This window comes from Lepidochelys kempii, chromosome 14, assembly GCF_965140285.1.
Source record: "Lepidochelys kempii isolate rLepKem1 chromosome 14, rLepKem1.hap1, whole genome shotgun sequence".
NCBI lineage: Eukaryota > Metazoa > Chordata > Testudines > Cheloniidae > Lepidochelys > Lepidochelys kempii.
The window spans coordinates 25,774,608-26,301,098 of record NC_136393.1 but is presented as its reverse complement, the minus strand read 5'-3'; the positions used below and the strand labels follow the sequence as shown (position 1 = coordinate 26,301,098).

General features: G+C 48.3%; 1 protein-coding gene across 4 annotated transcripts; it reads right to left on the bottom strand.

The window, feature by feature from the left end:
* Window positions 1–47,461: 47,461 nt before the first annotated feature.
* MYOCD (myocardin) lies at window positions 47,462–519,094 on the bottom strand. Of its 4 annotated transcripts, XM_078848423.1 has the most exons (14): window positions 518,537–519,094; window positions 278,403–278,650; window positions 107,863–107,928; window positions 101,494–101,549; window positions 91,117–91,192; window positions 84,329–84,490; window positions 74,879–75,054; window positions 71,281–71,406; window positions 66,092–66,336; window positions 65,364–65,517; window positions 63,079–64,032; window positions 56,763–56,876; window positions 54,701–54,758; window positions 47,462–50,197 (listed from the first exon to the last, which is right to left on the bottom strand). In XM_078848423.1, the coding sequence occupies exons 2-14, from the start codon at window positions 278,557–278,559 to the stop codon at window positions 49,638–49,640; spliced, it is 2,904 nt and encodes a 967-aa protein (XP_078704549.1). In that variant the 5' UTR covers window positions 278,560–278,650; window positions 518,537–519,094; the 3' UTR covers window positions 47,462–49,637. The 4 variants fall into 4 exon arrangements, with proteins under 4 accessions (XP_078704549.1, XP_078704546.1, XP_078704547.1 ...); XM_078848420.1 differs by lacking the exons at window positions 56,763–56,876; window positions 278,403–278,650; window positions 518,537–519,094 and adding an exon at window positions 142,199–142,547; XM_078848421.1 differs by lacking the exons at window positions 56,763–56,876; window positions 278,403–278,650; window positions 518,537–519,094 and adding an exon at window positions 141,523–141,638.
* Between the last annotated feature and the right edge of the window lie 7,397 nt (window positions 519,095–526,491).

The window sequence follows — 526,491 nt, the reverse complement described above, 5'->3', positions numbered from 1 at the left end:
TTCATTCTTTTTTTTTTTGGGTAAGCTCAACCTCTTCTGTGATTCTGAGTGGCCCTAATTATATTCAGGTCCGAATTGCACTTGAATTGGTCAGTGCACACTGAAGGTCTGGGTTCCCTGGAAATCAGATTGGCCTTTTAGCATCCAAGATGTGCTGTTCTGGCCAACCATTAAACTCTAGAGCTGGTCAGCATTTTTGAAATTTGGTCTCTTTTTAAAAATGACAAATTTTATGAAAACATCTTGATTTTTTCAAAATGTTACATTTTTCAGAAATGGTTAGATTGCAAATGACAAACTAGTGCGTGTGGCTGGGCCTGGAAAAGAGTTCCCAGTTTTCATTTTGTGATTTTCAATTGGTTGGTCTAGCCACTTAGTGAGGTTTTCTCAAAATCAGAATGTTCCATTCTCATAAATGGTTCTTGGAAAATTTGGAAAACAAAACTTGGAGGGTTAGAAACATAATGGGAAAAGCTGCCGCATTGCTGGAATTCTTATGGAATGTTTCCCCACTTTTCAACCAGCTCTACCAAACACAGAGGCTATGACAAGACAGCTGGAAAACAGCACCCAGCCCCTATGTCCTCCATGTATTCTCAGCTGAGAAAGGACAGAGCGAAGTCTGTAACCAAACAGGAGCACTGTACTATTGCCCTTCACTCACAGCACTTCTCCAGATTCTTCAGTGATGTCTTCGTGTGTGGCCTTGAGGCATGGCTCTGTTCCTAGCTTGCCCAAGTTAGCTGTCCTGAGCAATTGCTTTCTGATACTGCCGAGTGTTCACATCCAGACATGTTGGGCCTGCTTCTCTAGGGCACTGAGTGTCTTCAACTTCTACTGAAGTCTATAGGAAATCAGGGTTCTGAGCCCCTCACAGGCTCAGGTCCATTGTGTATTGTATTCCTGAAGCCCCTGTCTGTCATGTGTGGCCAGAACATCATGCAGGGGCGAAAACTTTGCCTGTCTATGCTGGCAAAGAGAAAACCAAATTCTCTTAATCAATGAATTGGTTCCCTACACCTTCAATTAATCAGATAAGACTAACTTGAAAGTATTAGCTGCAAAATATCAAGAGAGCAAAACATGATGTCATCTAATCCTGTCCTGGCATCGCTATGGTAACAAATTTCCCCCTAGACCCTCACACTGGGAAATTTCCACCTGTTCACTTGGCAAATTGCAGTATCCGTAGCCATCCCCTGCAAGCACGTGTCGCCCTGCTCCCTTCCCCAACCCCATCCCACCATCCTTAGCAGTATCATCAAGTTTCCATTCAGCCAATGGGAAATGGAGATTAGATGCTTTGAATTCCCAGTGTCAAAGCCAGGTTCAAAATGTGCTGTGGCATGGATGGCTGTACAGAAAGGCAAATCTAGGATGTTAATCACAGGTTGTTATAAACTATTAAGAGTGCAGCATTTATTACAATGTATCTTTATTTTTTTTAAAAAAAAGGTGTATAGTGTTCAGAAGCTGTGAAAATAGTGTAAGAACTGTACATTGTGAGCGCTGGTTATTTTTCTTGTACCATAGACAAATGTATAAAAATGATCACGAAGCTGATGTCCAGGGATGTTGCCTTGTTGTCTGTACAATGGAGCTTGGTAACGTAAATTGCTTTAAAGAGCTCCGGAATATTTTCTCCTATATTCTGGTTTGACTTCCTCCTCCATTTAAGACATTATACATGGAATCGGAGTGCCTGTGTGAGAGTTCTATCCTTTTGCCTGCAGGACAATTGTAATAAAACTAGGATGGGACTGTGACCTTGTTATTTTTATTTTATAAGGTCAGAGACACAGTGGGGGAGATCCAGTAAACGCTATTGAAATACACAATCTCTATCCCCTTCATGCAGCTGTATTCTGGGGACATCGACCCATATACGATGCAGCCTTTGTTTCTAAATCTGTTGTCAAATAAAAATCAAGTCTCCAAGGGCTCCCCTGCTCTCTCTTCCTTCACCTACTGCAGCAGCAGGGGCTCGGCTGGTCTGGCAGTTGCTGTGTGCTATCAGCTGTTGCTCTAAGGTTTTGGGGGAGCAAACTACACAGTTGTCCTATTTGCTGCCCCACAAACCATTTTGCTGTCTTAAGGCAGTTCATGCCTTTCCCAGGACGACAGAGGGTCAGGCCTTTGCTGTAGATCACCACTAAAGTATTGTTGCCCCTTTGGACCAAGCAATTAGCCGATATTTGAGGCCTTGCCAGGTTCTTTCTGTTTGGAGCAGAGGTTGGTAATATGAGTCAGGTCTATTTTTTGGTGCAATCCTGTACAAGGAATGTATGTAAAGTCCTGTTTCCCTGAATGCTGTAGGAACAAACAATAGGCAGTTTCCTTGCTTAGACATCCCCAGCTGCCTTTCCAGCGTGTTCCATGACCCAGAAGCTCTGCTTGTTTCTCAGTATCTGCTCGATGTCTCCTGGCTTTCCCTCTCACACACACTTTGTCCAACATTCCTTTAGCCCCTGCATTTGCAACCAGTCAGGAAAACCCCTCTTTTTCTCCTTGGATTAATTCTTGCTCAGGCCTTGACATGTGGCCCAGGGCCTTGGGCGTTAAAAGACACTTAATGGCTCCTTCCATGTAGCCATAATGAAGGGTGCATAGCACATCCATTGGCGGTAACCACATGTGTTTGTCTAATGATCAAAGACCCTAATCTGAGCCATTCACATCTTCCAACATAATAGTAGACGCCAGTCCATATAAGGGGGCCAATTCTGATCACACATAGTTGTTTACATTGGTGTAACTCCACTGCACTGGAATTACAGCTGATTTACATGGTCCATTGTTTCATGGCAATGATTTTAGCTGTAAATATGATTGTTGGCTTCTGCCCAGTGCTGAGTTGCCAGTCCCGCTCCATGATTCCCTTTGCAGAAGCAGACTTGCTTCTTTTCCATTCTCTTCTTTCATTCTCTCCCGTCACAGATTGAGGTCTTCCTATCCTGCCTTTCATTAAACTCACCACATGGGTGTGATCTGTGTTTTCACTCAGTCACCCTGGCTATTATTGGCAACCACACTGCTGCTCCTCTGTCCTCGAGCACCCTTTATATAGAACTGCAGGAACAGCTGGGACTCGGGGGGGTCATCAGGAAGTTAGTGACATCGGGCTGCAGAAATAGCAGGCTCCATACAGTGAAGTTTTGCCTCATCCATGGAGTGGGATGAGTGCCTGTCCATGCAGCAACTGGCGCAGTAAAGGCCTAGGTTCAATGGTATCTGGGGAGTTCATCTGCATCACTCCATGTTAACCTTGTGGGAGGCAGGCGGCCATGTGGCTCAGAGGGATCCTGGTCCCCTGTCGTGTTTTGCCAGCAGTGCTAGGCCCTTTCCTGATTGCTCACAATTGCAGCCTCTCCTTCTTGCTCCAGAGCTCTGGCAGGCAGCCCTTTGCTTCAGGACCTGCTCTCCGCTGTGCTCTTGGTACCGGAGCACATCAGCAAGTAACATCTGGGTACTCTGCATCCCTCTGAACTATATGCGCCTCCACCCTTCCCTTTCTTTTCTGATGAAGATTAACCTCATTCTCCCCTCAATAGCTCTCCTCTTCATACCGTTGGTGGGTGTGTCTGCAACTACCAATTCGAGCTCTTTCCAATACCCCAAATTGCACGGTCCATCCCTCACACACACACACAGCAGTGAGTGTTCTGGCCCCTAAGGCGCGGCTGGTGTTTCTGCTGTCTTACTCTATGGATACAGCCCAGGAATATGCTGCTTTTCTCATCTCTGTTCATTCGACAAGTTCTATTTTCAATAAAAGCCACGTTGATTGGCATTAATTCTATTACCCCCACCCCTTTAATTCTTAATTAATCAAGGCCCATGTCAACTATTCCGTTATTTTGTACAGGATTGTTGTCAGGCTGACAGGCCTGACCTGAGGCATCCCGTTGTTAGGGAGCTTATTCCTTCACCCACTCACTTCCCTGGTCCTTCTCGCATGAACAGAGAGCAACAATACCCGAAGTCCAAAGGTGCAAACAATTCGATGTTTATTGGGGTGAACTTCTAGCAAGCATGATTCTAGTTTCCTTCCTTAGTGTCCCCCTTCCCAGCTCTGACACCACAGAGCCTTACACCTGTGTCCCTGTTCCCATTCCTGCCCTTAGCCAAACATGATTCCAATTTCCCCAGCCCCATTCCCTATTCCCATTTCCCCCACTCGCATGCCCACCCCCACCCCCCACTTCCTGATTGACTGCAGACTATATAGTAAAACTTGAGTTCTGCTTAGCTATACCCTAACCAATCATGTTCCTGAAATTTTAACTAACCAATCCTAACATATTGTAACATGATTATGTACCCAATTATATCCCACCACCTTAGTTAGTTTACACCCAGCAAAATTAATTATACAGCAGACAGAAACAATCACAGAACCAGACAGAGATTATACAGACAAACAATAGCAAAGTGAAGGAGTACTTGTGGCACCTTAGAGACTAACCAATTTATTTGAGCATGAGCTTTCGTGAGCTACAGCTCACTTCATCAGATGTTTACCGTGGAAACTGCAGCAGACTTTATATACACACAGAAATCATGAAACAATACCTCCTCCCACCCCACTGTCCTGCTGGTAATAGCTTATCTAAAGTGATCAACAGGTGGGCCATTTCCAGCACAAATCCAGGTTTTCTCACCCTCCACCCCCCCACACAAATTCACTCTCCTGCTGGTGCTAGCCCATCCAAAGTGACAACTCTTTACATAATCAAGTCGGGCTATTTCCTGCATAGATCAAGGTTTTCTCACATCCCCCCCACCCCCATACACACACAAACTCACTCTCCTGCTGGTAATAGCTCATCTAAACTGACCATTCTCCAGGTTTAAATCCAAGTTAAACCAGAACATCTGGGGGGGGGGGGGTAGGAAAAAACAAGAGGAAACAGGCTACCTTGCATAATGACTTAGCCACTCCCAGTCTCTATTTAAGCCTAAATTAATAGTATCCAATTTGCAAATGAATTCCAATTCAGCAGTTTCTCGCTGGAGTCTGGATTTGAAGTTTTTTTGTTTTAAGATAGCGACCTTCATGTCTGTGATTGCGTGACCAGAGAGATTGAAGTGTTCTCCGACTGGTTTATGAATGTTATAATTCTTGACATCTGATTTGTGTCCATTTATTCTTTTACGTAGAGACTGTCCAGTTTGACCAATGTACATGGCAGAGGGGCATTGCTGGCACATGATGGCATAGATCACATTGGTGGATGTGCAGGTGAACGAGCCTCTGATAGTGTGGCTGATGTTATTAGGCCCTGTGATGGTGTCCCCTGAATAGATATGTGGGCACAATTGGCAACGGGCTTTGTTGCAAGGATAAGTTCCTGGGTTAGTGGTTCTGTTGTGTGGTATGTGGTTGTTGGTGAGTATTTGCTTCAGGTTGCGGGGCTGTCTGTAGGCAAGGACTGGCCTGTCTCCCAAGACTTGTGAGAGTGTTGGGTCATCCTTTAGGATAGGTTGTAGATCCTTAATAATGCGTTGGAGGGGTTTTAGTTGGGGGCTGAAGGTGACGGCTAGTGGCGTTCTGTTATTTTCTTTGTTAGGCCTGTCCTGTAGTAGGTAACTTCTGGGAACTCTTCTGGCTCTATCAATCTGTTTCTTTACTTCTGCAGGTGGGTATTGTAGTTGTAAGAAAGCTTGACAGAGATCTTGTAGGTGTTTGTCTCTGTCTGAGGGGTTGGAGCAAATGCGGTTGTATCGCAGAGCTTGGCTGTAGACGATGGATCGTGTGGTGTGGTCAGGGTGAAAGCTGGAGGCATGCAGGTAGGAATAGCGGTCAGTAGGTTTACGGTATAGGGTGGTGTTTATGTGGCCATTGTTTATTAGCACTGTAGTGTCCAGGAAGTGGATCTCTTGTGTGGACTGGACCAGGCTGAGGTTGGTGGTGGGATGGAAATTGTTGAAATCATGGTGGAATTCCTCAAGGGCTTCTTTTCCATGGGTCCAGATGATGAAGATGTCATCAATATAGCGCAAGTAGAGTAGGGGCTTTAGGGGACGAGAGCTGAGGAAGCGTTGTTCTAAATCAGCCATAAAAATGTTGGCATACTGTGGGGCCATGCGGGTACCCATAGCAGTGCCGCTGATCTGAAGGTATACATTGTCCCCAAATGTGAAATAGTTATGGGTAAGGACAAAGTCACAAAGTTCAGCCACCAGGTTAGCCGTGACATTATCGGGGATAGTGTTCTTGACGGCTTGTAGTCCATCTTTGTGTGGAATGTTGGTGTAGAGGGCTTCTACATCCATAGTAGCCAGGATGGTGTTATCAGGAAGATCACCGATGGATTGAAGTTTCCTCAGGAAGTCAGTGGTGTCTCGAAGGTAGCTGGGAGTGCTGGTAGCGTAGGGCCTGAGGAGGGAGTCTACATAGCCAGACAATCCTGCTGTCAGGGTGCCAATGCCTGAGATGATGGGGCGCCCAGGATTTCCAGGTTTATGGATCTTGGGTAGTAGATAGAATATCCCAGGTCGGGGTTCCAGGGGTGTGTCTGTGCGACTATAATGACAAAACAATACAGAAGCGAGGATTTCACATCCCAGCTATTGATAAGTGAGTTCTTGCCAGACAGGATGCTATCAAATTAAGTTTCCTTTTACATTTTCTAGGCACTTCCCTTTCTCTGGAGGTGATAGGAATACAGTCCTGTCCTGATAGTGCCTAACAGCCCAATAGCACCTTCTTTCAATGTGACTAGTTTGGAATGTGAGGATGTGACCGTTCGCTTCCCAGCTTATTGCTGCCTCTGTTGCTTAGCCAAAGGCCTTAGCCTAAGAACAGGGCCTCAGACGGTCACAGTAAGAGAAGGCCCTTACACTGGCAGACAGTGATTTTGTTTCTTTCTTTTATACCTCTATAACTAGCCAAATGATAAGAATACACCTAAATTCTTAGAGTATAGGCCTTTACAGACAGACCTGAATATCTATATCCTAACACCCATTTACCCTTTTTTATTGTATTGTCACAACATTAGCTTTCTTCCAGTCCTCTGTATTTTCCCCAGTGTTTTGAGAGTTATTGAAAATCCACATTAACGGTCCAGAGAGCTCCTCGGCCAGCAATTTTAAAACTGGGGTGGAAAATATTGTATCATCATATGATATGACTACATCATTTGGCTTTTTTCCCAAATAGAGAACTAAAATAGTTACTGAACATGTCTGCCTTTGCTGCATCATTGACAAGTCTACCATTTCTGGCTAGTAATGGATCAGTACAATTGTTAGGATTCTTTTTTGTTCCTAAAATACTTAAAAAGACTCCCTCTTACTGTCTTTAACTCTGCTGGCCATAGATTTCTCCTTGAGTCCATTTGCTTCCAGTATAAATTTTCTACCATTCTGAGTTGCTAATTTATTTTAATGATCAACCTCTCCTTTTTTCCCATGTGTTATCTATAACATTTATTTATTTGTTTATAGCTGCCTAGGTTTTTGACCAGTTGTCATGTTTAGGGAGAGCAGTACTTTGAGCCCTCAATCAGCTAAAAGGATGTCTATCTAAATGGCATGCTCTGCTCCTGTACTTCTCTCAGCATGGAATCCTGCAATTCATCCAACTTTTAGGGTGGGGTCTCCAGGTTACAATACCTCTGTTTATAACCATGGTTCCTCAGCAGGTCCAACTCAATTTGGTGCCTGCTCTAGACTTCCTTTTGGAGCTGTGACCAGTAGGAAAAAATCAGTGACTCTGAACTATCTCTTTAAAACAAAGTTGTATACAGTGTTGTAACTGTGTTGGTCCCAGGATATTAGAGAGACAAGGTGGGTGAGGTAAAGTATTTTATGGGACCAACTTCTGTTGGTGAGAGAGACAAGCTTTCGAGCTCTTCTTCAGGCCTGCGAAAACAAAGTATTATTTATCTATCCACAGCAACATAGCAAACGGAGAAAGGATTTCAAATGACAAAAGGCCTACACACCCATACAGGGGGAGGGACAGCTCAGTGGTTTGAGCACTGGCCTGCTAAACCTAGGGTTGTGAGTTCAATCCTTGTGGGGGCCAAAATGGATCTGGGACAAAAATTGGGGATTGGTCCTGCTTTGAGCAGGGGGTTGGAGGCTAGATGACCTCCTGAGGTCCCTTCCAACCCTGCTACTCTATGATATTACCTACCTAACTTTAGATTTCCCTCCAGATTTAGGTAGGCCCAATTTACCCCTGATACTCCAACATCTGAGAGAGGAGGAACACTGTCTCCACAGCAGTCACTGCTTCCTTCCGACTTCCTCACAGCTTCAGGGCTGAGGCTTTTAACACCACCCAAACTCTTTGTTTCATTTTTCCCACTTGGATGCCCCTCTCCTTCCCTAACTGTTAACAGCCAGCCTACTAATCAGAACATGATGGGGGTAAAGCTTCAAAGGAGTTGTTACTTAAACACTAATTTACAGGTTACAGTGATTGGGCTATCTACAGCAATTGACAGTAGGCTCATGCAAAAGACACTGAAGACTGAATTAACATTTTGCACCCGTGAAGCAGATAGCATGGCAATGGTAGCCAGCTAGTCAAATAGCTACCATATTCATAAAAAATAATACAAGCTGTCTCCTATGTTCTTCACAACACCATCGTTTCTGTTCACACTTGTGGGATGGTAGCTTTTTGGACATCAAGTAAAATGTTCTTAAACAATTCCCGATTATCATTCACATTTTTCTGAGTAAATTATTCATCCCAGTTGATTTGGCTCTTAATTGTTTTCAGTTTTGTGTTATTGGCTCCTTTAAAGCACCAAGTATATACATTCCTGCTTTGGACTGTATTCTGTTTGCACATTGTATTGTATTCATGTATAGTTAGAGAGCTGTTGCACTGTCCCTTTAAGAGCGGCACAAGGAAGTGACTTTGCTAGGCTAGCTCTGAGTGTGTGCTGAGCGCAGAGGGTGTATTGGAGAAGCCTTTTAATAAAACCTGTTCAGTTTACTGTAGCCTGTGTCAGGTTTCAGAGTAACAGCCGTGTTACCCGTATTCGCAAAAAGAAAAGGAGTACTTGTGGCACCTTAGAGACTAACCAATTTATTAGAGCATAAGCTTTCGTGAGCTACAGCTCACTTCATCAGATGCATATCGTGGAAACTGCAGCAGACTTTATATATACACAGAGAATATGAACCAATACCTCCTCCCACCCCACTGTCCTGCTGGTAATAGCTTATCTAAAGTGATCATCAGGTGGGCCATTTCCAGCACAAATCCAGGTTTTCTCACCCTCCACCCCCCCACACAAATTCACTCTCCTGCTGGTGATAGCCCATCCAAAGTGACAACTCTTTACACAATGTGCATGACAATCAAGTTGGGCTATTTCCTGCACAAATCCAGGTTTTCTCACATCCCCCCCACCCCCATACACACACAAACTCACTCTCCTGCTGGTAATAGCTCATCCAAACTGACCACTCTCCAAGTTTAAATCCAAGTTAAACCAGAACATCTGGGGGGGGGGGGGGAGGGGGGTAGGAAAAAACAAGAGGAAACAGGCTACCTTGCATAATGACTTAGCCACTCCAAGTCTCTCTCTAGCCCTGTGAGCAGTCTGCACAGAATCTCTACACACATAACAAATGTGACCAAATCATCCACATTTGTTCCTAAGCTAACACGAATTTTTAGTTCTGTGATCAGTTCCTCTTCATCTGTCAAGACAAGGGCTGATCTAAAATGTCCCCAGGTTGAATGCAACACCTGTTGCACTAGAAAATTAACATTAATAACGTGTAGACGTTCTGAGGCTGTTTTAGTACTGGCAGCATGAGACCTCCAGCATGTGTCACTCGGGTTGGAGTTGCCAGTGTTAACACAGCTTTTTGCCTGCACGTTAGAGATAGGTGCATAAGGAGCTGGTCATCCTGTTCCCTAGTTGTGATTTGGTGGTGTGTAGCCCACACCAAAGAGTACCCCATCTTGTGCTTTATCTGTTAGGACATTGTTCCAAAAGTATTCAAGATCATTTTCTTACAAGTTATCTGTGACTTGGAAAGAAGTAATGCCATTTTGATATAGAGAGCCATTCCCTCTCCCCTTTTGCCCACTTGATCCTTCCTACGTAGATAATAACCATTGATTTTAACATTCCAATCATGGAAATCATCCCACCATGTTTCAGTAATACCAGTTAGGCGCTAGCAAACCGGAGGAGCAAACAGGAGTTTTGCATGGGAGGTCTCCAGGTGAAGGAGGAGTGACTACGTGAGCTGTGGGTGAGTTTGTTGTCCGTTTGTTGTGTCTTCTGGCTTACTGTGTGCCTGCTTGACTCACATTCATAGTGTGGTCTGTTTCATGGAGCCATATGCTGAGCTAGGGGCCTGATAGGCCAGGCTGAGAGCATCTTCAGGAAGCTTTAATCCCTAATCCCTTTAAGAGCCCTTAAACAGGGGGCAGAGCTACTCAGGAAGAGGGATTTAAAAAGCCAGCTCCTAAGTGACTGGCAGGAGCTAGCAAACAGGAGTTTTGCAAGGGAGTTTACTTTAAACGTCCACCCCCAGAGAGTATAACAAAACATTTTCAAGTGTGAAAATAATGCAGGCAGAAGTCCAGCAGTGCAGTCGGGCTATCCAGTTTATTGCACTTAATGCAGCATGTACAACTACCTGCCTCATGGGCAGTTGGCATGTGTGTGCATTCAGTGCAAGCAGCTCTTGGCCCACAGAGAATGAGTGCAGGCTCTTGAGACCAGAGTGGCTGAACTGGAGGATCTAAGAGAGACAGAGAGGTGCATAGAAGAGACTTTCTGGGACAGAGTAGAGTGGTCCCACCCCCAGTCCAACAGCCTCTGTGCTTTTAAGGAGGATGAAAGTCTCAGGGAAGGAGAACATCAAACTGGTACACAGGAGAATGATCCCACAGTTGGGGTCCTACCTCCAGATGATGTCATGGTATACTCTTACACTGAGTATGCCATCCCAGGGGAGGGGACCCCAGTTATCAGAAAGAGACATGTAATAGAAATGGGGGATTTGATTATTAGAAATATAGATAGCTGGGTTTGTGATGACTGGGAAAACCACCTGGTGAACGGCTGGCTGGGTGCAAAGGTTGCAGACTTCTCATGACATCTAGACAGACTTATGTCCGTTGCTAGGGAGGAGGTGGCGGTTGTGGTACAATAAGTAGGTAGACACAGGGAAAGATAGAAGACAGGTCCTGGAGGCCAAATTTAGGCTGCTTGGTAAGAGATTAAAGTCAAGGCTCTCCATGGTTGCATTCCCTGAAATGCTTCCAGTTCTATGCACAGGGCTAGTTAGACAGGCAGAACTATAGAGTCTCAATGCGTGGATGAGACAATGGTGTAGGGAAGAGGGATTTAGGTTTATTAGGAACTGGAGAACCTTTTGGAAAAGGGGGAGCCTATACAGGAAGGATGGACCAAACCAAAATGGATCCAGATTACTGACATGTAAAATGTGGTAGAGTAGTTCCTAAACTAAGGTCTGGGGGAAAGCCAACAGCTGCAGAGAAGCACACAGTGTGCATAGAGACATTCCTTAATGGAGGATCTATTAACAGGGATTCTCTATAGCCTAGTAAAGAGGAAACAATAGAAGTCGAGAAAGTGCAGGTAGGAGGTGAAGAGAAACAGTCAAATGAAAGAATCCCACTCAATTACATTGCATGATGACACACAACTAAATATTGACAAATTTTATAGGTGCTTGTATACAAAGGCTAGAAGTCTAAATACTGAGATGAGCATGAGTGCCGGGTATTAAATGGGGATATTGATATAATAGGCATCATGGAAACTTGGTGGAACAATGATACTCAATGGGACACGGTAATATCAGAAAAGGAGGACTTGTGGCACCTTAGAGACTAACCAATTTATTTGAGCATGAGCTTTCGTGAGCTACAGCTCACTTCATCGGATGCATACCGTGGAAACTGCAGAAGACATTATCCAGCACAAATCCTGGTTGGGGGGGTGAGAAAACCTGGATTTGTGCTGGAAATGGCCCAACTTGATGATCACTTTAGATAAGCTATTACCAGCTGGAGAGTGAGTTTGTGTGTTTATGGGGGTGTGGGGTGGGGGTGAGAAAACCAGGATTTGTACTGGAAATGGCCCACCTTGATTATCATGCACATTGTAGGGAGAGTGGTCACTTTGGATAAGCTATTACCAGCAGGAGAGTGAGTTTGTGTGTGTGGTTTTTGGAGGGGGGTGAGGGGGTGAGAGAACCTGGATTTGTGCAGGAAATGGCCCACCTTGATTATCATACACATTGTGAAGAGCGTGGTCACTTTGGATGGGCTATTACCAGCAGGAGAGTGAGTTTGGGGGGGGGGGGCGGAGGGTGAGAAAACCTGGATTTGTGCTGGAAATGGCCCAACTTGATGATCACTTTAGATAAGCTATTACCAGCAGAACAGTGGGGTGGGAGGAAGTATTCTGTCATGGTCTCTGTATGTATATAATGTCTGCTGCAGTTTCCACGGTATGCATCCGATGAAGTGAGCTGTAGCTCACGAAAGCTCATGCTCAAATAAATTGGTTAGTCTCTAAGGTGCCACAAGTCCTCCTTTTCTTTTTGCGAATACAGACTAACACGGCTGTTACTCTGAAACCGGTAATATCAGAGTACACAATATATAGGAATGACAGAGTAGGTCATGCGGGTGGGGGAGTGCCATTATATGTGGACGAAAGCATAGAGTCAAATGTAGTAAAAATCTTAAATGAATCGAACTGTACCATAGAGATGCTATGGATGGAAATTCCATGCTTGAAAAATGAGAGTATAGCAATAGGAATACACTACTGACCACCTGACCAGTATGATGACAGTGATTGTGAAATGCTCAGGGAGATTAGAGAGGCTATAAAAATAGAAAACTCAATAATAATGGGGGATTTCAACTATCTCCATACTGTCTGGGTACATGTCACCTTAGGATGGGATGCAGAGATAATTTCTAGACACCATTAATGGCTGCTTCTTAAAGCAGTTAGTCATGGAACCGACAAAGTGAGAGGCAATTCCAGATTTAGTCCTAAGTGGAGCACAGGATCTGGTCCAAGAGGTGAATATAGCTGAACCGCTCAGTAACAGCAACCATAATATAATTAAATATAACATCCTGCCAGAATGTGGAATTACACAAAAACGAGGCAGCTAGTAAAATGGAAATTAAAGGAACACTCACAGGCGTGAAATGCCTGCAAGCAGCATGGAAACTTTTTAAAATCACCATAATAGGGGCTCAATTAAATGTATGACCCGAATTAAAAAACATAATAAATGGACTAAAAAACAAAAAGGCACCATGGCTCAACAACAAAGTAAAAGAGGAAGGTAGAGGCAAAAAGACGCCCTCTAAAAATTGAAATTCAAATCCTAGTGAGGAAAACAGAAAGGAGCATAAACTCTGGCTAGTGAAATGTAGAAGTATAATTAGGCAGGCCAAAAAGAGACTGTGAAGAGCAACTAGCAAAAGACACAAAAACTAACAGCAAAAACATTTTTTAAGTCCATCAGAAGCAGGAAGCCTGCCAAACAATCAGTGGGGCCACTGGACGACCGAGGTGCTAAAAGAGCATTCAAAAAAGACAAAGCCATTGCAGAGAAGCTAAATGAATTTTGCATCCATCTTCCCTGCAAAGTATGTGAGGGAATTCCCACTCTTTGAGCCATAGTTTTTAGGAGACAAATCTGAGGAACCGTTCCAGCTTGAGGTGTCAATAGGGGAGGTTTTGGAACAAAATGGATACATTAAACAGTAATATGTTACCAGGACCAGATGGGATTCACCCAAGAGTTCTGAAGGAACTCAGATATGAAATTGCAGAACTGCTAACTGTGCTATGTAACCCATCACTTAAATCAGCCTCTGCTTTAGATGACTGGAGGAAAGCTAATGTGCCACCAATTTGTTTTAAAAAGCTCCAAAGTCAATCCTGGCAATTACAGGTAAATGAGCATAACTTCAGTATGAGTCAATTTGGCTGAAACTGTAGTAAAGAAAAGAATGATCAGGGACAGATGAACATGATTTGTTAGGGAAGAGTAACCACTGCTTCTGTAAAGGGAAATCATGCCTCATTAATCTAGTAGAATTTTTGAGAGGGTCAACAAACATGGACAAGGGGGATCCAGTGGATATAGTGTACTTGAACTTTCAGAAAGCTTTTGACAAGGTCCCTCACCAAAGGCTCATAAGCACAGTAAGCAGTCATGGGATAAGAGGGAAGGTCCTCTTATGGAGCAGTAACTAGTGAAAAGACAGGAAACAAATGCCTTGTTTACACTACAGAGTTTTGTCAGCAAAAGTTTGTCGACTGTCAAAAAGAGCTATAAGAAAATCAGTATTGCTTATTCACACTACGCTCCCTCTATCGGCAGAGCATGTCCAAATTTGGGTCACTAGCATTGAGAGTCGGAGCAGAGCACTGTGGATAGCTATCCCACAGTTCAGATTGCCACCTTCTGCTGATAGGTCTTGTGGGAAGGCGGAGTGAATTGCAGTGCATCATGGGTCCCAGCTCAGTGTCTCATGATGCATCACTTTCTGTCCCAGCATTCCCTGGGCTTCTGTCTTCAGTTCATGGCATTTTTCAATCGCCCTTGTTTGCTGTTCACCCTGCCATCTCTATGTGAAAGGATGGATCCCACACCGCTCTGCCAGCTGTCAGTGACACATCGCGAATGGCAGTGCAGTTAATCATGAAGTTCCTAACTCAACAGGAGTCACTCACAGTTGCCTGACGTGCTGTCTGACATGGATAGGAGCAACATTTGATTACTTTTGGCATTCACAGAATATCTGCACACGGTAGACTGTCGCTTTTGGGCTTGAGAAACTAGCACTGAATGGTGGGATTGCATCATCACGCAGGTCTGGGATGATGAGCAGTGGCTACAGAATTTTCAGATGAGAAGTCACCTTCCTGGAACTGTGTACGGAGCTCGTCCCAGCTCTGAGGCACAAGGACACCAGACTGAGAGCTGCCCTCTCAGTGGAGAAGCGCACAGCAATCACAGTGTGGAAGTTGGCGACTCCAGACTGCTACCGGTCAGTTGCTAATCAGTTTGGAATCAGGAAGTCGACTGTTGGGGCCGCATTAAGGCAAGTGTGCAGGGCCATTAATCACATCCTGCTGCAAAGGACTGTGACTCTTGGCAATGGGTAGATGACTTTGCAGAAATGGGTTTCCCTAACTCCAGATGGGCAATAGATGGTACATATATTCCAATTTTGGCACAGGACCACCTTGTGAAGCAGTACATCAATAGGAAGGGGTACTTTTCCATGGTGTTGCAGGCACTTGTGGATCACCATGGGCATTTCTTTGACAACAGTGTGGGGTGGTCCGGGAAGGTGCATGACGCACGTATCTTCAGGAACATTGGCCCATACAGAAAGCTGCAAGCAGGGACTTTCTTTCCAGACCAGAAGATTAAAGTGGGGGATGTTGAAATGCGCATAGTGATCCTGGGAGGCCGGGTGTACTCCTTAATGCCATGGCTCATAATATCTTACACGAGAAACCTGGATAGCAGTAAGGAGCGGTTCAACAACAGGCTGAGTAGGTGCAGGATGACCATGGAACGTGCCTTTGACAGATTAAAGGCGTGTTAGCAATGCCTTTATGACAATTTAGAGCTCAATGATGCTAAGATTCCCATGGTCATAACCGTGTATTGTATGTTGCATAATATTTGCAAAGGTCAAAGTGAAAAGTTTGCTTAGGGGTGGACTGCTGAGGCAGACCACCTGGCTGCTGATTTTGAGCAGCCAGATACCAGGGCTATTAGAGGGGCACAACCAGGGGCAATTTGAATCAGGGAGGTTTTGCAGTAACGCTTTGAAAATGAGAACGAGTAATGTGTATTATTATGCTCAGGACTGAAATGCTCAGTGAAACTGAGTTTTGCACTTGCAATTTTTGTGGCCTAGGATTCAATGTAAGCAAATGATTAAACTACTTGTGTATGTGCTGCTGCCACCTGCTGTCACAATTTGCAGGAAACAAATTAAGATTACTTATTATTCAAAAGCTGCTTTTATTTCACAGGAAACAAAAGCTCACACACACACTCTTGGTGGGAGAGGTGGTACCAGGGGAGGGCTGACTTTCAGAGCTGTGTGTAAGTCCAGCTATCGTTTGAAAAGGTGTCTGTGGGGGTGCAGTGAAAGGGAAAGTGAGAAGTCCTGGAAACCAGAAAGGAATGTGTGGGTGGAGTTTGGGGAGGGCCTGGGAAAGAGTTCTCAATGTGCTGAAGGGGTGGGCGGTTACACATCTGCTCAGTCTGGAGCGTTATGAGGGACTTCAGCCTCTCAGTTTGCTCCTCCATAACTTTAATCATCCTCTCAGTAGCATCCTTAACAAAGGCCTCATTTTCTTTTCTGTCCTGCCTTTCAATTTCCCTCCAGTCCATGTGTTCCCTCTTTTCTGCATCTGAGTATTGCAGCAGCTCCCTGAACATGCCCTCCTTGCTCTGTCTCAGGCACTTTCTTATCTGGCAGAGGCACTCTGCTGGTGTGTAAGGGGTGCCTCTGAAGGCCACATCTGCAGAAGCACAAGGAACAATACACAGAAGCATGATTAAGTACATGCACAGCATTGAAACAGTACTGTGAAATACACCTCTAGTAACCTACCAATCACTTTCTCACTGATTCTTGGCAAGAACACATACTGGCGGACACCCCAAGCATGGTGAGTTTACCCCGGGGCAGGGGGCATTGTACATGGGGAGAAAAGCAATAAAAAAAGAGTCGCGGTGAGGTTGACTAGGGACAATATTCTAAAATTCCCCACCCTTTTCCATAGGCGGAGGTCACTGTAGCAGATATATCTCACACCTGTGAGTAAGCAAGGGGGCAAGGGTTCACCTACTGCATGCTTCAGCTTCTGAAACAGTCCCTATGTTGCTCACCTGTGTGCCACTTTGGTCCCTGTGTAAGTGATTGCTGATTGGCCAGGGAAAGTTTCCTTCAATGGGGGAAGGAACAAAGCAACTTGACAGAAGATTGCCGAGTACCTCCAGGAAAGTTTCCTTGGGATTTCTCTGGAGGAGTTCTGTGAAATCTTGGTGTGCATCAACACCCTGCTCCACCATACTGCCTAGCTACCCAGGGAAATGTCCAGCACACAGAAACACAGCCAGCCTTGTACATTTCTATTACCTCAACCCACATCCGCACTTCACAAAGCAAAACCACTTACCAGGGGTTTCCTCTCCTGCTTCCTGCTCGCTGGAGTGCAACTGCCGAGACTGGCTAGACACCTCCGGAGTGGAGAACAGCTCCTGACTGGACGCATCACCAGGCAACCCCACCCTGGGCTTCACATCATCATCTAACTCCACCTCTTTGTCAGTTACTTCATCCTCTGGGTTAGGTCCACTTTCTGCCAGCTCCAGCCCCACCGAGGTATCCATGGGGCTCTTGGCGGTGGAGGTGGGGTTACTGCCGAGGATAGCATCCAACTCCTTATAGAAGTGGCAGGTCTGGAGCACAGCACTGGAGCGATGGTTTGCCTCCCGCGCCTTCTGGTACTCCTGCCTCAGCTCCTTGATCTTTGCTCTGCACTGCACTGTGTCCCGATCACAGCCCTTTTTGCAGAAGCCTGGAGAAATCTGCCCATAGGTATTGAAATTCCTATGACTGGAGCACAGCTGGGACTGCGCAGCCTCCTCTCCCCAAATACTGAGCAGCTCGGCACTGCTCCAAGCAGGAGAGCGTTTGCTGCATGGAGCCGCCATGGTCAGCTGGGAAGACATGATGTGAGCTCTCCACACCAAGCAAATAGGAAGGGGAATTTCAAATATTCCCAGGGCTTTAAAGGGGAAGAGGTGGATGGTTGTTTACCTGGCTGCAGAGCAGTGGAGTTGGAAGTGCTGACCAGAGCAGTCAGGATGGACATTGTGGGACATCTTCCAGAGGCCGATTTAAGCAATAAAATCAAATGTGACATCTACTCTGGCACTTTGTCGACAAAGCTTTTGCGCAAAAAGCGCTATGTCTCTCGTTGAGGTGTTTTTGTTTTGTCACCAAAACTGAAGAGTTTTGTTGCCAAAAGTGGCATTGCTGTGCATACACCTCCACTGTGTAAAAAGCTGCTTTTTGCTAACAAAACTCTGCAGTGTAGACAAGGCCAAAGGCTAGGAATAAATGGCCAGTTTTCACAATGGAGAGAGTTAAATAGTGGGGTTCCTCCAAGAATTGGTACGGCGACCAGTGCTGTTCAACATATTCATAAATAATCTGAAAAAAGGAGTAAACAGTGAGATGGCAAAGTTTGCAGATGATGCAAAATTAGTTTTACTCAAGATAGATAAGGCCAAAGCAGACTGAAGAGTTACACAAGGATCTCACAGAACTGGGTGATTGGGCAAGAAAATGGCAGTTAAAATTCAGTGTTGACAAATGGAAAGTAATGCACATTGGAAAACATAATCCCACCATACGTACAACCATACGCAGGGGGTTGGACTAGATGACCTCCTGAGGTCCCTTCCAATCCTGGTATTCTATGATTAAATTGGATATGAGTCAGCAGTGTGCCCTTCTTGCCAAGAAGGCTAACGGCATATTGAGCTGCATTAGTAGGAGCATTGCCAGCAGATCGAGGGCAGTGATTATTCCCCTCTATTCAGCACTAGTGAGGCCACATCTGGAGTATTGTGTCCAGTTTTGGGGGCCCCGCTACAGGGGTCTAAATTAGCTGTTCCCAATCAAGAAAGATCTTGGTGTCATTATGGATAGTTCTCTGAAAACATCTGCTCAATGTGCAGTGGTGGTCAAAAAAGTTAACAGGATGTTAAGAATCATTGGGAAAGGGATAGAAAATAAGACAGTAAATATCATATTGCCTCTATATAAATCCATGGTACACCACACCTTGAATACTGCATGCAGTTCTGGTCTCCCCATCTCAGAAAAGATATATTAGAATTGGAAAAGGTACATAGAAAGGCAACAAAAATGAGTAGAGGTATGGAACAGCCTCTATATGAGGCTGAGATTAAGAAGACTTGGACCATTCATCTTAGAAAAGTGAAGACTGGGGTGGGGAGATATGATAGAAGTCTATAAAATCATGAATGGTGTGGAGAAAGTGAACAAGGAAGTGTTATTTAACCCTTCACAGATCACATGAACTAGGGGTCACCCAATGAAATTAATAGGGAGCAGGTTTAAATCAAATATGAAGAAGTACTTCACACAATGCACAGCCAAACTGTGGAACTGGTTGCCAGGGGATGTTGTGAAGTCCAAAAAAGAATTAGATAAGTTCATGGTGGCTAGGTCCATCAATGGCTATTAGCCAAGATGGTCAGGGATGCAACCCCAAGCTCTGGTGTCCCTAGCCAAATGCTGTGACTGGCCAGCATAATTGCCCTGATCTGTTGCTTCCTTCTGGAGCATCTAGCACTTGCCACTAGCAGAAGGCAGAATATTGGGCTGGATGGGCATTTGTATGACTGATTTTTTGCTCATAAATGAGAACTTCAGTTCCTTTTGTTTGTTACCCAGGCTTCTAGCACAGGTGTACAGGCCAGTCAAGAAATTCTTCTCTTCATGTCTTCTGGTGCCTTGATTAATTTTATTCTCAACATCAAGATTTTGTGCTAACTGCATGCTCAAGTTTTCCCTCTTTTCACCCTCCTCTTTTGTTTTTCCGTTCAACTCCCTCCTGTTGACTCTAGCCAGCCTGTCCCCAGAGTGGTTCTCCATTGGGGATGGTCCCTGTGGGCCACATATGCTCAATGCACCTGGGAGTGGAAATGTTAGTAGCAGAGTCTGGTGGTTTGTGCCTGCCCTTTGCCTCCTCATACTTTCAACCAGGGCTGAAAGGGCAGTGTGGACCAAACTCCTCTTTAGATCCTTTTCTAGTGCTTGCAGTCTGGGAGGGAACCTTCCTGTCTCTGTACTTTCCAGCTGGCTAGAAGCTCTAACCAGTACGATACGGTAAATAGTTCATAAAATGTTACTGCTTTTGTGGTTAGTTAGTTCTCTCAGTTGTAAGTTAGCAGGAATTGAGTCCCCTGCTGTCAAGGATCCTCCCCCACTCTGAACTCTAGGGTACAGATGTGGGGACCTGCATGAAAAACCTCCTAAGCTTATCTTTACCAGCTTAGGTCAAAACTTCCCCAAGGTACAAAATATTACACCCATTGTCCTTGGACTGGCCGCTACCACCACCAAACTAATACTGGTTACTGGGGAAGAGCTGTTTGGACGCGTCCTTCTCCCCAAAATACTTCCCAAAACCTTACACCCCACTTCCTGGACAAGGTTTGGTAAAAAGCCTCACCAATTTGCCTAGGTGACTACAGACCCAGACCCTTGGATCTTAAGAACAATGAACAATCCTCCCAACACTTGCACCCCCCCTTTCCTGGGAAATGTTGGATAAAAAGCCTCACCAATTTGCCTAGGTGACCACAGACCCAAACCCTTGGATCTGAGAACAATGAAAAAGCATTCAGTTTTTTACAAGAAGACTTTTAATAAAAAATAAAAGTAAATAGAAATAAAGAAATCCCCCTTGTAAAATCAGGATGGTAGATATCTTACAGGGTAATTAGATTCAAAAACATAGAGAACCCCTCTAGGCAAAACCTTAAGTTACAAAAAAGATACACAGACAGAAATTGTTATTCTATTCAGCACAATTCTTTTCTCAGCCATTTAAAGAAATCATAATCTAACACATACCTAGCTAGATTACTTACTAAAAGTTCTAAGACTCCATTCCTGTTCTGTCCCTGGCCAAGACGACTACAGACAGACACAGACCCTTTGTTTCTCTCCCTCCTCCCAGCTTTTGAAAGTATCTTGTCTCCTCATTGGTCAGGTGCCAGCGAGGTTACCTTTAGCTTCTTAACCCTTTACAGGTGAGAGGAGCTTTCCCCTGGCCAGGAGGGATTTCAAAGGGGTTTACCCTTCCCTTTATATTTATGACACCTGCCATTCCCCGTTTATTCCCCCAGTGCTGGGGAATTTATGTCCAAGGTCCCAGGCTTCAAGTGCTGCTTCACCTGTCCTCAGGTCTTTCAGTGAGCAAACCACACAAGAGCTGCCTGGGGGGTTCTCACACCCCAGTAAAGTGTGAGAGCTGCCGCTCAGCCCCCGCCTCCCCTCCCCCACACTAGGCAGTCTCAAGAGTTCAGACTTCGTCAGAGCTTAATGGAGCTTACCATGAAGCCTCGGTTGGATCTGGGATCCTCCTGTTCTCTACCCCAGGCTCTGGAGCCAGAAAGCAGTGCCTCTCTGGCCCCAGCAGAACTGGCTCGCAAGTCCCAGGACTCCAGGAAGCGAAAACACGATGTGGGTAAGGAGACATACCCTCATAAGACATCAGACAAATCCACTCATAAGATCTCAGAGCTGAGAGAGGGGTCTCCACTTCCCTTGGGACTACAGGGGATGGGTGCACCTGGAGGTCAGGGAGAATGTGTGCAGGCACCAATAGTACCTGGGGCTTCCCGTGCTCCTCCACCAAAGGGCGCAGGGATGGACACCAGCAGTACACACCACCTGTCCAGACCTGGGTCACGGATACACAGGGGCTGGTCTGTGCCTCAACCTGTAACCAATCTCCTGGGAATTACCACTTTAGTGTGCTGGACGCATCAGCTCCACACAGTCCACAGGGGCAGGCCAGTGGCCTCCAGGAGTCTGAGACTGGGCTCTTCCCATAAGTGAGGCCATTTTAGACCTGGCCAAGGTCATCTGGCAGCCCCTGACCACCTGTGGCCCTACCCTAACAGCCGCTGAAAAAAACTAATTAGTCCCTTCCAGAGGAGCAGAATATTTGTTCTCTCATATGAAGCAGAACTCACTTGTAGTCCAAGCCATCTCGGAACACCACAGATTGCACCAGCTGAAGGCCACTCCTTTGGCCTAGAAGGCCCAGAGGTTCTACCTCTTTGGCAGGAAGAGCTTCTTTTCAGCTGATGTACTCTTCAGGATCACGAATCATCAGCTGCTCATGTTAAAATATGACTGTCATGACAGGGGCATGGGCAGTAAGGTCTAGTGGTTGGAGCAGGAGTCAGCAGCCAGGAACAGAGCCAAGGGTCAGAGCCAGAGTCAGGAACCGAGTTTGGCTGGAACAAGGCTGGGTACAAAACAGAAGCAAGGCGGACACAGGAGCAATCACAGCTGCAGGTGTAAGCATTGAACAGCCATTGATCTGCTGCTGAGCTTAAAAGCAGGCCTTCTGACTCCCTTCAGCCATCTAACAGTCCAACCACAACCCATCTGAGCTCATTAACCTTCCTGGAGGCTGGGCTGGCTAGTCCTCAAACTCAGTTAAGGTGCTAAATCCTGGACAGGGGCCTTTCACCCAGATGAGCTTGGTGGCAGTCCTGCAGTAGATCTGGTTCATGGACATTCTCCGCTGGCTCTCAGGAGTGGTCATCAAGCCGATAGCCTCCCCAATCCAGTAGGTTTAAAGCTTACCTCACACTTTCTTGGAGTCCAAAATCTGTCAAAGTAGGTATTCCTCTTGCCCTTTGACCAATGTGGTTGGTGGTGGCAGATTGGATCAACTAAGGAATGGGGTTTCTGTATACGGGTTTAGGTGGGAGATGTGGGTTTTCATAGACTCCAGTTGCTGAAGTTTGAATGTCACTGGCTTCATTTGCTTGAGGATCTTGACTTGACCTATGTATTGATGGTCTACCTCGCCTGAAGGTCAAATTGATCGGAGGTTTCTGATTGACAACCAGCCCCTGTTCCCCATGGTAAGGTTAGGTATGGCCTGACAGCCCCGATCAGCATAGAGCTTGTAGATCTCTTTGGCAGCTTCCAGGTGTTCCATGAGTTCCCAGTGCAGATGGGTGACCAGTTGGGACTTGGGAAACTGTAGGTAACACTGATTGGAAATGTGGATTCAAGCTGAAATTGGCATAGACCAGGCTCTGTTGGGTAGAGGAGTGGACTGACTTAGTATAGGCAAATTCTGCATGAGGCAGCAGGTGATCCAGTCATCCTGAAGGTACTGCTACAGGATCTGATTTGCCTATTCTGTCTGTCCATTAATTTCTGGATGGCATTCTTATGAGGTAAGAAATTCTATTCATAGGATCTTAAAGAAATTCTATGCATAGAAGCAGTGACAAATTGTGAGTCTTGATGTATCTTTAGTGAAGCGAGACTCACCGCCGCGGCACCTCCTGCAGGTCATCTGGGAATTAGCTCTTTTCCAGCGTATGGAGCGCCTTCTGCAGGCCAGGGTCTCACCTGCCTCAGGCCCTGTGTCCCTCCTGGACCCCAGTGCCCCTTTACCTCAGGGTTCTGCCCCAGCAGAACCCCCACACTCTGGGTCTCCCCTCCCTGGGGAACCCCCAACCCTCTAAGCCTACCTTGCCTCAATGGCTACTGCCAGTCGTCATCTAGCCCCTGCTCACTGGGACAGACTGCAGTCTGTAATGGCCACTCATCATTGGCAAGGGGGTAGGACCTGCTGCCTTTACCTATCCCCATCTGTATCTCTGCAACCCCAGTACTTTTGATAGGCCTTCAACAAGGCCTGCAGCCAGGGGGTTTACCAGGCTGGAGCACCCCAGCTCCCTTTGCCTTTCCTCAGCACTGCTCTACTTCAGGTACCTTGCTCCCAGGCAGCTAGCCCTTCCCACTCCAGGGCTAGAGTGAGACTCCTTCAGCTACTGGCCCGCAGCCCTCTTATCAGGGTCAGCTGGGCTCTAATTGAGCTGGCCACAGCTGTGGCTGCTTCCCCAATCAGCCTAGCTTGGCTGTTTTAACCCCTGTTCTCCAGGTGTGGGGCAGCCACGCCACTACAGTATCGTAATGCCAGTTGGAAGTCCATGAAGCCAGAAGGCATGTTCTAAAAAGAGGCTGTCTCTGAGGAGGTAGGGACAGTCCAGGAAGGAACAAAATGTGCCCTTTTGGTTAAAAGGTCAACTGAGACTAGCACCACCATGCAACTGTGGGAGTGAAGCAGACCCACAATGAAGTCCAGAGATCAACAGTGGACCAGGGCTGAGATGGAGTAGTCAGGGGCTGGAGGAGGCCGATGGGCTTCACGAGTGAGGTCTTGGTTTAGGAGCAAAGGGCACAAGAACTATCATAATTATTGATGGAGGCGTGCATATCCGGCCACCAGCAGTGCTCCACATCTCATTTTGACCAAAGTGACTGGTGAGTGGCATGTCATGGCAAAGTTTCAGAACTTTGAGTCAAGGCAGACTATTAGGGACATAAAAGCATTCCCCATAGTAGAGGATCCCATTCCACAACTGGAAACCTGAACCAGGGTGGGTAGTTGTACTGTCCAAAGCCTGGTGAATCCAGCTAGCAAATGGGTCATGAGGCAGCAAGGACCAAATGAAGGACATTAGGCTCTTGTCCATCATTCAATTGAGAAAATTGGATAGCTTAAGGACTGTTGGAAGAGGTTCTGTGTGAGATTCAACATACTGATGCTTGTGGGACACAGCATCCACCTTTCTGTTTCTGGTACCCATGCAGTAAGTCATGACAAACTTGAATTGAGCGAAGAATAGTGACTAGTGGATCTGATGCTGATTTATGTTTCAGGTCATGTGGAAATATTCCAAGTTCTTTTAGTCAGTAAGGACCCAAACCTGGAACCAGGCTCCTTCCAGGAGATGACGCCACTCTTCAAAGGCTGTCTTGATTGCCAGTAGCTCTTTATCCCAAATGTTATTGTTATTCTCTGCTGTGATTAACTTTTAAGAGTAAAAGACACATGGGTAGAGCTGATTAAGTGGACCCATTTGTTGTGACATTACAGTTCCAATGATGAAATTTGATATATTGACCCCCACAGTGAATGGTTTGATGGGGTTTGAATGGATAAGGATGGCAGCCATGGTGAAAGCTCTCTGTAGTTGGTCAAAGGGGGATTGAGCTTCAGGAGACCTGACAAATTGGACTCTCTTCTGGAGGAGTGCCATCATATGGGCTACCAGGTGGGAAAACCCCTTGATAAAACATTGGTAAAATTTGGCAAAGCCAAGGAATCATTGTACCCCTTGCACTTCCCTTGGCACTGCCCACTAAGCGATGGCTGCCCACTTGGAGTGAGCCCTTCAGGTGAAATGATGTACCCAAGAAACTCAATTGTGCTTTGGTTGAATTCATACTTCTCTAACTTAGCATAAAGGCATTTTGGACAAAGCCGCTCCAAGACAAAGCACAATTGTTGGTTCTGGAGGGCCTGGTTCTTGGAGAAGATGAGGATATTGTCAAAGTAGCTCACGACAAACTGATCCAACATGTTGTTAAAAGTATAACTGATGACATGTTGGAACACCATAGGGCCTTGCACCATCCGAAGGGCATTACTAAATATTCAAAGTGCCGATATCGGGTGAAAGGCATTCTTCCATTCATCCCTTTCTGAATACAGACCAGGTTATAATCTCCACGGATATCAGCTTGGTAAAGATCCTAGCAGACTGAAGTCTCTCAAAAAGCTCATTAATGAGCAGTAGAGGGTATCAGTTCCTGATAGTTACCTCATTCAAAGCTTGGTAGTCTACGAAGGGTGCAGGGAGCCAAACCTTTTTTGTCCACAAAGAAAACTGGAACTTCTGCTGAGGATGTGGATGGGCAGATGAACCCCTTCTCCAGATTTTCTCAGAGGTATTCTCAGGGCACCTGCAGTTCAGACTCTGCGAGAGAATAGATATGTACAAAAGGAAGCTCCACTCCTGAGCTGGAGATTGATGGGGCAATCGTAGTGGCAGTGTGGTGGCACTATGTCAGCCTTCTCATCAAACACATCTGCCAGATTCCAGTACTTGGCTGGTACAACTGGGGCTATTGGGGGAGCTGTGGGTGCTGATGGAAGTTCTCCTGGCCTGATCCCATCTGTACTAGGATCCCCAGGGATGGGGTTTCCTTGGGTTTAAATGGCGGATGGCCTCCGGCATGGAACTAATTTTGGGAATGCAACTGCCAGCAAAATGGTGAGCAACAACATACCATGCCTGCTCCCTATGTGGATTGTGCGTAGTGAGCCAGGAGATGCCAATAACGACCGGTAAATGTGGTGAGTGAACCAGGCTGAACTGCAGAGATTTGTGATGGTCCTGAAGGGTTGTGACTTCCAAGGGCATAGTCTCTCACATGACCAGGCCTAGTGGGAGGAGGGAAGCATCAATAGATTCCATGAGGTCAGGAATGGCCTGTGCTGTGTTGGAATCCCATGTGCCCAGGCGAACTTCAAGTCCATAAAGCTAATAGAGGAACAGGAGGTGACCAGCCTTTCTTGACTAACCTCTTGCATGGCAGGATACCACAGAGAAAGCAGAAGCTGGAGGGGTGTTGGCCATTGGCTGGTTGCTGCAACAGGTGTAAGCTTTGCATGCTAAAATGAGGGGAGGCAAACTGGCCCAGCTGTGATCCCCCTGTTGGGGCTGGAGCATGGTGTTTCCTGGCTGAGATGTGGGCAGGACAAAACAAAATGCCCAGGTTGTCCACAGTACGGACAAAGACATTTGCCTGGCATTGAGCCTTCTCCCCTTCAGAGCCTGGGCCATATTGACCTACATAGTTTGGGACTGCTGGGGAACACAGGAAATTGACTGGTCAGGGCTGTTGAAGCTGTCATGACTCAGAGTCTCATCCTCCTTTCTCAGCAAGGTGCTGATTTTTAATGCACATATTGATAAAAGGGTCCAGGCTGGCTGGAGGCTTTACCTGAGCTCGCTCATCTTTAATGTCGTCATTAAGACCATGCCAAAAATGATGGCACCAAGCAGCCTCGTTACATTCTGTGCCTGCCACTAGGCATTGCATATCAGTAGCATAGTTAGTAGCTGACTGGCACCATGCCCTAGGGTCTGGGCACAGCCTCTGCAGTACATGTGCAATTCAGGTCACCAAAGATCACTGACATGGCATGGAAAATTCTTCAAAACTGTTCAAGAGGGGACTGGACTTTCAAGGAGTGGGGAGGCCCAGGCCACTCGCTGATCAGCAAGCTGATGATAAGCCCCACCATGACCTTGTTGGTGGGAAATGTCTGCAGGTGCAGCAGAAACAGGGGACAGCATGGGCTTAGGAACCCATGGACCTTTCCCACTGAACTTGGGAAGTTGCCACTGAACTTGTTGGGCAATGGGTAACAGGTCTGGGTGGCAGCTGTTCTACTGCCAGCATCCCGTGTGTGAACTGCTGCGGAAGCGCTAGCGATTACAGTCAGGCAGACACACTGCTCCACCACCTCCCCCATCCCAGCCCAAGCTGCCTTCTAGGGAAGCATTTTGACAATAGCTCAAGAGCTGTCGACCAGTCCCCACACCACCAGTCTGACCCCCTTTCGGTGGCCACTTGCCCATTTTCTTCTGAGGTGGCAGTTTTTAAACACGGACCGCTGGGTGCTGGAAGTCACTTCCACCATCTACACAACTGAGTTCCTATCTACCTGTCCTCCAAAATCCCCTTCCCATCCCTCCTCAGGGACCCCTCTCAGCAAAGGATCCTCAAACTGCAAGTGGGCTCACAGATTCAAGGAGAAGTGATACAGTGCATTCCTCCCCAACACAAGGGGCACGGGTTTTACTGCAAATACTTTCTGGAGGCTGGAGACCCATCCTGGACTTCAGGCAGTTGAACCAGTACCACATAAGATTCCGGATGATTACACTGGCTGCCATGATCTCCTCCTTGAATGAACATGATTGGTTTGTGGTTCTCAGTTTTAAAGACACATATTTTTACCTAGCTATCCATCCAGCAACAAGAGATTCTTATACTTCCTGGTGGGTCTTGTGCACTTCCAGTACAAGATGCTTCCCTTTCGACTTTCAGCGGCCAGGAGGGTCTTTGCAAAGGTCATGGGGATAGTAGCAGCACACTTCTGCAAACAACTCTGCAATATATTTCCCTACCTGGACGACTGGCTCCTTAAAGATTGAATGTATCCGGAAGTACACAGGGTGACCCCCACTCTACTACACTCATGCCTTTACTTGCCATGTCAAGTAAACTCAGAAAATTCAACTTGCCTCTTGCTGGTACAGTCATTTACATCTGTTTCTGGGCCTACATTTGCAGAACAGCAGGGCTGAACCAATCATCCCAACCTGGCATCCTTCCATCTGGCAGCCTGGTTTTTAGGTGGGCAATGAACAGCCTTGCTCAGTGTAGTCCAATTCATATTGCTCAACAGTAGAAAAACTTCAACACGGAAGTCTTATGCTGCCACGTGGAAGTGGATCTCCGTGTGGTGTCAGCAGCATCATTTTCCCCAGAGGAACCTGGGATTCCCCACATCCAGGATTAGCTGCTGTTGTTAAAATCATCTCATTAAAGGTAGGTCTAGCTGCTATTAATACCTTTCAACCTCTGGTAGAGAACTGTTCAGATTTTCCCCATCCCACAACAGTGAAGCTCTTAAAAGGCATCACTGGAACATTTCAGCCAATATCAACACCTATGCCTGCCTGGGACTGACCCTAGGGCTATCAGCACCTATGAACCTGCCATCTGAACCCTTGGCCTCTGTCAAGGTTCCTCCCCCACTCTGAACTCTAGGGTACAGATGTGGGGACCTGCATGAAAAACCTCCTAAGCTTATCTTTACCAGCTTAGGTCAAAACTTCCCCAAGGTACAAAATATTACCCCCGTTATCCTTAGACTGGCCGCTACCACCACCAAACTAATACTGGTTACTGGGGAAGAGCTGTTTGGACGCGTCCTTCCCCCCAAAATACTTCCCAAAACCTTGCACCCCACTTCCTGGACAAGGTTTGGTAAAAAGCCTCACCAATTTGCCTAGGTGACTACAGACCCAGACCCTTGGATCTTAAGAACAATGAACAATCCTCCCAACACTTGCACCCCCCCTTTCCTGGGAAATGTTGGATAAAAAGCCTCACCAATTTGCATAGGTGACCACAAACCCAAACCCTTGGATCTGAGAACAATGAAAAAGCATTCAGTGTTTTACAAGAAGACTTTTAATAAAAAATAGAAGTAAATAGAAATAAAGAAATCCCCCCTGTAAAATCAGGATGGTATATATCTTACAGGGTAATTAGATTCAAAAACATAGAGAACCCCTCTAGGCAAAACCTTAAGTTACAAAAAAGATACACAGACAGAAATAGTTATTCTTTTCTCAGCCATTTAAAGAAATCATAATCTAACACATACCTAGCTAGATTACTTACTAAAAGTTCTAAGACTCCATTCCTGTTCTGTCCCTGGCAAGCGCAGCATACAGACAGACACAGACCCTTAGTTTCTCTCCCTCCTCCCAGCTTTTGAAAGTATCTTGTCTCCTCATTGGTCATTTTGGTCAGGTGCCAGCGAGGTTACCTTTAGCTTCTTAACCCTTTACAGGTGAGAGGAGCTTTCCCCTGGCCAGGAGGGATTTCAAAGGGGTTTACCCTTCCCTTTATATTTATGACACGCCCCCCAAATCTCAGCTAGGGTGAAACACTGGCTGGGATTTCTTCCTGGAGCTCTAGGAAAACAGAGTTAATAAGACACATGCATCTCTAAATATACTACCAAGTACATAAAGACTAACAATATTTTCCACATCTCAAGGACGATTTTAACCAGTTGATTCTGGGAAACTTTCACGGGAGAGTGCATCAGCCACTTTGTTAGAAGCTCCTGAGATGTGTTGGATGTCGAAATCAAAATCTTGGAGAGCTAAACTCCACCGAAGAAGTTTTTTGTTAGTTTCTTTGACAGTGTGAAGCCACTTTAGTGCAGCATGGTCGGTTTGCAGGTGGAAACGCCGTCCCCAAACATATGGGCGTAGCTTTTCCAGAGCGTAGACAATGGCATAACATTCTTTTTCAGTGACTGACCAGTTGCTTTCCCTCTCAGACAGTTTTTTGCTGAGAAACACTACAGGGTGGAATTCTTGATCAGGTCCTTTCTGCATTAAAACTGCTCCCACACCACGCTCGGATGCATCTGTGGTTACTAGGAACGGTTTGTCAAAGTCTGGGGCCCTTAGTACAGGGTCAGACACGAGTGTCGCTTTAAGCTTGTTAAAGGCCTTCTGACACTTTCCGGTCCACTGAACAGCATTTGGCTGTTTCTTTTTGGTTAGGTCTGTCAGTGGGGCAGCGATTTGGCTGTAGTGCGGTACAAATAGTCTGTAATAACGGGCCAAGCCTAAGAAGGATTGAACCTGTTTCTTTGACTTTGGGACAGGCCACTTTTGGATAGCATCCACTTTGGCCTGTAGGGGTCTGATAGTTTCTTGACCCACCTGGTGTCCAAGGTAAGTCACTCTGTTTAGGCCTATTTGACACTTCTTAGCCTTAACAGTTAGTCCTGCCTCCCTTATGCGCTCAAGGACTTTTTGTAGATGTTCCGGGTGGTCTGCCCAGGAATCCGAAAATATGGCCACATCGTCAAGGTAGGCGACTGCATATTCTCCTAATCCCGCTAGGAGACCATCTACAAGTCTTTGGAAAGTGGCGGGTGCATTTCGCAGCCCGAAAGGGAGTACATTAAATTCATACAGCCCGAGATGTGTGATGAAGGCTGACCTTTCCTTGGCAGATTCATCTAGCGGTACCTGCCAGTACCCCTTGGTTAAGTCCAAGGTAGAGATGAACTGGGCCCGTCCCAGTTTCTCTAATAGTTCATCAGTGCGTGGCATTGGATAGTTGTCTGGGCGAGTTACAGCATTTAGCTTACGGTAGTCCACGCAAAAACGTATTTCCCCATCTGGTTTGGGAACTAGAACCACTGGAGATGCCCATGCACTTTCAGAGGGGCGGATTACACCCATCTGTAACATATCCTGGATCTCCCGTTCTATAGCAGTTTTAGCTTGAGGAGACACCCGGTAAGGTTGGACCCTAATTGGGTGAGCATTACCTGTGTCAATGGAGTGGTATGCCCGTTCAGTCAGTCCTGGGGTGGCTGAGAACGTTGGCGCGTAGCTAGTGCACAGCTCCTGGATCTGCTGTCGCTGCATACGCCCAAGGGTCATGGAGAGGTTCACCTCTTCCACACCACCAGCACATTTCCCTTCGTAGTAGACACCTTCAGGCCACTCAGCGTCGTCTCCTCCCTGGGCTGTAAACTGACAAACCTTTAATTCTCTGGAATAAAAGGGCTTTAGAGAATTAATATGATACACCTTAGGCTTTCGGTTGGAGGTGGGGAATGCTATGAGATAATTAACAGCTCCCAGGCGCTCCTGGACCACGAATGGCCCTTCCCACGATGCTTCCATTTTATGGGCCTGGAGCGCCTTTAAGACCATGACCTGGTCTCCTACTTTGAAGGAACGCTCTCTGGCATGTTTATCATACCAGGCTTTTTGCTCTTTTTGAGCATCCTGTAAGTTTTCTCTAGCAAGGGCTAAAGAGGTTCGGAGGGTGTTTTGTAGGTTGGTTACAAAGTCCAGAATGTTAGTTCCTGGAGAAGGTGTAAATCCCTCCCATTGCTGCTTCACCAACTGCAATGGCCCCTTAACCTCACGGCCATATACAAGTTCAAATGGGGAAAACCCTAAACTGGGATGTGGTACAGCTCTGTAGGCAAAGAGCAACTGCTGCAATACTAGGTCCCAATCATTGGAGTGCTCATTTACGAATTTACGTATCATGGCCCCCAAAGTTCCATTAAACTTCTCCACCATGCCATTTGTTTGATGATGGTAAGGAGTGGCAACCAAGTGATTTACCCCATGAGCTTCCCAAAGGTTTTTCATAGTTCCTGCCAGGAAATTAGTCCCTGCATCTGTGAGGATGTCGGAGGGCCAACCTACCCTGGCAAAAATGTCTGCTAGTGCCTGGCACACACTTTTAGCCCTGGTGTTGCTTAGAGCTACTGCTTCCGGCCATCAGGTGGCAAAATCCATGAAAGTCAGTATGTACTGCTTTCCTCTGGGTGTCTTTTTCGGAAAAGGACCCAGAATATCCACAGCTACTCGCTGAAATGGAACTTCAATGATGGGGAGTGGCTGGAGAGGAGCTTTGACCTGGTCTTGGGGTTTTCCCACTCTTTGGCACACCTCACAAGACTGGACATAGGTAGAAACATCCTTGCCCATTCCCTCCCAGTGGAATGACCCCCCCAAACGGTCTTTGGTCCTGTTCACCCCAGCATGGCCACTAGGGTGATCATGGGCTAAGCTCAAGAGCTTGGCCCGGTATTTAGTTGGAACTACCAACTGTCTCTCAGGATGCCAGTCTTCCTGGTGTCCCCCAGAAAGAGTTTCCTTGTATAAAAGTCCTCTTTCTACAACAAACCTGGATCGATTAGAAGAGCTGAGAGGCGGTGGGTTGCTCCGTGCCGCCGTCCAAGCTCTCTGGAGGCTTTCATCTGCTTCCTGTTCGGTCTGGAACTGTTCCCTTGATGCTGGAGACATCAGTTCCTCATGGGATTGTGGACCTAGGCTTGGTCCCTCTGGAAGCGATATAGGGGATGGAGCTGTTTCTGTTGACTGTGAACCGCTCTCCGCTGGTGCACTATGTTGGGATTCAGGCTCCGGCTGAGCCTCTTGTGTAGGGTTATCGGCTGCTGCCAGTTCAGGTTCGGTGGGGCCCTCTGGTGTTGAGGTTGCAAGTACTGGATTCAGTGCTGACACGGGGTCTGGTGTTGGTTGTTCGGCTGGTTCCGGTTCTGGGACTGGTTCCGTCTGGGTCTCTGGGACTGGATCCACTACTGCTGTTGCAGACATTGGCCTGGGGTCCAGGTCCATCACCTCTGACTGGGTCCTGATAGAAGTTTCCGGAACAGAGCTAGGCCTCACGGCTTGTTTAGCCTGGTTGCGGGTGACCATTCCCACCCTCTTGGCCTGCTTCACATGATTGGCCAAGTCTTCCCCTAACAGCATGGGGATGGGATAATCATCATAGACTGCAAAAGTCCACATTCCTGACCAGCCCTTGTACTGGACAGGCAACTTGGCTGTAGGCAAATTGAAAGAGTTGGACTTGAAGGGTTGAATCGTCACTTGGATCTCTGGGTTGATTAAATTGGGGTCCACTAAGGAAGCATGGATAGCTGACACTTGTGCTCCGGTGTCCCTCCACGCGGTGACCTTCTTCCCACCCACACTCACAGTTTCCCTCCGCTCCAAGGGTATCTGGGAGGTATCTGGGCCTGTGGACCTCTGGTGTGATTCCGGTGCAATGAACTGTAATCTGTTGGGGTTCTTGGGGCAGTTGGCCTTTACATGCCCCAGCTCGTTACACTTAAAACATCGTCCAGCTGACGGGTCACTGGGGCGAGGGGGGTTGCTGGAGAACGGGGTGGTGGGACGATAAGGGGTCTGGAGGGTTCTTTGGGAGGTAGGTGGGGCTTTGGGCGGCCCCCGGTAATAGGGTGTGGTCTGGGGTGGTCCCTTCTGGTCTCCGCTCCAACTGCGACCAGTTTTCTTCTTCTCTGCCACCTCCACCCATCTGGCTCCAATCTCTCCTGCCTCAATTACAGTTTTGGGTTTCCCATCTAGGATGTATCTTTCTATTTCCTCAGGAACACCCTCTAAGAATTGTTCCATTTGCATTAGGAAGGGCAAATTTACTGGAGATTCAACACTTGCTCCTGATATCCAGGCATCCCAATGTTTTACAATGTGGTAGGCATGTCGGGTAAATGACATGTCTGGTTTCCACCTTAGGGCTCTGAACCTCCGACGAGACTGCTCGGGTGTTATCCCCATTCTGACTCTCGCCTTGGATTTAAACAGTTCATACTTGTTCATGTGTTCTTAGGCATTTCAGCTGCCACCTCAGCTAAGGGTCCACTGAGCTGCGGCCTCAGCTCTACCATGTATTGGTCAGTAGAGATGTTGTACCCAAGGCAGGCCCTTTTGAAGTTTTCTAAGAAGGCCTCAGTATCATCACCTGCCTTGTAGGTGGGGAACTTTCTGGGATGGGAAGTGGTACCTGGAGAAGGATTGCTAGGGTTTGTTGGTATATTCTGCTGGGCCTTTATCCTCTCCATCTCCTCCACATGCTTCCTCTCTTTTTCCTTCTCCTCCTCCACATGCTTCCTCTCTTCTTCCTTCTCCTCCTTCTTCAGCCGCATGAGTTCTATCTGTCTTTCATGTTCCCTTTGTTTTTCCTCAGCCTGAAATTTGGCTAATTCCAGCTGTAGTCGAGCTGAGGATTTGGCCATTCTAACCTCTCTGTTTTTAACTAACTTTACACCCGAGGTTTAGAAATAAACAAAACTTGGCTGTAAAATTTTGCTGTGCTGGAATAGAATACCTATTCTCTGATAGTGATTGTCAGCCTACAGAAAAAGACAATTCCCTTGTCTCTGCTCTGGGCCCAAATTAAAGCAAAAAACCTCCAACTACTTGGAAACCTGCTTACCCAGCCCAAAGAAGAAAAAAAATTTCTTTTCAAACCTGTGCTCCTTGTAAAACAAAAAAAAAATCAAAATCCTAAAAAAAACCCCGCCACTTTTGTCTCCAGGCAAATGGGTAGAGCACACACCCCCTATTTACTTTTAGGAAGAAAAGGAAAAAAAAAAAAAAAAACCTCTGGGTTGGAAGACTGTGAATTTCCCTGCAGGAGTTAAGTACCCTGCCTCCAGGCAAAGAAAACCTGCAATTCACAAGATAATCCCCTTTTGTCTCTGCTTGGCCACAAAGCAGAGAGAAACCAAGCTGCTTTCAGTTTCAAAGCTGCCTTCTGGACTTCCTAAAAATTCCTTTTTAAAATCTGTATTTCTAGTTCAAAAAATCTCAACTGGATCTCAAAATGATTTCAGGTTAATCCCACCACTGTGCCACCATGTCAAGGTTCCTCCCCCACTCTGAACTCTAGGGTACAGATGTGGGGACCTGCATGAAAAACCTCCTAAGCTTATCTTTACCAGCTTAGGTCAAAACTTCCCCAAGGTACAAAATATTACCCCCGTTATCCTTAGACTGGCCGCTACCACCACCAAACTAATACTGGTTACTGGGGAAGAGCTGTTTGGACGCGTCCTTCCCCCCAAAATACTTCCCAAAACCTTGCACCCCACTTCCTGGACAAGGTTTGGTAAAAAGCCTCACCAATTTGCCTAGGTGACTACAGACCCAGACCCTTGGATCTTAAGAACAATGAACAATCCTCCCAACACTTGCACCCCCCCTTTCCTGGGAAATGTTGGATAAAAAGCCTCACCAATTTGCATAGGTGACCACAAACCCAAACCCTTGGATCTGAGAACAATGAAAAAGCATTCAGTGTTTTACAAGAAGACTTTTAATAAAAAATAGAAGTAAATAGAAATAAAGAAATCCCCCCTGTAAAATCAGGATGGTATATATCTTACAGGGTAATTAGATTCAAAAACATAGAGAACCCCTCTAGGCAAAACCTTAAGTTACAAAAAAGATACACAGACAGAAATAGTTATTCTTTTCTCAGCCATTTAAAGAAATCATAATCTAACACATACCTAGCTAGATTACTTACTAAAAGTTCTAAGACTCCATTCCTGTTCTGTCCCTGGCAAGCGCAGCATACAGACAGACACAGACCCTTAGTTTCTCTCCCTCCTCCCAGCTTTTGAAAGTATCTTGTCTCCTCATTGGTCATTTTGGTCAGGTGCCAGCGAGGTTACCTTTAGCTTCTTAACCCTTTACAGGTGAGAGGAGCTTTCCCCTGGCCAGGAGGGATTTCAAAGGGGTTTACCCTTCCCTTTATATTTATGACAGCCTCCTGCTCCCTTTTGCACTTATCAGTGAAAGTGGCCTTTCTGTCAGGGATAAGCTCAGCCAGGTGAGTGGCTGAGCCACAACCTGTAGGGTGAGCAGCCCCCTCTGCTGGGCAAAGTGCCCATACCCGGGCTAGCCTTCCATTTACACATGCTATTAGCAGAGAAGCAGCCATCTGGTGCTGCAAAGAAGTGAGCTCCACTCGATGCATTATGAAGCTTTTGCTAGTTCAACCTGAAAATGTCTGTCCCATCTGAGCAGCAGCACCAGAACAGCAGGGTGAGCTGGCAGTAGCCCTCCAAGAAGGGGTCCTGGGCCTCTCCCCAGAGGTCAGTACAAGATGCAGGGTGCATGTTGGGTGGATGCATGTGTGCGTGTGTTTGGAGGTATGGGTCTATGTGCAAAGAGTGTGAGTGGAGGGTGTGTGTATGGGAGATGTGTGTAGGGGATGTTATTCACACACCCATGCTGGTTTGTAGTCCCCCAAGCTGAGAGCGTTCTGTTGACAAGGACTGGGTGTGTGCCCAGCGGGCTGTCAGTTGGGAAAGGTGTGTGTACACTGAGACTCTGTCACCTCCGGGCTAGATCAACAGCACGTCATCACTGAACTCTGCCAGTGTCAGAGCCCCATAAACCAGCACTGGCAAATAGCTTAAGATGTTAGAGATTCAACCTTGCAGAGTGCTTTTAAAATTGAATCAAGTCTCAGAGTTTTCCCTGAAGGGAGTGGTGGGACAGATTCAACCAGCTGTCACCCCTTAGCCTGTGACTGTGCCACCCCCTCAAGATAGACTACACCAACCTCACTCTTTCTGACAGGGGTGTCTGGTCCTCGTGTCCTGCCCAGAGCAGCCTTGATTTCCCCTGCTTCCCTTTGATTCCCAAATCTGGTTCATCCCGGCTGCAAAGGCAGCCCTTGTCATGCCTTCAGCGCTCCATCCCCCAAAGGGTTTCTGTGCTTGCCAAGTGATTTCTAGGGCACAGCCATCACACTCAGCATCCTGTCACACTTCTAGCAGCTAATCTCTAGCCAAGCACGTTGGGAACATTGTGTTTATACATGCCACTGCAGGGCCAGGCACAGGCCAGTGCAATTAGGGAGGCTTCTGCAGCTCATCCTGCGGGACTCACCCTTATCATGCCAAGAGCAGAGGCAGAGTCCAGGGCTTGGAGCTGGATGGGCTCCCTCGGGGCAGGACTGAATTGCCCTCAGTGCTCTGTCCCCAGCCTGGTCGTTTCTCCCTCTTTATCCGATCTGAGACATGGTGCTGCAAATAGGCTGAGCAGAGCTGAAAACAGCACTCGGGATGGTGGCATCCCACAGAATTACTGCAGCTCCATAGCCACCCAGCAGATGTGTCTGGGCCCAGCACTGTGGTACCTAGGTGGCTGCTTGCAAGTGTAAATATGAGGCCACGCCCCAGACCCACCCACTGATTTTTCTGATCTCAGTTCAGTGTCCAGTACCTGGAAGGCTCCTTTAATTGCCATCTATTTAACTGGCCACAGAATTCAGATCTAGGTTTCAAACCGGGTGGTGAAACCTGAGGGACTTTGCCGGGGGAATGAGGAGTTGATGTGCAGTGTGGATCAAGCTCTGGGTTTGAAGCCCGAGTGTGGTTTTGGCTGGGGCCCATTGCTAACAGTACCCTCTGCTTGAGAGCAGCTCTGGGCCTGCCCAGATCCGCACAGTTGCCAGCTGGAAGCATCCAACTCAGGCGTATAAAGGAAAAAGCTGCTCAGTGTCTGGCAGCACCCAGGAAAATGAACAGGTCATCGGGGGCCTATCCTGGGTAGCGTGGTATGATGACCGTGAGCTGCTAAGCCTGGGATGGAGACCAGGGGCGTTAGCTCGGCTGCTCTGGTACAGTGGAACTCTCTATGATAAGAGCAAAGTGTGTCCGTGCAGGAGACAGAGCTTTCGCGAGGCTGTTCCCAGGCTGTGGAACGAACAGGCCCAAATGCAGGACCAGCCCAAACCTCTCACCTCCTACTCCAAGTGCCCAGCACACGTCTCTGAGCGGCCTCCCCTAACACCAACACAGTAATGCCCGCAGGGAGTATTTACAAAGGAGCACTAAGGAATGAATGGGTAAGGCAGGCTGGAGTGCTGTCAGCTTCACACCCGGCTATGGGGACTCATGGGGTTGGGGTAGGATGTGAAAACTCTAGGGTGAGCCAGGATCCAGAGTAGGGTACCAGGGAGCAATGCTCAGGGCTCTGTGCACTTTTCAGTTAAGAAAGAAATGGAAAATTTCTTCTTCTTGAATGTATAAATCTCTGAGATGCCTCCAAGCCCAATGGGTTCACTTAGCCCTGTGCTCTCTACACACATGGAACGGCTGGGACAGCCCTTTGTCCAGGAGCAGAGCTCTCTGCTGCATGTCACATGGTAGTAGGGTGACCAGACAGCAAGTGTGAAAAATCAGGACAGGGGGTGGGGGGTAATAGGAGCCTATATAAGAAAATGACCCAAAAATTGGGACAGTCCCTATAAAATCAGGACATCTGGTCACCCTACCTGGTAGGGGAGCTGCTGTTTCATGATCCAAGGAACTGGTGTCAGAGGGCCCATGTTCCCTGGAGGAGCTGTTATTGAGGTGACATCAGGGAACCTGGCCATGCTGGGAAGTTAAGCTGGAAGCTACTTGGCCACATGGACAGAGCAGGGCACATGGTTTGATAAAGTGCCACTTTTTCAACCTAACCTGCATCCAGCTTCTCTCTTTGCTAATGAAACAGCTCCCTCCACTGTTAGGGTTGCCAGTTTTGGTTGGACATATTCCTGGAGGTTTCATCACATGACACAATCTTTAATTAAAGATAAATCTTTATTTCCTGGAGGCTCCAGGCCAGTCCTGGAGAGTTGGCAGCCCTGTCCACTGTAGAGATTCTGCTCTTGCTCCTGGAGCCATGTGTACAGATACCGTGGGCTCCCCAGTGGCCACCCCAGATCAGCAGCCGCCCTGCTCAGGAAATGTTGGCCCCATTAAAATCTGGGAAAATAAATAAAACCACTGTTTGGTTCTGGGTCACTTGGTTGTCTTTCTCCAGTGACCCACCAACCATCCCAGAACGATCTCGAGTCAGGCAGGCAGGCGGGGCACAGTGTGACCAGGCCCTACACCAGGCGCACCCCTCATGGTCCAGAGCAGAGAGATGGCGGAAACGCTCGCCGAGCCCGACAGTCCTCGGAAGGGCTGCTCAGAAAGGCCGTCCTTGTACCTGAGCATGTGTGTGTGGGGCTATCTCGCTTTGCCCACCCGCTTTATGGCGCAGAGCTGTGAGCGATGGCTGAGGCACACGGGTGCCTTATTTTCTTGTGCTCTTTGTTTGAACGCTGCAGTTGGGTTAGTATCTCCAGGACACCCTCCTATCAAAGGTGGAAGCTCTCAGAGCGCGGGGAGGGGACAAGAGCTGTTGGGGAGTGCCAAGATGCTTGTCGCTTGCTGTGAATGGTGTGTGTGTGTGTGGGGGGCTCTTTCCCTGCCCTGTAAAACTCCATCAGCCATTTCAGGCTACAGAAAGTGAGAAGGGCTGGGGTTGTTTATTGGCTAGTAATTTCCTCCGCCACTGGGTGTTCTGCATCAGAAGGAGGAGCCTCCTTGCTGCAATCCCAGAAGGAGCTGCTGTCCATCTGGGTAACTTTCCAGCGGCAGAAACTGTTGCAATGTTAGGAATGGAAGAGTCATAGCACAGTGCTCCCAGCTGTCTGCAATGCCTCCCTACTAGGGTGACCATACATCCCGTTTTGGCTGGGACAGTCCCTTTTTTAGGCCCGTCCCGACTTCTTTGGCAAAAGTGGGCATTTGTTCCATTTGCTCTTGCCAACTTGACTACTTGGCAAGAGCAAAAGGGACAAATGCCCACTTGTGTCAAAAAACTGGGGTGTGGAGGAACATGCTGGGGCGTGTGTGGCGATGCCAGCCCTGTGCAGGTGGGCAGGCAGGGCTCCAGCGAGCAGTGATGTCAGCCCCGTATGGGGAGGGGGAGGGCAGGGCTTGGGTGATCAACTCAGGCCCCTTGGGGAGGGGGATGGCTTAGGTGAGCGGCTCTAGGCAGCCCTGTGGTAGGAGTGTTGGGGGGTTCTTGGACCAGCCCTATGTGGAGTCCCATTTCCCCTTTGGGAAACATGGTGACCCTATTCCCTGCAGACACTTGTCTGTCACTGTCAGGAGGTCTCACCCTAAGATAGTGACCACCCTCCCTTCCCCCCAGAGCTGGATGTGGCCCAGCAGAGACCCAGCGTGTTTTGGCTGCTGGTGCAGATAAGGCCCAACGGCGCTAACATGAAGTGCGGTCACCCAGTGACTCCCAGGGAGAGCTTGCAGCAGAGCTCACTTGGTGCATCGTGCTCTGCACACGCTTTGGCTCTGTCCCCCAGCAGTCATGGTTAGTTGTGGCAGAGGAAGAGAAAGGCGCGAGGGGACAAGCACAGCAGGCTTTCTGGTGCAGGAGCTTTGCTGCTTGAGGTAAGGACTACCTGGCATAAGTCCCAGCACCCCTCTGGCTGGTTAAGGAGAGGTGCTGGTGAGTTTCAGCGAGAGCCCCTGTTTCTTCCTGGGAGCCTGGTGGCTGCCGTAGAGAGCCCTGAGAGTTCTGGATCCTGTAACAGGAAGGGGATGCTCATGGCTCTGGCAGGGGTGTGGTGTTCAGAATAGACAGAGAGGGCTAGTGCCACAAAGGGGACTCAGAGTGAGCACTGCAGTCCCTAGTGTTAGGCGCCTCGTCCAGCCCACAGCCCAGCTGAGGTATTCAGCCTCCCTAGACAATGCCTGGGGAGAGTTAGGCACCTACGAATGGGAGCCACAACCCCAGCATGCAGAGTTAGCAGCTGTCTCTGCTCGCCAGGGAAAGGCATTGGAGAAGGGGACTGGATGCAGGGGCTCCCATGTCATAGGCGAGAGCTCTAACCAGAGCCAGTGCTGCGCATCAGCAGACTAAGCAATTGGTTAGGGCCCCAAGCAGCTCAAGAGGCCCCTCTTTGGTATTTATTATCAGTTGTGTGTGTGTGAAAATTATTCCTGCTTTGGGCCCCCAATGGGCTAGCACTGCCTCTGCTAACCACTAGGCTACAGAGCCATTCTCATGCTTGAGCTCCCTCTCTGGGGCCCAATGAGTCTTTCATTAGTTAGCCACAGTGGAGCAGCTTCAACAGGCAAGAATGAGGGGTTCCCCACATCAGAGTACCCCGTAGCTCGGTGGTTAGCGCATATCCCTAGGAGGCAGCAAAGCCCTCTTCAGGCAGAGGAGAGTGTGAACCAGCATTTCCCACATGCCTGGTCTGTGCGCTAACCACTGAGCTACAAGTTATGGGGGAGGTGAGGCTCCGCCTTCTTGCCCCCACCCTCCCAGCTGTTTTGTGGGAGCTCTGGGCCTGCAGCTGGGGTAGGCAGGGGATGCCTAGCTTCTCTCGGATTGTGCAGCGCCAGATGCCTAGCATGAGGCTGCAGTGCACAGGCACAGAGCCAAGGGCTCTGAGAGAGCGTCTTCTGCAAACAGGCACCAAGAGCGTTTTGGCGCCTACAGGCTTGGGGGCAGCTGGATGGGGGCTTGGTGAGTCCTAGTGAGGCCTGATCCTGAGATTTAGGTGCCTAAGGCCCATTTTGAATGCAGCCCTACAGTTATTCAGGTCTCCTTGGAAGAGCCAGGCACAGGCAGAAGTCTCAGAGATTGCCTCGGCATCTGCAAGAGAAACTTTTGCTTTTTATTATCAATAATAGTAACAATCCTGATAATTAAAGGATTTATTCTGATTGGCTAATTTATTCACATGAGTAAATGATCATCCAATCAGACCACAGTATTCCAACGTACACCATGATCAGAGAAATGGCACCAGTGCTAACAGACAATCCGTTCTCTAGCTGGGCCTGGGAACGAGCCAGCAGGCTTTGCTGGTTTCATGTGCAAAGCTGTGCCATTCTGCTTGTTCCTGAGAGTCCCGGGAAGCTAGGAGTCTCAGGCAAAGCTGGCAGGCAGGGCTCCCCACTGGTACATTGCTGCAAGCCAGGGGATAACAGAACGCAGCTCGATCTGTCGAGAGAGTCCAGCAGACATTTGACGCAGAAGCTAGTCATGCTGGGTGCCAGAAGCTTAGCTTCTGAGGCTTCCACAACATGCTGGGAAAGCAAAAGCTGTTTGGGCCAGCCTCGAGAGCACCAGCCATTTCATTCTAATGGGACAGTATAACTCACATCTGACCCAGAGATCAGCTTTTCTAAAAGCTCCAAAGCTCTTGCAACCCTCAGACCAAGAAAAATGCTTCAATTAGCTTGTTATGAACCTGACAGTGAAAATGTGGAATTTAAATAAATACAGAGCCCTTAAGGCTGAGCCCCTGAGAAGCTCATAGTGAACTGTGTGACACTGCACGCATATTCATCATAGTAATATTATTACAACATTGTTATGGCATAATTATGATGCATTTTGTACAAGATAAGTCATGTCAAGTGTCATTGGAAAAGTTACGATTTGCTGAATATGATTATCCTATTTGTATGCATATATCCTTTTTGTATCTGAGATTATAAATACTGACTATAGAATCAAAGAATATCAGGGTTGGAAGGGACCTCAGGAGGTCATCTAGTCCAATCCCCTGCTCAAAGCAGGATCTAATCCCCAACTAAATCATCCCAGCCAGGGCTTTGTCAAGCCTGACCTTAAAACCTTCTAAGGATGGAGATTCCACCACCTCCCTGGGTAACCCATTCCAGTGCTTCACCCCCTCCTAGTGAAAAAGTTTTTCCTAATATCCAACCTAAACCTCCCTCACTGCAACTTGAGACCATTACTCCTTGTTCTATCATCTGCTACCACTGAGAACAGTCTAGATCCATCCTTTTGGAACCCCCTTTCAGGTAACTGAAAGCAGCTATCAAATCCCCCCTCATTCTTCTCTTCTGCAGACTAAATAACCCCAGTTCCCTCAGCCTCGCCTTATAAGTCATGTGTTCACACCCTTCCTGCAGTGTGGGGCCCAAAACTGGACACAGTACTCCAGATGAGGCCTCAGCAATGCCGAATAGAGGGGAATGATCCCATCCCTCGATCTGCTGGCAATGCTCCTACTTATACAGCCCAAAATGCCGTTAGCCTTCTTGGCAACAAGGGCACACTGTTGACTCATATCCAGCTTCTCATCCACCGTAACATCTAGGTCCTTTTCTGCAGAACTGCTGCCTAGCTGTTCGGTCCATGGGTCCATGCTGTAGCGGTGCATGGGATTCTTCTCTCCTAAGTGCAGGACTCTGCACTTGTCCTTGTTGAACCTCATCAGATTTCTTTTGGCCCAAGCCTCCAATTTGTCTAGGGCCTTCTGTATCCTATCCCTACCCTCCAGCGTATCTACCACTCCTCCCAGTTTAGTGTCATCTGCAAACTTGCTGAGGGTGCAATCCATGCCATCCTCCAGATCATTAATGAAGATATTGAACAAAACCTGTACAAAACTATGTATCTGTACTTCAATTGTAGTTACACCTCAGTAATGCCCACTAGACAAGATGCTTTCAGTCTAGATAGCTTTTTGGGAAGGGCCTATTCAGGGCAATGAGCCATTAGGGAAAACAATAAGCCTTCCTGAGAATGCTTCAGATAGCCTGTAAGTAATGGCTGATATGACTCTACAAGGACATAAGACCAGGAAAACATGATTCTGGACTCCACCTTGGGATGGCAGCATTTTTCCACAAACTGGTTTGGGAATCAAGTTTTGAAACAAAGGGCTCCCACCATATGCTAAAGCTATATAAGACAGGGAGTGACATCATCTGTGGTTCTTCACTCTCCACACAAGAAGACACTTGGAAACACTGAGGAACAAAGATTGAACTGGGGGAAGTGCTGGACTCAGGCTAAAGGGATTTATAGTTTGTGTATGAGAGACCTGGGGCTTCCGAGCTGCAATGCAAGTGCAGCTTGTCCCATAAGAATCTGCAGCCTGCTTGTCCCATCAGGCCGGGTGAGAATTTGCTAATTCATATTCTATCTTTCTGGTATCTTAGACTTAGTTTGCATTTTGTTTATTTACTAGGTAATCTGCTTTGCTCTGTTTGCTATCACATATGATCACTTAAAATGACTGCGGACTACGTGGCTCTGGGAAGAAGGATAAAGGAGTTTGAGGCGCAAGTGGTGTTCTCATCCATCCTCCCTGTGGAAGGAAAAGGCCTGGGTAGGGACCGTCGAATCGTGGAAGTCAACGAATGGCTACGCAGGTGGTGTCAGAGAGAAGGCTTTGGATTCTTTGACCATGGGATGGTGTTCCATGAAGGAGGAGTGCTGGGCAGAGACGGGCTCCACCTTACGAAGAGAGGGAAGAGCATCTTTGCGAGCAGGCTGCCTAACCTAGTGAGGAGGGCTTTAAACTAGGTTCACCGGGGGAAGGAGACCAAAGCCCTGAGGTAAGTGGGAAAGCGGGATACCGGGAGGAAGCACAGGCAGGAATGTCTGTGAGGGGAGGGCTCCTGCCTCATACTGAGAATGAGGGGCGATCAGCAGGTTATCTCAAGTGCTTATATACAAATGCACAAAGCCTTGGAAACAAGCAGGGAGAACTGGAGGTCCTGGTGATGTCAAGGAATTATGACTTGATTGGAATACAGAGACTTGGTGGGATAACTCACATGACTGGAGTATTGTCATGGATGGTTATAAACTGTTCAGGAAGGACAGGCAGGGCAGAAAAGGTGGGGGAGTAGCACTGTATGTAAGGGAGCAGTATGACTGCTCAGAGCTCCGGTACGAAACTGCAGAAAAACCTGAGTGTCTCTGGATTAAGTTTAGAAGTGGGAGCAACAAGAGTGATGTAGTGGTGGGAGTCTGCTATAGACCACCGGACCAGGGGGATGAGGTAGATGAGGCTTTCTTCCGGCAGCTCGCAGAAGCTACTAGATCGCATGCCCTGGTTCTCATGGGTGACTTTAATTTTCCTGATATCTGCTGGGAGAGCAATACAGCGGTGCATAGACAATCCAGGAAGTTTTTGGAAAGCGTAGGGGACAATTTCCTGGTGCAAGTGCTAGAGGAGCCAACTAGGGGGGGAGCTTTTCTTGACCTGCTGCTCACAAACGGGGAACAATTAGTGGGGGAAGCAAAAGTGGATGGGAATCTGGGAGGCAGTGACCATGAGTTGGTTGAGTTCAGGATCCTGACACAGGGAAGAAAGGTAAGCAGCAGGATACGGACCCTGGACTTCAGGAAAGCAGACTTCGACTCCCTCAGGGAACAGATGGGTAGGATCCCCTGGGGGACTAACATGAAGGGGAAAGGAGTCCAGGAGAGCTGGCTGTATTTCAAGGAATCCCTGTTGAGGTTACAGGGACAAACCATCCCGATGTGTCGAAAGAATAGTAAATATGGCAGGCGACCAGCTTGGCTTAACGGTGAAATCCTAGTGGATCTTAAACATAAAAAAGAAGCTTACAAGAAGTGGAAGGTTGGACATATGACCAGGGAAGAGTATAAAAATATTGCTCGGGCATGTAGAAATGAAATCAGGAGGGCCAAATCGCACCTGGAGCTGCAGCTAGCGAGAGATGTCAAGAGTAACAAGAAGGGTTTCTTCAGGTATGTTGGCAACAAGAAGAAAGCCAAGGAAAGAGTGGGCCCCTTAATGAAAGAGGGAGGCAACCTAGTGACAGAGGATGTGGTAAAAGCTAATGTACTCAATGCTTTTTTTGCCTCTGTCTTCACGAACAAGGTCAGCTCCCAGACTGCTGCGCTGGGCATCACAACATGGGGAACAGATGGCCAGCCCTCTGTGGAGAAAGAGGTGGTTAGGGACTATTTAGAAAAGCTGGACGTGCACAAGTCCATGGCGCCGGACGAGTTGCATCCGAGAGTGCTGAAGGAATTGGCGGCTGTGATTGCAGAGCCTTGGCCATTATCTTTGAAAACTCGTGGCGAACGGGGGAAGTCCCGGATGACTGGAAAAAGGCTAATGTAGTGCCAATCTTTAAAAAAGAGAAGAAGGAGGATCCTGGGAACTACAGGCCAGTCAGCCTCACCTCAGTCCCCGGAAAAATCATGGAGCAGGTCCTCAAAGAATCAATCCTGAAGCACTTACATGAGAAGAAAGTGATCAGGAACAGTCAGCATGGATTCACCAAGGGAAGGTCATGCCTGACTAATCTAATCGCCTTCTATGAAAAGATTACTGGTTCTGTGGATGAAGGGAAAGCAGTGGATGTATTGTTTCTTGACTTTAGCAAAGCTTTTGACACGGTCTCCCACAGTATTCTTGTCAGCAAGTTAAAGAAGTATGGGCTGGATGAATGCACTCTAAGGTGGGTAGAAAGTTGGCTAGATTGTCGGGCTCAACGGGTAGTGATCAATGGCTCCATGTCTAGTTGGCAGCCGGTGTCAAGTGGAGTGCCCCAGGGGTCGGTCCTGGGGCCGGTTTTGTTCAATATCTTCATAAATGATCTGGAGGATGGTGTGGATTGCACTCTCAGCAAATTTGCAGATGATACTAAACTGGAAGGAGTGGTAGATACGCTGGAGGGCAGGGATAGGATACGGAGGGACCTAGACAAATTGGAGGATTGGGCCGAAAGAAATCTGATGAGGTTCAATAAGGATAAGTGCAGGGTCCTGCACTTAGGATGGAAGAACCCAATGCACAGCTACAGAGTAGGGAACGAATGGCTAGGCAGCAGTTCTGTGGAAAAGGACCTAGGGGTGACAGTGGACGAGAAGCTGGATATGAGCCAGCAGTGTGCCCTTGTTGCCAAGAAGGCCAATGGCATTTTGGGATGTATAAGTAGGGGCATAGCGAGCAGATCGAGGGACGTGATCGTCCCCCTCTATTCGACATTGGTGAGGCCTCATCTGGAGTACTGTGTCCAGTTTTGGGCCCCACACTACAAGAAGGATGTGGATAAATTGGAGATAGTCCAGCGAAGGGCAACAAAAATGATTAGGGGTCTGGAACACATGACTTATGAGGAGAGGCTGAGGGAACTGGGATTGTTTAGTCTGCAGAAGAGAAGAATGAGGGGGGATTTGATAGCTGCTTTCAACTACCTGAGAGGTGGTTCCAGAGAGGATGGTTCTAGACTATTCTCAGTGGTAGAAGAGGACAGGACAAGGAGTAATGGTCTCAAGTTGCAGTGGGGGAGGTTTAGGTTGGATATTAGGAAAAACTTTTTCACTAGGAGGGGGTGAAACACTGGAATGCGTTACCTAGGGAGGTGGTAGAATCTCCTTCCTTAGAAGTTTTTAAGGTCAGGCTTGACAAAGCCATGGCTGGGATGATTTAATTGGGGATTGGTCCTGCTTTGAGCAGGGGGTTGGACTAGATGACCTCCTGAGGTCCCTTCCAACCCTGATATTCTATGATTCTATGAAAATCTATCTTTTGTAGTTAAAAACTTATTTTATGTTTTAATCCAAAGCAGTAAGCTTTGACTGGAGTGCTTGGGGAAAATCTCTGCTTACCACAAGTGTGCACTGTTCTCTTCACATTGAGGCAGAGGCAGACCAGATATTAAACCCATACACTGACCAGATTTGACCAGGGCAGGATGGTATTGCTCTGGGGTCCTAGGCTGGGAAGCTGGTGGTTAGAGAGCCTGCGTGTAACTGCAGCTGGGTGTGTCCCTATGTGTGTGAATGCTGATGAAAGTGCAGGCTGGAGGGCTTTGCAGCTTGTGACCACAGCACAGTGTGAAAGAGAGCCCAGGCTGGTGGGTCAAGGGGCTTAGTGGTACCTCAGTTCCAGGTGGCACCCCGGGGGGAACCTGTCACAAACTGAACACTGAATTCAGTGGCTGTCCTTGTCCCAGCTGAGCAAAATGAAGCAGCAATCTGAGAGCAGAGAGAGTGACAAGACAAGAGGGTATTTAATAAAGAAGGTGTTGTTGGTAACATAGCTGAGGAAACGTGTCTGTTTATAAGTTTTAAGTTGACAGCATCACTTTAAATAAGGAAATACATTTGTCGAGAGGAGAAAACTACCTGGGAAGCCCTGTACATTTAGGCAGTGCAGCAGCTAAACTAGTCTGGATTCAAGTGCTATTAAAATTCACCATGGAATGGTTTCTAAAATCGCTCACTTATAAAAAAAGAAATTCTTTTAACAAATTGCAACTTGTGATTGTTCTAGCTACCAGTGTCTGGTGAACATTTGTACAATAGAAAAGTGGTGCTTTAAATAGTGACTTTAAAAAGCTACTAACATGTTCTTTATACAACATGCAACAACATAATACCTCATCAACTGAGGCCAAAGAGGGTTGCAGAGACTCCTCCTCAGGCTCCAACAAATCTTCAGCAAGTTGCCCACATGGGAGTGTCCCCCTGTCCCACAGTCCCTTTGCACTGGGCTCTTCCCCAAATGACTGCATGGCCAGTGTGCTGCCCTTCCAGTAACACAAATATTAAATACACGCGGGCTGTAAATATTTTAACAATCTTTGTCAGCAACAATATTTTCTTTTGCAAAACAGCTGACAGGTAATTCCTAAAAACGTAGATGCATCCCTAAAACAGTAGACATCAGATTCTTTGGTGGAAGCCAAACGGTGACAAGATGGCCGTTTGTCACCGGGGACCCCAGTGAACAATATTGCACCATGATTCAGAGGAGAAAGGCAGGTGGTTTCCTACTGCAGCCAGTGCTGCAGCAAAGCATCCATCTCTGATGAACTGGGAAGAACGAGCTCCTCTAGCCTTGTGGATTCACAGCTGTTCTCTGGATGACCTTGCTCTGAGCAGAGCAACTGGTGGGGCAGCAGTAAACTCAGAAAATGGAGGGAGAGAGGCGCGAAGGGGAGAGGGATGGCAGGGAGGAGGGCTGGCATAGGGAGCATAGACTGCACAAGCAGATGGTCACACAAACTCCAGCCACAATTAAGGGCCTGTTCTGACCCATTGCATTTCTTGGGGAACACACAGGGGGGGCTATTTATTGCAATTGAATTTCTGTGGCTCTCCCCCACCCTCAGGGTTCCCTGCAAGTTCAGGGTTCAGGAGAGGTTCATCCTCAGGTTTCTTATACTGCAGAGAAAAGTGCAAGGGATTCCCCCCAGAGCTTCTGTTTGTTTACTTCCTGGTTCAACATACTCCTTGTCCCCTGCTGGAGACATATTTATACCACACCAGTTACTTATACCACATTAGTAGGAAATTGACAGCTCTGTCAGTGCATCAGGTTCTTTCAGTAGTTCTATGAGCAACCTGAGCAGCTGGAGTCAGGTATCAGGACATCTGTGGTGTGGGCTTCTTTGAGGTCAAATTATAAAATGTAACTGTGCAGCATGGAACACGCCTTGGCTTTCACTCACTAAAAGTGACCATATGAGATGTGCTCACATGAGTTCTGGCACATCTCTGACATGGCACAACTCTCTGCCCTTGACTGGACAGCAGCTGTCTGTGCTATGGGGACTTTGCTTCAAAACCATTTTTGATCAATGACTAATTGGAATGGAGACTGGAAGCAGAGCGAGGTGGACCTGGCTGTACAGTGCAGTGTGTTTTGTCACTGTGGTGGGCAGACAGCATGGCACTAGCTACCCACAATACTTCTGACCAAACTGGGCCTTTCTCCATGGCTAAGATGTGCCGTGCAGTATTTCTTAAAGGAGATGAGGCAGCTTTCGGTAGCAATGCCTTGGACCCTGTTCTGGATGCTTTCATGCTTCCTCCCAGGTGAGGTCTCTTTTCCACACAATATGTCACGAGCTACTCCAGTTCTCATGTGAATGGCTGCTAAAACTGAAAAAGTATAAAAAAATGTTTTAGAGAAGTCTAATTTTTAAAAGGCATCAATAGCCACATAGGTGTGAAACATAAAGGCTCAGCGTCATTATGCTGACAATTCTTAGTCACTGAAAAAGGACAGGAATTATGTATTGGGAAAAATCCAGTTTCCCCTGACTGGTTCGCACATTAGCCCTTTGGGCCAGAACTCAGTTCCTGTTGGTTCTGTTGTTTAATGAAAGGACTTGTGGTTGGCTGCTTTTGCTGTACATTCCCATCTGTAGTGCCCCCACCTTTCACCACTGCTGTAAGTGAAGGTCCATGGTGGTGTTTAAGCTGAGATCAGTAACATCTAGGAAATCTATATTGAAGAGGCTGGGCCCGGTGGTGGTGAAAGAGCCAAAGCCAGTGGCTGAGCTAGGTGGGGTAAGATCCAGCCATTCCATCGTTTCCCAGGGCGATTCAGTGAAACTCATTTGTAAACCGGAGCCTTCACCAGAGGAGGGTGACAGCTGGGTCTCCATGGGCGAGAGAGGAATCTCCTGAGATGTCAGAAGTTCATCTGCAACTTTGCTGGAAAACCCATCCATCAGCCCTTCAAAGTGAGACTCCTCACCGCCCATTTTCAGGAGGGGGATCTCGCTGACCTTTCCCAGGGGACTCTGGGAATTTAATAAGACTTCAAGGTGAGTGTCATTGCTGCCTGTGCAGTGGTCAAATGAGAGTTGGGCTGAGGAAACATGTTCAAACGGAGCAGAGGCCTTTGGAAATGAAGTGCTGGTGTTCCCTGAAGACACCGTTATCTGAGGTACTTTTTGGAGGCAGGAACGATCTTCTTTGGCAATGGCTGGCATTTCTGTTTGCAAAAGGAAATGGAGAGATTAGACCCACACCATGTAACAGCCTGAGCCATCTGCACTGGCCACATGCTTTGACTACCTGCTTTCCCTCAGAGCCTACCCCACCGTTTTGTTCCTCTCAGGGTTCCCCCAACCTTATCAGTGCAAAAACGGACATCTTCCAACAAGACCTCCTTCCTCCCTGCACCATTTACCCCCCCCACACACTTCACATCCATCCACCAGCTCCCTTTTCTCCAGCTTATCAAACACAAACTGCCCGTCTTCAGTTGCAAGGCTCTTCCTGGCTTAGCCCTGTACTATTTATCCTCTTATCTGCAGTCATGCTGCCGCCAAGGATGCCAGCCTACACTGCCCATGAGTTTGATTTTCCAATACATGCCGCTGTGCATGGGAGGAGTTCCCCAGAGACATCTGAAAAAGCATCACACTGTCCTCCTTCAACTGCCTCCTTGCAACAACCCTCTGCTAAGAGACCCAGTTAGCTCTCGGCCGTGTGGGGACAGAGAGTGCACTGGGACTGTTGCTACTGACATGGATCAGCATGGTCTCACTGGTGAAAGGAGAGCCAGCCCAGGGTATGTGGGGAAAGTGCGGCACTGAGTGGATGGTCCAACTGACTCTCAGGCTCGGGGTGACTCAGGATCAGAATGTTGCTCTGACCCTTTGTAAATAGGACACCTGGGTCCTTGGCTTTCTTGTCAAATCACCCCAGAATGGCCTGGTTTGTCCATGTCATACAGGGCTCTGCTAGTACCAGCCCTCAACTGCTCAGCTTCCAAAGTCACCACAAGGCCTACTCATGGAACGCTATAATCAGCAATGCCCGAGAACACGGAGCCAACCCATCTAAGGAGCGAGTGACAGGAGATGCTTTTAAAGTTTGATTACCTAGTATGGAAGCCAACTGACAGGTAAGCATCAATGATGCTTTCTCAATAGGCACTGGCATATGGACAGGGTACAGACAATGGCCCTGTAGGCCATCATCAGAGCAGATAATGCATCTTCGTAGCTCGTATGTGTGGGCAAGGGGCATAATTAGTGTTCCCCAAAGGGATGGGCCTAGGCAATGCTTGGCCTAGACATGGCCGTGGTAAATGAGTGTGGGGAATGGGCACTGTGTGACTCAAAAGCCATTAGTGGTTCACTGCTCTGTGTCAGCAATACCTGCCAGGCCCGACAGAGTCATTGTAACCAGCACATGGCTGGTATAGTATTTATCTCTAAAGACTGTCATATGAGGTATCAAATGAAAGCTTATATTCTACTGGTCAGCATAAGCATCATGAGATGTCTGTACAGGTGTTCTTCAAGAAGTTGTATGTATGTGCTAAAAATAGGTTTACACTAGGTAACTGGGCAGGGCTGATAACAGAGGTTATCAACACAGACAAAGGAATGTTGCTTTACCTGGCTGCATAGGTCTCAGATGTAAAGCAAGCCTAAGTCAATGGGTAATTACATTTGCATCGGAGGCAAAAGGGACGAACATGTTAATAGGCTAAGAAAGCTGCATGACTTCAGCTCCCGGGAGAGGAAACAGCAGAGGAGAAGACCTTTATCCGGGGGCACACTTCCAAAGGATACAGTGCCAAGGCTTACTGGACTGTAAGAAGGGTGTCCCCCTTTGTTGAGCAAATAGGACAGCACTTTTTGTATCCATGAAAGCTGGATCCTGGCCCTGGTGGCTGGTGATGCTGAGAGGTTGCTTTAGGTAAGCTGCTTATCTGAGACCAAGATTTTCACCTGCTAAAGTTATGTTTGTCTCTTAGAAGTGTGTTACACTCTGTTTTATTTGTAACCATTTCTGGGTTCATTACCCTTCTTTATATCATTGAAATCTCAATCTTTCTTAATAAACCTCTCTGTTAGATCATATGAAGACCTCTGGGCTGTAATACTAAGCAAAGCGTGAATTCTTAGTTGGAGATAGCAAGATAATTTCTGTGAGTCGCCAATGGCAGGGGCTGGGTGCTCCAGGGGAATGGTTTCTGAGGGGGCTCAGGAACTGCAGTGCACAAGTGTTACCTGTAAGGCAAAGTAAGGGCTGACAGAGCCCCGAGAACTTTGTTTGGCATGGGTAGCAACTTAGCACCAGCAAATCTGTCTCTAGCTGGAGCAGAGGGGTCACACAGTGACTAACAGCTCTGGGTCCCCCTGAGAAAGCATCACAGGATCATTGTTCTCTGTGGGGAATGGGCACAGACAGAGCTCTCTAGGGAACGGGCGCGGGCGGTGCTCTCTCGCTAGGGAACGGTCACAGGCAGTGCTCTGTCTCTAGGGAACGGGCGTGGGCGGTGCTCTCTCTCTAGGGAACGGGCGTGGGCGGTGCTCTCTCTCTAGGGAACGGGCGCAGGCGGTGCTCTCTCTCTAGGGAACGGTCACAGGCAGTGCTCTCTCTCTAGGGAACGGGCGCGGGCGGTGCTCTCTCTCTAGGGAACGGGCGCGGGCGGTGCTCTCTCTCTAGGGAACGGGCGCGGGCGGTGCTCTCTCTCTAGGGAACGGGCGCGGGCGGTGCTCTCTCTCTAGGGAACGGGCGCGGGCGGTGCTTTCTCTCTAGGGAACGGGCGCGGGCGGTGCTTTCTCTCTAGGGAACGGGCGCGGGCGGTGCTCTCTCTCGAGGGAACGGGCGCGGGCGGTGCTCTCTCTCTCTCGAGGGAACGGGCGCGGGCGGTGCTCTCTCTCTCTCGAGGGAACGGGCGCGGGCGGTGCTCTCTCTCTCTCGAGGGAACGGGCGCGGGCGGTGCTCTCTCTCTCTCGAGGGAACGGGCGCGGGCGGTGCTCTCTCTCTCTCGAGGGAACGGGCGCGGGCGGTGCTCTCTCTCTCTCGAGGGAACGGGCGCGGGCGGTGCTCTCTCTCTCTCGAGGGAACGGGCGCGGGCGGTGCTCTCTCTCTCTCTCGAGGGAACGGGCGCGGGCGGTGCTCTCTCTCTCTCGAGGGAACGGGCGCGGGCGGTGCTCTCTCTCTCTCGAGGGAACGGGCGCGGGCGGTGCTCTCTCTCTCTCGAGGGAACGGGCGCGGGCGGTGCTCTCTCTCTCTCGAGGGAACGGGCGCGGGCGGTGTTCTCTCTCTCTCGAGGGAACGGGCGCGGGCGGTGTTCTCTCTCTCTCTCGAGGGAACGGGCGCGGGCGGTGTTCTCTCTCTCTCTCGAGGGAACGGGCGCGGGCGGTGTTCTCTCTCTCTCTCGAGGGAACGGGCGCGGGCGGTGTTCTCTCTCTCGAGGGAACGGGCGCGGGCGGTGTTCTCTCTCTCGAGGGAACGGGCGCGGGCGGTGCTCTCTCTCTCTAGGGAACGGGCGTGGGCGGTGCTCTCTCTCTCTAGGGAACGGATGTGGGCGGTGCTCTCTCTCTAGGGAACAGGCGTGGGTGGTGCTCTCTAGGGAACAGGCGTGGGTGGTGCTCTCTCTCAAGGGAACGGGCACAGGCGTCGCTCTCTCTCTAGGGAATGGACAAGGGCGGTGATCTCTCTGTAGGGAACGGGCGCGGGCAGTGCTCTCTCTCTAGGGAACGGGCGCGGGCGGTGCTCTCTCTCTAGGGAACGGGTGCGGGCGGTGCTCTCTCTCTAGGGAACGGTCACGGGCGGTGCTCTCTCTCTAGGGAACGGGTGCGGGCGGTGCTCTCTCTCTGGGGAACGGTCACGGGCGGTGCTCTCTCTCTAGGGAACGGGCGCGGGCGGTGCTCTCTCTCTAGGGAACGGATGCGGGCGGTGCTCTCTCTCTAGGGAACGGATGCGGGCGGTGCTCTCTCTCTCTAGGGAACAGGCGTGGGTGGTGCTCTCTAGGGAATGGGTGTGGGTGGTGCTCTCTCTCTAGGGAACGGGCGCAGGCGGTGCTCTCTCTCTAGGGAACGGGTGCGGGCGGTGCTCTCTCTCTAGGAATGGATGCGGGCGGTGCTCTCTCTTTAGGGAACGGGCGTGGGTCGTGCTCTCTAGAGAACGGGCGTGGGCGGTGCTCTCTCTCTCTAGGGAACGGGCGCGGGCGGTGCTCTCTCTCTAGGGAATGGGCGCGGGCGGTGCTCTCTCTCTAGGGAATGGGCGCGGGCGGTGCTCTCTCTCTAGGGAATGGGCGCGGGCGGTGCTCTCTCTCTAGGGAATGGGCGTGGGCGGTGCTCTCTCTCTAGGGAATGGGCGTGGGCGGTGCTCTTTCTCTAGGGAACGGGCGTGGGCGGTGCTCTCTCTCTAGAGAATGGGTATGGCTGATAACCACAGGACAAGCTCTCCACAGGAAAGTGGTTACAGTAATGTACATGAGGATTTGTTAAAAGCAAAGCTCCCCAGCAGTGGTGGACATGTGCAGGGTGCCTCCAAAGCACTGCTCCACTTGTGTAATGGAAAACAAAGCTTTAAAACCAGCCTCAGCCATTCCTTCCTCAGGGAAAGCCAATGCAAGATGTCAGCCTCAAAGAGGCTGCTCCAATGGGGCTCTCACGGTGACCACGGCGCTGAGCATGCTTTTCCAGCAAGGGCACTGTGCGTAAGGTATCAAATCTCTGCCTACCTCCACTCTCAATCAGCACATCCAGGAGCTCGTCCATTTGCTGACTTCGAGTCATCTGCTGCAGCAAAACACCACAAGAGGAGAGCAGGGGGTTAGAAGCGGTTTCTCAGGCCAGGGGCCAGAGCACAAGATGCAGCTTTGCTAGTCCTAGAGTGCTGGAAAGGTGAGATCCCATGCTATGCTGAAGAGTATGCTGAAACCCCAACGTGTGACCGGGATTGGCATCCAGAGACGGGGAAGACAAAGGGAATCCCTGGGACCAAGAGGACTCTCCATGCAGTGTGGATGTGCTTGGCTCCCGATTTCCTAATTTGCTGTGGCTAGTGAGCAATGAGCTGGTCTCTGTCCCCTCCCTGCAGGTAGAACTGAGCTCATAGGCTCCATAGTCGCTGCACAGCCATCTATTACAACCATTTAAATCAGCCTCTGCTTTGCAGCTGGGCTTCAGGAGCCTGAGGACCAAGTTGGGTGCACACAGTCTCCTTGGGACTCTTGTGCCCAGCACACTCAGTGCTTGCCCCAGAAGATGCCTGCTCCCCCATGCCCTCATCCCCCTGCTGTCCAGCTGAGCCTTGCTGATGAAATGCACTTTCCTTGTTGTTTCCTTTGATTTAAATACAAAATGACTCCTTGTCCCCCAGCCATTATATGCCAATACTTAGTGCTATCCAATGGCCCACGTAGGATGAGTTTGGTGGTCTCAGTCTAGTTACCAATGGAACTACTATCCATCATCACAGCTGGCACTAAGTGGCACCCTGATTGCAGTCTCATGAGATGCCAGGGATGAAACGGACTACGGAGACTGAGCTACCCCCGCCACCTCAGGCACAAGGCTGAGGCACTCTTGCAGGGGGCAGAGCAGGCCAAACTTGTACTTGCTCTGGGTCTAACTACAGGAGCCAAGATTTTCCAAAGTGACTAGTGATTTGGTGTGCCCAAGTTGGGACACTTCAAAGGGGCCAAGTTTCCAAACAGTGTTGAGCGCCCCCACCCGCTTGGAGCTCACATCCATTTGAGGTGTCTCAACTTGGGCACCAAAAACTGGAGCTCTCCGTATCACTAGCCCCTTCTGCTCTGCTTGACCAGGGCATCAGTCTGCAGAGCTGTCAGCCTAGCACCTTCACCAGCACAGTATTCAAGTCAAATCAAGTCTGATGCTTTTCTGTCACACTGAGACAATTGTTTAGCAGCTAACGCCTGCATGCACAACAGGGGTTAGGCAGCTAAGGCCCAGTTTCTGGAGCACTGTAATGCACAAAACTCCAGCTGCTCCCATAGGTGCCTAGGGTTACTCAGCGCCTAATAGTTTGCAGTAAATGTTCCCTAGTGCCTGTGTTCCTGCCGCTGGGCATGTGAACCTGGCCCCCTGTGGGCATCCCACCTACGCCCCGGAGCAAATTCACAAACTGGGGGAAGAGCGGTGCTTGGCCGCCTAAGTCACATGCGGGACCCTGTCTGACAGGCACACTCAGAGGCTACCCACCTCTACCGGCCGGGGCCTCAGGTGAGCTCACACAAAAGAATACCCCCTTCAGGTAGCAGTAGGACTTGAACCGGGGTGGGGAAAGCTTTCCACATCCCTGGTAAGACCCCTAACCGCTAGGCTGACAGTTCTGGGTTATCATTGTTCTCCTTCCCTCTGGGATTCTTGCTGACAGCACAGGCACTGAGTGCCAAGAGAGCATTTGCACCTACCTCTGACCATGTACCCCTGTCACTGGCCTCTCCCGTTGGCTAGCTCATGCCTAGTGTGCTGGCTTTTGTGGATTGCAGTCTAAGGTGCCTCACTCTTCCCATTCAATGGACAGGGAGCCTGGGCACCCAACTCAGGCTTTGTGGATCACAGTGATCTTCTAGGCACCTAATGCCTTTTGTGCACTTAGGCCTAAAATGTCAGTTCAAGCTATTTCTCGTACACATCCAATGTGCCTGCTTCACTCACAGACCAGGCGATGTGCTGTAATCGCCACAGCTGCTACTTCCATAAAACTCAATCAAAATAAAACAAGATCAAAATGGTAAAACCTATTCCTGTAGAAAATAAAAACCATGCAGTTACCTGCTTCACTGCATCCGCATAGGATGGAGGCTGCTTTACCTCCGAGAGGGCTGGGCTTGACTTACAAAAACTTGGGGATGGAATAGAAAACTTTTGACCTGCCTGCGTAGTCATCTGCGTGGGGGAAATATAGGGAAATGTAATCAATCCACAGGCAAAAGGTTATGCTCCTCTCTGCCTTTCTTGCTACCTTTATTTGGGGCCCAAGCCGCCTCTCACCCCAGTGTAAACCAGAAGTAACTCCACTGGAGTCAATGGTATTACACCAGGGCCAAACCAGACTAAGTGAGGGAAGAATCAAGCCTAGGGACAGGACAGATGGATTCAGGAGACTAGTTATGAGTTCCCCTAGCTATGAGGAAATCATTCAGGTCTGTCTGTATGCACAGTTCCTGTGCATTTTAACATGAGGTGACCCTGAGCAGTTTGTCTTTCAGCACCTCTGTTCAGCTCAGTTCTGAACATTCCTACACCAGAACAAGAGGAAGAGCAAAACCAGGCAAAATAATATGCTGGTGAAAAATATTGGCCAAACATAGACAGCAAGGTCCCAAAGATACCGCGTTACTGGTGCATGAACCCACCTCTTCTGGCCTTATCTCCCTTCTTACAGCAGCCCTAGCTGATCCTGACCAGGTCTTATGCTAATCAGTGCAATGCTTGTTTGTTGACACCCAACCCGAATTCCACTGTATGACTCAATTGTCTGAATCACTGGACAATGCTCCAGCTAGGAAATGCAGTAACCCCAGCACTCATCTCTACTGCCCCTTGTCAAAGGGTCTCTAGAGGCACAGTGGGTCAATTCTCTGGACCTTCTCTGAAGATCTGGTTTACATGGGTTAGGGCATCCTTGCAAAACTGTCATACTAGATCCCCCTCAGCCTGAAATCTCCTGCCCTTCACTTCTGATGTTCGTGGAAAAACTGCTTCTGTTTTAAATGTCCCAATTACTCGCCCTAAGTAAGTGGTGAGAAGAATACTGTGAGGCCGGATTAAGCCACAAGGGAATGAGTTGCACAGGTTTTATCCTGCAGTTTTTCTAATCCCACCCATTTCACCACTTCAGAAAACAGACGCAGAGCATTTACAGAACCAGTGGTGTCTTCTTCTTAGAAGGGGCTCACACACTGGCCTAGCAGGAATCTTGCAACTCAAAGATGAGTTTCTTGGTAGAGGTTCTGAGGGAAACTTGCTAGAACACCTGCTCATTTTGTTCTGGGTTCTTGCCAATGAATGTGACTGAGTAGCATTCTGCATGCAGCCTGTTATGCAGCAGGCCAGACAACATCAGAACGGTCCCTTCCGGCCTTAAAGTCTATGAATCTGTGAAAAGATTAGCTACCAACCTCCTCCCTGCAGATAACAAATTCCTTTCCCTTTCCTTCTACTTTGCTCCAAGACTGCTCTGTCCCTGCTGGCTGGCTCTGTCTCCCCTGTTCCCATGGTGTTATCATGGCAAGGTGCAGCATGACTGTGGCAGGCAGTGTTATTTCTGGGAGTGTTGATTAGTGTGGGAGTGATGCACACATATCCCAGCAGCAGCAGCTGGAGCTCCTTCTTCACCAGGATTCTCAGTGACCCATCAACACCCCGAATGGGAACCAAGAGGAATGGCTCAGATCCATCTCACAGAGAGCACAGGTCATTAATGCTGCTCTGTCATACACGCCCTCCTCAGGTGAGGACCCCCGGCACTAGTGTGACTTCCCAGTTGGAGATCTGAGAGGCAGCCCCAGCTGGGAAGGACTCACGCCAAGCACAGTTAGGCTCAGAACCTTCCCAATGGCCTCGCTCACATCAGGGCAGAGGAGGGGGTTGCTGTGGGACAGGGAGCTGAGAAGACAGAAGAGCTGCCCTGGTTATATTGTTTATAGGTGGGCCTGGGTTATGGTGTCTGATTTTTAGCCACGTGAGGAGAATGTGGCCAGAGACTGGAACTGCAGAGGTAGGGTGAGGTGTCCCCCACGGCACCCGATATGCAGCCCCAGCCTCTCTCCACCTACCCTGCCAAATGGTGTCAATCAGAAATTTTGGGCTTGCAAATGTTCCATGCTCCCAAACGCTGACACCTGCACATGCAATTCAGGAGAGTCAGACACTCCTAATTCACACACACAGCTGGGCATGCAGAGTTGACCTGAGTGCAAACACAAGAGACCCTGAAATAAAGGCGATGATTAGAGGCCACTTTGGAAATTAAAATGATGACATTGTGCCCCTGCTCCCTGTGCCATGACCCTCATGCTCCCCAGGGTACGACCTGGCTCCCTGTGCCATGAGCCTCCTGCTCCCCAGGGTATGACCCAGCCCCCTGTGCCATTCCCCCTGCTGCTCCCCAGGGTACGACCCGGCCCCCTGTGCCATTCCCCCTGCTGCTCCCTAGAGTACGACCCAGCCCCCTGTGCCATTCCCTCTGCTGCTCCCCAGGGCACAACCGGCTCCCTGTGCCATTCCCCCTGCTGCTCCCCAGGGTATGACCCAGCCCCCTGTGCCATTCCCCCCTGCTGCTCCCCAGGGTACGACCTGGCCCCCTGTGCCATTCCCGCTGCTGCTCCCCAGGGTAAAACCCGGCCCCCTGTGCCATGATCCTGCTGTTCCCCATGGTACAACCCGGCCCCCTGTGCCATTCCCCCTGCTGCTCCCCAGGGTATAACCCGGCCCCCTGTGCCATTCCCCCTGCTGCTCCCCAGGGTATAACCTGGCCCCCTGTGCCATGACCCTGCTGCTCCCCAGGGTATAACCTGGCCCCTGTGCCATGACTCTGCTGCTCCCCAGGGTACGACCAAGCCCCCTGTGCCATGATCCTGCTGCTCCCCAGGGTACAACCCGGCTCCCTGTGCCATTCCCCCCGCTGCTCCCTGTGGTACAATCCTGTGCAATGGAGCTACAAGGACGAGGCCTACAACGCCCCATGGCACATACCCTCCCCCAGGCCAGGCAAGGGGACAGAGCTGTTTGTGAAACTGGCTGTGCCTGCTGGACATCACAGCTGGGTGCAGGTCTGTGTGTGCCTTATCTGGAGCGACAGAAGCTGGCCAGGGAGCCAGTGCAGAGTGGCCCTATGAGAGTCACGAACGAAGCCTGGCTTGGTAACCCTCAAATGCTTATTTGCTGGAATAGAGACTGGATGGAGAGGGCACCCCAGGCACGAGGCTTTAAAAGCCCCATTCACATACTGCTATTGCTCAGTTTGAACTGTAACAGTTTAAGCCTCTGTACCTGGGTATTTGCACCTTCGCCCCTTCCCTGCCATCCTAGTAAAACCCTTTCCCTTAGCCACATGCCTGAGTGGGTATGGGACCCTCCAAGGCTGGGCTACAAGGCCTAGCTGCTGAAGGCTACTGGCACCCTAGGAGTTTTGGGTTCAGAGGAACCCAATAATTACACCTGCTCCCTGGCTGCAACTCTGTTGCTCTCCACAGTACAACCCTGCTCCCTGTGACACCCCACAATATTGCCCTGATCCTGCTGCCTGTGTCACCTCCTATATTACCCCACTCCCATGGCCTGTGTCACCCCTCCAGTATCCAGCTCCCACTGCTTGTGCCACCACCTAAATTACTGCCCCCTCCTGTGCCCTGTGTCACCCCACTACAGTCTCCTGCTCCCTTTGCAACCTGCATAGTTTCTCCCTCCCACTGCCCGTCACTCACAGTGCCCTGCTCCCAGAGTCATCCTCCAGTCTTCCCTCCCTGTCACCCCAGAACGCCCCCTCCCCCTGCCGGTGTCACCTCTGGGGCACCCTCTCCTCCCTGCCTGTCACCCCCAGAGTACCCCCTCCCTGGCTAAGTCACCCCCACAGCGCACCCTCACCCTGCTTGTGCCACCGCCACAGGGCCCCCTCTCCCTGGCTGTGTCACCCCCACAACTTCCCCCTCCCCTGCCTGTCACCCTCAAAGGGGCCTCATGGGTGGCGTGTAATGGAGGCTGGGGGAGGCTAAGCCTCCGCTAATGCTTCCTGCCACGGCCCTGGGGCCAGGACGCAGCAGGGCTCAGAGCTCCTCTGGCTGTCCAGGACTTGGGGTGGCTCAGGCAGAGCATTCACGGCAGTTTGGGCAGATGGGCAGGGACTTGCGGTGGCTCAGGTGGGCAGGTCAGCTCTCGGGGAAGGGCAGGCCAACCATCTGGGGCTCCTCCGGCCACAGTGGGTGTCTTGGGGCTCCTCTGGCTGTGGTGGGCAAGAGTGAGGGGCCTTGGGAGGATGGGGCAGGACAGGGGGCTAGCCTCCCTGAACGGGGGGGTTCACGGAGAGCCCCCTCCCCCCTGCCTGTCACCCCCACAGGGTCCCCTTCCCTGGGTTTGTCACCCCCCACAGCTTCCTCCTCCCCACCTGTCACCCCCACAGGCCCCCTACCCTGCCAGCGTTACCCCCACAATGGCCCTCCCACCAGCGTCACTCCTCAGCACCCCCTGCCCTGTGTCACCCCCACAGTGCATCCCTTCCCATCGCCCCCAGAGTGGCCCTCCCCCACCTGTCACACACACAGTGCCCCCCTTCCCCGTGTCACTCCCACAGCACCCCCAGCTCTTGCAATGTTTTTGCTGTTACAGGATTGGCTGGTACGGGAGCCATCTGTGGTGAGCCCACCTTCTGGGGGTGAGCAACCAATCAGATCTGCTGCAGGCAGAGCTCCCCCTCCCTCTCCCCTCAACAGCCAGAGCCATTCTCACAGGAAGGGAGGGCGAGATAAAGAACCCAGCTGCTCCGGGTGGCCCCGCCCCCTCCTGCCTCTCTCCCTGTGAGCAACAGAGAAGGGAGGGTTCCTCTTCCCCTCCCTCCGCTTTGCAGCTCCCGCCTGGGTCAGGGCAGAGGGGGATGAGGGGCACCTGGAGCTCCCTAGCCTGGAACAGGGAGAGGGGACCCTGTGCAGCCCCCAAGCCTGGAAGGGGCAAGACCCAAAGGAGGAGCAGAGAGGGGCTGAAGTCTGGGTTGGGGCTGTCGCGGGGACAGCATTCATTGCTGGGCAGGGACGGGCAGTGTAGGGTGAGAGCTCCTGCAGCAGGGCCCAACTGGGGGCACTGGCAGCACTGATTGTCCCCCCCCCCCGGGAATAGCAGGGGAGCACCAACACACGACAAACCAAATACACAGCATCAACACTGTGAACAGCTCAGGGATTGGGGCTGACTCATGGTTTCTGATCCCTGGAGGTCAGCAGTGGTGTGCAGTCTCCCCTGACAGAGCCGGCGCTGGGTATAAGTAGACTAAGCAATTGCTTAGGGCCCCAAGCAGCTCAAGGGCCTCCCTATTTGCTTTTTTAGTATGTGTTATGCGGGTGGCCTCCCAAAATATTCCCGCTTAGGGCCCCCTGGATTTGGGTAAGCAACCCCCGAAGCAACTGTACTACCTGTGCCCCCGGATTCCCAGAGCTGCCCTCCTCTTCCTGTGCTGTACTGCTCCTGCCCATGTTGCTCCTGTCATTTTGTTCCTAACTGTCCCTCGATTGTGAGCAGCTCTGTGAACACATCCAGTGTCACAGGGTCTTGGCAAACTCACTGGAGCTGGTCACTGCATGTGCTCAGGATTTGGCCCTTCCAGCTACTCTGACCTCAGCCTGTGTGGTGGAGGCAGCTTGCATGGAGCACTGGCTGTGTCTGGGCACACCCTATGCAGCACACCCACGCTCTTGGGTGATGAGCTCTCCCTGGCACTCCTGCTGCTCTCTTCCTGGGTGCCAAGGAAGTCAGTAGGCCAGGTGGCCCAGGCTGGAGAGGAGCACACGGGACTCCTGACCTGTGGCACTGCTTTGTGTAGAGTCACAAAGATGCAGCCTACAGCTTGGTGAGGGGAGACGGAGCAGACGCTACTCCACTCACTACTGCCCTACTTTGAGCATGCTAGCCCTGTTTGCTCCTGGGATAGAACCCTTGGCTCTGCCTGGAGAACTCCCATTTGCGCATGCGCTTTAAGCCTGGGCTCCCATGCTGCAAGCCAAAGACTGTTCTGTGAGTGCCCGAGCTGTATGGGAAAACCTGCTGTTTTGTGCGGCCCTGTTGTGCTCACATGGGCCAGTTTACGATTCTGCCAGAGACGAAGCTGCCGAGTGATACATTTTAAGGGCAGCTGCACGTCCTGCTTCCAGGCAGGACAGGGAGCAAGGATGTGGAAGTGCTGCAGGACAGGCTGTTCCTCTGGTGTTCCAGGGTTGTCAGAGTCAGCGCACATTGGAGAGCTCATGGAATGGCCTGTGCCCAACCTCATTCCCAGGCCAGAGAGATTTGGATAAACAACCCCCAAAGCAACCTTTAATACCAGTGCAATCTCCATTGAGATAGGACAGAATGGCATTAGCCTTGTGCATTCCCCACTTACCGCTGCTGGGCGAAGTCGATTGCTGGCCTGTGGGGAAACACTGCGCCCTTCTCCCTGAGAGCCAGGGGACACAGAGAGAAGGTAATGGCTGTTAGGGGATGGTGGCAGACTGATATGCTGTGGGCTCTTTGCAGTCCCAAGTGGAGAATGCTGTGGAGAGCACTGTGGGCTTAGAAACGTGGAGGAGGTGATGGTGCTCTTGCCTGCTGACTCCATGCAAAGACTGTTTACAATGTGAGGCAGTTGCGGTGTCCCACAGTTACTTAGTTTATCCAAGCTGTTCGCTTGGGCTTTCAAGGCAGTTTGTTTTGATGAGAATGGACAGCTGGATACTGTGTTTTCTTGCTTGATAGGAACACCGAAGAAATGCTGGGTGGGTGGCTGCTTCTCCTCCAGGTCATTGTTCCTTTTTCGCTTCTGGAGTTGCATCCGCAGCTCTTCCACCTGTCTCTGCTCTTGTTGCAGCTTCCACGTCAGTTCATTGATGACCTTCTGTTTTTCCACCAGCATCTTGTCTTTCTCTGTGTTGATCCCTTCCAGTTCCAACTGGATGCTCCCTCCATTCATGCTGCCCATTAGGCTTTCTTCAGCACTGCCATGCACAGGGGATGGTTGGAGACCAAACTGTGGAGAAGTTATTGGTCCATCGTTGAATGTGTCTGGTAAGGAGCCACTGACGGAAAGGTCAGAGGATGCTGGGGAGATGGGTGGGGAGGAGCTGGTGCTGCCAAACTGATAGAAGCTGCTGGATAGCATGCTGGCCGAGGGCTGTGACTGGTAGCTTGACAGCGTGTTTGTTGGGGTGACTGGAAAGGTGACCGTTGTTATTTCATTGAAGTTTGGCACCACACTGCCACTGCAGTCCTGGAAGGGCCGCAGACGCTCCATCAGTGCCGTTTTCGTACCGGATACAGGGAGGCCTCTTATTCGGAGCTGCTGCCTCAGTTCTGACACCTAGAAGCAGAGCCAGCCATTTAGTGACAGTCACTTCCAGCACCTCCCCTCACTGTCATACTCCTTACACACTTGTGGGGAAATACCCTGCTGTGGATATTTCCAGCAGTGAGAGTTCTCCTGGCCTCCTGCCTGATGGGACCGAGCCCCACCCCTCACTGTTACTCACAGTCACTAGAAGCACCATATACAGCCTAACAGCCTCATTGTGTCCCAGCAGAGGAAATACATTCCTCCTTTCAGCAGCCAGAGCTGCTATAAATGGAGAGCTGGAGCTGTGAATGGGTAATGTGGATAGCAGTGCTCCTAGGGAGGTAATTCTCATGGAACGCAGGCTGACACAGTGGGGCTTGGTGTCCCTGCTAGCAGCTGGCCCTCCTATAGAGGTTTGTGAGTCTGCTACTGGTCATGAGCTAACAGGCCAGCTAGCTAACAGAAGCTCATGCTTTTAGATCCATATGGCTCAGGTTCAGGCTTCCCAGATGACTCAGCCAGGGCTTCATTACACACATGCTCCACTTGCTAATCCTTATTCATGTCTCTGAATAATACGGATTATTTTACACATCCTGATTCCACAAGAGACTGGTCTGGGACTTTAATCATGTTTGAGTTTAAGTAGCAAAACCTGAAAGAATTGTGTGTGTAAATGACCCACATCAATTAAAATATTTATGCCTGTATCTGTAATTTTCACTCCATGCATCTGAAGAAGTGGGTTTTTTACCCACGAAAGCTTATGCCCAAATAAATCTGTTAGTCTTTAAGGTGCCACCGGACTCCTTGTTGTTTTTATCAATCTAGCGTGAGTCTTTATTCCCTACCTTTTCCCCTCTGGGGCTGGTCTATATAAGAGTTAGTGACTCAGTAACAGCTTCTAGCTACAGGACTAGTCCTTAAGTTCAGGCAGTAAAAGCTCATGCTTTTCAAATCATAAGTTCCTGGATTTGTTCCCCACAGACAGCTCCTCAAGGAGTTACCACTTTGGGTTCTCCTGCAAACATTTGGCACAGCTCTGACCACCTGCCTCAATCTGATGGCAATTCGGAGATTCCTGCACAGCAGCAATAGCATGGTCTCTAGTACCACTGCATCATTTGTCTCAGGACAAAGCCAAGCACTTTGTGAAACATAAAGGCACTTAGCTTTTCTCCATGCCTTGTATATTTTGCTGCATTCGCTTGCTCTATAACATGCAAGTTCAGGTTCCAACCAGCTCATCACTGTTACCTTGGGATGCCTGATAGACTTCAAAGCATTTTCATTGTAAGGTACGGTGTTGCTAGATACTATTACTGTTAACGAATGACTAATGGGAGGTTTGCACTCACTTTCAGATCATCCAGGTTGGAAGGGAGAGGGCCTGGTTTGATAGAAGAAACACAGGTCTGTCCGGAAAAAGTGGTTTTCACTGGGGAAAGGGGCATGTTGGTGACTGGAGTTGAGGAAGAGTTTGAACTTTTGACCATTTGCTCACTTGGTTGCCTGAAATTACAAAGGAGAGGTTTTTGGTAACAGTGTCCAGTTTTTGCCACATTTACTAATAGAAAACGGGACTTACTTATGGAAGGATGACCAGAGAACAGCCTCTGCCCATCTAAAATATGATTTAACTTCTACATCATAGCTGCTTTCTTCTTCACTTTAGAGGGGTGCCCCAAGGTCCCAGTATATAATGCTCCATCTAGAGGTGATTGTAAAGAACATTGGAGACACTATAGCAGGGCATGGGGAGCCCCAGGAAGGAGTGCAGCAAGAGCCTGCAGAGTTCATGGGGCTGCAGAGAGAGGACTGAGGAGGCTTATCTTTCCTTGTCCATTTTCAGGGGGATCAAAGGAGGCTTTATGTGGCTGTCATCCCTCCATCTGCCCAATCAGAATAACGCTTTGGATGTGACCAGCGCAACATTTTCAAACTGTGCTTCCAGATCCCTGCTATGCTGCACCAACAGGCACATAAGCATCGAGGAGGGACCTGCAGGAGAGCCTAGAAAGCCCCCCAAAACATCTAAGTCGCAGTCTACTGTGCAGACATTGTTCTTCACAGGCTGCTGACTCACTTGTGCTGTGCTTGGGGGAGTCCCGGGTAGCTGAAGTGCTGCTGATGCTGCTGACTGAGGATTTGTAGCTGCAGGAAGAGCTGCTGCTGTTGCAGGAGCCTAGCATAGGCTGAGTCCATGGGCGGAGGAGACTTCTCCGCTTTCTGGTCAGGCGGAATGTACTGGTGATATTTCAGCTTCTTCACCTTCGGCTTGGCGTCCTTGGGCTTTTTGTGGCGGTTCTTGCTGTCGCTGGACGATTTTGACTGCATGTCATACAGAGAAAAGAACAGGGGTTATCTGAGAAATCAGGCCCTGAGCTGGAGTTGGCTAAGTGATGACATTCACATGTATGAATTTAGAGACCTGGAACCAGAGGATGGGAATGTCTGTACTCCTGTGGACATTCTGCGCTAAGAATTTAAAAGTTCTACACCAAAAAATTAAAAATTACGTGCACATTATTTTAAAATTTTACAAGTTTTATTTGTCAAGGCCTGGGCCTGCCCCAGAAACACCCTGGGGCCCTGCCCCTCTGCACCAGGCGCACCAGGTGTGGGGCAGGCAGGCTCAACCAGGCAGGATCCAAGCATGTAGGGGCTCAGTGTGGGAGGATCCAGGTGTGGGGCGAGAGGATTCTGTGTGGGACAATCTGGGTGCAGGCAGCTCGGTGGGGGGGTTTAGGTGTGGGGGGATCTGGATGCTCACAGGCTCGTTGGGGGTGTTCCAGGTGCAGGGGCAATGGGACTCTGCAGGGGCTTCCAGGTGAAGGTGGTTGGGGCTCAGCAGAGGGGTTTGGGTGTGGGGGAGTGGGGCTTGGTGGGGTGGGAGTCTGGTGCAGCTAGTTGGGGGTCTGGATGTGGGGGGTCAGGGTGGTGCAGAGACTGGGGCATCATGGTGGGGGTTTGAGTGGAGGGAGCTCAGTGGGTGGTGGTCTGGGTGCAGGGGTGGGTCCAGAGGCAGAGGGTCTGTGTGAAAGGGGGCTCCAGATGCAGGGGTTGAGGTTCAGTGGGGTGGGGTTCAGGTATGGAGGGCTAGGGGAGTTCTGAATGTACATGGTAAGGCTTGGCAGGGGCGTCTGGGTATGGGAGGTCCGGATGCATAGGGGTTGGGTGGATGGGGGAGCAGCTGCCTGTACAATGACCCCTCCCCACACAGTTGAGGAGCGATGGGGGCAGGAAGCAGGGGAAGATGCTGAGCTTCCTGCAGCTGCGGGAGGTTTCTGGGGGTGGGTCTGACACAGCCCCAGACACTCCTTGCAGGGGAAGAGGAAGTCCTGTCTTCTCCTGCCTCCAGCCCAGATGGGACTAGCATCTGATCCTGGCTCAGGGTAGAAGCCACTGGCTGGGGTGTCCCCAGCCCCATGGTGATTTAGCTCTCTGCCAGCTGCTCCGGGTGCATGAAATGATGTACCTGCTGTGCTAGGGAGTGGTGCGTGACTGCTCTTGCAGCTTCCCTTTGCTTCCCTGTCAGAAAGTCATTTTTTCTGCAGGAAAGCAAAGAAATCTGAATTCTGCGCATGAGCAGTGGTGCAGAATTCCCCTAGGAGTAATGTCCTGAGCCCAGCACTGTCACCTGATCCTAATGGTGAGCCCCAAGTGGTCCTTCCCCTCCAGGGCTCTGCCTACATGCCAAGGCCCCAAATCTGGAGACCACTCCTGTCTCTAAGTGACAATCACTGAAGTGACGCACCTGCTTCCAGTCACACCAGATGAACCAATAGTATCCAAGGAGCTTCCCTTTTTTCTTGAATTTTGCATTCCTAGTTTGTATTCTTTTCCCTCTCCATGTAGCTGGTGGGGCTATCTAATACTCAGAACCTAGAGAATTGCCCACATTGAGACTGTGTCAGAATTCAATATCCAGGGCTTCTCGCAGGGCACAATTCTACTCCTTGACCTTCATGGTGGCTCTTAAATGGGATCCACTACGGAGTTCCATTCATGCAGGGAGAGCAGCACACCAGCCCTGGGGTCTCCTGTACAGAGCAGGACAATAATTGGGGTTTTCACTCTTTTGATTTTAGTGCTTCCATTAAAAAATCCCAGTGTGCAATTATCTAGATCATTAAAGTCAATGGAAAATGAGGGGACCTGCAGCAAACTAAGCAGAGATAGTCCCCATTGTCTTTCCTGAATGAGCAAACAAGCTTTATACCAGGCTTTGCAGTCACTTGGGCATTGGGGATTACAGACTGATTTACAGACTGAACTAGTGCATTTCATTGTACTATAGGGATAACACGTGCACCAAGGACCTGGTTAACTTTTACTAAGTTGCATTTCTCTGGTTAAAGTTCTGCTCTCAGGTCAGCCTGGCAGATTGTGACTCTGATATTCTGCTTCCTTTCCATTCCTGGACCTCCCAGTGGGTGTCCACTAATCATGTTGCATTGGGAGATCTGCCCATGCATGACAGCAGAATAGCATTGAGAGTGTCAGAGGAGTATTATGACTTAATAACATCCTCTCTTCTCACAGCTGTTTGTTCAAAAGGCCTAAATCCTGCTCAGAGATACAGGGTGGGTGAGGCAGTATCTTTTATTGGACCAACTTCTGTTGGTGAAAGAGAAAAGCTTTTGAGCTACACAGAGCTCTTCTTCGTGTCTAATCTAATATCTTGGGACTGACATGGCTACAACAACATTGCATAAATCCTGCTCAGTGAGGCACCAAAAGCTGCTTTCTCTAAAGCAACTAAAATCCTCATCTGAGGCCAGTCCTCTTACTCATCTACTCATTACAATGATTAGCCTAATTCAACGTACTGCTGGGGGACTGAGAAGTCACACTCACTACGGACTGTGCTGCTCTGAGTGCGAGGAGCCCAGCCCTCTAATGCACTGTATTGAACTCCTCTGTGACCCTGAGGCTTGGCATGCTGATAACTCTAATAAAACAATGACCATGATACTGAGATCCCAGCATCAAGGGGTGAGTGGTCTTTCAGGGCAGCAATGTGTGCTGTGAGACATGTCCCGGGCAGTGGGAACAAGGGGAGTGTTTATGCAAACTTTTCCAGGTGATCCCGGCCTGGGAACAAGCTAAGCAATGGCTCAGTCCAGACAAGACAGAGGTGGTTCTAGTAGGTAGCATCTGGAGAGCATCTCAGGACTGATGGTCTGGATGGAGGAGCACTGTACATCTTTTATCCTTATGTGGGGTTCACCATGTAGAGCACTTCTGGAGCAGGGATTTCTCTTACACTCCCAGCTGGTGGAGGTGACCAGAAGGGCCCGTTTATGGTTGGTGTGGTGATGGTGGCTGGTATCTCTGTAGACTAGATCACTGCAGTCCCTTCAGCATGGGGGTCCCCTCAAAGACCACTCAGAATCTTGTCCTGGTGCAGAATGTGGCTGCCTGCTTTCTTGGTATTGCTGGGCAAAATAAGGACATTTTGCCTGCAGTTCAGAGCCCACATGGATTCCCTGCTTACTTCTGGGTGCCATTCAGGGTATTGGCATTGATCTTTAAAGTCCACTTGCCGAAAACCTCCCTTTCAAATCTGCCCCTAAACCCTCCTCTTCAATCAGCCTCCCGTCTCTTCTGCTCATCAAGAATCTTCACATCATCACGCTAGGAGCTGCTGGCCCATATCCTGCCTTGCATTTGTTTCCTTGTCAAGCTCTTCAGGATGGGGGGCCGAGCCAGTCTGTCCCATGGCCTGGGTCCTAGCTGCTCCCTCCCTCCCTCTGCACTGGCTCAGAAGCCACAAACAGACAATGCACTCTCATTTACGGAGCCAAGAGTTGCGTATCTGGAGGCTGGGTGGGGACAGAGCATTTTCTGGGGTTTGCCAGCTCCTGAAGTGCCAGACTGAGTCTCTATGGGTATGTCTGCACTGCAATGCACAAGCCCCTTCCACCGCCATACAAATCAGTCTGACTTGGTCAGCAAGCACCTGGCTTCTAGGACCCTGTTGGAGATGGGTCAAAGCCTGAGTCCTGCTGAGAGACAGGATCCAGCAGTTGTAAACCCAGATTTAAAATGCAGCGTGGACGCTCAAGCATTGGCTTGGAAACACCAAGCACATAAGCCCGGATCCCACAAACCTGGGCTTCGTCTGTAGTGTAGACATACCCAAGGAGGCCATACCAAAAGGACTACAACTATAATGGCTACCAGAGACTTCTGACCCCATTTCCCAGCATGCATTGAGCTGGGGTGGGGACAGAAGGAATCCTGCTGGGCCAAGAGGGAGACTTCTGCATGGGGTGATCTGGACCAAGCAGTCCATGGACCAATGACAAGTGGGCGCTGCATAGCTCCTAGCAGGGGACAGCCTGACTCAGAGAAACAGCTGAAGTTTGGTTTTGGTTTGGAAGCTGGGTCCCCCTGCTGAGCTGCCATTCCTCCCACAGAGCATTCTGGCTCTGCTGTGAGATCTAGCTGCATGGATCTGGCAGCTCCAGCCCTGCAGTGACAGTATCCTGCAAAGCGGTCTGGCCTGGCTACTAAGAGCCAGCTGAGACTCAAGGAGGATCCCAGGCCAGGGAGCAGTGAGCCTGGTAGGATTGGGAAAGGGTCTGCCCCTCTCAGGGGTGAAAAATAAAATCAGACGACTTTTATTTAAGCCAGCCAGTGCCACAATGCTGCAGTGCTCCACCTCGGGACTCAGGTTTGGCATACTATCTGCCTGAGATGGTGCCAGGGGAAGGAGCCAGAGCGGGGGAGGAATTGGGAGTTTGTTATTCTGTTATTTTGGGAGTGTCATTCCTTTGCATGGCCCAGTGAGGAGTCACCTTGGGTGAAGACACCAGGTGCCAGAAAAGAACCCATGACCTAGCCCAGCCCACATGAGTAGAGGGGAGAAGCCACTCCTAATATTAGTAATAGCAAGCACCAGAGAGAGAGAGAACAGAGGAAGCGTAAGCCACACCTTGCAGGAGAGGCTATCTATCTATCTATCTATCTATCTATCTATCTATCTATCTATCTATCTATCTATCTATCTATCTATCTATCTATTATGACTGTAATATTCTACAATTATGTGAAATGTGCATTAGTATCAAAATCCACTCTTCCTATGGACAGCAGCACTTTCTGAAGAGACACATAGGCGCCTATGCAGCCTTGGGGCAGGGTTTCATTACTGTGGGTTGAAACTGGCTGCTAAAGTGCATTAAGAAAATGTAGCTAAACTTTAATCAGCAAAACTCAGCTAGCCGTGTTGTCATTCTTCGCAAGGCGATGGGGTAGATACGTTACCTTCACCACCGCAGGCACCGGGAGGGGTGGGCTCTGCTGGCCGTTCACCTGCTTCGGGCTTTCACACTGGCTGTTTTGCACCGATTTCAGGTCAGTCACGTTGTTTTCAGAGCTGTGGGAATGATCCTGGAATCAAGAATCAGTCGCCATTAGCATGTGGCACCTAATGTCCAGGAATATAGGAAGCAGCATTAAGAAACATTGTCATGTGAGGAAAAACGTTCCCTCTCTAGTCACGGAGCCAGCACCCTAAGTGGGTGTGAGCCTCCCGGCGGTCTGTGGCTGATTGGCACGGTGTTGTTGGGGATCCTCCTGAACATGCACTAGCTGCCTGCCTCAGGGCATGTGCGGACTGCAGTGATGGCTCTGCAGCCTCTGGAGCTATCACCTCTAGGGTGGGGCTATCCGTTGAGCCAGGGATATTGTTTCCAGCTCAGGTCGATATACTCACACTAACTCGCCAGAAACCAAAGTGTAGCCGCGGCAGTGGAAGTGGCGGGAGGGGCTAGCCACCCCGAGTATGTACCTAGCATCTCGGACGGGTCATACTCGGGATGACTAGCCCCTTCCTCTACCCGGGCCGCTGCAGCTACACTGCTATCATTAGCTCTGTAGCTGCCTCCAAGCTAGCATGGGTATCACACCTCCAGCTTGTGGTGCAGCCAGACTGAAGTGCTGAACCCGAGAGGCAGGCAGAGGCCCTCGGTCCTGCACTAATGAGAGTGCTGCTGCACAGCCACCAGGCACCTCCAGTGCTCCTCATACCAGGAGTGAGCTCTAAGCCTGGATCTCACCACTGAGGGTGAAGTCTCCTTGGGCAGTCCCATTCTCTTCCCATACTCCAGCCTTGGGAATAAGGGGGAGCGTGGACGAGACCTGAGACCTTCCCTGCTCGGTGTCAAACCCCTTTCACTACCCACACGCAGCCTCCGCGCCAGGGCTAGACTGTACATGGGCAGCTGTTGGTATCATGCTACCAGCAATTAAACGCTCCAGCGCCATGAGAACCGACGGATTCTGTTCCTCAGGACTCACCCAAGCCACCAAAACCCAGTTTGCAAAGATTGCTCTGTCAAACAGAGGAAACAAACTAAGAGACAGGATGAAATCTTGCTCCTAACTGGAGCTCTGCAGTCATCGCCCTCATGGGATATCCCACACAGGCAGCTTGCATGTGCAATTGTATCCATCTTCTCCTAGAAGCTTGTTTGGAATACAGTGATTTTTCAGTGCAAGTCAGAACAAACCTTCCTGATGCCCTGCCTTCGTTTATATGTGTTTCACACCAATAGCGTTTCATCAGGCCGATACAATTAGACAAACCAAATGGACAATCATTTGGCTACCTGCCATAAGTGCTTGGAAAATTGAGGTACCCGATGCCAAGTACGCTGTGTAACAAAGACATTGGAATGGAGAAGAGTTGCTTAGCCAAGAATCCGTCACTGGCAGGTTAACAATATCTCAGGATCTTTTGCAGAACACCCCAGTGCTTCCTGGGACGACCAGAGACTGATATTCCCCTGCTTTCCCCTGCCTGCAGCCTGTGCACTCAGAGTGGGTCCTGCCCGGGGATCTTGCACTAGCCCATGCTTCACAAGTGGATTTAAAGAGAAAGCACGTTTATTTTTTCAGGATCCTGAGTCTGGGTCCTCATTTGTCTCATTAAGTCCCTGTCAGAGCAAGTTCCCTGGGGACCCTGGGCAAGGCTCATGGAATTGTCCGCTGGGGGCTGCCCTTTCCCCTTGGAGGTTGATAGGGGATGCATGCACATAGCATGGCCTGCAGCTTCATCCCCACAGCAGCTGCTGACCCTCCCTCCCAGGCAGCAGCGCTCTGTGTGGCTCCCGGAGTGGCCTGCAGTCCCCCATTTTCATGGAGTTGATCTCCTTCAAAGGTATTAATTACTGTCAAATGCTGGGGAGATGCTGAGGAAGGAAAGGCCTCCCCGCAGAGCCATGTGCACAGCCACTACCTCAGACTGCAGTTACAGAGACGCATCAAGACCCGGGGACGTCACTCTGGGGGAGCTGCTGACTGACAACCTGCTAGTTACAGCACTGGCCGCACACTGATGCTAGTTAGCAAAGCCCAGCTCTCCAGCTGATTTGTCTGGAGAAGAGCATTACAGCCCCACTGCTAGCCAGTTCTACTGTCTGCTTGTACCCACTCCCCATGCCCCCTGCTGCCCCTTGGGTCTGGAAAGCCTCACCCTTTCAGCCTCACAGCCTTTCAGCCTCGATTCCTCTCCTGTCTGTGGTCTCCAAGGAGAAAAGCTGCTGACATGCTTAAAGCTGCCAAAACTACAAGGGAATCTAGGTGCTACGGTGATACAAATAATAACTACTAACACCGAATGCCTAGTGACCAATAGAAAGGGCAGAGGGGAAGCCACAGCAAAGGCATTTGCATCCTAGAGCAGTAGGGACAGGAAGAAAGATAAGCACTGCCCCCTCTTCTACAGCCAGACTCAGTCAGACCCCCTGAAAGGGCCAGAAATGTTTGGGTAGAGCCTTGCCCCTGTTGAGTGATGGCAGGGACTGGAACTGGACCTCAGGCACTGTCACAGCAGAGGCTGTTCATGTGAGTGGCAAGATCGGTGCGTGGGATTCTGCTGCAGCATCTTCCAGAAAGCATCTGGCACCAGTGGAAACTTTGGAAATGCACCGGGCCTTTGCTGCCCCACAGATCCTGCAAGCTACACAAGCATTTGGCCTCTGTTCTTTCCTCCATGCCCACATGACCACACTGCCCATCAGTCACCTGTTCTCACTCTCTGACCTGAATGCCCCTTGCCAGGGCAGGCTGGGCTGGGAGTGAATGAGCCTTTTCACAGCATGCGGCATCGAGCTAGATGCTCTCTCTCTGTCCCTTCCAGCCCAGATATAAAGCAAAGAAATAGATCAAAGGAAGCAATGAAGCAGTTAGGCTCCATGGAGACTCCAGGGCAGCTGGCTGTACAGGAAGGCTGAGCCAGGCAGGCCACATCTCTGCTTTCTTTTAAGCAGCCTGTGCCAGTCTGAGAGCTCCCAGGGATGGTCAGCCTAGGCATTGCTCCCCCTGTCTCCACTCTATATAGGAGGGTACTATGCTAGCTTCCCAAGGCCAGATTCTGCCTCCTTTGCTCACACTGAGCAGAACCTCTCTGAGCCCATTGCAGTCTGTGGGACTCTTGGCATAGGGATGGTCTCCTGAGTGTGGACTGAGACGGAGGCAGAATCAGCCTCCTTCCTAGCAAGCACACGCTTCCCCATGACCATGTGGACGGGTGGAAGGAGGTTGTTTAAAGCCCTCACTTGAAGGTTGCTCTAGGGGGTGCGTGCAAGGGGGAGAGAGAAGAGTCAGCACTGCGAGCAGCTTTCGGGAGGGCTCTGCAGTGCAGCCCCACAGTAACTCAGCAGTAAGTTCCTGAGCCCTGGGCGTCGCTTGCCCAAGGGGATGAGCACTCCTGCCCCCCATGGGGTGCAGAGTATTCCTGCATTCAGAGTGTTGGGTGGATGTCTGAATGCCCTCGCTGGGCAGAAGGGACAGGCTTCCCCAAGCTGGCTCCCAGGGCCAAGCCCTGGCCTGCCCACAGAACACTTTTTTTTTTTTTTACCTGAGTTGTCCCTGATGTGGCAGAGGAAATTGCCTCTGAGTTTTTGGTGCCTGCTGTTGATTCTGTGGAACCCTGCGAATCCTCCCTCCTGGCCTGCTCTGGAGACAGGCCATCATTGCTACTGTCTTCTTCAAAGGCAAAAGCATCAGCTGATTTAGAGAAGCTCCCCTGGGCACCTTAACAAGTGAAACAAAGGCAATGGATCAGTGGTGCGTAAACAGAGACAGCCATAGCAACGTGTGCAATGAACCATTTCAGCGGCTATACCAAACCCCCTACAATACACAAATCCAGCCCCCAGTACCTGGTGTGGGAGCACATTGAGCACAGCTGAGGAGGGGAGGGTGATTTTGATGGAATGAGCAATAGCCCCTGGGAACAGTGCCCTGATTCCAGTATGGGCATTTCAGATATTCCTGGCTGTGATGTGGAGCTGTATTTTGTGCAGCATCTTTCATACAAGTGTTCAAACATAGGCATCCCATTGGCGTGCCCAAGAAACAACTCCCGGAAAATCATATCAGGTTTTGGTGTCTCTGTGCCCGTTTTATGCCTAATACTCTGTACACATCTGGGCCTTCTAGTAAGGGGCTCACAGAAGTGCAGCTGAGATCTGAGCTGAGATGGAGAGTCCATGAGGGGAGAGGTCAGGCAAGCTGCTCAGACTGCAGGAGCGCCAGAGGACAGTGCCCTGCAGGATCATGTAGAGAGACAGGGAAGAGCGTCACAGAGGGCAGTAGGGAGAGATTTTGAAAAACCTGCCCCATTGAAATCTCTATGCTGCAGACAGATTTTGGCTTATTCTGGTTATCATCCTTTGAACTGATTTTATTTCAGATGTGTCTGTCTGTTTCCCATTTGTATCCATCTGCTCCAGAGCAGGCTGTGGGGATCAGGCCCTGGAAACTTGGGGCATTTCAATCATTAAGCCCTAATATGTGTCCTCCCAACATGGATGTGCAAAAATACGGAGACCCGGGCTCCTGCTCTCTCACTGGCCTCACTGGGCATGTTGTGAAGGCAGCACACTCGTGAGCGACACTCTCGTGGGCAAACGCAGCACAGTGATTCTGCTCCCCTCTAGTGAATGGGACGCTGTTGACTCAGGGTCTTTAGGGAAAGTGGGGGATCCTAGGAACTTGGTTAGGCAATTGGAGCCTGGGAAATAGTGTAATAGACCCCCTACTGCACCAAGTGTAGTCCATGGGAGCTGCAGGTATTCAGCACCTCTGCAAATCAGGTTGTGGGGTTATGAGCCTGAATACAGATTGAGGTACTTAACTGCAGAATAGGAGTGTGGTGTTCGTCTCCAAAGAACACCAGGACTGGTAGACTCAGGAAGTAGCTCGGGGTGAGTGTTTCCTACCTAGGCGGTTGCTTTGAATCCAGAGGTATGTGAAACTGTTCTCACCAGAGGGGCTAGTGCCCAGCAGCCTGTGTGAAATGACTGAGCGGGGGGGTCCTCCTCCCACTGGACAAATGTTTAAATCACAAAACCAATGGATGCACTGAGCCTGTCTGGAGCCTCCGCAGAGAAGCCAAGGCGTGAATCAAACAAAGGTCTCAAATCTCCAGGCCCCTCCCCTCCCCTGGCTTCTCTGCACAAAGTACAAAGAGTTGGAAGAAATGCTCCAAATGACTAACTGCGCGTCCGGAATCCCACCAAAGCCTGGTCCAGAGGATTCCCAGGGCAGTGTCCCATATTCAGATGGACAAGAGCTCTTGACCCCAGGGTTGTGCTGATAAGCAAAGTGCTGAAAAAGCAAGGCTATTTTGCAAGACCCCCCTGGAAGGCTTAGGCAGGAAGGTGGGTAACAGAAGGATTACTGCTGCTGTGGTCATATGCTGCCCAATCTTATCATGCAGCTCTGCACTCAGATAGCTCGGGGACAGCTGGGGAAGGAGGAAGGGCTGGGGAAGAGTGGTCCACCTGTCCGTGCTCCAAGCCTAGCAGTGTGCAGCTTCTCACCAACACACTTCGACGTGTTCTGACCTCTGCCTTCTGTCTGACCAGATAGGCATTATCGCCCATTCTCTTTGCACAGGGTGTGTTCTCCGGAGGGAGAAAGCAGATGAGAGACTCCATCATGTGTGTGGAATAGCTTGCTAAGTCACTGGCCCTGCTGTCGCCAGCTATGCACTAGGGGAGCTCCTGGAGTCTGTGCTCATCTGCCCAAGGCACATGGTGGGAGGAAATACCACAGGTCCCCCAGTGCAGAGCTTGGCTAAGTGCTGGGCTACGCACTCTAGTGGTCTGGGAGCTGCTCGCCTAGCCATGAGCCGCAGTACTCCTAGCACTGGGCTCAAAGGGCTCCAGTCCCACTAACATTCATGTATCAGGAGTAACACACAAGTGGTTTGGTAGGGCTGCCAGGGTCTCCAGGGTGCAAATACCCTCAGCACAAGGGCTCCAACTATTGGAACAAACCCCGCAACCTCAGCCCCAGGGCAGCCAAGGAGAGGGATAATGAGGTAAACTTGTCTCAGTGGGCTCCTTCCTCCATGCCATCCTCTTGCCTGCAGGGCACTGCCCTGGATCTGCCTGCTGCAGCTGCTGCTGTCTCCCTCCAGCAATGGGCTGTGTTCCCCTCCCAAGGCTGTCAGGTTGTGATTTCCAGGCTGCAGACAGGCTGCTCTCCCTCCAGAAGTGCACGTGCTGCCTGCCTGGCTTCTGCCAGGATCTAACATACTCCATTGCACCCGGTGGGCACCCTGTCTGCACCTTCCCTGTCAGTGCAGGTCACTGGTTCAAGGATTTCTCTGTCACCATAAGCCTTAAGAACTGTTGTGCCAGGGAAGCTGCAGGAGCCAGCAACACCCAGAAACCAAAATTAGGTGTCATGCAGCACAGAATGGTTGTTCTAGGCCTGTTGAAACCAGCTGCTGGTTCTGGAAAGGCCAGGAAAGGGAGCTTTTCTGGTGGAAACCTGTGGAAGCTGATGGCACCTTTTATTCTTAAGATACCATGGGAGGTCTAGGAAGGGTGCGCAGGCAAGGGCATGGAGCAGTGTTGTACCAAAATATGCCAAAAAATAGCCACAGGAGCTTCAAATACTGTGGGGTTTCTGTGATGCCGAGAGCTGACTCAACGGCAGGGTGCTCAGGTGGTGACAATTGCTGTCTTGGTGAGCGCTGTCCTGAGAACTGGGTGACATAGCATGACAGATGGCAAATTATCCACCTTCAGTCTTCCTGCTGTCTGGAGCTTTGAAGGAACCCTATCAAATTCCAACACGTTACCATCCTTAGCCTCATATAGAATCATAGAAGATTAGGGTTGGAAGAGACCTCAGGAGGTCATCTAGTCCAACCCCCTGCTCAAAGCAGGACCATCCCCAACTAAATCATCCCAGCCAGGGCGTTGTGAAGCCGGGCCTTAAAAGCCTCCAAGGATGGAGATTCTACCACATCCCTAAGTAACCCATTCCAGTGCTTCACCACCCTCCTACTGAAATAGTTTTTCCTAATAATACAGCTGGGCTGGCAATTAGGAGGCATTTAAATCCCCTCCAAGAGGCGATACACACCAAACAAGTGAGCCGAGGGGACCTCAGTCAGGGACAACATGGCACTCCAGAGCATGGTTGGAATGTGCTGCCTCTTACTTCACGTCTTGATACCAAGGGTCTGCATGGAGCGGGGAGAGGGGAATGCTCGGCTTATCTCTCTTGCTCTCACTGCAATCTGCGGCTATCCATGTTGTTTCATGATCCCATGCCTCTGCTGTAATCTCAGGCAGGATGGTGTTTGCTTGGGGCTGTTTTTAGTGTACTGCGTATTGTCCTCCTGAGTGCATTGGACAGAGTGATGACAAGGACCTGGTAAAAAAGGCTATTAGATCACCCCTCAGCTATGTGGAGCACAGGCAGCCTCCTGTTGCTGGGACATTAGGGATCTAGACTGGCTTCAGCACTTTTCTTTCACCCTGTTGGATGTGATTAGATGAATATGTCAACTATACTTTCCACTGTATAAACATTTAAAATTCCAAGGTTACAGTAAGACAATTTTAAACCCCGTCATTTTTCTGGTATTGCAAAAACAAAAGACTCAAAGTTTCAGAATAGCAGTGTTCCTCTCTGCTCCGTGTCCGAGCCTGGGCTGCAGACCCCCAGGGGAATCATGGACCTGGCAAACACACCGTGCTGCTCCTTTGACTTAGGCATTTTGCTACATAAATCTAAAGGCAAGCACTAACTTCATGTCGTGCTGCACAGTTCAGCGCTCAGCATTCAAGAACCCCAGAAGGTTTGTTTAAGGATGTGCCCTTGACTCTGCCCCTTTGTGTCTGAACAGCCAATAAAGGGTAAATTCACCCACTGGTTGCTGTGCCCAGGTGGGATTCACCCCCAGGGCAGGCAAACCGTCTCCTGGTTGTTCTGCTGGGAAGAACACCTTAAACTCATGGTGGGGGCTCCTCTGCCCATCACGGGGAAGTTGTCTAGGAGAGAGGTTAAACCAGTGCATTCCTGGGCACCTTGGCCACACCTCTCCCAGGGCAGTGCCATCCCACTGTCAAGCTGCACCAGCTAGCTCCAAGCCTTCTTAAAGTAGGGATTGCATGCACCTTCCACCCCTCTGAGCCTGCTGCAGGAAGACTTGCTGTGTCAGGCAGGCTCTCAGCCTGCATTTCTACTGGCAGGAGTTGAGGCTGGCTAGAGACCACACTCTTGAATTGTGTGGCCATGGATGATTTCTCAAATAATAAGGTATTAATTTCCAGACACAAGCTGTGATCAGTTGGAGCTAAGGCTGAGAGCACATATTACTAATTTAGGGCAAAACCCCATTACCAGTACGTTGTAATTATTCTAAAACAAAGTGTTATAAACCCAGGAAATACACCATCGGGGTAATTCTTAATAGAAATTCAAAGATGCTGATATGTGGCAAAGCACAGGTAAGGCACCCAAACAACCCAGCTCTGCCCCATAGTGATGTCATGCAATAATCATAGGATTACAATTCAAATGTTTTGGAGCTGGTGGGCCCAGACTAGATTAAGCTGATTTTAAGGACACATTGTGCTTTTTCATATTTTTACTCTGATGCTGCCATTGCAGGGCCTGACAAGAGAATGACTCTAAGCTTTTGAACAGGGGAAGACATTTTTAGTAAGACCGTTTAAAATTTTTGGTTGTTAAGCCCTATTTAATTGAAGCCCCTAACAAGCACTTGGGAGAAAGGCTCTCTTTGTTCAAGATTCAGACACACCTGCCCAGTTTATTGTGAGCTCAGAAAGGTCCCATGCCAGGTGTCTGATTCTGACCTCATATCAGCTTTACGCTCAGCTAACTCCACTTACTCCTGATGTATGCTGGGGTCAATGAGAAGAGACTGAGGCCCTCATTGGCTCATCTGTGGTAGAAAAACCCTTGAAATCCCAGACATTCCACAAGCAGAAAATGGTTGGGAAGAAAAACCTTGCAGGCCGTCTTGGTGTATCACAGAAGGGCACAGAGCACAAAGCCACGTTCTTGTCCATTGTCTGTTACCTTTAAGGCCTGAGATCAATGTACGCTCTCGTGTTGCTTGGTGGGCAAGGGAGGAGCCAGGAACTGAGCAAAGTCTGAACACAGCCTCTGACCCAGGTTTCCAAACCACCCTCCCTCATGCTAGGGGGGGTTCCCTGGAGTCCATGATTCCCAGGTGGGTTAGTGTGCACATCCCAATGCACAGGCCATGACCAGGATGCCTTTTGCAAGTGTGCCTACCATAGGTTGTTTTCCAGCTGGGCAAAGGCCCTAACCCTCCTCGAGCACTCTTCCCCGAGCAACCTTCCAGCCTCCAAACCTCAGCTCTTTCTGACACAGCTGCATTCAAAGACATGGCTATGGAGTTTTTGTAAAGTAGGAAATGTATTTTTTCCACTCTTCCATCATTTAAAAACGGCTGACGAGATTTGTCTTAAACCCCCTTTAAAAAAAACAACAATCTTCAGGCAGGCACCCAGCCCAAAACATTTCAGGCTAGTGTATTGAAAAGTTACAAGCATGAGAAATCAGGGCATGACACTGGACCCTGAACTATAGTGGTATGACCCGTACAACACTGGGCCTTAAAGGTGCACATTGTGGTTCACCATGAGCAGAATATACCAAGACCAGAACAGTGACAATAACAGGGGCCAAGAAAGGAAACCTCTGCACATGACAGCATGGGAAATCTGCAGGCTTCACTCTGCTCAACAGTGCTCTGCCGAGTTGGCTCAGCATGGGCTGGAATAGCTCAGGTTCTACATGCTGGGTTCTTAGCCGAACCAAGAGTCAAAGAGCTTCCTGCTTCTCACACCACTTCCTGTGTCATTCTAAAGTCAATATTGCCAAAGAGTCTAAGTTCCTGGTGAGCAGAGCCCCTACCACTGGCTCCAGCTCACCCTGAGCACTAACCAGGACACTGAACGCCCTCACTGGGCTGCACACATAACTGGCAGGCCAGTGCAAATAATCCGTGACAATTAGTGACTGAGTGTTATTGAACAAGGAATTTGGGCTGCATGGGACCAGCTCTCAGGGCCACATTCAAGTCAATGGCAAGACTTAGTAGAGCTGGATCAGATCCCTCCATGAATGGGCCAGGATTGTGTACAGATAAGCCTTCTTGGCCTGTCACTGCTGGGATCTGTTGGGTCTCTCGTTTCTCGCCTTCAGATACTTCCTGTATTGGGAGTGATGCTGGCAGGATTGAAAGTGCCTTTTCATTTGGGTGTCTGGAACAGTACCAGCCCCATGCAGAAATACTAACAGAGAGCACGGCTGGGCTGGGCTCCATCCCTCCCGCAGGTGCTATCTGCAGGCTGACAGGGTAGTAGCAGTCCTGACCCTGCATCTGCCTGAGCACTGCAACCTGCATTTTCTAGTCTACAGCTCTCCCGCCATTCCCACTGGCCATTGCCAGGCTCCCCAGGGCTGTTCCAAACCCCAAATTACCGAGTGACAGCGTGGGGTGCTGTGCCGCAGAGCCACTGCTCTGAGTCAGAGAACTCCGTGGGGCTAGGGCATTTGGCTGTGGAAAGTGCCCCTGTATATTTCACTCAGAAAGGGCTGGGGCTCTGAGCGGGCTTTATCCCCTTGGTGAGTCAGCATGGCAGCTTAGTGTGCCAGAGCGAGCAGTCCATGCCCTAACGGCACAGCCTGGGCCAGCCCTTACCAAGACCCCAGGGTGACAAGCTGTTCGTCTCAGGTGAGCCAGAGAGCCAGGAGATGCAGGGGGGAGTGTCTTCAGCATCCTGAAGAGAGGAAACCCCTTGTGTTCACTAACATGAGTCCTGTGGCCTCTGCATCAGAGAACAGCCCCAGCCTGGCTGCTCTCTCTTGGGGCACTGCTGAGCTGCAGTGCAGACACACAGGGCCTGACTCATCCCTTCCTGGGCCTTGAGGCTGTTTACACCAGTGCAGAGTGAGTGCAAAGCACCACCTTTCTGATTGGGGACCGTTTTACACCCACTTTGCACAAGTCTAAGTAAGTGGAATGACACTCCAGGGAGTGGCAGGGGGCACCAAGGCCCACATGGTACACACAGCATGACCTCTCATCCCCATCATCAGGCATACTCATTGTCCCAGTCCTCCTGGCCACTGCCTGGCACTTCAGGCAGAGGCACAAAACCAACCAGCCAACCAAGCAAATGCCAACCAAGTATCTGTGCACTAACGCCGTGGGGGTGCCTCCCAAGCCCTGACTGATTCAGCATGGATTCACCAAGGGAAGGTCATGCCTGACTAATCTAATCGCCTTCTATGATGAGATTACTGGTTCTGTGGATCAAGGGAAAGCAGTGGATGTATTGTTTCTTGACTTTAGCAAAGCTTTTGACATGGTCTCCCGCAGTATTCTTGTTAGCAAGTTAAAGAAGTATGGGGTGGATGAATGCACTCTAAGGTGGGTAGAAAGTTGGCTAGATTGTCGGGCTCAACGGGTAGTGATCAATGGCTCCATGTCTAGTTGGCAGCCGGTGTCAAGTGGAGTGCCCCAGGGGTCGGTCCTGGGCCGGTTTTGTTCAATATCTTCATAAATGATCTGGAGGATGGTGTGGTTTGCACTCTCAGCAAATTTGCGGATGATACTAAACTGGGAGGAGTGGTAGATACGCTGGAGGGCAGGGATAGGATACAGAGGGACCTAGACAAATTGGAGGATTGGGCCAAAAGAAATCTGATGAGGTTCAATAAGGATAAGTGCAGAGTCCTGCACTTAGGACGAAAGAACCCAATGCACAGCTGCAGACTAGGGACCGAATGGCTAGGCAGCAGTTCTGCGGAAAAGGACCTAGGGGTGACAGTGGACGAGAAGCTGGATATGAGTCAGCAGTGTGCCCTTGTTGCCAAGAAGGCCAATGGCATTTTGGGATGTATAAGTAGGGGCATAGCGAGCAGATCGAGGGACGTGATCGTCCCCCTCTATTCGACATTGGTGAGGCCTCATCTGGAGTACTGTGTCCAGTTTTGGGCCCCACACTACAAGAAGGTTGTGGATAAATTGGAGAGAGTCCAGTGAAGGGCAACAAAAATGATTAGGGGTCTGGAACACATGACTTATGAGGAGAGGCTGAGGGAACTGGGATTGTTTAGTCTGCAGAAGAGAAGAATGAGGGGGGATTTGATAGCTGCTTTCAACTACCTGAGAGGTGGTTCCAAAGAGGATGGTTCTAGACTATTCTCAGTGGTAGAAGAGGACAGGACAAGGAGTAATGGTCTCACGTTGCAGTGGGGGAGGTTTAGATTGGATATTAGGAAAAACTTTTTCACTAGGAGGGTGGTGAAACACTGGAATGCGTTACCTTGGGAGGTGGTATAATCTCCTTCCTTAGAAGTTTTTAAGGTCAGGCTTGACAAAGCCCTGGCTGGGATGATTTAATTGGGGATTGGTCCTGCTTTGAGCAGGGGGTTGGACTAGATGACCTCCTGAGGTCCCTTCCAACCCTGATATTCTATGATTCTATGATTCCTTACCCCAGCTGTCCCCTGGCTGTGCAAAGAAGGAACTGGACTCTGCTTCGAGCAAGTGAGATGAAGGGATGGTAGGAAGAGACTGAACACACTGAGGCTTTCTAGCTCAGGCTGATGGAAGCTGTGCCTTCTTGGTCCTTAGCCATAGGGTAGGATTTGGGTTGTGATGTCTAACATAGGTGGAGGGGATGCTCACTCACAGACGGGTGACTGAACATGTTAGCCTCTTACCTAGGCAATTTAATGGGAGACATTTCTGGGAGGAGATTACAGTTTCCTTTCTCCTCTTAGACCTGGTGAGGAGAATATATGTGCTGCTGATTGGGGTTGCTTGCAGTGAAAATAATATGGGCTAACTTAGGTTCTGTTATGACTCTTAACTTTGTATTGGTAATTTCCTGCCGGACTCATATCTAAGTACTGCACTATATGTATCAATGTCCTTATCAATCTGTGCTGTACACACACGTGCGATACAAGACGTGCTTCTCTCATGACCTACCTTTTATCGCCTCTTTCACAGCTGAGTCAACAGGAATAATATTCTTCTCCACCAGCTCCAAAGGACCTGGTCTGAGAGCAATTTTTTCATTGAGATCATCTGCAAGTCGGGCTCTTTTCAGCTTCATCTGAGTAGCTTGAATGGACCCCTCTGCAGCTGAGTCTAAAAGGCCAAAATTGAAAGCATCAGTTCCAGGTCCCGCTGAACCTGTGCTCTAGCTACAGAACGCTCAGTGATAATGAGATTCTCCTTCTGGGATCACAGTCAAAACAAAACACATTTCAGGTTAGAGCAGTAAACACAGAGAGATCAGTTCCAGTATTCTGAGCCTGGAACACTGGCTGTTAGACTGCTCCCTAGACATAGGACTGTGTGTGGGATGGATTGTGGGTCTCCACATGGTTCTCAATGGTTCCCAGGTCAGAATTCTCAGTTATCAAGTAAAAGATTTTTCCCCCTAGATTCCAGCTGTGCAAATTCAGCCTGGGACCCTAGAGTTATGCTGGGTTCTGTCTGATCAATAAACAGTCTGCAATGAAACTTAGTTAAAAATTGTGTGGGTGATGTAGGAGCAGAATAGTCTCCAGCTCCTCTCCCCGAGCTGGACTGGCTCTGCCTGCTAATGGGAGCAGACTCCAGCTCCTTGGATGCTGAAATATTAGAGCGTGTGTAGAAAGAACCATAAAAATGATTCAAAGGCTGGAGAGAATCATGCTGTAGAGGGAGAGATGTACAGAGCTCAGTCTGTTCAGTTTATCAGAAAGAAGATTGAAAGTAACTTGATTACAGTGGAGAAGTACCTTCATGGGTACTACGAAAACGCTGGATACTAAAGGGCTCTCATTCTAGGAGAGAAAAGTGAAATAGCCACAAACGGCTGAAGCTTTAGCCAGACAAATTGAAACTGGAAATAAGGCACAAATTGTTAACAGGGAGGGTGATTAATCATAGGAACAAAATCCCAAGGGAAGTGGTGGATTCTCCATCTCTTGCTGTCTTCAAATCCAGACTGGATGCCTTTCTGGAAGGCACAAATTATGCTTTAGTCAAACACAAATTGTTGGCTTAACACAGGGGTAACAGGGTAAAATGTAATGGCCTGTGTTATGCAGGAGGTCAGAGTAGATGATATAATGGTCCCTTCTGGCCTTAAACTCTATGAAACAATGACTCTCCGAGTCCTCTCCCAGAGCTAGATGGGCTCTGGAAAGTTAACAGGAAAAAACGGCAGAATTTACTGGTCTATCCTAAGGCTCCATTGATAAATGGTTTATAAAGAGTTGGTAAATGATTACTAGAGGTTTTAATAAGTAGTTAATCAATTGTTTTTCTAGATTGTCACCAAGTCCAACATGTCAACAGATTGCTTATCACCATGATGCTAACACCTTCTATGAATGTGTTTAGAACCAGCCCTAAACACATATTACTAATGTCTGCAACATGCATCTATTGAACACTTACTAAGCCTTTACAAACCATTTATAAATGGACCCTTAATATAAAGTGTGACCAACCTGCAGTAGCCAGTAAAGTCAGGGGACATCTCTGGACCTGAAGGTACCACCGCACACCCTTATGGTTCCAAATACAACTACTCTTTGAAGAAATTCGGGCTATGGAAAACGCAAGCCTCAGAGTCTCAGTAGTGTGATGTATAGCCAGTTACAGATCTGATGGGACATATGAATTCATGCTACCCTGTGAGTGGCCATTCACCCCTGTCATCCCCATTTGTCCTTATGAAAGTCTCTTAGCAGCTGTTCTGCTCTGCAAAGCTTCTACTCTCCCAGATTAATTCAGATTAAGGTAGGTTGTGAACTGACTCCCAGGAGCTGTTCCAGAATAACTCGATGTGTAGCCAAGCCCTTTGTTTCCCCATTTGTAAAATGGGCATAATGTGAGCCATCTTGGAGGTATATGGCTGGACAGCTGTGGCAGAGGGAGGCCAGTGTTATACAATAGCTCTGTGGCAAAGCCAGAACTAGAACCCAGGTGTTCTGGTCCCCCATGCAGGTGGTATCCCTCGCACCTCCCTCACAGAACGGCAGCTGCCTAGTCAGGAGAGCACATGGAACTTCCTGTCGCTGTTTGTCCTCACTTTATAATCCCAGCTGACACGAAGAGCAGATGGTGCCTCCTGCATACCAGTCACTGGTTAACTGAAGCTTGCACCGTTTTCAGGTGACTGCACTAATTAACCAGCCAGCATCTACCTCCTACTCAACAGCTGCCCCAAACCAGAGTGCCAGAATTATGGGATGTGACTCACGCTCCTGGCAAACTCAGGCTAACACCCCAGATAGGAGGCTGCAATGGAACGTGAGGGCGATTCACTAAAGCCTGGCACCTGTGACTGGGAACTGGGGGCCTCCGTTACTCCAGCACATGGGGAAGGGATTAGCCTCCACTTCTTCCCATGCAGGGAGCAAGGGCCTAACAATTCTGGCCATAACAAATGCCTCTTCACTCTCAGGGTGAAGGAGAGCCTAGGAGCATGCCTGCTCCCTCCTTCCTCCTGGCCCCATGGGAGCCCTTCTGTGAGGGCTCCATAGGGCCTGGTCTCTGTGGGAGGAGAAGGGGCAGGGTTGGAGTGTCTCTGGAGTGAGACTAGTTTCCTAGTGCTTCAGGAACAGCGCCTTGGGCTCCCGCAAGATCCTTGCTGGCATGGAGGCTGTTGTGAAAGGTGAGGAGGACGTGGTACAATGCCTCTCTGTGGATGGCTGTGGGCTCCAGCAGAGCTCCAGAGAGCCGTGGCCTTTCTTCAGGGATGAGGAGGGCAAAGCTCAACCACAGGAGTGAACAGCTGGAGACTCAGAGAGTTCAAACACACCAGGTGTCCTGCACCCAACTAGGACATGGGGAGGACATGGCTGGCTTGTGCCAACCTTGACCCCTGGCGGAGCTGTTTAATCTGTTCCCTTGGCTGCCGGGGCAACAGTTCAGCATTCACCCTTCTCTCTCCGAGCCCTGTGCTATGGGGCAGATAGGGAACAGATGTGTCCAGAATGGAACAGTATTTGGGAGGCTGTAGGGGGCTGTGAAAAGAGGCTTCCTGATAATTAGGAGGCACCTGTGAAGTACTCAAGAAGGGCCATGAAAGAAGGGAGAGATGAGTTCGCTGTCAGCACAAAGTGTGTACTCGCTGCCCAGTCACAGAATACTCCAGCATTTCAACCTGTCATCCAGCTGATGCTCTGGCAGCATTGGCTGAACTGGCCCAGCGCTGACCCGAGAGCCTAGCTGCCCTGACTGCTCCGTGTGTTTGCGACATGTTGTTCCTGTGTGTTACGGCTCTGTGTGAGATCTCCAGCACTCCCTGCTCTGCCAAGAAAGTCAGGAGTTCTGTTTCCAGCCAGAGCAGTGAGTGCTCCCCTCCAACCTTTCAGGGCTCACTTGGAGTCTGACTGAAGGCTTGAGTCAGGATTTATTGTCTGCAGAGCAGTCTGCCTGCCCTATTGGGACACTAGCTATGTTGAAAGAGGAAGCAGTGTCAGAAATCGGCCCGAGCCCAAGACTTGGGGAATGTGCTTGGAGGACACCACAGACTGATTGCAAAAGTGATCAAAGGAAATACTTTTTCCATACAAAATACAATTAGACTGTGGAACTCGCTGCCACAGGATATCATCAAGGCCAATAAATTAGGTAATTGGACATTTACATGGATAACTGGACTATCCAGAATTACCGGAGTTAACGCTAAAACATTTAGGTAGGAATATTACATGTCCTTTGTCACAGTTTAAGTCAATCTCTGACTATTGGGGGTTAGGATTTGAACTTCATGGGAAGCAGATTATTCCACATCAATTTCTGGGTTCTTACACTTTAAGAGCATAAGAACAGCCATACTGGGTCAGACCAAAGGTCCATCTATTCCAGTATCTGTCTTCTGAGAGTGGCCAATGCCAGGTGCTTCAGAGGGAATGAACAGAACAGGTAATCATCATGTTGCCCATTCCCAGCTTCTGGCAAACAGAGGCTAGGGACACCATCCCTGCCCATCCTGGCTAATAGCCACTGATGGACCTAACCATGAATTTATCTAGTTCTTTTTTTAACCCTGTTATAATCTTGGCCTTCGCAACATCCTCTGGCAAAGAGTTCCACAGACTGACTGTGCGTTGTTTGAAAAAATACTTTCTTTTGTTTGTTTTAAACCCTCCGCCTATTAATTTCAATTGGTGACTCCCAGTTCTTGTGTTATGAGAAAGAGTTAATAACACTTCCTTATTTACTTTCTCCATACGTCATGATTTTATAGATCTCTATCATATCCCCCCTTAGTCATCTCTTTTCCAAGCTGAAAAGTCCCAGTCTTATTAATCTCTCCTCATACGAAAGCTGTTTTATAGCCCTAATAATTTTTGTTGCCCTTTTCTGAACCTTTTCCAATTCCAGCGTATCTTTTTTGAGATGGGGAGATTTGCATGCAGTATTCAAGATGTGGGCATACCATGGATTTATACAGAGGCAATATGATATTTTCTGTCTTATTATCTATCCCTTTCTTAATGATTCCCAGCATTCTGTTCACTTTTTTGACCGCCGCTGCACATGGAGTGGATGTTTTCAGAGAACTATCCACAGTGACTCCAAGATCTTTTTGTTGATTGGCAACAGCTAATTTAGACCCCTTCCTTTTGTATGTATAGTTAGGATTATGTTTTCCAATGTGCATTATTTTGCATTTATCAACATTGAATTTCATCTGCCTTTTTGTTGCCCAGCCACCCAGTTCTGTGAGATTCCTTTGTAACTCGTTGCAGTCTGCTTTGGACTTAACTATCTTGAGTACTTTTGTATCATCTGCAAATTTTGCCAGCTCACTGTTTACCTCTTTTTCCAGATCATTTATGAATAAAGCTACGTTTTAGTCATGGGTATTTTTAGTGAAAGTCACGGACAGGTCACGGGCAGTAAATAAAAATTCATGGCACATGACCTGTCCATGACTATCACTAAAAATTCCAGTGAACAAAACTTGAGGGAGGGGCTGCTCGGGGGCCCTGTGGGTGCTGGGGGAGGACGGCCCAGCTACTTTGGTGAGGGGGCTGGGGTGGCATGCGGCCCAGGACCCCCGCTGGTGCTGGCGGGGATGGGGGGGAAGGTGTCAGAAAATGTTATCTCTGCATCCTGTCCAGAGGTGACATGTACCCAGTCAATATGGGGATAGCTGAAATCCGCCATTATTGCTGAGTTTTTAATTTTTATAGCCTCTCTAATCTCCCTGAGCATTTTACAGTCACTATCACCATCCTATTCAGGTGGTCAAAAGTATATCCCTGCCGCTATATTCCTATTATTCCAGCATGGAATTACTATCCATAGAGATTCTATGATACAGTTTGGTTCATTTAAGATTATTACTTCATTTGACTCTACGCTTTCTTTCACATATAGGCCACTCCCCCACCAGCATGACCTATTCCGATATATTTTGTACTCTGGTATTACTGTGTCCCATTGATTATCCCCATTCCACCAAGTTTCTGTAATGCCTATTACATCAATATCCTCATTTAATATGAGGCACTCTAATTCACCCATCTTATTATTTAGGCTTCTAACATTTGTATATAAGCACTTAAAAATTGTCACTTTTTAACTGGTTTCAGAGTAGTAGCCGTGTTAGTCTGTAGCTGCAAAAAGAAAAGGAGTACTTGTGGCACCTTAGAGACTAACAAATTTATTTGAGCATAAGTTTTCGTGAGCTACAGCTCACTTCAACTCACGAAAGCTTATGCTCAAATAAATTTGTTAGTCTCTAAGGTGCCACAAGTACTCCTGTTCTTTTCACTTTTTAACGTCTGCCATCACGTGATCTAATTGAACGGGACTCTTTTTCATTTGACTGTATCTCATCAGATCCTCTCATCAGATCATGTGACTGTTTCTCATCAGATCAGTATTTCCATTAGTAGATCCTCCGCTAAGGGATGTCTCTGTCTAAACGATGTGCTCCTCCGCACCTGTTGGCTTCCCCCAGCCCTTAGTTTAAAAACTGCTCTATGACCTTTTTAATGTTAAGTGCCAGCAATCTGGTTCCATTTTGGTTTAGGTGGAGCCCATCCTTCCTGTATAGGTTCCCCCTTTCCCAAAAGTTTCCCCAGTTCCTAATCAATCTAAATCTTTCCTCCCTACACCATTGTGTCTCATCCACGCATTGAGACCCAGCAGTTCTGCCTGTCTAACTGGTCCTGTGCGTGGAACTGGAAGCATTTCAGAGAATGCTACCATGGAGGTCCTGGATTTCAATCTCTTACCTCGCAGCCTAATTTGGCCTCCAGGACCTTTCTCCTATCCCTCCCTATGTCACTGGTGCCTACATGTACCATGACCACCGGCTCCTCCCCAGCACTATACATAAGTCTATCTGGATGTCTTGAGAGATCCGCAACCTTCACACCCGGTAGGCAAGTCACCGTGCGGTTCTCCCAGTTATCACAAAATGAGCTAACTTTGTTTCTAATGATTGAATCCTTCCAATGGACCAGGTGCCAGCTACTGTCAAACACAGGATGCTGAGCTAGATGGACCTCAGGATTTGATCCAGTCTGTCAATGCCTATTTAAGGATGATGAGGGCTGCACTGGGCACAACATGAAATACCTTGTGCTACAAGCCCCTTACATACTCTAATTGCCATCAAGATCTGGGGCAAAGTAACCCTAAAAGTGTGTCTTGCAGAGAAACAGGAAAGCAACAGAAGATTTGGGGCCACAAGAGAGATGAAGGTTTGGAGAAATCTAAAAATATGTGAGGAACAGCTCACCCAGCCTTACCTTGTAAAATGTGCATATTGACCAGGTCTGATTGCTCAGGCCTGCTTCTGATCTTGTGCTTTAGGTAATCCTCAGTCTGCAGGACAGAAATACAGAGAATGTTAGATCACCAGCTCCAGCTAGTAAATTACATAGTGCCGGCTCTTTCTGCTCAGCTATTGGAATTGTTCGTGTTTTCGTAGGAAGAGGGAATAACTGCTTTTCTCCACTGAGTGAGCTGTTAAGTGGTACCTTATTCACTCAAGCACTAGCCAACACTTGGACAGGAGATGCCCAATGAGACAAAGTGATGCTCCTGGAATCAATGTTGACAATTCAGCAGATGGCCCTTGTAAGGTCTGTCCTTTTAAGCCTCCAGAGAGCTGCACCTCAAGACCCCCAGTACTGCTGGTGCCCAGGCTGTTCTGACAGTATGTGAAGTCTGCTGGAGCCCTGTTCACCGCGTGTGATGACTATTCACCAGTGCGTGCCTGGATCTACCCCCACAAGACAGCACAGCATGTTTCTTTTGGGGTTGGTGCTGAATCAACACCCCAGCATGGTGCGAGAGGATGCTACGCTGCTGGAAATAGATTCATAGATTCATAGATACTAAGGTCAGAAGGGACCATTATGATCAACTAGTCTGACCTCCTGCACAACGCAGGCCACAGAATTTCACCCAGCCAGCTTTTGGATGAGATGTAAAACTAGGAGCCTGACCCTCTGTACCAATTCTCTGACACCGTTTGCAAGAGAGAGGTATATTGGCTATTCCAGTGCTGATAATGACACTCTGCCTTTCTAAGTCCCCCACAGTTTCCAGGGTACTTTGCACTTCCTGATGTAAGCTGCTAGGTCCTGTTGCTCTGCATTTAACTGCTGAATTCCACTTTGTGAAATGGCTGAGAAAGTCATGCCCTCATCTTAGATACAAGGGTGATAAATGCCTTAGAAATAGATAGACAAGGTAGGTGAGGCAACATCTGTTACTGGACCAAGTCCTGCTTCACCTACCTTGTCTCTCTCTCATATCTTGGGACCAACATGGCTACAACAACACTTAGAAATAGACATGTAGATAGATACTGATATACAGTGAGACCTTCACTGAGGACAGCACTTAGTAAACAAACATCTTGTTTGCTCAAGTGACAAATTAGTATTATTATTGGAATGCCCAGAAAATGCCAGATCCTTTCTAAATAGAGAAGAAATGATGCCTGCCCAATGAGCTATCAATATAAAGGCAAATGAAAAGGGTACAGCAAACACACGGGTATATTAGCAAACACACATCTACTCACACACATGCTTAATTGTATTATTACAGTAGGAAATATAAATTATACTCAAGTTAGCTCTTCAGCTTGTCATTGTCATTCAATTGACTTTCAGATGTAGCCAATAGAGTTCTATCTGACAATTAGTTAAAGGCCATTCCACTACTCAACAGAGTTTGCCAACTACACATGTCTGGATATCAGTGAAAGAAACTTACAAGCAAAAGCAGGCGAGCTAAAATGTCCAGCATTGCAAGAGGATTGTGATGTAAGTGGCATTTCTGTTTAACAGGGGGGAAAGACAATAATCAATGGGATACTATAATACCTGATTATAAACTATACAGGAAGGAATGATTAGGTCAGAGAAATGGGGGAGTCCCACTATCTTAAAGATTCCATGGAACCTAGTGAGATACCAGTTCTGAGTAGAGAGGACCACACAGTTGAATCGGTAGAGATCCAAGTCCCAAATGATAGGATTACAAATATATGAGTGAAATGATACTCCCAGTCTCCAGTTAAAGAAAATGCTATCGAATGCACAGTGCTGAGGGTGACCAAAGTAAAATCTACATCTATAAAAGGAGTTATAATGGGTATCTCTTAGAACCTGCATAAAAACTGATCAAATGTCACTTCAGACCAGATTTTCAAAGGTATTTAGGTGCCTAAAGATGCAGATAGGTGCCAGGTGGGATTGTCAAAAGCAACCAAGCAGGTTAGATGCCTAGCTCCCTTTAAAGTCAAGGACAGTTAGATACCTACTCTCTTTTGAAATTCCTACTAGGTGCTTATCGGCATCTTTGGACACCTAAATAACTTTGAAAATCTGGCCTTTCAGATCCACATGTAGAGAAGCAACTTCTTGTCACCCTAGTGAGAGAACACAAGAGGAGGGACTATGCTAAATTGAGTCCTAAGTAACATAGAGGTAGGTTCCAGAAGCAGCTATAGTTGAGTTGCCAAGTGATAGTGACTATAATATAATTAAATTCAACACCATTGAGGGAGGATTAGAAACAGTCTAAAAGGCAGAAATCAGTCCATAGGAAGAAAGAGTCAATTTGCAATATAGCAAAAGGTAAACAGTGAGATGCCACAAAGTTCTGTGCTAGGATGGTGTTATTTCAGGTACTTATTAGTACACTGAAAAAACTGGGGAGCAGTGATGTGGAAAAATCTTCAGATGGCACAGTGTTATTTAGGTCAGTTAAGATTAGAGCAGGCTGTGAGAAACTTCAGAGGGACTTAACCATGCTCGGTGACTGGGTAGCAAGAATGCAGATGAAATTCAGTGTTGACAAAGACAGCGTAATGCACATTGGAAAGAAGAATTTACGCTGATTCTACACCCTATTAAGTTCTAAATTAATTGTAACCACTCAGGGAAAACATCTTGGTGTCACTGTGGGCAGCTTAATGATATCTTCTCAGTGTGCAGAGATGGTCAAAAAATGCAATCATAACATTAAGAAACATAAGAAATGGGATGGAGAAAACATTGAACAGAATTATGCAATTCTATAAATACATGATAGGTCCTCTCCTGGAATCATGTATTAAGTTCTGGTCACTCCATCTAACAACATATCTAGCAAAAAGAGAGATGTTCAGAGACAGGCAATGAGAATGATGAGAGGTATGGAAATACTTTCTTATCAGGTGAGAGTGAAAAGAACAGGACTGTTTAGTTTAGAGGGGAGATAAAAAGAGGTCATATGAGCTAGTGAGTGGTATAGAGAATGAATGGTGTCTCATAACACAAGAACAAGGGGAGGCCAGTAAATTCAAAACTAACGAAAGGAAATGTTTTTCTACATAATGCACTGTTAACCTGTGGAACTCCTTGAAACAAGAAATTGTGACAAATATGGCAATTTCTTGCAATATCCTTGAAAAATCTTATTGAATTAAGTTTAAGTATCTTGGAGTCCATTGTATTAAAAATTCCCAGTTTATGTATTATTGTGGAATTTTATGTAACGCCTTTAGAGGGGAGACATGGCCAATGTAAACCCTGGGAAGTGTTATAAGCTTCAAAGGACTATCTGAAACAATGTGCCAGACAAGAATGAACTTTCAGGACAAGCATAAATTAAGTGCATTTCCCAGGAAATCTCTTGGGGGAGTGCAAATGGAGAATGGAGTGGAGAATGCAAATGTACCACACCCTAGTTATGCAAAAATCCAGCCTTTTGAAGCTATGCCCTGTGGAAAGAATTATTATCTGCTAATTACCTGTTCCTGGAATTTAAGGTTCAAAGGCCAAAACTGTGTAATGGAGAGATGCATAGGTGTGCTTGTTCTGGGCTAACAGCTGTTTTGACCTAATAACCACAGAAAACTCTTGTTAGTGTTTGAACTACTGACTCCTACCAGAGCCCTTCTTGGAGTGGGCGTGACCTCTGATAAACTTACTAGCATGTGTGTAGGGTTTTTTTTTGTTTTCTCTATAATGCTTTCATCTTAGGAAGAAATGTGCTTGCTTAGAAAGGGCTGTACGGTGACTTTTAACTGGGGCAATTATGCTGTTTATAGCCTCTGAGAAAAGAAAGCAAAGCTGGCCTGCCTAGGCCACCTGACTTGCTGGGGAACTCATGATGAAGGCAGTGGAAAACCCCCAGTTGGGAGGGAGAGAGATGTGGGTCTCTGCCCAGGAGAAGTGCTGGCTGAGGAGCTGGGAGCCTAAAAGTGGGTGTCTGTGGTGGGCCAGAGAGGGGCAATACAGGTGCAGATATTGCTGACTGCAAGAGCTTCCAAAAGAGGATTCCAAAACGGAAGAGGCATTATATGAGTAATGAGAACACCCAGTTACATTACATTGGAGAAATGTAACTGTGGTACCCACGTAATGACATAATACTTCAAAGATCTGACTAACCATATTACCTCCCCATGATTTCTCCCATGCTACCTGTGATGCATGGAGGAATCCCTTAGTCAAATTGTATAAATCCATCACCAAGTCCCTCCTCAAAACTTACCTCTTCCATAATGGATGCAATAAACTGCAAGCTGATCACAGCTAGACAGGTGCCAATTTGAGTTTACTGCTTCTGACTGGCTAAGAATTTGGAACATCCTATTAGTTTTGCCATTCTGTCTCCCCCATTCCCCACCTGTGATTTGTGTTAACCTCCTGTTATGCCTTCATGCTTCAGAGCACAAACTGTCTGATGTTAGGAAGAAACTTCCCCTGTGTAATTTATTCCATAATTGTCCTTCCTCTGAAGCATCGAATACTGGCCACTGTGAGAGAAAACATATCAGACTAGATGGGTGGTAGATCCAATCCTGTACAGCATTCCTATGTATCCATGTTTCCCTGGTGCCTTGATTTGTTTAAGTGGTGTCACTATACACACATCCCTTGAAGTGAGCTGTAGCTCACGAAAGCTTATGCTCAAATAAATTGGTTAGTCTCTAAGGTGCCACAAGTCCTCCTTTTCTTTTCACTATACACACAGCGTGTAGTGACACAGTGACACCACTTAAACTGTGTCTATAGTTCTGTGAGATCCTGTGCTCTGAAAGACCTTTGGAATAACGTATCTGGAGGTGCTGGATTAATTTAATTAAATTAATTTCACATTATAGGCTACCAAACAGCCATCAGATAGTTTCCTGACTCAAGCGAGACTCGAATCACTAACATAGAGGTCTGTCAACAACCCCTTGCACCATCTAGTCCACTGTGTATTAACTTTAACATTTATTGTAGTTCTGGCTCTTCTTAGCCCTTCCTGGTTCTAAGTAGGAGGAGAAGTGGCCCAGGGGCACAAAGGCAGGAGATGCTGTTATTATGATGTGTTTAGCATCAGGGGAAGCAGAAAATATTGGGACACACAAAAGAACCCGTTATTATCAGATTTCTAGACCAGGTTTGTAGAGCATGGAATTTGGAGAAGATTCAGATAAGCAACCAAAATGTCATTGGCTGCTTATCTGAAAGGACCCAGCAATCCTTCTGAAATTCACTGGTTACTGCCCTAAACAAAGGGCACCCCTATAAACAGGAGTATATTTTTGTCATGCATGGTGCTCTTTAGCATGCTCTGAGAACAAAGACATTTTTGGGCATCTCACTCATAATCCTTTGCTCTTCCCCCAGGCAAGCAGCCAATGGAAGCCTTTGAACGGCGAGACAGAGAGACATTAATGTATACTTGAACAATCAAATATACGATACTTCAAGGATACTTTAAATTGCTTGAAATTTCCTAAACATACTCATTTTTCATAGGGGTGTTTTGTGTCTTACATTAGTCATTTATGATTGCAGGAGACAAAGGGCAAGTACCTAGAATATGTTAGTTCACAAGAATACTCCCAAATGTTTCAAGTTAACTCCTTCACATAAACTGCCTGTACAACTAGCTGCAAACAAATCTCTCATAGAGTAACTGAATGAATTACTATATTCCATTAGAAATCACGGAGAGCCAATCATGTAAAACAAGGTATTTCCCTCTTAAGATAGCCATGCTACTATTATTGCTCTGTATGCATCATGAACCAACTATTAATAAATACGATATGGGGAAAGAAATGAGGATGAAAAAAACCATACTCAAAGACCAAATGAGAAAATTGGGATAGTTTTGGATTAGCTAATCTTGGATTGATGCAATGGAATCAATGCAATGTACTTGATATATCAGCAGATCAGAGGTTTGTTGTCTATTAGCACTGCAGGGTATCTTATTCCTTGCTGCATGTATTTTTCTAACCTGTTGTCTTGGACTGTGTGCTTTCTGAACTGGGCCCCAGGCAAACAGGATAGCTATGTGAACCCTGGAGACCCTCCTAGGGTATGTTTACACTTTGAGCTGTGGGTGTGATTGCCAGCTGGAGGAGACACTCGCACTAGCTCTGATTGAACTAGCATGCTAAAAATAGTGTAGTCATGGCAGCATGCATGGTGGGAGGGGCTACCCACCCAGAGTTCATGCCTATGGTCTCGGGTGGCATGGCTTGCCCCTCCTGTGGCTCATGCCACCGCTGCTGCTCTCTATTTTTAGTACACTACCTTGTTCTGAGCTAGTGCAAGTATGTCTTCTTGAGCTGTGACTCACCCCCCTGCTCGAGATGTGGCCATACCCTAGGTTTAGCTGGGGCTGGCCACTGTGTAATGTAGGGAGTTTGGAAAGCTGACATGGTTCCCCCAAAAGTGATCTAGCCACAGGCATTTTCAGACTTTTCTGGAAATGGCCACTTATCTTATCTCTGCCATTAGCAGTATTGAGAGGTGCCTGAGTTGGGCTAGATAGCTGGTGCCAGTGTGAGCAGAGCACATTCCCGGTACCTCCTGGGAGGTACTTAACTGCCTGAGAGGCTTTGCAATATCCCAGCGGACCCAGGGGCATGCTGCAAAGCCAAAGGTCAGGCTTTTGCTATGTGATGACAAGTATGACTTGCTTGGGGACTACTCACTGCAGATGACAAAGGGCATTTCAATTCCGCCCTGGACACTTGTTTAGGGCTCCATTCTGCGAGTTCAGTGGCTGAATCAGAAGCCAGGAGGGCTGTTCATCTACTGGAAGGCATGAACCTGCCCCATAGATCACTGTCAGCCCTTGTACGAATGCAGGATTCTGATCCCCTTCCTCAGGTGTAAGAGTCTTCCTGATCTCGCTGATGCATCTTTCCTCTACCCCTCAGAGCTCTCTGAGTCACCCTGTGGACCTCTGTTCTTTACTCCACAGATCTCTGTGATCCACCCCACAGAACACTCCTCCACCCCGGGGATCTCTGTGATCCACCCCACAGAGCTCTCCTCCCCACTGGGGATCTCTGTGATCCACCCCACTGAGCTCTCCTCTACCCTGGAATCTCTGTGATCCACCCCACAGAACTCTCCTGCATCTTGGGGAGCTCTACGATTCACCCCACTGAGCTCTCCTCCACCCTGGGATCTCTATGAGCCATCCCACAGAGCGCTCCTCCACCCTGGAATCTCTGTGATCCACTCCACTGAGCTCTTCTCCAACCTAGGGATCTCTGTGATTCACCCCAGAGAGCTCTTTTCCCCACTGGGATCTCTGTGATCTACCCCACTGAGCTCTCCTCTACCCTGGGGATCACTATGATTCAGGGCTGTCAACTCTTTGGGTTTACCCTGCAGGCGTTTTGGGGGGCTCCTGAGATCCCCTCCTGTTGCCCCATTCCTGGGGTGAACTTCCCCATGGGAGGTGCTGCCGCTGCTGATGGGCATCTTCCTCCCACAGCTCATGGAGCAGACAGAGCTCTTTGGGATGGGGTGGGGATCCTCCCCAGCTGGCTCTGCAGGGCCTCTTCTACAGCTGCCAGCATTGCCTGCAAAGGGGGAGGGTGCTTGAGTAAAGAAACTCCCTCCTGGGCCCAGCACACCTGCGAGAAGGGACTCCTCTCTGTCCTTTCTCCTATCTCCTCAATGCCCCTCCCCCTGTATAGGGCTACATGGAGCCCAGCACTAAAGAAGTGCAGAGCAGGGACTGCCTATTACTTTATTTATAGAGTGCTCTGTGTGTAGATTAATGCATTGGGGGTTTCCAGTATAACTACCTGAGCGTTCAAAAATCATGAGATTTAAATTCTGTCACCAAGAAATCACCTTTTTTTTTTCACTGTTGGGCGAAGCTGGCTGTTCCTAGTTTGTGTGGGATCATTGCAAGGCCAAATTCATGCTTCAACCAGCTCTAAGGGGGGTGGTCCACTACTAGGGCTACCAACTTTCTAATCGCAAAAACTGAACACCCTTGCCCCGCCCCTTCCCCGAGGCCCTGCCCCCGCTCACTCCATCCCCCCTCACTCCCTTGCTCGCTCTCCTGCACCCTCACTCACTTTCACTGGGCTGGGGCAGGGGGATGGGGTGCAGGAGGGGGTGAGGGCTCTTGTTGGGGGTGTGGGCTCTGGGGTGGGGCTGGGCATAAGGGGTTTGGGGTGCAGGAGGGGGCTCCGGTCAGAGGACGAGGGGTTTGGAGTGCAGGAGTGGGTATGGGGTGAGGGCTCCGGGAGGGAGTTTGTGTGTGGGAGGGGGCTCGGAGCTGGGGCAGGAGGTTGGGGTGCGGGGTCTGGGTGGGAGTTAGGGTGCAGGAGGGGGTTCCGACCTGGGGCAGGGGGTTCGGGTTTCAGGGTGCAGGCTCCGGCCAGGTGGCGCTTATTTCAGGCGGGTCTCAGAAGTGGTCGGATTGCCTGGCTCCTAGACGAAGGCACCAGGGGCTCTGTACGCTGCCCATACCCACAGGCGACCCCCGCACCCCACAACTCCCATTGACTGTGGTTGCTGGCTAATGGGAGCTGTGGAGCCGGCGCTCAGGGCAGGGCACTGGGGCCCTGGCCACCCGTGGAGATGCCCTGTCCACCCGTGCGCCTAGGCGCTGCACATGCCGGCCACTGCCGGGAGCTGCGTGGAGCCAGGGAGCCTGCCTTAGCCCCGCTGCGCTGCCAACCACACTTTTAGTGGCCAGGGTCCCTTTTCGACTAGGCTTTCTGGTAAAAAACCAGATGCCTGACAACCCTATCCACTACCCCTTCCCAAGCTGCCACTCCATCCCCTCCCTAGCTGGACATGATAGCTGGCTGCCTCACTTGAATTCTCCCTCCATAGTTTCACCATAGTTTGCTGGCCCCCACATTTATTTGCCAGACATATTTCCCTGCTTGTCTCCTAAATCTTCTACCCATCACATCCCTTGCACCCCCCACCTCCCCCCCACTTTCCTCCCAACCCCATCAGTATGCCTCATGCCCCTCCTATCCCCCACAATCCCCTCATTCTCTTGTTTCCCACATTCCACCCACACCCACTTGGTGTATCTTACGCTTTCCACATTTCCCTACACATCCCTCAGTCTGCCTCCTGCCCCCCACATTCCCTTGCCCCCAGTCATGCCCCCACAGCCTGCCTCCTGCCCCCCACATTCCTCTGCCCCCTAATCCTGCCCCCACATTCCCCTGCCCCCTCAGCCTGACTCCTGCCCCCACATTCCCCTGCCCCCTCAGCCTGCCTCCTGCCCCCACATTTACCTGCCCCCTCAGCCTCCCTTCTGCCCCCACATTCCGCTGCCCCCTCATCCTGCCTCCTGCCCCCACATTTACCTGCCCCCTCAGTCTGCCTCCTGCTCCCATATTCACCTGCCCCCTCATCTGGCCTCCCATCCCCACATTCCCCTGCCCCCTAATCCTGCCTCCACATTCCCCTGCCCCCTCATCCTGCCTCCTGCCCCCATATTCCCCTGCCCCAATCATGCCCCCACATTCTCCTGCCCCCCTCAGCCTGCCTCCCGCCCCCACATTCCCCTGCTCCCTAATCCTGCCTCCACAGCCTGCCTCCTGACCCCACATTCTCCTGCCCCCTAATCCTGCCCCCACATTCCCCTACCCCCTCAGCCTGCCTCCTGCCCCCACATTCCCCTGCCCCTCACAGTCCCCTGCCTAACACTGCCCCCACATCCCCCTGCCCCCTCAGCCTGCCTCCTGCCCCCCACATTCCCCTGCCTCCTAAACCTGCCCCCACATTCCCCTGCCCCCTCAGCCTGCCTCCCGCCCCCACATTCCCCTGCTCATGCGACCCATGCTCTCAGCAGGCAACGTCACTGTTTGCACTGGTGGAGTTTGTTACAGGGTTTAAGTGAAGTAAATGCCAGTGGTACAAATAGCAGATGTCCACACTATTTGTTGCACTGGTGTAAGTACATTGATGGCAGTAGCGGTCCAGGCCAGGCCTGATTCAATTCATGCAAATGTCTGCAAACGAAAGGTAGACTGTTGGGTGTTCTGTCTGAAGTTCCACACTGGGGGTGCCTGTGATCTTCCTCAGGGATCTCTCTCTTCCACTCTGGAAGATCTCTACGATCCACATCTTGTTTCTCTCTACCCCCTGGATCTCTCCTGCATTTGATATAGTCTGCACTCATTTCACATGGGCAATATGCAGCTGAGGTCCACATCGCAGACAGGAAAGAAGACACTTGCTGTAAATTAAGCTGTGTTAATGTCAGTGGAAGCAGGATATTAGGCTCAACGATTATAATGTTGCTTTTATGCAAACTCCCTGCCTGTCTCCAGCAGCCTGCCCAGACTTGGAGGATAATACACAAATTCATTCATTCACATGTGTGCAAGAAGTTACCTTGGCTCTCTCCAGGTTTTTCCTTTGTTCATGGAATGCAGATGGGCATTTCAGTGCTGCAATACGAAACACAGAGGCACAAATCAGCACAAGGGAGGGAGCAAACAGCCACCAGAATACTCAGCAATAGAATTTTAACAAGTGCTATAAAAATAGCAACACAAATGAGCCGATCTCTTTATTGAGCTAATTCAAAACTCAGAAAAGCTATGGGAAATTCCAGTAGCTCAACCAGGCCGTGGCAGGAGAGCAGAGGGGATGGAGAGCAAGGGGAGAGCAGAAGCCACACGGGCAGAGAGGTGGTGCAGGCTGTGCAACTCAGCGCTCAACAGGACACTTTCTCTTCCAGGGGAGGCTCTTCCCTGGAGAGCTCTAGGTGGGTTACAGCACCAGGAGGCCACAGAACAGAGTGGGGAGGAGAAAGCAAAGTGTCAGTGCCCAGAAGAGAGGAGACCTCCTTAAAGGACTCGGTCAGCAGGTGGGCCTGCAAGTGACTCAAACTGTGAGGCCAAGTCCAAAGAACATGAAAAAACAAAGGGATCTCATCATTCTTCACTTTGGTTGCAAGTGTATATTAAACACAGGACTCAGAAGTTTTAGTTCTCTGCTCTCCTCCCCAGTTTCTCCACTCACTGCACACCAACCTCTTCTCTGTTCATTTACATAATCCCCTTCTCTGCAGCTCCTGCCCTCAAGCAGCCTTCCTGGCTCTCCAACACTTTTCTCCGTTCCCCTGTGAAAGGTGCTGGGAAACTGAACTGTGGGTTTGGGGAGTGCTAAGTGGGCACATGACCTAGCCTGGGAGCAAAAGTCAGCAGGCTGCCCTGGCCACCACTTTCAAACACTCTTCCTGAAGGTGTTTGGTTTTCCCCAGAGAGGGTTTCCAAGAGAAGGGCGTCTGTGCAATTCTGTTCACCCTCTTCAGAATATTATATCATGCAGGGGAGGCCAGCCTGGTTGGTGAGGGTCCCTGTGGCACATGCTAAGGCCCACAGCTCTCTAGGGATTACATACAGTTTGTGGGTTGAAAATCTGGGTAATTTCTGAATTCCACTCTTTGTTATTCCTGGGTACTTCAAAATACCAATCGACTATAAGTTCTTTAGTATCATCTCAGTATCAACTTCCAAGAGCTGAGTGTAAAGAATCTGTTTCCAGTGCTGTTCAAAGCCTCTAATGTCAATACCTGGAACTTTATGTTAAAGCTCAGCTATAACTTATTTATATTTCTGGCTGAAAACCATGGTTTCCAAAGTGCAGAAATAAAGGCTGTGAACAAAAGCAAGGCCCCAGTTTGCTCCCTGTCACGGTATTCCCCATTTACAGGGTGTAAATGAGAGCAGAGTTTGGTTCTGCATTTGAAATCTGTAGGAAAGACTCAGTCTTTTTTGGGTCTCCACGGAATTTCTTCTCTGGCAAGAAAAGAAAAAAGACTCAAACCTCTCCTTGGGTTCCCGCATTGAATGGAGGAACATTCTAAAGTGAGGAGTTTGGGGGTCTGTTTTGTTTGGCACCATTTATTTAGCTAACTTACTGCTTGATCCTTGAGAGGAATGAAAAAAGGGGTTAGAAATTCATTTTACACAGGGCTCAGAAACTAGCGGCCAGTCTACACTCCAGAAATGTGGGAGTAAATGGGGAGCTCAGGCAGAACAAATAAACATGTAGGGGAAGGGAAAGGAGGCCAAGGGGAATTTTGGGTGGATTGGCTGGTGGAAGGGGATGGATCCAGTGAAAAAGTAGGATGGATCACACCAAAGTACAAAGGGGCAGGGAACCTTTTCTTGCTTCCAACATTTCAAGAGCAGACAGACAGACATGCTTGTATGATTGCGCCGTGCTTTGGTGAGCAGCCATGAGGATGGTGACAGCTGTTTTAGTTAAAAGCAAAATAAAATGAGCGCACGAAAAAAAAATGAAGTAAGTAAGGGACGTTACTTTTTATAGCCCAGTTCACTACGAAGTCCTAGTGTTATGAGGTTTCTGTGGGCAGGAATTGACCAGCTCAAACTTCATTTCATGCTATTCATAATGAAAGTGTTGCAGAATTTAGTCATTTACCAAGATTTTGGAGGAATTATGTGGATGCTGTAGCTTGTATTAGTCTGCAAAACAAATAAAGGTATTGCTAGCACCAGTTCTTCAGACAACACATCAGGATAGATCTGTGATGGGATTCACCAGTTTGGAAGTGCAGGTGGCTTTGCAGAAAATGGACGAAGCTGCTGCACTTGACACGCCAATTTTAGGACTAGATTTTGCCTTTAAGGCACAGTGCTGTGTTTGGGAAGATGAGGAGGAGCCTCTGTGTAGCAGGAGCCCAGCATGAATTAGGCCAGAATTCTACTGGGGATCCTGGGAAACAATCTCTGCAGCAGCAGCTGGTCCACCACCAGGTGCAGTGAATGGCTAGTCCCAGCCCATTTTGGGTCAGCTAGCAGAGTCTGACTTGCAGATTGTGGCTGGCCCCTGCGCAGGATTGCTAGGGAAAGACTCCTTGCACACTCTTCCCTGTCTGGGCACATACCCACACAATCTGCCCCTTTGTGGATCATGAAATATAGACAGTTAGCGATACTCCTGACTTTATGGCAAATGCTTCCCAGCAGTTCCACAGAGTGAATTTGCCCAGTAAATCAGGCCTAAAACATTTTCATCAAGCCAATAAAATTGCATCTGGATGAGACGTTCAATAACAGATCCTGTTGTTTGGTCCTCCCATTCACTAACAGGGCACGTTCGTTACTTTAGTGCAAATCCAGAGTTCCTCCATTGACTTCACTGAGCCTGATTCTCTACTTACTTTCACAAGTTCTGCCCTGTGTGACTCCATTAGCTGAGCGAGGTTGAGATTGGAGCTTGTGCCATTCTCACTTAAGGCAGTCACCCATTTCTCCCGGGGGAGAAGAGACGGGCATGTCTGCAAAGCCTTCCTCTCTCTTCAGTCACAGTCTACCCCATAGGCTGTGCAAGGCTGGTCCTTGCCTTTGCCTCCCTGACTGCTTTAGCTATTCCATTTGGAACTGATCACAGACTGGCCTTTCCCAGCATCAGGCTGTTCCCACCGTTGGGGCGAACTCAGCTGCCACATGGGACACTCCTGCTGCACACTATCTAAGATGCTTCAGCCTGGTGCATTCTGTATTATTTGTCTGAGGCTTTCACTTTCAGTAAATGGTTACAGAACATTGTAGTGTTCAGCACCTCCAAGTGCTGTTGAGAACATTCGTAACTCACTGGTATCCAGAAGGGATTGCTCAACACTTTGACCCACTGATTTTCTATTATTGTGAATATTAATCTGTCTCTCTGTCCTCTGTGGGTGGAAATCTAGAAATGGATCAGTTATAAAGAGGAGGCTAAATTCTCTGCAATAGAATTACGCCAGCAGAAAATCTGGCAGAAGGATTTTAAATTACCCTTGTCCAAAATCCAATGGACAGTGTCCGCTCTTGGACCAGTTTCATGATTAAGATCTGACATCTCGTGACTCCTTAAGGCTGCTGTACCTCATAGAGTAGCTTTCTAATATACTGTATAAAACAATCATATCCAGCCCTGGTGACTTTTGGGATCTCAAGCTTTAAAATCATGACACCCAGGTTTACAGAACAGCTCTTTTTGATATACTGTACTTTGTGCATTACAGCAACTCCACCTCATTCCATACTCACCTCAGTGTATGGAATGAGGTTCCAGTCCATGTGCACCTTCAAGAACTCAGCTTACATATGTATGCTCAGTGCCAGCAGAACATGGGGACACCATTAGGAACAGACCCTTGTTGTTAGGACACATTGACTGTGCATGCACAAAGCATGCTTTTAAACCCCCTGCGAGCTGGACTATTGAAAGGCACCTGTGAGATGCGGCAACAATCCCTGTGTTAAATGTCTAGTTTCTATCCTTCCTTGTGACATGATAGTGCTGTTAAGAAATGTGCACATTTGTACAATGGCAAAAGAGTATTTTTTTGTCTTCATTCTCAAAAACGAGTGAACCATTTGTGCTTAGTCTCTCTCCACATGGCCCCCGTTGGACAGAGCTGCCAGACAAAATGCCAGCCCAAAAGGTGAGAGTGTGGCCAAGCTGTGAGCAACAGGAAAAGGCCTTTGAGGTTTCTGCACTAGTGCTAGTGGCTCTGCTGTGCGTTTCTGAGCCGTGCGCAATGCAGGGATTCTTTAGAAAGCGTTAGGTCCCCATTTCTAAAAACGCACGCGCCCCATGTAGTCACGCCATCGGGGGATTTCCAACTGCACAGACCTTTACATTCAAGAACTCCAGTTTATGCGCATGCAATGGGACTTTTTGCACGCTCATCTTGAGTGTGCCCCTTTTAAAATGTGGGCCTGTCATCTAACAGGAGATGTTAGAGGTGGCACAGAAATCTGACACTGTCACCAGCTCTTGCAGTTCTATCATAAGTCTGCCAATATTTGGTGTTTTTCTTAAAGCCCCAGGCTCTTGGATTTACATAAGAATCTCAATTTACATTAACAATTAAAAAAAATAAATGTCTAGACTTCCTGTTTGCAGAGAAAAGCTTGAAAGTATGAACCCAACAGGCTCAAAACCCAGAATGCAAATCAAAAGAACTCAAAATTTATTATGTTGTAAAATCTCACGGTTTTTATGACAATCTCATGATTTGGGGCCTGACTCATGATTTTTGCATGCTTGAGGGTGGTAGTACTATACTGATTAGCCTTCTATTGCTAACACTGATAACAGACTCATGAAAGCAAGAGAATTAGAAAGATGGTGGGAGAGATAGTCCAGGTGTTGAATGGAATGCTACAGACATACTGTTACTGAAATGTCTTGTTACTGGAGAGCAGAGACCATACTGCTATCCTCTGGGTTTAAGAGCTGTTTGAACAGCACAGTCCTTAAGGGGGTCCATATTATAAAGTACAATAGCCAATAACAGAGAAAGAAAGGAGCAAGTAAGAAGTGGATTAGGCCTTGCAAATTTGCAGTCCTTAGCAATTATTCTAAAGGGGCAGTGAGAGGACAAACTGTATAGGGACAAATGCTTGACCTGGGTTATTGCTAACATTATAGCTCCTGTAAATGGAGGGCTGTTCTAGACTAGGATGAAATGTGTCAGTTAACAAGACAGAAGGGAAGTGTGAGATCTAGCTGACTGGCCCCATTGTTGCCACTTGCTGGCTTCATGCATCTAGGCAGTGCAGGTGCAGCAGGCAGGCTGGTTCCATTCTTGCCCTTCCTGGCTCTCATATGCTAGCACAGTGCTGTTCGGTTTGGCTTTGGCTTTCTGAAACATTGGGCTATAGCCAGTGCTGGGCTGGGCTGGATCCCACCAACTGAACAAGCGGCTGCAGAGCCCTGGAGAGGGAAATCTGCTTAGGAGGTAGGGGGATCTGAGCAGGACACAGCCACACGTGTGCTCCACTCATCCAGGGGCCAGGGGATGCGGAGCAGGTGTGGCCCCCAGGAGATGCACGGACTCAGCATGGCTGCCAGCTGGCCTCTGGCTACGCACCTGCTGGGGAGTTCTGGCTGTGCCTGGGAAAAGGGCTGGGTATGAATCCCACGAGGTAGCACAGTCCCTGCTGACTCATGGTCGGGGAAACTAGCACACTCATTTAAACACCTCTTTGACATAAAACAGCAAGCTGTGCAGCCTTAACTGCATGGCACTGCCCTGTGACAGGGAGACTCTGGCCACCACCAGGCCATAAACCACTTGAGATGTGGAGAAAAATCATGATCACTTTCACGCCCCTCCCCTCTCCAGGGAAATTCATTCCAGCAGAAAATCCCAGACAGCTCCCAGCAGCTTGCTGTTGGTTTGCCAGCCTGTTTCCTGCCTCTGGGCCGGAACCTGCCAGGTGATGAGCACCCCCAGGAGAGACCCAGCACTTTGCAGGTTCAGATGTGTTATCAGACTCCTGCTCTGACCATGCAGCAAACTGCTTGGCCCAGACAGGCCTGTGCTAACCTACAATAGAGATTTTGAACAGAACAGGAGGGTGACCTGCAATACACAAGAGAGTGAGACTAAAACTCTGCTAAGGATGATGGCTAGCAGGCCAGATCCTCAGCCAGTGTAAATCAGGGCAGCACCACTGACATCCATAGGAGGCCTCTGCGTTATAACCCACATAACAGATATCCAAACATAGTGCTCAAATGCCAGCTAGAGCAGCGTGGAGGTAGCAGGGTCCTCCCCAGAGCCCAACCTGCTAACCGGGGGTGAGAGTGAAACCCAGCCATGCGGGGGGTGCTGGAGAGCAGCTACGTATAAGCATCAGGAGGCAAATGCAGCATCTGCAGGAACTACTGGTGGCTGTGCTCTAGCTCTGTGATGCATGTGGCACAGACAGTGGTAGGTGAGGTACTCACGTGGCATGATGCCCTGGTCTGCCAGCTGCTCACGGGTTCTTCTCTGCTGAAGCCGTAACTGTAAAACTGTTAGAGAAAGAGTGTCAGGAAGAGATGCAAACTTTTTCCTGAAGCAAGTAACTTTCTGCGAACAGTCCCAGGAGAGAGCTTTCAGCAACAAGCCCAACGCCTTTCTGTCACTGAGAGAGGAATCCCCTGAGGGGAGGAGTGTTCCTGAAAATTAGCAAGGGAGTTCCTGCAAAGCAGGTGCTGAGGCATCACTGTGATCCTGTTTTATTCAATACCTGTGTCTGTAGGGCAGCGTTCCCGGACTGAAGGGCAGAAGGACCAGCAGGTGAGAGAGGACACAGACAGGGCCTCTTCACTGTTCTCCAGAGCCTCAAATTTCATTTAAAAAGAGCACTCACAGCTTGAAAGAAAACCATCCAAATGGGCAACAATTTAAAATTCAGAGAACCTGAAACAGAGCTCTGAGCTGCCTCATTCAGTAAAACGGGGTTGGCTCATTATACTTGGTAATGTCACCATTGCTGGCTATTTCACTACCCATCCCAGCATGTCCGAAAGGAATGGAAGGGTCTGTCCTCGCGCTTCCCATAGCGCAGGGCATGCTGGAAGCGTGCCAAGGACTGGCCGGGGGGACACAAAGGGGGCATCCATTAAGAAGGGGAGACTTTTAACCACACATGGAGGCCTTGCATGGGGTGTGATTGTTTTCATTTTCCTGAAGGTGGGTCAGCGTTCAGTAGTTTGGGACGTGCTGCTTCAGGGCAACCAAAAAACCCAGAATGAAACCAAAGTGCACGGCAATTCCTGGAGTGGTGTGAGAGCTTTCAGCCACACTGAACCTCCCCCGGAAACATCGAACCTAAATAACATGGGTTCTTTGCGTCTGCTGCGCTGCAGGTGGGATATGTGAGAGCCCCATACTGGGGGCAGGGGCAGATGGAGAGGAGGATTATGCGGGGGCTAGGCTTTCTGCTTCGGGCGGAAGTTGTTGTGATGTGGGGGGTTCTGTTGGCATGGAGGGTGCAGACAGTCCTCTGGCCTGCCCTAGAAGTCATTATTTTGGCACCTGTGTCAGTGTCCTCATGATGGGCACCCTATGGTGGCCACGAAGCAGCACGGGATTGCTATATGTTGGGCATGTAGAGACTGAGAGTTGTGGAGGTCTGGGTCCTTGACCCCATTTGAGTGAGCAGGGGTGTGAGTCAGCAGGGTGGAGGACTTTGGTCTCACCTGCTGCACACACGGGAGATGGAGCCTGTCCTTCAGTTCATGGTGTCTAACACAAGGTCAGTAGCATTAAAACATCTATTATGTGTTACTGAAACCTGGCTGGAAGCTGCTGCTGAGCTAGTCTTGGCCCAGTTGATGCCAGCCGAGTGCTCAGCACAAGGTGGGCCAAAGGGGACAACCAAGCTGTAGCTGTGATATCTGAGCCAACCTAAAATGCAGGTCTCCAACCCCAAGCCTAGATCTAACACAGTGTGTACATCTGGCAGGGATAGAGCTGGGGCTGGTCCCAGTGCATTGCCTGCCCTGCTGCCCAGCACAGGCCCTTCTGGGGCGGCTGGAATTTCATGTTACAGTGGCATTGGAGCTGTGTAAGCTGGTGGCACTTGGCTATTTCAGTGTTCACAGAGATGACCTTTTGCCTGAATCACTTCAAGATTTCATGGCACTGGAATGGCCCCAGGACTAGCCCAGGGAATTGCAAGCTCAACTCACACAGTTGAGGTCATACTTGGGATCTGGGGTTTGGCCTTAGATTGAAGGTGGAAGCACCTCAGAAACCCTAAAGCTCCATGTGGCACTGTGCTGCTGCTAACCCCTCCCCTAGATGTGAATACAACCCTCGCCACACTCACCCTCGTGGGGCTTTAGCTGCATGATTTCTTTTTCCATGATGTTTTGCCCTGGGTGCCGACATGTGGCTCTGTTTGCTGGGGGGCACTAGATAACGTAGTTAGGAGAGGTTAGGTCCGTACATTTAAGAAGTGACTACTTAGATAAAATGTCAATCACTAGTAGCACTTCTTCTTGGAACGAAAGCTCTGGCAGATGGGAACCAGTCACTGAACAGCGCAGACCTTGGCTTCTCTGTGACAATGAAAGCAGATGTGCCAACTCCCTGTTGATAGTTACAATTTGCTGAGAGAGGCTCCTCCACACTCCTTGTAATAGAGCCTATGTGTTATAGTATATTGTGTCTGTGAGGCACTGCATGGTAGAGTGTGTATTCTCTTACTTCTGCAGTCGCACTGCCTGCACTGGCTATAGTAATACATTTGACACCCTCTCTCTTTTGGTTATTTATCACGCAGTTTTTCGAAGAAATGTAATTAAAAGAACAAGGAAACTGTGTGCCCAGGATTGCTCTCCTTTCCATTTCATTGCATTGAGGCCAGAATACTGATTTTTGAACAGTTTTCTCCATTAGGAGAAATTCAGTAGATAGAGCAGTGCTTAATTTGTAATGAAAGAGGCCAGGGCTCAAAGTGCCGGGGCACGAGCAATTTTTTTACATTCATCACTGATGTAGCAAGCCCAGAGGTGCTGGGCTATGAACTGCCAAGCCTAGAGGTGCGGGGGCTCAGCCCTGGCAAGCCCTGGCACAAATTAAGCACAGAGTTAGAGATTTTAACAGGGATACGTGTATTTCCACGGACATAATATAACGGCATACTCATCTCCCAACTAGAGATGAGCCCATAGACAAGGCCTTGTGAAAATCACAATTTCATGAACTGCATGGAAATTGTGAAATTAGCCCAATACCACAAATTTTCCAATACTTTTACAAAATAAAAATGAAATGAAGAGACCAGGGTCATGTGATCTGGTTACGTTCCTTCTGTCTGCCATTTTAGGTTGTGTTGGTGGGGAAGAAAAAGGCACAGTAGCAAACTCTGCTGCTGCCACTTGGACCATGAGCAGCTGTGGCCTCAGCGGGGAGGTGGAAGCAGGCATCCGTGTGTGCAGGTCTCATGCTCAGTGCAGCTTGTAGCATGTGGCAGCATCATGTTAGAGGATTAGTTTGGGGGGACTCAGAGGCTAGTTTTATGCAAAAGATTGTAGCACTGACTTTTCCCCAACTGCATTCTGTGCATATTCTGTGAAATTTGATACTTTACCCACAATACTGCTGTGAATTTTCTAAAAAAAATTCCTCCATTTTCACAGGGCCCTAGCCAGAGCAGAACTCCCAGCCTTAGCACCCCATGACTTTAGCAAATTCAGAGAACTGACAGATAAGGTCCCCTGGGCAGAACATCCAAGGAAAACAGGAGTTCCGGAGAGCTGGCAGTCGTTCAAGGAGACAATATTAAAGACACAACTGCAAACTATCCCGATGAGCAGGAAAGAAGAGGCCAATATGGCTCCTTCAGGAGGTCTTCAATGGCCAGAATGTGAAAAAGGAATCCTACAAAAAGTGGAAACATGGATGAATTGCTAAGAAGGAGTACAAAAGAATAGCACAAGTGTGTAGGGACAAAGCAGAAAGGCTAAGATACACAATGATTTACATCTAGCCAGGGACTTAAAGGCAATAAGAAGAGGTTCTTTAAATATAATAGGAGCAAGAGGAAGACAAAGGAAAATGTAGGTTATCTACTTAGCAGGAAGGAGAACTAACAACTGATATCAAAAAGGCCGAGGTGTTTAATGCCCATTTTGCTTCAGTTTTCACTAAAATGGTTAATGGGCACCAGATACCAACAAACCTAATATTAACAACCGGGGGAAGGAACACAAGCAAAACCAGGGAAATAATAGGTTAAAGAATATTTAGATAAGTTGAAGGTATTCAAGTTGGCTGGGCCTGATGAAATTCACTCTAGGGTACTTAAGGAAGTATCTGAAGCAATCTCACTAGCAGTTTTCAGAGTATCAGCCATGTTAGTCTGTATCCGTAAAAAGAAAAGGAGTACTTGTGGCACCTTAGAGACTAACCAATTTATTAGAGCATAAGCTTTCCTGAGCTACAGCTACGCATCCGATGAAGTGAGCTGGAGCTCATGAAAGCTTATGCTCTAATAAATTTGTTAGTCTCTAAGGTGCCACAAGTACTCCTTTTCTTTTCACTAGCAGTTATCTTTGAGAACTCATGGAGGATGGGTGAAGTCCCAGAGGACTGGAGAAGGGCAAACATAGGAGCTATCTTTAAAAAGGGGAAGAAAGAGGACCTGGAGAATTATAGACCAGTCAGCCTAACTTCAATACCTGGAAAGATCCTGGAACAAATGCTTCAACGATCAATCTGTAAGCACCTAGAGGATAATAGGGTGATAAGTAAAAGCCAGCACATTTTTTTCAAGAACAAATCATGCCAAAAGTAGGATTTTAGGTCACCACAGAACTGTGTCATGTTCGTGGGCCTGGAGGGACAAAAGGAGAGGCCCCGAGATAGGACAGACTCTTCTGCTGGGCTAAGAGTATAGCTGGAAAGATTAACAATATTGTTGGGTGGGTTAAGGGAACTACTGTTGTGGCTCCTTGTGGCATGTAGCAGTTTAGATGGTTTAGTGTCCTTTTTCCTTTGTAGAGAAGCAAAGTTTGTGTTGTAAATGGCTTGTCTAACTAGACAAGGAGCCACAACAGTAGTTCCCTTAACCCACCCAACAATATTGTTAATCTTTCCAGCTAAACTCTTAGCCTGGCAGAAGAGTCTGTCCTATCTTGGGGCCTCTTCTTTTGTCCCTCCAGGCCCACAAACATGATATAGTTCTGTGGTGACCTAGAATCCTATTTTCGACATCTAAAATCTCACACAAACTTCCACAAAAATCATGCCATACCAACCTAATTTCCTTGTTTGGCAGGTTAATGGCCTAGTGGATGGGGTGGGGAGAGGGGAGAAGCAGTAGATGGGATATCTTGATTTTAGTAAGGCTTTTGGAACAGTCCCACATGACATTCTCATAAGAAAACTAGGGAAATGCGGTCTAGATGAAATTACTATAAGGTGGGTGCACAACTAATTGAAAAACTGTACACAAAAAGTAGTTATTAATGGTATGCTGTCAAACTGGGAGGGCATATCTAGCAGGGTCCCGCAGGGGTCAGTTCTGGGTCTGGTACTATTCAGTATAAAAACATAACATAAGAACATATGAATGGCTATACTGAGTCAGACCAATGGTCCACCTAGACCAGTATCCTGTCTTCCGACAGTGGCCAGGATCAGGTGCTTCAGAGGGAATGAAGAGAACAAAGCAATTATTGAATAATCCATTCTCTGTCATCCAGGCCAAGCATCTGGCAGTTGGAGGCAAAGGGAACACCAGAGCATGGGGCTGCATCCCTGATCATCTTGGCTAATAGCCATTGATGGACCTGTCCTCCATGAACTTCTCTAATTTTTTTTTAACCCAGTTATATTTTTGGCCTTCACAACATCCCCTAGCAACAAGTTCTACAGGTTGACTGTGCATTTTGTGAAGAAGTACTGCCTTTTCTTTGTTTTAAACCTGCTGCCTGTTAATTTCATTGGATGACCCTGGTTCTCATGTTATGTGAAGGGGTAAATAACATTTATTCATTTTCTCCACGCTATTCATGATTTTATAGACTGCAATTATATCCCCCCTTAGTCATCTCTTTTCTAAGCTGAATGGTCCCAGTCTTTTTAATCTCTTCTCAAATGGAAGCTTTTCCATACCCCTAATGATTTTTTTTTGCCCTTCTCTGCACCCTTTCTAATTCTAATATACTTTTTTGAGATGGGGTGACCAGAACTGCACCCAGTATTCAAGATGTGGGCGTACCATGGATTTATACAGTGGGTTTATGATATTTACTGTCTTATTATCTACCTCTTTCCTAATGGTTCCTAACATTCTGTTTACTTTTTTGACTGCTGCTGCATATTGGTCGGATATTTTCAGAAAACTGTCCACAATGACTCCAAGATCTCTTTCTTGATTGGTAAAAGCTAATTTAGACCCCTTCCTTTTGTATGTATAGTTAGGATTACATTTTCCAATGTGCGTTACTCTGCCTTTTCAACATTGAATTTCATCTGCCATTTTGTTGCCCAGTCGCCCAGTTCTGTGAGATCCCTTTGTAGCTCTTCACAATCTGCTTTGGACTTAAGTATCTTGAGTACTTTAGTATTTTCTACAAATGTTGCCACCTCACTGTTTACCCCTTTTTCCAGATCAAGTATGAATATGATGAACGGCACAGGTCCCCCAGTACAGATCCTTAGTGGACCCCACTACTTCTCTCCATTCTGAAAACTGGCCATTTATTCCTACCCTTTGTTTCTTATTTTTCAACCAGTTACTACTGATCCATGAGAGAACCTTCCTCTTATCCCATGACTTCTTACTTTGCTTAAGAACCTTTGGTGAGGGACCTTGTAAAAGGCTTTCTGAAAGTCCAAGTACACTGTATCCACTGAATCACCCTTGTCCACATGCTTGCTGATCTCCTCAAAGAATTATAATAGATTGGTGAGGCATGATTTCCCTTTACAAAAGCCATGTTGACTCTTCCCAGCAAATCGTGTTCATCTATGTGTTTGATAATTCTGTTCTTTACTATCGTTTCAACCAATTTTGCCTATTACTGAAGTTAGGCTTACAGGCCTGTAATTGCCAGGATCGCCTCCAGAGCCGTTTTAAAAACCTGGCATTACATTTGCTATCCCCACTCATCAGGTAGAAAGGCTGGTTTAAGTGATAGGTTACACACCACAGTTAGTAGTTGTGTAATATCATATCTGAGTTCCTTCAGAACTCTTGGGTGAATCCCATCTAGTCTTGGTTTAATGTATTGATTTGTTCCAAAACGTCCTCTATCAATACTTCAATCTGGGACAGTTCCTCAGATTTGTCACCTAAAAACAATGGCTCAGTTGTGGGAATCCCCCTCATGAGCTCTGCAGTGAAAACCAATGCCTCAGCATCTGTGCATCCAGGCATGCAGCCTATATTTCAGCTTCAGAAGGGAGGCTAGATTACCATGTTTTCCAAGCAAATTAGCCATCCCAGGATCCTTTGAGTATGTCCTGTAGTTGCCCAGTGGGCTCATGCACATCTGATTTCATGTGGAAGCAGAAATTTGTAGTTGGAAGTCAAGAGCACTTTAGTTCTGACATGTTAGTGAAAACTGACTGTGTCTCTTTAAGACCAGTCTTTGACTTGGTAGTGGCTAAGAATTTGAAAACTAATAAACAGCGTGGTGTCCGTGTCTATGCAAATTGAGCTGCTAGGAAAGGACACACTTAATCAGCAAGTAGATTCGTTTAAACAAAAAAGCTCTGAGCTCAACCCTCCAGAAAAGGGAGGTGGCACAAGAATTGTTCTTGAAGGTGAGAAAGACAAATTAACCCTAAGAAGGCAAAATTCCCTTACATTATTACCTCACCAAACCCTGAAATACAACCCCCAAAGATAGAACTGAGTTAAAAGCCTATGCTAAGGAAAACACTGAAGTGAAGGAGGATCTAATGACTAACTAGATACAAAAGTTCAAAAAGGGTTTTGAACAAACTGTCCTCAGAGACAAACTGTCTAAGAAAAAGGTGTGGTATGACAAAGATACTTGTAAATGCCCACTTGTCACAGATAATATCAATGCTAAACATTGGGATACATTTGATGTTGATGTCAAACTGTGTAAATATGTACAATGTGTATAACCTTTGGGAAAAGCCGTTGGTGGTAAGCCCACATTTTGAATACTGCGTGCAGATGTGGTTGCCCCCTCTCAAAAAAGATATACTGGAATTAGAAAAGGTTCAGAAAAGGGCAACAAAGATGATTAGGGGTATGGAACAGCCTCTGTATGAGGAAAGATTAATAAGACTGAGACTTTTCAGCTTGGAAAAGAGATGACTAAGAGGGGATATGATAGAGGTCTATACAATCATGACTGGTGAGGAGAAAGTAAATAAGGAAGTGTTATTTACTCCTCATAACACAATAACTAGGGGTCACCAAATGAAACTAACAGGCAGGAAGTTTAAAACAAACAAAAGGAAGTATTTCTTCACAGAAAACACAGTCAACCTGTGGAACATTTTGCCAGAGGATGTTGTGAAGGCCAAGATTATACCAGGCTTCGAAAAATAACTAGATAAAGTCATGGAGGATATGTCCATCAATGGCTATTAGCCAGGATGCACAGGTGTCCCTAGCCTCTGTTTGCCAGAAGCTTGGAATGGGCGACAGGGGATGGATCACTCAATGATTTCCTGCTCTGTTCATTCCCTCTGGGGCACCTGGCATTGGCCACTGTCGGAAGACAGGATACTGGACTAGATGGACCTTTGGTCTTACCCCGTATGGCCATTCTTATGTTCTTATGAATGGTACATGAGAACACACTCTGTGTTAAAAACCCTTATGATTATGCTGTTTCATTGAATAAGAACACCCTACTTGTTAAAAAGCCTTATGGTAATGATAATTTATAGCTGATACCTGTAAACAATCTTAGAACTTATCACAGAAGAAAAGCCATTACAAACTTGAACTGCTGTATGAAAAGGGAAACTGAGGCACACCATCTCATTGCTTTCATGGCTAAATGCCAAGACACCTACACTATGGAGAACATTAATATCTACATTGAGTTGATGTTAAATGGGTTACAAAAACTTGCCAGAGCTTATATGGATAACTTTCATGAACTCCAGCCAAGGTCACATGAAACATGTAGAAACTGTTACAACAGCTGAAGAAATCCTTTAATGGAATAGCCAAATATTGCAATACATTTGTAAAGGGGTGCAGTAACATTGTTCCTCCCATGATGAACCTTACAAAGAAAGAGCCTGTTTTAGTCAGACATGATTATGATAAACCATTTCTGTTTCACACTGATACTTCTAATACTGGATTGGAAGCTGTAATGATGCATAGTCGAGAATGGAAATTTTCTAGGATGTATTCAGCAGTGTCTTGGACACCCCTTCCTGCATCAATTTTGTGTTGGGGGTGTGATGCTGTGTATAAGAAAGGTGACCTTTGATAACACTGTTATTACCATAGTACACAATTTCCATAAATCTTGTACAAAGTATGTCATGTAAGGTATCAATAGAAAAGTTATGAAGTGGTAGGTATGATTATCCTGTTTCTATGCTTGTATCATCTTTGTATCTGAAGTTATGAATATTGGCTATGTATCTATATCTCAAACATATGTTGTATCCCTCAGTGACACCCCCCAGATAGATTTACATCAGGGCTAGCCAGCTATGTGTTGATGGCCTATTAAGGACACTCCAATCTCACAGTGGGTCATTGAAGAATCTCATCCTGTCCAAGGTAGGCTTTTGCTGGGGATGCCACAGACAGTGAGGAGCCAGTGTCCACCACCTGTGATTCAGCAAACCATGTAGGGCACGTGATGTGGACATGTTACCTTGGACTCCATCTTTGTCAGTAACTTTCCATACACAGGGGCTATGGGCTTTGTTTGGGACAGTAACTTTCCATGCACATGGCAGAGGATATAAAAGACACCTGAGTCAAGTGACCATACATCCCATTTTGGCTCGGACATTCCCTTTTTTAAGCCCTGTCCTGGCTGTCCCAACCTTTTTGGCAAAAGTGGGCATTTGTCCCATTTGTTTTTGCTGCACAGTGTCCCATTTTCCCTTTGGAAAATATGGTCACCCTACACCTGAGACATCTCCATTTTGCCTGATTCCTGCTCCAATTCTCTGGACTGTGGATTTATAACTAAAAGGAGCATTTTGAACTATGGACTGAGGTCCTGTGTTCCCTCTAAGCTGCGTGGTCAGGCTGCCGCGCAGGAGGGATTCAAAGTGCCATGCACTTGACTAGCAGAGCCAAGCACATCCGGCAGCATGTGTTCACGTGCCCCTCTCCCCGCTGCTTTGCAGTCACATTGCTCCTGCAGCTGCTCCCAGGACCCTCCTGCTGGCTGTGCAGAGCTGGCAGGAGATGGTGCTGATGTCAGGGTGTCCCCCTCCCCCCGCCCCGTCCCCACCTTCACAGAGCAGGGATGGGGGGAAAGGGATCAGGACTCGGAGCCACTGTAGTCTGAGGTCTGAAGGAGCCTTCCAGGTGGTGAGTAAGTGCCTTAAAGAGACAGCGCATGGTCTCTCAGAGACTTCCCCAGCAGCCAGCACACACATTCTCTGTCTCTGTCTCTCTTTCTCTCTCTCTCACACACACACACACTCTGTCTCTCCCCCTCCCCCATGCCCATGTACCCCATCTCTGCAGAGCGGGGGAGGGTGGACATGGCTCAGGAGCAGGAGAGCTTTCAGTGAGTGCCTTAAAGAGACAGTGCACAGTGTCTCTCAGAAACTTCCCCAGAAGCCAGCACACACGCTGTCTCTGTGTCACACACACACACACACACACACACACACACACACACACACACAGAGTCTCTGTGTCTCTCTCACACGCATAAAGTCATTCACACTCACCTCCCAATACATCATTGTATCATTGTTGTTACTTCTTGGTACTTCCTGTAATTTTATTCTTTCAAAGTGTATTATTTTAGTTTTTGGACTGATCTATGCATTTCATAATTTTTATTTCTCTCTTACACTTAAATTTAATTCTTTGAATAGTGAGTTCTAAAATGCCTAACCTGTCCTCGCTGGAGTAATTATGCCTATGGTAACTTTTAAAAAATATATATTATATCTAGGTTTTTTGTTTCTACTGGTGGCATACATCCGCACATTACTTCGGTGCACATAACAAAATTTATTCTGCACATGGATGGAAAAAATTAGAGGGAACATTGCTGAGGACCATCCAAGCTTTTGGAAGTTACCACAGAGACTTACGCAAACAAGTAGTCTCTTCCATCACTGCTATGATCCTGATCTAAGAACACTGAAAATCACTTGTATGTATATGATTCTTTAACCATTCAATAACTCTTTTCTTTTCTTTTCTTTTCTTTTCTTTTCTTAACAAATCTGTAGTTAGTTTACTAAGGATTGGCTGACAGCATGGTATTTGGGTAAGATCTGAGATACATATTGACCTGGGGGTAAGTGTCTGATCCTTTGGGATTAGTGGAACCTCACATATGGGTGAATTGGGTTTTCCATAATCTCTCACTATATTAAATCTGTTTGTCTGTATGGGAACCAAGGGCTGGTATGAATAAAGGGGGAATGTGTTTCGCTTCTGGTTAATCAGTGTGGTCCTGCAGAAGCCCTTTTGATACTGGTTTGGTGAATCTAATTATAGAATAAATCACCAGTTTTTGGGGATTGTCTGCCCTGATTCTTGCAATCTGCCCTAAGTGTGGCATTATCAATGTGGTCCATCCTCAGCACCTGGTCACACCCCCATCTCCCACAGGATATTAAATTTAATTACATTATGGTCACTATTACTGATTTATTCACTTCTTGGACCAGATGTTGTGCTCCACTTAGGAGTAAATCAAGAATTGCCTCTTCTCTTGTGATTTGCAGGACTAGCTGCTCCGAGGAGCAGTCATTAATGGTGACTAGCAACTTTATTTCTGCATCTCATCCTAAGGTGACAAGTACCAAGTCACCATGGGGATAGTTGAAATTCCCAATTATTATTGAGCTTTCTATTTTTGTAACCTCTTTAATATCCCCGAGCATTTCACAGTCACTGTCACCATCCTAGTCAGGTGATCGATAATATATTCCTGCTGCTATCCTCTTACTATTCAAGCATGGAATTTCTATCCATAGAGATTCTATGGTACAGTTTGAGTCATTTAAGATTTTTCTATATTTGACTGTATGCTTTTTTTCAGACTCCTTCACCAGCATGACCTAGTCTGTCATTCTTATATATTGCATACCGTGGTATTACCATGTCCTGTTGATTATCATTGTTCTATCACGTTTCTGTGATGCCTATTATATCAATATCATAATTTAATACCAGGCACTCACGTTCATACTTCTTAGCATTTAGCCTTCTAGTACTTGTAAACAAGCACTTATAAAATGTATCAACATTTCATTGTCTGCATTTATGTGATGTAATTAAATGGGACTCCTTTTCATTTTACTCTTTCTCTTCAGTACTGTTTCTCTACCAGTACTTTATCAATATTTTCATTAACGAGTTGGATAAGGCATGGAAAGTTTACTTATAAAATTTGCAGATGACATCAGATGGGGGGCAGGGTTTGCAAGCACTTTAGAAGACAGGATTAAAATTCATAATGATCTCGACAAATTGGAGAATTGGTCTGAATTGAACAAGATGAAATTCAATAAAGAGAAGTGCAAAGTACTTCACTTAGGAAGGACAAATCAAATGCACAACTACAAAACAGGGAACAATTGGCAACGCGGTAGTACTGCTGAAAAGGGCCTGTGGGTTATTGTGGATCACAAATTGAACATGACCCAACAATGTGATGCAGTTGCCAAAAAGGCTAAGATCATTCTGGGGTGTATTAACAGGCATGTTGTGTGTAAGACATGAGAGGCAATTGTCCTGCTCTACTTGGCACTGGTGAGGCCTCCATTGAAGTACTGTGTCCAGTTCGGGTGCCACACTTTAGGAAAGATGTGGACAAATTAGAGAGGGCCCAGAGGAGAGCAACAAACATGATAAAAGGTTTACAAAACCTCGTCCATGAAAGGTTAAAAAAACTGGGATTGCTTAATTTTGAGGAAAGATGACTGAGGGGGGACCAGATATCAGTCTTTAAATATGTTAAGGGCTATTACAAAGAGGAAGGTGGCCAACTGTTCTTCATGTCCACTGAAGTCAGGAGAAGAAGTGATGGGTTTAGTCTGCAGCAAGGGAGATTTAGGTTAGAGATTAGGAAAAGCTTTCTAACTATAAGGGTAGTTAAGCACTGGAATACGCTTCCAGGGGAAGTTGTAGAATCCCCATGTGATGAAGTGAGAATTTTCTGTAATATGTTTCTGAAGTGTGTGTGTGCTTCGGTTTCCCCTACACTGTGCATTGTTACTCAGTGTGGAGAAAAAGGACAGGCTCAGAGACATAGGTTGGAATGTCACCTGGCTGTCTGACCCTGAATGGGTCATTAGAAATGACTGGCCAACGCCAACCCCATATTCATGGAGAATCCAAGAAGACAATGACAAAACCAGTCTAGGGATATTGACACCTAGCAACCAGCAACCCAGAGGGAGGTGGATTTCCCCACCTTTCAGCAGAGAGGTGGGGCAACCCCTCCCCCACAGCTCAAGAACAAAGGACTGGAGAGGTGTGAGGTGGGGAGGATTCGAGTTGGCGGCTGGCAGGAGTCGGGGCTCTCACTTTCTAATTTTCCCAGGGGTGCTCGATCCCTGCTTTGCCACAGGCCCTCACCCCATTCCATCCCTTTCCCAAAGGCTCCACCCCCACCCCGCCTCTTCCCACCCTGCCTTTTTCTGCCCCTGCTCCTCCCCTTCTCCCCCCAGCGCCTCCTGCATGCCGCTGAACAGCTGATCACCAGTGGGTGGGAGGCGCTGGAAGGGAGGGGGAGGAGCTGATCAGCAGGGCCACCAGTGGGTGCTGAGGATCCACTATTTTTTTCCCATAGGTGCTCCAGCCCCGTGCCTATGCTCTCACCTGGGAACTGACCAAGGAGGTCAGATTGAGAGTGACAGAGCCTGAACATGGGGTTCAATACAGCTGGGCTGGGCTGGGCTCTGGGCTAACCATAATGGATGTGGGCTTCACTTTAACCTTCATTTCTCTATGCTAACCTAAGGACTTCCAGTGCTGTGTTCCAGCTGACTAATAGACCCGACTGTTTTGAGTGTCCCTGCAAATGCTTGGTGAGGTGCATTAATCCCTGAAGCATGTACAAGTCTCTACCAGGGATCTATCTCAGTTGGACTCACTGACCAGAGCTGACGGTGTGAAGCATGAGAACTGGAGCTGCTGCGGTTTGCTCTAGGAGGTGGTGAGGCCATGGCCTACCCTGATGGAAGAGTGAGACCCATTGAGAGTCTGGCACATTCAAGAGGTTCCTCCAAGAGACTGAACCAAAGCTGGGGACACAGCACCAATCCTGTGGATGTGACACCCCATCAGTGGAGGTTTTTAAGAACAGGTTGGACAAACACCTGTCAGGGATGGTCTAGATTTATTTGGTCCTGCCCCGGTACAAGGGGCTGGACTTTATGACTTCTCAAGGTCCCATCCAGCCCTATATTTCTATGATTCATTGACCGGGGGGGGAGGGGGGGAGGGGCGGTGTCCAGACCAGCTCAGCTCTCCTCTTCATTAACCTTCAGCTTCTGCCAACAATTTGTAGTATCCAGAATGAAACGTCCCTGAAGTCTGAAATGGAGCCGAATAATAACGGCACTTCCAAAGGAGCCTCCTTAGCATGATTCTACTTGAAATGTCATTGCTTTGTACTTTTCCATGTTCTGAATACAAACAGTGTCTTACATTCAAAAGTAAATATTTAGTGAAAACCCCACATGGGAGGATGGTTTCCTGCCAAATTCCAGCACTTCTTAGCAAACCAAAGTTAGATTTTTTTTCTGTGAGTAATAATGCAGCCTCAGCACATGGGCCAGTCTACGTGCACACTGTTTTCCTTACACACTCAAATGTGAAATTAATTACTATGCAAAAACTAGCAAAGTATTCCCCACACAATTTTGCACCGTTTCTTACCCAGAAAACACCATTGTTCCAGGCAATGTCACAGAGACAGTCTATCTAGGTACTTATTTGGCCCCATCACCATAGCATGTGAGCTCTTGTAATCATACATAGGTTTTAACCTCCCATCCCCTTGGGAAGTGGAGAAGTACTACCCCTGTTTGACAGATGAGGAACTAGGTAGAGTAAGTCACTTGCCCAAGAACACAGAGCAACTCTGCAGCTGACCCAGATCTCTGAAGTTCCAGTCTAGAGCCCTCCCCACTAGACCATCCTTGCTAACTAGCACTATGTTTAATCCACTTTTGCACACACACAATATCAGCCAGGAGCAGGAATGTGACAGCAGCAGTCACTCAACTGCCTGCTCCTCCATGATAAATATGGTCAACTCAATTTTTCCATGGCAGTTTCTTGGAGACTGTGAGCAGAACTGTCTGCCCAAAGGTATCCAGAGATGAGCCCTGGTCTGGCCAGTGAACAGGGGCAGCACACAGGGGCAGCAAATGGGAGTTTTGCAAAGGACTTCTCCGAGTGAAGCAGGAACAACTACATGACCCCTGGGGTGACTTTGTTGTCTGTTAGTTTGTTGTTGGGTGCTAGTTGCTGGCCATGTGCTGCTTGACTCAAGTTTATAGTGTGGTCTGTCTGAGGAGCCGTGTGCCGAGCCTAGCAGCCGTCTAGGCAAGACTAATGAGGCTCTAGGCAGCCATCCTTTGATCCCTAATCCCTTGAGGATCCCTTGATGAGGGCGCCAGGCTACTCAGGGAGAACAGGGTGTGACACTGCACACCATATTCCTCACAGTGATATTATTATGATACGATTATGGCAGAATTATGATGCATTTTGTACAAGACAAGTCATGTGAGATGTTTTGGAAAAGTTATGATTTTCTCAATATGATTATCTTATATGTATGCAGGTATCGTTTTTGTATCTGAAGTTATAAATACTGACTATATATCTGTATTGCAAAAATAATTACACCTGGGCAACACCCACTAGGCAAAATGTTTCCAGTCTAGATAGCTGGCTGTGAAGGGCCTATTCAAGATAATGGGCCATTAGGAAAAACAACAGGCCTTAGGATTCAGAGTAACAGCCGTGTTAGTCTGTATTCGCAAAAAGAAAAGGAGTACTTGTGGCATCTTAGAGACTAACCAATTTATTTGAGCATGAGCTTTCGTGAGCTACAGCTACAGGCCTTAGGAGAAGCTTATGCCCAACTGGTGAGCCTTCCTGAGAATGCTCCAGACAGTTTGTAAGTAATGGCTGCTATGACTCACTCAGCTTAACTCCTGTACCTGGAAAGTTAATGGAGCGCATAATTAAGCAATCAATTTGCAAACACCTAGAAGATAATAAGGTGATAAGTAACAGCCAGCATGGATTTGTCAAGAACAAATCATGTCAAACCAACCTAAGAGCTTTCTTTGACAGGGTAACAAGCCTTGTGGATAGGGCGGAAGTGGTACATGTGGTATATCTCGACTTTAGTAAAGCTTTTGATACTGTCTCGCATGACCTTCTCATAAACAAACTAGGGAAATACAACCTAGATGAAGCTACTATAAAGTGGGTGCATAACTGGTTGGAAAACCATTCCCAGAGAGTAGTTATCAGTGATTTACATCATGTTGGAAGGGTATAACGAGTGGGGTCCCATAGGGATCAGTTCTGGATCCGGTTCTGTTCAATATCTTCATTAATGATTTAGATAATTACACAGAGAGTACACTTATAAAGTTTGCAGATGATACCAAGCTGGGAGGGGTTGCAAGTGCTTTGGGGGATAGGATTAAAAATCAAAATGATCTGGACAAACTGGAGAAATGGTCTGAAGTAAATAGGATGAAATTCAATAAGGACAAATGCAAAGTACTCCATTTAGGAAGGAAGAATCAGTTGCACACATACAAAATGGGAAATGACCGCCTAGGAAGGAATACTGCAGAAATGGATCTGGGGGTCATAGTGGACCACAAGCTAAATATGAGTCAACAGTGTAACACTGTTGTAAAAAAAGTGAACATCATTCTGGATGTATTAGCAGGAGTGTTGTAAGCAAGACATGAGAAATAATTCTTCCACTCTACTCCGCACTGATTAGGCCTCAAGTGGAGCATTGTGTCCAGTTCTGGGTACCACATTTCAGGAAAGATGTGGACAAATTGGAGAAAGTCCAGAGAAGAGCAACAAAAATGATTAAAGGTCTAGAAAACATGACCTATGAAGGAAGATTGAAAAAATTGGGTTTGTTTAGTCTGGAAAAGAGAAGACTGAGACAGGACATGAGAAGAGTTTTCAAGTACATAAAAGGTTGTTACAAGGAGGAGGGAGAAAAATTGTTGTTCTTAACCTCTGAGGATAGGACAAGAAGCAATGGGCTTAAATTGCAGCAAGGGAGGTTGCGGTTGGATATTAGTAAAAACTTCCTAACTGTCAGGGTGGTTAAGCACAGGAATAAATTGCCTAGGGAGGTTGTGAAATCTGCATCATTGGAGATTTTTAAGAGCAGATTAGACAAACACATGTCAGGAATGGTCTAGATAATACTTAGTCCTGCCGGTAGTGCAGGGGACTGGACCAGATGACCTCCTGAGGTATGCAAGGGCATGTGACCAGGCCACGTGACTCTGGACTCCATCTTGGGATATCAGTATTTTTCCATGAACCAAGTTTAAAACAAAGGGTTCCCACATATGCTAATGCTATATAAGGTAGGGAGTGACATCATCTGTTGTTCTTCACTCCCCACACAAGAGGCCTGCTGGAAACACCTGAGGTGCAAAGACTGAACTGAGGGAAGTGCTGGACCCAGACTAAAGTGATTTCTAGTTTGTGTATGAAAACCTGGGGATCCCAAGCTGCGAAGAAAGTGAAGCTTGTACCTTGAGAATCTGCAGCCTGCTTGCATCATCAGTCAGGGTGAGAGATTGTTAATTCAAATCCTATCCTTCTAATACATTAAGGTTAGTTTGCATTTTTGTTTACTTGCTATGTAATCTGCTTTGATCTGTTTGCTATCACTTATAATCACTTAAAATCAATCTTTTTGTAGTTAATAAAGTTTGGAGTAAAGTGCTGGGGAATCTCAGCTCAAGGGGCAGGGGCTGTTGCATTCTCTCTCCACATTGAGGGGGAGGTGAACTGGATAATAAATTCATAGTGGTTAGGGTTTTGACAGCTCTGGGGTCCTAGGCTGGGAAGCTGGTGGTTATTTTGGCTGTAGCCTCTCTATTGTTGGTTCATTCAACGGCTGGTCAGAGAGCCTGCATGTAACTTAGCTGGGTGTGTCCCTACCTGTGTGAATGCTGGTGGAAGAGTAGGACTGGGAGCAGGTTTGCAATTTGTCACAGCAGTACAGTGTGAGAGGGAGCCTAGGCTGGTGAGTTAGAGGGCTCAGTGGTACCCCAGTTCCAGATGGCACTCCAGGGGGAACACATCACACAGGGGATTTAAAAAGCCAGAGGAGCTAGTGAACAGGGGAGTTTTGCAACAGAATTTAGAGAGGGAGAGTGAAAACCAGATACACCCAACATTCTATACACTTAGGCCAACAATGTCCTCCCCCCCCCAAATAAAACCTGTAAGAATAAAATTAATGCAGGCAGAAGTCCAACTGTGCAGTCGGGCTATCCAGTTTACTGCACTGAATGCAGCATGTACAACTACCTGCCTTGTTGGCAGGTAGTGTATGTGTGCATTGGGTGCAAGCAGCTCATGGCCCTCATAGACTGAGTACAGACTCTGGAGACCAGAGTGGCTGAACTGGAGGAGCTAAGGAAAACTGAGAGGTACAAAGATGAAACTTTCCAGGACACAATAGAGTGGTCCCACCCCCAGTGTGACAGCCTCTGTGCTGTTGAGGAGATCATCAAACTAGATTATCTGTTCTTTACTACACATAGATTAACTTGATTTGTTGGGAAGAGTCAACATGGCTTTTGTAAAGGGAAATCATGCCTCACCAATGTACTAGAATTCTTTCAGGGTGTCAGCAAACATGTAGGCAAAGGTGATCCAGTGGATATAGTGTACTTGAACTTTCAGAAAGCCTTTGACAAGATCCCTCAGAAAAGGCTCTAAAGCAAAGTAAGCTGTCATGCGATATGAGGGAAGGTCCTCTCATGGATCAGTAACTGGTTGAAAGACAGGAAACAAAGGATAGCAATAAATGGCCAGTTTTCAGAATGAAGAGAAGTAAATAGTGGGGTACCCCAAGGATCTGTACTGGGACCAGTGCTCTTCAACATATTCATAAATGATCAGGAAAAAGGGGTAAATGGTGAGGTGACAAAGTTTAATACTCAGTTAAGTCCAAAGCAGATTGCGAAGAGTTACAAGGAGATCTCACATAACTAGGCAACAAAATGGCAGGTGAAATTCAATGTTGATAAAGGCAAAGTAATGCACATTGGAAAACATAACCCAAACTATACATACAAAAGGAAGGGGTATAAATTAGCTGTTACCAATCAAGAAAGAGATCTAGGAGTCATTGTGGACAGTTCTCTAAAAACATCTGCTTAATGTGCAGTGGTGGTCAAAAAAGGTAACCGAATGTTAGGGACCATTAGGAAAGGGATAGATAATAAGACAGTAAATATCATTTTGCCACTATATAAATCCATAGTATGCCCACATCTTGAATATTGGATACAATTCTGGTCACCCCATCTCAAAAAAGATACATTAGAATTGTAAAAAGTACAGAGAAGGGCAACAAAAATTATTAGAGATACTGAAAATCTTCCATACAAGGAGAGATTAAAAAGACTGGGACTGGTCAACCTGGAAAAGAGGTGACTAAGGGGGGATACGATAGACATCTATGAAATTATGAATGGTGTGGAGAAATGAATAAATGTTATTTACCCCTTCACATAACACAAGAAGCAGGGGTCACCCAATGAAATGTATAGGCAGTAGGTTTAAAACAAACAAAAGGCAGTACTTCTTCCCACAACACACAGTCAACCTGTGGAACTCATTTCTGGGGATATTGTGAAGGCCAAAAGTATAACTGTGTTCAAAAATGGTTTCAGAGTAGCAGCCGTGTTAGTCTGTATTCGCAAAAAGAAAAGGAGTACTAGTACTCCTTTTCTTTTTGTGTTCAAAAAAGAATTAGATAAGTTCATGGAGGATAGGTCCATCCATGTCTCTTAGCCAAGATGGTTAGGGATTCAACCCCATGCTCTGGATGTTCCTTTAGCCTCTGACTGACAGATGCTGATACTGGATGACAGGGATGGATCAATCAATTATTGCCCTGTTCTGTTCACTCTCTCTGAAGCACCTGGTGGCCACTGTCTGAAGACAGAATACTGGGCTAGATGGACCATTGGTGTAACCCAATATGGCCGTTCTTATTTTCTTATGGCCATGGGTAACTGTTGCCTTTTTTGGAAACCTCTTTCTGTTTCTTACATGTGTATTGAATACTGCCAATGCTGCTGCTACAGGGCTCCCAGCTGCGGGTGCACTTGTGTTAGTTGTGGCAGAGAATACCCCTTTGATACTTTGGTGAGGAAGAAGTACAAGGGTAATCACTTGCTCTTTATCCACTGGCAGGGAGTACAGTGCTGTAGTTACCTATTGTCTGCTTGGATGGTCCACAGCTGCACTAAGCAATAAGTGTGGTGACAAAAACTCAGGTTACCTATTGAGTCTATAATATCCTGTATATATCGCTGGACTGCCACCCATGTTCCTGAACTCACATCCCATTGCAGGTACTTAGCCCAGCATGAAGTACCCGGACTACACCCAGTACAGTGCCTACTCAGAGAAATAGTAGGCAAGGTCCCCTGGAAAGACCAATTAGGAAGAAAAGGAATAGAAGGGGGCTAGTAGTTCTTAAAAGATGTTATTCTAGAGGCTCAACATCAAGTTATTCTGATGCAGAGGAAAGATAAGAAGAGCCACAGGAGGCCAATGTGGCTGCACAAGTAGCTTTTTAGCTATCTACAAACCACAAGGGATACATACAAGAAATAGAAGGAGGGGCATGTCATCAAGGAACTATACATAGGAACAGCATGAGCGTGTAGGGACAAAATCAGGAAACCCAAGGCAAAGAATGAGGTACAGCTGGCAAGGAATTTTAGAAGAAATAAGAAGGGGTTCTTCAAATATGTCAGGCAAAACATGAAGATTAAGGACAGTGTGGGTCTGCTGCTCAATGGAGAAGGTGAGCTGGTACTGGAAGATAATAGGAAGGCAGAGCTGCTTAATGCCTACTTTGCTTCAGTCTTCTCACAAAAGATAATGTGATCGGATGACCAGCAAAGTTACCACAGACAATAAAGGGGAAGGGATGCAGATTGGGACAAATAAAAAGCATGCCAGAGATCTTCTAACCAATTTGAATGAATTCAAATCAACAGGGCCGGATGCTATTCACCCAAGGGTAATGAAGGAATTAGCTGAAGAAATCCTGGAAACAATGGCAATAATATTTGGAAACTCATGGATGACAGGAGAGGTCCCGGAAGACTGGAGCAGGGCTAACGTGCCCATCTTTAAAAAGGGGAAAAAGAAGGAGCTGGGGAACTATAGACCAGTCAGCCTGACCTCAAAACCTGGGAAGCTACCAGTGCAATGTATAAAACATTCAATTTGCGAATACTGAGAGGATGAAGGGGTGATCACTAGCAGCCAGCATGGATTTACCAAGAACAAATCATGCCAAACCAGCTTGATTTCCTTCTTTGACAGGGTAACTGGTTTGGTGGATAGGAGGAATGCAATGAACATAAAATATCCGGACTTCAGCAAGGCTTTTGACACAGTCCCACATGACATTCAGATAGGTAAGCTGGAGAAATGGGGGCTTGTGGAACTACCATTAAGTGGATACATAATTGGTTAAACATCCACAAACAAAGAGTAACTATTAATGGAATTAATTAACTATTAAAGGGAGGTCTCAAGTTGGGTTCCACAGGGATCTGTTCTGGGTCCAGTGTTGTTAAACAACTTTATTAATAACCTGGATGTAGCAATAGAGAGCTTACTGATCAAATTTGCAGATGACACCAAACAAGGAGGGCAGGGGTTGCAACACTTTGGATCATAGAGCTAAAATTCAAAGGGATTTTGATAAATTGGAGAACTGGTGTATAGACAACAAAATGAAATTCAACAAAGATAAATGTTAGGTGCTACACTTAGAGAAGGAAAACCAAATGCACAAATACAGAATGGGGGATAACTGGCTTGGCAGCAGCACTGCTGAGAAGGATCTGGGAGTAGTGGTGGATCACAACTATAACATGAGTCAGCAATGCAATGCTGTTGCAAAATAAACAAATGCAATTTCAGGTTGCATTAACAGAGGCATAGCATGCAAGTCATGGAAGGTGACAGTACAGCTTTATTTGACACTGGTTAGGCCTCAGCTGGAGTACTGTGTCCAATTTTGGTCACCAATGCAAAGAAAGGATGTGGAGAAACTGGAAAAGAACAACAGGTGAGTGACAAAGATGATCAAAGTGATGGAGTGGAAGGTATATGAGCAAAGGCAGAAAGAACAGGGTATGTTTGGTTTGGAAAAGTGGAGCTTAAGGCGGGGACATGATAGCAGTCTTCAGATAGTTGAAAGGCTGCCATAAAAAAGATGGAGAAAAAGTTGTTCTCTCTTGCTACAGAGGGCAGGGCAAGAGGCAATGGGTTCAAACTACAGCATGGCAGATTTAGATTGAATCTCAGGAAAAATGTATTACTTGTATGAGCAGTAGGACAATGGAACAGATGCCTAGGGAGGTCATGGAAGCTCCTTCCCTGGAGGTTTTCAAAAGCGGGCTGGTTTGTCATCTGTCTTGGATGGTTTAGACACAACAAATCCTGCAACATGGCAGGGGGTTAGACTAGATGACCCTTGCAATTCCTTCTAACCCCATGGGTCTATGATCTTAGCTCCCCAGCACCCAAATGTCACACAGGGGTTTAGACACCAATGGGGAAGGGGGTTAACTTGTGATCTGAGAGTCCCAGTTATTGGTAAATAATTGTGGTTTGGCCTGTGGGTAAAACCTGTCTCATGAGATCTCAAATCACAAAAAGAGAAGTTAGAGGTGGAAAAGGCTCATAAGGTTACCTAGAACACCCTCAGAGGACACTGCAAGACCAGTCCCTTCTGCAGTCTGTCCAGTTCAGTTATAAATATCCCAGATGAAGAGGTTTCATCACTTCCTATCACCATTCCCACACATGCTGAAGTCTGGGGATTGCTCCAGTATATCAACCTCCCTATTGTGCCAGAACAGGCTATGTGCCTCAAACAAGTGAGCAGGGGGCTGAGAGCAGTCAGCTACCAGTGAGTTTAAATGTCACCTCTTCTTCTCACTGCTGACTATATTTCTGTGTATTTCACAGCCTTCACAATTAAGCAAAGCCTCATATGCCAGCTCTAGAGATAGTCAAGTATCAGCGACACCATTTTTCAAATAAATTAAGTGAGAGACTGCCCAAAGCCACTTGGGACAAAGCTAGGAAGACAACTCAGGTGTCCAATCCAGCACAATTAAGACTCAGCCACACTGAGTATGCTAAATCTATATGGTTGGCTACCGTGTGTATAATAACTAACCACTAGACCACGCTCCCTGTCCAGACTCAGGAAGAGAATCCAGGATGCCCAGCATTCTGCTGCTGTCTAACAAACAGCACGCAACCTGCTGGCAATGTGTGTGCCACAGTCCCTGCTAGCTGCTAGTCCAAGCCCAGGCTAACATTTACTCCTGTAGGTCTAGTGTAGAGACCTGGACTGAAGATATAAACTCTGCCGATGGGACGCACCCTGCTGATGAGCTGCAGAGAGAGGAGAGTGAGGTGCCTAAGCATGGGATGCACAGAAGCCAGCATGCTGAGCTGACTAAGCTAGCCTGTTGGAAATGTTGAGGAGAGGGGTGTGGCCTAAACCCTTCTCCTTTCTAGGGCAGCTAGGTGTCTTAACTTGATTGGGATTTACAGTTGTGCCTCTCTTGGAGCTAAGCACCTAAGCCTGGAGAGGTCAGTCCTTTCCTACAGGGAAAGAGAGAGAAAGAGAGACTCACCCCTCAGAGCCGGCTGGTCAGGCCACTCCCCCAGGATGTGGGAGGCCTGTTTTCCAATCCCTGCCTGCTGATTTAGAGCAGGAGACTTGAATCCAGCTCCCCCATATCCTAGGAGAGTGCCCTGGCCATGAGGCTAAGGTAGATACCTCTCAAGCTCTCCAGTTAAAACTGGACCATTGTGTATAAATGCTTAAATATTAATTGGAACAGGGACTGGAACACAGGTTTCCCTTTTCACTTCCGGGGAGAGTGCCCTCACCACCAGTCTTGAGTGTGCCCCTTTGTATGGGTTAGGCATGTCCTGAGAACACCTACCAGATTGGACCCCTTTGACACAGTGGGAATTTCCTGTAATATTTTCACAAGTCCTAAATATGCCTCAGTTTCCCCTAAATTTTGTATGGTTTCCCAGCGCGGGGAAAAGGACTAAGTTTGCTCTCAGGGCAAGCTAGGAGAGATAGCTGTGAGTACTTCCCTTACCTGTCTGAGCCTGAACAGGTCATTGAAAAGGATTGGCCAAGACTGACTCCATATCAATTGAAAATCTGAGAAGCCCGTGGCAAACCGAAGCCCCAGGACACTGACATCCAGCAACCAACAACCCAGAGGGAGATGGATTTCCCCACCTCTCAGCAGAGAAGCTGAGCAAAGACCCCAGTTCAAGAAAAAAGGACATAAGAACATCAGACTGGCCAAACTGGGTCAGACTAATGGTCCATCCAGCCCAGTACCCTGTCATCTGACAGAGACCAGTGTCAGGTGCTTCAGAGGGAATGAACAGAACAGGCAATCATCGAGTGATGAAGGACTGGAAGGTGTGAGGTGGGTGATAAAAGGTTGGCTTCTGGAAGGAGTCTGGGCTCCCTAACCTGGGAAGTAAGGAGGTCCACCTGAGAGAGAGACAGCACTTGAACATGGGGTTCACAACAGCGTGGCTGGGCTCTGGGCTAACCAGAATGAACTATAGTGTAACTTAGTTCTGCCTCTCTGTGCTAACCTAAGGACTTGCAGATTCTGCAGCCAGGTGACTAATAAAGGTTAGCAAAGGACTAACAAAGGCTGCCTGTGTCGCTGTAATAGTCACTGAGAGCCCTGCACCCTGAAGGGGACAGTACAAGCCTCCCGCTGGAATCTGGCAGGGGTGAGTCACTGCAGGGAGCCACGGAGAGAGACAGGAATTACTGGTGCCGACAGCCCAGTTCCAGAGTCGTGGAGGCCACGGGCCTGCCCCTGTGGACAGTGTGGGTCCTTGGGGTCCAGCCCACTACAGGGGTCACTCCCAGGAGACTGGTTACAGGCTGGGCATAGGCCAGATCCTGTGACTCTGTAACAGCCCCACAGCCAAGACAGGCAGCGGAGAGCCTAGTCTGACAACACACTGGGACTTAGGCGTGAGCGGGGGCTCCAAGCAGCTTGGTGGCATCAGGACTTAGGAGGCTTTGCACATGTGCTCCAGCCGGAATGTAGGCACCTCAGGGACTTTGCTGGCAGAAATGGAGGTGCCTCAGGAATTTGAGTGCCTACTTGGCATCTGAAAGGTGGGTTTTGAGGTTCTCAGTGGTGCATAAAAGTTGGGCTTTGCCACTAACATGGCAATTAGGTCCGTCAGTTGATTTGTGGATCCACTGGTTGTGGGCTGGGTCAAATCTCAGCTCGTTCAATTGCCCAGTGGTGTCAGCGGCCTCATGCGATGGTAAGGGCTGTTAAAAGGGCAGAATTATTTTCATGGGTCAATAGCAAAGTGAGACTGGATTGCCTGGTTTAATGACATGATCACACAGTATTTTTTCACAGGGAGTCAGATTTCCCATGGTTCCACTCTCTCCCCCCCGAGGAGGGCAGCTCAGTCCAACACCCGGTCACAGAGACACCATAGCCAGTCACCACAGAGTCAAGCCCTCAGGACTTTCATCTCCCAGAGACCCTGTTTAGGAAGAGCAGACTGCTCAGACTCAAGGGGACAGCGCCACCTGTCCATATTCTGTTATCATACATGGGAGCATTCACCACAACAGGTGTCACCAGGTGAACGTGTCAGACTCCTCTACAACTAGGTGCTGGAACTAGGGGTGCTGGGGGTGCTGCCACACTCTCTGGCATGAAGAGGTTTCCATCATATGCAGGGTTTACAATTTGGTTCAATGGCTCTCAGCACCCCCCCCCCACCCCCCAACTATACAAATTGTTCCAGCCTCCCTGCCTCTGCAGAGGCTGAACGTGTGCAGAGGACATTCTACCTGCTAACCTGGGTCAGCCAGAACAGCCTCCAGAGCGACTGAGAGAAAAGCCTGCTTCCATACAGCTGTGACAAACGGGTGAGAATCCTGGCACTGGTTTTCAGGGCAGGATAACTCTCTTACACAGGCTACGGGGATAGGAAGGTTTCATGTTCCAAGCTGTGATGCTGAGTAATGGTTAATCAGTCTGGCATCTTCCGGTAACTCCCTCACACAGGCCACTAGAGGGCCTTTGGTGAACCAGCCCAGCTCTTTCCTCGCCACCTGGCTTACAGGCTGCTTGGAAACAGGGTGAACCTAGAGGCTGTTTATTTTGCTGCTGGCTCCGGGGTAACCGCTGAGATGCTCTTGGGGCCAGGCCTGTCTTATGTGACATCAGACCGACAATGGGGCAGAATAAACCTGTTTGAAACCTGAAGCCTGCAGTTGTATTTCCCTTCCCCGCAAACCCTGGTGATTTTGGTCTGGTCTGATCATCTGCCAAGTTTGTTTCAAGCCCTAAGGCCAGATCTGAGTGCCAGGCACAGACAGCAGCCTCAAGGGGGAGATAGTCTCTGTGTTGGAGCTCTGATACACACCTCACCTCCAGCCAGCCACAGGGCATGAGCTGCTCACTGTAAGCTCAGAGGGGTGGAAAAGCCCCTGATAAAAGGGAACAGCAGATAGACCTGTCAGTGCAGAACTGGGCATGGCCTCACTGCCATTAGGAAAGAGAGAGCAAGTCTTTCCATGGTACTGCTCGCTCCTGGATTTCCCCGGGCACCAGAGGCCAGAAGGGGCGAGATTCGTGACATGAGAAATCCTTGCCAGTTTGGGGCTCAGTTGACACCACCGATGTATTTTACTAGCTGGACGCAGAGTGGTTTTGGGCAGTGCACGGGTTGCTGCAGAGTTTAACTCGCCAGCCCGAAGCATGGGGGGCTGAGGAGTGACTCTGCTTGAGATGCTCTTTCTTTTCCATCAGAAACAGATCCCCAAGGAAGCAAACAAAACTCCCATTGTCATCCATAGCTAGTAGCAATGAGCTCTGCAGATAGTGTGCTTCCTCAGGCCCTCATCGCCCCTCAGAGAAGCTCTTGATTTGAGGCTGGTGTCCAACTGCAGAGGGTTAAAGAGTTAACATGGGAGCCTGTAAGTTGCATTCAGCATTCAACCAGACCTGTACATCCTACATGCAGCACTGGAAAGGAATCTGCATTTTAACCTATACACTTCAAGATGACAGGTTTCAGAGTAACAGCCGTGTTAGTCTGTATCCGCAAAAAGAAAAGGAGTACTTGTGGCACCTTAGAGACTAACAAATTTATTTGAGCATAAGCTTTTGTGAGCTACAGCTCACTTCATGGGATGCATTCAGTGGAAAAGAAATCTCCCCACTGTATTTTCCACTGAATGCATCCGATGAAGTGAGCTGTAGCTCATGAAAGCTTATGTTCAAATAAATTTGTTAGTCTCTAAGGTGCCACAAGTACACTTCAAGATGTCACTTCACTGGGGAGAGGAATTAGGGGGGGAGGCAGCTTCCAAAGGAGGCCCTGGACTGCTCAGAAAATGCTGCCTGTTTTCTGTGGTATCTGGGATTAGACCCAGAGTCTGAAGTCACCTAAAGCTACTGCAGCACCTCTGAATCCTTCCCAGGTGCAAGGAAGCCAGGGCCTCTGTTCCATATTGGGCAGAGCATCAGCATGTGCCTGTTTAGAGGCATTCAGCTAACTTGCACTTGTTTTGAAACTGAATCAGAACATACCCATTTCTGAGAGAGCCCCTGTAAATAGCAGGGCCCCATGTCTGCTTTTAAAAGCTCCACTCCTGGGTGTTTATAAGGGTCTTTCCTCTCTGTCTATGCTCCTAAAGGGTATTTCAGCAAGTTAGAAGCTGCAGAGTTAAGTGACACGTACTGGGGCACAGTGAGACTGGCTCCATGTAGAGTGCTGGTAAATGTGGAAAGGGACCAAACTGGGCAGCAGGGCAAGGTTGTCTTTGCTCTTTATCCTTCCAGTTCCAAGTATCTGAGGTGCTACTGATAGCTGCAACAAGTACAGCATTTCAGACCAATATGTGACTTTCCAGGTGACGGTGCCCCTATAAATAGGCAGAGACCTCTCCCCTGGCATAGAGAGAGGCTGGCTCCGAACATCTGAACTGTGGGATTTTGCAGATGCCCCCGAGCTGCATAATGGGCTGAACCAAATGCCTGGATCTGAACATGTCCAGAACGGGGCTGTGCCCAAAGGTGTCTGCAGTTGGACTGGTTCTACCTGAGAGCATTGGCTGGTTGGAGAGCCAGGGCTCAGTGCCTTGTTCCCTGCTAATGTTCAGCCATCGACGCCCCTGATAGGGCCAGGCCTGGGGAGATTTTGTCAGTAGTGCCAGTCTCAGTGACTATTTTGGGTAGGTTGTAGCTTAGCAGTAGAGACTGTTCCCAGCTTGAGGCCTATCAGGAAAAGCACAGCCTGGCATAGAGCAGGGGCTGGGTACAATCACTCATCACCATCATCAACTATTATGAGAAGAGGTTCCAAACAAGCTGCGGCCAGTGGGCAGAACTTGCTTCTCTAGGGACAGTGACGGAGCCAGGGGTCTGAGTCAGCCCTGCACCAACTTCCCCTCACTAGGGCGCATGCAGGAACGTGACTCCATGCTCACACCAGTGCCACATGACTCCTGCGACCTCAGCCTGGCTTATCTGCTCCTGCTCCCATGACTTGGGAAGAGGGATCAGGCCCTCAGCCAGAATCCCAGCCTTGATCCAGATCAGCAGAACGCAGACCAGCTGAGATGGGAAGGCTCCCAGCTCAGCACAGCTCCTAGCGACTGGGCCACGAGAAGGCGTCCATCTGGGAGAAGCTCCTGTATCCAAGATGTCTGCCCTGTGGCTCATCTGGGACAGTTGTTTCCAACAGGTCATGAACCTCCTGGTTTGTGTGTGGCTTGGGGCAGTTCAGACTAGTAGGCAAGGCCATTTACACACCATGCATTGTAGTGGATCTAGTACACTGGGAATATGGAGCCTAACATAATGGTACTGAGCACTTGTACAGAGTAGAAGGGCCAGCATCATGGCCCTCACGTTAGCCAGTTACATTCTGTTGAGATAGGTAAGTGTCATTGTCCCTGCTCTCAGATGGGGAAACCAAGGCACGGGGACCAAGGGCCAGGCTTGCACATGCACAAGTTTGGGCACCCATGTTTGAAAATTTTGGCCCAAGCAACATTCCCCGATTGAGAGCAGCAGTCAGTGTCCCAGTGGTGGTGGCTTGCAGAGCATGAATCACAGATTAGTGTTCTTGCAATCCCCTCCCAGGGGACCCACACATGCTAATGGATCTGCAGGGTGAAATGCTCATCTCTGTCACGCACTGGGCCAGGTCTTATCAGGCTGAATAAGGCCTTAAGAGGAGCATTTAGGCAATTGCTTTGTTATGGGAGAAATCTGTCCCAGCTCCATAAGCCAGCCCAAGATCATCCTTATGACTTCACAAAGGCCTGTAGGGGGCATGTGTCAGCGCCCAGGAAGAGTGTTTCCGTCAACCTCACAGCTGCCTCCCTGTCAGAGTGCAGAGGAACCATCCCTCCAGCCCAGGTCCCAGTGAGCTTCCCCAGCCCGCTGCCATGGCCTCCTGCCTGCCTGCCCGGATTATCCCTTTGGGCTCAGCTGCCACTCTCGGATCCTCTGGCAGGATCACTGTTAATCAGGTATAACCCCAAGGGCAGGCACAGGGAGAGGGCAACCAGCCAGTGCACAAGGGTTATTTTTCACTCTTTTCTTGCTGTGATTTGACTTTCTAAGCAGCTCTCCCAGACTCCGCAGGGAGAGTGCCAGAAATTCCCTTTCTTTGGGGCATACGCTCCCTGCAGAGGTGATCCCAGAGATGACAGCCAGTGCTGGTCCCCCTCACTTGCTGACAAAAGCTGGCCCTGCAAGCTGCTGGGATGGAAGGAATGGGGGGCAGGCCTGGAGCTGTGCTGTCCGGGCTTTCAGGAGCCTTGTTGGGACACGCATGTCCCTCAGATCCCCTGGACTCACTGAAAGCCAGGGTGCCTTGCTATGGAGTGTCCAGCCCACAACTTCTCTCCCAGGGCTCAGCAGAGCTGAGAGTGTAACTTGTTGGCACTGCAATTGTTAACCCTTTAAGTTCCTGAGAGCATTCTCCCCTCCTCCCCACCCCCCCAGGTGTAACCCTTTCAGTACTGGAGTGTAGTCAATATCTCCTCCTCCTACATTTGCTCCCCATTCACAACTCAATACATTTAACCTTGTCAGTGCCATGATGCACACCCCCTCTCCCTTGCCTGCAATTCACCCACTGCTGGAGAGGTTTAATTAGATCCATCAGCTAAACCTGTCAGGGTCAGGATGCATGTTAAGATAAAACAAGAAACAAACCAACACACGTTGAGTTTTCACAAGTCTGTTTTTAAATACTCTATAAAAACAGAGGGAACTCTCAGGCAACAATGTCGTGAATTAAGATAGGGTTTGACTGTAAACACTTACATGGATTTAAACAATATTATTTGAAAATTAAACAGAAACACACATTGTTTGAAAAACCTGGCAATTCCGAGTCAAGATTCTACTAGCAGCCTTAAGCTGGACCTTGTCCCCCTGCCCATCTTCAAAGTATCACCAGAAATTCCCTTGCTCTGAGTTACCATACCTCATCTACTTTTTCTCTCCACCTAATACCAGCCATTAACCTTTGATACGTTCACTCAGATATTCAGGGGGATTCACATCTTATCCATGTACAGTACAGAGAAAACACCTTTCTCATCTGCTATTCCATTATAAGCCAGAGGTCTCAACCTACTTCTTCAGCCTTTACATGCAGATTGGAATCTCTGCTGCATCTACTTCATCCAGCCAAATGAGGCTCATTGGCACCTTAGCCTGTCCACACCCCACAAGCTACCCAGTGTTAGCCTAGGGCACCATCAGTGCCAAATCATGCTGAGATGTGTCTAGAATGTTATACATTCATTCCTCGTACTGTGGTACTGTCAGTGAAGGACCTTTTATATCTGTTTCCTCATTGGTTGGAAACGAGTAGAGCCATGCAAATCTGCAGATATCTGCTTTATATCCACAGATAACCACATCCATGGACCATGTTTGTTGATCATGGATTGGATGCGGATGTAAATTTTGTATCTGTGCAGGGATCTAGAAACAAGATCAGAGTCAAGGTGGTTTCACTCTGCATTTTCTGGCTATCAGGGTTTGTGTGCAGTGTGTGCTGTGGTGTTCCAGTAATGACTGAGTACACCTGATTTGGTTTGGAGCAGTGGCTCTATCCATATGAATGGTTTGTTCTGGGAAGAGTTAAATACATTCAGGGAGGAAGGTTCCTGGAACAGCCTCTTGTGCGTCCCAGTTGATTTAATGTGATCCCATTGATACTTGGAGCCTGCAGGAGAACATGGCAGCCAGGCAAGCAAGAAAAATCATTGTTCCTGCAAAATTTGTCAGGATGACCTCAGGTTTGTGTATTTATCTTTGGCAAAATAGACAAAATAAACACACACACAAATTCTTGTCTCTTACTCCTAGGAAATGGGAGAAAAGAAAACCTTAGTGCCTGCAACACATTGGAATTGCTGACGTGTAGATTATTCTGCATTTCAAACCACAGTTAGGTTTCCCAAATTTCACTTGGAGTAGCTATTCATTGCATTATATGGTGACTGCTGCAGTCTCTGCACATGATACAGCTGTGCTGAGCCCTTCCCCTCCACTGCAGGCAGCTGGGAGAGGAGAAACTTGCCATGTATGTTCTGGGCACAGGACTCAAGGGAGGATTACCAGTGACTGTCTAGAGAACCTGGCCTGACAGAGACTATTTCCAACCATTTCTTCCTGCCTGCAGAAACTAATTTTTTTCCTGATTCCCACTGAAGCTACCAAAATGGAACCAAGTGACTAGTAGAGATGGGCTATCAATAGGTCAAAATGATTCAAACAACTCTAAAGGCGACAGTTATGTCTGTATCATCAGATGGCTGCCCCTGCTATGTGCTGCAGAGATGAAAGAGGATTCTGGCATTAGGACACCAGTCATATAAATAACGTTTCCATCGCCCATTAACTCTGTTATAGCCCTTTCTGCAGTTCAGTAACTCCGACCATATAGTGACGGGAAGAATCCATTCAAACTCCTGCCTCTGCGACATCAACATGGAACTGTTATAAAGACATTCGTAATCACAAGTCACAGAATACTTCATCCCTTCTAGAACCCAAGGGAATGATCACAGCCTAACACCTGCTACCTGCCTGCTTAGCATCCCAAGGCAATAGAGAATCCTATTAGGGCCGGATTCTCCATTGCCTTACCCCTGTGCTATTTACACCTGTGCAGAGTGGGTGTGAGGCCCAATCCAGTCCGAGTACTCTACTCCCTGACACCAGCACTAGTGTTTTACAGCTACCGTACGCCAGCCTTGTGCAAATGTAAATGGCGATCAGGCCTATAAACGACTTGTACCAAACTGAGATTGATCATTTCAGTCATTTATTCAGTTTGTCTCTTTTATTGCATATTATGTGGCAATTTAACTCAAGACAACAGCCCTGTCTGTAGGATTCCTTGATTTCTGCCGACATTCAGCTTTTCCTTCCCCCCTAGTTTTTATGATGTGTCAATAGCTGGGATTGGGATGCTGTTAATGCTGGCCCTGAGCTGCTCATGCACTCACCTGCACCATGGCTAGAAACGAACATCCACAAAGCTGGGATTTGGGGAAGATTTGCACTAAAATAATAAATAGGCAAAATGTGGTCAAATGGGCATCATATCTTTCAGCAGCCAAATAGCAGTTCTGGGAACAAAGGCCACAAAGTGAAGAATGACCCATAAATCAACTGCATTAAAATTGCTGAAAGACATGAGGATTTATGGAAGTGAAGACCCATAAAATTTAAACTTGGTAAAGAATCATTTGAAAAATATGTTTTGAAATTCTGCTGTCAGCTCCATAATAAAGCCCTCTTACAAATAACCCAGAAATGAGTCTTAAAAACAATAATGGTTCATTTGAAAAGAATGTGATGACACAGAACACATCCCCATCCCCCTCTCTTCAGAAAGGTGGCAGTATTGCTTTGGAGTTGCTGCACGAATTGTTAGGAACTGAGACTTCCTTCAGATGAACAGCAATGTACCATAATATACCAACAAAATCTAAGGAATGACTTAATCTAATGCAGTGTAAGATCCTTGCGATATGGAAACCACACCAAAGCCCTGGACCGAAGTTGTGTGTAACTCAGCCAGACTAGGACCCTTGTGTTTCCCCACACACATTTGGATTTTTAACCAACTGCCAACTTCATATTTGCTAAGAAAACAAAGTTTAAATTGACCACCCAGCTATCTAAGAGATCCTGATAACACCACACATGTCTAGTATTGGTATCAGAAGCCTCTGATCTTCTCATTATCCGCAGCATACACAAAGGCAAAACAAGAGTGGGTGATGGTCTGGAATGGGCTTTATATATGGTGAGTCCAGACATAATTTGTCTATATGTCCACATGTACAGTAGATCTATAGAGAACTGTATGCTATTGAAGCTAAGAGCAGATTGTCAAATACATTTTTCTAGCATTATGATCAGTTAATTTACATTAATTAATGTCAGATAAAAGAATGAGCAACACAAATGCATACACCCCCCTTATTTATTATAAGTATAGAACATGAATAAAATCACAAGTGTCCAGCAGAGGGGCTGAGTCAGAAGTGACCGTCCCATAGTTCACCTTCACTCACCTTCACTCATGCAGACCGTCCTCTGGGAAGCCCCTCACTGGGACTTCCACTAACTCACAAAAGTGGGACATGTTTTTAGTTGCAAACCCTCCGAAAGTGGCACTCAGCTGGGTGGCTCTGGTTTTATTTCTCTGATGATGTCACTTTAAATATTTTGCATGTTCCATTTGTTATTTTTACTTCTAAAAATGACGCATTTCTGCAAATTCATTTTTATGCAATTAGTCACAACTTAATGGAACAAAGTCAACTGCCTGGATGTCAGAGTAAATGTCAGGCCCGTCTAGTCTGTGACTAGCATGTATATACAGGATAGCACCTGGAGTATATGGAGGAGATTAGGCATGTCGTTTTTCACAGTTGCTCTTTTGGATTTCTGACCCAGTCCTTCACCATAGGGCCCAGGCCAAGAGAACCGCGAACTGTAGCTTTACCAACATACACCACAAACATAAATTGAAAGCAATGAAAAAGCAGTTAAAAAGTAATAGAGAAGAAGGAAAATGAATTTCTTCATTTGCAGAATAGCCTCTGTGAGAGCAAAGCCATGACAGCTTTATGACTCCCTGATTATTTTACTTGCATGCGGCTTCCAAACATTTAATGAAAACCAGCGTACAGCTGAGGCTTGAAGGAGAAGAAAACTTTAGACGAAATTCTTGATGCTTAGCCCTACCTGATCTGAACTTGCTCCGAATCAGCAAAGAATGCTCAGAACCCAGGAGTGTCATGGTGACTCTCTGTGAACAGGTCCAGAAGCCCCCGCACTTAAAACATGAACTGGCTCCAAGGAGACAAGCTGGCCACTGCTAGGGCCCCAGGACTCATCCAACCCTCCTGGGAGCCTCTGGGTGCTTTCAGAGCTGGGATTGTAGAAAGCAGCAAGTGACTTGAAAAGATTTGGTCCCATCCAGCACTGTCCCTCCACAGAAACCAACTGCTCTCCCCTGTGCTGGGTTGAACTAATTAACTTTGAGCTAGCAGGACCCTCCTCCTGCTCAGAGTTTACTATCAGCAGCATCACTGGGTGTCCTGGCTGATGTCATAGTCTAGCAGGGAGCAGCAACTATCACTAAAGGGTCTTAGGAAAGACAGAAGTTTGATATCTGATCCTTATTACTACCAACAGGAACTTGGCCAATCAGGAGGCTCCTTGTTTCAGCCAGCCGGCTTCAGAGCAGCTCTGAAATATCAACAGACCCAGAGCTTAACTCTTTCCAGCATGGGGAGATGTAGGCTCCGGGTATTCCGTGTGATGGGACTTAACTGCACAGCACCTAGAGGGGGGCTTAATAGCTGCAATTTGAAAATAATCTGGGCACCTTATTCTCTGGTATTTAACAAGGACTTCAGGGACATTACATGAAGCTCCCTCTGCTTCTGCAGGAAGGGGGACAGGATGAGATATTTATTCATTGTGCTTCTATATGCTCTCTGATGTATAAAAGTTGCGACTTCTTCCATCTAAGGAGTCAAAATGTCCCTGTGGGGCATGCACCATTGACAGCATACTGGCATGCTATCCCAATCTGGTTCTGCTGGGGCTCCTTGTGATGCGCTGATGGACTGTACTGTACAGTTGGTTTATGCAGGACGCACCGGGAGTGATCTCAGTCTGATACCGATAAACCACAGATAAGTGGCGTCTATGAGGAAACACAGTCTCCTGGTAACTTCATGGCCATCTTACCATCCAGGCCCAAAACGTTTGTAAAAATCAATCGTTCCATAGTTGACTTATTTGTTGGTGCTGAATATGCAATATGCTGAGGTTATTGCAGCTTAAAATCACTCTTTTGTTCAGGACAGACTAATGCCGTCATCACAGAGATGCAAGACACAGAACACAGAGACTGCCATTGGCCACATGGAGCCATACTGATGCTTCCCCAACTCCCATCTATCCCATCTCAGAGCTGGCAGTGCCTTTGTAAACACACAGTGAGGTGGATACAAATCCCTGCACAGCTTGTTCCGTGGAAAAGATGACAGGCAGAAGTCGCTCCCAGGGTCGAGAAAGAGGAATTTCCTTTTAGTCTCTGGCCAGAATGAGACTTTTGAAGTGAAAAATTTGCCAAGAATGTCCCAGAATCAGAAGCTAGAGATGGGAGGCCTAGGCTCAAAGGAGCTTGTTCCTTATGGTACATTCTCTGGTGCTTTGTCCCCTGGTGTTTTGAACGTCCAGGGCAACAGACCCCTGCCATCCCTTCCCTAAGAGGCCATTCCCCAGCCTAACAATACAGCTCACTTCCTGATACGCTCCCAAAACTTCCCCCTCACTCCTCCTCACCCTGAAGAATTCCTCTCCGCCTGTGGGACTTGTTTACGTGCTTCACAGAGCAGTACGCTGTTATCACGTCCTCTGCTAGTGTCTAGTCTGCTAGCTAAACTACTCATGTTTGGCCAAACACAAGCTGTTGGGCTCAATACAGGGGGACCTGAGTGAAATTCCATGGCCAGTGATATGCAGGTGGTCAGACTAGATGATCTAATGGTCCCTTCCGGCCTTAAATGCTATGTTTTGCTCTTTTAATGTTTCCTCCTCACCAGCCTCTTAGGCCTTAACCTCTTTGTTGCTCTTCTCTCAAGCTGCTTTGCTCAATTGCGCTGTAATATTGCTGTGCCCAGAAGTGAATGGCATTGTTCAGCTGGGGCCACACCAGAGCCATGCAGGGTGGAACTAGGATCCAGCTACTCCCAGATGGGATTTCTCAACATCTGCAGCCCAGAATTGCACGGCCCGTCTCCCCTGCGTCAGTACGTTGTAAACGCATATTTACTTTATTGCCCCTGTTGCCTCCAGCCTTCCTCGTCTATGGCTTATGCGGAGCTTTCCCTACTCCAGATTATTTCTCCCCAAATGCATTACCTGCATTTTCCCATATCATTCTGTGTGGCCGAACCCTTGGAGGACTCCTCTCTCTTCTTTTCAGTATTATCTGCAGGTTTCATTGATGTGCTGGTTACCTGCCCTTCCAGATCAGCTATGTGAGTCTCTGTGACAGCATATTACGGGCTGTGGGGCTGAGGGGAGGGGTCCCTGAGGCAATGTGTTATGGCCTGCGGGGCCGAGGGGAGGGGTCTCTGTGACTGCGTAATGGCTTGCGGGGCCGAGGGGAGGGGTCTCTGTGACTGTGTTATGGCCTGTGGGGCTGAGGGGAGGGGATTCTGTGACTGTGTTATGGCCTGTGGGGCTGAGGGGAGGAGTCTCTGTGACCACGTTATGGCCTGTGGGGCTGAGGGGAGGGGTCCCTGAGGCAATGTGTTATGGCCTGTGGGGCCGAGGGGAGGGGTCTCTGTGACCGCGTTATGGCCTGTGGGGCTGAGGGGAGGGGTCCCTGAGGCAATGTGTTATGGCCTGCGGGGCCGAGGGGAGGGGTCTCTGTGACCGCGTTATGGCCTGTGGGGCTGAGTGGCGGGGTCCATGTGAATGCGTTATGGCCTGTGGGGCTGAGGGGAGGAGTCTCTGTGACCGCGTTATGGCCTGTGGGGCTGAGTGGCGGGGTCCATGTGAATGCGTTATGGCCTGTGGGGCTGAGGGGAGGAGTCTCTGTGACTGCATTATGGCCTGTGTGGCTGAGAGGAGGAGTCTCTGTGACTGCGTTATGGCCTGCGGGGCTGAGGGGAGGGGTCCGTGTGACTGCTTTATGGCCTGCGGGGCTGAGGGGAGGGGTCTCTGTAACTGTGTTATGGCCTGTGGGGCTGAAGTAGGGTTGCCAACTTTCTAATTGCAGAATACCAAACACCCTTGCCCCACCCCTTCCCCGCCCCTTCCCAAGCCCCTGCCCTCTGCCCCATCCCTTCTCCAAGGCTCTGCCCCCACTCACTCCATCCTCCCTTCCTCTGTTGCTTGCTCTCCCCTACCCTCAGTCACTCACCCATTTTCACCAGTCTGGGGCACAGAGTTGGGGTGCGGGCTCTGGGGTGAGTCCAGGGCCGAGGATTTTGGGGTGCAGGAGGAGGCTCCAGGCTCGTACGGGTGGGGCCGAGGGGTTCAGAGTATGGGAGGGGGCTCCGAGCTGAGGCAGGGGGTTGGGGTGTGTGGGGAGGTACTGACTCTGGGCTGGTGGGTGCAGGCTCTGGGGTGGGGCAAGAAATGAGGGGTTCAGGGTGCAGGAGGGGACTCTGAGCTGGGTCAGGGGGTTGGGGCGCAGGAGGGAGTTTGGGTGAGGGGGGGCTCAGGGCTGGAGCAGGGGGTTGGGGTGTGGGAGAGGGTGCGGGCTCTGGCTGGGGGTGTGGACTTTGGGGAAGGGCTGGGAATGAGAGGTTTGGGGTGCAGAAGGGGGCTCAGGGCTGGGATTGGGATTTGGGGTGCGGGAGGGGGCTCAGGGATGGGGCAGGGAGTTGGGGGGCAGGAGGAAATTCGGGGTGTGGGCTCCGGGCAGTGGTCATCTTGGATGGCTCCTCGCAAGTTGCAACATGTCCCTCCAGCCCCTAGGCAGAGGTATGGCCGGGCAGCTCTGCGGTGCACGCTGCCTCCGCCTGCAGGCACTGCCCTCACATCTCCTATTGGCTGAGGTTCCCGGCCAATGGGAGCTATGGAGCCGTGCTTGGAGCATGGTGTGGGCAGCACATGGAACCCCCATGGCCATTCCTCCGCCTACGAGCCGAGGGACAGGTCATTGCTTCCGGGGAGCCTCACAGAGCCAGGTATGGAGCCTGCCAGCCCCACGCCAACTGGATTTTTAATGGCCCGGTCAGCAGTGCCAACCAGAGCTGCCAGGGTCCCTTTTTGACCTGGCGTTCTGGTCAAAAACCAGACACCTGGCAACTCTAGGCCCTGCACCGCTCCCTTCACATTACTGCTGGAAGGAGCCTCATTCGTTTCCTTTTCCCTATGTAATACCCATCATTGTTAGTGCTGGGGGGCCTGAGGGGATGCTAGAATGGACAAGTCCCCACCAGTCACTGGTCTCATGAAACCTGGTTGAGGGCAAATCTCAGCAGAACAGTGGGAAAATGCCAGCAGCCCCCAGAGCCTCGTCTGCAGTAGCATGCCACTGCTGCTCTCACCACTGGGTTGCTCTAGGGGAGCAATGGTGGGGACTAGGCTAGCATAGGTGAGACCCAGTCGGAGAATCCACATTTGACTGGCAAAGCAAGAGCACAGAGGGAAGCCAGGGCCCGCTGGTGTGAGCTGCAGTGAAGTCCCTTGGCAGGGACTCTGCGAGCGTATGAAGCTGTGTGAGGCAGGGAGAGAAGCAACGGGCCTGAAGGCAGGAGGGCTGAGCTGAGCCCAGGGCTAGTCATTAAGCAGCATTAAATTCTGGGAAATGCCCCAAAACAAAGGTCAGGAGCAGGATGGAGAAGGAAGGAGAGCAGAGGAGGGCCAAGGTCCAACACCCCAGATCTGCAGGGGTATCACTGTCAGCATGGGCAAGAGATCTCCGGGGTCTGTAGTGGGCAATCTCTATGATTGCAGTTGATAGAGCTGTGAAATAGAAGGGGTCCCTGCTCCCACCAGGTGACCCAGCCCTCTGCTGCCCATTCCCAGGGGCAGCATAGTGCCTGTATGGTGAGTACCTGAGTAATGAGCACATTGGTATGTGCTGTCCTGCAGCCATGTTGGCTCAGTGTTTTAATGGCCCCAATAAACCTGCTCCTGCTCCCACTCCTCCTCCCTGGCCTGCCAGGCTCAAGGGGAGATGCTGCTGTGCTGGGTCACACTGTGACCGACACGCCCTGGGCTTGGCTCAGTCTTGCTCATAAATCTCTGGAGACGGGGAAGGTTTCCTCAGGTCAGTTACAAGAGGTTCCGTTCAGAACTAAAATCCCATCGACAGTGGGAGTCAGTGAGAAATAGAGAGATGGTGGGATCCCATTGCCCTGGGCAAGCACTGCACAAGGAGAAGTCAGCACCACAACCCTGGAGAAATAGTCCCTTCACTGCTGGGCTTCTATGCCTAGGGCTTCTCTTCTGTGTTCAAAGGCTCCAGAGGGTCCCCCAGGAGCAGGGGATGTCTCAGAAGCCTCCTGGCCGGTAGGCAGGATCCCTGCTGCACCATAGAGCACCTCCTCGAAGCCTGCCAGCTCCCAGAAGCTCATGTAAACAAGCCCCTCCCAGTGCTCATCAGCTCCTGCTCTCCCCAGTGCTAGGGCGTAATGGTTTCCATTAGTAAATCCAGAATGTGGCACAGCTCAGCCCATGACAGGGGGGCCTGAGGGGTGTGTGGGGGGTGCCGATCCATGAGGGAATGGCCAAAAGCTTCAGAGGTTGGCCACTGCCTTGCCCCGGACAACCCAACGGATCTCTGGCCTTCTGCCTCAGTGAGCCTCCCTCACAACTCCCTGCCCCTCTGTGAACCACTGACTCCTCTTGCCCTTCCTCGCCCCCCAATATGGGCGGAGAGCACCTGCCACTGCTAGTATTTCTTCTTCAGTGATGTACTTTCCCTGTCCCTGCCCCGCTCCGGGCCAGCAGCACCAGCTCAGCACTGCGGCTGGGATGGTGCAGGGGAATCAGGCTGTGTCTCTGCAGTGAGGTGGGCATTTCCACTGTGTCACCAATGGAAAACCCCACAGCAAGTACCCCGCCCTGCCAAGGCCCAGCCATGGGGAGGGATGGGTGTCAGAGGCCCAACAGGAGAGCCACGAAGTGCAGGAGCTTCTAGGGTTCTTAGATCCCGAGTCAAGTACCCCACCGTTCCCCCAAGGTTCAGGCACCCCCTCTGCCAAGAGGACCAGGCACTGTCCCTTCAAACAAGTCAGGTCCCCTCACCCCAGTATCAGCATCAGGACCAGGACATGGACAGTGTGTCCTAGTGGTTGGAGCAGATATTGGGAGCCAGGGCAGGTCAGATACCAGGAGGTCAGAGTCTGAGAGGGTCCAGAGGGTGAACCAGGATTCAGGGGGTCAGGCGGCAGGCAGAGCAGGTTACCAGGAGCTCAGAGACACGCAGTAGGAGCAGGTGGCACAAGGGAAGCCATCCCAAGCAGGGAAGACCCAGTTGCATAGACAACTTCCTATGCTGGGTTTAAATAGAAGCCGGGAACCAATCAGGACTCCCCTGAGTTCTGCCAGTCGGATCCCACAACTGGCATCTGCTGTCGGAGTTCAGCTCTTAGAAGGTTGGAAGTTACTGGAACCTAAGCTCCCTGTTCACCAGGCTTTGAGACCCGTGGCCTCAGTCAGGTGCTGCCTCCCTTGCTGCAGGGGAGGCTGATGTGGGAACTCGCCTGTGTGATGTACTCCAGACAGATAGAAACCTCATGGGGCAGAAGGATTTACTGTGATCCCATGCAAATGCTGGGAATTTCATCCCACAAATGGGAATGGAGGCAGGGTCCCCATATCCATTCTGCCACACTGCATTGATGGATGTGCTGGCAGGGCGGGGGCTGGCGTGGGGGTTGCAGGGCAGGGGCTGGCGTGGGGGTTGCTGGCTGGGCAGGGCAGGGGCTGGCGCAGGGTTTGTGGGGCAGGGCAGGGGCTGGCACAGGGTTGGTGGCTGGGCAGGGCAGGGGCTGGTGCAGGGTTGGTGGCTGGGCAGGGCAGGGGCTGGCGCAGGGTTTGTGGGGCAGGGCAGGGGCTGGGGCAGGGGTTGCTGGCTGGGCAGGGCAGGGGCTGGCGCAGGGTTGGTGGCTGGGCAGGGCAGGGGCTGGCGTGGGGGTTGGTGGCTGGGCAGGGCAGGGGCTGGCGCAGGGTTTGTGGGGCAGGGCAGGGGCTGGCACAGGGTTGGTGGCTGGGCAGGGCAGGGGCTGGTGCAGGGTTGGTGGCTGGGCAGGGCAGGGGCTGGTGCAGGGTTTGGTGGCTGGGCAGGGCAGGGGCTGGCGCAGGGTTTGCAGGGCTGGACAGGGGCTGGCACAGGGTTTGGTGGCTGGGCAGGGCAGGGGCTGGTGCAGGGTTGGTGACTGGGCAGGGCAGGGGCTGGCGCAGGGTTTGGTGGCTGGGCAGGGCAGGGGCTGGGGCAGGGGTTGCTGGCTGGGCAGGGCAGGGGCTGGCGCGGGGGTTGGTGGCTGGGCAGGGCAGGGGCTGGCGCAGGGTTGGTGGCTGGGCAGGGCAGGGGCTGGGGCAGGGGTTGCTGGCTGGGCAGGTCAGGGGCTGGGGCAGGGGTTGCTGGTGTGACGCTGGCAGACCAGGTGACAGCTCATGTCAGCTCCCCATGCCTCGCTGGAACTTTGACCCGCACACCTGGAGCCAGTCTGGCTCTCCACTGTGGTAGGGTTGTTAAAATAGGTACCTGAATGACAGGAATGGGTTTAGTGTTCAGCATTTACGAACGCTGGTGAGTTGCTGCCTGCACTGGTCTCACATATAGCATCTGTACCCTGTATTAGAAGGTGTCGTGTGAGCATTTGCAGTGTAAGTCTTTGTAACTGTGGAAGTCACCAGGCAGGCGTGAGCCATTAACGAGTGTGACATGCTGGTCTCCAGGGAAGGCGTTCTGACCTGTGCAACAGGGACAGCCCATCGACACCAGATGGACTAGAGTAGAGCATAAAGGCTATGTCTACACCGTGATTAGACACCCGCGGCTGGCCCGTGCCAGCTGACTCATTATTTGTGTGCATTTCATATGTTATTTGTATCACAGCAGGGTTTTAGAGTCCCAGTCAAGATCCTCAGGGTGCTTGGTGCTGTGCACACAAAGTGTAAGATGACCCCTGCCTTGCAGAGTTTACAGTCAAAAAGGGCAAAGGGAGGAGGGGAAGGGACTCACCCTGCGAGGTGGGAGGGTCCCAGAGCTCAGGCTGCTGCCTGAGCCCGCAAGTCTACACAGCAATGAAACAGTCCTACATCCTGAGCCCGAGTCAGCTGGCACGGGCCAGCCACAGGTGTCTAATTCCAGTGTAGACATTCCCAATGTGGACAAAAGACTTTGTTGTTTACTGTCCCCCATGAGGATGAGTCTTGCAAGTGGATTCCTCCCATCAGCTAAGTTTGCAGCCCAAAACTGAAGCGGTGAAGGGAATAAAAACCTCTAACAAGGACCAACTGTATCTTTACGCTGTTGGACTTTGGATGGGGGCCTGTTTTCTAGGCATAAGCAAGGGATCCCCAGCTGCTTAGCCTGGGTTAGCCCTAAAGGACATAGGGCTCTTGCTTAATATGGAAGCTTCTATTACCTTTTGAACTTTAAGATTGTAACTCATTTGTGTGTATGTATTTGTGTGTATGTAACTCATTTGTATGTTTACCTGCTTTAACCTTGTAAGTAACTCTCTTGGTTCCTTTTCCTGTTAATTAATCTGTATATAGTTTATTATAGGATTGGTTACAAGTGTTGTCTCTGGTGTGAGATCTAAGGTGCAATTGACCTGGGGAAAGTGACTGGTTCTTTGGGACTGGCAGTAACCTGAATGCTGCTGTGATCCTTGCTGTAAGGGGTGATCCTTGCTGTAAGCAGCTCACCTGGGTGGCAAGACAGGTCGGAGTACCCAAGGGGACGGTCTGTGATGCCATGTTAAGGCTGTTATAGTGCCTGAGGGGTTTACACCTGATAACTGGTTGGTGAACTCTAAGTGTAGAACTCACAGCCACTTTGGGGTTTGTGCCCTGCCTCTTGCCAGTATGGCCTGACATGGGTACTTATGCTCTGGAGCCACTGTAGGACAGCTTGACAGCTGGCAGAACAGGGCAGTGGCTGGAGCAGGGGTTGTTGGCATGGCAGGGTCTGGCACTTATCTTGCATTCCAAAGGTGATTCCTTAGGTAGTTCATCTTATTTGTATTGCAGCAGGGCCTAGAGGCCCCAGTCAAGATCCTCATTGTGCTTGGCGCTGTGCACACAGAGTGTAAGCTGACCCCTGCCAAGCAGCAGCCTGCCTGTTCCCCAGCAAGCTAGGTGAGCTTGCCCTGCTACAGAGCCTCTTGCTCTCTGCGTGGCCTCCATGCTTCACGGGGGCCTCCTGCGTGAGATCTGAGTGCTGCTGTTAGATCAGGGCCATTCCCAGTCCATGTATCCCTGCCCCAACCCATGGCCCAATTTCTCTTATAGTCAAAATAGACAAAGGGCAGGAGGGGAAGGGACTCACCCAGGAGGGCAGAAGCAGAACCAGGCATGGAACCCAGGGGTCCTGATGTCTAGGCCTGTGCCCTATCCACACCATTACTGCCTCTGTGTAGTAGCACAACCTAATGACTGACCATTAACCTCCTGTGGTGAGTGATCAGCGATGCAATGAACTTTTCTGCAGAAGTAATTGGGCCTGTCAGTAAACATGCACACATACATGTACGGCACACCAACACGTCTGTACACACATCCATGTGCATGGACACCCCTGCCCATGTATAATAGGCACTCCTCCCACACGCACAGTGAACAGTGGGTGCTGTTCGGTGTGAACTACACACCCCTGGAATTGGCCCTGGCCTGTGCTCAGAGACGCTGTGTTGCAAGCTGCAGCAGTGCTTGCTCAGGCTGGGCCCCTGCCCTGAGAGCTGTGGTGAACTGGCTTGCTTGAGCTAGGTGCCTGTGAGTGATCTCAGGCCCTGGTGCCCAGGGCAGTCTGCATTCCGAACTGGTACAGATAGGTCGCAAGGGGCAAGCCACATAATCTCAATTGTTCTGCTTTCCTTTGTCCCTGGCTGGCTGAGCTGACCCATTGTGCAGGAGAGCCGCTCCCTGTGCTGTCATGAGCTGAACTCTGCTCCTCCTAGGAAGTACAGAACAGCCATGGCTTGTAGTTGCTGTATCCTGGCTGTGGCAAGCAGCAGCCTGCATGTCCTCCAGCAAGCAAGGGGAGCTCGCCCTGCTACAGAGCTTCTTGCTCGTTGCATGGCCTCCACGCTTCAGGACGACCCCCTGCCTGAGATTTGAGTGCTGCTGTTAGATCAGGGCCATTCCCAGTCCATGTATCCCTGCCACATCCAACTCCAGTGTCCCTCCTAGCACCTGCCCCTTCCCTCACTTCCCATGTATAAGGGGACTGTTGCCCCCTTACTAACGTTCAGTGGGGGTGTTTTAGTTGCTAGCTCCCAGTACTAAAAAGGGGGAAGGGTCGATGGGGAATCAGGACCCTGAGACTGACAGTCCCCTGAGACTGTCAGTCCCCAGGAACAATGGGGAAAGGCCAATGCTCCAGGTCAGCCTGAATGACAGGGCGGGCACGCTAATCAGGGAGTCAGGAGGCCAGGGAGGTCCCGTCCTCTGTGTGAGCTGGATTCGCCTGGGTCAGACAGAGTGGGGCCAAGCTAAGGAGAAAGCAGGGACCCACACGAGCTGGGGAGCAGAGCTGTGCCAGATCCAGATGGACCAGAAAAGCAGTCCAGAGAGAGCAGACCCTGTCCTGGGAGCAGAGCTGCAGCCCCAAAGCCAGAGGCACAGCCCAGAGAGAGCAGACTTGCCCTGGGAGCAGAGCTGCAGCAATCAGAGCCAGAAGGGCCAGAAAAGCAGCCCATGAAGCAGGTCCGTGCTGGGAGCAGAGTCACAGAAGCTGCAGAGCAGACCTGTCCTGGGAGCAGAGCTGTAGCAACCAGAGGCAGAGGGGCCAAAGAAGCAGCTGGAGGCAGAGCAGCAGCCATGCTGAGACAGAGTGGTGGAACTGGGGCTGGAGCAGTCCGGAGCTGGGTGAGGTGAGCAGCTGGGGAGACTGAGCGGGGACCCTGGGCAGCGGGCCCAGCACAGGGAGACGCCTCAGCCAAGAGGCTCTGCAGGCCAGGCTTGGATCGTAATCCCGACAGGGCAGGGGCAACACTGGGAAGAAGGGTCCTACCACTTAGAGCCTGAGAGAGTGTGGCCACCATCAGAGCGAGTGTCCAACCCACAGCATCCCTGCAGCACAGCCAGGGCCTGAGAAGGCAGCCTGGGACTTACAAGGAATAGGCTGTGAACTGCCCCGACGTTCCAGAGACACTGTTTGTGATGTTCCCTACCACAGAGCGTGTTGATGTGTTTCCTTTAACCTTTCCCATTTTTCCTTATTCTTTTTAAAATTAATTGTTGATCAAATAACTTGCATTTGCTTTAAATTGTATGTAATGGTCAGTGGGTCAGAGAAGTGCCCAGTGCAGAGAGAGTACCCCAGAGTGGGGACACCCTAGCCCCTGTCCTAGGTGACCACAGCAGGGTTGGGGGTCGAGCCCCCCAGGAATCCTGGGCCCAGCCTTGTTGGGGTTACGAGGACTCTGCCAGACAGGAGAGTGGAAGGGGAGTCCTCAAGGGCAGGGAGGCCACTGGGTAAAGGAAGTGGGAGCGAGGACTCAGATCCTTTCGCTAGCCCACTTCACTGGGGTAGTATAGAAGCCAGGAAAGTTCCCCACAATAGCGGGACTATTCCCCCGCTTACACATGCCCTGGCAGCTGAGCCAATGCCATTGCTGAGTAGGCTGTGGCCACAAGAGGGAGCTCAATAGTGTGAAAGGCTGCACAGTCTAATGGAATAAGCATGGCACTTAGGTAAGGGACTGATCCCAGCTCTAACATTGACGCCCGCGGTGGTCACAATCAGGTCACTTAATCTCTGTGCTTCAGTTTCCCCATCCATAAAATGGGGATAAAGCATACCTATTTTCCAGGGGGTGTCTGGGACAAGTGAGTAGGGAACATTTGCAAGGTGCTAAACTCACCGAATGCTCACAAGCCCCTGTAGGGTCAGCACATGTAGCAGCCCCTAAATCCCTGCTCATTTGGACAATTATCCCTTGCAAAGTTTCTGACTACTGTCAACTCTGCCCAGACCCCAGGACCAGCAGCTGGGCTCCACTCCTCCTGCAGCAGGTAGGGCGCCCCCCAACACAGACATATGCCATAAAATGATTTAGTTCAGTTTGGGGTGTTCGCCAGGAAACATCTCACCAACCCTCCCCTCATCCTAAGGCTGACCCTCTGCCCTGCACAGGGGAACAGGAGTCACTTACAGTCCAGAGGGGCAGCTCAACATTGTATTGCAGGCCCACTCAAAAACACTAAGGCTGGTTTGGGGATAAAACAAATCATCAGTGTGGCTCTGAGGACCAGGAGCTGACAAGGACATTACGCAGTCTTGCTGAAATGGTACAGGCTGCACCTTCAGCCCCACTGGAAAACGGCAGTAGGCTGTACTCAGCATTTTCTTGTCAGTGCCATTTCTGCAGAATAGAGCTTATTGAAAGTTTAAATTGATCAAGAACTCCGTGAGGTGCTCAGGGGACAAGGTTTCAGGGTCTCACCAACAGATTAGAAGTGGTTGAACGTGTCAATAAAGGAACAAAGCAGAATGGGGTGACACGATTTGATCAGACTTTCAATAGGCCTTTGGCAAGGTCCTGAACAAAAGGCTAGTAAAGAAACTAAGTAGTCCTGGGTGAGCGGCAAAACATTTGAGCGGATCAAAAACTGGCAAAAAGCCCAGACAGAGGAGTAGGAATGAACAGTCAATCTTCAGCATGGCCCAAGGTTAACAGCAGGGGCCTCAAGGCTTCCTCTTAGGACCAGTATTGTTTAAAAAAGTTATTAATCAGCTGAAAAGGGGAATGAGTAGTGAGTCTGCAATATTTGCAGATGAGTCATAGTGATTAGGTTAGTTATTAGATTATTAGTTCAACCTTTTTTCATTTGCAGACCCCTAAAACATTTCGAATGGAGGTGCAGATCCCTTTGGAAATCTTAGACACAGTCTGCAGACCCCCAGGGGTCTGCGAACCACAGGTTGAAAACCACTGTGTTAGTCAAATCTCAATGGGCCAACACAATAGCAGATGAGATTCAGTCAGTGATGATAAATTCCTGGATTCCTGGAGCTGTAGAAGATGAACTGGCAAAAGTACGAGACGCTGGTGGAGTCAAAATTCAAAAATGTCCCTCAGAAATGCTCAGCTGCCTGAGTTTGAATCACTGCAGATGTTTACACAAGTTTAATAGCGTGAGGCAGGCAGTTATGCATTTAATATGCTTAAACTAAAGATCCTCTAGTTTTCAGAGTGGAGATAGTGTTATCGACTCACATTAATACAGAGTAAGGGGTGACCAGAAGGGACAAGTTAATGTGGAATGTTTGGCGGGGATGTGCACAATGCTTTGCAGGCCAGCCAAGAATTGATCAGGCCTTAGGGGCCCTCAGTCTGATAAGGGAGTCATTTAACAAGAGATTTTTGGGCATCAAGACCAGCTGCCAGGTGCTCTCAGAAATAGTTGCCAACCCTGCTCAGGTGCCATTTGGCTGGGTTAGCACAACTCTGTACATACTAGAGCTGACAGATAATTGATAGCCAGTGTGCTATTCCATGTAGTTAGTGTCTTTTTCTGTTCAGAAATTAGCTCCAAGCAGCTCAAGATTTTTCCTGGTGTATTTGTTGTTCAAAATAATTTATTCAGAAGTTGTTTCTACCAATAAGTCTCATCTGTGGATTATTCATGAGCAGATCCCTGGGAGTGTGCCAGATGTGAGCTTGTCATTGGACACATACAGCAGGTTGCATAGAAAAACACCCATCAGAAATGGTCTGGTTATTACGTAGTCAGTCTCCTTGTGCAAGATGGAGTCATTTGAGGGTTGCTCTAATTTACACTTGCATCCAGTAGGGCATTCTACTGTGGGGCTCTCCCAGTTTCTCCTATTTCACTTTGTATAAATAATTATATTATTTTTGGAGCAGGGATTTGAGTCTCCCACATCCATAGAGTGTGCCCCAGCCACCAGGCTATAGAGTCATTGTTGCTCTCTTTCTCTGGCCCAATGACTATTCAATTTTTTTGTGTACAGTAGAATACCTTTACCAGGAGAGAGTGACAGAGGTCTGCCCCACAACACCCTGTAGCTAGTGCTCTCCTGGGAGAAGGGCAACCGTCCCTTCTCCACATCAAGCAGAGGGATAGAACCTGGGTCTGCCCACCTCCTGGTTTAGTGCCCCAACCACTGGACTAAAGCCTTTGCAGGATAGGAAGTCTCCCCTGGCCATTTGATGGATAGAGCCCTTTACAAATGCCAGGAACCAGATGTTTCAGGCACAACCAGATGTTTTGTTCGACACAAAATTCCCTTTGTCGATTTGCTGACTTTTTCAGCATGTTTCAGTTTTACTGGAACCTATTTTTTTTTCAATTGCTCAGGACTGCCAGCAAAATGAAAACTCTGTTATTCACCCAGATCTACTGACCACTTGACATTTCCCCCAATATTAACTAGGAACTTAAGTGTTGGAGATATATTTAAGGTCCTGTGTACAAGCAGTGCTGGGATGGGTTAATACTGGGCACAGCAAAGGGCAGTTAATTAATGAGGGAGAAAGCCAGTTCAGTAGAAAGGAAATAACAGGGCATACTGCTTCCTGTTAATAGCATCTGAGCCTGAAGAATGCTTGTGCATCCACTGCTGGGGCAGGGCAGTGCTGGCAGATCAGAGTCTGGCCAGGGTAGGCGCAACCTCTCCAGCCCCCTCACGAGGCCTGCACCCTTCAATACACACACCTGCACCCCCCCTCCAGCAATATCCACCCTTGGAGAAGGTTGCCAAGTTTTGTGCCTCAGGCTTGCTGGCTGCTGCTTCTCTCTGTCTGTTGGGGCAGGGGGTGTAACAGTTGTTAGACACACAACGGAGCACGTAAGAGGCTGCATGGTATGTCCTGGCCCTGTTTCCAGACACGGGTGACGATTCCAGAAGTCTAGTACCCTGCCCTATGGCACTGATTCCAGCATGTGCTGTTACAGCCCTCTGCCCCTGACCCCAAGGGAGACAGGAAACCCAACCACCGCAAGCCAGCAGCAGGTGAGAGAGCTATCCTGCCTCTGGAGCAGTGGTCTCCGAACCTCACCGACTCTGCGCACACGGCCATGGCTTGGTCTCAGCTCGACCCCTTCTGTTGTGACTCGTGAGCTGCCAAGCTGCATCCAGCAGCTAGAGCCTGTGTTAGTGAGTGACTCCTGGTGACCAGATGTGATTGTTACTCTTGCCTGCTGCATTCTGGATGTCCCCATGAAACAGAGAATGGTGTCCTCCAGGAACCTGTAACAGACCCTGAGCCAGGGGGCTGGGGCTGGGATCAGAAACCCAGTACAGACACTGAGCTGGGAGACATGGGGCTCAGGTGGCATTTGGAGATTCTTGGGGCAGAAGGGTCCATTGTGATTACCTAGCCTGCCCCCTGCCTGACACGGCCAGAGCTCTGACATGATTTCTGTTTAAACGACGGGTACCTTGTCGGATAACATCTGATCCTGACTTTAAAATCACCCGCGATGTAGAGTGCATCGAGCCTCTGGCAAGTGGTTCCAATGGCTACCTGCTTGTTAATAAAACATGTTAACAGGAACTAGAAGCAGCCAACATGGAAAGGCTCTGGGCTATTTCATAGATGGGGATAAGGCATCGACAGAATTTATGGACCATTCTTCTGAATTAAAGAATGAGATCACGGCTATAGAATTCTATAGGATGGTTCCAGAATCTATGGAAAAGGTTTTATGCGCCATTAAATGCTCTAGGTTTATAGAGTCACTTTTATAGAACCTGTTAGTTTCCTCCCTCTTCAGTCCCATAAAAGCATTAATTGAGCGTAACTTAGAGAGAGAATACAGAGCTGCCCCTCCCCCATGCTGAGAAATAACAAGTGCCCACACAGCCATCCTATGCTGGGAGCAGGCATCCCATCGTAGAGCACGATGACCAGACGTCCGCTAAGTAATTTATGCTCTCAGCTCCACGCCTGTTGACAAGTAAGTGCTCTGGCGTTTCACAATTCTCGCCTGACAAGGTCATCCTGCACTTCCAGCATGCGCAGGCCTGAGTTCTTCCTGGACATGCATGGCACAGGGGCTGCTCCTCCACAGGCACGCTCAGCACACGCCGAGAGGGGCAGGTTTTCACATTAGTTATTACTATTCCGAGGAAGGCAAAACAAGCCAGTGGAGGTGACACAGGCTGCATGGAACAACAATTCAGCATGCTTCCCATTCCTTCACTTCCACTACTGCTGAAGGCTCTGCGCCGTAAATCAGAGAGCAGGAGCAAGCCTTAAATTCCAGCATAAACTTAATGATTGTAAAGGACAATTGTGAACCAACAACTCACACCCCAGAGCCACAATGAGAGCAATCCTGGTGCGACCCGCAGCTGTGGGAAACAGGTCTAGAGGTGCAGCTCCACTCTGTGGGAGCCCTCCTGGGCCTCTGAAAGGGTCCGGAGGTGCCACCATGTTTGTGCCACCAAAGGTAGAAATGCAGGGCTGCGGAGGATACACTCTGATGGCATAGAATCATAGAATCATAGAATATCAGGGTTGGAAGGGACCTCAGGAGGTCATCTAGTCCGACCCCCTGCTCAAAGCAGGACCGATCCCCGACTAAATCATCCCAGCCAGGGCTTTGTCAAGCCTGACCTTAAAAACTTCTAGGGAAGGAGATTCCACCACCTCCCTAGGTAACACATTCCAGTGTTTCACCACCCTCACAGTGAAAAAGTTTTTCCTAATATCCAACCTAAATCTCCCCCACTGCAACTTGAGACCATTACTCCTTGTTCTGTCATCTGCTACCACTGAGAACAGTCTAGAGCCATCCTCTTTGAAACCCCCTTTCAGGTAGTTGAAAGCAGCTATCAAATCCCCCCTTATTCTTCTCTTCTGAAGACTAAACATCCCCTGTTCCCTCAGCCTCTCCTCATAAGTCATGTGTTCCAGTCCCCTAATCATTTTTGTTGCCCTCCACTGGACTCTTTCTAGTTTTTCCACATCCTTTTTGTAGTGTGGGGCCCAAAACTGGACACAGTACTCCAGATGAGGCCTCACCAATGTCGAATAGAGGGGGACGAGCACGTCCCTCGATCTGCTGGCAATGCCCCTACTTATACATCCCAAAATGCCATTGGCCTTCTTGGCAACAAGGGCACACTGTTGACTCATATCCAACTTCTCGTCCACTGTAACCCCTAGATCCTTTTCTGCAGAACTGCTGCCGAGCCATTCGGTCCCTAGTCTGTAGTGGTGCATTGGATTCTTCCGTCCTAAGTGCAGGACTCTGCACTTGTCCTTGTTGAACCTCATCAGATTTCTTTTGGCCCAATCCTCCAATTTGTCTAGGTCCCTCTGTATCCTATCCCTACCCTCCAGCGTATCTACCACTCCTCCCAGTTTAGTGTCATCTGCAAACTTGCTGAGGGTGCAATCCACACCATCCTCCAGATCATTAATGAAGATATTGAACAAAACCGGCCCCAGGATCGACCCCTGGGGCACTCCACTTGATACCGGCTGCCAACTAGACATGGAGCCATTGATCACTACCCATTGAGCCCGACAATCTAGACAGCTTTCTATCCACCTTATAGTCCGTTCATCCAGCCCATACTTCTTTAACTTGCTGGCAAGAATACTGTGGGAGACCGTGTCAAAAGCTTTGCTAAAGTCAAGGAACAACACGTCCACTGCTTTCCCTTCATCCACAGAGCCAGTTATCTTGTCATAGAAGGCAATTAGATTAGTCAGGCATGACTTGCCCTTGGTGAATCCATGCTGACTGTTCCTGATCACTTTCCTCTCCTCTATGTGCTTCAGAATTGATTCCTTGAGGACCTGCTCCCTGATTTTTCCAGGGACTGAGGTGAGGCTGACTGGCTTGTAGTTCCCAGAATCCTCCTTCTTCCCTTTTTTAAAGATGGGCACTACATTAGCCTTTTTCCAGTCATCTGGGACCTCCCCTGATCACCACGAGTTTTCAAACATAATGGCCAATGGCTCTGCAATCACATCCGCCAACTCCTTTAGCACTCTCGGATGCAATATGGCTCATGCCCTGCTCCGGGCTCTGAGATCCTGGCCCTTCTGCTTCCCTGTCTGGGCTTCCATTTCGGGCCCTTGGCTTTAGAGTTCACTTTCTTCTTTGCTCTCTAAAGCTGCAGTTTGGCCTCGTCTACACTAGAACAAATTTGCCTGTACAGCTCTGCTGGCAGACTTGGTGGCGACGCACCCTATCCCAGATGAAGGAGTGCATTAGCTGGTATAGCTCATACTGGTTCCCTAAATGACTCCAGTGTGATGCTCTGGGGTTCATCCAGACCACTTGTGGGTTGTGTCACCACCTGCCCTGTAAGCCTGGATGCTTCTGTGCTGTGCAGCTTTGGCTCAGCACCCTGATGCCAGCAGCCTGCTCACAGCACCATGGCCTCACAGCACCATGGCCTCACCCTGGCTTCCACTGTCCTGGTTCCTCCTCGCAGGGTGACACCTACACCCTCCCAGCCCTGTTCATTTAATGGAGGACTTACACTTCTCTTTAACATACAGCACTGAGTTGGTTTGTAGCAAAACTATAAACAAGTGTATTAACAAAGACCAAATGATTAAGTGATGTCTAGTAAGAGTGACAGAGAGATGAAAAGTTACAAACACACTTTCTAGTGACTAAATTTAACTTCAGCAAATTACAGTCTTGGTCTAAGCAGCTTTCTCACCTATACTGAGTTTTCATACTTTCAGCCCCCTGGGCTGAAAGGTTCCACAATTCTCAGATGTACAAGTGCTCTGCATCTTGAGTGTGTCCAGCAGTGGATGCTGAAATGGCATTCTGTCCTTGCTTAGACCTTCCAAAGTGGAATGATCTTGCTCAGGAGGCAGGAAGGCTTCCTGGAGCTGCAGCTTCCATCCCCCATCAAGAGTGTTAAGTGGCCATTTTCCATATTGGGTTTGCCGGATGGCCTTGTCTATCCTTCATTGTCTCTCCTTGCTCCATTTACATTGGAGACACGTTCAAGCAGGAGGAACCCCATTCCTTTGTCTGGGATAGGGTGACTTAAACCTTGCCTGAGAAACACCTTTTAAAAACATATTTTCAGCACCTATTTATAATTCTTCATGTATCATCTGTACATACACGACACAATAATATTAATGACCAGCATGTTGCCAGCTTATATACGATACCCTATGTGACACCTGTTAGATACAGAATATGGCAATAGTGAGTTGGGGCAATGAGTGTGCTAGACTGATAGAAGTTATGTTATGAGGTGTGCCCTCCACCAGTTAGCATGGAGGGGCTCCCGGGATCATAACCAGCAAAAGCACTGTTTTGCCAGTAAAACTGTGCCTACTCTAAGACTTGTGCCAGTATAGGACTATCATTAAAACATTCCCCTCCAACCGATGTAGTTACACGAGCAAACGCTTCTAGTGTAGACCTGGAGTTTACCTCCTGGACAGTCTCCCCGGTGTGTCTGTTAACTTCAGTTTTTCTGGAAATGGCTAGTCAGGCTTTGGTTTCTTTCTCTAGCCCCAGTAGCTCCTTTTGGAGCATGTCTGTGACGTTCCCATCAGCTGAATCTCCACATCGTGCTCTGGGCAGACAGACAGACCCAAACAGGTGGATATTATGACTCTGCACCTCCCCACTCTTGAGTAGCTTGGATAAAACCTGTGCCAGATGCTTGTGAGTAGCAAGAACCTGCGGAGGTCTCAGGGTACCCATCTGACTCCTTGTATTGGGACATGCCGAGGCTGCCCCCTCATCCCTCTGGCTCACAGCTCAGGTTCTGCTGTTGGTTATAAAACTACAGTAAATTGGAAGAACATGAACCTCCCACCGCCCTCACCTGGCACTGCTCTGCTGAGCAGGGGCTCCCTGAAAAGGGCCCGTCTGAGCCAGCCACAGGGAACAACCCGCCTTGTCCCCCTTGTAGTCTGGGGATGGGCTCTGGGCTGCAAGGGTCTTCAGGCCAGCTTCAGGGAAGCAGCCTGGTCTCTTTCTCCCTAGGCGGTGGAGATGGGCTCTGGAGATGAGTTCACAGAGCCTAGCACAGTGCCTAGTTGGGCAGCAGAGCTGGGAACACATCTGGTCCTGCAGGGCTCAGCAAAGCACTCACTCAGCCTTTCCATCCAAACCAGGTGGGTGATCTGAAGCAGTGGGGAGCGTGAGGCTGGCACTTGCCCCATCCCTGTGCTTGCCAGGCTGCCACTGCAGCACACATGGCACCAGCTGATCAGAGAGGCCTGGGCAGGGTCTCACTCCTTTCCAGGAGCCTGCAGAGCACAGAGCAGTAGGAGTTTACAGTGGGAATGCCGGCAGCCCTGTCTGTCTAGCACTAACAGCAGACAGGCCTCACTCGACTTCGAGCTGTGAACTATTTATCACAATGCTGCAAGCATCTGTGCCGGTTCCCTTAATTTATGATAGTCCATGGGATGTGATGCAACTGACAACACTAACAGAAAATACTTCTGCACTTTACTAAAGCTACTATTAAGCTGCCTGCTGTTTTCATCATAATATTTACTTCTTTGTAAATAGGCTAAATTCTCCAATCCTGATTCAAAGCAGAAAGATCAGAGAATGAAAATAAAGAGATGGCATGGCTGTTTAAAGATTATGTAAAATGTTTTCTATTAGCATAAATATTTGATTGTAAAATGTTCAATCTGTTATGTTTATTGAGGAGGGCTGCGCCGGGTGTGCCGAGTGCAGGGTGGGGCCTTTGCCCAGGCTGCTCACGCATCAGAGCCTCGCCATGTGCCACAGCTTGGGGCACAGGGAGATCGGATAGGGCCAAGGCAGTCGCAGTGCTCTCGGCTACTTCGCTTGTCTGGGCTATTCTGAGCCACCATCAGCGGCAAGACCTGAGCCCCTTTGGAACAGCAAGAGTGTCTCATCACTCTGGGTGTGGTGCATTCTAAAGAAAGGATGGGAACCCCAAAGTCTGGGCCTGGATGCGCACCCCAGAGGGCAGGGACTTGCCACAAGTGGCTCTGGCTTGAGCACATCTTTAAGGACAGACTGGCTATGCTGGAAGAAGTTCAGTGAGCTGCCATGGGGGCACCCATGCCCTGGGCTCCTCCCTCAGTTCTTCCTTCTCTGGGTTAGTGGGGCACGGATGCTGCAGAGGCAGAGAGTTGAGCCCTGGGGGAAGAAGAGCCCTTGCAATTGGGGGCTCTGGAAAAATGGGTGCCCCTGCTCCCCATTCCCACTCCCCATCAGGAGCGTGGGGGAGGGGGGTGGGTGGGACTGGAGGCAGCAGGGGTGAGGAGGGGGTCCCCACTTGCTCTGGCCCAAAGCCCCACAAAAGCTTAATCTGCCTCTGCCTTACAGGGACTGGGCATGGGCTGATCTGCTGGTGCCCTCTTCCAGATGGTGAGTGTCTGGGATGGAGGCTCCAGTGGGTGATGCGTCAGGCAGTGTCCGCTGGCGTGCCTGTGAGAGAGGGGCCAGACCACCTCCCCTTATTGCATTCCAGGGGGGAGCACAACAGCCTTAGCTGGCTGCACTCAAAGCAGTTGCCTGCTGCCCATGCCCCTGAAGATCCTGGGGTGGCAGAAGACCTATGGGCTCCCACGCTCAGAAGACTGAAATAGTGAGGAGGGGTCTGGCCCTGAGTGGAGGGGCCTGCGATGCTGGGGTAAAGCCCTTGTGTGTGAATATGGAGGCACATGGATCTAGCCAATGTCTGCTGTGCCAGCCCTGGGTGTGTCTGTGCATCTCATGCCTCAGTCTGTGTATGCTGGGCAGGCAGATTTCCAGGGGTTTAATTCCTTAGAACTGACATTTTGGGGAGTGTTTTCCCAGTGGCAGCTGGGCGGGACAGCGGAGTCGACGCGCTGCTCCTGCCCTGCTCTGAGTGCGCTGGCTGCATCCATCCCTGCACGGGACAGGCTGGAGCTATCAACACAACAGCGCCTTGGGAATGAGCCACGGCCTGGACTAGTGCTGTACCTCCCACCGTGCTGTCCATCAAACACCACAGCCGCTGGCTATTCTAACAGGGCATATGGCTCGTAACTACATGCTCTCCCTGTGTGTGAGCACAGCACACTGCAGACTCTGCAGTCACAGCCATGGGGGAAAGCGCATTTAACACCCTCCTTTGACTGCCTCACCTGCACTTTGCTACCTAACCCATCTACCTGGAGTTCAAGCCAGGAGCAAGTCATGCAAGTTAGCCCAAGCAAATGCCAAAGCCACCCTCTGTGCCACCCCATAGTGTCAGACATGCTGTATATGGTACACAAACCCTCCTATACCAAAGCACACTGTCACAACTGCTGAACACGCCAGCCAGTACCACAAACCTCTCTGGACCATGCCACATCATCAGCCATGCGTAGGCCTGGCAGAATTCCATTCCATTTTTCAATAATATTGATGGATAATATCAGTTTATTTTTAAGCCCTATTTTTATTGATTTGAATTTTCACAGTTGCAGGAAATTACGGGATGGGGATCAGACAACAAGGAAATCAGACAATAATTATGTAATGATGGTAGATGTTGCGATTCTAACAGTTTAACTGTCAACATTGCATGGCGAAATACAGACAGTAAATAGCCTTAAATAAAATGTTATACTCTCAAGCAGCATTTTTCTTACTTTGCCTAGCTGTAAATTTCAGCTATTGTCAATGGAAATATGTTTTCATTGCTTTGAGTGTGTACGATGAAATTGATGTTTGTTGACATTTACTGATAAAAATCTAATCCTTCCAAGCCTATATATGCTGTATATGTAACATGGGTTACACAACCCCGTCTTTACCACACCCCACCATCACGTATGTCAGCTGCGCCTCACAAGTTACATAACATTTATTTTAAAAATTGGTTTAAAAAAAGTCCTGGTTGCGTCTCATATCCTCCCCCTTCCCCCCAAACAGACATGCCAAACCCGCAAAAAAAAAAAAAAAACCACAGAAATTGGACTTGTTTTTGGCTTAATTGGCTTGTGAGTTGCTAGTTTTTGGCTTGTTGCTTGTTTGGCTTGTAGCTTGTTGCTTGTTGCTTCTCTCTTTTGATCGGCTCCTGGCAAGCAGGGGCAAGGGGAGGAGAGAGTCAGGGGTGCACAGTGGGCCCACCACAGTCCCAGACTGCAGGTCGGGGGGATCTAGTCACATAGACTGTTGGGGTTCTTAGGCATTGACTTATTTTGGCCTTGTTTTGAAATGGGATTAGCTTGATTTTTGGCTTATTGTGAATGTCGGGGTGCTTATTTACTGCGTAACAGTTGGCAACTGTGCCCCTAACATCAAGTGCTTAGTGCTATATATGGGACGCTGAGAAACAGGAAATGTAAGACATCTCTTAAGATGACCCAGGGTGCTGGCACTAATGTTAGTGTTGTAATGGGTTCCAGTCTTTTGTGAGCTGCCACAGAAGCAAGTACTATGTAACTCAGCAGGCTGCTGGGGCTCTCCTCTTTCCTGTTCTTTATAGTTCTGTGGGATGCTTAAACCTCTCCCTGGTCCAGGGATGAATATTGCCCATCCTGAGCTTCAGGCCAATATAATTTTTGGGTGGAAAATCACAGATTTGGGGGGAAAGAGAGAGGAATTTCTGTGGTTAGGTGTGTGGGTATCTTTAAATAGAGACTGTTCTGCAGCTGCTTGGCATGTTAGACCTCATCCTGCTGGAGATGGATTAGTGGGCAGAGTGCAGGTGAGAAGGTATAAGGGGCAGCGAACAGGCCATGTCCATTGGCTACACAAGGGACTCTCCCTGGCACAGGCCTTCATTGTTGCAGAGTGGTGACTAGGCACTGACCTCAGGACGCTCCCTGCCCAGTGCCTGCAGGGGCAGCAGGTGAATTCTGCAGAAATGCAGTGCAGTAGAATAGCCCAGCATGCGAATGGAGGGTCTCAGTGACGGGAAGGCAGAGCGGAGGGTCTCAGTGACGGGAAGGGTATCAGTGAGGGGGAGGGCGGAGGGAGGGTCTCAGTGAGGGGGGAGGGAGGGTAGAGGGTCTCACCTTCAGGTGTGTGTTTTCTTGCCATGGATTTTCTGGCACACAGATACAGAGTGTTGTATCTGTGACCCTCTCCCCTCTCTTCCCCCAACCCCCTGCTCACGTCTGTGGCTGCCAAGCCCCTCGAGGCCAGAATTGTCTCTGTGTCTGTGCAGCACTTGGCACCAGCGGGCCCCGTTCCCCACTGGGACCTTCGGCCTCTTCAGCAACAGTAATGACAGGTTTCAGAGGAGCAGCCGTGTTAGTCTGTATCCGCAAAAAGAAAAGGAGTACTTGTGGCACCTTAGAGACTAACCAATTTATTGGAGCATGAGTTTTCGTGAGCTACAGCTCACTTCATTGGATGCATTCAGCAGAAAATACAGCGGGGAGATTTTATATACACAGAGAACATGAAACAATGGGTGTTATATAAAATCTCCCCACTGTATTTTCTACTGCATGCATCCGATGAAGTGAGCTGTAGCTTACGAAAGCTTATGCTCCAATAAATTGGTTAGTCTCTAAGGTGCCACAAATACTCCTTTTCTTTTCTTTTTTTTTCTTTTAGTAATATTGATGGTGCTGAGGCTGCTGGGGCCGGTCTTTACCACAGGTTCTGTTAGCCATGTTAGGGATGTGAGGCGAGAGCTCTGAGTGGCTGTCCCTATGCATGGGGTCACCTGGGAGTTCCCAGAGCAATAAGGAGGAACTGGGACTGCGGTCGGGGTCAGCGTGTGGTAGTGTCATGGAGAGGCCTTTCCTTGCTGGCTAGGCTGGGCCACTGCCTGGGCCACTGAGCAGTGCTGGTTATGCTGCTGTGTGGCCAGTGCAGGAAGGAAAGGTGCCTGCCATATTTGGCAGAACTGTGCTGCCAGTGGGTGTGTTGATGAGCAGATGTGGGCGGGTCCACTGTTGGCCCCGCCTTTGGGTGCCTGACTGACCCGCACTGGCCCAGTGCCACTCCCCACTCTGCCTCCCACCCAGCACTGCCTGCTCTCACACCCTCATGCCACTGCTGGCGCCAAGGCCACCCCATCTGCTGCTGCTGCTGGCATCAGGAAGTGCCTCCCCATGTCTGCACTGCGCTAACTCTGCCTCATTGCTAGCCTCCAGTCAGGCCTTGCTTTTCTTCCTCACTGGCACCTCAGTTTCCTTCCCCTTCTGCTATCTCTGGTTATTTAATGGTGAAGCTGTTTGAGGCCATACAGGGCATGTGCAAGGTGCTGTCAAACCCAAATGATAGTGCATCAGCCCTTTCTGAATGGCTCAGTGGCAGGGGAGAGCACAAGCCATTCCTCTAATAAATACAGCAGCATGTCACTATCCCAGTCCCTCCCCCTTAAACACTACAGTGCTGGAGATCCAATCCCCCAGCCAAAGAGGTACGACACAGGGCACAACAGTTCCCATCCCTAGCCCCCTGAGAGAAGCACCCGGGGAACGGATTGAACCCTTCCCTCAGTGTTTGTTCCTCACACGCTGAACCGTCCTGTCATGGTCACTCGCTCTGTGCTCAGCCCTCAATAAGGAACTCCTGTTTGGGGAGGGACGTGATTGGCATTAGTGAGTGATGCAAAGTGAAGCCAGGTCTGGGTTCCTGGTGAACGGCACTAAAGCCCCCTGCTACAGATTGGGTGGGTTGGGAGCATTATGTATTTCTGGAATGCCTCTGGTCTTTATTAAAATGAGACCACGGCCAATCCAAGAGAGCTCATCACCCAGGCACTGGGCCAAGTCTAAGTTACTTCTACAAATATTTATTTAACCATATCAATGACAAACTCTTTTGTATAAATGTTTTTATTTTATCATAATTTACCAATTATTTTAAATCAATTGTTTGCCTGGTTTCTAAACACTAATCAAGAGGCTTGCATTAGAGTTACTCAGAGGATTAGATGCATTATCTCACTGCAGCTCGTGCCATTGCCTGGCTGCATTGGCCTGGGTGCCGGTATGGATCCCGTGGATCCCTGGGGCTCAGGCCCAGTGCTGAGCCAGCCACAACCTTTCCCACCGCTCAGACCAGTCACCCAACCACAAAGGGCTCAGAGAGACTGATCCCACCTTCCCAGCCCTGGTTGGCACTGCCCCTCTCCCCAGCCCTTGGCTCCCTCCAGCTCACACCAGCAGTTGCCTAGCCTGTCACAGCCGCTTGACCTCCACCAGCTCTGCTGTTAAATATCCATAGCACTCCAGAGGCCTTTAGCTCCATGACTCAGGCTCCCTAGAGCTCAGAATAGCTGCCCATAATTGACATTCCATAGAGAGCCCGATTCAGGGCACGATGGAGTCTCAGAATGATCCCTTTCACCTCCAGCCTCTGGATCCCCCCTCCAAATATCCTAACACCTCCCAGACCCCGGCCTCCCTAAATCACCATGAGGCCTCCTGACCTACTCTGCTTGCCCCCAGCACCCCCAGAGCTGTGGCTTCCCTTCCAATAGGGATCTCTGCCAACCTCCCACTCCTGCTTCTGGCTCCCACGGCAGAGGGGTCTCTAGTTCCCAGTGGGTTTGCATCCTTGGAAGCTGCATGGAGAATACTGCTATCGAGTGCTCCATTTTTCTGGCCATGTGCAATGCTGGTTGCACTCCTGCTCATTCAGAGCATGTTTCTATTCCACGCACTCCATCTCCTTGGGTATCACCAATGCTGCCTGGAGCCTTGCTCACACATAGCTGACTACCTGGCGAGCTGCAACCCTTTGCGTACACCTGCTGCATAACAGACTAAAGTCAAGGCCAGAAATCTGCTCATTACAGCCTCCCTGCATTGTTTATTTATAAGATCTCTGCCTACTACTGTTCCTGCACCTTGGCTCCCTGCTCCCACAGAGTCTGTTATAATACAGTTATACTTGCATGTTTGTATCTGGTTATTAGTTGCTGCATAGATTGGGGTATTTATAGTTTGTGAGTGATAAGTCCTGAGAATGCTGATTGCCCACCACTGAAGCACATGGCATGGCAGCTGTCCTCTCTCTTGCTCTCTTTCGGATTCTGCATGGTACAACCAAGAGGTCTTGGTTGATCCTTTACCATTTCATCAGTGACAGGGACAGAGTTGCTGGTGTTTTGTGAAGCTGATAAAGCTGGCAGGGCTGATGCTTAGTCCCAGATGCAACAACCCCCCAAACACTCCAGTTATCAATTGTCCTGGGCATTTCTTCTGATAGGGTCCAGTCTGGGCTACTCAACTAGTAGATAAAAACACAGTCATTGAAAGGGCTCCCAGTGGGGGAGGAGTAAAAACATGCTTATCGGGGGCATGGAGACCTTGAATGGGTTAAGAATTCTCTCCTGAGCCCATTCAATGGGTGGCAAGGAAGAAAGTGCCTTGGGAGAGCCTTGCAGCCCATGCCACTCTGACTCTTGATAGGGCAAATGAACAAGGCTGGTGATTTCTCCTCTTTGTGCAGGTGGAATGGGACAGTCCTGGGCAAGGGGAAAAGCAAACGGAAAGGAGACAAAAAGAAGTGAACTGAGCTGCTCACCAGGGCGTGTGGATGCAAAATAGAACAAAAAACACGGCAGCGCAGAAGTATTTGGCAAAGGCCCGGGTTTGAGTTTGCTGTGCAGCGGGGTTAGGAACCCGCTTGGCCAGCCCTGCGTCTCTCTCCTCCTGCCTCTTGTCTTGTCTCAGAATTCTCCCTTCTGGTTCCACCCAATTGTCTTTTCTGTGATTGTGTCTACACAAAGAACTGGGACACGGACAAACGGCTCCTTCTGCTGCTGTAGCCGTCTCTTTTCCTGAGACCAACCCCACTGGCCTGAGAGGCTGCTCAGGCAGTGGGGGCTCATCAGGATGTAAGAGAGCCCTGTTCGTACCCCTTCCCCTCGGCCATGCCTGAGCCAGCACTGGGGAGCGGGTGTGGGGGGGGCAGCACAGGGGCCACAACACCAACTCCTCTCCATAGGAGGATGAACCAGCTTCAGGGTCACTTTATGCTCCTGGAGTGGGGCAACAGGGCTGGAGCACTGGGCAGAATCTGGCCCAGCGTCACCAACACATCTTATGTGTATCCAAGGCTCCAGACTCATGTATTTGCTTCTTCTGTGCTGAGAAATAGTAGGTGCACTGTGATACATACACACGGGGAAGAGCTGTGATCGAGTTTAGCTGCACAGGCCCCATCACAAACAGTGTCCTGCACGGCCGTGGGGGGAAGCAAATGAGGAGGAAGGGAAGGCAGGACAAGGTAGCAGTGATCCGAGCCTGATACGGCATAGACTGTCCGTGGGCCCAGTTTGCAGGTTCCATGAGGTGAGCATGGCAGGAGTGTCAGCTGAGCTAGCCAAAGGCTGGGCTGGTGCTGGAAGTGGCTGTTTGCTCCCTTTTGATTCTTTTGGGCTGTTTGGGGTGAATACTACCAAACCTTTCTCGTGAACAGGTTTGCCAGGGCTGTGTTCCTGAGCCTCCTGCACTCGCTGTCTCTGGATAACAGGCTGGGATGGTGAATAGGAATAACTCGCAAGAACGTTTATAGAAACAGCTTATTTGAAGGACCTGATCCGGTGGCTGTTCAGCTCACTAGGGTGCAGGCTCAGGCCTCAAGCATTGAGTGAAGAGTATCCCTGGAATAAATATTTTATATTTGCTTCATGAACATTCAGGCTAGAAACTTGTTTCTATGAGTTATATTCATCCAATCAGGGAACATAAACTTACCATGTGACTCAGTGAGCTTTCACCTAGCTCTGATTTTAAATTTCAAATGCTGAAGACTTGGAACAAACTAGCTGCCAATGAGCTACAGACCAGCAACTACAACTCCAAATAACAAATCTGTTGGAGAAGATTGCAGTGTCTGTACGCACAGATCTCAGGGAACAGACAGAGCAGTGCGAAGTGTTGACTAGATGGTTTCTGATTAACTCTTTAATGCTTATATGTTGCGGCAGTTGTGAGGGGGCATTTTAAAAACCCCAAATTAAAAATAAGATAAATGAAATAAACCACTTTTTGATCAAGTGAGTAAACTTTTTTTTAAAAGAGGGAGGATTCTGGAAGCAATTTAGCAACTTTCCTCCAAGGTTAGCACCGGTAATTTCATTAGCCTGCACAGCAGAGTGATTTAAATAGCTCTCTTTGAGTCCCTTTTAATAAAACTGTCCCTGAACACATACTTCAGACAAAAGCTACTGAGGGAGAGTCTCAGAAGTCTTGGATTGGGGTAAGAATGAGACTTGCTTTACTCGTAGGATGTGGCAGTTGGGGTGAGGTTGCACTGCTTGGAGAGACTGGGGACATGGAGTTCAGAAAAGCATACTTTGACTTCCTCAGGGAACTGATGGTCAGGATCCCCTGGGAGGCTAATATATGGGTGGGAAAGGAGTCCAGGAGTGCTGGCTGTATTTTAAAGAAGTCTTATTGAAGGCGCAGGAAAAAACCATCCCGATGTGCCGAAAGAATAGCAAATATGGCAGGTGACCAGCTTGGCTTAAGAGAGAAATCTTCGGTGAGTTTAAACACAAAAAGGAAGCTTACAAGAAGTGGAAACTTGGACAGATGACTAGGCAGGAGTATAAAGATATTGCTCGAGCATGCAAGGGTGTAATCAGGAAGGCCAAAGCACAATTGGAGTTTCAGGTAGCAAGGGATGTGAATGGTAACAAGAAGGGTTTCCTCTGGGTATGTTAGCAACAAGAAGAAGGTCAGGGAAAGTGTGGGACCCTTACTGAATGGGGGAGGCAACCTAGTGACAGATGATGTGGAAAAAGCTGAAGTACTCAATGCATTTTTTGCCTTGGTCTTCACAGACACAGTCAGCTCCCAGACTGCTGCACTGGGCAGCACAGTATGGGGAGGAGGTGAGCAGCCATCACTGGTGAAAGAACAGGTTAGACTATTTAGAAAAGCTGGACATGCACAAGTCCATGGGGCCGGATGATTGAAGAGCCATTGGCAATTATCTTTGAAAACTTGTGGTGATCGGGGGAGGTCCTGGATGATTGGAAAAAGGCAAATATAGTGCCATCTTTATGTAAGCAGAGTCAGGATGAGCTCCACCCTGACATCTGGTGGTGAGTTGTGGCAAGTTGGGGAAAAGAACTTCAGGGGCTGATCTCATTTGCATAGGCAATCCCACCCTGCCTAGCATGAGCCCATAGCTGCCCAAATGGTCACTTTGGCTGCTGTGGAATCCCCAGTTTCTCTGTTATTGGGGCAGGAAGAGTAAATTATTATCCTGATTATGTGAATCAGGGACAGTGGAACTGTACTTGGCCTTTTGTTATGATGGAGGGACTCGCCATCAACTAAGTAGCACTCGCTAGGCAAGGGACATGGGTTCCAAAACTCAGTGAATTCAGAGGGATGTGGATATGAATGTGGTGGTATGGGCCCCCTGGTGAGGGCACTACATGCCAGTTGCACTTCCGTCTCCCTCCACTGTAGAATGTCAAAGCTAATTTTGATTCCAGTAGGAGTCTAGTTACAGACTGCTGAGTTGAATTCACTTTGGGCTGATAGTGTACTAGCACTGAGGTGCCGCTATTACAAGCTGAAATCACAAAAGAGCTAAAATTACTAAGAGCTGAAATCACTGACTGCTGTGTTAAGTAGTGGGGGAGCCTGAAAATACATTGTGGAGCAGTTTGTGGGACAGCTGGAGCAGCTCGTGGGACAGCTGGCAGAGTGGAGTAGCTGGTGGAGCAGAGCAGTTTGCGGGACGGCTGGAGCAGTTCATGGGGGGCCGGCAGAGCAGAGGAATTTGTGGGATGGCTGGTGGAGTGGAGCGGAGCCCCATGGAGAGGTGGGGCAATTGGCTTTGGACCACATATGGTGCCCCTTAACCCTCCCACCTCCACCCAGGTTGGGAGGTAAAACTCTGCAGATAAATTTTTGAACTCTGGGGCTGCACTGACCAGGGGCAGAGACTTTTGGGTTGTTGGACTTTTGGGACTTTGCGGGACTTTTGGGTTGCTGGACTCAAGAACCAAAGGGAAAGAACATGGCCCAATTTGCTTGGGATGGGGTTTTGCTCATGGGTTGTGTTATGAATCCTGTTGGTGGTGTTCCCCCAACGTAATGCTACATTGTTTCTCTTTGTTATTAAAAGGCTTTTGATACACTCAGACTCAGTGCTTGCGAGAGGGGAAGTATTGCCTCTTGGAGGCGCCCAGCGGGGGTGGTATATATTTGTCCCAGGTCACTGGGTGGGGTCTCGAGCCGGTTTTGCATTGTGTTATTGGAATGGAACCCCTAGATACTGAACCCAGCCCTTGTTGCTGCCAACTCTGACGGGCAGAAGGGTTACATTTAAAAAAAGGGAAGAAGGAGAATCTGGGGAACTACAGACTGGTCAGCCTCACCTCAGTCCTTGAAAAAATCGTTAAGGACTTGGAGGAGAGGAAGGTGATCAGGAACAGTCAACATGGATTCACCAAGGGCAAGTCATGCCTTACCAACCTGATTGTCTTCTATGATGATGAGATAACTGGCTCTGTGGAGTATTGCGTCCAGTTTTGAGCCCTCCACTACAGAAAGGATGTGGACACACTGGAGAGAGTCCAGCGGAGGGCAACGAAAATGATCAGGGGGCTGGGGCACATGGTTTACGAGGAGAGGCTGAGTGAAATGGGCTTGTTTTGTCTGCAGAAGAGAAGAGGGAGGGGGGATTTGATAGCAGCCTTCAACTACCTGAAGGGGGGGTTCCAAAGAGGATGGAGCTTTGCTGTTCTCAGTGGTGGCAGATGACAGAACAAGGAGCAATGGTCTCAAGTTGCAGAGGGGGAGGTCTAGTTTGGATATTAGGAAACACTATTTCACTAGGAGGGTGGTGAAGCACTGGAATGGGTTACCTAGGGAGGTGGTGAAATCTCCATCCTTGGAGGTTTTAAGGCCCAGCTTGACAAAGCCCTGGCTAGGATGATTTAGTTGGTGCTGGTCCTGCTTTGAGCAGGGGGTTGGACTAGATGACCTTCTGAGGTCCCTTCCAACTCTAATCTTCTATGATTCTATGACATGTCCAAGGGATGTGTGTCAAACTGGTTTCTGAAGGACGCTCATGCACAGCTCAGCTGAGCAGCGTGTTTGCCAATGGTGGAAAATCAGCGGTGTGACAGGCACTGCTTCTGGCCCTGATCTCCTAGCATGATGGGATCTAAAAGGTGGTCTCTGAGCTCAAACTCTTGAGCTACTGTACCTGACCTTACTGGTAATGAAAATGGAAAAGCTCTATTCCTTTAATATGCCCTAAATATGCTGAAAATGAAAGGGTGCAAGTTAGTTTAATTTCATTTACTCTGAAATTTTATTTTTAATGTGGGTTTGACAGCTAAATGAAAAACAAATGTGGGTATTAAACAGTGCTGGCCTAGCCCCATGCAGGGAATGGGACCAGTGCAGGAACATTTTTCAAATGAACCCTTTTGGAATGTTATTTTGAACTCTTCAAACAGCAAAGGGTTTTAGACAGTGTATGTTTTTTTAAATATCCCCTGGGAAAGTCAAATTTAAACTTAGTAAAACTGCTTCACTTTTTTAAACTCTTCCTTAAAATAGTGGATGTAAAATTTGGTGGGAATTCTGATGAGAGTCTAAATTGCCTGAAATAGACAATGTAATGGAAATGACATTTGGAGGGAAAAAATGTAAAAACCTTACTTTTCTTTCTGGCTTAGAATGACATAACCAGGTTATAGCAGGGCTGGCTGCCACAGAGTGCCACCCTGACCCTGCAGCACTGGAAGTTTCCTTAGAAGAAGAAAAAGATGGAGGCATTGGGGAGAAATAACAGAGGAAGAGCATTGCCTGGGCGATGCGGTGCCATTCACACCTACCTGGCATTGGTGCCTTTTCAGTTCCCAGTCATTTCTGGAGAATGTAACCTGCCAAAGGTCAGGAAGTTGGCAGGGGGGCACCCTCCCCCCAGCTGAGGGAGTAACTCTGTGCTGTGGTGTGAGGCAGGGTTGCTGCTCTCTGAGGATGGGGTTGTTTGGTTTTTAGTGGGTAAAAGGTAAGATGGAGGAGTACTCACTGCCTGTTAACTACAGCAGAATGGAGGAGGATCTCTACATCAAAGGCCAGTGTGAGGATGCTGGGTATTGGATCCTGAGGAACTCTGTCCACACTGGACATTGCTGATGGGGAAGTCTTAAGGCTCTGGTATTTGGAGGTTCTGGCTGGAAGTGGAGATGAATGGGGAGATGCTTCTCCAGATCTCATTGAACACCTGACACAGGTGATCCCATAGGACTGTGTTCTTGATGAGAACACTGCCTCATGACCCATGGGCATGGCTTTCCCACTGCCTCATGAACCATGGGCATAGCTTCCCCACCACCTCACAATCCATTGGAGTAGATGAGAATGCCACCTCATGGTCCCATGGTACAGGCTGAGAACATTGCCTCACAGTGCATGGCACCAGCTTCCTGATGAGAACGCCACCTCACGATCCATGGGCCTGGCTTTCCAGTGAGAACATCACCTCATGATCCATGGCACCAGCTTCCTGGTGAGAACATCGCCTCATGATCCATGGCACCAGCTTCCTGGTGAGAACATCACCTCACGATCCATGGGCCTCACTTCCTGGCTTCCAACCGAGTCCCAAGTGGTACATTAGCAGGTTTCCATGTGGTACTCCAGGCCTCAGGGGGAACTGACTGAGTGCAAGAGTCAGGAGGAAACAGAGTCACGGCCCCACCTCTTCCCCAGCTCCTTTTGGGTGATTTGGTCCCTATGCTCCCTCAAACACACGTCCTGTGACAGTCCCTGGTCTCTTTGCAGGAGGAACAGGGGAGTAGTCTCTTGTGCTCTATTCCTGTATCACCTGCACAATGGCCAGGAACAGTCTAGACTAGTGTCTCTAGTACATTATGACTGGGTAGGCCCGGGTCAGTTGAGTGGACAGGAGGCTGGACCTTCTGTGTGCGAGTGGTGGTCACTGTTACTCCTTACACCCTTCCCTGTTCAACAGTGAACTGTGTTGTTTCCAGTGCCTGGCCTTCCATCCCCAGAAATGTGTCTGGGACCCTCCTCACCCCAGTAGCTTATTTACTCAGGGCTTTTTGTCACTTCCTGAGATAAATCTGCCTTCGCACACCTCAGGTTCCTCTGGGGCAGCTGGGAGATAAGGGATAAGGGACGCTGGCTTCTATTTGCCACAAACTCTGAGGTTTTCAAGGAGACGCCTGTTTGGGAACCTACTTCTACTATCTTTCTGACAGGTGTCAGCTGCGCTTTTAGCTGCCAGCGACGTTAACATGGAGATTAGCCAAACACGGCTCCTGCCCAGGGCACATGGGCTTTGCAGGGAAAGGCTTTTGGACTCAGATACATGGCTTTATTCAGAAATGCTCTGACCTCCAGACCTCTCTATCACCAGCTCCAGCAGCCATCAAAGCTGCAGCCCTTCACAGAGAGGGGCCTCTGTGATAAGGGGAGGGAATGGCCATGATTCACTCTGCCCCCTCCCCCCCCAGCTCCCAAGCCCAGCTGGAGACTGGTGCTCTGCTCTTTGGTGCCCAAAGTGTGCTGGAGACACGGGTCCCATGAAGGAGTCAGTTAGAGAAAACCCCAACCCTCTACTCAGGAATTCATAGGCCCAGAGAGTCTAACTTGGCCCCATGGACCATATAACCCTTAGATGTTAGGGGGCACATTTAATAATGGAACAGGAAAGGCAACATTCTGCTTAGCCCATAGGTAGGGGCACAATGGTGGGGGGAGGGGAAAGGCACCTGAATAAGGGCTGGGCTATACTGAAGGGGCAGCGAGGGGAAGGGAGGCTGAGTCATGGCTCTGAACCCCTCAGTGCTTACATGAGGGAGGAATATGCTGCACTCCCCAAACAGGTGCAGCAGCATGCGTGGGGAGCTCCAGGCAGCACAGTGTCCCTGGGGATAGGGCAGCGCCATGTCTTTCTCAATGCAGGGCTGGGCCAAAAGGGCACAATCTAGCCTTCCTCTAAAACAGACACAGTGCGGGTATCATGACAGATCAGATGAATGTTTGCAGTAAGAGAAAACTAGTGGAGTTAGCAGGCTGAGCCGAAAGGTTTCCGTTGTCTGACTTTGGCATATTTGCTTTCACGATCTGAATGTTCTATTATGGTACCCGTGGGATTCTCATTTACCTGGGGAAACAAAGGAAAAGAGGAAGGAGAAAAGGTTCTTGAGCTTATACAACTTACTCCTTCCTTGAAGCTGAGCTATTGGTCTTGTAGAAATGCCAATGGGAAGCCCCATCATTTGCTCAGGGAAAATTTTCTGCCCCAAAGGAGACTATTTCAGGAAGTTCTGGGCACTGAAAACCAGGTTCTGCTGAAGGACCTGCCCTGCCCTGTACTTCTCTACAGCAGATGAGAGCAAACATCCACTGGAATAGCGAGCTCCTGCACTTCTGGGATAGCAGGTCTTGTAGCAGAAGGTTTCCAAGGTCTTCACAGCAGCAGGCCAGTGAGAGTCTCTTTGTTTTCTGCTGGGCAATCAGGGAGGCTCCCTGATGTGCCCAGGGCCCCGCAATAAGCCAGTGGAATAGTCAGGAATGGAGCCCCTGTCTCTGAACTGAATCCACTGCTTGAACCACCAGCTGGCTGCTGCCTCTCGTTTGGAAGAGGGACAGCATGAGGAAGCAGATCTCTGTCTTCCAGGCCCTTTGCTCTGAATATCCTGACTTCTGTGTCACCTGCCACAATGCTGCAGCCCCGACATACTGTGTGAGTTTGCTCAGGGAGGTGTACTGTGGGGAGTAGTGGCTTTACCCCACTGATTGCTTGGCCACGGCCTACTGAAGACACTGCCCTGCTGTTGGTTCCACTGTGGCATTGCCTGTACTGCGGCTGCTGCTTGTATTATGTCCAGACTGGCCATTCCCCTGTGCTGGGCCTTGTCCTTAGGTCTGTTTGCTCTCTAGGTACTCTCAGAACAAGCACCTACGCCTGGGTGTGGAACTGGCTGTTGGGCTCCAGAGCTTTAGACTATTGTGATTATTGCTGCCCAGGAATTTTTGGAAATATTTTTATGAACCCTATGTGTGCCTCAGTTTCCCCTATACTTTGCATGGCTATCCAGTGGGTGGAAAAAGTTTGTTCTCAGCACAGGAGGTGTGTGTGTCTCCTGGCTGCCTGAGCCTGAATGGGCCATTAACAGCCCCATATCAGTGGAAAATCTGAGAATTCAGTGGCAAACCCAATCCCCAGCACATTGACACCTAGCAACCAAGGACCCAGAGGGAGATGGATATCCCTGAGCAAAGTCCCCAAAAGACTGGAATGTGTGAGATGGGGGATAAAGAGCTTGAACATGGGTTCACCACAGCTTGGCTGGGCTCTGCACTAACCAGCTTGGACTATGCTTTAACCTTCATGTCTCTGTGCTGACCTAAGGACTTGCAGATTCTGCAGCCAGGTGACTAATAAAAGTTATGTTGTTTTGCAAAGGCTGCCTGTGCCACTGTACTACTTACTGAAAGCCCTGCGACCCGAAGGGGACAGTACAAGCCTCCTGCATGAGTCTCCTGTGTGTGTGGACAGCAGGGGATAGTATGTGCCTGGGAAGGAGAAGGGGCATCCTGTGTGTGAAATGAGAAGTCTGGGCCAGCACTGGGACCACACCAGCGGAAGCCAAATGCAGCAGAGACTCAGACTGGGTGCTGTGAGCTTGCACAGGAGAGACTGAGGCTGGGATGGTTTGGACTCAGAATCTAAACTTATCGCTGATCAGGGGCACTGTCACTGATAAAGCTGAGTGTTTGTACTGATAACAGCACTGGAGTGATGCCTGGGAGGGATTCCTGCCTCCTCAGAGGCAGGAGGGATCTGCACCCCCAGCAGGGGTGGGAGTCTGGAACCCAGTTTTAGCCAGGAGAGCCCCCACTTGACAGAGAGTATTAAAAAGCCCTGTTTTGCAGCCTCCTCACCAGCTGTATCATTGCATCAAATGCATAATATTCTGGGTTGTAATCAAACAGATGAGCAGAGTCCAGATGTATTAGTGCAGTTTGTGCCAAAGAGACTACTTCTACTGGAACTGTAGATACCCGCTAGATAACTGCTCACTTCCAGTGCTAGACATTTGAATGTTAATGTCTGAGATGCACAGTAAAAACTTTCTTTTCAATTTGAGGTGGCAGTGGGATGGGGGTGGGGCTTTTTAACACCACATTAGGGGGCTTGAGCCCCACACCTGAGGATGAGACTGTACCAGGGTGGGGTGAGATACTGCCAAAAGCGCATCTGAAATCACAAGCCAAAAGCAAAATGAACCTGTCAGACATATGATGAACATCTTGAGGAGAAAGCACTGCACAAATGGCTCTATGCTTCCCTGTTTCAGACAGCAGAGGAGCCAGAAGGCCTGATTCTCTTCTCACTTATAGAAGACAAGACGGACCCCAGAGGGGTTCCACATGTTCCTGTTTTACACAATTATGAGATCAGAATCAGGCCCAGAGATTCCATGGTTAGTCCCACCTAACAGAGTAACTCCACCCTGACCAGTTCCAGACCAACGGAGCTTGATTGAATTCATAAACTTCACTTCCATTAGTCTGCACCTCACAGTTAGCTAGCTGTGTGGACTTGGGGTCAATTCAGCAACAACAAGTAAGGCACAAGGCATTGACCTTGTAGCTTTTACATCGTGTTTTACAGTCACATGCTCATTAACTTCTGCGATTCCCCCTTTTACAGCTGGGATTCTAAAGTTATGTGGCTTGGCTAAGGCTTCTCTGCAAGTTAATGGCAGATATGGTTTCCTGATGCTCACTCCCTTGGGCTTAGCTCTAGAATACACTGCCATTTCATAGCCACCTGCAGGGAGGATTGGACATAGGAGTGTGAACTGGAGACCAAACTGGCGAACGTTTAGAGCCGCTACTTAGGTGGCCACTAGGAGGCACAGTGCAAGGAGGTACGTGTATGAAACTGAGACCTAAAGAAAGTGTGTCTGGCATTCACAGGGTCATGGGGACTGGACAGGGGACTGGACAGGACTGAGGCCACCTGCCGATGGCCCAAGAAGCGCCAGGTCTTGAGTGAATTTGAGCCTTCTGATTGGCTGCCCCACTTGCCCACCTCCTTGCGCAAAACAACCAATCAGATCTATTGCAGGCAGAGCTCCCCCTCCTCTCAGCAGCTAGAGCCATTCTCACTGCGGGGAGGGCGGGAGGAGTGGGAGGGAGGAAGGGGATAGGAGAGCAAAAGAGCCCAGCAGCTCTGGGCAGCTCCCCCCTGACTCCCCCCTCCCCTGTGAACAACAGGGACAGGATGGCTCCTCTGTCCCCCCTTGCAGCTCCTGCCTGGACCGGGGCAGAGGGGGGTGAGGACCCCTGGAGCCCCCCAGCCTGAACTGGGGAGAGGGGACCCCCCGTGCAGCCCCTGGGCCTGGATGGGGGAAGAACCCCAGGAGGAGCAGAGAAGGGCTGGGGGGCTGAACTCTGAGGTGGGACTGCAGGAGGGCAGCATTCATTGCTGGGCAGAGATGGGCAGCGTAGGGTGAGAACTCCTGCAGCAGGGACCAAACCCCCCTCCCCAGGGCAGCTGGGGGCACTGGTAGTACTGATTGTCACCGCCCCCCTGGGGAGAGCCTGGCACACAACAGACCAAATGCATAGCGTCAGGGCTGTGAACAGCTCAGGACTGCTGATCCCTGGAGGCTGCCAATGCCAGTGCAGCAGTGGGGTAGGGGGCTGGAGGCTGGGCACTAGTCAGTGCGGTCAGACAGCTGGGCTCTAGTTCCAGCTCTGCCACCGATTTGCTGGGTGACGCGTGCAAGTCGTGTCGCTGGGCTGCTGTTCCCCTCTCGCCTTGGGTGCCCAGACATAAGGTGCTCTGGGCAGGGGCTGTCCCTTGCCGTATATCTGTACAGCGCCTAGCACAATGGGGCTCTTCTTGGCTGGGGCAGGGGGGTGTCAAGGGGCTATAGTGACAGACAGATTAAAAGGGCAGCTTTAGCTAGGAGGCGGCTAACAGCCTGGGGCCTAGCCCTGGATTTGTCATTAACTTGCTGTGTGACAAGTCACTTCTCTAGCCCTCCTTTTTCTCCATCTGCAGAATGGGATCAGAGCACTCACTCTCCCCGGCAATGGTCTCAGCCTGAAAAGGTCCTGGTGATACAGAAAAGGTGCTAACTAGGATTGCTAGCTCATCTATACATGGCATTTCTCGTGAACTTATGTCCTGTGCCTCAGCCAGTCAGATTGCTTGAATCATCCCTCCACATGCATGACTGTGCAGAGGACAAGGTGCATTGTCTAGCACAAGGCAGGTTTATTCTCTGAACAGGATGTTATGCATCCATAGCAGGGCTCGTTCTGGTAACATTTAACACTGGCATTCCTCATGGCACCCACATTTCCATGCCAAGCTAAACTTTCCTGTCCTTTTCTGAGATATTTATACATGGGAATCTTGACAAGAATGAGTTTCTGGTTTGGAACGAATAGTTTTACTTATTACTAGTTCTGTTTTTAGCTTCTCTGACTGTGCTCAAAGGTGCAAATAATTGACAAAACTGTAATAAGCTAGCTAAAGAATGTGCAAATGAGTCCCTGAGGAGAAAGCTGGCGAAATGAGTGAATCCTTGAGATGGATGCTGAAAACTTGCCCACAAGCAAACACATTCTTCCCCATTTCAGCCAGAGCCAACCCAAAGGAGTGGGCACTGCCAGCGACACTGGCAGCAAGTCACATGCTTGCTTTGCATTTTTTTGTGGTCTAAGCAAAAAAGGCGATTTTCACAAGTGAAAAATTGTTTTCACTGTTCAAACTGCTCCTAGCTCACAGGGGGAGCATGCTGTATTGCAGTGTTTTCCAGAGAAGAAATTCACCTTTTTTTGCTGTGGAAGACTGTTGACTGAAGTGAGTTAAATAAATATTCCCTCAACCAAACTTGCCTATGCCTCTGAAAGGCATGAATATCTCAGCTCCAGTGGGAGGTTATGGAGGAAGTGATAGTTTTGGGATACAGGCGATCCTGACTTGCAAGAGCACAGTTACTCAACAAACTCCCAACAGGGCTATCCCCATTACTGGTACCCCCACTACACAGGCACAGCCAGCTGACAGCCACGGAAATCCTCATGCACACCTGCTCCTGATAGTATCAGACAGTGGCAGCAAAGAGTGCACCTCTGCCACCATTGTCTCCTCCCACCACTGTCCCTCCCTATGCCACTCTGCCCCGGTCATATCTCTGTTCTCATCTCCTCCAATGTCCTTCCCATGGCCTATCCTCTGGCTATCCCCCTTCCCCAACACAGCTCTGTATCCTTCTCACATTGTCTACCATCCTCCTCCTGGAATGCCTTCCCATTCCTCCTCAGCCAAACAGCACCCTTCAAAACCACTGCCACCGCGTCACTGCCATTGGTGCCTGCACTAGCTATAGCTGGTGTGGCCATGCCAACCTGTGCTGCAGTCACACCGTCCTTTGCTGTGTAGACGTATCCTAAGTGACAGCAAGGTCCAGAAGAAATTCCCCTCCACTGGCAAGTCCGCTGCTTGGGAGAGTATAAAGGGACTTTTTTCTGTATCTGTCAATGAAAGGGGTTTAATATCTGCGGTTCCTCCGAGGGGGTTGCTGCTTCAGTACATATCCTGCTAGCAGCCAGTCCCGCACAGCTGGGACTGCTCATGCTCAGAAGCAATAGCTTTACCAGTGATGAAGTTTCTCCTTTGAGATTATATCAAATGTAGCCTCAGGGAAACACAAGCTCCCACTGCAAGCCTGGCTCCCATTGTCCCACAGGCTTGCCCTCCTGAAGCAAGGGGAAGGAAGGTTTCAGAGTAGCAGCCATGTTAGTCTGTATTCGCAAAAAGAAAAGGAAGGAAGAAACTTTTCAGGAAATGCAGATTGCCTGTGAAGTGGCCGTTACTCTGCTCAGCTTTGGATCAGGGATAACCTGACAAATCTGAATTGAGACTCAAGTGTCCCTTACAGACCCTGACTTGCTTGGAAAACTTCTGCAGAAAGCTGTGTATCAGCTGCTTAGCCATGGTCTGGGCTTCTCTAAAAGCACACAATGGTAAAATACAAAGTAAAGAGCTACGTGAGATACGTGTGTGGTTTATGCAAAACCAATATATGAAATATCATTTACATTTACTTCTGTGGGCTCTGATTGAGCTTTGGAACTGATTTAGGGTGACCATATTTCCCAAAGGGAAAACAGACACTGCGTGGGGCTAGCCAGAGCCTCCCTCCTTCCCCGCACGGGGCTGGCCTAAGCTGCTTGTCCAAGCACGGCCGCCCCTCCCTACATGGGGCTGGTGGCGCTGCTCACCCGAGCCCTGCCTACTGTCCCGCCATAAGGCTGGGGCTGGCGTCGCTGCTCCCCCGAGCCCTGCCTCCCCCCCTGCCCAGGGCTGGCATCACCGCCCACCCCCCCGCCCCCACACATTCCTCCGCACTCCACTTTTTTTGACAAAAGTGGACATTTGTCCTATTTGCTCTTGCCAACTGATCAAGCTGGAAAGAGCAAACAGGAAAAATGCCCACTTTTGCCAAAAATGTTGGGGCGGCTGGGACAGGGTCTAAAAAGGGGACTTCTCCCAGCCAAAATGGGACATGTGCTCACCCTATAACTGACTGCATTTTAGAAGGTCTGAAACTCACAGCAAACTGCATGCGACTGGCCCTGCAACCTAATACAGACAACCCCATAAACAAAGAAATACAGTGTCTAGATCTGACCCACTTGGGCCCAGGGAAGCTACTGTGTGCTGCTCTAAGCAAACAAAAGGCCAAATACTCTGTTCTGACTTCTGGCCAGGTACGTGTGATAGTGTCTCTAAGGTCCCTAGTCCCCTTGTCATTAGGGGTCACTGTTGTAGTTGTGAATGCTGCCAAGGAAATGCCAATGAAGTGAGTTCAGAGAGAGTGAGCGTAGCAGCACCTACTTATTTATACAAGACGAATTCTTACCAAACGCACTGTAACAACCCTCTGGGCTGAGCAGCTGGTTGGGCAGTTAAATGTGCTCGGTTACCTTGAGCACACAGCTCCCCTGGCAGGTAGATGGGAACCCTAGGGCTATGCCTTAGGAGTGATGGGCTGGATGGGACTACTGAATAGTTGGTGGATAGCTCGTTGCCTCTGAGCTCTCCTGGTTTCAGGAGCAGTATAAATGCATATGTTCAGATGGACTGAACAGCGGGGATGTCTCAGCATTGAGGTATTAGGACCCAGGCAGCAAACACAGGGGAATGATCAATGGCACTGTCTCAGGCATGGCCCTCAGCCTGGTCCCAACCCTATGACCAACGTCAACCTCCGCTCCAACCAGTAGGCCTGACTATGGGGAGCCAGTGCCTAACAGCTTGCACAGACTCCACTGTACCAGACCCCAGGGCCTAGATGGAGCACCTGGATGCCGCGGCTCTGGAGACAGCATCCCTGGACCCTATTCCAGAGCCTTCCAAACTAACTTGCCCAGCTGCAGTTAGAGAACTCCTCCCTCCGAGTGCAGGTCTGGGCGCCCGCCCGCTGACCCTTGGGCCCTCCCATGCCACCAGCCCTGGAGCGTGTTCTGAAAATCCCCCTGCCAGAGTGTTTGATGGCGACCACCACAAGTTCCAAAGAGGTATCGACCAGGTCTGCGTGCTGTTCCTTGATGTGGTCATCCTTGTACCCACAGGCCCAGACCACAGTTGGGCTGATTATCAGTCTACTGTCTGGAGAAGCCACAGCAGTATGCCTCACCCATCCTGGAATGAGCTGACCCAATGCTTGGCTGCTTTGAGGAATTCATTCTTTCCTTCTCATTGATATTTGACGACCCCAACTGAGCCCCGGTACTGCCAAAGTGGCCCTATAGTTCCTCCCCCAGCACTTGTGACCCATCTCCCCATTTCTGGCACCTGGTGGTGGCTATGGCTTGGAATGAAATGGCATAAATCCCCCATTTCCATCGGGGATTGAGCAATGCTGTAAAGGATGAGCTGGATGGGATCGGCGCCTCTCCCCCCGCGGAGCTGCTACCCACACTGAGCTCTGCATTAAAATTGAGAACTGGCTGCTCGAGTGTCACCTGGAAAGGAAACAGGCTTCCACCCATTCCCAGCCTAGTCTCATGGGCCCCCAAGTGTACCTTTGCCTAGTTCCGGACCTGAGTCCATGCAGATTGACAGCATTAGGAGGTGCCTTGCGGTCCACGAGAAGGAATACGGCACCATAATACAAAATGCCTTTGCCTGTATTGCAGAGAAGCTGGCCACTTCACCTCAGGATGCCCCCACAAACCCAGACCCTCTATGGTGCCAGGAAACCACTCTGTCCAGCCCCAATAGATGGGTAGCAGCTGGACATGAGTGGAGAACAAGCTTTCCAAATGGATCCCCTTGGCAGCCTACAGGTGCCCCAGCAGCACAGAGCTTTTACATCCACATCTACAGATCCGCCTCCAGCTAAGGGCCCCCGCCTGATACCAAGAAAGCTGTTCGGCACTTATATTGTTTGACTTTGGGGTGTCCAGCAACTTTAGAGACTTTACCTTTGCCTGAGCCAACCACTTGCCCGTCCAGAGGAAGCTTGTCCCAGAGCAGAAGTATGCTGACCTCCAGCTCAGTTTCCTGCAAGATAGCCTCTTTTCAGGTCAGGATTGGGGCCCACCAGGAAACTATGCAAATTGATCTGAACCTTTCGCTGTTCTTTCGGGTCATACTGGGTCTCCCCTGGCTCTCTCTCCAAAACTTGAACATTTTGTGGGCGGTGTGGGAGATATAGTTCAACTCTGGGTTTTGCCAGCTGCAATGCCTAGGAAGGCCCAACAGGGAGAAGATGGAACCTACCCCCAGGAGGACATCCTCCCTGCTTGGTACTACCTCAGCTTCAGCAGACACTGGTTCATCAATTCCCACCAAGCATAGAGATCTAGCAGATGTGTCTGGCAAACAGAAGGTCAACGTCCTAACCCCACACAGTGTTCATGTCGCACTCCCTGTTAGTACCCAGCCTGGGCTGGAGAAGCTAATGATCCAATCAGCTGACCAAATTTGGTGATGAATGCTGGTCATGTGCCACCTGAGGCACGTTGCACATAGGCTAAGAAGAAGACAACCAACCCTATGACTGCGTTATATACCTCCAGCCAGAGGCAAGGTCCCCTTTGGGAGAATTTACCCTTTTATTGGAACCCGAGCTCAAGACCCTATGGGATTACCTGGATGACAATCTGCCTAAGAACTTTATTCAACCCTCCAAATCCCCTGCTGGAGCCCTATCCTGTTGGTTAAAAAGAAGGATGAGACTGTCACAGGCTACACTCACAGTTAGCAGTGCCTCCTGCTGGCTGTCCTGGAAATTAGCTCTGCCAGTCTTGCACTCACCCTCCGGTGGTGTCTTTCACTGTCCTGCCTCACTGTGCGGCCCCTCTCACTCCAGGGACTGCAATCTCCTCTTCGTGGCTTGGCCCTCCAGCCAGGTCTAAGGTCCTCCTCTTCTGGGGAATTCAAAGTCCTTCCAGACCTGCTGACTGGCAGGTGTCTCCAATGCCCTGTGCCTCTTCCCAGTGGCTAGTAGGGGAACCCAGGCCTGCCTTCTACAATGGGTTCCTGCCCAGCGACCCTATAACAAGCAGCCAAGATCTCTGCATGCTCTGACCCCTTGTTGCTGTTTCCCTGGGCTTCTTCCTACTCATCTGGCATCCCCCCCTCTGGGTTTGCCAGCCTCCCAACTCCCTCCACACAGAGTAACTGCAGCCCCCTTCCCTGCCTTCCTGCAGCCCCCTTGCTGCTCACCACTCCTGGGTTTAATACTGGCCCCACCTGTTCCTGCCCTGCTGAGCCTACTTCTAATTAGTGACATGCTTCATGGCTCCTCCTCCAGGAATACCCCGTGGAGTTAATTGGCCTGCCTTGCCACCTTAACCCACTTCAACTCTGTGTGCGCTGGATGCCCCATCACATGGACACTGCACCTGTGTCGATTATGGTGACCTGAATGGTATTACCGTCAGGGACAAATACCGTCTCCCACTGATCAACGAGCAACTAGACAGGTTGGCATGGCAAAGGTCTTCATCAAACTCAACCTGCGCAGTCTGTACAACTTGGTCTGCACAGGAGGACGGTGAGTGAAAGACATTTTTCCGCACCAGGTATGGCCACTATGAGTACCTGGTTATGTCCTTCAGCCTTTCCAATGCCCCAGCCACATTCTAGTGTTTCATGAATGATATCTTCAAGGATATCCTAGACCAGTTCATTGTGATTTACTTAGATGGCATCCTCATCTTCTCAGAGAACCAGACTCTGCACAACCAGCATATCTGACAAATGCTGGAATGCCTCAGGAAAAATTACCTATATGCCAAGCCAGAAAAATGTGAACTTGACCGGACCAGTGTCAGTTTCCTGGGTTTTGTCATCTTGCCAGATGGAATCAGCATAGAGCCATGGAAGGTTTCAACCATTGTGGACTGGGCCCTGCGAAGCTCCACCTGTGACATCCAGTCCTTCCTGGGTTTTGCAATACTGGAAGTTCATCAAGGAATTCTCCTGAGTAGTGGCCCCTTTACCCAACTCCTCCATAAGAATTCTGCCTTCATCTGGACATCAGAGGCCCAACAGGCTTTCAAGCAACTGAAGAAGGCCTTCACCTCAGCACCTATATTGAGGCACCCAGACTCATCCACTGTAGAGGCAGATACTTCCAGTTATGCCATTGGGGCAGCACTGTCACTAGGAGTCACCAACTGTTCTTCATCCATGCACATTCTACTCTAGAAAGCTAAGTCCCATGGAATGGAACTACGAAATCTATGAGAAAGAGCTGCTAGCCATCAAGGCCACCTTTAAGGAGTGGTGTCACTACCTAGAGGGTGCGCATTTTCCCATGCAGATATTATCTCATGCTTTGAGTTCACACTACGTTATTGACCTGGAAGCCACACTGGCAAAACCAAGGGGGAGCACCTTGATATCAAGGAAGGACCATCAGAACCCTCCACCATCCTGAAGCCCAGCGTTGAGCCAGTGTGCTAGTGAACATGGAGCTGTTAGCCCTCATGAAATCCTCTCTACCGAGCAACCAATTTGCCACTAAACAGATGTCACCCAATGCTGAGCCTGACCCAGGTTTCTTTATTAGAAATGGGGTACTTCCGTTCAGAGGCTGTGTTTTTGCCCCAAAGGCGTGCCCTGTCTTGCAATTCTCCAACTATGTCATGACTTACCTTTGTCTGGCCACTTTGGACATTGGAAGACCATAAAAGTGATCACATGATATTTCTTGGTCCAGACTGCATGCCTCTGTGAGATCATACATTGACTTCTGCAAAGTATGTTGTCACACAAAGGTCCCCCATATTAAGCCCTTGGGTGTCTTAATGCCCCTACCTACTCCTTGACCCTGGGAATCTATATTAATGGATTTTATTGTGGAGCTCCCTAACTCCAGAACCACACTGCCATATTGATCACACTGCCAAGATGTCTCATATCATGCCCTGCCACAAAATCTCCACCACAGAAGTAACAGCCCACCTCATTTTCGACCATGTTTTCAAGCTTCATGGGTTACCTTCCAGTATCACATCATACCACAGACCACAGTTCATCTCCACTTTTGGCAGGAGCTCTTTCGCCTCTTAGATATTGACCTACATTTCTCCTGTACCTATCATCCCCAAACAGATGGGCAGTCAGAATGGGTAAATCAAGTTTTAGAATAGTACCTGCTGTGTTGTATCAACTTCCACCAAGATGACTAGGTCCAACTTCTACCCTTCACAGAGTTTTCCAGTAACAACTCTGAGCATAAGTCTACTCAGCAGAGCCACTTTTCTCCAACTACAGTGTTCATCCCCAGTTCCACCAGTCCCTTCCTTCGACTTCCCATGTCCCTGCCACCTCTAACCTGGTCAAACACCTCCATCATATCCAGAAAGAACTAAGAGCCTAGCTGGACATTACCAAGGCAGACGCCAAGTGATTTGCTGACCACCACCACAAGCCAACCCTCCCATCACTGTCAGGGATAAGTATGGCTCTCCACTACACACTTGGACACCTCCTGTTTCTTCTGCCAAATTGACTCCCAGTACCTTCGTCCCTTCCTCGTCATTCAGCAAATTAACCCAGTCACTTTCCAACTACAGATACTCTCCATGATGTGAGTACACCGTGTTTCATGTCTCTCTACTGAAAAAAATCTCCCCCCACTCTGTGCTGGGATGAATGCAGGTCTCTCCTCCTCCAATCATGGTGGAAGGTCAGGAAGAATACCTGGTGAATCAAATCCTTGATTCCCAGCTCCCATACTTCGTAGACTGGGAAGGTTACAGCCCCGAGGAGCACTAATGGGAGCCAGCAAGCAACATACGTGTCCCCGACTTGCTCTGTGAATTCCACCAGTACCATCCTGACAAGCATGGCCTAGGGACACTTGGGAGGTGCCTCGGGCTGGTGGGGTCAGGGTGGAAGGTGATGTGAGGCAAACCTGTAGCCAAACGAGGGTGCTCACCCAGCTGCACTGACTTACCCTGCAAACAGAGCCTGCAGTGAATCAGCCCTCAGGTATGTGGCAGCAATCATCCCTGAGCAGAGCCCGGGTCAGATGAACCCCAGGCTTAGGTATTTCCCTGAACCCTCCAGAGCTGGAAGCCAGTTTGTGCAACAGCACTACCCGGCCAGGAACCCTCCTTCTGCCTCATGGTAGTAACAACTCTTTAGACTCCCAGTCTGGTCCTGATCCAATTCCTGTTTCTACCCCCAGCCTTGTCCTTTGCACTACTCTGAACCTGCTCCAGCCCTGCTCCTGACCCTACTCTGACCCTGCCTCCACCTTCTGACCCTCGCCCATGGACCCTGACCTCCCAGCTTTGACCTTTGGCCTGTACAACTTGGTCTGCACAGGAGGACCACTGTGTCTGCACTCTGGCTAGAGTCCTGATTTTCCTTGTCCATGGACTCTGATCTTGGTTCTGACCCCAGCCTGTCCCTGGTCCCTGGTTCCAGCACAGACCTCGACCCAGTCCTGACCCTTCATCCGGCTTCAACCTCTGCTCCAACCACTAGGCCTGACTTTGTGAGATAGCATCTGACATCTGCCTACCTCCTGTAGCAGGTCTGATAGGCTATTCTTTCCCAGGAGGCAGGGCAGTGGGGTAGACAGCTAATCAGAGGGGTTTTCCCTCAGGCATTGCTGAAATGTGCCCCCTCTGCCCCCCTGGCTCCCATCTTAGACATTTTGTTTTGGGGTCTGTGACCTGTTGCAACCTGGCACACTCCAAGCCCTGGGCTCCCCCATCCCCTACAGCTCTGCCAGTGCCCCTCAATCCTGACCCAAACCCTCTTCTTATTCTAGCTCTATGCTCTCCCTCAACAAACAGCACTCTGCTCCTCAGTCCTAACCCACAGCCCCATATTCCATCTCTGAGCTCGCTTCCCACCTCCCAGCTCTACTAATTCCCCTTGGTCTGCAGCCCCCTGCTTTTCTGAGCTCCCCTCCCCACACATAGCTCTGCTGATGCTCCTCAGTCCTGACCAACTGTCCCCTGCTGGTCTGAAGCTCAAGTGACAATCTTGCCCTAAGTGAGTAAGATCCACCAGCCCTCCCTAAATATACTCAGAGCTACTCATTCCCACTGAGAGCAAGTGCTTGAATGCACCAATTTCTGTGCTGTGCATTAACAATAGATTCCCAATTCTCCCTGCAAATGCTCACCACTCCCGAGGGCAGGACCGAGCCCTCCAGCAAAGAGAAAGTGTCTTCAGACTGCAGAACAGGCAAGAGAAATCTTAAGGGGCGGCAGCTTCACAGAGGTGGTGGTGACGCCAGGAGGGGTGGGGGACTCCATTCTGAGTTCATAGCAGAAGCTCTTCATATGCATAACCATGGAGCCTCATGGGGGATCCTGGCCAGAAGATGTGTTCATGGAGAGAGCTGGAGGGAGAGTTCCCTCACACTTCTGTGCTTTGGATTTTGCAGTCTCTCTTCACAGCTGGGTTTGGAAGTGAGGAATAGGTGGTCAGGCTTCCGGGAAGGAAACCATCGCTATTTGTCCAGGTCTATGGAGTCAATAAAGCAGTTTGAGACTTCAGGGGAAAAGCACTGTGTACATGTGAGATATTGTGTGTTATTAGCCCCAGACACCAGCCCTACCCTGTCCAGAGAAAAAGATACACAAGAGCAGAATGAGCCTTCCAGGTGGGAGGTGGGCTGGCAGCTGGAACCTGCCTTCCACAGCTCAGAGACTCACATGGCAACCCCCAGTGCCTCGGCCAGAAAGAATCCTGGCACACCTTCTAACAGCAATGCTCGCCCCCTGGCTTTACCTGGGGAAAGGCGCTCAGGGGAATGAGGCTGCCTCGACCAGGGGTTCTCAAACTTTTTCTTTCTGAGCCCCCCCAGCATGCTATAAAAACTCCATGGCCCACCTGTGCCACAGTAACTGGTTTTCTGCATATAAAAGCCAGGGCTGGTGTTAGGACAGGGCAATTGCCTGAGGTCCCATGCCACAGGGACCGCAATGAAGCTACATTGGTTAGGCTTCGGCTTCAGCCCCAGGTGGCAGGGCTTAGGGCCCTGGACTTTAGCCCCATGCGGTGGGGCTTTGGCTTTCTGTCCTGGGTCCCAGGTAGTCTAACACTGGCCATGCTTGGAGGACCCCCTGAAACCTGCTCGCAGCCCCCGAGAGGGCCCCAGACCGCTGGTTGAGAACCACTGGCCCAGACCCTGCTTTCACTTCTGGGAAAGAACTGGGGGATGCTTTCAGTCAGGACAACAGGTTCATGTACAGGCTCAGGGAGCAGAGGACCGCTCTGCTATGGTGTGGTGCCCGCTTACATCAGAGCTGGCTTTGCCTCATTCTGTCTTTGCTTAAGTTATTTTTTTGCTCCTCCTCAGAGACGATAAATGCTCAGACGTCAGTGTGCTTAGGGTGAGAATGCAGGATCTGACATGGCAGGTTCTGGTCTTAATGCTGCCCTCTCTGAGGTGAATGAGCATTGTATCTGGGACTTTGGTGAGAGCAAGTTCAGGCTCAAAACTGTCTCCTTTAACTGCTAGAAATGTCTTGACGCCTCCCACAGTCCTGCCACTCTCCATTCACTATAATGCTGCAGGCTACAAATGCAGACGTTACACACACCCCCATCGCTGCTGTACAAATTGTCCAGTCCCTATTTCACAGCACTGAGAAGCACGGGCAGGATTTCTCCTTCATTCCAGTAGAATATGTTTCATCCAAGGATGTGCTGTGCATGGGGCTTCCCACTGGGTCTATTTGGGAAGTGCAGCATGCAGCTGTCCATGCACCGAGCGGCATATCACATAATGCAGGGTCCCAGGATCTGCACTGGCGGCCAGATGGTTTCCAGGGGCAGTTTAAGGTGCTGCTTTTCACCTAAGAAGCACTCGATGGTTTGGGACCTCACTGGCTGAGAACTTGCTCTCACCCCAGCTGTACCACTGTGGTGTGGTCAGCAGAGATGCTGGAGCCCACTCAGAAGAGAGGGGCTTTGGGGCCCTCTCCCCACTGGGCCTGCCAGAGTCTGGCTTTGTTATGCTCTGGCGCAGACTGTAAGGCTCTGCTGTGTGGGGAGTTGGTGGGATACAGGCTGGTTTGGGGGGCTGTAATGTGGTCCCACTCACCTATAGGGCACTTCCTCCTGGCTGCTCTGGGGATTAGCTCCTTCCAGGTCTGACACCCCCTTCTGCCAGTCGTTCACACACACTGCCGGGCCTCTTTCTCTCTCGCTCTGGAACCCAGTGTGCCCTCTCTTCATGGCTTAGTCCTCCAGCCACTATAGTCCTCCCCTTCTGGGATAGCAAAGTCCCACCAGATGACTGGCCTAGGCAGTCATCTGCTTCACTGCCTAATCTGTGCCACTTCCCAGTGGCTGTTAGGGGAACCTGGGCCTGCCCTCTACTCCGGGTTCCAGCCAGGAATCCTGTGTCTAGCAACTGTCATTCACTTGCTCCCAGACCCTGTTGCTATTTCCCAGAACTCCTTCCTATGTCTTCTGGCTCCCCCATCTCTGGGTTCACCAGCCCAAACTCCCTCCTCCTAGGGAGTAACTGCAGCCTATTTCCCCTGCAGCTACTTTCTGCTGCCAACTTCCTGGCTTTATACCAGTCCTTCCTGTTCCTTCTCAGATGGGCTCCATCCTCAGTCAGTCTGGCTAGCCCTGGCTGCCCACAGGTGCAGCCTATCAGGTTAATTAACCTAATTTAACCTGCTTTGCCTTATATGGGGTGAACACCCCATCACAGGGGCATTGCTGGAGGTATTATTAATCAGGATGACTGTCTGGCTGTGGCTATTGTGGGTCCACCATTGTGCTGTGGAGTGTTTAGCTTTTACACTAAGGGTTTGGGGTGGGGGCTCAAAACTAGACAGACAGAAACTAAGTAACCCTCTAAGCAACTCATATAAAGTTTTTTTCACTCCATGTGTCTGGTGAAGTGGGTTATAGACCGCGAAAGCTTATGCCCAAATAAATTTGTTAGTCTCTAAGGTGCCACAAGGACTGCTCATTGTTTTTGCTGATACAGACTAACACAGTTACCCCTCTGAAACCTGTCAGATAAACCTGACTGTTGAATATGCTCCTTCCCCTCACAGCCTGTTCCCATAGGCTGCCCAATGACTGGAGAGCAGTGCCGGGCTAGTGCTTCCATGCCCTCAGCAGCGATCCACCCAGGAACTGAATCTGCTCAGAGAGCAGCTGGCATTGTTTGCTTGGATTATTGGTGTGTTTCTCTATAGACTATAAGTAAGTTCTTTTTGCAAGTGCTAAGTAGATTTCCAAAGGAGAACAAACCACCGCACTGAATTCAGAAGCCTCATATTGTCTGCATGGGGAGTAGTATAAATCTCTCAGCAGACTCTGACATTGCCAATGCACTGTAGGTACGTGGATCATTCCACCTCCCAGCTCTAAGTCTGAGAGTTCCCTGGCAATACCCTAAGCTGTGTCTAAAATATACACCCTGCAGCTTGGGCTATGGTGTAGCTGATAGAGGAAGAGCTGCCAAATTCAATGTACTGGTGGCACTGAGTAGACTTTGATATAGGTTCCCCACCCCTGCCCTCTCTTGTCTGCAGAACTGAAAGGCAGGAGTGCTAGGATTTCATAGCAAAGGCTTGGCCAGCGAGAATGGTGCCGGACGTCTGTCAGGGAACACAGCTTCTTTGGCTCAGACGAAAACTGAAACTGCCAACAGCCTGCTGCAGTTTCCACGATATGCATCTGAAGAAGTGAGCTGTAGCTCACGAAAGCTTATGCTCTAATAAATTGGTTAGTCTCTAAGGTGCCACAAGTCCTCCTTTTCTTTTTGCGAATACAGACTAACACGGCTGTTACTCTGAAACCTGCCAACAGTTGCGGCTGCAAGTTCCCAAGTGCTCCACGTTCCTCCTGGCCCCATTGCCAGTGCTCACAGGGTGCTCAGTCCCTCTGAGCTGCCTGCCAGAGCAAGCGCTGGAGATGTTTACTGCACTGATGACAGGAGGGTGGCTCAGGAATAGCAAATTGCCCCCAGCCTTCCAGGAGTGAGGTCCCTCCTCGGGGATTTCCCTGATAGCTACTTAGGTGTGCAGGTCACCACAGGGACACCAAACCACAGTGGCTGTACTGCCAGAGCGCGAAGTGAGAGTGTAGCGGTGAGCTCACTGAGAGGGTGACGTTCGACTCTCTGACCTGCGCCCACACGGACGTTACTCTGGCCTCCTTTGCTGTTGTGTTTAATGTTAATGTGGTCAGCAATTCATAGCCATTTAGAACGACACATGTCCAGGCCCTCTTGCTCCAGAGCCACGGGTCCTCCTGCTTGACCTAATGGGGACTCCCTCAGCGGCTCTTCAGTGCAAAGCCTAGGGAAGTGCAGAAGAGCAGGTCTGATTCCTCCCAGCAGGGGGCAGTGGTTTGCACACACCAGCCTGTGGATTGCATCTTGCCCTTGTGACGAGAGGTGCCTGAACAGAGAGTTGGCTTGTCAGGAATGCCTGAGGGAGTCAGCTTGGTTTGTAAAGCCTCATCATTGACAAGGCTGTGAGCTGAGGCGGGTACTGCAGGCAGGCCTGAAGGGAGAAGCCAGGGCAAGCCATACACCTTCTTTGGGAGTGCCCGTCTCCTTAGCACCAGAGCCAGCTGCTATGTTGGTCATGAGAGACACGTGGTGGGTGAGGTAATATCTTGTGGTGGCACTCTGTACCTTAAAGCAGCACCCTAGAACCCACATATTCACCTCTGTCGTATAATTAGGGTATGTTTTGTACAAAGTATGCCTTGTGAGGTATCATTTTGAAAGTCTTGATCTGTTGAACATTAATATCCTTTTGGATTGTATGTGCTATCATTGTACGTGAAGTTAGGAAGTTTTGCTCTGTGTGTGTTACTGAAATATGTTGTGAGGTTGGGAATACCCACAACCAGCCTTTCAGGTATAACAATGGCATATCCAGATGCCCCGATGGCCCAGAGAAGGGAATCCACACTCCCAAGGTCTATCCCAGAGACTTCTCAGAGAGGGTAGACAATGGAAACTGCTTGGCCAACTTCATAGCAAAAGATCTTTCCAGCAAGCTGGAAGAAACTATAAAGAGGGGAAGTGACATCATGACTTGGCGTCACTCCTTCCACAACTCAACACCTGGAAACACATCTGGAGGACAAAGACTTTGAACTGGGGAGGGTGGACCCGAGCTGGAAGGCAGTTCCAGCCTGTGTATAGAAGATCTGTGACCTGTATGTACCATCTATCAGGATGAGACACTACTTGATTCAAATCCTGTTTAGTTTATAGAACTCAGACTGCAAATTTACTTTTATTTCTTAGGTAACCAACTTTGATCAGTACACTTACTACTTATAATCACTTAAAATCTATCTTTCTGTAATAATAATAAATAATAAATCATAGAATCATAGAATATCAGGGTTGGAAGGGACCTCAGGAGGTCATCTAGTCCAACCCCCTGCTCAAAAGCAGGACCCATCCGCAATTAAATCATCCCAGCCAGGGCTTTGTCAAGCCTGACCTTAAAAACTTCTAAGGAAGGAGATTCCACCACCTCCCTAGGCAACGCATTCCAGTGTTTCACCACCCTCCTAGTGAAAAAGTTTTTCCTAATATCCAACCTAAACCTCCCCCACTGCAACTTGATAAATAAATAAATAAAATTAAATTAAATATTAAAATTAAATTAAAATTGATAAATAAATAAAATTAAAATAATTTAATAAATTTGTCTTATCATAGAATCATAGAATATCAGAGTTGGAAGGGACCTCAGGAGGTCATCTAGTCCAACCCCCTGCTCAAAGCAGGACCAGTCCCCAATGTTTGCCCCAGATCCCTAAATGGCCCCCTCAAGGATTGAACTCACAACCCTGGGTTTAGGAGGCCAATGTTCAAACCACTGAGCTATTCCTCCCCCCCTCCGAGCTTATATTTCACCTAAAACAGTGTGTTTTGATTGGAGTGCTTGGGAAATCTCAGCTCAGTTTACAAAGGCTAGTGTGTGTCCTCTCCACATCGAGGGAGGGGCGAACTGGGTAAAGAACTAACACTGATCAGGCTCCTGACCAGTGCAAAACAGTACAGTTCTGGGGTGCAAGACTGGGGAATTGGCTGGAGCCTTCCTATTGTTGGTTCATGATTGGATGGGGAAAGCATTCATGTAACTAAAGTTGGGTGTGTCCCTGCCTGTGGATGACTGTGCAAGTGCAGTATTTGCTAGAGGTACTGGCTTGGCATAGCATCACAGTGTGAGAGGGATACCTCAGGTTGGTGGGAGACAGGGCTCAGCAGTCCCACAGTCCAGGTTGCACCCTGGGAACCCCGTCACACTTGTATTGGACCCACTTCTGTGGGTGAGCGAGACAAGCCTTTGAGCCAACACAGAGATCTTCTTCAGGTCTGGGAAAGGTACTCAGAGTGTCACAGCTAAATACAAGGTGGAACCCATTGTCAAGCATAAGGAGTTAATGTGTTGGGAGAAACCATTCCAAATGAAGTGGGAAATTAACACCTCTGCAGTTGTAGGACAAAAGAGAGATAATGGGTTACAGATTGTTGTAACAAAACCTAAAACCAGGGACTTTACTGAATCTATGATTTTTGGTGTCTAGTTGGCTCTGTGGAGATAAGTGTGGTGATCCATGGGTTTTCTGTATATAGTTGTCTGTAGGGTTCCATTGTTAAAGCTGATTGTGGTGTCCAAGAAGTTGATGCTGGTGCAGAAGTGTTCTACAGAGAGTTGGATAAATGGTGGTTGTTGTGGAAATCTATGAGGGAGTTTAGATCTTCTGTCCTGAAGACGGAAATGTCACTGATGCATCTCAGATACATAGTTGGTTTTGTGTTGCATTTTCCCAGAAATTCTTCCTCAAGGTGGGCCATGAAGATGTTGGCATGCTGGGGAGCAATCCTAGTAACCATGGCTGTTCCCATGGTTTGGACAAAGTGTTTATTGTTGAACCTAAAGTTGAGGGTGAAGAGGAAATGGATGAGTTTGGCAATGTGCTAGAGGTGGATCTCTGAGGGTTGTCCATTGCTCTACAGATATTTGAGGCATGCAGTGGTGCCACCATGGTGAGAGATGTCGGTTTATAGAGAGGTGACATCCAGGGTGGCCAGCACTGTGCTCTGAGGGAGGTTGTTGATTTTGCAGAGTTTCTGAAGGAAGTTGGTTGCGTCCTGGAGGAAGCTGGCCTTTTGTGTGGTGAATAATTTAAGGATGATTTCTGAGTCCTGATATTCCTTCAGTAAGAGAGCTGTGGCCAGATATCATGGGTCTGCCTGGGTCCCCTTGTCTGTGTATCTTGGGAAGTATGTAGAAGGTCAACAACAACCACTGCGAAAAATGTTGGTGATGGAAACTTAATTGCTACATAGTGCCATTTAAATCAGAATTATTTATCCAGGTCCATCATGATATAGTCTGGCTTTACACTGGCCCACAGAGTGGATGAGAAGAGCTTTGAGCTTCACAGTGGCCTGGGAACGACTCTCTTGGAGCTGCCAAGTGGCATGGCCCTCGCTATCTAACAATCAGCACTCAGTTACTGCAGGTATAGAGATCAGTGCTCCACGTAGCTCACAGGTTAACCAAAACAATGGGGAGACAGCACGTGGGGCTGCACTTTGCAGAGCTCCTGAGGGCACCAGGCCAATATCCCTTATCTAATCTGGTCCTGAATGCTGGCTCTTGGTACTGTGGTGCGTGGGCTAGGTTCTCACCCAGGCAGCTGTTGTTCTGCACAGAGCAGCAACCTGGAGCAGCCGGCATGAGAAGTGGCTGGTCCCGCCTTTTCCACTCCCCACCCAGGCATGGCTGCCATGGTCAGGGGCTGAATGTGCCAGGAGCAGGCACAGCGGGAGAAGGACAGAGCCCCTCACCCTCCCCCCAGCAGGCCAAATAGAAATCGGTGGGGGGGGGAAAGGGGAGCGTCACTTGACCCTGCATGCCCCCTCCACACATCGCCTATGGCCAGAAATCTCATGGGACGGAGCCAGCCTTTGGGGGGGTTATCTGAACTAAACCCACTGACCCAGGCCCCAGCTCTAGGAGTGATCCGTCATCATCTCTTAGTGCTGGTCAAATAGCAAAGAAACAGTGATTTGCCAAGATTCACAATTAAAAGTTTGGAGCCCAGCTCAGTGGGGTTTCTGGGGTCATGCTGTGTGTTATTGATGAGCTCTTCCACCTTAGCTGTGTCCAGAAGAATGTGTGAGCAAAGCCGGCCTGCCTGTGAATTTAATCAGAAATGGATAGTTGTCTGATACGTCTTATCAGAACATTGTGATTTATGGGCCTGTCAAGCTCTCCTGAAGTGGCTCCAGAGCATGAGTACCCATGTCAAGCCATACTGGCAAGAGGCAGGGCACAAACCCCAAATTGGTTGTGAGTTCTATACTTAGAGTTCACCAACGAGTTATCAAGTGTAAAGCCCTCAGGCATTGTAACAGCCTTAACATGGAGTCACAGACCACCCCCTTGAGTAATCCGATATGTCTCGCCATGTAGGCAAGCCTCTGTGACATACCTGGGTGCAATCCAGACCAGTGGAGCAGGGGGAAAGAGCGGGGCTATGTCACCCCTGCCCTTCAACCTTGGGTGCCTTACAATGCCTTGCTGTGGTAGCTCCCACCTGGGCCACTCACAAACAGCCTTCCAGCATGCAAACCACTCCCTGAATGTCTGAGTGTAGCTACAGCCTTCCAGCTACACCCTGACTCTCATCAGCCTGGGTTATACTGCAGGGTGACCCCAACACAGCCCCAGTCCTGGATTGTTCCCCAGAAATATATGTCCTCTCCTGCCCAGTCCTCTCCAGGACAGTACAAATAAATTAAGTCTGTTATTCCTTTAAGGGACTAATAAGCCAGCTTATTATTTTCGGTAGATACCCATATCAATGATGAACACAGATTTTTTTTCTCTGCATCCTTATCTAAAGGAATCTCCTAAATGAGATGAGATATTTTGCTTTGCTCAAAATGTCCAGCATATCATCAATTCTAGGCATGGGACACACACCTGGTACTGGGATAGCATTGAGGTGTCTGTAATCAACACGAAACATTACAGTGTTGTCTTTCTTAGGGACCAAGACCACAGGTGATGCGCAAGAGCTGTTAGACCTTTCAATTACTCCTATGTTCAACATGCTTTGTATTTCTGTGTGAATTTATTCCTGCACCTTGCCAGTGACCTGCTAGGGTCTGCTGGGAGGTGGCTCAGGTCCTTCTGTAATGATTGTATGAGTCAGCAAATGTGTCTTCCCTGATCTACTAGAAAACACTTCTTTGTGTTCTTTCAGCACTGACAACACCTCTGCCCTTTCAGCTGGTATTAACACACTGCAGATTTCAATACTTTCCAGAGATGATTCATTCAGCCATCAAAACAATGAGGTGGTGTGCTTCAGTTTCCCCATCTGCACAGCCGATCATGTTTACCATGGTTTCCCTGCTTTGATAAGCTGTAAGTCTGTTCACATGTTCTAGCTGTGGGACGGCATTACCATGCCGGCTTTTTAACATGATATGTATCTTCATTTACCACTTCTATCAAAGGTTCCTTCCCAAATATTTTGCATGTATTTTTTCACAGGGCTTAATACCAACACCAAGTCTCCTATTTCAAAAGAGCGTTTACAAGTCCATTTATCATAGCATGACTTTTGTTTGGACTGACTGTCTTTGAGGTTAGTTTGAACAGTACATATGTCTTTTAATTCTTCTCTGAACCCATGTACCTGTTCAGTTACTGGCTTTTCCTCTGCCTCAGTGTCCCATTTCCAGGAGTGTCTGATGAGATCTAGGGGTTACCTCACTTTCCTTCTGTATAGGAGATCAAATGGGGGAGAACCTGGTTGATTCTTGGGGTAGGTAAGTGAACAGCAAATATAGTAGCAACTCATCCGAATCTCGAACCCTCTTATTTTCATACATTCCCATCATATATATTTAGGGTCCCATTGAATCTGTCCACAGAACCATTTGTCTTTGGGTGATAGGGGATGGCATTTATTTGTTTCACCCCACACAACTTCCGTAGCTCACTGCATAACTGAGACATGAAATTTGACCCACAGTCAGATAAAATCTTGTTAGGGAAACCCACTCTGCTAATGATGAGACTGCCTACAATGGCATGTAGCTAATCTGTGACTGCTAGTAGCAAATATCCCTAATGGCTGGAGAAAGGATACTAGATGTGGAGGCCTCTGAAGTTACTATAGAGAATTCTTTCCCAGGTGTCTGGCTGGTGGGTCTTGTCCACATGCTCAGGGTCTAACTGATCATCATATTTGGGGTTGAGAAGGAATTTTTCCTCAGGTCAGATTGGCAGAGACCCTGGAGGGTTTTCATCTTCCTCTGCAGCATGGGATACGGGTCACTTGTTGGTTTGAACTAGAGTAAATGGTGGATTCTCTGTAACTTGAAGTCTTTAAACCATGGTTTGATGACTTCAGTAATTCTGCCAGAGGTTAGGGGTCTATTACAGGGTGGGTGAGGTTCAGCAGGCTGCAGTGTGCAGGAGGTCAGATTAGATTATCATGATGGGCCCTTCTGGCCTTAAAGTCTATGAGATTCAGATAGCGAAAAGGCTCTTGCCACAGATTCTGCCTCAGTGTTAGTCAGAGCTACTTCTTCAGGATATCTAGTGGCAAAATCCACCACCACCAAGATATATTTCTTCCCCCTTCAGGTGGGACATGGCATAGGACCCACAATGTCCATTGCTTCTCTCAGAAATGCCTCTTGTATCACAGGCAAGGGGTACAGGGGGACTTTCTGAGGTCCTGCAGGTCTCTTTCTCTTTTGACGTAATTCAGAAGGCCTGCAATAATTCCTCACGTCATTCTGTAGCAGAAATTTTTCATTATGCAGCAGAAATTTTTCATTCTGTAGTAGAAATTTTTCTTTAACCTCTCATAGGTTCTTTGTGCCCCCATGTGACCAGCAAAAGGACAATCACATGCTAGCAACATTAAGTCCCCATGGTGCTGAGTGGTTATAATCAACTCCTTTAAGCTTCTTCAGGATCAGGGGTCATCTCCTCCTGTGGGCCCTGAGGGCAGGCTGCTCTTCTCTGCCATGCAGGAGTCAGCCTCAGCCCCTCCCACACCTGGAAACACACTGTTTCCTTCTGCTGCAGGAGAGCTAGAAAGACCTTCCCTTCCCCCTTCAGCAGTTTCTGGGCACTGAAATGGGGAACCCAGCTTTGGAGCAGTTTTGAAGGGGTTTTACCAGCAGGAGAGTGAGTTTGTGTGTGTATGGGGGTGGGGGGGATGTGAGAAAACCTGGATTTGTGCTGGAAATGGCCCACCTTAATTATGCACATTGTAGGGAGAATGGTCACTTTGGATGAGCTATTACCAGCAGGATAGTGAGTTTGTGTGTGTGGTTTTTGGGAGGGGGGTGAGGGGGTGAGAGAACCTGGATTTGTGCAGGAAATGGCCCAACTTTATTATCATGCACATTGTGTAAAGAGTTGTCACTTTGGATGGGCTATCACCAGCAGGAGAGTGAATTTGTGTGGGGGGGTGGAGGGTGAGAAAACCTGGATTTGTGCTGGAAATGGCCCACCTGATGATCACTTTAGATAAGCTATTACCAGCTGGACAGTGGGGTGGGAGGAGGTATTTTTTCATATTCTCTCTGTATATATAAAGTCTGCTACAGTTTCCACGGCATGCATCCGATGAAGTGAGCGGTAGCTCACGAAAGCTCATGCTCAAATAAATTGGTTAGTCTCTAAGGTGCCACAAGTACTCCTTTTCTTTTTGCGAATACAGACTAACACGGCTGTTACTCTGAAACTCTGAGTGTCTCTCCATCTCTCCTGTTGGAGCTGTTCCACTTATATAAAATACCTGAATTGCCCTTGGGCCAGAGAGCGTGAGAATGATGCCATAACCTGGTGGTTGAGCCACTCATGGTGGGAGGCAAGACCCAAGTTCTTTTGGATGCGCCAATGAATAGTTATTTAGTTATAAAAGTGGAACAGCTTCAACAGGAGAGAGAAGCCCACCCTAGAGTGGCCTGTACCCTGATTAGAGTGCTCACCTCAGAGGGACGAGACCTGATTCAAACGCACGTCTCCCCTATCCCAGGTGAGTGGCCTAATCACTGGGCTAAATTTGTACAATGGGTACCTCCGCCTCCAATGGCCATTCTGTGAACCTAGCCCCCGACATTTTTGTCTGGCCAGAACTATTGGGCAAATTTGAGTCACATTTGTGAAGAGTTCCGGTTCAATCGAAACTGCATTTTTTGGCAAATAAACTATTTGTTGGGAAAGTGTCATGCAGCTGTAGTATGGAGTCACTCTAGCCCCATTAAGAGAGTGTCTGTGCTCTGTCTAGCAATCAAGGAAGGGCTTCAAACCAGAGCAATCAGGAGAGCAGCCAGGAAGAGACACAGAGGGCAGAGATGCCCCACGCTCCCCAAAGGAATAGCTATGCAGAGCTGGGTGAGCACAGATTTGGGAGTGCTCCTGATGGAATAGTTACCATTTCTCAACTTATAAAAATCATCTAGGTGGAAGCTCAAGAAAACTTCTCCACCTGTATGTCTCCACCACCCAGAACACAGCTTGGCCCTTCCTCCGTCCGGCAGAAAGCTCAGTGACTAAATAGGCCTTGCAGTGTGTTCTGAAAACTAACAAACGTGGGCTGTATCAGAGCACCACAGGGAACAAATGGACAACAGGCTGTTTTGGAGAGCCAATAAACGTCTCTGTTGATTACCCACAGAAAACAGGTACAGAACAAATAAGCAGACAAAATTGTACTCCATTCTCCCACCAACTCTATCTCAGCCTTTCTCTGCCTCTCTGGCAGCCCTTCAGATAAGTTTCCATGTCCCTCAGTGTATTCGTCAAACCCTCGGCAAGGTGCGGCACAGCTCTCTCCCCGGGCTGCTCCTGTGGGGTGCAGCTGCACCCTGCCCTCACACACGGCAGGACTGGAGAGGAAGGATGGCCATGGGGTTTTCTTGGCCTCAGACAATCTGCGTTCAAACCCTGCACTGTTAGACTCCCTGGGCAGGTCCCAAAGGGACTGTCTATAGTCGGTGCTAGGGGTGTGACTCCAAGCTTGAGGAGACATAGGCTTTATCTACAGTAGCACTTTTGTCAGCAAAACTTTTGTCGGTCTGGGGTGTGAAAAAAACACCCACCTGACCAACATAAATTTCCCTGACAAAAGTGCTGGTGTGGACAGCGCTCTGTTGGCAAAAGAGGCTTTCCTGCCAACATAGCTACCGCCGCTCGTTGGGGGTGGTTTAATTATGGCGGCAAGAGAGCTTTCTCCGCTGGCAAAGAGCGGCTACATGGGAGACCTTACAGAGGCACAGTGGTACAGCTGTGCAGCGGTAAGCTCCATAGTGTAGACATACTCATATTCGCTCTTCCACTCCTTGAGCTAGTGTGCTTAAAAATAGGAGCGTAGCTGCAGTAGCTTATAAGGTTGCTGAGGGCTTTTGTTTTTCCCATAGAAAATATCCTACACAATATCCTAAAAACCCTAAGTTGCCCTGAGCACAAACCTGCTTGCATCCTGATGGTCCATATTTGGCACAGCTACACTGCTATTTTTAGTGCACTAGCATGTGTATGTCTACTGCAAGCTGGGGATCCCACCCCTAGCACTAATGGAGACGTAGTCTTGCTCTCTCTGGGTCTCAGTTCCCATCTGTAAAACGGGGCCACAGATCTTTCGGGGACTGTCTCTAACTATTTAGCTGCCAGCACCAGGGGGCCCTGATCGTGGCCTGGGCCTCTAGGTGCCACCATACTACAAATAATAAAAACAAAATGCTCAGCCTAGCTCTTAAAAATACCAGTGTCAATCGCTGCATAATGGAAGTTACAGTCAAGTGCATTTGGAAGAACATGTTTCAGTCTGTGTGCGATCACCAGAGTTCAGAACATGGCTTGGATTCAGTGTAATGTTCCTGGCATTGGAGTAAAATGAATGTTCAGACATTGCCCCTGTGTAGCCAAAATAGTTTACCATCGACAACTGCTTTGTTACCATCGGTAGCTGCAAAGGCCATTCTAAGAGCTGTAGTGAAGCGTAATGCGGCACAGACTGTGAGGTGGGATGTTCTAAAACCTGTCATGAGATTTTCCATGCGTGAGTTCTGAGGGCCAAATCCTGCTCTTCCCAAATTGCCCATGCAGCCCCACTGCCTGCAGGAGGCATGAGGTGTAGGTAGGGAACTCCAGGGCCCTTTAAGGGATTTTAAAGGTCTGTCAATGTTTTCTTGTTTCCAGCTATCAAAGAAAATCAAGGAATATCAGGGACTTGCTTCCATTCTTCCCTGTCCCCAGTTTCCAAATACTAGGAAGAAGTTAAACCATCACCTGCTTGGCAGTTAGAGTGAATTCTTGTCATGCAGGAAGCCTGACACAGTATCACTTGCCATTAAACAAATTGCAGCTCCCCTGACTTCTGGCATGAGCAGGGATTTCACTGTGGAGCTCAGCAAACAGCCCTGCCGCCTTGCAGAAAATCCAGTGCAATGAGGAGCTGATGTGCCAAAGAACAGAGATGGCGGCTTCTAAGAAGTCCAAAAGATGAGACTAAGATCCTGGGCCCAAGCCACAGCAGGTGTAGAATCATAGAATATCAGGATTGGAAGGGACCTCAGGAGGTCATCTAGTCCAACCCCCTGCTCAAAGCAGGACCAATCCCCAATTAAATCATCCCAGCCAGGGCTTTGTCAAGCCTGACCTTAAAAACTTCTAAGGAAGGAGATTCTACCACCTCCCTAGGTAACGCATTCCAGTGTTTCACCACCCTCCTAGTGAAAAAGTTTTTCCTAATATCCAACCTAAACCTCCCCCACTGCAACTTGAGACCATTACTCCTTGTCCTGTCCTCTTCTACCACTGAGAATAGTCTAGAACCATCCTCTCTGGAACCACCTCTCAGGTAGTTGAAAGCAGCTATCAAATCCCCCCTCATTCTTCTCTTCTGCAGACTAAACAATCCCAGTTCCCTCAGCCTCTCCTCATAAGTCATGTGTTCCAGACCCCTAATCATTTTTGTTGCCCTTCGCTGGACTATCTCCAATTTATCCACATCCTTCTTGTAGTGTGGGGCCCAAAACTGGACACAGTACTCCAGATGAGGCCTCACCAATGTCGAATAGAGGGGAACGATCACGTCCCTCGATCTGCTCGCTATGCCCCTGCTTTTACATCCCAAAATGCCATTGGCCTTCTTGGCAACAAGGGCACACTGCTGACTCATATCCAGCTTCTCGTCCACTGTCACCCCTAGGTCCTTTTCCGCAGAACTGCTGCCTAGCCATTCGGTCCCTACTCTGTAGCTGTGCATTGGGTTCTTCCGTCCTAAGTGCAGGATCCTGCACTTATCCTTATTGAACCTCATCAGATTTCTTTTGGCCCAATCCTCCAATTTGTCTAGGTCCCTCTGTATCCTATCTCTGCCCTCCAGCGTATCTACCACTCCTCCCAGTTTAGTATCATCCGCAAATTTGCTGAGAGTGCAATCCACACCATCCTCCAGATCATTTATGAAGATATTGAACAAAACTGGCCCCAGGACCGACCCCTGGGGCACTCCACTTGACACCGGCTGCCAACTAGACATGGAGCCATTGTTCACTACCCGTTGAGCCCGACAATCTAGCCAAACTTTCTACCCACCTTATAGTGCATTCATCCAGCCCATACTTCTTTAACTTGCTGACAAGAATACTGTGGGAGACCATGTCAAAAGCTTTGCTAAAGTCAAGAAACAATACATCCACTGCTTTCCCTTCATCCACAGAACCAGTAATCTCTTCATAGAAGGCGATTAGATTAGTCAGGCATGACCTTCCCTTGGTGAATCCATGCTGACTGTTCCTGATCACTTTCCTCTCATGTAAGTGCTTCAGGATTGATTCTTTGAGGACCTGCTCCATGATTTTTCCGGGGACTGAGGTGAGGCTGACTGGCCTGTAGTTCCCAGGATCCTCCTTCTTCCCTTTTTTAAAGATTGGTACTACATTAGCCTTTTTCCAGTCAACCGGGACTTCCCCCGTTCGCCACGAGTTTTCAAAGATAATGGCCAATGGCTCTGCAATCACAGCCGCCAATTCCTTTAGCACTCTCGGATGCCACTTGTCCGGCGCCATGGACTTGTAAACTGATGTTTAAAGTGTAAACTGATGTTGCTCCATGGGCACTGCTGACCTGTGCTGATTTACACACAGACTCTCCTGAGTGTCTCCTTTAAAGTCACCCTTTAGTGAAAACGTCAGGAATGTGATCAGGGCTGGAAATCTGGTAAGATGAATGAAACGCTCCTGTCCTTGTCCAGGCGCAGCGCCACAGAGCGGCCCACAGCACACCCAGAGCAGTTCTGTGCTGGCGTTTCCCTGGGCGCTGTCCCCTCTCCCCTTCAGCACTTCCTCAGGCTAACGTGGAGGCTGGGGCAGTGCTGGTGATGCTGGGGGCTGAGCCCCCACCCTCCAGGGTCAGAAGGAGACACGGGCCTTTGGTGCAGCTAGTCGTGCCCGGCGTGCTCTGGATAAAAAGCAGGTGATGCTTGTTGGCAGGCTGAGGTGTGGTGTGGAGTTGTCACAGTACATGATGTTGGCACAGCAAAGGACGCCTTCCTGCTAACTGCTCCTGCGGGGCCAGCACCACAGCAGGAGAGGCAGTGTAGTCTGGTTGACTTGACAAAGGGCTAACCCTTGCTTCTGGCCCTTACTCCTTCTGTGGCTTTGGGGAAGTCCCACAGGCCAACCTAGAGTTACACACCTAAGCCCAGAGCAGCCGAACGCCAGCAGTTCCCAACGACCAGCCCTGACTTGGTAAACCAGGCTGCTTCTATGAGCAATGTTTAATGGGTCTGGCTGCAGGAGCAAGTCCTTCTCTGCCTGAGCCATTCTAAGTCCTGTTCTCCTGGGAGCCTGGCTTGCGTCTGCCTGAGGGATGGCAACTGTGGGAGCTGGCCTGCTGGAAGGCTCTCCGAGAGCGGTGTCTGTGCATCTGGTCCTGGACACAGTGGTCTCCCCTCTTGCTGTGGCAGTCACTGCAGACAGCTGCCTCCAGTGAACAGGACAGGGAGGTAGGTGTGGGAGCAGGCCTGGGGTCACAGAGCATTGGGATAGGGCAGGGAAAAGGGGTGGGGGGGAACAGATAGGGGGCAAGTAAACTCCGGGATTGAATATAGCAGAGGGCAGTGACTTTGGGCTAGCCTCTGTGCGCATGCAGGAAAGCTGGGGGAAATCCGGGAAATGGGGGTATTGCAGGACAAAGCACTCCAGGATCAGAAAGGCCACAGAGGAGACCTTCCCCCTCACCCAGCTACCCCCCCATCAGACTGCCCAGGGGAGGAGCAGGACAAGGGGGAAAAAAAGGGGGGGAAGAAAATCAATGAAAATATCTGAACAAACAAACCCTACAAACACGGTGGCCCCAGCCCCCTGCCTGTGTGTCTGTGCCTGTCTCCTGTCTCTTGGCTGCTCACTGGCTGCCTAGACTGCCAGCAGTTTGGAGAGGGGCCTGTTTCCTTGCTAGAGTCTGTGAGGTGTTGGCCTGTGGCTGGGGGCTAGAGGAATCTCTAACAGCCTTGCTGCCTGGCTGTAGTTGGTGCCATGGTGATTGTTCCTCTGCCCTGATCAGGAGCAGCCTTTGGGCCTTTCAGTATCCAGGAGAGGGAGCAGCTTGGGAGGGGGCAGACAGGCAGGGCTTGAGAATTTCAGACAAGTTAGATGCTGTTTCTTGCTGGAAAGCACAGGCCTTGCCTCGCTGAGGCAGTGTGGGCTCCTGGAGATTGTATTGCTGTACACTTGGGCTCCTGGAAGTTATACTGCCCGTGCGTGTGGGCTCCTGCAGGTGACACTGGCTGGGCTGGTGGACTGCTGGAGGTTATATGGGCTGAACATATGGGCTTCTGGTGGTTATATGTTCCCATATAGATGGGGCGAGTGACCTTGTTTGGCTGTTTGGTTTTTGGCTGTTTATGTTTTTCTTTCTGTTACAGGTTACTTAAAGTTGCAGGTCAGTTAGTTTTGTGTGTTTGGGGCCTGTTTGAGCCTTTGTTCCATAGCTCATCCTTGATCATCTTTGTTCCGCCTTGTTCAGCCTTCTGATCACCCTCCCCTGTGTGATTAACGAGTGGATAGGGCTGACCTAGGAGGGAAGGCCTTAAAAGCCAGAGGTTAAGTGACCAAGGGGAGCTAGCAAACAGGGTCAGCGAACAGGGGAGTTTGAGAGGGAGTTGTAATATAATTGCTATGGTTAGGAAGGGCCGCATCGCCTATGCCAAACGCTCCTCCTGTCTCCTCCACCTGCATCTGTATCCAGACAGGAAACCTGACCATGGGTGCCTCTACTCAGATCCTGGTGTGGATTTGCAGAGACTGTGGCCTGCATTTCCCACTCACTCACAGAAAGCCAGGGGGACCATCCAGTGTGAAAGGTGCCTGCTGGTGCAATCTCTCAGAAGCAGATGGGAGACCTACAGGAGGAGGTGGCTAAGCTGAGGAGCACCCATGTCCATGAGGAGTTCATTGAGAATATTCATACGGAGACATCCAAGGCTGAGGAAACTATCCAGCTACAGACGACTGTTGTCATGCCACCGGGGGAGGAGGATATGGCTCTGTCACAGGGAGGACATTGGCTACTGGTTACTTCTGGCAGCAGGCAGTGCTCCACCCCTACTCCTATCTCACTCACCATGGTCATGAAAAATCATTATGCTGTCCTGGCAAGAAGTAATGAGGAGTTGCCCCCAAAGGTAGAAGAGAAGTCATGTACTCCCAAGGCTGGGAGGATCACAGCCACCACTGCCAGGAGGAAAAGTAAGGTAGTGGTGGTTGGTAACTCGCTTCTGAACGGGACGGAGGCACCCATCTGTTGGCCTGACATGGCATCCCAGGAGGCATGCTGCCTGCCAGGGGCCTGTATCCCAGATGTTACGGAGGGATTGTTGAAGACTACTGACTACTACCCCATGCTACTCATCCATGTGGGCACTAATGATACTGTGAGGTCTGACCCTCAGCAGACCAGAAGTGACTACAGGGCTCTGGGAGTGTGAGGGTGAAGGAGTTGGGGGTGCAACTTCCTTCCAGTCAAAGGTAGGGGCCCAGGCAAAGACAGATGCATCCTTGAGATGAATGCCTGGCTGCAAGAATGGCATCACTAGGAGTGCTTGGGCTTTCTTGATCACATGATGCTTTTTTGGGAAGGACTGCTGAGCGGAGAGGGGGTCTACCTATTGAGGAACGGGTAGAGCATATTTGGATACAGACTGACTAACCTAGTGAGGAGGGCTTTAAACTAGGTTGGATGGGGGCAGGTGACAAAAGCCCACAGGTAAGTTAAAAACATGAAGAGCAGGGAGAAGGATCAGAATCTGGGGGGAAGTATAGGCCATTGTAGCAGGGACAAGGGAGCGAGAAGAGGGAACATAGTGGGGAAATGAAATCAGTATCTTAGATGTCTGTATACTAATGCGAGAAGTATGGGGAATAAGCAGGAAGAACTTGAAATGCTAGTGAATAAACACAACCATGACATAGCTGGCATCACAGTGGCTTAGTGGGATAATACGCATGCCTGGAATATTGGTACTGAAGAGTACAGCTTGCTCAGGAAGGATAGACATGGAAGAAAGGGAGGAGGTGTTGCCTTATATATCAAAGATGTGTATACACTTGGACTGAGGTTAAGATGGAAATAGGAGACAGACTAGTTGAAAGTCTCTGGGTAAGGATAAAAGGGGTAAAAAACAAGGGTGATGTCAGGGTAGGGATCTACTACAGACCACCAAACCAGGAAGAAGTGGGAGATGAGGCTTTTTTTAAACTACTAACAAAACCACCCAAAGCACAGGACTTGGTGGTGAGGGGGCACTTCAACTACCCCGACGTCTGTTGGGAAAATAACACAGCAGGGCACAGATTATCCAATAAATTCTTGGAACGTACTTTTTTTATTTCAGAAGGTGGAGAAAGCAAGAAGGGGGGAGGCTGTTCTAAACTTGATTTAGAAAAATAGAGAGGAACTCAGAATTTGAAAGTGGAAGGCAGCTGAGTGAAAGTGATCATGAAATGATAGAGTTCATGGTTCTAAAGAATGATAGGAGAGAAAACAGCACAATAAAGAGAATGGATTTCAAGAAGGCAGACTTCAGCAAACTGAGGGAGTTGGTAGCAAGGCTAAGGGAAAAACAGGTCAAGAGAGTCGGCAGTTTTTCAAAGACACATTATTAAGGGGACAAGAGCAAACTATCCCACTGCAAAGGAAAGATAGGAAATATGGCAAGAGACCAACCTGGCTTAATTAGGAGATCTTCAATGATCTGAAACTCAAAAAAGAGTCCTACAAAAAGTGGAAACTATGTCAAATTACAAAAGATGAATATAAACAAATAACACAAGTATGAAGGAACAAAATTAGAAAGGTCAAGACACAAAATGAGATTAAACTAGCTATGGACATAAAGGGTAACAAGAAAACATTCTACAAAAACATTAGAAACAAGAGGAAAACCAAGGACAGGGTAGACACATTACTTAATGAGGGGGGAAAAACAATAACAGAAGCTGGGAATGGGCGACGGGATGGATCACTTGATGATTACCTGTTCTGTTCATTCCCTCTGAGGCACCTGGCATTGTCGGAAGACAGGATACTGGGCTAGATGGACCTTTCATCTGAGCCAGTATGGCTGTTCTGTGTTCTTAAAATGTGGAAATGGTGGAAGTGCTAAACGACTTTTATGTTTCAGTTTTCACCAACAAGTTTAGTAGTGATTGGACATCTATCACCGTGAATGCCAGTGAAAATGAGGTAGGAACCAAAGCAAACATAGGGAAAGAACAAGTTAAAAATTACTTAGACAAGTTAAATGTCTTCAGGTCACCAGGAACTGATGAAATGCATCCTAGAATACTCAAGGAGCTGACTGAGGAGATAGCTGAGCCATTAGCGATTATCTTCGAAAACTCATGGAAGATGGGAGAGATTCCAGAGGACTGCAAAAGGGCAAATATAGTGCCAGTCTATAAAAAAGAGAGTAAGGACAACCCAGAGAATTACAGACCAGTCAGCTTAACTTTGTACCCAGAAAGCTAAAGGAGTAAATAATTAAGCAACCAATTTGCAAATACTTAGAAGATAATAAAGTGATAAGTAATAATCAGCATGGATTTGTTAAGAACAGATCATGTCAGACCAACCTGGTAGCTTTCTTTGACAGGGTAACAAGCCTTGCGGATAGGGAGGAAGCACTAGATGTGGTATAACTTGATTTTATAAGGCTTTTGATACATTACCTCACATTACCTCCTTATAAACAAACGAGGGAAATACAACCTAGATGGAGCTACTATAAAGTGGGTGCATAACTGTTTGGAAAACTGTTCCCAGAGAGTAGTTATCAGTGGTTCACAGTCAAGCTGGAAGGGAATATCAAGTGGGATACTGAGTCCAGTTCTGTGCAATACCTTCATCAACAATTTATATCAGTGATACTCTGACCTCAGTGGTTCAGAAGCCAAATTAGCGATCAACATTACCAAAAGAGCCACAGCAGTGTGAATTTATCTTTTCATTTACTATATATATATATAATTCTCAGAGCAAAATGACTGACCAAGTATTCTACAATTGGTTAATAACACAATAAAAGCATCTTGATTGGTTAATAACTTAGATTGGTTAATAATTAAATCACATAGTGTTTTAAATCAGGTGCTTCAAAGGGCCACAGGAGACACATTAAAGAGCCACTTGCGGCTCCCAAGCCTCAATCTGAGTATCAGTGATTTAGTTAATGGCATAGAGAGTACACTTATAAAGTTTGCGGACGATACCAAGCTGGAAGGGGTTGCAAGTGCTTTGGAGGATAGGATTAAAATTCAAAATGATCTGGACAAAGTGGAGAAATGATCTAAAGTAAATAGGATGAGATTCAATAAGGACAAACCATCCCGATGAGTCGAAAGAATAGTAAATATGGCAGGCGACCAGCTTGGCTTTATAGTGAAATCCTAGCGGATCTTAAACATAAAAAAGAAGCTTACAAGAAGTGGAAGGTTGGACATATGACCAGGGAAGAGTATAAAAATATTGCTCGGGCATGTAGGAATGATATCAGGAGGGCCAAATCGCACCTGGAGCTGCAGCTAGCAAGAGATATCAAGAGTAACAAGAAGGGTTTCTTCAGGTATGTTGGCAACAAGAAGAAAGCCAAGGAAAGTGTGGGCCCCTTACTGAATGAGGGAGGCAACCTAGTGACAGAGGATGTGGAAAAAGCTAATGTACTCAATGCTTTTTTTGCCTCTGTCTTCACTAACAAGGTCAGCTCCCAGACTGCTGCGCTGGACATCACAAAATGGGGAACAGATGGCCAGCCCTCTGTGGAGATAGAGGTGGTTAGGGACTATTTAGAAAAGCTGGACGTGCACAAGTCCATGGGGCCGGACGAGTTGCATCCGAGAGTGCTGAAGGAATTGGCGGCTGTGATTGCAGAGCCATTGGCCATTATCTTTGAAAACTCGTGGCGAACCGGGGAAGTCCCGGATGATTGGAAAAAGGCTAATATAGTGCCAATCTTTAAAAAAGGGAAGAAGGAGGATCCTGGGAACTACAGGCCAGTCAGCCTCACCTCAGTCCCCAGAAAAATCATGGAGCAGGTCCTCAAAGAATCAATCCTGATGCACTTGCATGAGAGGAAAGTGATCAGGAACAGCCAGCATGGATTCACCAAGGGAAGGTCATGCCTGACTAATCTAATCGCCTTTTATGATGAGATTACTGGTTCTGTGGATGAAGGGAAAGCAGTGGATGTATTGTTTCTTGACTTTAGCAAAGCTTTTGACACGGTCTCCCACAGTATTCTTGTCAGCAAGTTAAGGAAGTATGGGCTGGATGAATGCACTATAAGGTGGGTAGAAAGCTGGCTAGATTGTCGGGCTCAATGAGTAGTGATCAATGGCTCCATGTCTAGTTGGCAGCCGGTATCAAGTGGAGTGCCCCAAGGGTCGGTCCTGGGGCCGGTTTTGTTCAATATCTTCATAAATGATCTGGAGGATGGTATGGATTGCACTCTCAGCAAATTTGCGGATGATACTAAACTGGGAGGAGTGGTAGATACGCTGGAGGGGAGGGATAGGATACAGAAGGACCTAGACAAATTGGAGGATTGGGCCAAAAGAAATCTGATGAGGTTCAATAAGGATAAGTGCAGGGTCCTGCACTTGGGACGGAAGAACCCAATGCTCAGCTACAGACTAGGGACCGAATGGCTAGGCAGCAGTTCTGCGGAAAACGACCTAGGGGTGACAGTGGACGAGAAGCTGGATATGAGTCAGCAGTGTGCCCTTGTTGCCAAGAAGGCCAATGGCATTTTGGGATGTATAAGTAGGGGCATAGCGAGCAGATCGAGGGACGTGATCGTTCCCCTCTATTCGACATTGGTGAGGCCTCATCTGGAGTACTGTGTCCAGTTTTGGGCCCCACACTACAAGAAGGATGTGGATAAATTGGAGAGAGTCCAGCGAAGGGCAACAAAAATGATTAGGGGACTGGAACACATGACTTATGAGGAGAGGCTGAGGGAGCTGGGATTGTTTAGCCTGCAGAAGAGAAGAATGAGGGGGGATTTGATAGCTGCTTTCAACTACCTGAAAGGGGGTTCCAAAGAGGATGGCTCTAGACTGTTCTCAATGGTAGCAGATGACAGAACGAGGAGTAATGGTCTCAAGTTGCAGTGGGGGAGGTTTAGATTGGATATTAGGAAAAACTTTTTCACTAAGAGGGTGGTGAAACACTGGAATGCGTTACCTAGGGAGGTGGTAGAATCTCCTTCCTTAGAGGTTTTTAAGGTCAGGCTTGACAAAGCCCTGGCTGGGATGATTTAACGGGGAATTGGTCCTGCTTCGAGCAGGGGGTTGGACTAGATGACCTTCAGGGGTCCCTTCCAACCCTGATATTCTATGATTCTATGAAATGCAAAGTACTCCACTTAGGAAGGAACAATCAGTTGCACACATACAATATGGGAATATGTACAATACAATATGCCTAGGTAGGAGTCCCGTGGAAAGGGATCTGGGGGTCATAGTGGACCACAAGCTAAATATGAGTAAGAGTGTAACGCTGTTGCAAAACAAGCAAACATCATTCTGGGATATATTAGCAGGAGTGCTGCAAGCAAGACACAAGAAGTAATTCTTCTGCTCTACTCTGCGCTGATAGGGGAGCTTGTGGAATCTCTCTAATTGAGAGTTTTTAAGAGCAGGTTAGATGAACACCTGTTAGGGATGGTCTAGATCAGGGATTGTAAACCTTTTTCTTTCTGAGGCCCCCCAAACATGCTATAAAAACTCCATGGCCCACCTGTGCCACAATAACTGGTTTTCTGCCAGGACTGGCTTTAAGGGATAGCAAACAGAACAATTCCCCAGGGCCCCATGCCACAGAGGGCACCGTGAAGCTAAGTTGCTCAGGCTTTTACTTCAGCCCCAGGTGGCTGGGCTCAGGGCCCCATGCTTTAGCCCCATGCAGTGGGACTTCAGCTTTCTGCCCTGGGCCCCAGCAAGTCTAACACTGGTCCTGCTTGATGGACCCCCTGAAACCTGCTCGTGGCCCCCCAGGGGGCCCCAGTGGTTGAGAACCACTGGTCTTGATAATACTTAGTCCTGTGATAAGTGCAGGGGACTGGATTAAAAGACCTCTCAAGGTCCCATTGAGTCCTACACCTCTATGATTCTATATTGGCTGGTGACATGGGTTCCTGGAGGTTATTGGCAAGGCATGTTGGCTCTTGGAGGTTCTATTGGCTGGGCATATGGGCTGCTGGAAGTTATATTGGCTGGGGATTTTTGTTTTTTTCTCCCCACATTGAAAAGGAATAATTGCAAAACAATTGTTTATTGTCCTTGCTATGAAGGATCCTTGTCTGGTTTGTTTAGTCGAATCTGTTCCAGGGCTCAGGAGGAGTTGGGAATTTTGTCTCCCAGATGCCTAACATCTCATATAAAATATTCCTGATCACTTGAGCTTGGAAGTGTAACAGTTGCTTTTCATGAATACTTGTGAGAGGAAACCTAGCTAGCACGGACATTTACCCAATTGGGCGGGAGCCCAGGGGACACATTCAGTGTCTTTTTACATTTCATTTATCAAAACTATACAAGTGACCTAAGCCAAAAGTCATCTCCTGCTACCAAGGCCACCTGTCTTGAGTTCAGGAGGATCTCTGGATAGCTCAGCCCTCTGCACATTGGCTGGATGGTCTAACCAAAAGATAAAAAGAAATAACTGTCCCTGCATCCTCTCTCTGTCTCTAGGAAAAACAAATCATCAGTTGTGTGCCCAGGAGTGTGACACTTTGGTAATGAACATAACCTATTCACAATGAGCGTAACAGAGAGATAACAACTTCTTATCTGCCCTGCTCTGCATACACCCCTTGCTCTGCAATGAATTCTTTCACCTGATCAAACACACAAAATACAATTTTGTTGTTCTCTGTAACTAATCTCAGGTTAGTGGGCAGCAGAAGAGGTGCACAAAAGCCAGGAAAGTGACATCCAGTGGTTCTTACTCACATCCGCAGCAATAGAAACCCTCTTGCTGTTTGAAAGACTGTTTCCTTTAGATTCATGAGACGTCCCCAGAGATGTCCCCAATCAGATAGTAACCTAAGAGTGACAATGTCTCTTGAGGCTGAGAGCATGGCTCCCACACTCAGGCATCAAGGAAGGTTTAAATGGCACTGGAAAAACCCCAAGGAAATGAAAAGAGGGCTCACAATTGACCAGGGAACTGAATACACCAGAGATCTTGTCACTTAGCTCATACTATCAGGAACACTAAGAATAGGGCATCACATGGTTTTGAAATGTTTCCTCATGTTCTGTGTGTTATTATGTTATCATTGATCTAGACCCTGTTAGGGATTTCATGCTCTTTGCCTGTGTTGGAGATTCAGCACATTTATCAGTGAGACCTTTCTGAGATGTGTCAACAAATTCAACCTGCTGTTTTGAGTTAGTTACTTGGAGTGACAGAGTGCAGTGCTTTGAATTGGCCCTGATGGGCTGGGATGGAGTTGCACTCAGTGCAGGGTCTATCTAAGGAAGCTGTGGTGATTTCTGATCCTTTCCCAGCTGATTGTCTAGGCTCCCTTATGGAAAGAGACTGAGTTGAGAGTGAAAGCTCCCCCATCACACTCTGTATTCTCTGTCATCGCTGACTGATCAGTAGACATACATGTCTGCTCCACCTCCTGCCATCTTTTTAGAGTTATGATCAGGGGAAGGCAGGAGCTGCAAAAAGGGCAGGCTTCAGAGCCAAAGTGCTAACAAAAGTATCAACATCCTGATGAGACCCCAGGAAAGCCCCAAATGGCATCCCAGCCTACCCAGGGCATGATGGTGGGGTCTACCACAGGTACACCCAGAAGGGCCAAGCAGGCGTGGGGAGCATGTGTCACACCTCCAGTGTCCCTAGCCAGGCAGCAGGTGAGGTTTGGCCGAGAAAGCATGCAGCAACCCAGGAGAAGAAGCAGCTGCCCCAGTATTCCCAAGTCACTGAGTTGGTGGGTCTAGTCCAGGATCACAGATACCCAGCAGCAAAAGAAAGTCATGGTAAAGTCTGTGGAACAAGCTTTGCAACAAAAAAACTTCAAAAACAGACTCCAATGAGAGATTGCTGAATGGGAATTAATTTGCAAACTACACACCATTAAATTAGGCTTGAATAAAGACTGGGAGTGGATGTGTCATTAGAATCATAGGGTTGGAAGGGACCTCAGCAGGTCATCTAGTCCAACCCCCTGTTCAAAGCAGGACCAATCCCCAATTTTTGCCCTATTTCCCTAAATGGCCCCCTCAAGGATTGAACTCACAACCCTGGGTTTAGCATGCCAATGCTCAAACCACTGGGCTACCCCTCCCCCAAAAGTAAAGCTATTTCCCCATGTTTATTTTTAGCCCCTACTGTTCCTCACACATTCTGGTCTACTGCTGGAAATGGCCCATCTTGATTATCACTACAAAAGGACTTTTTTTTCCCTCTCCTGCTGGTAATAGCTCACCTTAACTGATCACTCTTGTAATAGTGTGTATGATAACACCCATTGTTTCATGTTCTCTGTGTATATAAAATTGTCCTACTGTATTTTCCACTGCATGCACTCGATGAAGTGGGCTGTAGCCCACGAAAGCTTATGCTTGAATAAATTTGTTAATTTCTAAGGTGCCACAAGTACTCCTGTTCTTTTTGTGGATACAGACTAACCTGGCTGCTACTCTGAAGCTTTGCAGTGTTTGCCCAGTTGCTGGGTGACTGGTTTGGTTGTTGCAGGAGGACAAGGCAAGGAGGATGCTGAGTACACAGGCTTCTTCTTCTGGGGAGACATAATCTCTGGTGACCTAAATAATGTAAAGTGCGCTCGGATTCCACAGTGGGAGCCTCAGCAGCATCTGGTAATAAACAATGTCAGTGCGAGCGAGACACTGTACGTGTCAGTGTGAATGTGAGTGTGTCAGTGGTTCCAAAAGTCATACCATTTGGTTCCATTTCCATCAGAATGTAACCCAGTCCTGGGAGTCAGCCCGCAATGCTATGTATTGCACAGCCCACACCATGCTCTGGACACATAGGCCAGAAGCTAATTATTTGCCCTGTTGACCAACATTTCTGAGACAATAGAAAGAAGGAAATGAATTGCAGAGCTCATGTTTTAGAAGTGAATGGTTTTAAGCGAAGTGTCCTTTCCCAAACCCTGGCATAGTAAGAGTGAGAGTGAGAGAAGGAGCTAAAAGAGGGAACATCACTGGCAATGGTACTTTGTAACACTGCGTTTCCCCAGCAAAAGTCGCCTTGGATATGGACCCTGGTTTCTGAAAGCCAGGGACAGAACTTACCCAATGGCACTGAGTGGAGGCCTCCGAAGAGCAGCATTTGCAGGGAAGACATTTCCTGGCATGCCTCTATCACAAAAAAGGCCACACTGTCCCCTCCAGCAACATGAGCAGCCTTGGGCACCAACCTGCCTGGGGCATGCAGAGATGGGGCACCAGGCCAGCAGCAGGGGACTCCCTCCCTGCAAGCTTGTACATGTCCCACTCACAAACTCCACGGGTGAACGTTTGTGTGTGGGGCTGGGAAGAGCTGGTCTTTGTGGCACACTCACATCCAGACTCCTCACATGTAGAAGCAGTTGGAAGGATGACTCAGTAACTACACTGAGCTACATTCAAATGAGGGACTTTGGGATCTCAGAAATACAAAATACAGCCTCCAAAGCATCCAAAGTTCCCAGCTCAGCCTCATTTCTGGGGAAGATGAGAATAGGGGTTCTCTGAAATATTAAAATTCCAGAGTATTTACTCAAAACATAACAACACATCAACTCCAATCACATGTTGCATTCAAATATTAGAATATTTATTCCAAATATGGTGCTGTTGCAATTGTATGATAAACATGAAAGTGAGAGTGCCGTTATTTATCTCCTGACTTCAGCTTCTCAATCGCATGTTTAAGTTTGGCGTATTTATGCTTTTTCATCCAGCAGTCTGACTTTATCAATCCCTGTAAAACTTGTGAGATGTAACTGTGCCAGCAGCAGAGCAAGCCCCAGCAGAGTACACACAACCCCAGTGGAGAGTACAGTAACTCCGCACTTAACGTTGTAGTTATGTTCCTGAAAAATGCTACTTTAAGTGAAACGATGTTAAGTGAATCCAATTTCCCCATAAGAATTAATGTAAATAGGGGGGTTAGGTTCCAGGGAATTTTTTTTCCGCCAGACAAAAGCCTATATTATATATATATATACACACAAACAATACTGTACACAGCAATGATGATTGTGAAGCTTGGTTGAGGTGATGGAGTCAGAGGGTGGAAGAGGGTGGGATATTTCCCAGGGAAAGCCTTACTGCTAAATGATGAACTAGCACTCGGCTGAGCCCTCAAGGGTTAACACATTGTTGTTAATGTAGCTTCACACTCTACAAGGCAGCACGAATGGAGGGAGGGGAGACAGCATGGCAGAGAGAGACAGAGACGCACACCGTGTGTATGAGAGAGAGAGATACGCATATTGCCCCTTTAAGTATGCTGACCCCACTCTAAGTACATTGCCTTTTTAAGTAGATCAGCAAGTTGAGACAGCAGCTGCTGCCAGCAAGCTCCCTCCTTCCTGAGCCCTGTTGTGTCATCCCTCTCCCCCCCGGCTCTGTGGAGATAAGCTACAGAAGCGGGGGGCAGGAGCGGCGGGAGGGGGACACCCTGACATTAGCACCCTTCTTCCCCCCACCTCTGCACAGCAAGCAGGAGGCTCCCGGGAGCAGCTCCAAGGCAGAGGGCAGGAGCAGCGCACAGCAGTGCGGGGGAGGGGCGGCTGAACTGCCCAGCAATTGGTAGCCTGCTGAGCGGCTGCTGCACAGGGAATTTAGGGGAGCTGATGGGGGGGCTGCCGGTCCATCCAAGTTCCAAGCCCCTCTCCCCCAGCTCACTCCAATGGGCTGCTCTTCCTGCAAGCAGTGGACAAAGCAGGCAGCTGCCAAACAATGTCATAAGGGAGCATTGCGCAACTTTAAACAAGCATGTTCCCTAATTGATCAGCAAGGAAACAACGTTAACCGGGACGACTTTAAGTGAGGAGTTACTGTACGTTGTATCTTCTCCCGCTGCTCACCTATCCCTATGGAGCAGAGCTGGCAGAAACTCCAGCACTTTGCATAATACACAGGTGCGGCAGGAAGCCACCCTTTCAGGTTGGGAGTGAAAATGCTTCCAACGTGATTTCAATGATACAACATTACAGTAATCTGCACCATTCTGAGCTGCCAAATCCACATCAATGCAAGATGCAGGATGATCCTTTCTAAATATGTAGAATCACATCCCGTACTCACAGCTATAGTCACCTGCTCATGGATGCACTGCACATCTCAGACGTCTTGGCAATTAGCCTGATTGCAATGGAACAAACCCCCAGATTTCAGGCCATCTCTCTAGCTTTGTTCCTTTTGGATTTCACTATCTCATGGGAAAACTGCCACGACTTCTTCCCTGTTCTTTCATTGCTGGCCCTCCACTCCACCTGCTGTGCCACCATTCTCCACCAATGAAGCATTGATGCCACTGGAACATTAAAGTAGATCTAGTACCATCCACAGTGTAACAAGTAGAACTGTTCTGGATTCTCCAGGAATGTTCAGCAGCAGCTGGTCTATAGGAATCTACCTAGAAATACAGGAATTGGCACCTGCTCAGAATAACAGCCTGTCTACTCCAGTGTCTGTCTGTGACATAGCACCAGATGCTTTGCAACCAAGTAGCCTCCAAGTCCTGCCAACATAAGAAGTCAGTCTGAAATCCAAAGGCACTGGTATAAAGATTTTGCACAGAGCTGCACCCTGGCTCCTACACCACAGCCCCAGCAGGCCCTGCTCTAGGTGGTGCGCTGAGAGGTGGCCAGGCTTGCTAGCTGAACCCCTTGTAGCTACGATGGAGGATGAGGCAGATGGATATAGAAAGCTCCCTTACAGTGGGCCATGCTCAGTGGAGCTCAGCAGAGAGCCTAACTGACAGAAAATGCCCTGCATAATGCCTGCTTCACAGAGTCACTGTGCAGACTAGAACCACATTTGCAAAGCTTTCAGTTCTTTGTTTCTGGTTTATTTTTCCAGGCGTTGATGTCCACAGTGCTAGTGGCTGGAAACTTACTGATTACCTCCGATTACTCAGTAAGCCCTGCAGTTAGCTAACCTTGGTGTCTGCAGTATTCAGGGTGTGTCCAACAAAGGATGGGGAATGCAACGGGGTAACCAATATATCCAATAGAAAATTGGCAGGTTTTCACTACCACTCCTGAATACTGCTGCTATAAGACACTGCTCAGTCAGGCTTTCATTACTCAGATCTTGCAGTGGGTCCTGTGGATAATACTGTGTCTAGGGTAGCAATATCAGTTGTAGCTGCCTCAGGAATCTGGAATCCATTAAGATCATCAGTACAATCACTGAGTGGAAGCCAGTGCAACCTTGGAGACAAAGTTTGGCTCTGGCATCTAAGTCTAGTTTTAGAATACAATAAAGATGAAGCTCATATCAGGACGGCCAGTCTGGAGCCCCAGAGCCAAGATGTGGTACTAACCAAAGTCTGAGATGATTGAGGCCTGGACTAAGAGTTCTGCACCTTGCTGAGAAGCAAGGATCCCGCCCAGGCAGAATTCCAGCAGCGGGATGGCTATAAGGGGAGTTTCCAAGGAATTTGCAAGGTCAGACATAGAATCATAGAATATAAGGGTTGGAAGGGACCCCAGAAGGTCATCTAGTCCATCCCCCTGCTCAAAGCAGGACCAATTCCCAGTTAAATCATCCCAGCCAGGGCTTTGTCAAGCCTGACCTTAAAAACCTCTAAGGAAGGAGATTCTACCACCTCCCTAGGTAACGCATTCCAGTGTTTCACCACCCTCCTAATGAAAAAGTTTTTCCTAATATCCAATCTAAACCTCCCCCACTGCAACTTGAGACCATTACTCCTCGTTCTGTCATCTGCTACCATTGAGAACAGTCTAGAGCCATCCTCTTTGGAACCCCCTTTCAGGTAGTTGAAAGCAGCTATCAAATCCCCCCTCATTCTTCTCTTCTGCAGGCTAAACAATCCCAGCTCCCTCAGCCTCTCCTCATAACTCATGTGTTCCAGTCCCCTAATCATTTTTGTTGCCCTTCGCTGGACTCTCTCCAATTTATCCACATCCTTCTTGAAGTGTGGGGCCCAAAACTGGACACAGTACTCCAGATGAGGCCTCACCAATGTCGAATAGAGGGGAACGATCACGTCCCTCGATCTGCTCGCTATGCCCCTGCTTATACATCCCAAAATGCCATTGGCCTTCTTGGCAACAAGGGCACACTGCTGACTCATATCCAGCTTCTCGTCCACTGTCACCCCTAGGTCGTTTTCCGCAGAACTGCTGCCTAGCCATTCGGTCCCTAGTCTGTAGCTGTGCATTGGGTTCTTCCGTCCCAAGTGCAGGACCCTGCACTTATCCTTATTGAACCTCATCAGATTTCTTTTGGCCCAATCCTCCAATTTGTCTAGGTCTTTCTGTATCCTATCCCTCCCCTCCAGCGTATCTACCACTCCTCACAGTTTAGTATCATCCGCAAATTTGCTGAGAGTGCAATCCACACCATCCTCCAGATCATTTATGAAGATATTGAACAAAACTGGCCCCAGGACCGACCCTTGGGGTACTCCACTTGATACCGGCTGCCAACTAGATATGGAGCCATTGATCACTACCCGTTGAGCCCGACAATCTAGCCAGCTTTCTACCCACCTTATAGTGCATTCATCCAGCCCATACTTCCTTAACTTGCTGACAAGAATACTGTGGGAGACCGTGTCAAAAGCTTTGCTAAAGTCAAGAAACAATACATCCACTGCTTTCCCTTCATCCACAGAACCAGTAATCTCATCATAAAAGGCGATTAGATTAGTCAGGCATGACCTTCCCTTGGTGAATCCATGCTGGCTGTTCCTGATCACTTTCCTCTCATGCAAGTGCTTCAGGATTGATTCTTTGAGGACCTGCTCCATGATTTTTCCAGGGACTGAAGTGAGGCTGACTGGCCTGTAGTTCCCAGGATCCTCCTTCTTCCCTTTTTTAAAGATTGGCACTACATTAGCCTTTTTCCAGTCATCCGGGACTTCCCCGGTTCGCCATGAGTTTTCAAAGATAATGGCCAATGGCTCTGCAATCACAGCCGCCAATTCCTTCAGCACTCTCGGATGCAACTCGTCCGGCCCCATGGACTTGTGCACGTCCAGCTTTTCTAAATAGTCCCTAACCACCTCTATCTCCACAGAGGGCTGGCCATCTCTTCCCCATTTTGTGATGCCCAGCGCAGCAGTCTGGGAGCTGACCTTGTTAGTGAAAACAGAGGCAAAAAAAGCATTGAGTACATTAGCTTTTTCCACATCCTCTGTCACTAGGTTGCCTCCCTCATTCAGTAAGGGGCCCACACATTCCTTGGCTTTCTTCTTGTTGCCAACATACCTGAAGAAACCCTTCTTGTTACTCTTGACATCTCTGGCTAGCTGCAGCTCCAGGTGCGATTTGGCCCTCCTGATAACATTCCTACATGCCCGAGCAATATTTTTATACTCTTCCCTGGTCATATGTCCAACCTTCCACTTCTTGTAAGCTTCTTTTTTATGTTTAAGATCCGCTAGGATTTCACCATTAAGCCAAGCTGGTCGCCTGCCATATTTACTATTCTTTCGACTCATTGGGATGGTTTGTCCCTGTAACCTCAACAGGGATTCCTTGAAATACAGCCAGCTCTCCTGGACTCCTTTCCCCTTCAAGTTAGTCCCCCAGGGGATCCTGGCCATCCGTTCCCTGAGGGAGTCGAAGTCTGCTTTCCTGAAGTCCAGGGTCCGTATCCTGCTGCTTACCTTTCTTCCCTGCGTCAGGATCCTGAACTCAACCAACTCATGGTCACTGCCTCCCAGATTCCCATCCACTTTTGCTTCCCCCACTAATTCTACCCGGTTTGTGAGCAGCAGGTCAAGAAAAGCGCCCCCCCTAGTTGGCTCCTCTAGCACTTGCGCCAGGAAATTGTCCCCTACGCTTTCCAAAAACTTCCTGGATTGTCTATGCACCGCTGTATTGCTCTCCCAGCAGATATCAGGAAAATTAAAGTCACCCATGAGAATCAGGGCATGCGATCTAGTAGCTTCCGCGAGCTGCCGGAAGAAAGCCTCATCTACCTCATCCCCCTGGTCCGGTGGTCTATAGCAGACTCCCACCACTACATCACTCTTGTTGCACACACTTCTAAACTTAATCCAGAGACACTCAGGTTTTTCTGCAGTTTCGTACCGGAGCTCTGAGCAGTCATACTGCTCCCTTACATACAGTGCTACTCCCCCACCTTTTCTGCCCTGCCTGTCCTTCCTGAACAGTTTATAACCATCCATGACAGTACTCCAGTCATGTGAGTTATCCCACCAAGTCTCTGTTATTCCGATCACGTCATAGTTCCTTGACATCACCAGGACCTCCAGTTCTCCCTGCTTGTTTCCAAGGCTTTGTGCATTTGTATATAAGCACTTGAGATAACCTGTTGATCGCCCCTCATTCCCAGTATGACAAACACTGAAGAAAGCCTGACAAGATCAAATAGCTCTGCACCTCCATGGTACAGTAAGTGGCATGTTCTGCTTGGCTGTTCTCTGTGGAGGCAGGTTAAGGACATCTCTTCACTGTTCACAGTAGGATGTGTAAAAAGAAAAGGAGGACTTGTGGCACCTTAGAGACTAACAAATTTATTTGAGCATAAGCTTTTGTGAGCGACAGCTCACTTCATCGGATGCATGTAGTGGAAAATACAGTGGGGAGATTTATATACACAGAGAACATGAAACAATGGGTGTTACCATACACACTGTAATCAGAGTGATCAGGTAAGGTGAGCTATTACCAGCAGGAGAACAGGGGTGGGGGGGAGGGAATGGCTGCTGGAAATGGCCCACCTTGAATATCACTACAAAAGGTTTTCCCCAACCCGCTCTCCTGCTGGTAATAGCTCACCTTACCTGATCACTCATTACAGTGTGTATGGTAACACCCATTGTTTCATGTTCTCTGTGTATATAAATCTCCCCACTGTATTTTCCACTACATGCATCCGATGAAGTGAGCTGTCGCTCACAAAAGCTTATGCTCAAATAAATTGGTTAGTCTCTAAGATGCTACAAGTCCTCCTTTTCCTTTTGCGGATACAGACTAACACGGCTGCCCCTCTGAAACCTGTCAGTAGGATGTGTGCATGTTGTACCTGGCTGACCTTTAGCGCTTGGAGGGAGATGCCACTTTGGAGGGATTTCTCAGAAATGCCTCCAAACTCATGGGATTTCTGGCCATAGCAACCAGATAAAGAATAAAGGAGCAGCAAGATGGGGCCTGCCCTGGCAGCCTTCAGGGAAACAGCACATGAGTTCCCAAGCCTCAAACATTGCCTGAAATCATTTACATTATCTCTCCAAAGCAGAACCCCAGGAGCTAGCGAGAAGACATGTTTAGTTAGTTTATACAAAGCAGCAGAGGAAGAGTGGGCAGGAAATTAGCTATGAGTTTGCAGTGAGATATGGCAGCAAAAAAAGCCAGTGTGGTTTTGGGCAGTGCATAGGGAGGCATCAGCCCTGATTCTGATTTCACTTACTCTGCTGTGAGTCAGGAGTGACAACACTGAAGTCAACAGAGTTACACCAGTGTGCGGTTGGGACAGGGGTGAGGGGGAGCCATGTCCAGGAGCAGGTGGGGAGCTCCTGTCCATGCAGCGTGGCTGACACCACATCTAGAGTTCAGGGACCAGAGGAAGGCACCTCAGTCCTAAAAGGAGTCAATAAATGGGAAGCAATTCAGAGATGTGGAGCTAAAATAGACGGGCCCAAACCCAGAGCCCAGGCGCCATCCCGCTTGAAGCAGAGGGGACTGTGCAGTTCAGACTCATCTCTGCACTGGAAGGTTTAACCCTTTTCTAGCATGGCTATTTTTATACTGCTCCCACCGTGAGAAGGCTGGCCTATTATTTTACTATCTCGGCACCAAGGACAAGGCAGCTGCCCCAGCACTCGGTGCCCATCCTGATGTTCTAAAGATGGCTGCTTCCGCACCTGTTGACTCTCGGATGACAGACAGGGTCTGAGAGGAGCTGGCATGGTGCAGCCCAAGAATGTACTCACTCAGAAGATCAGTAAGTACTCTACCAAATACTAGCAATACAGGGTGAGCCCTTGCACTGCACCAACCCTCCTGCATTGGCGAGGGGGCACCTGAGCAACAGAAGAGGAAAGACCTGAACACTAAGAGTGGAGAGCGAAGCAATGACAGTCAGTGACATGATCTGTGTCTACATGTGTCGGGAGGCAGCAAACTCCAAGGAGGGAGTGAGAGCCATTGTGTAAGGAGGTCCAGGTGGGTGTGGCTTGGAGAGAGGGAAGAAATTAAGAAAAAGAAAATATGGGCTGAGCATCAGGGCCTATTAGCATTTTTGAAATCTCCCAATCTTGGGTACAGTCTTCTGAGGGGAGGGCTCGAAGTACCAGGGCTTGAGACATGTAAAGTTGCATCATACACTGCCGGGAATAATCCTCTGCAGCTCCTTGACATGGTCTAGAACAGTGGTGCACAAACTCTTCCAGTTGCGACCCCCTTACCATTCATGGAATTTGTCATGCCCCCCCTCCTTTGCCCCCTTACTTCTGCACTGCTGCTGGTGGCGGCACTGCCTTCAGAGCTGGGCGGCCAGAAAGTGGAGACTGCTGGCCAGAGCATTCATGTTATTTGCGGCATGGGAGGATTATTTTTTTTAATCCCGCTCTCGTCCCACTCCGCAATACCCACTCTATTTTTATCCCACTTCTGCTACTATGGCAGCAGGTCCTGTGGGAGGTGCAGGATCCCAGTTTCTTTGCAACCCCCCGCCCCAGAAGCTCTTATGCCCTCCAGAAGGGTGCGCCATCCAGTTTGCATACCACTGGTCTAGAAGGCCTTCCCGATTTGTAACTGCAGTGACTATAGGAAAGGACAAATATTTCTTGGGATGTTTGTATGAGAATAAGACAGTGAGAACAGCATGGATTCTATTAAAGGAGGGATCATTTGTATCTAATGCATTGGAGACATTGTTTATGAAAAATTCATCCTTCTCTAAAGATCACTTCCCTAGAGATTTTTATTGTTGATTGATTGATTCATTCATTTATTACTCCTTTCTATATCCATCCCAGTGATTTATATAATCTAATGAACTATTGCTCATTAAGCACATGACTTTGAAGCCCTGGTACAGGCTTATCTGGAGGACATTGCTTGGCAAAGCACCAACTTATCTTCTGAATTTACTCATGTTTTCCCCATCATTGCATCATCTCAGATCTTGTGTTTTCTTGAAGCTGGTCATTCCAAAGGTTTTATTTCCCTTTGGGAGGTCCTGGCCATTGGAATTTTCAGCAGTTGACAGCTGCTTGGAGCACACTACAAAAGGATTAAAGCCAACAGCATTTCAACCTTTTCATCTCTCTGGTCTTAGACTGAATCAGTCGCTGGCCGCTACTTGTAGCTGCTATTCATGACATGGCTGGTGTTGTTATGACCTTTTCTGAGTTATTGTTTTATCTGATGTTTGCAGGACATTGTATAACTCCGGGGTTTATGTGTAACAATGGAGCTGGATCACTTTCCTTTATTTTGGAGGGAATTTATTGCTGGTGGAAGATGCTGGAATGACAGTGCTGGCGTCTAAAATCCTCCTGTTAGCCACAAAATAGGTACAACACAAGCAACAGCAAGGCCAGCTTCTGCATGCTTCTCTGTGCCCCACCCCTCCCTGGAAGGGAACCCGAGGTAGGGAGGGAAGCAGTAAGACCCACAGTGGGTGAACCGAAAGAAGATGGGGCTTGGAGTACAGGGAGCGGGTGGAAGCCAGCTGCATAAGACACCAACCATCTTTCTCCTTCTCTTCATGCCCCAGGGATATGCTCCTAGAGCACAGGGCTGTTTTCTGCTGCGGCTTCCTCATGGGCCAGAACATTGCTATGCTCTGAACTAGACCCAGCGATGTCTGGGTCAGTGCAGGGAGGCTTGCAGTTTTCTAAGCCATCTGCCTTGAGTCCCCAGGGGCCACTCTAACCTCGGCTTCTCTCTGGAACCTACCAACGGGACGGAAAAAAAACAACAGCACCAATCGGATGATGGTTTGTGTGCTCTAAACGCCAGCCCACCAGGCTCTCTCACAGAGGCCATTGACCAGGTTGGAATGTCTTTCACCCACCATCAGTGAAAGGCTCTGTAACAGTGTATCTAGGACCATTTACCTGGTGCACGTTGATGTTGGATCCCTCATTCCTACAGCTGTACGTAGCGTTTGGAGCTATCTTGGCAAGATTACACATGCACATTACGTTTCTTGTTAAACCAGTGGTTTGAAAAGCTTTCCGATGTGGTTGTCCATCAATCCATGTTCTTGGCTCTTTTGTGACCGCTTCCTCCTAGCTCTGCAGGCATCTTCCTTGTCTTGCTCCTGCTGTCTCTTGTGGTGCATAAGGCCACCCAGGGGCTCCAGTTATAGCTGCCTGCTGAGCACCTGGGCCTGCCAACTGTGTGCAAATTCCTCCAGAGCTTCCCTGGAGATTCCTTTGTCATTTGCAAACTCAGCTGATGTTGGATGTAACTTGTCCATAAATAGGGTGGGGAGCAACACACTTCTTAGCCTATGTGCAATGTGCGGCACATGGCCAGGATTAATCACTGAATTTGGTCCACTGGTTGGATCATTAGCTTCACCAGCTTGGCTCAGGTACTGACAGGGAGCACGACGTGAACACTGATCCATTCCCCTCCCCCAAGCACACTGCTTGACATGGGCCTTGCCGTTCATTGCTGGGCTCTGCTACTTTTTCCATCAGTCATTCGGGCTGACTTCAGTGGCATGTAAACCCTGGCTGTCTGCCTGGGGAGGAATTTCACCCTCCCAGTCCACCCATGACCCTGGGTATGGCACAGATCAGGCCAGTTTCTAGCAGGCTTTGATAGAGATTTTACTTTTAGAGCTGGGCCAAGCCAGGCTCTGAACAGTTCCAAGCTTTGGATAAGATTCCAGTGTAGATCTCAGTGTGAGCCCCAAGCAAGGGCCCAAGGTCTGATCTATTGAAGCTAAAATAAGAAGTTTGACCAAGTTCCCAAGCTGTGATTACTGCGATTCCTAGGCCTGGCATTGCTATTTGCCCAAGCCCAAGTGCCGACGGCAGCGCCCCCAGTACTGCATAGCTGCGTTAGGTTGCTGTAGGTTTTAACACCCTTTGTTTTGGAAAATAAAAACTGTTTTAAAAAAGCTGACTCCATGCAGTGCCCCAGCCTTCTGGCCATGTGACCCTGTGGCTCCGGAACTAAATGAATAAAAGAAAACCACAAGGGTCTTTCCAGAGCCCGAGTTTGGCTCCAGAGTGTCAGGATGAAAGACAGTCTTAGAGAGGAATTTACTTCTCTCTTTATTTAAATCTGCCAGACAGAATCCATCTCCCTGACACAGAGCACACGCTTCACGGGAAGAGTTGGAGGCAGACTTTCTCCCTGCAGCTGCAGGGCATTCTTGAGAGGCAGAGCAATCCTCAAGAAAATCATGTGAATACATTGCGCTAAAGGGGAGCGGCAGCCAAGCTCTGTATGGGGGGGAGGGGTGTGTGACTTTGGCAGCAGAGAAAATGCTTCTGTTTTATGAGAAAACCTGGGGGTGGTCTGGTGACTTTTCTGCATGGGAGTGAGGCAGGGGCAGCGTCACACAAGGGATTCATCCAGAGCAGCTCCAGCCACATGGAGATCCGTGAGACCAGCCATAGGGAGATGGAAAGAAATACACAAGAAGGAGGTCCAGGAGATTGCATGGGCCAGAATGAGCCTTATCCCTGCACAAGCACAGAGGCGGTGCAATGTCTCCCTGAGGCTTGCCCTGTGCATGAGGTGCAGTCCCTCCCCAAGCTCCCCCAGGGGTGGTGTGCACTGCACTGGCCCCTGCAAAGAGCTGCACCTACATGGAACAGTTCAGCCTGGTGGTACCAGGGAAAGTGCATGAGAAAGGAAAGCAGAGAAGCTACCAAGGCTGAGGGTGTTTCCAGCTCCTGAGGTCATTTCGGGTCAGATTACCTAACTCTTCATGTCTGCTTGGATGGGCCTGACAAAAGGCTGAGCCAAAGCCTATTAAAGTCAATGAAAAGGCTCCCAAGGACTTTGGTGGGCCTGGGATCAGCCCCAGGACAGGAGAAAGCTGCTCCAGAAAGCCTATCTGCACTCCAGTAGGCAGCGGAGGCCTGATCCTGAAAGGTGCAGAGATTGCTCTAATTGATGCCGCTGGCAGACCACAGTGAGGACACAGCCACCTGAGGCTCAGGGTTATGCTCACAGGCTGGCAGTGCATATGTCGGCTTTCAAATCCAGTGGTAACATTGTGCATTTATCACACTGGAGTAACTATCTGGGAGCACCAGAGGTGAGCTAGTCTCCCCCAAGCTGATCTGCCAGCAGGGAGTAGAGGGGGATAAAGAGCACTTCCACTGATGCTGCCTGGGGTTCAGTTAGGGTTGCCAGGTGTCCGGTTTTTGACTGGAACGCCTGGTTGAAAAGAGACCCTGGCAGCTCCGGTCAGCACTGCTGACTGGGTCATTAAAAGTCCAGTTGGCACAGGGCTGGCAGGCTCCCTACCTGGCTCCACGCGGCTCCCTGGAAGCAGCGACATGTCCCTTGGCTCCTAGGTGAAGGAACAGCCATGGGGGCTCCATGTGCTGCCCCTTCCCTGCTTCAAGTGCTGGCTCCACAGCTTCCATTGGCTGGGAACTGCCTGGCCATGCCTCTGCCTAGGAGCCGAAGGACATGTCGCCGCTTGTGGGGAGTCACCAAAGGTGAGTGCTGCCTGGAGCCTACACCCCTCACCTCCTTCTGCACCCCAAGCCCCAACCCTGAGCACCCTCCCGCACCCAAACTCCTTCCCAGAGCCCACACCCACTCCTGCACCCGAAATGCTGCCCAGCCCTGAGCCCCCTCCCACACCTAAACTCCCTCCTGGAGCTTGAACCCCCTCCTCCACTCCAAATCCCTTGGCCCCAGTCTGGAGCCCCCTCCTGCACCCCAAACCCTTCATCCCTGGCCCCACCCCAGAGCCTGCACTCCCAGCCAGAGCCCTCACCCCCACTACACACTCCAACCCTCTGCCCCAGCCTGGAGCCCCCTCCTGAACCCCAAACCCTTCACCCGTAGCCCCATCCCAGAGCCCCAACCCCCAGCTGGAGCCCTCACCCCGATGCACCCCATCCTCTGCCCCAGCCCGGTGAAAATGAGTGAGTGAGTGAGGGTACTGGAGAGAGAGCCACACAGGGAGGGGGGAATGGAGAGAGCTGGGGGCAGGGCCTTAGACCAAGGGCGTGGAGGGGTGGGGTCTCAGGGAAGGGGCAGGGCAAGGGTGTTCGGTTTTGTGCAATTAGAAAGTTGGCAATCCTAGGCACGGTGGGAACTCTCTGCGGGAACCAGTGGACAAAGACGCTGGCAGTAGACATCTGCTGTGCTAGGTGGAGTCCGCAGGGTGGCTCACTCTGGCATGGAGCCCTCTCTGTCAGGAGTCCCAGCACATCTCAGCACCACAAGCAGAGTGATGGCAGGGACAGGGACAGTGACAGGGGGATGGCTCTTACCACCCCTCCCGCTTGGGTCTGTGTATTCATGATATCTCCTGGTAGAAGTCCAGGATGCGGCCTGGCCTGTTCTTCCAAGCCTCCCAGACAGCACAGGGGCTGGGTGAAGGCAGAAAGAATGGAAAATGCTCCCTGCTGTTTCTATTTAACTTTAGGAATCTTTCCAGCTAAGATAATAACAGGAGACTTCAGTTTGCCATCTCAAATATGCAGGTACTTTGCAGTATTAGGAACTGGTGCTGTTCTTATAAAACTGGCCCCTGCTGATAGGGGAAGACAAAGTTGCCCATAAACAACATTTTATTTCTGAGTTAATGCAACTTTGTGGGCAAAAGGAGTCAATCCATTTTTCATAAAGTATAAAACAGAGATAAGTGCTGGGGATCACAGCCTGAGTCGCTGTCCAATGGGCCTGAGAAGTGTGTGATGCAGTGCTGGGGTATGCTTCGACAATTACTGTCCAAGTGACCCGTCATTAATTTCCCTTAAACTGTTAATCTCGTCTTTTTCAGGGCACAGGCTATTTTCAGTCACATTACATTGTATCTACATTTCTCTCCCATGCAGTGGCAGAGAGGGTCTGACTGTGTTGTTGAAATTAAACCAATATAGCCTTCCTGACCTGCTGAATTCCCCAGGGGCCAGAAGGAATGGGTCTCTGAGTAAGTTGGAAGGTGATTGTTTGCAGTAATGAGCATGTGACAGTTAAGGGGCAGGCTGTGAATTCCTGTGATTTATGAAATCCTGCCAGGACAGAAGCAGTTGTTTCCCTTCTCCAAAGGCAGCCATGTGAATGGGAAAGAGCCTATGGGGCCAGCGAGTGAAATCATCTGCTGAGATGTCCACTGTCTGCCTGTGGTACTGTAAAGGGGAGAAATGCAGGCCTAGGCCAGCGCTCCCGCCAGGGATCCAGATACTAAACCAAATATTTAAACGTTCAGCCCCGTTGGGTATTGTAACAAATGATTTAGGGGGAGAAAAGTGTTTCAAGAGATTCTGTTTTTACCAGGAAATGATACATGTACAAAAAAGGATGAGTGGGATTTCCCCAGCAGCCCAGGGGATTTAGTCACACCTCTTCTAGTCAGCAAAGTGATGGAAAGCTCCCCGTATGTATTCACCATGTCTGGGGCACAATCTGTACAAGGCTGTGTCTGTTGACAAGAGGTCAGTTGCAGGGCCTCTCTCTGCCAGCTGGGTGAAGAAATGACCATGCAGCCCCCACGTTCTCCAGCACATTGCCAACTGTCGTCCTGCATAGGCAGAAACTAGCACTTCCCTTGTGGACAGGATGAGGTGAAATTAAAAGAAAGGGGAGTGGTAGAAGCCAGGGATAAAAGGGGAAGCACAGGGGTGGAAGTAAGAAGTAATTAACCCATTTAGCTCTGTCCGCATATATATTCAAGGGACACCGCATATATATTCAAGGGCTGATGTGGACCTCACCACATCAGCCACACCATCAAGGTCTCGTTCACCTGCACATCTACCAGTGTGATATATGCCATCATGTGCCAGCAATGCCCCTCTGCCATGTACATAGGCAAAACCGGACAGTCTCTACGCAAACGAATAAATGGACACAAATCAGACATCAAGAATTGTAACATTCAAAACCCAGTAGGAGAACACTTAAATCTCCCTGGACACTCTATATCAGACTTAAAAGTAGCAATTCTTCAACAACAAAAACAGACTTCAACGAGAAACTGCAGAACTGGAATTAATTTACAAACTTGACACCATCAAATTAGGCCTGAATAAAGACTAGGAGTGGCTGGGTAACAACATTCCCCCCCCACTCCCCCCGTCGATATTCACCCCTTCTTGTCAACTGTTGGAAATGGGCCACATCCACCCTAACTGAATTGGCCTCATTAGCATTGACCCTCCCACGCTTGGTAAGACAACTCCCATCTTTTCATGTGCTGTGTATTTATACCTGCCTACTATATTTTCCACTCCATGCATCTGATGAAATGGGTTATAGCCCACGAAAGCTTATGCCCAAATAAATTAGTTAATCTCTAAGGTGCCACAAGGACTCCTCGTTGTTTTAACCCTTTAGGTACATCTGGAAAGGGCATTCATCTTGTTTTTCTACCATAGCTAGAACTAGATAGTACTATAGCACTGTTCTTCTGATATTTCTAGACCAATGAGTTTCTGAGATTTTGTATATGCAGCTGAATGGAACCTCAGACATTCCACTAATAATAATAACAATAAATCCACCTCTTATACATGCTTTTTATCACTAAATCTCAAAGTCTATCTATCTATCTACTTGATAAAGCTCCTGCTACCATAATGTGTTCAGTCTGTATAAAGCAAACATTTCTCCTTGTGAAAATAATGCTCATCATAGAGGACACCTCTATCTGTTAAAATTAAATTACATTTAGGTGCCAGAGCGTTTCTAGTCAATAAGAAATGAAACTGAGGCCCAACTTTTCGGAAGGATTTGTATTCTTGGCCTGTATTGCAACGTTAAATGAGAAACATTCTCCGTCATTAACCTTTTTCACTTTTCAGGTTTCTAACTGTGAATATACTCTTTGCAGGTTTTCATACCTGAAATATTCTCAGTTAACAATCAGAAATAAAATGGTGTGGAGAAAAAAAAAACAACCAGTCCCCATGTCAGTCAGGGCTGAGAGTCTCCAGATCTGAAATGCTGGCTGTCAAGTAAAGAATTCTGTTCAGCTCAGGAAGTACTTACACCATAACCTCACCCCTGGGGATTTAGCAAATACAGGGAGGGAGTTTAATTTAGAGACACTTCAGAAACAAAAATACTTTTTGAACACACAGCAAGGCAGCTGAAAAGGCTTTCTGCAGAGCGTTATCATAGCTGAAGAGCCAAATGCTATTCAGAGCTGCTTAATGAATCAGAAGCAAGCTGATCTTCTTTGATTGCAGAACCAGCTTGTCCACACAAGGTCTGGCCCTGCTAGGAAGCAGCAAGCACCTCACAGGATTAGGCTTTCTGTGTCTCCATGAGTAGACGTCTACCGCATAACATCGCTATCACAGCATATATAATGTATTAGGAACATATGGACACGATCTCATACAGACTGTTGTGGCGGCTACATTTCAATGAAATCTAAATCGTGAAAGTGAAATGAAAGCTAATCTCCACATTTTGTATTAGACAAAATATCACAGAGTGAATACAGATAAGTACCAAGTGTGAAATATCGAAAAGGGTGGACTCTCCGTTCCGCATGACCTGATGGAGAAATGCCTTAAAATAGCATATCTCACTGCAATGCTTTAAACAGATACATCCAACTGATTGTTAATACATTTGGCATAGGACAGACAACAAACAGTTCTACACATTTGAAACAGGTGTTCATAGATTCTAAAGCCAGAAGGGACCATTGTGATGATCTAGTCTGACCTCCTGTATAACACGGGTCAGAGAATTTCCTCTAAAGAATTGGTTTGGAACTACAGCAGATCTTTTAGAAAAACAGTCAGTCTTGATTTAAAAATTGCCAGTGATGGAGAATCCACCACGACCCTTGATAAAGTGTTCCAGTGATGAATTATGGTCACTGTTAAAAATGTATGCCTTATTTCCAGTCTGAATTTGTTTAACTTTATCTTCCAGCCATTGGATGGTGTTATACATTTCTCTTCTAGAGTGAAGAGCCCGTTATTAAATATTTGTTCCCCATGTAGGTAGTTATAGACTGTGATCAAGTCACCCCTTAACCTTCTCTTTTTTAAACTAAATAGACTGAGATTTTTGAGTCTGTCACTATAAGGCAGGTTTTCTAATCCTTTAATCATTCTTGTGGCTCTTCTCTGAACCCTCTCCAATTTACCAATATCCTCCTTGAATTGTACATGCCAGAAATGGACACAGTATTCCAGCAGCAGTCACACAGGTGCCAAAAAGATGTTTAAACAGATGGATGTAAGAAGAGAAACTAAATTCAGAACACTTCTGAACTGTAGCCTTGCAGCTAATATTTACAGGAAAAGAAGCCTGGTTCATGACTGGCTGAAAATAATATTAATCAAAACAACAGCAGCAATAATGACACCTGGCTCGATATAACGCTTTTCGAGTCATGTGATGTGTCAAGATGTTTCTACAGCTTTTCTCTCAGAGATCAACAGGGGTGGGGGGGCTGAAATAGTGTTAGCCAATCATATTCTACAGGCAAATTTCTGCTTCCTAACTGTCTTATCAGCATTTGTGGCATGATTCTCTTCTCACTCCAGTGTAAATAAGGAGTAACAGCACCAAAAGTAGTGGAATTTCTTGGGGGGAGGGGGACTGATGCAATTGCAGAGGTGTAGACAACTTTTTTTATTTGGGTGCAACTAGATTTAAATATTATTAAGATAACAGCTGTTGAAGATTGTTTTCGATACTCTGATTGTAGCTGGGCCAGTCCCCGATAACTCATAATTTGCTCTTCAGTCCAGGAGGGGGTGCAGTTCTCTGATCATCTCAGTGCTTGAAGTCTCTCTCTGCCTTCCAGGGCACCAGCTGGCTCTCAGTGGCCAGGGCTGGGTTGAGGGGCTGTCTTGCAGCAGGCTCTGGCGCCTTTCTTCACTGGCTGGAAAACAGCTCAGCAAGCAGGTGCTCTCTTCCTGTGTGACAGGCAATTCTGTGTGCCTGGGTGATGCTCAGATGTGTTTCTCCTGCTCTTCCTTCAGCCAGTCTGTCTGATTCCGTCCTTGTCTCACCAGGATTACTGAGCCTCTTTTTCTGTCTCTGTGCCCAATGTCAGATCCCCTCTCTCTGGGAAGACCTAGGATAGATCCAGCCAGCTGTCACGCCTCTGGAGCTGATTCCCAGTGCCTCCTGACTGGGTCTTCTCTACCACCGCCACCCGACCGCCTACACTAGTTCCATGTGCTCTGTACACAAAGGGAAGGGGTGGCTAGACATCATGGAGCCCATGATTCTTTGGCATGAATCCTACCATGCTTGGAGTCAAAAGGCCTTCAGCTGCCATTTTATTTGTAGTCTTCTCCTTGTCTGTGAAGTACCAACAGATCAGGCATAGGCTGCCCCCTTTCTTCATTCTGCCATATGATAGACTGTTCTACAAAGAAGCAGTGACTATAACAAACTAAGAGGCCAGCTCAGTTTGCCAGAGAGTGTTGTGTGTTTTAATTTTGAAGTCCTATATCGTTCTTACTGAGCGGTGGCTGCGGGAAGGATACAAACAAAGTGTGTTTTCCAAGTGCTAAAATGAAATCATTGAAATATAGCAGTACAAAGGAGGAAACTACACTTCCAACAACAAGCAGATCAACTTCTGCTGGTTGTAGTACTGAGCTGTCTCCTCCATTGCCAGCAACAGAAATCAAATGCCAGCTGCCCTTACTGTTAGCACGTCTGAGACACCCCATCAACCACGACTGATGTCTTTCTCTGTGTGTAACTTTGGAAAACAAGCCATTCTTCTGCTCATCCTGGTTTGAGGATTTTCAGTGGCTCCATTATTCTGACAGGACAATATGTTTCTACTGTTGTACAGCTGCTAAGTACAAACTACTTTTGACTAAGTACACAGAAGAAGCATTCACAAATTCTGGATTATCTAATTAGAAAAAAGACTCAAGACAAATTTGAGAGGCACCAAGTTTCTTTGTGTCACCAGGAAGCAGCAGATATTCTTCAAAAGACAACAAGAATTTCGGTACTATGCTAGGTTTTCAGTACTTTCAGAAGAAAGAAGCAAACAGGAAGATCTTAATGAGGATACTAATTAGCATATGTTATTTTGCCAGACAAGGACTTAGGCACTGTCTACACTGGCACTTTCGTCGGTAAAACTTTTGTCGGTCAAGGGTGAAAAAAAACCCTTACTGACAAAAGTTTTACTGACGAAAAACCCTCACTGACAAAAGTTTTACTGAGTATTGGTGGGAGACGCTCTCCCGCCAGCAAAGCTCCCGCCCCTCGTTGGGGGTGATTTTATTTTGTCAGCGGGAAAGCTCTCACCTGCCAACAAAGAGTGGTTACACTGCATACCTTACAGCGGCACTGCTGTAGCAACACAGCTGTGCTGCTGTAAAGTGCGCAGTGTAGACATAGCCTTGATGGTGAGGCCATTATATTGAACACGCTGAAAGAATGCCCTTCAGTGGAGAGGTTTTACACCTCAAAGGATGCAGTGAAAGATCCTGACATGAGCGTTTGAATAGCAGCTCAAATGGAAAAGTTTCATTCCTTTTTATAGTGAACAAGGTTGAAAAGTCCTAAACATGGTAGATAATCTGTTCAAAACTTGGCATGTAACAGTCATTTTAGCAGTAGAAGGCCAAGTAAAAATTATATTTATGAAAATGACATTTAATTCATTTCAGTCCATTTGATCAGGTGAAAACTACAACTCATTCTGGGAGCAAATCTATCTGAAAAGTTTAAAGTTGGAGATAGTCAGAATGCCTGAGCTTACAAGAAAGAGAAAAGTTCTGAAGAAAAGGCCAATAGGGACAGGTGAACTCAGGTCCCCAAATTCAGCAAATGAATTTTATAAGTAGATCTACTTTGAAGTAATTGATTTTACTTTGCCCAGTATACAATCAAGGTTAGAACAAAAAAACTACAAAATTATTCAAAATCTTGCAACCCTTATAACTTAAAATGTAATTAAAATGCAAGTTCAAGACAAGCTTCAGATGTATGGTTCTGATTTTAGCCATGGTCAAATGATGACTCAGCTACATCTGTTGCAAGCTGACCATCAGTTTACAGAAAGATTATTAAAGTCAGTTCAGAAATATCTCAGGTTGCTCGGCCAAACTGAACATCAGCTGTTTTCCGAAGTGGTAAAGTTGATAAAACTGATTTTGGTGGTAGCAGCAACCAGTGCTGTAAATGAATGGAGTTTCAATGCTCTACATCAAATTAAAACATGGTTTTGATTCATCATGGGACAATCACAGCTTAACTGGTGTATAATTTTACATGTACGGGTGTTGCAGAAGAATTTATTTCAAGAACTCCAGGGCAAAGATCATTATTTGAAATGTTTTCAGATTTGTAAGTTTTCTTTACTCACATTTTAAATAGTAATGCTGTAATGAGTAGTTGTACCAGGACTAAATCTGTCCACCTTTCATAAACTGAAAGCAAAGGAAAGCAAAATTCTGTTCCAAACTCAGTGTTTTCTGTATTTATTAATGCAACCCCTAATATTTTTGGGGTGGGTGAAGACCCCCCCACCCCTTTGCCCATGAACTAAGAGCAGAATTAGGCCCTAGAGTTTTTTTAATCCTACTTCCTCTCCCCTTCAGAAAGTTTGTTTACTCTTTTAACATTGACCTTTTAATTTCTGGCTATCTGAGGAGAGTCCAGGAGTTTCTGATGTTCATTCAGGCTTCACATACCAAATCAACAGAATAAAACAAACAGGAAAGAAGCTGCTACACTCTTTTATTTAGTGCTTCCTCAAGTCTAAAACTGAACTTCCTTCACTTGTGTCCAGCGCCCCTCTGTGCTTGCAGAGCTTTGAACAATTGAGTTTTATTCACAGAACTGCTCACGGATTATAAACTCACACGTGTGAATGTTCGCATGGAAGTAAAATTCTTTATGTGCCCTGGGACTTTGCTTGACATACCAGAGGGACAGGGTGCCCAGAACCCCTTTCGAGAGCTCTGGCCCAGAGGCCGTTAACTGAGCCAGGAAAAGATCTGACCGAGTCCTTTCCAAAAAGGATCAGGTACACATTTACAATTATTTTGTATAAATAAATAGGATGAGAGAAAATCAAGTGTAGACTCCGCACTCAGCCAATAGCATAACAAAACCCTATTTGTTTGAGCAGTGCTGCCTCAGGTCAACATTAGTATATGGGAGAGGGTTTAGAATGTCTAAAATATTCTAATTCTGCTTCTCTGCGTCCTCCCCAGAAACCCTTTCCTCTCCTGAGAGACTCAAAGTGCCAATGGCTTCTTCAAGCCTGGTTGGTTTTAAGACTTCCATTCATCCAATTAGGGAACAGAAACAAAACCATGTGACTCATGTGACTAATCACAATTAACCAACACAGCTCACATTTTTCAGAGTAGCAGCCGTGTTAGTCTGTATTGGCAAAAAGAACAGGAGGACTTGTGGCACTTTAGAGACTAACAAATTTATTTGAGCATAAGCTTTCGTGAACTACAGCTCACCTCATCAGATGTATTCAGTGGACTGATGAAGTGAGCTGTAGCTCACGAAAGCTTATGCTCAAATAAATTTGTTAGTCTCTAAGGTGCCACAAATACTCCTTTTCTTTCAGCTCACATTTTGAATTTCAAGTATCAAATGCACAGAGGAAGCTGTTCAGGACCCATCCAAAAAGGAACAAAACATTTTAAATCTTGGAAAAAAATGTCACCTACATTGGAATGATAAATAAATCTGGAATTTGCAGCATGTTCTAAAAGCAGGAAAAAAAGGCCAATTTCATGGAGGAAATAGTCAGTTCTCAGCACAACATCTACATATACTGCACACCTGTATCCACGTGTCTACATAGGAATTTTTAATGAGGCCATCCTTCGGGATCTGAATGTAAATAACACAAACACTCAGCCCATAGGACTGTCTCCCCCATTCCTCCTTGTCCCCATGGTTCAGCGTGCATTAGCTTTGCCTTAGCCAACATTCACTTCTTGGCTCTATAAATCTTATATTGCTTCACCACAACAGACACCAAAATCTGCTTCTTCTGTTGCAGGAATGCATGCATCATGTTACAAACTGAAAACATTGGATACTTTGAGCTACTGAACATTCAGCATTCAATCTTATTTGGTAACTGCAGTATTTGGAAAAGGAGCTATCACTGTACTGCAGAGTAGACCCACCATAGGGTCTGTACAATGCTACATGGGAGGTATATGAGTATGTAAGTGGGAACACGTCCAGGATTTGAATCTGGCACCTCTCACACTTATGAGATGGGTCTCATCTTAACCAACACACCGGGGTAGAACCAGAGACTTCCAGAGCTTAAAGTGTAAACTACTATAGCTTCCTAGGAGGGTGGTAAGACTCATATCCTCTGCAGATCAGAACAGAGGGGGACCTGTAGCTCACATGTACTGGTGCGTCACACACCTCGTAGGTACCTTCTGATAGCCACATCATCTGGTCTTTAGCCATTGACAAGTGAGAGCAATGACTACAACATACTAATGACGATGACATTTCATCTCCCCTTCACTGCAGTGAGACAGACCCAATTGATAAGATGTCTGTGTTAGGCTGGTGTGGTATTGCTTTGAGGGTTAGTTTACACCCCTGTAACCTCCAGAGAATCAGGAGCTCTTTGGGAACTCAGAGTAAAGGAAATAAATAAACAAAACCCCGCTGAAATGAACCGAGAAGCCTGCAAATGTAGATCCCAAAATGTCAGGAAATGTATGTTTATGTTTCCTCTGGCAATGTGAAAGACGCATTTTCACTTGCAGATTTCCCAGCCTCAAAGCAATCAGGTATGGTTAGTCAATGTAGAGGAATCAGTGAAATTATGAGAACATTAATATTAGAATTTCCTGATTTTGGGGTGTGTGTGTGTAAGATTAATGCTGCCACAAATATAAATGTTTGCTGCATCCCTCACTGTCACTCTGGCCATGCTGAGGGCTTCCTCACCAGAGCTATGGCTGCACTGCCTGCCCACAGAGACGGGCTCTCCATTTTTCCTGTAGGTGCAACTGTGTGTTTTATGTAGCAGTGGAGAACTGACACTGACTTGAGCTGCTCAGATGCTAATTAGTTAAGGGCACCCAAGTATCCTGTGTAACGCTGAGTCCCAAATACACTCAGTATTTTAATCCAGTCATTTTTAACCAGGGGCTGGTTCTGAAGTTTGCAGAGTTTGGGCTAGTGTGTTTGGACCCAGTCCTGGTTCAGATTAATATCTAGTCCAAACACACATTACAAGAATTTTATTATTATTTCTTCATGAAGAAATATGGCGACTGAGTTAAACCTTGTATCTGTTATTAGCTCCAAACCATTAGGGAAAGACATGTATTCTATGTAGTATAAACAGAAAAGCAGAAAGTGATTTAGAATAAACATGGATTGAACCAATACTTCTGCCCCACTCACTCAACTGTACTGTATCTGTTGACTCCACCGATAGGTTTAACATTATCTATTGGTTGCTTCCGGCACACAGTTTGTAAACTGTCTGCACCAGCCCCTGGTGTGTGCTGACCTGACCTGGTGTGCAGGCACTGAAGGAACATCATTCAGTGGCCAACCTTTCAGATTGCACACTTTTTCCAAGTTGAATCCTTGCTATCAAGTCTGCTCCTGGCACTCAGTCCAACTACAGACAGAGTGAAATTCTAACCTAGCCATGGGACAGCATACACAAAGCACCAGGCTTACAGGAGCCTTGGAGAGGTGTTTCCAAAGCAAACGTCTTATATGTAGGGCTATGATCTTAGCGGGACTTTTCAGTGGCTGTGTCCTCCATTATTTCCATCATGGCAAATACTAGTGAAACCAATGGTAAAATATGGCAATTTCCAAACCATGGCTCTTCTCTGAGTGATGCCCCATTCAGGCCTATGCCTTTAATCACTCAACATATGTTTCCAATTCACATGTTCAGATGATAATAACCTCACTATATCAGTTTTCACTTGTTAGACCAAAATGCCTTTTTGGTTTGAGGCTGCACATGTTGTACTACACTGTACAAGCAGGTTATTCTTAGAAACAAATCCAGTTCCAAAAACATGCAGGTCAGCAGTTCAGCCTTTGGTTTCACTTTCTGCACTGTTCCCTTTATGCTCTGTTTCCAATCTCACCTCCCGGCTCGTTCCCCTCACAACCCATCACCACTTGCCTGCTTTGCTATTTATTCTACACTAGCTGGTCTTTTCATTTGCTGAGCCTACAGGTTAAACAGAATGTCTCGTTTCACTTTCAGGTGTATTCTTACCCTTTTAAAAATAAAAAAATCTAGCTAAATTTCAAAACAAATCATCTGACTAAAAAAATATTTTCCATTTTTTTGCAGCTGAATTTATTTCCCAGATTTGACCCAACTTCTCTAATAGTTTTAGTTGACCAAGCACAGATTTTTTCAATTAATAAACTATTTATCAACTTTTTTTTGCCATGGTCCAATACCAAAGTGAGAGTGAAACCCACAAACCCAGGCACTTTGGGGTGGAGAATTCCCTTGTGACACTCCCTGTTATACTAGTATATTGCAAGGCACAAGAGTTAGCAAAATCATCCATGTCTGAACAGTCCTACAAAATCTAGCTTCACAGGGGAGGGTGGTGTAACGAACTGTCTAGTGTGCACTGGTACCCCTTGCCCTTTACTGGATGGGATCAGAGCTGCTCAGCTCTGCGTCAGAGGCGCTATGCTGCTCAAAGCAAATGGAACTGGAGCGATTGAGGCCTGATGCGCAGCACAGTGTAACAACTTGGTAGTCTCAGGTAGCTGCAGATGGTCATGTTAGTAGCCAGGCTGGGGGCTTCATGGAGTTAGTCATTTGTTTGCTCCTTTTACAGTATAAAAATATGCTCCTAAGGAGCTACCATAAAAAGAATGTAAGGATTGTTAAAGCTTTAAAACGGGAACTCTGCTCGCATGACACCAAAGCAACCTGGACAGGAGCAAAGTCCTTGCCCTCCTCTCATTTCCTTCTGCATGTCACGGTTTCAAGAGTCCACTGTGTACTTATGTTGGTGTGATTGGTGAGCTGAGGGAGTTGTGTGCTCAGATTGGTACAACGAGTGCTCTCAATCAGTTGTGTGTTCATGGTATGATTGCTGTTCAGAGCTCTGGACATCTCCCTGTAAGAACCGTTCTCAAAACTAACCCACTGCCTCCTCTCCAGCTCTGCAATCTGACACACCCACAGGGAAAGTACAGTTAGAGATTGTCCTATACACCACCAGTGACACAGTCATTTCATAACAACTGTGTTTTCTAATTGCTATGTACTGATCACAGATATCAACCATATCATCCAAAAGGCTAGTTCAGCCTATATATGGTCAGAGGATGGGGGTGCCAAGATGTCTGTTTTGTTCTGCTAGAATCAGATAGCTAGTGCCCGTCACTACTCCAGTGGGCTGCAGCCAACTCACATTGTGGAATGTTGATTTTCTTTACAATTAAAGAAGCTACATGCCTGACTGTTAACATGACACTTCCCCTTGCTGGGACCAAGCATCTTGGGGGTAGAGTGACGGGGTGCGGGAGATAGTGGATGAGGGACCAGAGACAACAAGAAGCATAAGCTGATGTTTCAGGATTGTCACAAATGCTGACAGACGCACTGGAATGAGCTGAAAGTTGCACATAACAACACTAGTGAAAGAAGCTTCCCTTGTTCGCTTCTGCCTCTCTGTCTTGGCTGAAGGACCTTTTTGGCTCTCAGCAGAGAGCAGATACCTGCTGGCATGCAGCGGGTTAATACAAAGTTAGACACTGATGATGTTTGCATAGCCAGGGCTAATCTGGCCTCTTCCCTTTCACAAGCGTGAAGTATTGTTAAAGGTGCAGTAACGTTGGCCCAAGACTGAGCCTGCAGCTCTGTTCAGTAATTAGAGCCTCATTCTGGAAGAAGGGAATTTACATTATTCCTGCAGAGCGCAGTACACAAGAGCCGGGTACGTGCTCTCCAGGATTTTCACAAAGTGGGGCAGTGGGAGCTGGCTGAGAACGTGATGCATGGTTTCGGATGCTCAGTGTGACTGTTGTGGTGAAGCAGGAAGTGAGAGCCAGGGGCTTGCTCTAGGGTAGCTCGGGTTCTGAGTGTGTCATGGGGATCAGCACCAGCACCAGCTCTTGTTTCTTGCTTTGTTGTTTGGTCCATCCTCTTGTGTTCACCTGCCACAGCCTCATGGCAACACCCCTCACTGGGAGCACATCTCTGCCAGGCCCCTGACCGAGGATGTGATGGGGTTGCAGATTCTAGAGACTCTGCCCCCTCCTGCAGCCCTCCGTGAAGGTTACATGGTTCTCTTCCCCTGGGGAATTCCGTGTGAGAGCAGTAACCTCAACGACTACAAGATTAATTCACTACAGAGGAAATGGAATTCAAACAAAGAAAGGGTTTGTTTACCTGATCTAGAATTACTCTCCTCCCTTCTGAGCTTGGTCATAGAGAGAAAGGAAAGTGACTTGCTTACCTCTCCAGAGACCAATCCCTTCTCTCTGACCACTTTGCTCAGCCTCTCAGCTTCCCTCAATGACTCGACAGCTGCTCCCCACTGCATCCAGAGCTCTCCCTTCTCAAGCCTCTCTGGCAGGGTCAGCTGGCCTGTTGGCCAAAGGTAGCCTCCCCCCATTCTCCAGACCAGTTCTCCCCACTTGCCACTCGGATTTACACTGGCTGCTTTCTCTAAGAGATGACCCACTAAGGCATTTAGCAGTGGTTAACAGCCACCTCTCAAAGGCTCAATGACCAAGATTAGAAACAGACCAGCCTGCGTTTCTCAGTCCCAGCTGGTTTTTCTGTTGGCCTTTACAGTAGGCAGATTCACCTTTTCCTCCAGAACAACCTTATCCCCCTGCCCCCCCGCACATATTTATTTTCCATTGTTATAAATTAGGGACAGAAGTCTAGGCTTCTATCACCATCATCATCCCAGGGACTGGCTCAAATTCTACTCGGATTTACACCTTGTGCAACCAACTGATTTCCTAGATTTCAGTGTGGAAACAGAGGATGCATGTCAGGGCAGAACATGGCCTGCTCATCCAATGAAAAAGATGCATCTGGAGCAACCAGTGACCCAGCCTTGTGTGTCATAACAGAAAACCGGTGCTCCACCTTTGATGTGGCCTGGGAAGGGGAGAAGGAAAGTGATGGGCTTCTTTGCAACTGGCAAGGTCTCTTTCATACAGCGTTGAGCTTGGATGCAGCATCAATGCTAATACCGATGCTTACTCTGCATACTGCCCTCACGAGATTTTCCCACCTTCTCCAGGGAGCTGGGCCCTGGCCATGTTCCAAGACCACATTCCTGTTGCTAAGATTAGAGTTAACAATTTACTTTACAGCATAGCCAGTGCCATGTGTCTGTTGCTCTTTCTAAGTGGAGGGCCCATCTCAGTTGTGGGTTGTGGTAGTGACCTACTGACTGTAAATAATGTGTGGTCTGTGTAGCAAGGCAGGTATTCCCCGTAACTCAGCACTTTTAAGGTTTTGGATCAGTGCTTGGAATATGCATTTGAACCACCTTGTCTTTTAACAAAGTTCTTTTCTCATTTAATTTCCCAGGTTTTTTTTTTAAGATTGATCTATACACTGATCACAATTTCAGTGTATTTATAGATTATTTGTTGGCTGTTATAAACTGTTAATTTAAAAGAATCCCTGGTAATGACTTGTGTAAGCAGAAGTAGAAATTAAAGCACAAATAGTGTATAAATACCCTTTAAATTAGTTGTTTGACAGACGTCTCCATTTATGATTGTTCTGTATGGGTGTGAAAATGAATCAGTATAGCTCAGAAATCCAATGCAATTTCAATAGAAATGTTTCTTTTTATTAAGTGAAGACTCTGTATGTACCCAAATGATCATTTTTCTGAAGGAAATCCTGCAGTATACAGATCAGAGTAATACATCAAGCCACAGTTATCTGATACGCAGTGCTGTCTCCTACATAACGATTGCAAAAAATTTATGTGACCAGTTTGTTAATTAAAATATTTTTCTCTTAACATTATTTCATGAATTGCTGCCATAGCTACTGTTGACAGTTTTAAATAGTGTGGCTTCAGGCTGCCACACTTATTTCATGTGAAGACTGAAATCTAATTTTGCACAAAATGCAGTAACTAATGGGCACAAACCACATGTTCCTCCATATCTTATGTGTCCAGGAAGTGTCCAAACCCGTCAAATCCATTTCTATTCTGTAATGTACATACTGGAGAGGTCCAAAGGAACATGAGACATTGTCCTGTTCAAATAGGGAGATTTTTGACTATGTATTAAAAACACCACTACCCTCCTACCTCAAAACTCAGAGATTCATAGATTCTAAAACCATAAAGGACCATTGTGATCATCTAGTTTGACCTCCTGTATAGCACAGGAGAACCTCCCCAAAACAATTTCTGGAGCAGAGCTTTCCGAATAACATCCGGTCTTGATTTAAAAATTGTCAGTGATGGAGACTCCACCACAACCCTTAGCAAATTGTTCCAATGGTGAATTACTGTCATTGTGAAAAATTTACACATTATTTCCAGTCTCAGAGTAACAGCCATGATAGTCTGTATTCGCAAAAAGAAAAGGAGTACTTGTGGCACCTTAGAGACTAACACAATATGCATCCGATGAAGTGAGCTGTAGCTCACAAAAGCTTATGCTCAAATAAATTGGTTAGTCTCTAAGGTGCCACAAGTACTCCTTTTCTATTTCCAGTCTGAATTTGTCAAGCTTCAACTTCCAGCTACTGGATCATGTTAGTTCTTTCTTTGCTAGACTGAAGAGCCCGTTATTAAATATTTGTTCCCCATGTAGGTACTTACAGACTGTGATCAAGTCACCCCAGCCTTCTATTGGTTAAGCTAAATAGACTGAGCAATTTGAGTCTATCGCTATAAGGCAGGTTTTCTAATCCTGTAATGATTCTCTTGGGTCTTCTCTGAACCCTCTCCATTTTATCAGCATCCTTCTTGAACTGTGGGCACCAGAACTGGACACAGGATTCCAGTAGTGGTTACACCAGTGCCAAATACAAAGGTAAAATAATCCCTCTATTCTTACTTGAGGTTCCACTGTTTGTGCATCCCAGGATCACATTAGCCCTTTTGGCCACAGTGTCACACTGTGATCTTATGTTCAGCTGATTATCCACCATGACCCTTAAATCTTTTTCAGAGTCCCTGCTTCCCAGGATAGAATCCTGTAAGTGTGGCCCACATTCTTTGTTCCCAGATGTATGCATATACGTTTAGCCATATTAAAACAAGTATCATTTGTTTGTGTCTAGTTTATGAAATTATCTGGATTGCTCTGAATAGTGACCTGTCTTCTTCATTATTTACCACTCCCCCAATTTTTGTGACATCTATAAACTTTATCAGTGATGATTTTATGTGTTCCTCCAGGATATTGATAAAAATGTTAAACAGCGTAGTGACAAGAACTGATCCCTACAGAACCCCACTGGAAACACATCAGTTCGATGATGATTCCCCATTTACAATCACACTTTGATACCTATCTCTTAGGCAGTTTTTAATCTATTTAATGTGTGCCATGTTAATTTGATCTCATTCTAGTTTTTTAATCAGAATGCTGCATGGCACCAAATCGAACATCTTACAGAAGTCTAAGTGCATGGTGTCACACTATGACCTTTATCAACCAAACTTGTAATCTCGTATAAAAGATACCAAGTTTGTTTGACAGGTTCTATTTCTCACAGACCCATGCTGATTTGCATTAATTACTTGACCCTGCTTTCATTCATTATTAATCGAGTCCCATATCAGCTATTTCATTACCTTGCTCCGAATCAATATCAAGCTGACAGGCCTATTACTACCTGGGAAATTGGCACAACATTAGCTTTCCTCCAATCTTCTGGAACTTTCCCAGTGCTCTAAGACTTATTGAAAATTAATATTAACAGTCCAATATGTTCCCCAGCCAGCTCTTTTAAAACTCTTGGGTGCAATTTATCTGGACCTGAAAATGCCTAACTTTAGTAATTTCTGGTTAATATCCTCCATACATGCTAGTGGAATGGAAAGAATGATATGATACGATGAGACTATATAATTTTTCCTCTCAGATACAGAACAGAAATATTTATTGAACACTTCCGCCTTTTTCTGCATTATTAATTATAATTATGCCATTTCCAGCTAGTAAGGGAATGATACCATTGTCAGGATTCTTTTTGTTCCTAATTTATTTTAAAATCTTTTTATTGTACTTAACTTTGTTCACCATAGATTTCTCCTTGTGTCCCTTTGGTTCCCTTATCAATTTTCTACAATTCCTAACTTCTGGTTTATATTCATTACTATCAACTTTCCCTTTCTTCCATTTGTTATATATTATTATTTTATTTTTTTTATAGCTGCCTTCACTTCCCCTCCAAACCAGGTTGGTTTATTTAACCAATATGGACTTCCTCCTTAATTGCGACATCGTGGCTTTTTAGGTTTCTATTAAGGTGTTTTTAAATTATTCCCAATTATCAGACATTCATTCTCATTTCCAACTACTGCTTATATTTCTCATTTGTCTCTGAACAATAGCTGATTCCCAGATCCTCTCACATGTTTGCACTGTCAAACTGAAATCCATGCAATCTTGACTATGCTGTTGTGACCTGTTGTGGCAGAATATGTATCAAAATCTGGAAATCTAACAGTAAACCCTGTCAGAATTGGCAGGCTTCCAAAAAGACTGTTCTGTGCTTTGTCCAGTGCAGTACAGCAAATCTGGCATTTCCTAAACACTAGGTTGGTCTGAAATCTTGTATGTTCCATCCCAGCTTCCCCTCCACTCTCCCTATATCCCAGAGAGAATTCTGCAGCACCTTTTAAATCCGATTCTGTTGGCTTCTTTCTGTGTGCTCAGAAGATAGTTTAATTGATAGAGCCTTCTTATTTCTTCTCATTCTTCTCTTCTTTCTTGGGTGCAGTCATGCACCTGAACCAACAGGCTGTGCACTGCAGTCCCTGTCAGATTGATTCCAGCATACCCTTTGAAACAGAGAGACTGCTCATTCAAAGGGAATTCCTGTCTCTTCTGACAGATCTAGAATAGGCCCCAGTTTCTTCTTGCTGGCACTGTCCCTTCCCGATAACACAGAAATCTTAGCATAGGTGAGCTGAGGTTCAGTCACTGCTCAAACATGCAGAATTTCTGTGGAGAGATTTCTCTCTTCCTTGGCTTTTCAGTATTTCATTGTCACTTCATTATCTCGCAGTATCACACAGCATCCAGGCTGGATCATTACACCTGCAAAAACTGTATGCAAATAATTTAAAGGCTTTAGCCCAGGACAAGATGAGTCTGGAATATGTCGCTCCTTCTTGCTATTTAACTCCAATCCAGGGAGTTCTATACCAGAGTCAGCAAGGGACTCAAGGTGGAAAAGCCAAGACTGTGGTTTCTTTCTCTGTTGCTCTGCACTCATGACCAGTGTGGGGAAATTCCACTGGGATTGTCCAGAAGGCACAGCAACAGACTGCAAACTGATCCCTTATCATCTATCTGATCTTAAATCACCTCTGAGTCGCTGCTTGATTTTTCTGCTGTGCTTGCGACCCACTTGTAAATTACACATGTGCTAACTCCGTAAGATGGTATATTAACCATAGGGAAACATAGGTGCTGGATTTAGGGGTGCAGGGCGGTGCTGCAGCACCTCCTGACTTGAAGTGGTTTCCATTATATACAGGATTTACAGTTTGGTTCAATGGCTCTCAGCGCCCACACTATAAAATTTGTTCCAGCACTCCTATAGGGCAACTTCTGTGTACATGGTGCTGCATTATCACACAATAACACACGTGCACAGCCTAGGCTGTGACATCAGTCATCTGGTCACTCCCATATGTCCCTCTGGCTTCTTTGAAAGAGCAGTGGTATTTCCTTTCTAGCCCCCCTTCTCCACTTCCTCTGACAGAGTGTTCAGAACCATTTGGCTCTGCATGATCTGTCCCTCCCCTGTGGCAGAGTCCTATTCCAGGTCTGAGTCCCTTACAAACCCCTGAAAGGAAGGGAAGACTTATTATCCTCATTTTACAGGGCAGGGGGAGGGAAAACAATGCCTGCCAAGAGGGAGTGAGCTGCTTAAGGTCCCACAGGTAGTTAATGGCAGAGTGGGAACAGAACCCAGAACATGTGGTCTGTGCTTTTAGCAATTGTCAGGAACCCTGGGGCACGAGAACCTTTTGAACAGGATTGCTGTGCCGACTTACATCATACACCCTCTTAATTCAGTGACCCAAATTCTGTTTGGTACAAGGGCTATCATTACAGATAGGCAATTTTTCATGGGAAAAATATCTCCGGCAATTGCAGTAGTTAAAGGTACAAGAATGTAAACACAGAGCAGCATGTACATTAAACAAAGCAAAACAAAACCCTACCAAAACATCCCCCCTCCACCTCCCAGCATACATAATCCTTCCCCAAGAAGAGGATGAGAAAGAAAATGAACCCTCTGGGAAAGATGTTAGTCATGTTGCAGAATTCACAACTGGCAGGTGCTCAGACACTATGGTGATGAGCAGTATGTAAGATCCCAGATAAAATGAAATAGAGCCCCAGTGGGAATTATACACTAGCGATGACTTCTCTCCCTAGAAAGTGCAAGTTATACATATTCATGAGTCTGAAAAGAGGTTTTTTGCCTGGACAGACTTTATTTCACCAGTTCCTGCACTCCTAGCTCCAGCTCCCTGCCTAGCAGAGAGCGCTGGGGAATGTCTCCACAGCAGCTGCTGCTTCTGTCTATAAATAATGTCTCAGATACCTGTGCTTTCCCCAGAAATGTGTGTCACTGTCCTACCAGCTAATTGTTCACAGCCACCTCCAACAACAAGGAGTTAAGCTCGTGATGTGGATTGCAGCCAGTGCAAAAACCCTTCTGAAAACTGCCCTGCTTCCTTCCCCGTTTTCAGTGGGGTTTGGGGTTTTATTCCCATGTGTCTGGCACTGTGATTTCATCACCTCAGTGGGCACGCCACTGAGATCCCAGCACGGCCTAACCTGTACATGGGCAGACTTGTTTCTGAGCAAATGACACCAAGAACAACCCTGCCACCAAGATGGGCTACTGAGTTGGCTGCCCTCTGGCACTTTCCCATCACAGTTACCAGGCTAGTCCAGTCAGTTATGTCCGAGAGGAAATGGGGCAGAAGTGTCTCCCTGCCATTGGCACCAAAGACGCAAGCACGTTCATCCCCCTTCAGGCCACAAGAAGGGCTCAACGTCTGACCTTCGCCTCATGATTATTTCTGCTTCAATTGGGCATTTAGGACTAAATGTCAGTTGCAAGGCATCCTGGCTCCCCCGCCACTTCTACATTCCCCCGGAGAGGCCTCGGCTGGGGTGATTCCCACCATGACTGGCTCCCATGAGGATTTACTGGTGGGTCCCTCCAAGGTGCTGGCAATGAGCTGCACTTTGCTGTCCACAGTGGCAGTGAGGGTCACTGCAGACCCTCAGCCAGAGCCAGCAGAGACTTGGCATTGCAGCTAGAGGAGTGTCTGCGCAGAGCATATCGGCTTTCCATGTTATTCTCTTTCCTTCTGAGGCCAAGGGCCTAACAAGCACAGCCAGCCCCTGCTCTCCGGGCACATCGGATATCGCCCTCCCTCCTCACAGAGAGACACCTTCCTCCCAGGTGTGTGTCTCTCTCTCCAAACGCCAGCCCTGCCCCCACTGACCGGACCCCTTTGTTCTTGAGCTAGGGCCTTTCTTCTGCCTCCCTGCCAACAGGTGGCAGGAAATCTCCTTCCTCCTGTTGGTTGCTAGGGGTGAACATCCCAGCCATTGGGGTTCCCATTGTCTTTACGAATCCTCCATTGATATGGGCTGGTTTTCAGCTAGTCCTTTTCTGGCCCATTCAGCCCCTCCCTGACAGGACAGTTACACCAACACCTCCTGTCCCCAGCTCTTCTCCAAGACACCAGAGCAACTTTTTAACTCTTTACACTCCATGCCTGACAATGCAAAGCACAGGGGAAATTGAGGCAGACATAGAACTCATAAAAATATTACCAAAATCCCCACTTTCTCACATGGTGACTCTCAGTCTGCCTCCCTGTAGGCCAGATAAGGACACATGCTCTCTCTGCACATTGACATGCCCAGTGTTAGTGCCTGAGTGAATCATACGCACACACCCTTATTGTTTTCAGAGGATTGGGGAAATGCTGCATCCGGGGCAATATTTCCTCCATGGTTCACAGAACACCTGCACTTTATTAAGGGCGTCTGGGGGTGAACAGCAATCGGAACCTGCCTGCATCACCCTAGTCTTGGGAGCCCAGGTCAGTACCCAGGGGTAGTGTTATGGAAAGGGTGGTTAGCATGCAATAGGGCGGCGCAGGAAACCACAGCACAGTGACTGGGCATTAGGCAGGGAGTGAGTTAACAGGAGCACCTTTAGCAGGAGACTAAAGCTTCATTTACCCATTGGACGCAATGAGCTCAGCGCAGGCCGAACCTGCCCTGGGTGGCTGAGGTTCTGAACACGGAGCCAGTCTTGCTCCCTTTGGACTCATGGGAGTTTAATTAATGTCTTTGTTTGGGCTCTTATTTACCAAACCTCTCGCTCCTGCAATGTCCTCTAGAGCAGCAACCATCTATGCTGCCAATACTGGTGACAGCAGGGCGGTCGGGTGCTTGTGACCTGCCTTGCACCAAAAAACATTTCCCTTCACTTCAGGAAAAACGAGGGATTCCAGTTCATTCAGCCTCGTTCTTCCAGCCAACATGGTGAAATGGCCAATACATGAGACCTCTGGGCCAACCCCCTCCTGCTGAGGGACGTGGGGGAGGAACCCGCCTCCATGAATACGCCTGCCTTTCTCCCATGATCATCTAATGTGGCTGCTTTCCTGCATAGCAGAATCAGACAGCTTTATTCAGGGAATAAAATAAAGCATCGAAAGTCACAGCAGCCCAGAGCAAATGCAAGTCAAAGTGTCCGGAGCAAGTGAAAGCACAACAGAAAGATTCACTGTAGGGGAAGGAAAGATGAATGCAACTCCAAGCTTGTTAAGAAAAAGGTCATTTGCCTCGATGCCAGATTTTGGAGCTTGCTGGGAACAGGGAGTCACATTCAGCCAGAGCCAGCACTGATGCACCCAGGGCAGTCCCAGGGGGTCAATGGAGGGGCCCAGGAGCTCAGTCAGTGCAGAATTACCCCGTGAAACCTTCTCAATGACATTTCTGTATAGGGTGGCCAGGTTCCCGGTTTTCAAATCTACTGACCGGACACCCAAAGTCCCGGTTACTGTGTGTGTGGGAGACAGGGAGGCGCGAGGTCATTAACCCTCGCCAACCCCTACTCATCCAGGGCTGCCACCTACCTGTGTCAGGCAGCTGCAGCTCCCAACCCCAGCTCTGCAGGCAAGTCCCTTCCAACCTGGTCGGAGAGGACGGGAGAAGAAAGCAGCGAGCAATGAAGGGACGGGAGAAAAGGAGGATACAAGGGGCAGGGTCTTGGGGTAAGAGGAACGGTGGGGTGGGGTCTCGGGGGAAGAGGCTGGGCAGAGACTGGGCTCTTGGGGCAGAGGCGGGGGCTCTGGGGAAGAGGCGGGGCTCTTGGGGCAGAGGTGGGGCCTTGGGGGAAGAGGCGGGGCAGAGGAAGTTCTGGCACTCCTGTTGGAATAATGGGTTTTCAAATATTCCAAAGTTGGCAACCCTATTCCTGTGCCAAGGACAGAGGGCTAAATCCCCTCCCAGGACTGTGTCATCTCCAGAGCATCACAGCCTAGATCACCCTTCCCTTCCAAGTGCTCCCTCCAGTTCTCAGCACAGAGTTTGAGATCAACTCCTAGCCTGAAGACAGAGGAACACAGTAAACTCCTCCCCCAAGAGTCATGTGTGGCAGGGATCCCAGGCAGCATGAGGATCCACTGAACTGGGGAGGCTGGAAAGATAGGAACTAACCCCAAAGGAAAAGCATGCCCTACGAGGAGGGATGCCTCACGCTGGCCGAGACAAAGTCTGAAGATAATTCTCTAGAAGACTGAGAGAAGAGTTTTAGCAAAGCCCTAGATTCGTGCAATATAGGGAGTGGATGAGTGCAGGAATCAATGGGAAATGAATGACAGGATCTGTGGGAAGGAGACACACCCAGGAGAACAGCCCTGAATTTGTGGGAGAGAAGAGTTTATTTAAATTAACCAGAATCATTCAAGATCTGAAACCCAGGTAATGCCCACCCTGAGAAGGGGTGAGGATCATTGGACAAAGAGAGGCACAGAATGTGGTTAACAGTGAAGACCGACAAAGGCACAAGGAATCATTTTTGTGTGAAACAAGATTAAAGTTTAGATTTTGTCTCTTTTAAAATAAATAAACTGACAGTTACTGAGATGCCCTCGGTCAGTGGTAGCGGCATGTGCTATGTGTGGTTAGCAGCATGACCTTCATGCACAGCCTCATAATGGGCTGTTGTTTTAACAGGACTGGCTTTGGATGCAATTGAAATGGGATTATGTTCCAGGATGGGTGTTGTGAATCTGTGCAGGCCTGCGCCTGCCCTGTTCTCTAATTGCACAGGTGCCATCCCTGGCTTTAGCACGTTCTCTGAGGCAATGTTCCTGCCAGACGAGACACTTAGTAGGACTGCAGCCTGACAGGGAGTGTTATGGCACCAGCCGTGGAGTTCAAGCAAGCAGCAAAGGGTGGGACTAATCCCTCTTCTTATTGGCAGTTATCTTTCCCCTCAGAGCGTTGAACTTGGACTCCCCCAGGCAGCCCTAGAGTTTCACACTGCGGTTCAGTGCCGGTCAGAGGAGAAAACCCCAATTATTTTCTGAGAATGAGCAGCCAGCAGGGTGCTACCTGAGCAGAGGGGAAGGATCCACTGGGAACAGACCCTGTCACTCCCTACAGGAAGCTGAACTGTTTTGTGGGCAAAGTTTTAACTGAATCTATTAAATGGGACCTGATGATCCTGGGGAGGCGTTAACCCCAGGAGGCTCCACCCAGAGCTGCTCCTTGGGAGAGTCCTGCCTTCCCATGCGGCTCATCAGTGTGTGCATCACTGGACTTCCTGCTAGAGGGGGCCACAGATCTCCCCTCACCTGGGGGCCTTTACCTAAGAAGCTACCATTCACCACAGCCACTGGGTTTAGCAGGGAGAAACCTGGAAATGTCAGGTTAATGCACACAAACTACCTTAACTCCGCCCTGCAGTGACACTGTGCCATAACCACAGCATTACGGTTAAACCGTGCTAGTGTTTTGGTCCCAGATAATCTAATCTGATGACATTTAGAGCAGTTTTTAAAGTCAGTTTTTTTGCCATATTTTTCCATTGTGGTGTCCCTACTGGGCAGGGTATGGTTGTTTGGCTGCCCTAATTGCATTTCCACAACTATGTGTGTTTGTGACGTTACACCCCATATTCTTCATAGAAATATGGTCATGATGTGAATATGGTATAACTAAGATATACTTTATGCAAGATGGTTCTTGTAAGATATCATTGGAAAGGTTATAATTTACTGAATGTGTTTATCCAATTTGTATGCATATATCATTTTTGTATCTGAAGCTGGGAATATTGACCATTTCTCTGTATTTCAAATGTGCTACTTTGGATGAGGCTAAACAATGTCAGCGGTTTATTGAAGAAATACACACAAGCATAAGGAACTGTGTGCAATAGAAACCTCTCAGAGATAGCTCTATACAATGGGAACTGTTTGACCCAGGTCACAGCAAAAAAGCTTTCCAGCAAGTGGTAGGAAGATATAAAAGAGGGACAATGACAATATGAGTGGCCCTCACTCTCCCTATAACAACACACCTGAAAACACCTGAGGAACAAAGACTGAACTGTGAGAAGTGATAGTCCCAGGCTAAGAACTTTAGCCTGTGTAAGAAAACCTGGGAAAGCCAAGGCAATCTGTGCCATAAAAATCTGCCAGCCTGTGTATCACTCAGGGTGAGAATTTGTTCACCTACCTAGTGTATTAAGCTCAGTCTGCAGCTTTTGTTTATTTACTAAGGTAATCTGTTTTGTTCTGTTTGCTATCCCTTTAACCACTTATAACTCACCTTTTTGTAGTTAATAAACTTATTTCTTGTTCATAATAAAACCCAGCTTGTGTAATTTCTAACGGGGGGGGCAAGAAGTCATGCCATCTCTCTTCACATTGAAGAAGAGGGTGGATTTTTATGAGCTTACGCTGTGCAGATTCTTCTATACAGTGCAAGACAGTATTATTTTGGGTTTATCTCCCAAAAGGGGTGTGCACGTGAGTGCTGGGGGAGTCCTCTCACACAGAGCTGACTTCAGCCTGTGTCTGCAGTAGGGTGTGGCCTTACCTGAGTCTGTGTGCTGCAAGAGGCCAGAGAGCCTAATTTAGCAAAGCAGGGAGAGGAAACCCAGGCTGCTTAAGCAGGAGAGGCTCAGTACATCAGGTGGCATCCCAGAACTGGGGTCCAACCCATCACAGTGTTTGCACTGATTTTCAGTTTAAACGTTGCTGTGTGTCCGGGGTTTGTAACGCTTGGCTTGGGGATAATTGCAACAGCCCATTATGGGGTTTGCTGTCCACTCTCTCAGCCTGAACTCCAATTTATTGTCGTTTCTTGTCTAGGGCTTTGTCTACACTTGGAATGTTATAGCCACACGGCTGCGCTGCTGTACCGCTACAGTGTAGACACTGCCTACACCAATGGAAGTGGTTTTCCCAATGGCCTAGGTAATGCACCTCCTCGAGAGGCAGGATCTAGGTCAACAGACAAATTCTTCCATTGACCAAGCACTGTCTACAATGCGGGTTAGTTCGGTTTAACGATGCCGCTCAGTGGGCGTGGATTTTTCACACCCCTGAGCAATGTAGTTAAGCGACTTACTTTTCTAGTGGAGACCAGGCCTAGGAGCACACTCAAGATTCCTTCTCTGCTTGTCTGTGTTCATGTTGCACCCTTACTTTTGCAGAGAAGTGTGAAATGATTGTGACTGTCTGTGAATCACCAGAGCATGGGGCTCAGCTCTGGGGTGCTCTCAGCATAGCTAACAGAGGCTCAGTGAAGCAGGAATTGGAAAGCACCCTGTTTTTCTAGCTTCAAAACAAAGCAGACTGCAGATGAAAGCAGCCCAGCTTCCCCTGAGGGCAGGGATGGTAGTGGGACTGGCTTATTGTCCAGGGGAGGCACTCTGGTAGGGCTGGAGTGTCGCTTGCTTCTATTGCTGTTACAGCAGAACCATGAGCTACCCTCCAGGCACACGGCAGGGTCTGACGCCATGGCGTTTCCCTGGGAAGGTCCCAGGTGAAGGTTTTCGCTAATGAGGACCTGGGTGTCTCTGGAATGTGGGGATGGGACATGAGTCTGGCATGTCCCAGGGCATTTCTACATGACAACCTTAAGTTGACCTATGTTAGGTCCACTTACAGCCACTGCAGTTATTACTGTGATGGTTCATATCCACACTGCTCTCCTGTCGATGGTGCGCATCCTCCCCAAGAGCGCTTCCACCAATTTAAGAGAGGCTGAGAGCCAGGGCTTTCAGCTCCCTGCAGCTCCCTGCCTGAAGCCTGGCAGCCCCCGGGTTCCTGGCTCCCTTGCTCCCATCCCCAGCTCTGGGCTGCCTGCTCCCCACCAGGAGTGGGCCAGCTGCCCAGGCTCTTGGCTTCCCGCTCTATACAGACACTGTGTCACCCTAGCTACACCGACATAAGCTACGCCTCTCGCAGAATTGGAGTTATTATGTCAGTGAAGTAGGGCACTTACATGGGTGGGAGCAAGGCTGTAGTGTGTATACTGACATTAGCTGCCTTATGTCAACCTAACTTTGTAGAGCAGACAAGGGCCCCATCTGGTTCCAACCCCGTGGAGGTCAGTGCTCTCTGAGTGCTAGTCGGTGTAAACTGGGGCCACACAGGTCATGGTCAGGAAGTTGCTCCAGGCCCTTCTTTGTACAAAATGGTGTTCACCTTTGGGCCTGAGAAATGGCGAGGGAAGAAGGTGGTGAAGCAAACACCAATCCTCTGCTCCTTGCTTTGCTTTTCACTAGCACCCAAGTCTGAAAGGAGGCAAATCACTTTTATTGAGTTGGACAAATGACATACCAACAAATGTTCTTTTCTAACCTTTCCCTGCAAAAAATATCTTCAAATAATAGGATTGTGTTTTTCCAAAAAAGTTCCTTATTGCTTTACATCAGTATCCCATTAAAGCGTGGCATTAGCGTTCCTTTATTAATGGAATATGACACACAAGTCTTATTATATTAGTGATTTTCACAGTGTAACTTAGTAAGCTATTTTTAATATTCTTATGGAGACATGCCAGTGTGAGAATATATTCATATTTGATAACAGAGAAATACGTTTTCAGCCGGTTTTGACTGACTTTTTAAATTGCCCAGGAGTGCAGAGGAATGTGACCCATCCAGCCAAGTGTGGATACCAAGGCAAGAGGAGCCTCAGAACCAGTGGAGAGCAAAACATGCCCTGGGCTTTGCCGGGCTGAAATCCTGGCCCCATTGAAGTCAATAGCAAATACTGCCCAGCTGCTGGGGAGGGCAGATGAGAGAGAACTGATACTATTGACAGTCACTTCTCCTCCTTCTCAGCCAATAGGCCGAATTCACTGCTGCTCCACTCCCCAGTGGAGTTACACCAGGGGCTCCAGGGGCATGGCTCCTCCCCGTTACTCCTCTCTGCTCTCTCTAGGCCCTTCTGGTACCGCCGGCTCATCTCAAGAGCAGTGGGTGCAAAGCTGCTCTGGCCCACAAGACAGCACAAGGGGCACAACACACACAAGTGGCCCTTGCGGTTGTGACATGACAGGCGTCAGCACCCTGACCAGCATCCATAGGCGAGCAGAACGAAGGCTGGATCGCTCCCCTCGCTTGACCATTCTTCCCCTTCCTTTAGTACTTTTACGAGACATTTCTGTGGTGCAAAGGGAAATTCTGCCTCTCCTAAGGGGCTTTTCTCCTCTGACAGCTACATTTCAGGCTCATTTCCAGGGCAGCAAACCTTTCCACCCAGCGAGCACCCATGTGTCGGGGGCTTTTTTCTCACTATCCTGGCTGTGGTATGCTAGGGGGTACTGGGTTAACATGTCAAACCAGAGTGCTTAGGCTTCTGTGAGGCTCAAATAAGCCTCCCTCAGGGAGCCTGCGGATCTAGAGCACAATCTGCAACACATTTCCTGTTCAGTGTATGAGGAAAGCACAGTGCCTGCGGGCATGCTAGCTAGCAAGGCGCTCAGCCAGCTGGGAGCTAGCTGCTTTGGCAGTACTACCAGTGTATTTAATAACTGGAGGAGCCCACATCTGAACAAAATCCGAACACAGCCAGACAGACTGACAGGCTCCCTGCTACCCCTTCCTGGGGCTCCACAGCCCAGAGAAATGTCCTCCCCTGCCCAGGACAGCTGATTCCTTTTGAGCTTAATCTCCTTCCCGTGTGTGCCAGTCTAGTAACACCTGCTCCCTCCTCCTTTCCTCCCCTCCAACCAGGCCCAGGTGGGGGTTGAGCCCAGCTATCTTCACTCCACAGGCTTCAGCCCATGACAGTCAGGGTACAGACACCCCAAGGGACACAGGAGGGCTGAACCCCAAAGTGTACGCAACTGAATCAGCTGGTTGTATGCAACATTATTGTGCATAAAAGTAGGCTGAGTATGGTTTTGTATGAAAGCTTATAATGGTTTGAACATGGTGGTCATTATGAGATCTGTATACAGGCCCTGGATAGGAATCAGTGTATTTATCTATAGAGAACAGTCACTCAGGACCGGTACTACAATTTCAAATGCACCTTGCAGGAGGGAGGGGCTCCTCCCAAGCCAGTTGTTTACATGACACTAACTTCAAATACCCATCCGTTGTCCAGCCAGGAAAAGACAACGGTGGACCACTAGAGTTCAAGGGAAAACACTGAACCAACTTGAAACTGAATAAAAAACCCCAGTCTTGGAGAAATAAGAGAAGAGGGTATTTCCCCCACCATGAATCACCATAGCCTGGGAAAAAGAAAAGCCTGCAAACACTTAAAAGAGAAGGGTTTGACATGAAGGCTACCCAGAAACCGAGGGGCAGCTGCTAAGTGGGGTGCTGCCTGTGAAACACGGGATTCCCTCTGGGATGGGGTGCTCTGGGATGGGGGTGCTCTGGAAACCTGTTCAGAGGCAACAGGTCACTTATCTTAGAAAGGGAAGTTCACTCATATCAGAGTGTGAAGCCAGAAGTTGCGTCTTTATGTTTATTTTCTGTGTAGTTTGTCTGTGTTGCTTTTCCTCACTATTCCACCGTTAGAGCTGGGCCTTTTCTATTAAATAAGCCTTTTGTTCAGTTTTACCCGAGCAGGTCTCCTGTGTGCAGACTGTGCGGAGTGCGTGTGCCCTGGTGAAGTGATGACTAGGAGCTGGTTTTGCTCCCTGGCGGGGTGATGAACCAGAGGGGAACAGTCTGAGTGTCTGCTGGTTAAGAACGTGGGGTAGAGGGATTTGGGGAGACTCTGGACCAGAAGGGCTGCTGGAGTCACCCTGCAAGGAGTAACTAGGCGGGTGGAAGCCAGGGGGAGACCTTGTGCATGTGGCTGGCTACGGGTGTCAGGGCTCTGAGCTGCAGCAGTACAGCACCAAGGCATGCAAGGGTACAGGACAGGCGGTGACAGAACCCCTTAATAGTGTGAGTGATCCACAAAATGTCCCAAGCACTTCCCCATCTGCAGAACTCCCAGGCAGACAGAGGCCTGGGCTGGGGCTGCCTTGGGGAGGAGGGGGGAGGGGCACAGCCCAGCCACGAGGATCCTCCCAGGACCCACATTTTCAGAGTTTGCACAAATAAGCCCATGTGGCCAGCTCCGCAGAGGCCCATCTAAGGGGGCCTGTGGAGCTCAGAGACCTTTCTTATTTCCGAGCTGCCGCATCAGGCCCCTCCTGCTGAGGGCTTGCCCACTGTATGCCAGGGCTTGCTCCAGGCGGTGTGGGCTACGTTGGCTAGGGAGCGTTTGCAGGCTCAGGCCCGTGGGCACGAGGAGGCTGCAGTGCGTATCTGCACTCCTGTACCGCCGCAGCAGGGGGCATTCCGCTGTCATTCCCTGAGGTGACGCACAGCCTCCATTAGCAGCACTTGCCACTGGGGGCCGTCACAAAGAGGCTGAAATTGTCCCTAGCCCAGCCGAAGGAGCTAGTGACTGAACAGCATTCTCCTGGCCACTTCGAAACAGGCCTCAGCTGCCAACAGGTGGATGTAATCTCGAAACCCCAAGAACCACAGCACCAGGCTGCAGGGCCCTTGGAAATACCTGGAGGAATCTCTGGCGAGATCTCCACCATGACAGCAATGTTTACAGGATTTGTGCATCTGTCGGGAAGCACTCTGTCATGTTTACATTATTATTATGATTCTTCCTGCTTTCTTCACATCTTTGTTGTAACTGCAGGCGTCAGAGTGTGGCTTCAGGGGGTTGCAAACCTAGCCTGGAGGAGAGGACGTGCCTTGCTCTCAAGGACCGTAATGAATCCGGAAAAGATCATAGAATCATAGAATCATAGAATATCAGAGTTGGAAGGGACCCCGAAGGTCATCTAGTCCAACCCCCTGCTCAAAGCAGGACCAATTCCCAGTTAAATCATCCCAGCCAGGGCTTTGTCAAGCCTGACCTTAAAAACCTCTAAGGAAGGAGATTCTACCACCTCCCTAGGTAACGCATTCCAGATCCTGTAACTGCAACACAGCCACAGCTCCTTGCATTGCTCCAGAAAGCTCAGTGCGTCAGTGCAGGAGCACTGTCAGCTGTGCACGGCAGAGAGGCCATAGGAGGTTCTGTACGGAGTCCATGTGCCGGGATAATCAGCTTTACACTAGGGAAGAGGCAGATCCTGCCCCCCTCTGGAGAGCCCCGCATATTCGTTCTGCAATGCCAGCAAGGGCAGGATTTGTGCCACATGCACTACGCACATTGCAGCACCTAGCTTAGCAGGCATCCCTGCATACCACTGACAGGCAGAGCATGGTGGGAGGGGGAGAAGTGAACAGGGCATTGAATGAACTCACCAACCCTTCCCAAACACTCAGTGGAGCAGCAGCGCAGGAGTAACAGGGGTGCAGCAGCCTCAGGGCTGCACTAGTGGCTGTGCAGAGATTCTGCTGCCACTCTGGAGCCTAGGAAGGAAGATCCCCTTCCACCCAGGCTACGCAGAGCCCCGTGTCCAGCCTAGTGTCTCAGGCCAGACGTAGGCCTGCTTTCACAGGTGATGAAACAGCTCAGAATTTCTCCTTTTCTTCATTTAAAACAGTGGAAGTGGTTTGCACAGCAGTAACAGAACACAGACTCCTAGCCAGGCCTTTCCCCTCTTCTGTAGCCATTCTCCTAATGCCACTCATGCTTAGTACTGGGAAGTCCCCGCAGTGTTAAACATCTGTGTGAAATGTGACTGTGCCAGATGTTACTGGAAGATGATGCAGCCTTGGGCTCGGAGACTGATTACTGTAAGTACAACTATTCCCAAGCACATGCTGAGCTAAACTTTGGGAAAAGAGTACCCACAACAAACATGAGAAAGAGCACAGACTCGGCCAAACGTCATGGGCAACGGCTGTAGGAAGCCTCTGCTTGCCATGCAACCAGGGAACAGGGCGCCATGGAACCAGGGAACAGCTCACTGTGCAGCCGGGGAACAGCTCACTGTGGAACCAGAGCGTCTTGCCATGCAGCCAGAGCATTGCCAGGGCTTACAAAGGAGCACTAGGGGCAGGCCTAGCTAATGTAGGCTCAGGGAGAGAGGTGTGTCTAGTCCCCAGGCCAGGTATAATGTACACAGCTGGTAGTTTCAGTCACCATGGGGAAGCTACAGGACTCTGGTTAGTCAATATAACAGGGTTCCTGCATTTGGATGCTGGACACACTACCGTCCTGCAGCACCTGGCTTTCCAGCTCCCACTTGGGTCACCACACAGGTTCTGTGTGTGGGCTGCAGTAACCACCCCGTTATCTTTGGGTATGTCCAGAACCCTCCCTGCATGAATCCTTGACAGACAGCACTCAGACTGGCTCTTCTTCACTCAGCTAGCCAGCCAAAGCCATGGCAGGATCTGGCTCCAAGGGCAAACAATATTAGCCTGGGGCTACCTCTGTCAATGACAGTTACGATGTGGTTCATTCCAAATGAGGTAGGGTGTGTAGCTAGGAATCTGTGCTGCAAGTGGGATTTTGTGGACTGCATCGTTCGATCTCTAAGCACTTACCTGTGTGCAGAGTTCAGAGAGCTCAGTGTAAACGCACGTGTGTACATGCACACTGAGTGCACTCTCTGTCTCACACACACACACATAGAGTGCGTTCTCTCTCTCTCATATATACACACAGTGCACGCTCTCTCTCTCTCACACACACACAGTGCTCTCTCTCACGCTCTCTCTCACACACACAGTGTGCTCTCTCTCACACTCTCTCTCACACACACACACAGTGCTCTCTCTCACGCTCTTTCTCTCTCTCACACACACAGTGTGCTCTGTCTCACACAGTGCATTCTCTCTCTCTCTCTCTCACACACATAGACACACACAGTGCATGCTCTCTCACACACACACACATAGTGCGCGTGCTCTCTCTCTCTCTCTCACACACACACACACACACATACACACACACAGAGTGCGCTCTCTCATGGAGTCTTTACTTCTGTTATTTCTTGTTGTTCTCCTAATCTAAAAATCATTCAGAGTGAAAATATCTCGTTTCTCTTTGTGAATGGAGAAATATAACACAGACAGTCCATTAACCAAGAACTGATTCATTCCAGTACGTTCAGAATTCATGGATCTTAAGGCCAGAAGGCAGCATTCTGATCCTCTAGACCAATGTTCCTCAATCTCTTTAGACTGGTGACCCTTTCTTCGAAATCAAAACTTTTTGCAGTCCTGTTACATTTACTATAAAAGTAAGAGTAAAATGCATCAAAGCTACCAATGATAAGCCTGTTGAATTTGTGTGTGTGTTTGTGTGTGTATCAAGAGATTGACATTGAATACCTGACCATGAAGAATCAGGGCATATGGTGGAGCCAGATTTTCTTTGATGAGATTGTGATATAATTTTCAGTGCTTTGTGACCCTCCCACTGAGTGCCTTTCATAACTGACCTGCTGAGAAACATAGTTCTAGTGTAACCAACAGCATGACACAGGCCCACAAGCCTGGGTGAGCTAGGGCAGATCTTTTAGACAGAGACACCAAGTCTTGGTATCCCGGGTGTGTTGTCCCAATGGTTAATGACGCCCAACATTGAACATTCGCACGACATTGCTAGTCTGAATTTGTCCATCTTCAGTTTCCAGGCATGGGATCTTGATGTCTTTGCTAGATTAGAGAGTCTCCTTCCGTAAAAAATCTTCTTCCCATGTGGAGCACAGAAATGCTGGACCAGCTCACACCAGTCCTCCTGCGTACTCTCTGACTGAAGCTAGTCCCAAATGCTCCAGATAGGGTGACCATGTAAATGTAAAAAATCGGGACAGGGATGGGGGGTAATAGGTGCCTATATAAGAAAAAACCCCAAAATTGGGACTGTCCCTACAAAATTGGGACATCTGGTCACCCTAGCTCCAGAGAAAGAGGAAGACTGCTCAAGGTCCGGGCGGGTTTGTACTCAGGGCAGTTAGCCGATGCCGCCATTCGCTGCTGCCCATGCTACCACAGCTACACAGCTATTTTTAGCACACTAGCTCAGTGAGAGCTAGCGTGCGTATGTCTGCTTGAGCAGGGACTCTCTCCCCAAGGCTCCAAGTGTAGACATAACCAGGGTGGCCTCTGGGGACAGTCACAGCAGGGAGAAAGCTGTTTGAGACATCACCTTGTGGAGTTCTCAGAACAAGTCAAAGGACTTTACAAGATGTGCAGTCGCAAAACCAACATGCAAAGAATCACAAATATAAATAAGAGGGAAGGTAAGTGCAAACTGTGTTCAGAGGACCAGAACTTGTATTCATCCAGCTCCAGATGGCAAAGGGGAAAGTTTATAATCACTCACATACTTAGTTTATTTAACCACAGTCATGGTTATAAGGGAAAGAAAATGGACACAAGCCTAAATATTGAGTGTTAAATCCTGCACAAGAAGGTGTGGAGGAAGTGATATAAGGAGACAAAGCCTCCTACGTGGGACTTGATCCTGTGTGATGCGAGCACTGGCCACGCTCCAGCACAGCATGTAAGCAAGTGCTGAACATTAAGCACAGGAGCAGCTCCACTGGCATCCTTTGCGGTTAAGCTCCTTTTGGAGTAAGATATCTGGAACAATAGGAGCCACTGCCCAAAACACAGGCTGGTCAGGAGCTTAGCTATGTGGGTGGAGGGATTTCCCTGGGGGCTGTATGTGACTATAACAGGGTTCAGAAAAGAACTAGATAAGTTCATGGAGGATAGGTCCATCAAAGGCTATTATTCAGGATGGGCAGGGATGGTGTCCCTAGCCTCTGTTTGCCAGAAGGTGGGAATGGGCGACAGGGGATGGATCACTTGATGATTACCTGTTCCATTCATTCCCTCTGTGGCATCTGGCACTGGCCACTGTCGAAAGAGAGGATACTGGGCTAGATGGACCTTTGGTCTGACCCAGTATGGCCGTTCTTATGTTCTTATGAACACAGAGGTCTGGGTATTGCTTTGGTGGGGCTGAGTGTGCGTGAGTGTTGGGCAGCCACAGACAGAAAGACAGCCGAACCAGACAGAGATGGCTGCAGAAAGTGTTGCATCCAGCAGGGGGGAATTCTATATTAGACGTCGTCTTGGCGGATAAAGAGGAACTGATCGCAGAGTGAAAACTTAATGGTAATTTAGGTACAAGTGATTGTGACTTGATCCCATTTATCATGTACAAGCAGAATAAAGTCCAGAGCAGTAATATATATACTTGGTGCTTTAAAAGATCCAATTTCACAAAGCTGAAATCAATTATGAGCCAAATCAGCTGGGAGGAAGAATTTAATCAGAAAAATGTGAATGATGTTTGGGAAATGTTTGGGAATACCTTACTAGATACCCAAAAGCCACAATCCCATAACTGAGGAAGAAGGCTGTGCTGTTAAAAATACAATTTGGTTTAGAGCATCAGAGAAGGCAGCTATACAAAATAAAATAAATAATATTTAACAAATGGAAGAAAGAGAAAGTTGATAGTAATGAACATAGATCGGAAGTTAGGAATTGTTGAAAATTGATAAGGGAAGCTGTCATAAATATAAAGGGAAGGATAAACCCCTTTGAAATCCCTCCTGGCCAGAGGAAAAACTCCTCTCACCTGTAAAGGGTTAAGAATCTAAAGGTAACCTCGCTGGCACCTGACCAAAATGACCAATGAGGAGACAAGATACTTTCAAAAGCTAGGAGGAGGGAGAGAAACAAAGAGTCTCTGTCTGTCTATATGCTGTTTCTGCCGGGGATAGACCAGGAATGGAGTCTTAAAACTTTTAAAAAAGAAAAGGAGTACTTGTGGCACCTTAGAGACTAACCAATTTATTTGAGCATGAGCTTTCGTGAGCTCACTTCATCTGTGAGCTCACTTCATCAGCTCACTGTAGCTCACGAAAGCTCATGCTCAAATAAATTGGTTAGTCTCTAAGGTGCCACAAGTACTCCTTTTCTTTTTGCGAATACAGACTAACACAGCTATTACTCTGAAACCTTAGAACTTTTAGTAAGTAATCTAGCTAGGTACGTGTTAGATTATGATTTCTTTAAATGGCTGAGAAAAGAATTGTGCTGAATAGAATAACTATTTCTGTCTGTGTATCTTTTTTGTAACTTAAGTTTTTGCCTAGAGGGATCTCTAGGTTTTCAATCTAATTACCCTGTAAGGTATCTACCATCCTGATTTTACAGAGGTGATTTCTTTACTTCTATTTACTTCTATTTCTATTAAAAGTCTTCTTGTAAGAAAACTGAATGCTTTTTCATTGTTCTCAGATCAAAGGATTTGGGTCTGTGGTCACCTATGCAAATTGGTGAGGCTTTTTATCCATTTCCCAGGAAAGGGGGGGTGCAAGTGTTGGGAGGATTGTTCATTGTTCTTAAGATCCAAGGGTCTGGGTCTGTAGTCACCTAGGCAAACTGGTGAGGCTTTTTACCAAACCTTGTCCAGGAAATGGGGTGCAAGGTTTTGGGAAGTATTTTGGGGGGAAAGACGTTTCCAAACAGCTCTTCCCCAGTAACCAGTATTTGTTTGGTGGTGGTAGCGGCCAATCCAAGGACAAAGGGTGGAATATTTTGTACCTTGGGGAAGTTTTGACCTAAGCTGGTAAAGATAGGAGGTTTTTCATGCAGGTCCCCACATCTGTACCCTAGCGTTCAGAGTGGGGAAGGAACCTTGACAGAAGCAAAGGGGCACAAGGAAAAAACTATGGCCAGCAGAGCTGAAGACAATAAGAAGGAGTTTGTTAAATATATTGGGAACAAAAAGTATCCTGACAATAGTACTGGTCCCTTATTTGAGAGAAATGGCAGAGTTACCAATAATAATGTAGAAAAGGGAGAAGAATTCAATAAATGTTTCTATTCTCTATTTGGGTGAAAAAAACAGATGATGTAGTCATATCTAGGGTTACCATACACCTGGGTTTTCCCAGAAGTGACCTCTTTTTTCATCCTTCGGCCTCCATCTGGGCGGATTTTTGAAATAAGAGGAAATATCTGGAATTTTTCTGCTCTAGACACTGCAGGTCAGAAAAAGCTGTGTGTGCACCCTGATTGGTTCCTTCCCTGTATCTGCACTGCTGGATCTCTCCCACCCCAGCCCTCGCGCAGCCCAGCCCACCAGGTAAGCAAAGCCGCCAAACACCTCTTGGCTGGGTCACCTGCCCTGCTACGGGGCCTCAGAGCCCAGCCAGCAAGGGTAACAGGGCCAGGCCCTAGCTCCCTGCCCTGGGGAGGGGGAGAGATCCACAGGGAAGCGCTGACTGATGGGCTGATGCTGCATCCCAGACCTGTGCCAGCCACCCTGCCACCATGACAGGGAACGACACTGCCCCACACCTTGAGAGTGAGGCCACAGGTACTCCCTCCAGCACCCCTCAAACCCCCTTCAGTACTCCCAAATATCCATCCAAGTACACACATACCCCTCCAGCACCCCCTACCTGTACCCCCTCTTCTGCTCCTCCTCCCCCCAGTAGTGTCCTTTATTTGGGAACTTTAAATATGGTAACCCTAGTCATATCATATGCTCTTTTCATGTGCTAGTAACTCTGAAGGATGTTATGCAGAAGAGACTGAAGCTAGACATTTTTAAATCAGCAGGTCCAGATAATTTGCATCCAAGAGTTTTAAAAGAGCTGGACTGATTTTCGGTAAGTATTGGAACACTGGGGAAGTTCCAGGAGATTGGAAAAAAACTAATGTGGTGCCAATTTTTAAAAATGGTAAATGGGATGACCCGGTAATTCCAGGCCTGTCAGTCTGACATCAATCCTGGGCAAGATAAAGGAGTGACTGATATGGGACTCAATTAATAAAGAATTAAAATTATTTAATGCCAATCAACATGGGTTTATGGAAAATAGATCCTGTCAAACTAATTTGCTAGCTATTTTTGATGAGATTACAAATTTGGATGCTAAAGGTCATAGTGACAGGTTTCAGAGTAACAGCCATGTTAGTCTGTATTCGCAAAAAGAAAAGGAGTACTTGTGGCACCTTAGAGACTAACCAATTTATTTGAGCATGAGCTTTCGTGAGCTACAGCTCACTTCATCGGATGCATACCGTGGAAACTGTGTTGATGTAACTTTAACTTCCATAAGACATTTGACTTGGTACCACGTGACATTTTGATTAAAAAAATAGAGAGCTATAAAATTAACATGGTCCACCATGATGGGGTGTTCACCCCACACCTCACCTGAAGGGGTTAAGGGGCTAATTAAGCGAGTAGGCCGCACCTGGGGGAGAATTAAGCTGGATAGACAAGCCCTAATGGAAGGTGAAGTCCAGCCGGGCAAGGACAGGCTGAGGAGCTATAAAGTCAGGAATTAGGGAGTAAGAAGGTGGCTGCAGTGCAGAAGGCCTGCAGTATCTCTCTGGACTTGGACAGGGGTAGGAAAAGGCTGAGGCAAACAGCAGCAAGGTTCACGGTGGTGCAGACCTTGGCCACTGATTAGAGGGTCCCTGGGCTGAAACCTGGAGTAGAGGGTGGATCCACGTTCCCCTACCAGCCACGGGGGAAGTGGCACAGTCTGGGCAGTGAATGGGAAGACTGCCTGAGACAGTTTGTGTGGACAGACTTTGACGCCACCCCAGAAGGTGAAGCATGGATAGGGATCTGGCTGGAGGGCCAAGCCTCGAAGAGAGAGCACCCCGAGCTGTAGAAGAGAGAGAGGCTGCAGGGCCTGCAAATGCATGACAGAAGGGGCATCGGCTGTGGAAGGAGCTAATTCATAGAGAAGCCAGGAGAAGGTGCCTTGCAGTGAGCATGCCCTGTGATACACACACATTAATTGGATTAAAAGCTGGCTATCCAATAGATTTAAAATGTAACTGTAGAAGGGGAATCCCCACTGAGTGGGTGTTTCTAGTGGGGTCCCAAGGGATTGGTTCTTGGCCCTGTGCTATTTCACATTTTTATAAAATGACTTGGAAGAAAACATAAAATTAGCACTTTTAATGTTTGCAGTTGACACAAAAATTGGGGGAGTTGCAAATAATGAAGAGGCCAGGTCACTGATACGGAGTGATCAGGATTGCTTGGTAAACAGGGCTCAAGCCAGCAATAAGTGTTTTAATATGGATGTCAGCCAGAGTCACAGGATGAGGGACTCTATTCTGGGAAGCAGAGATTTGGGGTCATGGTCAATAATCAGCTGAACATAGGAACAAGGGAATACTGAGTAGGAGCAGAGAGGTTATTTCACCTCTATATTTGGCACCAGTGTGATTGCTGCTGGAATCCTCTGCCCAGTTCTGGTGACCACAATTGAAGAAGGATGTTGATAAATTGGTGGAGAGTCAGAGGCGAGCCATGAGAATGATTACAGGGTTAGATAATCTGATTTATCATGATAGACTCAATGAGCTCAATCTATTTAGTTTAACAAAGAGAAGATTAAGGGGTGACTTGATCACCGTCTATAGCTACCTATATGGGGAACAAATATCTAGTAAAGGGCTCTCAGCCTAGCAGAGAAAGGTCTAAAATGATCCAATGTCTGGAAATAGAAGCTAGACAAATTCAAACTCGAAATAAGGCATACATTTTAACGGTGACCATAATTAACCATTGGAACAACTTACCCAGGGGTGTGGTGGATTCTCCATCACTGATCATTTTAAATCAAGCTTGGATATTTTTCTAAAGGATCTGCTCCAGGAATTATATTGGGGCAGGTCTCTGACTTGTGTCATGCAGGAGGTCAGCCTACATGATCACAATAGTCCCTTCCAGCCTTGGAATCTATAAGTCTGTGTTATCTTAACCTCAGCAAGGGACTTTGGGCGGCATCCTCTCAGCATGGCCTGCATTCTGTGTTCCTAGATGAATACATTTACATGTATTAAAATGCACATTGTTGGCTTGTGCCCAGTTTACCAAGTGATCCTGATCTGCCCTCTTCATTATTTACCAGTCCCCCAATTTTTTTGTCATCTGCAAACTTTATCAGTGATGATTTTCTCTTTTCTTCCAGGTCATTGATCAATATGTTAAATGGTACAGAGCCAGGAACAGATTTCTGCCAGACCCCACTGGCTCAATTATGATTCCCTGTTTACAATTACATGGTGAGACTTATCAGTTGGCCAGGTTTTAATCCATTTAATTGTGTCATGTTAATTTGATATTGTTCTAGTTTTTTAATCAAAATGTCATGTGGCTCTTTCCAACCTGCCACAGTCTCTTTTATGCCCTCCCAGGGTCAGAGTTTCTGAAGATTTTGGAACTTGCAATCAGGTGGCTTGAACTGCCTTCTGGTTACGGCTGAGGAGAGAGAATGTACTTGAAAATAAACAAACCCCTCAGTGGCTTGTGTGGTGCCTCTACAAATGAGATGCTGCTCAAAGTTTTATTACGGAAATTTTGTTCTGTGACAAATATGTTATGAATGGCTTGACTTGAAAACATGCCAACATGTATGTGCTGCTATCACACCATTCAATGACTTTAACTTGCTGCGAACATTCTTGTGATAAATCATGGAAAAACTGACTTGTGCTATCTTTAGTCCCTGCAATGTTTCACTCTCACAAGTCACTCACAGCTCTAAAAATACAGTTTATATCATTGGATTCTTGGAATTCCTTCAGCTCTTACACTCAGATTGAAGTGGCATTAAAGTCTGGCTTGGAGGTTCAGGACTGCAGGCTGATATTTCATTGGGGACGAGCTATCACTCGGGTTCGATACGTTGTTTGCAATATTAATTTGATTTGGATCTAAAGCTAATTTGGAAAATCTTCCTGCAGATGCACCTCTTACCTGGCTATGGGGAACCAGGGCCAGAATGAGCTTGGGACAAGACAGTAATTTAATAACCACACTTGGATTCCTATATATCTTTAAACTGAAACACATGCACACGGGGTAGACGGCTCGCCAGGAGATCAGTGAAGAGAAGATTTGGGGAGTTCAGGTTACCCCTCAAAGCCAACAGAGAGCAGATCCCTTTTTGCCTGAGATGTATCATTTTGTGTTGAGGTTTGGGGTCAGAAGTCTATATATTGTTTTTCTAATGTTTTATCGAAGGGACTTTGTAATTGATTCAAAGGCACCACCAGCAAGATAGCCCTGACCTTCCAACAGCACGTGTTTTCTGGATTTGATTACCAGCTCTCCAGTGCTTGATAGTTTGAGCAGAATTTAATGCTTTCTAATTTTCCTTGATAGGGACCATGAAGCACATTGTGTTCTTTATCCCAACTGGCAGCTCAACAAAGCTCAGCAATAAAAAGCCTCATTTGTGTAATAAACAGTTGTACAATCTACTACTTATGAACAAGGTCCCTGAAAATGTGCAACCTTTCTGCACATTATGCTAAACACAAACCAGATGGGCATTTCCAAATTCTCCTCTTTGTTGCAGGGGGGCTGAGGAGCTGGTAGTCAGAGGGTCTATTTCACTAGACAAATAAACAACAGAATCTGACTGTGTTTCTCTCCAGAATCTGCAACGGGAAACCTGCATGGAAGACGTTATGCACAATGCAGGCAAAATCCTGCCGAGTGTGTGTGGTCGCTCGTGGCCTGCCCAGAAAGGGAAGGGCAGGGCACAAGGGAAAGCAAATCTGCACCTGAGATTTTGCCCTCCCTTTGTCATGGGAGGGATGCGCAGAACTCCTCATGCTCTGAGCAGCCTTGAGAAATACTAAGAGCTTCTCAGGAAGCTGTTTGATGTGGTGCATCACTTACAAGTCTTGAGAATCCGTGCATTCTTGTGACAATCAGTGATACAATGAGGTCATTGCTGGAGAGATCAATCTAAAAGCAAACAGGCTGACTCCAGGGCGGAGCATTGTTCATACAACTCGCATCCCAAACCTTGGCCTACAGCCACAGAATCATACAACAGAATCAAAAATGGGAGTAGAAGAGAAAGAGTAATGGAGAGGCATGGACTAGGGAGAAAGGGCATTTCCACTGGGGCTTGAAATGAGTGGGAGAAGACATGAGGGGAGACACTGGAAAGTGTTCCCACAGCGGGACGGGCAGAGGCGAAGAGGTAGCAGTGCAGCGATTGTGTGATGGGACAGAAAGGGAGCCATTACTAAATAAACAGAGTGAGCAGAGAGCAGGAGGGGTGAGACATGGCCCAGGCAGGGGCTGAGCAAGTCTGAACACGGCCTGAAAGCGAGGAGCACAATTCCTAAGTGGATCCTGAGAGGAGCACTTCAAGAGAAGGCAGGATACCTACCCAGTCAGTCTGCTGCCGCAGGTCTACAGTGCCCATAAAGAGTGGAGTGCTAGACCTCAGGAGAGGCACCCAGAACATTCCTCAGCCACGCTCAGCTAAAGAGAGCAAACACTTTATCTTTGGACCTAGCAACTGTAAATAAGGCTGTAGACAGGACTTCCCGAAACCATCCTTTCAGGTCCTCTCCAATGAGGCAGGGAAGCTGAGCACTCAGGAGAGGAGCTGATATGTGGGCCTGCAAAGGACATGCATTCCAAGAACTCCAGTAACAGGGCTGCAGCTTCCTTGGATACCATGATCAACCGGGCCCCTCCTCTCCAGAGCCCATGGGAACAGGGCCTCTCTCCTCTCCAGCCCCCTCGGGAACGGGGCCTCTCTCCTCTCCAGAGCCTATGGGAACAGGGCCCCTCATCTCCAGAGCCCATGGGAATGGGGCCCCTCTCCTCTCCAGAGACCATGGGAATGCGGCCTGTCAGGGTTCCTCCCCACTCTGAACTCTGGGGTACAGATGTGGGGACCCAGAAGAAAGACCCCCTAAGCTTATATTCCACCATCTTTGGTTAAAAACTTCCCCAAGGCACAAATTCCTTTCCTTGTTCTTGGACGGTATTGCTGCGACCACCAAGTGATTTAAACAAATATTAATGGAAGGGGCCACTTGGAGCCCTATTCTCCCAAAAATATCCCACCAAGCCCCTTCCTGGGGTGGCTTGAGAATAATATACCAACCAAATAGGTTAACAAGGTGAGCACAGACCAGATCCTTGGGTTTTTAGGATACTAACAACCAAGCAGGTTCTTAAAAGAAGAACTTCATAATAAAAAAAAAGTAAAAGAAGCACCTCTGTAAAATCAGGATGGAAGGTAATTTTACAGGGTAATAAAAAGGTTTAAAACACAGAGGATGCCCCTCTAGGCTCAACTTTAAAGTTACGAAACAGGAATAAAACTCCCTCTTGGCACAGGGAAAATTCACAAGCTAAAACAAACGATAATCTAACGCATTTCCTTGCTGTTACTTACAATTTATGTAATTTTAGATGTATCATTTCAGTAGGAGCTGGATTACCTGCTTGGTCTCTCTCTTTGTCTCAAGAGGGAACACAAAGAGAGTGCAAACAAAACCTCCCCCTTCTCTGGGTGACCCTACTGCCCTCAGTGACCCCTGGCTCATTGCTTTCCATGACCCCTTAGTGGCACCATTACTCTCAGTGACCCTTTACTCCTGGGCAGCTGCATTGCCCACAGTGACCCCTGGGTGGCCCCCTACCCTAAGTGACCCCGGATGGCCCCACTGACTCCTGTGTGGCTCAGTTGCCAGTATGGCTTCTGGGTTTTGCACAGGTGTATCTGCCTGGAACTTAGCAAATGGTTCTGCTGCTGCTGCACAAGAAAGTGCAGCCCCGTCACCCTGCCTTGGAGCCGGGCAGGCTCTGCAGGCGGATGGGAGTAAAACTCGTTGGAAACGTATGTTGATCACCGCAGCCAGGAGAGGTGACTGATGCATGCGGGGTGCTGGACGGGGCTGTTTCGATACAGTCCCTGTTCGGAGTGGATTCTGCAAGGGGCTGAGCACCCTTAGTGCATCATGGCCCAGATGTACAGCTCCGGGTGTGACATTTTTGAGGGTGAAACTCACTTCTTTTCGTCCATGGCCTCCCAGTATTGTGTGTGTGGCCAGGGGCTGGGGGTCAGGGGTCAGAGGGGAAGTTAGTGACCTTCTCTCACCAGCCAAGCCCTGCTGGGGCTGGGGGGCTACAGGGAGGCAATGGTCCCCTGCCAGAAATACTCCCCTGCCCCCACAATGATATCAGTCTCTGCCTCCTCCTCCCTGCAGCGAGGGCAGTGGATTGCCTCTGCTGGGGAAGCCAGCCATGGCAAAGGGACCTCCTGTGTCCCACAATGGCTGGGGTCTCCCTTGGCAGTGCCCTGGAGATGATGGGAGTGTGGTCCAGCTGCTCACCCCCTGAAGTCAGCAGGAGAGGAGGGGAGTCACTGGGCCCTCCCCAGCAAGGGTGATTTTTCAGGCACCTGGACAACAGGGGGGAGGGTCTGGCGCCGGGATGGGCAGCAGGATTGAAGGCAGGAGCACTTTGGGAAGGATTGGGAGCAGGAGCAGCTAGGGGGCAGTGGGAGGGCTAGGACCCCTGCCCAGAAGCTCCCTTAGGGCTTGAGGCTCTGGGTCCCTCCCTGCAGAGTGAATCATGCTGGTCTCCGTGGGGCAGAGAGATGCTGTCAGAGAAGCTTCTGCTCCACCGGGAGGGCACACAGGCTACGGGGAGGAGCAGCCACTCCTCTTCTTCCCTCCCCAACCCACAAATTTAAAGGGCCAGCTGTCAGCCTCTCTCATCAGCTGTGCATGAGATCACAGTTGTTACATCAAAGGGAAATGTGCATAACACTTGGCAGGCTTGCCAACTCCAGCTGAAGACAAAATGTGATGAAGGGGCTCAGCTTCTCCCAAAGTTAGAGGAACAGGCTCTTTACGATGATCATTCCAGGCAATTATATTTATTTAAAATGGAAAAATAAAGAAGGTTAGGAGGACAGCAACACCCTGGCTGGTTGGCCAGGGTGTCAGAGGTGCTTACTCTTTCCTAAGGATTTCTTAAATGACCCAGCTATAAGGAGGTACAGCTATGGAGTTGTATGCAGCCAAGAGTGCTATGACAGCACAGTATAAATTAGTCAGATTAGTCAGACTAATTAGTCTGACTAGATTAGTCAGAAGGCTGACACCGGTCTCACTGTGATCAGCTGGTGCACCCTTGATCTACAAGTGCATAGTTTACCAGCAATTTTGATTGGCAGTAACTGGCTTTGGCATGTGGGTGCCTAGTAATTACAGAGCTGGGAACTTTTCTGTCTTTACCGTTAAAAAAACCTTGGTAAGTTAAATGCAAAACACTATTTGAAGCTTGCAAGGAAATGTAAATTGTGAAATTGACTATTGAAAGATCAGTCTTAACTGTGCACCCTTATGTGTATGCCTTCGGTAGCAGTCTTTAAATTCAAGATCATATCTTAGGTATCTATGATTGTATGTAAAATTGGTCCCATGATATGATAGTGACTGAAAAATAGCATGTGACTGATTACTTAAAGGCTCTGGGACTGATTCATCACTGCTTTACTCCAGTTTGTTGCCGGTAGAACTCCACTGGCATTAGTCAGGTTACTCCTGATTTTCCGTAATGCATGCAGTCAAAGGAGCAAGGCATTGTAACGTCAAGATTCACTTTCACATTTCCTGATTTTTGAAGACTTAATGCTGATGGTGCATGCAAGGAATTTTCATCATGTAATATATTAAACAGTTGCCAACTACCTTATACTGCCTAAAAGAAACAGCAAACAACTCCAGCAGGCTTTGCTTAGATTGGGTTTTATCCTACTCTCACTTTACACAGGTTTCCCACAGCTGTAACTCCACTGACTTTCATGGAGTTACTCTCGATTTACACCATTGTCAGTGAGATCAGAAACTGGCCCTGTGTTATAGAGTCATAGAGTTCAAGGCCAAAAGCCCCCGCACTCTGAAACCTATTATGGAAATGAGACCAAAGTATCGCAGCCCACAGGAGACTAGACTAGCCTGTGCCACAGGCAGCCCTAGGCCCCCACTAGGGCAGGGAAATGGCTAAATGAGAGATAGCCAGCTAATCCTGGTAAGTGACCCACACCCACATGCTGCAAAGTAGGGCAAAAAAGGCACAAGGTCACCGCGCATCTGACCTGGGGAAATATTCCCTTCCGAGCCCACATATGGCGATGAGTTAGATCCTGAGCATGTGAGCATGAACCACCCAGCCAAGCACCTGGAAGAAAGAATGGTTTAGGCGGTGGTGTGCAAACTTTTCCAGTCCCGCCCCTCCCCCTTCCTTTCATGGAATTTGTTGCACCTCCCTTCCATTCCCACCCTTACTTCTGTGCTGCTGCTGGCAGTGGTACTGCCTTCAGAGCTGGGCGGCTGGACAGCAGCCACTGCTGGCCGAGTGTTCATGTGGTTTGTGGCACAGGAGGACTATTTTTTTTAATCCAACTCCTGCCCCACCCTGCAATATCCACTCCACTCCCACTTGCTCCCGCTTGTTTGTTGAATGTTTATCTTACTCCCGCTATTATGGCAGTGGGTCCTGAGAGACCCATGGGATCCTAGTCCCACTTCAGGGCTCTAAAGTCTGCTGTGAAAAGTGTTATTTGTATGTTTGTTTTTTAAAAGAGCAAAAGGCTGAAGTTTCTTTGTACCCCCCTGCAGAGAACCTCTTGCGTCCCCCAGGGCCGGGGTGGGGGTGCATCCTTCAGTTTGCATACCACTAGTTTATGCCGCCTCACAACCCTGGCCCACTCTGCCCAGTGCCCCATCTCCATCTGTGGCCATCCCTGATGCTTCAGAGGAAGGAGATTAAAAAAAAAAAAAAAAAAAAAAAACCGCTCCCAGAATAAATGATCTGGAAAAAGGGGTAAACAGTGAGGTGGCAAAGTATGCAGATGATATAAAACGACTCAACATAATTAAGTCCAAAGCTGGCTGCAAAAAGTTACAAAGGGAACTCACAAAACTGGGTGACTGGGCAACAAAATGGCAGATGAAATTCAATGTTGATAAATGCAACGTAAAGTACATTCAAAAACATAATCCCAACTATGCATACAAGATGATGGGTTCTAAATTAGCTGTTACCACTCAAGAAAGATATCTTGAAGTCATTGTGGATAGTTCTCTATAGCCACTATACAAATCCATGGTACGCCTGCACCTTGAATACTGTGTGCAGTTCTGGTCACCCCATCTCAAAAAAGATATATTAGAATTTGAAAAAGTACAGAGAAGGGCAACCAAAGTGATTAGGGGTATGGGACAGTCTGACGGTAGCATTTAAGGCTGACATAGAAGCACTGAATTTAGGAGCAATTTCCGATCTCCCATTTACTTACAGGTTTAAAGCATTATCTTCCAAAGCATCTTTCAAAGCACCAGAGTAATACAGTTCCCATCCACTTAAATCCTGAATTAACATCACTCCACAGCTGTCATCAAGCATGATCTTGCTCAGACAGTTCTACCTTTTCTTACTAGAATGGAAAAGGGACTCACCATTCTTCCTCTCGGCAAAGGCTGAGACTTTGGTGCATATGGTTAAGTCTTTCGCTTCTTCTGCACCCTTCTCTTTCTGTGTCTTTTCTTCTTCATTCCCACGGGGTGTATTGGTCTGGTCTGAAGGCTCCTGTTGGATCACACCGTTCATCACCATGCCTGAAAGGACTGATCCAGAGTCTTGCAGCTCCACTTTGAAAGAGAAGGCTTCCAGTAGGTCAGATCTCCAGCGCCAACTCTAGAAAAGACTGGAAACAGAAGAATCCTAAATCATCTGACATTTCATTGGAACAAGGAACAATGTTCGATCCCTGTGATACAAATGAGCTGAGGACACATTCACTCCAGTTCTCCACATGCTGGAGACACTTCGAGACAGATACACACCTGGTGTAACTCCACCGCCTTCAGGGGAGTTATGCCATCTCACCATTTGGCCCTTCTGCTCTATTTATCCAGGTTAAGGTTAGTAAATATGGTGTCACCCAGTAACAAATTCTAAGTGCTGGAGAGAGGGGGGAGCTTGTTCAGTTTAAATGAAAATGGTGCTAAGGCTTCTGCCATTCCACAGTGCAAACTCAGCCAAAACCTTCTGTGATGAACACAGATGTCTGGTTAGCCATAGAGCTGGGCAAATACCACGACGTCTGGCTAGCCATAGAGCTGGGCAAATATAGTAATCAAGAGTTGTGAAAATTTGTGCAAATAAAGCCTGCTGACTTGCTTCACTGGTGCCAGCCGCCCCTATATTGATGACCATTTAGATGGTGGCACTTGTATCCATAGGCAAGGAATGTTTGCTGAGAGCAAGAGCCTTTGGTCAGGCTGTGAATACATATTACTGGGAGTGCAAAAGGTAATTCATCCAACCGTTAGAAAATCTCACACAGAAAAAGAGACTTTGCTTCTTTACAAAGCACAGGTTATCCAAGCCAATAAGGTAACAGAAATCAGACCAGGTGTCTTACAGAAGGCTGCCAATTGCATGCCACAAAGAGTGACTCGTGATTACTAAATAAGAATAGCAACCACTTCACAGATAGTCCATGGATGAAAAGGTGTGTGCAGAAAGTATACACTGAGCAATTAGGAATAAGAAACACATTTGTAAAATCCACAGCTTGTCTGCAGATAACATATTCTCCCTGATGCAGAATCTGACTGGCTCTACTTGAACCTTTTGAATGAAAGCCTCAGGGGACAGAAGCAGGAAGCACCAGAAAGTCTGCTCTTAGGAGACATCCTGGCCAATTCTGCAGCCCCAAGAAATTGATTGTTCAGGCCAGGCTTCAATAAGCATCTGAGTTTGTGGGTACTTCGTTGAACCTCTGAACCTTTGGAGGATGATTCCTGAGCCTGAGGTGAGAAGAATTCTGTTCACATTGTGGGATGCCGACCTCTGCATCTGCAAGAACGATTGATTGATACTAAGTGTAGCAGCAAAACTCTGCAAGAACATTTCAACAAAGCAGTGTCCAAAAAATCCCAAGATGATAAGTGAAAGTGAATGCCAGGAAGAATCAGCCCCAGCCCCTAATGAGGCCCATCAGGAAAAAGCCGAGGAAAGCTAAAAAAGGGCATTTGTGGAGAACAAGAATAGAAAACTGCAAGATTGAGTCAGTGATAAAAGCTGGTTTGATACAAAAAAGTTCCTGAACAATTACAATTTACTGTATAAGGAAGTCAGAATAATACACTGTAAATGACACTGTCTCTTCCACATCAAGCTCCCTGAGTCCTTCTTACTGCCTGGAACTGCCCCATGCCACCTCTCCCTTTGCCTCCGCCCGCTCACACCACCTTCACCTCCAACCCCTCTGGCCGCCTAAACCACCCTCTCAATGCCACAAATTTCACAATGCTTCAGCAGTCCTGTGTCACTTGCTGGTACCAGCCCCAGCTATCAGGCATGCTCAGAGGGGCATCAGTGCTCTGGCAGAATGTCTACCCCAGGAAACGGCCCAGTCAGAATTGCAGCCTGCCCCGAGGAAAGCTGTCTCTGCCAAAGGCTCCTGCCCTCTGACAAGCCTGTCCGAGCCAAGGTTCCTGTTCCCTGTTCACTCCTAGGGTTGCCAACCATCCCAGTTTTGCCAGGAGTCTGCCAGAATCAGGCTCTATCTCCTGGAGGCTACTGAAGCCAAACCGGGAGATTTTAGGCACTAAAAGTCCAACGGTGCAGCAGGGCTAAGGCAGGCTCCCTGCCTGCCCTGGCCTGGCGCCACTTCTGGAAGCAGCCAGCATGTCCCTGTGGTCCCTGGGGGAAGGGTCTGGGGGTCTCTGCACACTGCCCCTGCCCCGAGTGCCAACTCCACAGCTCCCATTGGCCGGGAACTGCAGCCAGTGGGAGCTGCGGGGGCGGTGCCTGTGGGCCGGGGCAGCGCGCGGAGACCTCCTGGCTCCCCTGCCTAGGAGCTGCTGCCAGAGGGATGTGCCAGTCGCTTTTGGATAAGCACCAAGATAAGCGCCGCCTGGCGAGAGCCTGAACCCATTCCCTCTTCCCGCACCTCAACCCCCTACCCCAGCCCAGAGCCTGCACCCCACACCCACTCCTGCACCCAAACTCCCTCCCAGAGCCCACACCCCGTACCCACTCCCAGACCCAAACTCCCTCCCACAGCCCACACCTGTACCCACTCATGCACCCAAACTCCCTGCCAGAGCCCACATCCCGTACTCTCTCCTGCACCCAAACTCCCTCCCAGAGCCTGCACCCCACACCCCTTCACGCACCCAAACTCCCTCCCAGAGAACACACCCCGCAGCCCCTCCTTCACCCCAACCCCCTGCTCCAGCCTGGTGAAAGTGAGTGAGGGTGGGGGAGAGCAAGTGACGGAAGGAGGGAGGATGGAGTGAGCGGGGAGCAGGGCCTTGGAGAAGGGACAGGCAGGGGGTGGGGCTAGGGTGTTTGGGTTTGTTCAATTGGCAGTTGGCAACCCTACATCACAGGCAGACAGTGACATGGCTACCATCTCCTTGGTACATCACATCTAATTGCACAAAACTGAAACCCTTGCCCCACCCCCTTCCCCGCCTAATCTCCGAGGCTCCTCCCTCTGTCACTCACTCTCCCCCACCCTCATTCACTCGCTCATTTTCACCAGGCTGGGGCAGGGGGTTGGGGGGCAGAAGGGGGTGAGGGTGCCGACTGCGTGTGTGGGCTCCGGGGTGGGATCAGGGATGAGGGGTGTGGGGTGCAGGAGGGGGATCCAGGGTGAGGCCCACCTTCTACTACCTCTGCCATCTCCTCTTCACCCCCTCTTCCACTCCGCCAGGCCAGCCTCCACCCCCTCTTCCACTCCACCAGGCCAGCCTCCACCCCGCCTTCCACTCCGCCAGGCCAGCCTCCTCACCATTCCCCACCCTCTCCTCATTGCTGCCAGAGGGAGAGTGAACCACCACTCCAGCCATCTACAACCCCTCCCTCCTGCCTCCTTGCACTTCCTTGGCTCCCCACTCTTCCTAACACATGGAACAAAGCTCACTGTGTCTGTGCTGCGCAGAAGTGACCAGCTGTAGCCAGTGGTGCTCATTCACCAGCTCTCTGGGCTTCTCCTTGGCCGCTGCCCCCACCCAACTCCTCTGTGCAACATGCCTGTGTTGTGATTAGAGACAGGGGAAGCTTTTCAGACAAAACTTTTTTGCAGAAAAAATGCAGACTGAGGTGGACTGAAACATTTTGCTAATTCACTTCGCATTCCGTGAATAGCTTTGGCCAAAACGAAAAAAGAAAACATGCTGAAGTGTCAAACTGACCAGTTTGGGCATTATCAAAATGAAACAGTGCAATTTTGGGGCTAGATTCACGAGGGGCGGTAGGCATCATTCACAGAGGAGAAAACGGTGGTGCCCCCTTTGTAACTCTTAGTAATTGCCAGTAGTTAGGATGTTCACCTGGGATGGGGGAGACCTAGTTTCAAATCCTACATCCCAGATGAGTGCCTGAACCATCAGGGCCTGAGCCACTAGGCAGGCCATTTGTCTGGTTTTGGGCTGGACAGTCTTGTGAGGTCCCAGGAGCAGGGTCACATGGGTTGGCAAAGTATCAAAATGTCCAGTATTCTGGGGATGCCTGAGTGGCCACTCTATAAGGCACTCTGGAGTGGGTCTCTCAGCCTCTCCTATTGAAGCTGTTCCGCTTTGTATAAGTAATTACAGAGTCACTGAAGCAGAGACTGAAAGCCAGCTATTCCCCCTCCCAGGTGAATGTCCCAACCCCTGGCCTAGAGAGTTATTCTCACTTGCTTTTGCTGGAGAAGTGGAATAGCTTCAACAGAAGAGACAGAGGAAACCCTGCCCTATAAAAGCCTATAGTCGCATGGTTAGACTCCCCTGGGGGCAGGGAGATCGGGGCTCAAGTCCCTTCTCCATAGCATGGATTCAAACCTACTTTTCTTTTATATTTTCAGAACTGCCAATGAACTGAAAGATCATTTATTAGCTCTGTGCACTGTGAGATCATGAAAGGTGCATTCTGCAGCTAAACTGCCGTGTATTGTTGAATGCAGCCATCCATCCACAGCCGCATTTACGGAGGCCTGCTTCAACACACACACAAGTGGTTCCAAAGCTCAATTTATTTAATTGATAAGTGGCACAGAACTAGCACTAACTGTTTACTTTACTATTTTGAATGTACATTTTTTAAGGTTTAGACGTTGCTGATATGATGTATCTTTGCAGTGAAGACTTGTGGGTGATGAGAAGACATTCCAGCAAACTGCATCTGCTTACAAAAATGAGACTTGGTTCAGCTGAACACTAAATCTTTGATAAATTAGTCAGGGCTTTGGTGACGTCCATGTTGAACCAATATGACAGTTTTATATGGATTATGATTATTAATGTTTTTGAAGAATAGAGCGAGTGAGCCAGAAATCCAGTGCTGCAGCTTGGAGACCACCGGCATAGGACAGTGCTTCTCAGGAAGGCTTCTCACTTACTCTGTGTACAGTTTTTTTGCACTCAGAGCAGATGCAACATTTTAATTTTCCGTGAGTGTACTGGGGTCCTTGATTTCTGAGCCAGGAGGTTATGTCTTGACCTCAGAGACTCATGCTTTCACAAGGCAGTCAAGTAGCACTGGCTCAATGGTGTTTTTTCTAAAGTCAGATTTGGCCTCAAAACATTCCACTTTGTTCACTCACTTCAGCTTGAACCAATTGTATTTACAAAGCTTAAGCATGCTTTTGAGCCTCAGAACACATCTCCCATCAACCACTGCTGCCAGCACATAAATTGCGAGACTATACACAATATAGGTCATGTCCTGTCTCTCTCTGCCTATAAACAGTAAATCCATATAGTCTCCCTCTGATGGTAGCTTTACATGGGCACTTCCCGGTGAGACAATGGACTCTGGGGAGAAAAGGTTTGAGTCCAACAGTTTCATTCTTTCTGCCCAAAACCAGGGAGCAAGGAGGTACCCGAATAACAGGCAAACCACCTCCCACCTTTGAAGCTCACTTTCAAACCCCCCTCCCCTGCAAAGCTCAGGCAAAGCATGTTTAACTGCCTGGTTAGCGCAATGCCTGTGCAGTCCCACCCAGGGACCTGGGCCTGGCTCCCCTCTATCTTGCAGCACTTCTATGATGTGATAACTCCAGTGACGTGAGGGGAGTCGTGCCTGATTTTCACAGGAGAGGAACTGTGGACCAGGGACTTGAACCAGGGGCTCTCCCGTCCCAGCTGAGTGCTCTAACCACCAGCGCGGTGGGTCAGCTGCAGGTCAGTGCTCCCATTGGAGTGTTTCCATTGTGTATGAATAGGTAACTAGCCATTGGGCCAGTGAGAAGGAGACTGACTCTATTGGCTGGTGATGAGGGCACTCGCCTGGGACGTAAGAGACGGTCTCTGAATCAGCAGAGCAGGGCTTGGAGCTGGGGCTGCCATGTGTCCCTCTCTGGTTTGAACCAGAAATTCCACCCGAGACCTGCAGACTTTTCAGCAACCCCCATAGGTAAAAAGTTTCAATGAATTGGCATTTGCTGATGAAAAAATGTTTAGTCAAAGAATTCCTGCACAGTCTAGCATCACAGCCTCGTCCCCTGTCCAGAGGGTCTGAAGCTGGGTTCCTGAGCTCTCCCCTCAGACAGGGGAAATGTGGGAGGGCCGGGTTCTCCCCTCGTGGTGGTGCTGGTCTGGGATGGGTCAGGCAGGTGGGAGGAGGGGCAGGTGTTGGTATCCATCTAGGGGCAGCTGTGCGAGGGAGTTGTGGTGTTGTGACAAAGGCTTATGGGGGTGCAGTGCAAAGGATCCAGGCTGCCATTGCAGCTCCTCTGCTCTCCGCTGGCTGCTCCTGTTATGGGGAGGAGAGCTGGAATAAGGTTCTTCTCCTGACCATTGCCAGGGTGGAGGGCTGGCTGGGTGGGGTGATCTGGCTGGTGAAGTGTCCAGCCAGACTAGCAGGGCTGCCCTTGGCCTGGTGATTGTTTGGCTCTATGGAGTCCTTGCTGCATGCTCCCTGGCCCAATTGGAGCATCTTTCAGGTGCTCTTTCTGTTCCTTGTTTATGAAGCTGGGACAAGAAGAGATGGTGCCACTTGCAAACGCTGGCCTCTAATGTGCCCATATCAGCCCAGCCTCATGGAGTCGCTCCCCCCAGCCAGGTCTGGATTAATGCAGAGCAAACTAGGTACGTGCCTGGGACCCAAATGCATGGGGGAGGTGGGCAGGACCCTACAAACAGCCATACAGTGCACTCCCCGTAGCTAGGCTGGCCATACTGCAGATCCGGCTGCTCATCCTGCTGCTGCTTGTGGCACTCCTCACCTAGACGCGGGTTGCAACACCACTCACTCAGATTTGCCCTGGTCTCTCCTCCATCATGACCCAGCATGTGTGGTTGCAGCACCACTCAGGTTTGGCCACGGGAGCCACATCTTGCGGGGACAGTGCCCTAAGCAGCAGCAGGATGAGCAGCCGGCCAATGGGAGCTGCAGAGCCAGCGCTGGAGGCGGGGGCAGCACACAGAGCTTCCCTGATTGCCCCTCTGCCTAAGTGCTGCAGGGAGATGCCAAGCACTTCCGGGGCCGCACGGAGCCAGGGCAGGCAGGGAGCCTGCCTTAGCCCCACTGCACCGCTGACCAAGCTTTTGATGGCCACCCGGTCAGCAGTGCTGACCAGAGCCACCAGGATCCCTTTTCGACTGGGTGTTCTGGTCAAAAACAGGAGACCTGGCAATTCTACTGGTCAGCAAGCACCATGTCCCAGGCAGGGCCTTGGTGGCTGAGGAGCCCGGGAGATGGCACCCTGGGCTGTGCCTGTTGATCCAGAGGCAAGGAGCAGGCTCGTTGCTTGCTGGCCAATTGGCATGCAGTTTGGATGCCTCAGGGCTTGTCCTATCCCAGTGGGACCCTGAAAAGCATCCTCAAGGCAACTTCCTCCCATGGATCTCCCCCCACAGCCCCGGCCCCTTTCTGGAGGAGCTGCAAGCAGGTTGTATTAGGCAGCCCTCAGGGTGCCCTGCTGACACAGGCAAGATGGGACCCTGGGGTGCGGCGGGAGCCAAGCATACCAGCATTTGCAGCTCCGGGGGGCCAGGATCCGGACATGACGTTGCAGGGCTCTAACCAGAAGGCTGACAGAGGGTCGTGTGCTTCGGGACATGAGCCCTCACAGACTTTTCATAGGCCTGTATGCACTCCCCCCTCCCCCCACCCCAGATTTGCAAGCCAGAACATAATGTTCTTCACGCTGACACCACTTTGCCTCCCCCGAATATTGCTGAACTGACACCCCTGCTGATAGCCCAGGCACAAGGCACCAGCCCTGCCTCCTCCTTGTGGCCACGCTGAGTGCTATTCCAGCCTCCAGGCCAGTTGGGCAGTGACAGGCCAGCCAAGGGACATGGAATTTGTTTCTCCTCAATGGCAATGCAAAGCAGCTCCAAGGCTCGCAGGCCAGCTTGGACAGAGAGGTTGCAGAGAACAAAAGCCAGGTGTCCCCTGTGGCTGTGGCAGACAGTAACTTGATCCCCTTGGACAGCCACACGCTGGCTCCCTTGTGGAGCCCTGGAAGTTGTATTTAAGTTAGCAATGTCAGGGACATGCCGTCCTGTGGCTGATTCGATCACGGTTCCATGCTAGAACTGCAGGGCTCAGTGTTACTGGTTAATACTTGTGCTCGGCATCGACCAGCTCAAATGTTCAGATCCTATCTCACAGCTTTGTGTTCATGACAGCTTCAGACTTGCCCTGACAGATTCCCAGACCAGATGCAAGATTTTCTACAAGTAAGGGTTACAAATCACTCAGCTAAACTGGTTTTGAACATAAAGTATTTTAGAAAGCCCACGTTGTCTCCATTTCAAAGGCTTGGTTGTTCACAGTGAGATGTTGGGGGAAGGCAGAGGCTCGGGATGATTGGTGGCTCGCAGGATTTGGACAAGAGCTGTTGTGAAATCACTCAGGTAATTAAACTGAAGTAAGATTTCCAGAGCCCTCTCAGCCCGTGTACATTTCATCCCTGGCTCTACAGGCTGCTAACGGTTTGCTTGTGCTGGGCAGGAAATGGTTTTCCCATCTTCTGAGAGTTCTGGAGATTTCAAATTTTCTTCCCGTCCCGAAATATTACTGTGGCTCTTTGGCAATGTACATTGGTAAATTCTGGCTCCTTCTCAGGCTCAGGTTGGCCACCCCGGCCTCAGTGGGTAGCTTCCCAGGGTCAGAAGGAGAAGAGGGTGAGCTGCACCTGCCCGGAATCAGAGGGAAAAACCACACTGCCAAGATTCCCAAGTATGATCCCATCCGACATCCTGGGTATGTACTTGGGGTGGCTAGCTGCTCGTGCCTGCTCAGTCAGAGCTAGTGTGGGCATGTCTACCTGAGCTGGAAATTACACCTTCCACCTCCAGTGAAGACCTACCTTAGTTACACTGGCTCTGGTGCTAAGGGAGGACATATTCATATTCCCCCTTCATTCAGTATAGCAATTAGCGCATTCCTAGATACCCTGGTAACGTTCCTTGGTTTCAAAGACAATTGTCCTGCATGTACTCAAATTGACCATTGCATTTCTCAATGCTCCAGCATGTGGGATCATGCACAGGACCTTAACCCATCTCGCACCTCATGCCAGAGTGAGAAGCGTTTTGGTAAATTACAGACATTCTGGGGCTGGTTCTCCTCTGGCTCACTCTGGTTTAACACTGGTAGCTTGGTGGATTTCAGTGGTGCTTCTCCTGCCTTACACCCATGTCACTGAGAGGAGAGCCAAGCCTTGTGAATTGTCTGCATAGCTGTATTTCTAACATTACTCTCCTTTTAGCTCCTCAGTTTCTTTTCCTATTGCGCCTCCTGAGCGCATCAAGAGGGAAACAAACATAGCTTTGACGTGGAGTTTCTTTAAAGCCTCCGATGCTTTCCTGTTTGTTTATCCAAGGTTCAAGTGGATGTAAACACGTTTAGTGCCATTGCATGTGGAGTGGCTATTAAGCAATCCTGACCAGCCATAAAACTTTAAATACCCATGGAGAAAAGCCAGGAAAGAGATGTACACAGATGCAATTCAGCCTTATCAAATTCTTCACGTGTTTGTTGTGGCGTGTTTGTATTCCTGGACTTCTGCTCACAAGAATGTTGCTGATAAAACAGTCTTGCTAAACATGGATTTTTGTGTTTTTAGCTGATGTTTACAGTGCACTAGACAGTAAGAGGAGCTCTGGATTCCAGTGGGCAGATGTACAGAGGAATCCAGTTATAATTTACACTGCAACTGGTTGTTGGGAGGAGGCCGGTCACTCCCTGCTACACATGTTTCAAAGAGTAACTTTTTGTCATTGATGGAGCCCTATTTGGCAAGGGAGAAAACAACTCTATGGTTGCTAGTTTCTTTACCTACAATAACAAGTGAACTCTGCTGCTCCAATACCCTCCAGTACGCAGCGGAATGCACTGGAACGGCTATTATCTCTCTGTTTTCTTTCCAGATACTGTCCAGTTTGGATGGCTCTGTTTGTTGAACTCCCTGGTGCCTCCTGCAAGAGGCACAAAGCTCTGCTCTGAGATAGAGCTGAGTGGAATGGCACTATTTTGTCTGGAGGTTACATGCTGTTTCCCACAGAGCTGCACATTCTTTCCAGGCCTAGAGGGGCGAGCCACCCACCACTCCAACCTCTGTACAAGGATCCATTGCTCCAGGGGATTGTTGGGAAAGGCAGTCAAAACACTTCCAAAGCAGATGGGAAACCAACACAGGAGCAAAAAGAAAAGGAGTACTTGTGGCACCTTAGAGACTAACCAATTTATTTGAGCATAAGCTTTCGTGAGCTACACTACAGCTTCACTACAGCTCACGAAAGCTTATGCTCAAATAAATTGGTTAGTCTCTAAGGTGCCACAAGTACTCCTTTTCTTTTTGCGAATACAGACTAACACGGCTGTTACTCTGAAACAACACAGGAGCAAACCTGTTACGGGCCTGAATCCCACAGTTATTCTATGGGACTGTTTGCACAAAATCACTTTGCACTATGTGCTGCTCAGTAGGTTTCAGGGCCAAGAAACACTAAGCTGAAAAATCAAGGCAAATGTGCTCAATTCCAAGTTTCATTATGAGCCCCAAACTTGAGAAAGTTCACCAAAATGTTTGATGAGCCTCAGCAGAGTTTTAGGGCAGCAGCTCCTTTTCCTACATGTTCTCACAACAGATGGCTATTGCCTCCCATGACTACCAATGGAGGTGAAGCAAAGCTGCCCTTGTAACCCACATACCTCCTTGGTGTGATGTTCTGTCCCATCTAGTGGCACCAAGACTACTTACAGAGAGAGAGATTAATGAGTTTGCTCTACAGCCAATTGGCTTTTAGCTCATGCGGAAGAGGCTTATGCACTAAGCTCCAGAGGTCCCAGGTTCGATCCTGCCAGCCGCCGACTGGGGTCTGTCAGCGTTACACCCTTAGGGATTGTGGTGGCCACCTGTGTTGTCAGGAGATGGAGAGCAGGTGAATGGAGATGGTGGCCATTTTGCTTTGGGCAGTCTGTGGCCTCCATCCCTCTGAGGACAATGGAAGATGGTGTCCATTTTGAGAAGGCCATCTTAACTGACAGCAGCATAAGGCCTCAGTCCCAGTGAAAACAAAGGGAGACGGTGGCTATTTTGAAAGAGGGCAAGTCTTCATGAGTTTCTCTGAAGAACATTATCCCTCAACATCTGGTTTCAGATGTTAAAAATAATGGAAAAAATTACCATTAACCCTAAAAATCTGTTTTCCAAAACTAGCCATTATATCAGATCTGCTTGAGGTTCACCTCTTTGCCAAGTTTTGTGTCAATAGACTGAGATCATACAGTACAAAAAACAATCTGACATTGGGTGCTAAATTCCTTAAAAGACCCATTGTAAAATTAATTTTGACTAACAATAAACAGATTTACTGGTGAATTCTCAGATAATTCATTCCATGACTAAAGAGTAAATGCTGTAATTCTGTGACAGATACGGAACAAACAGTCTGAATTCCTGCTTTCAGTGCAAAACTCAACTCACTCTCAACTGTGGAACTGCAGCCAGTGTTTCCATAATTATAATCCTAGCACTCGCACCCAAGGGCCCCCATTGTGCTAGGTGCTGTGCACACAGGGAGCTATGGCGTCTTCTCATCATGCCAAGGTGTGGCAAAAGCATTAGCTAGCAACAGGCAGGCAGGTGAGAGGAGCAGTGGTGCGGTTCCGTGGCTCTCAGATCTACTGCATCTACTGTATAAGTAGGGGCATAGCGAGCAGATCGAGGGATGTGATCGTTCCCCTCTATTCGACATTGGTGAGGCCTCATCTGGAGTACTGTGTCCAGTTTTGGGCCCCACACTTCAAGAAGGATGTGGATAAATTGGAGAGAGTCCAGCGAAGGGCAACAAAAATGATTAGGGGACTGGAACACATGAGTTATGAGGAGAGGCTGAGGGAGCTGGGATTGTTTAGCCTGCAGAAGAGAAGAATGAGGGGGGATTTGATAGCTGCTTTCAACTACCTGAAAGGGGGTTCCAAAGAGGATGGCTCTAGACTGTTCTCAATGGTAGCAGATGACAGAACGAGGAGTAATGGTCTCAAGTTGCAGTGGGGGAGGTTTAGATTGGATATTAGGAAAAACTTTTTCACTAAGAGGGTGGTGAAACACTGGAATGCGTTACCTAGGGAGGTGGTAGAATCTCCTTCCTTAGAGGTTTTTAAGGTCAGGCTTGACAAAGCCCTGGCTGGGATGATTTAACTGGGAATTGGTCCTGCTTTGAGCAGGGGGTTGGACTAGATGACCTTCTGGGGTCCCTTCCAACCCTGATATTCTATGATTCTATGATTCTACTGCATCACAGTGGCAATGGGGCTGCAGGAGGGGTGGAGGGAGGAGACAGGAGGGGCTTTGCCTATTCGTTCAGGGAGGACATCGATTCAGAGTGGGCGTTTGTGACCGAAGGACCTCCTGACGCCCGCTGGCAGAAGACACAGGAGCACACAGGAGCACAAAGATGCCCTGAGTTCACCAACAGGGGGCATGTGTCCCTTGAAAGCCTGTGTCACACTAATCATCATAATAATTGCACGATGTTTGACAAGCCACCAGCAGGCTTGATCTTATGGCAGGAGGATTTCAGCCATCCTGGTTGAAAATGCTGGGAAAAGGACTTGGGGTAGCTATCCTGTAGGAGATGGGAATGCCCTGTGAGTTAACTTTAAGCTCTAGCAAGACTGTTGTGCTTTTGTTTCATAAGTAGCTGTTTGTTTCCAATAGTCTTACCTACTAACACTTGAATCTCTGTTCTTTGACAATAAAGTAATTCTTGTTTTCACTATAAATATATCTAAGTGCTGTGTGTGTTTAGCAGAGTGGTGATCCTGAGTTAAACCAGTACGCTTGTGTGTACTTCTCCTTTGGGAGCAGTGCGTCTGAGCGCTCTGTGAGTGTTCCATGGAATGGGGGCTAGGCACTCCAGAGGGACGCCCAGAGGACTTGGGGATTGGTATATGCCTGTTGCTAACATGTACAGAGAGGAGTCAGGGAGTTGATCCACAGCCCGCATTGACAAGGCTCCCTCATGCTAAGGTCAGGTGGTTGCAAGGTGCCTCACAACCCGGGGTCCCCTGGGAGCGTCAGAGTGCTGTAGAAGGGGGTGTGTGGGATAAGCAGACAGGTGATATGATGAGAGATAGGAGAAGATGAGTAGAGAGGGGCAGAATTGTGAAAGGCCTTGGGAGGGAGGCCAAGAGACCTGAATTTGATGAGGAAAGGGGTGGGGAGCCAGTGGAGGGATGCAACATGGACAGACTGAGGGGCCAGCACCATGACCTGAGGCACAGTACCAGAGTGTTCGATACACACTTCCGATAAAGTGGAGTAAATAAGTATTGGACTGTCCTAGGTTCAACCTCTGCCTGAGGGGTCTGACTTCCCTCAAGCTGAGCTAATGCACAGTCACAGTGCTGACACTGCCCTCATTCTCTTTTGATTTCTACAGCCAGCCAAAATGGTGCTGTTCTGGCTGTTTCCCATTTCCAGCAGAGCGTCCCCTGACCTGGGGTGGAGCAGGGGAATGGTCCCTTGGACACCGGCTTTGCTAGCTGGGGTCCAGGGGTGTTTCTGCAGCCAGTTGGCTCATAACAAAAATACCTCTGGTGACTGAAGTGTCTTTCAGCTGTTTAGAATACAGATGTGCAAAAGGGCTGGGGTTATTTCAACTCTGCTCAGTGCTCTGTAACACATGGTGCCCCAATAAGACCCCCTTTTGGTTGGAGAAATCCAGATGATTAAATATTTACCTTCCAAAAGGTAATGGCTTGAAACCTTTGTTAAACAATGAGGCGTCTCTGGGGGGATGTTGGGAGGAGGCCTGTGCTATGGAAAATCCCTCAGCTGACATCTGTGTAGAATCCAGGCTGGTGCCCAGCGCCAACTGCCTGATCCGACACAGAACACAAGCAGCCTCAAATAAACAGATACAGCCCATGAATAAAAGGCTCATAGGTTGGTGTCCAAATGGGGCTTTCAGAACTCCAGTGCTTATTCCAAAGTGACCCTGCTCCTGCCAACCTGGCTCTGAGGTTTGAGCAGGATCCTGGCTCATGATAGTTTGGACTGAATTCTTCCTTTCCTCAAACATCCATTTATCACAACTGAGATTTATCACGGACTCCATTGAAACCTCCCCTTGCCACTCCCCGCACAGAAAGGGGCACAGCACCAGAAATGTGGCTGTAGGAACAATTCTCAGTCCTTGCTCCTCTGGCTGCCCGATGGCAGGGGCAAGTCAGGCAGATGCGCATGCACGTGACTTTGTGCCCAAATCTACATGACCCAGGGTGCACTGAGCTCAAGAGCTGAATGTCAGTTCTTAAGATACCATCAAACCCCCCCCCCCCCCGCCAGAGAATTCTCCATTGGCACAGATACAACTGCCACTATTGCCACAGTTCAGAGAAAGATGTTCCCGCAGCCAGCACTCTGCTGAGACAATCCAGTAGAGTGAGAGAGCGACCGAGAGAGAGGTAGGCAGATGGAGAGGAGAGAGACAGACTGATGGATGGATAGTGGTGATAACGCTGGGACACAATGTGCTCCAGAACCAGGCAGAAAGCTCTTGAGAAAAAAAAAGGAAAATTAGAGTCATTCACAAAGGATGAACAAATCCAGACTTTAAGAAAAGGAACAGTGGCTGGAAGGCTGGTCAGACAGGAGAATTGTCTTCCCGGGGCTGAGAGTATGGAGTGCACAGAAATGATCTCTCACTGCTGGATGGCATAGGCTCAGGGTTGGTTTTCACCAGTGAGTTAACACAGGATATAGCACTAGTGTTCTCAGTAACTTGTTCTCTGTCCTCACACAAGCCTCCTCCCCACCATGTGCAAACCACTGGAGTTAGCCAGCATGCCCAGGTGGATGGCAGACCTTGAGTGAGCTTCCTTCAAAAGTCGCTAACTTGACAACAGCTGCTAACTTGACCTTTCTGTAGCATGCCCACAGGCTAGGGCCATGACACAACAATCAAGAGCTGCTGGCTCTCCAGTATCTATCCATAATACCCCTGGCCTCACCATCTCATGATCTTCTCTTCTCATGTCTCTGTTCCGTTTCCTGGCTGGAAGTGCAAATGGCTAGCCATACCCAATGCAATTTATGACATGCCAGCAAAGGAGAAGGAACATGGGTAATTGGGGAAGTGCAATACCATTCCATGGGACGTTGCTCTTCAATGTTCTGCTTGTTGCACTTTAGGTGTTGAGTTTGTGATACAGCGTGGCCAGAAGGCAGCAGGAGAGTGATATAGGAGAGAGATGTAAGTCCCAGGATGAGGAGAAGCCTTATTCCCTGTAGAGGGAAGAAAGGTTTCTATCCATTAAAAGCACCTGAAGCCAATTAGAGCACCTGAAGCTAGTCACCTGATAAAACCCCCCTGCTTCAATCAGCCAGGGGAAGGAGTTGGAGCAGAGTGCAGTTTGAAGGAGTTGAAGTAGAGGAGAGTTTGGAGGAGTGCTGTGGCTGGCTAGAAGACCAAGACCCTAGGTAAAGAGACACCCAGCTTGCGGAGAGAGAGAGAGAGAGAGAGCAGGAAGCCTCACAAGCTGAAGAGCAGGAGCAGGAAGTAGCCCAGGGGAAGGAAGCACTAGTTCAAGTGGTTTACCACTATCCCTAGGGCCCCTGGGCTGGGATCCGGAGTAGAGGGTGGGCCCAGGTCCCTCCCGCTCCACTACCCTTCCTCTGGGTTACTACTGGGACAGTAGATACCCTAGTTCAGGGGCAGGAAACTGCACCCTGAACCCCCCCCCCCCTCGCCAAGAAGAGGAAGCGCAGGACTCATCATAATCGTACCGGCAATTTGCTGCAAGTTTTATTGGGTTTGGGTTGCTTGGTTTGGGGCCAGTACTGCCTGAGAATTGCACCTGTTGTGCCTTCTTGCACTTGAGTTTTTGGCAGCGTGTGCTCCAAACAATAATAGGGGAAACAGTCACTGAGAAATAAAACATTTCCTAAAGTCTCAGATTGACAAGTCATGCAACTGGCACCAAGTCTGCTAACTCCTGGTGCCACCCCTGTTTTTAAAATTAATCTTCAACAAATTCCAGCGGAGCACTAATACTGTGATCACTTTACATCTCTCCCTCCAAACCAAAGATGTGGCAACACAAAGTGTCCCTTATTTCCTTTGCTCTCCTGGGTCTAGCACCAGGTTCCAGAGACGTACTGGCAGGTTGCCTCTACGGGTCCTGGAAAGCAGCACAATTGTCAACCTATTCCTGCCCATACGGTGCACACCTCACCCCATAACATGAATAGCATTATACACGCTGCAGTGCACACGCAATGGCAGGCAGCCCCAGCTTGCCCAAGATAGGCCAAAAACAAATTCCATCCCCACCTTTCATCTGCTCAGTGTGTAATTAACCTTCTTATGCCAGGTGCTCCCAAATGGGCGCATGCCTTCATACCCCATGGAAGTAGACGGTAGGCTGGGTCTCTTAAAATAGCAGTGGGCACAGACGCTCTGTTGATACCCATATTATTGGGTGTGAACAGAATCTCAATTTGGCTGAATTCAAATACTCTGGATCTCTGGAACGCCTAGGCATCATGCACTTTGCTGGTGCACCCCATGTAGATGTCTGTGAACATCCCTCCATGTTCCACCAAGAGCGAATAATATCCCTTCGTGTCATGTAACCATGTGCACCTTGGTGGGGCAGCAGACAATGGGCACAGTATGCCACAATGGCCCCACCATAGTGCAGGAACCACATTCTCTCAAAGCCCCCCTTCAACACAGCAATAGTTGCCTGGCAAATCTTCATCAGCACAGCACTGGCAGTTGACATGCCAGCGCTGAAATGATAATCCAGCATGGTTACACAGAGTTGCCAACTCTTATAATTTAATCACATCTCATGGTGTTTTTCTAAAAGCCCCAGCTTCTGGAATCTGGTGGTTACCCATGAATCTCAGCTTCCATTTATTTAAAAAAAGGTAAGTTTCCTAGATTTTAAGGTCAGAAGGGAACACCATGATCATCTAGTCTGACCTCCTGTACATCGCAGGCCATAGAACCTCACCCACTCCTGTAATAGATCCCTAACCTCTGGCTGAGTTACTGAAGTCCTCAAATCATGTTTTAAAGACTTCAAGTTATAGAGATACCACCATTTCCACTAGTTTAAACCTGCAAGTGACCTCTGTGGTTCAGAGGATGGCAAAAAGCCCCAGGGTCTCTGCCATTCTGACCTAGGGAAAAATTCCTTCTTGACCCCAAATATGGTGATCAGTTAGACCCTGAGCATGTGGGCAAGACCCACCAGGCAGACACCTGGGAAGGAATTCTCTGTAGTAACTCGGACCCCTCCCATCAAGTGTCCCATATCCAGAAGTTGGGGATTTTTGTTCCTGGCAACCAGCCTGCCTGGCTGTGGGGAAAAAAGCTTAAAATCATGACCTGCTAGCACTGTAAAGGCTCAGAAGGTACCTGGAATAGGTACCTGGAATAGGTACCTGGAATAGGTACCTGGAATGGCTGGAATTCTTGGTATCATCATGTACCAGGCAGGCCTAAGTGCTTGAAATAATTCCTCATCATGGCACTTGGCCTCATGGCAATATTATTTTTTCAGTGGCATAGCCACACCAGTGTGACATGCCAAATGGAGAGAAGTCTCCAGGCTGAAACTCACTCCCTGCACAAGGCCTTGGCACCATTTGGGTTGGACTTGAGTCCTGAAATGGAGCGAGGCTCAGGCATGCATTTCACCCTCAGCAATTTCTCCCGGCAGCAACTCAACACAGATAGAACAGCTATGTCCCCATGATCAGCCTCTGCCCTGTTGTGTTCTCAGAGCGAGGGCTGGCTTCCTCATCCGGAAGGTCACTTGAATGTCTTTGGGATTGCTGGGCTGTTTAGCCACCTCCCAGTTATGCTGCATGTGTAGTTACTGCTGATCATTGTCTCGCTCTTATTTTGTTATAGTCATAGATTCATAGATATTAAGGTCAGAAGGGACCATTATGATCATCTAGTCTGACCTCCTGCACAACGCAGGCCACAGAATCTCACCCACCCACTCCTGCAATAAACCTCTCACCTATGTCTGAGCTACTGAAGTCCTCAAATCATGGTTTAAAGACTTCATGGGAACAAAACAAAACCTTTCCAAAAAGAAGGAAAACATGGCAGAGACTCGAAATGGGAAAGGCCTGCAGCTTATTTTGGGACACCGGCAGGGGAGGAACCAAAAAAGCCACCATGACAAACATGATTAATAAAGTGGTGAAAGAGATTCTGAAAACAGGAGTGAAGTTGGGGACAGCGTGAGCTCTCTGGCCTCCAGCTACTCCTCCACCAACATGGAGCTAGTGTCAATACAGGGCCCAGCCTGCCCTGGGAGCTGGGCCTGCATCACTCCTGCCAGACCTCTGCACACAGAGAATGCACAGTAAGGATGAGAGGCCACCATCTGATCCACCATTCCCATTGCAACAGGGATAGTCCTGAACCGGAGCACTGGGCTGGGCCACAGCCCTGCTTGGGTTTGGATCATGATGTGGAGCTGAGCTTTGTAGCTGGGGCCATGCTCTGCAGCACTGGGTCCCAGGCAAGAACATCCCTGCAATGTGTGGGGGGTCAGCTCCAATCCAGCAGCTGAACTCAATCACATGGGGCCATCTCGACCCTGAATGGAGCCAGAAAAGGGGAAAGAGTCATGAAACAGGGGGCCTGATTTGATCTCACTGACCCCAGGGCAAGGGGTAATGTCACAGGAGGCACAAGTGTGAAACTGGAGTGAGATCAGAACCAGCCCACAGGTGTGGCAAGGGAATGAGATTCTTCAGACAAGTGGTTGCCAGGCAGAAATGGCTAGTTGGGTGGTTCAGATAAAGCAATGCAAAGAAAAGGTATTGTAAGCTCAGGGATCCTGCCAGCAGCAGCGCTGATGGGAGCCCAGCAACCTGAGGGAAGCACACCTGCCTGCCCACCTTCACACCGCCCCAAGGCAGCTCCACAGGCACAAAGGGCCAGTGTCCTGAAGGACTGAGCCCTTCACTGCCCCGCACAAATAAATAAAGCCACTTAGTAATGACAGCTGAGGGGAAAGCCGTGTGCATGGCTTGTTTACTTGGTTGCATCAATGACTTTATAAATCATTTTAATGCAGAGAGAGTTCAGTGGAAAATGCCTGAGACCCTGCAGCAGGTCCAGGCGGCTGCTCAAGGAGCACTGCTCATACACACCCACACAGCGCTCCACAGCTCACATTCTTAGTGGTCTCAGAGCTGGCACTGCCGGCCAAGGTGATTCCCCAGTGTGCAGGATCCTTGGGGGCTGGGGAGGGGCATAGCGGCTGCTAACCCAGCCCGGTCCCTGGGGCTAGTTTAGGTGACCTGGCTAGGGCTTCCTTTAGTCCCAGCAATCCCCGGATGCCACTAGAGCCCCACAGGACCATGGTAGGCAGTGTAACTGAGAGCAGCCTCGGGGGGACAGGCTGATGCACAACTGGCCCAGGACTGGTGCAGGGAGGGTCCTTCCCTCCCGCAAATCGCACAGTGTGCTCCTGAGATCAAAGTATGCTCATGCAAATCCCTGGACAATCTGCACTGGAAAGGTCACCAGAGCCAGATCCTGGCAATGTTCAGATTGTGTCCACAGTTAATTCTCAGCATGGACATTCATCCCTTCGCTATGTGAATGCAGCGTCCGGGCTGTCAAAGGAATCAGAGCCACACCAGGCTCTCCTGTGGTGCAGGCCAGGGGAGAGGGCAAAGGTCTCAGCACATGCACAAGGGCCACCTTGCAGAGCTTCTGGCTAGTATGTGTTTTAATATCATAGAATCATAGGAGATTAGGGTTGGAGGGGAACTCAGGAGGTCATCTAGTCCAACCCCCTGCTCAAAGCAGGACTAGCACCAACTAAATCATCAAAGCCAGGGCTTTGTCAAGCCTGACCTTAAAAACCTCTAAGGATGGAGATTCCACTGCTTCCCTAGGTTACCCATTCCAGTGCTTCACCATCCTCATAGTGAAATAGTTTTTTCTAATATCCAACCTAGACTTCCCCGACAGCAATTTGAGACCATTGCTCCTTGTTCTGTCATCTACCACCACTGAGAACAGCCTAACTCCATCCTCTTTGGAACCCCCCTTCAGGTAGTTGAAGGCTGCTAGCAAATCCCCCCTCACTCTTCTCTTCTGCAGACCAAATAAGCCCAGTTCCTTCAGCCTCTCCTCATAAGTCATGTGTCCCAGCCCCCTAATCATTTTCATTGCCTCCAATTTGTCCACATCCTTTCTGTCGTAGGGGGCCCAAAACTGGACAGAATACTACAGATGTGGCCTCACCCATGTCGAATAGAGGGGAATAATCACTTCCCTCGATCTGCTGGCAATGTTCTGACTAATGCAGCCTAAAACGCCATTAGCCTTCTTGGCAACAAGGGCACACTGTTGACTCATATCCAGCTTCTTGTCCATTGTAATCCCCAGATCCTTTTCTGCAGAACTGCTGCTTAGCCAGCCAGTCCCCAGCCCATAGCAGTGCATGGGATTCTTCTGTCCTAAGTGCAGGACTTGTCCTTGTTGAATCTCATCCGATTTCTTTTGGCCCAATCCTCCAATTTGTCTAGATCCCTCTGGACCCTATCCATACTATCCAGTGTATTTACCTCTCCCCTGCAGTTTAGTGTAATCCATGAACTTGCTGAGGGTGCAATCCATCCCACTATCCAGATCATTAAGGAAAAAAGAGGGAAGCCACTGGGCCAGGGCTTGTCCAGAAGAGATATTTTCACTACAAATATATCTCAGTGAAGCAGTATTAAGCAAAGTGCTGGTCCTAAGCTGACTCTTACAAGCTGGTGTGTGCTGTTCCTTGGGTATAGCAGGCCTGGGATTTCTGCGAGTAGCCAGTGGCAGGGACTGGATATTACCTGGAACACTTCTAAGGGACTCAGGGACTGGTGTGCACCTATTGTTAACTGCAAGGCAAAGTGAGGGCTGGCTTAGCCCAGAGGAGAGTGCTCTAGTGGCTGACAGGCTGCGGGTGTCAGGGATCTGGCACCAGCTAAGCACAAGCAAGATGCCCTCACGCCGGAGACAGGGGGTAACAAGGTGTCTCTCAGTCCTTGGGACCCTGAGAGCCCCCACAGGGCAAAAAATAAATATTTAGGAGTTTGCAGGAAGAAAGGATGAGAGAATCTGGCAAAGGATACCTGGGGCCTAGCAGCCCCAGGCAACAGCAGGAGAGCTACAGAGCAAAACCCTGTGCTGGAAGCCGTGGGGCAGAGCAAATGCTCTAAAGATGCTAGCAGCACCATGGCAAGGGTGCTGGTTGAGAGCCATTGAACCAAACTGTAAACCCTGGATATGATGGAATCCACTTCAAGTCAGGGGGTGCTGCAGCATCGCAGTTCCAGCACCTATGCACCATGAGCTCATTCTTGTCTCTAGTCGCTTCCAAGGGACATGCCAAAAAGCTTCTTTATAAATATTGGAATTAAAATGCCTGCCTCTTTGTAGCAAAGTTAAAAAAGACCATTAAATTAGCCCAATTACACACTGGTCTAAACAAAGGAGAGCTGGGCTGGCCAACTTTAAAATTGTATCAAATGACTTTTAATATGACACAGATAAATGCTTTCCAGTTCCAAGATGGAACACTGCTGTCCTGGGGGACAGAAAACAACCTCCGACTGGGGCCAGATATCTGGGTGCGTAGTGATTTACACCCCATGACTCTCACTCTGAGACACACTCAGCACACCTGGACTGAAGAGCACCGCAGAATGGAATGACAGCTGCAGCAACGTTCCAGCTCGGGCGCAGGATGGCAGATCCCCAAGGGTGGCTAATACTCGGAGATAACTGGAGACAGGAGGACTCATACAGGGATGAGGCTGCTTAGACAAGGAATCATTTCTTACAGCTGCAAGGAGACCCACCGTCCCTCCTAGACCAAGGGGGAGACGCTCCCAGCACTGGGCAGATTATCCCTGTGTGGGGGAGGGGCAGTGCCCAGGTGTGCCAATTCAATGGTGTGATGGGAATCCGTATCCTAACCCAGCAGATCACAGGTCATACTTGCCAAAGGTGTGCCCCTCCACACTGCCCCTGCAGCTGTGTCCTGGCAGCACGCCCATATTAGCATTTCATGAGAAACACATAGATGATAAGTCTCTGCTCCCAAGAGCATACAAAGCATACAATGTGCTGGAGAGACATAGATACAGCTTACCCAGCTGGGTGTGACAGCACCTGTCACTGACATGGGATTGTGCCCCTCCTCACCATCAGGCCCTGGCCATGCACTGGCTGGGTTATGGTGAGACTGGCTGTGATTTTAGCACATTGATTTCTTGCAGGCAATGCCTGAGCCTGGCTGGACTGGAGGCTTGTTGAATAGATTCTCAGCAGAAGGGGCAGCATGGAGAAGGGGTCGATGTGCAGAGGTCTGTGTGAGTTGAGGACACTCAGGACCTCCCAGAAGTGCTCAGTATCTTGCAGGGCTCCTGTGCCCCTTGCCCCAGCAGTGCCCTATTCCTTTCAGCCATGTGCATTTGAACCTGCAGCAGGGCCTGAGCAACTCCAAACCCCCACCACGAGCCTGAACCCAGAGACTGGCAGGGAGACCTACAGCATGGGAGCGACTGGGTCCCTTGGCCTGTGATGTGAGAAGCCTCCTGCATAGCTCATAGTTTGCCTTTACTATATTCACAGCCTTGCCTTTATTATTCGTCCTTTATTATATTCAGCAGTAGCGAAAGGAACCTACAGGCCTGTCTCCTGTAAGACATTGGCTTCAGCAGTTAGCATGAGGCTTGAGGTCTAGGAACTTTGGCACAGATAAACGGCCCAACCATCACCCCTAAGTTTTGGGGAACTAGACGTAGAGTGTAAGGGGGAATTTTGTCCATAATGACACCAGCCAACTACAGAAACATGAGCTAACACCAACTTTTGGAAAGTTTTGGAAAACAACATTGAACCACAAGAGTGCCATGGCAACAAACTGACATATATGATAATGAGTTGAAATTATTAATATACTGACCTAGAGAAGAAGGACACCTCACTATTAGTAAGTGGAATAAATACAAATAAGGAAGAGGGGAGAAACCCCTACTGAATATGCATTAGACACGGTAGCATCAGCCTAACAAATAAAAGTGGCATCCCAGCCTGCGTGCAGGAGGAGAGAGAAATGTAGCCCTTGGGAGGTGCCAGAATGAGGGCCCTTGGTGAAGATGAGGAAGGTGATGGTGATGAGAAAATAATGGCTGTTGTTCTGCAGGGGATGGTGGGCGTATGGATGTTCATATGTACTTTCTGTAATATCTCTATCTACGTTGCTGGGTTAGAGTGTTTGTGACTATGCTAAATGTATTAGTAAGTTACTTGTAAATATAGACAAGTTCCTATAGTGTGAGTGTTGCAACTGTGCACATTGGGGTTCCCAACTATATAATAATTTGAATAATTCTGGGCTTGATCTTGAGACAAGAACCTGTCAACCCACAAAGTGATAACTGAGAATTCTTAAGTAATCAATATAATTAATATATATAATCTATAGCTCAGGCTACACCTGTGGCACACACATATTTGTTCTCCCAAAATAGAGTCATGTTCCTAGAAACCTAGCAATGCCAAGGATGCCCTTACTCCTCCCAGATCCCTCCCTCCCTCTCCAGGGATGGCAAGGCCTGTGGAGTCTCTGAACTGGCCTTCTGGTAAATTAACCTGGGGAAAAAAGCTTCACTCAGAAGTGAGAACAAATGTGTGTTTGGGAACAGGAGCACCACAGAAATGCAGCAGTGGTGCCTTCAGCCCCATCTCTTCCTAATGCTTCACGGGCGTTTCCTTGGTAGAACAAGAAAGGAACGGATGAAATCTGGGCTGTAGCAGCCTGACCAGAAGTACACCTGCAGCACACGCTCCTGCGAAAGAGCTGTTATCTGCACTTCCCCTACACTCCTATGCAAATACCAGCACCTGCACACACCTGCATTCACACTCACATGCCCTGTGCAAAGATCTCCTGCATACTCCTTCACCCAAACACCTGGGCACAGTAACCTGCATACCCCGCCACCGCCGCACAGAGGGCACTGTCTCCCACCTGCACATTCTGCATTCTGTCCCAGCCCCTCCTTGCTCACCCAGACCCACTCACATCCCACCCACACTTGAGCACACACTCAGGTCTGCTCTCCAACTCACATTCCACATTCACACCACACTCACACTCTGCACTTACACACACATACCCCCTCCTGCAATGACACTCATTTGCACCCCTGTAGACACGTGCAGACCCATTTCACACACACTCAGCCCTGCACTCTGTTCTCACACACTGAAACCATGCACATTTGCACTCACAGCGGCACAAATGCTTACTAGGGATGGGCCCAAACAATGAGCTGAGATCCTAACCTAGTTACAAACTCTTCCAGTGTCCAGGCTGTTTGGCTTGGGCCTAGGGTTACCAACTCTCCAGGACTAACCTGGAGTCTTCCAGAATCGGCATTGATCTCCTGGTGACTATTGAAAGTAATACAGGAGATTTTAATAGGATATTTTAAGAAAATGACTTTACATCATGTCAGGGGGGGGAAAATCTCCCAGACTGCCTTCAGTCAGAGTTGGCAACCCTACTTGAGCCCATGACAGAGACAAGATATTTACTTGCAGTATATCACTCAGCCACTAGATGCCTCTGTGCTCCGCATGGAGTTTCAGACAGGCTATGATTACTGATCAACATGGGAGACAAAGCTGGCACTCAGGCTGTGTGGAAGCCTGTCTGTATCTGTAGCTGTTCTCATTAATAAACATTTCCTGGTTGAACTATGATTTCCCTGTATCATGATGGGAGGGTCAGGGGAAGGAGAGGCTGGATTTAGGCTTTAGTTTGGACCCTGCTCACCCACTTCCTGCTGCTCACCCACTTCCTGCTGTTCTCTTGGCCTTTCTCACTGACCTTGTCTCTGGATTTTGCATCTGCACATTCATGCTGGCAGGAAGCAGCTGACCTTTAAGTATAATCAACTGTTCTGAAGGCTCCTTATGTCACTGGATATTTGAGGCTACAGCGGGTACATGCCTCTTCGGACCCCTGTTCTATGGATGTGCAAGTACATGACTCTTAAGAGATGGATACTGTTCATATTAAAGTAGGGCTCAAATTGGGAGAAATAGGTGTTGGTTCTCTGTGTCACTGACCAGGACATGGGTAGTCTGACCTAGTGGTTAGAGTCAGGGTCTGGCTTAGAGGTTAGAGCTGGAGCCAAGAGTCAGAGCTGGAGTCAGAAGTCAATAACCATAGTCAAAGGTTGGAGTTAGAGCCACGAGTCAGTAACCGGAGGCAATGGGCTGATCTGGAATCAAAAACCAGGAGTCAGAGCCAAGGGTCGGATCTGGAGACAGAAACCAGGCCAGGGAGCAGGGCTGGAGGAGGACAGGAATAAGGTAGGAGCAAGACAGGCACAGGAGCAATCATAGCTGTGCCAGCATTGAGTAGCCAGTGACATGCTGCTGCTGCCACTGGATTTAAGGACACATCTGCTCGTTCTCGTCAGCCAGTCAGGTGGGTCGGTCAGTCAGTTGACTCTTCTGTAACTCACCTGTGCTCGTTAGCCTGCCCGAAGACTGAGCCAGCTCATCCCAGGCTCAGCTGCAGGCCCTTGTTCCTCTTACACTGCAGGGCTCCACCCACAAAATAATCTCCGCCCATGGGAGTCACCAAAATGAGACACCGCTCATGGTAGGTTGCGCAGATGTTCAAAATGTGACCATGCAGCTCTGGGCTCCACTGGGCTCTTGGAACTAGGTTCCCCCTCGGTGGGGCAGGAATATACCCACGGGCTCTGCTAGGCAGCTTGGGCTGGGCTCTTTCTTGAATGGGGAAGAAAATAAGTGGGGGCATCTCCCAAATGCCAGCCCTTTACGGCACCAAAGGGAGCTGTCACTTGCAGTACATTGTGCAGATCTGTGACTCTCCTATGCCTTTCTCTCGTGAGCAATGAAACAGTGGGACATTAATTTTATAACCAGTGGGCAGCGGAGGTAATCCCTCCCTGAGAGGAAGGAGGCAGTTCACACCCCTCTGAGCTATTGTTCCAGACTCTCTGCAGACTCCTCTCTGCATCGGTTACACTTTGGGTGCAGTTTGGGATTTTCTTTGCAAACATAACAGCTACAGACATACTTTTATTGCACACAAAAAGCTGAAATTCTGGAGAGCTAGACACCGTCTTCAGAGAGGTGCCAGTGGGACAGGATGCTCCGTGCCAGCCTAATCTCATCCTGCTTACTTGGAGGATAAGAATTAAGAGCACTGGTGTGTGCTTACAGCTGGGCTGACAGGAGAGGCCTCGTTCCTTCCCCTGCCCTTTCTGGCTGATTTGTTTTCGCAAACTGTGCAGCTCTTCCTTTGGGTTGACATGAAAATGGGGTTTGGAGCAGGAGATAACATGAAACACAGGAACATCCTAGGCGAAGGGGCTGATGTGAGGGCCCAGGCCACTGTGGGTGCATTTACCCAGCGAGTGGCAGCCTGTGGCAGTAAGTCTCTGAGCCTGGGTCACAGACTTGGGCTCACGGGGCTTATGCTACCACTAGCTGTGTAGACATTCAGGCTTGGGCTGGAGCCCTGGCTCCGAAGCCTGGGGAGGGGGTGGGCTTCAGAGCCCAAGCTCTAGTCCGGGCCACAACTTCTACACAGCTAGTTTAGTGCCGCAGTGTGAGCCCTGCAAGCCCGAGTCTGTACACCTGGCTCTGAGACATGCTGCCGCAGGCAATGAGACATGTCTTGTGACATCACTGCCTCAGCTCCTCTGGCTCAATGGGTTGATACCAAGGCCTAGACCTTGTTGCCTGCCTTCCTCAGCTCAACCTGGCTTTCTTCATGTCTGTTTGTTGTGAGCAGGAACAAAGCCTGCAGCCCCACTTTGTGTGGGAGGGAGAGAAACGGCAGCCACTGAAATGGGGGCTGAGCTGAGTCTTAGCTGAATGAAGCAACCACTGGGCAATGCAAAAAGAAAGCGGGCGCTGGTGAAAGACCAGGAGCAGAGATCCCTGTGGTTGGGATGGGGGAGAATCACTGTGAGCTCAGTGTGGATGGATTTCTCACCTCGCCCTGAGGAGCACATGGGGCAAAGGTGATAATGGCTGCATGACAGCAACTGGGTTGATGACATCACACTTGATCTGAAGAAGGTTCAGGCCTACTGCTTGACCTAGGCTTGGCTTTGGCCCTGATCCCCCTCCTCTTCTCCACTCTCCACAACAGATGCTGTTAGATGGCAAAGCCAAAGCCTCAGTGCACAGAGCATTTTCTCAGCTGAAAAATGCTGTCACTTGCCAAGCTCAGCGTGGAGCCATGCTCAGGTCACTCAGACTGTGACCTCTTTGGAGGAGACACCGTCTGTCAGTTGTGTGTTTGTACAGCACATAGGACAATGGGGTCCTGGGCCAGGACTGGGGCACCCAGGCGTTACTGTAATCAGCGGCTCCGCTCTCCTGTCACAAACCATTTCCACTGGACAAGCAGTTGTCAGCCCCCTGGCAGTGGGGGTTGCACTAAGGACACACCTTGCTGCTCCACTCCTAGCCCTGCCAGTCCCAGGAAAGGCGTGTCCCAGTAATTCCACCCCCTTGAGAGCGCTACTGCTCCAGGGGAGGCCACCAGCCCACGTCTGGGGCATGCAAGCGGCTCTGCACACAGGGTTTGTACCAGTCTGTTGGGTGTGTGTGGGGGTGTGATATTTTACTAATATATGTACACCAGTAACACCCACCCCAATATGGATGTTGCTATCCTGGGGTAATGAGGCCACATACCAGTATGGCTTGTCCCCCTTCCTGTCCAGGTAGAAGTCCCGGTACCCTGCTATTGCTGCGCCCACCCTGGCAGGTTGTACTGCTTTCACTCTGCCCGTCTAGAGCAGTACCCTGTGGAGTGCAAGCAAGGCCATGCACATGAAGGGGGTCGTGGACTGGCCTCATGTAGGGGGAAGTCTCTCTCCTGATCCGAGATAGGCAGCTGGGTGAGAGTGTGGGGACAGGTTATTTGTATTGATTTGTTACATCTCAGTGCACGTAGCTCTGGAGGACACTGTGGCGCTGATACCCACGGTGCTGGGGGGACCCTGCACTCTGTCCCGCTCCCCCCTGCTCCTGGTCTCTGCAGGTGGCTGTTCTCTGTATGCTGTGGGCATTTGTCCCTGAGGACTGGACTGAGCCCATGAGCTCATTTCCGGCATTTAGGCAAACAGCTGCGAGGCAGGAAAACTGACAGCAAGGAGCCAGCCTGGCAGGCAAAAGCCAAAAGGGGCCAGAAGTGAAGAGCAGGAGTGGCCGAGGGCACCCCAGCTTCCTGCTCTCAGAACCAGCTCGGCAAGCTAGGCTGAGCAGGAGGGTGGCACATGGTATGTCTGGCCAGGCGGCCTGAGGAAGGCACGTTAGCTCAGTGCCTTGCTTTCCCTGTCTGCAGATTGTAGCTAGCATCTACCCGCCTTCTAGAGCTCTTGTGCCTTTGGAGCCCACGTGCAGCACCCTTCCCAGAGATTGTGCTGTGTAAGTGCTGAGTGTGAGTATTGTCAACACCAGCGTGAGGGCGAATACAAATGTCAGTACCTAGGAACCACAGAGGAGTAATTTCCTGATTCGTATCAGATCCAGAACCAAAGTTTGAAAATTACACACAGCCTTGCAGCTTGCCCAGAGTAAGCAGAAGCAGATGTTGGCAGGAGCAGGCAGCGAGAGTGTAAGAACTCCCTGTGGGCGCACACAGCCCTACATAAAAGAACAACTAACAACGGGGAATATTTCTTTGCTTCCTAAACTAGTTCTCCGAGTTCAAAGCTGGCATGTCCGTGCCACTGCTCTGTTCACCAGACTCCGTTTACTTTCTGCAGAAACAGCCCTGTAGCTGCCTCTGCTGCTCACGGAGGCTCTGTCCAACCTGCCAGTTTCTGCTCCCCGGGATGTGCTCCTACAAAATGGCAGACATCACACCAGGGCAGGGACTGGGGAATGGCGGGCAGCCGTGATTCCAGAGACCAGTCTGCGGATGAATCGTGTTCCGAAATGCACCCTTTAGCAGCCCAGCCCTGTGTCTATGCTCTGGAGCTGTTTCCTGCCCCCTGCACTCCCCACTGTGTCCACTGCACTGAAGGGTGTTGTACGGCACATGGGCACTGACCACCAGGGAGATGCTTCTGGGTACAGAACATCGACCCATTTTCAGCAGTGCACAACCCGTTCTCAGTGACTCCACCCCAAGCCCAGGGATGCTGGGTGGCGAGAGGGATTTCAGAGTCAAACTCAACCGCAGCGCTCCCTCCCCCGCAGGCAGGTTACTCTGCTAAAGTTAAGCACAGCTTCATCTCATTGAAAGCTCTGGCAGGGAGCCAGCACCCTGCCTCCATCAGCACCTTGCCACAATGATGAGATGCCCCTGCACCTTCTACCGCAATGGGGCCAGGATGCTGGGCACAGGGGTTCTTCTGAGGGGCTGTCATCAGCACCTTCTCCAGCCCGATCACTCTGGCTGACATTTGCTCCGTGCAGAGGCCTAGGCACTGCTGAAGACCCATGGAGACCTCGTTCTGATGGCTGACGTGGGACTGAAAAGGCGCTCAGGGCTTGTGCTGTTCTGTGCACAATGGGGAATGTCCCCCTTGGAATCCCCACACCTGCGCTCCAAGGGATGGTGCACCCTGTGCACCGCGAATCTGCAGGAGGCACCATCTCCCAGAGCTCCACCAGCCCAGCCCTGCACCACGGCCGCTGCCCTCGGCTTGTGCACACCAGCACAATCTGGCCCTAAAACCATCCCAGAGAAGCAAGAACATTTACAAAGGGGCAAACACTCTGTCCAGGCACATTCCAGCTTCAGGTTGGAGTGACTGGCTGCCAAGCCGAGGCCCAAACTGCACTAGACATACAAGAAGAGCTGAATGTGAGAACACTGTCCACCAGGTGCCAATGTGGGCAGCATCACCCCATGGCTCTCCCCTTGTATTGTTTATTATCAGCCCACTAGAGACTCCCAGGCAATCATAGCGCAGGGCAGTGAGCTCCTGCAGCTGGATGTGGAGGCAGCTCCCTCAGATGTCCCCAGAGAGCCACTGGCAGGAATCACACACTCGGGCACAGCTCACACTAGGCTACCAACAGCAAACCACGCTGGAGACCTGAGAACTTGGTGACTGACAGGCCTGTTATCAGAGCTGATAACATCATTGCCAGGCCGCTAGGCCAGGCATGGAGCTGCACCCCTTGCAGCCTTTATCATGTCAGAGATGCCTTCAAATGCAGCAGTGGGAACACAAAGCCCCAACCCTCACGCCTGCCTAGGGAAAATGATGGCTCTGAGGCTGCCAATCTAAAGGGTGCTGAATCAAGACACTCAGCTCACTTGTCCGACACCCAGCTGTGAGAATGCCAGGCAGGAGTGCTGGGCAGTGCTAGGCTGAAGGCTGAGAAATCAGGGCAGTGGATGAAGGAAAATCGGGAGATTTGGCAGTATGCTATCAGGCACTGTCCATTAGGGAAATGCACAGCTCTGGACATAGCTCATTGTGTCCCTGTGTCTCAGCTGTGAGCAAGTATGTTGTTGGGGTTCAGGGAGAACAGGGGTCATTAGGAAAGGAGGCCCTCTCAGGTTACAACTTCCATCCCAAGAACGCAAAGAACACTCATCCACAACAAATGCTGGTCCTGTTTCATAGATTCCAAGGGACCTCTGGGAACATCTCGTCTGACCTCCGGCGTAACACAGGCTATAGGACTTCCCCGAATTCACTCCTCTTGGCACCAGAGCAGATCTGTTAGGAAAACATCCACTCCTGATTTTAAAATGGCCAGTGATGGAGAAACCACCACAGCCCACAGCACAGTGCTCCTATTGCCTTTGTTGTCTCAGCTAAACAATGCGCTATCCCTGCTGGGCAGAGCTCGCAAGGGGCACTATTGCTTTCTGTTCCTGCTCCTATTCCCGTCACTTACAGGCTTCACTGCTCCTTCCTTATGTCGCCTCGGGCTGTTTGCAAAACAAAGCTGGAAAGAGATACATCACGGAGGAGGCTGGGGCATGCTGAGTGGAAACTCCATTGATTACTCTGCGCGCTACCTTCCTGACATCATGAACACCTCAGGTCCAGGGAAAATCTGTGTTCTATCAGCTCTTATAAGCAAGTGTTTCGAAAGGTTTACAGAAAAGTAAACAGAGCTCTGAGTAACAAAAGGGCCCCGTTTATGCATTCTTTGATTCACTGTAAAGGATGGTGTAAACTGACTTTTTAACCAAGCATTAGGCAAGATTTGGGCCCACGCCATTATATAATAAACAGTGACATGGCTATATTAAAATATTTACTTAATGCACTGAAGTGACTTATAGGATGAGTGGCTACTCAATAGAATGTCCTGAGTGTGAAGGCGTCAGGTGCCATTGCCTATATAAATATTCTGTGTGCACTTGTTTATAGGAAAACCCCATCTGGATTTGGCTAAAACAGCAGACACCCTGATGACCCCAGTTTTTGCTATTGGAAAATATAACACAAGTGTTCACTCATCTAGTCTAACGGCAGCAGCTAAGTGCCATCTGACAGACAGAAGGGTATTGGCTTTTCTCAATAGAGAGCAGGCTTAGCCCTGTGAGGGGTTTCACAATAACGGCTCCCCAGGATTTATAGCATCCCATGGAATATGCGCAATGGTCCCCACCTCTCCTCCACCCACAGCCTTCCTGGGTGGGAGACGTTGGGATGCCTACCGACAAATTCCTGAGGAAGAGAGATGTAGACACCCCAAAATAAGAGTGAAAAGCAGATTGATTCGGATGCTGATTTGAACCACTTGGGGATGAGCCATTAGGCTGAGCTCCCATGGTCCCATCCTGGCCTGTCCTTCTGAGCTGATGCTAAACATAGGTATCTTCTGCCCAGGTAAGGTGCCTGTCCAGCTGGAAACTAAAGGCCCCCCGCCACCCACATCCCACAGAAAAGGTCACTGTGTTCCTGGGCAAAATTCTCCCTCTCAGGATAAGGGTGAGGTTCTGCTGCTGCATCTGTCCATGGAGTCACTGCACTGCTGATCACAGCCGATGGCCCTGCCCTATGTTTTTAGCCACACTCATGGGAGCCCTGAACTTGGACTCTCCAGGCTATAGAGTCAGTCTCACGCCCTGCCTGTCTTTGGTCCACTGACTGTTGAAGGATTTTGTACCCAGTGGAACAGCTTCAACAAGAGAGACTGAGAAAGCCCTGCCCTAGAATACCCCGTAGCCCAGTGGCTGGGGCCCTTACGTGGGAGGTTTGAAACCCAAGTTTAAATCCCTGTGCTACAGCAGGCAGGGGGAACGAAACGGGTCTCCCACATCCTGGCTTAGTGCCTTGACCACTGGGCTAAAAGTTCTAACCCGGGCAGCTCTGTGTACATCTAGCCTGAAAAAATGTGAGCGGTCAAAACTATCTGTGAATCGGTGTCAAATTCACAAGTAGTTTTGGGTCGACCCAGGCTGCATTTCTCAGGGAATGAATTATTTGTTCACAACATTTCGCCTGCTCTCTCTAGGAGACAGGCTTTAATGACGTGACCACATGCTATTTTTCACATACAGGACGGACAGTGCTAGCTGAATGGCTAGATATTTGGAATTCCTTTTATCAGTCTCACTCAACCTGTGGCTCCAGGTTACCTTAATCCACACATTCAAACCTGCACCAAATAAAAAATGATCCATTTCCTCATGTGTGTGCATTTCTATGGCACTCATCACCACAGCACCTGAGTACCTCACAAATACTAAGGAGCTGAACTTCACAGCTCCCCTCTGAGGGAGGGAGATATGGATGTCCTTTTTTACGGCAGGAGAACTAACAGTGTGTTTACATTTAAAACACCACAGTGACACTGCTGCAGTGTAGACACTCACTCCAGCAACAGGGAGGGGCTCTCCCGTCACCGTACTTCATCCACCTCCTGGAGAGGTGGTACACTTTTGCTGTTGACCTAGCGGTGTGTACACCAGGGGTTAGGTTGGCAGAGCTATTTCTCTTAGGAGGGTGGATTTTCACACCCCTGCGAGACGTAGCTGTGCCGATGTAAGTTCCCACTGTAGACCAGCCCTAAGGCACAGAGACCCAAAGGCTCAAATTGTCTAGATTGGCCACGAATTTTGGGCGCCCAACTCTAGACACCTAGGACCTAATTTTTTCAGAGTACTTCATGCTTTTATTGCACTGTATATTCAAAGCACTGCTCCCATTGACTTGAGCTGCAGCTATGAGGCTCAGCATATCTGAAAATCAGGCCCCAAGGTCTCAAGTTGGGCACCGAGAAAACGAGGAGCACATGTTTACTAGGCACTGGCAAGAAGTCTGGTTTAAGTCACTTGCCCAGCATCACACAGCAACTCTGTGGCAGAGGCAGGGCTAGAGTCCAGTTCTCCTGAGTGGTATTCAATGCTTTAAATATGAGAGAAAATGCCAGGAGTTTGTGAAGGCTTTTGAACTTACCAGGCATGGGAAGTCATTACCAGAGAAGCCAGAGGAATTTTGGGAAGATTTAAGAACAACAGTCCATAAAACAGCTTTAGCTACATTTGAGGGTAAGAGACCATCAAAAAAGGACTGGTCTGAAGAAAATGAAACGGAACTATTACCTCTCATCAGCATTAAGAACACAGACTTTCTGGAACACAACAAAAAGCCAACAGAGAGCACCAAAGTGAGACTTCAACATGCAACAACCGACATACAGCGAGCAAGCAGACGCTGTGCAAATCATTACTGGATTAAGCTCTGTGAAGAGATACAGACAGCCTCAGACACAGGAAACCTCAAAGTCATGTATGACGGCCTGAAGAAAGCTCTAGGTCCCACTGTCAACGAGGTTGCCCCTCTCAAATCGCACAGCAGTGAAATCATTACAGATAAAAGCAAGCAGTTGTCTCATTGGGCTGACCGCTGTTCAGAGCTAGGCGCACGAGAAAGAAACATCACCAGGGAATCACTGGACCAAATACCAGCTCTACAGGCCCTGCCAGGGCTAGGTGTGGAGCCCACGGTAGGGGAGCGAAGCAAGGCCGTTGATTTGCTGTCCAGTGGCCAGGCTCCTGGAAAAGACGGCACCCCGGCGGAAGTCCTCAGCTTCGGGAAAGACAGCCCATTACCCTCTCTTCATCAGCTGCTACTTAAATGCTGGAAAGAGGGCGAGGTACCACAAGAGATGTGCGATGCAAACATCATCACTTTGTACAAAAATAAAGGCGAAAAGGGCGACTGCAACAACTACAGGGGTATCTCGCTACTAAGTGTAGCAGGAAAAGCTTTTGCAAAAGCCATCTTAGTGCCCCTACAACAGCCGGTGAATCATGTCTACCCTGAATCACAGTGTGGATTCAGGGCTGAAAGATCCACTATGATATTTTCTCTGCGTCAACTCCAAGAAAAGTTCAGAGAGCAAAACTGACCATTGTACATCGCCTTTGTGAACCTAACCAAAGCATTCAACACAGTCAGCAGAGCAGGTCTATTTGCAACACTAGTAAAGATAGGATGTCCACCAACCCAGTTAAGTCTTATAAGTTCATTCCACAACAACATGAGAGCAACTGTCCAGTTTGACAGGTCCACTTCGGACAGCTTTGAGATGGAAAGCGGAGTGAAGCAAGGATGTGTTCTTGCCCCTACACTCTTTGGAATCTTTTTGGTACTCTTGAACTGTGGATTTAAGGACATGAAAGATGGAGTTATCTACACACAAGATCAGATGGAAAACTCTTCAACCTGTCCCGACTTAAGTCAAAGACCAAAGTCAAAAAGGTGCTAATCAGGGAACTTCTATTTGCTGATGATGCTGCCCTCATAGCCCACAATGAAGATCTACTAGAAGAACTCATGGACCGCCTTTCAAGTGCCTGTCAGGCATTTGCTCTCACCATCAGCATCAAGAAAACGGTTGTATTAGGATGGGGGGTGAGGGGGGGGGTTCCACAAGATCCTTCAATTACCTTAAATGCAAACCAGCTAGAAGAAGTCCAAAAGTTCAGCTGTTTAGGTTCTACAGCAGTGATTCTCAAACTTTTGTACTGGTGACCTCTTTCACATAGCAAGTCTCTGAGTGCGACCCCCTTTATAAATTAAAAAAACTTTTAAATATATTTAACACCATTATAAATGATGGAGGCAAAGCGGGGTTTGGGTGGAGGCTGACAGCTCACGACTCCCCATGTAATAACCTCGCAACCACCTGAGGGGTCCCAACCCCCAGTTTGAGAACCCCTGTTCTACAGAGACCACAAACATCTCATTGGATGAAGAACTAAATGTTCACATTGGAAAGGCTGCCACCACCTTTAGCAGACTAAATAAAAGAGCATGGAACAACTCAAAGCTGACCATCAAGACCAAAATGCTAGTGTATCAAGCCTGCGTCCTCAGCACTTTCATGTATGGTGGTGAAACCTGGACAACTTATGCTCATCAGGAAAAATGGTTGAACAGTTTCCACCTATGTTGTTTACATCACATACTCAACACCAAATGGCAGGATAAAGTCACCAATGCAGAGGTTCTTCAAAGGGCAAATTTACCAACTGTGATAGCCCTGCTCAAGCAAAGACGATTGCGCTGACTGGGCCATCTGAGTAGGCTGGAAGACGGATGTGTACCCAAGGACATGCTATATGGGGAGTGATCAGAGGGAACAAGAACAACAGGACATCCCAAGCTTTGCTATAAAGACACATGCAAGCGAGATATGAAGGAATTTGGAATTGATTCTGACCAATGTGAAATCTTGGCAAGTGATCATAACAAGTGGCGCCATCGTCTCTGTCAAGGCTAATTCTTCACTGTGGCACTTTGAGTGCAGAAGGTGGGGGCCCGCAAGGATTCTAAAAATTAATATAGCTTCTCTCTGACCTTGGATTGGTAGATGCTGCCACCACCCAAGTGCAGAACCCCTTTAAGAGCCCAGGAAGGCACACTTGGGAATTCCTTCCTGTGGGGTACCCTGAAGCCCTTTCACACACCCTTCCAGAGAAGAGCTGAGAAAGAAAAAAAAAAGGAAATCAGCTGTTACCACCAGCTAAATAAACAACAAGTGCACAAACCTCTTAAGACACAAAAATCCAATTCTGTTCTTAAAAAAAATAAATTTTATTAATAAAAATAGAAAGAAAATACATCTAGGAACTCAGGCTATTGCTAGTTTTTAAAAGAGCAACTACAAGGACTAAGCATCAAGAATAGCTTTCTTGAGCTCCAGCTTAAAGGTTACAAGCAAAACATAAGCATCTGGGGTTAGCACAGAGGAATCCACAAGCCATAAAGAAATAAAAGGAAATAAACCAAATCACATCTTCCTAGACATTTCCTGATCTACTTACACATCTGGGGTTTCAAATGAGTAGTTTCTAGGTATGATACCGAGGATTTATACCTGGCCCCAAGCTTCTTACAGCATAGCTGTTGCCCTGTCTGCCTCTCCCTGGGAGAACAACAGACAGATAAAAGGGGAGTCTTGTTTCAATTTTAAAAAGTTCTAGCCTTCCCATTGGCTCTTTTGGCCAGGTGCCCACTCACTTCCTTTTACCTATGCATAGCAGTGAGACTTTTTAACCCTTTACAGGTAAAGCAATTAGAGAACAGCTACTAAGAGGAATTTTATAGCTACTGGCTGTCTGGGTGTCCATAAAAGGGAGCTGCCCCCCACCCCCCGCTTCATTTATCAGTCTCCATCAGGGTATCAAAGTCCATGACAGGAGCTGGCTCCTACAGCTTGAACAGAAAAGAGCCTGTGGGAAGCAAGCAGCTCCCAACCAAGATACATTCATTTGCAATAACTGCCAAAGATCACGCAAATCTTGGATTGGACTATTCAGTCACATGAGACATTGCAAACTATCTACATCGTAGGCTGAAATTCCCACCATCTCTCACAGATAAAAGGATGCCAACTTCCAAATATGAGACCATGCTTCTTTCTCTTTCTGCAATCCCTTGCCTCATTCACTACACACCTTCCCACTTCTGCAGAGACTGAGGTAAGGGTCCTACAGACAACAGTCTCCTTCATTACACCAGCCTGATTCATTCCCTCACCACCATCCAACCTGTGTGCTCAGTGAGATGGTGGGTCTATAGATAAGAGAATAAGTGTTCATGTAATTACAGACTTTGTAGTAATGCATATGCATCAGAAATTCTATGAATCCCCAACTTGGATTATCGGCTAGGCTATGGACTTCAGAGACATGGCACAGACCCCTGCTACTTAAGCTGATGGAGTAACTGGTAGCTCAACATGCACTAGCCACTAGAGTGGGCTGAGATGCCTTGCCAGTGGGTGTGACAGCTATTTGTTGATGGCAGAGGAATGGTGAGACTCAGAAACACTGGGTTCAATTCTGGGTTCTGAAGGGGTGTGTTCTTTAGCGGTTATAAATCCTTCTGTCCCCTGTAGCCCCTGCTCCTTTCTGCCCTCTTAACATCTGCTTGTATCCACCCTCTGCCTCTTCTCCACTTTAACCCCCTCCCACATCTCAGGTCCTGTCTGTCCTATCCAGTGCACCAGGATCTTCCCCCAGCCCCTTTGTGCCTATCCACCCCCCAATCCAGCTACTATCTTCTCCTATCCACCCCCATCACTCTGGCTCTGGTTGTCCTACCCATGCACCTAAACACCCCCTGGGATCTATCCCCATTCCGCTTTGTGCTTATCTAGCCACCCCAACTCCTAAATCCCCTTCACCCCCTGCTCCCCTGGTTCCCTACTCCCCATCTCTGTATATTCCATCAGGCTGCACCTCCTCACTGCCTGAGCACAGGAGAGTCAGGATCCCTGCTCTCAGTACCGTTGTCTGGCACTATGGCAGCCTTCAGCAGCCAGGAGCAGCAACTGTAGGGGAAATCCTGCTCAGCACCAGAAGTCTGGGCTGGAGCATGCTCAGTCACTCTGGGGGATGGCGCAAGCACAGTTGGGCCACATGTAGCAGCTGGCAGGGGATGGAGCATACTCAGTGTGGATGAAATATTCAGAGAATTTAGCTGCAAAACTTTAACAAGTCTCTACTGATCATGTGCAAACCGAGATTTTTTAGAGCATTACAACTTGGCTAATTTGGGGTGAATTTTCACAGGGGTGGAAATTACCCTGACTCCAAGCAACCCCCCTGCCAAATTTCAAATCCTTGCTCCAAAGCAGGGAGGTGCTAGAGTTTCTCAACGAAAGGGCTGCAAGAATTTAATAACATGGGCAAAAAAATGTATTCTCTCCTAATCCTGTCCTCTGAAATGGCAGCACCATTTTGGCTGAAACTGTAGAAAAAAAATCAGCTCCAGAGAGAGGCCCAATATGCAAAATTACAGCTCAAACAGTCAAAGTTTGGCAAAATTATCAACAACTGAAAACTGGGTGTTATAATAGAAATTGTTGAGCAACATTAACTATAAGCAGTGCTAGGAGCCCCACCTAGAATACTAATTGTAAAATATCAGACTGAATAGATTAATAGATTCTCATGCGAGAAAGGACATTTTGCTCATCTAGTCTGACCACAGGCTATAGAACTTCCCCACAATAATTCCTACAGCAGATCTTATAGAAAAGCATCCAGTCTTGATTAAAAAATTGCCAGTGATGAAGAATCCACCATGACCCTGGGTAATTTGGTCCAATGGTTACCTGCACTGTTAAAAATGTATGCCTTATATCCAGTATGAATTTGTCTAGCTTCAACTTCTAGCCATTAGGTTGTGTTGTGCCTTTCTCTGCTACATTGAAAAGTCTATTATTAAATATTTGTTCCCCATGTAGATACTTAGAGACTGTAATCAAGTCACGTTTTAAGCTCTTTGTTGAGCTAAATATACTGAGCTCCTTGAGTCTATTGCTCAAGGCGGGGTTTCTAATCCTTTAATCATTCTCATGGCTCTTTGAATCCTCTCCAATTTTTCAACATCCTTCTCAAATTGTGGGCACCAGACCTGGACACAGTTTTCCAGTGGCAGTCAGACCACTGCTGAATACAGAGATAAAATAACCTCTCTACTACTTGAGATTCCCCTGTTTATGCATCCAAGGATTGCTTCTTAGGGCACAATGAGCTCACATTCAGCTGACCCCTAAATCTTATTCAGAGTCACTGTTTTCCACTGTAGATTCCCCTGTCCTGTAAGTATGGCCCACATTCTTTGTTCCCAGATGTATACATTTACTTTTAGCCATATTAAAACACATATTGTTTGCTTGTGACCAGTTTACCAAGCAATCCTGGTTGCTCAATGTTAGTGACCTGTTCTCTTCATTATTCACCACTCCCACCATTTTTGTGTCATCTGCAAACTCTATCAGTGGTGATTTTATGTTTACTTTCGGGTCATTAATAAAAATGTTAAATAGCATAGGATCAAGAACCTATCACTGCGGGATCCCACAAGAAACACACCTGTTCAATAATGATTCCCTGTTCACAGTTACAGTTTGAGAATGATCAGTTAGCCAGTTTTTAAACCGTCTAATGGGTACCATGTTAATTTTATATTTTTCCTTTTTTTTAATCAAAACGTCAGGTGGTAACAGGTGCCTTACAAAAGTCTGTTTATTACATCAACACTATTAGCTTAATCAACCACACTTGTTATCTCATCAAAAATATATATCAAGTCAGTCTAACAAAATCTATTTTTCATAAACCCATATCAGCTGCTCCATTATCTTGGCTAGGATCGATGTAAGACTGACAGGCCCATAATTATCAGGTCATCCCATTTACCTTTTAAAAATTTTGGCACAATATTATCTTTCTACCAGTCTTCTGGAACTTCCCAGTGTTCCAAGACTTATTGGAAATCAATGGTCCAATGAGCTCCTCAGTGATCTCTCTTGGATACAAGTCACCTGGACCTGCTGATTTTAAAATGTCTAACTTCAGTAGCTGCTGTTTTACATTTCCTAAGATACGAGTGAAATGGAAAGAGTGTTATCGTGTGATTTGAGTACATCATATGTTTCTCCCCCAAATACAGAGCAGACATATTTATTGAACACTTCTGCCTTTCCTGCTTTATTAATTCTACCATTTCCATCTAGCAACGGACCATATCATCATTAGAATTCTTTTTGTTCCTAATATACTTAAAAAACCCCTACCTTATTATCTGAAGAGGCTTCAGGTGTTATCACCATCAACTTTGTCCTAAGGTAATGTACATGCCTTCTAAGGCCAGGGCTGCCGAATATTAGTGACAGGTTATTGAGAGAAAGACATTGTTATGCTTTTGATGTATTTGAAAACTGAGTTGGAGTTGTAAACTGTCACTTTAATTTGTAAGGGGTTTCCTGGTCCTGCTTGCAGGCTAGGGGGCTCTATACAGAAGCATGTGATCAGCAGCCAGAAACCCACACTGACAAAGTGCAGTGACCAACAGGCTCTGAGCTAACTGCTGCTGAGTCAGTGGCTGCTCAGGAGGTAGCGTGGCAGGCCCAGGAGTGAGGAGGCAGGGCCTTGTGACACCTGCACTTAGGCATGTTAGAGTTTGCAGCTTGGGCCCATCTCCAGCTGTCACAGACCATTCCCTTAAGTGTGACATGCTGTGGGCACAACATTAATATTGAAGGTCTGGAACACGAAGGAGGAGAAGGAGGTGATCTGGCTGCCAAATAAACTGAGCTGTGAGTGAGTGTGACAGTCCTGTCATGGCAGGGCACAGGAGAGAGGGAACCTCATCTCTGACTTTCCTGCCTTCTGTGCCTATAAATCTCAGTGCTCAAACTCCATGAATATCATTTGGCTGCAGTGGGTCTAAACATTAGGGGGAGACAAAAGGAGAAAGTGAGAGGGCTGATACCTAACCCTGTGCCCCACACTGCACTGACATTCCTTTCCATACACCTGGGCCCCCAACACCCCTTAGGCCTGTGCATGGAGGAGTGTCGGCCCATGAAGATCTTCCCTCTCCCATGCAGACAGGACAGGGCAACAAGTTATATGCACTGTCCCCCACCTCCGCCCAAGAGATAGGATCCACTGTTCCAGGGCCAGATGTGAGGAGGGGCCAAAGAAGAGCTGACGTGGATGAAGAGAAGCCTCAGGAACCTGTGGGTCTGCTCTGAACTGTGTCCTTCCATGGAGAGTACAGCGATTTGGGGAATCTCCACAAGGAAAATATGACAGAGCTTTCCCCCATGGGCTGTTGTTACAGGAGTGAGCAGCTGGTTTAGAGGATTTGTTTCACATATTGAAAGAGACCCTTTGGCCAGAGGACCTCGGAGTTAAAATGCTAAGAAAAGCTACCAAACAACACTATCCAGATTGCACCTGAGGTAAACGCCTGACTTGGCATGGCATGGCAAGAGCAGCAAAGTAGCACCATCTGCAATCCATGCACCTTCAGAATGAACCCTCCACCAGCCCAGCTAGACCAAGGCTATGGAATCCATGGTCCACGTGCCACATTTCCTGGTGTCCAACACTTTGCTTTGCAGGTGAGATGAATTAGAAATGTACAATCAGATTATATTCTGTTCATGGCTAGATATTAGAAGGTGCTTGAACAATTTGAGGAACACCAAAAGGAGTGCAGAGGAGAAATATCCTTCCGAGAAGGAAATTTGACCCATTAGTGAAAGTGGTGTTTCTTCACACAACAAAAGAATATTGGTTTGTTGGTGGCCTGGCTGATATGCTGACAGGCAGAGAGGATGTTCATGGGCCCACTTCTGAAGCTTTCGTAGAATTATAGAATATCAGGATTGGAAGGGACCTCAGGAGGTCATCTAGTCCAACCCCCTGCTCAAAGCAGGACCAATCCCCGACTAAATCATCCCAGCCAGGGCTTTGTCAAGCCTGACCTTAAAAACCTCTAAGGAAGGAGATTCCACCACCTTCCTAGGTAACGGATTCCAGTGCTTCACCACCCTCCTAGTGAAAAAGTTTTTCCTAATATCCAACCTAAACCTCCCCCACTGCAACTTGAGACCATTACTCCTTGTTCTGTCATCTGCTACCACTGAGAACAGTCTAGATCGATCCTCTTTGGAACCCCCTTTCAGGTAGTTGAAAGCAGCTATCAAATCTTCCGTCCTAAGTGCAGGACTCTGCACTTGTCCTTGTTGAACCTCATCAGATTTCTTTTGGCCCAATCCTCTAATTTGTCTAGGTCCCTCTGTATCCTATCCCTACCCTTCAGCATATCTACCTCTCCTCCCAGTTTAGTGTCATCTGCAAACTTGCTGAGGGTGCAATCCACGCCATCCTCCAGGACCAACCTTTGGGGCACTCTGCTTGATACAAGCTGCCAACTAGACATGGAGCCATTGATCACTACCCGTTGAGCCTGTCGGTCTAGCCAGCTTTCTATCCACCTTAACGTCCATTCATCCAGCCCATACTTCTTTAACTTGCTGGGAAGAATACTGTGGGAGACTGTGTCAAAAGCTTTGCTAAAGTCAAGCAATAACATGTCCACTGCTTTCCCCTCATCCACAGAGCCAGTTATCTCATCATAGAAGGTGTCATAAATATAAAGGGAAGGGTAACAACCTTCCAGTATACAGTACTATAAAATCCCTCCTGGCCAGAGGCACAAAATCCTTTTACCTGTAAAGGGTTAAGAAGCTCTTCCATTCTAATTTTACAGAGGTGCTTCTTTTACCTTTTTCTTTATAATAAAGTTCTGTTTCTTTTATAATCTGATTGGGTTTTTTTTAGTGTCCTAAAAAACCCAAAGTTGGTCTGTGCTCATCTTTTTTATTCTCAAGCCTCCCCACGAAAGGGGGTGTGAGGGCTTGGGAGGATATTAGGGGGGAGTAGGAACTCCAAGGGGTCCTTTCCCTGAGTTTGTCTAAATCACTTGGTGGTGGCAGTGTTACCTAATCTAAGGTACAAGGGAGAATTCGTGCCTTGGGGAGTTTTTAACCTAAGCTGGTAGAAATAAGCTTAGGGGGTCTTTCATGCGGGTCCCCACATCTGTACCCTAGAGTTCAGAGTGGGGAGGGAACCCTGAAGGAAGGCAATTAGATTAGTCAGGCATGACTTGCCCTTGGTGAATCCATGCTGACTGTTCCTGATCACTTTCCTCGAAGTGCTTCAGAATTGATTCCACGATGTTTCCTCATGCTCATAAGTAGGACTCAGCATGAGGATCTGATTGAACTCAGTGGGACTAGTCATGGGGGTTAGTAGCTCCCAACAGGTGTAAGAGTTTTAGAACAGAGTCCAGTGCCACTGCACATGTATTTGCCCTTGCTGTCCCGCTCTGGACACAGCTTACTGCACTTGCCTGACTGGTCGCAGAGGTGCTGAGACTTGTAAACACAATTTCACAAAATGAAAGACTGTAGTTCTTCCAGATTTTTTTTCAGTATTCCTTTCCCTTGCTCTCCAGTCCTTTAATTATATAACAAACCCATGTAGTATAAATACAGTCCAACTCTCATATCCTGTCAGACAACACTTAGTACTGCAAACCTGACTGAAGAATGCTGGCACGGTGGCAACACACTCTTGCAGCATGCTGCACTATCTTTATGAGTAGTATAGTTTAGTCTAGTACCCTTTCTGTTGAATAACACCATCACAGATGGGGTCAGGACGCAGATATGAGAGCAGCCTTACCTTTTACTGGGACTGTGAATTTATAGATCCATTGAACTCTTGTGCAGAAAGGATGCTCCATATCAGCCTCTGCGTGCTTCGGCAGAGCAGCTATAAATCCAGAGGCACAGATTGTGTCACCCACAATATTCTGCTTCCTACAGCTGCCTGCACAGTTAACATGAAAGTAGAGAGTCCTTCCTACCACTGCCACCCGTGCTCCCCATCAGAGCACAGGGCCTGAGCAGTGACACAAGGAAAGAGTTGGCAGATACAGCAGACACGTACTAGGGCTACTTGTAGCTGAGGGCCAGGTAGTGGCGTCTAGTCCCTGGCTTGTGTCGGGATTGGTGCAGATCAGCACTGTTTCAGGAGAGCTCCTCTGTGCAGGGGGAGTGTGCATGATGCTTCCATTGGCACACCTGGCCACCTCCACAGGTAGCACAGAAAGAGTCAGGGCCATACACCCTCCTCCCACCTGGGAGCCTTCCCCTCCCACCCAAGGCACAAGGAAGGCGCAGATTCTCCCAAGCACAGGGACTGCTATTGTGTGTAGCAACCCTTGCATGGGGTGGGAGAGTCTTTGTGCCCTCCCATGCCCCTGAGCACCTGTGTGAGAGTCAGACACAATCTGGCCCTAAGTGGGATCTTGCTGATCTTGGAGGTTTCAGCCAGAAGAGGGAATGCAGAAGCCAGTGAAAGCCTAAAGTGCAGGCTGTGCTTCTGGCCCAGCAGAGGCTCAAGGAGAGGAACTTTCTCGAGCTTCTATTTCCTGTTTGGGTTGGAGGGCTCTGGCTGCAAAGTCCTGGATTCCAACTGGTGGGTGTGCTTCTGGTTGAGTTATCAACAAGGTACTTAAACGGTAGAAAGAAGCTTTCACTCTGTTACCGAAACATGGCATTCCCATCAGCACACGGTGAAGAAAAGCAGAGGGAGATGCTCTGCAGCTGGAAATAAATGGCAAGAAGAAATGAGAAAGGGTAACAGAGTTAAGTGCTTGGGCAAAAGAGCAAAGGCTATGGGAAATAAACAAGAGAAGCTGTGAAACCAACAGAAAAGATTAGGAGCCTTGGAAGGGTTGACATATAAAGAAAGATTAACAATTATTACATGTAATGCTATATGCTTCGTCTATAATCCAGTTTGCCCAGTACTTTCCATTATAAACCACTGTGAGTCTTGGTTTTCATTTGCTTATCAGTAGGCCTGGTTGAACGTTTTTGAATTTTTGACACGATTTTTTTCAAAATATTTTTTGAAAACTTTCGCAAAAATATTTTGATTTTCTCCAGACAGATTATAGAGTGGCTGAAAATTTTAAAAATCTCTTCTAGCCCCATCTCCTCCATTGCACAGGGTTAGTAATTCTGAGTGCTTCACAGCCCTTATAATTGAACTAGCCCTCCCATCCCACCCAAAGGGAAAGCATCCCCCACAGAACCCAGCAATGTCTCATCCACTCTGCTCTTATTATTGAACAAGGCCTCATACACAGACCTCAGGGGGCAAGCATATCTCAATCTCTCCATTTTGCAGGTGGGGTGACTATGAGGCTGCAAAAAGTCATTTCAGGCAGAGGTGGGACTAGAACATGGAGCCAATTTGTGGGCCACACCTTTCTGCATTGCACAGAGGTTTGGGTTCAAGGCTGAATTAGGGAAGTGGTTCGGTTGGGTTTGGATTTCGTGGTGCAGGAATCTCATGTGTTAACAAGATTTCAGACCTACATGGCCGAGATCTCGCAGTATTCTCAGTATTTTCAAGAAATCTGGGCTGAAATCTTTCAACAGCTCTTCTCAAGGGATTTCAGACTCATTGCAGACAGAACTGGAAATGTCTAGTTGAGCAAACATAGGTAAAGTCCAGCATATTTAGGTGTGTCCCATGTGAGAGGCATGACTCGGCGAAGTTGCTGTCTCAGGGACGAAGTCTCCATTATCACAATAGCTTCAATAGCTGGCTGACTGCACTTCCTCTTTAGCCTGTAGTCTGGAGACCCGGTGTTGTGAGTGCAGATAATTTGCTACCCATTTTTTGTTTAGACATCTCTAGCTTGGCAGAGTGCCTGGGTATGCCTCCAAGAGTGATGTAATGGCTCAGAGGCAGGAGCCCTTTGACTCGAACGTCTACAGCTAATGAGCTCTTTATAATTGAAACCGTTTTACAAAGCCATAAGTCTGATGACAATGGTAAGGATGGGGCTGTCAAGAAGACCAGCTTGTAATACTGATGCTGAAGGACTGGTGGGTTTCTAAAGAACAGAGCTTAGACTATTATGTCTGTTATTTCTCAGAGATAAAGAAGGAAGTCCGCAGGGTGATGAAATCTTCCTAATAAAAAGCTCCTGTCATGCTGAGTGCCTTTCAGAAACGAAGTGTCATGAGAACATAAGAACGGCCATACTGAGTCAGATCAATGATCCATCTAGCCCAGTATCCTGTCTTCTGGCAGCGGCCAATACCAGGTGCTTCAAAGGGAATGGACAGAACAGAGCAATTATCAAATGATCCATCCTGTTGTCCAGTCTGAGCATCTGGCAGTCAGAGGCTAGGGACATCCAGAGCTTGCGGTTGCATCCTTGATTACCTTGGCTAATAGTCATTGATCAACATATCCTCTATGAATTTGTCTAATTCCTTTTTGAATGAGTTATAGTTTTGGTCTTCACAATATCCCCTAATGGGAATCAGACAACGACCCGGTTTAGTGAGGGTGGCACCTTTCTCCTATCCTTGTGCATACAAAATTGAAAGTCCATAAGCCCAATTCATATACCCAGAACCCAGAAGCCTCCTTGGCAATCTGGATTCAGCAGTCCAGCACTCTGATATGCAGTGAGAATGATAGAGTCTGTCAGACAAGAGATGGGCTAGAATGAAGAATTGCCTGGCCTGCACAGTCTGGTTGCCATGTGTGGTGTAGTGAGATGAGTGGAACAGGAGAAGGGGGCCAGGTTTCAAGAAGGACTGATGTCAATGTAGCACCAGGAGCTCAGAAATGCAAGTTGGCGCCTAGCTGATTGCCCATAAACTCGAGAGCCTCAGTATGGATCAGCCAAGATCTCCTTCCCCAACTCTGCCAGCTGCACCCAAGTGGGGCCGGTAGAGGAGCCTGCCCCGGGGAAAAGGAAAGCAGTGGCTCCATCAGCACTGGGTGATGGTGTGATGCAGCTCCTGAAAGCCAGGACAGCTGTACCAAGTGTGTGAGACACACCCATTGCCAGCACTGCAGACACACCATAGGGACAATCCAACACTCCCTCTTGCATCATGAGGAACAGCAGCCAGAGGGCCCATGTTCCCTGGAGGGGCTGTTATTGATGAGACACCACTGGCCAGGGCACAGGGGTTGTTAGCCACATGGACAGAGCAGGGCACAGGGAAGTGCCACTTGTTCAATGTAGCCTGCACCCAGCTTCCCTCTTTGTTACTGAAACATGGGGGCATCATTGGTGACGTGAGTGCTCTGCTGGTCAGCAGCTGGCAGTGGGAGCCATAGGCCTTGGTCAGAAGCCCCCAGAGCTCTGTATTTTGGAGACACAAACCTAGCTCAGGCATGGACCAACTGGCAGGAGGAGCCAGAGCTACCTCAGTTAATGGTTAACCGGTTACACAATATTATTTTAATCGTTTAACCATTAACTCTTTTAACCAACATTTACATCCCTAAAGCAACAGTCAACATGGATTTGTCAAGATCAAATCATGTCAAACCAACCTAATATCCTTCTTTGTCAGGATAAGCAACCTTGTGGATGGGGGGATGCAGTAGATGTGATATAGCTCAACTTTAGTAAGGCTTTTGATACTGTCTCACATGACCTTCTCATAAACAAACTAGGGAAACATAGCCTAGACAAACCTACTATAATGTGGGTGCATAATGGGTTGGAAAACCACACTGAGAAACTAGTTATCAGTGGTTCACAGTCAAGTTGGAAGGGCATATTGAGTGGGGTCCTGCAGGGATCTGCCCTGCATCTGGTTCTATTCAATATCTTCGTAAATGATTTGCATAATGGCATAGACAGCACACTTAAAAGTTTGTGGACAATACCAATCTGGGAAGGGTTGCAAGTGCTTTGGTGGACAGGATTAGAATTCAAAATGATCTTGACAAACTGGAAAAATAGTCTGAAATAAACAGGATGAAATTCAATAAGGACAAATGCAACAAAAATGATTAAAGGTCTACAAAACATGACCTATGAGGACAGATTGAAAAAAATGGGTTTGTTTAGTCTGGAGAAGAGAAGTCTGAGGGGGGACATGATAATAATCTTCAAGTACGTAAAATGTTATAAAGGGGAGGGTGATAAATTGTTCTCTTTAATCACTGAGGACAGGACAAGAAGCAATGGGCTTAAATTGCAGCAAGGAAGATTTAGGTTGGACATTCGGAAAAAATTCCTAACTACAAGAATAGTTAAATAGGGGGACAAATTATCTAAGAAGGTTGTGGAATCTCTATCATTAGAGGTTTTTAAGAACAGGTTAGACAAACACCTGTCAGAAATGGTTTAGATAATACTTAGTCCTGCCTCATTGTAGGGGACTGGACTAAATGACTTATCAAGGTCCATTCCAGTCCTACATTTCTATGATTCTTATCGCATGTAAGGTGTTACCAACTGCTGTGTTTAATCCGGTCTTCTGCAGTGGTATTCTCTAGAGATTCAGCTACTAGTCGTACTCTTTGTTTCCCCATTGATGCCTAAAAATGATCAAGATCAAAGTAAAAACAAAGATTTTGTAATAACTTACTTTGTAATTAATTATGTTATGCAACCATGTGTGTACCATTTGTGGATAGATTCCAGTAATTTCAGGTTGGATGGTGACGTCTTAATCAGTGCCTTGTTACAATTCTTTTGGCATACTAAACAAAACTGATCATCAATACCACTGAACTGCTTCATTTTGCCAATGATGGCAATTCAAGCTGAAATACTCCTTCCATTTACAGTAATCTGTAACATTAATTAAATCAGTCAGGTCTCATGTTCTGAGCATTAACTGATAACACAGTACTGTCAGTCGAGGGCCCAATTTAGCTTTGTGAGGGCTCCATGTTTGACATGCCTGTGTTAAAAGTATAATTTAAAATATGTTGATTTTTAAACAGTTTCTTGAATACATACTTGTTCTAGGTTTGACATGTTTGGTGTTTGTGGGAGAAAGGGCTTTCAAATGGTGCTCAGCTAGACCCATTTCTGATGACACTATTATCAAAATTTCCACCAGCCGGAGGACTTGGAGTTGGGAGCTAGTGGAAGCAGTGAGTTCCCCCATTATACCGCTGAGGGTGACACCAGTGAAATTATGATTCTGTAGATTTTTACAAATCAAATGACACCTCCCTGACCTTTCTGTCATTAACTTGCCCACCAAATTACACGTGCTCCCAGACCTCATGTGTGCACTGCATTTTTTCAGTCTTATAACTTGGCCAAATTTGAGCAGATTATCCCAGGGAAGGCAAAAGGCACATCTCAGACATGAAGGGCACCTCTCCCCAACTAAATTTCAAGTGCCTGCTCCAAAGCCTGGGGGTACTAGAACTTCTCAAAGGAAAGGTTGACAGAATTTTTAACATGGGCAAAACAACATATTTTTCTCTAATCTCATTCTTGAATACAGATGAACTGTGTTGTCTGAAAATTTCTAAAACAATTCAGCCTGAGATAGACATTTCAAACAGTCAAAATTTGATAAAGTTATACGCAACTAAAATCAATGTCTTATAACGGGACGTTTTGGGCAACCTTAACTATAGGCATCGCTACCAGCCCCACCTAGTATAACAAAGTGACCTTTAATTGGTGTAAACTCAGCATTGGCTCATGTCATTATGAGCCCTTCTGCAAAGGATGGAGCTGATCTCAGCCTCCAGCAGGTTTTGTGTAAGGTGAAATTCCAGAAGTTATAGCTGAAAAAGACCTCCAGGTTCTCTGCAATGTCATTGAGCACACCTGTCCCCAACTCCAAGCAGTCAAGGCAGGAATGTGCCTTCAGGGGAATTCTCCAGCACTATACGTAGCCTTGCTTCTAATAACTAAGTTATGAGGCTTCGGCCGATCTCTTCGGCGGTCACTCCCCTTTCTCTCAGGAGTTTGCTCTCATACCCAGAGCATTGCATAACTCTAATTACTTCTACAGGTGGGAATAGAGAATAGGTTAGCAGAGAAAGGTTGATCCACTGGCTGGAAGTTGAAGCTAGACATATTCAGACTGGCAATAAGGCACACATTTTTCACAGTGAGCGTAAATAACCATGGGAACAATGTAACAAAGGTTGTGGTGGATTCTCCATCACTGACAATTTTTTAAATCAAGATTGGAGCTTTTTCTAAAAGATCTGCTGGAGGAATTATTTTGTGGAAGTTCTGTGGCCTGTACTATACAGGATGTCAGACTAGAGGATCAGAGTGGTCCCTTCTGGCCTTAGATTCTATGACTCTATGAATACGGCCAATAGGCACACCCAGCGACGCATTCACAGAGGCACATTTTTTTGCTTCCACCATGCTCCTCCCCTTTTTCTTTTTCTTTTCACGAACAGTCTAGCCTACAAGCCATATTAGCATGAGAGGTAACCTTTAAGCTTAAATACCTGAATATTTCCAAAACCAAATTTCAAATAGTGCTTTTAATTATAAAGATTTAAAATTCACAGTTCACATTGTGCTGATTCATTACAGAAGAGAAACAGGGAACAGACACAGTGTCATGTGACTTTGACCTGTTGGGAGAATTGGACTCAGGGGCCTACCTGGACTCTAATCAACTGTGCATGATTTTGAATTTCAAATACTTACACACGCAGTGTATGCATGATTTCTGAGCCAGGAAATGCTCATTTACCAACTCTCAGAATAATTCCAAATCACAAATAGAGTCAATAAAATCACAATCCGCTTGCAGACAGATCCCAAAGAGAAGTATAGGCAAAACTGGTGAAATAAATTCTTACTTACAAATTATTCTGTCTCTTCTAGTTCTCACCCTCCACTGCCCACAAAACAAAATACAGAAACAAAAAACCAAACAATTCCTCTACCTCCCTGATGTATATACCGCTATGGGCTTTAAACTGAGAGCAAAAGGGGAGGGTCAAAAGAGGGTAGATATGAGCATTCAGAACAAAATGAAGATGTTCAGAACAAAATTAATCAAAGAACCAAAACACATAAAGAGAAGAAATTTCTGAATTGCATATACACTAATGTTAGGAGCCTGGGTAACAAATAAGAGGAATTGGAATTGCTCATTTATGAGCATAAATTTGAGCAAGTTAGTATTACTGAAACTGGTGGAATGATTTGCACAATTGGAATGTTAAAATCAATAGTTATAAACTGTTTAGGAAGGATCAAGTGGGAAAAAGGGGATGGAGTGTGACACTGTATATCAAAAATAGTATTACCTTTTCCCTAGTCACGGATAACTCAGAAGCAAATGATCTTGAATGCTTATGGATCAATGTCCTAACAGCTAAAACACAAGATGGGGTATTACCTGGTGTCTTCTACAGACACCAAATCACACTAGGGAACAGGATGACAAGCTCCTTACGCACTTAGCTACAAAGTGTAGGGGAAAAAAACCCTGTGTGATTATGAGAGACTTCAATTTGAGTGACACATGCTGGAGGTCTCATGCTTCCAGTAGTAAAACATCCTCGGAATTTCTAAACCTTACAGATGACAATTTCCTAATTCAAAAAGTGTTGCAGCCAACATGGTGGGATTCTGTATTAGTCCTTGTCCTAACAGAAAAAGAGGAACTGGTCACAGAATTAAAAGTTAATGGTAGCTTGGATACAAGTGTTCACAACTTGATCACAATTATAATGTGCAAGCAGAACAATGTCCACACCAGTAATAAATATACTTGGTGCTTTAACAGGACCAAGTTCACAAAGCTGAAAACAATTATGATCCAAGTCAGCTGAAAGGAAGCATTTAATCAGAAAAATGTGAATGATAATTGGAATAATTTAAGAACACCCTTACTAGATGTCCCAAAAGCCACAATCCCACAATTAAGGAAGAAGGCTGTGCTGTTAAAAATACAATTTGGTTTAGAAGGGAAGTGAAGGAAAATGTAAAAATTTTTAAAAAATCATATATAACATGTGGAAGAAAGGGGAAGTTGATAGTAATGAATATAAATCAGAAGTTAGAAATTGTCAAAAATTTATAAGAGATGCCAAAGGACACAATGAGAATTCTATGCCATCAGAGTTAAGAACAATATGAAGGAGTTCTTAAAATATATTCTCAAAAAGAATCCTGACAATAGTATTGGTCAATTGCTAGATGGAAATGGTAGAATTATCAATAATAACACAGAAAAAGCAGAGGTGTTCAATAAATATTTCTGTTCTGTATTTGGGGAAAAAACAGATGATGTGGCCTTGTCATATGGCCATGATGACACTCTTTCCATTCCACTTGCATCTCTGGAGGATGTTAAACATAAGCTACTAAAATCAGATATTTTTAACTCAGCAGGTCCAGATAACTTGCTTTCACGAGTTTTAAAGGAGCTGGCTGAGGAGCTCGCTGCTCACGAAAGCTCATGCTCAAATAAATTGGTTAGTCTCTAAGGTGCCACAAGTACTCCTTTTCTTTTTGCGAATACAGACTAACACGGCTGTTACTCTGAAACCTGGACACTTAATGTTGATTTTCAATAAGTCTTGGAGTACATGGGAAATTCCAGAAGACTGGAAGACAGCTAATGTTGTGCCAGGGTTTTTAAAAAGATAAAGAGGATGAGCTTGGTAATTATAGGCCTGTCAGCCTGACATTGATACTGGGCAAGATAATGGAACAGCTGATATGGTAAACAATTAATAGTAAACTAAAGAAGGGTAATGTAATTAATACCAGTCACCATGGGTTTATGGAAAATAGATCATGTCAAACGAACTTGATATCTTTTTCGATGAGATGACAAATTTGATTGATAAAGGTCATAGTGTTGATATAGTATACTTAGACTTCCATAAGGCACCTGGCATTTTGATTAAAAAATTAAAATAATATAATGAACATGGCACACATTACATGGAGTAAAAACTAACTGATAGGTCTCAACGTGTGACTGTAGAGTGGAATCCTCATCAAGCAGGTCTGTTTCCATGGAGTCCCACGGGGATTGGTTTTTGGCCTATGCTATTTAACATCTTTATCAATGACCTGAAAGAAAACATAAAACCACCACTGATAAAGTTTGCAGTTGACACAAAAATTGGGGGCATGGTAAATAATAAAGAGGACAGGTCACTGATACAGTGCAATCTAGATTGCTTGGTGAACTTGGTGCCAGCAACCAAAGTATGATTTAATACAGCTAAATGTAAATGTATACAGCTGGGAACAAAGAATGTGGACCATACTTACAGGATTGGGGACTCTGTCATGGGAAGCAGTGACTCTGACACAGATTTGGGAGTGGGAATGGATAATCAGTTGATCATGAACTCCCAGTGTGACCAAAAGGGGCTAATGTGATTCTTGGATGCATAAATGGGAATCTCAAGTAGGATTACTGGAATACTGTGTTCTGCTCTGGTGCCAACAATTGAAGAAGGACATTGATAAACTGGAGAGGATTCAGAGAAGAGCCACAAGAATGATTAAAGGATTAAAAAACCTTCCTTATAATGATAGACTTAAGGAGCTCAATCTATTTAGCTTAACAAAGAGAGGGTTAAGGGGTGACTTTATTACAGTCTGTAAGTACCTACATTGGGAACAAATATTCAATAATAGGCTCTTCAATCTAGTGGAGAAAGGCATAACATGACTGGAAGTTGAAGCTAGACACATTCAGACTAGAAATAGCGCATCAATTTTTAACAGTGAGAGTAATTCACCCTTGTTACACTTTACCAAGGATTGTGGTATGTTCTCCATCCCTGGCAATTTTAAAATCAAGACTGGATGTTTTTCTAAAAGATCTGCTCTAGCAATTATTTGGGGGAAGTCCTGTGGCCTTTGCTATACTGGAGGTCAGACTACATAATCACAATGTTCCCTTCTGGCCTTAGAATCTATGAATCTATGAGTTGTGTAGACTGAAAACTTAACTATTGTTCTCCTAAGCTAGCCCTACAGTGCTTTTAATGACATGCACACAATACGTACCTGTTACAGCAATATAAAGCAGCTTGAATCCAAACTAGTTTTTAATAAACAATCCCTTCAACCTGCAGAAGCTGCATGCAGCAGAGAATCTGGCCCATAATTTTCTGTCCCTCCATTATCCCGTGTTATTTTCAGCATTGTAACTTTCTAGGGTTGTGTGGTTGTTCAGATCTGAACCCCCTTTACACAGATATGACTGTTTTTCTATATAAATAGGACAATTTTTAACAAACGATGTGACAGAGAGGAAGGGTGGTTTCTTTTCCTGTTGCAGAGAGACATATTATGGTGTAAAGAAACCCGGGGGCTGGGGGGTAGGTGTGACAGTGCTGTGAATGGGCCCTGTTCTGAATAATACCCCCACCGAGACACAGTGTTTCCTTAATGTGTTAATTCCTGCTCCAGAGCAGTGGCATGGTGGGGTTACTGCACAATGTACATGTTTAAAGTATTGCAGGAACAAAACGCTAATAAATAACTTTTATATTCTTCATTTCTTCAGTTGTGACATATATAAAGGAGATAAAACAAGCCCCAGAAGAATCCGGCCTTAGCGCTTATCTTCTGTTTGAACCGTTAAATGCCAGCTTAGTTATTACTCATGCTCTTGACCATTGAAGTTTTTCCTTGGGCAGTAACTCTTGTGTTGAAGTTAATGTGAGTAATCTCTAGGATTTAGGCAGCTGCTTGCTCAGGCAGACGCTCACCAGTACAGCTGATCCCAACGGGTTGCTTCTCTCATTTCTCTCTGCCTACTCCCTAGTAAAGTCAGCTTCTATTATCCTGCTACAGAATCCTTCCCATTTCCTGTTCTCTGTGATGGGGGGCACCTATGCAATTACCTATGCAATTACCAGGATTACAGAGGGCGCTCAAAGGGCACTCAACCTCAAGTCCCACTTAACTGTGATAGCAGATTGGCCTGAAATAGTGGAGTCAGAGATGAGCTTGTTTTAGCCGCCAAGGCGGGGGGGCCATGTTCTCTGATGCTGTCTTGCTCCAGCCATCCCTGAGACAGCAGTGACTAAAACCAGCAGGAGTGCTGGAACAATTTTTATAGTGGGGGTGCCGAGAGCCATTGGACCAAACTGTAAACCCTGTATATAATGGAAACCAGTTCAAGTCAGGGGGTATGGCAGCACCCCCAACCACCACCCCGCATCCCTAGTTCCAGCACCTTTGAAAACCAGGTCAGAATCCAAGCAGAGAAATACAAGATGGTGGCTATGAAATGGGAGGGATTCTGACCACTCACCAGGACTAGGCACAAGCCCGGTACATGCTGGGGTGCATGGGAGAAGGCATTCAGTCCTAGTCCCGGGCCCCAAGGTGTTACCCCTGCAAACTGGCAACTGGTCCCTCTGGCCAGAAGAGCTGTCACGGCACCAGTAAAGCAGCCAGCGACAGATCACGGACTGGAGCCATTCTCATGCCTTGAATTCACTGAGGCAGCGCTTTGCTCCCTCGATGCAGGAGCCAGTCTGGCCCCCAGGGCCTCCGACCTACTCCTGGACAGATTCTCCTTCATACACCACTGGCTCCACTTTCCCTCACACCCCAGTGGCAAAGTTCCCAGCCTCAGAGGGGAGAATGTGCAGAAGTTACCTGTTTGTGCTGGCTGCAATGTCCTCGGGGAAGCCTGGTGCAGTTTGCAGGCTCAACAGGGTGAGCTACAGGGGAATTTTGGCTGGATCCTGGAATTCCCTGATGTCTCCAGGTTGAAGTCAGACGTGCAGTGTTTAATGTTATTGGATCCAAGGAGTTTGTGATTTATTATAGATGTTCCAGAGCGATGAACAGCAGAAATCTCTCTTGCTGTCTCTTTTTTCTAATAAGATTGCTAGCCAATAAAACTGGGGGGAGGAAGGGTAAGACCCCCCTCGATTGCTATAAACCTTTCTCAGGATATATATAAAAATCAGGGCCTGCTCATGTTCGTCCAAGCCAGCTGAGCTATTCTTATCACAGGAAACCAAATGTCGTCTGCCATTTTCACACTTGGCTCTGTGCCAGCCTCCCTTGAGAGATCACACCTGTGTCAATTACTCCCAACCCTAAACAACCTGCTTCAGCCTTTGGAGGGCATGTTCCTGTTCCTCCCAAGTTTTAAATGCTGGTGTCCTGACACAGGGCCTCATTCTGCTCCCAGGGACATGGGGGAACTCCTCTGACTTTACTCCAGATTTGCACCCGCCCCCAGGGAAACAGAACTTGGCCAGTAGTTTAGGGGACTTTTCAAGTCATCTCACTTTCTAGCCTAAGGGCTTCTGCATCCCCCAGGTAACTGGCAAGTGTGTACCATTCATAGAATGGCTCAGGTACCATTGAACTGCCTGGAGATAGGGGAGCAAGAGCTCTGAAACGCAAAGCCTTCTCCTAACAGGGAACTGAGCAGACACAAGACTTATGCTCAGATCACACTCTTTCTGCTGCAACTCTCCCTCTTGCTTTCTCTGCTGCTCTGGACTGGGGTCCAGAATATACACAGCAATTGCTCTCTCGTGTTTCTCATGGGAAAAAGAAAGCCAAGCTAAAAAAGACAAGTTCCTCCATGCAACTATGAGAGCTCTACAGATATGGCCACATTAGAAAGGGACGAGCCTTTTACGCTCTCAGGGTACGCCAGGCTCATCTGGGGAGCTCTGAGCTGCAGGAAGGGCATCAGATTAGATCTCGCTGCACCCGGCTTACCCTACCCATCTGGATGACCAATCCATTCCAGGTGTGGCTGCTTTTATACATGTCATAGCATGGCAGAATCACACTCCTTCTGTTAGGATTGTCATTTTGGCTCTGGGTAGTATTGTCCAGGTCTTTGAATATCAGGGGTCCATAGTCCAGACATGAGGCTCTTTCCAATCCTGCCTCTCCAGATATTGCTTCCCACTTCCCTCCCACTGGTGCTCTCTATGCTCAATGACTAGACCCCTCTCCTCCAACCCTAGCTTCCAGCCTCTCGACTGTACTGAAGCTGCTCTAACCAAGGTCCCTCTGACTTCTCCTGACTAAGGTACAGGGGGACTTAATAAATACATAAGAATCTGTGGTATCAAGTGCTTTGGAGAGCTCCAGCACTATGTCCTTATCCAGGGACAAGACAGGACTGTCCCTCAGTACGCAGTATGGCCAGTGTCTGTGTCCGAGTCTGCAATGGATTGCTGCTTCTAGGGCTGAACAGAGACATTCTGGGGTGATGAAGTAATTTATGGTCTGGAACAGACTGGCCAGGTGTGACTGAGTGGCCCCTGGGGCAGAAGAGGCAGCAGCCTCTTGGCATCTCCCCTGCTTGAGCATAGCTCTGTGTTGCAATCTAGCTGGGCTAGGCCCCGTTTCCACGATCAATGCTCAAGTTCTCTTCCTTCCAGGTTCTCCTTCTGCAGGATGTCCCAACACCATGTTGAGTGTGGGGAAGAGATTTGGTGCCAGAGGTCACTGAGTGGGCCTAGTGTCTCCCTAGGTCTTCTGTCCCCTGCCTTCTTGGATCCCCCCCAGGGGACAGCTGCAGCTATCTTTAATAAAGCACTGGGAGGTCACCAGGTCCAAGAGCATCAGGTGGAGTGGGAGAGTTGCTTTGGAGATGGGAGCAATCGTGGTCTCTGTGTACCAGGTGAACCAGCAAATGGGAACGTTCCCTGACTCTCTTTCAGCAAGAGAAACACTCCCCTGGACCTGGCAGGCCCTCTGTCGTGTCTGTATAGTACACTAGACCTGTAGCGTGTGTGAGTTAGACAGCTGGATTCCTCTCCCTAAGCTGTCTAGGCTAGGAGTGTCTGTCTGAACCATTTCCGAGTCGGGGCTTTGTTTCTCCAGTGAGTAAAGTACAATATGACAAATCTCTGTGCTAAAGAACTGCCCTAACATCGATCCCTTACCCAACCCAACAGAGAGCTCTGCTCTCTCCCTTCCTTAGTGCCTGGTGGGATGCCGGGAGTCTTGCTGACCTCGTGTTTCATGTACAGAGCAAACGGCTTCTCCAGCAGCTTTCTGCTGGCAGGGCTCCCTCCTGGAGCCTAACTGAGCCTCCTCTGTGCTGTTACACTGGTCCTCGAAGACCCCATAAGAACTGTCCACAACAAAATGAACTGCCTTCCCTTTAGACTTTTCACCCTGCCATTGTAAATCCACTGGCCTCATGCCAAGGACTACGCTAGACACAACCATAATACAGTCATTTGTCTTCTGTGCTGCATAGGAGGAAACAGCCGAAACGCTCAGCTTTCAAATAATGTAACAAAATGCAGAGCCCAGCCTGAGGTAATTCTGTAACCTCTGCAGTAACAGCCTTCATTCCAGCCCGGACTCTCTGCGCCAGCCAGGCAAACACTAGCTGGCCACCACCGAGCCTATGGGCACAGGAGAGAAAGGAGCTTGGAGATGGCATTAGGAGTCACAGCCATTTATCAGTGAGCCATTTATGTGTTATCAGTGAGCAGCCCTGACAAGCATATTGAGCTGCAGCTGTCCCCTGGGGGGGATCCATGCAATTATAGGCCGATGAATGGCCTAGGAAAAGTTGCCATCTGAGCCTAAAGCAAAACACCTAAAAATACATTGCAGCAGATGAAAAGCTGGGGCTGTAGATCCTTGAGCTGCTCAGTCCTGCACCGGAGCAATGCACTTGATGGACGCAACACACTAGTTCCTCAACAGGTCCCACACACGTCCTCAGATGCTCACTCGTTCCCCATGTGCCATGTACACTCACATGCACATCTCAGCAGGGCGCATGAGGCCTCAGAGTGCTCCCTGACCTGTAAGGGAAACCATTGGAGCTCTGGGGCACATACAGTCCAGCTGCAGGCTTCCTGGACATGTTACCAGCAAATAGAAAAGTGACCTGTTTACTGAATGAAGAAACCAAGAGAAAGACTAGAAAGAATCACAGAAAGCTTGGAACTCACTCCTGCCTCCTGTCTGGACCCCACATGTCTCGGAGCTGCTGGCCGAAGTCCCCGCTGCAGTCCCTGCAGGCCTGGGGACATGGCGTGGCTAGAACTAGGCCTTAGGAAAAAGCTCAGAAGGAGTGGCCTTCCAGAATGGGTGGAGTTTAAGATGATCTAACTTCAGTTACATCGGTGCAACCCCAATGAAGTCTCAGGACCTGCACAGGCTTAACATGAGGTGGAAATTGACTCAATGACCATAAGTTATGATTGCCTTTGGAAGCTCTAACATTGTGTTTTGGGTTTCTTCAGATGAGTTACTAGTAGGGAGCTTTAGGAATTCTGATATGGTGGGGATGGGTACAGCGTAAAAAGCTAGCTAGACAGATACAGTAGATAGGCTACATCAGAAGGTGTCTTACACACCTTTCAAGTATATCTAAGCATTTCAAGTATATCTAAGCAAATAGGTCAGGACACTGGCCAAGAGAGAACGCAACAGAGCACAGAGAATACAGACACGCAGAGTGATAGGGGTGACAGCATATTCTGTCATGGCTTTCTGCAGTCAGCCATGTGCCATACTCTACATCTTTTTGTTTGTTGCATGCATTGCCCCTAAATAGCTGCAAAGTGTTGTGATGCATGCTAGTTCACTGGGGTTGTCCAGCTGGAATGAGTGCCTATAGGCACAGAATTGCTTACACAGATGGGGCATGTTGGTTGAAGAGCAATCCCAAGCAGTGCTTCAGCCAGATGTGCACCTACAGATTTGCGAAGATCAAAGGACAGAATAGGGTGTATAACTACTTACACAGAGAGAAGATACTCAGGTGCTCAGAGACTGTGGTAATGAGGGCCGTTTAAGTAACTCGACAAATATACTAGCAGGCTCTTTAAACTAACAAAAATAGAACAAGATCCAATGGTTGGCAGTTGAAATCAGTAAAGTTCAAATCAGAAATCAGATCCACATTTTTAATTGTGAAGGGAATCAACCCGTGGAACAATGTAGCTAGGGACAGGGTGGATTCTCCATCACTTGGAGCCTTTAAATAAAGGCTGAATGTCTCTTCTGTAAGATTTCTCCTGATTCAAACCCAAGTTATTGGGCTGGATGCAGGAATCACTGGGTGAGATTCTCTGGCCTGGGCCATGCAGGACTGGATGCTCATAATGGTTCCTTCTGGCCTTAAAGCCACGGAATGCATTAGTCTGTGGAAGGCCACTCATCTCCAAATGTGACAGATCACCAAATGTTTGCATGAGGCCTGTGGCTTGCAGTAAGTTTAGAGTCAGGCCTCAAACCTGTAACTTATTGAGGGAAATGGGACAGGATAACTCCTGAATGTTCCTTCCCATCTCTAATCTGTCCTATTCCCCATCATGCCAGCCCGTCAGTGCCAGAGTTCTTATCAGAATACACTGAGCACTAATGAGCTCCAAATGGCTTCTCTATTTGCTATGAAGTGGACATTATTATTTCATTTGCTGCCATTTTCTCTTTCTTTCTAATGAGGCAAACGATGCAGACACACTTGAATTACATGTCACTAATCGCTAACTGAACTGTATCAGCATCCCCACAGAAATGACAATTAGATCACTAGGGAGCCTGGGAGACCTCCCGTAGTCCCAGTAAATATCACACAGCCCGAGCTTCTGGTTCTGCATGTTGGGAACGGAAAGCTCCAGATTGGCTCTGAGGTAGCGCATCTCACTGCAATGGATGGGCCAGTGTTTCCACCCCTCAAGTCACAAAGTGCCTTAAGATCTAGGGGAGCCCCAGCAGACAGTGTGGCCAGACCTGTTAACTGCTAGTCCGTGCCTGAAACGCTCCCCGAGGGAACAGGTGTCTCGTCCGACCATGCAGCTTGGTAGATTCTGCCACCCAGTCCCTCCAGAGATAAGCAAGGGCACTTTACTCTGCTCTCAGTAGGCTCTTAACAAAGGGCCTACCTTCAGGGAGGCAAACAGACAGATACTCCCACCTGCACAGATCGACACGGGCCAAGTTATCAATGTCAATGGTCAGGAAACTCCAGCACCTTGTTCGCATGCTCTCAATGGGGTGTAGCAGTACCTCAGAGTGCAATAATTCACCCTGTCCTCGGCAGTCACGCGTCAGTGCTGCATGCTGCAAATGGCTCTTTAACGAACGCTTTCATCAGGTGCTGCAGGAGCGCTGAACACCACATGCTGCCAGCGCATGACCTGACAGGAGAGTAATAGCTCTAGCAAACTGGCCTCCCTGACTCGGTTATATAAAGCAGGCAAAGTGTCAGCCTGATTAGTAGGTGGCTCTTCTAGTTCCAGCGGGATAGTTACTCATATCCAGCTCACAGCTGTATAACACTCTTAAGAAACCAAGAGTTTGCCTCTACTGACGTGGATATATAGGCGCAAGGTACAAGGGCTGTGTACATAGCCATAAGTACAAGGCTGTACACAGCCCAGAGATCCGGCTCTGGGCCCTGCAGACAGAAAGGGCTTTTCCAGGGAATAATACGACAGAAAGACCAAGTAATCCCCTGAAAGAAACACCAGCACATTCCTCAAGGCAAACAGTTAAGTGACAAATGGCTGAACTGTCTCCCCAAAGCCTGCAGAGAACACGGCAATGAGCACCATGTGTGGAAACGGCCGCTGCCTTTCTGTATTGCAGACCGCGATAATTCCAGGAATGCCGGGCTCTGCTCTAGAATGATGTGTGCGCTGTGATCATCTCAATAACCAGTGCAGCAAACCTGCCAGAGGAGCCGTGTCTAGGCCTGGGCCTGCTCTCCCAGGGCAGACCACGGCTGTGAGCACAGAGCTATTGGCTACACTGGGTGGGGTTTTTTGTATGATTGGTCCTTTTACTCCACTGATGATTCATATCAAGAGCCACAGCTAGAGAGATGGATTTAGGGCTGAGTGCTGAGAATGGGTCTCACGTTTGTCCTAGGAACAGATGGTGCGACATAAAGAACACAGTTATTGTTCAAGCAGAGAGTTCCTGTCCACACAGCCAATGGATGGAGGTGAGCGAGGGGCTCCATTAGCTGCTTCTGTGAAACAGCCAGTGATAATTAATCTCAGGAACACATCTGTGCCAGTCAGCTCCCCACAGGGGACGCTGCCATTAGCCTTCACCTCACATCTTCCCTCTCAAGCAGCCTGCACAGTGTGGCTGTGGCAGAATGACTGGCAGCCTGTCTGTACCCGTGTGACCACTTGGGATGCCTTTGAGGCTCTGAGTATTTGGGCGGGGCTCAGACCTCAGCTGGCCAAGGGGATTTGTCACTCCGGAGCCCAGTCATTAACAAATCAGCTACTCCACTCCTGTTACTGAGCCCATGAGAGCTACACAGAGTGTGACACAGAAATAGGAGGCTCTGAGAGGCTGTGTCAGCAATAGGATGCAATTGTGAGGAAGGCTAATATCATTCTGGGTGTATTCTCAGGAGTGTCATATGTAAGACATGGGGGGTTATTGCCTGGCCCCACTCGGCACTGGTGAGGCCTCAGCTGGAGTAGTTCTGGTCCTGGGCTCCACACTTTAAGAAAGATGCAGAAAAAGAGGAGAGAATCCAGAGGGCAGCAACAAGAGAAAACCTTACCTCTGAGGAAAGATTACAAAAACCTGAGCATGTTTAGAGTTCAGAAAAGAAGCTGAGGGAGACATGATAACACGCTTCGGACAAATTAAAGGCCATAATAAAAAAGGATAGCGATCAGTTGTTCTCCATGTCCAGTAAAGATAGCCTTAGACTCAGATCTTACGGTCAGAAGGGACCATCATGATCCTCTAGTGCAGTGGTCTCCAAACTTTTTGGCTCGCGCACTCTCAGGGTGACCTGCCACAGACATGCCGCAGACGGAAGGAGACCGGAAGACCTGCCGCAGGCTGGCTGCCGACGGAAGGAGACCGGAAGACCTGCCGCAGGCGCGCTGCCGACGGAAGGCGACCGGAAGACCTGCCGCAGGCTGGCTGCCAACGGAAGGAGACCGGAAGACCTGCCGCAGGCTGGCTGCCGACGGAAGGCGACCGGAAGACCTGCCGCAGGCTGGCTGCCGACGGAAAGCGACCGGAAGACCTGTCGCAGGCTGGCTGCCGACGGAAGGAGGCCGGAAGACCTGCCGCAGGCGCGCTGCCGACGGAAGGCGACCGGAAGACCTGCCGCAGGCTGGCTGCCGACGGAAGGAGACCGGAAGACCTGCCGCAGGCTGGCTGCCGACGGAAGGCGACTGGAAGACCTGCCGCAGGCTGGCTGCCGACGGAAGGCGACCGGAAGACCTGTCGCAGGCTGGCTGCTGACGGAAGAATGCCGGAAGACCTGCCGCAGGCGCGCTGCCGACGGAAGGCGACCGGAAGACCTGCCGCAGGCTGGCTGCTGACGGAAGGAGACCGGAAGACCTGCCGCAGGCGCGCTGCCGACGGAAGGAGACCGGAAGACCTGCCGCAGGCTCGCTGCTGACGGAAGAAGGAGGGAAACACAGCTGTGCATGTGCAGAGCTGCCGCCGAAGAAGAAAAACGGCGGAGTGCTGCCCGGCAGCACTACTACTGCTGCGCACCCCCTGGGATCATCTCATGCACCTCCTGGGGTCGCGCACCCCAGTTTGGAGACCACTGCTCTAGTGTGACCTCCTACGGGTCGCAGGCCACAGAACCTCACCCACCCACTCCTATAATAGACCCCTAACCTCTAGCTGAGTTACTGAAGTCCTCAAATCATGATGTAAAGACTTCAAGTTACAGAGAATCCTCTATTCACTCTTGATCAAACCAGCAAGTGACCTCTGTGCTGCACAGGAAGGCAAAAGCCCCCAGGGTCTCTGCCAATCTGATTAAGAGGAAAATTTCTTCCCGACCCCAAATATGATGATCAGTTAGACGCTGAGCATGTGAGCAGACCCACCAGCCAGACACCTGGGAAGGAATTCTCTGTAATAACTCAGAGCCCTCCCCAAGTAGTGTCCCATCTCTGCCATTAGAGATATTTGCTAATATGGGCCACATGCCATTGTAGGCAATCTCATTATACCATTCCCTCTATAATTTTATCAAGTTCAGCCTTAAAACAAGTTAGGTTTCTTGCCCCCACTACTCCCCTTGGAAGGCTGTTCCAGAACTTCATTCCTCTGATTGTTAGAAACCTTCCTCTAGTTTCAGGACTAAATTTATTGATGGCCAGTTTATATCCATTTGTTCTTGTGCCAGCATTAGCCCTTAAATAACTCATTTCCTTCTCTGGTGTTTATCCCTCTGATGTATGTATAGAGGGTAATCATATTTTCTCCCAGCCTTCCTTTGGTTAGGCTAAACAAGCCAAGCTCCTTAGTTCTCCTCTCATAAGGTAAGAACATAAGAACGGCCATACTGGCTCAGACCAATGGTCCATCCACCCCAGAATCCTGTCTTCTGACAGTGGCCAATGCCAGGTGCTTCACAGAGAATAAACAGAACAGTTTATCATCAAGTTGCCCAGTCCCAGCATCTGGCAGGGAGAGTCTTAGGGACACCCAGAGCATGGGGTTGCATCCCTGACCACCTTGGCTAATAGCCATTGATGGACCTGTCCTCCCTGAGTTTATCTAATTCTTTTTTGAATCCAGTTATACTTTTGGCCTTCCCCATATCCCCTGGAAATGAGTTCCCCCAACTGACTGTGTGTTGCGTGAGGAAGTACTTACTTTTGGTTTAAACTTGTTGCCTATTAGTTTCATTAGGTTACTCTGATTCTTGTGTTATGTTAAGGGGTAAATAATACTTCCTTTATCATTTTTCCCATTCATGATTTTATAGACCTCTATCATATCCCCCCCTTAGCCAAATCTTTCCCAAGATGAATAATCCCAGTCTTTTTAATCTCTCCTCATATGGAAGATGTACCATACCCTTAATCATTTTTTGCCCTTCTCTGTACCTTTTCCATTTCTAAGATATTGTTGGGGTGACCAGAACTGCATGCAGAATTCTAGGCATGGGTGCACCATGAATTTATATAGTGGTATGATGATATTTACTGTCTTATTATCTATCCCTTTCCTAATAGTTCTTAAAATTCTGTTAGCCTTTTTGGCTGCTGCTGCTCACTGTGCAGATGTTTTCAGAGAATTATCCACAATGACTCCAAGATCTTTCTTGAGTGATAACAGCTAATGTAGACCCCATAATTTTGTATGCATAGTTGGGATTATGTTTTCCAATGTACATTACTTTGCATTTATCAACACTGAATTTCATCTGTAATTTTGTTGCCCAGTCATCCAGGTTTATGAGATCCCTTTGTAACTCTTAGCAGTCTGCTTTGAACTTAACTATCTTGAGTAATTTTGTATCATCTGCAAATCTCACTGTTTACCCTTTTGTCCAGATCATTTATGAATATGTTGAACCACACTGGTCCCAGTACAGTTCCCTGGGGAACACTGCTATTGACCTCTCTCCATTCTGAAAACTGACCATTTATTCCGGCTCGGCGGGTAGTGATCGATCTATCGGGGATCGATTTATCACGTCTTGTCTAGACATGATAAATTGATCCCCAAATCGACGCCTGTAGTCCACCTTGGCAGGAGGAGTAAGCGGAGTTGACGGGGGAGCTGCCACGGTCGACTCTCCACTGTGAGGATGGCCAGGTAACTCGAACTAAGGTACTTCGACTTCAGCTATGCGAAAAGCATAGCGGAAGTTGCGTATCTTAGTTCTAACCCCCTCCCCCCCCCGCAGTGTAGCCCAGGCCTTTGTTTCTTGTCTTTTAATCAGTTATTGATCCACAAGAGGACCTTCCTTCTTATCCCATGACTGCTTAATTTGCTTAAGATAAGTTTTCTATTAAGGTAGGTTCTCCATTCCCCTGATCATCCTAGGAGTCCTTCTCTGCACCTGTTATAGTTTGAAGTCATCTTTCTTAAACATGGGAGATCAGAATTGCACACAGTATTCCAGATGCCTTGAATAATGGTAATAACTCTTCCCTGTTTCTACTGGAAATACCTCACCTGGTGCATCCTAGGATTGTATTAGTCTTTTTCACAGGTGCATCACATTGGTGACTCATAGTTATCTTGTGATTGAGCAAAACACCCAGGGCTTTCTCTTCCTCTGTTGCTTCCAACTGATATGTCCCCAGTTTATAGCAAAAAATCTTGGTTTTAGTCCCAAGGGCATGACTGTGCACTTTGCATTATTACGATTCATCCCATTTCTATTACTCCAATTTTCAAGATCATCCAGATCTTGTATGATATTCTGGTCCTCCTCCGTATTGGCAATAACTTTGTGTTATCTGCAAATGTTATTAGCACACTCCCATTTTTTGTGCCAAGATGATTAATAAAAATGTCAAATAAGATTGGACCTACGTCCAATCCTTGAGAAACTCCACTAGTAACCTCCCTCAAGCCTGACAGTTCTCATTTCAGAATGACTTGTTCTAGTCTCCCCTTTAACCACTTCCTTACCCACCTTTCAAGTCTCATACTAATCCCCAATTTCTTTAATTTAAGCAATAATTTCCCACATGGAACTGTACCAAGTGCCTTACTGAAATCCAAGTAGACTAGATCTACTGCATTTAATTTGTCTAGAAATGGATTATCTTCTGAAAACAAGAGATCAGGTCGGTCTCGCGTGATCTACCTTTTGTAAAATTATGTTGTTTTTTTATCCCAGTTATCATTTGCCTCTATGTCTTAAATTAGTTTCCAAATTTGTTCTAAGACCTTGCGTACACTTGAGGTCAAACCAACAGGCCTGATCACTTTTTTGCCTTTCTTAAATGTAAGTACTATATTTGCAATACTCTAGCCATAGGGTACGATCCACGAGTTTATGGATTAATTAAAAAACTTTGCTACTGAATGTGCAGTTTCATATGCCTGTTCCTTTATCTACTTCCATATCCTCACTTCTACCCTGTCACTATCCCTAAGCTCCTCCTTACCCTTACTAAAAACAGAGGCAAAATAGTCATTAGGTGTTGGGCCATACCTAGATTATCATTAATCTTCACCCCATCCCCAGTATTTAGCAGTCCCACTTCTTTCCTTGCTTTCTTTTTATTTATGTGGCTTTAGAACCTTTTACTCTTGGTTTTAATTTCTTTTTCAAGGTCCAACTTTGCTTGGCTTTTCTTAGTTCTCACTTTGTCCCTACTCTTTCTGATCTCCAAGAAGAAGCTTTCCTTGTTGATCCATCCCAACTTCCATTCCTTGTAGGCTTTCTGCTTTCTCTTAATCATCTGTTTGAGATGCTTGTTCATCCAGCTTGGTCTGCAACCCTTCCCTATGATTTTTTTCCCCCTTGCTTGTGATGCCAGCTTCAGATCATTTCTGCAACTTTGATTTAAAGTAATTCCAAGCCTCCTCCACCTTCCTAAGTCCACTTTCCTAACTAATTCACCCATTTTTTAAAAGTTTGCCCTTTTGAAATTAAGGATCCTAGTTGCAGACCTACTTTTGTTTATCCTTCCATTTAGTTTAAACTATGTAGGACAAGAAGGAATTGGCTTAATCTGAAGCAAGGGAGATTTTGATGAGCTATCAGGGAAAACTTTCTAATTATAAGGATAGTTATGGTCTGAAACAGGCTTCAAAGGGAGGTTCTGGAATCCCAGTCATGGGAAGTTTTTAAGAAAAAGTTAGACAAACACCAGCCAGGGGAGGTCAAGTTATACTTAATGCTGCTTCAGCATGGAGGGATGGACGAGATGACCTCTTGAGGTCCCTTCCAACCCTCCATTTCTGTGTTTCTAGATGCATGGTCACATGCTGTGTTTCCAATAACCACTGGGGTAAAGACCAGTAATCAAAAGAAGAATTAAGAGATACTTTCCACATTGGATCCAGAAAACAAAGCAGAGCTGTACAATATCTAGACTCAGGGATCACAATCTGGAAGAAGAACATGGGATTCGCAAAGCCCAGTAGGGACCCAGAGAGGAATGATTCTTAGAGCAGTTTCCCCTTTAAGTAAAGACTCACTGAAAAGGCACATTTATTTCATGTGGCACCCAAGTACTGTGGGCCTTAAGAAATCCTGGGTTAGAAAAACCAGGCAGTTTCCCCAGCAGAGACAGTGCATATGAGCAACAGGCAGGGTTAATCCATTTTCAGTAAGAGACAGAGGAGGGATGAAGGGAACAAATCAAGCGTCTATGAGCTCAATTGCTAATGACAGTTTGTTTGGGCACTGCACTCACTTCCAGTGGGTGGGGGAAGATGAACAGATGCCCATTTTTATACACAGAGGCAAGAGAAAACTATGTTTTGCCCCATTGCCTGAGCACGGGACACGTTCCAATCCCCTGGGACACCGCAGCTCACATGGAAGGAGTTGCTTTGATAAAACTCTAGAGAGAATCCCTTATGAAGTATGGCCTTCAAGACAGCAAGTTACATCTTGGCCCCACTGAAATCAGTGGGAGTCCTACTTCCAGTGCAATGCTGTAGCTAAGAACTAGCATGATCCTTGGGTGTAGAAACAGGGGAGTATCGAGTAGGAGTAGGGTGCTGGATACGCTGTCAGTGACACCAGCACTGGGGCCTGTGCCCAGCTCAGGAATCCACACTTCCAAAAGGTTGTTCAAAAACTGGAAAGGGTTCTGTTACAGGAGTGCTCTGTCTCTGTCCTACACACAACAAACGGCACTCACAGAGCACTACGATTGCACAGCCAAGCTCTGTGCATGCCAGAGTCCAGGCATTTGTAAAACCAGAACCTCCAGTGACAAGCGATTCCCCTTACAGGTGGCCTGACTGCCACACAGGGATTGCAGAACAGACCTGCAGGAACCTGACTGCACCAGGGGGAGTGCCACCCCCTCCAGGGACCACCTTACCACTTCCTCTCCTATGTGAAAGAGGAGGCTGGCTCAGTCTTCGCCAGGCAGCTCATGCCATTTGCCAGCTCTCACCAGCAAGAAGAAGCGTCAGCAGGACTTACCAACCATATGGGTTGTGCCAGTGACAGGACATGCCCTCTGGGAGGGTATTGGGGTGTTCAGGTCAGAGGAGCCGTACGTGTTCCTGGATTTCACCTCTGCTTCCCTCCCCAATTCCATACACTGCTCCCTCCCTTGAGGGCCAGCCCACCTGGCCATCCAGACCTGGCAGCTGCTTAGCAGCCAGAGAGGCACTGAGTGGCCCTGAGGAGCGTCGTAGTGACCCTGCCTGGGGAGGTGGCCAGGCAGTCAGGCAGCATTGGAGGAAACCGACTCTGCTGGCCTCTCCTTCCCCTCCAGCCATGTGGCAGTAGGAGGGGATGAAGTGAGCTGAGGTTGCCTGGCCTACTCTACACCCTGGGCTTCAAATGCTGGGGCCCCATCCTGCACTCAGAGAGGCATCTGGGTCTGTGCATGAGCTCAGCTTCCCATCTCCCACCACCAGGGCACCCTGACCTGGCACATGCCTCCCTGCCCATGGATCCTCTACAGAGTCATTGTTATGGCTCTGAGGGTCTTGGGAAGCTTTCTCAGACACTTGCAGCCTCTGGTGCTCCCATAATCTGCTCTCCTTCATGATGGCACCTGGGTGAGAGCAGAGAACTGAGTGCTTTGCAATGTTTGCAGCCCCAATCCACACCTGGCCAGGCAGACTCAGGGAACCGTGAGGTGGGCATGGAATTTCAGAACGCTCAGGGAGACTCTGACATTGGTTAAAGGCCACCAGACACCTGGAGGAGCCCTGCCTTTCCTGCACCATCAGCCCAGGACCAGCAGTCAGGGTTCCAGGCCTGCAGCACTGTGGTTATGTAAATGTTCCCAGCTGCCTGGAGACTCCTTCCTGATCCACCAGGCCAGACTAAGCCAGGGGACCAGGAGTTCAGTGGTGATTTCACCCTGCCTCACTGGGACTGGATTTTATCTCACTCCAGTCAATCCTTCCCCACTTGTCTGATTTGCACATGCTCGTGCTCTGAGAGAACATGGGATGGGAGGCATTCAAGGCAACTCAGAGTTACAGAGTCACATCAGAATTGGGTTGTGGTTGGTTTTAGCTCATATTGATTTCACTCTCCCAGTTGGAATTTCAGTGGAATCATTCCACCAAGTGATCCTAGAGTTCTGATCTTTCCTAGTGTCCATCCCTGGCTTCTCCCAGGGATACATCTGACAGCTTTGTGAGTGGAGAAGACTGTTCCTTTCAGGCTGGAAGAGTCCCTCATTTAATTCCTGTTTTGTGATAGAAAAGTCCCATTGTCCCGTTTGGCTGGGAGGTGCAGGGGGCAGCAGAAAACACAGACGTGGTCAGTTCCCCAGCGCAGCCTGACTCACACCCCCACAGCCTCCCATGCTCCTCATGGACCAACTCCTCCCAGCCAAACTCCCAGACAGGCACAGTCTCCACTGTCTGATGCAGCCCCGGCAAGGCAAACTCACCTGACCCTGCTAGCCCCATGTCACCCTCTGAACCTGAGCAGCTACAGCACTTGGACAGTTCCTTTACAAGCCCTTATGAGCTTGTTGGTCTGGGCTCCCGGCTCAATTAGAGAAAAATCCCAGGACCACCACTCCCTGCACCAGAAAACCCCAGGATCCACAAAACTCCCAGCACCATCTCCCTCTCTCTCAGCCATGGGACAAATCCTCAGAGCCCTATGGATTGAGGGATTGCTGTGAGCTTGTTCCCCTGTTTGCACCCCAGCCTGGACACACCCATGCACCTGCACCCACTAACATTCCCCCTGCCACATCACTGTTCATCAGACAAAGAGCTTGTCTTTTCCCAGGGACTTCTCAGGGTTCGGCTTCTCCTCCTCCCATGCTGCCTGTTAAATCTCTTCTTTCAAGTGTTCAATTTCCCTTTGCTGCTCTCCCTGCCCTGCCCCGCAGTGTCTTTCTGGCCATGAGGCTGTGCCATGAGACATTCCCTTCAGGAGGAAAGTCTTCTCCTGATGGACAGTGTGAGGAGTCATTGCTGCAATCCCAGCTGCCTTGAACGGGGAGCAGAAAACCTCTCCCGTTTCCAATCTCTCCTCTCTCGCCCGGCTGCACTGCCTGCTTTTTTCTACCCCAGGGGCTCTTAATGCTACGGTACTTGGGTGCCACATGAAATAAACCTGCCTTTAAAGGGGGTCTTTTCTTAAAGGGGAAACTGGTCTAAGAATCATTCCCCTCTGGGTTCCCACTGGGCTTTGTGAACCAATGTTCTTCCAGATTGTGATCCCTCAGTCTAGATGTTGTACGGCTCTGCTTTGTTTTCTAGCTCCCACGTGGAGAGACTCCACTGTTGCTTCTTGGGATTATTGATCTTTTCCCCAGTGGTTACTGGAGACATAGCACAGCACTAGCTCAGCCTGTGGGCAAAGCTTCGTCAGGCTCCCTGCAATTCCAGAGCTGCAGGGTCCACCACGAGGACTCTCAGTTATCCCAGTGCCACCAAAAACTGTCTCTTACAAAACCCTTCTCTTTCTTAGCATTTGTGGCAATTTCACTGGCTGCTAGGTGCCCCATCTCTCCTCCAAACTCACCCGCCCACCTGCCTTCCGGGCTCTACAAAGGCTTAGGTGGGTTCAAATTCGTCTTCCTGCCTACATCTGGCTGCTGCTGCCCGGAAGGCATCTGCAGGGCCACAAGCCTCCCCCCGACAGGCCAGGGAGCACCCACTCCTCTTTGGAGGTGGGTCTGTGAACTAGCTAACTTTATCCTCCAAATGGGTTTCGATTTTCAATCTTTTTGGTCTTTATTGACTTGCCTGTGTAACTGTAACCGCAGGTCATTGTAGAATAATGTAATAACAACAACTACTAGCACCAGGCTCTTCTCAGACTCAGCCAACATTTCCCTCCACTGTGGGGCAGGGCTTGCTCCTCACTGAAGAAAGTGAGTGTGTGACCTAAGGGGCCCCAGACCATCCATGTAGAAGCACTGTGCTTCACGCTACTCCTCTGGCTGCAGCTGCCCTCAGAGTGGGAAAGTGTTGGGGGTTTTAGGAGTTTTACTCTTTCTTTTTGCTGAGTGGGTTTCTGAAAGTAGGATGTTTTTTTAAATGGGACATGCACTAGCTTTTCATGATTTCTCTGGATTTTGCTCATAACCAGCAATACCAGATAACTGGCACCCAAGACTTCTAAAAGAACGGGCCCAGGGGCTCTCTGAATAGTTGATTCTGATTTTTAACAAACCTTGGAACCCTGGGGATGTTCCAAAGGACTGCAGAAAGCTAATGCTGTGCCAATATTTATAGAGTGCAAACAGTAAAACTAGAGTAAACTATAGGTCTGTTAACATAATCTGTTAACCTGGAAAGGCTGATATAGAGCTAATTTAATAGAGCACTGAAGGATGGTGCCATAGTTAATACTAGTCAGCATGGATTTATAGACAACAGGTCTTGTTAGATTAATTTGACAAAGTTTTTGGATGAGATTACAAGTCTGGTTGACAAAGGTAACTGTTGACATAATATACTTGACTTCTGAAAGGTGTTTGGCTTAGTCTCTTATGACACATTCATTAAAATAGCATGATACAAAGGCAGTGTAGCCCCTATTAAATAGATGAAAAACTGGCCAGCTGCAAGCTCTCAGATGTAATTGTTAATGTAGCATGAGCATCTAACATGGGTGTTTCTAGTGGGGTCCGGCACTGTTTTGGTCTTGGCCTGATGCTATTCAATCTCTTTAGCAATGCTCTGGGAGAAAATACCAAAGTTTTGCTGGTAAAGTTTGCAGATGACAGAAAAACTGGTGGACTAAAATTGAATGAGAGATCAATTTTATAGGACAATCTGAATTGCTCAGTAAGCTGGGCTCATTTGAACAACAAGCATTTTAATACAGCCAAATGCAATGTCATAGATCTAGGAACCAAGAATTCAAGACACGCTGACAAGGTGGGAAACTGTACCTTAGAAAGCAGTGACTTTGCAAGGCACTTAGGGATCATAGCAGAGAACCAACTAAGTATGAACTGTCAGTGTGATGCTGTGGCTGAGAAGTGGTATTTGTTTATGGCACGGAAGAGACCAGTACTGGGATACTTGTCTGTTTCTGCTGTCCATGCGTCAAAACAGATGTTAATAACTTGTAAAGGGTGCAGAACAGAGCCACAAGAATGATATGAGGTCTGGAAAACCTGCCTGAGTGAGAGACTTCAGCTCAGCCTATTTAGCATAACCGAGAGAAGGTGAAGAAGTGGCTTGATTGTGGTTTGTAAGTACCTTCAGGAGGAGATTTCTGATAGAGGGCAGAACAAGCTCTGATGGCTGAAACTAGAAGCTCATTTTTAATTGTGAGGGTAATTAACCATTGGAAGAATTTACCTAGGGACAGGCTGAATCCTCCATCACTTGGAGTCTTAAAATCAAGACTGGGTGCCTCTTTCTGCTCTAGCTCAGCTGGGAGTTCTGGATCTGTTGCAGGAATTGCTGGGGAAGGCTCTCTGGCCTGTGTGATGTAGGAGTGCAGAGGGGATGATCAGAGTGGTCCCTTCTAACCTTAAACTCTATGAATCTGGTGTACAGGCTGCAAGAAGCTGTCGTTGTCACCCTGCATTCTTGAATGAGCAAAAGAGCATGGACTGAGCTGTGACCCTGGTGGATTTCTGCAGGTCTTTTAACCCTGATGGTCCAGCAGAAATCAGTGGCACCTACAGCCTTTGCAGAGTGTATAAGGCAAAGGATTGATCTTGTAGGCTATTGTGGCCAGTGAGTGCGGTGAGTCTGATACGGTTTGTTTCATTGTGATAGTACATTCAGAAACTATCTGAACTCAGCTAACATGACAGAGAATTGCCCTTCTGCAGCAAAAACTAGCACTGGTGCCCTACACACCTGTTTCATTACCAAAGAGTGAAGCTGGATGCAGGTTAGGTTGAACAAGTTGCGCTTAATTAAACTCTGCATCTTGCTCTGTCCATGTGGCCCAGTTGCTTCCAACCTAATATCTTCATGTTGCCTTTTATCCTGGTGTCCCCTCAAAAACAGCCCCTCTGTGGAACATGGGTCCTCTGGCTCCAGTTGGGTGATGCTGAAATGAACCCACAACAATGTGCAGATTGCTTCAATCCTGGAATCCAGATGTCCATGGTAATGGTAGTCCTGTTTGTTCCCATGCCCTTGCCCCTCCCTGTGGTGGAGGTGCTATTACTGTGGAACAGTCACTCCTCATGGGGCTTTGCTGTAGTCTGAGTCTGACGATAAAGAGCTTGAAAAACATCTGAGCAAGTTGGATCAAAGACACAGGAGGAGTCTGATCAGCCATTCAGTCTCTCGGGGAAGGCATGGCTGTGTGAGGGGGTGGTAAGAGCTCCTGCTCCCTCGCTCTCATTAGCCTTTGGATTTGTGCAGCTGCATCTTGGGAGTCACAATCCAGTGTCACTCTCAACTGGTAAAGAATGAGCTCCCTCCCGCCTGCAGTATAAGCCAGCAGGGTTTGACTCCCCTCTCAAAGGCGTATTTGGGCAGGATCTTTGCTTTTCACACTCTGGTGCCTCACTCACCATCCACATTGGTGGTGCAACCTTGACTTCAGAGGAGTTACTCCTTATTCACACCAGTGTCTGTGGAAGGAGGATGAGGCCTGTACATGCCCTAATCCAGGCAACTGTCTGATGCCTCGAGGTCTGCCAAGAAAAGCCATGATGTGGGCCACCTCTAGAACCTGCGCATCATTCTTTCTGGGGGTCAATTCCACCAGGAAATGCTGTCATTATTTATTCAGTTCCTGTCCATTAGCAACTGGGGTTGGGATCTATACGTTACTTTGCATGAACTAGTGCGTTTATGCAAAGAGCAGTCTCCAAATCAGAGGCAAGAAGTTTAACTGATGCTTTAGGCTGCTGCTTTGTGGGGGGTTTTTGGCGTTCTGGAGTATGTTTTGGAGAGCTTTTCCTCTCCATTGTCTACTCATGTCCTTGGACACAGCTCTGTTATCCTCAGCTGACTCACTTTAGTCCCTAATCCCTAGAGTTGAGGGGAGCGAACAGAAAATAAGATTCCAGATGCACATACCTCATGTATCAGCAGCTGACAGATTCTTACTGCCTGCTTTGGCCCCCAAGCAAAGAGACTGAGCGTAGTCAGTATCCTGTCATTTGCTGTGGTCGTACAATAGGAGCAGCTGAAACTGTACTCAGTTCTGTCCATTGAGGATATGGTATAAGGAGCTGTGTGAGTGTAGGAGAGGGGCAGTGGCAGGTCAAGCTGAATGTCAGAGTAAGTCACACACACTGTGCTCTCCCACGAACATGTTATCTGTGTGCTTTCTTTCTTTGCTGTTAATCTCAAGTCACCTGGACTGGAAATTCCTGCATTGCACATTGTGCCTGGAGAAGATAGCAAAGATAAAGCTGTTGTTTTAGGACACTGTGGGTCAGATCATCAGCTGCACTGAGTTTACATTCCACGCAGCTGATGAGAGATGAGGACGTGTGACGAGAAGGTAGATCTAAGCCACCTTTCCATTCCCCTGGGTCAGCCAGAGACCATAAGCATCCCCACTGATGTGCTCTATGACAGGAGTTCTCAAACTTAATTGCATCGCGACCCCCTTCTGACAGTATGACCCCAGGAGGGGGCCCAAAGCCTAAGCCCATCCAAGTCCCACCGTCCCAACTGGGAGAGCCAAAGCCAAAGCTCCAGGGCTTCAGCCCCAGGCGGAGGGGGGGAGGGGGACTGTAATCTGAGCCCTGCCACCCGTGTCTGAAGCCTTCGGGCTTCAGCCCGGGCCCTAGCAAGTCTAACACCAGCCCTGGTGACCCCATTAAAATGGGGTTGTGACCCACTTTGGGGTCCCGACCCACAGTTTGAGAACCGCTGCTCTATGATATGCCAGCTGCCACAGTGCTATGAGAATCCAGCTGGGGAGACCCAGTTATTTTTCAGGGTGGAAAGGGGCCAAGTTACAGAAGAGGTTCTGGTCCCATGTTATTGTTTGACACCTTGTCTCATGTCCCAGCATTTCCTGTGCCCCAGGATCTGGTAACAGCTGCCAACACCAAGCTTTACACTTCATGTCACCCCTCCCTCTGCTCCCTTAATCCAAGGACCCTGTCCCCAGGAGCAGGAGCTCACTGATAGCTATGGTTGGTGCTCTTTGGAGGCCAGGGAAACCCAGTCACCAGAGCTTCTCTCAGGCTCATTTAATGAACTCACTTTATTACTTACAAGTAAATCCATGAATGAACTCATTCTGAGTCCTGGCACCTTCCAGGCACCTTCCAGGAACATGCCCTCTCCAGCCCACTAGCCTTAACTGTCCCCTCCAGCCATCTCCCCCCATGGCAGGAATTTGAACAAACATTGAAGGGTGGCTTCTAGCAACCAAAAGGGCCCTTATAGAGTCCATATCACTGTCTCATGTCCAGCCACCGGCTTTACTTCTCCTAGAAGCCATTACCTATCAAATCACTTGAACTGAATGCATGACCTAACATTCTCCACACCACATAACTGTTTTGTTCACATGCTTGGGCACCACCTGTAGGCAACTGCTTGCATGCAAGAAATGCTTTTTGTTAGTTGTAGTGCAATTCTTTTTATGAGCTGCAGGTTATAAGTATATAAAACCCCAAAACATTACAGCATCCCAAGAGCTCTGTGTCTCCAGATGGGCTTTGTATCCTGAATTCCTATTTATAGGCACTTCAGCTTTCTCCAGAAATCATGTTTTTTGGATGACTGGCTCATGATTGACCCCAGCCCAGAAGTGTGTGCTTTTAAAATTTCATAACAATCCATTGGGGCATTTCCCAGTTACCTCACTGTGATTAGAAAAGAAAGAGAGAAAGAAAACTCACTTAAGGGGTTTTCAGAGGCTGCTTTTAGCTGGGATAATCCCAAATCAACCTTGGTTAATACCTCAGCCTTGGCCTAGGTAGAATTTTGAGTGAGGCCTGGTGCCTCTGCTGTGGCTGGAATACATTTGTTTTGAAATAACAAAGTTATGGACATTTAAAAATAGACCCTGAGCATGCACAGCATGGTATGTTCCTGCAGTGTGGAACATGCCCTGGGCTACCACGTTGCTCCAGAGAACCTCACCTATGTGCCTGTGGTGGGACGAAGAGCTGAGTGTGAGTCCATGTGACTTAAGAAACAAGAAGCATAGAGAGGGCTGAGGGCCAAGGATTGTTTTAAAGGCTCCTTCAGCAGGTCTGTTGCCTCTTGATGGTTTGGATCATTGCTTCGGGGGATAGCAATAGGCAATAGCCCTACTTAGCGTTTCAAACTGTCATGTGGAAAACAGTAATGCTACTGCGATAGATGTGGGGTGTGACACAATGGCATTGTCACAACTTAGCTTTCTCTATATTGCATCTTTACATTTGTGGGGGTCAGCTCTCTACAGGAGTAACGGCCATTTTGTGAGGCAGAGTCAGTGCAGGATGTCAGAGGAGTCACACACACTGAGCTCTCTCACAGAGACTTGTTTTCTTGTTTCCCTTAAACAAAACTACCATCATTCAGCTTGTAAGGAAGTACTGAGCTATGTGCATAGAAAAACGTAATAACTAATGAATTCTAGAGTATACACCCTGAAATTCACCCCTGGACAGAAGGCCAGCCCAAGACGGAAGGCACCAGCCAGGCTATGTGGGACTCAGGTTGTGCCTCGGCTGCAGGTTGGCCCTTTGCAAAGGAAGAAAGAGAATCTGTAACTCATACCATGGAGATTGGCACTGATAGCCTGATTCCATCCATCCAATCAGGGGTCTCACACAGCACCATGTGAACCTGAATCCCTGAACCAACCAATCTAGGGACAATCCCGATTATTTGTCAAGTCAACTGAAATAACAAATACCTTTGAGAAAATCAGAGGCTGCCACAGGCACTTCATGAACAGAAAAAGGGGGAAGTTATCGGCACCTTTCTTTGCTCTAATTCCCTCAGCTCCATCCCAGTGCGAATAACCACAAATCCCCCCACCCAGCAGTCAGCTCCCTTTGGACTGTGAGCTTGCCAACCTCACAAGCTGGGACTTGTTAATTCAAGGCTGGGTAACCTCCAAAAAGAAACAGAGTCTCTTGGAATTACCCCTTTTGTGTACTAGAGTGTAGCCCCTCTGCCACACAACCAGAGAGAGGAGAACATCTGTCTGACATGGGCCAGAGTCAAACCCCAGGGCCAAACCACTCCAAACTTTGAATACTCAGATGGTCAAGTCAAGCGCACCCAAGTCAGGAATACCGATGTTAAGTTTCTATATAACCTTGACTCTGCTTCTTGTGGATCTGAGTCTGGTCTCCCACTGGTGTAAATCGAGAGTAATTTGGCAGATTTCCCCGAATAAATAATTGGTGCATGTGAGAGGAGAATCGAGCCCATCAGGTGCAATAGAACTGTGGCTCACAACCTTTCCAGAATACTGTACCCCTGTCAGCAGTCTGATTTGTCTTGCACGCCCCAAGTCTCACCTCAGTTAAAAACTACTTGCTTACAAAATCACACATAAAATACAAAAGTGTCACAGCCACACTATTACTGAGCAATTTCTTACTTTCTCATTTTTACCATATAATTATAAAATAAATCAATTGGAATATAAATATTGTACTTACATTTCAGTGTATAGTATATAGAGCAGTATAAACACGTCATTGTCTGTATGAAATTTTAGTTTGTACTGCCTTCGCTAATGCTTTTCATGTAGCCTGTTGTGAAACTAGGCAAATATCTAGATGAGTAAATGTCCCCCTGGAAGACCTCTGGGTAACCCTAGGGGTACGCAAACCCTGGTTGAGGACCACAACAATAGAACACTCCCACCCCATTTCCATAGGACGCCTTCCTCCAGTGGTGAAAAGTCCCCCTGTGAAGGCCAGCACCAGTTCAGTACCACTAAACACTAATTTGCTCAGGGATGAAGTTCATTGTGTATGAGGCTGTATGTTTGTACCCACTCTGTCAGTGAGCAGCCCCTGACACAGGCACTGCACATTGCCCAGCCTGTGTTGTCAATGAGGCAGGAGTCTACACCCCAGATCCTCAGCTGATGATATTACAGTATCCCCTGCCCCGGCACCCCTCAACCCCCCTGTCACAGCACAACACTGCATCTGAGCTGAGCTTTCCAGGGAGAACACATTACCATGAAATCCCACCTGTCACTCACAGTGTCCCCCTGCTCACAGCCGGCCTTGCCGCCCAGCATGCTGAGTCACCCTTAGTACCAGACCCAAGCGGGTTTGAATTAGCCAGGAGGAGCAGGCAAATGGCAAACATACATGTTCTGGAGAGGCAGAAGTGAAAGCAGATGTGCAAGGAGAGCAGGACAGGGGGCTGGAAGTGAGTTAAGCTCACTGTTATCTAACTGGGGGCTAGTGACTGACACACCACAGTTCCTACAGGAAATGAGTGAGTTAGAGCCCCAGGGACCCCCAAAGGATGCTCAAGACACTGTCCGGGCCCAGGATGGGATGGTGTCTACTGTGCATTGGATCTGATCATCACTGGAAAAGGAAAATTTCAGAGAACAGCTAGTCTGAGAGCCGGGGCACAGCTTGGGGGAGAAGAAAGATTTGATTGTTATCACTGCTGACTATGAACTCCTCATGGAAAATAGGTAACAAAGTGGTAGCTAAATATTGCAGGGACACATCCCCTGCGCCTGCCCCTCCAAGCCTTACAGCTTATTTAAGCTGACAGAACAGCCCTGATACATCATCCAGCTCATTTTATTGCTCTCTAGCTGATGGCCAACCACCTGCATGTTTCAGAGTAACAGCCGAGTTAGTCTGTATTCGCAAAAAGAAAAGGAGTACTTGTGGCACCTTAGAGACTAACCAATTTATTTGAGCGTGAGCTTTTGTGAGCTACAAAGACTGTGCTGGAATTGAAAGCTGTCAATTTAAGAATGTGTGTGTATGGGACGGGACTTGCTGGTCTTGCCTTCAGGCTTGGGGGGCTCAGTAGGGCAGCATGACATAAAAGTCAGTCTGGAAAGACCCAGCTTAGAACAAGGTAGAATGAGTTAACATACAAACGGCCATATGGGGCCAGACCAATGGTTCATCTAGCCCAGTGTCCTGTCATCCGACAGTGGCCAGTACCGAATGCTTCTGAGGGAATGAACAGAACAGGGCAATTTAGAATGACAGTTCCTCAGATTTGTGCCTCTCTGCCTTAGGGAGCAGCCTGCTTTGTCCCTTTCTGTTATTGGTTATTGTGTGTTATCATTATGGATTCTAATAACAGAAGTAGCGTTATGTTGCAACCTTCCAGCAAGAGCATTTGATGTTTTCTTCTAACTTCTCCCATGTGTATGCCATGAACATAACACTACAGAAGACAGCATCCACTTCCCCAGCACTGTATGTGAATGGGATCACATTGCTCCAACCCACATTACAGAATCACTCCCCTCCTGTGCAAGGTCAAGGACCCCATCCCTGCCTGCAGCCCCAAATCTGGCCTCCACAGTCCCTCTCTCTCTCATCCCTCTGCTGCTTTACTGCCACTGCACAGACTCTGGGCAGTAACCTTGCTGCCTTTGTGTTAGAGTAAGTCCTCGAGGAAGTACAGAGATGCCACATTTTCTGTACACTGCAGTTGCAATCTTTGGTTTCCTGGGACACTTTCTGCTGGGGCAAGTGGAAATAAACCCAGGATAGGGCAGTTGCAGGCTGCAGCTATGCAGAGCAGTCGGATGTGTGTTACCTCATTTCTGTACATAGTTCATGTTCATAATTAAGGGTTTATCTTGACACCAGTCTTGTCATTAAGATACTACATGGTACCAGCAGTGGAAGGCACAGCATGATGGATGACCTAGTGAGAGGTAACAGTGCCATGGCTGCTGCTAATCATCATCATCATGGCAAATCCCAAAGGGATGTGGCCTCCTTGTAGCCTGATTTCTGGCTAGGGCCTTACGATGGTCTGATTGTATATGCAGTTTACGTCCATCACTGGGAATCTTGCTGCCCCCATGAAGCTTTCGGCACTGACGTGATCACTGGCCATATAGTGGCATTCCTTGATTCACAGGCTTTGGACTTTATTGTTCTTCCTTTCTACTAATATGTCCATACCAAGAAAGCTGCCAAAATTGATCGAGTGCTAATGGTGGTGGTTGCTGGGTTTGGCTTTGAATATCCTCATTTCTGATCTTGCCCTGCCTTGAGGTATGGAGCAGCTGATGAAGATGATAAGAATTGAAAATGGCCACTAGAAAATGGCCATTACAGAGTGACTCCCCCCCAGCCCTAAGAATAAGGGGTAATGCTGAGGATTCCCCAAAAGGTTCAAAGAGCAATTTGAGCTGTATATGAAAGCCACAGGGGCAAGTAAACTGGAGGATGATCAAAAGATTGCTCTGCTTTTAACAGAGGCCGGGACAGAAGCCCTAGAGGCATACAATACATTCCATACAGATAGTGGTGCGGAGAGAGAGGAAAGCTTTGTGGGAATAATGAAAACCTTTGAGGATCACAGTGTCCCTAGAAAAACTGTTCCTTAGGAGAGGTTTATGTTCAGGGTGAGAACACAGAATGAAGGGGAAACAATAGAGAAGTTTGTCACTGATATAAAACTAAAAAAATCAGTCCTGTGAATATTGAATATTAAAAGGCTCTCAGTAAAGACCAGATTGTTTAGGTGTATAATAATAAAAGAGTCCATAATGGTTACTAAGGGAGATGGATCTGACATTACAAAGGGCAAATGTATATGCCAAGCAACAGAACAACCAGAAACACATCTAAACAGCTTAGAGAAGGTAGAGAGCATGAGACTGTGAGTACCACAGCAAAACCACCAAGGGAAAGGGTCATAGAAATTATGTTGGCCAGGGACAGAAACATGGAAAGCAAGAAATAATGCCATGATGTGGCAATCAGCATGAATATAGGAAATGCCCAGCGTTCAGACAAATATGTAGAAACTGTAATAAGCCAAACCATTATGCTAAAATGTGCAGGGGAAACTGGAAAATGCATGTATTAAGTGCAAAAATGGATTCCTTAAGCGAAGAGGAAGAGCTGTTTTTAAGCACAATAACAGAAGAGGCTGGAAACACAAAAGATTGGCTAATTAAAATGTGCACAGATAAAACATACAAGATAGCCACTGGGGCACAAATCAACGTACTAACCAAAATAGGAAAATGTAAGGAGCACATAAAAGTGGAAGTGTCAAAAGTATCTGTGAAATACTGTAACGGAGGAACAATTCCAGGGTTGGGAGAGTGCACACTGACACTAAATTACAAAGGGAAAATGATAAAACAAGAGTTTGTGGTGGTACCCAGAGGCTTACACATGTGTAAGGTGCTTGGTCTCGTTAAGAGAACGTACGCTACAGAGAAACAGAAAAGCAACATGGAGTCACAGAATGTAGGGCCAGAATGGACCACCAGACCATCTAGTCTGACCTCCTGTGTATCACAGGCACCAACACCACCCAGCACCTGCACACTAAACCCAGCAATGGAAATGAGACCAGAATATTACAGCCCACAGGAGACTAGGCTAGTATGTGCAGAGAATAGGAGGGACCGAGGTGCAGCAGTGCCCGAGGTCCCCACACTGGCGGTAAATGATTACATGAGCTACACCGAGACAATCCTAGCAACCAGATACGAAAGATGAAGATGCATTCACAGGCAATGGGTGCCTCCCAGTAAGAAACAAGATATGGTTAAGAGAAGATGTGAAACCTGTGGCACATGCTACACAAAAGTGTCACAAGCTTTAAGAAAGGAGCTAAAAAAGCGACAAAGCATGCCAGCAAATGGTATCATTCAAAGAATAGAAGAACTAACAGATTGGGTTCACTCCTTAAGAATTATAGAGCCAAAAGAAAGGGGACTACAGCTGCCTTTGGAGCCTACGTAGCTGAACAAAAGCGTAAAAAGAGAACACTTTCACTCGCCCACAATAAGTGAATTGTTGTCTGAGATGGCAGAAGCCAACTTCTTCAGCAGATTGGAGGCATCCACTGGATTTTGGCAGATCCCCTTGTATAGAGAGCTCCAATATCTGCACTTTCAACACACCATATGGCAGATACTGCTTCCTAAAGCTCCTTTTAGAAGATGTTTGGTTCCAGAAGTATCTCGTCATACAGTGAGCCAGATGCTAGAGGGTCTAGCAGGTGTGGAAGGGTACAATGAAGACATCATAACTTGGTGCAGCTCTGCCATTGGACATCAGGAACAACTGAGAAGAGTTCTGGAAATTGTGAGAGCTAATAATAACCTTAAACTAAATAAGACCAAATGTCAATTTAAAGCAACCGAAATAACATACTTAGGAGAGAGACTGATCTCAAAGGGAATCTTGTCTGATGAATCAAGAATTCAGGCAAACATGCCAAGACCTGAAGATAAAAAGAGAATTCAGAGTTTGCTAGGCATGCTGAGTTCCTACCTAACTATACAAAGCACACAACTCACCTAAAGACATCTCCCCAACAAGGGCACCAAATGGCATGGATGCCAGAGCATGAAAGAGAGTTCAATGATCTAACACAGATTCTGACATCATCTGCGGTGCTAACATTTTCGGACTCACTGAAAGACATCACACCCCCTACAGATGGCTTGAAAGGAAGGCTGGGAGTGGGGAGCAGTATTACTACAGAGTCACGGAACTGATTGATCGTCAGTCTCCTATGTATGCATCTAGGGCCATGACAGCCATAGAGATAATATCTGCACACATTGATAAAGAGTCACTGGGTCTGAAATATGGATGTATAAGATTTCACAACTTTCTCTATGGGTGTAGCTCCAAAGCAGAAACGTCTCACAAACTACTGATTGCAATACCCAAAAAGGGTCTTGGAGAAGAACCACCATGGATATAGTGATTATTTTTGAAAATACAGAACCATGATGTGACCATACAATTCCAATCTGGACACCACTTAGTAATAGCAGACACACACTCTCAAGAGGACATGCTCCATCTGACAATACACAGTCTGATGATCTGGAACAAGCAGTAAACATACATGTGAACACGATTAAAATGTCATATATGGTATGTCCAGACATATGGGATGAACTGGAGAAAGAAACAACTAATGATAAAATGCTGCAAGCAGTGATATAAGCAAAGGAGGGAAAAAATCAACACTTCCCACGTGCCTATTCCCACTATAAAAATAAGGTTTCAGTGATTTCAGGAGTGCTCTTGAAGGACACAGATTGGTTCCAACAGTGATGAGAAGCAGAATATTAGAACAAACATAAATGGAACCTAGAATAGACCAAATCAAACAGTAGAGCTTGAGAAACTGCATTTTGTCCAGGGATTAATAGTGACAGTGAAGAAATGATGAGCAGGTGTGGAACGTGTCAGAAATGCAGAGATTCCCAGCAGAAAGAACCAATGATACCATATGAACAGCACATACTTTCTTGAGACAAAGTCAGAATTGACATGTTCAACATGGGAAGACATGATCACCTCATTATAATGGACTACTTTGCCAATTTCCCAGCTATAGTCAGGTTTGAAGATACCACAGCAGCAACAGTTGTCAGGAACTTAAATCTGTATTTACACATCATGGAATTCCAAGAACAGTAATAGCTGACAATGGACCACAGTTCATGAATAGTGAATTCCTGAACTTTGCTAAAATGTATGACTTTCATCATGAGACATCTAGTCCAGACATCCTCAAACCATTGGATTAGCTGAATGTAAAGTAAAGAACAGAATTATCAGACATATAGATAAACATGATTTGTGGGGGAAGAGCCAACCTGGCTTTTTTAAAGAGAAGGCATGCCTCACCAATCTATTAGTATTCTTTAAGGATCTCAACAAGCATGTCAACACAGGTGATCCAGTCGATATAGTGTACTTGGACTTTCAGAAAGCTTTTGACAAGATCCCTCACCAAAAGCTCTTAAGGATAATAAGCTATCATGGGATGAGAGGGAAGGGCATCTCATGGATCAGTACAGATTAAAAGACAGGTAACAAAGGCCAGGAATAAATAGTTTTCACAAGGGGGAGAGAGAAATAGCGGGATCCCCTAAGGATCTGTACTGGGACCAGTGCTGTTCAACATATCCATAAATGATCTGGAAAAAAGGGTGAACAGTGAGATGGCAAAATTTGCAGATGAGACAAAGTTACTCAAGATCCAGAAATCCAAAGTCCAGCAGCAGTCAAAAAGAATGTGAAGAATTATTAGGAAAGGGATAGAAAATAAGACAAAAATATCATAATGCCACTATATAAATCCATGGTGTACCACACCGTGCATACCATGTCCATTTCTGGTTGTCCCATTTCAAAAAGGATATAGTGGAACTGCAAAAGGTCTGGGGGGAGGGATAGCTCAGTGGTTTGAGCAGTGGTCTGCTAAACCCAGGGTTGTGAGTTCAATCCCGGAGGGGGCCATTTAGGGATCTGGGACAAAAATTGGAGCTTGGTCCTGCTTTGAGCAGGGGGTTGGACTAGATGACTTCCTGAGGTCCCTTCCAACCCTGATATTCTATGATTCTGAGAAGGTTCCAAACTGTTGATCATAAACAAAGATGATCAAGGACATGGAACAGCTTCCATATAAGAAGAGACTAAAAATATTAGGTCTGTTTGGATTAGAAATGGGACAATTAAGGGGTTGGGGGAATATAATAGAGGTCTATAAAATACTGAATGGTGTGGGAAAAGTGAAAAGAGAAGTGTTATTTACTCTTTCCCTCAATACAAAAGCTAGGCGTCACCTGATGAAATTAGTCAGCAGCAGGTTTAATACAAACAAGAGAAGTACTTTTTCACACAATGCACAGTTAATCTGTGGAACTCATTGCGATGGAATGTTGTGAAGGCCAAAACTATGAATGGGTTCAAAAAAGAACTACATAAGTCCACAGAGGATAGGTCTATTAGCTGAGATGATCAGGGATGCAACCTCATGGTCAGGGCGACCCTAAACCTCTGACTGCCAGAAGCCTGGAGGGGAAAACAGGAGTGGATCTCTCCAGAATTTACCTTTTCTGAATGCTCCCTTTGAAGCGTTGGTATGGCCACTGTCGGATACAGGATATTGGGCTAAATGGACCATTGATTTTACCTAGTATGGCAGTTCATATGTTCTTAATGTGGAATATGTATAGTGAAGAACTTGCTCAAAAAGTAATGGATGGAGGAGAAGATTGTTATTTACCGCTACTCAACTACAGAGCACCACTGCAATGTGGAAAGTCACCTGCTGAACTTGTCTACAACAGATGTGTAAATACTCGATTACCAGATATAGGACAAAACAAAGGATGACTAAGGAGTCTGTGATAGTGAGGAAAAGACTTGGCAAGTACAATCAGAAAGTACAAAATATGAGCAAGACCTTTCCCGCAGCTAACAAACAAAGACTCATGAGAATCTGGCAGGAAGGGCACTGGCAAGTCAACATAACAGTGATCATGTAGTGGTGCTTCAGTTCAGTAAAGAAATTTAGAAAGGGATCTAAAGAAGGGGAGATGTTTTATAGAGAAAGTCCTCTGGGAGGTGTAGTGATGTTATGCTTCCTATACACCTTAGGTGCAGTGTTTGGTTTCCTGGGACACTTCCTGCAGGAGCAGAAACAAAGAAACCCAGGACAAGACAGTTGCAGCTACACAGAGCAGTGGGACATTTTTTTCTTTCTAAACATCGTTCCTGCTCATAATAAAAAGTTTATCCTGACACTGCTCGTCATAAAGATTCTACAGCCACACTTTCTAAGACTCACCTTAACTTCCACTCTTTCCCTTCTGGCACAGCATTCTGACCTGCCCTTCCTGCCTCTCCTGTCTTTGCTGTGAGGAGGACTGGTCAAAACTTTCGATGTAAACTGTTTTTCAACAGAAAATTTAGTTTTCAACTAAACACTATTTTCCCAGAGTGTCTGCTTTCTGTGGAAAATTACAACTTTTCATTGAAAAACAGAACCCTGAAAACTGAAAATTTTCATTTGGAAATAACAGTGCAGTGCCTCATGGGAGTTGTCAGTCAGGTGCCTCATGCCCCTATTCTCTTTTATAGGCTAGATTCTCCACCTGCACTACACATCCCAGGATGCAGCATAGCAAAGGACTCCCAGAATGCACTTCAGGGCTGAGCAAGACTTGGAGACCATGTTCCATTGTGGGAGATGTAGTCCAGCCAGGGAGCCCAACCCTGAGAGGACAATAGGGGTTTGAATAGCAAAACTACAGCTCCACTGAGGCACTGCAATGGCATTTCTGAATCAAAATTTTAATTTTTATCTAAAACTTTTTTATCAAAATTTGGGGGTTTTCAATTTTTCACGAAAAAGTCAATTTTTTCCAGGGACTCCCCCCACCCCCATTTTCTGCCCAGCTGTAGCTGTGATTCCTGTGCATTGCCCGTTGCTCAGCAGTTTCATCTCTGACTGCTCAGTCCATGCCAGCACTTAGGGAGCCCCAGTGTGATGACGACATTACGCAACACAGGCTGTTTAGTTAGCGTAGGAGCTGGCGAGCCAGGGAGAAACATGGTGTCAGCAGAGACTCTGCTTTCTGGGTATTATGGGCTTCCAGGAGCCCCATTTTCTCAGGCTTACATGTTTGAGCTCTGGCTCCCTTCCAGGGGTGGCTCTTCTTCTGGGAGCAGCCACAGGCTCAAAGTACAGGTGCATGCAGAATTCCTTCTAGCCCCCGCAGGTGCAAGCTGCCTTCTAACTCCCTGCACCGCTCAGCACCCCTACCTCGTAAAGGCACAGTACATCGTTTATCTGATCTCTTACCAGGGAATGCTATTTGCTGGCACCATTTCCCATTCATAAGTGCGTAGCTTGGTGGAAAATAAGAAAACCTATCACATGGAGTGTTAATTCCTTTGCTGATAAAGTTCTGGATCTGCCATATCAGCCCTCAAATTGTCCTCTGCCAGGAAGCCTTTATTTAGCACCAACATTTATCATTGCTAGGCATATAAAGAATACATTAGCCACTCTGAGCAGGGATAAAATTAGCAGTATAAACAACAAAAGTAAATGACCTTAGTGGAGAACCATTGCTGATTCTGACCCAACACCTACCAGGATGATTAGTCACAGCCGATCAGCACAGGGCGAACAAGGCTGCTGCGGCTTGTTTAAAAATCAGAGACTCATACTGTTTATTTTAGGGAACAGATCTAATTCCCACTGTGAGTTTCTCTATTAGCACAGGGTCAGGGTCCCACCTCCGCTTATCCAGACTCCACAACTCCCTGGGGTCTAATAATGCGGAGGCGTGATGGAGCTGTGGGGCACGTGTGAGTAGTTCTCCTGGAAGCTGGACTGATTCCTCAGACTGAATGGAAAGGAAAGCCCTTTATTGTGGGTCAGCCCGAGATGAGCATGGAACAGGGGTGGGCACTGACTTGTAGAGCCAGACTCAGAGACTTTAAGGTCAGAAGGCACCATCACAATCATCTAGTCTGACCTCCTGCACATTGAAGGCCACCAAACCTCACCCACCCACTCCTATAATAGACCCCTACCACTAGCACTAGGATTGCCAGGGGTCCGGGTTTCAACTGGAATGCTTGGTGGAAAAGGGAGCCTGGCTACGGTTAGCACGACTGACCAGGCCGTTAAAAGTCCGGTCGGCAGTGCAGTGGGGCTAAGGCAGACTCCCTATGGCTCCCAGAAGCAGTGGCATGTCTCTATCATTTGTAGATGCAGGGGCAGCCAGGAAGGCTCCCCTCGCTGCTCCCAACCCAAGTACTAGCTCCATATCTCCCATTGGCTGGGAACTGTGGCCAATGGGAGCTGCGGGGGTGATGCCTGTGGGTGGGGGCAGCGTACACTGTGCAGACCCACCTGGCCACCCCTGCGCCCAGGAGCCAGACATGCTGCTGCTACCAGGAGCTATGTGGAGCCAGGGAGCCTGCCCTATCCCCGCTGACCAGGAGCCAACTGAGGTAAGCGCCGCCCAGCTGGAGCCTGCACCTTGAATCCCCTCCTGCACCCCAACCTTCTGCCCCTGGTCAGAACCCCATCCTGCACCCTAACTCCCTCCCAGAGCCCAAACCCCAACCCTCTGCCCCAGCCCTGAGCCCCCTTCTGGAGCCCACACTCTGCATCCCCTATTGTACCCCACCCCCCTGCCCCAGCCTGAGCCCCCTCCTGTACCCAAACTCACTCCTGGAGTGCACACCGCCTCCTGCACCCCAACCCCAGCCCTGAGCCCCCTCCCACACCCAAACTCCCTCCTGGAGCCCACACCCCCTCCTACACACCAACCCCCACCCCCTCTCACACCCAACCCCCCTCCCACATTCCGAACCCTCAGCTCCAGCCTAGAGCTCCCCTGCTGCACCCCAAACCCCTCATACCCATACACTTCCCAGAGCTCGCACCCCCAGCCGGAGTCCTACCTCCTATACCCCAACCCTCTTCCCCAGCCTCCTCTTGCACCCTGAGCCCCTCATTTCTGCCCCCACCCTGCACCCGCACCCCCCAACTGGAGCCCTCATCCCCTCCCGCACCCCAACCCCCTGCCCCAGCCCAGTGAAAGTGAGTGAGGATGGGGGAGAGTGAGTGACAGAGGGGGAGAGGGCATGGTGTGAGTGGGGGCAGGGCCTCAGAGAAGGGTCGGGGCAGCGGCAGGGCAAGGGTGTTCAGTTTTGTGGTTAGAAAGTTGGCAACCCTAACTGGAACAAGAGGAGGCAATTCCACATAGGACCTGAGTTGCTTTGATTTCTTCTTTATCATTAAAATCCTGGCCAATCCCCAGCCTCATGAGGATTGTGTGATGTGTTCCCCACTCTTCAAGTGAGGTACGGGCATAAGCCTCCTCACTAAAGAGCCCCAGCACCAGGCATTCTCCCTCTGGCAAAATTCTCAGTGAAGTCTTAGTTAAATGTGGTGAGTGCAATTCATGGCAGTGCGGGACCAGCACAAGTACTGTCGTCTCAAGGAAGCCCTTGAAACGAGAGTTCAGTGAGTTGAGGGAGCCATTAGCTGTGAGCTTGCTCTTTGCAAGGGGTAGGGACACCTGGTAAGAAGTACAGCATGGTTAATTGTTGTATCAACCAGGCAAGGTACTAACAAGCTTCAACAGGACTTTATTTTCAAAGTGGAAACCTCTTTACCAAGCTGCTGCTGCACCCTCTGTAGCTTTCTCCCAGCCTCTCAACTCCTCCCCCCTCCTTCCTGTTTCCTGTCCTTTCAGACTCCCAACAGCCAGTGCTCCCAATTCTAATAATTACAAGCAATATGAGGGAGGCATTAGCTGTGAGCTTGCTCTTTGCAAGGGGTAGGGACACCTGGTAAGAAGTACAGCATGGTTAATACAAATACTCCCTACAAAAAGGCTGCATTCGGGGCTTCACAGCAGCACCCAAAAATCAGGAGCTTCTGGTTCACTCTGACCCCTCAAGCGTTCACATTATCATGCAGCCAAATCACAGGCTGTTTCTCAAATAACACGATATCATCCCATTTCTCTCCATGCCCCTAGGGCTTTATCATACATGGAGGGGGAAATCTTGGCCCATTGAAGTCAGAGGGAGTTTTGTGATTGACTTCAGTGGAGCCAGGATTTACCCACATTATCTCAGAGTGCTGGTATTGCTCTGGGCGAGGCAAATAGGCCTTTGTATAAAAACTGACCCCCAAAACTGAGATGGATGTTCCAGCCAAAGAGCTGATCCGGGGAGATTCAAATTGTTCCGTGGTTGAAGCTAACGTTGACATTACAGCTCTGACGCCCGTTCAGGCAGCCTGCCCAAATCACAGGTGGCTAGGTAACAGCTCATCTCTCCCCCGCCTCGCAGGGCTACCAGAACCATTCCAATACCAGTCAAGATGACACAGCTTGTTATATGGAACATTCAAACGACAAATGTAGGTGCCAACAACACGATTTCTCAGGATTAAACATGCAACTCCTTACTACGAAATGTGTCCCAGTGTGATCTTTTAGAGAGCATGGCTGGCTAGCCTAGGGCTGTTTTAGGCATTTCAGGAAATATTCTAAAAACAAACTGAAAAGGTGGCTACTAATGCAGGCTGGTTGTTGAGACTTTTGTGGTTTCATTCAGGGTCAGGAAGCTGGGACGTGGTTGAAAGATTAGCCGGTGGGCATCTCAGCTCAGACATTTGAACACAGACAGACCTGCTGGCTGGCTAGAGGTACCTGCTTGTCAATGGTGAATCTCAGATGTCACACGTTACTGGGCTCATACCCCTTGGTGGCCAGTCCAGAGGCTGGAGGAAGCATAGGCCTCTTTGTCAGCTATCATGGCGTCACATGGCCAGAGGCCACAAGCCAATAGCTGCCACAGCTGCCAGGGCAGCAGCCAACAAGCCAGCAGCAAGGCTTCTTCCTTTCCTCCAGTTTTTGAAGACAGCGACTAGCCTGATGCTTTGCTATCAACCCCCTTTCGTGTCATAGCTCCCATAGCCATGCACAAGGGCAGGCTGCAGCCATCCTCCATCGCACACTGTCCCAGCTTCATCTGCTGCGTGTGCACAGTAGGGCATTTCCAAAGGCCCCTCTCCCCTTGCAACAGCCCAGCAGTGAGGGCTATGTTCAGGACCCTACATGATCCCTCCTTCTCTCACTTATGAATTCGCCACCAAATCTGCTCCTTGCCACAAAGTTGTGCTCCAGAAACCAAGCTGGAGCTTCTTTTCTTTAATGATGTTTCTAGGCCTTATAATAGCAGGGAAAATGTTCCAAATGGGAACTGAGTGTAACCAAAGTAGTAATGTCTGTCTGAGCCTGCAGACAGTCTGAAACAATGTGATGTTGACTCTGAAACCTAATGAACTCTGCGCATAGCCTGATGGTTAAAACTGTCTTAGGCAATGTAAGCAAACTCTGACGCATGTGTGCGCCACATTAACTTTCCTCTCGTGCTGCTGATTGGCATGTTTGATCCAAACTAAGCTGTGGCTAGCTGTGGAATCCAGAGTGCGTTCCTGACTGTAACGCCCAGGTGCGGGCAAGCGCAAGAGACAAGCAGGTTGCAGTGCTTTAATACAGCCTGGAGTGCGCAGCAGCAGCATGAGACAAGCAAACAATTTCCTCACTCTGGGCTGCACCATCTCCTGCTTGTCCTATGCCTCAGCCCCGCTCACAGTGCGGCCCTCAGCCCTAGTTCTGTTTGTCAATCCTGGCCCAGGGGATGCTGGGCCGCTTCCTCAACGGAAAGCTCTCTTTAGGGTCTTTCCGGCTTTTTCTGAAGCCATACGCAATGGGCTGCCTGGTGTTGTGAGCCCAGATCTGCGGTTCCAGCTGCAGTTCCATGGGAGACTGCTCTTTCTTCTCCTTTTTGCTGCCACACATGGACATAAGAAGCAGGGGTCACCTCGGGGTCAGGAATCACATGGAGAGACAGGTCATATGGGGGGCCAGGAGGGGAGGCTGCAGGGGGCTAGGGGGTTGAGGGACCAGCAGGGTATTGTTTAGTCTGCAGAAGAGGAGAATGAGGGGGGATTTGATAGCTGCTTTCAACTACCTGAAAGGGGGTTCCAAAGAGGATGGAGTAAGTCTGTTCTCAGTGGTAGCAGAGGACAGAACAAGGAGTAATGGTCTCAAGTTGCAGTGCAGGAGGTTTAGGTTGGATATTAGGAAAAACTTTTTCACTAGGAGCGTGGTGAAGCACTGGAATGGGTTACCTAGGGAGGTGGTGGAATCTCCTTCCTTTGAGGTTTTTAAGGTCAGGCTTGACAAAACCCTGGCTGGGATGATTTAGTTGGGGTTGGTCCTGCTTTGAGCAGGGGGTTGGACTAGATGACCTCCTGAGGTCTCTTCCAGCCCTAATCTTCTATGATTCTATGATCAGTGCTCCCTTGGCTTTATGATGAGTCACACCATATTTAGTGGGTTTTGAAGTCCCTTGCAATACCATGATTGCTGGCATCAAGTTGGTGACTTCTGCCCTTATCCCAACACTGTCACCTCCTGTTCCTTACACTGGGCTGAGGAGACAAGCTGACCTGTCATGGTAGCAACCCTTTCCTGACATCCAGTGCATGAGAAAGCGGGGCTGCCAGAGGACTGAAGCTGCTGCTCTGTGCTCTGTTATAGCTAGGGACTGTGAGGCTGCACGGGAATGTGAGCCAGCAGCAGGCTGGGTGGGTGTGAGGATAGCAGAGGAGAACATGAGGGGTGGGAGACTGGGGGGGGGCAGGGAGGAGAAGGCCAGAGGAGGGGGCATAGGAGGCTGTGGGGGTATGGTGGGAAGGTTTGAGCAGGGCAGGGAGTTAGGACAGTGCGAGGAGGGGATGGAGGGGGTGGAATGGCAGTGCCCCACCCCAGGGTGTAGGAAAGGCAAGTGAAGTCTCCTTGTGCAGGCTGTGTTTGTATGCATGTCTTTAGGGCTCATTTGCCCCTGAGTTGCTCCCACCCAGACCGGGGGTGGGGAACAGGCAAGCAGAGTGCAGGCGGATCACACGTGGGCGGGCAGAGAAGCTTCCCCTCACTCCAGACCAGGCTCGGCCCACAGAAAACCAGTGTGTTGAAACCTTGTGATTCTGAAGCCAATCTCACATGGCTCGGGCCTGACTCATGTTGCTGGATGTGTGAGGCTGATGACCATGTGCCATGGGGCCCTAGTGGGGAGACAGCCTCAGAGCTCCCTGCCACTGAGAGCAGTTGAGGCAGGAGCCCTGAGGTCTGAGAGGAGAAGCAGGAGCCAGCACTTGTCCCCTCCCCAGCCACAGAGTAGGAGCCTCCCCCTGAATGGGGCTGCCAGAGGCTGGGCAGCAGAGCTGGTGCCGAACGCCCTGCCCTGTTGCCTGCCCCCTCTAGTGTGAGCTCAGGACTCCTCCGCACCACCTCGCAGCCAGTCCTATCAGAGTGGATGGCAGCAACCTCTCCCCTGGCTTCCAGTGTAGGACAGCAGAGACAGCCTCATGTGCTGAAGCCTGGGGAGGAGACCCAGCTGCTCAGGACTCCCCTCCCTGGGCCTTCAGACAGAGAATGCCAGGAGCCACCGGGGGAGGGAGGCGGTTCTGGAGGCGAGGGAAGCACATGCTGGCCCTAGGACACTTCGCCTGCTGCCACACACCCCTCCTTGCCCTGGCAGATTGGGGTGTTGGGGACGGCTGGGGCAGGCACCTGGACTGTCTCTCTTGTGATCTCTGTGTCCCCCTGCTGGTGCCCAGGCCATGAGGAGCAGGAGGGGCAAGCAGCCTGATAGGAGTGCAGAGGGGTAATTGCAGGGGAAAAGTAGAGACTCCTGCACCTCATCCTCCCTGGGGTAAATCACCAGAGCTCTGGGGGGCGATGATGGTTTACCTGGCTAAGAGTCTGGCCAGAGAGCTGATGGCAAGAAAGCTCCATTCTGAGCATCCAGTCTGACCCCCTGCATAGCGCTGGCCAGAGAGCCTCCCCAGGCACCTCTGGCTTGCAACAAGCTCACAGTTGGCCGGCCTGCTGACAGCCGTTTCCCGTAAGACTGCTTTCCCAGCGCGAGCTCCTGATCAGCTCCAAAGCTGCGGTTTACATTGATCTTGCTGATAAAATAGTTTCAAAATTGCTTTGAAGCCGTCAGCTGTGAGTACTGCCCGCATTTGCTGGACGCCGCAGTCCGGCTAGTTGGGACACTGTCAGGAGAGGAAGCAAAACATTTACTCTCTGCAAACTCTTGCAGGCAGGAAGGGCTGGAGTTCAGCTTATCTGTGCGGCTCTGGGGCCTCACAACACCCTGAGCCCATGTTGCTGATCCTTGTTCATTCTATTTGCTGAAACACTGAAGCTACTTTCTCTTATCTGGCCTCTTGTGGGAGCAAGACCAGTGAACATGGGGAAGTGGCTGGGGTCTCAGGGTGAGCTCACATAAGCCCAACAAACTTATCCCAACCCCCCAGACACTCAGTCTCCCCTCTCCATGATCTACCCCTCCCTGCCTTCTCTCAAACTGATTCTTCCCCTCACCCCAGCCCATCTCCTCTCTTCCCTAACTCTCCTTACCCATGACCCTATTCCTCTATCCCTCACTCCCAGTCCACCAGCTGCCTGGTTAATCTCTGTCCCCACAGTCTAGTGACAACTGCACTGGCCTCACCTCACTGTGCTTCTCTTTCCACTGTCTCTCTCCTCAGCCAAGATCTGCCCTGACTGTCCTATCTCTGGGCTCTCCTGATTTGCCTGCTGACCCCACCACTGCTGTCACCAGGCTCAGATGGTTGGGAGGTCTCTGTTGGGAGTAGACTAGATGGTCTCTGCAAACCTTCTCATGCCTCAGGATTCAGCACAGGTAAGAGGTATCCCCGAATATCACCCCGGCCTTAAAAGAGGACTTTTGAAGACAATAGATTCTCCCAGCAAGGGTTGCTGACAGAGGGTATCAACAAATGTTGCAAAGCCATGGGGAAGAACAGACATGGACTGGGTATGGGGCAAGCTGCTACTGCTCTCAGGTACTCTATCAGATCAAGTGTCAGAGGTCTGTGCAGCGGATCAAAAGATTCCAGATAGGCTGGTGAAACTTGGGGCAGTCAGTATGGTTCCACAAGATGGAATTTCTGGGGTTTTTCCATTTGTTTTTTCAAACACCTAGGAAATTACATGCAAAAATCTATGTTAAAAGAACTTCAAAGTTGCAAATCAAGCATTTAAAAGATAGCAAATGCCTGTGCAACCACAGTTCATAATGCACACACACAATGCCATGGTGCGCGTGCATCATGATACAGTCTTTAAGTACATGATCACAGACTACTTTTTCCACAGGACCCTGCCTCATTCAGAGCACAGGATGGATAGTACTCATCAGAGTCATGATATTTTCTGTAAACAGGGTCCTGTGGAAGAAAGAATATGTGATTGTGTAATTACAGACTGTCTCATAAAGCATACATATCAGGAGGAGGGATCAAGACTGCACAGCAACCTTAATTCTGAAATTACCTAATGTTTGTTTGCTTGACTTTGCAACCTTCATGTTCTTTTAATACAGGTTTTTTTGATGTAATTAATAACTATATTAAACAACACTGGACCTAGTAAGGAACCCAGAGGTCCCACTGTTAATCTTTCACCATGAAGAAGACAGACCATTCATTCCTACTTGCTTTCCCTAACCCTTAGCCAGTTTTTGATCCATGACAATACTTTCCTCTCACCCCCTGACTACTTAGCTTCTTTAAGAACCTTGTCAAAGGCCATTTGGAATGTCAACCCATTCTCCTTTGTCCACTACTTTACTGACAAATTCAAAGAATGCTAATAAATCAGCATAGTATGATTTTCCTTTGCAGAAATTATGCTGGTTAAGCCCCGTCGTGTCACAGTATATTAATCAACAAACAATATTGCTTTGATTTAAGAACGTGAGAATGGCCACACTGAGTCAGACCAATGGTCCATCTAGTCCAGTATCCTGACTTCTGACAGTGGTCAGTGCCAGGTGTTTCAGAGGGAATGAACAGAACAGGGCAATTTCAAATGATCCATCTCCTATCATCCAGTCCCCGTTTCTGGCAGTCAGAGATTTAGGGATACCTGGAGCATGGGGTTGCATCCCTGACCATCTTGGCTAATAGCCCTTGATGGATCTATCCGCCATGAACTTAGCTAATTCTTTTTTATGCCAGTTATGCTCTTGACCTTCACAATATTCCCAGCAATCCGTTTCCCTGATTGACTGGGTATTGTGTGAAGAAGTACTTTCTTCTGTTTGTTTTAAACCTGATGCCTATTAATTTTGTCATGTGACCCTAGTTCTTGTGTTATGTGAAGGGGTAAATAATGCTAGTCTCTTTCTGCACACCAGTCATGATTTTATAGCCCTGTCATATCCCCCCTTAGTCATCTCTTTTCTAAACTGAACAGTCTCAGTCTTTTTAATCTCTCCTCGTATGAATGCTGTTCCATAGCACTTCACACTGAGTGGATGTTTTCAGGGAACAGATGCATCCTGAGGTGAATGCATCAGACAGATTCATCCTGGAGGTAAATGCCTGGCTGAGAGGATGGTGTCCTCAGGAGAGCTTTGGTTTCCTTTACCATGGGATGCTGTTCTGGGAAGAAGGATTGCTAAGCAGATATGGGGTCCACCTATTGAGGAAGGGGTAGAGCATATTTGGATACAGACAGGCTAACCTAGTGAGGAGGGCTTTAAACTAGGTTGGATGGGGGCAGGTGACAAAAGCCCACAGGTTAGTCAAAAACATGGAGACCCGGGAGAAGGGTCGGAATCTGAGGGGAGCATGGGCCATTATAGCAGGGATAAGGGAGAGACAAGAGACAGCATAGTGAGAAAATCAATTCAGTATCTTAAATGTCTGTATACTAATGCAAGAAGTATGAGGAATAAGCAGGAAGAATTTGAAATGCTAGTTAACAAATATAATTATGACATAGTTGACATCACAGAGACTTAGTGGGATAATACGCATGACTGGAATATTGGTATAGACGGATACTGCTTGCTCAGGAAGGACAGGCATGGAAGAAAGGGAGGAGGTATTGTCATGTATATAAGAAATGAGTATACATTTGGACTGAGGTTAAGATGGAAATAGGAGACAGACTTGTCGAAAGTCTCTGGTAAGGATAAAAGGGGTAAAAAACAAGTGTGATGTCATGATAGGAATCTACTACAGACCACCTAACTAGGAAGAAGAGGGGGATCCTGGGTGGTGGGTGGAAGCCCCCCTTAAGAGAGGTTAGCCACTGGCTCCTCCCCTTCCACCCGGGTGCCTCTGCCCCATGGCTGGAGCCCCAAGACCCCTTGCCCCCCACTGTGGCCGGAGCCACAAGCCCCCACCTGCCCAGAAGTGCCCCAACACTGCCCCCACCTGCCTGGAGGAGACTCGGGCCAACTGCAGCAACCCCGCGCCTCCCCTCCCCAGATCCCAAGTCTCCCCAGGGAAATGCGTCTGTTCCCGAAGAAGCTTTTGATATGCCCTGTGCAGGTTCCAGCGCGGCTGAGGTGGTGGTATTTTCTATTCAGCTTCCTCAATTCATCAGTAATATCTCTAGAGTCCAGGGAGATTACTGATGAACCCAGGAAGCTGAATAGCAAATATTACCACCTCAGCTACCCCGGAACCTGCACGGGGCACAATAAAGCAAAATCTTCCCCACAAAACCCCTGAACTGGGGGGGCAGCGGCAGCACCAGGGGAGGCTGAGCCTATTATACGTGCCGCCCATGACAAAACCACCCAAAGCATAGGACTTGGTGGTGAGGGGGGACTTCAACTACCCCAATGTCTGTTGGGAAAATAATACAGCAGGGTACAGATTATCCAACAAGTTCTTGGAATCTATTGGAGAAAATTTTTTATTTCAGAAGGGGGAGAAAGCTACTGGTGGAGAGGCTGTTCTACATTTGATTTTGATAATAGGGAGGAACTGGTTGAGAATTTGAGAGTGGAAGGCAGCTTCGGAGAAAGTGATCATGAAATAATAGAGTTCATGATTCTAAGGAATGGTAGGAGGAAAACAGCACAATAAGGAGAATGGATTTCAAGAAGGCTGACTTTAGCAAACTCAGGGAGTTGGTAGGTAAGATCTCATGGGAAGCAAGGCTACGGGAAAAACAATTCAAGAGAGTTGGCAGTTTTTCAGAGAGATATTATTAAGGGTACAAGAGCAAATTATCCAATGGGGTGTAGGAAAGATAGGAAGTATGGCAAGAGACCAACCTGGCTTAACCAGGAGATCTTCAGTGATCTGAAACTCAAAAAAGAGCCCGGCAAAAAGTGGAAACTAGGTTAAATTGCGAAGAATGAATATAAACAAACAACACAAGTATGTAGGGACAAAATTACAAAGGCCAAGACACAAAATTAGATTAAACTAGCTAGAGACATAAAGGGTAACAAGAAAACATTCTACAAATACATGAGAAACAAGAGGAAGACCAAGGACAGAGTAATCCTGTAATTCAATGCGGAGGGGCGGGTGGTAGGGAATGCAAAAACAGAAAATGTGGAAATTTCAGAAATGTTAAATGACTTTTTTTGTTCATAGAACCATAGAAGATTAGGGTTGGAAGAGACCTCAGGAGCTCATCTAGTCCAACCCCCTGCTCAAAACAGAACCAACCCCAACAAAACTATCCCAGCCAGGGCTTTGTCAAGCTGGGCCTTAAAAAGCTCTAATGATGGAGATTGCACTACCTCCCTAGGTAACCCATTCCAGTGCTTCACCACCCTCCTAGTGAAATAGTTTTTCCTAATATCTAACCTAGACCTCCCCTACTGCAACTTGAGATATTGCTCCTTGTTCTGTCATCTGCCACCACTGAGAACAGCCAAGCTCCATCCTCTTTGGAACCCCGCTTCAGGTAGTTGAAGGCTGCTATCAAATCCCCCCTTCCTCTTCTCAGTGTTCACCAAAAAGTTTAGTAGCAATTGGACATCTAACTTAATGAATGCCAGTGCAAATGAGGTAGGATCAGAGGCTAAAATGGGAAAAGAACAAATTAAAAATGACTAAGACAAGGTGGATGTCTTCAAGTCACCAAGGGCTGATGAAATACATCCTAGAATACTCAAGGAGCTGACTGAGGAGATAGCTGAGTCATTAGCGATTATCTTTGAAAAGTCAATGGAAGACAGGTGAGACTCCAGAAGATTGGAAAAGGGCAAATATAGTGTCAATCTATGAAAAGGGAAATAAGGAAAACCCGGAGAATTACAGACCAGTCAGCTTAACTTCAGTACCTGGGGAAATAATGGAACAAATAATTAAGCAATCAGTTTGCAGACACCTAGAAGATAATAAGGTGATAAGTAACAGCATGGATTTGTCAAGAACAAATCATGTCAAACCAACCTAATAGCTTTCTTTGACAAGGTAACCAGCCTTGTGGATAGGGCAGAAGCGATAGATGTGGTATATTTTGACCTTAGTAAGGCTTTTGATACTGGCTTGCATGACCTTCTCATAAACAACTAGGGAAATACAACCTAGGTGGAGCTACTATAAGGTGGGTGGATAATTGGTTGGAAAATGGTTGACAGAGAGTAGTTATCAGCGGTTCACAATCAAGCTGGAAAGGTATATTGAGTGGGTCCTGCAGGGATCAGTTCTGGATCCGGTTCTGTTCAGTATCTTCATCATTGATTTAGATAATGGCATAGAGAGTACACTTATAAAGTTTGCAGGTAATACCAAGCTGGGAGGGGTTGCAAGTGCTTTGGAGGATAGGATTAAAATTCAAAATCATCTGGACAAACTGGAGAAATGGTCTGAAGTAAAGAGGATGAAATTCAATAAGGACAAATGAAAAGTACTCCACTTAGGAAGCAACAATCAGCTGCACACATACAATGGGAAAGGACAGCCTAGGAAGGAGTACTGTGGAAAGGGATCTGGGGATCATAGTGGATCACAAGCTAAATATGAGTGAACACTGTAACATTGCTGCAAAAAAAGCGAACATCATTCTCGGATATATTAGCAGGCATGTTGTAAGTAAGACACAAGAAGTAATTGGCTTCATCTGGAGTATTGTGTCCAGTTTTGGGCACTACATTTCAGGAAACGTGGACAAATTGGATAAAGTCCAGCAAGAGCAGCAAAAAATTATTATAATTTTATTATTATTTTAGAAAGCATGACCTAGGAGGGAAGATTGAAAAAAGGATGAGGGGTGGCATGATAACAGTTTTCAAGCACATAAAAGGTTGTTACAAGGAAGCGGGAGAAAAATTGTTCTCATTAACCTCTGAGGATAGGACAAGAAGCAGTGGGCTTAAATTGCAGCAATGGCAGTTTAGGTTGGACTTTAGGAAAAACTTCCTGTCAGGATAGTTAAGCACTGTAATAAATTGCCTAGGGAGGTTGTGGAACTTCTGTCATTGGAGGTTTTTAACAGCAAGTTAGACAAACACCTGTCAGGAATGGTCTAGATCAGTGGTTTTCAAACTGCGCGTCACAACCCAGTACTGGGTTGTGAAACATAAGGCACTGGGTCGCGGTGGCTCTGGTCGGCACTGCTGACCAGTCCATTAAAAGTCCCGTCGGCGGTGCTGCCCGGCTAAGGCAGGCTAGTCCCTACCTGTTCTGACAGCACGCTGAACCCCGGAAGCAGCCAGCAGCAGTCCAGCTCCTGGGGGGGCTGGAGGGGCAAAGGGCTCCACACGCTGCCCCCGCCCCAAGCACTGGCCCCAAGCACCGGGAACCAGCCAGTGGAAGCTGTGGGGCAGTGCCTGCATGCAAGAGCCGCATGGAGCTACTTTTGCACCTCTGCCTAGAAGCCGGACCTGCTGCTGGCTGCTTCCAGGGCGCAGTGCAGTCCATGGTGCCAGGGCAGGCAGGAAGCCTGCCTCTGCATCCTGGCTGTGCCACTGCACTGCTGACCACACCCCAGCCCTGTGCTCCAATCCTCTTCCCCAGCCCTGAGCCCCCCCAAACCTGGAGCCCATTCCTGCACCCCAAACCCCTCATCCCTGGCCCCAACCCAAAACCTGCACCCCCAGCCCAGAGCCCTGACCCCCCCGCACCCCAACCCCCTGACCCAGCCCAGAGCCCCCTCACACACCTTGAACCCCTCATTCCCAGCCCCACCCTGCAACCTTCACCCCCACACCCCAACCCTTGCCCCAGCCCTGAGCCCCTTCCACACTCCAAACTCCTCATCCCAAGCTCTGCTGGGTCATGGGCATCAACAATTTTCTTCAACTGGGTCATCAGAAAAAAAAGTTTGAAAACCACTGGTCTAGATAATACTTAGTCCTGCCTTGAGTGCAGGGGACCGGACTAGAAGACCTCTCAAAGTCCCTTCTAGACCATGGCACCTTATAGACTAACAGACGTATTGGAACATGAGCTTTCGTGGATGAATACCCACTTCGTCGGATGAAAGCTCATGCTCCAATACGTCTGTTAGTCTATAAGGTGCCACAGGACTCTTTGCCGCTTTTACAGATCCAGACTAACACGGCTACCCCTCTGAAGCTTGACCCTTCTAGTCCTATGATTCTATGATGACTCCAAGATCTCTTTCTTGAATGGTAAGAGCTAATTTAGACCCCATTATTTTGTATGTATAGTTGGAATTATATTTTCCAATGTGCTTTATTTTGCACTTATCAGTATTGAATTTCATCTGCCACTTTGTCACCCAGTCACCCAGTAGAGTGAGATCCCTTTGTAACTCTGCAGTCAGTTTTGGAATTAACTATCTTGAGTAACTTGCAGTCTCATCTGCAAATTTTGCCACCTCACTATTTACCTTTTTTTCTAGATCATTTATGAGTATGTTGAACCGCACTGGCCCCAGTACAGATCCTTGGGGGACCCCGCTATTTATCTCTCTCCCTTTTGAAAACGATTTATTCCTACCCTTTGTTTCCTATCTTTTAATCTGTTACTGATCCATGAAAGGACCTTCACGCTCATCCTCTGAAAGTTTATTATGGTCAAGAGCCTTTGGTGAGGGACCTTGTCAAAGACTTTTTGAAAGTCCAAGTACACTATATCCACTGGATCACCCTTGTCCATATGCTTGTTGACTCCCTCAAAGAATTCTAATAGATTGGTGAGGCATAATTTCCATTTATAAAAGCTGTGTTGACCCTTCCCCCATATAACATGTTTACCTGTCTGTCTGATAATTCTGTTCTTTACTATAGTTTCAGATCAATTTATTCCAAAATCTCCTCTGACGACACCAAAATCTGGGACAGTTCTTCAGATCTGTCACCTAAAAAGAATGGCTCAGGCATGGGGATCTCTCCATATCCCCTACCTGCAGTGAAGACTAATGCAAAGAATTGATTTAGTTGCTCTGCATTTGTCTTTCTTGAGTGCTCCTTCAGCACCTCGATTGACCAGTGGCCCCAGTGATTGCTTGGCAAGTTTTCTGCATCTGATGTACTTTAAAAAAATTGCTGTAGTTTTTTAGTCCTTAGCTAGTTGTTCTTCAAATTATTTCTTGGCCTGCTTAATTGTACTATTATATTTGACTTGTCAGAGTTTATGCTCCTTTCTATTTTCCTCATTAAGATCTGACTCCCAGTTTTTAAAGGTTTCAGAGTAACAGCTGTGTTAGTCTGTATTTGCAAAAAGAAAAGGAGTACTTGTGGCACCTTGGAGACTAACCAATTTATTTGAGCATAAGCTTTCGTGAGCTACAGCTCACTTCATCGGATGCATGCTGTGGAAAGTTTAGAAGATCTTATTATATACACACAAAGCATGAAAAAATACCTCCTCCCACCCCACTCTCCTGCTGGTAATAGCTTATCTAAAGTGACCACTCTCCTTACAATGTGTATGATAATCAAGGTGGGCCATTTCCAACACAAATCCAGGTTTTCTCACCCCCCCCCACACACAAACTCACTCTCCTGCTGGTAATAGCTTATCCAAAGTGACCACTCTTCTTACATTTTTTTTAAATGTAAAAATCCAGTTTTTTTAGGATGTCTTTTTGCCTCTCTCCATCTCTTTGACTCTGCTGTTTTTAATGCTGGTGGCATCTTTTGTCCCCTTTCAGGTTTTTTTTTAATTTGGGGCATATCATTAATTTGAGCCTCTATTATGGTGTCATTTCACTCTTGTCACTGTTCCTTTTAATTTCTGTTTAACTATCATCCTCATTTTTGAGTAGTTCCTCTTTTTGAAGTTAAGTGCTCCTGTGGTGAGTTTCTTTGGCATTTCCCCCCTACAAGGATTTTAAATTTAATTACATTATGGTTGCTATTACTGGGTGGGTCAGCTATATTTACCTCTTGGACCAGATCCTGTGCACCACTTAAGACTAAATCAAGAATTGCCTCTCCCCTTGTGGGTTCTCAGACAAGCAGCTCCAAGAAGCAGTCATTTAATGTGGGTAGAAGCCATTGTTTAATTTCTTGCTCTTTGTGGCATGGTACTCTTTGGTATTCACAAATATTAATGCACAAATATTTTCCAGTTTGGGGCTTCTTGAGTTGATACCATAGGAGCACTAGTCAGTATTTCTTACTCACTATTTGCCATTCATCATTTTCCTTTTAAAAAATTACTGTCAGTCAGGAAGCAGAAACAATACCATATGGCTAATCGCATGCCACAAACAGTACCAGTCGCACTGGAGAGCTTGTCACCACCTGTAGTCTGAAAATTGTCTCCTCTGTTGGGTGAATGTTACGGAAATATACAGAAATCAGGAGTGCCTCAAGGAAAGGCCTGAATTCACTGAATTTTTGTGTTTGGACGAATGCTCTTTGCTCAGCTCTCTACACTGTCAAGTCAAATTCAAACAAAACTGCAGAGCAGTGGTAACAAATCATTTGCGTATCCCTGATCTGTCTTTGTGTTACCAGATGGATCTTGTCCCCAGCTTAGTAGCACATAGGTAAATGTGACAATGAGTTTGTTCCATGGGATGTTTCTGAGCAAGCCCAGTCTCTTTCCATACCAGACTGGACCCTCTGTGCTGTACACTGCCTTGTTCTTTCACCCATCACCTCCTTCTTACAATTCTTTGAGAACCAAACGATGTCCCCCTTTACAATAACATTGCACAGCCCACATCTAAAGAATGATAGTATTTCCTATTGGGATTCTGAGAAGTGAATATTTTACACTGAGTAAAATGATCACAGCCATTTCCAAGGACAGCCAAGGAGCTCAGAATGATCCGATCATGTTTCCAGCCCAGAGACCTTTGGAAGGAGCCCCAGGGAGAGGGAGAAACACACCAAACAGAACAGACTCTGCAAAGCAGCAATGTCCAGTCCAAAGTGTCAAGAAGTTTATTTTTGTTCCAACCTGCAATGGGGCTTAGTTTGGGATGCGTTTGGCTTTTCAGCCTGTAGTTACCCTGTGTAAACAGTTTATTCAACATCGCTTTTGGCACTTCTTCAATAAACCCACCCTAATAACCCTACTGGCAGACCAAACAGATCACAGATTAGCAGACAGAGCTGCTGTTAAACACTACATTACCCACCCCCTGCTTTCCTGTTTGTGTGAGATGTAAAGTCCTGTACTTAGCCATGTTTATGCCTTGTTTCATAGCCACATCTGTGGGTCATGGAGCCGTTCCTATTAATACACTGCTTTAGTATTCAATGGCATTGCCACATGTGGGGGGCCGGGGAGGGAGGAAGCATTTTTCAGGCCTTTTAGAAGAGGTTTTAATTCATTTTATTTAAGCTTATGAAAAGTCCTGGGTGCTGGCTGTGGGTTAACAGGGAAGGTAAGCTAGCTCGATCAGGAATGGAAGAGGCTCCGGACTAATGCTAAAGTCACCTATTGCTTACATTTCATTTTAATGTGCTTGAGTTCAATAAAAGTTTATCATCTCCATTAAAATGGTGCCTATTGAAACTGATTTAATCTCGTTAGCGCAGAAACCACATGAAAGAAATCAAGTACACAGACAAGATTGAGCACAGTTACTTTCGGAGCATAAATTACATAAAAGCAATGGAGGCTCGGCCAGAGCCACAGTGCCTGTCACCTGCATTGCTAGCATATTTATACCAGTGCACTTTGCTGTGGAAGGGCTTGGTCGTGAGCCATATCACAGCAGGCCTGAGAGCCTGCCAAGCACAGGAGTAATCGGCTGCTTAATGTCACAGCATCAACACTCTCCTGCAGAGCCTATGAATTGTGTTACATTCTAACAAACAAATGTCATGTGTAGGGGTGCTGGTCAAATGTCTACTGGCAGCAATACAATGCAGACATCAGTGTTGCCTTCAGCATCACCCAGCTCTCAGCACAGGGATGCTCTGCCTTTCTTAAGGAAGAGTGTCAGCTGAGCCATTGGTTTAGTTGGCTGTTCCTTGCAGCAAACAGCCTTCTCTCAGGGCCTTGCAGGAGAAGCACTCGCTTTACTACAGCGGATGAGCAGGAACAGGAGAAAGTGCCACCGCCAGGATCAGACCCAGGGCTCAGTGCCCAGCATTTCTGAGCCAGTGGCAGCCGCTGCCTGCTTGTTGTTGCCTTGTGTAATCTCCTTTGCCCTGGGAATTGCTGCAGCTGGGACTCTGTGAATACCTCGGAGTGAGAAGGGCTGGCCAGGTCCACACAGCCTCACACTGTTACTGCACCAGCCAGGAGCACCGGAGTGGCCAGCTGAGCGGTACTATCCCCAGCAGCTTCACATACAGGAAGGCCTTTGGGATGCAGTGGCTGTACGTCCTCTTGTGATGGGAAATCCTGAGGCTGGGATCTTGCAATTCCTGCGCACACAAACCCTCCCACCACATTTTGCTTTCCCCATGTCCTTCCAGGGTTTTTACGACTCCATATTCAGGGTGGAGTTACAAACCACCTGGCCACACAAGAGGATAAAATAATGCCTAGAACTGAGGCAGCAAATTGTGACACGTTCCCTCCCTCTCCCATGCCCCAGCTCATCTGGACCCTGGAGCACTGGTGCGCTGGGCCAAAATGCTCCTTGATGTAGGTTTGCAAATTGCTGGCCTGTACTGAGGAGCCTTGCTCTGAGCAAGGGCACTTAGCAGGCACTCTTGCCCGGTTATGTAGACACCCAATGCACAGGTCTGCACTGTGGGACTGTTGCCTATCACAGTTTGTAGCTCCCCAGTTCTTGTGTCAAAGACTGTGGAAAGAGCAAGAAATCCCTCAACAAGGATCTCTTTCTCAGCAGATGCCTGCATGAGCCCATCCTGCTGCCTGGCTGCGTGTGTGGTGAGAGCCAGGTGTCTTTATTCCCTTTTCGTAGGCGTACATGTGCAAACCACATCTCCAGCCCAGTGGGTGGCGACATTTTAACAGGCACATTCTCCCTGTCAATCTCTCTACATTGCCTGCTGGGAGAAGGACTCAACAGCATTGTTCCTGCTAAAGATCAAAAAGGACTGAATAGAGAAAACCTGGTATGCAGTGTAGTTGTAGCCATGTTGGTCCCAGGGTATTAGACAAGGTGGAGGCGGTGATCTCTTTTATCAGCCCAACTTCTGTTGGTGAGAGAGAGACGAGCTTTCGAGCCACACAGAGCTCTTCTTCAGATCCTCTGTGTAGCTTGCAAGTTTGTCTCCAACAGAAGTTGGTCCCATAAAAGATATCACCTCACCCACCTGGTCTCTCTTAAAGAAAACCTTGGTCTTTGTCTCCTGGCTCCAGGCCAGAGGACATTCTAGACAACAGCATTGCCCAAGCACTGGTGTCACCACGCTGGAGCAGAGATTTGTAGTAGCCACTTGAATTCTTGTTCTAATGAACAGACTTCCTCAGCTCTTTGTGCAGAAGCCCCCTGCAGACAGGGGCACAGGCAGCCCCAATGCTTCGTGTGGGTGTTGCTCTGGAAATCTGCTGTGATAGGTGAAGTGTCAGATGAGCGGTGGGGGTAGAACAAGGGGGGATGAGGAGATAAAATACTGATCAAATATGAAACCTATCTTCATCCAGATGCAACAAGGGCCTGTCAGAGTGAGCCAGGAGACTATGCCTGACTTTCGGCAGTGAACTGGGTTCAACCACTGGATACACTCCTGTTGGGATCGGAGCTTTCCCCATCATAAACCCAATCTCCCCCTTGCTTAGAGCCTTCAGGAAGATCCTAGTCCAGTAGAGGGCATGCCGGGCTGTTCTCTATGACATGCATAGGATCCCATTATCAAAGTGGCCTCAGTCCAGCCAATAAATCTCTCCCTACAGCACTTCATGCAGCAGATTTGGGGTGCAGAGCTATGATCTGCTTTTCCCACACGAATGCCTTTGTTGTGAAAATCAGATTTCCCAGACCTGGGGCCTGCAGGACTTCCTGGCCCAGTGCATGTGCTTACCACAAGCACAATGCAGAGGCTGCCTTGGGGACCATTGCCCGAGATGCATGCCTCTAGTGTAGCATTGATCCCAAGCCCAGACTCAAACACCCCATGTATATTTGGAAGAAGATTTATAGATCTGACCCCAGCTCAGTCTCTGAATTTAGTGGCTCTTTAGTAGCCAAAAGACTTGAACTCCAAGGAGATTCAGACTTTTGATCAAAGTCACCAAATAGCCCAGAAGCCGAAATAGCTCTGGTCCTTCCCTCCGCCGTGAGCACCAACAGGCAGCCTGGTCAGCTGTTCCTCTGCCTACAAAGCTTCACTTCCAGAGTCTGCCAGGGCTCACTCCTCTCCCCTGTGTTAGTCATCATCTGTATGTGCCCACTGGGAGAGTGGGTGAGACCACCCAGTGCTATACACATGGTGCCCAGCCCTGCATCTCCTGAACAGTACAAGGTCCCTGAGAGAGCACCAACAGCATCATCTCCTGGCTCCCTCCATGCCCAGCCAAGACACCACCAAGCAGCACTGTCCCCCCACCTCAGTGTCTAGGCAGAGGGAAGCACTACAGAATTCTCCCTCTCTCAACATCTTGCACGGCCAAGGGATCTGCCCTCCAGTTGCTGAGCTGACCAGCCTTGGGTTCCTCCAGGACTTCTCACAGCTATCAGATGCCCAAAAACACTGGGGGCAAAAAATTCCCACCTCCTTCCACCAATGACCCGGTGATTCAACCTCATCTGATCAGCACAGCGCAGGCCATGGTGACCCACACACACAACCGTGACCTCAGGACTTGATCACTGCAACTTATTTCATCCAGGAAGGAAGCCACACTCCTGGGAAAGCTCCAGCTGGTACAAACTGCAGCATGCTGAGTACCACAGGTGCCAGGAGCACATCAGTCCATGCCCTGTCCTCGGCACTGGCTTCCCATTAAATACAGAGTTCAGTTCAAGACACTTGTCCTGATCTGCCCAGTCTCTCATAGGACAGGCCCAAGTTCCCTGACAGACCAGCTCTTTCCATAGCCATAGCCTGCCGGGACAGCTACGATGCAGCAAAATAGTGAGAAAGTCAGTGAGGCACGTGAGCGCAGGAGACAGAACCTGGGCAGGAGCTGGACTCAGATGATGGCACTCGCTCCTGCCGGAGAGAAGAGGCCGTGGGCCTCACCCTGTTCAGAACTAATGGCAAGACTCACTTCTTGGTCTTAGCGTCTCCTAAATCATTGCTTCACAACACACTTGCATGTGGGTGCTCTCACTCCCATACGCCAACAGGCACGCGCGGTACTCACGATTTCACATGCATGCACTCATTCGCAGGAACACACTCCTCTGCACACTCAGACTTGCACACACATACAGACACAGAATCGCACACACACACCATATAGACACCCATGCGCACACACATTTGCACACACACACACGAACACATGTGCACACAGGCAAGCAAACAAACAAACAAAAAGTGCTATAAGCGCACCAAGCTTCTTCCTCTTCTGGAGGCTGGGGGAGCGAGACAGTTACTGCAATCAGCTGCATGGCAGCATGGGGTAGAATGTGAAGATGGGCTTTAACAGCCGGTGCCCTTGTTTAAACTAATAGTTTTGATACCAATAAAATGAGGGCAGAATGCTGCTCGGAGCCGGGGGGGGGAGGGGGAGGGGGAAGGCGTGGCTTTGTGCAGAAACAGGAAGTACTTTGAAGTTCCTTTTGTGTGCAAAATTCTCCAAGGGAATGTTACAGTTCTGACCTGTGGCTGGGAGCTTTGCCATTGACATCCCTGTGCATGGGACGGGTGCCTAAGGATCCAAAGAGAAGCTTAATTTCATTGGGTGACTGCAGGTTTTTGTGTTGTGATTAAGTAAATAACATTTCCCTGTTATTTCCACTAGCACAGTGGGGCACGCATCCGGACCAGGACCTTTTAGGCCCTACAGTGCTCATCATCAGGACGCCATTATTGCCATGCCCTGGCAGGCAGGGGATTTAAATGGAAAAGTCAGAAGTGTGCTCTGTCCTGGTGCTCCATTGAGCAAAGCTGAGAGCACATGTGGACCTGACGTTCTGCGCTGCAATGGAAAAGCTGAGCAGTGAGAGCTCCTGGGCCGCCCAGAGATTCCATTGTCTGAAATCACAAACACAGTTTCCAGCGTATGTTATATCCAGCAATGGAGCCCCAGACCTTGCCATTCACCATGTGGTACGTCCACATGACATCCAGAATGCTATGTGCTGTACCAGTTCTCAAACCAATTCATCTTTGATCTCACACAAGGGACTGACCAGGTGAGCATGCCTGTCTGTAAGAAAGGCCAGTGCAATTCTGCACTGCGAATGCAAAGGTATCATGTCATAGAGAAGAGAGGTGGTAGCTCTGGTGTAATTGCACTGGGGATCATTGCATTCAGTTCTGGCACCATTTTACTAGGAAGATATTGACAAATTGGAGGGAATTCAGAGAAGAGAGAGAGGGGCAGACATATGAGGAAAGATTCAAAGAACTAAATATTTACAGCTTGGCTAAGTGACGACTAAGGGGCACATGAGAACAGCTCACAAACATTAGCGGGATGTAAGCACCAATGAGGAAGATAAATGATTTAGTGATATGTGTGGGAGAAGCTGGGTGAAATGGGCTGGAACTAAAGAAGGGAACATTTAAGAAAAACTTGCTGGCGGTGAAATATAGTGGATGTAGGATGAGCCCTCTAGGGCTGGGCCTGAAGATCTACCACTGGAGCATGTAAAGCTAGTGGACAAAACACTAGAAAATCTCCAGGTGAGAACAAGTCGGCACTGGCTCCAGGTATAGACTGCGTCGTTGAATAGCTCTTTTCTGACTCTAACGCCTATGGACCATCGCAAAACACTTGCCTTCCACTTTGGCTTCACCACGTTTTGCAAAATCCGGTCAGTCACGCTGGCTGGGAATATTTGATCACAACGTTTTTTGACAGAAAATGCCAATTCATCAAAACCAAAACTGTACATAGGAAAGGGTCGGGTTCAATCAAATTTTCAATAAAAAAAGATTTTTCTTTTAAATTGTTGAAACATTTTGTTGGAACAGGTGTGAAACAAGAAATTCTGGTTTTCCAGTTTGAAGGGATGATGAGATTACTGGTTCTGTGGATGAAGGGAAAGCAGTGGATGTATTGTTTCTTGACTTTAGCAAAGCTTTTGACACGGTCTCCCACAGTATTCTTGTCAGCAAGTTAAGGAAGTATGGGCTGGATGAATGCACTACAAGGTGGGTAGAAAGCTGGCTAGATTGTCGGGCTCAACGGGTAGTGATCAATGGCTCCATATCTAGTTGGCAGCCAGTATCAAGTGGAGTACCCCAAGGGTCGGTCCTGGGGCCGGTTTTGTTCAATATCTTCATAAATGATCTGGAGGATGGTGTGGATTGCACTCTCAGCAAATTTGCGGATGATACTAAACTGGGAGGAGTGGTAGATTCGCTGGAGGGGAGGGATAGGATACAGAAAGACCTAGACAAATTGGAGGATTGGGCCAAAAGAAATCTGATGAGGTTCAATAAGGATAAGTGCAGGGTCCTGCACTTAGGACGGAAGAACCCAATGCACAGCTACAGACTAGGGACCGAATGGCTAGGCAGCAGTTCTGCGGAAAAGGACCTAGGGGTGACAGTGGACGAGAAGCTGGATATGAGTCAGCAGTGTGCCCTTGTTGCCAAGAAGGCCAATGGCATTTTGGGATGTATAAGTAGGGGCATAGCGAGCAGATCGAGGGAAGTGATCGTTCCCCTCTATTCGACATTGGTGAGGCCTCATCTGGAGTACTGTGTCCAGTTTTGGGCCCCACACTTCAAGAAGGATGTGGATAAATTGGAGAGAGTCCAGCGAAGGGCAACAAAAATGATTAGGGGACTGGAACACATGAGTTATGAGGAGAGGCTGAGGGAGCTGGGATTGTTTAGCCTGCAGAAGAGAAGAATGAGGGGGGATTTGATAGCTGCTTTCAACTACCTGAAAGGGGGTTCCAAAGAGGATGGCTCTAGACTGTTCTCAATGGTAGCAGATGACAGAACGAGGAATAATGGTCTCAAGTTGCAGTGCGGGAGGTTTAGATTGGATATTAGGAAAAACTTTTTCACTAAGAGGGTGGTGAAACACTGGAATGCATTACCTAGGGAGGTGGTAGAATCTCCTTCCTTAGAGGTTTTTAAGGTCAGGCTTGACAAAGCCCTGGCTGGGATGATTTAACTGGGAATTGGTCCTGCTTTGAGCAGGGGGTTGGACTAGATGACCTTCTGGGGTCCCTTCCAATCCTGATATTCTATGATTCTATGAAGGGCTTTTTTGTTTTGAAATTTAAGATAATTGAACTTAAAGACAAATAAATAGATGGTGGAAATCAAAACGAAATGTTTTAAAATTTTTGAAGCAAAACATTTTGATTGATTTGAACTGAAAAACAATTCAGATTTCAACTTTTTGTCCCAATTCAGGATGGGAAAAATTTGTAAATAACTAAAAAGCTTTGACAGATCAGAAAGATGTTTATCAGCCAGCCTTTTCCACAAACTCATCCAAACAATCTCTAGAAACAATAGTGCCCCAGTGCAAACCAGCACTGCACACCTCCACACAAGAGAACAGGAGACAGAGGGAGAGGTGAACGGATTTGTTACACTTTTAGGAGCCAGTTGTGTCTCTAGCTCTTCTCGGGTCTCCTGGAGTCACCCCCGGTGAGGTCCTTTGCCACTCACCTTTCACAGGGGTTGAATCCTGTGATTCCTCCACTCATAGACTGAGAACAGAGGACCATGCCAAGTGCACAGACAACTGATCTCTTGCAGGCCGGGTGAACCCTCCCATACCAGTCAGCAGGTCTTTCTTAAAAACAACTTTTATTTTGTGATTTAAAAGCATAGAAAAAAAAGAGCAACGCACAGATCAGCTCACTGAAGGTTTGCATGGCCCCAAGGAAGGCCTGCCTCAGCTACAATAATCATATGTTCTTTTGTAAGGAACGGACCTTCTGTGATCCACCCTTATCACAGCTGACAGCCTGTCCTGAGGTCTCCCTAACCTCCTGAGCAAGCATGAGTGTTGTTCTGAAGTAGAAGAGGCAGCCTGCTCTCCCAGTGGCACTCCATTATCATATCACCCAGTACCGCCCATGGCACCCTACTTAGCTAAACTCCTCCTTTCTCCGAAGCAGGTGAGCCAGCGCCTGTGGACTCCAGCCCAGGGGATGGGGCTGGATGGGCTATTGGTCTCCATGGCTGTGTTCCCAAACTCTGTTTCCTCTCCTGAGCTGGGGGGAGCGTCTGAACTTGTCAGGCCACATTTGCCTTCAGAAAATAGCTTCAGCTCCTCTCCTTTTCCCATGAATCCTTGACTATAATTTTAGAAATTGAACACACAAGTCATATGGTGTCCCACATTTTAAGCATATAAATCCTAGTTTCTCTCAAGGCTCAAACTCAGCCAGCCCCACTATCCACCCTTCCCTCAGCCTTTGTCCACAACTCAAATCTCCACCTTTCCGAAGACTCACAAAGCTTCAGTAACTTCCCAGAAGTACAGATCTGTGCCCTTCAGCAAATGGATCCACAAATGCTGAAGTGCCACAGAAGCACTGTTCCCATCAGGTTTCTAGCAGATTCATGCACCTGGGAGAGATGGGAGGAATATATGGACTTGTGGGTGCTTCTCCAAACCCCACAGCTAACAGTTTTCCCCCATCACTAAGGAGACACCTCACAGGTCTGTTTTACTTCATCTATTCTATCACAAAGCAAGTATGGCATTAACTCATCTCCTTATGTTCATCATACAGATCTAGTCAATGGACCATCACTGGGAGCATCCATGACCTGCTCTGTGTCCGCACATGTTCACTTTTAGAGATCCCTGTGAAATGGATGAAATGGCCTCTCATGCAGTTGGCCACCATTGCCAGATAAGCCAACAGTTCCTAGTAGTCTCCAAGTAAAGTGATTAACTAGTGCACCATTTAATTTAATTGATAAATTAAACAGTGATAAGTCACCAGGCCCAGATGGGATTCACCCAAGAGTTCTGAAGGAACTCAAATGTGAAATTGCAGAACTACTAACTGTAGTCTCTAACATATCATTTAAATCAGCTTCTGTACCAGATGACTTGAGGATAGTTAATGTGACGCCAATTTTTAAAAAAGGCTCCAGAGGCAATCCCAGCAATCAAAGGCCTGTAAGCCTAACTTCAGTAATGGGCAAACTGGTTGAAACTATAGTAAAGAACAGAATTGTCAAACACATAGATAAACACAAATTGAAGAGTCAACATGACTTCTGTAAAGGGAAATCATGCCTCACCAGTCTATTAGAATTCTTTGAGGGGGTCAACAAACATGTGGACAAGAATGATCCAGTGGATATGGTGTACCTGGACTTTCAGAAAGCCTTTGACAAGGTCCCTCACCAAAGGCTCTTAAGCAAAGTAAGCTGTCATGGGATAAGAGGGAAGGTCCTCCCACAGATCAGTAACTGGTTAAAAGACAGAAAATAAAGGTTAGGAATAAATGGTCAGTTTTCAGAATGGAGCGAAGCGAATAGTGGTGTCCCCCAGGGATCTGTACTGGAATCAGTGCTGTTCAACGGATTCATAAATGATCTGGGAAAAGGAATAAACAGTGAGGTAGCAAAATTTGCAGAGAATACTAAATTACTCAAGATAGTTAAGTCCAAAGCAGACTGCGAAGAGTTACAAAGGGATGTCACCAAACTGAGTGACTGGACAACAAAATGGGAGATGAACTTCAATGTTGATTAATGCAAAGTAATGCACATTGGAAAACATAATCCCAACTATACCTACAAAATGATGGGGCCTAAATTAATTGTTAGCACTCAAGAAGACTTCTTGGCGTCATTGTGGATAGTTTTCTGAAAACATCCACTCAATGTGCAGTGACAGTCAAAAAAAACTAACAGAAGGTTGGGAACATTACAAAAGGGATAGATAGTAAGTCAGAAAATATCACATTGCCTCTATATAAATCCTTGGTATGCCCATATCTTGAATACTGCGGGCAGATCTAGTCGCTCCATCTCAAAAAAAAGATATATTAGAATTCGAAAAGGTACAGCGAAGGGCAACAAAAATTATTAGGGGTATGGAACAGCTTCCATATGAGGAGAGATTTAAAAGAGTAGGACTTTTCAGCTTGGAAAAGAGACAACGAAGATGGGATATGATAGAGGTCTATAAAATCATGACTGATGTGGAGAAAGTAAATAAGGAAGTGTTATTTACTCCTTCTCATAACACAAGAACTAGGGGTCACCCAATGAAATTAATAGGCAGCACGTTTAAAACAAATAAAAGGAAGTATTTCTTCACACAACGCATAGCCAGCCTGTGGAACTCATTGCCAGAGGATGTTGTGAAGGCCAAAACTATAACAGGGTTCAAAAATAACTAGATAATTTCATGGAGGATAGGTGTATTAATGACTATTAGCCAGGATGGGCAGGGATGTAACCCCATGCCCTGACTGTCCCTACCCTCTGTTTGCCAGATGCTGGGAATGGGCAACAGGGGATGGGTCACTTGATGATTACGTGTTCTGTTCATTCCCTTTGAAGCACCTGACATTGGCCACTGTCAGATGGACCATTGGTCTGACCCCGTATGGCCAGTCTGATGTTCTTATGTACCAATCACATCTCTGGCTGCCACCCATCCAGTTTTGAATATAAACAAGGTTGATGTATAAAATTACCTAAATCCCTAATACAAATAACCAGAAGCAAATGTGGAGCAGTCACTCTGGAGCTGCAGTCTGTTTGGTACCGTTTGGTTAGTATATTCCACATGTCTAAATCTCATTATGCACTTAGAACAGCCTTGCAGCACTGATCCCCACCTGGCTGCTGCTGCTGTCATTAAAGCATGGGCTTGGGGGCGTCGTTAGAAAACGGTGAGTGCCAAAAGGAAGGGAATGTTCAAACCAGCAGGACTCTGGGGGTGGATCAGCTGGTCTGGCCTTTAGAACTGATTACACATGGGAGGTGGAATCCTAGTCCTGAGCAGATCCCATCTCATTGTTCAACTCTGTGGTTACAATGATCACACTTTGATCACGAATAATTGTAATACATTGCACTTACATGGAGCCTTTCATCTGAAGACATCAAAGCACGTTACAAAGGCCACTATAGCAGGGAGACTGGCTTATGGTTTTTGCTCTATTGCCTACTCAGTGACAGTATAGGCTGCAATTAATGTTCACATGTGCAACGCTTCTGACATGTGCAAAACATTTCAGGGTCATTTGGGCATAAAAGAACTTCACAGAGCCCCTGTTCCAAGAGAGATCTCTGTATAATGTCCTCTTCCCCATCAACCGCCCCTGCAGCAGTCCTGTTAGCAACCAGCACAGCCAATTATTAAACGCTGCTGAATTCAGAAAAGTTCACAGAGGGCCTAAGCAGCACTTTTCTCCCTTTCAAATGACTGCCTGTGTTCACCACTTCAGAGAGAAAGAATGAGCATGAAATTCAATTATACAGGCACCCACTTAAACACTTGAACTGTAACTGCTTCCCTTAAGCTTTATTTTGAGGACAGGGTGAGACTGTGAATCCACTCGAGTTATGACAGCACTTTATTGCATCTGCAGCTCACGAAAGATACACAAGTCTCTTAACAGAAGAGGCAGGATTTTGAGTTCTGTGTTTCCAACTCTCTTCCTAATGAAAGTGGACTAGCTTTCTGCCTCGGGGGGTTACAAAGCCACCCCTCACTGTAGAATCTGTGTGCTTTCCTTGTAAACCCCACCAGTAATAGAGAACGCCCCCAACATGACCAAGAGAAAGGAACATGCCATGTTTCTGTACATAACAAGCCGTAAGGTAACCTACAAACATACTGAGTTTGGAAAAAAGTGGCATGCAAAGCTACTAATGTTCCTATAGATAAACACATGTTAAAACCAGGGGCTTTCTCTTTCCCTGAATTGGAACCTTCTGCCACATGCATTTTGCTCAAAGATATTTTCTCTTCTACCCATCTCACATGGGCATCTCGGACTGGTTCAAACTGCTTGCCACCTAACGACTTTTACTGTCACTGGCCGGAAAAGTCAGCTGTGCAGCAGAAAGCAAAAATCTGTCAGCCCAGCATCATCCGAGGCTGCGGATTGCTGTCAAATAGCCAGGCTGGTGCAGCAGTAGAGCAAGTGATTGATTCTTTTTGGCAGGACTGACCATTTTGACTTGGCCTTACATGGTACATATTTAAACTATATTCCTTGATATTTTGCAAGGATGCAAATGTAAATTGCTCTGCTGTGATATTTTGGAAATTAAGAAACTCCCAAGACTGGCAGCTATGTTTGAAGCTGTTCAGAATGGCTTTCCTGACATGATTTAATAGTTCACTGCACTTACGGCAGTAAAGCGCCTCCATCACAATGCATTACCCTTCAGGGCCCTCTAAGCAGCATTGCCTGGAGCACTAATTTGATTAAAATAATACTGTTTTCTTGTTAGATCTGCTTCTGAGTGCAAATCACTGAGGCAGGTCCCAGGGCCAGTGCCAGAATCATACAGCGTAGGATGTGGAGCCCCAGCAACCCACCTGTGCTCCAGCACTCCCCGCGGGTAGAGAGTATTTTGCTCTTCTATATCAAGCCCGTGCTGACTCTCTAGACTGTATTCTGATCTCATTGGCACCAGTGAGGATAACTCTGCTGGAGTCAATGGCATTGCGCCAGTGTGAGAGCCATGTGAGATCAGAATCAGGCCCAGTATATCTGAACCAGTTATTCACAAACCTGAGAAGACTTACACTGAAAAATCCTTCGCCCCTTCACCTCTAAAACCCAAACAAACTTTGATGCAATGCATTAGCCAAGGCTCCTGGCTATATCACATGAGCAATGCAGTAACCCTTCCACACGAAATACTCAAAGAGCACTGTCGCAAAGGTACAGCACATCTGCCCAGGTGAATGGCTCAGGGGGGCAGAGATGAAAAAGGCAGACCTCTAGTCATTCGTACCATGGCAATTAAAGGGCTCCCCAGTGTCAGCCGGGAGACCTGGGATCTTAGACAATGTGAACAGAAATTAATCTCAATTTCCTTTGTGTACAGAGCCTGAGCTAACTCTGGAGAGCTTTTAAGCTAAGAGCTTCTTAGCCAGCTATTGATGAAGCAGACGGAACTGTGCGCAGAGGCGTTTGCTGTGGGGTGAACCTCTGCTGAACCACTCTACACAGCAATTAGAGTGCGTCCTCAATACTCGGAAGGGAGCAGATCAAAGCCGGGATTAAAGATGGGCTCCGAGTGCTGAAAGGTTATTAGTGAGGGGAATGCTTCTATTTGACTGACTCAAGGAAACATCTGCCTCTGTGTGCCGCACAACCCCACACATCACAGACGCTCTGCTCATGCAGCATGGCCAGCGGGCTCCATGGTACTTGGCTTCGCCTATTGGCTGTCTCATGCACTTTGAAATCAAACTTGCTTTCTTCCCCCAGTTTTCTGTTCTCACCTAACAAGCAGCTAGCTAGTGTTTGCCTGTCAGAACTGCACTCTGCATGGGACACTCTGTCCCGGGCCCCAATCCCATAGCTGCCACGTGGCTGTGGTAAGCTGTCCTTTGCTGTGTGCGTGAGTCCGTGCCCAGACAGGGCTAGACAGCGGGGCATTTACAGTACTGTCGAACCAATCTAGACTAGGAAGCTGAGGTGTATTTAGCACCGGTGTTAGGTAAAATCTGCTAATAAACACTTCTTGGCACCTGACAGAGACAAAGATGGTGCAAAAACACGTCAGCTAATATGTTTGCTGGAGGTGGCCAGCCTGAGGTCCCCTCCAGTCTAGACAGGGCCTGCATGTCGGTCTAGGAGCTGCTGGCCAGGAGATGGAGGTGTATCCAGGGCTGTTTTCTGAACAAGCAAATAACAGCAGACAAGCCCTTTTCCTCATAGAGCTTGTTGTTCTCATGACCTAATAATTTGACTGACCTGATATTAGTCCAACAGCCTCTCCGTGAAGGTCTAGCTCACAGAAAAGAACTGTCTCCTCAGTAGGAATTTTCAGAGATGTTTTCCCAACCAAAGAGCATAAACTATTCTGAGCCCAGCCTATGGAGATAGAGGCACTGAGTCGCTCTGGCTTTCTGAACGTGGCTTTGGAACATCAGAATTTTGTAGAAAGGGCAATAAATGTGTTTCCTCTGTTTGCATGAAACACTGTGCAGATTCCTGTCATGAGGAATGAAAACAGGAGTAGGGTCAGCGGATGATAATGAGTCTCCGTGTGCCTTTCAGGGGGTCAATGCCAGATCACTGAGCCAGGCCTGAGCCAAGAATACGGGGGAGGCTTCCTGGAACGGCTCAGAGCAAGAACAACGGAGACACCCCAGTCGCAAGCCTCCGAACGCATCCCAGATGTATGAGTTATGGGTTGTTTGTCCAGGCTAGAAGCGCTGGTGGGCACTGGAGCTGCTAGAGGACTGCAATGGCCCCTAGGCCTGGGCAAACTTTTCCCATCAAAATATTTTCTTGATAGAAAATGGCGGTTTCAACAAAGTGGAATTTTGCATGACAAATGTCCATTTTGGTTGAACTTTTTTTTTTTGAGGGGGGGTTGTCAAAAAACTGAAAACTTGGAAAAAAAAAAACCTTTTCGATGGCCAAAGACCAAGAGAAGCAAAGTGTGTTTTCTGTGAAACCTCCACAATGTGGATGAGAAAGAAGAAATGTTTGCTGTTATCAGGAAAGTTAGTGGGCAAATAAAACATTTCTGACTCAGCTCCCCTTGTGCCACAAGTTACACCAGTGGCCTTGGGTGGACCTGAGCCCAGCCCATGCTGCATGGCATGGACATCAAAGTTCTGTCCCTGTTCCTACTGCTGCCCAAGCCCCAGCCCCTTTACACTTCAGGGCCAAATGCAGGGCTGAGACTAAGAGAGACTGTAGTGCATCTTGGTGGGAGGAAGTGACCCAAGCTCCTGTCTCCCTGCGTGTCTGCACCGCCCCAGGTCAGGCTCCCATTGACTCACCTACAGATCCAGTCTCTGATACAGGCAGCACTGGTTTTACTCAAGTGGATTTTTAAACCAGTGACAAACTGCCTGCGTTCCTGGGGCAGACAGCAGCTGCTGGCTGGTGGGGTGACCTGAGTCAGGCTTGGGGACCAGGGCTGTTCCTGGGGTGCTGTTGAAGCTAATGCAAGCATCTGGGGGAGACCTGTGAAAGGAGACGCCAGGCCATGGGAGCTCCACTGGAGCCCAACGCCTGCCCTGGGGAGGCAGAACCCCCACAGGGACGGTACTTTCCCAGCACCATGGGTGCTAGGATCACAGAACAGGGGCCAGCTGGCCAACCTGCCCAGACACCCTCTGGCAGAGCTCTGACAGGGAGCCTAGGCTCAGGCCTCAGAGCATCCAGAGCTGCCCTAGGTGCCTCTCACCTCTGCCAGGGCAGGGGCTGAGCGACACTGGAGTGGTCCCACAGGGCAAGTGCCCCCTGCCCTAGCAGCCTGGTCCCCTCTGTGTCACTGCAGCAAGACCCATGGCCAGGTATTTCTGGGGTGCCCATGGCAGGAGTGTTTGGGTACTGCGCAGCCCCATGGGAGGTGCCATTCACTGGGGTATTTGAGTGCTGTGCAGTCCCCTGTGAGGCATGGAGTATTATTAGCCTATCTGGCAGAAGGGCAGATGGAGGCCCATAGAGGTTCCCCATGACTGGCCCAGGGTGCTAGGGAGTGTGGGTTGGATGCCATACCCTCATGGCATGTGCCATCACCTGGAGCCAAGGACTCAGTGGGAGTCGACAGACTGCAGCCTCCGTTGATAGTCCCATACTGAGGCCCATAGCTCGCTGCTTCAGGAAGCTCAGACGGGAGCCCTGCCTGCCATGTGAAGCCAGCATCAGCACAGGTCATTGCCAGCTGCCAGGGTTTGTGTCACAATATTTTATGCCAATTACCTAATAAGCCAATCTGCATATTTTCAAATAATTTGCATGGAGCCATAAACATCAGGTCCCTGGAAACACTCCTTGCTTTCAGCAGCCGTGGGGCCGACTTCTGGGTGTCGAGTGCTAGGTGCATGTTGGAAGTATGAGACCTGATCCTGACTGGGCCCCCAGGGTGCTACCCCCATGCAAATCCATAATGACAATAGAGAGTGTGGTGTCTTTAGGGAAATTCCACAGGAGTTAGCCAATAGCCAGACCTTCTGTCTCACTGCATAAATGGGACTCTCCTGCCAGTGGCATCAGCATAATGCTTGTATGCTGTCTTGGCCAAACCAGGATGTCACATTAGCTCTCCTTGGGTTTGTTGGATGTGGTGTATCAGGTGTGATGCTGTGGGAATGGTGGGCGCAGTGGCAGTGCAGGATGAAAACAGAGGTAAAAACTGCAGTAAGAGAAAAATGGGCTCATCCAGTTCAAGGTGTGGGTCCACATTATTATATGTGACTTCCGCATACAGAATCAGTGAGGCCCAGTCATGGTGGTGTAAACTGGTGAAGCACTATAGCTACTATTCCAGTACCTGCTTCACCCTTTCTGACTGGCTGTCATTTTGGGGATGATGGGTGGTTGAGGTGTGAAGGTGCACCTCTAGCATGTCGAACACTTCCTTCCAAAACACAAACTGGGCTCCCCAGTCTGAAGTAATGTGGTCTGGGAGGCCGTGGAGGCTGAACATGTGGGAGATAAGCAGGTGGCTGGTTTGCTCAACAGTGGGGAGTTTTGTGAAGGGAATGAAATGAACTCTTTGTAAGCTGGTCCACCACTGTCAAGATGGTATGGGAACCCTGTTTTCAAAAAGTTCAATGAGAACATCCATGGTGATCTGAGCCCAGGGTCTTGCAAAGGCCTCAGTGGATATTAGCATGGCCAAAGGGTTTAGTTCAAGGTACCTTTGTACCACATGATCTCACATAAGCCTGAATATCAGACTATAGTTTTGGTCACCAAAACGATCAGTGTGACAGGCATACAGTTTTTGCTTAGCCAAACTGACCCACCCCAGGGACATCGTGGCGCAGGCATAAAGATTCAAAACAAGTGCTTCCATCGGGGACATATATATGCCCATGGACATGAAGAAGTCCGTCCCTCTGTGTAATTTCATCTGAGGATTTGGTATCAGAGGTTAGGAGCTTCTGGGCAAAAGAATTGTTCTGGACAGCAGAATGTATGGTTGCCATTAAGTCTGATAGCAATGATCCTTCAAGGAAGAAATACATTTTCAGGATGCAGGCAGCTCTACATATCTACTATTGCTGTATTGCTGGCATGCTGTAGTGTCGCTGGCATGCTCTTCTTTCCTGGAGAGGGTGTCTGCCCTCATTCCTAGAGTCAGGGCAATATGTGATGGTAAAATCAAATCTGGAGAAGAAGAGAATCTAGTGTAGGTGTCTTTGATTCACATCTTTAGCAGAGCAAAAGCACTCCAGATTTTTGTGTTTGGTATATACCTGCATGGCGCATCTCACCCCTTCTAACTAGTGCCTCTAGGTTTTGAACATTGCCTTGATGACAAGCAGCTACTTATCCAAAATCTCATAGTTATGTTCATCCAGGGAGAGCTTTTGAGAGAAATGTGTGTGGGTATGGAGCTCTTTATCGACACTCTGTCTTTGGGTCAACAAGTCCCCAGCAGCAACATTGGAGACATCAGTATCCAAGATAAATGGCTAACTTGGGTTGGAGTGCACGAGGATGGGCACAGTGGTGAACACCTTGTTTGGGCATTCAAAAGCATGTTGGTCTTCCAACATCCAAGTGAATTTGGCGGGTTTGAGAATTAAAGACGTTATCAGAGCCAGAATTGGAGAGTAACCCCATCTAAAGCGTCTGTAAAAATTGGCAATCCCCATAATGTGTTGGATTTCCCAAATGCTTTGGGACATTGTTCAGTTGCAGATCGCTTCTACTTTAGGGGATCCATGCAGACCCCTTCAGAAGACAGTATATATTCAAGAAATGCTATGGGAGGTTGGTCAAAGATACCTTTTTCCGGCTTTGCATGTTGGCAGGGCCTTCCCAATATGTTGCTCACCTGCTGCTTGTGCATGAGTTGATCCTCAGAATAAATTAAAATGTCATCATTGCAGGCAATCACAGAGTGGTAAAACATGTCCCTCAAAACAACAGTGACCAGGTGCTGAAAGTTGACAGGCGTGTTGGTAAGGCCAAAAGGCATTACCTGGTATTCGAAGTGGCCATATCATGTTGAAATGCAGTCTTCCATTCATCCCCTGACTAGATTATAGCCCCCTTTTACCCCCCGGAGATCCAGCTTGGTGGATAGTTGGGCCTTTCTCACTCGGTCTAGGAACTGTGGGATATGGGATCATGGGTATTGGTTTTGCACGGTGATTTTATTTAAGGTACAGTAGTCCATGCACAGCTGAAAAAAATCCATCCTTTTTTATGTAGAGGACAGCAGCCCCAGTTGGGGAGGTGAATGGAGATCAAACCTTTTTTCAAATTCTCATAGATATATTCTTCAAGAGCTACCAGTTCAGGCTCAGAAATGAAGAATATTCACCCAAATGGTATCTTGGCATCTGGCTACAAAGCAGTTGTGTAGTCATATTCATGGTATGGGGCAGGGGAGGGAAGTTGTCTATGTTCTGTTTTTTTAACACATCCACAAATCCTTGGTATCTCACAGGGAAAGAAACAGCTGACCCTAGAAGTAAGTAAGTCCATTTTGCTGACAGATGCCCATGCACCGCACCCCAAATATCTGAAACCTGGGTGGGGTGTCTGTCTGGGGATCCTGGGAACTCAGGCCTGGTGGTCAAAAGGCAGTTGGTTTGACAATATTTTGAGCTAAACATCACAGGGTGCTGCCACCAGGAGATACTTGGGTCATGCTCGGCCCACCGGGGGCTTCCAATTATCATAGGAAAATGTGGAACTGGATTAGGTTGAACTGAAGGAATTCATGATGTTCCCTAATTCCACTTTTGGAACTGTGGTCTCTGACTGACAGCACCAGAGGCAAGCAATGAGCTGTTGACTGTCTTGACCAGTCAGGTGCAGTCTTGGCCTGTATGGGAAGACCAAATACTTGGGCTACAGAGGCATCCACAAAATTATCCTCTGCCCCAAAGTCAATCAAGGCCCACTGGAGGGGAAAAGCTTGTCTGGAACCCTGAAATTGCGGTTGTAGCTGGAGCTGCAGGTGAGGGGACGTTTTCAAAGAGGTGGGGTGGATTCCACGGAGGGCTTGCTGAGTGGTGTCTCCTATGTTACCTAAGCATCACCCCCTTATTGAGGCTGGGCTAGGGCATGTCACACTGTCTGGAGTGGCTCAGGAGCATGAGTACCAACTTGAGGGCAGACTGTTAAGAACCAGAGCACAAAACCCAAACTGGCTGTGAGGTCTCTACTTGAATTTCACCATCCAAGTATCTAATGTAAACTCCTCAGGCACTGTAACAACCTAACAATGGAGTCACAGACAGTCCCCTGAAGTACTCCAATCTATCCTGCCACTCAGGCAAGCTTGTCTTTGTGATAGATGATCCCTTACACCAAAAAAGACAATATTCAGGTTATTTCCATTTCCAAAGGACCAGTGACTTATCACAGGTCAGTTGCACTTTAGATCTACACCAAAGACAACACTAATGGCCAATACTATAATGAACTATCTAAAGATTTGTTAACTAAGAAGAAGAAGCTATTTACAAGGTTAAAGCAGGTAAACAGACACACACAAAGGACACCCTGCTTGGCACATTGACTTGACCTTTGATTCTGTTCATCTGTCCACAAATGATCTTCTGCCAGCCAGTCCTAGGACCAGCCATTCTCCAGGTCACGGGGCCAGCGATGCAGCTGCCTAAGAGGAACCCTAGTGGTGACAGCAAGGGAAATCACTGTGGGACTGCCAGCCCCATGGCTAAAGGCATGAGAGAGAATTTTCCTTGGGTTACATCCACTGTTGCTCTGAGCTCTGTGTTGTTGTCAGGGCAGGAGAAAGTTTACAGGTCAGAGGAGCAGCTGATTCCCCTGGAGTGTGCCAGCAGTAATGCTAACGTGGGAATTTCCAAAAAAAACAAAGTCTCCCCTACAAACCCAAAGGTTGTTTGCATCCCCTGTGTCTGTTCAGACCGAATCACAACCCCTAGACTACAGAAGGGTACAAAGAGAATGAGACCACTCACCATTCCTACCCTTGCAAATTCTTCTAACCAGAGCTCCCTGTACTGCCCCTTCCCATCCACTCGCCAGGGTAAGAGATGTATGGGCCAGGAAAGGCCATTAGGCCCAGTGCACCAGCCTGTGTGCTACCGGGGCCTACCTGCACCTGCCTGGCTAGTCACCCGGCCTGATGGCTTGGAGAACAGAATTCCAAAGTGACCTGTCCCAGGATGGGGGCAGAGAGAGTAAGGGAGCGGATAAGGGGGGGTCTGGGAGGTGCATGCAGGAGGATTTGGGCAGCTGAAGGTGCCTGTTCTTTATTCTGCCCTGGCCCTCTGCAGCCAGGGTGGGTGGAGTCATCAGTGCTGTGAGGAACTCAGGGCTTTCAGCTCCTGCTGACACTGGTAGGTCTGAACATGCTCAGAACCTGTTTGGAAGTGCATGGCACTTGGCAGGCTAGGCCCCTCCAGAACTCAGGTGTCCAGAGGTGTTGAGATGGGCACATGCCCTATGCACATCCACATGAACCCCAGCCAGTCCCCAGGATGCAGCCTGAGCTGTGGCAGAAATGCCTCTGCAAAGCCAGCCCAAAGCCAAGCAGTCCCCATTTGCAGAAAGACAAACCCTTCCTCGCTGTCCCTGGGATTGTGGGAGGACGCTGAGAGGCTGTTTCCACCAGCCACAAACTCTGTCCACATCCACAGGACAGAACGTCCCTGCCCATGAGCACACTCCTGTCCAGTGTCCTCCGCAGTGGAGGAGTTTTCCCTGTATTGTTTCAAAAAAGCTGCATTGCCTCAGGAAGTGGCTGGGCCTGGTCCACACTTAAAAATTAAATTGACCTAGCTATGTCGCTTGGGGCTGTAACAAATTTTGTGCTCTCAATGGCATAGTTAGGTTGACCTAACCCACAGTGTAAATGCAGCTGGGTCGATGGAAGGGTTCTTCTGTCGACTCAGCTACCACCTCACAGAGAGGTGGATTAACTACATTGATGGAAAACCCCTGCCGTCAATGTAGGAAGTGGCTACACTACGGGTCCTACCTGAGCCCTTGAGTCAAGACACAACCTCAGAGTCACGTTTTCCTGTGGTTTGTCCCAGATGGAACTCAAACTGTGCGACTCTTTTTCAGCCAGTAGTTTAATAGCTTGTATCAAATTCAGTGAATAGTTTGGGCTGAAAAGAAAATGGGGGGGAGGGAGAATCTGAAGAAACTGAAATGATGTTTTGTTTCCAGATGTAGCTACATTCATTTTAAAAGAAAAAAAGAAGGAAAAAAACCCAAACCAAAATAAAAATGTTTCATTCACCCCCAAACAATTATTTATTTATTTTTGTTTGGCCCCCGAACTCAAAGATCCATTATTCCCTGAGCTCTAGTTGGAACCTGGCTGCTGTGCGTGGGGAGATTTGTCCCCCAAATGGCCTTCAAGGGACCCCAAACTATTGTCAGAAACGCCAAAATATGTAAAAAGTTATCCAATGTTAAGCAGCAGAGCAGCAGCAGATCAGAGTCGTCATCCTTTGTATAAATTATAAATCACAACAAAACCTTGAGTCCATACCCAAATTTTACTTTTTTAATCTCTTAAAAATCTACCCCCATTGACTCCTGGAAGGTTGTTTGTTTTTTCAATAACAACATCTAGGGGCCTCAAAATACTCATGTGTCCCCCAGTAATGGGACCCTAGAACTGGCCCTAGATTGCAGCACACCCCAGATCTATGCAGTCAGGGAGCAGGGCGGGGAATCAAAGGCCTTTGGATCCAGCAAGTGGGGTAGCTTTGATGCTGGTCCTGAGTGCAGACTAGGATATGCAGGAGGTCTGCTGCAAAAGCTGCACCACTTTGTCTTAAGGGATGATTTTTAATTGATTGGGGAAACTCCTGTATGGATGTACTTATTTTGGTTTATTCCAGGCTTGTTTCAGTTTAGCTTAAACTGGCTCTTGATCAAATTAAGCTAAATTCAAGTAAAGCACTGTATGTGTGACATCAGAGTGTCTACACAGTGGGGTTAGTGAATCCATTTAAACACTGATTGAAGTTCTCCCAGTACAATATTTTCAGGAGGACAAGGCTGGAGCTTGCAGGGATTCCCCCCAGCCTCAGGCAGCAAGTCTCAGGTGGCCTGTGAGCCAGAGCACTGGGAAGCTGGGGTGTTTTTCTGCAAAGACACTGATGGCTAAATGATAAGAGTGGAACTCAGCTCCCAGACCCGCATAATGGATCCCAGCTCCTCAAAGCCCCGGGACGGCCTGCCCATGTCCCGGAGGCGGGGAAACTCACACTGGCCATTTCATCACCAGGGGCTGGGGGTCCTCAGCAGAAATGACAAAATCTTAGCTCCATTGGAAATCGCATGCACTACAGTCCGAGCAGCAAACACTGTGTTCTGCTCAAATTCCAGCCTCGGCTCTCTCAGCAGGGGTGGGGTGGGAAACTCCCTTAATTGCCGCTTTGCGGTCAGTGATGGGTTAAACGTCAGAGCCTGTCATGGTTTTCCCTGTGCCTGTCAAAGCCCAATGGGAAGCCCAGTAACAAACATATAGATCTACTAGCAGCACACTTGTTCCAGGCAAAAGATCATGATACACGTGTCACAAAAAGGCAGAGACATCTTCCAGATGTTTTTTGTGCTTTGGGTCTGCACAGATGTTTTCGATGTCTGCCCATAAATGTTAGAAATGTAAAACATTTGTGTCCCACAGATGTAGAGATTAAATTATGCAAGAGATGTGATAAATCTCCTGTAATGGGAGAAGACCATGAACTATTCACATTCCATGTTTTTAGTCAAATCAGTCCCATTTTCCAGGGTGAGACTATGAAGGAGACATTTATTGTTATTAAATGTGACTAAATATTACGTAGGATATTGAAAAGCAGCACGCATAGAGCTGTGTAAAACAATACATTGCAAATAATGCTAGGAAGACCTCCTGCTTTGACTGGCCCTTGCAAAACAGTGAGGCCTGAACACAGAGCAGGCCTCACTGCAAAGCCTGGACAGGAGCAGACCAAATGTCGCCTGGCTCCTAAACGCTGCTGGCGGCAACCCAGCGGCCATGCCTGTGGACTGATCGTAAGGACAGCTTGAGCGCACAACAAGTGAGGATACCCTGTGGAGCTCCTAGCGGTTCCACTCTACTCCCCCATATGGCCCTGGATTCTCACCTTCAGGCAGTGATGTTGTAGCTGCATCAGTCCCAGGATGTTAGAAAGACAAGGTGGGTGAGGTAACATCGTTTATTGGACCAACTTCGGTTGGTGAGAGAAACAAGCTTTCGAGCTACACAGAGCTCTGAAGAAGTTGGTCCAATACAAGCTATTACCTCACTCACCTTCTCATCTTCATGTCACTCTTTAAAACACATTTACTTTCCTCCCTTATGGATCATTATGCATGTTTCACATGGAGTTATGTGTGTGCACACACATATGTGAGTTTGAACATGAGTAATATGTATGACTATGTGTGGGGGCGGGTTGGGTGTGAGTGAGTTAGCCTAGGCAGTAGTGTGTGGGTGCTCGTGTGTGTTTTTGTTTGTCTGGGCAGTAGTGTGCGTGTGTGTGTGTAGGGAGCATGCTTCTGGAGGGCAGAACGTGATACGATACCAATAATACAGAGTCTTAAAAAACAGGTCAATCTTGTTCTTTTCATTCCAGTATAAACAAGATGCCCAAACTAAATGACCTGGTTAACATTGCCCCGTGATATTGTATACCTGCTCTGAGCCCCTCAGCGCTGCCCTGTGCTATTGGATACCTGCTCTGAGCCCCTCAGCACTGCCCTGTGCTATTGGATACCTGCTCTGAGCCCCTCAGCGCTGCCCTGTGCTATTGGATACCTGCTCTGAGCCCCTCAGCACTGCCCTGTGCTATTGGATACCTGCTCTGAGCCCCTCAGCGCTGCCCCATTGCTATTGGATATCTACTCTGAGCCCCTCAGCGCTGCCCCATTGCTACTGGATACCTGCCCTGAGCCCCTCAGCGCTGCCCCATTGCTATTGGATAGCTGCCCTGAGCCCCTCAGCGCTGCCCCATTGCTATTGGATACCTGCCCTGAGCCCCTCAGCACTGCCCTGTGCTATTGGATACCTGCCCTGAGCCCCTCAGCGCTGCCCCATTGCTACTGGATACCTGCCCTGAGCCCCTCAGCACTGCCCTGTGCTATTGGATACCTGCCCTGAGCCCCTCAGCGCTGCCCCATTGCTACTGGATACCTGCCCTGAGCCCCTCAGCACTGCCCTGTGCTACTGGATACCTGCCCTGAGCCCCTCAGCACTGCCCTGTGCTATTGGATACCTGCCCTGAGCCCCTCAGCGCTGCCCCATTGCTACTGGATACCTGCCCTGAGCCCCTCAGCACTGCCCTGTGCTATTGGATACCTGCTCTGAGCCCCTCAGCACTGCCCTGTGCTATTGGATACCTGCCCTGAGCCCCTCAGCGCTGCCCCATTGCTACTGGATACCTGCCCTGAGCCCCTCAGCACTGCCCTGTGCTATTGGATACCTGCTCTGAGCCCCTCAGCGCTGCCCTTTGCTACTGGATACCTGCCCTGAGCCCATCAGGGCTTCCCCATTGCTACTGGATACCTGCCCTGAGCCCCTCAGCGCTGCCCCATTGCTACTGGATACCTGCCCTGAGCCCATCAGGGCTTCCCCATTGCTACTGGATACCTGCCCTGAGCCCCTCAGCGCTGCCCTGTGCTATTGGATACCTGCCCTGAGCCCCTCAGCGCTGCCCCATTGCTACTGGATACCTGCCCTGAGCCCCTCAGCACTGCCCTGTGCTATTGGATACCTGCCCTGAGCCCCTCAGCGCTGCCCCATTGCTACTGGATACCTGCCCTGAGCCCCTCAGCACTGCCCTGTGCTATTGGATACCTGCCCTGAGCCCCTCAGCGCTGCCCCATTGCTATTGGATACCTGCTCTGAGCCCCTCAGCGCTGCCCCATTGCTATTGGATACCTGCCCTGAGCCCCTCAGCGCTGCCCCATTGCTATTGGATACCTGCCCTGAGCCCCTCAGCGCTGCCCCATTGCTATTGGATATCTGCTCTGAGCCCCTCAGCGCTGCCCTGTGCTATTGGATATCTGCTCTGAGCCCCTCAGCGCTGCCCCATTGCTACTGGATACCTGCCCTGAGCCCCTCAGCGCTGCCCCATTGCTACTGGATACCTGCCCTGAGCCCCTCAGCGCTGCCCTGTGCTATTGGATACCTGCCCTGAGCCCCTCAGCGCTGCCCCATTGCTACTGGATACCTGCCCTGAGCCCCTCAGCACTGCCCTGTGCTATTGGATACCTGCCCTGAGCCCCTCAGCACTGCCCTGTGCTATTGGATACCTGCTCTGAGCCCCTCAGCGCTGCCCTTTGCTACTGGATACCTGCCCTGAGCCCATCAGGGCTTCCCCATTGCTACTGGATACCTGCCCTGAGCCCCTCAGCGCTGCCCTGTGCTATTGGATACCTGCCCTGAGCCCCTCAGCGCTGCCCCATTGCTACTGGATACCTGCCCTGAGCCCATCAGGGCTTCCCCATTGCTACTGGATACCTGCCCTGAGCCCCTCAGCGCTGCCCTGTGCTATTGGATACCTGCCCTGAGCCCCTCAGCGCTGCCCCATTGCTACTGGATACCTGCCCTGAGCCCCTCAGCACTGCCCTGTGCTATTGGATACCTGCCCTGAGCCCCTCAGCGCTGCCCCATTGCTACTGGATACCTGCCCTGAGCCCCTCAGCACTGCCCTGTGCTATTGGATACCTGCCCTGAGCCCCTCAGCGCTGCCCCATTGCTATTGGATACCTGCTCTGAGCCCCTCAGCGCTGCCCCATTGCTACTGGATACCTGCCCTGAGCCCCTCAGCGCTGCCCCATTGCTACTGGATACCTGCCCTGAGCCCCTCAGCGCTGCCCTGTGCTATTGGATACCTGCCCTGAGCCCCTCAGCGCTGCCCCATTGCTACTGGATACCTGCCCTGAGCCCCTCAGCACTGCCCTGTGCTATTGGATACCTGCCCTGAGCCCCTCAGCGCTGCCCCATTGCTATTGGATACCTGCCCTGAGCCCCTCAGCGCTGCCCCATTGCTATTGGATACCTGCCCTGAGCCCCTCAGCGCTGCCCCATTGCTATTGGATACCTGCCCTGAGCCCCTCAGCGCTGCCCCATTGCTATTGGATACCTGCCCTGAGCCCCTCAGCGCTGCCCCATTGCTATTGGATACCTACCCTGAGCCCCTCAGCGCTGCCCCATTGCTATTGGATATCTGCTCTGAGCCCCTCAGCGCTGCCCCATTGCTATTGGATACCTGCCCTGAGCCCCTCAGCGCTGCCCCATTGCTATTGGATATCTGCTCTGAGCCCCTCAGCGCTGCCCTGTGCTATTGGATATCTGCTCTGAGCCCCTCAGCGCTGCCCTATTGCTATTGGATACCTGCTCTGAGCCCCTCAGCACTGCCCTGTGCTAATGGATACCTACCCTGAGCCCCTCAGCACTGCCCCATTGCTACTGGATACCTGCCCTGAGCCCCTCAGCCCTGCCCCATTTCTATTGGATACCTGCCCTGAGCCCATCAGCACTGCCCTGTGCTATTGGATACCTGCCCTGAGCCCATCAGCACTGCCCTTTGCTATTGGATACCTGCCCTGAGCCCATCAGGGCTTCCCCATTGCTATTGGATACCTGCTCTTAGCCTGTCAGTTCTGCCCCGTGCTATTGGATACCTGCTCTGAGCCCCTCAGCGCTGCCCTATTGCTATTGGATATTTGCTCTGAGCCCGTCAGCGCTGCCCTATTGCTATTGGATACCTGCTCTGAGCCCATCAGTGCTGCCCTATTGCTATTGGATACCTACCCTGAGTCCATCAGCGCTCCCCGTGGCATCAGACATTTGCTTGGATCCTGTGTCTTGGTTTGCTCATCTCCCTCAGAAACACTGACTCTCTCCCCAAACATCACTATTCCAAAGAGCCTCATTTCCGAGCCTGTTATCCCAGAGATGGTTCTGCATGCACATCTTCCCAGGGCATGCACATCTTCATGCAGCACGTCTGCTCTGCCCTAGACCCAGTGGAGGTGTCAGACTGAAGCCAACTGCTTTGCCATTCCCCCTGCAGTGCGATCCTCTGGAATCCATGCCCTGCAGTCTGTTTTCTCTCCAAGCCCCTAGCACTTTTCCAGAGCACCACTGACATGATTCAAAAGCCTGAAGTCTGGAACCTCACAGAACTTCTAATGTGCCGCACATCAATCCTCAGGGCCACTTTGATCAATCAAGCGGCATTGCATCACAGTAAAGCCCTGTAGGAAATATCTGAACTGGCCCTCCTGCTGCCCTGCCAGATTCCCAAGCTGCTAGTAATTAATAACATGGAAGACAAAAATGTTGTGTCTCAACTCTGTTGTGCACATCTTAATCGGGCATGAAAAGGACAAACTGTGTGTTGGAATCAGAACTTCCAGTAAGCCTCCGTTCTATGCGTATGCCTGATGGCTGTGCAGGCAGCTCACTGCTGCAGTCCATGCCCAGCCAGTGAGAAAAGAAAGATAGATTTAGCAGCTCAAAATGCTGCATGGGCAAGTGCTGTGATCCCATGCTCTTTTCTGCACAATGGGAGCTGTCGCCCACACAGAGACTGTGGGATTTCCTGCCAGTCCCCCGAATACAATCACCCCTATGGAGCCTTTCGTGCCACCTTCTGAATTCCGCAGCCCTTGCTTCGTGCACGAAGGCTGCACAGGCGACAGGCTGCAGATGGGCCACGTGAAGGATGTCCATTGGTTGCTCTTGTTTCATCTGCTGCTATTGGTGCAGCAGGAACTGTCCTGTGAAGGCCAGAGGAGTGTATCACATGCTGGATGCTTTATTAGCATACTAGAGGGAGGTAGCTGTCACATGGCCAAGTGGGTAGTGAGCTCCAGTGGTCTGCCTTGCTTGTGTTTGCTGTGTGTCTGTGCATCGCTCTCACAGAGCCTGAGTGCCAAGGGGCCCAGAGCAATATGCTGAGAGAGTTGTCCCCAGTCTGGCTTGATCTCCCTGCTCACCTCTCTCCTCAGTTTTCCTGGCCATTTTGTCAGTTTGATATAGACAGCAGGGCAGAGACCTTGTCTTCTCACGCACCAGTAGCTCTAGCACAGAGAACAATAAGAGCGGGTGTCGGGGCGGGGACTCTGCAGAGGCAGCTTCGGGCCAGCCAGGCAGATAGTCCCTTCCAGCCTCTTGTGGGCTTTTTGGTGTCAGGTCTACAGCTGGTGTGCAGGGTTCCTGGTGTTTCGCTGCCCACGCAGCCGGGCCCAGAAGGCACAGGCAGAAATGCATCCCAATAATAAAACATCAGCTGGACTTTAAATGTAATGGAACTTTCTTGGGCATCCCAGAGAGCTTGGCCCACTCTCCGTCAACCAGCCCTACAAGTTGAAGCAGCTCCTACTGCAGCCACACAGGGTCCAACCGCCTTGTCCTAAAGTTTGCTCACATTTGGATGGACAAGGCCACAGCCCCTCACACTCGGGCAGCGGCCTTGTCAATGAAACCCCATGCAGCACTTTCTTCCGGGGGAAAGCAGAGAGGAAGGATAGAGCACCAGAGCAGACAGCTGGGGCAAGGGTAGGGACAGGTGGTGCCAGGACACGTGGCAGAGATGGGGAGGAAGCATGACACAGGGAAACCCCCAATAAAGGCAAAGACTCCTCCAGGCCCATCCTTCAGGGAGTGTTTCCACTAGAGCTGGCTGGGAATTTTCACCAGAAGATGTAATTTCCGTAAAATTGAAATTTGCAGCAGGAAAATTCAGATTTTGCTGAATTTTTTTTATTTATTTTCCATTAAGGAAATCAACATTGTTTTGGATCAGTTCAACATCAAATTGCATCTGGTCCTGGTGTTGCGGTACCTCATGGGAGTTGTAGTTTGACAACTTCTAGCCCCATTCTCTCTTATAGGCCAGGCTCCTTTGCTAGACTATATCTCCCATGATGCACTGCTGTCTCCTCTCTGACTGAGCGTCACAGAGTATCATGGGAGTCACATGTTTTGACATTTCTAAATTAATTTTGGGGGGACGGGGACTTTTTGTTCTGCAAAAAAACTTGATATTTCAACTTTTTATCCCAATTTGGGACAAAAACAAATATCAAAACATTAAAATTCTTATTTTTGCCCAGCTCTAATTTCTGACACAAGCTGTCTAAGTAGCCAGAAGAACTTGCCCAATGAAAGATGCCTCATTTCCCAGCTGTGCATTCAACAGTTACAACCCTTCTGTCTTTCCCCCATTCATGGAGGAGTTAGGGGCAAAGCATGTTTCCTCTTGGCCCTGCCTCTCAGCCAGGCCTCCTGCATGGGGTTCAGCAGGCCCTTGGGATATGGAAGAGTCAAATGCAAGATCTGATACCTAGAAAATCCAATTGAGCAGGAATGAGAGAGCAGAAGCCAGCCCTCGCTGGGGTTTGGAAAAGCCAATTGTGAAGGATTTCTGTTCCAGATGTCTGCTAAGATCAAACAGCTGGAGGGGCGGAGGGTGAGCACAGAACATGCTGTGGTGCAATAGCTTCTGTTAATTATTCAGAGGGTACCTGATGTTCATAGCACTCAACTCTGCACTAGTTTTTTGTAAATGAGCTTCTTGCTCATTGAAATGCAGGATTTGCAGGCTTCCCTCCAGTTGCCCTTGCAGCGATGAGTATTTTGAGACTTTTGTGACTCTCAGGGCAGCCTAGGATGGAAGACAGCTGCTTCTCCTTGTCCAGTCAGGGGGTTAATATCCTGAATCTCCCTTCACCTACACCAGCTGTGAACAGATTTCAGTGCAGTCACTCCTGATTTACACCGCTGTGAGGGAGAGCAGAATCCAGCCCTGAGCCTCATGTGTGTTTCTGACAAACCCACTGGCTGCTGAATGGGGAATGCCAGAGGCACGAAGCCCTACAGCAGCTGGAAGGGATCCGTGTCTCCTCACGCCCATGAGTTAAATGCTTGCCTCAAAGGCAGTTGTTGTCAGAGGCTGACAATCTTCTTGGGAATTCTCTTGTCTAAGAATAACCTGGATTGACGTCATGGCCCCCGTGCTGGGGGCAGGGCATGCAAAAGCAGGGCAGTGAACTGAATGTACTGGAGAAACGTCTATATTCATTACTGAGAACAGTTTGGTCGGCGTAATCTCCTCTCTTGCCCTGCCCCGTAACCCGCCTGGAGCTATTGCATTAATAACAGCCTCTGCCCGAATGGACACCCTCCCTCTGTGCCCCCCCCCCCGCCGTTTAGCCAGGAATGTGACTGTAATACTTTCATCCTCAGTCAGAATGGGCAAGCCGAGCCTCTGCCTGGCACAACATGGAGGGGGGAGGGGGAGCAAAGGAGTGGCGGGGGGGGCAGTGTGTGTGTGTCCACATGTGTGTGCTTGTACATGCGTGTATGTTTATGTGCATGTGCTTGTGTATGAACATACACACGCAGGTTGCAGGTTCCCCTGTTCTCTCTTTCAGCCATCTCCCTCCCGTTCAGTACCTTGTCTGGGAAGCTCTTGTGCCTCCGAAGTTCACAGAAGACCTGCCAGTTGGCAGGGTAGTTGGGGGCAATGAGGGGTCTGTTGCTGGCATCATTCTGATTATGGGTTTTATCTTTGTGTTGCCCAGGAACTGCAGCCCTGGACCAATGCTCCATGCCAATCCTCTCAGACTTGGCTGAGTTACGATGTGCGCAAAGGCCAGTGCATGGTACTAAATGTCCCGCTGCTGCTGATGGCCCACTGGGGGGTCCATGTGGTCCCCATAGGATGGAATATTTCAGTTTGCTTTTGTAAAAATGTAGGCAAGTCCACACAAAAAAGGATGATGTTAAAGAAAACCCTAATATTCAGGTTGCAAAGTCTTGCATTCAGAAAATAGGAAATCCCAGTATTTGGACTGCCCGTGAGACCTGAGTGCAGTCCCTGGGGCTTATGCATTGGAAGACAGTCTGCAATTGCATGAGCACAGACTATTGTTTCTGCCTCATTCCCTACACAGGGTGGACAGTGCTCAGGGAATGGGGCAGGAGTTCCCTATTTCCATTCAATGGCCCCTCTGTCATCTACTGCCATCCTCCAAACCCTGCCCTGAATACAGGAGACTCCATCTCCTTGCTGGCGTTTCTATGATGCTCAGCACCATGGGACCAAGAGCCTCACAGACAGCACTGAATTCGTGACATCTTTGTGAGGAGGGGGAGTATTGTCAACCTCGCTTTCCAAGTAGGGAACTGAGAGGCCAAGACAAACGGGTTAGATTTTCAATGAGCTCAGCACCTGGCAGCTCCCTTCGAGGCACCAAATACATCAGGGGTTCTGAGCAGGCCACTGCTCAGCAAGCCAGTGGCAAGGATAGGACAAGAACTCACAGCTGCCCAGCGCCTCGCCTTCCCGTCAGCAGTGCTGAGCACTGCTGGAAGTCAGCTCACAGGTGTTTCATGATGGGCACCCAGGAAATACAGAGCACCCAGTTCCTGGCTAGCAACATAAATGACGGACACGTGGTTTGCGACTACGTGGGGCTGGCGATGCTGAAATCCTGCTCTGCCAGGCGACTCCTGGGGTCATATGTGGGGGAGAGGAGAGCAGAACTCAACCCATGCTGACAGAAGGAAAAACTGAGTGATTCTGCAGGAGGTTTTTAGAACAGTCATGGTGGGAGCGCAGGTTGCAGAGAAGCCATCTTTGAATGCAGGCCTGAAACCTTCTCCTAGTATCCAGCACAAGGTCCACAGTCCTGTGCCCAGCAGCCAGCAATCCTGGCTCATTGTCCTGGGCTCTCGGGCTGCTGCTCTGGACGCTCGCATAGCTGTTATGGATCAGCCACTGGCAGGAGCTGAGAGCAGGCCGTAATGCACTGTATTGCATGTGAGTGACAGCACCCCGCCGGGGTCCAGAATTTTGATGCTTTTGTTGTCCCAAATTGGGCTGAAAAATCAACATGTGAATTTTTTTACAGAACAACTGTTCTGGAAAATTCCAGCTCCAGAATGGCGAAACGTCGGCATTTTTAGTCAGCTCGGCATTAAAAAGCATCTGCCTCAGGTGCTATGATGCCTCATGGGAGCTGTAGTGCGGGTGCCTCATGCCCTTGTTCTGCCCTAGGAGCTAGGCTGCCTGGCCAGCTGAGATCTCTCCCTTTGTTGCTGGTGACGCGGCATGAGCCAGAACGAGCTCTGCAGGGTTTGACAGGGAGGCAGTTTGAAAAACCATCCTTTGACTTCCATTTGAGAAGTGATAAACGTGGGCCCTACAGGCATTGTGACAGTCACTTTGCAAAGTAATCGAGAGCCCAAGGAATCCTCTTTACAGTGCTTCTCTCTAGTACATGCAGGTCCCCTTCCCACACGTAGGGCATAAATCCTCTGGGGGGGTGGGGTGGAGGAAGGAGCTGATCACAGATGAATTGATAGAACGTGGCTCTGGGAGCAGAGTGACCTCAGTGACATGTCCTACCCTTTTTTTGTCTTTCCCACACAGTGCAAAAGGACTGAGTATAAAGTGGTGCTATATATATGGCTTGCTGTGCCATTCAGCTGGGCAGCATGAAGTCCATGCTCACACTGATCTGTCTGGCATTAAAGGATTGAGAGGTTATGTTGTTGGTACATTTCTACCCATCCAAACCATGAGTCATTATTTCCGAGAAGCCAAATACTTATTTACAGGATGCTGGTGCAAATTGTGTATCACAAACTGTATTCCTAATAAATTCAACCAAACTGAACACAGCCAATCTCTGCTGGCTCACAAAATTAATTAGACTTTGGCACTGAACCTAGACACATAGTTAATGAAAGAAATTTTACAGTGAAGGGGTTTCAGCAATGAAGCAAATCCTACCTGCCTCTGAGTTGGCTCCTATCTGTCAGCATAGAGGATTTACAGCTGAAATTAGGCACATAAATACATTCAGATGGGCTATGGGGCAGACTACAGTTCAACATATCAACCTTTGTCTGTACACAGACATTGCAAACACAGCATGCTTCAGAACTCACGCTGAGATCTGGATTGCTAATATTTCCTCTTCAAGCACAATTCTTATTATTATTTAAATTGTTTGCTTTTTTTTTAACTCACAACAATTTGGAAACTTTCCAAAGGTTTCATCCCACTTATTTTCTTTCATGAGTTTTCTGCAGAATTTTGTTCTGAAAATGGTAAATGAAAACTGACTAACAACCAAAACAAACAAAAAGAGTTTTGTCACAAAGTGGAAAACTTTGAGAAAGTCAACATGTTTTCAGGAAAATCTGTTTTCTGAAATAGCCAAATTCCATCAGAAAAACCACCAGCTGTATTAATTCCCCTTTTTACTGCTGTAGCTGTGAGTGTGGGTCAGTGCTGCACAGGGCCATGTGCTGTACAGATCCACAGAGAATCCAGGGCAGCATTTCCTGTCTGCTCCAGATAGACATGATCGAAGATATGTCCAAAGATTCGCAGAGAAAAGAGACTTATTCCTCTAGCACAGCTCAGTCACCGACACCATCAGGACTCACCCCAGTGGCCAGAGCCCCGCCGGCACATTTCTGGCTCGTTCTGCCCATGTGCCTGGCAGCTGGGTCCAGGCATGGAGCTGAAGCGGTGGGCCACGACCGCCTCCCCAGCCAGGCTCTCTCTCAGGAAGCCACCTCACTGCACAGGGGCAGCGACCTGGAGCTGCCACCCTCAGCTGGCGTGAAAAGCAGCTCCGTCCCGTCCTCTCCACTCCCCCCCTTGGCCAGGCTGCCAGGGAGAGCGTCTGAGTGAGCTGGAAACATGCCAGGGGGTAAGGGGGAGGCGCAGCAGGAGAAGAACAGAGTCCCCCCACACACAGGTAACTCTGGTGGGGTGGGGAGAACATGGGCAGTGGGTCACTGGGGAAGACGCCAGGAGCAGGTTCCCTGACCTCTGCTCAGCCAGAGGTAGGGGCATTGCTCAAGACCCACCCCTCCTGTCCTGAGGTGTGTGCGAGCTCCGGTGATACACTGGTGCTGTGAGTTTCTCTGGGTCAGGGCCGGCCCCTGCCGTGCTGAGAGGCATGTAATCCCTGCTTCTGTGGCCCCAACCCCCCAGAAGTTGACAGGATTGGCTGCCCTGGCCCAGGGAGGTGGGGCTGGAAGTTCCTCCCAGAGGCGACACATGGGGCGGACATGTGTGTCCCCCCCCCTTTACATTATGCACCCCCAGGAGGCACCAGTTGTCTATGTTTGGCACAAAGACCAGGAGCAATGTGGCCTCTTACATCAGTGCAGATCAGTATGTAAAGAGGCAGGGTCTACATTTTTCAACATGGCTGCTGATTGTGGGTGCCCAGCTTGAGATGCCATGGAGGGTCTCTGAACTCTAAAGGGGGGTGCTCAGCTGGTACAAGGTGCCCCAAGGGAGGCTTCCAAAATCACTAGTCACTTTGGAAGCCCCTTTACAAATGCAGCCCTTAGACCAGTGGTTCTCAGTCCATGGGCTGCTTGCAGCCCAATCAGCACACAGCTGCAGCCCATGTGACATCCTCAGGCCATACAGGTAGTATATATATATTGTGTGGGTGCGGTGCCACATAACACATAGAGAGCTGCGTGTGCAGCCCACAATGGTAAATAGGTTGACAATCACTGCCTTAGACTACAAAGAGCAGGAAAAAGAACATATTCCAGGCTGATGGGCTGGCTCATGACACCAATGAAAAATTGTGATGTGAGTAGAGTTGATTGGGAATTTTCCAACAAAATGCTGATTTGTCAGACCCGAAGAGTCTCCATGGTAAGTATCAGTTTAGGTAAAACTTTCCTTGGGGAGAGTTATTAGATCCAGGATGGAATCTCTGGACAAATTCAGAGAGAGAGAGAGTGAGCCACATCGGAACTGCCCCAGGCCCAATGGTCTGAGAACTGAGCTCGGATATAGAAAAGCCAGATTCAAGTCTCTGCTCTAAATCAGGCAGAGCACAAGGATTTGGGTTCATCCACTGTGGGATGGGAAGTCTATGAAATCTTGAAAATTTTCAAAGGATGGGGAAACCATTTCCATTAGAGAAACCTGTTCCCCAAATCTGCTGCTGGGAGATAGTGGGCAAGTCCCTTCCCATCATTCTGCCTCAGTTTCCACATCTGCAAATAGGGGTAATACAGCTTGTGTGATTGCATTCTGTTTGTTGACAGACGAGGGATGAAAGCGGACAGGACACCAGGAAGGATCTAGCCGTGGCTCTGCACACGTGGGCCTGCCAGGCCATGACTGCCATGCTGGGCACTGGCCATGTTCAATGTAAGGGCAGCTGGCTCTGTGGCAGTGCCTCAGGGAAAGGGGACGAGGTTACCAAGAGACATCTCTAAACTCCACCTGGAAACCATGCCTTATAACAGACCAGAGTGACCCTCTGCCCCAGACCAGAAAAGGAAATAAACGGGGCTTGTGCCCTTTTCTGGTGCTGTGTGATGGAGAAAGCAGGCCTGGAAAGTGGCTTGTTTGTGCTTTTTCTGAAGGCGATGCCTTTTTCAGCTTGTGTTTTTCATTAGAAACTGAGGTCTTGTCTGCCCTGGAAGCTACTGTGGTGGGCAGAGCTCCAGGGAAATGAGACCATCCTCAGAGCAGGATACTGGATGCTGCCCGACTGACAGCTGAAGAGATTTAGAAACAGACGCTAACGCTCTGCTTTTGGCTTCTCGTTATTAACACCTACTTTACTTCACTGTCTAATATCATTTTGGAGAAAGGTGTCTGTCAAAGATCCAATACTGTGCCCCTTCACTGAACATAACAGATCCCCAACAGCTCCCCAGAGACCCACCAGGGGGCCTCCAGCAGAGCCAGAGAAGAGGGGACATCCCTAAGGTATCCAAGGGCTGCGGTACACACTGTTGTAACTCTCCTGCCATCGCTTACCCCGATGAATGAGTGGGAATAAGCCAGACCAGCCTAAGCACCTTTCTCTCCGTACAGTGGCCTCCACAACAGGGCTTGTGCTGCTTTAGCTAGGTTGCTGTAAAGTTAGCCCTAGCCCCGAAGTAGCAATGTGAGGACAAGCACTGCGTGGACCAGGCCTAAGATAAAAACAAGCAGAAGAAAAAACCAACCCCTACTATTGAAGCCTCAGTTACACAGCTCGGTTCTTGCAGGCTCCATTGCAGATCCCTCTAGCGGTTCCAGACAGGAACGCTGAGCCGTGACCAGCAGCGACAGGACCCTGGCTGCGGTGGTGGCTGTTGGGAAGTCAGTGTGCAGCTCAGTGCGTGCTCTGAGGACAGGTGGGCAGCGTGCTATCAGATCACTGCTGCCTGCCCATGCATCAGCAGGGTGTGTGTCATTGAGTTGGAGGCCATGCTGCCCCCTTCCCCACTTTGTGCTTCTGCTTTGCAGTGTCCTTACTGGCCCTGTCCAGGTGTGCAGGGCAAAGGGGTGCTGCTGTTTCCCTCCGTTTCTGACCGTGCTAATGGCTTCCCCTCCACTCGGCTGCAGCTGGTATGCAGCATGTTCTGCAGATGGTTTGCACAGCTGTGTGGATCTGGCAAGCAGCTGTTGCACTCTGCACTTGTTACCCGGGCAAGGGACAGAGAAATCCCCCTAGTTGTGGTGCAGAGTGAGAAGGCACCACTGTCTCCTGGCTTCCCCAGCTCGCTGGGTGCCTAAGCCCAACTTGCCACCCCCCAGGAACAGTCAGTGGCCAGCAGTGGGGATGCGAGGGGAGCCTTTCACTACCCCAGCGAGAACCCGGGTTATTACAGGAGCAAGGGGTGCTCAGGGTCAGGTGAAGCTGGGTTTGAGCCTCCCTTCCTTTTGGGCAGACCAGCATGCACCCAGCAGCCCCAAGGTGCAAGGTCTGGAAGCCAAGCAGCCTCTTTCTGCCTTGATTTCTCAGTTCCAGCACCAGTGATCGGATCTGATCCCTGTGCTCTCAGAGCAGCTGCTGACACCACAACCAGCCCATCCCTTCCTCTCAGCCCTGCAGCGTCCAGCCCTTCCCCTCAGCATGGAGGAGTGGGAGATGACTGGGGAAGAGCAGCTATTTGGGGGCTTATCCAAAGAGCAGAGAACTCTTGCTTTGACAGCACCCCATCCGCCCAGCCAGGACATCTGTGTGGGGGAGCAAAGCCCACTTGCTAAGGGCAGTGCCTCTGAGGTTGCCAGCCCCTTCCTGCTCCCGGCCTGGGCCTAGCGCAGCCTCACCTCCAGCAGGCAGCTTTGCTGGATGACATGCAGAACTGCCCTGTGCTCTCCTGTATTTGAGGCTGTTTTTATGAACTTGGAGCTGAGAGCAGCTGTTTAGTTTGAAGGGAGCGAGGAATGTATTAATAGCCGGCGAGGCGCACTCCAGCTTCTCCTCTCAGCGAGCTGTTTGCTTTAGGGAAAAAACACTTCACTTTTTCCATTCATTTCTATCCTTTGTTAGTGGCTCAAGCACCCGCCCACAGTACACTTGAGGCTGTGTTAACCCCGCACCTGCCGCATCAACAGCCTGCCCTTTCATGCATCAGAGATGGGCACGTGCAGACAAACCTGCTCCCAGCAGGGATTATGCTGAGCCCACTGGCCCCAAAACCTGGGCTAAGAGAGTTCCTTTTGCTGCCAGAAATACTGATCTGTGTAATCACTGGGATCAGCGCAGAGGACACAAGGTCACATGCACCAGGCCAAAGTATTCACAGCTGACTCTGAGAAATGTTGGTGCCACCTTTGCCCTCCACCAGGCCGGGGTCATTGACTCTTGGCCCACAAATAATTAATGTGCACTGGTAAAAGCTATTCCAGACCAAGGGCTCCATTCACAGAACCTTTGATCATGGGCAAATGAGTTTCCCAGGCCTTTCGACCCAGCAGCACTGTCACTGGCCCTGTGCTTTACAGTGGAGCTTAGCCTCAGGGACATAAGAACATAAAGATGCAGACGTGATGAAGATCTCAGAGGACACTACAGCACTGCACCCCAGCACTAGGGACCCATGCACACATGCACCGCACCAGGGCACTGCACCCCAGCATTAGGGTCCCATGCACGCACCTGCTGATCAGGTACTGCAGCATTCCCAATTCCGCCTGTATATTTATAACCATTGCAGAAATGGAGTGTGGATTATCCAGAAGGGACCCTTTATTGTGCCTACAGCCAAACTTCTGGCAGGCGGCAAGCAACCTGCCCTCTGAGATGTACCTGCCTGGCATCTGAGCTCATGGGGCTACTGGCGAGGCATTTCAGAAGCTGGCATGCTATAAGCTGGTTGCTGCCCTGCTCTCCCATTGATGAAAAGAGAGTGACACGTCTTTGCTAAGCCAAAACCATCTGTTTTCAATTACAGAGGACTCCTCATGGGCTGGGGTCTGTTCTGCCTGTTGCTCGCCTGGATTCTTCCTGGAACACAGCAATTGCTTTACAACACCATAGACTAGAAGAGGCATCCTGCTGAGTCCCTATGAACTTTCATAAGCAAGGCTCTATTTTTAATTCACAAGGTCTAGAAGAGGGCTGGTTTCCAGGGGAGTGAGGCACCCAGCGGGGACCCTAGGCACAGCACCCAGTGGTGAAGGACAGGGGCAGATCGGTAATAATTTATGACTACCGTATGTGACCCGGCTCTTAGGGTCTATGGGTTATTGGGATGTGTATGTAAGTCATATGCAAAAGGAAATGCTACAATCTTATTGACACCTGAAGTTTTCACAGTTGTTGAACTTTTGGGAAACGCCCCCGGCATTCCCTTTTGTGCATGCCTTACATTTGCTGCTTGTGTGTGTTGGTTTAGTTTAATAGCAGGGCTAGCAGGAGACAGGACAATGGTTCTAGATTAGCAACATGGCGGGGGTCACTAAGAGACAATGCCAGAGCGATTAGCTAGGAAGATGCTGTTACAGTACCAGGCTGAGCTGGACCTGAGATCCCCCCCTTGGTCTCTGCAGGCACTGGTTCCAACTGACAGGCCCCAGTTCACCCCATGTCAGCTGTCTGAGAAGGCTATTCCACCCAGTTTCACCAGCTGTATGTACCTCAGATGTCCCAGGTGTGCGACGGTAACCAGTGTGAAATGCAGTGAGTCAGGGGAGCTCCAGCACAAACCAGGGTGAGATGCTGGTTCATAGAAATGTAATGAGCAAAAGGACTCAGGGTTAAAACAATAGATGCCTGTATGTACCTCCTCTTCCCAGGGTGCTCTTGGGGCCATCTCTTTGCCCCCCAGCCATTGAGCCCAACGTGTTGTATGGTGGCACCTGTACTGGTATAGCTGGAGTACTGCTGTTCACTTTGTGCCAAGCCAAGTTGGGCCTGAAACTGTGTACGAGGAGGCCAGGCCAGCCCTGCCAGGCACCCACGCTGTGGTCCCCTCGTGCAATAGGCAGTGGGAAAGAGGGGTTCCACATGTGATGCAGCGGGTGCCTCCCAGGGAAAGACGTGACACAGAAAGCCCAGTGCTGGCTCCCCGAGAGCAGCCATCCCAACCCTGTGCTGGGATGTGAGTGAGCATCTGATAGTTTGCTGAATCTAAACCAGCTGGCTGAGCCAAGCCCTGTGTCTCCCGTTTTATGGCCATTGTTGTAACACTTGGGCAGGAAGCACTTTGTTTTCATAGTGGAGGATAGCAGCTCAGTCTCCAGGCCCTGCAGAGAAATCTGCTGGTACTTACAGCTCCCTGCAGAAAGCCTAGTGCCCGTCAGAGCCATTGTATGCCCAGGGCACCCTCAACTCCTACAGGCTGGGCATGCGAGTGACATCTGCCCTCCACATCTGGGGATCTCGGTATGTATACCCGCCCAGACTCCTCAAAACCTCTCACTCTTCAGCCAAACCCAGACATGGGAGTTACCAGCAGGGATGGAGGTGGGCTGGTTGCATGGCTGACAGCTCAAAGAGGGGAAACCACTCCTGTCCACAGACCTGTGCCCCACAGCGAACCGCCAGGGCTGAACTGAATCATAGAATCATAGAATATCAGGGTTGGAAGAGACCTCAGGAGGTCATCTAGTCCAACCCCCTGCTCAAAGCAGGACCAATCCCCCACTAAATCATCCCAGCCAGGGCCTTGTCAAGCCTGACCTTAAAAACTTCTAAGGAAGAAGATTCCACTACCGCCCTAGGTAACGCATTCCAGTGTTTCACCACCCTCCTAGTGAAAAAGCTTTTCCTAATATCCAACCTAAACCTCCCCCACTGCAACTTGAGACCATTACTACTCGTTCTGTCATCTGCTACCACTGAGAACAGTCTAGATCCATGCTCTTTGGAACCCCTTTTCAGGTAGTTGAAAGCAGCTATCAAATCCCCCCTCATTCATCTCTTCCACAGACTAAACAATTCCAGTTCCCTCAGCCTCTCCTCATAAGTCATGTGTTCCAGTCCCTAATCATTTTTGTTGCCCTCCTCTGGACATTTTCCAATTTTTCCACATCCTTCTTGTAGTGTGGGGCCCAAAACTGGACACAGTACTCCAGATGAGGCCTCACCAATGTCGAATAGAGGGGAACAATCACATCCCTCGATCTGCTGGCAATGCCCCAACTTATATATCCCAAAATGCCATTGGCCTTCTTGGCAACAAGGGCACACTGTTGACTCATATCCTCTTCTCATCCTCTGTAACCCCTAGGTCCTTTTCTGCAGAACCGCTGCCTAGCCATTCAGTCCCTAGTCTGTAGCGGTGCATGGGATTCTTCCGTCCTAAGTGCAGGATTCTGTCCTTGTTGAACCTCATCAGATTTCTTTTGGCCCAATCCTCTAATTTGTCTACATCCCTCTGTATCCTATCCCTACCCTCCAGCATATCTACCTCTCCTCCCAGTTTAGTGTCATCTGCAAACTTGCTGAGGGTGCAATCCACACCATCCTCCAGATTGTTTATGAAGATATTGAACAAAACCGGCCTGAGGACCGACCCTTGGGGCACTCCACTTGATACCGGCTGCCAACTAGACATGGAGCCATTGATCACAACCCATTGAGCCCGACAATCTAGCCAACTTTCTATCCACCTTATAGTCCATTCATCTAGCCCATACTTCTTTAACTTGCTGGCAAGAATACTGTGGGAGACCGTATCAAAAGCTTTGCTAAAGTCAAGGAACAACACATCCACTGCTTTCCCCTCATCCACAGAGTCAGTTATCTCGTCATAGAAAGCAATTATATTAGTCAGGCATGACTTGCCCTTGGTGAATCCATGCTGACTGTTCCTGATCACTTTCCTCTCCTCTAAGTGCTTCGGAATTGATTCCTTGAGGACCTGCTCCATGATTTTTCCAGGGACTGAGGTGAGGCTGACTGGCCTGTAGTTCCCAGGATCCTCCTTCTTCCCTTTTTAAAAGATGGTCACTACATTAGCCTTTTTCCAGTCGTCCAGGACTTCCCCCGATCGCCATGAGTTTTCAAAGATAATGACCAATGGCTCTGCAGTCACATCTGCCAACTCCTTTAGCACTCTCGGATGCAGTGCATCTGGCTCCATGGACTTGTGCTCGTCCAGCTTGTCTAACTAGTCCCGAACCACTTCTTTCTCCACAGAGAGCTGGTCACGTCCTCCCCATGCTGTGCTGCCCAGTGCAGTAGTCTGGGAGCTGATCTTGTTCGTGAAGACAGAGGCAAAAAAAAGCATTGAGTACATTAGCTTTTTCCATATCCTCTGTCACTAGGTTGCCTCCCTCATTCAGTAAGGGGCCCACACTTTCCTTGACTTTCTTCTTGTTGTTAACATACCTGAAGAAACCCTTCTTGTTACTCTTAACATCTCTTGCTAGCTGCAACTCCAGGTGTGATTTGGCCTTCCTGATTTCACTCCTGCATGCCCAAGCAATATTTTTATACTCTTCCCTGGTCATTTGTCCAATCTTCCACTTCTTGTAAGCTTCTTTTTTGTGTTTAAGATCCGCAAGGATTTCACTGTTAAGCCAAGCTGGTCGCCTGCCATATTTACTATTCTTTCTACACTTCGGGATGGTTTGTCCCTGTAACCTCAATAAGGATTCTTTAAAATACAGCCAGCTCTCCTGGACTCCTTTCCCCCTCATGTTATTCTCCCAGGGGATCCTGCCCATCAGTTCCCTGAGGGAGTCAAAATCTGCTTTTCTGAAGTCCAGGGTCCGTATTCTGCTGCTCTCCTTTCTTCCCTGTGTCAGGATCCTGAACTCGACCATCTCATGGTCACTGCCTCCCAGGTTCCCATCCACTTTTGCTTCCCCTACTAATTCTTCCCGGTTTGTGAGCAGAAGGTCAAGAAGAGTTCTGCCCCTAGTTGGTTCCTCCAGCACTTGCACCAGGAAATTGTCCCCTACATTTTCCAAAAACTTTCTTGATTGTCTGTGCACCGCTGTATTGCTCTCCCAGCAGATATCAGGGTGATTGAAGTCTCCCATGAGAACCAGGGCCTACGATCTAGTAACTTCCGTGAGTTGCCGGAAGAAAGCCTCGTCCACCTCATCCCCCTGGTTCGGTGGTCTATAGCAGACTCCCACCATGACATCACCCTTGTTGTGGATTTCACTCCATACAAGCCTGTGGTTTGGTAGCTCTGCTGAGCACATACAGCCGGGAATGTTTATTGTTATTGTTTTAAAGGGAAGCATGAAGGTTAGTGCAGTGGGTAAAATGTTGTAAATCACAGCAGGGACGGCTGGCTGAGCAGTGAAGAGAGGCTCCTGCACAGAGCAGCCCACACACAACCAGGAGAACAAGGAAGTGAGAGAGCCATCTGCTCTCCCTGGAGATACAGGAACAGGAGTCATAGATGGGGGCAGACCCCTGGTAGAGCCAGCCCTCAGGGTCAGTAATGTGAGACCCTCAGCAGAGCAAGAGACAGGAAGTGCATCCCCTAATGCTGACTGTTTATGTTGTGTCACAGTGCGTGCCTTTGGGGCTGCTTGGAAGTTAATAAATCAAGACCTGGGTTTAAACTATGTCAGCTAGCAGCAATGCCCCCAATATTTCAGTGCTGCAGAGCTCTGTGAGCAGCAAGGTCCCGCTGCAGCTACATATTTCATCACATATCAAAGCCTTTTGGAATTACACTCCATGATATTCCTCCCTGGTGCTACATCAGTGGGGAACTGGGCCTATTGCAACTAAACGCTCCTGAACTGAAAGGTCTCACTCCTCTTCTATCTGCTCAAGCGATCATAGAATCATAGAATATCAGGGTTGGAAGGGACCTCAGGAGGTCATCTAGTCCAACCCCCTGCTCAAAAGCAGGACCCATCCCCAATTAAATCATCCCAGCCAGGGCTTTGTCAAGCCTGACCTTAAAAACTTCTAAGGAAGGAGATTCCACCACCTCCCTAGGCAACGCATTCCAGTGTTTCACCACCCTCCTAGTAAAAAAGTTTTTCCTAATATCCAACCAAAACCTCCCCCACTGCAACTTGAGACCATTACTCCTTGTCCTGTCCTCTTCCACCACTGAGAATAGTCTAGAACCATCCTCTCTGGAACTACCTCTCAGGTAGTTGAAAGCAGCTATCAAATCCCCCCTCATTCTTCTCTTCTGCAGACTAAACAATCCCAGCTCCCTCAGCCTCTCCTCATAACTCATGTGTTCCAGACCCCTAATCATTTTTGTTGCCCTTCGCTGGACTCTCTCCAATTTATCCACATCCTTCTTGTAGTGTGGGGCCCAAAACTGGACACAGTACTCCAGATGAGGCCTCACCAATGTCGAATAGAGGGGGACGATCACGTCCCTCGATCTGCTCGCTATGCCCTACTTATACATCCCAAAATGCCATTGGCCTTCTTGGCAACAAGGGCACACTGCTGACTCATATCCAGCTTCTCGTCCACTGTAACCCCTAGGTCCTTTTCCGCAGAACTGCTGCCTAGCCATTCGGTCCCTAGTCTGCAGCTGTGCATTGGGTTCTTCCGTCCTAAGTGCAGGACCCTGCACTTATCCTTATTGAACCTCATCAGATTTCTTTTGGCCCAATCCTCCAATTTGTCTAGGTCCCTCTGTATCCTATCCCTGCCCTCCAGTGTATCTACCACTCCTCCCAGTTTAGTATCATCCGCAAATTTGCTGAGAGTGCAAACCACACCATCCTCCAGATCATTTATGATGATATGTACCAGTCGATTCCTGCCCAGCAAACATTTACCTTCCAAGCCTACTGGAGTTCCACACAGACACAGCCCCAGTCCTAGTCTCTGTCTACAGCATGTGCCCAATACTCCGTCCCATCCAATTTTACATTTCTCCCACCACAGGGCTTCTGCTCTGTCCCCTGGGACACAGCTCCACATGCTCATAGATAGTACGGTCAGGAAAACAGGATTTCCCCAGTATCTAGCCTACCTTTTCCTTTGCTGAGCTTTCCCTGGGATGTTGAGCTAATGGCTTGGTAGAAGGAGCAGCCAATGAAAGACTGAATGCATGTTCACAAGGGTGAAATTCTCCCTTAAGTGGTCTCAGTGCCAACCATTTATCAGGGAATGTGGCTGCGATCAGAAGTTTTCCCTTTGGCAAATTACACTGATACCGCTACTCTGATAGGCCCCCAATCCTCCTCCAGTTCTGAGAACCAAGACGCAGATAATGATCCATTTCTACAATGACCATGCACAGACATCCATACCCTGGCAGCTACGGCAAGTTATCAGGAAGGAAAAAACCAAAACAATCAGGGATTTGATTTTCGCACACACAAGGCAGCCATTCCTTCCCACAAAAGGACAGAATCTGTAGGGGACATGATCATTGCCCATCCCAGACCTCCCAGACAGTCCGATAGAGATCACACATGGCACCATGGCACTTTCCTAATAGCTCTTAGCCGGACAATTCACTGTCATTTTGTTTTTAAATAGAAGAGATCAAAGCTATTCTTAGATCCTGTACATGAGATTAAACCAACAGAAAGAGCTTTACATCTCTGGTTAGCAATAAACTCTTATATAAAGCTGGTCAGCAGTGCCATACCATGATATTTTTAGTCAGGCATACAATTCTACACTTGCATGCAAAATTGTATCCTACATGCAACATGACCTCATGCGTACGGCATGTGTGAGGTCACGCTATTCAGAAGATTCCATTTTATTCTACAAAATGGTGTCCTCTGTGCATGCTTGGGGCTGGACAGAAATTGCACCATTGGCACAGATGGTTCTGGGGTATGCAATATGTACATTGCATATACAGATGGCATTCCACTGCTGGTCAAAACTTGCACTTTCTGTTCTGGGGAAAATCCCAACATTTCAAAATTTGTGTCCATGCCAGCTTGGAACAAAAACAAAAAAAATTGAAATTACTCACAAAACAACATTTTTTGAAAGAAAAAAATCATTTTGGATTAATCATTTTGATTCAAATTTTACACTAAAATGTAATTTAGACTCCACTATAAAATGAAATTAATTTCAAAATGAAACACTGTTTCAAATGAAAAATAGAAAAATTACATTCTGATAAGATTGAAATGGACCGTCCAGACCTTAACAAAATAGATTCCTAAATCCTAAGGCCAGAAAGTACCACTGTGATCATTCAGTCTGACGTTCTGCATAGCACAGGTCAGAAAACTGCCCAAAATGATTGCTTTTGAATTGGAATATATCTTTAAAAAAATCCCCAAAATGCATTTTTTCCATTTTTTTTAACCAAAAATTCCTCAAATCAACAGGTTCCCACAGAAAGTTTCTATTTTGATAAAATAGCATTTTCCAATGGAAAAATGTTTGGTTGGAAATTTTTCAACAAGCTCTACTCGTGTATTTCACTAGCACAGTTCACCCCATGCGATTCCAAAGCATCTGCATCAGAAAGAAAGAATGCTCTTGTGGTCTGAGCACTGGGCTGGGACTCAAAAGCCTGCAGGCAACTCCTGGCTCTAGGTGTCCTTGGGGAAGCCACTTCATCTCTCCGTACCTCAAGACTAGCCCTAGTGATTTTATTTTTCCACAGAAAATTTTGGGGAAAATGAAATAAATTGTTTTTATTTAAATTTTCCATGGAAAATTTTGATTTTCAGGTGAAATTCAAATACCACAAAAATTGGGCCAAATACTGAAATATTTCAGTTTGCAAATCTTGGACGGGGAGGTGGATAGGGTGACCATATGTCTCATTTTGGCTAGGGCATTCCCTTTTTAAGCCCTGTCCAGGTAGTCCTTACTTTTTTTTGGCAAAACTGGGCATTTGTCCTGTTTGCTCTTGCCAACTGATCATCGTCAGCAAGAGTAAATGGGACAAATGCAAGGTTTTGCCAAAAAAGAGGGGTGTAACCCCTAGCAGGGTGGGGAGGAATGTGTGGGGAGGGAGAGGGAAGCAAGCGACAACTCCGGTCCTGTACAGGAGGGAGGGCTCAGGAGAGTGGGTTGGGCGGGGCCAGCCCCATACAGGCAGGCAGCAGGGGTCTTGGGCTAGCCCCAACCTCAGGGGGTAGAGGGGGACCTAGGGCCAGCCATGGGTGGGCAGCAAAGGGGCTTTAGGCCGGTCCCATGCGTGGGGGAGAAAAGGGGCCTTGGGCCAGCCCTGCACGGGAAGGCAGTAGGGAGTCTTGGGCCAGCCCCACTTGCAAAGGGTAGAGGGGCTCCTTGAGCCGGACCCGGGTGGGCTGCAGGAGGGGCTCAGGCTAGTTCCCTCCATGGGGGATAAAGGGGGCCTTGGGCCAGCCCCATGGGCAGGAGGCAGAGAGGGCTGAGGGGAGGGAGTGGGCTCACACGGGTGGCCTCGGGCCGGCCCTGTGAGGTGTCCTGTTTTCCCTTTGGGAAAATATGGTCACCCTAGAGGTGGTGTATGTGATTTCCTGGCCATGGTGCTTTCTGGGAGATGTAGTCTGACTGGGCGCTGAACCCATAAAGGAGAATGGGGATGATGCACTCTGACTACAATTCTATAAGGCTCCGTGATGGCATGATTTAGGTTGGATATTAGGAAAAACTTTTTCACTAGGAGGGTGGTGAAGCACTGGAATCCATTACCTAGGGAGATGGTGGAATCTCCTTCCTTATTGGTTTTTAAGGTCAGGCTTGACAAAGCCCTGGCTGGGATCATTTAGTTGGGAATTGGTCCTGCTTTGAGCAGGGGGTTGGACTAGATGACCTCCTGAGGTCCCTTCCAACCCTGATATTCTATGATTCTATGATTCCTCCCTGGGGATCCCAGCTGAGTGACTGTCAGAGACGTCTCCCCAAGTCCTAGGTGATTTCACCAGAGATGGTTACTGATGTTTCCTTCCCTGCAAAGGAGGAGCCAACTGGAGCAAGGGGGGGTCTCTGCTTCTGGCCTCTCTCAGGGTCTGGGGTTGTTTTGAAAGAGTTGCCTGGTGTTCCGTGAGGTAGGGCTGGGGAAGGCAATGGGCAGCCTGTGTGGCTGTCCCTGTCCAAAAGGCACCGGCTGTTTAAGACTCTCTGTGCATTGTTTGAAATGGATAAATAAAAGCAAAAGAGAGAGAGCCCCCTCCCAAGTGGCCAGTCTGGGTCGGCAGCTGCCCTGGAGGTTGGGGAAGGCTCAGAGCTTGCCAGTCACTATAACCAGCAATAGGACCTAGCACAAACACAGAGAATGGCTGAGTCAGCCTGTGCTCTCCTCAGAGGGGGATATTTCACAGGGAGACTCTAGGGGTCGCCAGCCTTCAGCTCATCTTGCCAGCTCTGTCATCTAGCCTGACCCAGCCCTTTGAAATTGTCTGTCCCTAAGTGGCCATTAGGAGACCCAAACAGTCCCTGTATAAACAAACTCCAGGCTTTGCCAAGGCCGCACACCCAGGACTCAGCCCTTCTGAAAGTGGAACATAAGGTTCCATCTGGAAGGCTCCTGGCCAAGGGGAGTGAGAGGCTGTGGGGAGGGATGTTGCAGTGCAGATGCAGACAATGGACCTCCCTAGAGTGAAAGTGAGCGTATTTCTGCCCAGGTGACAGATCATTGGTCCATATAGCTCAAATCTCTGATAATGTGAGATGTTTTCATAGCACACACTCCTCCCAGGCTTTCTGGTCACAGAACTGGGTTGGCTGGAGATCTGTGGCCAATAGGTGCTCCCCAGCCAGGACAGGATTTCTCTCATAAACTGTAGAAGGCTCTTGTTACATGGCTGCACCATCTTTGGGGCAGGGTCTCTCTCTTACTCTGTGGGGTGTGTGCACACATGCACAACGGGTTCCTGACCTCAGCTTGGGCCTCTGGTGCCACTGAAATACAAATTATTAATAATAACATAACTGTAATTATGAACTAATTCTCAATACGGCCTGTCTAGTAGGGGAGTATCACCATCTCCATGGGTGGGGGGGATGACAACTGAGGCACAATGAGATTACAGCAACATTTTAAAACATAGGTTCCTCAAGCAAGGTGCTAATAGCCATATTCAGGCACCTAAAAGCAAGAGACTCTTTCCTGTGGTGTTGATCAGCCCCAGCTCCCATTGACTCCACTGGAGCTAGGGGCTCTGAGCACCTCTGAAATTCAGCACCTGGCAGCAAGGAAGTAATTGGTGGGGAGTAGTTTGGCTCAGAACATGAGATCAGTGCCTGAGAAGCAGCTCAGAAGCGCTAATCCTGCCTTTTCCAGGATCACACTAAGAGTCTTGGTCTGGCTCTGAGCTCACGCACTCAGCTCTGAATTGTCTGTGACAAACCCAGGCTCTGTTCGTCACTGAGCACTCACTCGCACAGACAGAGCTTTCCTGCGAGGTGCATACGAGAGCCCGTCAACACTGAGAATTTCCTTTCCACAGGAAGTTCCCACCTTTCAACTTTTCCTTTTGTCCCAGACTGGAATGAAAAGTCACAATTTCCAAACTTCCTGTGAAATACAATTTCTGAAAAATTTCATTTCAGAAATATTGAAACAATTGTATTGAATCATTTTGTCTGGATAAAGCTGAAGTGCTTTGATTTCACTTTATCATAAAGATGAATATAATATAATATAATTATAATTAATAGTCCTAATGGTAGGTGCTTTGACCCATTTAAAACAAAAAACATTGATAATGTTTTGTTGAAAATTTTGACCAAATCTACATGTTCCTGTGAAATGTTTGTTTTGTGGATTTAACATTTTCCAGCTGGAAACTGTTCCACTGGAAAATGTCTAACCTGATCTAGCACAGTGTGCTCTCAGCGTATGGCAGGTGTGTGCAGCACAACCCAGCCTCAGTGTGATGGGGTGCACCTGGCCTTTGCGGCACTCTACAGGAGGCCCTGCAGTCCTACTACACCCTGACCCAAGGAAGGAGCAGCAAAGATGGGTCCTCTAGACCTGCCTAGAGAGACCTCATGGTTAGAACCGATCAGAGCCCAGCAGGCTCAGTTAAAAGGAGCTGCAGGGCCTTAGCCAGCCAGTCCCTGGCTGGGACCAGAGGGGCGAATCAGAGCAGGGTGGGGTAGAGTGGGGTGGGTGCTCCGCTCCGCTCCGGCCACAGAAGCTCGAGGTGGTCAGAGTTTGCTTCTAGCTGCCTTTGCTTAAACTGGGAGAGTCCTGAGAACTTCAATCCTAAGCAAAAGTGAAGATAGAGGGGCAAGGTGGGAAGAGGCCCAGGAAAGCAGCAGCAACAAATTGAAGGGAGCAGTGCACAGCTGCTGTTTACAGGGTCTTTGGGTTGGAGCTTGGAGCAGTGGAGTTGGAGCCTGGCCCGCGTTCCCCACTGACCACCTGTGAAGTGGTGTAAATCCTGAGAAGGGGACAGAGCTTGTTTGGAAGCCCGAGGGAAGAGCTCAATTTAAAGGACCTAGAGCCAGGGCTGAAGATCTTGGTGAGGGCAGGTAGACTGTTTTGTTAGACTTTTGCTACTCCAAGAAGGGTTCATTTTGAAGACCTGCCATCGAGGTTGATAACATACAGGCAGCACCAGAAGCAGGAAAAGGAACGCTGTAACCCACACAGCAGCAGGAGGCGCTCAAGAGGTGAGTGTTTCCTGTTACACTCAGTCTTCAAAACAGCATGCAAGCTGGCTCTGACCCTGCTGGCAGAACTATGTGAAAGCACAGAGAGGAGCCAATGCTCGACAAGCAAAGAGACTAGGGAGGGGAGTGCAAAGGGCCGATGGAGGAGGAGGAGAAGTCTTGGATGAGGATTTCAGCTGATGTGCAACTGAGACAGTGGCAAACGTGCCATTAAGGTTATAGGCTTTGCCCCTGTGAAGACTCATGTATGTGAGCAGTTCCATTCACCTCGTAGGGCTGCTTGTGTGAGCCGATAAGCCCGGGTCATGTGTCTGTAGGGCTGAGGTTAGGTTGGGATTCAGGCTCAGACAGGCTGCCCAGGCGGAATGCCAGGAGAGATGTAGGCAGCCGGGTGGGTTTGGACGTGTGAGGTCTGGGGAGGTGCTGGGCTCTAGTTGCCTCTTTGTACCAAGTCCTGCTGCTGTGATGTGGGGAAGGGAGATCAGTGTCCCTGTGTGGAGCTTCCTGCTTCATGGAGCAGCTGTACCGGGTTCCCCACATTAGAGACCCCCAGGTGGCCACTCGTCTCGGTGAGTGAAGGTCGGAACAGTGTGAGCCAGGCCCACTCTGTGGTCTCTGCAGCCAGCTCCTGCCAGAGTCTCCAGAGAGTTTGTTGAAGGACACAGTGTTCCCGACGCTGGATTGCTGGCAGGTCTGCTTCCCTTGGGACATTTCTAGCTCTGGCAGTCACCAGTGACGGGTCCCATAGCTCACACTCCACCCTGCCAAGATTCACAGTCTGGCCTCCATTTTCCCTCTGGCACAGCGGGGCTTTTTCTGCCTCAGGCAGTGGCGTATTAACGCCTAGGCTGACAAGGCCTAGGCCTCGGGCAGCAAATTTGCAGGGGCGTCAAATTTATAATAGCAGCCACAGGCTGCTTCCCCCAGCGCTGGTTCGTGCCCTCCGCCCCTGGCCCCACGCCAACACCACCCCTTCCTAACCCCCATTCCCCGCCCCCTCCCTGCCCCATTGGTCCCCTTCCCCAAATACCCGCCCCAGCCCCGCTTCCTCTCCTGAGCGTGCCGCGTTCCCCTCTCTTCCCCCCTCCTTTGCGAAGCTGTTTCACACATAAGCACTGGCAGGGAGTGGGGAGAAGCAGGACCTGGCGGCGTGCTCAGGGGAGGAGGCGGAGGTGAGCTGGGGCGGGGGGCGGCAATTATTTCAGGGCCTAGGGGCGGCAAAATCTTTAATCCACCACTGACCTCAGGCCTGCATGAGCACACGGTGCCTCCTCTGGCCTGTCTGCGCTGTGGATGGAGGGTGTTGGGATTCCCCTCACTCCATTGTGTATCCAGCAAGAAGCTCTGCAGAGGGAAGGGAGTGACTGGGAAGCTGAAGATCCAAGGCCAGCCAATCAACATGGCCTGCAGCAGTTGTCATTCCCAGAAGGACTGGAAATGACTCATGGGGCAGGCGCTCCCCAGTACTGGAGAACCTCACTGTCCCTGTGGCTCAGGGGAGGAGTCTTTGGCTAATTTGTACCGTACTTTTAAAAGGATTATCTATTCTTACAGTTACTAGTAATACTGAGTAATTAGTAATAATGAGTAATGCTACTGTTATCGTTACTTCAGCTGAAGCTGCAGTGAATCACTGCTGATCTCACCATTCCCTAAAACAGTTCGGTCTGCACACATTGCCCTCTGGCCCTTGAACTGCTCTGCTCTCATGTGGCCCCACGCAAGACCACAGAGGCAATACTCACTCGCAATGCAAGGTGAGGGGGAAGCAAAACTTCCATTTTGCTGGAAATTCTGCAACTTTGACATTTGTTTTCATTTGAAAGTGGAATAAAACTAGAGAATTTCCTCCTTCAAACCATTTCATCATATGTCAATCCAAATGTTGCATTTCAATAACATCGCATTGTTATATTACATTCTAAATTATTATAAAAATAACATTTAAAAAATCAAATTTGAAACGTTTAGTTTCTCTTTTGACTTTTTCTTTCATTTTCTATTCTAGTTTATAGCAATAAGACATGTCAGAAGAGTGACTTCTTAACAAAACATCAAAATGTTCCATTCTGAGAATCTCTAAAAAGAATGTTTTGTCATCAACAAAACAGTTAGTTTCAAATGGATTTTTTCCGAAAAGCAATTTTGCCCAAATCAGCCCATTCCCATGAAAAGCCAAGACAATGTATGTCAAGCCCCCTGCATGCATACACATGCCCACAGATACATAGTCTGCACACAAATATGTACACTCATACACACATATAGATGCACGTGAACACACACATACACATACAGGCGCCCACACCCCCACATGCACACACCCCCATGCACATGCACTTGTGCTTTAGAAAATGTTTCCTTTAGATAAAGTGATAAATCATCTGAAAATGCTCAAGTGTTTGTCATGGAGTTTAACTTGTTCGTTCTTGGGATGCACCAGCTGCCCTGCGGCTATCTGCCTAGTGCATTTAAATTTCATTCTCCAGTGCTGCGCTATTCGCACAATGGAAGTGTGACCCAGAGTAGGTAAGTCAGTCACAAGCCTTCACTCCAACCTGGGCACTGGCAGCTATTCAAGGGGCTGGGGCTGTTTTTCTGGTATCTCTGCCCTTCCTGGTCCCTGAAGTTGTCAGAATCAGAGGACGAAGGCTCCCCCTCCAGGGCCAGACACTACCAAAGGGAATGTCAGTGAATGAGAGCAGACTGGCCCATGTTGCAGTAGCCTGATGGAAGGAGAGAGAAGTGACCTGATCTTGTCAGATTTGCAGCCCACTTTTGCAGACCCGGAAGGTCAGGTGATCCCTGCTGGTGAGATCAGTGTCCACACTCACCCAGTCCAGCCAGACCACTAGACAGGTGGGTTTTCCCATCACTGCAACTGTTCCTTATACATGGCTTTCCCTCTGGTCCTTCAATGGCATTGTCCTCATGTGGCCACACCCAGGTGACGTGTATGAGATGCAGACAGCACCAGGAGCCTCCCAGGCCACCCCATTCTCACACACTCAGCCAGGTGATGGTCTTTTCAGGGATTACTTCCCCAGGAGAAAAGCAGGTCACTCTGCTTGGTGTGAATCCCAGTGCACCAGAGCTCAGCCCGCCTCAGCCTGCGCCCTTATGCTCAGAGAATCTGCTGGGAAAACCTCCCTGGGGCCATGTCAGCTGAGTGCTCTGAGCAGCCCACTGACTCACTGGCAGTTCTCCTGCCTACGGGCAGAGAGCTTCCTCAGTGCCAGACTGACCCCAGTCTGCTATGGATGGGCAGGGACCAGCACCCTCCTCATGTGCCTGTTGGCACAGCCATCGCTCTTCCCTTCTGTTAACAGCCAAACCCAAAGGACGGCTGCAGAGTCCAGTCTGTTTAAAGAGAGGAACAAAGCAGCCACAGAACAGGAGACACACTGAGCTGAGGCTGGTGCAGACGCTGCTTGTCAGCAAGCCAGTGACAGCCCGTGGTAACCCATGTGGCAGAGCCCAGCCTGGGCCTTTGGCAGGTTCTGTCTCTGGTGTTTCAGAGCAGGCTGCCCTGTGGAGACCTCGCTCTTTGGTCTCTTCAGGGGTGTGCTCACTGCCCTTGTGTTCTCTTCTGGCACCCCGAGGGGCTGGTGCATAGTCCCCAAGGTGTGTTCCTGAAGCAGGGCTGTGCATCTTCCACATGCCCACCAGCCTGCTGGCCAGCTCCCTGCTGCTCCAAGCCAGCCTTTAGCACACCGGTGTGCAGCCAATGGCAGGGCCCCCCCTCAGACAGCTCCATTCCCAACATGGCTGCAGGAAGAGGTGTGCAGGTAGCCGTCCCTCTGCTCGCTGGCTGGGGCCAGACAGCTCCCTCCCGCCTCCCTCTAACCCCCGGCTGAAGTCCTGTCACCCAGAGTGGGACCTTCATGCTCAAGCCCTGGAGGAAGAGAACTGGCCTCCGCATTGATTTCAGTGCCCCTACTTGCTGCTGGTGTCTATTTGTATATGTCAGGTGTGACCACATCACTCACTCCACAAACCCGCCCCCCACCATGAGTACCCAGCCAATGGCGCACTGTCTCCAGCAGGTGCTTTGTCTCCCACACAGCTCAGAGCACTTTACAAAGGGCGGGGGCTGTATCTTGTCAGCCTCATTCCTTTAAGGTCAGGAGGGGGGTAAGTGGCTCGTCACAGGCCACATGTTGAGTCACAAGTAGAGCCAAGTATAGAACACCGCTCCCCTGAGCTCCACTTCAGCACGGTATTGTGGGGACCATGCTGCACCCCGCAGCCACTTCTGCCACCCCCTGGTATGGATCAGGGTCAGGTTTGATCAGTCAGATATAAATATATCCCTGGCTATAATAAGATGCTGGTCCCTATGCTATGCCGGGAAGGCTCTGGCAAGCTGGACTACGCTGCCTCTCTTGCGCTGGGGCAATACGCAGCCTCCCAGAAGCAGCTATGCCAGGAATTCGTTATGCTCCAGACGCGACTTATTCTCTTCGCAACGGCAGAGACACACAAAACCAAACAATCGGTAACACTCCTCTACAAGAGCGAAACAGTGATAAAAGTGTGCAGAAGGGGGGGAGCATCCCCGGGGCCTGTTGTTACCCTAGAGGGCAGAGAAATAGACTGGATTGTCCAGCTGGCTGATTTACCCTTGCTCAACAGTGAACATGCACCTGCCCCTCAAAGCTTCTAGGAGAATTTATTAACACTCCAGCAAAGGAGAGAAGTTAACACTGCTAAAGTCTGCTCTGCAGGCTGGCAGGCTGTGCTGCAGGAGGTCTGTCTGCGTGTCTCTGTCTAGCTGTGTCTCCCCTCACCATACTATCTGGGCAGCAAGCTGCTGTATTCTTAAAGATACTCTCCATACCACACTCGCTAGCCCCAGCCCGCATGTGATCCCACTGCAGTGGGAATCAGTGTCACAATGTGCCCATTTCCCTGGCAGGCAGGTTGTTCAGGCCAGGCCTACTCAGATCCCTGTATTGCCAGTTCTCTCAGTTCTCATGATATTTGATGCTTTTCTGCCCCTGCTCCTGGAGTCACATGATTACTTGAGAGTCACTACTTCCCTTGAAAAAGCAAAAGTAAGCTCCAAGCGCTCCCGCTGGCAGAGAGAGGTTTGGGAATGTGACTGTGAAGGCTCCAGCCCAGAAGGCAATGCAAAGAGAACATGGCATGGAGTGTGTTAAAAATCTCAGGAGTTTTAAGCCAAACTCATGATTGTCTGGATCTCACTCAGGAGTCTGGGGTACGCAAGCTCAGCTGTATCATGTACATACAAGTCAGAAGCTCTTTGCTGGCTCTAACAGGCCCTGCACTGAATGAGGGCATGTCTGGGCTGGCCAGGCTGACACTAAAATCCAGCTACTGCCAAAGGGCAGGAATCCATGGGAGCGGGCTCTGGGGAGAAGCGCTCATGGAGACCCCACTCTGCTGGAGGGGCAGTCGCCCACCTAAACGCCTTGTGGGTCTGCAGGGAGGAGTGGAGGGCCAGGGCTATCTGCTTGGAGTCCCTGGACCTAGCTAGGGCAGGAATAGCCCTCTCCACATATAGGGAGCAGCCCTTATTCAGGGGGCCTCCACTTTGGCTCTGCAGGAGACCTGGGCACAGGGGGTGCAGCCGGGAGTGGGTAGATTGTGTGCGTCCAGGCCTTTTCCCCAGTCATTCAGTTCCCAGCCAGTGGCTTTTAGTGGCCATGGCAACAAGGATGGTCCTGGGCAGCCACTGACTGGGAAGACCGAAGCCACCTCCCCTGTGCCCCTGAGCCAGCACAGGGATGAACCTGCCCCTCTGGGTCATCACACTGCTCTGGTCCTGGCACTCCCTAGCTTCCTGGCAGCACAAGCCTGCTCTGAGGATCCCTGAAATGGGGCTTAGCTAAGAAGATGCCAGCATGGGAGCAGCTTGATGGGACTGATCACACAAGAGAGTCCGACTGCGGTTCCAGTGACATGCACCTCCAGATAAACTGTGTGCTGTCCACAATAGTGTGTTCTGGGAGCTCCACAGCGATTGCTGCTCTTTCATGACTGAGTTTACTCTCCAAAGTCAGCACAACCTCCCTCCCACACCACTGCACAGCCCCAGTCCCCCATGCTCCCTGCTCCTATTCCATCGCACTTCTAAAGAGTGCCAGCTAGGCTCCCTAGGCTTCAGTGCCATAGACAGGCCTACACAGGCAGGTCATGGTACCGGGAAGTGGAATGAGTGGGGAGCAGCTGTGGCGCATACTGGGAAATTCCTGCTCAAGAACACTTTGCTAACCTTAGCGTTCAGATCACTCAAGTGCATTTCCTGTCAGTGCAGTAGTCACTAACCAGGCAGGAAACCCCCAGCTCAGCCACCCCTTGCTCATTCATCCAAACACCATAATGCCCTGACACACTGGTGGGCCCTCCGTCCCACACCAGACCGCCTCCCAGTGGATCGCCAGCTAAAGGGCACTCCTCCAGTTCCTGCTGTCACACTGACACAGCCTGCGCACTGAGCTCCCACTTGGGGCAGGACATTCAGCACATCACACACTTCGCCATGACACACACGTCTACCTCTTCGCCCAGGCTCTGCATTGGGTGTGACATTGGAGAATGCAGAAGAAGGGAGCCTTTCCTGTCTTTGGGATGCCATCACCTTGCTGAAACGATGCACCTGAACTGCTGCTGACAAGGGTTTCCAGTGAGCTTGCATGAGTCTCAATAGCAGTGTAGTCACGATTGCATTAGCAGCAGACACAGAGCCATGGGCTTAGCTATACCAAGTACAAACCTGCCTAAACTACATGGATATGTACTAAGCATGGCTAAGCCGTGCCACCGCTGTCCCTGCCAATGCTACCGTGGCTACACTGCTATTGAGACTCATGCTAGAATTCATCGAGCAAGCACCAGCATGTGTATGTGAGTTGGGAATCACACGCTTAGCTCCTAGCAGCCTGAGACCTGTTTTCACCTTTGGCAGGAACTGTTTCATCTCCTGCAGCAGGCAGGGCTTCGGAAGGATCCAGCCACCACAAGGAAATGCCTGGTTGACAAACAAATGCTAGCGCTAGGAGAGTCTGCATTTGCACAAACTCCAGCAGAGCTTTGCAGCAAGTAGGAGAATCGTTCCCAAGATTATTTCTGTCTTGCTTGTTTGCTGAAGGGAAATGAAGGGCACAGTGGTTTCCCACCAAGTTTTATTGCGTGCTGCCACTTCCCTGATTTACCATCATTAAGTCCCAGTGGAAGTGATCCAGCTGGCCTGGGCCAGCTTTTTCACAGGCAGTTCATGAGGAAAGTCACAGAGATCTGTGAAATACACTGATGAATTCTGCAGGTTTTCGTCATTTGTGGGAAGAGCAGAATAAGAGCAGAACAACAGAGAGGGAGGGAGGGAGTGCAGAGTGTGAATAAACCTAATTTGGAAAAGCATGCTCTTATTCCTGAAGGTCAGTTTGTGGATCACGATTTACCACGCTCATGAAAAGCGCCAGTTAATTTCACATTTCCCGGTTGGAATTGGCAACCCTGATGGGCGAGGTCTCGTTTTTGGTGCATGCTTTCATAGCGTGATTTGCAGACATCGACTGGCTCTACATTTGCAACTTGCTGGATTTTCATTTGTGCTGCTCGGCAAATGAGCTGTGTTTGAAAACTCTGCAAAGCTTGACATCATCAGTGGGGCCAGGAAAGAAAATTATATTTCGGATTACTTTTTTCCCATTTTTGCAAAAGCAAAATATTTTGCCGTTTATTTCCAATTTCTTTGCTGTTTTCCACAAAAATAAAAGTGATATTTGCTTGTGGAAATGTGGCATTTGTCCAGGGGTGAGGTCAAAGGTCATCCAGGAAAAGCAGGCGAAAATGAGGGATTTTGGCCTTGAATAAGTTTTTAACTACTCAACAGGTAAACACTGCTGGAGAGGAATCAGAAACTTCCCTGGACCCTGTCTGTGTTTATACTGGCGAATAAAGACTTGGGAAAGGTTCCTCTTGCCAGCCCCGTATCAATGGGTGCTGGAGAGGACAGAGGGCTTGGCAAGCAGCACAGAACACACGTGATATTTATCTCACTGGCATCTTTAGAATTGCCAAAGCTCAGATTGAGGACCAGGGCAGAGCAGAAACAGGCGTCCTCCTTCACTCAGGCAAAGGAAGGTGCTACCAGTGGAAGCAGTAAAATCACCAAAGTATCCAAGCTCTTGGGATCCTGCCACAGTTACTGGGATGTGGATGGATGATTTCCTATAGTTCCCCACTGCTTCTAGGAACCTCTTGCTCTGCCATTTTCCTACTGACTTAGGGCCAAATTCTGCTCTCAGTTACACTGGGGTAAATTGGGGGTAATGGTACCAGACAGAGCAGAGCTGCTTGCAACACAATAACTCCTGACCACCACATCTAGTCAATCACAGAGTTTCAAGGAACATTCTGTGCATTCATGGGCAGACCTGTCGATAATGATGAAAAGCCTGATTTCCACCATTGTAAGGGGAGAGGAAAATCAGGCCCATGGAGCAACGAGTCAACAATCTCTCTGGCACCCCTGCCGCTGCCTACACATATCACAGGCAACAGCTTAATAGGCTGCTCTCTCTCGTTGGTTGCACAGCTCGGCCTGCCTGAGCAGTGACGTATGCCAAGCAGAATTTGGCCCTACATCAGTAGGAAGATGGCAGAGCGAGAGGTCCCTACAAGCAGTGCAAAGCTCTGGGAAATCATCCATACTGTTTTACTATCTGCCTTGGTCCAAGTTTATCCTGATGAGATGAGGCTTTTTAGCTCAGGTCGGCAACTCATCTAGGAGAAGGACAACTCCAATTCCATCTCCTGCCCCCATTTCAGCTGCCGTGCTTGTGGCATCTGTTACACCTGCGTGGCAACAACTGCTTCGGCAAGGGAGTGGGAAAGGCTCTGCACGATCTTTCCTCCCTTCAATCCATTCATAGTACAAGTTCTTCAGCCAGCTCATTCAACTCATTTAACCCAATCGACTCAGCAAAAGTCCTATGGTGATGAGGCCAGGAGGATGCTGCTGGCAGTCCTTAGTCACAACTCTGCACACAGGCAGCCTTAGGATGATGGTTGTTCTCCATAGATCGGGGCAGATACTGTGTTTGTATCCTTCTGAGGTGACAGAACAGGCCTTTTTAGGCACAGCACTGCTCTGCCCAGAGCAGGGAAAGGGCACTGAAAAGAAGCCCTAAACACAGCCTACCCTTTGTATACCTGTCAGACTACCATTCCTGCCTGCTCATCCAACTCAGTGATCAAAATAAAACAAAGATTCAAAGACTGACATTTGGGTCATGGGATGTCAGAACTCTTCTTGACCATGGCCGAAGCCCAGAACAAAGAACAGCCCTCATTGCCAAAACACTGAAGAAGTATAACATAGACATGGCTGTCTTCAGTGAAACCAGACTCACTGATGAGGAGGTGGGAGCAGGCTACACCTACTACTGAATTGGCAAGGCCAAGGGCAAGCTAAGACAATAGGGGTAGGGTTTGACATTGCCCACAAGTTTGAGTCACTCCCCAAGGGAGTCAATGACTGACTTATGGTCATTGATAAAAATGTTAAATACCATAGGGCGAAGAACCCATCCAAGCTGGACTCAGCTGGAAATACAATTGCTTGCTGATGATTCCCCATTTACAATTATATTTTGAGACCTATCATTTTGCCAGTTTTTAATCCATTTAATGTGTGCCATGTTAATTTTTATATCATTCTAAGTTTTGTAATAAAATATCATGTAGTACCAAGTCAGGCACCTTTCAGAAGTGTAAGTAAATTACATCAACACTGTCACTTTTATCAACCAAATCTGTAATCTCATCAAAAAAGATATCAAATTAGTCTGACATGATCTATTTTCCATAAACTCATGTTGACTGGCATTTATTACATTACCCGTCTTTAGTTCACTATTAATTGATTGTTGAATCAGCCACTCCACTATCTTGCCCAGGATCAATGTCAGGCTGACAGGCCTATAACTACCCGGGTTATCCTCTTTACCCTTTTTAAAAACACTGGCACAACATTAGCTTTCTTTCAGTCTTCTGGAACTTCCTTGGTGTTTCAAGACTTATTGAAAATCAGCATTAATAGTTCAGTGAGCTCCTCAGCCAACTCTTTTAAAACTCTTGAATGCAAGTTATCTGGGCCCACTGATTGAAAAATGTCCAAATTTAGTAGCTGCTGTTGAACATCCTCCTGAGATACTAGTGGAATGGAAAGAGTGTTATCACCATGTGATCTGATTGTATCATAATTCCCAGTGAAGGACAGACCAGTTCTCCCACAACTGACTGCAAAAGAACCCTACAGCATCTCAGCACAAAGAGCCATGAATGCGCCCCAGACATACACAGTAAGTGCAGAAACACTGAGGGTACAGTAACACTGGTAGGGTGTTGCAGTGGGAACACACACTTGGGCTAGGCTAATCCAGGGGCTCACACCCAGCAGCCCCAGTTAGCTATGCAGCCTAGATGTGGTCAAAGAGACAGTCACATCCCACCCAGACTTTATAGTGAACCTGGTGCATGGAGGGACAGGACTTGAGAAGTGCAGCCAGTTCTGTATAGGTTCTCAGAAGTGGAGACATACTTGATGAAACTGACAGGCACTTGTTTTAGTCTTGATGTTTGGTGTTGTAGTTCAAAACACTGTCAGTAACGGGGCTACTCCAGACACGTTCCTAAGTTATGGACATCTCCCACACACAACCCACCAGCTTCCCAGCCACAGTCCCATCCTGTGACACTCTGGGGCTGCCAGCAGGAGCAGCCCTAACCTGCTCTCAATGTGCTTGTTCAATACAGAGAAGAAGGATTCTCTGGAAGGCACATGGCCGAAAACTAGGCCAGATTCCGCTCTTGGTTACACTGACATGCAGTTATTTCAGAATGACACTGGTGCAAGCTGGGCCACTTCCTCTGGAACACAGCAGCATGGCTGGGGGAGTGCACTGATACTTTGCTTCCCTTTCTATTGCAGTGGGAACTACACCATGGTGCAAGGGCAGGCAGGGAGGGCAGGTCACCAGCAATGTTACTAAATAAATAGCCTTTTAAAATAAATTCCAGCATATAAAAAACCAGCACATTGATGTTCCTGGGCTGGGAGTTGTACTATTTAGGGACTGTGCAAAGCAAATAAAATGCCTATTACAAAATAACTATTTAGAGAAAACTTTGCAGAAAGATCTAGCGAGAACTGTGTGTTTTAGCATGGTCTGTTTACAGTGCATCATTGCTGGTCTGCTGAAAACTGTGCTGTAACAGAGCAAAAATGCATCTGCATTCCTTCGATGCAAAAATATTCATGTGCAGACATCATAGCAATGTCACAGCTATTTTCCTTCTTCTTGTTTTGGGGTATTTTCTGCTGCTTCTCAAAGTTTAGATCACTTGACCTAATCTGTCTGGATAAAAGCAGTACTGTTCTCCAAATGTGCAGGCTAATATCACTAATAACTACTGCTGTTGCGAAAGGATCATTCTCAAAGGATTTGGTATTTAAATACAAAACTACAGTTCGTTTACAGTATGGAGGATATTTGGTGTAGAAGTGTTAGTAAATCTTTCCCAGTGCTGATGCTGTTCCTCCCCCTGCAGAACTCACCCCTTCCTAGTGGTTAGAGCACAGGACTGGGAGACAGGGATCTGGCTTCTATTCCCAGCTGTCACAGGCTCCCTGTGGGACCTTGGGTGAGTCACGTCCCCTCTCCATGCCCCAGCTTCACTTGGTGTTGTGCTGCGTGTTGTGAGGTTTAATTACAAATGTTTGGGAACTCCATGTGGGGATGACCTGCAGAGTGTCTCCAAATACGTAAATTGCCCTGATGTACTTACTGAGTGGAGCGGGACGCAGCTGAAGGGCAGGCGAGATTGCCAGCCACAAGAGTTAGGCCCCAAACCATGGGACTGCATTAAAAACCATCAGATTTAGAAAAAATAAATTGGGATCTTTCTCTTTGCTGTCAGGTTTCTGAGCCTGTGGATTACACTCAGGCCACGTTTCCGCCACAGCCATGGGGGCTAGAACCGGACTTTTTTTTCTGTTGGAAAGTTGTGATTTACATGAATCACAAGTCGTCTGCTAGATTGAAGAGCCAAGAATCAAGTCACCTTTTCTTTGTTAAGTGAAATAGATTGAGCTCTTGGAGTCTGTCACTTTAAGACAGATTTTTCAATCCTTTAATCATTCTCACGGCTCTTCTCTGAACCCTCTCCAGTTTGTCAACATCATTCTTGAATTGCAGACCCCAGAACTGGACACATTATTCCAGAAGCAGTCACACCATTGCCAAACAGAGGGATAAAATAACCTTTCTACTCTACTCAAGATTCCCCTGTTTATACATCCCAGGCTCACATTAGCCTTTTTGGCCACAGCATCACACTAAGAGCTCATGTTCAGCTGATTATTCACCATGACAAACCCTCCTCCCCAAATCTTTTACAGAGGTGCTACTTCCCAGGATAGAGTACCCATCCTGTATGCACAGCCTAAATTGTTTGTTCTTAGATATATACATTTAGCCATATTAAAATGCACATTGTTTGCTTGCCCCCAGTTGATCAAACAATGCAGATTACTCTGAGTCAGTGACCTGTCCTCTTCAGTATTTACCACTCCCCCAATTTTTGTGTCATCCACAAACATTATAAGTGCTGATTTTATGTTTTCTTCCAGGTCATTGTTAAATATGTTAAATAGTGTCAGGGGACCCACTAGAAACACACCCATTCGATGGTTCCCCATTTACAGATACATTTTGAGACCTATTTGCTAGCTAGCACTTAATTCATTAATGCATGCCATGTGAATTTTTTATCGTTAATCAAAATGTCACCTGGTATCAAGTCAAATGCCTTACAGAAGTCTAAGTCTATTACATCAATACTATGACTTTTATCAGCCAAACTGGTAATCTCATCAAAGATTGACAGATTCTACTTTCCATAGACCCATTCTGTGTCTCTTATGAGCCAAGCTGTAGCCCACTCCCTCAGCTTTGAGCTTTTCACCTTTGATCCTGAGATGTGCAGCCTGGCCAGATTGGCCTTCATCACACAGGGATATGAGAGTGCCTTTGGCCCTGTACTGCAGGGTGTGGTCTCCATGACCAGCATTACATTGGCCATGCTGCAGATCCACCAGACACTCCTGTGACTGCCCCCAGGCACTCTCCCACTTGCTCAGGTGTCCTAGCCAGAAGGCTAGTGAGTCTATGAATACCCAAGCACAGGAGGTGCAGCGGTCAGGAAAGCTCACTGGGTATGAGTGGGGGAGTGATTCGCAGCTCAAGGAGACATACCTGGGCTAGCTCTGATCAAGCTAGCACCCAACAAATAGAGTGTAGCTGAAGCACAGCTATGGCATGCTTAGTGTCTGTGATGGACACGTGCTGGGCAGCTAACCACTCCCACCACAGCAGCTGCAGCTGCACGCTAGCCCGCGGAGAGCCAGCACCAGTACGGCTCCCCGAGCTAGAAGTTACCTCCTTCCGCCCCTGCCCCAGCAACAAGAGTAGACGTAGTTTTGTGAGTTCAAGAGCTGCAACTATCTGGGAATGCAGAGTGTGCTCTATCCTGTGACCCTCATGTCATCCTGTTTCATTTGAGGGCCCTCTGACTCACTGGGAGACATGAGCCAGCACACCCAGGGGCTAGATTCAAGGAAATGTTGCACAGAAAATCAGCAGAGTGTGGGCCCAAATTCCTTCCCACACTTCCCACCAGCCCTCCCTGAGACTTAAGCTGTTTCCAAAATCTGTATGGACCCATCATTGCCTGTGCACTGAGCGGGAAAGCCGCTAGCTACAGCTTGGTGCTGTTAGAATCATAGACAGTAGCTGGAATCCACTCACTGGATCAGTTTGCTCAGGAGATCTGCCTCATCCAGGGAGGGCCTGTTCCCCACAGTCTGTTCTCTGACCTAACCCTGAATATCTCAGTGAGGGGTATCCAGCACTTCCTCTGGGTGGATGAGTCTGCCTTCGAACAGAAGCTTTACAGACTGTTCAGCTATATTTTCTCTTTCTTCGTTGTCTGCCATTGCTCCGAGCTTTGTGCCTATGTCGCACCTTCTCACCTTGCTGGTTTATTGTTCCACGAATTCCTCGGGGGGGAGCACAGAGTATTTCCAGGACAGATTATTTACTAGAAGATACTTGGCACGTTGCCTTAGTAATGAAACACGGCTTTTTTCTTTGTAAAAACCTTACAAACATGTTTAAACTCTAAATACAATGAGCCAGTGCAACATCATTTAACAACTCCCAGAATATGCCAAGCATGAGAATTGGAAAAGCTGCCCAGCAGGATGCTGCAGAGCAGGGGTTGAAACCCTTTGGCTTGCCATTTAAACAGAAACAGATTTCCAGCATCGAGAAGTTAGTTAACCATTTTAAAGGCAGCAGGATGGGGCTCAGTAAGAACTGGGCTGCCTGTGTGTCACTACATTGCACAATCCTTGGCACATATGCATAGCAGAGTCCTTGGAATTAAGGCCCTTGTAAAGATTTAAAGGCTTAGTCGACTGAAAATGGATTTTTCCAAATATTATTCTAAGTCATTCAGAGACACGGGTTGCCTTAGTCTGATAACTGTAAATGAATACAGCACTCCAAGTGGAGCCCACATGCTAGGATGGCATTTTCTACAAGGGCGTGTATGGGAACATGAGATAACATGGGGCTCTGTAAACCAGAGACTGCACATCATGATTCAGACCCAAGCACTCAACGAGAAAGCCCAGTCCCATGTCCCTGCACAGCTTGAGGAGCTGCGTCTGCTCCCAGGTCTGCAGCAAGCTCCAGTCACAGCGCCTGATTCTCCCCTGCTCTGCACCCTGTGTGTCCTCTCTGACCTCAGAGCGTTTTCCACCCACTTTGCCATGATGTAAACAGCATGCGAGATGCAGAGCAACCAAGTCAGGCTCTAAAGTTCTCTTTCTGCTACTGCTGAAGCCAATGGCAAAATGCACATTGACTCCAAAGGGAGTAGGCATGGGACCAGCAGTCTAGGAAGGTGCAGGGCACCCACAATGGCCATTGAAGTCATGTGCTCAATACATTCCAGGATCAGGCCCTACCATGGTCCATTGAGCTCTGAAGAGGCTTGCTCAAATTACGCAGTGCCCGGAGGGTTGGGTGCCAGGATATAGTGGGTTTTGGAGACAATGGCACTCACTGGGGACAATGATTTGTGTGGCATTTCTAACCAATGAGCTGAAACTAATTAGAGTTTAGTGAAAAACATGTAACCAACTGCTCTGGGCAAACGGCAGGTCTGTCAGGAGCTGGGTGTCCACAGGTACCAGCCAGCTCAGTAAGTTGCAGGGAGCTTTGCTCCAGTGCCTTGTTTAGAGATGGCCACATACGAGAGATCCCTGTGGTCCCAAACCAAATCAGCTGCAGTCTCCTGGCTGCCTGCTCCTGCTCTCCGTGAAGTCAATGACAAAGGTCACAGTCCCTCCGATAGGTATCCAGCTACACACTGCAGAAACCTAGACTCTGCTTTAGACCAAAGTGCCACATTTTATTTCCCAAAAGAGAAAGGACACACAAAAGATGGAAATCATTGATAGCACCTGTGACACTCTGTATCTCAGGAAAACACCTTGCACCTCCATGTTCGTCCTTATAATGATTGTGTGGTATCCAATGCAAAGTTTGTCATGTCAGGTGTCTTCGGAAGGCTCATGATATACTGAGAAATTGAAGAGGAAAGAAAGAGCATGATGAAAGGGAGAAATGTTTGCCATGCTCTCTCTCTTCCACCTCCATCTACAGACACCACACTAAGCTACTGAAGCACTGATCAAAGGGGAGAGCCTGGCTGAAGGGCAACCAGCCAGCCTGTGGTGAGAAACATCTAAGTTTGTAAGGGCACTGAAAGTGTTAAGATCAGCTTAGAATGTGATTTGCTTTTATTTCATTTGGCCAAATCTGACTTGTTGTGCTTTGACTTATTATCATGTAAAATCTATCTTTTGGAGTTAATAAATTTGTTTGTTTATTCTACCTGAAGTGGTGTGTTTGGTTTGAAGTGTGTCAGAGTCTCCCCTTGGGATAACAAGCCCGGTAATATTGAATTCTTTGTTAAATTGATGAACTCATAGAAGCCTGCAGTGTCCAGCAGGCATAACTGGGCACTGCAAGATGGAGGTTCCTAGGATTGTGTCTGGGACCGGAGATATTGGCTAGTGTCATTTGGTTGCACAATCCAAGCAGCAGCTGGCCAAACGTACTCACTCACATAACTGGGAGCAGCTTACATGCCAGAGGCTGTGTGTGAACAGCCCAGGAGTGGGGGTTCTCACAGCAGAGCAGGGTAAGGCTGGCTCCCAGGGTCGAGGATTGGAGTGACCTAGCAGATCACCGGTCCAGATAACACCAGGGGAACGTCACAGCACCCCAGTGTGTTAATGAGAGAGATGGGCGCCTAGCATGGAGCCCGCAGCAATTATAAATAGCCCATGAGCATAGTTATTACTTTTGCATTGACTGAAACTCCTACACAATTGCTAGTGGGAAAAACAACCATATTTACTGCGGGAAAACAAGTTGTGATTACTCCAGAGATGACATCATAAAGCCCAGTGCCAGTTTAAACAACATTTGGAGAATTCATTTGTTTTGAGCTATTTAAAATGGTAGTGTGGGAGCCTATTTTAAGAGTGTGTGTGTGTGTGTGTGTGTGAGCTGATGTAATTATGTTAATGTTTATTTTAATCTTGTATTTATAAAATTGATATCCCTAGGCCTAAAATGGAAATATTCAGCTCTAAAACATCTTTTAATTATGGAAAATGATTTTATATATTCACGTTTCCCTCCCTATTTATATATGTATGTTTATAAACAAGTGCACAAATATACTGTGCTCTCTCCCTCACTCTCTCACACACATATTGGTGTGACCGAAACACACATGTGCGTACACACATACACATACATATATATATTTTCATACTCAGAAAACTTCCTTGTGCACCATTATGGTTGCCACACGCACACAGCAGACCTGCGTCAAATCACAAAAGCAAGGGCATGAAAAGTTAAGTCCCCTACCAGCACAGAGGTACCTCCTGTGGTATCTCCTCCTCCAACCTCAAGCATAAGAACATATAAGAACATAAGAATGGCCATACTGGGTCAGACCAATGGTCCATCTAGCCCAGTAGCCTGTCAACTGACAGTGGCCAATGCCAGATGCTTCAGAGGAAATGAAAAGAACAATTTTTGAGTGATACATCACTGTCACACAGCCCCAGCATCTGGACACCTAGAGCATGACCCCTGACCATTTTAGTTCTTAGTCATTGATGGATCTATCCTCCATGAACATCTTCTTATTTTTTGAACCCTTCCCAACATCCTCTGGCAAAGAGTTCCACAGGTTGGCTGTGCATTGTGTGAAGAAATACTTCCTTTTATTTGTTTTAAACCTGCTGACTATTAATATTATTTGGTGACCCCTAGTTCTTGTGCTATGAAAGGAATAAATAACACTTCCTTATTTACTTTCTCCACAGCAGTCATGATTTTATAGACCTCTATCATATCCCCCCTTTGTTGTCTCTTTTCAAAGCCGAAAAGTCCCAGTCTTATTAATCTCTCCTCAGATGGAAGCCATTCCATATCCCTAATCATTTTTGTTGCCCTTCTCTGTACCTTTTCTATTTCTAATATATCTTTTTTGAGATGGAGAAACCAGAATTGTATCCATTGTTTAATGTGTAGGTACCATCACTTTATATAGTGGCATTATGATATTTTCTGTCTTATTATCAATCCATCCCTTTCCTAATGGTTCCTAACATTATCTTAGCTTTTTTGACTGCCACTGCACATTGAGTAAATGTTTTCAGTGAATTATCCACAATGACTCCAGGATCTCTTTCTTGAGTGATAACAGCTAATTTAGACCCAATCATTCTGAAGGGGAAGCTGGGATTATGTTTTCCAATATGTATCATTTTGCGCTTATCAACACTGAATTTCATCTGCCATTTTCTAGCCCACTCACCCAGTTTTGTGAGATCCCTTTGTAACTCTTCACAGTCAGCTTTGGACTTACCTATCTTGAGTAATTTTGTATCATCTGCATCCTTTGCCACCTTACCTTTTTCCAGCTCATGAACATGTTGAACAGTAATGGTCCCAGTACAGATCCATGGGAGACCACACGATTTACTTTTCTCCACTGTGAAAACTGACCATTTAGTCCTATCCTTTGTTTCCTATCTTTTAACCAGTTATTGATTCATGAGAGGACCTTCCCTCATATCCCGTGACTTCTTACTTTGCTTAAGAGTCTTTGGTGACGGACCTTGTCAAAGGCTTTCTGAAAGTCCAGATACACTATATCCACTGGATCATCCTTGTCGACATGTTTTTGACCCCCTCAAAGAATTCTAATAGATTGGTGAGGCACGATTTCCCCTTACAGAAGCCCTGGTGACTCTTCCCCAAGAAATTATGTTAATCTATGTGTCTGATAATTCTGTTCTATACTATAATTTCAATCTGTTTGCATGATATGGATGTTAGGCTTACTGGTCTGTAATTGCCATGGTTGCCTCTGGATCCTTTTTTAAAAATCGGCATTACATTAGCTTTCCTCCAGTCATCTGAAACAGAGGCTGATTTAAGTGATAGGTTACATAGCACAGTTAGTAGTTCTGCAATTTCATATTTGAGTTCCTTCAGAACTCTTGGGTGAATCCCATCTAGTACTGGTTACTTGCTACTGTTTAATTTATCAATTTGTTCCAAAACCTCCTCTACTGACACCTCAGTCTGGGACAGTTCCTCAGATTTGTCATCTAAAAACAATGGCTCAGCTGTGGGAATCTCCCTCACATCCTCAGCAGGGAAGACTCACTAAAAGAATTCATTTAGCTTCTCTGCAAGGGCCTTGTCTTTCCTGAGTATTCCTTTAGCATCTCAATCATCCAGTGGCCTCACAGATTGTTTGTCATGCTTCCTGCTTTTGATGAACTTTAAAAACATTTGCTGTTAGTTTGTGAGTCTTTTACTAGTTGGTCTTCAAATCCTTTTTTGGCCTGTCTAATTATATTTCTACACTTGACTTTCCAGAATATATGCTCCTTACTATTGTTCTCAGTTGGAATTGCCTTCCAATTTTTAAAAGATGCCTTTTTGGCCTCTAATCACCTCTTTTACGCTATTGTTGAGCTATGGTAGCATTTTGTTGGTCCTCTTACTATGTTTTTTTTATTTGGAGTATACATTTAATTTGAGCCTTTATTATGGTGTTTTAAAAAAGTTTCTATGCAGCTTACAGGCATTTCACTCCTGTCACTACTTGTTTTAATTTCCATTTAACTAGCTTCCTCAGTTTTGTGTAGTTCCCCTTTTTGAAGTTAAATGCTACTGTGGTGGGTTTCTTTGGTATTACTCCCTCCAAAAATGTTACATTTAATTACATTATGGTCACTATTACTGAGCAGTTCAGCTATATTCACCTCTTGGACCAGATCCTGTGCGCCATTAGGACTAAATCAAGAATTGTCTCTCACTTTGTGGGTTCCAGGACTAGCTGCTCCAAGAAGCAGTCATTAATAATGTCTAGAAATTTTATTTCTGCATCCCATCCTGAGGTGACATGTCAATATGGGGATATTTGAAATCCCCCATTATTATTGAGTTTTCTATTTTTGTAATCTCTTTAATATCCCTGAGCATTTCACAGTCACTATCACCATCCTAGTCAGATAGTCGATAGTATATTCTGGCTGCTATCCTCTTACTATTCAAGCATGGAATTTCTATCTATAGAGATTCTGTGGTACAGTATGAGTCATTTAAGATATTTCTGTGTTTGATTCTATGCTTTCTTTCACATATAGTGCCACTCCCCTGCAGACAGCATGACCTATTCTGTCATTCCTATATATTGTGTACCCTGGTATTACCGTATTCCATTGATTATCATCATTCCACCAAGTTTCTGTGATGCCCATTATATCAATATCCTCATTTAATACCAAGCACTCATGCTCACCCTTCTCAATATTTATACTTCAAGCATTTGCAAACAAATATCTTATCTCTACTAGCCCATTGCATACCACAACCCTAACTCCACCCGTCTTGGGATGCAAGCCCCTTGAATCTCTTCAACCCCCTTGAACCCAATCTATATTTTTCCCAGCAGGATCTATTTTTCACAGATTTATGTGAATTCAGACGACACCATTACCTGGTCGTTGTGGACTATTTTTTCAGGTACATAAAATAATGTACTTGAAAGACATAACATGTTGAAGTGTTATCATGAAACTGAAGTGCATTTTTGCTCACTTTGGTATTCCAGAAGAACTTGTGATGGGCATCTCACCACAATGCACTACAACAAAATTTAAGTCATTCCAAACAAAATATGATTTTGATAATATTGCTAACAGCCCACATTACCCACAAGTGAATGGAGAATCTGAGAAAACTGTACAGACAGCCAAGAAAATACTACAGCAGGATCCATTTCTTGCTCTTCTGAGATATGGATCAACACCAATAGTAGCTACTGGGTATAGTACAGTAAAACTCCTGATGGGAAGACAACTCAAAACTACTCTTCCGACTTTGGAAAAGAATCTATCTCCAAAGTGGCCAGACATGAAGAGAGTAGCCAAATTGGATCAAAAGTCTAGAACTTATAAGTACTTTTAAAAGAGACATCACTCAGTTAGAAAACTGCTGGGTCTAGAACCCGGTGATCGTGTTCATGTCAAATTGGATGGAGACAAGGGATGGGCAGCTCCAGCTGTCATAAAAGAAAAAGAATTCAACACCCAGATCATATGAGATAGAGACCGACAGTGGAGAATTCAGCAGAAACTGTCAACATCTACAGTTTGTTCCTCAGAAAGAACAATCAATGGAGCAAACTCTACATATGACAGATGCAGAACAAGAAGAAGACTTAAGGATCCCAAACTAACCACAACCAGTCATTGCAGCTAATGGACAACCAGCCACACGGTCAACCTATTATGCGTTCAGGTCATGCAATTAGAAAACAAATATGATTCAGAGACACTTAGACTAATCTGTACTGTACTTCAAAGACAGCGTGATAGTGTAAATATTCTAAATGGCAGGAATGTTAAAGAGGAAGATGGAATGGAATGCTAAACTGTATGATACCATCCATCCACTAGGTGGCACTATGTGTAAAATACCATATTTAAGCAAACCTCAGCCATACCTGGCAGAGCATTCAATGATGTTCTGATGAACACACCTGGTGTGTATAAGCAAGCTCTGTAGCCAGTCCAGATCTGGTACAGAAGTACATGACAGAGCTGTCACATACCCTCTCTGTGCCTCCATTTCTATTAGATGGGACAGGCCATGTCGTTACCTGCCAGGGGACATGTCACTGGTCCCAGTTCTATGCTGAACAGTACAAAAGTCCACTGTGCTGATTCCATGACTCACATCATAAAATCCTGCCCACACAGCACTGCAACAAACCGGACATCTCCCCAGGCTGGGGCTGCCCTGAGCTCTGGGCCACGTCTCCCACCTTTGCTGTAGCACAAGAGGCCAGCTGCTCTGGGCGAAGCGATGGTGTGAGCAGGAGTGGAGCTAGTGCTCGTACCTTTGGCTAGGACATGCGTGTCTTCCGACTGCTCCCGCTGACAGGGTGGTCAACTGCTAACAGGTGCAGCACTCCCACCACTGCAGGGACTGGCCCCTGGCTTCTTGCAACAGGGGGAGAACTTGGCAAGGAGCTCAGCTTAGAAAAGGCTAAAGGAGATGTGCCCCAGAGAACAAGGGAGTATCCTGCATTAACCCACCCAATGATCTCACTTCCTGGGGGGTTGAGAGCTTAATTACTGCTTGTAAAACTCCTTGAGATCCTCAGAGAAAGGGCCTCAAACGTGTACTGAAATGGTGCCAAAAATCTCTTATTAGTTCTCAGGCTGGTTACCAAGCATGTTTCCCCCACAGATTCCAGAGCACTTGAGTTCTCACAGGGCAAGTCTCCTTCTCCTCATTTTACAGGTGGGAAACTGAGGCACAGAAAAGTGACCTGTTTTACTCCCGGTGACACAGGAAGTTTGTGATTCTCTGACTCCCAGTCTCACGCTGGGTCCTTTGGAGCATGCAGCTAAATGCCCTGCACCAGGCCATGAGAACAGCATTGACTCTGACCACTGCACATCATAGCAGAGTTAATAGTTGTGCACATTGCTTTGCAGAGGAGCTTGTTCCATGCTTAGGCTGTCAGCCCTTTGGGAAGGGGCTGGTGTTTTTGTCTATGTGTGTACAACATCTACACAATGGGGCCTTAACCCCTGGCTGGGGCCCTGAGGCCCTGCCATCATAAAAATGATGGTGCCTAGAGCAGTACTGGGATAGCTGTGTGCGGGGCTGGCAGAGGTCACATTTGAAGGTATAATAAATCCATTCCTTTCCCACACATGCCCTGTGCCTGGGCAGACTGGATCCTGCAGTCCTGACATCATTTCCCCAAAAGCAAAGATGACCCTGGGCCTCCCGGAGAGGTGGGGTCAGTCCTGCCTACTCCCAGGCATGGCCAGACATGGCTGGAAGTTTCTTTCGTCTGTCCGAGGCCTGACAGCTCTGCTTCATCCTCTGTGTGTGTGTTATTTAGATGTTTACAGTCTTCACAGTCCAACAGAAACACCCCAAGGAGAGCAGGCAACTGTCCCAGCTAGTGGGACTGGTTCACATACTGACCTACATCTGTTCTTGCTCCTTTGGCTGACCATCTAGTGCTGCGCTCATAAGAACGGCATACTGCGACAGACCAAAGGTCCATCCAGCCCAGTATCCAGTGGCCTAAGCCAGATGCCTCAGAGGAAATAAACAGAACAGGTAATCATCAAGTGATCCATCCCCTGTCGCCCATTCCCAGCTTCTGGCAAACAGAGGCTAGGGACATCATCCCTGCCCATCCTGGCTAATAGCCATTGATGGACCTATTCTTCATGAACGTATATAGTTTCTTCTGAAACCCTGTTACAGTCTTGGCCTTGATGACTTTCTCTGGCAAAGAGTTCCAAGGGTTGGCTGTACATTGTGTGAAGAAATACTTCCTTTTATTTGTTTTAAACCTGCTTCCTATTAATATGATTTGATGACCCCCAGTTCTTGTGTAATGAGAAGGAGTAAATAACACTTCCTTATTTACTTTCTCCACAGCAGTCATGATTTTATAGACCTCTATCATATTCCCCCTTTGTCATCTCTTTTCCAAGCTGAAAAGTCCCAGTCTTATTAATCTCTCCTCAGACAGAAGCCATTCCATACCCCTAACTATTTTTGTTTCCCTTTTCTGAACTTTTTCCAATTCCAATATATCTTTTTTGAGATGGGGCAACCACGTCTGCACTCTGTATTCAAGATGTGGGCGTACCCCCATGGATTTGTATAGAGACAATATAATATTTTCTGTCATACTATCTATCCCTTTCTTAATGATTCCCAACATTCTGTTAGTTTTTTTACTGTCGCTGCACATTGAGTGGATGTTTTCAGAGAACTATCCACAATGACTCCGAGGTCTCTCTCTTGAGTGGTAACAGCTAATTTAGACCCCATTATTTTATATGTATAGTTGGGATTATGTTTTCCAATGTGCATTACTTTGCATTTATCAACATTAAATTTCATCTGCCATTTTGTTGCCCGGTCACCCAGTTTTGTGAGATTCTTTTGTAGCTCTTCGCAGTCTGCTTTGGACTTAACTATCTTGAGTAGTTTTGCATCATCTGCAAATTTTGCCACCTCACTGTTTACCCCTTTTTCCAGATCATTTATGAATCTGTTGAACAGCACTAATTTCAGTACAGATCCCTGAGGGACACCACTATTCGCTTCACTCCATTCTGAAAACTGACCATTTATTCCTAACCTTTATTTTCTGTCTTTTAACCAGTTACTGATCCGTCGGAGGACCTTCCCTCTTATCCCATGACAGCTTACTTTGCTTCAGAGCCTTTGGTCAGGGACCTTGTCAAAGGCTTTCTGAAAATCTAAATACACTATAGCCACAGGATCACCCCTGCCCACATGCTTGTTGGCCCCCTCAAATAATCCTAGTAGATTGGTGAGGCATGATGTCCCTTTACAAAAACCATGTTGACTCTTCCCCAACAAATTACGTTCATCTATGTGTCTGACAATTCTGTTCTTTACTATAGTTTCAACCAGTTTGCCGTTACTGAAGTCAGGCTTACCTGCCTATAATTGCTGGAATCACCTCTGGAGCCCTTTTTAAAAATTGGCGTCACATTAACTATCCTCCAGTTATTTGGTACAGAAGCTGATTTAAAGGATAGGTTACAAACCACCGTTAGTAGTTCAGCAATTTCACATTTGAATTCCTTCAGTACTCTTGGGTGAATACCATCTGGGCCTGGTCACTTATTACCATTTAGTTTATCAATTTGTTCCCAAACCTCTTCTAATGACACCTAAATCTGGGACAGTTCCTCAGATTTGTCACCTAAAAAGAATGGCTCAGATTTGGGAATCTCCCTCACATCCTCAGCCATGAAGCCCGATGCAAAGAATTCATTTAGTTTCTCCGCGATGGCCTTATCGTCCTTGAGTGGTCCTTTAGCATCTCAATCGTCCAGTGGCCTCCCTGATTGTTTAGCAGACTTCCTGCTTCTGATGTACTTAAAAAAAAATTGCTATTACTTTTTGAGTCTTTGGCTAGTTGTTCTTCAAATTCTTTTTGGCCTTCCTAATTATATTTTCACACCTCATTTGCCAGAGTTTATGCTGCTTTCTATTTTCCTCAATAGGATTTAACTTCCACTTTATAAAGGATGCCTTTTTGTCTCTCACCCTTTTACTTTGTTGTTTAGCCATGATGGCACTTTTTTGGTTCTCTTACTATGTTTTTTAATTTGAGGTATACATTTACATTCAACCTCTATTATGGTGTCTTTAAAAAGTTTCCATGCAGCTTGCAGGGATTTCACTTTTGGCGCTGTCCCTTTTAATTTCTGTTTATCTAACTTCCTTATTTTTGTGTAGTTCCCCTTTCTGAAATTAAATGCTACCGTGTTGGGCTGCTGTGGTGTTTTCCCTGCCACAGGGATGTTACATTTAATTATATTATGGTCACTATTACGAAGCGGTCCAGCTATATTCACTTCTTGGACCAGATCCTGTGCTCCAGGCAATGGAGCAGTCCAGCAAGTCCACTGCCAAGAATTCAGAGCTACCTTGATCCCTGCCCTGACCAGAGAACCTGAGTGAGAAACACTAAGGCCTGGTCTACACGAGAAAATTATGTCGTCTTAACTACATCACTCAGGGGGTATGAAAAATCCACACCCCTGACTGGTGTAGCTGTGCCGACAAAACCCCCAGCATAGATAGCACTCGGTCTACAGCAGAATTTTTCCATTGACCTAGGTCCTGCCTCTCAGGGAGATGGATAAGCTACACTGGCAGAAGACCCCCTCCCGTTGGCATAGGCAGTGTCTACACTGAAGTGCTACAGGGCACTGCTGCAAACAAGCTGTAAGTTCTGGTCTGGACACGGGTGTAATGTGTGCAGCTGTGAACACTGTCTGAATGCCGAGCCTAGAGAGGGCAGAGAGGAATTCCTCCAGCTGCCCCCGAGGCTTTATTTTGCTATGAGGGAGACACGCTGCCTTCTCTAGGCCGGGTGTTTAAAACGCATTGGCTAGCACGTGCTAATGTCACACGGCTGCACCCTGCTCTAGACGTGGCCTAGTAGGGACAGTGCCGTGCAGGGCAGCCCTGTGTCAGATTGTTATTTATTTCTGTATTTGTAGTGTTGTAGTGCCGTGGAGCCCCATTATGCTAGGTGCTGTACAAACAGAACAAAAAGTCCCTGCCCTACATAGCTTAAAATCTGAGACAAGAGACGACAGGTGGCTATAGGCTGCTGTGGGGACCACAAGGAAACATTGAGACAATCTAAGTGACAGGCAGTGGGATCAGCACACCAGAGGCCTAATTACTGTCAAGTTTTTTGTAGGCGTCACAGCAAAGGAGCATGGCTGGCGAGAGGGGGCAGAGCCTTCCCAGCAGCTGACACCTGGCCATGCCACACCCCATGGCAAGAGATGGGGGCATCATAAATTCCACAGCTTCTCCACTGCTTCCGCACACTCCGCCCAGCAAGACTACAGCAATCAGCGCAGTGATTAATTCTGCCCTTCCAGCCCTCGTCTGCCACCGCTCGCACACTGCTCCTGCCAGCTTACAGGAGGATGCTGAGGTGACTTTGTGGCTGTTCCCAGGGAGCTCCTCCAAAGCACGACAGGCAGCATAGAGGGAAGCGCATTGTTTCACAGTGTAACAAGTGGGCGATGGAGCTGGCCTCATGGGCCGATCAGCAGCGGGCACTGAGAACTCAGGAGAGAATGTGAGGTGCTGGGTTGGGTGGGGGCAGGTTGTGAAGCACTTTGAGAGTGAAAACAAGCAGCTCACATTTGATGGGCTAGAGAAGGGGGAGCCAATGGAAGGATGCAAAGAAAAGGGTCAAAGCCACAGCTCAGAGAATGATCTTTGCAGCAGCATTCAGCATGGAGATGAGCCGGGCAGGGTTGCATTGGTCATGGTCAGAGACAAGGATGTTGCTTTAATCAAGACATGAACTGAGGAGAGCTTGGACAGCAGTTTGAGCTGTGGGGATGGACAGGAAAGGCCATAGCTTAGAGATGCTGTGCAGAAGGAATCAGCAAGATTTACACAGAGCCTGGATGCCAGTGGGGGAACCTGGGAGGTAAAAGGGGTGTTGACGTGTTACTGGAGGCAGAGGCTGCAAGTGGGAAGGTGCTGCACTGGGGATGGGCAAATGACTCCCCAGGAGAGCTGTGCTTCAAGTCGAATGACACTGGGAGGGGCTGCCAGGGGAGTTGGGAGGATCTATCTTGGAGCAGGTTAAGGATCTATCCGGGAGGGGCTGCCAGGGCAGGTGAAAGGATCTATCCAGGAGGGGCTGCCAGGAGTAGGTGAAAGGATCTATCAGGGAGGCTGCCAGGAGCAGATGGGAGGATCTATCTTGGAGCAGGTGGAAGGATCTATCCAGGGCAGGAACTTTCTAACAGTGGGAAGAGCCTGCAGATTCATTGCAGCTCTACACCTCAGAAATAAAGTAATGCTCTGAGTTAGTGTTATCTATATGTCCCTCCTGTCCTTCCCAAGAATCCACAAATGTTGACAGTCCCTTGCCCACTCCCCTTGTCATCGCCTCATCAGCCCACTCTCTCAGGGGAGCATCAGTGGGGGACATCTCAAGGTGAACATTCCCCAGTGTGTTGAGCTCTTAGCCCTTTTCCATGGACTTTACTGTGGCACTGGACTGTAGCAGTTCCCTATGCAGAGAGCAGCCAGGCACTGCCAGTCTGAGTCACTGACATCTTCAATTAAGTGGGAAAGAAACAAAGAACAAATGTCATGTCTCTGTGAAAGAACGCACCGTGTGACTGCCCTGACATGCCTCACACACTCTCAGAGCTGAACGACTCCCGAGGTCGGTATGCTAGATGATCACTAGTGGCATGTGCTTCCAGGAGATGTGCTTGCACTCACACAACATGCACTGTGCCCTATCACATGGCAGGGGTCAGTCCCCCTGGTTCCCCTGATGATTGTTAGATGTGACACTCAGTGTGTCTGAGATGAGCTGTTGTTAGCTGATTGCATGTGTGACCCGTGGTGCCTGGAGCAGCCCTAACTGGAAATGCCAAGGTCAGGGCAGGCTGCAAAAGGGAGAGCAGATACTCCCAAGACTAGTGGGTTACACTGAAATTAAACTCCCCAACCATTCACAAACTGTGCTTCTGATCCCCTACACTGGTTATCAAGAAGCAAGAAAAGAAATCACACAGCCCCTTTATTGCATTCCAGTTCTCTGGCTCCCAGTCAGCACCTAGTACAGTGAGAAGTTATTTAAAAACTCAGCTCACTATACAAAATGTTCTTCTGACCCCAAAGGGCCAGCCATGTCACCAGCTCAGTATAGGTTTGGATCTTACCTAAAATGCCACACTGCCAGCCAACCCTTTTTTTTATAATAAAGGTGTATTATAAAGAAAAAAGAACAAGAAGAAAGATGTTAAATGGTAAAACAGTCACATACATACAAAGACTTCAAATCCATATATCAGGTTCCTAGCAGTATTAGTGAGTTTGCTGGCTTGAAAGTCCCTCTGGAACACATCCACAGCTTGGATGGGTCAGTCAGTCCTTTGTTCAGAGCTTCGTTTGTCACAAAGTTCCTCCAGAGGTAAGAAGCTGGAATGAAGACCAAATGGAGAAGATGCAGCTGCCTTTTCTAGTCTTTTGTCATACAGCCTGTGCTTCCTTTGTTTCCAACACAAGCTGCCCAGCACATGGCTTGGAAGCCTTTTCTGGCCATAGGCATGCCCATGCATCCCTTGCTGAGTCATAAGGTGTATCTGCCTTCTCTCAATGGGTCAGTTGTATAGCTGATGGTCCTTAATGAGCCATCCAGCAGGCTAAGCAGTGCTGATGCCCAAACTGTCTGGGGGTGTCACCCAGAAGCACAGCCCAAGTTTGAAATACAGACATACGTACAGATCTATAACTTGTAATACGGAAGTGATATAAACATATAAATGAGATTATTATATTTGGCAAATCATAACATTTTCGCAGATATCTTACATGGCATATCTGGCACAGCTCATTGCAATTTTACAATATTAATATTCATAATATCCTTAAGTGTCCCCCAGACTCCATACAGCATCACAGCATGGAACCCAGATATGTTCAGCAAGCTGACAGTGGTTCTGAAGGAAATGATCCAGTGGGATCTTTAGCAGCTCTTCCAGGCCAGCGAGGAGTGACTGTGCCCTCTAGGCCAGCACTCTGCTCAGGGGGGCTGTCGAACTGTCAGCTGCATCTGACCAGTGGCTCCATTCCACCAAATCCATCACAGAAACCAAGAGCAAGGGATGGCTGAAACTCAGACTCAGCTGGCATTTGCTACGTCCAGGGCAGTGCGACACACAGAGCGATCTGCAGGGCAGTGATTGACAAATACTAAGGACCTGTGCATTGGAACAGCCACAGCACTGGCAGAGTGTTAGACCAGGAGGCCAAATTGACTAATCTGGGCACAGCAAAAGTACAGGAAGGCATTAAGGGGGGACCTCACACTATACTGTACGAAGTGGGGCGCACTAGTGAGTAGCTGAGAATGGGCTGGAGCCATCCCTGGAGGAGCCTGGCTGGGGTGACTGGACCTGCTGGAGGAGCCTGGCTGGGGTGACTGGACCTGTAGCAGGAGACACTTTAGCTCAGTGTGATTCTGCTTGGGCTGACCGAGTTGCTCATTTGATGACAGTCTGAGGGTCCATTATTCAACAAGCGTTTGAAACACCATTCGCTTGGCACTGCTCACACAGAGGTGGCTAGAGAGTGCACCATGCCTTCTAAACCAGCTGTGCACATGCTCCACGCAGCGTAAGAGCAGAGGCGAGTGTGGGCAATGCCTGGAGTGATGGCAGGATGCACACACAGGTTCTTGTGCATTGGTGCCTCTGGGGATGGCGAGAGCATCCTGGTGATTTCTCAGGGCACAGCCTGTCTGGAGGGCGCTGATGATGAATGTCAGCCCAGCACCATGAAGAATTTGTGAGCATGACCTGCTATTAGGACTGACACACCCTTCACCTTCAGACACCCTCCAGAGCCCTCCACCTACCTCCTGGGGCTCCTGGGGCCAGGCAACGCCCGGTCCTTCTAGGGGTGGTGGAGGCCAGCTCCCCTGCAGGCTCAGTGAGGTGGAGATGCCTAGGAACATTCCTAGATTCCAAGGCCAGCAGGACCATCTGTTGTGACTCTGGACAGCACACACCAGAGACTTCCACCCGCTCCCCAAAAATAAGTCCTATTTGGACTAGAGCAGAATGTTTAGGAAACCAATTTAAAACATACACCTGGTTTCCAGTCTGAATTTGTCTAGCTTCCACTTCCAGCCCTTGGATCATGTCAGATGTTTCTCCGCTCGAGTGAAGAGCCATGATTAAATATCTGTTTCCAATGCAGGTACCCGTAGACTGCAATTCAGTTGCCCCTCATTCTTTTCTTTGCTAAGCTAAATAGACTAAGCTCCTGGAGTCTCTCACTGTACGGCAGGGTTTCTAATCCTTTAATCTTTTTCCTGGCTTTTCCCTGCTTCTCTCAGCTCTTAGGAGGGTCTTCTTCTGCAGGGGGAGGGGCATTTACTCCTCCCCCAACAGCACAGCGGGAAGAGGGAGTTGCTCCTGGTTGCACTCCCTGGCTCTGCCCACCATCACGCTGGTCTGCACAGCTGCCATACAAGGGGCTCTGGGGCTCCTCTCAGGTCCTATCCAGTCAGGGACCCAGGAGCAATGAGAGTGTCTCCCTTCTCCTGCTGCACTGCGGGGACCGGTGGCACTTTCCCACACTCCCAAAGACCATGGTTAGAACTGGGGGCTGCAGCTATTACCTGGATCCTGCAGAGAAGAAGCAGCCACTCAGCGCCCCTAAAAGGGCAAGTGGGGGGGGGTGCATTTCTGGGCTGGGGTTCGGGCAGTTGGGTGTGTGGGTGCAGGTGTCTGGGGATAGCAGGGGAGAATGTGCCCATGAGGAAAGGGATGGATTCACCACTGAAGGTTTGAGGTCTTCATGAAACCTACAGATGCTCTTTTATTACCAGTACCTGGGACTTGAGGGAGACCTGACCTGCCTCACCCTGCCCTGTCCTGCTGGAGCCAGATGGGTCACACCCTTCAAATCTGGCTCCAAACTGCCCCAAAGCCCAGCCTTGTGGATTTGGCATCCCAGTTTGAGTCCCATCCCTAGCTAGGCTGGTGCTAAAGGTCACACACATTGAAGCTGAGCAACTTGCTGGCTGAGCTGTGCTTGGAACACTAAGTAATGTCCGGATAAACTTTGTTTAAATGAGACAGCTGTGTAACTGGCAAGAGCTGAAACGCAGCGAGCGTCCCAATGAAGTGTCATCTGCTCCCGGGGAGTCTCCGCCCACCCACGTTGCTGTGCTCCCAAGTCCCTGCAAAGACACCGCAACCCAGAGAAGCAGGCATGCGTCAGAAATCTGGTGGGAGTTTTGACAAAGTTTTTGGTTCTTGACCATTCCCTTTTTTGTAAAGAATGCCAAGAGTGCAGTCTTGAAAGATGAACGATGGTCCATCTCTGCCTCCCAGCTCCTTGACATGCTGCATTCCCTGAGGAACAGCAACCTGAGTTTGCAACAGAGAGAAAACTTAATTTTCAGAGAATCCAGCTTGTGCGGTCGAGTGTGGTTGCAATGCAGTAGTGGGGGCATGGCAGGGGAAAATGGGTGCAGAGCCAATCAAACTGAGATGGGATTTGAACAGCATCTCTAGTGTGTTGTTGAGCAAGAAACTTCCAAGGAGATTCCTTAACAATAGCTCCAAAAACTCTCTGGGAATTTTATCTGAGGCACAAGCTTCTGCCTTTCAAATTCTTAAAATCCCAAACATTGTGTGTTTCACAGCTCCTGGGGAACAAGCCTGCTTTCAGTTCCTATATACAGGAGCCAGGAGGACATGGAAAGAAAACCATGTCTGTCATATGGCAATTCGGAGGCAATATGTACCCATACAGCCAGGTCAGGAAGGACAGGTAATCTGAGAGATATTGGGTAATGAATGAGCAACGAGATTCATCCTGGACAAATGCAGGCTAATCCAGCTGGAGGAAATGAATCCAGTGGCCAGCAAACCGATGGAAGAGGAGCCTACAACCTAGTAACACTGCAAAAGACCCAGGCCAAGCGAAGGCAGACAGGAACAAAGAATGTAGGCCACACTGACAGCATAGTGGGCTCTACCCTGGGATGCAGGGACTCTGAACGTGACTTGAGGCAGGGCGGGGTGGAGGCTTGAGAGGCTTTAGAGAAGGAGTGGGGTGGGGTCTGGGGTGAAGCAGGGGTTGAGCACCCCTGGGACCCAGAGGAAGCTGGCGCCTGTGAATGTGGGGGTTATTTATGGTTTGTATTGTTGTGGTGTTTTCCCATATTAATGCTGAGTTACTCCCCCCTTTTCATCAAAGTTCTCTTCTGTTGTACCCACACTCAGAGCTTGTGAGTGGCGAGGTGCCCGGCCTGGTGTTTCGTTTTCCCAGATTTCTGGGTGGGTCTCAAGCTGGTTCTGTGTTGTATTGTTAAGAGAAACCCCTAGATATTGAGCCAGCCCCTTACTGGTGATGCCTCCATCTGGCAGAAGGATTACAATGTTGCACATTTCCAAGTGAAAATGAGCCCATTTTGAAGGACTGATGACTTTCCATTGACCATGTGGAAATTCTTGTCTTTGTTAATGCAGGGCCCTACAAACTGCTATGGTGAACACCCACGTGAAACTCCTGACACACATCATGACTCACACTGCTGGGATATTGGCCTCGTGAGCTCTGCAAGCTGTACTGCCTGTGGATATGAAAGCACCAGGGACGCCAAGGAGGAGAGGAAGACCTGCTGAAGCCTCTTACCCATTCCCCAACTCAGGGGGGGTAAGAATTTTGTTGGATGTGATTGTGACCTTGGTGTGGTGGAAACCTATTGCACTGCACCAGCAATGCATGATGGGAAAGTTTTCACTGTGGTCTGAACCAAACCCTCTTCAAATCAATGGAAAGGCCCCATGGCCTGCAGGGGCCTAGCGCTGTGGGGGTGGTGGGGTTTGGCAAGGCAGGGATTCATGGCCTAACTGCAATCATGGAAGGCGTCCTCAGGAGGCTGATCATAGTTACAGGGGGGGCTGCACCCAAAAGCACACAGCTGGGCTACCCCAGGTAGCGGCAGAGCACTGAGTAACCAGGGCTGCCGGTGAGATTCTCCATCTTTTCCCCTCAACCAAAAGGCAGGCACAGAACAACCTACATCTAGTGCCTCTGCACGGTCCCGAATCCTAGCAAACCACCCTCCTGCTGGCTAGTGCCTGCAGAACATCTGCTTCTCCTCCCTGCAACTCAGTATCACCACTTTCATGGTGAGGATTTCTACCCGTCAGCCCTTCCACCTCCCCGGCTGAGCGACAGCCCCCTCTAGCCCTCTGCTCTCAGCTCCTAGCGAGCAGCTGTCCTGAGGGTGTGAGCAGCCTTTGCCTCACGTCTATTTACTTCTTACCACACAAGCCTGCTGGTTTCTCTCTTCCTGTGAGCTCCTGTCACACAGTGTTGCCTAGGGGCTGGAACACTGGGCTGGGGAGATCAGGGTTTTATTCCTGGCTCTGCCACAAGTCTGCAGGACAACCCTGGGCAAGTCACAGCCCCTCTCTGTGCCTCAGTTTCCCCCTCTTTAAAATGTGGATAATGACACTGACCTCCTTGTAAAGTGCTGTGAGATCTGTGGATGAAAAGAGCCAGGTATTTTTATTCCTGGCTACTCCCGGTTGGACAGCCAAGGAACACTTTAGGGCTTTTCTGCACTGGATCGCACCAGGAGCTTGTGTTGCAGTGCTTGGCCTTATGACCCCAACTCCTTTCCAGAGTCCCTGCTTTCCAGGGTCCAGTCCCCGTTCTGCAGGGCTGGCTGCGTTCCTCGTTCCGAGATGGGGGCTGTATTAAAACACGTGGTTTGAATGGGCCCAGCTCACCACTGATGCAGATCACGCTGTAGGACAGCCCTGTCCTCAGCACTATTCACCACGCCACCAATCTTAGTGCGGGATGCACCGTTTATCAGCAGCAGTTTTACGTTCACTTCCAGGTGATTTATGAAGATGTTGACAGCATCAGGCCAAGAACTGATCCCTATGAAACCCCTGTGAAACACTCAGCCCCCAACCTCAGCCACGACGTACAGTTCAGAGAAGCGACTGAGTAAAATGACGCCACCTCAGTGAGCACGCGATCCTTGTCGATGGCACTGAATGACACCTGCTCACTTGCCAGTGTGTCGCTGCTGTCAGCGCTGTAGGGCCCGTGTAGCTATGGGAGTGTGAGCTGGAGTTTGCTCTGCCTCGTGCACCATCACTAGACCCTAACAGCTGCCGTCAATCTGTGAAACGTTACTAATGGTGACGGTGCCAGGGCAGAGAGAGCCCAGCTTGAGTTCCACAAATCGTTTGCCAGGCTGGCAGCTGAATAGGAAAAGCCTCTGACTGGAGAACTGAGCAGCGTTCGCTCTGGAGTGGCTTGGGGAGAATAGATCTGAAAGGCCCAGTTTTGAACCGTATGATGTTGGATGGGGGAGGGGCGATTGTGACTTATTTGGCAGGAATTTTCTGGTTTGCACAATTTTGCTTTTTCATGGAATTTCAGAAAACAGCGTTTTCACCTCAGAACAGGCCAAATTCGTGGTTCTGGGGCCTTGAGGAAAAAAACCTGCCTTTCTTCTCGTGAGAGGTTTGCTTCGACATACAGAGCCCGTGGAAGGATTGGACAAGGGGTTGACGGACAGGATCCTTCCTTGGAGTGGGGGGCTAGAAATTCAACCCAGCACCTCGGGGTATGTCTCTGCTGCGGCTGGGCCAAGCCTCTCAGCCCTGGGAGACAGACTCACGCTAGCAGGGCTCCAGCTGATGCTCCAAAAACAGCCCCGTGGACATTGCAGCTCGGGCTCTCAAGCCACCTAATTTCCAGCCGGAGCCGCAGCGTCCACACTGCTGTTTTTAGTGGGCTAGCTCGAGGCTTGCTTCCCGTTGCAGGGAAGACAGATCCTCCTGGGTCACCATGTCAGATGTGCTGGACACGGCAGAGCCAGCTGAGTCCCAGTCACTGCCCAGCTCCTGCTCTGCTGGGGGAGCGGCAGCCGCTGGCCAGCCGTGTGGCCCCGTTCTATGGGACCAGGGCAAGTGGCAGCTTTCCCAGCAGCCTGGCTTGGCCCTGTAGAAATCAGGAGCAGTCACTGCAGGTACAGCTCTCTGGAGGGCAGTGCCCTCATTAGCCTCGCTTGCCCTGTCAAACGTTCGCTCCATGCAGAATTCCTCACCATTGACAGAAGGGATTTTTCCACAAACCCTCCCAGATAAACCCAACTTATTTAGCTGATAATATATAAACAGTTTATCAGCTTTGCGCATTTTCTGTGCAGCGGGATGGATGTTGTTCTTGGAATTCTGTTTGGTCATAATATTTAGAAGTGGGCTCTGATAGCAAAGATAAGCAGCTCGCCTGCAGCAGATGGCTCGCGAGACGCACCTCCGAGCCAACATTCTGCAGAGAAGGAATAAACTCGTAATGCAAGTTGTTTGTAAGTAGTTTTAGCGAAATGTCACATGTAAGACTGCCCAGGCATGCTCTGTCCAAGGTGTTTGAATTAATAGGAATAAGGATTCAAAGCCAGGGGCCAAATTTGCTTTTAAACTTCCTTAAACAAATGTACAGAGCAGAAAATACCCCTGGATTTGCTCTGCGAATGAAGCTGCTGTCACTGTATTAGTACAGGGAAGAATCCCTAGCCAGTCCTTCTGCGGAGCTGCTCTGCCAGGGCCTGTAGTGTGCTCTGAGCCCACTAGCAGCTCTGTAGGGCACTGCAAAGGAACAGGCCTTTCTTGTCACAAAGACCTCTGTTAACAGCCCTTCGCCGGAGGCCACCCTCCAGTTTATGAATGACCCTGGCTGCAGCTGGCTCATTTACTTCCCCACAGGACTCTCGCCATGTGTTAGAAAGATAGGCTTGTTATCAATTGCCCCCGATCTCTTGCTTTTATCAACCCCGCCTCCCTGGCCAGACTTTGGCCCCGGGAAAACTAAGGTGGCCCTGAACCTCAGCGAGTGCTGGAACACAAGGTCCCACAAGGCAGCCGCTGCGCTCAGGTCTGGGCTGGCTCGCCATCCCCGGTCAGTTAACGGCGCTGCCAAGGCACGCTGAGCTCGCAGCTCTCCCAAGTGCAGAGGTCACAGCGAAACCAGCGACTGGGCTGAAGTGGCTGCACAAGCTCAGTGTTCCCTCCCTGTGCAGTCTCCTTCGACTCAGCCTTGCAAGACAACCAGAGCCCTCGCTGCTCTAGCCTGGCCCATGACCACACAGGGTATGTCTCCTCTGCTCAGGGAATGAGCCCACAGCCCAGAAGGCACACTTGTGGGGCAGGGCTTGTCACAGTAAGCTAAAAGCAGCAGTGTGAATGTTGCAGAACCAGTGGAAGCTCAGGCTCGCTACCCAAGCTCGGATCCAGGGGGAAGACTGGTGTCCAGCCCACACCTCTGCTGGGGCCACAATGTCCGCACAGCTGTTTGCCGTGTGCTGCTGCAAGGCCTGCTGCCCAGGGCCTGATCCATTGCTGGACTCCTCATGGAGCTGCATGCCCAAATAGCCACAGCAGCCAAAAAACCCACCTCCCACTGCAGCTGGCTGGAAGATGGTACCTCATTCTACGGGGTGGGGTCCAGGTTCAGCATGTGGAGACAGACCCAAGATCGCTTTAACTGAGCTAGCCCCCACAACATGAACGTGGTCCTCCTTACAGTGCTAGTAGATTTCAGTTATGATGAATGAGGCAGTTCATATCTCCTGGAGCTATTGGTTCAGGCTGTCTGCAGACTCAGGCAGCTTTCCCTTAGATCACTTTGTCAAGCTTCTTCTTTGAATTCCTAAGGGATAATACCAAAATGAAAGCTGAGGTTCTGAGCCCATCACAAGACAGCAGGAGAGGGGCCCTGGGCCGAGGCCTATAGTGCCTCGTGGGGAAGACGACCCTGACCTCACCATGCTCTGAATAAAATGCATTGAGTTAGGTTTTCCTCAGTAATGTCTTCATGTGCACTCAACACACAACACACACCCACACAACATGCACTGCACACACACACACTCAACACCGCACATACACTCAACACCCACGCAGCATGCCCACATGTACACTGAACACACACAACACAGACACAGCTCACACACTCAACATGCATGCACACACACACTCCCACACACACACACAAGCAAGCTTACAACCTTATAAACTAATTACCCTCTTCTCCTACAGGCTGGGAGGAAGGCAGAGAAAGCAATACTGGGGTTATTGGCATTATTCCTTGTTTTAAACATGATGGGTGCTTAGTGGGGACAGCTAGTGCTAGCGGAAGCCCATGTCTAGATGTGAGAAGATGATCCTGTCTGCGCGGGCCATTCAGCTGGGGCCTAGAGTCGATTGGTAATGAGGAAGTCAACTAGCACCGGTTGTGCTGAGCTCAGATCGCCACTAGGAGCTGGTCTGAGACCCATGTTCCATGGAAGCCATCTGGTGGTTGCAGCACTGGATAGATGCTGACCGCTTCCAAATTCAAACCAGTATTCACAGAGTGAGAGACTCTGTCTCCGAAGAGCATTTACACTGGGCTGTGGTTCATGAGTTACCAACTCTATTCTTTCCAGACCCCTCATAACTCGTCCAGCCTTTCCCTATGCAGATAATAACAAGTAACGTCAGTCACACCATGCTAAGGGGGGCTTATGCTCGTGCTGTAAAGGGCTGTGTTTTCACTGATCTCACCTCATGTCCTAGCATAACTGTGTTGGGCTTCTTTAACTGCATCTCCTAATTGTGCAGATTTATGAGGACTCTACTGAAATGGCCAAGACAGCCTTTATAGTCCCTCAGCTCTCGTTCTGTTTAATTCATTCCTCTCTGCCTGGGGTTTAGGATTCCAGCTCGGCGTGTGCAGCTGTGCAGTTGCCAACATTCTGTTTCGTTTCCAGGGTGAGGCAGATCTAAATCTCTGTGATTCTTTTTCTTCCTTGCGGTCTCTCTGCACCTCCTTACAAGTTGCTTCATTGGCAAATTACCCTCTGGACAGGTTCTCTGTGCACTGTGCAAACAGCACACAACTCAGAATGAATCTTAACCCTTCCTCCCCTTAGCCAGTGGCAGTGGGCTTGCTGCTCCTGGATTTTGGTCTCTTCAAACCCAGTGCTTGATGCATTCTGGTAACTTCCTCTGCCACACTAACTCCTCCGACAGTGATGGTCCCACCATCCCTACATCACCTGCTAGGAAGGTAGGAATTGCCAGACCAGGTCACACCAGTGGTCCACACACTCTCAAAGAAACTGCAGAACCACCTGATCAACATCCTATACAGCAAACAGGGAAAGATTAAGAATGAGCTCTCAAAACTGGATTCTCCCATAAAAAAACCAACCCTCCACACAAACTTCCTCATGGCTGGACTTTACAAAAACTAGACAAGCCATTTACAACACACACTTTGCTTCTCTACAAAAGAAAAAGGACACTAAATTATCTAAACTACTACATGCCACAACAGTGGTTCCCTTAACCCACCCAGCAATATTTGTTAATCTATCCAGCTATACTCTTAGCCCAGCAGAAGTCCTACCTTGGGGCCTCTACTTCTTCCCCTCCACCTCCATGATACAGTTCTGTGGTGACCTAGAATCCTATTTTCGATGTCTCCGACTCAAGGAATATTTCCAACACACCTCTGAACAACATACTAACCCACAGAGACCTTCCTACCAACACTACAAAAAGAAGGATTCTGGGTGGACGCCCCTTGATGGTCGAAACAACAGACTGGACTTCTACATAAAGTGCTTCCGCCGACGTGCACGGGCTGAAATTGTGGAAAAGCAGCACCACTTGCCCCATAACCTCAGCCGTGCAGAACGCAATGCCATCCACAGCCTCAGAAACAACTCTGACATCATAATCAAAAAGGCTGACAAAGGAGGTACTGTCGCCATCATGAATAGGTCGGAATATGAACAAGAGGCTGCTAGGCAGCTCTCCAACACCACTTTCTACAAGCCATTACCCTCTGATCCCACTGAGGGTTACCAAAAGAAACTACAGCATTTGCTCAAGAAACTCCCTGAAAAAGCACAAGAACAAATCCACACAGACACACCTCTGGAACCCCGACCTGGGATATTCTATCTGTTACCCAAGATCCATAAACCTGGGAATCCTGGACGCCCCATCATCTCAGGCATTGGCACCCTGACAGCAGGATTCTCTGGCTACATAGACTCCCTCCTCAGGCCCTACGCTACCAGCACTCCTAGCTATCTTCAAGACACCCTGACTTCCTGAGGAAACTACAATCCATGGGTGATCTTCCTGAAAACACCATCCTGGCCACTATGGATGTAGAAGCCCTCTACACCAACGTTCCACACAAAGACGGACTACAAGCTGTCAGGAACAGTATCCCCAATAATGTCACGGCAAATCTGGTGGCTGAACTTTGTGACTTTGTCCTCACCCATAACTATTTTACATTTGGAGACAATGTATACCTTCAAATCAGCGGCACTGCTATGGGTACCTGCATGGCCCCACAGTATGCCCGCATTTTTATGGCTGACTTAGAACAACGCTTCCTCAGCTCTTGTCCCCTAATGCTCCTACTCTACTTGCGCTACATTGATGACATCTTCATCATCTGGACCCATGGAAAAGAAGCCCTTGAGGAATTTCACCATGATTTCAACAATTTCCATTCCACCTCAGCCTGGACCAGTCCACACAAGAGATCCTTCCTGGATACTACAGTGCTAATAAGTGATGGTCACATAAACACCACCCTATACCGGAAACCTACTGACCACTATTCCTACCTACATGCCTCCAGCTTTCATCCAAAGCACACCACATGATCCATTGTCTACAGCCAAGCTCTGCGATACAACCGCATTTGCTCCAACCCCTCAGACAGAGACAAACACCTACAAGATCTCTATCAAACGTTCTTACAACTACAGTACCCACCTGCTGAAGTGAAGAATCAGAATGACAGAGCCAGAAGAGTACCCAGAAGTCACCTACTACAGGACAGGCCCAACAAAGAAAATAACAGAATGCCACTAGCCATTACCTTCAGCCCCCAACTAAAACGTCTCCAGCGCATCATCAAGGATCTACAACCTATCCTGAAGGACGATCCATCACTCTCGCAGATCTTGGGAGACAGGCCAGTCCTTGCTTACAGACAGCCCCCCAACCTGAAGCAAATACTCACCAACAACCACATACCACACAACAGAACCACTAACCCAGGAACTTATCCTTGCAACAAAGCCTGTTGCCAACTGTGTCCACATATCTATTCAGGGGACACCATCACAGGGCCTAATAACATCAGCCACACTATCAGAGGCTCGTTCACCTGCACATCCACCAATGTGATATATGCCATCATGTGCCAGCAATGCCCCTCTGCCATTTACATTGGTCAAACTGGACAGTCTCTACGTAAAAGAATAAATGGACACAAATCAGATTTCAAGAATTATAACATTCATAAACCAGTCGGAGAACACTTCAATCTCTCTGGTCACGCAATCACAGACATGAAGGTCGCTATCTTAAAACAAAAAAACTTCAAATCCAGACTCCAGCGAGAAACTGCTGAATTGGAATTCATTTGCAAATTGGATACTATTAATTTAGGCTTAAATAGAGACTGGGAGTGGCTAAGTCATTATGCAAGGTAGCCTATTTCCCCTTGTTTCCCCCCCCCCCAGATGTTCTGGTTTAACTTGGATTTAAACTTGGAGAGTGGTCAGTTTGGATGAGCTATTACCAGCAGGAGAGTGAGTTTGTGTGTGTATGGGGGTGGGGGGGTGAGAAAACCTGGATTTGTGCTGGAAATGGCCCACCTTGATTATCATGCACATTGTAGGGAGAGTGGTCACTTTGGATGAGCTATTACCAGCAGGATAGTGAGTTTGTGTGTGCGGTTTTTGGGAGGGGGGTGAGAGAACCTGGATTTGTGCTGGAAATGGCCCACCTTGATTATCATGCACATTGTAGGGAGAGTGGTCACTTTGGATGGGCTATCACCAGCAGGAGAGTGAATTTGTGTGGGGGGGGTGGAGGGTGAGAAAACCTGGATTTGTGCTGGAAATGGCCCAACTTGATGATCACTTTAGATAAGCTATTACCAGCAGGACAGTGGGGTGGGAGGAGGTTTTGTTTCATATTCTCTGTGTGTATATAAAGTCTGCTGCAGTTTCCACGGTATGCATCCGATAAAGTGAGCTGTAGCTCACGAAAGCTCATGCTCAAATAAATTGGTTAGTCTCTAAGGTGCCGCAAGTACTCCTTTTCTTTTTGCGAATACAGACTAACACGGCTGTTACTCTGAAACCTGTCATCATAGGACCTAATCACATCAGCCACACTATCAGAGGCTCGCTCACTTGCACATCTACCAATGTGATATATGCCATCATGTGCCAACAATGCCCCTCTGCCATGTACATTGGCCAAACTGGACAGTCTCTACATAAAAGAATAAATGGACACAAATCAGATGTCAGGAATTATAACGTTCATAAACCAGTCGGAGAACACTTCAATCTCTCTGGTCACTCGATTACAGACCTAAAAGTTGTAATTCTTCAACAAAAAACTTCAAAAACAGACTCCAAGGAGAGACTGCTGAATTGGAATTAATTTGCAAACTGGACACCATTACATTAGGCTTGAATAAAGACTGGGAGTGGATGTGTCATTACACAAAGTAAAACTATTTCCCCATGTTTATTTCCCCCACGTACTGTTCCTCACACGTTCTTGTCAGCTGCTGGAAATGGTCCACCTTGATTTTCACTACAAAAGTTTTTTTTTCTCTCCTGCTGGTAATAGCTCGCCTTACCTGATCACTCTCGTTACATTGTGTATGGTAACACCCATTATTTCATGTTCTCTCTGTATATAATGTCTCCCCACTGTATTTTCCACTGCATGCATCCGATGAAGTGAGCTGTAGCTCACAAAAGCTTATGCTCAAATAAATGTTAGTCTCTAAGGTGCCACGAGTACTCCTGTTCTTTTTGCGGATACAGACTAACACGGCTGCTACTCTGAAACTTGTCATCTAATCTCGGATCCTCTCTCCAGCAGTGGTCAGTAGCAGATGCTGCACAACGCAGTAACATGTCTATGGGGAAACCTCCTACGTAGCCCCAGGGAGTTAGTATCTGGACTACATCCTCAAGCTTGGGGGTCCACAGCTGTTAAAATATTTTACTCTAGCTACTGTAGCTGCAGAGCATGCTCTTACTGCTCGCAGACGAACCACTTCTGTTTGGAATCCTACTAAGCAATTGGCCCCCGGCCATCTAGCTACAGTGAGTACCACAGGTGAAATGTGTGTTGGGTGGCAAAGCACGATTTCTCTCTTTAATGTGTTGCCTTTACATTTTGTTTCCTGAGTACCTGGCCTTGCTTAACCCCAGGGTGTACTCCGGCTCCAGGAGGGTGCATATGTACCTTGCAGATCCCCAACATGCAGCCGGAGCTTGTACAGTGCACTACCCATGCGTGGTTGTCACCTCGTTACCTGCTGGGCCCAGCTCCACCGACTGGCGCAGAGGGGTGGGGATGGGCCTGTTTCCTCCCATCCCTCAGGAGTGATTTGTGTCCTTAGGAGTGGGACCTTTGTTGGAGAGCCCCTGGGGCCAAAGCCCCCTTGCAACCTTCCCCATGCAACCTCCCCCATGGCTGATCTCTGGGCCCTTGGGACCTGTCCCCTGCATTGACACTTGCACAGCATTAGAGTTGCCTCCAGTGACTGCTCTATGAAGCCCTTCCCATTGCAGTGGGGATAAGAGAACAGCAGGAACATCTGGCCTGGGGCAGGGCGCGCTGATAAAAGAGGAACCACAGTCTTTTGCTGTACTGCTGTAGCCCCACGCGTGCCCTGGGGAGCCCTCTCCAGCTGGCAGGTTTGATGTGTGAGTCCCGATACTTGTGCCTGGGGCAGAGAAGAGGCACTTCCAGATCACTGAAAATAACACGCCATGTGTGTGAGGTTTTACTCCACCCCCAACACACACACATTTTCTCTTGTTAGACTCCAACCCTGGTATTGGCTGGAGCTGGCTGGAGGCCTGGTGGGATCCCTCCCATGAGATCCTGTTCAACAGCCTGCAGAGCCATGAACATGTCCATGGGCGTAATTCCTGCTGGGAAAGAGCCTCGTGGAAGGGCGACGGGAATAGCGATGGGGCGGGGAGGGTGACATTCCCCTCTGGTGTTATCTGGACCAGTGATCTGCTAGGTCACTCCAATCCTTGACTCTGGGAGCCAGCCTTACCCTGCTCTGCTGTGAAAACCCCCACTCCTGGGCTGTTCACGCACAGCCTCTGGCATGTAAGCTGCTCCCAGCTACTTGCACGCAAATGACACTAGCCAATATCTCCAGTCCCAGACCCAACCCTGGGAACCTCCGTCTTGCAGTGTCCAGTTACACCCGCTGGATGCTGCAAGCTTATATAAGTTCATCAATTTAACAAAGAAATTGATATGTACCAGGCTTGTTATCCCAAGGGGAGTCTCTGTCATGCTTCAAACGAAACACACTGCTTCAGCTAGAATAAACAAACAGATTTATTAACTATAAAGGTAGATTTAAGTGATTATAAATCAAAGCATAACAAGTCAGATTTGGTCAAATGAAATAAAGGCAAAACACATTCTAAGCTGATCTTAACACTTTCAGTGTCCTTAAAAACTTAGATGCTTCTCACCACCGGCTGGCTTTTCAATCAGACTCTCCCCTTTGATCAGTGTTTCAGTCGCCTGGTGGTGGTGGTGTCTGTAGATGTAGGTGAAAGAGAGAGAGCATGGCAAAATGTCTCTCCCTTTTATCATGTCCTTTCTTTCCTCTTGGCTTTGCCCTCCCTCCCCCCGCCCGCCCGCCCTTCAGAGTCAGGTGAGCATTACCTCATCGCAGTCCCAAACTGCCCAAAGGAAGGGGGGTGATCCAGGATCTAACAGATTCTTTTGTTGCTGCCTAAGCCAGTGTCCATTGTTCCTGTGAGGCTGGGCTGGGTTTGTCCCATCCATGCCCTGACGAGGTGTGAACTGCCTCTCTGTTTTTGGAGAGTTTTTGCATGGGCTTGTTTTAAGCCATGAGGATACATTTTCAGCCTCATAACTATATACATGAAATTATAACCTATAACCTTACTGTAACATTACTGTAACACTTACTATAAATCACTATAACAACTATGCTCAGTGCATTATGAGCCTTCCAAAGACACCCAACATGACAAACTTTGCATTGGATACCACACAATCATTTTATAAAGATGAACATGGGGGTGTAGGATGTTCCCACAAGGTACAGAGCGTCACAGGGTGGCACTTGGCAGATGAGTCAGAGATGAAGTTCCTGCCCCACAGAGCTCCCGCCCTTTCAGCCCACAGCAGGGGGCATGTTCCCTCCCAGGGACCAGCCAGCTAGACACAGCCTAGAGCAGCTAGGCCTGAGGACAGGGAGGTATCTGCACTTGCTGGTACCTCAGGAGTCTCAGAGATAGGTTGAGCTGCGTGGCCCTAGGGCAGAGCCCTCCCGTCCCTCAAACAGACACAAGGTGCTGGGAGACTGTTTCCTCCCTGGATGTTGGACATGTTCTGCCCCAGGACACACCCTGAGAGCTAGGCTGGGGGCAGTGAGAGAGGCCTGGGGCTCCAGTCTGATGTGTCCGGGGTCCCTATGTGGTCCCAGACACAATGGCCTCTCGCCTGTGTCCCTGAGAGGACAGTTGTGGGAACCAGCTTTTCCCTTTCGGCTGGCGGTGCTGCTCCTCACAGTGCAGTGCGAGCATTCAGCAGCTTGTGGAGATGCAGCGCATGTGGAATGGCTCTAAAAGGTCACTGGCAAGGGGTGGCTTTTGAAGCCCAGTGGGCCCATGTTACCGTGTGCCAGCCAGACTGAAATGTTCCCATTTGCAGGGTTTCTTGTTCCAGTTGGAGGCCCCAGGTATCTAAGCACATCCTACTGTATCATTGTCAGTCTTCAGCAGTCACTGGCTGCGCTCTGCCCAGAACTTCCCTGCAGCCCCACTGCAGACTAGCCTCCGAGAGGTGCCTCCCAAGCTGTGACTAACAGCAGCTCTTCAGTGCTCTGCTCACAGTGAAGGGCATGTCCATTGACTCAAGGAGCAGGAGTCAAGATCCAGGCCTTGCAGAGAGCCAGCAGGAGAACCAGACTCAGAACCAGGGCAGACCTGGGCCTCTTCCCCCAAAGGGGAAGCATCTCTCAGGGGTTGGAGCTGGCGTTAGACATTCAGATGAGCCCTTGAACACTCCCACTGGAGCTGGCATTGTTCTGCAACCAACCAACTCAAAACCCTGCTTCTCACTGATCCCAGCAAAGAGAGTCCATGAAGACCCAGGGCCCTCACTGCCCGGGGTTCTCCATCAGGCCAGGTACCTTCCACACTGACCAAGCCTTGCTCATGGCTGCAGTCCTGCCTCGGGGAACAGCCACTTGAGTTCCTACCTCGTAAGACACTGATTGTGGCCTGGCCGCACGTGGCATGGCGTGCCCTGGTTGGTGTGTCGTGCCCAGAATGCTCTTGCAGCTCCTGGCATCATGGGGCTCTGGCTGCAGGCCCTGGGCCAGGGCACAGGATATTGCCCAGGTGTGTATCAATATTGGGGAAGGAGCTGGAGCACCCTCCATACATTACTGGCTGGATTCTCGGGGTGCAGCACACTCTCTGTTCCCCCAAAGCTGTGCCCAGGCTACAAATGCCTCTTGTAGAGCTGGGGGAGGGGCGATAGCCAATGTAAAATGTTGAATTTTCTAAAACTAACTATAAATGGTAAAAAATCAAAGTCTTGCTTTCTCAGGAGGTTTTCAGGAAAAATAACCCCAGAACCACAACTTCTCCTTTTATTTGGATGAGAAAACATTCTTTTATTTTTACATCATTTGTATCCGTTTTTATCAGAGGGATAAAGTATCTTTTATCTGGCCATAATGCATCAAATTGCAGAGTGACTCATAAAGTGAATCTACACAGATAATGGAGCCGGCATGCAGCATCTCGGCGAGGCCTGGCAGGGGCTGAATGTCACCCACGAGGCACATGGAAATAAATAGTGATCTGCGCTTTCTCAGTGAGCCGGGCTGGCTAACGGAGGAGGTGGCTGGACAATGGGCCTCCTGTGCCATTTGCAGCAGTCAAGGGAGGTTGCCGTACTGCTAGTCACAGGCCAGCAGAATTAACCCTTAGTTCTGTCAGGGGCGTACCAGGGCTCACTGGTCCCCATACAGGCAGGTGTGTCAGTGAGGAGCTGCTAGGGGAGGCCAGACGATGCTCCAGAAGGACGGGTCTGAGATTTGATAGTGTGCCTAGCTTTGCACCCCACCCCCTCTAAAACCTACAGAGACTGGAGGCTTGCTCTCACCCTCAGTAGGTTAGAGCTGAAGCTGAGGGTGAATCAGTCTCCTGAATTGGAAGCGAATTGGACACGGGATAACGGGATTGCTGAAGGATCATGCCCTCAAATAGCAGCATGCACTCAGTGCAAATAGCCTGCTCGTTTGTAACAAAACCAAATCTGCAAGCAGGAGAGAAACAACATTTCACTGCCTGAGACCTACAGCCCAGAGCCCATAGTCTACATTTTACAGTGGTGAAGTTCTGGTCTGGGAGCATTACTTTGGCCCACTGCCTCCAGTGAGCTTAGTATGGCTGTCGTGACTGCTGGGGATCTAAGCTTTCCTGATGAAATGCCCATGGAGGAGTTGATGGGTGGGGAGGCAGAGGGAAAGACAGAGTAGAGGGGGCATGAGCCTCATGGTGGATTGGCCCTCACTGGGTCCTCCCCACTGCAAACCTGGAAGAGGAAACGTCCATAGCATAATAGCGGCCACAGCCTGGGCCAATTGTACAGCTAGGAAGAATACGTATGCACTGCACCACTCACACACCTATCGTCTGTGCTAGCCCTGTTTCTTTAGATCACTGCCCAAAGCCCACAGAACAGGTCCAGGGAAATGTTTAAGAATTTGTGTAACCAGGTCACATGTCCCACTCAAATCCATGAGACGCAGCAAGCCTTTAACCCAGTCCATATAGTCCTACCGACTGCTACAGAGCAAAGGAACCTGACACATATTCCCTGGGTCTCCAGGCTGGATACCACCTCCTTGAGGAATGTAACCATCCAAGCCCTAGCCCAGCATGCATGGCAGATATCCACAGTAACATGTCCATTACTACTCACCCATCCAGCCAAACACCTCCACACACATACAGGGGGAAACAGGCTCTGTAAATCAGGGGTAATGTGAAACCCTGAAGATGTAGTGTGAGTGGAGTTTAATGAGGGTGGCAGCCTAATGCAGAGGGTGATACCCCATCACCCCCACTCCCTCCCTGACACCTGCATGGCGAGTTATTTCTTTTTAAACTGTAGGGAGCGGCCCCTCCCAAAGGCAGGTCCCTCTCCGTGGGGCTGGGGGGTTCCAGCCACTCACCTTCTCATTCCACACTGCCCTGTTTTCCAACAGAAAGTCAGTTTCTCTGAGGCTCCTAGCAAAGGAAAGAGTCAGTAGCCACTGGTTCCAGAAGTGCACGTCCCAAGCTGTCTTGAACCAGCACCTTTTAGGAACTAACTAGTGCACTGACTGCCCCGGGGGCTGCAGGAACCACTCAGGCCACAGGCTGACACTATGGACTCTGAGCTACATCAGGGGCTGACCATGCTGAATAGTTACACTGCAGAGACCTGATGTCTCCCTTACTAACTAACAGAGTAGGAAGTGAGACAATAACCTCCTGGCTTCGAGTTCGAGTCTGGCTGGGCCAAGTGGAAATGGTTTGATTGGTCCCACGAAGAGAGAAATGCGTAAATCTCAGAGGAGTGCCGCATTCCTAGCCCAGACAGCTAGGATCCTCAGCGAGAGGAGTGTAACTGCACTTTTAGAAATTACCCCTTAGACTGCTGGGTGGTGCATGTAATATATGGGGAGCCAGAGATAAGCTATGGAGCTTTCCTAAAGGAACACGGCCACAGTTAATAGAGATGTCTGCCCTCACTCTGATAACCAACATGCTGAGCTCCATGCACATCACAGGTGATAGATCTCCTAGAGAGCCAGGCCGACTCAGCCAAAGGATCCCTCCCTTCCTCTGTCAGAGATAACATGACTCAGCTCAGACATTCCAGCTTTTACCTACAGATTCCACAGCAAGGGCTTTTACTAAGCAGCTCCCTCCCCTCACCCCCTTTCCAGAATTCCTCCAAAGCTATTGGATTAAGATTCAAAGGTGAAAGCGGTGTAGGAAATGCTTTGATATCAACTCGATGGCTGAGCAGAGGAATGTTACAGACTTTTTCCATGGCTGTTTCTTCTCAAGCATGTACACAAGCAGCACTGAATTATGCAACTTTGCCTCACTGCCTGTTAGCGGCTCCAGGCATAGGTAAAGCTGCAGTTATTTAGAAATGCCCCTGTCCTTAATAAAGCTTAGAAACGTGCCCTGGCTCAAGTTGTACAAGTGCTAAGTGCCCAGATTCGAAGTGTTTCTATTGGTTTGCCATTACTGCGTCTTTCGGAGAGTGAGGAAGGGCTACGTGCCATGATGACCAAGTAACACATGGTTCATGGTAAGGGGTGATTTCCATGCAGGTGAGGAAGCCCTTGTGCAGGTGGCAAGGCTGGGCTAGCACCTCAGCCCAACCAGCTAGGAGAGAGTTGAAGACAGCCCTGGGGGAAGGTCGATAACACACACACTGCAACATTATCGAAAATTATGGGTTCACGCAACCTGGGGCTGGGGCTGCCCTTACCCAGTTCCTAGCTCGCCCCTCCCCACAGCCAGCATGCCAGTAACATCCGACTGATCACAGCAGAGCATCAGCACCAAGCTAGTGCCTTCGTCAGCACAGCAGTGAGGTCGAGTGGGACACAGCCGGCAGCAAAAAGGCTGCCTTCTGCAGCGATGGCTGGGACTGGTCAGCGCCATGGCTAGAACAGAGGTTGGGGGCCTACTCACAGCTTCCTCAAGAGTCTGGCATCCAGAGGCTGTTACCGTGCCTGGCTCTAATCTCCATTGTTGACTTTCACCTTTAAAGCCCTATGATTTCGGGCCTGGTTCTAGGAAGGACACAATGCCCCTGCAGATGGGATTATCTGGAGCCCTCGAGCTCAGCTCCCTGGGAAGGATCTGCCATGATCTGTATTGTTGCTTTGCCCGGAGCCCGCCAGGGCTGGTAGGGGGTGATGTACACCCTCCCTGGCCGGCCCACTCCTCCTCAGACCACCCCTTCCTATGTGGATCCCAGGGAGACACTGACGGGGAGGTGGCAGGGCCCTCTCCTATGGTTGGGAGAGACCCATAAGCAGAGGGGGCCTCCATAGATGGACCTTGGAAGAACGACTGAGCCCCTTGCACTCTGCAGGAGCAAGCACATTGCCAGCCCCACAGGGGTCATCATGAGGCAGCTCACAGTCATCACAAGGTTAGCAAATCTCCAGAAGGAACAGGGGCCTCCGCAGCTCCCGTTCAAAGCTGGGGTGTGGGACCCCCTGTAGATTCACATACAGGAAAGCTTATCTGAACAGCCTCTGAGGGTTACACAGGTTTTGCTCTTAGCATTTGGCTGGGACCCTGGCTATGGACTGACACAGAGAGGAGAGCATTGCTAGCTGAAGCACCATGTTCACGTTGGTTTCTGTAGCTCCAAAGCTGCCCCATCCACACACAGACCAGGAGCAGCCATGCAGCTTTTGAGGCCCAGCAGCTGCACCAGCCCACCTACCTCAGCTCTTCTACCCCACCTCAGGCCAAGTAGGATGGCAGGGCAGCACTCATCTCCACCTGCACCCTTGCTCCTGCCCCTCTGCCCTTGCTCCAGCAGGGCATGCCATGGAGGGTGACAGGAAGGCCCCTGTAGTTACCTGAAGTGAGACAGACAATCAGAGCTAGTTCTGGATGGGATAATGCACTTCAGCGACAGGCACACTAGTAAATCACTGACAAACTCTGGGGGTCACATTTGGTAACATATGAAGAGCTGTTGTCTCAGCTGTTTGGACCAGTCAATGTAACTCAGAGCCAGCCCCCGCCCGCCAGGCTCACACAGGAGCAAGCAGAGAAGCCTCTTGGCTTCTGGGCTGAGCTGCTCTGGCTTTTATTTTTAGTTCCTCCTTACCAGTGAGGAGGTGGCTGGCAGCTTCTCCCCTTGATAACCAGCTCAGCTTTAACTGCCCCGACTGCACCAAGGGGCCTGATCAATGAAACCATCAGTGAGGCTGGCAAGCTGGCCATGCATCTCCTCTTCATCCACACACACTTCCCTGAACTCTGCTCCCACCTGAGAATGGAGAGAATTTAGAAATCCCTCTTCATGTGCTTTGTGAACTGGGAGCATGGACATTGGAAACAGCTGGTCAGATTCACTTTGGTTGCTGGTCAGTTTCACTTTTAGCATCTTATGACTCAGTAAAAGCTGCAGCTTTTGAGTTGCAAATATGGCAGGGGAGTGTTGAAACCCACCCAGAAATCAGGGCTTATTTCAGTCTTAAAGAAAAGCATCCTGAAAACAGGCAACCATATTGGGATTTAAACCCTATTCCACTCTTGGGGGGGGGGGCTCCCCTGCTGGCAGAACCCCTTGTATGCAAGGAACAGTCCTGGGCTAGAGACTGCTGGGTATCTTTGCCAAACTGCAAGTGTTGTGGTCCCAAATCAGTGCTGGGTCAGGACTGCCTCTCTCAGTGGATCCAGGGATGCACAGATCTGGATCCTGGGCTTATCCCTGCACCCGCAAAGTTTAGATCCATGCATCTATGAGCCTAGGTACCCCGCATTCACGCTACACACTTCTGCAATGATGCTTATACAAACTATGCCTTGTGAGGTATCATTTGAAAACTAACAACACACAGGACAATAATACCATTGTATTAAAACATATGTAACAATGTTATATGTAAAGTTGTGAATTCTGTCTGTGTGATATTACTAGAACATGTTTAAAATCAAATGGCCTAGTACAGATGAAAGTAATAAACCAGTTTGACTTAGACAAGGAATGTGGGTTTACCTCTATTTACAGATTAGCACTAAACAAAGCTATCAAGCAAAACCAGTGGGGGTTATTTTGAGATTGCACTTGAAAGACAGAGAATTAACCTGGCTCCCGCACCCCAGAGGGACACAGGAAACTGAATTCCCAGAAGGCCTTCTTGACTTTTAGGACAAAGACAATTCCTTTGGGAATATAAGGGACAGAGAGAGACTCCATTTTAATCTACACCTGAGGAGACAAAGAAACAAAGCACGTTGTGCTCTGTGTGTTGGGTCCTGGCCAGAGTGTCTGGTCAGGCAGGCTGGACAAAGAACGGTTGGGAAGAAAACCACCTTGAGCAAAGTCTGTACGTTGTTAAATTAGGTCTTAAACAAAAGTAAAATATGCTTTCTAATGGCTGTTTGTAATCTGTTCAGTCCCTTCTACCCAGTATCACTTAACCCATGCGCTTCTTTTAACAAACTGGTTTTACTTTTAATCTAAAGCAACTAGGTGCTGTATCTGAATTGAAGTCATTGTTAACTCCCGTTAAAGTGACAAGCTGTACTTGTCTCTTTAAAGGCTCAGTGAACCTCATTATTTCACTGCATTTTCAAGGAGCTGGCTGGACACTTCAGCATAGATGGTTTGGGGGAAATTCAGGACTGGGGATATGTTGGGGTCTCACTGCAAGCAGTGACCCAGGCTGGTGGAGAGCAGGGTGGGGCTGTTGTGTGGTAGGCAGGCTGCTGGGGTCAGAGCACAGAACCAGGGCCACATAGCACACAGACATTTAGGGAACAACGTGCTTGTCTTCCAGCTGTTGGTGTCCAGCTGTGAGCCCCAGCAGCAGAGCATTTAAGATGCCCAGGGCTACAGGGCAGGCAGAGACACAACCTCTCACTGGGCTGAATGAAAAAATATTACCATCAATACTAATAGCAATTTACAGATAGACAAAGTAAGAAAAATGCTGCTTGAGCACTTATGACAGTTGGATTTAAGGATATTTATGTTGTATTTTTGACGTGATGTTGACAATTTGCATTTTACCAGTTCTAAAGCATTAACTTTTTCAATCTTAGTATCTCATGTCATTTAATAATTATTAACTGACCCAATATTTTCTGACCTCCCCATAATTTCCCACAGCTGTAAAAATTTAAATAATTAAAAACGGAAAAAATCCTTCAACTCATAATGTGCAACTGTGAAAATGTGAATAGATAAAAATAGAAAAATTGTTTAAAATAAACTGATATTGTAGATTCATAGATTCCAAGGCCAGAAGGGACCATTGTGATCATCTAATCTGACCTGTATAGCACAGGATATAGAATTTCCCCAAAACAATTAATAGAGCAGATCTTTTAGTAACAGCCAATCTTGAATTCAAAATTGTTACTAATGGAGAATCCACCACAACTCTTGGTAAATTGTTCTAATACTCTCAGTGTTAAAATGTGTGCCTTATTTCCAGTCTGAATTCGTCTAGCTTCAATTTCCAACCACTGGATCATTTTATACCTTTCTCTGTTAGATTAAAGACCCCATTATTAAATGTTTCTTCCCCAGTAGGTACATACAGACTGTAATCACATCACTCCTTAATCTTCAATTTGTTAAACTAAATAGATTGAGCACCTTGAGTCTATCACTATATGGCAGGTTTTCAAACCCTTTAATCATTCTCATGGTTCTTCTCTGAAACCCATGGCAATTTATCAACTTCCTTCTTGAACTGTGGGCACCAGAACTGGACACAGAATTCCAGGAGCAGTTGCACCAGTGCCAAATGCAGAGGTAAAATGACTTCTCTACTCCTATTTGAGATTCTCCTGTTTATGCATCCCACAATCGCACTAGCTCTTTTGGCCACAGTGTCACATGAGGAGCTCATGTTCAGCTGATTATCCACCACAACCCCAAAACCTTTCTCAGAGTCACTGCTTCCCAGGATAGAGTCCCCCTTCCTGTAAGTATGGCCCACATTCTTTATTCCTGTATGTATATATTTAGATGAAGCCATATTAAAATATGTATTGTTTGCTTAAGCCTAATTTACCAAGCAATCCAGATCACTCTGAATCAATGATCTGTCCTCTTTGTTATTTACCACTCCTCCAATTTTGATATCATCTGTAAACGTTACCAGTGGTGATTTTATGGTTTCTGTCAGGTCACTAATAAAAAATGTTAAACAGCATAGGGCCAGGAACTGATCTCTTTGGGTCTCCACTTGAAACAGCCTCTCAATGATGATTCTCCATTTACAGTTACATTTTAGATCTATCAGTTAGCCAGTTTTTAATCAATTTAATGTGTGCCATGTTAATTGGGATGCACTGGGGATACGATTCACCACAGTGATACAGTGTCTAGTGTGCTGCTGAAAATATATACACTGTGTAAACTCCCACTAGTACAAAGAGCCTAAGAGCTTAGCTGATGAACGTCTGCAGGGGCTGTCCTTCTGCAAGATGGTAGGTCAAGGGTTTGTGCCTCCACAGCATGGAATGAAACATAAGGGAACAATGCCTACATTGAAAACTGAAATGCTGGCCAGTAGTCTTGGCTATGAGTAGCCTCACGAATGTGCTCGTTGGTCAGCTGGAAGGCAAATTGCAGAAACCATTGTGCAACGCTCAGCCAAGATGACAGCAAAGCACACAACATTGCCAAGGAACTGTTCTGGGCATAAAGGGTTGGTGAATAAAGAGCAGGTAAAGAGCCCCTGATAACAAACTTGCTGTCAAGTGTGCCTACCAAGAGCAAAGAGCTGCAGGAGGAAAGAGGAGTTTGACGTTAAGAACTACCCATTGACAAACCAAAATTTGACAAGCTCCGATGAAGACCAAAAACTGACTCAGTCTTACAACAGCTTCAGAGAAAAGGATCGTTGGCTGGCTGGGCAACAGAAAAAGTCCAGGTATCTTCAAGCCTAACAATTAAGTGGGACTACTGAGATGCAATTCTACGTGAAGGCAATTGTTTGTACCATATGACCATGTGGGATGTGTTCCGCAATGCTACACGTAATGCACCATGTCCATCTGCACACTGAAAAGTGAAAAACACATGTACCCAAGATACTCTATTCTGGTCAGACATAAAGGGGAAGAATCCAAGGGTGAAATCATGAACAAACATAGAACTACTGTAGCCAAAGAACCACTGAAACTGCATGAGATTCCTGATGGTCCTCAGCTCAAAACTATTGGAATTAAATGGGAAAGATTATCTGTGAGGCAAGGACAACTACTCAGCTTTGTTTTTAAATGGAGCTGTTGAATGATGCATGAAGTAGCAATGGAATAACACACTGTAAATCAGAGCTTGCTGGACATGGGATTCCAGATGAGTTAATAAGAGATAATGGTCCATGTACAGGCGTGGCTCATTTTGGCACATTGTGAGATATTAATTCAAGGCCTCATTATGCACAGACAAATGAGGTAGCAGAAAAGACAGGACCAATAGCACAGGATGTGATTAATGGTCAAGCCACACTGAAAACTTCTAATAGTTCCCAATACACCTTGCAATTCTTTGCTGGAGTCTCTGGTTTTTGGGCCATCTAGCAGAACAAAAACCTCAGTCCCAACATTAAAGCTTCTTGAGACAAAGACAACTAAAGGAAAAACTAAACTCCAAGAAACTGGAGTAGAAAGCAAACTCTGGTGAGAGTGCAAACTGCAAGAGGTGAGAAGGTCAGACTGGCAAGGGGGCCCTGTCAAGGTTCCTCCCCCACTCTGAACTCTAGGGTACAGATGTGGGGACCTGCATGAAAAACCTCCTAAGCTTATCTTTACCAGCTTAGGTCAAAACTTCCCCAAGGTACAAAATATTCCACCCGTTGTCCTTGGATTGGCCGCTACCACCACCAAACTAATACTGGTTACTGGGGAAGAGCTGTTTGGACGCGTCTTTCCCTCCAAAATACTTCCCAAAACCTTGCACCCCACTTCCTGGACAAGGTTTGGTAAAAAGCCTCACCAATTTGCCTAGGTGACTACAGACCCAGACCCTTGGATCTTAAGAACAATGAACAATCCTCCCAAGACTTGCACCCCCCCTTTCCTGGGAAATGTTGGATAAAAAGCCTCACCAATTTGCATAGGTGACCACAGACCCAGACCCTTGGATCTGAGAACAATGAAAAAGCATTCAGTTTCTTACAAGAAGATTTTTAATAAAAATAGAAGTAAATAGAAATAAAGAAATCCCCCCCTGTAAAATCAGGATGGTAGATATCTTACAGGGTAATTAGATTCAAAAACATAGAGAACCCCTCTAGGCAAAACCTTAAGTTACAAAAAAGATACACAGACAGAAATAGTTATTCTATTCAGCACAATTATTTTCTCAGCCATTTAAAGAAATCATAATCTAACACATACCTAGCTAGATTACTTACTAAAAGTTCTAAGACTCCATTCCTGGTCTATCCCCGGCAGAAAACCAGCATATAGACAGACACACAGACCCTTTGTTTCTCTCCCTCCTCCCAGCTTTTGAAAGTATCTTGTCTCCTCATTGGTCATTTTGGTCAGGTGCCAGCGAGGTTACCTTTAGCTTCTTAACCCTTTACAGGTGAGAGGAGCTTTCCCCTGGCCAGGAGGGATTTCAAAGGGGTTTACCCTTCCCTTTATATTTATGACAGGCCCAAAGGTGAATGTCACTTTCAGAACCTCCCCAATGGCCTGTCCTACAAGAGGGATAGGAAACATCTACCAAGGCCAAGAAGGGCTGGAGCCCATCTGGTCATGACAGCCCTCTTCCAAATTTCTGCCCTGCATGTGGGAAACTCTCTCTGATTGGTTGCCTCCCCCACTTCTCCACCTCCTAGGCAAGAGCAGCCAATCAGAGCTGCTGCAGTAGGGAGGCAGAACTCCAGCCTCTCCCCTCAGGAATTGAGAGGAGCTTTTGGGCAGTGAAGATGGGGAGGGAGGAGCAGCTTAAGTGGCTCCACTCCCTCTTCCCCCCTCCCTGCTTCCCCTGCCCCACAGTGCCCTGCAATTGTGACAGGTCCAGTGTAGAGCTCCCCACACCGCACACACAGAAGAGCCAGCCCCAGTCTGGCTGTAGTGAGGAAGCAGAGGGGGAAGAGACTAGCCAGACCTTTAATAAATGTGAATAATGCCAAGTGAGCAAAAATGGAGAATCCCTTGACTGGAGGATGAAAGGCTAATATGGCCAGGTGTATCTTCACCAAACTGATGGATAATCTAGGTATCTAGCAGGTAATCTAGGATGTGGGAAAGGGGAACCAATTCAGGCCGAAGGTAGTGATGACTGCACCAATGGGCAAATCTCTTCCATTTCGACAAGTCAGTAGTGCGGGTTGATGGTTTTCTACTGTTTAATAACACCTGCTGTGCCCCCATAAAGCAGGAAGCCTCTATTCCCAAGAACTATCCAGGAGCCAGGTCCAAAGGCATAGAACCACCAGGTTGGGGTGAAGTGTGTGACTCTCACCCTGAGGCAGGAGATGAGGACTGTCGGGAGCTTGATCGATAGTTCGACACAGAGGTGAAACAGGTTCGGGTACCAAGCTCATCTTGGACAGTTGAGTATTATGAGGATAACTCTGGTCCTTGTCCTGCCTGATCTTGTTCAGCGCCCTTAGAATTAGGGGTGTAGGGGAAAGGCGTAGAACAGATTCTTCTTCCATGGTAGAAGGACAGCGCCCCCGAGGGAGCAGTAACCCAGACCTCCCTTGGACAGAAGAAAGGGCACTTCCTGTTCTCCGAGGTGGCAGGTAGTGTTCCATGGCTAACAGTCTGAGCTTTATCTCCCTGTTCTCCCTTGCCCTGGACTTAAGGGATGAGCAGAAGAAACATGTCTGGGAGACATAAGACTACCCCAGGCAAAAGACGCACTCGGAGTGCCTGTCAATTACCAGCGCAGCCTCCTGGCAAGAGATGAGTGTTTGAAGCCTAGTGAGGCAGGCCCGACCCACTAGGAGAAAACAAGTCTCCCAGAGGGGAAAAGAGAGGGGAAAACAGTCCTCTCACCTAAAACTAAATAACTGTACTAAACTACAGCTATGAGCTACCTAACTGCCATCCAAACAGAAGGCCAAATAGGCTCTAGGTTGACACACTAGGGTTCCGGCTCAGGCCGAGCTGGTAGAGAAGGCCCTGAGGGCAGTTTGCCCACGCACCCCAAAAAACCTCGGTGTCTGCTAGGGTTGCCAACTGTCTAATCACACAAACCCAAACACCCTTGCCCCGCCCTGCCCCTGCCCCAAAGCCATGCCCCTACCATGCCCCTTCTCCAAGGCCCCACCCTGCTCACTCCATCCCCCCTCCCTCAGTTGCTTGCTCTCCCCCATCTTCACTCACTTTCACCAGGCTGGGGCAGGGGGTTGGCGTTCGAGAGGGCTCTGGGTGCAGGCTCTGGCCTGGGGCTAGAGATTTGGAGTGTTGGGAGAGGGTTCCGGGCTGAGCCTGGGGTAGGGGGTTGAGGTGCAGGAGAGGCTGTAGGGTGCAAGCTCTGGGATGGAGTTTGGGTGCTGGAGGGGTCTCAGGACTATGGCAGGGGATTGGGGTGTAGGAGGGGGTGAGGAGTGTGGGCTCTGGGAGGTAGTTTGGGTGCAGGATGGGGGCTCCGGGCTGGGGCAGGTGGTTGGGCTGCAGGAGGGGGTGCGGGTTCAGGGAGGGAGTTTGGGTGCTGGAGGGGGCTCAGAGCTGGGGCAGGGGGTTAGGATGAGGTAGTGGCTGAGGTGTGCGGGCTCGGGCCAGGCAGTGATTACGTTGGGCAGCTCCCGGTCAGCGGCACAGCGGGGCTAAAGGAGGCTCCCTGCCTCCCCTGGCCCACTCCTAGAAGCAGCTGGCACATCCCTGCAGCCCCTGGGTGGGGTGGTGGTGGTGTCAGGGAACTCCGCACGCTGCCCCTGCCTGCAGGCACCACCCCCGCAGCTCCCATTGGCCACAGTTCCTGGCCAATGGGAGCTGTGGAGTTGGTGCTCAGGGCAGGGGCAGCACATGGAACTTCCCACCCTCCACATTTGGGGGAATGTGTAAGGGAATGGAGGGGGTGCAGGAGAGAGGGGTATATGGGGGAATGTGTATGGGGAATGTAGCAGTGCAGGAGGGAGAGCAATTTGGGATGTACCTGCTGGGGAATATGGGGAAGATGCTGTGAGGATTTCATAGATTCCAAGACCAGAAGGGACCATTGTGATCATCTAGTCTTAACTCCTGTATAACACGGGCCAGGGAACTGCCCCAAAATAATTCCCAGAGCAGATCTTTTAGAAAATCATACCAGCTTGATTTAAAATGCTGTCAGTGATGGAGAATCCACCACAACACTTGGTAAATTGTTCCAATGGTTAATTACTGTCACTGTTACTACTTTTCTCTTTATTTCCATTCTGAATTTGTCTAGCTTCAACCTCCAGCCATTTGGAGAACAGGAGAGAGAAGGAAGCTGCAGTACACATGTCAGCTGTTTTGCACTGCTCTGGCAAAACAAAGAGATGTAAATCCAGTTTAACTGGCTACTTTGTACTGCTCCCTAGTGGGGTAAAGCAGCCAGGTGAACCAGGAAATCCATAAATCAGGGATTCTCAAACCATGGGTTGGGACCCCTCAGGGGGTCACAAGGTTATTACATGGGGGTCGCGAGCTGTCAGCCTCCACCCCAAACCCCGGTTTGCCTCCAGCATTTATAATGGTGTTAATTATATTAAAATGTTTTTTTAGCGTATGGAGGGGTTGCACTCAGAGGCTTGCTATGTGAAAGGGGTCACCAGTACAAAAGTTTAAGAGCCACTGCCATAAACGGCAAAATAAAGAAGAGATTTACTGTTGATGTTTCATATCTCTAAACTGTTAGAGATACGCCACAGTGCCATTCTCTTTGTGTCTTGGGAACATTCTCGTTCAGTTTCTTGATTACGGGTCATGTATTTGTGTTTTAAATAAAAAAAAGAGAAAATTTCAAGACAAAACCACTTTAAAATGTAATTAAGGCTGAGAGTGCATTTAGTATTTTAGGGAACACTGCATTACAGGGATGTTGTAATTCACCCAAAATCAAACATTTAAAACCACAGAATTGACAGTTATCGTTATACTTAAATAAAATACAAACATGTTAAGATCTGGAAATGCAGAGTTGAGGCACAGAAAGAACCTTAACTCTGGTCTCTAAACAGGCTCTTCAAACATTCCAGTTAATTAAAACTCACTGAAACTTTGTGCAAAGGCAACATTTGAAAGATTAATGGTATCTTCCCACCCAGTCTTGATAACTAGAAGTGTCTCCTTGAGCAGAAAGAAACCTTAATTCAGCCCTACAGTGAGACTGTGCAAAAATCCTACCATTACGATTTAGGCATTTTAGTTCTGGACCCAGATTATATTAAACTGAATTTTAAAGACATTGAATTTTTTCATTGTCTTTCTCCTCATGGGGCCACTACATGGCAAAGTTAAAATTGGGGGTGAGAATGGCCATTTTTGTTGCATTTCCAATCCAGCCAATACAATGTAGCACTGGAAACCTCCTCAGCTGCTGATTTTGGATTTCAGTCCCAGTTTCCTAAAAACATCAGATGCATTTTGTGATGTCCTGTGCCACAAACCACCTAGGGGAGGAATCCTAGGCTTTTCAACTGAAATGCCAAAACAAAATGACACTTTAAATCAGAAGAAAATGAACACTTTGTTTGACAGCCCCTAAAGGGTCTCATAATTTCTTACCAGAACTGGCATTTCCCTGTGAAAAGTTTCAGTGTCAATGAAACTGTTTTTAGCAGGCAAACTTCCTGAACACAAAGCTTGGACCAGGTAACAGAGAATCCAGGGAGCAAAGCACCATAATCTGAGGGGCAAAGCAGAGTTTGAATCCTGCTGCTCCAAGGTGGTGGTGCAGTGCCATATTGCCATTGGCTGTGTGCTCAGTGCTGGCATGGTGAGGAGCCTGACCATCTAGGATCCAAAATCCTACTAGTTTTTGTATGTTGTGGAGGAATGAACTCCTCCTGACTGTTGTTCTGTTAATCACAGGCTGGCAATGGAAAGTAACCCAGGCCTGACAGCCGCCTGGCATGTGAAGAGGCTCCACGACCTTGGAATACCATGAGCCCTGCTCTCCCCGGTGCAGAGGATCAGCATGAGGCTCATGCCTCATTTGAGTGGTCAGTGCATCAATGCAATGGTGCTGAGGCTGTGTGCTGACCCTCACGCAGCGTGAATTTCACCTCACTCAGGCACTGGGCACAGTACAGTCTTGAACTCTTATAATTCCACCTGCCCTGCAGCAATACAACTGAGCTTCTGTAACAGGACACTCTGAAGGGCAGCTGGAATATATTACTCCAAGGTGCCCTATTCTTACTCTTTGGATACAGGTAACCGATGGCTCTACCATGGACTAGCTGGGCTCCAGGACGATTACTCACAAAGAAGTGACCATTTCTAGTTCCTGCCCAGCTGGAATCAAGGTTTTTTAATAGAACTTTCTCTGACCATAGAGCTTCTGATCAGAGACTCATAGAACCATAGGGATCACAAGGGTCATCTAGTCTAAGCCAAGATGCATGGGTGGGAAGTAGGTTCAGGTGGGTTCTTGTGTAATTAAACCTTTCTAATATCAGGCTTCCTGTAGGTGCCAGGCACTTCCCTAGGGTAACTGAGCTTGTTCACTGAAGAAATATTATTAGCCGTTATACCAGGGATTCCAGTGCTATTGTAATAAGAACATAAGAACAGAAGAACTGCCATTCTGGGTCAGAGCAAAGGTCCATCTAGCCCAGTATCCGGTTTTCCGACAGTGGCCAATGCCAGGTGCCGCAGAGGGAATGAACAGAACAGGTAATCACCAAGTGATCCATCCCCTGTCGCCCATTCCCAGCTTCTGGCAATGCATGAAATGAATTTGTTTTTGAGATAAGCACTAGTCCTATATTCCCAAGCAGACAGATGCTGGAGGGGAAGGCCTGTGGCTGTCTATTTCCATGGAGTAGCCCAGGCTCAAATGCAGTGCTAGTGGGATGCTGAGCCTTTCCCATTGACAGCCCTTCCCATTCGTAAGTGCACAGACTTGGTTTTTATAGGTCTTTGCCAAAAGTTTTAAGACAAATATATTAGATCCACATATATAGCATGTACTTGCTTGGAAACAAATGTTTTCCTTGTAGATGCAGGGCATCGTGGGTATTCCATCTCAGCATGACTTAATGAGGTGTAAGACATGGAGCTTAACTTATCTCCCATGACATCACAAGGCATGGCAGCGCACCCGCTTAGAATCTCTCTCTCTACACACAGGGTACATATTCTGCTTAGAAATGTCTAGCCCTGTAAATGCCAGAATCTTCCTGCAAGGAACTAAAAACATTTATTCTGGAAGAGTCTAGAGGCTAATGGCTAAAGGCAATAAATACAGCTTTAATTTCATAGTTAATACCATGCCCAGGGTAAAATGTTCATTTTTAATATTGCTGCCTCTGATCTGACATTACCAACAAGATGCAGCAGCACAATATCTGAGTCATTTCACGGGAGATAATGGTATTTTCTTGAGTTCAGACTGGAGGAGCGCTGGCCACATTAATCAGGCTTGAGAAAGCGATGCCAGAGAGTCTGCCAGAGTCTGTCTGGCCTGCACAGAGCGTGTGTGGTTACGTGACTGAAGAGTGCTGGGAGAGGAGGAGAGAAAGAAACACCCCAAATGCAGCAATGGGCATCTCCCTGGAGGAGCCAGCACACTGGTATCTCCCAAGTCCTGGCCATTGCCCAGGGTCAGTCAACAGGCTCCCAAGTTCAGAGGAGCAGGAAGCCAGGAAAGGCCAAGTCCATCCAGATCTGCCTGTCATAGTCATGCTGCTCCATAGCAGCTCCCATCCCAAAGTGCAACACAGCCCCTCTGAGCACCGGACCTAGCTGCCCAGAACATGAGGTTCTGTGGAGTCCCAACAGCAAACAGGAACTCGTTCCAGCATCTAACAAGAAGATCAAATCAGCTAAGGTGGTTAATCCTGAGCCTGGCCTCACAGCCATATGGGCCCCCAAAACTGAATGCTTTCACTGGCAGCTTGGAGGATGCAGTCCTGTGAGAACTAATAAAATGAATAAGCCAGTCATGCCTTGCTCCTGCCAGGTAGCTAAATGCTACTGGGGTAGCCTATGTACAAACAGCCACGCATTTCTCCAGCTCAGCCCTGCAATCAGCAGGTCTCGGGTGAAGTTCTGTGCTCACCTTTGGACTCAGGTTTCAACATCAAATGGTAGAGAATTCAGAATAGGACAACAAAAGAATCCAACGGTGGGAAACACCCCCCAAGATGAGCAGCATCCCTTAAAGGACAGAGAGAAGGGGGAAGAGATGTCACTGGGAGCTTTTGTGACCCTGGAAGCAATCGCATCTTCTGCTGCTCCATGTACAGGGAGGAAGCAAAAAGTTCTGAGGTAGTAGAGACTAGAGATGGGAGAGAAGCTGCGAACCCAGGGGTTTTGGAGGCCCTGAAATATTACCAAGGGCAGCCTACCCAAAGACTCTGGATGGGCTAAGAATCCTCTCCAGGTAAGCTTGGATCTGGATATGGAGGTATGTATGTATGCTAGTGTCTGTTAATACTTACATGGGGAGCCAATTTCTGATGGCACAGGACTCTTTAATACCACAGACAAAGGCAGAATGAGAGCCGCTGGCTGGAAGCTGAAGCTAGACAAATTCCAACTAGAAACATGGAACAAACTTTTAACACTGGTGGTAATTAACTACTGGGACAACTTGCCTAGTGACACGGTGGATCCTCTGTCACTGCTTGTACGACTCTTTCTGAATGAGATACTCTAGCTGCACTAGAAGTTCTGGGTGCGATGCAGGAACCCCTGGGTGATGTTCTCTGGCCCGTATTAGGCAGGAGGTCACAACAGACCCTTCTGGCCTTGGAATCTATTCATCTGTTCTGCATAAACATATGGGGTGGGCTTTTCAAAAGTGCCTCAGTGTCTTAGGATCACAAGTCCCATTGACCTGTGAAATCCTGCGCCAGAGGCTGTGAGTAAGCTGTGTGCAGAGAAAGCTTCTTGGGTCTGTAAACTGGCTACCTGGCAGTGTCTGTACTATGTGGGGGTCTGAGGAATAACAGAGCTGAGTGAAAACTCCAGGGGAGTTGTGAACCCTCCGTTGAATGAGAGTGCTGGAGGCACTTAGCCGGTGTTTGCGGCCTCTTTTGGAGCTTTCAGATACCATTCATAGGAAGGAACTTTCATTAACACAAATGTTTGTGGAAAGAGAACATGTTGTACATGCTTGTGTGAATTCCTCTTGGCATGAACACGTGGAGTATTCAGGGCAGAAGTGTTCTTATGTCCAGACTGAAAGCTCTTTGTGTCTTTAGGCATCAGCCAGACAGGGAGCACAAACCATCCCATATGACTTAGTGTCCAGCCACACAGCACAAATAACAAACTATGAATAGTTAACGCTCAGAGCCGTAGTCATGAGTGACCCATCAGCTGACACAAGGCATCATAAGCGACTGGCTGGGTAATTCTGAATGACAAACAAATTAGTAAAGATGGAAACTAGTTCATGGGTACTTCACAAATAGAAGGTGAGGCACCATGTGCCACATAAACATCCAGATCTAACTGGCCAGGTCACATAGATTCACCCACCCACTACAGCTGCCTGCAAATGTGCACAGGATTGTTTTAAAAGGAGAGGGCTCAGGCATTCTCAGTAGCCACCCCTGACAGAAAGCAACAGGCTTCAGCAGCGAAAATTTAGGTTAACATTCGGAATGATTTTTATGGGCTTGAACCCATGCAGGTTCCCACTGATTTCAATGGTTGTTGGATCAGACATTCTCAGAGCGACTTTGCCAAACAGCAAACATTTTCGATAGTCCATGCTGTAAGTGAAGAGGGGCATCCATTTCTGAGGCATGGCTCAAGTCAATGAGATCAATCCTGCCAGGACGCAGGACATGGTCTCTGAGCCCCAGGAGCTTCCCTCCCACCTGAAGCATCTGACGTGGAGCTGGTCAAAAAAAATTGAGATTTTTTTCAAAGAAAAATGGCCTTTTTCCCCTCAAAACTGACATTCCAGTGAGGAATGTTCATTTTCAACATCATTTTGGGGGTTTTGATTTAATATCCTGAGGAGCTATTCAGACGTCTACAGTAGAAGAGCTAATAGAACTGCTCTTTATGTAATCATCATCCCCTGAAATCCTGCCAGCCACAAATTGTCTGAGCTTGATTTACCTTGACTTAGCTTCAGCCTGCTTCCCCTAGCAAGACTGTGTCCCACCTCACTGTTCCATGGGCTGCTCCTCAGCCACCGCTCTCGGGGGGGATTCACCAAGCCGATGCCCTACAGCATGCTTGCTGTCCAAGGCTTTGACTTTGAGGAGGGACGGTTGTTTTCCTGCAAGTGATGGCCCTTCTTAGGAGTAAAAATCCATCTGACAAGTTGTTTCCTCTGAATTGTACAAGGAATTGTTCCCAGTGCAGGAGGCCACGTCCCCAGGGACAGGCTGGCCTCATGTTGCCAGGAGGGATCTTAAGGTGTGTTTACATTGCAGTTAGACACCAGTGGCTGGCCCTTGCCAGATGACTTGGGCTCACAGGGCTCAGGCTAAGGGGCTATTTAATTGTGGTGTAGACGTTTGAGCTTGGGCTGGAGCCTAGGTGCTAGGACCCTGAGAGGTGGGAGGGTCCCAGACCTTGGGCTGCCGCCCCAGCTGGAACATCTACACCTTCTGAGATGTAGCTGACTGAGCCATGGAGTCCCGCCTTTGCTGTGACAGTGCTGGCAGCCCCATCGGACACCTGCCTGCTCTTCCCCCACCCCCTTCGGGCTTTCCCCCATCCATGCCAGCCCCAGTGCAGGGGAACAACTGCCTGTCAATGTTTGTAAAGCTGCCACCTCTGCTGCTTTAAATCCCTCCTGAAAACTTCCCTCTGCTGGGATGCCCACAGGTCAGCCCAGCCGGGCGTTGGTTGGCCAAGTGACAGCCTGTCACTCCTGCTTTACTGCTCAGCTCTGTTGTATTGTTATCTCATCCTCCCTGGCCCCCTCCCATTCTGTTGCCTGTTTCATCCATGTAGTCCATACTGGCTGACATGTAGGCTGTGAGCTCCCGAGGTAGAGACAGTTTTCTCCGGTATTTCTGTGTACAGCACCCTGCACAATGGGGCCCTGATCCTCGACTGGATTTCTAGGTGCTACTGCAATACAAATCATCATCACACATGAGACTCAAGCCTGGCATTTGCACAACAGATTGTGTCTGAATCCACCTCCAAACAACACTGATGTTCCCATTCGGCTCCCTGCCAGCTGACCCGGTGATGGCACTGAGGAAGGCTATGCTCCAATCTGTGTGCTCATAGCCAGCCGAGGAAATGAAACTCAAGGGAAATGAAGCATAGAACCTAGGTGGCTGGGATGAAGATCTACCAGGATGGAGGAGGCAGCTACAAAGGTGCTGTCATACCAAAAGGCCATTCACTGTGTACAGGACTCCTGGGTTCCAATCCCAGCTCTGCCACTGACCCCTGTGATATACATAAACTCATGTCACTTCTCTGTGCTATGTGTAAAATGGGTCTAACAATGCGGCTCGGTTGGTCAATGCCAGGAAAGTGCTTGACATTTTTGCATCCTATTGGCAGTGCGCTGTGACAGGAAGGAGGCTCTGCTTGGAGTTGCTGGGGGGAGAGCTGAACGTTGTGAGGGAGCCATTCATGCTGAAAGAGCAACGGGAAGAGCAGTGATCATGGTAACAAGTCACCCAGATGGCCCAGGCCCTCTTCCTCCTGATCCCTGAGACTCAGTGAGACCACTGCAGTGTGGTGAGTTAGGGACACATGTCACATGGCTGTCGCTAAAGGCAGGGGGTTCTGCTGATGGGGCCATGAGTGATCTCAGTCTGACTTGTATTGTGTACATGCCGAGGGCAGTGAATGTGCGAGAGGGTGTCTCGAGCAGAGCACCAGCTCCAGTTGCATTAAACACAGATGTTTCATCTTCCTTCCTTTTTGCAGTATAACCTTCTCCCTTCAGTCCACCTGCCAGCGGCTAGGACTCAGCATGCAGATGGTAATAACACTAGCAGAACCTGGCATCCCATAGCAGGGCAGAGGCTGAGCTGACCATGTATAAAATGTTGCCATGTACAAATGGAAAGAGTTGCTTGGATTTGCACAGGCCACGTCTGTGCCAACTTCGAACATGTTTTACAACTGACCTGCAAAGAATGTGTGTCAGCAAGGAGGATCTGCAGCCCTGCAGAGCATAAAATACAGCTGTGTTGTTTAATAGCATCTCATCAACCAGATCGGAATAACAGGCGAAGAAGATCTAAGGGAGATAATTCTACTGAGTGTGTTAGAAGGAACAGCTCCGCTACCTTCGCCAGTGGAAGATTCTTATAAATTCACTCTGCCTGCCATCATTCTGCAAAGGGTCAGGAGATGTACTGACAAAAGCAGTATGCAAATACTTCAGAACTTGGCCACACGCTAAGCAAACCCTCTGGATAGCTTCACAAGCAGATTAAAATGCCAGATCAGCCCACAGTGGTGCACGTTCAATACGCTTACTAATTTATTAAGTTTATTCTTAGCAGGCTTGTAGACCGCAGAAAGTTAAATTTCTCAGTGACAAACGGTCGGATCATTGGGCTGCACAAAGTGTCAATGCTGTGGTCAGATGGCCCTGGGGAATGCAGTGCGGAAGAACACATACCAGGAATCTCATAGCTCAGGAGAAGACCCCTTGTAAAAAAATCTCTATAGATTTATTAACAGGACCAACAACACCTTTACATCCCCCAGAGCAAGTGTTTTTGGCATGTAAATCCTAGCTTCGTCCACGGTGATGCTGCCTCACAGTCTGATCCTCAGCAACCCGTATTCTTTTATAACGGTTCTTACTGTACTCTGTGGGCTAATTACTGTAAGCGCTAGCCCATGACATACTCTCTATATACAAATAATCCACCTTCTGGCCACAAGTGTCTTTAGTATTAACCTATTTCTTGCCTTAGCAATGATAGAAATGCACTGCCATTCACTGCAGTAGGAGCTGCACTTGCTTATACCAGGGGCTGAATATAATCCCACACACACCCCGAAAGAACACCCAATCAGTGTATGTTACACTAATATAACCCTCACACCCTCAAAGAATACCCAGTCAGTGTATGTTACACTAATATAACCCTCACACCCTGACAGAACACCCAGTCAGTGTATGTTACACTAATATAACCCTCACACCCTGACAGAACACCCAGTCAGTGTATGTTACACTAATACAGAGGTTTCTAAACTTTTTGCCTGCACAACTCCATTTTAATGAAGTATTTCCTGCCAGGAGCCCAGACAGCCTGGAGGACGCCATTTTGAAGAGCAAAATGGCGTCCTCCACGCAGCATGATATTTTACACTGTACATGCGAGACTGAGCTGTGAGGAGGAAAAAGATGTCCTCCGCACACTAGGGGTTTTCGCGACCCCTTCTGCTGATGACACAGCCCCATTTGGGGTAACAACTGACAGCATGGGAACTGCTGCACTAATATAACCCACACATCCCAACAGAATACCCAATCAGTGTGTGTTACTCTAATATCATCCACACATCCCCATAGAACACCCTATCAGTGTGTGTTATACCTAGGTTATGTCAACACTAGAAATGGTAGTGTAAACACTTACTACAGCAACGGAAGGGGTTCTTCTGGCGCTGTAATAAATCCACGTCTCTGAGAGGTGGTAACTAGGTCAACAGAAGAATTATTCCATCGAGCTAATGGGTGTCTACACTGGGGCTTAGGCTGGCTTAATTACATAGCACAGGGCTTTAAATTTTTCACAGCCCTGAGCAATGTAGTTGAGCTGACCTAACTTTCTAGTGTAGAGCAGCCCTATTATAACCCACACACCCTGGTAAAACACCCAGTCAGTGTATGTTACACTAATACAACCCAAACACCTGGTAGAATATGCAATCAGTGTAGTTTACACTGATATAACCCGCACAACTGAACACCCTGTCAGTGTATGTTACACTGATTGTGCACACCCAGATTATACCACTGCGCCTCTCACAGCCACATGCACAGGTATTCTGACCTTGCACTGTTCAGGTAACCATTCACTGTTCGCGTCACTGCTACATTTCTCATCTCTCTCGGCCCTAACCCTCTGACTCTCAAACCCTGGTTAGTGCTCCTTGTAACCTGACAGTAAACTCCCGTCTTTGGTGTGTCAGAAGAGAATTCATCCTGCCGATGGCAATGCTCTACAGTGATCCAACAGGAGAGTGTAGTAGTGTTTGGCTCCCATCCCCGCGGTGGAGTTTGAATCCCATCCCCACCACCAACCTTCCCTGCCAGATGGGTTATTGAAACACTTCAGTAATGGGCAGCTTCCGGCTGTATCCCTGGAGAGGCCACTCAGACCCCATCCCCACAGCATATGGGAACTGGATAGCACATGGCATGAGGCATGCTCTTCCGACGCAGCCTACATAGGTGCAGCCCGCTGTATGTGGTCTGGCCAGGGCTTAGTTTCCAGGGGTCAGCCCTGCTCTGCTGCTGAAAGCCATTTCTGATCGTTCAAAGTAGGAATGAAAAGGTTGTTGTTGTTACTAGATGTTTCTATGCTGGTATCAGGGCCCTGTGTGGCTGTACACTGGGCAAACATGGACAAGAGCCAATTCCTGCCCCGAGGGACTGCATGTTCAGCCAGCTTGACTGCTTATTGCTGTGATCTATGAGGCTGGAGACACGCTTGGACATGGCCTCCTTTGTCATTACTTGTTCCATTGTGTTTTTAAAGAGAGGGGGCTAACCGCTCTAAAAGTTGAGCTCAGTAAGGCACCCGCACTCGAGGGGGTGTCAATGGCCCTGTTAACTCTGACCATTCTTGTGGACGTTGAATAAAAAAGCGTGTTTGAATGTAGGCTTGAACCCACCTTACCAAATAGTCCTATAGAATTCAATAGCGATTAAACCAATAGGGTCCGATTGTTAGGATGCCTGAAGAATACTGGATATATGGTAATGCCTGTATATGAATCAATGGTACAGACTCATGGAGTGACTGTGAAGCACTGATCAACCCCTCTCCAAAGGGTATCGCAGAACAACAGGGGCATGAGAGAAAGGTGATGAGAGTGATTGTGGGCCTGGGGAAACTCTCCTATGGAGAGAGATTGCAAAGATTGGGATTTTTTACTTTAGAGAGGAGTCGCATCAGAAGGAGCCTGATAAAAATGCCTAAAATACTAAGTGGTCTAGAGAAGATAAAGCAGGGACTTCTGCATTCCCTGGCCCAACTCAAGAACATTGGGACAGTCAATGCAGTTTGAAGGGCGGTAAATTCAAACCTGAAAAGGGATTTACATTTTCACACATGGCCCAGTTAGGCTGCGGAACTCACTGCCACAGGAAATTGATGAGGCCAAGAACTTAGCGAGATTGAAAAAAAGGATCCAGAGTTATCCCCACTAATGATTACCAGCTTTGTGGAAGGGTAGTAAACCTGTCTCAGGGCTTCAGCCAGTGTCTCATTATTAGAGACGACGATAAGACCTAACAAGAGGGAAGATTACCCCGCATCTGCTCCAGCAGGATTCTTACAGCTTCCTCTTCAGCATCTCATCGTGGCTACTGTCAGCGGCAGGATACTGGGCCGGATGAACCTGGGATCCAATGCCGCCAAGCAATGCATGGGTTCCTGTAGAAATTACCCCAAAATGGAAAGAATACAGCAGAGATCTCCTTCCTAACAGAATCCTACAGTGGGATTCCATTTTCCATTAAATTCTATAGGGTGTTTCAAAGAACCTATATAGCGGTGATCATTTCTGTGGGGATTTCTCATAAGGGCAATCCTGTGAAGAGAGGAATACCTGCTGTACACAACCCTTGGTCTCCTATAGGTGGTGCACGTGAGCATGCATGGTGTGGACTTCTGAAAACCCTGCCTGAGAGCCTGACATGAGCCCGATCCAAATCGCTCTGTGCTGGGTCTGGAGATTGGGCTGGGACTTGTTGGGACAGCTCCCCAGCACGCCTGGCTTTACTTGCACTCAGCTCTGGGGATGTTTGTGAAGCATCTGAGAAAGGGGCAGCCATGGGCACATTGAAATGCCATTCACCATCCACAAAGACACTTGCAACCACGCTTGCTCCCTGCTAACCCAGCCCGAGGGACATAAAACGATACTCAGAGGAGTGCAGCTGTCACTGCAGGGCCAGGGGTGGGGGCACTGTTATGGTACAGTAGTGAGAACACACGGGCACAGGCCTTGGGGCAGTTTTGTTCAGTATTAATCAGGGCAGCATTTAGTGGTAGCTCTTTGGAGCAGGGATGGCAAGCTCTGGGAGGGATGCATAGGGGCTGTTTGCTCAGCAGCAATGACAGACGGAGGGTTTCGCAGTGATAGAACAAAGCAGGGCAGCTGGAGCTGGAGCTCATCGTAACGTGCCTGTTACAGCATTTGGGGGGGTCTCTGGGGAGATATAACTCAGCCCCACCTCAAAAAGTGCAAATAATGAAGTCAAGCCCTTCCTTATAACACTGGGTAGGAAAGGACTTTCTCAGGAACATTGCCTGAGCTGCAAATGGGTCCCACGTGGCAATGAGACGCTGAACTGTTATTAGGACGAGGAGGACTTGTGGCACCTTAGAGACTAACAAATTTATTTGAGCATAAGGTTTCGTGGGCTAAAACCCACTTCATCGGATGCATGGAGTGGAAAATACAGTAGGAAGATATATCTATACGCAGAGAACATGAAAAAATGGGTGTTGCCATACCCACTATAACGAGAGTGATCAGTTAAGGTGAGCTATTACCAGCAGGAGAAAAAAAACTTTTTGTAGTGATTCATCACTAAGGTGCCACAAGGACTCCTCGTTCTTTTTGCTGATACAGACTAACACAGCTACCACTCTGCAACCTGAACTGTTATTGTTACTGACCCTAGAAAATTAGCAAGGCAGCAAAAGCTGCTGTGGGTCTGAGCAAGTTAAATTCCACACACTGTCCATCACTGGCTAGGCTGCGGTCAAAGCCCTGTGAAATCACTGACTCCCCATGGCTGTGTTTGCTGGGAGGGGATCTAGGAGCACAGTGCTGGCTGAGAGCTCTGCATCAGCACCAGGGCATCTTCCCAGTCCTGCTCTTCAGCTTCTGTGAGTTTAGAGAAGGAGCTACAAATTGGTCTGCTGATCCATTGGGGGTAATATTCAGGAACATAGCCCTTTTGCTGTTCACTCATTGTCTGCAGTGTCTGTGGGAGCATTTGCTGTTTGTAAGTATTTGCCAAGTAGTTGGCTGACCAGATTTCAACCTGTGGGTTGTTAGTAACCTGTTTCCTTTGGCTGTTTGCTCTTTGCTTTCACTCTGTATGGTTGGTCCCCTACATCATATAGCATCGTTTGGGTTCCCTGTTTGGCCGATTGACCCATAGAGAATAACACACTTCCTTGCATGAATTTCCGGACAAATACTCCTTCTGCTAAAATCCATGAAATGTTTAGGATTCAGGAATATTTTCATAAGTACCCAGCAGCTGCCTGAATCATCACCAGTAACAAGCCATGTGATCCCACAAATCAACCAGGGACTTGTATCAGCAGAAAGATCCACAAATCAGCTGTTTAATATTTGACTAAAACTAGTTTGGGTATTCCTGATGACACCAGCAACAGACACCTCCCACAGACAGAGAGTCCTGCTCCTTCATTGGCTCTGCCCTTAGTCAGCTGCACCAAACAGACTCCAGCAGGTGAATCAAGAAGAGACTGATTTTCAGCTCTAAAATATGTGACAGGACAGCTGTGCTGTCATTTCCAAATGTACACACACACACACACTCGCATACATAGACAGATGGAAAGTATTCTATTAATGGCTGCAGCTCCTACACAGGGTTAAAAAAAAAAGCTTTCCCAGTCAGTTCATATTTAGATGCATCTTCATTGGACTTTTAAATTCCAAGAGCATCACCTAAAATCTACAAAACAAAACCCAATACCCCTTTCCTCCCTCCAAAAGTAAGGCCTTACTTCCATCTGGAGGCATTTCCATGTGTGAGAAGTATAGAGAACACATGCTTTGATTAATTAATAACTATTATTCCTCCTGACCCTGAACAATTAGCAAAGCTCTCTATTGCTGTTTATCTCAAAATAGGATCCACCTAGGAAGTAAAGACAGTAAGAAAATGGTGCACATCATGTGAAACACTTTGTCTGAGGATCTATAGATCAGCTAAATTCCACTCCCTGAGAATTAAAACAGCTATATGAAATGATTGTTACTCACATAGGCAAGAACCTCTCATAATTTGCACCTGGAGAAAACCTCTTTCTCCCTCCCAACCTAGCTAAAAAGAACGGGCAAAGGTAACACCTTACTTTCCTGTGCAAAGTGGCCTATTGCACATTGTGAATAGATCAGGAGATGTGGGAGGAGGGTGAAGCTGTGCATTAACTAAATGAGAAATAACTTGCTCATGAGATGGAAGGTCAAATAAGGCAAACCGCCTGTTACCCCCAGAAATCCAAACCACATTTCTTCACCCCAAATTATAAACTGTACATTTGTTTGCCTTGTAAATCAAATACACCATGAATAATCCTGTTTAGATTATAATTAGAAACTGCATGTTTGTTTGCTTTGTAAATCAGATCCACATCTCTCTATAGGTGGGTAATGTCTCTTTCTCTGGTATAAACTGTAAATAACATGCAATGCTTATCTGCAATCACAGAATGTATGAATTATGTCCATCAAATTTGGAAGATTGTAAGGGATTTTGTTGATCATTCTAAATAGCTGTGGTACTCTAGAAGTACTAGGAATTGTGTTGCATAATGAAGAAGGACTGTTGAAAGATATAAACTAGCACAGGACTTTGGATTATTAAAAGAAATTGTTCAAAGGGGGGAAAGTCCAGTTAATAATGTGGGCTAATATTGAAATACAAACCTTGAAAAGGACCAAAGATAAAAGGCCTCCGATAATAAAAGGCCTGAAGACATTTGTTATACACCAACACCATCTACTGCATCAGTTGGAAGCAGCAGAGAAATTGTGAAAGTTGAGCATTCAGTTGGCACATGCCCAGTAGAAATCAGAGAGTGGCCTCCTCCAAGGAACCTGAGAAACAGGGCATATAAAACTGAGGTCACAATGTGGGACCCCAGAGTTGACTGAACACATAAGGAAGCTGCAGCACCCCCAGGGTGATGGATGCCTGGACTAGCTGTGTGGAAAGGACTCTCACTGTATCCCAGGGTTAACAGGTCAGAAGAGGTGAGATTTCATTTCAAAGATTGGTATTTCTACTTCTATTCTTTAATATAAATAATTGTAGGTTACCTGGCTGAGTCTGTACTCTGTACTGAGGCCTCAGGTAACCATATTTTAGATTTAAACTAATGCTATATGCATGCCTTCCATTATAGGGCCAAGCAAATTGGCATCAGAGAGATCTGAACCATACCTTTAAGCAATTGCTTTTGATATTCTAAACTGCTCCCTTTTGGACCATATCATCCCCAAACTTTTAAAAGTCCCTTACAGCCAAGTACATCTGTACTCTTTGGAGAAGGGTGATCAATGTATTGCTGAAGAACTGATGATCTTAAGTAATGTAATAAGAAATATTGATGATTTGCGTTGTTTCTTGGTGAAACTGCTGAGCCGTCAACCCTAGTCTTTGACAGTTGCTTGTAAGGCTGTATTGGTGTGTTCAGTACATGCCTAGAACATTGGTTGTGTCTGCACCTAAGTAGTGAACTGTTGATTGTATATTGATGTGGTTCTGGGTAAATTAATAAATTCTTAACTGGAACCAAGTGTCCTGATTTGAGAAATACTGTTCAAGTTAAAAGCTGACCTGAAAATAACCTAGTATAAATTAGTACCCTAATGCTCCCTGGGCTCAGTGAAACAGGGTTATCCTATTCATTCAAACTCTGTATTGGCTATACCACTCAGCAAATTGGCAAATCTAGTTTGTTAAATTTCAGCATTAAAATCTAATTGGCACCCAGGAAAATTAATAAAATTACCCTCCGTTCATGCTTGCATATGCATTAGTGCTTCAGGACTGCTGGGGTGCACCAAAGCTAGCACCACGTTGACATGTCCCCCATCAAGCCCAGTATCTCAGTTATGAAACACAAAAGTACCAGGGCCCTCGGAGTCCTTATCAGCAGTTATATTGGTGTGTGGTTTTCAGGGCACATTGTTCTGAGTGCCACTGACTGGTATTGGCCACCATGGCCTTCTAGGGCTGGTGGCTCTTGGGTGACACTCCACCTGACATGCCTTATGAGTCTACTGGGTAGAAATGCTTAGCCGGAGGATTCGGTGTAAAACCTACCCAGTACTAGCAGTGGAATATGTGGGATGGACTGAATGGCCTATGGGACGCCTGAAAAAGGACATAACATCAGGCTAAAACAAATGCTGAACGTAGCTGAAGCTGCTGGACTAAAATTAATAGAGAAAGTCCTATGCCAATGTGAGGGTTGCCATCTTGGCCAATACACCAGGCATTGAACCAATGCATCCCAGAACTAAAGCATGAGCTGTACAGCTTGGCTAGAAAGGGGGCTCTAGAAACACAACTGTAACAGACTCCCATCCTCTTCAGATTGGCACAGATTTGTAACACACACTGAACAGTGGCTTACACCAGCACACACCCAGTTAGGGCTCTCAGGGCATGTGGCTGGTGAAGGGGGGAAGAGGTCAAAACCAGAGCAAGTCAAAGCAGGAATGGCAATGCCACTGTCTACCAGTGTATCGCAGCTGCTGCTTCCTCAGACTGATACCAGTTGGGAACAAATCAACCCCTGGCCTTTTCTTTTTCTGAGCTGCTTAGAGCAGATCGTGTGATGCTGGGACCTAGCCCCAGGGGTGCTACTGAGGGTTTACAGAACCTATGGACCGCGAGGGCATTTTATGACCAACCGAAGTCTATTCCCATCTCAGCAGATGCCCCCAGCTATTTCATGGAGTGTGTTCCTGCAGTTACATGGAGGTGCCTGTGAGCAAAGGACGTGCTGCTCCAGCGAGATGGCTGTCAGGTGCCAAGATCACACCCAACTGCATAGAATGTCTGGCAAACATCTGGATGTGTGAGAGATTCACTAGATATTTGCAGGGTCTGGATAATGTCAAGCCAGTGACAGATTAGAAGACGCTTGTGCTGTTAATACATATAAAGGCCGAGGCAAGATTCTCCTTAAAGGTCAGAGAATGTTTGTTATACCTAATGCAGAACATGCCACAGTGGCTGAGCTCTTGTCAAGGAACTAGGAGAGCCCCCAGGTTCTCCAGGGGTTCAGCATATTGTAGAAGCCCCTCTGGGGGCATGTCAAGAATTCTGGCAGCTTCCCTGCAGAAATCAGAACAGATTCCAACAGCCACTTAAAATTGATGCACAGCTGCACCCAGCTACCAGGTTACAAGCTGGGGGTGGCCCAGTTACTCCTGAGGGTCCCACCTTCAGCCTGTAACTTCCATGCAGTGAAAGGGAGCTCTCCAAAGCTGGATGCCTGAGCCATGGGGCAGTCCCACTGGAATTCCACACTGCCTGTGGGGCTCTATACACAGGCAGGACACCAGGGCCCTGCAGAATGGCAGGGGCAAGCCTGAATGTGGGTATGGGGACGGGGCAGGGAGGACAACGCAAGGTGGAATCAGATGGGAGACATGCAAAAGGAGCATAGACACCTCAAAGAACCCATCGGGCCCACTGCACCACCCCAGAGGCCTCAAGTGTGATGAGCATTGGTGTAGGTGAAACAAAGGGACGCTCCTTTCAGGGAGTCACGGACCTTTTCTCTCTGATCCCTCCCTGCTGAGCAAGCCCCAGGCTAAGTCAGCCACGTGACTGGTAGCCTCCGAAACAAACACTCCCAAGCCTGTGAGATGCAGAAAGATTTTGAGCATATCACTCCCAGCCCACCCAGCCCAGAGTGTAGGCCAGGGTGCTTCGAGACAGCGACCATCCACAGGCCCTTCTACTGAACTGTAGGGCAGCCAGTGCTGCCAGCCATGGAGGTGAGTCTCCATCCTTCTGGACTCTGCTTGATGGACACGAGGCTGAGAGACCCCAATGGGCTGCAGTGTTCTCCTGAATGCTAAGTGTTCACCACAGCCCAGCTTCAGTGAGATGTGGCTTGGCTGCTCCAGTGTTCCCCTCACCCTGCCTCTGCCAAGGAAATAGTTCCATGGAGTTAGGGAGATCAACCCCATGGCACCTTCTATCTATCCCCTCGGTCCGTCCATGGGCAGGCACTTGGTGTGCTCTCCCTGAGGAGAGAACAACTCCTGGGTTAGCCAGTGGCCCTGCGAGAGGGGTGGTAGAGGCTCCAGCCCAGCAGCAGCTGGAGACAGGAACAATCTCTCCTGGACCTGCAGGGGCATGCGAGCCAGAGCAGCCCTGATGCCCACTGGGAAGGGGGATGCTTGCACTTCCTCTCTCTTCCTTGGAACCAGGGTTCATACCCTGAGCACTCCTGACATTTGTGGGGCACAAAGGCTGAGACTAGCCCTTGTGCAGGGACTCCAGGCTGGGCCAGTCCCCCCACCAGCCCAGTGCATATGCAGGGTGCTCTGCTTCATGGATAACAAACTCTGCTATTGGCTGGTCAATGGCATGTGCCTGGTGAGACTAGTGCCCATGCCATGATGGTAAAGCACAGAGTCCCCCATGCTGAAAGAGGAATCTTTCCAATCAAGACTGAGTTGGTTTTGAGAATTGGGCCTTAGATCCCCGCTACCCCCTCGAGGGTAGCATCTCCACTGGGCAGGGGACTGTCTCCGTGGGACGGATCTTTATGAGCAGCCCATTGTATAATCAGCTTGTCCAGTCCAAGTTCCGACGGGACTGGGGCCTTGCTGGGAGGAGGCCTGGGACTCACCTGCCACAGAGAACGAGTGAACAGCCCCATTCCAGGACTGTCACATTTACAGACACTGCTAATCCCTGGCAGGAAGCAGGAAACCCCTTGCTGGCAGCAGATAAACCCAGTGCCTCTGCATCTCAAGACACCCAAACTAGCAGAGTGTATTTTTCGTTTAGTTTGTGGCAAAAATCAACAAAAGAGAGAAAATGCGTAGCTCGGGAAGACACACTGGCCTGGGCTCATTGTCCATTGAGCGCAACATGGCCTCAGCTAGGACGGTGCTGGTACATGTGGGCTGGGCAAGGCCACAGGTTGGGAATGGGAGGGGCAGTTACTAGGTGTGATGTTATCTGATTAAACTATGACCATGTAGATCGTTGTTGCTGCCACTGTTCTATAATTGCAACAAATCTTGTACAAAGTGTGTCAAGTAAGGTGTCTATGGAAAGATTATGATTTGCTGAATATGATATGCATACAAATAGCAAAATATCATTTTTGTATTTGAAGTTATGAGTATTGGCTCTATACCTGTATTTCAAATATGTTTGCTCCTGTGGTAGCGCCCACAAAGTATTTAGCCTGCACATCTTGAAGGGACTGTTCAAGTTAAAGGGCCCATTAAAGAATGCTTAATTCACAATAGAAGATGCGTATCAACACTAAATGGACTTTCCTGCTGTGACTAAGGGAAATCGTGCATGGACATGTGACTTGCCCATGTTACTCCAAACACACTCTTGCTACCTGTAATTTTCCACAAGCTGTGCTGAGGGCTTTGTTTGAAACAATGGGTTTTCCTCCTCATGGCAGAAGATATAAAAGGTGCTGGAAACATCTCCATTTTGCCTCTTTCCTGCTCGAGCCTCTTTCCTGCTCAAACCTCTGGACTATGAACTTATACTAATGGGAGCATTCTAATCAAAGGACTGAGGACCTTCCAATAATTTGGAAGCAACCAGAGTCTTGACTTAAGACAGCAGTTTATTCCATCACTGCTACAAGCCTGAACCAAGAACTTTGCAATTATTGTATGTATTTGATTCCTTTAACAAATTTTAACTCTCTCACCTTTTTCTTTCTTTTTATAAATAAACCTTTTGATTTTAGATATTAAAGGATTGGCAACAGCATGATTATTGGGTAAGAGCTGAGTTGTATATTGACCTGGGTATGTGGTTGGTCCTTTGGGATCAGAAGAACCTTTTATTTGATGAAATTGGTTTTAAAAAACCACTCATCTTTAAATCTAGTTTCAGAGGAACAGCCGTGTTAGTCTGTATTCGCAAAAAGAAAAGGAGGACTTGTGGCACCTTAGAGACTAACCAATTTATTTGAGCATGAGCTTTCGTGAGCTACAGCTCACTTCATCAGATGTTTACCGTGGAAACTGCAGCAGACTTTTCCACGGTAAACATCTGATGAAGTGAGCTGTAGCTCACGAAAGCTCATGCTCAAATAAATTGGTTAGTCTCTAAGGTGCCACAAGTCCTCCTTTTCTTTTTTTAAATCTAGTGTTTTTGGTAGTGATAGAAGGACTAGAAACTGCTTTTTGTCAGCCAGTGTGGTGAAACGGAAGTTTACTTTTGTTACTGGTTTGGTATATCTTATGGGAAAATAACCACCAGTTTCAGGGGTGTCTGCCCTATTTCTCAGCAGTTTGGCCTCAATTTGGTATTCTCAGTTGTGGCCCACGAAGGCATGGTTACACTAGGCGCATGTTACTATTGCCCGAGATGTTATGGGCTGAGAAGGTAAATCTTAGATTCCAAGGCCAGAAGGAACCACCATGATCATTGAGTGTGACCCCTTGTGGGTCCCAGGCCAGAGAACTACCCCACAACCATTTCCAGAGCAGATCTTTTAGAAAAGTATCCCAGCTTGATTTAAAAACTGTCAAGGATGGAGAATCCACCACAACCCATGGTAAATCATTCCATTGGTTAGTTACTGTCGTTATTAACAATTTACACCTTATTTCCAGTCTCATTTCCAGTCTAGCTTCACATTCCACCCATTGGATCATGTTAGACCTTTGTCTGCTAAAGTGAAGTGCCCATTATTAAATATTTGTTCCCCATGTAGGTACTTACAGACTGTGATCACGACATCCCTTAACCTTCTCTTTGTTAAAGTAAATAGATTGAACTTTTTGTGTCAATCACTATAAGGTGTGTTCAGAGTTTTGTCACCATAAGGCAAGCTTCATAATACTTTAATTATTGTTGTGGATCTTCCCTGACCCCTCTCTAATTTACCAACATCCTCATTGAATTGTGGCCACCAGAACAGGACACAGGATTCCAGCAGCAGTCACACCAGTGCCAAATACAGAGGTAAAATAATCTTCTCTACTCCTACTTAAGATTCATAGCTATTTAGGTCAGAAGGGACCATTATGATCATCTAGTCTGACCTCCTGCACAACGCAGGCCACAGAATTTCACCACCACTCCTGCAAAAAACCTCACACCTATATCTGTGCTATTGAAGTCCTCAAATCGTAGTTTAAAGACTTCAAGGAGCAGAGAATCCTCCAGCAAGTGACCCATGCCCCATGCTACAGAGGAAGGCGAAAAACCTCCAGGGCCTCTTCCAATCTGCCCTGGAGGAAAATTCCTTCCCGACCCCAAATATGGCGATCAGCTAAACCCTGAGCATATGGGCAAGATTCATCAGCCAGATACTACAGAAAATTCTTTCCTGAGTAACTCAGATCCCACCCCATCTAATATCCCATCACAGGCCATTGGGCCTATTTACCATGAATATTTAATTACCAAAACCATGTTTATTCCTGTATATGCATCCCAAGATCACATTAGTTCTTTTGGCCACAGTGTTGCACTAAGAACTCATGTTCTTTTCACTCTGAACTGGAGCTTTTGAGCCATGTGCAGAGCACCATGATGTGCCCCCCAGAGAATGAGCCCCGTGTAGTATGGAGAGGGGCAGACTGACGATTAACCCCTCCATACTACGTACAATCACGTGGGCATGGAGAAGAGCCCAAGAGCCACCCACTGGTGTGGCTCCATCGCAGGTTCATGGAATCACCCCAAAGCTTCAGACACTCCCTCAAAGAGCAGGAGCAACGACTAATACATGTTGTCAACTCAGCAGCCGGCTGCTGTTGGATATGTGGGAGATGAGGAAGGCCAGGAGTCATAAGAACATTAGAATGGCCATACTGGGTCAGACCAAAGGTCCATCCAGCACAGTATCCTGTCTGCTGACAGTGGCCAATGAACCTAATAGGTAATGATCAAGTGATCTCTCTCCTGCCATCCCTCTCCACCCTCTGTCAAACAGAGGCTAGGGACACCATTCCTTATCCATCCTGGCTAATATTCTGTCACTGCAGGGCCAGATACACAAACCCATAGTCATGAGCACCTACCTAAAGGCTGTGCAGTAGCTGAGAGGCATTTAGGGCTTCCCAGAACATGAGATACCCACCTAGCTGGCAGAGCAATGAAAGAGGTGTATGGGGGCCAGGACCCGCTTTTGGCTCCTGACCAGATAAATGAGGGGGAGCTGAGCGAGTGAGTGGCATTGTGACCTGGTGTACAGGGCAATGCCACTCAAATTTGGGTTGGCCAAGCAGGTGACCTGGGTCCTCTCTTTAGCAAAATTCTGGTTGTGCCCCAGCTATTTGGAGAAGTCTCCCGTGAAGAGTGCTCAGCTCCACAGCTGCTATGGCACGGTGGATTCCTCATGCTCTCCATGTTTGCCAGCAGGAGGACACTGATGTACACAGATGCAGCGTTTAGAGTCAATGTCTACAGCGTGCTTTGGAAGGCTTCTCTCATGCTGCTGAGAGCGCCGGCCATCAGTGCTGCAGTGCCACCTTCTGGGCAGCAGCCCAGCTTGCCCGCTAGGTGGCAGTAATTCCTGCAATACTCTGGCTCACCTGGCTGCCCTTGCTAGAGCCTTGATAGCTGGACCAAATACCCAGCCTCCAAACACTGGGTGAAACTGAAGCTAAGGATCCTGGGCCAGCCTCCAGGGCCAGCTTTCCACTCTGAGTTGTGCACACTGTATCTCCAGGCCACAACGCCCCTCCAGACCCACCCTCCTAACCTAACGAACCTCTGTGTCTGGCAGGGCAAGATCACAAGAATTAATGACTGAAATTGTGAGCTCTCTGGGGCAGGGACCACTCTTCTGTATGGTGTTTGCACAGCTCCTAGCACAACGGGTCCCCACCCAGGAACTCGGCGGTGCTACCGTCATCCAGATACTAACTGATAATAACCAGAAGAACCAGCAAGTGTCTACAGGGCCTCCCTCTAAGGACAAAAGACTAACACAACTTGACTCAGTGATGGAGTTTCTTCCTACCCGTTTGCTAACATATTTACCAAGGTCCACAGGGGGCGAGGCTCGATGGATCTTCATGTGTCTCACTCTGTAACTTGGTTACTCTCCAATGACAGACAACAAAGCCAAGAAATAAAGCAGGTACATTCTGAAAATACGGGGGCGCCAAACACTGTGTGAATCACTTCCAGCTGCAGCTTGTTCCCTAACGACACATTTGCCGTAGGGGAGAGGGAGTCTAAGTTTAGTGCCTTGACCTTGTGAGCAGGCTGGGCCATGATGTGGGACCAGGCCAGGGAAACTCACTTGGGGAGCACACAGTAATACAACGTTTCCTGAGCTCCTGGGCCCCACCTGCTGCAGAGTCCAATCACTGCTTTTCTAGAGCTGGTAAAAGGTGCTGGATTAACAGACCCTGACGAATGAAGCCTCCTGTTTAGCCACAGAAGTGGTGGGGGCAGCGTCTGGCCAGTCCAGAGCTCCTCTTCCAGGGCCCATCCTGGCCTTGGTTCCTGCGGACGTGGGGCCAATTAGGGCCAGTTGTCAGGGTGTGGACACAAGAAAACTCTTAGAGATGAATCTCATCCAAGCCCCAGCACTCCTCCACACTGCAATCCCCTTTGGCCTCAATGTCAGCAGCCCTCAAAATATTGTTACTAACATCATCTCCCTGACCCATCGCTCTGAGTCCCGCTCCCCCGCTTCCAGTATGTCCAGGGGCTCTGCCTTTTCAGCTGCATCAGATACAAACCCTACCTCCTTCCCGCCAAAGCCCTCCACAGCTTAGCCTGCCCTCCCTAGCCAACCTGTTATCTCACTCCAAGGTCAGATCCCTTCAGCCCACCCCTGACACTTCCCTGCATCATCCACATCTCTGCTTCCCCCACAAGCCCCTTTAGAATTCCTGCCTGCCAGGCTGCCCTGTACACACAGAAAAAACTCCCAGCCCCAATCCATAATGCCCCCTGGTCTCCTGCAAGTTGCTCCTCAGAACTCCCCCTGCCATGGTGCACACAGGAAAGTGAGTTGCAGTGTATTTTAATACAGCCAAGTGCCTGGTCATACTTTTAAGAACCAGAAATAAGTCATGCTTACAGGATGGGGGACTGTATCCTGGAAAACAGTGACTGTGCAAGGGACTGAGGGGTCATGGCAGAAACATGAGCTGCCAGTGCCATGCTGTGGTTAAGAGGATTAATGCGATCCTTGGATGTATAAGCAGAGGAATATTGACCGGCGCAAGCAGGTGATGTTACCTCTGTCCACGACATTTGTAAGACCACTGCTGGACACTGTGTCCAGCTCTAGTGCCCACACTGCAAAACTGGAAAGGGTGGAAAAAAGAGCGACAGGAACAATTTGAGACTTGGAAACGCTGCCTTACAGTGGCTGTCTAAAAAAGCTCAAGCTCTAGTTTGTCCACAAGAAGAGTAAGAGGTGACATGATCACTGCCTATTATTATCAGGGGGAGAAGCTGGTAGCAGCACTATCATCTAAGGCAGAACAAGCTCCAACAGCTGGAAGTTGAAACTGGCCAAATTAAAACAAGAAGTAAAGCACTACTGGTTAATAGGGAGAGTAACTAGGACGAGGGACATGGTCGATTCTCTGTCCCTTGGAGTCTTTACTGGGTGTCCCTGAAAAGCTCTGTTCTAGCTCACTCAATAGGCTTACGGCAGGAATCTCTAGGTGGGTACAATGACCTGTGTTATGCAGGAGGTCACACTAGATGAGTGCAATGGTCCCTTCTGGCCTGAAAGTCAATGGACCGGAGAATGGCCGGGCAGGTGGCCGACTGTGCTCATTGCTCCTTGTTTGCTAAGAACTGCACAATCCCTTGATCCATGTTACCCCACATCTCCCTCCTCAGCTGGTTTGTTTTCCTCATCCTCCTTTTACATTCTGACTTTCAGCTCTTTGGGGCAGGAACTGTCATCTTCGATACATTTGTACAGTGCTTAGCACAGGGGTGGGCAAACTTTTTGGCCCAAGGGCCACATCTGGGAATAGAAATTGTATGGCTGGCCATGAATATTCACAAAGTTGGGGTTGGGGTGAGGGCTCTGGTTGGGGGTGCGGGATCCAGGGTGGGGCCAGAAATGAAGACTTCAGGGTGCGCGAGGGAGCTCCGGGCTGGGGCAGGGGTTTGGGGCATGGGCGGAGGGGTAAGGGCTCCAGCTGGGGGTGTGGGCTGTGGATGAGAGATTTGGGGTGCAGGAGGGTGCTCTGAGCTGGGATTCAGGTGTTTGGAGGGTAGGAGGGGGATCAGGGCTGGGGCAGGGGGTTGGGGTGTGTGAGGAGGACCAGGGGTGCAGGCTCTGGGCGGCACTTACCTCAAGCAGCTCCCGGAAGCAGTGGCATGTCCCTTCTCCAGCTCCTACATGGAGACAGCCAGATGGCACTGCATGCTGTCCTGTCTTCAGGCACCGCCTCTGCAGCTCCCATTGGCCGTGGTTCCCAGCCAATGGGAGCTGCTGAGGCGAAGCTTGGGGCGGGAGCAGCATGCAGAATGGAGCCCCTTAGCTGCCCCAACACGTAGAAGCTGGAGGGAGGCCATACCATTGCTTCCGGGATCCACGTGGAGCGACCCCCCAACCCTGCTCCCCGGCTGGAGCGCCGGAGCGGGGCAAGCCCCAGGCCCCGCTCCCCAGCGGGAGCTCAAGGGCTAGCTTAAAACGGCTGGCAGACCGGATCTGGCCCACAGGCCATAGTTTGCCCACCCCTGGCCTAGCACAATGGGGCCTCAGCCTGGCTAGCTTCGAGCTGCTACTGTGATAGAAATGTGGAAGAAAGGGGACTATATTTCACAGAGGCTACCAACTAGCTGTCAGTAAGAACTTGCTGTCATTACCAACCCAGGCTGGGCTTGAACCAGCAATGTGTCCACCTCTTGGTACTGGCACTCATCACTGCACTAGCCAAGCGCTATGGCACGGTGAAGGGCTCCGGAATGTACTATCAATCATGGGAGCCATCCGGCCCTTAGAATGTAATTAATCAATACACCAGGTATATTAGTTATATGTTTTGTGAGATTTTTGTGGCAAAAATGTGATTTTTTTTTCTCTATTTTTACACAAATCCAGCAAAATGTTAGTGTTGCCCCTTGAGAGACCTTTCCTGGGTGGAACAAAGTCAGATATTTTTAGTTACCTATTGTCAGCCGCAGAACAAAGCCATAACTAAGATATTTTGTCTCTTACAGTTAGGGTGACCACACAGCAAGTGTGAAAAATTGGGACAGGGGGTGGGGGGTAATAGGAGCCTATATACGAAAAAGACCCCAAAATTCGGACTGTTCCTATAAAATTGGGACATCTGGTCACCCTACTTACCGGTACATTTAAATGTGAGCATCAGACAAGTCTATCTACGGTAACATATGGCTGTCTATTTGTGTGGCGCAAAGGAGGGTAGCTATAGCCCATATACACCACGCAAGACCCACAACAGCCTTCCTCATTGCACTGAACCACCATCCCCATTAGAACGTGGGGCAAGGCCGCAGTAGCAGAGATGCTGGCATGTGGCTGCAGAGTACCAGACGTTCACGTCGCCTTTGGGCTAGGAGACATATAGGCATTTGCAGGAGAATACTGTTAATCACAACCTGGGAAGAACCCTCCTTTTCTGGCAGGTGTTTGAACACGGAGGTAACTGAGATGATAGGAGCTTTCTTAGCAGACTGGGGAAAGCTGATCTGCAGCCAGAGGGGCTCTAGGGCAGTTGAATGCATGACACTCAACACCCAAATCCAGCCAAACACTAGTCCCTTCTCCTCACAGTGTGGTGAAGCCATTAGAAGACAGGGACGGGGTGGGTGCTTGTGGGAGCTATAATTTTGTGGGAGCTATAGCTATAATGTATATATTATATATACATATATTATAGCTATAATTTTGTGGGAGCACCTCAAAATTCGTCTGAGCACCCCTGTAACCACCCCTCCCAGCACAAAGGTCAAACGCTGGGCAGACGTAAGGATGGCATGGCATGGTATTGCCCCCCTTACTGCAGCTAGTGGCAGTGCTGCCTTCACAGCTGGGCAGCCTCCACTTTCCACTCTGCCTTCAGGAGTGCTGCACTCACAGCCCCATCCACATTGCCTTTGCTCCACAATTTACCCTTTGCAAAATGTAACTACGTAATTGCTGCTGAGATGGGGCTTCCACAAGGATTGCCCTGGATTGCCCACAACCTAGGTCGTCCAATTTGGCACCTGGGAGGGAGTGGTCTCTGTATGTTTTTGTCCTGAACAAGGGAGACCAATAGTTTTGTCAACCAGGCTTTTGCAATACATTTTAAAAAAGAAAAGAGACAAAGCAGCTCCTAAATGCAGTGGATTTCTGAGAGCTGTGTTCTAAGAGTTTGTGGGATGCATGTGTGAGTCACGGAGATCTTTCAGCATGTGTAACCTGAGGAACAACCCCTCCAAGTTTAACAGAGACGTGACATGATACTGCTGTCAAACCAGCAAGAAGAGGAATAAAAGTGTGGGGCCAGCCCCCTTCCAGTGTCCATCACACACAGACCAAACCTCTGGGAGGGTCATTTTCTGAACAACCTGCACAGTGGAGCGACGGGGGATTAAATTAACTTTCCTACCAGCCTTTAGACAGCTGTAACAAAGCAAAGGCCAGACTCCTGTAAGACCCCACATGGATTTGCATCATCATCTTTCTTTTACAAACCCAGCTACTGAGTCCCTTCAATGTTTCATTCAATGCAAGTTCTTGAAGGTCGGAGGGATGTGTCTGGGACTTTTATTTAGCCAGCTCTTTAACTTTGCAAAATACCATTTATTCTCTATTCCAAATTACTGCCAAGTGTGGATGCACTTCATCCAGCATGCACCAGGTGCACTGGCCAGCAAAGCTGTCTCTGGAATAACCAAATATTAAATAACACAGAGAAATAAGAGTTCTCTCTCTTTCTATTTCTCTACCCCTATAGAACCAGTCACCACACTATTCAGGCAATATGCATACAGATAACCACCCAAGCATGAGAGAAAGCAACTCGAAGAACAAAAAGATGATTAAGTATGAAACATAAATTACCTGCAGACTTCTCAGCTGAGCTACAACTTCTTGGCCGAGGTGCTGGAACTGTGACTCCTCGCTTTCTCCGAGGCTTATGGCCGCTTTTATAGAGGAGCAGTGAATAGTTTTTTTAAAACTTGAAGCAGAGTAAGAACCGGTTTAAAATAGAGTGAAAGAAGCTGGTGTGGGTGGAATTAGACAAACTCTGGAAGCTGCTTTTCCAACGATTAATTAACTTCTTGCAGCCCACAGTGCAGGCGAGGGGATGTCGAGGGCTCACCTGGCGCAGGTTCTCCGCTGCTGGAGGGGGGCTGTCTGAGTGGCCTGTACCTTGCTGAACCACCTCACCAGGTGAGGGATGGGGAAAGCATCCAACCTTGCAGGGAAAACAACAGAGTCTGTGTTATTAGACGCAAGGGGCACATGCACCATGCACAACAAATTGCAGCGTCAGAGCTGTAATTCCCCCCCCGAACAGTGCACTGCGATAGCCACCCCCTGAGCACGAGAGGCTCCCAGCGCCCCACCAGTGGCAATACAGTCACGCTGGGGCAGCATCCAAGGAGCAGTCACAGCTCTCCTGACTCGGGAAGAGTTAAGGAAGAGGAGGAGCCTCCTCTCCAAGGGCTCAGATAACAGCAGTAGCTGCAGCATTCCCTTCAGATGTGCAGCAAGCCCACCAGAGAAGGCTGCCTGGCTGGCACTGGGCTGCTCTTTCCTTGCCGGCTATATTATGGGTCTAGTTCTTGATTTAATTTCCAAATCAGTCTCGATTTGCCTTTAATCCAAATAGCTCCAGCTGTCACTGCCCCAGACCCTCCTCAATTTCCACCCTGAATCCCCCTCAGATTGCACCGGGATCTTGTAAGCAAACTGCTTTGGAGTCACAGGGTGCAGCTTTACACCCTCGAGTCTGCTTCTACTATAAACCCGCCCGCTCTCACTCAGGAGCTTTCCCTACTTACGGCTTCAGTTTGTGCAGGGGCTGGCAGACACATCCCCGCCCCCATCTGCTTTAGAGCCTCTTGCAAAAGTGTGTTCACCCCTATCAGTGCTGTGCTAAGGGAAGCAGCCTTTGCCACCTGCTGTGCCCTGTAACCAAGGTATGGTGGGGTACGGTGCAGCGTGGTTACTGGTCCCGTTCTGTCTCACACTGGGGAGGTGAGTGAATGGGATGGGGTTAGATCCTAATCGGGGCAGAATGACCACAGCTGGCAGCAGGGCCAGCCCCACGACCAGCCTTCAGCTCTGGGAGCTCACTGCATTGCAGGTGGCTTCTTGAGTGCCTGGCTTGGAGACCCAACTACTGACCAACAACCAGCCCACTCAGCACAGGAGTGTGGGACACTAAAGGAGACACAACCCACAGTCAGATCTGCACCTGGCCCTTCCTGGAGGGGAAGTCAGCAGCACAATGGGTCTCTTAGGAGACAGCCAAGGGCACATGCAATGAAGGAAACCGATGATAGTCCTGCCAGTGCTAAGGGATCCGTCTTGGCTGCACCAGGGTTAAGCCTCACCTCACACACTAGCCAGCGAAAGCTGGTTTCAGCCTCATCTAGCTGAGGCCAGGATCCCTTGCCCTTGACAGCCAGGATCCAGGCCTGGCCAGAAGCAGTTCTACTGGCACTGATGGATGATCTCCCTCATGGAAGGACAGACAGCGGTCATACCCCTGTTCACAGCCTGCTGGATCTCGCTGCAGCATTTGGCAGTGCTGAGTAGTGGAGCACAAGCTATTCCACACTGCCAAGGAAGGAGGCAGTGGCTCAGGGTTTCACTGGAATGGAGAGAGTCCTTCCTGAGGGGCACACCCAAGGGCAGCAATGGGAAACGGCACCTCTGCTGCTAGACTCCTCTCTTATGGGGCCCCACCAGGATCAGTTCTCTCTCTGGTCCTAGTCAACATCTACAGGCAGCCAGGAGAACTGGGGAGACCCAGGTGCCAGCAGCATGCAGAGCACATATAGTCCTGCCCATTGCTCACCACAGCCACAGTCGCTGCAGGGAGCCATCCATGAAAAGCACTCTGTGTTAGATAATCCAGGCTCACCCAGGACATTGTGCTACATGTTAAATGTAAAAATCTATCCTAAGGCACCAGTGAGCACCCCACTATGGGACTGTAGCAAATCCCTCCCTGGGGGAGTGTGGCAGGTGGATCAAGACGATGTGCATCCTGGTTACCCAGCAGTGCCCCGGGGCACTGGAGAAAAGTATAAGAACAGCCACACTGGGTCAGACCAGTGGTCCATTCAGCCCAGTAGCCTGTCTTCTGGCAATGCCAGGTGCTTCAGAGGGAACGAACAGAAGAGGGCAAACACTGAGTCATCCATTCCCTGTCATCCACTCTGGCAGTCAGAGGTTTAGGGATACCAGGAGCATGGGGTTGCATCTTTGACCATCTTAGTTAATAGCCATTAATGGATCTATCCTCCATGAACTTATCTCATTCAGTTTTGAACCCAGTCATACTTTTGGCCTTTACAACATCCTCTGGCAACGAATTCCACAAGTTGACTATGTGTTGTGTGAAGTACTTCCTTATGTTGTTTAAACCTGCTGCCTATTGATTTCATTGTGGTCATGTGTGTTAAGTGAAGGGGTAAATAACACTTCCTTACTCACTTTCTCCGTACCAGCCATAATTTTATAGACCTCTGTCATATCCCCACTTAGTCATCTCTTTTCCAAGCTGAACAGTCTCAGTCTTTTAATCTCTCCTCATATGGAACCCCAACCAGACCACATTATAAACTTCAATCAAGCAGCACGTGGCCAGCAGCTAACACCCAACAACAAACAAACAACAACAAAGTAACAGGACTGCTGCTACTTACTCCATCATACATGAAGTGGCCAGGTCACCATGTCTCATTAGCCTCAGTGGCTTAAAGAGAGACAATGTAGCACCATGCAGCACAGGAACACTCAGAAACAGCCAAGAAATGCCAACAGGCAAGTTTCTCAGGCAACATGAACACAGCTTGTAACACTTCACCCTCCTGCCAGGTGTTGCTGGCAGCAAAAAGTGCCAGGCTCAATATTCTAGAGGGTCCTTCTAAAGCCTTAACTAACACCAACTCCAGCCCCCACCCAGTAACCTGGGAAACTAAATATACCCCTAAGGTGACCAGGTGTCTGGTTTTCGACCGGAACACCAGGTCGTAAAGGGATCCTGGATGCTCCGGTCAGCACCGCTAACTAGGCCATTGACTGTCCAGTTGGCAGCGCTGCACAGCTGGGCTGGCAGGCTCCCTGCTAGCCTCCATGCCACATGGCTCCCAGGAAGCAAATGGCATGTCCCCCTCTGGCTCCTATGCATTGAGACATCCAGGGGGCTCCACGTGCTGTCCCCTCCCCAAGCACCGCCCCCGCAGCTCCCATTGGCCAGGAACCATGGCCAATGGGAGCTGCAGGGGCAATGCCTGCGGACGGGGCAGTGCACAGAGCCACCTGGCTGTACCTCCATGTAGGAGCCAGAGGGGGGACACACTGCTGCTTCCGGGAGCTGCTTGAGGTAAGTGCCAACCAGAACCTGCACACCTGACTCCCTCCTGCACCCCAACCCCTTGCCCCAGCCCTAATCCCCCACCCACCCTCCAAACCCCTCGGTCCCAGCCCGGAGTACCCTCCTGCATGCCCAAACCCCTCTTTCCCAGCTCACCCCAGAGCCCACACCCCCCAGCCGGAGCCCTGACTCCCCCCCCATGCCCCAACCCCCTGCCCCAGCCCTGATCCCCTCCCTCCCGCCGAACCCCTCAGTCCCAGCCTAGAGCACCCTCCTGCACCCCAAAACCCTCACCCCCATCCCAGAGTCTGCACCCCTAGCCACAGCTCTCACATACCCCCACACCCAACCCCCCTGCCCCAGTCAGGAGCCCCCTCCTGCACCCTGAACCCCTCATTTCTGGCCTCACCCTGGAACCCACACCCCAGCCCAGAGCCTGTACCTCCTCCCAGACCCCAACCCCCTGCCTTGAGCCTGGAGCCCCCTCCTATACTCCGAACCCCTTGGCTTCACTCTCCAGCCCCCACCTGCACCTCAAACCCCTCATCCCTGGCCCCACCCCAGAGCCCGCACCCCCATCTGGAGCCCTCACCCCCTCACACATCCCAACCCACTGCCTCAGCCTGGAGCCCCCACCTACTCTGAACTCCTCATTTCTGCCCCACCCTGGATCCCACACCCCCAGCCGGCGCCCTCACCCCCTCTCACACCCCAACCCCCTGAGCCAGCCTAGTAAAATGAGCGAGTGAGTGAGGGTGGGGAGACCGAGCGACAGAGGGAGGGGGGATGGAGTGAGTGGGGATGGGGCCTCAGAGAAGGGGTGGGGGCAAGGGTGTTTGGTTTTTTGAGAGTAGAAAGGTGGCAACCCTGTGTACCCTCGGGTGCCCTGCTGGGCAATACTTCCCCACTCGCAAGCACGGAGTCCAGGGGTTTAAAACAAATGCACTGTTAGTGGGGGTAGGGGAAAGAGAATGAACTTGGGAAAGCCAGCAATTAATCACTCAACAATATCTACAGGGCAGGACTCCATCCCGCAGGGTGTCGTAAGAACAGTCCCTGCCTCAATCCTCCTGGCAGCTGTGAGTGGCTTGTGCATTCTTCCACTTCCTCCTCCGCAGCCTTCCATGCCTCCCCCCCGCAGCTCGGGTCTCTAAGGAGGGGTCAGTGGCAACCAGCACCCTTAACAGGTCTTATCGCCCACAAGGCACTGCTCACAGACGTAAGAACCTTATCACCCCCACACCACCAGACGGCAGCCTCAGTCAGGGAGACCGCAGGCTGAGTTTTTGTCCTTCCATTTCCTGATAGGGTCCATAGCAAACTACAGCCCCCAAACTCCACTGTACTTTAACCAAGATGCCCCAGACTAGCACGCACTGAAATGCAATTGAGGCCTGGCCCAGGCAGTCAATTCCTGCTGCTCCCCACCAGACACCTCCAGAGAGCTCCCTGCTCCACCGCAGTTCTCAAGCCGCTCCTCTTACTTTTTACCAACAGGTGTCAGTAGTGAGCTCCCATCCCTCAAAGGCTCCAGGTCACAGGGCTTGTAGGGTTACCTGACGCTTGGTCTTCGTCTCCTTTGATGTATTAACCTTCACCATTTGGTTTGAATTAACACCCCCACCCCCCAGGCCTTGTTCTGCAGGTTAGTGACTCCTGTGCTTGCTCTGAGTTTTCACCCTTTCTGCATCCAGGGTACAGCTGAGCTCCTGTCTCGTCTTTGCTCCGCTGTTCACAGGCCATGGCTCTAGATTCACACAGCACTTTCCTTGCTGCACGTACACTAAAGCTGGGGGCAGGCTGATTTACAGAGGCAATGTCTCTGAGCCTTGCCTCACCCAGCACCATGCCTCACTCAGCACCAACACAAAGATCCATGTTCTGACACAGAGACCCATGTTCTGAAATGTGCCATGAGGGCTCCGAGCTGAGTCTGGGGCAGCCCCAGCTCCCGTGTGTTTGGGAGCAAACGGCCAAATCCCCAGTCCGGGCTGCGTGAAGAAGCCAGCGCTCTTGCCAAGTGTGAAAGCATTGAGAACAGCAGGTGTGCAGCAGCCCTACGTGATCCCACCAGCCCTCCCGGAGAGCTGTGTGAGATTTTATATTCAAATGTCTGGGGTTTTTGTCATCAAAACCAGCAATTTTTTGTAGGAAATGTACGTTTGCAACTGCACTTTGTGGGTTTTGTTAAGAAACTGAACTCTACCCACCCCGCCTCCAAAAAATTTCAGTTTTGATCAACTGAAACCTGAAACACTGAAACCAGCAAAAATTCAGCCAACGTTTTCAGTTCTTCAGTTGTTGAAGATCAAAAAATTCAGTTTTCAGGTTTTTGATATTTTCAAACCTAACAAAAAAACCCCTCTTTGCAGATCAATGTTGACAGAACATAAGAATGGCCACACTGGGTAAGACCAAAGGCCCATCTAGCCCAGTAACTTGTCTTCCGACAGTGGCCAATGCCAGGTGCCCCAGAGGAATGAACAGAACAGGTAATCATCAAGTGATTCATCCCCTGTCGCCCATTCCCAGCTTCTGGTAAACAGAGGCTAAGGACATCACCCCAGCCCATCCTGGCTAATAGCCATTGATGGACCTATCCTACATGAATTGATCTAGTTCTTTTTTTAACCCTGTTATAGTCTTGGCCTTCGCAACATCCTCTGGCAAAGAGTTCCACAGACTGACTGTATGTTGTGTGAAAAAATACTTCCTTTTGTTTGTTTTAAAACCTGCTGCCTATTACTTTCATTTGGTGACCCACAGTTCTTGTGTTATGCGAATGAGTAAATAACACTTCCTTATTTACTTTCTCCACACCAGTCATGAGTTTTATAGACTGCAATCATATCCCCCTTTAGTCATCTCTTTTCCAAGCTGAAAAGTCCTAGTCTTATTAATCTTTCCTCATACAGAAGCCTTTTCATACCCCTAATCATTTTTGTTGCCCTTTTCTGAACCTTTTCCAGTTCCAATATATCTTTTTTGAGATGGGGCGACCACATATGCACGCAGTATTCAAGATGTGGGCTTATCATGGATTTATATAGAGGCAGTATGATATTTTCTGTCTTATTATCTATCCCTTTTTTTAATGATTCCCAACATTCTGTTTGCTTTTTTTGACTGCCACTGCACATTGAGTAGATGTTTTCAGAGAACTATCCACAATGACTCCAAGATCTCTCTTTTGAGTGGTAACAGCTACTTGAGAGCCCATCATTTTATATGTGTATTTGGGATTATGTTTTCCAATGTGCATTACTTTGTATTTATCAACATTGAATTTCATCTGCTATTTTGTTCCCTTGATCTGCTGGCAATGTTCCTACTAATGCAGCCCAATATGCCATTAGCCTTTTTGACAACAAGGGCACACTGTTGACTCATATCCAGCTTCCTGTCCACCGTAATCCCCAGGTCCTTTTTTGCAGAACTGCTGCTTAGCCAGTCAGTCCCCAGCCTGTAGCAGTGCATGGGATTCTTCCATCCTAAGTGCAGAACTCTGCATTTGTCTTTGTTGAACCTCATCAGGTTTCTTTAAGCCCAATCCTCCAATTTGTCTAGGTCACTCTGGATCCTATCCCTACCCTCCAGCATATCTACCTCTCCCCGCAACTTAGTGTCATCTGCAAACTTGCTGAGGGTATAAGTAGGGGCATAGCGAGCAGATCGAGGGACGTGATCGTTTCCCTCTATTCGACATTGGTGAGGCCTCATCTGGAGTACTGTGTCCAGTTTTGGGCCCCACACTACAAGAAGGATGTGGATAAATTGGAGAGAGTCCAGCGAAGGGCAACAAAAATGATTAGGGGTCTAGAACACATGAGTTATGAGGAGAGGCTGAGGGAGCTGGGATTGTTTAGCCTGCAGAAGAGAAGAATGAGGGGGGATTTGATAGCTGCTTTCAACTACCTGAAAGGGGGTTCCAAAGAGGATGGCTCTAGACTGTTCTCAATGGTAGCAGATGACAGAACGAGGAGTAATGGTCTCAAGTTGCAGTGGGGGAGGTTTAGATTGGATATTAGGAAAAACTTTTTCACTAAGAGGGTGGTGAAACACTGGAATGCGTTACCTAGGGAGGTGGTAGAATCTCCATCCTTAGAGGTTTTTAAGGTCAGGCTTGACAAAGCCCTGGCTGGGATGATTTAACTGGGAATTGGTCCTGCTTTGAGCAGGGGGTTGGACTAGATGACCTTCAGGGGTCCCTTCCAACCCTGATATTCTATGATTCTATGACTCTATGATTCTAGGGTGCAGTGCATCCCATCATCCAGATCACTAATGAAGATGTTGAACAAAACCAGCCCCAGGACAGACCCCTGGGGCACTCCGCTTGATACCGGCTGCCAACTAGACATCGAGCCGTTGATCACTACTTGTTGAGCCCAATGATCTAGCCAGCTTTCTGTCCACCTTATAGCCCATTCATCCAATCCATACTTTTTTAACTTGCTTGCTT

Excerpts from the sequence above, each read along its gene's own strand:
- MYOCD (XM_078848423.1), bottom strand. The coding sequence starts at position 278,559 with ATGGTGATGAACGGTGTGATCCAACAGGAGCCTTCAGACCAGACCAAT. Across the intron at positions 101,550-107,862 it reads AGACCAGGGCATCATGCCAC|CACTGAAATGCCCATCTGCA; the intron begins GTGAGTACCTCA and ends TTCGTATTGCAG. Across the intron at positions 50,198-54,700 it reads TGTGCTGATTGAGAGTGGAG|AAATGCCAGCCATTGCCAAA; the intron begins GTAGGCAGAGAT and ends TTTTGCAAACAG.